Raw genomic sequence first — 572833 nt, 5'->3', positions numbered from 1 at the left:
CCGGGATGTGTTTCTCAGCCAAGGTTAGCAGCAGCAGGAGCACCTCTGAACGCCAGCTGCATGATAATAACCCCACAATAACGCCCAGGAGAGGTACAGAGGGCCCAGCAGAGCCTGCACCTGGTCACCACGGACCCCAGTTCCCACTGGAGCAGGGCTGGTGTAGGTACAAGGTGCTCCTCGTGGCCACTCTGCTATTTCACGCACACGTTTGACGCAGTAACTGTGTCTCCTCAGGAACCATTTGAACCTGCATGCGGAAGATTTCAAGTTTGCAGCAAAATAATGCCTGCTAAGGGAAACCTGGCCAACTCTGCAGAAAACAAATCCACTATTCTATGTGTTTTTCCAACAGAACGGAAGAAAATCCAAGAAAAGCTAAGTTTATCAGAGGAGTCTTATTTAACCAAAACCTTCTTTTTTCATAGGCACTAGTGTTGACTAAAATACCCAGCCATCCAACTAGTAATTTGCTGCATCTGATAAAAGCAGATTCAAGCTGTCTGATTGCTCTCTTTTAAATTGCAGAGAGCCCCAAGTGTCTATCAGCCTCTCATTTCCAAACCAGAAGAAAATGTGCATCTCTGGGAGCTTCAGCTTCCTCCCCACTATGAGCTGCTCAGTCCCTCATTCCCTCACCCCAAACCAGTCCAGCAGCAGCAAAGGGGATTTGAACCTACTTCACAATCATGATGGACCATTTTCAAAGTATGCTGGGGAGACATCAGTGGTACAGTTTGGAAGCTGAGGATGTCACAGACAGACATCCTGCGATACCTGTGCAGTCACATAATGCTTTCCAAACTTTAAAAATACTTATATTTTCTCAAGAGACAACCCTATGTTGGCAGAGACTGAAAACCCCACGTGGAGATGGCTGAGGGTACCAGGGCTATACTGCTGAGATGCACGAAATCCCCCCTTCCCATAGTCCTTTCATGGCAAGGAGATGCACCATTGAGAGCAGACATCTGCATCCATGATTTTTGCCCTGAAATACATGCATTCCTGGGGAACTGGACGCTTTGGTTTCTGTGGGCAATGCTGTTTGACCGCATTAAATGACTGCTGCTTCAAAAAAGCCCACACACCCTGCTCCAGGCTTCAAGATTGTGAATCCTGATTCTAGCAGCAGAAATATTTTAATTAAATGAACTACCTTTATGGAATAAATCAAGTGATAAGCTTGAAAAATTAACTCTCGTAATCTTTCATGCTGCTGTGCGGGTCAATAAACTATTACAGTAAAAGGCTGGGAAACGTTCTAGAAACATGAGTTGTTACACCGGAGACAGATGAGCCATTTTACTCCCCAAATTACACACAGCACAGCATCTTTCCAAGCTCGTGCCTTGCACAGCCCCTCCTATCCCCTCGCCTGCTGCCCATGGCAGAGCGGGAGTGGCTCAGTCAGCATCTCCCTCCTGCCTGGGTCCAGTTCCCAGCCATCCTCATTGGGAAAGCATCCCCCATCCTCACTGTCTGCACTCATTTTGAGCGATTCCGGACTCCTTACGGCCCAGATTTTTGGCATTTTGATGGAGTCAGGCATCATGAACTGCCTACAGAGGGATAATGTGTCTTGGTGGGGCCAATAGAATTTTCATCATCTTCCAGAATTATTTTAAAACTTCAGATTCTTTTCAAAACCACCTTGTTTTAACTTAAACTTCTGTTACAAATAGCTGATAGCCCCCTAGCTGCCAAGCAGTGATTTGATGGTGATCCTGACCTGGGATGGATGTTCCCACCAACAGTGGCGGGTCTCTCCAGAGCCGGGAGGTAGGAACTAGGGTGGAAGAGCTGAGATTTTCCATCTCAAGAGTAAATGCAGCAAGAATGAAGCTAAGAAGCCAAAATGAAGTGAAATGGTGAAGTCCACATAAAACGGTTGCTTTAAAAAGAATTTAGAACATCACATGAATCACATGTTTACTCAGTTTAAAATAATCTGTGAAGGCATTTCCTTCCCCGGCTGCCCTTTCTACAGACAGATGCCTGTGGGACCTCCTAGCTCCTGAAGCCACAGGAGGAACCACCTCATATAAACCCTCTAAGTAATTTAAGAAGCTCCACTTTAAGAGCTGTTCAAGACCACTGCAGAAACCTGCTCCTCTAAAGGCTGGCAACACTCCCCTGACTTCCAGCCTGAAGAAAAACCCAGATTTGTTAAAAATACTGCTGCCTAGCTCTAGTTTGCTCCTCTTCTCCTCATGTCCTATTTGCTCCCAGCAAGCAGATGACTGTTGGTCATACTTAACAGCTTGGAGTAAATCAGGAAATTATGTAAAGATGGGAATTTGACAGCTCCTTCGCAGACCCGAGCGCGGGTGTTCATTCCTGGCAGCCAGTGGGATCTGATGCCACAGTTCCCTCACCTGAGCCAGCACTTGGCCATGTGGATCCCAAGGGTCCAGCTCCAGCGCCTGGACGCTGCCCTGGCTCAGACAGAGCCCACACCTGCAGAGCCAATTGGCAAACCCACAGCGCAGGTCTTGTCCTCACACCCACATCCATGCTTTCTGGGGTTATTCCCAACCCAAATATCTCATTTCTTTGCCAAACTAGGGTGGGTTTTTTGAGAATATTTGTTCTCTGAGTCAATCAAACCCTTCTGAAATCAACGCTTACTGCTTCAACAGGCTTGGGAACCAGGTGCTCTTTAAACTCCAAACAGTTAAAAATATTCTAACAGAAAAAAGCCCTAAAAAAGCCCCTCATGCCAGAGCTCACAGGCTGCTACTTATCTCCCAGTCACAGCACAAACAATGGCCAAAGACTTCTAGCTGTGGCATGGGAAAACACAAAGCATTCAGAGATCCCACCTGAAGATCCCAAAGCAGATCTCTAAATTAAAAAAGCCCTCTTATCACTCCCAAAGGTGTCTGCATTTCCCCCAAATCCTCCCTCTGGGTTGCAACGTTTTGTTGTACTCTCTCTTCCAGTATCCCATTGCAATGAAGTCTCTGCGCTAACTGTGCAAAACATCTTCTCCCCACATCCCAGCCTCACCTTTCTTCTTGGTTTTGTGTTGTGAGAAGTGCCAAAAGCCAAGGCAGGACCATGCTCTGCCACAGGGCAGGGCATGGAGTGACTCCCATCCCATCTAGCCCTGGGTATCCACTTTGTGGGGTGCAAAGGGGCTCCCAGAAAAATTGCCTTCGAGACTTTTCATCATTGCAGGGAAAAGGGTGGTAGAGGTGGTCCTGTGTGCGTTTCCTTACAGTGACTCCTCCACAAGGAGAGTACAGGAGAGAGCGTCAAGGGATCAGAGAGGCATGAAGACTTAGGCTGTTCTCCACAGACTTAAGGTCTCCTAACGTAGGGTTTATTTCACTTAACAGTCTAAAATTTGGGAAGCCAGTCTCAGCAAGTCATCATCTGCCCCAGGTGGGGGATGAGCATCTCCAGGATGAGAAGCCAAGTCCCTTGCACAGCATCACCCTGGTGGGTACCACTCTCTTCATCAGCGTGGAGAGATAAACCTGAAAGTGTGTGGGGGGGGACACAAACCCTCCCCTCCTGTTCCCTGAGGCCACAACATGCCCAGTGGAGGGTCACTGTGTGCTGAGCAGCCTGGGCAGGGCAGCACGGGGCTCCCTGAGCACAGCACAGCTCACCCACCGCACGCTGCCTTATTTTAGCAGGCAGAGCAGATGGCAGTGGGAAGATGAGGAGGCAAAGCAGCAGTGAAGAAAAGGCTTTGGAAATAAAGCCCCATGCTCTACTGAGGAGGTCTGGAGGGTTTTGGTGGTTGTAGCCAGGATGAGCTTTGAGGCAGCTCAAGGGTTTGCTTGTGGGGGACCTACAGCCACGGAGAGCAGAGACAGGGAAAAGCCTGCCCTGCTTCCCAAATACTGCTTGGCACGGACAGGGACAGCTGGCGTTGGCTCAGCATGGCCTCGGTGAGGCAGAAACAGGACTGAAATAATCCTCAGCAAAGGAGGCAGAGCCCTCGCAGAAGCTTCCAGCCCTGGCGAGAGGGAGCCTGGGCTCCACTGCCTCCTGCTCGAGGGGCTGGGGGGAGCTGGGACTGTTCCCTTCCCTGGTGTCACCATGGATTTCTGCATGGCTGAGCCTGAACATCTCTCAGGGCTGGATCTTCCCTGCCTGAAACACAGGGGATGCTCTGCAGAGCACCCTGGTTTTTCCTCCTCTCTAAGCCTCTGCACAAGTGGGGATGAGGACAGAAGCATGCAGGGACCGGTCTAGCACTGAGCTGGGACTGCAGGGCATGTTGGGAAGATGGTTTAGCACTGTGCCACCTCCCAGCACAGCCTCCTTGCACCCCAGAGGCTGTACCCCACCAGTGCAGCTACTGGGATGCTCGGAGACTCCATTCTCACGGGACAAGAGCCATGACATTCCAACATTCCTTCTTTCCCCTTCACCTGGTTCCATGTTCACTGTGACCAGCAGGATAAAGGATCACAGTAACCACAGCTGCATCCCCCCAGATCCGTGTGCCTCCACCTTGCCCTCCAACACACAAAACATAATGCCAGCAGCTGCTCCTTTAAAATTGCTTCTCTTCCAAACGCCCCAGAAAGTTGTTTAAGTTGCAAAGTATTACCTGGGGCTTTCACATCAGGTTCTTAATTAGCTGAAACGATTTGCTTTGTCGGGGAATCGTTTCCAGGAGCTCCTGAACAGCTTTAAATATCAGCTCTAGGAACAGCCTCAGAAGAGAAAAGCATTTCAGCTGGGCAGTGAATCCAGCACTGGGCTATACCTCTGCCCCCCACCAGCAAATTTCATTTCTGCCACACAAACAAATTAAGCAATTTTTAAGAAGAACTTTGCTATTCCCTTCTGTCAGTACAGGAGGCTGAGCTTCCCAAGCTGATACTCCCAGGCTGGGGGGACATTTAACTCCTGGGCCCCTGGCATCGCCCTCGCCTGGGACTCCAGCTCCCCACTGCTCATAGGGGAAAGAAAGGCACCCGTGTTTGGCTGTGACTGCACCAGGACTATGAAACAACCCCCACTCAGTTTGCAAACAAGCATTTAACAATCCAAAACCAGGATTTTTTTTTCCCCAGAGAGAAGGTGCCAGCATTCCTGTTAATGGGCTGCTTACTTGTAACAGCTCAATTTGCGTTCTTTCTAAGAGATCTCACTTCTCTAGGTGCCATTTCTAACAGTATATTTAGAAACTCTTGGCAAAGTACAAAGTAATAAATAATTTTGGATGTCCTTTTCCCAGAGGGCAGGCACATGAGCTCCCACTCAGTCTCCTGAGGGTACAGCAAAGCCGTGGCTACTCCTCCCCTTTAAACTTTGTGTCCCATTTCTTATCCAGCTTCTTATGCCCAGCCAGGATTGCCTTTAAAATTTGGGGGATTTTAAATTAAAATTAATTGGGTGGCAGAGCAACCACGCTGATGCCATTGGCCCCGAGTAGACATGCAGGGGGCACAGGACAGGGAAAGGTACTGGCCTTCCCTCTGTGCCTGTGCTGGGAGGTCATAGAATCACAGACTGGTTTGGGTTGGAAGGGACCCTCAAGATCATCTTATTCCAAACCCTTGTGGAAGGGACACTTTCACAAGCCCCAATCAGCCTGGCCCTGAACACTTCCAGGGACGGGGCAGCCACAGCTCCTCTGGGCAACCTGTGCCAGGGCCTCACCACCCTCACAGCAGACAGAAACACAGTCTGTATTTGTCCTTAGGAAGCAGGCAAGCCTCAGGAGGCACCTCCCCAGACTGGCACCTGGCACCCTCCTCAGCTCTGTCAGCTTCTCAAGGGACATTTCCTAAAAATTCCCCATTTTCCCAGGGATCTATTGAACATTTGCTGGAGCATTTCATGCCCTGAGGGCTTCTAAATATTGCATGTGCCTTCTAAATATTGCAGGGTGAACACACGAGGGAAGGAAAAGCGGAAGCCCAAGCTCTGGACAAGCCTCTCCACTCGCTCATTGGAGCAGGAACAGGATAAAAATCGAAGATGGAAAAGAGTGCAATCATTGCAGGATCAAGCACGAGCACCTCTGTAATGCCCTGGCTTACAATTACAATCACTTATGTTAATAATGGCACCTCCTGGCTAATCCCTCCTACACTCCAGATTGTTGGAAAGGAGCTGGTTTACAGCCTTGAGTGAAAAATGAGACCATGGAAGCATCAGGGTTTATAAGGAATCTTATTATATTATAAATATAATCTCAGCACTAAGGAATCTGAAGCATGGCTTTCTCTGCCCAGTGGAGCACCTGCTGTTAGGCATAAAAAAATAGGGACATGTAGGAAAATGAACCTGTTTTGGTTTAAATGGCAGGGATGATGATCTGCCCTGAACTGAGGTTCAGTGAGGGCTGGAAAACAAATGGGGAGTGGAAAATAGAGGGATATGTCATTCTCTTTTCTGCTCTGTGGAGAAAGCACAGGTGTAGGAAGCCAGGGTCCACAAGGTCAAGGGACCTGTCCCCGTGTGAAGGCTTTTAAGCAGAGAAGAGGCCGATGAACCCCCTGGAGGTCAAAGTGCCTGTAAAAGTTTGGTACCCAACTCATCCATACAACAGGATGCAGGTCCCCAAGAGTCATCTCAAGGATTTCCTTTGGGAGAGCAGAAAATAATTATGAATAAATGATAAAAATAAACTAGTTTCTAGCATCTGTTTTTGCCAGAGGGCACCTGCCCTGGGGTGCCACATGGGCACCTGGCTTCTGCAAACTGTCCCTACGAAACATTTCCTTCTCAAGTTAAGCAGCAAATGTCAACCAAAAAGGTCTTTAACCACTCAGTCCCTGACCCCTGTGACAGAAAAATCATTGGAAAGGTGGCTGTGAGGTGGCCACAGGCCACACTAACAGATCCACCACTGAGACTGAAACCCAGTCTGAATAATGTAAGAATGAAACGTCGCTCAAAATATCCATTCAGAGACCTTCCTGGGCTCAGAGCCTCGGTGTGCTTCAAAGAACGAGCTTGCTTTCATTTTCTATTTCACTTTGGTGTTTATTTTTGCTTCAGGCTGGTGCCATCCACCTTCCCCAGCTCATCAGCCCAGTAACCAGGCCAGGAGGAGGAGGAAGGAGCAGCCAGCTCCTTGCTGCACCCTCCCAGTCCATTCAGCTTTCTGCCTTTTAACATGCTGTGGGGTTTTATGTTTTTAACTGAGAGGCTGAAGTGCCCTGGCTCACACTGCTTGTTTCTCGCTGCCCAGAGGATGGCTGTGTGGAGGGAATGCTGCACTGGAGCTCAGGTGAGTCCCGGGCACTGCGGCACTGCAGAACCCCGATTGCCCCGACAGCATTAATTATACAAGGCTTCCCTCTCCACTGGGGAGGAAGGTTTCATTTCACAGTAGAGCAGAGTTTATGCTGCAGAGCAGGGAGAGTAGAGGAGAGGGATTGTGGTGATGGCTCCGCTCCCCATCCTGCACCTCCTGGCAGTGCCACCACCCTGATAGGGTCAGGCTGTGTCCCTCCAGCAAAGCCCCACCAGCAGCCTAGTCTAGTGGGTGGCATTCCTGCCCATGGTATGGGGATTGGAACTAGATGAGCTTTAAGATCCCTTCCCCCATAAACCATTCTGGGATTCTATGCTGATTCAATGATTTAATGGAGGAGGAATAGGAACACCCAGCTGGCCACCTCCCAGGCAGTCACTTGTAACCACACTGATAATGCCACTTCTTTCCATAGAAAGAAATGTCATTTCTTCCCTTGCCCAGCAGTGTTTTTTCCAACACCCAATGTACTTCCTGGGAGATGGGATCTTAGTCCTCACCTCACATGGCTCACCCAGCACATGCATAGTTGGCTAAAAAGGGTATCCCAGAACACAGCAAGGGCTGAAGGCTGAACTACTCAGTACTGCTCCTTGGAGAAGGACATAGCCTTCACTAGCACACACATGGTGATGAAGGCTTTGAATTCCTTCAGCAGCATGGCACCAACATCCCTCCAGTGCATCCCACGGCTGCACTGCCCACACAGGCTTGTCCTGCTCATGGACTTTACCAGCAGAGTTTGGATGTGGGAAGGAGGGACTCAACACAAGAGCCTGGCCTGAGCTAGCAAAACCCATCCCCAACAATCACATCCCATCAGCAGCATCCCCACTGGCTTTTCCCCAGCATGCCCACACGCTTCACCACTGGCAGCCACTCTCCTCTCTCTTATTTTGTTCCATGGAACTTTACAGATCCTGAATACTGTGAGATGCAACTGCAAAACACCACTGAGCTCACTAGGAGAAACCATGGTGCTCTGCAAGGTGGATCAACACCAGAAAACTCAGTGTGAGATGCTCCCATCACAGCTGGAAAACCAAGCATCTCCACTGCAGCCTGGCCCTAAAGCTGCCTCCTCCTTCAGCCCTCTCAGAAATCCACTGTTACAAAGCCAATTAAACGCTCGATTAAGTGTCCCAACATGTTCCCAAATAAAGCACTAACATGGCATGTCACAAAAAAAAATAGAAAGAAGAAAGATACAGGTTGTATAATGGCCTGTGAGCACATCGGGATAAGCTGTGCCTGCTCCCAGGAGCTGAACAGCCAAATCCTCTCTCCTTCTCCCACTATTTCTCTCTCTGCCCACTGTAGCTTTAGACCAAGACTGATTTAGGTGGTCCCACCAGCCTTGCCGTTTGCTGCTGGTACCTGCCCAGGGACTATCAGCCCCCACAGTGCTCCTTGGAGCACGCTGGTCCAGAGGTCCCCTCCAACCCAACCTCCTGCACAGACGTTTTGTAAGAGCAGTGCCCACCAAGGCAGACATTCTCCATCTCCTCCAGCAGCTCCTGCTGTGGGTAAGGGATGGGTCTAGGATACAGGAGGCCACACACTCCACTAAGCAGCCTGGATTCAGGGGTCAGTGCTACCACGTCCTACCGGACCCCAAAGAGCCATCCCATCACTGACATGATCCACATGTGATCCAGATCCCTGTGATCCCACCACTGACTCTCCCAGGGCAGAGTTGGTGATAACCTGCTGATGCTGCACTGGGGACTGATTCTGAGCTTGTTCAGCCACTGATCATTCAATGCAAGACACAGCAGGAGCAGGAACGAATGTCCAGGCTGTCTTCACCCCACTGAGACCTCCCTTGTACCATTGCACTCCTCCTCCCCTGCCTTCCTCCAGCATCTCCTGCTCTTTGCTGCATCTGGCACACCTTTAGAAGGATGCCATGGGAACCCCTGGCTTTGCCCCCATGCCAGCTGTGTGTCTGAGTGAGGTGTCTGCTGAGGTCTGCACCAGCTCTCTGCGAGAGGAGTTCATCTGAGGAGCTACAAGGACGTCTCTGAGTTGGTCTTGCAGTGGATATTCCTGACACTGCCCAAAGCATTGGAGAGGCACAAGGCTCCTTGAGGCACGGGGCTCCAGGGCTGCCACACCAGCACAGCAGCTGACTCAAAGAGGAAAGGCAGAAAACCCTGTGCTAAAAACAGGTACACCTGAATTTTGTGAATGAACTGTTGTTTTTTTTTTTCTCTCCAGCACATACATATGAAACCTTTTCTGATATCCATGAAACACTACGGCAACTTTAGCTCATCCTGCTTCCTCTCTGTGCTCCCACTCTGCCTATTTTTGCTGCCTTCAACCTTTCATATGCACAACAGTAACTCTTCTTAAAGCTTCTCAAGGTCAAGAGAGTCCCTAATGAGGTGCGTTAGGGCAGTTATTGATCTTCTCTCAGCCTTTCCCGGAGCGGCTCCAAACTGTGAAACCTCAGTTGGGTGATGGAAAGTTACTCAGGCCCTTCCCAGGTAGGTGAATTTTAATATTCATGGCACTCGACTGGAGGGAATATCCAATCCCCTGGCAGTGACAGCCCCATACGTCTGTGTCCACGGCCCTGCCGCAAGGTCACAGTCCCTCTCCTGTCTGCTCGAGGATGGCTTGAGCGACTTTCTGAAGGATGAGTCTGCGCCATGGAAGCTTCACAGATAGAATACCATCACCCCTGAGAAGGAGATCTGCAACACCTACCAAAAATAAGCACTTGCTGGGAAAAGCAATCAAAGCTTAGCAGCGGAGAGGAGCTGCCAGGAAGATCTATCCATGTTATATGGACAGAAAGCACTTCCCTAACTTTTTCCTTGTCACTTTCTAGGAAATACCATGATCGATACCGCAGGGATGAAGTTTCACCATCAATTAAAGCAGAACCCGCAGTGAGGTGGTGGCTCCAAGAGCTCTTACAGGCTGCTGAAGGACATCTGTGATGAAGACTCAGGTATCACGTCTGCCCTGGTGCCCACCTGACATCAAGCACCATGGGCTGACCCAGAAGCAATACTGACCCCCTAACACCAAAGGGCTCCCTGTTAGAAACCCAAATCTTTGACTGCCTGAGCCATGGTGAGCACTCAGGCTTTGATCTTGACATACCCAGCAAGGCAGCTCCAGAGACACCTTGGCACTGTTGGCCCCGGCAGCTTGATAGCCCAGGAGCACAGCAATACAACAGGCAGCAGCTCCAAGTCCTAGGGCACAGCAAATGTGCTCTGGAAAACCAGCCTGGCATCAGGGAAGTATCGTTCACTTCAAATATATCTTCATTTAGAAGGCACAAATCCCTTACCTCGCTCAGCCACTGTCACCCCCCCTGAAAATATAGTTTGGTTTTATGAACCATTGAAAACAATCTGCAGAGCGGGCAGCGGCTGCAGCCAGAGCATCATCAATCAGCAGGGTTCATGCAGGGCTGACACTTGTCCCTTAATAATATAATTGCAGCTAAAGGAGGAAAGGAACCTGGAGCTCTGGGCTTTTTTTACTGATTAAAGAAAGGAACAGCGGTTCTTAAGATAATTTTGAAGTGGCCAGAAGCTGAGAGCAGGCTCAGCAAGGCAAAGCCCAGTGTGTGGAGCAGTCCTAGAACCTCCAAAGACAACCTGCAGAAGACAAGAGCCTGCAGCAGGCATGGAGCTAACACCTATTGGGGTTCTGCAGAAAAAGCAGCCGTGGGGTCTGGCACAGAAACATGGATTGCATGGGTGGACCAGCCATGGATGCTGCACATCCATCATCATCAGATGGGACCCCACTCTTAACTCAGACTGGTCCACTGGGTTACACTGACCCCCAACCCCAACTCCAGCCCTGTGTCTGCAGGAGGAGCCAGTGGAGAGCCTCATGTTGCCCAGCCCAGCAGCAGGAGCCAGCTTAATTACAGCAGGTTTAGCAGCACGGAAACTCCTGAGTCACAGCGAGCTGTTAATTACCAACCCATAACGGGATTTGAGGGCTCATGCCATCGAAGCTGCCTTCGTCTCACGCTGTAGTAGGCAGAGCTCTTGGTTTGACTTAAGTTTATGTGACTGACCCAAATATTTATACCCCTGGGGCTGGGGTATTGTTTAAAATCATTTCTACACAAAAATAAAGGAGAAACCTAGCAATTGCTGCACTCTGTGGCCTGCATATCTGCCTACCTCTTCCTCCTGCAGGAAACTCTGGGGTCTAACCCCCTGCCCACCCTTCAAGTGTGTCACCTCGTTCCTCCTCCTGTCCCTGGAGAGAGGACTGGGCCATGCCAGTGCCTATCCGAGCCCTGGGGACCCTGCCAAGCTGTCATTGCAGGACACCCAATTTCAGGGAAAACAGCCTCAAAGGAGTGACTGACAACAGCAGCTCCCTGCTTCATCAGGGACCACAGAGTGTGTCCATTGGCGTCCTGCAGCCCTCTGAGCCCGGAAGGAATAACAGGTCAGTTAACAGAACCTGGATTCCTACGGAAAAATGGTGTTTGCAAACTTTAGGAGCCTGTCTCTTGCCTGCCACGCTCCCCGTCCCCCCACACAGGTAGGGGGCTCTTTGAGAAGTGTTTCAGAGCATTGCATGGAGGAAGGACACTGGGCTCCCCAGAGCAGGGAGCTGCTGGATCCCCACCATGGACACTACCTGTGCAAGAGGCAGGTTCTTCTTGAGGTACCTATATCCTGCTTTTCCCCCTGGAAGGAGGGGGGAATGGCCCCAGACGCCAGACTGGGGCTGGGATTGCCATCTCAGGACAGTGCTGAGCTGGAGGCTCTCTCTTAACCCAGCTAATCCTCTTTGGCTGGGAGCTAATTACATTCCCAGAGAGAGCAGGGACCCTTGGGAAGGGGGCAGGGAGGCACAACACACTGGGAGTGGAACGTGGGCTCATGGCTGCCAGCCCCCACCTGCAGCAAGGGCAGGTGAGGCAGGAGCCCTACACTCCTCCCTGTTCTCTTTTTAGCTCTTCCATGAAATCTATGTGCTGACACCAAAATAATTTTGGCACAAAACCTTTCCTCAGCCCTCCTTCTCTAACCCATCTTCCGGCTGGCGGCAGCGACACCCTGTTCTGCACAAAGGCTGATCTCATGGAGCTTTTTCCATGTCACTGAAGCCCCTTTTCCTAGGCATTCCTCCCTGCAGCCGAGTGCAGGAGCTGCCAAGGCAGCTTCTGCAAGTAGGGCAGGTCAGCCCCATCCTCAGCATCAGCATCTCAAACCCGAGCAGTGCAGGGTCCCACCCTGGGGAGCAGTCCTGCTTCAGGGACCAATTTTACGCAGTGTGAGGTCTTGGAGCGTGATGAAAAGAGAGGTCCAGAGCTTTCTGGAAAGTATCTGATAGGGTGATTCACAAGCTGCAAGAAATCCATCCAAACAGGCTGGTTTGTACCTGGCTGCAGGTGCAAGGGGAGCAGCAAAACAGGAACATGTCCCATGATGGGCTCAAGCGAACGCTGCTCCTGCATTTTGTGATACCACACCCAGGACAGTCATAAAATCACAGAATAGTTTGGGTTGGAAGGGACCTTCATGACCATCTAGGTCCACCCCTCTGCCATGGGCAGGGACACCTTCTGCTAGACCAGTTTGCTCAGGGTCCATCCAACCTGGCCTTGAACACTTCCAGGGACGGGGTATCCACAGCTCCTCTGGGCAGCCTGTTCCAGTGCCTCCCCATGTGATAAGCATATACTATATTATACATGCATATAATACACGTAATAAAGAACCCAACAGCAGTAAGGGGTGAGACCAGACAGGGTGATGCAGTAGCACTGCCCATGACAACACAAGTGCTATAAAAAAGAGAGATTTTTTTACAATGCACAGGGAAAACGAGAAAAAAAAGCAGTTTTAGGATCTGGATGTGGCGTGGTGAGCACCACAAATCCGTAAGAAGATCCTCCTGAGGGTCAGGTACCCATTGGAGGTCACAGCCTGGCACCTGGACATCAGCAGAGCTCTCCAATGAAACTGGTCACTGCTCCTGTTTCAGGCTGGTTAATTAGGCAAAGGGGCATCCTGCCATGTTTATTTAGTGACACAACATGCATAGTTCATTTGTTCCTTAATACAAAACCCCTGGAGTCAATTGGGGTCAACTGGGGTTACTGGGAGAGCATCGTGCCAGCACAGGGCAATCACACTGCAAGCCAGCTCTTGCCAGATTACTTGTTCCCTTAGCAGACTCTGCCACAAACAGGTATGATTTCCTAAATCCCCGGCAAAACAGCCCAGCACTTGGTCTTCCTGCAACAAAAACCTCTTCCCTGCCTGCATGGCACAAGGCTGAGGCTGTAGGGAATTTGGGAGAGTCCCAAAGCGTCAGCCCTGGCTTGGGAATAGCTCATGGTACTGCTCCCAGGAGCCAGCTCCTGGAGGAGGTGTGATGAGGTGGGAGGAAGCTGGCACCTGTACTCCTGGTATTTCACATAAACAACTTATTTAAAGCTGGGTAATGCATATCATGGTGAGCAAGCAAAGGAAGTGGAGGTCAGGCATGCTTTTGGGTTTCCTCTGCTGGTCACCTACAGCTTCCAATGCCACAGACCACCACAGATGACACATTTCTCCTAGGATGTGCTGCCAAAATGCTGTCCTTGTCCCTGAACTCTTCACATGCTAGAGGCTCCCAGTCCTCACCAGCACCTTCTGACCCTCCCCACCAAGACTCACGGCCAGAGCAAAGCCAGCCTTGCTGGTGGATCTCGTGGAAGCTCTGGGCTCAGAGGCACTACCCAGCTGCTCACAGGTGGGATATTCTTGGAGCAACCTTCACCTGGATGAGCATCAGTCCACAGCAGTGCAGAGAACATGAGGGAAGTGCAAGTCACCTTTAGTGCAAGTGCAAGTCACTTTTAGTATTTTCTCTTTTGGTAAGTTTGAGTGTGCTTGACTGAATGGAGCACTGGTGAGGAGGCAGCTCCTTGGATACCTCCCCAGGCAGCTGCAGAGGTGGGAGGGGACGGCAGGGACACAGAGCCTCCAACTCCATCTTTAGATCAGGAGTGGGATGGGGATGAAAATGCCATGGGTAAATAATAATGCATCTTTTTCCAGGGAAATCAGAAGTTTTAGGGGGCTACAGATAGGGGCAACAGCCTTCACTGCTTTCTGGATTTCACTCTCCATTTTCTTCCCTCCATTTCATAACAGTGATCATCAGGCAGCAACATCTCCCACACCCCCCTGCTCTGCTGAGAGCAGCCCAGAGGTTGGACCAGCAGCCTCTTGTAATGCTGACTCTCTGTCCAGCTAGGACCTGCCATGTCCTCCTGGTTGCCTATCTACATGGCAAAAACACACACAGGCAACAGCCTAACACTGTCTCACCTCCACCAGCAGGCCAGTACATCTCATGGGGTCTCTCTAAGCATGCAGTTCCTCCATACCTTCTGTCCCCTTCCCAAGGATCTGCTCTGGTCAAAGCTCCCTTCAAGATCCACCTCAGCCACTTGCAGGGACTATTCCTGGACAGCCACAATGGATGTGAAGTCAGTACAAGCTAAAGCACCAGAGTTAGTGGCTGCTGGAACTCTCCTCACCCTCAGCATTATGTGGGATGCCACCAAGGAGCTGAGGTCCCAAGGGAAGAGGTGCTGGCTCCCATTGCACTATTGGGATCACCAGCCTCCCAACAAGTACCAGACTGAGTCTGAGTGATGTTTCCCATTGAGCTGGGACAGCCCACACCAGCACAGGGAGACCAGTGTCCTGCACTGTGAGTTCAGTCCTGCCTTGCTGGCAGGGGAAGTGAGCTCATCAGCAAAAATACTTATCCTCCATGAGGATGCAAACATTATTTAGGGTTTTTTCCCCTCACAAGATGGTTATGCAGCTTTGCTATGAAACTATAACCATGTGCAGTGCACTGACAACACTGTGACAAAGCCTTGACCGCTTGCAGTCATAATACAGCTTTATTTGCAGGAAATGCATGCTTTTTGCACTGTTTTCCTGCAACACTCTGTCCTTTCTCCAAAAACCAGGCCACTGTGGGCCATGCCCTCTTCTTCCCTGTGACTGATGCTGTTTGGAGCCAGGGTGCAGGCTTTGGAGCCTTTGCCCAGGCTCCCTCAGTGGGTACAGAGGGTGCTGCCATCTCACCCGCAGCTTGTGCTCCTCCGCACTTACCAGACCACGGCTCAAATCCCTCATTAGTTTTCACACAACTTCCAAGGGCAGCTTATAGCCAAGGTCCTAATTCATCAAACAATTAATGGATCAAGCCTCAACAACTTCAAAGAGTGAGTTCTGGTATTTGCATAAATCTCAGGGCTTGGGACAAGCCCATGTGAGCTGCAGGCAAAAAGAGATCAGACCACAGAGCAATTTTCCCAGAAAATCAAGCAAACCTAAAGCCCAACCACATTAACAGACATTGCAATGTTTTCCTTTCCTCAGAAAGGTTTTGTTAAGAACATTCATAGCTTAAGTGCTGCATTTCTTTCTCAACTTTTATAAAAATAAATCCCATAAGCCAACCAAACCATTTTAACCGGATAATGGTTCTGTGTAAAGGGAAACAAAACCCATGACAACACAAAGCCCAGGTAGGACCTCTCTGTGGGCCTTCACTGTATGTGAAGGCACGTGGATATTGCAGGGATGAGCAGCAGCAAGAAACACTAAGAGAGACATACGTGCAAGGGTGGATTTGCCAAAGGTGTCTGAAGGTGTTTGCTCAAGAGCTGAGGGAGCCCACGCAGAGTCCAGCCTTCAAAATCTGAAATTTAATCCCAGGTGTCAGCTAGTGACCCTGGAGACAAGTGCTAGGGAGAGCTCACCTTTCCCTGGTACCTGCAGAGAGCACCACGTTATTGGCTATAACACAACCCCAAATTAATTCTCTAATAAATTAATTAACAGCCAGGTGCCAGGGAGAACATTAAAGCCTTTTCACCAACCCCTGAGCTTTCTGAAGCCTGGGAACACATCACTGCCCAAGGGCATGGCAACACAGGGTTCAAGGGACCAAACACCTGGATACTCTTTTTCCTCACTCAAGCCCTTCGGGTAAGGAGGGGGCAGTGGGGGGAGCAATGAGCAGGAGAAGAGCATTGGCATTGAAAACAGCATTATGAGCAAGGAGGTGGCCATCTGGGGAGTTTGCACCTCCACACATGCTGAGAGAGCGTCTCTCCTCCACCACCACCGTGACCGTGAGCAGCAGCAGCATCAAGAAGAACAGAAAATTACTGGGTGTAATTGAAACTGCAGGGAGGAGCTAGGGACATAAAATGTAATTATCTGCTGTGGAACAGAGCCAAGATTAGCAATCCTACTTCTGGTCATTTAAAGTTCTCATTAACTTCTCCGTGTGCTGATGGTATCGATTCCGTGTCTTACTGGCTGCAAGATGCAGCACTTCAGGAGCAAGGCCCTGGGCCTCCTCTGGTCAGGGTCTCAAATCACTTATGCAGCAGGGGGTGAGGGTCTAGGCTTTAAGAGAGTTCTTTTCCAAGGCTCTGGAAGATCTCCCTCCCTAGCTTCCAAGGTGGAAGGGATGCTCCAGCTGAGACCCAGTTGTACCACTCTCCTCTCCCCTTGCTAAAGTTGGCTAAGGTGCCCTTTTGGTGCTTGGGAAGATGATCTGGGTAGGCAGAACAATAATTCAGAGACATCCTCGACTACAGCTGCTGAGACTAGGTGGACTGCAGACCACCTCAACCTGCCTTCTTCTCTGCCTGCACTCCATCTCATCAGGCTGCAGGACACCCACACAATTCACATTCAAACAGCACTGCGGGCATCCCCGCATCCATCCCACGCTCAGCACATTCCCCTGCCCTGCACCCAGGCTCTTCTTGCTGACATCCTGACACTTTCCTCCCCATACCACTCTCCTTGCACCCTCACCATCCAAGGATGCAGGACCTGCAGAACATCCCTCATTAGCCTCATCTCAAGTCTGGCCAAGGCATTCATCCACAGCACCAGGAGGAGGATGCTTGTTGGTGACTCTGGCACCTGCATGACCTGTTCCTATTTCCGTACCCTTGGACACCTTTGGGGAGCAGTGGGCACTGCTAGAGGTGCCCTCAACAACAGCCATGAAACCAGCATGAAATCACTGTACGTACATGAAATCCAAGTCTTTGCTAAGAGGTGGAGGACCATGGCCTACGGCCCTGGGGTTTGCCCCAGGAACGACTTGGCTTCATCAGTTTCTTAAAGGTTTATTTTGACCTCTGAAAGCAAACACATCATCTTTTCTCCATTCTAAGCACGTAGAGAACACGCACCCTCAAGCCAGGAGACACCCGCCCCCACCAGCCCCCTTACCTCCACCAGGTGAGGCGTGGGGTTGAAGCCACACATGTTGCAGACCTGCTGCCGGCAGGTCGTGCAGGTGTTGTAGTTGGGGGGCTCGCCGGAGCCCACGTTGATCTCCGCCTTGCAGAGGGGGCACGAGACCCTTGCTTTCGGCACTTCCTTCGGCTTAACACCCTGCTCTGGCTTGCCTGGCTTCGCGGCCGGTGCGGCAGCGGCCCGGCCCTGTGCCCCCGGGGCTTTGGGACCAGCTTCTTTGCTGGCATCGCTGAAGACGATTTTTGGAGGCACTTTGCCAGGGGACGGCTGGCTCGGAGGGGGGGCCTCTGGCTGGACGGACATGAGTGTGCTGGCCTGGGTGAGGAGGGATGCCCCGAAGCCAAAGAGCTTCCCCGTGAGCCCCTCCTGGGGCTGCTCTGGTGCCCCAGCCCCAGGAGCTGGGGCTGCAGGCTTCGCCCCGACATCTCCCGGTGCCTTTCTCTGCTCGGAGGGGGAAGGCTTGGCTGGCTGATGCTGCGGGGAGGACCTGGCTGCCTCCTGAGGTTTTGGCTGTCCTTGGCCGTGCGGTTCCCTCTGCGGCGTGGTGGGGTGAGGTTTGGGTGGCTCTTGTGGCTGGGTGCGGGGGGCCGGAGGGGTCTTATCTGGACCTGAGGGTGGCGGATGCTTGGCTGGGGAGTGGGAAGGGGATGGCGAAGGGGAGTGCAGCTGCTGCTGGCTCTTGGAGCGAGGAGCGGTGGTCATGTCCATCCCCAGTGCCCTCTGCATCTGACAGTTCAAGCACAGCCATTCCTTCACCTGTGAGACAAGGAGAGGACACGGACAGTGAGTGGTGGGCAGGTACAGACGCCCGCAGGCAGCCCCAGCACACTCCCAGCTTCCCCCCAGCAGACCCCACGTAGCCATAGGAACCAGTCATCAGCCCCTGAAAAACATTCTGGTACCATGTTCTTCACTACCAGTATCTCGCAGTCAGGGCGAGCAGCCCCCATCTGTCACAGGTACCCACGGCACAGCACGACAGCGTGAACGCCAGCTTTAATTAGCCTTGGTCTGCTTCCAAGGCTTCTGCTGTGAAGCGACTGCTAGCCATGAGGCCCTGCCTTCCCTGGGAGAAAAGGGGCCTTTCCCAGGGCTCATGGCCCCCCCCCCCCCCCCGCCTCCCCTAATGCCCAATTTTGTCCTCCTGCTCGGTGACCAGAGCTAGCACAGAAAACTGGAAAACTGCCAGGGCCCCTCAGACTCTGAGTGCTTCCCATAGGAAACACCACTGTGCCATGCCCAACACTTCTCCAGGACCAGCAGAGTTGGCTTTTCTGGAATCAGTGTGGTGGTTGTGATATCCCACCCCAAAATCTGGCACCGGAACCCTGTAAAGGACAGCAGGAGTGCATTCTCCTTGCATGATGCATCTTCACTGCCAGGCAGGCAAGGGGAGCAAAGGGTTAATTTTCACTCTTGCCCTTTTGATGAACTTTTGGATGCAAATGAAAAATATAATGTTCCCTGGCTAAGTGGTGATAAAGGAAAGACTTTCCCTCTCGAGAGATGTTCCTTGTGACACACTAATGTCTGAATTAAGTTAATTAAAGAGGCTGTACAAGCCTTTCCACACGAGGAATCACCAGGACGCTCAGTGGCTCCACAAGTATTAATATACAGCACAGTCAGCAGGACAGCCAGGTCTGCTCGCAAAACAGTTCTCCAAGACAAGCAACTAAGGTGGCAAAAAGGACCAGAACATTCCCAAAAACTGGAGCAGCACCCAGGACAAGCAGACCCAGAGCCAGGCAGAAGCAGCATCCGACAGCTCCCAGCCCCTGTGCTCTCCAGGGGCTGCACATCCCACGGCCAGCACCCACTGCACGAGATGTGGATTTTCCTGCCTTTCATTCAGGAAGCCATCTCCTCGTTCCAGGATCACCTCTAAGGCTCAGCTTAATCCCTGCTGCAGAGATATTAATCTCCTCACCCAGCCCCACGGCTCCAGCTCTGTGAGGCCTTTTGGTCCTGCGGCTGGAGGCACAGGTGATTCATGACCTGGCCACAGGGTTTTTCCCCCTACACCCCAACCACAGGCATGCTTCAACCTCTTTCTGCTCAAAGGAGCTGCCTGCAGAGATGCAGTTGGGTGTTATGGCAGGTCCCGTGATGGGACAGGACGGTGAGTCCTCAAGAGGAGAGGTAGGTGTGCCCTTGAGCCCTCCTTCCAGGTCCCCTCCCCAGGAGGGCTCTCATAAAGCCCAGCCTTCAAATAATAAACTTTTAAAACCAGAGGAAATTCAAATCAACCAGGAAAGATGGATTCAAACTAAGGGAGGGTGTGTGGATGAACAAATATCCACCTGCCCACCATGCCCCTTTCCCTCTCTTCCCAGCACCTGCTGGGTGCCAAGGCTCTGCATTGGCCCTTCATCTCCAGCAGAGCTCTTCCTAACACCCTACAATCCTGGCTGCATGTCAGCTCTGTGCTCTTCCCACCCTTCACTGTGCTTGCTGAGCTCCCACGCCCCTCTCTGCACCAGCCTCCGCTCGAGTCCTTCACTCAGAGCCGAGGAAAAAGCAGCCTCGACTTTTCCCCAGCAATTTTGCTTCACATTGTCGTTTCTCCAAGCTGCTCCAAACGAGCCACATTATATTTAGTTTGTGAAAATAGTGCTTTGGTTTTTATAATTTTCTATGGTCTTGCTGTCTCTCTTCTGACATCCAGAATTTCTTGCGTTATTTTTGCTTTCACACCCCCTGGAATTTCTTCTCACTATTCTATTTCAAGAGAGTGTCTACCAAAATCCCATCAGCTTTGCCCACCATCCCCATCAGCTCAAATTAAGGGAGAACCAATCCTTTCTATTCAGCTTCTTGTTCCCCAGACGCAAGAAATTCAAATCTTCCCTCTCCACATAATCTCCTTACCCACACTTTAAGACCCTCTGGTGAGGTTGAAATGGGGGGAAGAGGAGATCCATCCCCTCCCTGTGCCACCACACAGTGCCCACTTTGCCCCTGGCCAAGGCTCCTGCAGGAAAACCTGGGCACTGGGAAGCACCATGCCGGGGTCCCATGGCCAGGCAAGCTGCCTATGGATCATGGACAAGCCCACCAGGATCTCCCTGAGCTCAGGGCTGGAGAACAAGGTGGTCATTGCAGCTTTCTCACTTTCCACAATGAACCTGCAACCCAGACAGTAAAAAGCCAGGGGGTTATCCATTGGGATAGGGAACATCCAATTGCTCTCTGTGACTTGGTGAGCAACTGCTGGGGAACATCTGTCCTGAGGAGCAGGAGAAAGCTGCAGGGAATACAGTGGGGAGATGGGCTCCCAGAGCAAGCATTTGAAATGTAAATTGAGTTGGGATTATCACAAATTGCCTGACCGGCCTCCACTGATGCAACTGATGACACACTGTGTGGGCTACACACATCAAAGACAGCTTAAAGGATGCTGGAGGGAAGATAGCAAAGAGGAAGGGCCGAGTCGTCTTGCCAAAGATCCTTTCCCCAAGAAAGAGAAAGGAGGGTGGAAAAGCCTGGGTGATGAAGAAGTAATAGGATAAATGATTCTTTTCATATTCTTTCACCTACTTCTCTACTGGTTTTGGAGCACTTTCTCCCTGCACCACGAGTCTGCAGGCAAGAAGAGGAGCGTTTAGAGGATGGTGATGCAGGTCAACCAAACAGTCCAGTTTCATCTCTTTTTGGGTCCTATTCGCCCACTTCTCCACCGAATGAAAGCTTTCAGGGGTTGGATTAGTAAAGACTTACACCCAGGCTCTTCCTAGAAAGGACAGGGGTCCATCACTGGGTGGAGATGGGGGAGCTGTTAATGAGACAGATATGATGGACATGCTGTGATTACTGTCCTGGAACATTTGGGAACAAGCAGGATAACACTCGTTATAAGGATGAAGTGCTTCCAACTTATTAGCAATTGAGAAGAACATTCAACAACATCTACCAGCACCAGAAGACATTTAAATTTGGCAGATCTGAATAATTTTGCATCCAAGAGATCTAAGAGAACTAAGAAAACTGCTGCGTGCTGATGTTCATTTTTTAAGAGGAAATATTACAAGTCTGGAAGAGTCTTCTGCTTGAATATCCAAGAAGGCAAAGGTATGGCCTGAAGGGGACAGAGAGCCAGACATCTGTCCAAGGCAGAAAGACAGGGCAGAGAACTGAAGGACACTCATATATATATGCCTGTCAACGTGGTTTCAGGAAAAATAGGTCACAGCAAAGCAAACCTGATTTTATTCCCTGCACTTTTGATATTAGTAATGCACAGAAGCAATATCCTTGATGTCCAAAAGGTGTTTTGACCTAGTAATGTATGACATGCTGACAAAAAAAAAAAAAAGCACTACATAATATGAATTGTGAATGTGCTAAATGTATTTCGGACTAGTTACCCGGCTGAGCTGGTGGACAAAGAGGATTCACCAGTGTCACAGCTGATTCACCAGCTCACTATGGCAAACACCACTCACACACGGTGGATTTCGGTAAAGCCACAGAATCAGAATGGTTTTGGTTGGAAGAGACCTTAAAGATTATCCTGTTCAGCCCCCCATATGTGAAATATCGACGAAGATGAGTCTTTGCTGCCTGGCAAACCCGCACTTGCTCTGTGCAGGAAGCCTGGAGCTGGAAGTAGGAGTGAGGAGGTGGCTCAGACTCCTCTTCCAGCACCGAGGGACTCTTTCCAGAGCCCTCAACGGTTCCACACCGACATTTTAAGGAGATTAGTAAAACACTGCGGGAGATACAGACCGGATCTGTAAGAGTCATTCTAGGGATGCAGAAAATGTTTGAAATGAGAGAATTGAAGAGGTTGATCTTTTTCGTTTATCAAAGAGAAGATTAAGAAGTGACTTGATTACGATATAGCAGCACATTCAGTGGAAACAATATCAGGTACTAAAAGGTTGTTAATTAGGCAGAAAAAGGCATAAAAAGAACTAATGATTGGAAATGGAAGCCAAATATATTAAGCATCACTTTTAACAGCAGATGTTTCTAACCATTAAAACAAATTATACACATGCTGTTGGGCTCAGCAGAAGACTCAGGGAGGTAAAGCTTGCAGGCCTTTCATCTATAGGGTTTTTTTATACTCATTCTGATCTCAAAAACTTCGATTGCTTGAACCATCCAATTTTTTGCGGACATTTGGAATGTCTGCATCCAATACCTGACCTGCCCCAGCCCTGCATGCAGTGCCCAACACACCCACGAACACCAGTCTCACCCTTCCCACTGCAGACCCCTCCAACACCCCAGTATATTCCTCAAAACCCCCTCCCAAATCTTGTTATTCCCCAGTGCATGGATGGGTCAGCAAGCGGCAGTGCTTGCGGGGTCACAGCTGCCAGATGTGCCTCCCCCCTCTTGATGCAGTCCTGTAAGCACCAACCATCTGCAAATCCCATTAGGAATGAAAACTTTCCAATCAGCATTTCCTTAAAAAAAAATTGTAACAGGAATATCCACAGCACGTGCTGGCTGCGCCCAGGCAGGCTTAAACACTGATATGTATTTTTTTATATATAATGGCTGCAGGAAAGCAGGGAAAGCTCAGCAAATATATATATATAAAATTACAGGTCTGATGGGCTAGATCCTGACCCTCTGCAGAGCAGGGTTTTGCATAGGTACATAAGGGGGACCAAAATCTGTCCCTGTGCACTGCAGCTTCCGAACCCTCTAGAAAAACACCCATTTAAAAATGATCTGAAATGATAGAGACAGCTTGAGTTTATAAGGCCTTTAAAGTTATTCTAACACCACCTATTTTAGGAAACTATGTGAAAATAGCCTGTCCCCAGGATTTGTTACCAGGAGATGTGAGGAAGAGCTGGTTATGTGCAGGTTGTTTTGTTCTCCCGAGGTAAGACAATACAGATCTAGAAGTATCTCAAGTATCGAGTTCAGCCTTTGCAGTGGGTAGAAGCTTTAAAATGAGTGCTGTAAGCAGAAAAACTTCATAACTGAACATCCAGGATATTTTCAAGCCAAAATTTAGGATTATAATATAGAGTAATTTTGTCTTTGCTGAGGGTTGGTTATTTTGGACCATTTGGAGGTCACCCAGGATGCTATTCTACTACAGAAAAATAACAAAACCAAAAAGGATAGGAGACACCATATTTAGATGATCGTATTTAAGACTTTGGAGACTTGAGATTGAACAGTTCTTCCTCAGCAGCTCTACCCATTTACACCATCTCACTGCAGCCAAAGCCACTGACCTTGTGTCATGACAAAGGTCTACATGACAAAGGCTACACAACCTCGTGTCAGAGGCCGCCACTGGGCACAGTCCATTTGACTTGTTTTAAACAATTATTTTAGGCTGGGAAGAACAGCTCTGAAGTCATCTTTAGTCCAGTGTGATCAATCCCACCCAAGGGTAACCAGTTTGAACAGGGCAGAGAAAAGGAGCTTTGTTCAGCAGAGGATACAACCCATGCTCCTCCTCTGGAGCGAGACAACGGGATGCACAACAACCAGAAAAACAAGAAGACAAGTTCATGGCAAATCAGAGGAGAAAAGGAGCGTGGGTTTTCTCTGAGTTGTCCAAAACATGTGTATTTAATACTCCACAATATTTAGGAAGAGCACAACAGTGAACCTTCGGCAGCAGCTCTTCAACTCTAAGAGCCCCGAGTGGTCCCTGCCCCAGAGCCCCCCCAGGGGAAGCCACTCCCCAGCAGATGCACCCCAAGGCCACGGTCACAGCTCCCTCCTCTGCCTTTCGCAGGCATAAAAATAACCCAAGCTGGAAGTGGGTAACGAAGGTACTGTGCTAATCAGGCTAATAGAGAGGCTCAACACCAGGATCACTGACTGGATGGAGAAGGGTTTCATTAATGGCTGCTCCTGGCTTATCCTGGAGGAACACTGCAACAGCCTGGCCTCTCCCGAGAGCTGCCAGTGCCCTGCCTGAGAGTGTCCTTAAGTGTCTTCAGCTCAGCAGCTCTGCCTGCAGATGAAGAACTGTTGTCTCACGAAATCAGCCAGTCAGCAAAATGTCCCTTCCCTCCGTGCCTCCCGGATCCACCCCGGAGGAGCTCTCCGGGGGCACGTCTTGTGTTTTACATTGTCGTGCTGAAATTTGGCAAAGCCACGTACTCTGCAATTAAACAACATCCTGATCCAAGGGAAGAGGCAGTGCTAGGAGGCAGCCCTCGGCTAGAGAACAGAGGGAACAGCAAGCTGTGGTGGGGAGCTGGGATACTGCTGGGAAGGCATGAGGTGGGAATGGCTGCAGGAGAGCAGGGAAAGCTCAGCAAATCCTGGAAGAGCTGCTGATGCAGCTCTGATGCAGATGGAAAAAGCTAAAGGTACCGTTTTCCCACACCATCTCAGACTGGCTGGTGGAGCACACAACAAACACCAATATATGCCTTATTCTGAACTTAGGGGTTTGTGTTTTAAAGCAGAACTAAACTATCCCAGGAAGTGTTCAAGGCCAGGTTGGATGGGGCCCTGAGCAATCTCATCCAATGGAAGGTGCCCCTGCCCATGGTGGGGGGTTTGGAACTAGATGATCTTTAAGGTCCCTTCCAACCCATACCATTCCAAGGTTCTAGGATTCCATTATTCTACTGCTGATTTCTCCTCCAGCAGTGCAGGGACAGTTTGCCACAGAACTCGCGTGTGGAGGGTAGGAAAAGCAGCCCTTGTTGTCTGGATCAGTGCACAGCCTGTGTGCAAATGCAGTGAGGAGCCTGCAAAGCATCCTGTGGGAGGCTGCCATGTGGTGTACCAGCCAGGGTCCGAGCTGGGGGGGGATGGATAACACCAGGAGATGAAGTCTCCTGAGGTGCCTCTGGAGGACCATGAGCAGCCCAGGGTGCAGGAGCTGTTGTGTGCCCTGGGCCATGCTGCATGTCAAGACATCATCAGAATTCATGCCTGCATCCAGGTGGAGAGGAGGCGGATGCAAACATGCAGGCAGCGTGGGCTGAAGCTTCCTGGTCCAAATCTAAAGCACAGTTTGAGGAGAACCCAGGGCTCCAGAGACAATGTGCAATTAGGAGTGTTTCGGCACTTAATTGACAGGGGAATTGGTCACTGAGGCACCGAGGGACTTGTGAAAAAGGCCACCTTATGCTCATCTTTTATCTTCAAACATCTCAATACAAATAAAATCCAGTCCTTGGCACTCCTGCTCAGAAAGGGAAGCCACCGGAGCCGTCAGTAATCATCCTGCTAATGCTTGCCAGAAAATAATCAACTTGCTCGCTTGCTGGCGAGCGAGAGGAACCAACCCCCAAACTCATCTCCTTCTCTGCAAATAACAGATGGGAAACCGCGTTTGTCCAGAGAATCGAGCTGCGGAATAAGACAGTGCCATTTCATCCTATGAGTCACTTCTCCACCAGCTTCCTTTCTCTGGTTAGCGCTCCCTGAACCAACCCAAGGCTGCTCAAGCACATCTCCTCTCCCCAAAGGGCGGCAGGAAGCACTGACCTCCACTGCAGACCCTCTGGCTTTCAAAGCGACCTCTAGCTCCTGTGCCTTGCTGCTCGGTCGTTTTTTACCCACACCACGCAGCCACCAACACGGGGATGAAGCAAACGATCAAAGGAAACAACTGCACGCCCAACAGCTTTGCAACTAACCTCGATCCGCCGTCACAGGCAGGACGGTGCTCCCCGGCAGCATTCCCCATGGCTAAGGCAGCGATGGAGCCGCTGGCTCCCCGGGAAGTGAGAGCATCCCCTCCTTCACTACTCTCCCTTGCTGGCGGAGAGGAGCAGACGGGCAGAGGAAACCTTTCCAGCGTCAGACCCACTGCTGCTCCTCTGCTCCCTCCCGGGAGCGCGGGTCCCCCCGCCAAACAAGGCGCTGACTAGCTAAGCACGCCGGCAGTGCCGCCGCCCGAGGCGAAGGGACAAGTCCTTCCAGTTCATTAGGGAAGGTTTCTTGTGCGATTTGCTGCCTCACTAGCTCCTGTTTAGACAGCCTTTGTTCCCCGTCCGCAGGAGCGCATGAAAGGTTTGGACGTCTGTACGTGCTGGAAGGATGCTGTGCCCTGGGCCCGGGCAGGGAGCATGGCAGAGAGCTCACCCCGGGTTTTAACCTCCCGAGCTTTGCACGCCGAGGTGCTCTAAGTGCAGCCCCAGGTCCCTCCCGCTCCGTAATGCGGGACTTCCACGGGAGCCCTCTCGGCCAAGGAAAGCCTAATGGCTTGCTTTGCCTTTTTCTGCTGCTGCTCCCGTGCCCTGCCGCCAGCAGAAGGACGGACGTCCCGAGTAACAGGAGCCTCCGGTCCTGCTCACTCATTGTCTCCTGCGGAACTAAAATAGCAGCCTGGGAGGGAGCAGGGGAGCTCAAAACTTTCCATTCTCTGGCACCTCCTGCCCAAAGCAGAGGAATACATGAGGCCACGGGGCCTCTCGGGGTGCCCTGTGCAGCAGCGATGCAATTCACAGCTATAATGCTATAAAGAGCACAGGCTGCTCTCAGTAAACAGAGACTCATAACAGACTAATTTAAAAGCAGCCCAGTTTACTATTAGTAACACAGAATAAAATCATCCATTTACTGCAAGGCTCACATTTAATCAGCTCTGAGTAGTCCCTGTTGCAGCCTTGCCCATGAGCTCCTGGCTCCTTGGGGAGCTCTTCTGGACAATTAAAGCAATGGGAGATAATGGCTGTAGCTCAGGGACTAAACAAAACACTCTTGAATATTTAGAGGTCCTTTCACACCCCAAACTTCGCATTATAGAATCACAGAATCATAGAATCAGCTGGGTTGGAAGGGACCTCCGAGATAATCGAGTCTAACCCTTGATCCAACACCTCTGCGGTTACTAGACCATGGCACTGATGCCACATCCAGGCTCTTTTTAAAAATCTCCAGGGATGGAGAATCCACCACTTCCCTGGGCAGCCCATTCCAATGTCTGATCATCCTCTCTGTAAAGAAATTCTTCCTAATATCCAACCTAAACCCCCCCTGGCACAACTTGAGACCGAGCCCTCTTGTCTTGCTGATAGTTGCCTGGGAAAAGAGACAAACCCCCACCTGGCTACAACCTCCTGGCAGAGAGTTGTAGAGAGTGAGGAGGTCTCCCCTGAGCCTCCTCTTCTCCAGGTTGAACAGCCCCAGCTCCCTTCCTGAACTGAGGGCCCAGAACTGGACACAGTACTCAAGGTGTGGCCTCACCAGCGCTGAGTACAGGGGAAGAATCACTTCCTTGGACCTGCTGGCCACACTGTTCCTGACACAGGCCAGGATGCCATTGGCCTTCTTGGCCACCTGGGCACATTCTGGCTCATGTTCAGCTTCTTGTCAATCCAAACTCCCAGGTCCCTCTCTGCCTGGCTGCTCTCCAGCCACTCTATCCCCAGCCTGTAGCACTGCAGGGGGTTGTTGTGGTCAAAGTGCAGGACCCGGCACTTGGCCTTGTTGAACCTCATCCTGTTGGAATCAGCCCAACTCTCCAGCCTGTCCAGGTTCCCCTGCAGAGCCCTCCTGCCCTCCAGCTGATCGACACTCCCCCCCAGCTTGGTGTCATCTGCAAATTTGCTGATGATGGACTCAATCCCCTCATCTAAATCATCAATAAAGACATTAAACAGAACTGGGCCCAACACTGATCCCTGGGGACACCACTAGTGACTGGATTCCAACTGGATGCAGCCCCGTTCCCCACCACTTTCTGGGCCCAGCCCTCCAGCCAGTTCCTAACCCAGCACAGAGTGCCCCTGTCCGAGCTGTGGGCTGCAGCTTTTTCAGGAGTATGCTGTGGGAGACGGTGTCAAAGGCCTTGCTGAAGTCCAGGTAGACACATCCACAGCCTTCCCCTCATCCACCAGGCGGGTCACCTGATCATAAAAGGAGATCAGGTTGGACAGACAGGACCTGCCCCTCCTAAACCCATGCTGGCTGGGTCTGAGCCCTTGTCCATCCTGTAGGTGCTGGGTGATTGCACTGAGGATGATTACCTTGGCAGCATCAATATCTGAGTACTGCATAGCAGTGAGGGCGGAGAGGAGCTCGATCCTCTGACCTACGTGTCTAGGATGGAGGTTTCTAAACACTAATGACAATCCTGGTGCTGGCATAAATAGCCCAAAGTATTTTCAGAGACACAGTCACAGCCCTGGTGTTATGGCCTCACACTTCCCCCAGACTGAAGGAGCCAAGTTAAGTCTCAATTATCCTGGGCCAGTGTTGTATTTATAAGTGAAGCTGCTGGAATAAAAAACTTGTGTGAATAAACACATTGCAGTGGATCAGTGCATCAAAGTAGAGTCTATCTTCAGCCTTTTTTTTTTTTTTGTTATTCTGGATTAAATATGTAACAAATGCTCTTGCAGAATTTAAGGCCTGAAGATAGACAAGCCATTGCATAATCTTTTTACATACCTAAACAGACTTAATTGCTCAATTATTCCAGATAAACACGATAAATTGCCTGCCATGAATAATTTATAATCCAGCTAGCCACACAATCTGTGAAGCGAAAATCTATGGCTGCAGCAAAGGAAATGCAAACAGATGCCACTATCCCAAGACACCCTGGCTGGGTACTAAACACTGGCCAGAAGAGCAATAGGCTGCCCAGGGCAGGTCTGATCTTCCCTGAAACCCCTCGGACAGCCCAGACCTTCATTTGGGTTATTGTGCTGCTCAGAGGATGCGAATATTGAACAAATTAAAAAGGCACAAAGTTTGGGTGTGCACCTGGAAGGAGACAGCCACAGCACATCCCCCTGTCCTGTTCAGGGTCTGGACACAGATGGATGCTCCGCACAGCCCTCCTTGGAAGCTGGCTGTACTGGTTTGTCCAGGAATCTCATTAGATGATAGTGACTGAGCTGAAGAGCTGCAGTGAGGCACAGCAGGATGCAGTGCCTGGAGGATGGAGGCCCACAGGGGCTATCATGAGGGACAACACTCAGGGTGCTGTGGAGGAGGCAGGGGAAGGAGCACTGTCAAGGGGAGGAAAGGTCCCACCCAGCCAGGACTTATTACACTCAGATGGGAGAGACCCAAGAGAACAACCTGGAAGGTGTCCAGAAGGAGGATTAATCCTAACCCCCTGACAAAGCCATCCCAGGCAGCCCCCTTCCCACAGTAGAGGTATAACAAACCACAGCACTGAGAAAGCTTGTGAAAACTGTTCTATCAACCACAGATCATCTCCTGGCTCCAGCGGCCCCAGATGGATGCAAGAGGCTTTCCCACAGGACTTAGGGCCCTACCACAAACCTTGAGCATCTTTAGGCCTCTCTGACAAGCAGAGGAGAGGCACTGGGTGGGTTTCCTCCAGCCTGGGCACCCTGCACTGCCTTTCCCTGCCACGCTCCTCACTCTCCTCTAGAAGTTCCTGCATCCTGCTGCTGCTTTGTCCCAACAAAGCCATATTAAAGGCTTCAGGATTTTGCCCTGATGTCCTGCAGCAGCAGGGAGAGAGGGCTGTAATGGCCTCTGAAAGGTTTTGGATCCATCCCGTGGCCTGGGCAGGATCAAACAAGTCTGCATCGCTGACAACAGATGTTTGTCTAATTTGGTCTTTAAAACTTTGCATCAGTTGTGGATTTACTGGGGGGGGGGGGGGAAAGGAGGAATAAAGGGGCTTTTGCTTAACCATCTTCACTGCTAGGAAACGTTCCCAAAATATTAACCTAAATCTCCCTTGCAGTCTAAGTCCATTACTTGCTGTCCTACAGACCACAGACATTGCACAGCTTTATCCAGTAAAAACAGCCTGAGAGCAGCTTCCTTGCTGAAGGCATCCATCCATGGGAGCCCGTCCTGGCACCAAGACCACGATGTGTAAAATGTCTCCTAGAAGTGACTGCCACCAGCTTTACACTGCAGAACTCTTGGTGATGACCTCCCATGGGGCTCCATGGCACCTCCATGAACTCAGACCCAGCGAATGGTTTTCTGTGTTTCCAGGTGCAGTTTCTGTGCACTTTTAGGAGCGACTCAGGCAGCTTTGGAGGAAAGGAGCTCAGCCTTGCATGGCACTGACAAAGCTGCCTCCAGATTACCTGTCTCCAGACACACCTCTTGTCTCACCTTCTTCTGGCAAGACCCACTTGAGTGGCCATGGAACCTGAAAAGATCTTACAAGTATAGCCATAAACACCAGAAACAGCTTGTTTAGTCACCTATTTAAATGAACTAGAATAGATTTTCTGTATTGGAATTCCTATCCTTATCCAAATGCACCTGGACTTGGCTCATAAGTCATCATCTACTAAGTAAACAATGCCAATTCTAAAACAAAAATCTATGAACAATTAGAATTTGAACAGATACCTGTAGAGCCACATCACTTTTAACTGGCTTTTTATAGCTATTATTTACCCATGAAGACAAGGCTGCTGCATTTGCCAGCCAGTCTACAAGAGCAACACTCTGTCTTCAAAAAAAAAAAAAAAAAAAAGGTAGTTGCAAAGCAAGATTAAAATTGGTCATTCAAATCATGATTTGATGAGAGAGTTGGAGTTGTTCAGCATGGAGAACAGAAAGTTCCAGGGAGACCTTGAGCCCCTTCTAGTACCTAAAGGGGCTCCAAGAGAGCTGGAGAAGGACTTTGGATGAGGCCTGGAGTGACAGGACAAGGCAGAACGGCTTCCCACTGATAGAGAGCAGGTTTAAATTGGATATTAGGAAGAAATTCTTTACTGTGAGGGTGGTGAGGCCCTGGCACAGGTTGCCCAGAGAAGCTGTGAATGTCCTGTTCCTGGAAATGCTCAAGGCCAGGTTGGAGCAACCTGGTCTAGTGGAAGGTATCCCTGCCCAGGGCAGGGGGTTTGGAACAACCTGGTCTTTAAGATCCCTCCCAACCCAAACCATTCTAGGATTCAATTTTACAATTTTTTTGCTTGCTGATCTAAAGTCATCATTGCCATGGAGATCTGAACTGATACACCGGCACGGTGAATAAACTCTTAATGAAAAAGGATCCTACCAGTCAAAAGACTGTCTCTTCTATCACAACCCTAGCCAAAATGCAAAGTCATCCCATTAGGAGAGCTCTCTGCAGCCCTTCTGAAGGGGGGCTCAGAGGATCACCACAGAGCAACCTGCCTAGGACCCCTCAGCCCAACTCAACACCCCAGGCAAGCTTACCACAAAAGCCAGTTTCGCCCTGCTCAAATGAGGGGCCAAGTCCTCGATGACAAGACCAGAAACTGCTACAGAAGACAAAAAAAAATGCAAATAGAAATTGCTCAGGTAAAAAAAAAAACAAAAACAACAAAACCACAATTAAAAAAAATTGCTGAAGCAAATCTTTTCTCCACCTTCTGGGGCTTCTTAGCTTTTCTTTGAACAATCTCCAAGCAGCAGCACACGGGCAATGCCAGCTGCAGTGCTCCATGTCCGTCCAGACAGCAAGGAAACTACAGAGGAGCAAACTGCACAGTTCACACTGATTTCGCCCCCCTTCGATTTGCTCCAATGCCAATTAGAAACCACTTTTGCAGGGAAATAATAAATCTTGTCCTCAAGCCCTGGCTGCAAACCCAGGCAACTTGTTTGTAATTACCAGCCATGGGACTGACTCTGATGACCTACAGGGCATTTTTTGCAGGTAAGACAGCAGCAGGGATCGCTGCTCCCTCCACTTTCAGGGGTTCAGCTGGAGAGGTCTTGCCTCTGATTTTCAAGTGTTGTGCATCAAAACCTCCAGCTGAACAGTGGGAGCCATGCTGACTGCGAGCAATCAGCCCCAAACTGCCTTAAACCAGGCAGGTAAGGGATGGATTGGCCAGCAAGGAGGAAGCAGCAGGATCTGTGCACCCGGAGGGGGGGAGAACATTTGCCATCCAAATAAACACCACCTTCCCATAAGCTTTTATCTGCCCACAGCCGTGTCTGTTGGCGTGGGCTGACTCCTGGCACTCTGCAGAGAAAGAAAAGGAGAAGCAGGTCTGAATCATGGGATGCAGCAGGAGTTGGGATGTGACAGAGCACACGGTGCAGGGCCAACATCACCTGGGCGGTGCTGCTCTTCAGTGCACAGGGACCCACTCACACAGGGAGAGGGTCTCACCATGCTGAGACCTTTGCTTCCCAGTGGGATGCAGGCTGGGTGGCACAGGAGGACATGGGAAAATGGGTCGGCTGGAGAAGAAGCAGGACTTGGGGCAACAGCTTGTGCTGGCCAAAACCATCAGAAAATGCACTGAAGCTTTCACTTTCTACAAACAGTAACGTATCACCCATGGGGTGCCATGGCTTGGAGATCCCTTAATGCAGTGGTGCTGAAGCTCTTCAGAGCCCTCCAAATGACATGTCCTTCAAAACCATCAGATTATCAGACTTTTTTGGGGGCAGAACTGCAAAAACTTCATGCTCAGGATCTGCATAAAGCACTATTATTATCATTATTATTATTTCAATACGTATCCCAGGCGTCAACAGGAATTTAGCACCTAGTTACGGAAAAGAGTATTTCAGAAGGTATTGGACTTTTTTAATTCCGAAGTCAATAAAGCAATAACAGTTGTCTTCTGAGAGCAAATAGTGGGGTCCCAGAAGCAGCTCAAAGACAGATGGCAGCAGCAGCATGCCTGTTTGGGGACAGTTCTCAACGCACTCTCCAATTTGAAAGCCACAATCATATCAGCTGGAAAATTAATATGGCAGGTCAGAACATAAGGTAGAATGTGTAAAAACAGATTTAAAGGTATGAGCTGGCCTGGCCCAGCATCTCCATACTGACTTGGGACTCCAAGAAAAATGGGGATTCATGCCCCAGTCTGCCAAAGGTCCCTTGAGCAGGTGCTAAGACAAGATGACAGCACCATGCCCAGGCACAAGGGCTCACTTTAACTGGGCTTCACCTTTTGGGATAGATCCCAGCACTGCTGGTCTTGCATTAGCATGCTGTGCTCCATCAAACACCAAGGGTATTCGCTTTTCTCAAAGCTCCAAAGGTTTTGCAATACACAGAGTACGCGGGCAGAACAGAGGTAAGTGAGCTCAAGGACAGGCTTCTCCCCACAATAAGTATGCTCCTTATTTCTGAGGAATCCAGAAACACAGGTAATTCAACCCTTCCTCAGGTCCCCAGAGTAATTTTAGTACAGACCACCTAGTTTTCAGCCAGACTTTTCCACTAGACCTGCTATTTTATCTACTGGGCGTCACACTGAGAACAGAGGTGAACACAGCAGGCAGTGCCTTCCAGGAGATCAGGAGAGAGATGAGATGTCTCACAGGGAGTAAAGACAACATGGTACACCTGAGAGAACAGAACAAACGTGCAGCTCAGAGCCATGCACCTCAAAGCTGGTTTTGGAGGAACCTCACACCTGAGGAGTCACAGGGACACAGCCTTTCCAGCTTCCCTCCCTGCCTGTTAGGCATCAGGGTACTCTGCAATTAGGGGGGAAAAAAAAATCCCCAAACTAGAATCCCAAGGGGAGCTCCCACTCGCAGATCCAAGCCCATTCCACCACGCCCAGCTGGTTGCTGCACTTCGCATGCACCCCTACAGGCCTGCATCCTTAGCAGGTTTTCAACAGGGAACGCCTGCTGATCCCACGGTTCCTGCAAAGCCGAGTTCCACGCAGTGACGAGCTCGTTTGCTCTTTGGGGACAGGGCTTCAAATAGCTGCTGGCTCGTGGCAATTAAAGCGGGCCGAGCGCTGCCGCCGACTCCGCCAGCCCGCGCTGTGACTGATGCAAGCGCCGGCTGGAGCGCCCTGATAAGGATGTCGGATGATTCAGAATAATCTTGGCTCTGCTGAACAGATGAGCCCGAGTGTTTGTGCTTCTGTTTCCGCCTAATGGGAATACTGTGCCGTGCTCATCAGAAAGGGGAGAGGGCGGCCAGAGGTAGGTGGGCGCAAAATTTCCTCTCCGTAAGACTGATGGGCACATCTATCCTGCCCGCCACTCGGGTCTCTTCCAAGGAGGTCTCCAGCTCAAGGGTCTGGCCAGTCTGCCCCCACGGCTTGGACATAGCAAGGGGGTGGCAGAACAGCTGGGGAGGGAACAAAATTTCAATGTTCACACTTCTTCCCGTCCTGGGGGTTCTTTGTAAGGCTGCTGCACAAGCAGTTGGGCTTCATTAGGATGCAGGAGATGGGCATCAAAGTGTCCAGGGCAGGGGGCAAGGGAGGAAGGGGAGGGACACACTGGCCATTCAGTCTTCCAAACTGACTTCCAGCTGGTATAGTGCCATATTACGTCCATGCCTTAACTCCTTCTGACAAACCTTTAATCCCACCAGCCTGCTGCATAGTCTACTCCCATCCCATTAAGGCCACATCTCACTCTCTGGATTTCCCTACTGAGCCATTCCAACAACTTGGCTTTGATTTACTCAGAGCAGAAAGCCACGCCAGCGGCACAGCCTATTTAGAACACAAACTGACTCCAGAACGGAAACATCCCACCCTTCGGCTGTCCTTGATCAAAAGGTTTGCAGCCTAGAAAAAACAGCATTTCAATCAGAGTTAAAATAACCAGTTTTCACAGTCCATTAGCACTGTACCCCTCAGATCTGGGCTGCCCAGGAGCAGGGACGTCTGTTATGTCTCTGAGAAGAGGAGCTGGGTACAGCAGGAGCGTGAGATCTGGGAGCAAGGCTTGAATTAAGGTGGGGAGGAACACCTCTGCAGGCATGAACTGCTGTCCCACAAGCACCTCAAGACATTCACTTTCAGAAGTCTGCTTCTTAGCATCTAAACATGACCATGGCCAAGAGACAGGTCAGGAAGAAACAATTTGGTTTCTGGTGATGGGAGCCCACACAGCTCTATAAATAGCAATGGTGATCAGCTAAATTCAGGTTACAAGAGATGCTGATGAGATGCCACCACCTCTGTCTTTAAGGACCAGATGGACCTCACTACCAGCTACGGTGGGAAGAGCCATGTCACAACATCTCCTCCTTCACTGGGGTTCTCCCACCAGGCACCCCTACACCAGAGATGCAGCCCCCAGGGTACAGAGTGGGTGCCAGGGTAGAGTGTCTGACACCCTTCCTTATAACCACCCTGCTCTCTGCAGCTTGCAGAAAGACAGTAAATAGGAATGAATTCAGCTAGGATTAACTCAATCCCCATCAAGGCACTGAAAGCTCTTGAAGTTTCCCCCTAAGCGCTCCCCGAGGCAGCACAGCATTCCAGCACCAAGCACACACTGCAAACCAGACCACACAAGCGAGGGCTATAAAGCCCTGTGCAATTCCTGCTCTCTGGGATACTGCCTGTGCAGTAAGCGGGATGCAGAGGGACACTCAACCACATGTGTGATTTCATGTGCTTCACCAGTGAGAAAACCTGGAGTAACATCCATGTGAGCAAAATGTCCCCATCCACCACCATAGGCTGTAAAGAATCTTGTTGCTCTGCCTGGGGGTGTTCAGGGGAGTGAAATGAAAGCAAGCAGCAGGCACAGCAAAGCTCTCAAAAACGCAGGGACCCTCTGACTCAGTACCCCGCTCCGCTTTGGAAAGCTTGACAACCGCTTCTGATCCTCAGCTGGCTCTTCTTTTTAATGATAAAGTGATCTGGGAGCTGAAAGCCAGAGGGAAACCATGTCTCGTCCAAGCAAACAGCTTGTTGTAACTTAATGTACCGAGGGAAGGACGGCGCAGGGCGGCGGCGGCGGCTCAGCACGCGCGGCTTGCTGGGCTTGGTATTTAGCAAGCAGCAGAAGATGCCAAGCAGAAAGCAGGCCACTTCCCATCCCTCGGGAGGATTCCTCTCTACTTGCAGTTGTTTTAATTACCCCTCTGTACCGCAGCATCGCTCCTGCCTGCGGGAAGCCACACTCTCCCATCCCCTCCGAACAATTTAAGGCGTCACCACAGCCCCTCCTGTGTTCCCACAGTTCCTGCGCCAGCTGTCAGTGGAGAGGACCCACCCCGAGCAACACTAGCCCCCTTAGTCACCAGCAACCGTCTAGCCAAGATATTTTTTGACATTTTGCATTATTTGAATCATCCACGCGGAGCGCAGCGAAAGGTGGCGCACTGGGAGGAACGGCCAGAATTACTCATGAGCTTTCCTTCGTGGGCTCCGACTTAAATTGTGATCTGTCAAACAGACGAGTTGCACGTCTCTGCAGACGGCTGGGAGAAGCTCCTGCTCGGGCTGCAGCAGGGACCAAAAAGGCAAACAAGCCATTTCTGTGTAGAAAGGCTCAGCAAGACAAGTGTGCTGCTCTCCGGCTTCACATGAGTTGTTCTACCCAGTGTTAATCACCCCATTAAAAAAAAGAGATAGAGCAGAAATAAATACAAGTCTAACCAAGGGATAACAGACACATCCTTCACTGCACCACTGCAGATACAGGATGCCAAGAGGGCTGGGACACTTGGTATAGGGATAAAGGGATTAAGAAGTGAAGGGTGATGGTGAGGAAGGGCTGAAATACGGGAAATATACACACACATGCGACCGGTTGGTCCAGGGTGATAAATTCCAGGTTCCTATCAATATTTTTTCACCACAAAAAATGCAGACTATCCACTGCAGTCACAAAGAGCAGATTTTCAGTGCCTAGCTCACAGGGTGCTCTTGAGGAGAGCTGCAGGGCTTCCTTAAGTGGGCACATCCCCATCAAGCTCTGGTCCCACCTCATGGTGCAGATGCTGACCCTGGGCATCGGGATGGGAGCTTCGCTGTGGCAGGAGTCTGGGCCAAGCATTCCTGCCCAGGGGGCTGCAGCCCAAACTGCTGCATCCTTAGGAGAAGGCAGCAGGCATGGCAAGCCCCAGATCCTGCAAACAGCATCGCCTGCTGCAGATGCAGGTCACTGCTGGCTGAAGCTTTGCTAAAAACAAAGAACAAATTGGAATAAAACTCTTATTTCTCTCCCATTGTGCAGCCTGATCCAATGGAAAATTTCTCCCAGATCTGCAACGTAATGCTAACGACAGATTTATTTTTACAGCTATATGGTAAAGAAGGATGATCTCAAAAGAGAAATCATTCTGAAATGGGCAATCTGACTCAGCAGTGCAGGGGTCTGGCTGGATGTAGGGTGCAATCTACCACGTACACATGCAAAAAAGCTGTCTAACACCACAGAACACAAACCCTGCCTGCCCAAGCGTGTCCAGGGGTTTGATCTGATCGTAGGAGGAAAAAACACAGTCCTGAACTTACTGAAAGGTGCCCAGGAGGATGGACTGCTGCAGACAGAGCCAACCCTCCAGCCCTACCTCCCCAGTTACCCATGGACACCATGAGCAGGACACCAGGGTGTGAAATGCCCCAGGGGATGTCAGACCAGAAAAACAGTTTTTTTCAACACTCATTCTTTAAAAAGAGAGGGAACTATAACCTCTAAACACAGCCTTTGTGCATGAGCACAATAACACCTCCTGGAGATGTGGTGCCACTGGGACTGGAGGTGCTTCATGGCCAGAAAAACAAAGTGTCATTGAGGTCCCAAGGGCAGGAGAAATCCTGGTTGGCTTTGCTGTTCAGTAAGAGAAGAGACCATGTAAATGTAATATCGTGGCTCATCCTCTGCCATCACTCCCCTTGCAAAGAGCTACGTCCAACACGGAGCTGATGCACCCAGAGAAAACTTGGAAATTTAGTAGATGCCACGCCACCATTGCCCTGCAGCTTCTCAATGAAGAACTAAAGAGGAGATGGACTCCTCTCGTTGCTGGAAAAGGCAGAGAGAGACAAGGGAAACCAAATCTCTCATAAAAACATATTTAATTATCTATCAGCAAGCAGATCCCTGTTTTCATCCAGTCCTTCCTTGCTCAGCCCTTGGTGCTTCCACCCCCAAACCCACCACATTAACACACAGGGCAGTGCATCAGAGCACAGCATATTGTAAAACATGACTTCAAGCCACAGAAATCACAGAAATATAAATTACAGCTGTGCTCCAGTGACCTCAGAGCTACCCAGACCACGAGTGACCTGCACCAAGCTACTTCCACCAAATCATCTCCTAGACCCCAGGGTAAAAGCAATGACACCCATGAGGATTTTGCCCATGCTTACACAGCATCAGAGACCTGTAAGTATTTGGATGTTCAGTGAATGACCAGCAGGAGAGGAGATGGATGAGAGGAAGAAATGAGGATTTACTGTTCGTTAGTAACAGCCATTTGTTTAATGCAGAACTAATAACACCCCTGGCACCCTGAGCACAGCCCTTGGCTTGCAGTGCTACTGAACTAGTGGTCACTAGCCAAGCCAAAGCCTCCTGAAGGGTAAATAATTTAGATTAGGCCCTTAATTCACAAAAATGGTGGGGTTTGCTGAAAATTGGACACTGTTGTGGTATAAAATTGGGACAGTGAACCAAATGAGAAATGGGCTTTTAAGAAAAGCAGTGTATGAACAGCTTCATAATTTCAATATTTGGGTTTTTTTCAGTCATTTGCTAAATGGCTGGAGGTGATGCTGTGAGCAGGCACCACTCCTGCTGGTACAGCCAGGCTGGAGAAGGCTTTGGACCATGGCCATCCCTCCAGTGCCAACGAGCCCCACTCCTGCCACCAGAGATGCTCTGCTGAGCACTGTGTCACCCCTCTGCTTCCCCTACCTCCTCTTCTTCTTTGTTCCACTTCACTCAAATGTTCTTACACTACTGAGCAGAAAACCATCTACTGTTAGGTTATGGCAGGATAAACACAGCCCTACACAATACTTACACTATTTCAGTCTCATCTCCTCAGCTGATGGTCTATTTTCCACTGATACAATTTCAACATTTATCTAAAAACTTTAAACGATTTTTGTGGCTATCTCCTCTTGCCACAGGTAACTCAGGAGCTGCTGAGAATTTTTCTTCTCCTGTCAAACAACCCTGACCACTGCTGGGAAACCAACCAGCAGTTTTTAATCCTCCCTGAGACTTTTTATGTTTTGCTTGCTGAAGGCCTGTGATCAAAGGTTGGTGATGAGCTTACATGGCACAGAGCACATAGGGAACAGATTTATTCTCAAATATTTTAAATATTTCATAATTCATTATATTCACGGCATAAAAAGTACAAAGAATCACTTTAGTCTCCCTAAGTGGAGCTAAAAAAGTGAGCCAGAACTGAAGTTTACAATTCTCAATCATAAATATGGTCACAAATACAGCAAGCACAATCAAAATGGCCCGGGGACAAAAGCAGGGACTTCAAAAAGAAAGGCATTTGGTCAAGAACACACATGTACAAATATGTTCCTTTTATTCAGGGTGGTGCATTTGAATACTGATGAAACTGCATCTAATAAACACCACTTCGGAAAGCACAATAGAAATGTAAGGCAGAAGGCAAAGATTTCCTATAATCCCAAATGGTTTCAAGCAGACCTATTAGGCAGCCAGGCATTCTGAGTTTCATTTCAGCTCTAACTAAAGCACATGTTTTAATGCAGTGCCACTGCTCTTGATTAAAATCAAACTCAAGTTCCTCGTGTTTTTTGGTTTAGTACTTAGGATGGGGAGAAAACAAATTAAAAGAAGCCCAACAAATTTTAAGAGAAGACTGAAGAAGAAATTAATTTATCAAATTAGCAATGTGCGGCGGTACTTCAAAACCCCAGAGAGGCAGAAAGGATGCCTGCAGGTTACTCCTCATGATACCAAACAGAGCAAATCCAATCAGATGAACATGCTGCAGGATCAGTCAGGCGAAAGCCACGGGAGCGGCGGAACAAAGCAAAAGATGTATAAAAAGAGGATTTTCTAAACCCATTGTACTGGTTTGAAACTGAGCTATTCTCCCTAGAGGAGATGACAGCATCACTGGTACAGTCCTGCAGAACAAGCTGTCCAAAAAAACCCCTCGAAGACAACACAGAAGAAAAGTAGAAAAAAAAGTTTTAATGAGAAATTAAAAATCCTACTAGAACGTTATAGCTGCACCGTTGCACTAAAAATAACACCTCTCCATTCAAAAACTTATTTCCTGCACAGGAGTGTAAGCAAACTGCTCGATTTTGCCATGTTATTAAATAACTCCTTGTCTTTAATGGTGCCACCATGGCTCCCTGCTTGATAATTCCCCTTGCTTAAAATAACTGTCTGTGGCAAGAGCACTGACCTTCAGGAATAAGTGAATGAACGAGGAAAGCAGCCCGCCAGCACACGACCAAATTGAAAACGATGACAGCAGTTATTTCGGCGCACAGAGATGAACAGAGGGAAGAATGTGATTATCTACATGTAAAATATTGAGTGACACCAGCAGCAGACAGGAACTTCTGTTTGCCCAGTCTTGTGAAACAAGAACGAGCTGCTGCTCAAAGGAATAAACAGACAGCGAAGAAAAAAACCCAACGAGATATTTTGTTCTTCTCAGCAAGCGATCAAGTCAAGATGCCACGGAGGCCGACTGCTTCGTCAGCACAGAAATTCATAACTTGCCTTGAAGACAAAACGACCATCAAGCCACTTGAAAAGGGATAAAACACAAAAGGCAAAGAAAAGTAGTCTTTAAAAGGAGTTCACGTGCTTCTGAGCAGAAGGTATCACCTAATTACGAAGTGAAGGTGTTTTGCTGGGAGGTACAGCTAACCCTCCTCTGAAAAACCTGCTCTTGGAATTGTAAGTAGAACAGTGGAGCATGAGGGACTACAGCTCATACACTAAGTCTGTTACTTTATTTTTATATATATTATAAAAAGCTATTTTATAGCATGTGTATAAAATATATATACACATATATACACACACACACACACATATATGTATATATAAAAGACTCATGAAAAGTAGGTGTTTACACAAGCTTCAAAACCAGACTCTCAAAATGGTTTCAGAAATCATGCCAAACCAGTCCTGGAGCTCCCACCTCACTATGCCAATGGTTTCTGGCAGTCCCACAGATTGCACAGGAGAGGAGGTAGCAAGCAAAACACAATTTTGGTTTTCTTGGGTTTGATTTCCTTAGAAAATGCGGTGTTTTTGATGATATAATCCTGCTAGAGAGCCTTGAAAGCAGAAAAAAGTTACAAATCCCTATCTACTGCAGCACAAAGTGGCAACATCAACCATTCCCATGAAAATACATTCATAAAGAAATGCAAATGGAAAATACAGCCCCTCATTAGCAAAGCTGTGCAGCCACCCAGCAGCGCCTGCTGGGTTGGAGGGACCAGACTGGGTGGATGTTTTCCCTGTGAGGGCAGTCAGGTGATGGAGCAGGTGGGACCAGCACATCCATCCTTGGAAGGTTCTGGGACCCAAAGGGGCACAACCCAGAGATCCTTCCTTGATTGCTGCTTTGAGCAGAGGTTGGACGCTCTGGAGATCCTTTCCAACCCAGCTCCCACCATCAAGATAGAGAGCACCCTCCAAGCTGCCTCCCATTACTCCTCTGTAACGCCACCAGGCTGCTTCAGACACCTCTCTGTGTGACTCTGGAATAGCAGCACAAGGAATGATGCTGAGGAAAGCGAGTCACACTTCCAACCAGGCAGCAACCACCGCTGCTCCCCCAGCCAGCCCATCACACGGGCTGCCAACATGAGCTGCAAATGTGCTTCTCTTGGACAACTGTTTTCATCCCCCAGCTCCCACAACGACCTACTTACAACTCATAAGGCTGTTTGCTGCTGAAATGCATATTAAACTCAGGACAAACAAAAAAAAAAAGCACACCTTTTCCATTTCAGGTACAACTTTTTGATTTCATGTTTAAAAATGCTCCACAGTCACTCACATTTCAGAGGGCACAAAAACCTAGAGATGCCAAGAGAGAGATGGCCTAGAGTTCTAAGCAGAAACTCCATGCACACTCACATTTAAACATGAGTATCTGTAGGAGAGACCTGGGGTAGAACCACCATGGGAAAGCTCTTGGGGCAAGAGAGAGGAGACAAGACCCAGGCTGACCAGAAACTGAGTACCTGGTACATTTCTCTTTGGTTATTTGCTGGTTAACTGATACTATTCAGAGTAGTTGGTCAACTTTCAAAGCAATGCTTGGACAACAAAATAAATGTTTGGCACATGTATTTAAAAGTGAAACTTGAAAGTGAAACAAAAAAGTGGCCCATGGCATTCCCTTGCAGGAGCCTGAATTTCTACCTCAGTCTGAGACCTTATATTGACCTTTGCAGGGGGAAATACCTGCAGGGTAAAAGCAGGAGCCAGGTAATTATACCTTGCTGCATCAGGAGTGTCAGCTACCTCAACTCTCGTTCCATTGGAAAAAGGGACTGGAAGGCTGGATTCTCTCTCAAACAATGATATTTACAAACCCTTGTGTCTGGTGTCAGGAGCAAGCATCATGTGCTTACCAGAAATGGCTACTGGCAATAAATCCTGGGTATCCAGGGGACTTCAGCGCCCAAATCCTGTCTTGTCATAAACTGGGCCAGCACAGTGGGTTTCTAAAGCGTGGCTTTAAGTTTCTGTTATTAAGCCTGAGAGTAGGAATCCCCATTGTTTGGCTCTTAACAGCTGCAAAAACCATCCATGTCACTTCCCACCCTGTGTGGAGGTCTCTGACCTGACAGATTGGCACAGGGAGCCCCTCACCCCAGCCAGCCCCAGCACCCCCATTTGGTGCCGCTGCCGGATCCGCCCCCGGAACCCCGAGCCTCCATCTCACACATCCCACAAAACGCTCCCCCAGCGCCGCATCATGTTGCGCACGACTCCTGGCGCTTCCCTCCCGCCGCCGAGCGTGACGCTGCCTGAAACTCGCCCATCAGCACCTGTGATGAGTCAGGGTTTGAGATGCTCAACACCTCGGGGTGCCAGCAACCCCCTCCTCCCCTCCCACCTCGACTTCCGGACAGTTCTGAGAGCGCAGACCTCAGACAAGCGTTCTGGGGTCTCAGCAACAGAGACTGAACCCCTCTCATGGTCTACCAATTCCCTCCAACTGATTTACCTCCCTCCTCTCATCAAAGCTCAGGTTAACACAATTATTCCCTGATTACCAGCACAGCCCTTGCTTTTGGTCAGTGCTTTGCAGCTGCCAAAAGCAAAGGTGCAATTTCTGTGCTTGGAGAACGCGAGAACCTCGGTGGCAGCCACCCCAGCACCCCCCCGAGCCGGCCGGGAGGGCTGCGGGAGGAAGAGGAGGCGTTACCTGGGTGAGGTGCGGGTTGGGGTTGAAGCCACACTGGTTGCAGACTTTGCTGTGACACTGGGTGCAGGCGTTGAAGTTGGGCTGGCCGGGGGAGGAGGTGAGCTCTGTCGTCTTGCAGATGGGGCAGAGGGTGCTGCTGGGCAGGGGGGCGATCTGCGGGACCGAGTAGGGAGAGGTAGGGGTGCTGCCCCGGTCCGGCGACACCGAGGGAGACCTCCCCGGGCCCTGGCTCCTGGCGTCCACCTGCAGTGTCCTCCGCGGCCCCTCCGCCGCCGGTCCGGGCTGGCCCCGGCCCCTCATCTCCCGGGGGCTCTGGGAGCTGGGTGCAGTCTGTGCCAGGGAGGGGGATGCTGACCGCTGGCCCACGGTCTGATCCAGCTGCTCCGGTCTCCTCTGTGCACTGAAACACCATGGAAACACACAAAATAAGCCCAGGTTTCACACATTCACCTGATGCCGGTCAATGCAGACAACAGCTACAGCACCCTCTCTCCCCCAAAAGCCCCAGCTCAGCAAGGAGGTGCAGCAAAACCCCCCTGCAAACCAGGGAGATTGCTCAGATCAGCAGAAGGATATGCTTTACCTTACGAAACGAGGCACAACTTCAGCTTTCTCTTATATAACCCAGCGGGAGAGATGTAATTGAATTATTCGGTGTATTCCGAGTTGAACTTTAGTCAGAAAGTTGCACATAAAACTGCGCGTGAGAAGTTTGGGAAGCTCAGCCTCCTGCCAGCCAGGGCTCTCAGCACTTCTCCAGCACAAACTTCAGCACAAACTCACTGGAAGAGGCAGCAGTGACTCTGCTTTGCAGCCTGCAGGGCCCTTTCTGCAGGGACACAGCCAACGCGCGCTAAACCAGCTTCTCACAACCTACTTTCATGAGTGGCTGTGAAACCAGAAGACTGCAAAGAGCCCTATTTATTGAAGGAAAACCCCTCCAGAAGCCCAGAGGAGGCAGGAGAACTGCTTGTACTTTCTCATTTGTCAAGCAGACCCATGCAAGTGGCAGGTGAAAGCAACTAAGGGCCTGAGGCCACAGAAGTGGGAAATCAGGAGAGAGAGAGCATTGGCTCTGCTTTAGCAATCAGTAGTGAAGTGAGAAGCACAGGCAACAGGGACTTTTGTGGGCTGGCTGCCCCCCAGCTGAACCCTATTTGGGTGATGTGAGTCTTGGCTGGGCAAAAAACAGCTGGTCACCAGGACAGGACAATGAAACCTCCCTGTGAAACCACAGCTACCCAGCAGGAGCAACCCTGAGGTCGACACCGTACTCACTGCTGGTCCAGCAGCAGTCCCATGGCCTGTGTAGGATGCTCAGCACCCCACAGTGCTGAGGGATGCTCCTGGCCACCCCAAGGAGGTCTGGAGCAGCTCCAGCAGCAAGAGCTTTGAGCTGTTGTGCTGCAGAGCATGACATGACAGCCTCCTCCTGTGTGGTTTCAGTGCAGGGACCCTGTAATGTGCTGCTGATGGACCACAAGTGCACGAGAATGAATCTGTGATGGAAGATGCTTATCTAATTACAGAATAATTTGGTGCATGTGCTTATCAGTAATGCCCACAAATATTTCTCGAAAAAGCAGAAGCCCTAATGCCCTCACTTACCTGTGATCTACAGCTGTTTAAGGAAAAGTATTACTCAGAACCTCAAATTTAATACATTGTTGATTTACCCAAGCAGGGTCTGACCTTATAAAGGTTTAAAAAGGGAACTTAAATGCATAAAACTAATGAAATTCAAAGTGCATGTTGCCACAGTAATAGGAAGTTGGATGAAAATAAATAGTAAAATAGCACTTTGGGAATACTTTCCGGCTGCAGGTTGAAACCCACTTCTCTGAAGGAGGAATTGCACAATAATAATAAAGCAAAGCACTAAGGGAGGGACTAATCTGCTCCAGACTAAAAAGCAAACTGCTCCTGGCCCTGCAGCAGGGACCTGACATGAGTGTTGTTGGCAAGTGCTTCTCCTCCATCATTAGTTCTGACACCCTTGGGTCCAGATTTGGGGTTTGCCTCCTCATGCTGAGGGCTGCAGAGCTGCTGCCCCATAAAACACACAGCATCTGTAGCTGGTGGAGATGGGAGCCACTCAGCCCCTTCTCACCCTCTTCTCACCTTAAATTTAAATCCTATAAAAGCAGCATTTATGTATTATATTACACACTATACTAATGGTGTATTAAACAACTCTGAAATAACATTATTTGAAAAACTTCATGTATATATGGTCAATTAAATAATTGCTGTTTGGAATAAGAGAATGGTTGTTCTGCCCAGAGAAGCTGTGGCTTCCCCATTCCTGGAATTGTTCAAGGCCAGGTTGGACAGGACTTGGAGCAACCTGCCCTAGTGGAAGGTGTCCCTGCCCATGTCAGGTATTAAGAACAAGATGGTCTGTAAGGTCCCTCTCATTCCAAACCACTCTGTGATTCTATGATTCTATTCCATTGCAAATTTCAAAATCCAAATATTTTTTCCTCATTTGATATGAAAAAATGTTTGCCATTTGCCACCAAGTAGGAATTCTGACTCTGAACTGGCTCTGACCACAGAAATCCCACTCAACCATAGTTTCACTTCCCAACTCAGTGAAAAATGGGAATAACTTACAGCAGCTCCTCACAGTGCAAGTGTTTAGCAGTGTATTAGTAGTCACCACCTATTTTTGCAGCTGATGTTAGTAGCACTGGCACTCTGGCCTGTTTAGTTCAAGCACCTTTCTGTAAATAAAGAATGAAATTTTTGAGCTGGATTTTCGCACCAAATCAACGTGAGGAGTGCCACACCTCTGGATCTGTGCTCCATCAAGGAGCTGTCACACAACACAGAGACAAACTCACCACGTTTCCAACCCAAAACAGAGTCTGTGGCTCTCTTGAAAACGCAAAAACCCACGAGGAACAACACAGCAGGTGCTGTAATTTTGCCCCAAGCATCATTCCTGGCACAGAAGACGGAGGAGGGCAGTTGGGTGCTCACTGCCTGGCAGGTCCAGCTGCTCTAGAAATGCTCTCCCAGCCTGGGTCGGAGCTCCCTCCCAGCTCCATGCACTTTTTCAGGTGCAAAGTAATGCCAGTCACCACCTCCGTCCCACTCCCAGCAGCAGTTTCACTCCATACACACATATCATCACTGCATTTATTTATTTTATAATTATCCAAAATGCCTCAGCCTCCCCTCCACAGGCTGGGCTGTCTCTCACTTGCACCAGTTGAACGTATCCGTGAAATTTTAAGACCAGAAAAAAATCATCTGGTCTGTCAAATACAGTAACTCAATCCAGGAGAGATGCCTCGGGAAAGAACATGAGAACAGTCATATGGAATCAGACACAGGCCCACGCTCGTTGCATCTCCTGCGAGGATGCTCCAACATTTGTATGCCTTGTACCCATCCAGGAACCCTTTTTTTTTTGCTGTTACACAAGCCCAAACTGCAGCTCAGCCCCTTGTTTCCTTACAGCCTTTATCACTGATTAATATTAACTAGCACCAAGCTGCTAACAGGTTCCAAAGGAGTTCTCCCCAGTGCCACTGGATTGTTTATTAACAATTAAATTGAAATGCCTTAATAAGGCGTGACTTCCCCCGTTTGATGGGGGCTGTATTGATTTTGCACTGCTCTAATTGCTGAATTAGAAATATTGGCCAATACAGAGTCAAAGATCTCCACAGGGTCCAAACTCAGCAGCACTCTCTGTTACCAGCAGAGTAATACATTTGTACAAATAAAGAATATCAAGCGCGTGTGACTGAGTTTATTAACAATTATACTGTCAAGGTTTTCATTTAAGATATTCTGTCTATGAATGCTTTATCATGACAAGGGCAGGCAGGAAGCTCTATTCACCTGCCTGCAGTCACTGGCACGGTGGGCAGCTGGGAAGATGTTGTTTTCTTCCTTTTTTTCATTATTTTTAAATTGAAAAAAGGTGTCTTTCTTCTTTTTTTTTCCTCTAAAAGTCTCTCCATTTTCCAGCACAAAGCCAAGGCACCCACAAAAATAAACCCTCAGCTCCATAAAAGAGAGGAGGTGAAGCTGCCAGGTTGTTTGCCACGGAGCCCAGAGCTAAAAATCACACCGAGATATTAATCCATATCCAGCTCTGCCTCTCCATCAGATAATTCTCCTGATTAAAAAGGCCCAGAACTTCCCTTGTTCCACTCAGGAACAGACATGGGTATGAAACCAGCCTTTCTATTTAGGGCTGGTACAGTGCCCTGGGAGGAGATGGATAAGTACTGGGAGGGAAAAGCTGCCTGGGATGATCAGAAACATGATCAGCACAAGGAAAACCAAGGGTCAAAGCCATTCACCACAAAATCGAGCTCAGGGTGTAAAAAGTCACAAGCACCTTGGATTTTTTATGCCTGCTTTTTTCCCTTCTGTAAAAATGATAGTTCTTATCATTAAACTTACAAGAATTGGGGAGGCTTTAAAAACAAAGTCCTATTTACAGCCAAACCAAACATTAGACTGTTTGCTGGTTAATATTTAATTTCAGAAAAAACATGATTTGTCCTAAACCAAATTTTTGATGCCATGGCATCACCAGGGAAAAGATGTCAGCAGCTTTCAGGAAGATGAAAGCAGTGCAATGACATAGCATTGGTTTACAATTCCGTTCCAGTAAATCAGTTCAGCCTTCTTATTTGGGAATTCCCAGGTAAAGTCAAGGTCTGTAGGAGGGAATTGCTCTAATTAACTGAAGTAGGTTCATCGGTGCCACTAAATTTTACAGGCAAGACCCAGGCTTGGAGCCAGCATCCCAAGAGATGTCAACAGGCCCTTTTTCACACAAGGTGCTAACATGGGAGCAATAACCATTGAAAGGTAAATGCCAACACCGTTAATGTCTCTGCTATAAAATCAAGCAATAACGATATTGCACAAAATCTACATGCACAGCTGGTAAATCAAGTCTTGTTGACTTGTGTGGAAAAGTTCAAGAGAGAGTATGTGCCTTGGTTTTCTCCTGATTTATTGGTTTCCTTCTAAATTCCACATCTCCTCCTTGGACACACCAGCCACATCCATCTGCTCAGCTGCCACCAAACCCTGGCAGCGCTCACATCCACAGGGGCTTGGCATTTGTGGTCTGAGTAAATCTTTCATGAGCTGCACCCCTTCTATGCAACTGGGAAACATGGATTGCATCCCTCCCTCTGCCTGGTGCCAATGGAAATGGGTCCCTGCTCGCTGGGCAACTGATCTAATTACTGCATTGTAGTAGATAAAAGGAACACAAAAATAAGTGGCGCTGTCACCGTAGCTTTAAAAAGCACACGCCCTGCTCAGGCTTTCCAAGGAAGAGCTGGGTTTGTCCATGGAAGGCAGCTCCCAGCTTCACAAATGGATAAAAAATCAGCAAAATGAGGACAAGCAAGTCTTTTCTGTTAGTCAAAAAAAGAGAAAAAAATGGGTAGAAAAAGAAGGGAAATGACTGCTTGCTTGCAGTAAAACCAAGAGAATGAGAAGCAAACAACTCAAGATAAAGCATGAAAAGAGAGGAGATGTGAAGACACACCCAAAAGGAGGCTGGGCTGACCAACAAGAATTAGAGCTGCTCAGCTAAGAGCAGAGATTTGACCTAGTTGGTTTGACTGAAACCTGATGTGAACATCCACATGGCTGATTTTAAGAATCACTGAGTATAACCTATTTAGAACAAAACCAGGTAGCTAAGCAGAAGAGCAGTTGTACTCCAGGTCAAAATAGCACTGGCTTTGACTTGGAAAGACATAGTTCTGAATGGTTATGGGTCGGCATAGGAACAGCGTGGGATAATATCAAACATTAGCTGGTATGCTCTGCCTGTCAGCACATCTGACTAGAAAATAGGACATGCAACCGTTTAATAAATAAACAGAAAAAGAAGTGTCTGATGTGGAGTGTCTCTGGTTTCAGCTCTGTGCACTGAAAATCTCACACTACTGATGCTCAGATCTACCCTGAACCTGGTAGGCAGGTTCATAGCTGCCTATGAACCCCCTATTACTGGGGGCAGCTTCATAGCTCTAAAAGTGCTACATCCAGCATGGAGAATTCTGCACTGACAAAAAAGAAAAAAAAAAAAAAAAGCAGCAGTTACAGAATTAAAGACTAGCACCTGCTTAAATCCAAGTATCCCTGACTTAATTACACTGATGTCCATGCAGGAAGAGGATCCTGCTGGAAATGTGTGTACTGGGCGGTTTAAAAACAGTGAATGCCACCCAGATGAAATCAAAACAGAAAATACAAAATGGTGACTAGAAGCTGTCAGGGAGTATTTTATTAGATGGCAACACAAGCACTCTTGTGAAAGGCCACAGTGTTTAATAACTAGCTTTTGTGAGCAGTGGAAAAACCCTGTTCTCCTGCAGCTTTGTGCTCCAGGGTTGCTTTATCCCCGTCAAATAAGATGCAGCTTCTGTCAGGCTCCCAATCTGGGCAGTCATTTGAGTCCTTAACCTCCACCCACATACCTGTTCTCATAAATACAGAGGAATGTGATATCCTGGAGTCCTCTGCCTCCCTGTTACACCCCACTGGGGCTGGGGTTCAAGGAGGGGCTGCCAGGCATAAGGTGGCATAACCCACTGGTACTCAGCACACCAGACTCACAACTTTCCCTAGAGGAATGATGCTGCTGTGGGGTGAGCAGCGCTGCACGCACAGTGTGCCAGCTTCCTCCTCCGACCACGGTTTGGCAGGAGATGACACACCCAGAGCTGTTGCTGGCTTTTCCCTTCCTCTGAAAAGCAGAGGTCTATGCCATCCATGGAAAGGCAACAATAACCAGGAGTTTTTCAGTTTACACAGTTACCAAAAACCAGTTATTCTTTGTCTTATAGCACCGTGCCTAGTTCAGCTGAGAATCAGCAACAGGCAAACACATCAATGTCACTTACGCTGCTGCTCTATGAAGCACGGCTGTTGAGAAGCATCTGCCATCTTATTAGCTGAATCCTATATACTAGAAGAGAGGTTTATAACTGGTTTAAGCTCTAAATAAGCATTTGCTTGCTTATTTTCATTCCTGTGCAACTGCCTTTTTGGAAAGGTTTGTGAATCATTATCAACTGCAGTTGGACTAGACGACTATTGAAGGTCCTTCCAGCTGGAAATATTCTATTTTCTATCCTATTCTATTCTATCCTATTCCGTTCTTATTTGCTATGTGGCAAATATGTACTTAATTTGCACCTCACTTGGCCCTGGTTGAGCCAAGAGCAATTTCCCTTAGGGCACTTTGCAACATAAAACCACAGCAATGGCTGTTCCCACCCACCAGCCCAATAACCCCAAACCCCCAAGTCTGATGTCTACTAGTCACCCTACACAGACCACAATGAACATCTGCAATTAAATGCAAGGCTACTGATCCCCACAGAGCCCAAAGCAGCCTCTATGAAGCCCAAGACCTGAACTGGAGTCAGGGCAGACTTTTTCACGTCTCACATGAGCCCTCACAAGCCATAAGGTCACCGAGTGACCTGCAGACCACCCTCTGCTGCTCTGGGGAGCTGCTCTTTCAGCTGCTGATGCCTGAAATGTGTGGCCACCACTGTCAGGATCTTGGCCAAGCCCCTCAGAGCTACAGGCAAATTGGCCTGACAGAAGAGTCTGCAGATAATGATCTCAGTCCCATATATATCAAAGAGATTTCTTCTCGAATAGCTTTACAGAAGCAGGCACTATGAAGGCTCAAAGGTCTCCTTTTCAAGTGATATAACTGTTGCTGAGAACATTTACGATCTTGAACTTCAAAGCATTAAAATCTCTCAGGGATAAGGGGGGTGTCTGATGTCCATTTTGCTTCAGTGACAGGGAAAATCTGTTTCCTCTGTGATAGCAGAAAACTACATGTAAATCTTCCAGAGACAGAGTAGAAGCCACTTCTTGATCACAATGCCATCAGCTGCATGGCATGAGAGGAGCAGTACAGCTCACTGCTGAGAGCCAGGAGCTTGCAGAGTATGAGCCTTGGCTCCACTGTGCCTGGGATGAACATGGAGATAGTAGAAAGGCCATGGGGTATCTAATCTCGCTCTGCCTCTCTCTGGGGACTTAGCAAGCATCTGGAAGATCCAAAGCAAGAAGGAATGGTAGCTCTTTCATTGAATGGGTGCAGTCAGAAGGTCAGCTTTGGACCATCAGTGCAGGTGAAGCCCAGCCTTGGAGCCCTTGGGAAGAGCTGGAGGGAGGGGAGGCACTGGGCACCCCAGCTGCTGGCCACAAGGACACTGCCAAAGAGAGGATGGTCAGAAGGTCTGGGCCCATTAAATACCCCTGGTTAAGCACACCACACTCCAGAATAATTCAGGTGATGCTGGATGTGGCATGCTGCAGGCTGGGCAGTAAAGTGGGCTGCTGCCTGCAGAGCTCTTCTCCTCCATATTGCAGAGCTCTGCAAGGAATGATGAAGAGCCCTGCCCCAGAGATACAGCCCTGTGGCCAACACCAAGGAGCACACAGGGAAAGTGCAGCTAAAATGGGGATAAACGTCCCCAGGAGCCCTGGGGAGGTGTGGGCTGGAGCTGTCTCTTCTTCCATCTGATTTCCACCCAGCTACTTGATGTGTCGCCTCCGTATCCTTCCCCGGTCCAATTGATTGCCATCAGCAAGTCATTTATGTGTGTTAAATTATATAAAAGAGCCATGACAATCTTGAAAATATACTGTGAGCAGCAGAAAGGACAGGGATGACGGGGAGAGTACCCCAGGTGAGGAGCAGCCGCTCCCCTCTGCCTCCATCCACTCACATCCTATACCCAACTCCAGAAATTAAAGAGTAGAAGAGTTGATTGCCTCAGTCACATTTCACTGAAAGTCTTTGTCCCAGGAAAGCCAACACTATGAATTACTGTGCTGTATTTATGAAATGCCAGCAAAGCCAAAAGATAAACTATGGCATGAAGCTAAGGAATTTTTATGGCACATGGCTTATGAAAGCTTATCTTATAAATCTGCAATTACAACCCACCCCCTTCTCAAAAGCCTCTCTGATTTTAATTAGCAGCGACACAATTTTTTGTTTAGGTCATTAACTATCCCCTGAAGCAATGCAGAATGGAACTACTTGCTCTGGACTTAGTCCTGCAACATGAAGGAGGCCTGCTCTGAGGTGCCAAAACTGAGGGCACAAAGTTTCAGCAACAGTGACCACAATAAACTCAGCTTCGATCTATTTGCAAGACTGGAAAAAACCACACAAATACATGACTACTGTAATTATCAGATATAATTGGGGGAAAAAAAGAAATCAGAAAAAGTGAGAAGGTTTGTTAGAAAGAAATTAAAAGCAGCAGGTGGAAGGGTAAGAAAGGGAAATTTCCATGGCACCTGTTAGCAAAATGCTGTCAAGAAAGGGTTTAAGACATGGCCATAACAAGGCAATATCATTAAAGAACTGAGCTACAGGAGAGAAAGGCAATACTTCAGAAGGTAAAAATTTTATCCAGATGAGGAAAAAACAAACAAACCCAAAATTTTAGCAAATTAAGTTTGAAGACCAAATGAAGCATACAAAAAAAAAATGTCTTAAGGAACAACTTGTAAACTGGGGAAAAAATTATTTTCTAAAGCCAAAGAATCTGGAAAACCTAAAGAAGACTTGAAATGCAGCAGAAATATTTAAGAAATGCAAGACTGTAAAAGAAAAAAATAAATCAAACCTTTGCCATGTTGTTTGCTAAGGAGAAATTTATGAAGGTTCCCACACCAAAATCCTTTCATACACAGGATTAGCCTGAAAAACTGCCTCAGTAGGAGAATTGTTAGGATAAAAATCTATAAAGAAGGAGGGAAAAAGAAGCGAAAGATGATAAAATAAGGGGAAGCTGCCTTGTAGGTTAATAACTGATCAGGATTTACAATGCCAAGGATAGAGGCAGATGGTCAGGTTTTCACAAGCAGAGGTGCAGGATCTTGCCCTGGGATAAATGGGATATATTCATAAACGGCCTGGAAAGAAGGAGGATAATGAAAGGACAAGTTTGCTGAGCCATGCAAATTTATTCAGAGTATTCAAAGCTAAAGCTGAATGCAAGGAGCTGCAGAAGGCTCTCCTGAACTGGATGCCTCGAAACACTGTGGCAGGTGAAATCCAAGGGCAAGAAATGCAGAGTAAAGCACAGAAGAGAGGACAGCCATAGCCACACGTAGTGATGGGCTCTAAATGAGACACTGGTGCTCTGCAGAGTACTGCAAGCCATTCTGGGCCATTCTCAGAAAACGTCAATTCGATGCTCGTCAACAAATATAGAACAATCCACCCCCAAAAAATACACAATTAAGTTATTTTGGGAAAAATGCCTTTTGGAAAGCAATTCAAAGGGAAGAGCAGAGGCAGCCAGTTCCCTTGACTTGCTGGCTGCCCTCCCTCCAGTGGCACAAAGATCTGGTTTTGCAAGGCTCCCCTTTGCATTCAGGCTCAGCTCCATCCAGGAGCTGGAGGGATCCCTGCAGGTGATGCTGGGCTGCAGAAAACTGCTCCAATGTGAGCACAGGTGGGTAAAAGGGAGTCAATCCCAGGGGTCTGGCTCCACCAGGACAGCATTCCCAGTCATGTCCACACCAGCCAAGGATGTCCACGCTTCTACAAAACCTCCAGCAGCAAGAAGTTGGTATTCAACCATTACGAAGCTGGGAAGACTGCAGGGCCCTTTCTTTGGATGAGTTCCACCCATGCTCCAAAATTAAAAGCTGATGCAAAAAAATGTATCATTATCCATCTCCATGACAGCTTGAGTCAACCAAACTCAGCCCAGAATGAGGAACAACACTCATTCCAGGCAAAAAAAAAAAAAGGAAGATCCATCAGAAAGAGAAGTGCTGTTAAAAAAGAGGCAGTAATGACAGACCAGAAAGAAACCGGTTTGTATTTTTAGAAAAAGGAAAAAAGAACCCAGTTAAAACAGCAATTTCCAAGAGAGGAAATCAGTCTGCCATACTGCAGAGAGATGAACAGCTCCTGGTGACTGCGCAGCAACCGAAAAATCCTGACTTTGCATCCTCGTTTGTTTGAGCCCGAGCAAACGAAGCACAAGACCTATCTTTCTGTGTGTGTCTCTGAAAAACTATAGCATTTTTATCCATCCTGCTGTTGTGTCTTTGCACCTCAGAGCATTTTGGCCATCTCATATTTGTCCCTATAACTCTTCCCCACTTGGGTCGTTAATTCTATTTTTCTGTCCTTGCCTCAAGTTACCAGGAGAGTGGATATTTGAGGTGTGGAAGAACAATCAAGAGAATATCATTTAGGCAGGGACTGAGGAAACAGTGATCAACTGATCCTCCCTGCAGAGCTCCAAGCACTGCACACGTGGAAAAACACAGGGAAAAACTGATGAGCCCACATGTTCTTGTGAGGAGGAGAGATCTGTGTCCAACATGGCTAGATGCCTTTTAACAAAAACTTCACATCAGGTTGTGTTTCTCAGAAACTCTTCTCAGCTCTAGAGGTTTCTCCATCCCTGACATTCTCCACACCAGCACACACAGTGTCTGTTATTGGAGACAAGACTGGGATTGCAAGTGGCTGGTGGAGACACTGCCCTGGGGCTGGCAGAGGACGGGGTCAGTATTGGTGTTTGTGTGTCTTAGATTTGCACTTTCTGGTTTTCAGAGATTTGAATTGGAAGCTGAAATGTGGATGGCAAACCAAACCTGGAATTAATTACATTTTTGTGTGTAAAGCTCGTTAGTCACAACAAGAAAGGTAAAGCAAACCCAAGGAATAACATTACCAGTCCTGTCAGAGACAGCATCAACTTCAATATTTCAAAGCTGCTCAGTTTAAATGCACTTTTGAAATAGAAGAGTCTGAAATTCCCCTGCCAAATTCTTTATAGGATCAAAGGAAAACACTTCTCCAGCGTCTGCAATTCTTTGAGGAGCCTTGTCCCTGCCTGCATTTCCCTGCTGCACATACCTCAGCCCAGAACATTTGTCCCCAAAGAGACACAGGCATCTGCATATTTGATGTATCTGTTCTAACGGAACCCTCGGAAGGCTTAGCTCGGCAGAAATGGCAGCAGGTAAAATTTAAGGCTTGAGAAGCTTAGTTGATAAGTGAAGCAGATTTTAGACGTGTTGATAAGTAGAGGGCACTTTATTCCCGCCCAGAGTAGCTGGTTGATTTTTGTTCGCGTATTTCAAAGAAAAAGAAAGATGTGATGTTTCGTGAATTCAGAGTGTTTGGGCCTGTATTTTCAGTTAATGATAAATCAAAATTAACTTGTAATTACCAACATGAATTGGGTGAAACTGAGTTGTACAGCCAATAGGAATCCTATCCTAATCCATTAACCAGTGCTTAACATCCATTAACAACGCAGGAGGAGGAGATACTGGAATATGAGGAAGGCGGATAAAATAAAGCAGAAAAGGGATACCTAAGGAGACACTTAGAGTTTCCTCCCAGAGGGATGTTTCTGGATACCTTATTTTTACCAGTGGCATCTAATGTAGTGATAGGCATCACCTTTCCACTCCAATAGGAACTGCTGTTCTGTTGTTACTGCAGTGTGCAACCAGGCAAAACCTCACCTACAAATGGGCTTTACCTCCTCTGAGAATCATCACCACCACGAAAGGTTCTGTATAAACGGAAACAACCTCTCTTCCTGGTGTGCTCCCCAGCTAAAGGATTCCCAGGCAAAACATCCACAACAACTTACAGACAAGTAGGAAAAGGAGGAAGGCTTGGAAATTTCCATTCCTTGGGACTACAGATCTGCCCTGAATACAAAGGGATGGTCGATTTACAGCGGTGAGCAGCACCCAGCGTCACCTCCTCACGTCCGCCGGCATCAGGAGTGCTTACGGAGAGCTGCCGGTGCCGCCCGGCCCCGGCACACTGTGCTCCCGCGCTATCTGCTGCAGACATCTCCCAGGTTCATATTAGAGCCGATGCAGCCCACGGATGTGCTCGAGTCTGACAGTGATTCCCCCACCCTCCCAAGAGCCATTCCCAGCAGAGGAACAGAGGAGCACGGAGAAGGCCCGCAAGAGCAGCGTTCCAAAGGATCGCTGCCGACGCCTGCCCGGGGTGTTGGGAAATCCAGCGGTGAGCGGGGAAAAAGAAACCCAAAGTAAGGTGGCTTAGCATTGTTGGGCAGGAGACAACAAAGCTGAGGAACCTGAGAGGAAATATAGGAAAGATCTGCTCACTTCAAAGACAACACAAGGTTCTCTGCATCCTATTGCTGGTTCTACAGGGGCTGTATTAACGGGTCCCAAACCCAGAACCCTGCAAGTCTCAGACTGGCAATTAATAACACAACAGAAATTCACAGAATCATAGAATGGTTTGGGTTGGAAGCAGCCTTAAAGATCACCTCATTCCAATGCCCTGCCATGTGCAGGGACACCTTCTACCAGATGAGGTTGCTCTAAGACCCGTCCAGCCTGGCCCTGAACACTTCCAGGGATGGGGCAGCCACTTCTCTGGCAAGCTGCCACAGACGAACTACTAAAATAGCCTACGGAAAAATTAAAGTGGAAAAAAACCGCATTTACTCCATCCTGTAGACTCGGAGGTTATTGCTGAGCATGATGAGAACAGCTCAGGTTGTGAACACCTCTGGTGTTTAAGCCAACCAGACTAAACCCAGCCTGGCCGAGGCACCACGCGCCGGCATCACGGTGCCCAACTGCAGCACAGCTGTACCTGGAAAGGCTGCAAACCATCAGTGTTTACTCTGGCAGTTAACTGGGAGTTTAGTGTTTAAAGAAAAAAAAAAAAAAAAGGGAAAGAAAGAGAGAAAAAACCCCAACCAAACAACAATTTGTCTCGCTAAGAAGATTAATAGGTGCATTTAAAGAAATCAGGCTGTAGGCTTAATGAGAGAGAGGCAGCAAAATCCTAAATGTGAGACCTCCTACAGTTTTTCAGTCCAGCTGTACAATCAAATAATAGTTTATGTAACTAGGATTGAAACAAAATAAATTAAAAGTAATTTCATGTTTCATCAAAGGAAAAAAGTACAGTTCAGAGTTGATGTGGAAAAAGATCTAGTTCAGCTCTGCATTTTCCCCAGCCTTTCATAAGCTTTGTATTATCAGCTGATTTGATTTTTTTTTTCACAAGAGGAAGGCAAATTACCAAGTCCCTTAAGAACTTATTATACATTTCCAATTTTCAACTATTCCTATTTTATAACTCATAACTTCACATATCTATAACTGAAATGTTTTCTTTAGGAGATGAAAGAAAGAAAAAAAAAAAAACCTGTTGTTTTTCCTGGGCTGAAATTTGGTTTTTCTAGTTAAATAATAATAAAAAAAAAAAGAAAAAGTGGTTAACAGCTACAACATGTCAATCTTTGAAAGTAATTCCCACGCACAATTCCACCCTTCTCTAGACATTAAATATGGCAAAATCTCTTTGCATTCCTCACGTCTAGACTGATGAAGGAAGCATAAGCTATGAACATACTCTCTCTCCTACTGGGAAGCCCATGGCAGACCCAGTTGGGTGTCAGGTGGGGTGCTGAGAGGTGCAGGACCCTCTGGATTCATTTAATAGCTGAAGAAGACATGTTGATTTCACACTCACATACAACTTCCAAGGATGGAGCACCCTGAGTCCGTGCCAGAAGTGGCTGCGTACTTCGAGCATCTCCTAAAAGGTCTCAAAATCCATAAATAAAGGCAAATTTCAAAACAAATCCCCACATTTATGATGCTATAACCCTCAGGACCGATTCTGCAAATGGATGTCCACTGGAACCAGGCTCTGAGCCTCTCGGCCCCATATCCTCCCAGCAGTTGGAGAAGTCTGTGAGCCCCCATTGCCAGGAAAGACTCAAAACAGGCTAAAAAGCAATATTCTCTTGGCAGGCAAGGAAACAAAGAGGAAAAAAGGTTCAAAGGCTGCTCTTGGCTATTGACATCTGGCCTCTGCAAGTGTCCCTACCCTGTAAGGCCCACATAGCTGTCTGTGCCTCCGGCACCCTGCATGCAGGAGGCCCTGCCAACCCCGGATGCCCTGGCTGAAACACAGGATTTTGTCACATCTGCACCGAATGACATTTTGGTTCACGGTGATTTTCCTTCTGCAGCCTTCAGAGGAGCTGTCAAATCCTCATCTGAAAGCTACTCAGCATGGGAAAGTGCTTTGTCACGTCTGAAATACCGTGGTCCCTGTCAGGTCCTGGAGCCAAGTGAAGAATGGTTAGTCACACCTGCCCAAAGCCCCTCAAAATTCAGCAACGTTTCCCAAGCAGCATGGATGCATTTTCTGTACAGCATCTGCTTGCTCTAAGTTTAGTTATAGCTGTCAAAAAAGGGAGAAACCCTTTTGGTTTTTCTGAGCCTCTCTGAGAGGAGGGCAGGAGACGCTCTTCTCATGAGCAGCACCTAAGCATGAGCAGCAGAAGAGGCTCAGATGGCTGGAGGTGTGGTGGGCAGTAAGTCACAGGAGATGACAATCTGCACCTCACACAGGGGTTCAGAAGCTGCTGGACATCCCAGGCAGAAGTCAGAGCCCAGCACTGAAGCCTGCTGACAGAGAACAAGATACTGCTGAGAAACACAGGGGTGGCCTCAGCAGTGTTCAGGGAGCAGAGGAAAAGCTCCTCATGGTCCAAGGAGCCTGTGCAGAGGTTGCTGCAACTCAGGAAGTCACTGCATAACTGCCATGGAATGAGCAGACTTGGTGTCCATAAGATGTCCTTCCTTACCACCTGGCTGTGAGCATGGAGAGGGGCACGGTGGACCAGGGTGGGACCATCACATCATCTCCAGAGGCTCAGCTTTGTGTTCTGACTGTCTGGTCAGTGTGAAGCCATTCCCCCTTGCCCTGTCACTCCAGGCCCTTGTCCAAAGTGCCCCTCCAGGTCTCTTGGAGCCCCTTTAGGCACTGGAAGGGACTTTAAGGTCTCCCTGGAGCCTTCTCTTCAGGCTGAACATCCCCAGCTCTCCCAGCCATAGGAGAAGAGTATCTCATTTAAGATCTTAGTTGTTACCTCGTTAGTGGGGGTGTCATGGGGTGTTACCAGCTGGTAATGGCCCAGAGGTCTCCCTTGGTCCTGTGCTCCCTCCTTTGCCCACCAGCACCTTACACACCCCACTACAGTCGTTTGGCTCTTGGACAACCACGCCCACCATCAGGGAGCATTAACAGTCTCCAAGTGGAGACACTCCTCTTGTTGCTCTAGGGAGAAGTGTAAAGGCTCTTCCTCCCATCAGGAAGCACGGGGAAGACAAGGGCAGGCTGCTGAGTGTGTTTTCAGGAAGGACTGTTGCTGCAGGGGATGCTAAGGACAGGGACAGGAGAGAGGTCTGGGGATAGACTGGACAGGAGAGGGTTTTTTTTGTAGCTCTTCTTGGAAGATGCCTAAGTCACTCAACCACATTAAATTTTTCTTCTATAGACAATGACCTAGAAACACAACTAAATCATTTTTGACAAAAGAGAATGCACCAAAGTATTTAATCACATCTTCAGGGGGGAATCAAGCCAGTAAGAATGGCTAATCTGCTGCTCATCACAGAAACTATAGTTTTGGGCTGAGGGGGACTGTATATTTTTGGAGGCGAGGCTTTTATTTAAGCCTTCTGTGATCATATATCCCATTACACCCTCTGGTAAACTGCTTCTGCACTTATTTATGATCACTGTCAACACACATTTCATTGCCATTTGGCTAGCTTGGACCTCTGAACTCCAGATTTTGGTTTGCCTTTGCTAGCCATTGTAATGATCTTTACCACCCAGCACCAACAGCCAGGCTGGAGGACACACGTCTTCCTCATCTCCAGTCAAACCATGGCACTTAAATAAATTGTAAAAAAAAAAGAGGAAACAAAATAAAAATCACATTCAGAGGGGCTTTTCTTGACTTGCCTCTGGGGAGCTCAGCATGGGCAGGGAGCTGCTGTCTCCTGCCCCATCAATGTGTTTTCCCCAGTCTGTCAATGGGCTGGGGTCTCTCTTCGACATCAAACACACATTAGGAAAGCTACAAAGAGGCCAAGAGTCAGTGAGACACCACCATCAGTGTAGTTAAGTAATCTCTGGTTTTAAACACGAGCAGAACACGGGTGAGGAGCCCCCCAGGGACATGCCTTCAGCCCTATCATAAAGCACAGGCCAGTGTTAGTTGGGATGCAGCGATGCTGCTCACTCTTGTTGGCTCCTAAATAGCTGGTTGGAGGTGCTGGGTGCTCTCAGTGAGGAGCCAGCTCGCTGTTCTCATAAAAACTTCCCAGCATCAGTGACATGAAAAGCGGTACGGTGTGCCCAGCCATGACTGACAGGCTGCACAGCAGTGCCTCGGGGTCACACTGGAGCTTAGCACCTCCAGGCACTCAAAAAGACAAAAAAACCTTGCCCATAAGTACAGTCGTGCCCATAGACTGATGCAAAAATAACAAATCTGTCATTCAAACAGACATCTGAAAACACAGGGATGGCTCAACAGCGACGATCTCAATCTCAAGAATGACGGTTTGCGATGTGTGGGACTGGGGTGACCATCAGCACTTGCTGTCACTCACCAGCAAAAGAAAAACTCGAGGAACATCCTGGAGTGGTGACGCTCATCAGCAAAGATGGTGTGATAATCTTAGTGCCACGTTCAGTGAAAAACCAGAACGCCTTTGCCATGGAGCCACTTCACTCTACTGAGCTACCAGTTCTTGGGAAGCGCTGTTTGCACCCTGGCTGCCTGTCCCATCCTCCCCAAGGGTCAACTCTAAGAAATTAGTCTAATATTGGAAAAGGATTTCTGGAAAAACACCCTTGGCCAGCAGTGAGCCATGGTGCCAGCCCTGGCTGGGGAAGCTGAAGACGGCTGTGCAGAGAGGCTGGGTGTGTGGCAGGCAGGCTGTGGTGTTCTGCCAGGTTGTCCAGATGCACATCAAGTATTCCCCAGACTCACATAAACTGTGGGAATATGCCACAGCACTGACTATCTGTTTGCACTGAATTGGAAACATGATGGGAAACATCAAGTATGTGCTTGATTCACACGGCAGAGAGAAACAGTTTTGTTCAGGCACATGGGAGAAGCAGAAGTGGAGAGGCAGAAGTCAGCCCATTGTGCTGCACAGGGTGACCCATGGTGTGGAGGGACCCATGGGCTCCAACAGTCACTCGAGCTGTGGCATCATTCCTGAGCATCAGCAGAAAAATCATAGAGTGGTTTGGGTTGTAAGGGACCTTAAAGATCATCTTGTTCCAAGCCCCTGCCATGGGCAAGGACACCTTCCACTAGAAGGCTGACCATCAGCACTGGGATTTCCAGTGCAAAGGACACAAACTGTGCCAGAAGGAGCCAAAGAGTCCTCCAACCAGCACAAGCCAACACAGCAAAGGAGATCGACCCCTGCAAATTCTTCTACATCCTTCCCTCTGAGCAGAAGTGGATGCTGTAGGGACATCCCCAGGATCCTCTGGCCCAGCAAAAGCAAGGGGTAAAGAGCCATACCCCCAGCATGCCATCCAGGCTGGTTCCAGAAGTGAGAAAACCCCGACCTGTGAAGCAGATTGCAAATCTGTGTATTTGTTTTGGAAATAAAGGCATTAATATTTGATGCCAAACACTGTGAATATTGATGAGCACATTCACAGAAGAGGTTTTGGAGTTACTTAAGCACCCAGAATTGTGCTGTCTGGACTCAATGGCCTAATGGCTGCTGTCAGAGCCATCAAAAGTATGCAAAGCACCACACCACAGCCAGCACCACCTGCCCACCACAGGAGGGAGGACGAACTGAAGCCCAGAGGGGTATTTAACACCACAAATATTTTGACTTGATCCGTCACATACACCATTTTCTACTCCTCCTTTTCCCTTCTATTTTGCTCACACAAGTTTGATGAGCTCGAAATGTTGTGCATCTGTTAAACTTCACTCAAACCCAGCCTCAGCTCCCTCCTGACCCTCCAAATGCCTTAGACCAAATAGTACTCACTAAGCACGTGTGTGTGTGTGTGTCAGGCTTTTCCAGAGTGCCAGTCCATGGTTCAGCCAGGAAAAACCTACTTTCATATTTGAGTTTTCCAGCAATGCCTCTGACAGTGATGCCTCTGCCCCTCATCCTGCTCAGACCCTTTGGGGAGAGCAGTGCATGGAAACGAGCACAGAGCTGGCTCTCCAGGCGAGAGCCCTGTGCACAGCCTGACTTCCCATCACACAGCCTGGTTTTATTTCTAGCACAGCTGTATGAAAATGGACATCAACTGCTCCTTTCTGCAAGCTTGGGAAAAGTGCCCATTTAAAAAAGAAACGTGCAAACTCGTCTGTTTTGTTTTTTAATTACCTGTGTGTATGTACTTATTACCTCTTACTGTGATGGTACTTACAGCAAGCAAAACAAGCCTATACCCAGCACACACAAGCGAGAAAAGGAAGAAGGGAACATCCACATTGCATTGGTTTTACCATAGTTTCTCCAGTTTAAAGGGCTCTCTCTTTCAGTTCTGTCCCTCCTATACTCTTCCCTATCACCAGATCTTTTACTTCAAGCTCCACCACCTGCCAAACAAAGCGATGCTGAATGTAACAGTGGGGTAAATGGGACCAACACTGGCCTTGACATTGTTCCAAGCCAAGGGAAGGCTCTGGGGGAGCAGGTGCAGCCCACGGGGGAGGTGCTGCCATTCAGTACTGAAAACTTCCCTTCTTGGTCACTTTGAGACCTTCCGCTCACAGCAAGCCTACCTTGAAGCTTTAGAAATACTGGGGTATGACCCACAGTGTGGAAAACAAGCTCCCTCCCAGCCTTGCAGCCCAGCACCCAGCCTGGCTGCTGGCAGTGTGCATCTGCCAGCTCCAGAGAAACAGTGATGATAAAAGCACTGCTGCTCCCTCTGACAGCCCCTGAATTTGTGGCCAGTCCTCAATGCTTCCCAGGAGACCAACTCTCTGACCCCCTCCCATCCTTCAGCTTGAGCTCACGCATCCAGGTGTCAAAAAGTCTTTTACGAGCTCCACAGCTGAGCAGCAGAGAGGCTGAAAACCTGAATGAATCAGGCATAAATCAGACACAAATACGATCAGAAGCAGCAATAAAGTCTCTCTTCAGGATACCAGGAAAACCAGCGGTCTAAAGCACTGTGCCCCAAGCCGCGGTTCTGAACTTGGGAGCATCCCTGCTCTGCCATCCAGCCCCTTTTCATCCATCCATCAAGCTGCACCATGAAATGATCTTGTCCTTTCTGCTTAGGGGGTCTCTCTGGAGGAGCAGACTAGGACTTGCCAGGCACTGCAAAGTTTTCAGTCCAAATGCAACTGCAACCAATTTGGGTTCATTTGATCCTACAGGTTAATGACACTCCAGCTTTTCATCTTTCAGGCCACAGAGGCTTTGTTCAGGCAGACCAGTAGCAACCCTTATGTCTCCTCTGATGCAGCCTCTCCTTGCCCGAGTACCAGAGCTGGGCACAACCCCCTCAGATGGGATTCCAGCAGCACCTGGCACAAGGGTGAGGTCTGCACTGAAAACACCTCACCCTGATGCAATCCCGCACCACAATGGCCTTTTTCAGAGCTGCATCCCACTGGCAGAGCAAAAATGCCCCATGGCTGAGCACTTCTCCCAACTTCCAGCCAACCTCCAGCTCCCTTGAGCCTCATCAAAGCACACAAGTAGGAAATCAAAGTTTCTAAATAGTGGTATATATTGTAACCTGGTGAGATGTTACTTCTGCGGGATGGTTTCTACTCTCTGAAGTCACTCCACAGTGTAGGAACAGTTCCCTAGGAACTGTTATTATGGATTTAAAATGAAGACCCTGAAATCCAGGGTACCCCCTATAAGGTATTCAGAGTATTTCCCTGTGTAACACAAAGCAAATTGTGAAAACTGACACAGGATAGTCACACTACTATGGTTTTCACTGGCTTGTGTGTGGATTTAGGTTACTTAATTCAGAGGAAAAAAAAAATTGCTGAGACATTGAGGGAAACTCACTTTCCCTGGTCACCTGGGATTTGTGAAGCAGCTCCTTTCTCACCACACACTCGCTGTTCAGCCAGCACGAGCCATGCTGTGCTAAACCTTTCACAGCATCTGGTCTATCTTATGTGCCCACTCTTGCACCTCACAAAGATGACTTTCTTCTCGAGGCCTGTTTTTTCCTTCATTTCCACTTTGTTACCTTGCATTAAAATCCCTCATTGTTATCTCAGCTCCCCATACCCCTCCCACGCTCAGGTTTTAACCACTGGCACAGCTCAGCACCGTCCCCATCCCACCACCGCTCCGCAGCAGAGCCCCACACGGCCCACCTCTTTAATTGCCTTAATTAATTGCAAGGGAGGGCAGCTCCCCGGCAGCAGCTTCCCAGGAGGCCCAGGAGCATCAGCTCAGCGTGCAAAGGCTGGAGCACGGCTGGAAAAAACAACCTGGCATTTCTGGCAGGAGAGGAGCGCAGTCAGCCGGAGCTGCTGGACTGTGCTGCTCCACTCACCAGCCCCATGTGCTCCAGGACCCCCAAAGCCCCCAGGACCCCCAGTCCTGTACAACAGCAAACACAGAGACCTGGGCAGTAATGGGAGAGCAGTGCTAAAATCGGACAGAGACAGCAGACCTGCATGGCTCCCTCGGCTCATCTCGTTACAGCATCTAAACAGCCCCACAGGTATTTAATTTTAAATTGCTATGAGCAGCTACAAACAACTTCTCACTGGCAGAGCCTGAAGCAGAGGGGTCCACAACTCTCTAGCGAGGGCAGCTGGGAAAAACATAAAGGAAAACAAGCAGGATTTCATTCAGGGGTATTTTTTCACGCTCCCTGTGTGAAAGCTCGCAGGGATCTCACAGACAGCAGCGTGCCCGTGGCTTGGCCACCCTGGAGCATCCCTGAATCCTGCCTGGATGTTACGGTGCTGCCTGTGAGCGGCGATTGCAGCCCAGTGAGATGGAACCCACTGCCAGGCGAGACTGCAGCCTCCTGCCCAGGCTCCTGCCTAGATTTTCCCCGTTCAAAGCAACACGACTGGCAGCACCACCAGTGCTCCTCACTGCCCAGGTGAGGCGGGGAGCCCGGAACGCTGCCACGCACCCAGGGCAAAGCGCCCGCCGAGTCCCCCGCATCCTTCCGTGCAACTTTCTGCTCCTCGTCTTATATTTTCCCAGATAGGATGATATTTTAGGATTAGCTTTTTTTTCCTAGAGGAATATCTCCAATCCCACACCCGCTTCCGAAGCGTCTCCCTCCTGGCTGGCGCTGCCTGGCAGAGGGAGAGCGGCTCGGCGCGGTTCCCCGCAAGGTTTTGCACCGATGACTCCTGGCAGGGCTGCACGTCCCTCCTGTTACATAACGACCTTTCCCATTTGGTGCTGGCCCTGGTTGGGGTGGCCACATTTGGGGTGGCCACATTTGGGGTGCTCGTGTGCCCCGGTGCTGGCAGTCGTGTGCTGCCAGGCACTGTCCCCTCACCCTGACCAGACCCCCCAACCCTGAACCATGTTCCTCCCTCCTCCCAGCCCCTCTCTCCTCACTGCTGGACCTCTTCCCACTGGGCAGCACCCCGCTTTCTCCTGCCCCCCAAACACTACACTAGTCCCTGAGGGCACGCTGTCCATCTCCTGCATCCAGCCACAATCTGCACCCTCACCCTCCCCAGCACCCACGGGGGTCCTGGAGCTGCCAGCTCCCCCAGGGCTGCACCCTCCCACAGTAACCTGCCTCAGGTGCCTCTGTCATCTCCCTGAGCCCCACTGCATCTTCCTCACCTGTCTTCTCCCTGCTGCCCACCCCCTGCAGCCACACCTGCTCTCTCTTCGGTGTGTGCCTCTGGCACACCCCTCTGTCACCTGCCTGCCTGTGTTTGCTTGCAGGTGCCTCGCAGACCTGCACCCTCTGCCCGCATGGCCCCGGGCACCCCTGTACCCCACACAGCTGCACCAGCCCTGTACCCATGAAACCTGCACCCCACACAGCTGCACCACACGCCCTGCACCCACCACCCCTGTACCCACAAAACCTGCACCCCACACCCTCTGCACTCATCGCACCTGCACCCACCACTCCTGTACTCATGAAACCTGCACCCCACACCCGCTGCACCCACCATCCCTGTACCCACAAAACCTGCACCCCACACCCTCTGCACTCATCGCACCTGCATCCACCGTCCCTGTACCCACAAAACCTGCACCCACACCCCCTGCATCCACCGTCCTTTTACCCACGAAACCGGCACCCTACACCCCTGCACTCAGCGCCCCTGCACTGCCCGTGCCCGCCCCACTCACACCGCTGCACCGGCACCCCCGAACACCACGCACCTGCCCCCGCCGCCCCGCACACCTGTGCCCCGCGCCCCGCCAGCCCCCACAGCCCCCACAGCCCCCCGGACCCCGCGCCCGCCCCGCCGGCCCGCCCGCGCCCCCGCCCCGCGCTCTGACCTGGGCCCGGCGGCGGGCGGGAGCTGTCCGCCGCCGCCCGGTGCTGAAGGCGGCTTGGCGGCAGCGGCGGCGGGCGGCGGCGGGGCCCCTGCGGCGGCGGCGGCGGCGGGCGGCAGCTGCCCGTCGTCGCCGCCGCCCTCCAGGCTGGCCTCGTTGCCCATGTCGGGCCGGGCGGGACCGGGACCGCGGCCGCTCCCTCAGCGCAGCGCCGCCCCCGCCGCCGCCATCAGTCCCGCGCCGCCATCGCCGCCCGCCCGCGCCGCCCCGCGCATGCGCCGCCCCCCGCGCCCGCTCGCGCCGCGGGCACGCGCGCGCGCCCGCCGGGCCAATCGGCGCCCGCCCCGCGGGGCCCCGCCGGCACGTGCCCCCGGGCCCCGCCCCGCCCCGCCCGCTGGCCAATGGGAGACCCGCGCCGCCTGCTCCCGGTGCCCGCCAGGCGGCGCCACGCGACAGCCCGCGCCCGCCGCCAATGGGCCGCCCGCCCGCCGTGACGTCACGGATCGGCCGCCAATGGGCGCGCTCCCGCATGAGGTTACACCCGGCAGCCAATGGGCGGCCCGCTCAGCCGTGAGGTCACGGGTGCTGCCGCAGGACGTCACACACCGCCCACCAATGAACTCGTGTGCTGCCCCTGGATGTCACAGCCTGGCAGCCAATGAGCACCCGCCTTTCCATGAGGTCATGGGCTGCCCCAGGACATCACACCCTGACAGCCAATCAGTGTCTCACATGTTTGCAAGGTCATGGACTGCCTTGGGATGTCAGTCTGACAGCGAATGAGCACCTGCCTCCCCAGTGATGTCATGGGCTGCCCCAGGACATCACACCCTGACAGCCAATGAGTGTCCCAGGCTCTTGTGAGGTCATGGATTGCCCTGGGATGTCACACCCTGCCAGCCAATGATTGTCCTGCTTCTTGCGATGTCACATGCTCCTGGCCGATGAGGTCACGGGCTGTCCCAGGCTGTCACCCAGGCACTGGCTCCCTGTGAGGTCACACGTCCTGTGAGCAGAGTGGCTGTGGTGTGAGGTCACAGCGATGGAGCCCCAGCCAGTGACCACTCCCTGCCCTCAGGGTCACCCAGTGCCCGGCCTGTGACCAGCTCTGCCCATCCCTGTCCTCACAGGGCCCAAACAATGGGTCACGCTCTCCTTGAGCTCCAGGCTCAGCCCATGAGCTCCCAGCTGGTGCAGGGGGGTCACGGGATGCTCCGACAACCAGCCCCGTCCCATGAGGTCACACAGCGCTCAGCCAATGGGCGCGCCCTCTCGGCGTGAGGTCACAGGCTGCCCGTGACGTCAGAGAGCAGCAGTGCCCGCGGGAACGCCCCCCGGCCGGGGCACAACGACATCACACCCGCACTTAACGAGGGCGGCGGTAATTAACGGTAATTAGCGGTGCGGTGTCAGTGTTTCCCCATGAAGGGGTCCCCGCTGCCCACACCGGGGGGCACAAGGAGAACTCCCCTCGGGGGGACCCCGGCGGGGACGGGAGGTGCCCGCGGGAGCGGCAGCCCCGCCGGAGCCGAGACCCGACACAGCCCGGCGGCTGCTTTTTATGGGCTGTGAGTCAACACACACGCGCTAAATCCCAAAATAAACGTGGAACTGGGGCTGGTCTCACCTCTACTCGCACCGAAATAGAAACCGGCTCCTACAAGCCCCGGGAAAACGGCACCTCTGCCCCTGCCCTGCCGGCTCTGCATCCCCCAGCCCAGGGAAGGGGGTGCCGGCAGCTGGAGCAGGTGTGGGGCGTGGAAGATGTAATACAGGAGGAAGACAGCTTTGAAGGAGCTGAAATCACGGAGGAAGAGTAAAACAGCTTCAGTTCTGGGTGGGGGGAACATGTATATGCAATAAACCAGAACAAAACCACATCAGAAACAACTTCCAGAAGCAGCAAGTCCATGGAAAGTGAGAGTGCAGGAATATATCAAAGGGACCAGGAAAGAGGAAAGAGCAGGTGGCCAGAGCAAGCAAAATACTTGTTTGGGTTTTTTTTTCCTGTTTACCCCAAACACAGAAGATGCAAAATATGCAGCTTAAAACCCAGCAGAGGCTGGAGCAGCCTCCAGCAGCAGCCTCCAGCACAGGCAGTGCCCAGCCAAGGTACTCGCACCGCGGTGCCAAAACCCAGGAAAGCAGGCAGGTGGTATTGGCTTAGGAGATCGTGGGAGATGGAAGAACACGGCACCCAGGCACACAGCAGGCAGAGCTAACACCAAGTGACATGGAAATCACAGGATGGTTTGGGTTGGAGGAGACCTTAAAGTCCATCTTGTTCCAAACTCCTGCCCTGGGCAGGGACACCTTCTACTATCCCAGGTCGCTCCAAGCTCTGTGCAGACTGGCCATGAAAACTTCCCGTAACAGGGCAGCCACAGCTTCTCTGGGCAACCTGTGCCAGAGAACCTTCCACCCTCACAGGGAAGAATTTCTTCCCAATATCCCATCTAACCCTGCTCTCTGTCAGTGTGAAGCCATTTCCCCTTGTCCTGTCACTTCAGGCCCTTGTCCAAAGTCCCTCTCCATCTCTCTTGGAAACCCTTTAGGGGGCTTTAAGGTCTCCCTGGAGCCTTCTCCAGGTTGAACATCCCCAGCTCTCTGAGCATGTCTTCATAGCAGAGGTGCTTCAGCCCTCAGAGCATCTCCAAGGCCTCCTCTGAACTTGTTGGAATGGGCTGGAACATTCTTCATATGTGGGTGCCCCCGAGCTGGACAGAGCACTCCAGGTGGGGTCTCACAAGAGCAGAGGGGGACAATTAACCTGCTGGTCACGCTGCTTTTGATGTGGTCCAGCTCCTCTGCTCCCTACAGTCGGAGCACAGGGATTTTTTGGGCCAGGGTGATTTTGTTTTCCACGAGAAATCAGATTAAAGCACTGGGGAGCCACAGATCCAGCAGAAGTCTAAGAGAAATCAAGTCCAGCTCATGCAGGCACTGCTGTCTGGGCTGGGAGGGACCCTGACCCACACAGCCATGGGGCCGAGCTTCACAGGCAGGTTGGACCTGGGGCTGTAGCTGAGAAGGGGACAGGGCTGCCTTGATCAGGTGCAAATTCCTTCCCCAGGCTCTGACAGGTCCCCAGACCAGGGCTAGAGCAGGACAGCCCTGAAAACCCCTCTCAACCCCTCCACTGCAGGCTGGGACCTGCTCTACCTTTTTGGGCAGACATAGCACCAGCTCTCCAGCACCCCAACATTTGGAAGCCCACATCCCTCACCAGCCATACACACCCAGACTTTCACTGCCACCCCCTTAAAAGGGTCTCCCTGAACCTGCTTCAGGCCAGAGAGATCCAGAGCAAGTCTCACATTTTTACACACACAGGGTACCTATCTTGAAGGGACAAGGGCCCCATGTAAGAGGATCGCTGCAAACCCTCTCCCAGGCTTCTCCTCTGCAGAATTAACTCTGCCTAATTAAGCCCCTGCTTCCTTCATCTCAAGCTTGTTTTCCACCCCTTTGAACCTTCTCCTCCTGCTCCTCCAAACTCTCCTTGCATTTCACATCATTCTGCAGTCAGCCCCAAGTGATGCAGGTGAGAGACAGCTCCTGCTCTGCAGGCATTTGCCTTGTTCACTGCCCTGGAGGTGGGGCTCACTTTCCTCACAGCTTCAACCCAGCACAGCCCTTCCCTGCACAAGGGGCCTGTCTCCTGAGCTAGCAACAAAGGTTTCTGAAGGGTCAGGCACATCAATCACCCCACACTCAGCACCCGAGCTCAGCCCTCCACCCTGAGCTGCAAGAGGGCAGAAAATACTCAGAAGCCACAAGTGTGCACAGCAGTATATTTTATTCCCTAAAAACACGTTTTTTAGCCAGTCCAGGTACTAAGACTTCCAGCCTGAAGCAGTTGGAAATGGGAAACATCAGATTTGTACAACAGAGTGCTGTATTAGGTGCCTCACGACATCTGTTCCTTGCAGCTCAAACAGCCCTGCTTCAGGGGGCAGGAGGGGATCTCCTGTTCCACGTCTCCAAGCTGAAGAAGCCCAGACAGGTTCAGCCCCAGCAGTCTCCCTCCCCTCCCCTGAAGGGAGCCATTCTTCAGCACTTCTTCAGGCCATTCCAAACCCTCAAATCGCTAGGCAGAACAGTTAAAAAATAACAAAAATACTCTATAATCTTATTAAAATATAGAAATTCCTAAACAAGCTTCACATAAACATGTACCAAGTCACACCAGCCCACCTATCTCTGCTTCTAAGCAGGGCAGGGGATCACCTCAACACCCTTCTCCCCAGTCAGCAGTTTCAGTGCCAAGCCTGCAAGAACTCAGTGGACTTCACGGCTCAAACCAGGACAGGGCAGGGCAGCACAACCCCCAGGCCCACCTGTGGGTCTCCCCAGCCCACACAGGCCTGTGTCAAGGGAAGGTGTTTAATTTGATGATGAATATATAGACATTCCACAGCAACACAGCCTGCTCTGCACACTTCTTCCTCCAGGAAACTTTATTCGAACTATTTACATCAGGTCCCTTCTCCCTGCTCCTCTCCAGACTCCCATCCCAGATACCCTTCCCACACCTCTAGCTTGTGGCTGTATCCAAGAAATACAGTTCCACCTGGTGTCTGAGAGCCCAAAGCAGCAGCAACTGCAGAGCTCTGAGCAGGCCAGAAGACAAAAAAATCCTGCTGCTTCTACAGGAAAAAAGAAGGAAGGAGTGGTAAAATGAGGTGGGTAACTCAGTCCAAGCATTATCCAGAGGCTTGGTCTCCTGTTGGCTTGCTGCAGCAGTCCAGGATTCTGTAGAGGGCACCTTGTCTCACCCACAAGGCACCATCAGTGCTTTGCAAACAGCACCCCCACACAGTGGTGGCTGCACATTGCTTTGTGCCAGGCTCTGGGTGAGTGTGCTGTCCCTGCAGCCCCTTCCCAGCCTCTCCCAGAAAGCCAGGGGCTCTCACTGCAGGAAACTGTCCAGTCTGGCCTGGCTGCTGCTGGAGGAAGATGTGGAAGGAGATGCAGATGCTGGCCTGGACACCTTCCTCCTGCTCTTCACTGCTAACGGTCGGATTTCTGCCAGGTTTGTCTGGAGGTGAAACTGTCAAGGAAAGCACAGACCAGCGCCCTGGGGACACAAGTGATCCAACACCTGCTGCAGGCCAGCCTGAACCACAGATCTAGGACCCAGCCATACATCTATGCCCAAGGAAAAACTCCCTGCAGGACAGCACGGGCTTTGCTACCTTTTCACAGCAGCAGAGCTCAGACACACACTTGTCCCATGAGTCAAGGAACATTTCCCACTCAGGAGAGGTTCAGATTGGATATCAGGAAAAATGCCTTCGTGGTCAAGCATTGGAACAGACTGCCCAGGGAAGTGGTGGAATCACTGTCCCTGGTAGTGTTCAAAAGATATGTAGATATGGTGGTGAGGGACATGGTTCAGTGGTGGGCTTGGCAGTGCTGGGGAACTCTGTGATCTTAGAGCTCTTTTCCAACCTTGATGATTCTATACTACCCCCCCGCACACAAAACAGCATTTAAGTGTATAGATCTGAGCTTCAAGACGTTCAGAGCCAGTGCACTGTGCTGGGAAAGGCAGAGCAGCCAGAGCCTGCAGGAGCAACCCCAGGGGAGGAGAGGATCCACACCCACAGGGTGAGCTCAGCCCAGCCACTCCTCACCAGAGAGGAGCAGCAGGATCCTGCAGGAATGAAGGCTCTGGGTGCACGGGCTGGCAGGCACACGGCCAGGAAGAGGCTGTGCCACACTGCTGCTCCAAGATCTCAAGGGCACAGGCAGTCCTGGCAAATTGCACAGAATTCTAGCTGATGTGCTCCCCTGAACGAGCCACAAGTGCTCCCAGCAAGCTCAGGTCCTTGATGCCTTTGCTTATCTCAGACTTGTTCAGAGTCAGAGTTCCTTGAGGGTCCCTGTCCATTTTTTGTTGACTGGGGGACAGAGGAGTCCCCAAGATGGCTGAGACCAAGGAGGAAGAACAGAAATGAGGTGCCCACAGCATTCCTACTGCCACATGAGCTGCAGGAAAGGATACAGGCTGTATGAACTTCGTTCTGCCTCCCATGCCATCATACCCAGTCCTCACCTAGGAGAGAGAAACAAATGAGCCTGGAGCAGCAGTGCAGAGCTGTGGCTACCTCTCCTCATGTTGGTCATGGGCAAGGGAGAGCCTTGCAGGCCACAGCTTTTGGACAGGGGTTAAAGCACCTGGAAAAACTCAGCACTTGTGCTAAGCCCTCACCTTTGGAAAAAGACAGACTGATGGGTATTAATAAAGTTTGGGAATCTTGGGCACTTCTTGAGGCAAACTGAGCCTTCCAGGCAAGGCTTAGGATTTTGTCACTGGGAGAGAGGAATACAAGGAAAACACCCAAAGCTCCAAGGAGGCAGAGGACTAGGACAGAGAGAGCCACTTAGTCTGCTGCCAGGAAGGGAGTGAGCATCTGTCATCCCTGGAGCTCTGCAGGACTGGGAAGTAGCCAGGTTGTGCTCCAAGATTTATTTTCCACACTCTGTATGTGGCAAGGTAAAAGCCTGGTTCACTTCCTCCTGCAGGGTCACTTCAGGACAGAGGTGTCACTGCCAGCCCTGGACACACTCACCAACTGGACAGTCATACTTACAGTACCCATGTTCTTGTGGGAACCCAGCAAGCTGCCCAAAGATGGCTTCTTGGAGAGAACAGAGTTTCTGATGAATGCTGGCAAGAGTCCTTTAAGAACATCATCCTCCACATCATCTGCCCAGTTCTGTCCCACAAAAAAACCCCAAGAAAAGCCCATTCAGGAGATCATGATGGTTAAAGGAGTCCACATACAGGCAGCACTAATAACACAGACAGCTATTTAGGATAATGGCTACTGCCATACCACATGTCAGGCTGAAAACCAGCAGCTTCCAGCCTCCCACTGGGGCTCATGTGGAACAGTGCCTGGTAGGCAGGACACTGCCCCCAGCAAGGCTGGGAACAGCCACCTCAGCTGACCCCCAGCCCTTGTGGTCAGCTCCACGTGGTATTTGCCAAGCACACCTGGGGCAAAATCATCAGCAAGAAGCACGTGGGCCTCCACCCTCCCTCTCCTGTCCAATTCCAGGAGGCCTGAGGCAGCAATAGTGCTTCCAGGAGACCATGAAGGAAAGCACTTTGAAGCACATACTGTGGTTCTATAGATGGGATGGTCTATGACCACAGTGGCTTCTACATGGAGAAAAATGGATCCTTTATCCCAAGCTTATTAACAGCAGAATCAAAGAGGCAATACAGAAAATCAAGGTTAGTTCTTTTACCTCCACTGTTTCCTTCAGAACTTTCTTTGCCAGGTTTACCACGGGAGGCCTGTAAGAAGCCCAAGGAGCAAATCAGCAGAGATTTATTGTTCAAGTGGAGCAGGCAAGGACAGACAAGGCCAAGCAAATGACGACAAAGCTTGCAGCACGCCATCAGGCAGCTGGAGAGCTATCTGATCTCACACAGCAACTTCCAAAGCAGAGAGACTTTGATCTCCTTCAGAAGCAGAGAGAGGAGGGGGAACTCACGGCCTTTTATCCAGCTTCTGCCTTTTTGCAGGGCTGAAGGGGGATGTGCAGGGCTGATGCTCAGGGGTGTCCACATCAAAAGTGGCATCTAGGTTGATCTCATCGCTGTGGGCCGGGCGGTGCAGCTTCGGGTGCCGCAGTTCCACGGGAGTGGGGCTGCAAGGCCAGGAAAAGCGTCAGCCATCGGGCCACCACGGGCCACCCAGCAGGGGAAGGGAAGGCAGAGCTGCACACAAGGACAGCAGTGGGACCCTGTTCTGCCTGCATGTCAAAGGAAGGACAATCCAAACCCCAGAGTTTAAAGCCAGTGCCCCACACTACTGTTCCCCCTCGAATGGGCTGCGCTACAACAGCAGCACCCAGAGCCCAGGGAATCACACTGCTGCTCTATGCACACAACCCAGCTTGCTGTACTGGGGTAATGGCACAGGCTCCTCACAAGAAAGACTGAATAAAAACACGAGATGTCATTTTTCAGGCTAGGTTCCTCTGCCTGGCTAAGATCTCTGGTCCCCATACATCATGCCACGCTCACCAGAAGGCCAGCTCTGAAGCAACCAGAAGAGAAGCTTTAGGGATGTTTCCCTGGCAGGACATAGAAACAAAGAGTTTTTCAAAACCCAGGCCATTCCTCCACCTGCTCCTGACCCAAACCCTCAGAGACATGCACTTTTTCCAGTCAGCCACAAGAAAAAGGATACAAGGAACAAAACAACCATACTACTGCGACACCTGCCAGACTAGCATGTCTCTACTTCCCCAGCTAATTAAACTGTCAGCTCTTGCTCTGGACCCATGACCACCATCCTTGGCCTGTATCTGAGGATACAGCTCACTAACCTTTCAAAGACTAGCCGACTGAGTGTCTCTCTGGTTACAGATGGGACCTTCAGAGTATCCTGCAGGATGTCTATCTTCTTCTTCAAACTCTAGAGGGAAAAGGGAAAGCAGATAGTGAGATAAGGAAGGATTTTCTAGTAGATACTTTGCCCCTTTTCCATAAATCAGCATCAGGTGGAGCTCAGAGGTGGGCTGGGAAACTTAGTCACTGAGCAAAAGCCAGCATAACTTCTGGCTTTGCAGCTGCAGGCCATGGCCAGCTGCCAGTTACTGCAGACTGAGGAATGATATTCTCACCAAGATCTCCTTGTCTGCATTCTTCAGATCCTTCTGGGTGCTTTTTAACTCCTCCTGTGTCTTTTCCAAGTCTGAAGTTGTTTTCTGCAGCTGCAGGATACAAGAGCAGAGTGTGGGTTACACCACTGGGTAAGGGAGACTGCAGACCCCTGTGAGAGCAGTGGGCTCTGCACCACATGCTACTTCCCCTGTTTAAGGGTTCAATTTCCCTGTATCAGTCTGACCAATCTCTCCTGTACCAGCACAAGCCAATCCCTACCCACTTCCACAAGCTGCCTGCAGAGGGATCTCCAGGGCTGCTTGCCCAGCCTTTCCTGAACATTTATGCCTGACGGCGACAGCTTTTCCCTGCTCTAACACTTGGTGGCTGCGTTCTGAATTCCTGCAGGACTTTGGACACACCAGAGCACAGGAATTACAAACCACAGGCTGGAGGATGGCTGTGCATCAGCAGCGCTGGCACACGGACAAGTCTGATTCAACAGGGAAGCGTGCCAGAAGCAGGGGTCGGGAAGTGGATGGCTACCACATCAGAGATTTCTGTGGGTCCTGGAGGCTGGGCCAGCCCACGGACTGTGGGTACAGTCAGCTCCCTGTCAGCCAAGCCCTGAGCCCTGAGTGCACTGACTCGCGTCCTCCTGACCCAGCTGTGATCACTGAGGTAGCTTGGCTCTGACTCAGCCTGGAACAGCTCAATTCCAGCAGCAGCACCTTGTGTAGGGGGTTAACACTCCTGGGGAGCAGCACAGCAATCTGAAAACCTCCTTCTTCTTTTGAGGGGACAACAGCTATGGCTGAGGAACAAAAATAGGCCAAAGCCACCCACAGCTTCTTACTTTGTTGGCTGAGACATGGGGATGCCCTAGGGAACACCTGTGCCTTGGAGAGTGAGGCTGCAGGCACACACTTTTCACGGGGACGTGCTACCAAAACAGACAAAGTGCTTCCTGGCCTGAGCTAACATGGCCCAGCCAGGCCTGGAGCAGGGGGGAGCACGTGTCAGCAGAGGCGTGTCAGCATTCCCAAGCTCTGCACCAATTCAAGACCAGCCCAGGCAGGGTCTGTGCAGGGCCACCTGCATGTCCTCACTGCACTTTGGGAACCTCTCCTGCCTGGGCACAGCATGATGAAGGAGCCCTGGCCCGGTTCAGCTGGCCGAAGGCACAAGGCTGGGTGTGACTGGTTGTGCCAAGCCAGGGCTAAGCCCTGCTCAACTGACACTGGCTCCAAACCCCTTCCCACCTTTCCAAGGGGCCCAGTGCTGCAGAAGGAGAGGCTGTCAGCTGAGCGCTCAGCAGTGTCGCAGGATGAAGGAAGTGCTACTTCCAGAACCCAGTGGGAGCAGTGGAGCACCTGTGTGCTGCTGCCTTCCAGCCCAGGCTCCCTGCCAAACTCTGGCTCTGCAAATGCTGCCCTACCACTGTCCTCAGAGACTGCACTCCTGACAACAGCCCCTGAGCTGCTCGCTCACCGCAGCATCACACCCTGACCCAGAAACCCCAGCCTGACCTTCCACACACCCGTAACAGTCAGGTAGTGCCCAGTGTGGGAGTGGGTCACTGCAGAGGCCTTGGGCCTCAGCTGTGGGCAGGGATCTATAGACCAGCTGTTACCCTGGTGATTCACACTCTCCCCTTTACCTTGTTATTGACAGAGAACAGCTCCTTCTTCAGCTTCTCTGTCATCTCAACAGAGACCTTCCGAGCCTCCTTCAAGTTCTCATATTCCCTGCGAAGAGACCCAAAGAGTCACGCTGTTTGCAAGATGATTGAGCTAGAACTTATCAGAGGCAAGCCTAGAACCTTAATTTGAAGCTCTGGAACTGCGGAGCCACCAGAGAAAACCCAGGAGACACAAAGCCCTTAGGGAAGAGAGCTGAGTGTACCAACACTGTGTCACACATTCTGCTACACTATGGGGGAGAAAAAACCTGCAAGGGATATCATGCCTGATTCCACCAGCAAAATGGAAACCAGAGCCAGAGACATTTCAGTTGCCAATGAAAAAGACAGACAGACAACAGAGCACAGTCTTCATGCTGGCAGCAAACAGGGGACTTTGATTTAAGTGACTTTTCAGAGACTTCACACTATTGGCCATGCACATTCACTCCCAATTACACCACAGGGACACTTGCCTCATTACAGCTTCATACCAAAGCTGCAGTTACTCAGCTGCCATCAGAATGGACCCAAAAAAAGCTTTGTTTTTGCCCAGCAGGACCAGATGGATTTCCAGGTAGGGGAGGGCAGCAGTGCAGACTTGCCTTGCCAGAGCACACCAGAGGCCACAGCTGCACAGCGCAGGGCTGCAGAGGGCACAGCCTGGAGCTCCTCATCCGCTCGCTTCCCCCCGGGCACGAGAGGAAAGCAGAGGGAATAATCATCATCGCTTCATAGGTGCACTGACAACTCTGGAGACAGTTCCCATGGTGACACACATGTCACTACAGTGACAACAGGAACAGTTCAGTGTGACAGGCTCCAAACTAGGTCCCCAGGATGTGTCAGTCAAAACCCAGTGGAAGCCCGAAGAGGCGGAAAGAGCCCCGCAGAGCCCATGTGCCTGCTGCTACTCAGCAGAGGGTCTCCCTGGGCTGAGGTTAGGATAGGACAGCACTAGCCAGCTGTGCCAAGCCTGCAGCACCTACTTCTTCAGTGAGACACAATAGATTGCAAGCTGTTCAACCGCTGCCTGCCCAACTCCCATCTCTCTGATCATCTCCTCCACTTCGGGGCGCTGGCTCTGAAGCAAAAGCTCAATCCTGCACGAAAGAAACCAAACAAAAACATACCCTCAGCTCATGAGTCACAAACAGAGCGGGGAAAACGACAGGAGCCCTGCTTCCCCCCATGAGGCTGGTGCAGCCTGAGCTCCTGCTGCAGACACTCTGGGTGTCATGAGGGAAGAGACACAGCTGCCTCACCCCAAGCAGGGCTTTTCGCTAGGGAAGAGCAGCACCACTTGGATTAGAGAAGGGGCAGCTGTACACACATAGTGCACATGGAGCTGATGCCCCAGCTTAGTCCCTACAGCTCTGTGGCTGACTGTGTTCCTGGGCTGGCATTCTGCCCCAGCATCCTCTGATAACAGGAATGGCACATAGCCATGCTTGGGGCACTGGGGATGAGGCCAGTACCATGCCTTGCTGCTCTTTAATGAGAGCAGCTGTCTAGAAACCTAGCAGGGACAGGCAAGGGCAGGCCTGCTAATGCAGCAGTTTCCAACCTTATAGGTAAGGTGATGCAGTATGTGAAGGTGGACATTGCAGCAGGCCCAGCAGGACCCCTCCCTCCCCCTCCAGGAAGGGGAGAGGTGTGCAGCCCAGCCTGCCAGGCTCAGGGAGCACCCCGGATCTCACCGCTCCATGGTTCTCAGCTTGTTCCGCAGACGGCGGGCCTCCTCCTTTGAGCTTCTGCTATCCTCCTGCTGCTGCTCTAGGAATTTCATCTGCTTCTGCAGAGAAGCAAGCACACACAGACCGTTAGGAAGGCTCCAGGGATTGTCAGAGAAACATCCTGGCTTATGCGCGCTGCGGGCAGCTGGGAGCATACATTGGCTCTTAATGCTATCACCACCTCAGCAGCCCAGGATTAGGGACAGTTGAGCTCCCTCCCGCTGCACCCCCAGCTCTGCCCCCCACCAGCACAGCAGGGTCTCAGTGCTAATCGCAAGGCGAGGCTGGAGCTGACACCACATCATAGCCCCTCTCTGCTGGGAGCACTGGAGGGGCTGCACAGTGCCCTGTTCGCAGTGACAATCTGTTTTACAAAGCAATGGAGTCCACAGCAAGCAAACCTGGCTATCACCTTCTGCTCCGTGCACAGCTGATTGCTTTAGCCTCCATATTCTCCCTGCCATTAGTTGCTTAGAGCATAAATAGGAATGAGTGCGTCTCTTTTGGGAGACCTCAGCCAAACAAGACACAAACCCAGGCACTTGCAGCTCACCTGCTGCAAGCCTATTGCAGCCATCGCCTCTCCAGGCTCTCCAGCAGCAACACAAAACCTCAGCTGAGCTGGAAAAGCACACATCTGCAGTGTGGCAGAGGACAGGGAGAGCTGAATTAGCACCACTCCAGTGCATCTAGGTTTGTGTGTGCCTGGGCATCTCACACAGCAACTTCGAAAGGCTCCGGGCCTGGTTTCCGCACAGTGCTGACTCTAGGGAGAGGCCTGGCAAAGGACCATCGCTTCGTAAAGCTCCTTCCCACACAGAAGTTAAAGGATTTTATCCACTTCCTGCCACAGGAACCAAACAGCTGTGAAACCACTGGGAATTTGCGGAGGGAGAGTGTTGCAGGCTCACATGTTACTCTTGCTTAACCAGAGCCCATCTTTGGCTTTCCCTAACCAGAACCTTCTACACTTCAGATCCCCACAGCAGCGTCTTGGAGCAGAGTCCCCAGCCTCAGCCAGCCTGAAACAGCAGCAAACTCTCGCACAGAGGTTCAGCAGCAGCTGACAGTGCCAGCAGAAGACAGGAACGGCGCAGTCTTAACCTGCGTCACAGCAAGTTAAGCCTGTATTTTCACTGCAGAAGTTTAGTGCTTTAATCTTTAATGATGCAGTATAAGACAGTGCTTGGCATTCAGCTGGGAAACCCCGTACACCACAGAAAAGATACCTCCAGGTCCCTAATCCTTCTGCCCTGCCCAGCTTTCATTAAAAGGACTTAAGCACACAGAGAGGGTTTTGCAACAGGCGAGATAAGCACAGAGCTTCCTCTGGAAGTGTCAAGGGAGGAAAGCCAAGCACAGAGATGTTGAATCCAGCAGCAAGCACTGTCCCAGTTGTTTCTGCTGGAGTAGGGAGCATCAGAAGTATCCTGCCACTGATACATCCAGGATCCCACCAGCATCTTTGGCATGGCCTAGATCCCGGCTGCCTTTACACCCAAGCAGATTGGATATAACCCCATGATTGGGTAAAAAGAGTTGTGCTGGCTCACAGAAAGGCCTATCTGGCTTTAATTCATTACTCTGTCCTTCTCGTGTCAGGTAGACCTGGACTGGTTCCTTCCAGAAAAGCCCAGCTGCAGGTGGTGTACAGCAAGACAGCCCCATGACACATCTACAATCTCTCCCTGGGCCACTTGACCTTGCAGGTCAAGGAACATGATGCAGTTTAGGATACTGGGTCAGACCCATACTCCAAGGGGCAGAGAGCTTGGGAAGTGCAGTTGACCTCTACCCCATCTTTCAGCCTGCAACTCAGAACCCCCCCTACCTGCACCCCATCTACCTGAGACAGGCACATCACCTTCACACAGCAGAGACTGCCCAGCCCACCCAAGGCAAAGCTGCTACAAGACATCCCAACAAAGCAGCTCCTGCTCTTATCCTTTTCCTCTTGCTGTTTACGCACAGTACATGACTACACACTGAGTCACTGCACGCTGAAACACACAGGAATATTTGATCCCTGGACTTCACAACATTACTAACCTAACTGAAGCAAAGCCCTGGCAACAGAGGAGAGACAGGAGAGTTAGCTGGATCAGATCCCACTCAGCAGAAGCCTGCAACTCCCCCTCCATATTTTTCAGTTTGATTTCTCCCCCAGTCAAACTAAGAAACTAATTTTCCTTGAATCCCGCCTGGCCTAAACCCATTTCAGAAGAACATTCTACCACAGGGAGCCAGCATTTCGGCAATGGGGCACTGGGGCCAGTTCCCACACTAGGCTCATGCTGCTACCTTTATGATCAGCACTGCCACTTCGTTAGCAAGGCTCAGCCACACCCCCCAGGCTGGGCTGTCAACCCTCCCTCACCACGGCCACCTCTGCCTTGAGCACGCAGCCACCTGCACACAAACCACAGGCCTGGCTGCTATGCCTCTGAATCACCTCCAGGCAGAGCACATGCAGGACCTCGAGTCCAGCAACACCACTTGCTTTGATAAATAAAAACAAAACAAAAACCCGGGCACCAGATTCAAAATCCCACCAGCACAAGCCCTTTATTAGTAGGACCTGCAGGGACCTTCAGCAAAACTAACACTGACTGCGCAATGGTAAGTGCTGAAGTCCTGCTGGGGACAGGAAGGGTACCTTGAGAGAGGAGCACAGCATCTCTGTCTCTCCCAGCACCTTCTGGAGCGACTCTATCGTGGCATTGCGCACATCCAGAGTGTCCCTCAGCCCATCCACAACAGCCTGGCATTCTCGCTTTTCTTTCTCTGGAAAAGAAAAGAAGAAAGAAAAAGGTCATGGCCCAGTAACCCAGACTGCAGCTGCCCCACAGCAGCCAGAGTGCACTCACTGCTTGCAGTCCCAGCTCCAGGCTGCCAGGATTTGGCCGTTCCTGGAGAGAGCCATTTCTCTAAGTGCTGTCTGCACCAGGTTCTGTACTGAGCAACTGCTTCTCTCAGTGCCAGCAGGCTTCAAGATTTCTTTACTAAAGATAAAAAATTCCCTTTAATAGCTTTCCAGTGCCAGCCCTGCTAGCGTTAAGATGATGCATCTTAACTCTTGCGTTTTCTCAAAGCCAGGCTTGCACAAGGGAATCATTCCTCTCGAGTTACACCACGCTGTCACAGAGCTGGAGAGCAGAGCTCTGAGCCCGTCCTCTCCACGTGGAGCCTCATGTGCCAGGAAGCCCTTTGGGTGCCATTGGGCAGCTGTATGCAGTGGTACACCATACTCTGGCATCTGCCATCACCACAGCACCTGTGTTGTGAAGGGCAAGAAGCAGAGACACCAGGGACTTTGCAGGACACATGACAGCTTAAGTAGATTCCCCAAGTGCCCACTTTTTGCAGGTCATAAAACCTGAGTCCTGCTGTTCCTCCCCCAGGCAAACCAGAAACACATGCCTCTGACCACCAGAAAGAAGGTGGTGGAAAAAAAACACCAGATATTGATTTGTTTTGTCGAGACAAGGGAAGAACAGCTCACGAAGCAACAACCACCATCAGGAGCTGACAGACCTACGCAGGGAACAGCCAGCATTGCTGGAAAGCTCAAAACAGTTGGGTAATGAGGGAAAGCAGCAGCCCCTCCACCTAACCCTGCTGAGAGCAAAGTAAATTTTTCAGCTCAGCATCTTCAGTCTTTGCTAAAATCGCCTCTGGCTCCAGCTTGACAAGAGTGGAGAGCCAAACAGTGCTTTTCCAAAAATCTTCTTCTCCTTGCAAGCAATCCAGTTTCAAATTGTGCCACCATATCCTGTGGAAGCACGACCTGCAGTGCAGCTTCACTGCTTGATCAGAGAGTAGAAGAGCCACGTGGGACTGGGGAAGAAGAGAGGAATGTATCCCAGAAGAAGCACGCGGGTGGCTTCTCCATTGATCTGCATAACCCTTTCTCACCAGCACAGCCTGGAGACGCTCCCCTGCATTTGCAGGGACTCCACACCCACCAGAAGAGTTAGGGCTTCCCCCTCCTCCGTTCCCAGCTGCCCAGAGGCAGATGGCAGGAGTCAAAGCTCTCCGTGCTGCAGGAATGAGTTTTCAGCTCATTCAGAGTGCCTCCCACAGCGCCTGCTGGGTCTGCTCGGAGCTCGGCACCTCTTGAGCCATTTGCAAGCTGATCCGAGCCTGGCAGTTCCACAGCTCCTCTGCACAGCACAGCACAGAGCAGAGCACAGCTTCACATGGAGAACTTATACACAGGAGCCAGCAGAGAGCAGAGTACCCACAGCAAAGGAGGCAGGAGGTGGGAAGGAGCTTCGCATTTCCAATATGAAAAGAGAATGGGATAGGGAATGTCAAATCCAACCTCTACTCACCAGGAGCCGAGAAGATTAGCAGGCCTTCGAGCAGTTTTTCTTGGATAACATCCTAGCAAGAATCCCAGCCACCTTCCCCAGAAGATCTGGCTCTCTACCAAGTCACTAAACTCAACCGAGCTGGCAGGAGAACAGGCCTCAGAATAGAGCTGTGCAGACTGTCCAATTCTGCTCTCAGGCTAAGGACTGAATCCTCATTCTACTGGCTATTCACGTCTGTCTCGTGCATGAAGGGAACACAGAGGAAAGACAACTCTCGGGGCGTGGGTGAGCCCCCAGCATTCTTTAAACATTTTTTTTTTCCCTTCTGCTAGCATGTTTTAGGATTTCTGTCACTTAGACTGACATTTTCCTTTTGCTGCTCATGACTCATGTTCTGATGACAGGCTGCCTACAGACGATGCTTAAAACCCATCGACAAGTCTCCAGGGCTTTTGCTTTTCCTGCCTCCCTCAAACATCCTCTAAAATTAAAGATGGGAAAATGGAAGTGCGCACACACTGAACTCCGTCTGCTCCTCGCGCGACACATGTGGCACTGCAACAGCCAAACAAATCCAAAGCCTTCCCACTGCTGCTTTTGGACACCACTTTCACCCTCTCATCTGCTAGAGGGAGTGAGCCTTGGCCACATACAGCTGTTTCCCAGTGAGCAAACCAAGGGTTTTGCTTTCAAGCCTGCTCCAGATAGAGCTGTGCTGCAATTCTGTAGCTTCTGATTAGGAAGAGGGGCAAAAAAAATTGCATCTGTGTGTCTAAACTCACAGTAAGCTCCTGAGTTACAGCAGAGCTGGGCCAGGCTGCAGGCCTTGGCTCTGTCATACAGAGCTTTAGGTGGTCCCACCCCAGAAAAAGCTCTGAAGAAGCCGTACCAGCGAAACAGTTTGCAGCCTGCACTGTTTCAGAGAGGGGTGGGCTCTGCACAGGGGTTCCTCAGGCCTGGACAAGCCACTCGATAGAGCCCAGGACCTGTCAACTGTGGCTGCCAGCCCCCTGCAGGCAGCTGGAACTCACCTTTCATGGAGAGCTGAGCCTTCACCTTGTCCAGTTCATTCTGAAACACAACACAGAGAACCCGATTAGGAAATGCCCTGCAGAGATGCTTTCACCACATCCTAAAAGGACCAGAGGGTTCTCAGCAGGACATTTGCACCAGGCAGGTGCTAAGGAGGGAACACAGAAACAGCAAGCACAGAGTTACAAGCCAGGACTATCACAGGGAACGCAAAGAGCACCTCCAACTGGCATCCTTCGGAGGGGGGGGAAGAGAGGATCGCAGTTTCATCTTAGCCTTGTCAACCTTGTGTTTCTCGCACTGTCAGTCATCTTGTTTAAGCTGAATAATTTTGGAAGGCTCTCAGGGAAACACAGGAAATCAGGCAGGAACAATTTTTATAATGTTTTACCTAAATCAGGCAATAAGGCAGGGATGTTGCCAGACTAACTGGATTATTGAGAGTTCTTTAAACTGAAGTGAACTTTAATTGGATGCAGGTGGGAGACAGGAGGGCACACTCAAACACCTGAGAAAGTAACCAAGCATGCAATCAAACACGCTGACAGACACTGAAGTCACTGCAGCTCAGGATGCTGATACAAGCTAACAGCTCAATCGAATTGCTGGAAACAGATCACTGAGAAACTAATCCATATCACACGAAACTGAGGGTGCACAACATCTCCTGGGTGCCACAAGGGTCCGAGGAACATCAAATATTTCTAACGCCTTCATCAAGAATCAGAAAGAGGCAGCAAATGCCCTGTAGTTTAAATTAGTGATAATGAGGTGATATGACTTAACCCTGGCAAATAGCCAAAGGAAATGCAGAGAGGTTACAAAGAGAGGCTATTTTTATATATATATGTATAAAAACCCAGAGAGAGAGAGAAATATATGCAGGAAAGAGTCAACAGAAGATGGCTTAAAAAGCTGTGTTAGAGAACTGCAGAGGAAAGCACATAACAAGTCAGGCAGGAACTGCAGTGGAATAAAACCACAATAAAATGCCAACACAGAACTGAAGCAGAGCACACAAATCTGTGCAACCCGGAATGCTACATGCAAATCTGAGCCGAGAATAGCACCACCAGTGACCACGGATCTGACGGGACCAGAGCAAAGCTCTGCTAGTGACAATAAAGGCAGGAGAGAGAATATGGGATGTAAAGCTTGGTAAGCAGAAGGGACTAAATGCAAAGCCTAGCAGAGCTGACTTGGATTTGCCCCCAGGGGCACAACTGCTGGAGGGCTGAGGTGGAATTAACTCTGCTGCAGGAACTATTCTGGAGTAGCTTCCTCAGAGTCCTATTCAGGAACGATTAGTGAGCTCAGAAGATGTGCCAATTATCATGATAGCACAGAAATCCTGGGCTACTGCGGGCAGCTATGTAACATTACCTCATTCATCAACTTAATCTGAAATCCCTCATCCTCCACCACAGCTACTCCGGGGATACAGGTTCCCTCTGGTGTTTCCGTTGAAGTTTATGCCTGGGGGTGGAAAGCAAAGCAGCCCCTGCACTCCTTTGACCGCAGACATTTCAGAGCAGAAGCAAGAATGAGGAACAGCACCAAAAGACAATTACTATCCAAAAGATAATTTGGATAATTCTGAAACAACAGGAGAAGGTTTCAGATCATGAGGGAGCTCTTCTGACCACTTCACTGGGTGCCTAAGACTGGTTCTCAAAAGAGGATCCCAAGCTTGCCTTCCCAAGATGACAAGCAGACCACAGCTACACACTCTGCTTTCTAGCACACCCTTTTCATGGCAGGAGGCCAAATACTCATTCCAGGACATTTGTAGGCTGCACAGATACAGCTCCAGCTGATTACAGAGACAAATACCACTCTATGCCCAGGCTCTCAGAGGGCCAGCCACAGGGCTTTTTCAGGTGAAACCCCTTCTGGCCAAGGATGTTACCAATTCTTTTCTCAGCCTCGAGAGCCTGGGTTTGGCCCACTGTGTGTTGGCTTTGCTGAACTGCTGCCTGGCCAGAATCAGATACCTCATTGCAGAGGACAGACGGATATTAAATAGATGGATATTAAATCCCCCACCCACGGTGAACAAGGCATCCATGGCTATTAAGGTGCTCCATGTCCTCCAGAAACAAGGCAGCACACCACATGGAACTGTTGACAAACCAGTATCAGCCCAGCAGCAACTCGAATGCACATAGCAATGAATACCAACACAAGCTAACAATGCTAATTTACACAGAAAATATTTGGTTCTTTCCTGTTGGTGACCTCAGTGTCCTCATTAAGGAGGCAAAACACTCAGGGCTAGATGTTGCTCTGACGGCCACACAACAAGATTTATAGGAGCAGGAGGAGTTACCATCAAGCTTGTTACCAGGAGCAGCTCCACAGACCTGCCCTTGAGCAAGGAAGGGAACAGCTCTGCACAGCCTGCCTGGAGGGGGAAGGCTGGGAGAACCCATCTTGGATCCTGGGGTGGGGGTGAGAGAAAACAGAAAGCTTTTCTAGGGTAATTCTCTCCAGTCAACCCATTTCCGAGTCACTCGTCTAATTACACTTGTGAGACCAGATCTGAATATGTACCAGAGGCAATGTTTATCTGCTCTGAGGGCAAAAAGCCCCCAGTGCCCAGAGATGCTCCTCCATTTCCTCAGCACACAGACTTTGGCCTTCAGTTTTGTAAAATTAGTCGTCTTGGAGAACGACAGTGCTCTGACATTATAGTCTGGCTGGCTTTATTTTAAAGACATATGATATACATATAGAATTGTCATGGCAACTGCTAATTATGGTAATTGCTGCACATGCTGATTCTAAACACAAGAGGGTACAACCGTCCTGTTATACCAAGGTCAACCGACCACTTTTTTTTTTGGAACAGATAACTCCAAGACAGAAGGAACCCTGTGTCATCCACACAAAGGAGGAGAACGTGGCACAGCTGCTCTGTGTTCATCCCCACTCACTCCCAGCCCTCCACACCCAGGGGTGGCACCTGGAGAACACCACCCACCACCCCAGCTCCAGCCAGGATTCCCCCAGGGGCCCAGCCTCAGCCCTGTCCACTGCTGCTGGTGTGGCTTCAGGCAGTCCCTTTCCTAACATCTCTTGGGGAATTATGACTTATTCCCCACCCTGCCCCACTTCCTTCAGCCTGTGCAAGCTGCACAGAAGGGAGCAGGGGACACTTCCTCCAACAGCCCCTTTTTTCCAGAGGGGTCAGCAGACCTCACGTGCAACAGACACCAGCAGCAATCCACTGCATCTGGGATTTCCCTTCTCCTGCCTTCGGGAAGAGCTCTGTAGCCTCACTCCCAGGGGAAAAGCAGCAGTTTGTTGTGATGCTGCTTCAGGAGACTTCCAGGTAACGTAAGAACCAGAAGGAAGAGCAGCAAAGTAGAAGAGGTTTCTTGAGTCACCACATGGGATTTGGTCAGGGAGAACTTTAAATCACCTCGTAGAGACAGATGTGCTCCAGGTCAGAAACATGAGCGCAGCAAGCTCCAGCTTGGGAAGCACCTCCTGGAGAGCACAGGCAGTCCAGGCCATGCTTCCAAGAGGCTGAAGCATCACACGAGGGAAGAACCCCCAGTCAAATTACCTGCAAGGTCTCTGCATCCGGTGCTGCCTGCTCCTCCAGGGCAACATCAAAAAACAGCTTACTGATGATGTGTCTTTTGCTGACCTAGACACAGGAGACAGAAGAGGTTGATGGGCACAAATATGGAAACGACAGATATGGAAGACAGATGGAGGGGGAGAAGGTACCATCTTATGACAAGGCCATGAAAGGCAAATGAGATCACGTGCTTGATGCCATTAGGGCCTATGCTCTGCTTTGGCTCATCAGCACAGCAGCAGACCCCCCACTCAGTTTTTTGGGAGTGCAGCTCCAGCCAAGCTCCTGAGCCTCAGCAGAAAGATTCAGACATTTCTGACTCGAGCGCAGTCTGTTCTCTGGCAGCTCAGGCCCAAGCAGCTGACGCTGAGCTAACATGATGCCAAATCCTAAGACAGAAGTACGTGCTGCTTTCTGCAGGCAGAAGGTGCTGTAATTGAATTTGATAGCTCTCCACACCTCCCCCATGCAGTTACAGCTTTGTGTTTTAAGTATAATATACAGTCATGACACCAGCTAATTGCATGGTTACTGCCACATAAGATGTTATTTCGCGATAACTCCATGGTAACCCAGAGATGTAAGAGGCAGAGAAGAACAGAGGGAATCAACAAGTCAGGGAAGGAACAAGGGCCAAGACCTTGAGAGGAAGAAAGAAGCACGAACACAGAGTAAGCCCAAGCTGCAGCTGGATAAAAATTTACATCTGAGAGCGAGGAAACATCTCCTGCAGCCGCTCCACGCCAAGACCTACTGGCAGCACGAAGGCTGGTGACACAAGGGACTTCAAAGAAGTTCAGGTCCCAATTAAGCCACTGGAAACCCAAGCCTCAGCTTCCCATCTCAGAAGCAGAGCACATCCTTCCTTCCCTCCCTCTGCTCTTCTCAAAGGAGGGCCAAATGCTGCAAAGCCAGGACATGTTATAAGGCCCACATGCAGCAGAACGGGCTCCTCACCTGAGAGCAATGAACTGGCCACTTCAGAAACACAAGTCAGGTGTCCCCATCATCCCTTTGCAGCCCTTTCTGTCATCCTGCCAATACTTACCCAGCCTAAATAAAAGCTGTGAAAACCCAGAGCCCCTTCCAGGTGGAGCTGCAGTGATGTGGCAGGGCACCCTCAGTCCACTCCAATCAGAAGGGCTATGGAGGGGAGTTCATCCTCTCAGCCTTTGGGGAGTCCCAAGTGACAGAAAAATCCCTCTGTCTCCTACCTCAGGCATCACCCCACAGCCCCTCGGTGCCATTGCAGAGCACCGTGCCACAGACACAGAGAGGTGTGTACAGGTGATGGCTTTACCTGGATCCTGCACTGCGGGCACGTCCGGCTCGGTGCGGTGTCAAACCACTGGATGAGGCTGAGAAAGGAAAAGGTAACAGGCAGTAAATCCTTAAAATCCAGGAGTGCTGCTCCCAGGGGCAACCCCAGCTCCCCAGAAGGCAGCAGGATGTGGCTCCTCGTTGCACACCAAAGCAGAACCACAAACCTTCAGCCCAGTGGCACGGCCGACGGGAATGCCGCGTTCCACACGGGCGCCTCAGAGACAATCCCGGGCTGAATTTAGCATGTGAGCTTATCTTTACCGGGGCAGAGCTTTCACAGAACTCAGATCTCTCTGGGAGACAGGCTTTGAACAACCTCAGCTTCGCAGGAGTGAGCGGATCCGCGCAAGGCGCGGCACAAGAGCCGCTCTATATCAGGATGTGACAGCCGAGATCCAGCTCGGGCAGCTCCAGGGGGTGCCACTGAACATGGATCTGCGGAGCGGGCAGCTCCAGGGGGTGCCATTGAACACGGTTCTGCGGAGAGAGCGGGACCGGGCCACTCTCTGCTCCGAGATGATGGATGCAAACCTGCTGCGCTCCCCAGCAGAGCCACTAATGCATTTTGCAACCGAGCCATCACGTCACGGTGGAAAGGTTTATTTTGGGAGCAGGGTAACAGCCTGAAGCTGGCAGGTTACCTCTGGAAGCTCTCCCTCCTCCGCTGGCTGCTGGAGGAGAGCGAGCCCAAGAAGCCCAGCCGGGTAAGGGTGACAATCACACCCGTGGTGCCACTCCGAGTTTGTCAGCCAGGAAAGCAAGTGCCCACCCTCTCCCCACACACAAAGTTTATTTCCTCAGAAGAATCGTTTCCTTCCAACACAGATACTTCCAGCACGGTTCCAGCAGTAGCATAAAATTGCCAGGGACGCTTCACCACAATCCAACACGGCTGGCACCGGCCCTCGGAGAGAAGGGAGCCCGCCGGCAGCGTAGCGACACAATCACAGAAAAAGCCTCCGAAATCTTCGAGCCCAACCCGTGACCCAACACCACCCTGTCAGCCAGACCAGGGCACCGAGTGCCACCTCCAGTCTTTCCTGAAACACCTCCCGGGACGGTGTCCCCACCACCCCCCCAGGCAGCCCGTTCCAGTGTCTAACGAGCACATCCCGGGCTGCTGCGGCCGCTCCGAGCGCCCCTCAGAGCCGGAGCGGGGGGTCACGGCTGACACCCCACGGGAGCAGCCGTCCCGCCCTACGCCCCCCCACCCCACCCGTCCCGTCCCGTCCCATCCCGTCCTGTCCCTCACCAGGCATGGTGGAAGGTGTGCCCGCACGGCACGGCCGCCACGTCCCGCTCGTTGTCGAAGAAGTCGGAGCAGATGGTGCAGTGGGCACGGATGGGCATGGCGCGAACGGGGGGGGGGGGCACCGGGACAGGGCGTCGGGAAGGGTTCGGAGAGGGTGTGTGGAGAGGGTGGGGTGGCTCAAAGTGGGTCCCGGGGAGATGCCGGGGGTGCCGGGGGTGCCGGGGGTCCCGGGGTGGCGGTGCCGGTGCCGGTGCCGGAGCGGCCGCGCGGCACCGCGCGGTTCAAATGCCGGCGCGCTCCGCCGCTTCCGGCCCGGCCCGGAAGTGACCTCACGGGGCTCGCGCAGAGAGGAACATAGGGGGCGCGACCGGAGGGCGTGGCCGTACCAAGGGGCGTGAATTGATGAGGGGGCGTGTCCTGTGCTGGGGGCGTGGCCGCGCCCCAGTGCGGGCGCCCCCGGGTCCTTTTGCCCGCCGGTCCCGCGAACCCCGGACACCCCGGAGCCGAGCGGGGGCACCGGCGCCGCGAAGCCCCTTCCCGGGGACCAACTCCCGCAGGGCCCCGCTGTCCGCAGCGCCCGGGCAGTGCTGCCGCTCCCAGCCTGCCGCGTCCCGCTCAACCCCATGCCGCCGGCACGCCCGGCAGACCCCCGGCCCCACAGAGAGACAGGGCAGGCGGCGCTGGTGCTGTCTCAGTTTGTCCTCAGCGGGGTCTTTATTTGCCAGAGATACAGCGGGGGGGGCGCGGGGCGGCGGCGGCAGCCGCGGGCAGAGCCGGCCCTGCAGGCATGCAGCTGCGGGGGGGGAAGCGGGGACCGGGGAGGAGGCGCGGGGGGGGGCACGGGGGTTCCGCCAGGCACGACGCGCGGGGGCCGTGCGGGGGTCCCCGTGTCCCCCCCCAGGGGTCCCAGGACGCAGAGGGGGTCTCCGGGACGGCCCCCCCCCGTCCCGCGCGGCCCCGCACATGCACGCGTGTCCCGGGGGGCCTCGCGACACCCCTCCCAGCGCTGCGGGGCGTGCGGCCGGGGGGGGCTGCCCCGCGTCTCTGGGCATCCCCGGGGGAGGGGACGGTGGCGGGGGACAGACTGAGAGAGCGGGGGGGACACGAGGGGACGGGCGCCATGCAGGGCTCTGCCCCGCGGCCGAATCTTCGGCGGGGCACGTAGAAAAGGGGGCGCAGGCGGGGGTGGGGGGGCCATGCCGGGGCTATGTACAGGGGGCGCGGGGGCCGCTCAGCCGCTCTGCTCGCTGGGGGGCTCGGCGGCCGCCCCGGCCCCGTTACTCGTGGTGGGGGGCGGCGTGCCGGAGGCCGGGGGCTGCGCGGCGGCGGGTGGCGTGCCGGGGGCTGCGGGGGCCGCGGGCTCCGTGGCGGCGGCGGGGGCTGCGGGCTCCGTGGTGGGGGCCGGGGCCGGGGCCGTGGCAGTGGCGGGGGCCGGGGTCGTGGGCTCCGTGGCGGCGGCGGCAGGGTCCGTGGCGGCGGCGGCGGCAGAGTCCGTGGCGGCGGCAGCGGGGGCCGCGGCGGCGGCGGGGGCCGGGGTGGCGGCCGGAGCTGCTGCCGGGGCTGCTGCCGAGGCCGGTGCCGCGGCCGTCGCCGTCTCCGTCTGCTCGGGCGCCCGCAGGCGTTTCATGAGCGTGGTCACTCGCACGGCTTTCTGCGAGGGAGAGTCGGGGGGCATGGGGCTGGCGGAAGGGCAGGGGCTGGCAGCCCCACCAGGCTCACAGCCCCGCGATGGGGGACCGGGGGAAACTGAGGCACAGCACACCCCCACACACCTTCCACTTGGCCCGGGCGAAGTTCTTCTCGATCTGAGCACAGACTCCATCCTTGATGTTCTTGTCAGAGGCGGCATTCCCAGAGATCCTGGGGAGGCGCGGAGGGATGAGCAGCCCCCATCAGCCCCCCACCCTGGTCCCCCACCCGACCCCACTGCCTCTCACCACTCGTGGGAGATGGCCTCCTCCGCTGTGATCCGCTGGTCCTGCTCCACCTCCATCAGGCGTGTCACCAGCTCCTTGGCTGGGGCACAGAGGGGGACATCAGTGCTGGGGGGGACAACACGAGACTCCACATACCCACCGGCATGGGGCTCACCTGCCTGTGAGATGTCATCCCAGTACGGCGGGTCAAACTCGTAGTCCCCAGCCAGGATTTTGCGGAAGAGGTTCTTGTCGTGGTTCTCATAGTCATCCTCGTCTGCCTCCTCGTAGAAAGGGGGGTTCCCAGAGAGGCTGGGGGATGTGGTGGGGGGCTCAGCCCAGCCCCTAGCCCCTGAGCCCCTCTGACCACCCCAGCCCTCACCCCACACTCACAGGATATACATGATGACACCGATGGCCCAGCAGTCCACCGGCCGCCCGTACCGCTGCCGCCCCACCACCTCCGGAGCTGCAGGGGACAGAAGAGCAACCCTGCCCCGGGGTCCCAAATGCCCTGGCTCTTTGGCCCTGGGATCATGGGGAGTGGGAGGGACCCACTGGAACCCAGGATCAGCCCCCAGGGTGTGATGGGGAATGGGAGGGACCTGCCAGAGGCACCTGTGACCATCAGGAGGGACCCGCTAGGAGCCCCCAGGACCACTCCCCAGTGTGGTGAGGAACAGCAGGTACCTGCTGGGACCCCAGCAGCACTGTCCACCCCTGAATGCCCACCCGGCTGGCTCTCACCCACCCAGGTACTCAGGGGTGCCGCAGGGTTCCTTGATGAGCCCGTTCTCCAGCTTGGCCAGATGGAAGTCGCTGATGACGATCTTGGAGTTCTTCAGGCGGTTATAGTACACCAGGTTCTCCAGCTGCCAGTGCAGGGGCTGTGAGTGCCAGAGTAGGGGGCATGGCACCACCCATGGGTGCTCCCACCCCTCCACCACCCACCTTGAGGTTCCTGTGGACGATCTTGAGCGAGTGCAGGTAGGCAACAGCCTCCAGCACCTGCCGGATGACATTGCTGGTGTCCTTCTCGGAGTAGTAGCCCTGATCCAGGATCCAGTCAAAGACCTCCCGGCCAGTGGCCCTGCAGACAGCAGTTCTGCTGAGACCCCACCCTGGTGGGGCCACCCTGCACACACCCCTGCATGTCCCAAACTTACAGCTCCAGGAAGATGAAATATTCCTTGCGGGTGATGTAGACATCCACTAGTTGTAGGATGTTGGGGTGCTTTACCCTGCAGAGACACAGGGGCATGGGTGGGGGTCCCTCCCCACTTTGCCCAGCTGCACGGGATCCCCCCCAGCCCTGGCACTCACATTTTGAGGATGATGATCTCGTTTTTGGCTGCCTTCCGCACTTTCCGCCCGTCCCGCTTCAGAAACTTCTTGCAGGTGTAGAGCTTCCCCGTCGTCTTCTCCTTGGCCCGGAAGATTTCACAGAACTCTTCCCTGCAAGGGTACCCCCAACCATCACCCCCTTCCTGGGGACCACTGAGCTTGGGGTGCTCAGGTGGTCCCTGGGCCCACCAGTATTTCCCCCAATCCCAGCGGTCACGGGAGATGCCACAGGGGTGGAAGGAAGCTGTGGCTAAAAACCTCTTTGGAGGAGAGGCGAAGAAAAAAACAGCAGTGAGAAGGAACTGATATGGAATAAGCAAAATGATAGGGAAGGGGTAATATTTGCTGGTTAGAAAGCCCCCTCCTCACAGCAGCTGGGATAAGACCCACTGCACAGCCACCTGTGCTGAGGTGGAACAGCAGCACACCCCGACATTAACGTCAGCACTGCGGTCAGGGAGAAAAAAGGGGAGACTTGCTGGTTGCTGCAGTATTTCTGTTCTATTATTAATGGTGCCTGAGCCCATCGGCCAGGCCAGAGCCACAGGGGAGCCCCCGAGGGGCACTCGGCACTGCTCCAGCAAAGCCTTTGGCTTCCAGTACCCCCCACTGTGCTGAAATCCTTGTGGCTGCTGCCCTGGATGGAGGGGAACTGGGACCCGTGGGCTTTGGGGCAGGCTGCACAGAGGATGGAGCAAAGATCTGAGAGCACCAAGGTCCCCACTGCCACCCAGTGTCATCCCACCAGGCATGACCAGTGGCCAAGTAGTTGCTTTGGAAAAAATTCTGGTGCATATTCTGGGGTCAAACTGCTCTCCATGGGTCTGAGAGCTGCATTTTTTGGAGTGCATCCTAACAGGTCCCCCAACATGGCAATAAAAGTTGGGGGAAGCAGCAGCGCTCTGCTCCCCCTCAAATGATATCTGCCTTTCCTTTGCTGGAGCAGAGCCCTTCTGCTTCCCAAACTGCTTGGGGGAGCCAGGATCATGCAGAATTGCTGCAATCCCTGCAAGTCTTGTGGCGAAGAGGGAGGGATACAGGGAGATACCCAGCTGCAGCCAGCTGCGGTGGGAAAGCTTGCTGCCCTCCTCGGAGCCGGCGGTGGAAGCCCCCATGCACCCACAACCAAGAGGAACTAATTAGGAGATAGCCACCCCAAAATGCACCCTGCCATCCTAGCCCAGCTGGGCTTCAGCACCCCAAGAGCCCTGCAGGCAGCGTCGTGCCACTCCTCAGCCCGGGGTACGCAGGCGTTGGGGTCCCCGGGGCATCCGCGGGCCATGGAGGGACCAACTCACGTTTTGATGACCTGGCCCAGGTCATATCTGTCAGTCACCTCGGACGGCTGGTTATAATCTTTCTTGTCTCCCAGTGTCACGCAGCCAAACGGCATCGCAGGGCCCGGTGCTGGCAGGGCAGGGAGAGGCGGTGAGTGCCTGGCACCGCCGGCCCCCCTGGAGCCACAGCAGACCCTCCCGAGCTGCACTAATTAGTGTAAACCCTGACGGAGCTCAGCGCCTGCTCCTGCTCCCCAGCTGTCACAAACTGCTGTGTGCCCAGCCCCACCGATGTGCATCCAAACCCCATGGTATCCAGTCTCTCTGCCTGGACTCAGGCTGCCAGCACAGCCACAAGCCAGCCCCGCTGGCCCCCCTTGTGCGGATCGTTAATTCTTAATTAGCAGCCAGGGCTAGCGCACTGAACCCTTCAAAACCAGGGCCCAGAGCACACACTGGGGAGGGAAGTGGAGGTGAATCGACCCTTTCCCATTTCTCAGCCCAGTTTTGTCCCACGGTGACATTTCAGCAGCCGGGGCCTCCCCAGGCAGAGCATTGTCACACGTTGTCACATGTGCAGTGGGTTACACCAGCCTCAGCTCCCCATCCCTTTTCCCGGCCCGACTGCGGCACTGGGCAGGTGGGCACCGGGGCTCGGAGGTGCCAGCCCTCCTGCCACCAGCAGCGGGCAGGACACTGACTGGCCTTGGCACACACCAGCTCCTCTGGCCCTTTAGGAAGGATGTTTTGCCCCTTGCTTTCCTGCTGGGAACCCTTCAAAACCAGATCCTCCTTGGAAGCTTCCCAGAAAAAAATCTGGTCGCATAAAGTGATTTTTTTCCCTCTCCCACCCTGTTACCAGGAGGAAGTTTCAGCTGGTGTTATTTTCTGATGGCTCAGAAGGTGACAGAGCTGCCTGGGGCCCCCCAGCCCTCTCGGATGGGCCTCAGTGGGACCCTGTGATGGGATGCTGGCGCAATGCTGGAGGGACCCATTGCCCAGCGCTTAAGCTCCCTGAACCCTGCGCTGTGCTGTGCCAGCCTGGCTGTGCCGTGCCGGCAGTGCCCGGGGCCCGGTGGTGAGAGCTGCGGGCAGGATGGCAGTGCGGGATGCGGGATGCGGGAGCCGGCATCGCGGGTACCCAAGCGCCGAGCCTGTTGCTATGGCAATGGGAGCTGAAGATGCAGAAAGCGGCACATCCTTTGGAGGGGGCAGGGACGGGCAGCACCCGGCAGTACCCGACCCACCTGCGGGTGCGTAGCCCCATCCCTGATGCACAGGCCCTGGGAGGAAGGTGGTCCTGCCCGCAGCACCCAGGGCATGCACCTAAGCTCTCCCTGGGGTGATTGACCCAAACCTGGGTGGGACGGGACTGCCCTGAGCCGGGGAATGGGGGGATGCTTCTTCCTGCCTCCATCCCTAGGAGCTGACCTGCCTCTGTGGCCGCTCAAGCAATGCCCAGAGGATGGGTGCTCCCAGCTTGCACGGCACCCAGGCACCCTCCTGCCAGGAAAGGCTTCACCGGGCAAGAGCCCCCACACCCGTCCTGCTCAGCGTGCCCCAAGTCCCGAAAGAGAATCAGAGCACCCATGGGACACCCCTGCCCGTGCCACAGACTGGGTGAGGCTTTCCAGCCCACGCTTGACTCATACTACCAGCCTCCCCAGCAAACGTGCCCTGCCTGGCACCTCCGTGTCCCCATGCCACACGGTGCTGGCTCTGCCAATGCCACTGTGCCCAGTCAAGGGGGACGAGGGCTGTCCTGGCAGCTGCTGGTGTGGCGGTGGGCTCAGTGCCACAGACCATCGGGGCAGCGCTGGCCTGCGGGCGGGCAGGCAGGCTGCCAGCACTGGTGGCACAATGCCAGGATTAGTTGGGAAGGGGACCCGGGCAGGATGATATATTGGGATTTTATTGCTGTCTCTGCGAGCGCTCAGCTAATCTGCGCTCATAAAATTAGTTCCTGTTGGTTTAATGGGAGATCCTCGTGCCAGGGCTGAGCACCGGTACCCTCCCCTGCCCCAGGGGGCTTGAGATGGGGCTCAGCACACCTGAGGTACCATGCAAGGGAGGCTGGCACACAGCCCCACATCGGGGCCAGCACCGGCACCCCACAGGTGAGAGCACCCTCACCGCAGCAGGGGCACCCAGGGGTAAGGGGTGGGCGAAAGGGCGAGTGCTTCCTCCCCGAGGGGAAGGCTCAGTGCTGCGCTGGCACCCGCACGCAGCCAGCACCCCCCTCCAAGTGTCTAATTTGGGAGCAGAAGCAACAGCGGGTGTAAGACAATAGCGGGGAAGTGGGTGGCCGGGTGGGGATGGCACGGAGGGATGACGCAGCCGTGCAGCTCTCGCCAGTGGGGACCCCCAGCCCCCCGACCCCCAGCTCTGCCCTACGGCGTGAGATGCCACCGGCCGGTGCTCCACCTCCAGCCCCGCTTCCACCTGCAGCTGCCCTGGACGTGTCCGTGGGGGGGTCCCCGCTGCCATCCCGCCCCCACGTCCCGGGGGAAGGATGTACCGGGGACAGGCAGAAAATGCAGCCGGGCTGAGACGGACTGAAATATTGCTAGTGCAGGCAGCGGGCAGGCAGCGGGAGGCGGAGGGGATGCGGAGCGGCCGGCCGGCTCTGCGCTGCTCGCGGAGCCCCCGGGCTGGGGCTGAGGCAGGGCTTGGGGAGCCCCACCGCCCCCGGCCCGGGGCGTGCGGGGGGACAGCCCGGGCCGCGCACCGCAGGGAGGTCTGCGTTTGGCCGGCTCGGAGCGCTGCGGCAGCGGGAAGGGAGCGGACTGCGGGAGAGAGGCGCGGGGTCCGGGAGGGGATGCTCGGCGGCGGGGACACGGAGAGAGAGTCCCCGGCAGCAGCCCCCGCCACGGGGCCGACCCAGGTCTCCGCTTCGAGCTCCGCGCGGAGATGGGGGCGGCACCGGGGCAGAAGTGGCCCGGGGGCGCTAGCGGGGCGGCGCGGGGGGAGACGGGCTCGCCGTGCCCGCGGCGCCCGTCGGGGCTCGGGGTCTGCGGGACGCGGGGTGCCGGCGGGGGCAGCGCGGCGGCAGGCAGCCGTCGGGGCGCACACGCACCGGGCAGGGACCCGCACGGCCCCGCTGGGATGTCCCGGGTCACCGGGGGCGGGGGAAGAGTCGAGGGCAGCCCTGGGACAGGCAGTTCCAGATCCCAGCAACGCCCCCACCGCCGGGCCCGGCCCCCCTCGCCCCCCGTCCGGCGCGGCGCGACGCTCACCTGCACGCCTCTCCGACCGCAACGGGGGGCTGCGGCCCGGAGCCGCCGCTCGGGGGGAGCGCGCCCCTCCCTCCCGCCCTCCCGTGCCGGGCCGGGGCCGAGCCGGGCCGAGCCGAGCCGCTCCCAGGCGCTCCCAGCGCTCCCAGCCGGTCCCAGCCGAGCCGTCGGTCCGTCGCGGCGCGGCCCCCGCGCGCCCGGCGCGGCAACTTGGGGGGGCGGGGCCGCGGGGACACGCCCCGCCCCCGCGCCCCGCCCCGCCCATGACGTCACAGCCGAACTTCGCGCCCCGCCCGTGGGCCCCGCGGGGACGGGTCACGAGTGGCCCCGGGAGCGGCCCACGGGGGGACACCGCCCTGGGGTCCGCGTACCCCATGGGACTGGAGACCCCGTGGGACCCTACACCGTCCTCGTCAGGCTGAGCCTGGGTTCGCCTGGGCTGTGCCATGGCCACTGGCTCAGGATGGGATGGGATGAGATGGGATAGAGTGCGGTGGGATAAGATCGATGGGATGAGATAGAATGATGTGCAGGGGGATGAGACAGAATGATGTGCAGGGGGGTGGGATGAGATAATATGAATGGGATGGGATTGAACACGATGGATGGGATGGGATGGGATGGGATGGGATGGGATGGGATGGGATGGAGTGGGATAGGATGGAGTGGAATGGGATGGTGTTGGATGAGATGTGATTGGGTGGATGAGATGGGACAGGATGGGATGGATGGGATGGGATGGGATGAGATGTGACTGGTTGAATGAGATGGGATGGAATGGGAGGGGTGGGATGGGAAGAGGCAGGATCAGGATTTTAGCAAAGCTAAATTCGGGCTCAGCATCACAGGTGTCTGTCCCCTGAGGGCACTATGAGGACACTGCCATGAGGACACTCCTGCCTCTGTGCCATGATCCCGGGTGAACCAGGCAACTTCTCCTTCCCCAGCTGCAAGGCCAAAGGCCCTGCTTGCTTCCTCATGACAGGGATAGTCAGTGCCCCACAGCTTGGCACAAGGAGCAAGAAAGTGGCAAGAAATCATCCACCCTGATTCTCTTCCTCTGCCCACAGCTCAGGCATGGCACCCAGCCAGGGGTGGGCAGCACAGCTCCCAGGGCACAGCAGGGCCCCCAGTCCCTTGCCCTGCCCCCTCACTCCCCGCTCCTCATGCAGTGCAGCCGCGTGTGCGGAGCCTCCCCGACGGCTGCGTGCCACACGCTGGCATTTGCGGCCCATATGGTGCCGCTTCCGAACCATTCTTCCACTCCCTTTCCCTCCCGCCCCTGCACCCACCAAACCCCAGCTCCCCCAACCACCTGGCTTGCACCAAATCGCTGCAGGGATGTGGCCTCCCATGCCCTGGACCCACAGCCTTCCCCCCCCGCCCATGGACAGGGAACATCAGGGTCCCATCCCCTAAGCCAGCATCTCCCCTCTGCACACAGGAGACCAGGCAGCACCCCAAGGCAGAGCCAGCTCAGAGCACCCCTGGCACCTGTCCCCTGTGTGGCACCAAGCCCTGGGCCCACCGCCACCCGCGCCGGGTAATTAACGGCGCGTGAGAGCAGGGGGAATTAGCAGGGCACTGTAGTTTGAGCTCCTAATCAAGAGTTTAATCATAGTGGCTAGCAGCAGCGCATCACGGTTATTAATCTCTGCACCTCACAGGGACCTGGAGCATAAGTCACAATTACCCGGCAGGCGCCTGTGCAGTGCAGGGCTGCCTGGCCATGGCTCACAGCACGAGGGATGGGATGGGATGGGATGGGATGGGATGGGATGGGATGGGATGGGATGGGATGGGATGGGATGGGATGGCACTCCTCCATTGTCCCTTGGTCCCGCTTGTGCCCGGCACCTCCCGGCACCAGCCTCCTGCCCATGGCAGAACTGGCCTGGGATCCCATTACTGTGCCCTGGTCCCAGCTCTGGTTCAGATCTTGGCCCACCCCATGCCCCCATTTTGGGGTGATGGGCTTTGCTGAGCCCAGTGGTGTTTGTCCCTGTGGTGCTGTGCTCTACTGCCCTGTGCATCCACCATCCCATGCACCCACTGCCTCATGCACCTACACACTCCCTTCCCACTGCCTCCCAGAGCTGGGGCCTGGGTGTCATGGCAGTCTGGGGGTTTTTTTTCTGCAGGACTTCTGGAGTGAACAAGCCTGGGATGGCCGAGGTGGGGCTGCCAGGGCTGGGGGCACTCAGCTGTACACCTCTGCCTTGGATGGGGCACATGGGGAGGGGGGGACACCTGGATGTACCCTTGGGTGAGGAGACACAGTGTGGGGGACATCTGGCCATACCCCCCACCCCAGCAGGGTGGAGGGGGTGCAGGGCCCGCCTGCAGGGTGCTGGGGGGTACAGTGGAGTGCAGTAGGGGGTGTTCAGAGTGTCTGTTCTGGGGTGCAGTGGGTACAGCAAAGGGGTGTTTGGCATTATATGTGCAGGGGTGCAGTGAGGTGCAGCAGGGTGCTGGGGGGTACAGTGGGGTGCAGTAGGGGATGTTCAGTGTTTCTGTTCAGGGGTGCAGCAGGGTGTGCTGGGTTGTTCAGTGTATCTGGGTAGGGGTTCAGTGGAGACTGTTCAGTATATCCATGCAAGGGTGCAGTGGGGTGTGATAGGTAGTGTTCAGCGTGTCCATGCAGGGGTGCAGTGAGATGCAGTGTGGGGTGTTCGGCATGTTGATGTTGGGGTGCAGTGATGTGGGGAGGGGTGTTCGTTGTGTCAGTGTTGGGGTGCAGTGGGATGCAGCGAGGGCTATTCAGTGTATCCATGCAGGGGTGCAGTGGGGTGTGGTGGAGGCTGTTCAGGGTGTCTGTGTTGGGGTGCAGTGGGGAGTGGTGTGGGGTGTTGAGCGTGTCAGTACTGGGGTGCAGTGGGGTGTGGCGGTGGGTGTTCGGCGTGTCCATGTCGGGGTGCAGTGGGGTGCAGCGGGGGGTGTTCAGCGTGTCCGTGACTCAAGCACCACGCGGCACCACATCCCTGCGTGCTCACCATCACCATGGCAACCGCCAGGCAATCAGCAATAATTGCGCACGTCGGCCCGGCAACAGGGCCAAATAAACCCCATCTCTCCTTTCGGGGGGCCGGCAGGGGGCTAGAGGGGGAGAAAAAGAAGGGGTGCACCTGCCAATCATCACCCCTGGCCCTCAGTTGGGATCAGCAGCGGGGGGGGGTTGCATGGTGGCAGGGCCACCCTCCCCGTAAGTGTCCCGTGGTACCCATGTGCCCTGGAAGGCGTCGAGGGACACAGCCAGTGAGCCGCCCAGCCCAGCCCCAGGTGTGGGGGAGCCTCAGCGGTGACCCCCAGCTAGGCCACCAGACCCCCACAGTGGCACAGCTCCTCCAGCCCGTCCCAGTTGGTGACCACGCCATGAGTGTGGACAGGGCTGCTCCCCACCTGGCTGGGCACCATGGAGCATGGCTGCTTGTCCCCAGCCACCTGCTCCTGGTGTGGCCCATCCCTGTGTTGGTGACAGCACACAAAGCCTTGTACCTCTCCACTGGCTTGGCTCCCATCACATCGGGGCTGGCTCCTAGTCCCTGGAGCCCTGATGTGGGAAGGGGGCTTGGTTTCCATAGTGTCCTCCTGCATCACAGTGATGACGTGGCATTGGGGTTTGGTTCCCTTTCCCACTGGAAGAGCTTTGAGGGTCCCCTGCCTCTCTGTGTGGTAGTACCTGCAGCCATAGGGACCAGGGTGCAGGGAGGCTGCTCAGGGAGAGAAATGTCTCCAGGGGAGAGAACTGGCTCCCAGGGCCAGGGCCAGGATCAGGACTGGGACTGTGATGTGGCTGGCACAGGTCCTGACCAGGCTCTGAGATGGGATGAGCCTCCCCATCTAAGGGTGGGTGTTGTCTTCTGGGCAGAGAAAGAAGAAAAAGACGTGCCTTATAGCCTGGAAGGACTTAAGGGGTAAACAAAAGCTTCCTGGTGGCCAGCAAATCTCCCCAGGGGCCAACAGAGACTCCCAAGGGCCAGCAGAAATCCCCAGGGACCTCCAAAGCTCCCCAAGCACCACTAAAGCTCTCCAGGGGCCATCAGAGCTCCCTGAGGGCCATTAGAGCCAGGGGTGGGTGCAGGGGTGCCCTGGGCAGTGCAGGCGCCCCCAGTGACAAGCTCCAGAACCAGGCGGGGAGGCCGGAGGGACAGGGCCGGCTGCCGGGGTGTGGGCAGCAGGGACCGGGGGTGCCGGGGTGCGGGCGGCCCCCCCGCCGCTCACAGGCATCATTAGCAAAACTCGCCGGTTTCTAAAAATGGCACGTCGGTGCCGCGGCGGCTGCTCTTCACGCCCGCTCCCCAGCACCGGCAGCCGCTAAAAACAGCTCGGCGCTGCCTGCTGCCTCCTGTCACCTCTCGCCCGGACGGCTGGCACCGGAGACCACCGCTACACCCCAACGCTGATTTAGCACAATTTTGCCCATCTCCAGTCCGGCCCCTACGCCGTGGCACCCGCTGCCTGCGCCCACTTCTCCATGAGGAGCCCAAACTCGCTGCTGGCTCGAGGTGCCATTGCGGCAGCACCGGCAAACGCCGTCGCAGCGCATCCCCAGGCGATGCCAGTGGCGGGACCGTGCCCGGCTCTGCTTGTGCACCCGCAGCCCCGCGTGCGGCCACTCATGTTTTATAGATGGCTCTGATTTTAATAATTAATCCCTGCTAACGACAGCACTTTCCCCAAATAAAACATTTAAAGTGCTGTGTGTGCACGGCGCGTTGCCGGGGTGGGACGCCGGATGCTCTGCTGCAGCCGTGGCGGGTGGGGACAGCACGAGGTTGTGTGGCACAGCATGGCACAGCGTGGAATGGCCTGGCACATGCCCACAGCTCAGCCCAGGGCTCCACCAACCATGGCCAGGCATGCAGCACCTTAGGTGCCACCCACCCAGTGCCCACCTGTGGGTGCACAGGCAGCACGCTCAAGACACCCCCACCAACTGGGGCAGGAGTGCCAGGTGCCATGCAAGGTGCCGCCCTGCGAGGTCACCTGCCTGTCCCTGCTGCCATGGCAGTGGGCACAGCACCGGTGCCAGTCCTGACCAGCAGCATCAAGCAGGGGTGGGCAGGGGTGGGCACATGCCAGCCCTTGGCATGGAAGTCTGGGCGCTTATTCCTCACCTCCTGCAGCGTAATTAGGGCAGGATAAATGTGGATTAGCATGAAATCTGTCATCTCTGCAAGCACATTTGCAGGGGGGATGGGGGCAGCCTGAAGCAGGAGCCGCCCTCACGCACGTCACCGTAACCACGCCAGACTCATCAGCTGACGAGCAGTTCCCTGTGCCACTCCACTGCCAGCTCTGACAGCCCTGCTCCCACTGGGTACCCCTGCAGCTGCCCACTGTGTCATGGGCAGGGGGCCTGGCACACATCTTCCACCCCATCACATCCCCGGCTACCCACCATGCTTCGTGCTGAGGAGAGCAGCACCCAGGGCACCTGTCTGTCCATCCGTTCACCTGCCCCTTCATCCATCTGTTTGCCTGTCCATCCATCCATCCATCCATCCATCCATCCATCCATCCATCCATCCATCCATCCATTCATCCATCCATCCATCCACTCACCTATCCATTTGTCCCTCTGTCTATCCGTCCACCTATCCATCCATGCTTCTATCCATCCCTGGATTCCTGCATCCCATCAGCTGTCAGTGCCCTGCCCCTGCTGCCCCCCAGGCACTCAGCATCCCCCAGTATCAGTGCCAGCACCACCCAGCACCTGCATTTCTGATCCAGCCCTAATAACCACGCAGTGCCAGGGCCTTCCCATTGCCACAGTAACTCAGCAGCGGAGCCGAAATGGCACCGCTTGACCTCACATGGGCAAGGTCAGCACCCACACTGGGGGTCATGGTCACACCAAAACCCAGGCCCGTGGAGCAGTGCAGCCACACTGCAGGGAAACTGAGGCACAGTGCTGGCAGCTGCCCCAACTGTGGGATGCTGGGACACAGCTGCACTAAAAATACCCTCCGGCGCGCGGCGGCGGGGCCAGGCAGGTGTGAGGCACCAGCGGAGATGGACAGCTTGGCTGATGGGAGCTGATGCGGCCCCGGGCTCCGGCACCGCTTAATGAGCAGCCGAGGAGGTTTTATTTACAGCCAGTGTTGGTGGCAGGACCTGCGTGGCTGGCCATGGAGTGGGAATGGTGTTGCCCACGGCCACAGACTGGGCATGTTTCAGCATCCCCTGCCCATCCATCCATCCCTAGACCCTGCCCTTGCCCCCTGCCTTGAGCTCTGGACCTGCACCCAAGGGAGTGATGTCCACCACTGCCCCACTTCTCTTTTCCACTGTCTTGTTGCAGGGGATTTTTGCCCCAAAACTGTGGCAGAGAGGATCTCCTCACGAGGACGAGCTCCTCACAGATGTGACGTCTGTCACCACCACCAGCAAAAGGAGCAGAGAGAGACAGCAGTAATCCACGGGGAGTTCAGCTGCTCTCCCCCTCTCTGGACAGCCCCTGGGCATGCCCTGGAGCACCAGCTACACCATCCCCTGCATGGGCAGTGATGAAGCAATAAAGGTGTTGTTAAATGAGGGTGGTAATGATTCTTGGTCACTAGACAGCAGCCCCAAGCTCGGAGCAGTGTGTGCCACGGGGACCCTGTGCAGGCCGTCAGGGTGGGGAGCAGTAGGTGGGCTGGGTGCCACTGTGTCTGCACTGTCATCACCTGTCCTGGCCACCATGGTCCCATGGGCACCTCAATGCCAGGAACACCGTAATCCCATGATCCCAAGAACACCCTGATCCAATGTCCAGGCACCCATCATCCCAGGAGCGTTGTGTTTCCATGGGCACTACAGTCCCATGCTCCATGGCATCCATCATACCGTGATCCCAGGGGCACCGTGACCCATGTGCCAGGTAGTTGCACCCCAGGGACATCATCACCCCATGTCCAGGAGCACAGTGCTCCCCACACTGCCTCACACCCCACAGCCACACTGACCATGAGCTGAATGTGGCTGGGAAGGGGACTTTTAGGAAAAACCTCCCAGACAGCCCAAGCTCAGGGGGCCACGGTGGGACACAGGGCACACAGGGGAGCCCCGGCATGGTGGGCACCGGGGAACAGTGGTGGGGTGGCCACGCCAGCACTGGTGTGCAGGTGCCCTCCCGTGGCTGGCACAGGAACGGTGGGTGGACCCTCACCTGCACCCCCTGTGAGGTGGGTGCCCCCAGAGGTTCGTGGCAAGACCATCCCCTCCCCAGGCAGGGGGAAAAGGGTGCTGCCCACCTGGGCATGGCCCCTTCAAAGACACAGCCCCAGCCAGGGAAAAAATATAATTATGTTTTAATGAGTGATTTGAGCAGCCAACAGGCTGAAAATGCCATGGGAGCCCTGGGAGGGCCAGGCCACCCCACAGCACCTGGTGGGGCTCCACTTGGGCCTCCACGGCACCTGCTACTGTGGGGCTGAGCCCCAAATCCCACAGCACAGCCTCATCACTGTGGGGCTGAGTCCCCCCACACCCAGCCAGCTCAGGACTGAGGCCCCCAGCACCTCATGGCATGGGACCAAGTGTGGGGAGCACCCAGCAGGGTCTGGGTGTGAGCCATGGGAGAGCATCCCACAGCACCCATCTGCCTCCCAGCACCCATCCCATAGGGAAGGTGCCCCATAGCATCCGGCTGCATGCTGCATCCCTCCTCAGGGGAGTGTGTCCATGTGTATGGGGGTCCAGGAGTCCCTCCAGTGCAGGGCATCCCATCAGCACATGGACGCATCCTCCTCCTCTTCCTCCTCCTCCTCATTATCCCTGTCCTCATTTTCGCTATCAGGCAGCTGCCCCGGTGGGGCAGGAGGAAAGGGGGGGCCCCAATCCAGGCTGGTGTAGGTGACAGCCAGGTTGACGTAGTGCTCACCCTCCAGTGTGGCCAGGACATGCTCCAGCTCTCCCACCAGCCCCGTGAAGGACGGTCTCTCCTCGGGCGCTGGTGCCCAGCAGCTCAGCATCACTCGGTACCTGCCCCAACACCCCAGTCAGTGCTGGCAGCCCCCCGGGACAACCCTCACTGTCCTGCCCACCCCCAGCCCCACTCACAGTGTGTCAGGGCAGTGGGAGGGCTGTGGCAGGCGTCTCCCCTGCAGCAGGTAGCGGGCCATGTCGTAGGGGTCCACCTCGGGGTACGGCGATGCCCCTCGTGTCAGCAGCTCCCACATGAGCACGCCAAAGGACCACTGCCGAGCAGAGAGCTGCTGTTGAGATGCAGGCGGGATGGGGATGGGGGACAGGGAAAGGCATTGTGCCTACCACATCTGATTTGGTGGTGAATTTTTGGGTCTGGAGGCTCTCCAGTGCCATCCACTTGACGGGCAGCTTGGCGTGCCGGTGCTGCCGGATGCTGTAGTATTCCTTGCCAAACACATCCCGTGCCAGCCCAAAGTCAGCCACCTTCACCGTCAGTGTCTCGTCCAGCCTGGGGGACACCGAGTTGAGGTGGGGACCCCTGGGCACATCCAGACCCACGGGGTGACCCCGTAGTGGGGATCTGGCAGTTACAGTCACACTCACATGCAGTTCCTGGCTGCCAGGTCCCGATGCACAAACTTCTTCTGGGCCAGGTACTCCATGCCCAGGGCTACCTGCAGCCCGAAGCCTATGAGCTCCTTCATTGTGGTGCTCTGTGAGATGGGAGTGGTGAGCAGGGCAACCTTGGCTCCCCACCACCCTCTGCCCCCCGGGGTACCCCCCTACCCTCTCCTTGGCGCGGATGAACTGGCGCAGGTCCCCGTGGCGCATGTAGGGCAGGACGACGAGAGGCAGCCCATGGCGGGGCAGGCACACCCCCAGCAGCGAGAGCACCTGAGGGTGGTGGAAGCTCTTCATGAGGATGCCCTCGCGCAGGAACTCCTCTACCTCCTCCAGGTCCGTGATGCCTGCCGAGAGCTGAGCTGTGGAGCGCTCCGCTGCCGTGCCGCGGGACCGCGCATGGGAGCGGGCGCTACTCACGGTGCAGGGACTTGACGGCGCAGTGGAGGTCTCCCAGCAGTGGGTCTGAGTAGGTGCCATGGTAGACGCTGCCGAAGTGCCCTGCAGGGACAGGTGGCACAAAGCTGGCACCGCACAGAGCCAGCAGGTGATGCCATGGCCAAATTGGGCTGCAGAGTCACCTTTGCCGATGACCCGGTGGCGATGGGTGACAAGCCGCTCCTCGGGAATGAGAATATCCTTCACCTCCTCCAACAGCTCCGGCCGCAGGTCCTCCAAGCAGCAGGATGTGGCTCTGAGCAGGGGCATGGGGGATCCACCACCTGCTGCACTGGCACCAGCACCAGCACTCGCACTGGTGATTCGTATGCGGGTCCCCACTGGGCTGGGACTGCCTGCTGTGTTCAGCACTGCCAGGACAGGCAGAGGCAGGGTGAGGGCTGGCAGCACCCAGCACCCATCACCCCACCATCCACCTGTGACACCCACTTACCCAGCACCTCCCTGTAGTCGACGCCGGGGCGCTGGGTGGTGACAGGGGGGTCGCCGCGGCCAGGCTGCACCAGCAGCTCCAGGTTCTCCGTCCCTGTGGGCAGCAGTGGGGTGGGTGGGGGGCAGCGTGGTGGGGGGCTGGGAGGCATCAGTGTGCCCAGCGAGCACGGCACTCACCTCGCCTCTTCCTCCAGCACCAACGGACCAGCATGGCAGCCAGGATGCAGCAGACCATGAAGGTGATGCCAATGCCCAGGGCCAGGCTGGCAGCCAGATCCAGCGAGGTGGGGGGGGACAGCACCCAGCCCAGTGCCTCGCAGGCACCATTCACACAGATCTGGAGGAGCACGGGCTCAGCAGGGATGGGATGGGGGATGTGGGGGGGTGGTTGCCCATCTAGGGGGTGCCTACCTCCACGGGGGCCCCAGCGGGGGGCAGGTGCAGCTCCCGGGGCAGGCGGCACGTCACCTCGTTGTTCAGGACGTTGGGGTGGCAGTCCCGGCCCCCCACTGTCATGGTGATGTTCATGCAGGTGGCCAAGGCATTCAGGCCCGCTTGCTGCCCAGACACAGAGCCCTAAGCCTGGGGGTCCTGGCGGTGGGACCCCCTGCCCTGGCTCACCCCACTGCCCCCACGTACGTGCACCTCGATCTCATCATCGCCAGGCTTGAGGCGGAGGCGCCCGCCCTCCTGCTTCAAGGGGAAGATCTTGGGCTGGGAGTAGTAGTGGAGATGGAAGAGCCAGTGGCCATCAGCGCCGTCCAGCAGCACGCTCAGGTTCCCCAGCACCACATCGACCTTGCTCTTGAAGGGGAAGGCTGGACTGCGGCACAGCAGTCGCTCTGGTGCCAGCGGGTCCTCACACTCCTGCAGGCAGGGGGATGCTGGGCACTGGCACAGAATGATGCCCACCAGGGGACTGGGGTGGGCAGGGCAGGGTTAGGGGGTGATGGCCTCCCACCCAGGTGCTTACTGTGGCTTTGGTAATCACACCTCTGGCTTCAAAGCGGATCTTGGCGCGATACACGGAGTCCAGGTGGGTGCCAATGATGGTGAGCATCGAGCCCCTACGACAGGCAGGTATCAGGGCCCCAGGGCGTATATCATCCCCAGGGTGCATGTGGTCCCTGGGGTGCACGTGGTCCCCAAGGTGTGTGTGGTGCCTGGGGTGCATGCGATCCCCAGCAGCTCATCCAGGCCAGCCAGCACAGTGGGAAGCCAGGAATGTCCCCCCACCCAAGGGAAGGGAGCCCTTGGACTTACTCATAGCTGCAGTTGGGGGTGATAGCCAACACAGAGGGGTCAGGGCGGTACTGGAATGGCAGCGGGGCTGGGAACGCCTCCCCATCAATCCACAGGGCCACCCAGGCTGCACCCAGGCCACTGGCAGCAGGAGCCGTGCATTGAATTGTCCCGTTGTCACTGGGGATGCAGCAACCATGGTTGGGGGGGACAGCAGGACTGCAGGGGTTCCCTGTGCTGGTTCCCATGCCAGGGACCCCACTGTGCTTGCTGGTGGGGGCAGGGCAGGGGCATACCTGGGCTGCCCGGTCAGGGCACACTCAGAGCCATTGACCATCACCCTCCAGCTGCTCCCTGAGGAGAGGTGGGTGCCATGGAGTGAGAGGTGGGTGCCACCCCTCTGGGGGCCAAACGGGGGGTGCAGGGCTCTGATGCGTGGCTCCTGAGCAGAGATGGGGTCAGTGGAATGGGTGGCAGGGTGATCCAAACCCCTCAAACCCTGCCAGGGGGCAGCTGGGGTGACTGCCAGTGCAGGACCATACCGTGAAGATGAAGCCACCAAGGGCAGAGGAGCCTTGGACATGGAAGCCAGAGGGTTTGGTGGGTTCCTCCACAGTGAGCACCACGTTGGCCGGGCCCCTCGCTGCTGCCAGCCCCCCAGGCTCCAGCTCACACACCAGCACGTCCACAAACTCCCTGCGGCGGGAGGTGGGCAGGGGTCTGCAGGGCAGGGTTGGGGTTCAGGCCCAGGCCAGGGAGCAGCCCCAAAACCCTCTCTGCCACTGTTCCCTCCCAGCACTGGCACACACCTGTAGCTCTTGATCTCCTGTGGCAGCACGGTGCAGCCTCGCTGTCCCACTGTCACCCGGTAGGCAGCGGGGGGGCTGCGGCTGGGGTCAGGGTCCGAGTGGGAGCGGAAGGTCATGCCACAGAGAGTGACCCGTGTCCGACCCCGCAGCGGGGCGCTCCGGGGGTGGAACTGTGGGAGAAGCACCCACGACACTGAGAACCCTGACCAGTGATGGTTGCAGGTCCAGAAAGCCCCTTCCGTGAGGGACACAACACCCATCATGGGGAGGGGGTCCCACCGCACACCACCCCATTTGCCACCTCCCTCCCCATCCGAGTGCATGGGAGCTGTGGGCAGCAGGGGGACGGCGGAGCAGACCTACGTCAGTGAGGACGGGTGGGCAGCTGTCCTGGACCCAGGGGCCGGCACACTCGTGGCGGCGCGTGCACCCATCCCCACACCAGCCACAGCCCATGAAGCGCTCGGCACGCAGGCAGCGCTGGCACGTGGAGAAGTGGCGGCAGCCGGGGCCGGTGACATTCAGGCGCCACACCTGGGGATGGAGAGTGGAAGTGAGGGGGGCATGTGGGGCTCAGTGCCTGCCCTATTCCCCCAGCCCCCCCACTCACCTTGGTGCCCGCAGCGAAGAACAGCGAGTGGCTCTGTGACCCCATGGCACCCTGCACCGGCCCTGGCTCCCCCAGGGAGAAGTTGGCCATGGTCAGGAGGTAGGAGCTGGAGCGCTGGAGCACTATCTGCAGTGGAGCAGAGTGTGGGGCTGAGTGCGCCCCACAGCTCAATGGGACCCCCACCCCACCCAGCTCCTCATCTCACCTGGAAGATGCGTCCCTCTGCTGTGCCCAGGTGGGCCACAGTGACATTCCCCAGGGTGGTGACAAAGATGGAGGTGAGGAGGACACTGGCCAGATGCCCATTGAACAGGTCCACCTTGTGGGAGGCAGCGGGAACGAGGGTGGGCTGGTCCCAGCAGCTGGTGTTTATCACCGGTGCCGAGAGGTTCACCTACAGCCAAGCACAGGGTGGGTGCCTTGAAACCGGCCCTGGTGACCCAACTTCCCCACACTCTCATAGGTGGGTACCAGCTCCAGCTGTGAGACATTTTGGGGCAGCATGAAACTGCTCAAGTTCCCCTCCAGGCTGGGAAAACTTTGGGGAAAAAAACACATCCGCAGCCACTCCCGCAACCCTCGTGTGGCGTCAGATCCTGTCCTCCCCTCCCACTCCATCTGGATGTGGTTATCGGGTGCTGGCACCATGGGATGCACACCCCAACCCCAGCCCTCCCTGGCCCCTGGAGCTTAGGGGGGGTGTGGGGTTGAAGGAGGACACCAGGAGCCATGGTGTCCCCATTACGGTGCCCTCATAAACGGGGCTGGGGTCCCCCCTGGGTTTGCCCTGCTGCAGAGTGAGTCAGCAGCAGTGAGCTGTCTGCTCCGTGTGGGAAGAGGAGGGGATTTGGCTGCACCTTGCCCCTCGCCTGGCTGAGAACACCAAAACTCGTGTCACATGCTGGGACGAGGGGGCCCTGCCGGGGCACCCACCCATTTGTGTCCTGGCCATGCCGGGGCTTGTACCTGGGACACGGTGTTCCTGCCCTGCGGCTGCGGCAGACGAGGAACCCCGGTGACTAATTACACTTCCGCCTGTGGTTTATTTGCCCAGAGAAGGCGGTGGCTGAGCCCGGGGGACAAGGCAGGAGCAGCCAGCACCTCACAGCACCTCACGTGTCCACTCTGGGGACCACCGAGGCCCCGCAGCTTCCCTGTCCCTCCTCCACATAAACAAGCTGGAGAGGTTGGCTAGGATCCAGGGACAGTCACTACGGGGGCTGGAGTCGGTGCTTGTGGGGAGGCCACACCAGGAGAGGGACTGTTTAGCCCAGTGCAGGGCATGCAGCAGTGCGCCCATGTGCTGAGATGTGTTTGTGAGGTGGGGAGTTCAACCGGATCCCCACCAGCACCCTGTCTCCTCCTCGGTGCGGCCGGGCCTGCTGGAGCACAAAGGCCCCTGCAATAAGTGGTGGGTGGCTGCTGGGCTGACTCACACCTGGGTGATGCTGCTCTCCCCCTGCCCTACTCCACCTCACTATCCACCCCGCTCTACCAGCGCTTCCCAGCATGCTGTCCCCATCTCCCCATGTCCCAGACGACCCCCAGGCCCCTCAGGCCGGACGTGGCGCAGGGCAGAGCACTCACGTTGTGTGGGCAGTACTCCACCGGCTGGAAGAAGCTGAGCCCCCGCAGCAGTGGCTGGTGCCCGATGCCACAGCACTTCTCCATGCCCTCCTCCATGGCCTGGTTGAGGAGGCGGATTGGGAAGGCACAGACAGCCGAGTTCTTCCGTGGCACCAGGCTCTCCGGCTGGCTCTCGGCGAAGGCACCGAAGAGCACCGTGTCGGTGTCGTTGATGCCGAGGTCACGGGCCAAGCGGGCACCAGGGCGGGCAGTGTGGGCTGCCTGCAGCACGTTGTAGGCAACATCCCGCTCAGCATCCTCCTCGCCGCTGCGCCGCCGGCGCCGGCGCTTGGACTCGAAGCGGCAGTCGAGGACGAGTTCGCGGTAGCGACGCAGGTCACGCTCGTGGGTGCTGAGCCGTGCCAGGCGTGTGTGGTACACGGTCGAGCCCGGCCGCTCCAGCTGCACCATCAGGAAGTAGACGTGGTCCCCGTCGGCAAAGGAGTGCACATAGTGGATGGTGTAGTTGTCGCGGTATCGCGGCAGCACCGTCAGCCACTGGAAATCACTCGAAAAGCCGTCCAAGGTGCCCTTCAGTCTGCGGACGGACACCGACTGTGGGCTGTACTGCGCTGCCACGCTGCTGTTGATGGTGGAGCCGAGGTAGAAGAAAGAGGCATAGGAGGTGGCCACCACGGTGGCACTGGTCCCCAGGGGGCTGGCCACGCAGTCGGGGCACAATGTGGGGCTGTTGCCCGTGGCCGAGTACAGGCAGTGTGTGGCTGCGATGGCCACCTTACCATCCCGCACCTCCAGCTGGTGCTGGTAGCACAGCCCATGCCGTGCTGTGCCACAGCTGTACAGCCACGGCTCCAGTGGGTCCAGCAGCAGCAGGACATTGTCCGTGTCCTCAGGGCCATCCGTGGTGGCTGGGCACAGGCGACAGATCTCACACTTGGCGCTGCCCACTGGGCCGGTGACAAGGACGGAGAGGAGGTGCATCTCGGCACTGGCCAGCAGGATGCGGTTACGGACGGCCACAAAGATGGCGACTGTACCATCAGAGTCATCAAAGACAGCAACGTTCTGGATGGGGCTGCCAGCATCGAGGCCAGGCAGCGTGTAGGGAACAGAGAAGTTCCTGGTGGAGCTGAATGGGATGCGGGGGCACTGCCAGGCACCGTCGCCCAGCGGGACCAGGGCGAGCACCAGCCAGAGACACACGAGGCACAACAGGCCCATGCTGTGCAGTGCCACTGCTGTGAGGTTATTGACGGTGCTCAGCACCCAGTGGGGTCGGAACACACAGAGGATGGGCCACCATCACATCTGCCAAAATAAAGGAGGAAGGGTTTTACCCACTGCTTTTAGGCAAGGACCCTGGGCACTGCCACAGCTGGGTGTGCTGGTGTCCCCAGGGGCCAGATGATGAGGGGTGCTGCCAACAGAGGATTGGCCACACCAAACCTCTTCCCAAATATCATGATCGGCAGGTGAAGCCAAGCTCCCTGTGGCATGGGGACAAATCCTGCCTTCTGCCACCTCCAGACCCCGCCTGTCATCCTGGGGCACCTCTGCCCTGCAATGATGGGTACCCTGCCAGGCACCCAGGACAGCGACGGGGACCGGGGATCCCCGCGGGACTGGGACAAGGCCCCCACCAGCCTCCCGAGACAGGGACCCCGACGTACTCCCGGTCTCCACCCCCGGCCCCGCCGCGGCTCACCGGGTCCGGAGTCCTCGTTAGGTCCGTCTGCCCCCCCCCCCCACGTCCGTGCGGTGCGGTCCGATCCCGCGGTGCCAGGCGGCGTGGGGCTCACCTGGGCGCTGCCGTGCCGTGCCGTGCCAGGGCAGGGCGGGCGGAGCGGAGCGGGGCCGGGATGGAGCAGGCGAGGTGGGACGGGGCGGGGCGGGGCGGGACGGGACGGCACAGAGCGGAACGGGGCGGGCGGGTCCTGCCCCCGCGCTGCCGGGGCCTCCCCGAGGGCCGGCACAGCCACACGCAGCCCGGGGTACGGGGGTGCTCGGGAACACGCAGCTCGGGGTGGGCTGCAGACATGGGTGGGCACGGTGCCCGAGAGCGACACGGATGGGAGCAGAGGCCCTTGACCGGGACAGGGGGCAGGGCTGGCGCGGCGCCTGGGGTGCCCACCGCAGGTCGGGGTGGCCGTCGGATGGCTGGGAGGCGGCTGCCGGCATCCCGGGGCACGGGTGGGGTCCTGCATGTTGGTACCCTCGGCCACAGATTCCAGTTCCCTTGCCATAGGGGCGGTCTACACTCTGAGACATGGAATCGAACTTGTCGCTTCCCTAAAGCTCCCACTCTAGCACCGCGTTTGCTGCTCACTTCCAGGCGAACGGGGCAGCCTTTACGGGCTGTGGCGGGCTCAGAACCAGGGTTTCCCAGCCGGGGAACAAGAGCAGGGCTGAGCAGCCAAAGTTTTGCGAGGGTAGCCGTGGGGGTTAATTCTGTTGTGCCCACTCTGTTTCTCATGTCCCTTTCCTCCCCGCGGTGGCAGGAAGTGCCAGCACTACACTTCCAGGGATGCAGGAAGATGCTTTATATCCCGGTCCATACGTGGATTTGCCCTCCAAGTGCCCTGCTGCCCTCGGACCCTGGGGCTGCGGGTCCCTTTGCACATGGACCTCTCCTTCAGCTGAGCAGGGCGCTGCCTCACGCAGCCGGGGACTTTGGTCCTGAACACTCCGAAAATGGGCCCTCCTGTCCCTGCCACCTGGCCGGCCCCGGCCCTCCCAGGCTCCCGCCCCGCGTTGTGCAAGGCCCGGCAGTTCCGTTGGCTCCGGGCCTTACTCAACAGCTCCTTCCTCCGGCTGCGCCTCTCGGCTCGGTTTCGACATGAGCTGGCCCCGGCCAGCTCAGCCCGGGGATTTCGCCGCTCCCAGTCTCCAGCCAGCGCCGCCTCCTGCCAGCACAGCCCCGGCGGCCTCACGCCGCTCCCGGCCAGCTTTCCTGGCTCCCAGCGGGTCCCCAGGGCTGGACCGAACCGTATCCAATCTTGAACCAAACTTCCCCCTCAGCTTGGTCATCCCCCCACTCCAGCAGACAAAAACGAATGCGACAAGTCTTGACTTAGGGTCCATATAATGTTTATGAGCAAAGACAAGCGATTACACTCTGGCAGGAGGATAAACACAGGAGCAGATCCCTGTGCTAGCCCTGCCGGGTCCTTCTCAGCTCCTTTGCTGTCAGAGTGCCATCCTCAAACACCTGCCCCAGCACTACCCAGACAGCCCCAAAACATGGAGTTCACAGATGCTCAGCCCCACACCAGTGCCTGGGGATGTCTGGGGAGTAGGTGGCCCCTGTGCAGCAAGCTCAGCATAACTGGCTCAAGGAGCTGGGTTTGGGGGCAGGTGCTCCTGTGCCAAGGGGAAGACCCTCCTTGGGCTGGGGGGCACCAGGGCCCTGTGCCAGCGGGGTCTCCCAGGGGCTGTGCTTGAACTGCCCATTTAGGGTTCACTACCCAGAGCCAGCACCATGAGCCCACAAACACCCTGATGGACACCTTGGCACCCCAGATCTCTCTGGAGCTCCTCTGTGTCCTCATGGGGAGGTGGGCAGGACCCTGCTGTCCCAGCTGAGGCAGGCTGACCCACCCTGCCTGCCAGCATCCCCAGGGACATCCTTTTCACAGCCACAGTGGGAAGGGTCAGGGCTCATACAGATGCCAAAGGGGCAAACCTGCAGTGGGACTGCCAGGGACTCCCTGGCACTTGGGAGGTCCAGCTCCCCCAGGGCAGGAAGAGCAGTGTGTGCCCCAGACCAGCCCTGTCCCCTGCCTGGGTAGTGTCACCCGCCATCTGCGGGCACAGCAGCACTGGGGTTCTCACCTCTCCCCTGGGGACCCTCACCCTTGGCACAGCCACAGGATGCCAGAGGAGATGGCAGGCACAGGCAGCAGGACCTGGGGGCTCTGCTCCTCTGCTCCCCTCCAGCAACCCAGGGTACCAGCAGCCCCACTCCAGGGACAGAGCTGGGGGACCACAGAGGAAGGACAGCCCCCCAGCTGGGGCACTGCCTGCAGCTGAGAAAGTCCTGCTCACCCCTTTCCCTTCCCCCATGCACCCCATCTCTAACATTCGGGTTGGACAGTCCCACAGGGGGGTTTCTCTGTGCTCTGGGATCCCACCATGCCCTCTCCCCCAGACACATGGCCTGGGAATCCCTGGGAATGGGCTCCCCAGCACAGCGGGGGCTCTCTCCCAGCTGGCAGCACGCCCAGGGTGATGCCCATCAGTATGTCTGGGGTGTGAGGATGAAGAGTCGGTCTTCCTCCTTGCGGATCCACTTCATGAGCTTGTTGACAGCACTGATGGCACCGGCCTTGGTCCCCAGGGGACTGTAGCATACATAGAGCTCAAAGGCGTTGGTTACCTGGGAGAAGGAATGGGATACATACTGGGAACAGGACTGTGCACCACTTGGAGCTGGCATTGCATCTTCCCACCGTGGGCTACTGGGAATAGGCACAGGAGCTCCAGTGCAGGGACATGAGGTGGTACCCTAAATGGGTGGCATCTGGTTTGCTCAGAAGTGGGAGGACCAAACCCCGGAGTTTGCACCCAGAATGGGTTTTCTCCACAGCACTGAGTTCATGACAGCACATAGCACAGCCCTTGGTGCCGAAATTCACCAGCTCCTGCTGCTACCCCTGCCCGTCCCTCCCTCACACTGGGGCAAGCTCACCCCCAAACAGGCTGGAGGCCTCCCTGGGGACCATGGAGCTGGTGCTGTGTCCTGCCACCACCCCCTTTTCCCGCCACACAAGACCAGGAAAGACAGGCTCACCAAAACCCACTGACAGCCTTACCCACGCCAGGAGGTTTTCTCGGGGGCCCGTGAAGTAGATGTTCTTCAGGGGCCGTGAAGAGTTGTGGGCCCGGCTGTGCAGGTACTGGTAGAGCCCCAAGAGCCTCTCCTTCTCCTCCTCCTGCACGTAGGGAGCCTCAATCTCGGGGCTGCAGGAACACAGCACCCCGTTAGCCCCCCCAGAGAAGAGGCTTGGCCCATTCCATATGCCACAGCCTTGGCCTGATGGTTCCCCAGGGCCTCACCTGGTGAAGAGCCCAGAGCTCTTGGACTTGTAGATGAAGTGCCGGAGGTCGGGGATGCCCACCTGGGCGACGCTGTAGAAGGGGGTGCGCAGGGCCTCCTGCAGGGCGTGGTGCACCCCCCGCCGCCGCAGCCGCTCCTGGAAGCGCCGCTTGCAGTCGGACACGGTGAAGAAGTCCTCGCGGTCTGTGGAGACCAGCAGCAGGCACAGGTCCATCTCCTGCTCCAGGTAGGAGATGTGGGCATGGAAGAAGCCACTGGAGTTGAACTTGGGGAGGCAAATAGGAGTCCAGGCTTCACCCTCCCGAAAGGAGGAAGAAGAGCTGATGAGGTTGAAGAGCAAGTGGAGGTCAATGGGGTGGAGGAACTGATCTTTCTTCCTCACGAGAGACACCAGCTGGTTCCCAGAGAGGAGAATGGAGAAGACCAGGCTCTTGGCCTTGGCCTGCTGCAGGCTGCTGCTGACGGCGTCCCGGACGCTGGCAGCCAGGGGCAGGCAGCGCACGGCGCCCATCAGGAAGCTGGGGTCGTGGGCCATGAGGTCCAGCAGGTTGTCGGTGATGCGCTCGGAGCCGGCCAGGAGCCGGCGCAGGTCATAGTTCTGCTTCTGCTGGAAGATGTGGTTCAGCTGGGTCCAGGTGAGCAGGCTCAGGATCTGATAGTAGATGTAGAGCAGCTCGTGGGCGATCTCCTGCTCCGACTGCCGGGTGCGTGCCACTGCCACCAGCACCAGCGGGCTCCTCCGCACGAACACCACCTTGTAGCCATCTGCTTGGGAGCGAGTCCCCGGGGGGGAAGGGCAGGGACAGACCTGTAAGCCTGGCTTCCCAGGGCTACAGCTCTCCCCCCAGCACCAGTGTGCCCCTGGGGACAGCTAACGTGGCCCAGGGCAGCAGGTGCACAGATACGCAGGTCGTGAACCCCCCATCTCATTCCCCCCCCAAGGGCTGTACCTGCATGGATGGACCGGATGGCATTTTTCTCGGCCTCCAGGAAGGACACCAGGGCCATCATGACGCCCATGGTGCTGGACAGGGCCTCCTCAGAGCCGTAGCGGGAATACACGGGCTTGCCTGCCTCGCTCAGCACGAAGACGTGCTTGCGGTGCATGCGCCAGGCGTCCATGGTCACGTCCTCCTCCTCCTTCCCCGACAGCACCGAGTCACGGCGGGGGGTCTGCGGGGACTGCTCCAGCTTCCCCTCCTTGCCCGGCCTCATCTCCTCCTCCAAGTCGAGGGCCATGCCTGTGAGCTGCGTGCTCAGCTCGCTGAAGTCCTTGCTGATCTGCTCCATGCTGCTCTGCTCCCCCGGCTCCCCTCGCCGCTCCTCCGGGCTCCGCGCCACAGCCGCCCCGTCCTCGGGGCTCGTCAGGTCCTCGTAGGAGCGGGTGTGCACAAACATGGCTCCCTCCTGGCCCGCCCCTGGAATAACGGGCCATGCAGCATCTGTCCATGTGTCCCCCACGCTGGGCAGAGGATGCAAAAACGACAAGGACCTGCCTCCTCTCCCCATCCCGCAGCACCCTGGGGTGCGGGTCCTGCTCATGCGGAGTTGCCAGTGGGCCTGTTTCCTCCTGCCTGAGGGGCTGCAGAGGGCCCAGCCCGCATGAGGACCTGCTTTTCCCTCCCTTCTCTTCCCCTGGGTTGAGCTGTGCCCCATACCTGGCTCTGTGCCCTGCGCCAGCCCCGGCGTGGGGCTCTCGGACCGCTCCGTGTGCTGCCCATCTCCTGGTGCCAGGGACCCATTGGGCACTTCCCAGCTCTTCTTCTTGTGGACATCTGCAGCCATTCCTCGGGGCAGGACCTGTATGTGACCCACAGTGTCACCTCTGTGTCCTCTCACCCTCACAGCAGGTCCTGAAATACTCTGCTGTCCAGAAGGACCATGGCAGCACCCGCGGCCTGATCCTGCTGGCTCAGCAGACAGCACCGAGCCCTGGTGAGACGTCAGGAAAGCTGCTCTAATCCAGCAGGATTTCCTCTCTCACGCAGCCCCAGCTCTTTCCAGTCCCCTGGCCCCGGCACCTTTCATCCAGGCTTGGCCCCAATTTCCCCCGTGAAAGCCGCTCAGCCTCCCCGTGCCGGTCCCAGCAGTGAGGGGGAAGGGACAGAGCCCTGGGTGGGGCAAGTCCCGCACACCCTCGATCCCAGAGGCCTCATGTTTGCACAGGGCGGGTTTTATGACCCTTCTTGGCCTGGATTAGGTGGCTGCGATGGGACCAGGCTGGTGACACTCCTGCTGAGCCGGCACCGATGGCGTCACCGGGAGCCGGGTGTCCTCTACAGCCCCAGCTCTCCCGGGCAGAGCCGGCTGTGCCTCCAGCCCAGCTCCTTCCTTCCTTCCCCGGGGGAAAACCGGCCCAAAAGCGAGCACAATTGAAAGCAACAGGAGGCAGGCAGGCTGGCTGGGAGCCTGTGCCTCCGAAACTGGCTGGGGGGGAAGTTCATGGAGCGCCGGCTCTGCCCTGTGCTCCAGGACACCTCCTGCTCCCAAACCCAGCATCAGGTAACGCTGCACCCGAGGGAGCTCGAGCTCCCCCCAAATCCTGTGATAGCCCTAGAGCAGATTATGGCCCCGTCCTCAACTAGGGGAGCCGGACCCTCTCCCCAGAACCCTGTGACAGCTCTGGAGGGTGCTGGGGAGCTGGTCAGAGCTCCGTCCTACCCTGGGGGAGCCTGTGATAGCCCTGGAGGATTCTGGGGACCACATCAGGGCCCCGTCCTCACCTCTCCCCAACACCCTGCTGACCGTTCCGAGGGCGAGGCTCACCCCAGGACCCTCCCTCGGCCCAGCACGGACCCACCGTGACCCTTCACCCCCCAGCGCTGAGGTGTCACCGCTCCCACAGCCCCGACACGACCCAGGCCCGGGACCCCTCGCAAAGGACAACGCGCGGGGACCCACCTCCGCGGCTCCTCCCAGGGCCGCCCCGCAGCCCCCCGGGCACGGCCTAAGCGGGCCGGAGGAGGGCTCGGAGCCGGCGGCGGGCGGTCGCCTCCCGCCCTACCCCCTGTCCCGGCCCCGACCGCGGCGACACCCCGACCATCGCGGCGACCCGCCGCGCGGCATCATGGGACTTGTAGGCGGTGCGCGCCGAGCGGGATCGTGGGAGTTGTAGTCCGCGCGCCCCGCAGCCACGACCGAGAGTGGGAGGCCGGGACAGGGCGGCAGGGACTACAATTCCCAACATCCCCCTCTAACCCCGCGCTCCGGGAGGGGGTCCGGAAGTTCCGGGCTCTCGCCGTGGCGGCGTCGGGGCCTGTGCGCGGCGGGAGCGGCGGAGCGGGAGCAGGAGGTGAGAGGGGGCTCCCGGGGGATAAAGGGGGCGCCCGGAGTAAAGGGTGGGCTCACTTAGCGTGGTGAGAGGGGCGAGGGGGTCCCGAGAGGCTCCTGGGGTGCGCTTGTCCCGGATAGAGGGGGTGAGGCTCTGGAGTCCGTGAGCATGGCGGGGGGGCTGTTTGGGGTCACCCGCGGTGCGGGGATGGGCTAGGGCTGGGGGCGGCCCCGCTGCGGGGTCTGGGGCATCAGCTCCTGGCGCTGTGGGCGCGCAGCTGGGCGCTGCAGGCTCGGTGTCCTCATCGGGACCCCACGCCCCTGTGGGATGTGGGTTGTGGGGTTGGGAAGCTTGGCCCCTGGATCTCACATGGGACATCCCACGTGGAAATGTTGGGACCTGCCGCCTATGTCATTGTCAGCTGTCGTGGTGTTTCTGGGTATCTCGTTGTTGTTCTGAGGCCCTGATCAGAATTAAGGCTTTTTTTTTTTTTTTTTTTTTTTTTTTTTTGCATCGAGGCACTTGTATTTCCATCTCTGAACGCTCATGGTTGTAAAAAGGATGGACAGAAGTGGGCTGGATTCATGCCGGGATGCGGAAGGAGCTGATGGGGGCTGTGTGTTAGCTGATGTAATCCCCAGGGATGGGCTAAGTGGGATTTTGGGCTGTAAGTAAAGCGGTGTCTGGGAGTGATGGCAGTGACCTCTCATGCTTTGACTTTTAAAACACTTGGCACCACACGAGTCTAGTGTTGCTGCTGGTGTGTGGCGTTACTTCTGGAAGCGCTGGTGGAGGTGGAATCCACTGTCCTATCCCAGCAGGGATAGTGTGAGACTCTCTCCCAGCACTCCCTAGCTGGAAATATGCTCACTAAGTCCTTTGGGACATGCAAGGTCAGGATAGTAATGGGGACGTGTGTATATTAGAATTTCACCTAATTGTCTCTAATACATGTTTCTAGAAGCATCATACAGCTCAAAAGCGTACACTTCCCCTTTTTTCATTAAAATGCTCCAGCCTGACACCCATGAGAGCCAGAATGGTTCCCTCTCCCTTCACTTTCAGATTTCAGTGATGTGCTTTTAATACTTCCTCTGAATTAGGGACCTCCAACTTTAACATTAGATATAATTGGCTGTCTTAGTTTCTTGCAGTTCCCTCCCAAGGGAAGTGTTTTCGTTTGTACCTTCTGCAGTACTTGAATTTCACAGAGGCCTTTTCCTTTCTTCAGCCTCACGAAAACTTTACTGGATACAGAAGGTTGTTCCACAGCAAATTGCTTCCTCTGTTCTCCTGTGTAGTTCTGTGTTGGATTTCCTCTTGGCAAAATCTGTTTGGAGAGAAGCTGTGAATATCAGAGTGTTTTCCTGAAATTAGCACCTCTTTGAAACCTCACTTTGCCCAATCCACCACCAGTTACCACCCTCATCCCCCCAGATATGGAAAATAAGGTGTGAAGTTGGGTATAAGTTGGTGAGGAGATGCTTAAGGGCTGTGCTGGCATTTCATGCTCTGCCCCGTGCCAGAAGTTTGTAATTAGTCCTGAGGAAGACAAGTTGCTTAGTCTGGCTCAACTGCCAGACAATTCCTATGTACAATGCCATTATTTTCCCATGGCAGTATGTAAATTGGAATAAGAGATCCAAGAGTTTGCTGTAAGGCTTGGCACATGTAGTTTGGGAAGCGGAATGAGGAATGTTCCCAGAGCTGTCTGGGGGTGTGCTGGGGAGGGCAGGGGCATGGTCCTGGGGAAGTCCTTGGGTGTAATTGCCAGGGAGCATCCGGAGCTCCACTTGACTCTCCTGGGGGAGTTGCAGAACCACCAGTTGTTGGAGGAACTAAAACCACAAAAAAACTTCCCCTCCTTTAGTTGTGCCTTCTGTATCTTCAGTGCAGCCAAGGCTTTGCCAGCAGGGAGTAGAGCCAGCTGGGATAGGTGGAGGGAAAGATGATGAATATCTGCCCTCCTGAACAGTTCCATGTAATTGTAACAGCTCATTATTGTCCTAAAGAGCTGTCAGTCTGGGCTCTTCCCGTGACTGGATCAGGCTGTGTCACTGTGTGAAACTCCCTTGCCATCCCTCAGACAATTGGTTGTGACCAAAGTATGACAGAACTAATGGATGCACAGTTCCCTGTGCACAGGGGTGGATTTTTTCTGTGCTTTGCTCTTGTCCTGGCCCCAGCCCCGGGCTCTGTTGGGATGTCCTTGGAAACAGCCTCACTCACACTGACCTGTCTCCCAGCATCTCCCTGCGAGCTGGGAGGTGGGAGCTGAGCTGGCACTTACCTGCCTGTGGCAGAAGGGTGAATCCTCACGGTGTCTCATCACAGTGTGCTTTTTCTGGAGCAGTTGTAGCAGGGCCCACCTTCAGGAGATCTTGGCATTGGTGGAAGCCAGGCTAAGGCCCTTCTGTCCCTGTCCTGCAGTTTGCTGTCACCTTGGTTTGTGGGGCTGTATGGTAAAGCGTATCACTGAAGTGCCCCGGGTTAAATATAACTCTCTTCCAAGGGTCATCCGTGGTGCAGACCCAGAAAAGCACAAGCTGGCAAGAACTTACACCCTGTGCATTGCCAAAGGCAGAGCGGGGGGAGCAGATCAGGCTGAGCGGGGAGCCAGCCAGAGCCAGTGTGGCTGCCTGTGTTATTGAACCATGACCTCACACCCACGGAGGTTGCTGAATGGCTCAGTGGATCTGTGCCAGGCCTGATATCTATCCAGTGGTATTTTTTTTTTCCTCCCGTCTGATAATTTCAATATTATGTCTAAACAGTTCCCAGCTGGCAAGGGATTTTATTTTTGTTTTTTTAAGCATCAGTGAGGTTGTTGACTTAATGAGAACTGGAGTGGGGGAGGAAACCCAGAAGGGAAGAACAAGAAACGCCAGGTCTGCGGGCTGCAAAAGTTCACAGATGAAAGGACTGCCTGGTGGCAGCCAGCTGTAGTGGTGACTGCCATAACCATCTCCCTTCACCTGTCCTTGCCGTGAAGGGTGTGATCTTGGTTCTTTTACATTCACCTCCAAGTAAGAAAATAGGATAGAACTTGTGGAAGAAATCCTTGGGACCAAAGAGGTTGCTGTTGCATGGAGAACCATGTAAAACATGAGCAGACCAGTGCTCTCGGGCTTTAGTGGCCACCTGAATGAACCTGTTCCTTTGGAAATGGTGCTGGGGGGGATGGATCTGCAGTGGTTGCACAGGTTGCCTTCCTCAACCTCCACGCCCTTGGTTCCTGAGGCTTGCCGGGCTCTGCCATCCCTGGCTCCCACATGAGTCTTCCGTGGCGGGTGATGGACCCCGGCAGGAGCGGATGCTCCCTCTTGGTGGGGCAGCTCCCTCAGCTCCTTGGCACAGGCTGCCAGCTCCCTGTCTGGGATCACTCCCTGGTGTGAGGTCTGTCATAACCTGCTCTGCCGACCTGCCTCCTGTAGGGCAGCGCTGACCTTTGGAAGTGAGAATAAACAGGATGTTTGTGTGCTTTTCTTCTGTGTGAGCTGCTCTAGCCAGGCCTGGTGGTGACTGTCCCCGCTGTCCTCTGTGCCCTGAACCACTGGAGTTAAATAATCCTGCCTTGGAGCCCCAGGTCTCCCAGCCTTGGTCTGGTGGCATGGCAGGCAACCCTCCTGCACCGCCACAGCTGGATGGGCCAGAGCAGGTTTGAGGCTGTCAGGTTGCCTTTTCCCTCAGTTTGCTCCATGCTCTGCTGTGGCTCTTTTTTTTCTTTTTTTTTTTCTCTTTTGTTTTTTTTTTGGGAAAGACGGAAGTACTTCCTATTTCAAGTCCTGGCTTTGGTTATCGCCAGGAAATCCTCACCTTCTCCGCTGGTGGGAGGAAGTGGATGAAATTTTAGATTTCTGTTGAGGCAAGTGTTATTTGCGTCACTCAGCTTGATGAGGGCAGCGTTGGAGAGCAGTGCCTGTCATGATTTATTGGCAAAGCCTTCTCTGTTACCTACAGACTTCTGAGGGCAGGGTCCCCATGGCAGACCAGTAGTAGCGATCATTTCCTTGAACAGCAAAGAGCTTTTGGCAAAAATAGTTTGGATTAAACATTAATTACAAACTGTTGTTCGGCTGCGGTCCTTGTTGTTTGTAGATGGTTGGCGTTCTCACATTCCTATCTGCACCCCAAATAGTGTCAGACAGCACAGTATGTTGGAAAGCTCTATGTTAATCAAAGCAGATATCAAATTGTTTGCCCACCATATTGACAGTTTGATTTCAGGAGTTGTTTGACGCTTGCAAATTTGAACGTGGAGAAACGTGACACTTGAATTCATTCATGCCTAAGTGTGGTCTTGTGTATCTGTGGATCCTGATCAGATGTTACACACACCCCTTCTAACCAGCAGCGTTTTTTCTCGTGTGATATGTGTTCTTTGCCTTGTAGCTTATTGTCATGTTGTTTATTGAACAGGTTGTGGCGTCTGGGTGTTTCTAGAGTGAATTAACCATTTCTGGAAACCTACCAGACAAGATCAAAATGTGGGGAGACCATCGACAAGGCAACAGAACGGGGTCTTTTCGGTAAGCACTTGAATGTACAGTTTGTTTCAGCAACATTCTTAAATACAATAAGCCATGGGAACCCTCTGTTTACTATTTTGGTAGAAGTTGTGAGGTCTGTGTGAAGCTAGGTGTGATTGCCGAACAACAGGCCAGTTAATTGACAGTGTAACTTTTTACATTTCTGTGAAGTTTTTAATTTAGTTTTTAAACCAACAACTGCTTTTAATAGTTCCATTCCTTCTCCACACCACCTTTTCTAGTGATACTTAGTTTAGCTGTTGTGAGCCAAGGTGATGATGTGCCATATGGCTTTTGGTGCTATGTGCTATTGACACCTGTAAGAGAAGAAAATAACTTCAAAAATCCTGGCACTTTCCCTGCACAGGATATCACACAGGATTTTATGAAAACTTTGAAGAGTTTAATTCTTTCCACGAGTTTAGTAAGTCCATATATCATAGAATCACAGAATAGTTTGGGTTGGAAGGGACCCCAAAGAACATCTCATTCCAACTCCTTGCAGGGACACCTTCCACTAGCCCAGGTTGCTCCCCGTCCAACCTGGCCTTGAACACTTCCAGGGATGGGGCAGCCACAACTTCTCTGGGCAACCTGTGTCAGTGCCTCACCATCCTCACAGGGAAGAATCTCTTCCTGATACCTAATGTAAACCTGCTCTCTTTCAGTTTAAACCAATTCCTCCTCGTCCTGTCACTACATAGCCTTCCAAAAAGTCTGTATTCCCATATACTTCTTTGTAAGGCATTTTTGAGTGTCCCTGGAACTGTTATAAAGATTCATGTGCAGCTGACCTGCACAGCATGATATTTGTCTTATTTTGTGTTGCTCTGGTCGTTACTGGCCCCTGTGTTTGCAAGAGGGCTCTGGGTATAAAAATGGAGCCACCAGAACCTAGGATTTTCCTCTATTGTGCATAATTCTTTCATCCTTTGCTTATGTGTGCACCTCAGTTCCTTGAATATCGGCGTGACAAAGGTACTGATCACGCCATACCTTGGGTTTCTGCAATAAGAATACTTCAAATAATTGTCTACTGTAATGTGTTGAGAAAGCTGATGAAAACCGGTATCCTCCAGAACATGTCCTAGTGGTATTGATGAGGGAGTGATTGTGTCTTGTGATGATATCAATAGTGCTGTTCTGCTGATTTTTAAGTGGATTTTATTGGCATCATGCTTTAATGTGTTGGGTGGGGAATGCTGTCCTTGATCCAAGTTTTAATTACTGTTGTACATGGTGGTGAAATGGACCGTGCAGCTTAGGAAATCTGTGTATGGTTTCATTAATCTTGGTGAGTGATTCTGTAGTGAAGCTTGAAGTATAACATGACTTGCTGTAGTTGCTAAGGAAATGTCCACTGCTTTGGGTAGCATTTGGTGTTATTTTAAAATGTGTTGATACTGTATTATTCTCTTTTTTAAAAAATATATTGGAGCCTCGCTTAAATGAAAAATCAAGTAGCTCCATCTCAAAAAAAAAACACCACCAAAAAGCCTCATTGGGTTTTGAAAAACTGTCTTAGGAGGAAACTTCTTCCTTAGTGTTTTTATGCAGATATTGGGAGAGCTCATAGCTCTAGTATTGTGAACTCAGTGTAAGACAGTCTGGAGGCACAAGCTCAGGGACATCTTGGATGTTGATTGTTGGCACAGTCCTGTGAGGCATCCTCAGTGTCTGAACTGGTGGCTTTCAACAGTTTGCCAGTTTGGACTCCAGCACAAGGAAGCATAAATGAGTCTTTGTAGTATGTCAATAAAGCCTGTTTGGTAACCTCTGCTTTCGTGTGCCTCAGGATGACGTGTAAGTGTAGTTGTTTCCATACTGCCCGGAGAGCTTAAGCTCGTGGGGTTCCTCACACGCCAGCTGCCGGCACCTCGGACAGCTGCAGAGCTGTGTGCAGTGCAGGACTATGTGGATTGCTACCATCATTAACCCATTAATATTGCAGGTATTCCCTGTTGAGTGCTTCTGGAAATTGTGCTGAAATGGGAGCACCCAAGTTTACTTTCTCACATCTGTCGTATGCTGCCTCATCTTAAACTGCCAAACATCAATATCTTCTGCGGATCTTAGACTGTTACACAGCTCTATAAAAGTTTAGAGAAGAATGTGGTGCTGTGTAGATTTCAGACTCTAAGCACGTTATGAATAATACTGTCTTTATTTCTACAGTGGGAGCCAAGAAGAAAGGTTTGCTCCCGGGTGGAACAGGGAATATCCTCCTTCCCTTGATAGTCTTGCTCAAGAAAGACACTCTGGCAACTTCTCTGGCAGAAAATCACTTCCTTTTGATATCCAGGCACTCTCAGGCATCCTCAATCCTCAGTTTGCCAACAGAGAGGAACCTTCTTTCAGCTATGGAGCTAGAGATGGACCACGTAGTGACTTCAGAGGTGGGGAGGGGCACCATGATTTCAGGGGCAGAGATTTCCCACCATCTGACTTCCAGGGCAGAGATGAGTCTCAGATGGATTTCAGAGGTAGGGAGCCACCCCCTTCTGAGTATAGGGGCAGGGATATGTACTCTGGAGACTTCCGGGAGAGAGAAGGGCCCCCTATGGACTTCAGGGGTGGGGACATTCCTTCAGGGGACTACAGGAACAGGGAGACGTTCCGTATGAACTACAGGGACAGGGAAGCACATAATATGGATTACAGAGGCAGGGATGAACCTCCATCAGACTTCAGGGGTAGGGGGTCTTATGATCTAGACTTCAGAGGTCGAGATGGGTCTCATTCAGACTTCAGGGCAAGAGACATGTCTGAGTTAGACTACAGAGGCAGAGACCATTCCTATTCAGACTTCAGAAATAGGGATGTACCTGATTTGGACTTCAGGGGTGTGGGCACCTCTGATTTGGACTTCAGAAACAGAAATGCACCGTCGTCAGACTTCAGAAATAGGCACAGGTCCCGGTCCGATCAGGATTTTAGGAGCAGAGATGTGGCTCCTCCCATGGACTTTTCAGATAGGGAAATGCCTCCCATGGATCAAAGCCTTGTAGATTTTAGGCGCAACCAATCTACTGTACCTTTAGCGGAAAGAGAGGGCTCTGGTTTAAGCACCAGCAAGAGAGACGAGTCTGCACTTGGTCTAGATAGAACTCCCTTTGGTAGCCAAAAAGGAGAGTTTCAACACTCGGAAGCACCAGCCAGAGAAGAGGAATCACTTGGACTGGGTCTTGAAGATGACACTTCACACAATTTCCAAAATAGCCGTGGACCTCTTCCTACTCTTCAGGACCAAGAGGAGCAACCTCAGACCTTTGCTAACAAGCAGCAACAGCAGCAGCTTTCTGGGGGGGAGCAGCAAAGATCCGATTCTGATCTTGGGTTAAAGGGCGAAGGTGACCTGGATTTCCTTGGAAGGCAAGACACAGATTACCGGAACATGGAGTATCGTGATGTGGATCACCGGCTGCCAGGGAACCAGATGTTTGATTATGAACATGGCAAGTCCTTTTCGGAAGGAAAACCCAGCAAAGATTCTAGGCCCTATAAGAGCCTTCAGGTAGGTGGTTTTGTCCATTGGTGTTTCTGTTAAACGCGTGTTGGCCAAAGAGTGGAAGGAGTTGGGGAGGCGTCTTTGTCCATATCCCACCACTTCAGTTCTATCCTAATTCACCATCCTTCTCCAAAATCATCCTCTGCTCCAGGTTGTTTAGTGGGCACCCTTTCTATCTCAGAAATACTCTCTTCTCAAGAGAAGTGCAGTTTGGCAAATAAGAATTGCTAAGTATGTAGAACCAGATTTGGTTCAGAAAGTCCCCAAGTTGAAAATGACCAGGCAGAGGGAGGATGTCAGGGAGAAGTGGTGTCCAGAAGAACTTACTTTGTTATTTTCTCCTGGATATTGCTTATGAGCACTACCAGAGAGAAGCTCCTGGTTTGGGGGGGCCTACGTGCAGCTGTTCTCATGCATGCTTTGTTTTCCTTCAGAGTTAACTTGGAAATCTGAAGGTAATGATAACTACTGAGTTAATAACTACTATTGAATTTGAATAACTGCTACTGAATTTGAATCTCCCGCTGCTGGAAAGCAGAGAGAGATGATTTGCCTGTTTAATTTTCCTGAAGCTAGATCGGTGAGCAGGTGAAGAGCTCCCTGAAGCTCACACAGGGGTTAAAGCTTTGAGCCAGGCTGCTTATGGGCCCTTGCTGAATTATCCCCTGCTTTGTTTTGTTACTGTTTGCATACCTTGTGAGCCACCATCTCTCATTTGTGAAACCATCTTGATTGTGTGAACTCAAGGACCAAGATTACCGGACCTGTCCCAAATATGTGAAGCCAAGCAAGCTCATTCGGCTGGGAGGAGTGCCTGAAACTGCCACAAAGGATGATGTAAGTGGGATGTTTCTCATCCAAAAACTTCTATCAGGGGTTTCTAAGGTACCACTTTTAAGTCTGGTTAATGTAGATCAGATGGTCTGTCATTTTCCCCAGGGGAAAATCCAGATTTAGAAGTCAATGCAATGTTACCTTTTATCTGATTATTCTGGGTTTTTGGGGGGTCTAGAAGTGCTGAGTTTTTCTGCAGTCGCATGTGGGGTGTTGTTAGCTAGAAGCCTTGACTCCAGACTCTTTAACATGCCTTACTTCATCACTGCTTTATATATACCAAATATTGTTACTACTATTTTGGGCTCAGAAGACATTTAGTGTCTAAGCGAACTTGTTTGTTCTTAGTTACTTGAAATTGCTTAAAGGAGATCTTACAAAGATGGAAAAGATGTTATTGCTGCTTTTAGTAAAAAATCATACAATGATCTAGGCTACAAGATGAAAGAAGCTCCCCTTCCTAGATTTTCCACTTTGAATTAGGACTTTAGGGATTTTTTTTTGTTGCTGTTTGGTGACAGTTCCAGGCATGAGAACCCCTACATGGAGCAGTTTTTGCTAGGGTTAGCTATGGTGATCAGCTTCTGAGGCTTGATACTGGAGAACTCAGGGCAGAAACTTTGTCCTTCAAAGGATGATAAGACTCAGAACAGTCACCCTTGTACTTTGATTTTCTTAAAAGCTGTAGGACATCTCTGAACTTAAGTAAGGATCAGAGGTGAACTGTCTGGCTGAGACCAGTGTAATAAACCTTTGCACAGTTGAATTGTGGTGTAAATGGAGCTCACTTCAAACAAAACCCCAAAATACTTCTCAAAACTCAGTAACAGTTCTTGGGTACTGCCGGAACTTAATCAGGAAAGTGTGTCAGTTTGTAACAGAGTCGAGCTAGAAATAAAAGAAGTCGGAGAGAGAGAAATGTACATTAGCAAGTACCTTGCTGTCGGAGGTTTGATTTTGGAGATGAAGTGGATCTCATTTTTCCTGTAGATTCTCAATGCTTTCCGAGGGCCTGATGGGACACCTGTGAAGGACCTGCGACTGAAAGATTACAGCTCAGGTGAGAATGCTTTCCCAGTGCTTCTAGTTTCGAGTTACAAAATAGTATTTTTTTTTTACACCGATACTCAGGCGGTTTGGTTAAAGTCTTTGGTGCCCTAATTGCAGGTATTTTTGAAGGAAAATGCCCAGAGTTTTGTAGTTTGTCCTTTTGTCCTCAAAACTGATGGCTTTACTCACTGCTGCTTCAGAGGTAAAGCATGTGTCCTCTAGAAAAGGGTAGGAGCAGCAGGAAGGCTGTTCTAATAGCCATCAAGAGTAAAGCCATGGGACAGCAGCTTAATTCCTTTATAATTTTTTTTTTTAATTATTATTAAATCCTTTTGGATTGTTCTAAATCTTGTTTCTGAGGTGGTCTTACTGTGGAACATGTCCTGCTCAAATAGTGTCCTCAGGAAGTCTCTCCCATCCTGACATTTCTCCTTCAGTAACATGAAACTGGTGTCCTGCTTAGGTACGAAGACAGGTTAAAAAAACAGGACAAAGTAAGTTTTATAAGCAAATATCCAAATCCTGAGTCTGGATGCTCCTCATCATTCAAAGAACAAAGTTCTGCTGTACTTCTGATCAGTATATATAGGATTCTGAAGAAAGAAATATTTTACAAGTCTGCTTTGTGAGAAAATTGTACTGGAACAAAGATGTGCAATGGTAGGAAATGCAGGGTGAGTCCTGGGGATTGATTTGGATAATACTAGTAGGAAATACCTCGAAACTGGTATTTTATTTTTTATTTTTTAAACCTAGGAGAGCAGAAGCTTCTACCTTCGTCAGTGCTTTTTCTTGTTTCCAGTATGGTTTTTACATGAAGCAGCTGGAATTCTTGGGGTCAACACATTATATAAAGGCTTCCAATGTGTTTAGTAACTGGGGAGAGAAACTGGGGCAATGGGGTATTTCTCAAGTGTATTTTTGTTTCTGGAAGCTGTCAAAGGAGATTTCACAACCTTCTCACGAACCTTTGAACTAAAGAACATCCCTGTGTCACGTAATCTGGTCTGGCCCAACAAGCAGAGCTTAAGGGGCACAGTCAGTCTTGCTTCTTTTCCTCTTTTCTAAGCATAGTTCAGCATGGCTGTCGTCACCCCCACAGCACTGACTGCAATATAGCAATTGCAACACGCTCCTCTTTTGCCTGTGCTGATGTGATTTGTCAGTTGTTATGGGTTTTTTCTTCAGTGATAAATGAACCTGAACTGGGAATTTCCTCGTAAGTCTCTTCCCATGTACGTTATTAGGACTTACTGCCCTCATTAGAGAACTGCTGTCTTCCTTCCCATTCCCTGCCTCAGAGGCTGCTCAGGATGAGACACAGTGTCTGGAGCTCTGGTATCTGCGGGTGGTCACATGTTACACGAGGAGTGCAGTTTTCCGCTGTCTCTCCAAAAGCTGCTTTTTTATTCAGTCTGTGCCTTCAGCTGCAAAGTTGGGGGTTTTAAAAGTTTTTCTGGCAATTGTGGAGAGGCAAGGAATGAAGTTAAAACTAGTTCATGTTTTATGAGCTGTGTAAAGCTGTCAACATCAGTCATTTAAGCGGTGTAACATTGTTCTAGGTTATGTGGATGCTCCAAAATCTTTGTTTTGCGTTAAATCCTGAGGCTGCGAATGCAGCTGCTGATTTAAACAGCTCTCTGATCCTTCTTACACAAGATGGATATGTCTAGGGCAATAAAAGCTTCCTGGATTGTAGAAACTTGGTCTTGAAACTGGGTAACTAGAAGCAGTAGTAAAATTAATCCAGCCTTTTCACATTAGGTCATCTTAGAGAAGTGTGTAGAATTGAATTCTTATTAACTTCTGAAAAGCTAAGCCTGTTTGAAACTAGAGGCCAGTCATGGGCTAAACAATGCTTTTGTGGTGGGCTGTGCATGTAAATATCCATAAGAATGAAAAGTAAACCTTTTGGATTACTGATGTCTCTGGGATACACCTGGGGCTACGGGCTGTATCGGCTCGGTGGCTGGCTCACAGGAGCACGTGCTAAGCCAGTCTGAGTGGGTTGTATATTTTTGAGTGCTGTCCAGAAATGTTAAAAATAACATTAATCGTGAGTATGCATGTTGAGTGTGTTTCAGAGAAGAATGCCTGCAGCTGTGGGAGAACAATAACAACCATAACAAATAACACGCAATTAACTCGAAATAAGTGAGGTTCGGATCGGTTTCACAAAAAGATAACGCTTATCATAAAGCTTATCTCAGCAGCTTCAATGTGATGATTCCACTGTATGATCTTTCACAAGACTCTTTCTGTTTTGGGGGAAAATATATGGTTGATTTTTCTTGGAAAAGCAGCTCAACTTCTTTATAAAGCCCTGTTTTTACATACTGTGTATGTGCGAAGGGAAGTCTATTTTCACTGAAGGCTGTGCTGAGAATGGAACACTGTTCTTATTATACCTGGTGTGATTTTGGTATGCATTCAAGCTGTTGATTCTTTATATTATTTTGTCTCTGAAGCCCACAGACTGAAATGGTGGCTAAATTTTAAACGAAGCAGTGAAAGGAGAGACCTTAAGAAGTGGCATAGTAATTCTATTTAAATCAAAGAGGCAGATATTTACAATGATAAAATGTCAAAGTTGGACTTCACAGTATTACCCTAAAAAACATTTACTTGTAATTTCCATCAGTTAGATTTAGTTGATGCCTGTATGTTCAGACTGAAAGTGCCAAATCCATTTGTGGGGGGAAGAGGGCTTCTTCCAACGTGATGTGTAAGCCTTGGCAGAAATAACTGTGTTAGATTGTTGGCTTATCTTCCAGCTTGCTTTCTCAAGTGTGTTTGGTCATGTCTGTCCAATTAATCCTTGCAAAGAACAAACCCTGAGGTGACAGTGGAATCTTCTCAAAGACCATCAGCTGCTTTGGTGTGCAGTATCTCCTGGTGCCTCTCTTGCTGCCTCGTGCAGATGTCCCCCTGATTCGGGAGATACTCATGGTGATGACTTGTCAGCAGCTCTCTGGGAAAGGCTTGTCTGTCAGTAATAGCTCAGTAGCCACCCTGTCCCATCTGAAGGTGCTTATCTCTGCTCACTGGGGTCAGAGCTTTCATGTGGCTTTACACCATGGTACCCCCTCTGTGGGGCTGTTAGTGCAGCATGTGACAGTACCAGGCTGCCTGTAGCCCTGGGTCTGTCCTTCTCCTGTTACTATCTGTGCACTTGCATTAGTGCTGACTGCCAGGAACTTGAAACCAATATCTTTTGACCTTCAAGAAGTCTTAACGTGAACACACCTTGCCCTGGTTTTGATTTTGATCATATTTTAAACTTATCTCCTGCCTGGTTCTCATCAGGTTTTATTTCCATTCCCCTGCCTAATGTCAAACATAAGTAAAGCCTGAGGTCTTATCTTGAGGGTCCAATGTGCCCAGAACTCTGGCTGAGCACACACATATGTGCCCTGGAGAAGGAAGCACGTGAAGCCATCTTTATCTTAAAGGGCTGCTTTAAGAGTTGTTCACTCCTAAAAGATGCTGCAGTGGTATCTAAGTAATAAGTGAAAACACGAAGTGTACTCTGAGCCTTCTGTTCAAATTGTTCTCCTGCACACAGTCTGCAGTGGGACAAGCTTGGAACATGTGTTTTCCAAGCATGATTTGTGTTAGGGGTGGTATCCGCAGTTGTGAAAGCTGTTCAGGGAAAGCGAGCCTGAGAAATTGCTGGCAGCCCATGACACTTTTCTGTCTCACTCCACAAGCCCATCTGGGGAACCTGAGGAGTTTTTGCTGGGCTGGGAGAGCCTGGTGGGGAATGGACACGCTCACCACGGCAGAGAGGAGCTCTGGAGTCGACCTGGAGGTTCCAGGTGAGCTGGATTGCAGTCAGCAGGAGCAGTGAGGTCTATCCCAGCCCCTTTATACCCTCTAAATTAGTGCAGCACTTCAGAAATTTTGTTAACCCTCTTCTGACCCTTCTGAATACTTGCTTTTGAACCCTGGATGGGGATGTGGGAAAACAATACTGCACCCTGAGGAGCAAAGCATACATGGAACTGGGATGCCTGGAGCAGGGAGGAGCTCTCTGAACAGCAGTAATGCTTTTGGCCAGAGTGGTGTCCTCATGGATACAGGTGGCTGGTGCTAAAAGATAGGCATCCTCCTGTGATGGAGGAACACGGAGGACATGTAGTGTCACCTGAAAACAGGACTAGCTTGGAGCTGCTTTATGGCAGCTGCCTGCTCTGTTTTGAAAAGCTTTTGTTTTGGCAAGTACTGTTGGCACTAAATGTACTTTATTATTTGCTCAGCCACCTTCTTGCCCTGGCGTTTATGTTTTGTTTCATTTCTCCAGACCTGGCCCTAATGTGGCGCTTGGAACTGCCCCCCTTATCCCTCCCTGTGTTAAACTTAAACTGCCTTGGCCAAGTCCTAGGAGAAACTGTATTATCTTGCTTGTTCTTACTAAGCTCTGCCGCATTGGTGCCCTGTTAAATATTAATAAGCCCCTTAGATAAATCTGTAAGAGGTGTTTTGTCTTTTTTTTTTTTTACCTAGTGGTGCAGCCTATCTTGTATATCAGAACAGTGAATCATTGGTTTCAGGAATATATCAGGAAGCCTCTGGAATTTAAAGTTGTTGTTTTTTAGTGCTGTGTTTTCCTAACACTCATGATCTAAGGGTCCAAGAGTCTCCAGTTCGTGATGGAAAAACTGGTGCAGATTTTTGCGTGGTGCATCTCTCCATGGTAGGGATAAGTTTTCCATTTTCCATGGCCATCATGCTGCAGCTTCCAGCCATAGGTAGGGCTGGAGAGGTGAGCTGCTGCTCTGTGTGGGGAGGTGTGCAGCAGAACTGTGCTTGACTGAGTCCTTTTGTTCCCTTTCTGGAGTGATGCAGTGCCCTTGGGGAAATCCCCTCTGAAGGGTGGATTTGTGGCCAGCTAGTGGCTTTCTTTTGAAGATAGCTTGGCACCAACCCTCTGGGGTTAAATTAGGAATAGGTCCCACAGGGAGTCAGATTCTTTGGTTTGGTACAAAGAACATGCTGTGGGATGTCTGTAGCACACAGAGGGGCATCTTGCCTGTTGGGCTAATTATTCAGAGGATGACTTGGCTCACCATCAAGGCTGGTGCTAAGGCACCACAGGACGAATCATCTCTTGTTGCGTTTGGTGCTTTGCACAGCAAAGGTTGTGTGGCCCACTCTGCTCTGTTAGCCACGACTCAGGCACTTGCTGAGAGCTGAAGTGATCATCCACAAGCTCACAAGATGCTGTAGCACACGTGGAGTTTCTTCTTGAGGCCAGATCCCCCCTGCTCATCAGCAGAGTTCTGCAGTCTGCAGGGGCTCACCTCTCAGGAGCTGCAGAAATGTCTTCAGTGCTGATCTGCGTGAAGCAATTGGTTCTAGTTTGTAGCCAGAATAGCCCTGCCAAGGACTAAAAAAACACTTAGCTGGAATTAGTCCATGGTCATCAATACCAGTACTTGCCAGTTTTCCCAGCTGTGTGGGCAGTAGGCTTTTGGCTTGTCTTGGTTGGTTTCAGGGCAGTAGTGCATTATTTCTTGGAAGCAAAATGCATTCTTGCTCATCTTTTCTTATCTGTGATGTGATGGCTTAGGAAATAGGAAGTAGAAATCTGTTCTAAGTCAGTGTTTGTGATAGTGATCAACCTTGGTTTAGGGTTATAAGGCCAAACCAACAGAAAAGGCAACAAATACATTCATCCATAAAACATGCTCACAGCCCTTTTGACATGCAGAATCCTCCCTGTAGTCATTTTTACAAAGGTGCTCATTCCTTTTGCATCTCTGGAGCAAAACTTCAAGGCTTTGCACGGTGTGCTGACATTGCATTCATTGCTCTGAGTCCTTTGTGCTAAATGACAGATCATATATCCTGGAGACCAGGTTCACGTTATCAGCACTTTAAAACCAACCTCCTGTCTGCAACACTTTCCCAGATATGCAGCTTCCAGTCCTCTCATGGAGTTTAGTGAAAGCCCCAGCCTTCCTCAGATTCCAGGTTTCTCTACAAACATAATGTAATACTTTGTCTGTAATAAAACTACAGTTTGTACAATCTTGGCATTGTTTGTTTTTCCCTCCTCTCCTCTCTGCTGGTGTATAAACTGCTCTCCTTGGGCCAAGAAGGGTCGACAATCATTTGAAGTTCTGACTGTAGTAGTTCTTGTAGTTTATGGAGCTGCCTTTGAGGGCATCTGAGGCAGGTCCTTTCTGTGTCTTGGTCTCCAGGATGGAGGGAGGAGGATGGACTGTAGTGCTCTACTTTCAGAATACGGCTCTGTTTCGTATCCTGTGGTTTCAGTGCTGTTCTCTGTCGTGAATGAGTGTGTAAGAGTGTACTTCTTTACACAGAGGGACAGTAGGAAGTGACAGGCCTTTTCCCAGCAGCAGGTGTGGCTCGTAAATGCTCAGCCTTTGAAAGGAATCGGGGATATGGCTTGTTGCAGATTGTCCTGTTTATTCTGGTACAGCTCTTCAGCTTTAGTAGCTCTGAAGACCAATTTATCTGTGCAGTAAAGAGATCTGACAAATTTATGGATGCTCAGAATCCCACCAGCTGGTATTGAGAGAGCTCATGATTTTGGCTTCTGTGTTAGCATAGATAGATTGCCGCCGTTCCCTGCCGTGCTGTGGGGGTGCCCTCCAAGTTTTCAGACTGTGTGGACAGATTTGTTTCCTCTGCCTGCCACAGAAGGCACTACAATGCTCTAAGGGCAGTGCCCACTGTATAAGCACAGGTACAGCCACTCCTGTGCAAGTCCAGGAGCTGATGTTTTCCTGGAAGCACTGAGTGTGTGATGCCTGCTAATAATAGCACAGAAATACAGAGAAAGCCCTGTGTTTTCCAGTATTTGCTTGTGATGAGGTATTTACTCTTTAGTATGGACGACCTACATCTGCATCTTGCCTCGGAGAAAACAGGGAGAACTTGTGCAGTGGGTCAGGGGGACATGGCCAAAGTGTGCCACAGATGAGGTAGATTTTTCTTTCAGCTGCAGAATGGCAGGTTCTCTGAGAACAGTGTGCACAATCCCATCGCCACTCCCCAGGCTTTGCAAAGTGTGTGAGACTGCAGATTCCTTCAGAGGGTGTAGAAGTCCTTCATAGTCACTCCATACTTTGTGCTGTAGTTGCCCTTGGAGCAATAGAACTTTCTTCTCTGCAGAGGCTTTCCTCAGCTGCACTCTGCTCTGCCGTGCTGTCTCTGGAGAGAGCAGGCAGCAAGAATCTCCTGCTTCTGCAGCTGGCCATGGCTCTGCTTTAATATGTCACCTCTCAGAGTCCTAGAAGTCCCCAAAATGGCAAATGCTTTTCTACTGTGGTAGTTCTGTCTCTTCCTACGGGGAAAAAGCACAAGCAAAGTGTTGTTGGGATGGTGGAGAAGCTCTCTGTCCATGGAAACTGCATCGTTGCCATCTGCTCTGAGGCTGCTTGGCCCCACCTCGCAGATGCAGGGACCTCCACCAGGTTTGCAGCTGTCCCAGCTGCCCAGGTTACTGCCCAGGTTAGTGTAGTGTCCTGTGGTGACCTGTTACATGGAGTTGCTTTAATGGGAGACCATCTTCTTCCTGATCCAGAGGGGAGAGAACGTTTTCACGTAGCACCACAGCAGGTGGGGGGGTTTGTCACGGTTGTTTTTGAGAAGGCAGGTGATGGTTCACCAGGGACCGGAGGTGACCTAATGCCTTAAGCTTGTCGGGGTGTGCAGTGACACGACTGACTGCGTGCTCACTCCTAGAGTCCAGAAGCTGAACTGCCTCTTGGGTTGGATGCCTTTGTCATGTTGCCATCCTGCCTTCTTTCCAAAACTATCTTTGCTTTGGCACAGACAGGGCTGCTGTCACTACACGATCTTTTCATTTGGCCTCCTAAAACTCCAGAGATATTTTTTTTATGTCTTCACACTGCTTACAGCCCCTCTGAGAACAACATTATGGTTTTCCTTTATTTAGATCTTTGATATAACAAACTATCATGAAGTAACACGTTACTGTGTGTCAGTTGTTCAGTAGAAACTGTGTGTGTACAGAAACAAGTCTTATTTTAAATCCCAAGTCTTTGATCTTTATCTCTGAAGCCAAAGAACAGTAATTTTAAGGCAAGCTTTCAGGATTTTATCCAAACCATTGCATGCTAACAGGGACCCTCCGTTTGCTGTCAAAATTCGCTTTGCTAAAACACATCTGTTTCAGAGGCAGAATATTCCTTATTCCAGTACTTGCAGAGCAGCTTCCTGGAGCTCTAAATGTGTCTTTACTCCTAAGTATTAGGCATTTGTGCCCATTTTCAGTGCAGAAAACAGCCAAGCATGCTTTGGGAGCATCCGTGAAGGATTGTGTATACATAGAAGCACTTAAGGAAGGGAAAGCAGAAGTCCTCTGGATTTTATGTGCTCACTCTCCTTGTGTTCTGATTTTGCCTGTCGTACACAGCCTGTGGTACTGTAGACTTGTGCAGCTGAGAGGAAGTAGCTAAATAAGGTACAAGAGTTCTTTTACACAGTTGACCTAAAACATGGGGGGAGATGAGGACATGCATGTTTTAGGGCCAAAATCTGAGTGAGTTCAAGTGTTGGAGGGCTGTTCCTGTTGGAGAGGTCATTTGGACAGTGTAGCTTGCTGCAGTGTGCTCAGAGTTTGTGTGGGGGAAATACTGATCTTTCCTTTTTGTCAGAGTCTGTGTTGATCACATATGCTTCTGCAAATCATTGCTCTGTTCTACTTTCTTGAGGATCCTGAAACTGTATGCAGTGCTAACCAGTAAGTGAAGATACCGAGATTTGTATCTTCATGTGAAACCTTACATGTGCAGTTAGGCCACCTAGAGTCAAAACCACCACACTGTAATCTTCAGCAGTGGTTTTTCTTTGCTGGTTTGATTGCTTTGGTTCTCCAGGTCATAGTAAAATACCAGTGGGTGTCCAAAAACTCTCACTCACAGGGGAGCACAGCTTACCTTGAGATGCCTGCTGAACCAGTTCCAGCCATTAGATGCCTGACCCTACCCCTCTGTTAAAATCCCCTGCCCTGCCTCTGGTAACAGCAGCTGAATTGCAGTGTTCTGACAGACAAAGTGTGTGTGAAGGTTTTGGAAATAAAAACATCCAAGCTCAGCAGCTGCTACACAGAGCTTGAACAAGCCCTATGGAGGAGGCAGGGAAGAGGCACAACAGTTGGTGGCAGGAGCCTCTGTAGTTGCTCCCCGTTTAGAACCAGCCTCAAGCCACTTGCTTTTGTTTCAAGCGTTGTGCTACAATTAATGTGATTGTGGGAAAATCAGCAGATACTGCATTTTGAAGGTGCGGTGCCGTTGTCTCACAGGCCTCCATTTCAGTCACGGTCTAAAATGGGAGGATGCTCTGGTGAAGCTGGGGCAGGGGGCAGATCGGGGGTGCTGTGCCGCCCAAGGCTGATGTTACTCCCTAGTTCTCACATCCTGAGTGTGCTTGTCAGATCCATGCAAAGCTCCGGATCTGGGGGCGGGGGAAAGTGTCAAGCCCCCGCACATCTTCAGCAGCGGTTTGGAGCAGAGCAGTGGCTCCAGGCTGCTCTCTTCTTGCATCACTACTTCGGTGCTGTCTGTGCAAGGACAGCTCGTAGTGAATTCCAGAACGCTGCGTCCCTCTGCAACCCGACCACAAGAGCCCAATGTCTGGCCTGAAGCTGCTTTTTGGCACGATATGGGGCCACAGTTATTGTTTTTGTACATGTTACTGCTGCTATGTTTATGAGCTGGGTGGGGGAGAGCAGAGGTGGGAGAGTGCAGAAGGAGAAATGTGCTGGGCTTCCCCTTAACTGTCTCCATGTAATGCTTGGAATGGTCCTCTGGCGTATATTCCTCCAGGGGTCTGAGCTTTTGTATATGTGCATAACATTCAGCATTGCACTCACAGTTGTGTCATGCTGGATTAAATCCATGTCTAAACTACTCATTCCCTTCAGGAGGACTGGGTTGTAAACGTCCTCTTGTTGCAGAGCAAATAGAGTGAAAACTTCTGCAATCTTGTTTTCTGTCAGGAGATCCCCTGCTTCACATACACATGGAAGTAAGATAGTGCCCTGATCCTTGCTGATTACAGCAGCTTTCAAAAACCTTCTCTGAAGGGGAATCAGGAGCCTTATGGGCTGACAAATATAATTCATGCGGCTCTTTGCTAAACAGAATGGAAAGAAGCGACTTAAGAGTTCTGGGTTTGAGTAAGACTTTAAAATGTAGCATGTGAGGCCGCACACTGTGTGTGAAGTAGCAGAGGTGTCTGCCCGGAATGCAGAACAGTCTCCCACCAAGGGGCAGCACTGCTCCTGGAGAGCAGCTGCCTTCTGCAGAGAGGAGAACTCTTTCATTTGCAAAATGTGATCCGGTGTGGCTGTGCTGCAGGGCAGAATGGATGCTCTGGGAACAGCTGGATCAATTTGGTTCCGTGGATCCTGCCAGCTGAAACCATACCTCTAGTTCCAGGTGCCCACTTCATGTAAGAGTATCAAGTGGCTTTAGCTGCTTTCCACCACAGATGCTGTGCTGCTGGACTCCATCTTTCACTGAGCTGAAAAGCACCCAGATTGATAAATTTCCCTCTAGCGTAATTATATTGACTAAAATAATATGGGAAAGGGGAATAAATTCCTGTGTGATGTGGAAGATGTGCTAGATGCAAATTGGAGTCTCATTATTAAAGGCAGAGGTGCAAAGTCAGAATTGTGTTGTTGGAACTGCATGCAAAGAGCTCCTGGAATAAAAAATAATTAAAAATCAGTAGAGTTTGATGATGAAATAGTTTGTGTGGCCTTGTTTCTGATGTGGTAAACTACAAAGATGTAAAAAAAAACAGAGAAAGAAAAACTAGAGAGTGCAGCAAATGTTCTTTGACATAGACTGGGGGGAGATGGGGGTGGTTTTCCAGCAGGCTGGAATGCCTTGTCTGAAAGAAGCATGGGTGGAGTTACCTTCCCATGGAAGGTGAGGGGCTGAAGCAATAGGAGCCAGATATAAACCTGGTTCAAAGATACCAGAGTTAAAATGTGCATCTTAAGGAGAGGAGACAGGCTCTCCACCAGGACACTTAGGTGCCTAAAATGGTACAAATCACACACAGCCTGGCTTTCCTCTCACTCCAAACCCACCAAAAGAGCAGCAGGAGGAAGGAGCCAAGCCTTTCCTCTCACTGTGTGTCCGTGTAGAAGCATCTTGGCCCATGGTCATGTGGAAAGCACTCTTTTGGAGCGAGGTGGCCTTTAGGTTGTGACTTTACATTGTTCCTCAGCACTCCAGTTCTTGGAGGTAGCTTCAACATCGAGGATGAATCTTCAGTTGGTCTTAGGTTCTGTAGTGTTCACCCTGCACTTTGCTTTGGGACATAATATTTCAGTGCAGGTAACTGGAGTAGACAGTTAAATCAGTATGTCCCTTCTGCAGTGACTGAGATGACAGCTTCTCAAGCAATGAGAAGAGGAAAGGCTCTCTAGTTTCTTGAATCTAAACTTAAAGCTCTCACACCCTCTTGTTACATGTGCAGTAACATCCATACCAAAATGAGAAAGGTGGAGTTCTCATTCCTACCCTGCTGTACTTTTTCATAATGCAAGGGATTGGACTTCAAAAAGTAAGCAGGTGTTGAAAGAAAAATAGCAAAGGCAAAGGAATGGTGTTAGTTCTTTCTGAAATATTGCCCAATTAAAATGCTGGCTATTCGTGTAAAGTACATTTGCAGCAAAGTACTTGGAAATGATTTATCAACACTTACTTTGGAGAGTGCTGCCTCCAAGGTAGCACAAAATGTGAAACTGGCAATGGAAAGTCACTATGCCTTAAAAAAAACGACAAAGCAATTATTTCTTGCCCTAAGGAAGGGTGTGCCTGTCACTGGGTTGTGTAAGGGGAAGTGGGAACACTGTACTATTAACATTCATGATAAACTGCACAGTTAATCATCATCCAGCTAGTCCCTGGTTTCTTTCTTTTTCATTCTGGAGTAGAGGGGTGGTGGTTAGAGGGTTTGTCATTGGAGGGAAAGGGAAATTGAATATTTGATGTGGCTTTCTTTATGACAAGGCACTAACATGACTCCCGTCTGTATTTAAATGCTGTCCCCAGGTTACGACTATGGCTATGTCTGCGTGGAGTTTTCACTCTTGGAAGAGGCCATCGGATGCATGGAAGCCAACCAGGTTGCTTTACAATTCGGTCAATGCTGCTAGAAGATTTTTAATTTTTTTTTTTTTTTTGGTGGGGTGGTGGAAAGCCTACGAGGTTTTTGTGAAGGAAGATCTGTTCTTGTATAATACACAACACCGCGGTTTAAATGCTCTTACCAGAATCTTATACAAGGCTTAGAAATGCCAGTGGGAAGGAGCTGCTGGACACCAAATGGCCCGCCCTCCTCCCTGGTGTGTGTCAGCACGCTGGCTGGAGTCAGAAGCTGGTGGCTGACAGACTCCTGATGCAGGTTTTGACCCTGATGATTCTGTACTCACACTGCAATCTGGTTGGGAAGAGCTCTGCTAGCATTGGATTCTTCCCCTGTCTGTGTGCACACACACATGCACATGTGACTGTAGGTGAGGCCTCTGGATGCAGCTCTGAGTCAACTGTGACTTGCAGGCTCCACTTTTCCATATGCCTTGTGTGTGGGAGAGATCCTTATTGTGCATCTCCCCCATATCTATCCCATCCTTTGGCAAACTGGAGCTGCAGACATGAGTTCTATCCTACGTGCAGTTGAGCCTGGTAAACCTGAAAGATTCCTTAAAAAGAAAAAATGGCTGAAATCCCCAGGGAGTAAGTACCCATGGGGGGCCTTTACTCTGACCTGGTATTTGGGGCTAGAGCTGTTGTTCGCCATACAAGAGCAAGATGCATAAGATTTGTTAGACAGAACATTTTCCCATCTTACACCACCCTTCCCGTGCCTTGGAACTGTAGGTGGTGGATCACTCAACCAAACCAACTAAATGATTGAGATACCCCTTCCTTCACTACATCCCTTTAAGTTTCCTCTCTGCTGCCTTCTTCCTCCTAATTTGCCTGACTAAGAAACCATATCAATTATCTTAAGCCTTTTTACCTGAATCCCGGGTCTCACTGTCATGGGAGGAGAGTTATGAGTCAGATTCAGAGCTGTGCATCTGCAAAAATGTACTTACAGTTAATGAATCTTCACAGCTGGGGTTTCAAAGGTCCTGCTAAGCACTCGCATTTGCCTCTATTTTGAGTTACAGAGGTATTGCAACTTACAAAAATGTTTCACAGAAATAATTCTGTTGCTGGGAAAGAGCCTGGCACATTCCCACCGGGGTGGTGGTGAGGAGCATAGAGAGAGAAGGCTCCGGAATTAATTATTACTTTTACCATCAGTGACAACTTCTATTTCCCCTTCAGTGTTGCTACAATTCCCAATTTATTTTGTTGTCACTGGGGAATCTGTAATTGTAGATGACATTCCTTTTAACCAAATGCCTCTCCATATTCTGCTGACATGAAATAACATCTCCGTGCACAAGAGCAATCCCCAAGTACCTGGGAATTTGGGAATACCTCTTTTTCCTATTGTTGATGCCTGCTCTGCCCCTTCTCCTATTTGGAATATATAGATTTGGGCAGGTTTGGTCCATTGCTATAGCAAAGAGCCTTTAGGCACCAATCCTTAAACTAAACTGAGTTCCTGGAGGTGCCCAGTAACTCACTGCACACACGTGCCCAGGAAGAAGCTGTGGCTGGTGTTCCACTGCTGCTTACACTGACCTCCCCAGCAGCAATTGCAGCAGGCAGGCTGGGGAATGTTTTCCTGTGGTTCCCTTCCAACATTCAGGCAGGTGCTGCCAGAACCCTGCTATTGGCAGGGGTAGTGGTCCCAGCCATGCACTCCACCAGTTAAAAACTGACAGGGTATGAAGTCTTCCAGTTTTCTTCCTGCTATACATGTCTGTGTGTGTGCAGAGGAGACCTGGAAGATGGAGTGTTTGGAGAGGATCATCTCCAAAGCCTGCATGTGCCTGTCTTCATGATGTTTCAGTAGACCTACAGTAGTTAGTAATTAGTGAAGTTAGAAAGGTGGGTTTTGGGGTGACCCAAGTTATTTGCATTTGGTCAGGAGAGCTGTAACCTCTGGATTGCCCCACATAGGTTAACTTCTCTAATTTGCTTGTAATTGAACATGAAAAAGAGCCCTTCTCATTATTTAAAAAAAAAAAAAAACTAGCAAGATTTGTATCTGACGTACTGCAAGGGAAGATAGGTGACTTTTAAGTTCTCACTAAGAGCCAAATAGAGATATCCAGAAAGGGAGTTATGAATACAGTTGTCCTTAGAGAATAGATATCCCATTTTAATAACTTCCAGGGTAGAGTTCTAAGATGGTCTCCTTAGACTGAGAATCAGTCTGCATTTTTGCAAGCTGCAAAACCTGTGTTAGCTAAGACACAGATTCTTTGATAGTTCAGTTATTTTCAGAAGGTTATCAGCTACCCCTGTCAAACTCAATCACTTGGGAAAGCATAAATAGCAAATGACATCCTGGTCCCTCTCTAGTCAACCTGCCTCTTTCTCAGGCATCTGCAGACTGGGAATAAATAGCTTGTGCAAACCTAGCATTTTTGGATGCTGTTTGATGCCTGTTGAACTCCCCCTGCCTGAAGAACAATTTGCTACGTCCCTATATTGTGTAATCTCCCTACCATGAAATTCTTTTGTTTTACCCAGCACGCACTTAAGATCATTCCCAAATTTACAAACTACAGGTTTACCAGGTCCAACTCCCTCTATTCAGTAATGTGACACATTCATGTGTGTGTGACCGCTGAGATCTGAGGGGGCTTTCTGTTACATTTATTGTGATAAGGAAACATCCATCTTCTGTGTTGCCCTAATTTTCGAGGAGAGTTTCATTCCACTTGTATTAATTGCTGCAGCTTAAGTAATGACAACATCCCCCTTATTAATTGCTTTGCTTTGTTGATTGTTGCATTGGCAATTTATTCCAGCTCCAGGGTCCCCTCTAATGTGTCTGAAAGGTGCTGGGTCGCTGTTATTCCCATTGTGGAGGTGCTGGGCACCAAGTGCTGGCTCTCCTGCTGGCTTTGGGGGCTGTTTGCCCCAGCAGGGCAGATGGGCTGTTGAGTTGTTGTGCAGGACCCGGGTGCAACTCTCGTTGCAGCCTCATGGTTGGTGATGCTCCTGGTGGCCTTTTGTTACACGCTGGCTGTCATTTGAGTTGTGTGAGACCTCTCTTCTGTCTGTGAGGAGCTGCTTTTCTCTTGGGGAGAGACAGGTATTTTGAATGGAAGACGGGGTTTCTGTCTGCTAAGTCACATGATTTCTCCTAAATAATCCTTCCCTCCTTTATTTTCGTTTTTGAAAGGCTGGTGATGTGCCATTTGTCTGACTGTGTTTTCTTTGGCACCCTTTTGACACCCTGGTGTAGTAGGTGTAGTGCTCCTGTCTGGGGGCATCAGGTTGGCTTCTTGGAAGCAACTTCGGGAATACATCCCGTGGCTCTTCTTCTCCATATGTGCTGGGATCTCTTTGCACTCCTTCATTTGTAGAAGAGATAGACACAACAAGATTGTTACTGGGTGTGAGAAAATCAGGTGGGACGTGAAGTACCCTTCGTGTACTGCCGCGTGTCATAAAGGCAGCCGGAGGAGGAGAAATGGAGGGAGCCTGTCTCCGCTGCCTGGATATTTTACTGTTTTCTCTGAGGTGGAGATGATTGTTACACATAGGCAAGCAGGAAGATTTTTTTTTTTTAACCTTAGGAGCAAATGGTTTGTCTCGCTGACTCTGTAGCATTGTCTCCAAATCCTCAGGCCTCAAAGGTAGCAACGCTGGCTGCGTGAATATTTCCTGGGTTTTGTTGCTAGTAAGTAACAACTTTGTAATCCTTTCCTCCTGTTTCTTAAGTAAGAGGGTGAGAGAACAGCTATAGCATGAACTTTTAAAAACACATACATCACGAATTATTGTGGAGGTCTCCAGGCGTGTGTTAGAGTGGTCATTCCACTTCCTGCACTGAGGCTGGAATGTGTCAGAGCAGTTTCCCCTTGCAGCGCTGTCGTGGTTCAGCTTGCCAGGCACAGTGATACCTTCATTCCCTGCTTGTTTCTTACTGGGGAGGCTAAGAGGGATTCTTACTGGATTTTGTGGGTGCTCACCTGAGCATGTCTCACCCCTGAGCAACTGGAAGCATCGAGTGTGTGTTTCTCCTGCTCTGAGCCCTTGTATCCATTCACTGCAGTGCCTTTCTGCATTCCGTGTGAACAGAGCTTCTGGTGCAGATCAGACTTCACAGGCTTTTTGCTGTGGCTGTTGGTGTTAAAATCCACAAGATGCTGTGACAAGCAGGCAAAGCTTAGGACTTTCTGTCCTGAAAACATTTGCAGTAACAAGTCACAACTCTGTGTGGCTTCCCAGTTAAATACAGAAGGAGCATGTGGTTATCCTGAGAATGGAACTTCTCCTGTGACCTGTAGCCAAGGAGTGTTTCTTGAAGCCTGTGGTGCAAGAAGTGTGTTGCAATTTGTAAGGGAAAATCTGTGTCCAGACATCAAAAATAATTGTTTTCCTTTTGATAGGACGTGCTGAGTTATAGAGTCGGGCATTTTTTTCTAGAATCTGCCAAATGCCCCTTGTAATGGAAGATGACACCCGCCTCAAATGTATTTTCATGGGCTGTCTGGTATCCATAATTTATCCACTTGACAATGTCAATCCATCTCTTTAGCTTTAACCTGCAGTTGAGGGTGGTGGTAGTGGCAGTTGAGGGTGTCCACAAATAAACTGAAATCCATTTGTGTGTTAGGCTGAGGGTGCTTGCTTTTGATCTGTCCTCCTTGGATCACCAGCTGATCTTCTGCTTTTCTTGTTGCATATTAGGCATGTGGATTTTGCTCAGGTTCTATCTTTGCATATTTTTTCCCCTATTAAGCTTGTCCTGCTTTTTGACTGTGTGGTTTTCTAGAATTCCTTTTGGAGCATGTGTATAGAGAGGGAAAAGGCTTGTATACTTACACCTACACAGTGTTTCTTCTATAAACATCCTAATGGTTTGGGAAACATGCACATTGTGGAGGAATTTTTATGAGCCACCTGACCTATGGAAAGTTCCCTCCATAGGCTAGTGGGTGAGTGGATTTCCAGGCAGCAGAGCTGATTTGGGGTTTTTTTTGTGTCTGATTCAGTGTGTGACCTGGTCACGAGCTCAGCCTGGTCTTACATCACTGAGGCTTGATGTGTTGAGTCAATCATCTGTTCATTCCCTCTTGTGTCTCACTAATCACCCCATCGAACCGGCATTTAATTGGAGTTGTAAGCCTCTCAGATCAGTATGGAAGTCTGCAGTGGGAAGCTCCTAGTGCTGGGCAGACACTTGCCTGTGAATAAGCAGTGGGATCTGCCTGTGGTGACCTGTGACAGGGCTGGGTGTGTGGGTGTACATGTGTGTATCCTGTAGGGATGTTGTGATAAAGTGATCTTTCTCTGTGTGCTGCAGGGACCTTCTTTATGCAGAGAAGGGTAGCTTTTGGTGTGAAATGTAACTGCCAGAAAGTTCTGGTACCGAAAATGTTTCTCTGGACCTTCTCTTCTGTCTTCTCAACATCTTCTGTCATCTCAGCTGTTCAAGCTGTGTGAATCCTCTTAGTCCCTCTTCCTCTGGCACAGAAGGTTGTAAGAGATCTTCTGCCAGAGACTTCACACACTCTTCCTTCAGCCAGTGGTAGCTGCCCATCAAGGAGTTTTTTCTAGCCCTACCCAGATAAAAAAACTACAACCTCCTTCTTGGCAGCTCTGTCCTGCCTTGCCTCAGGAAGCAAAGTATGCTACACAGAATGTTTTAAAATAAGTTCACTTTTCACTGGGAGAGTTGTGAAGCTGCGTCTTCGTGCTCTACTTGTGTGATTCCCAGCTTGCCATGTCCCTCTACCTCCCTGCTCATGCTCCAAAATCCTGTCCTCCTTTTTCCTTCAGCCTCACCTTACCCCTGTGATGGGGATAGTATGTGTTTGCTGCTGCTGAACTGCTGCTCTGCAGTGGGATTGTCCCATTGAACAGCCTCTGGGTGAGCTGCCTGGAGCGTGCAGCAGATGCTTCAGCAGGACTTCCTTGGTCTCTCTAGTTGTTGCTGGGGACGTGTGGCCCAACAAGGTTATCTCAGGACTCAAATATTGCTGTATATTACAGAATTATCTATTCTGTGTGCTGAGGTTGGCTTGGGCTGCTGTATAAATAGGTTGTTCCACATAAAGCATCCCTCCCTGCCCTTCTCTAAAATGAAACTGTTCTGGCCTCTGCACGTTTCTCTTTTGGTGATGGGTTTGCTGGGAGTTTTTACCCGTTGACACTAAGAAATCTATGTGATGAGTTCACTCTGAAATACCCATTCTTTCCCTGTAGATTGTAAATGCCTCGTTAGTCAAGTTCTCTGTTGGAATGGATGTTCTGTTTACAATGCCAGAAGCTCGAGGGAATAATTGTGATTTCCTGACATTTGTTTGAATAACTTGATCTATGAGTGGTTGACAAGATAAGTGTCCAGTCCTCTCTGGTTGATTGATGGTATGATGTGATAAATCTGTACTTGCAGTGCATCACTCACTGCTGTTGGGCAGCCAAAGGTTGGATGCTCACTCCACTGATGGCTCTCAGTGAGAAACCACTGTGGGACAGCTGGACCTTTGGTCATGCCCAGCATGGCTGTTGTAAAAATGGGAGGGACTCGAAAACTTCTGCTCGTGAATCCAAAGTGTGATGTGTACGATGGATAAGTCTGCTCTCTGCCTGTTCCATAGGGCTAAAGTTGTGTTGTAGAGCACCCATTGGCAGAGCATTCCTAAGAAATGGCTTTGATTCGGTCACTGCCAGCATGCGAAGCGTTTTCCTGAGTGATGTGGCATCTGGCACACTCATCCTTTGGACTCGTTTGTAGGTGAGATTTTGCCTTGAGCTAGGAAGGATTGGAAGTAGTCCTTGGATGCACGGGCAGGATACAAATGCCACCCTGTCATGTAGCTGTCAGGTCCTCCCCTCCTAACGTGTTAATGGAATAGTTGTGCGACAACGAGGAAATCTCAGTCATAGATGCTACGCAGAGGTGCAATTTCACCTTTAAACGGAGAGTGGTTGGTTTACTGCTGGCTGCATTTCCTTGTTGGTTTTTCATTGTGCTTGCATTCATGATTAGTTGATTTTCTGTGAAGATCTGTAGAGACTCTAAATATATCCTTGTGTAACTGTTTGGAAAGTGCGTATCGTTGTAGCCTCAAAGTGCTTCAAAGGAGTGTGGCAAATCAGCGGCAGGACGGATCGTGTGCTGCTGCAACTGATAGGTTGTGTACGTGGTCAGAAGGGGATTTCGGATTAGGATGTAAAATCCCTTGATCAAGCTCCTGTATGAAAGTAGTAGGACTCATGCCACTAATTTGCTTTGATGCTTTTGAAGTCATCCTTTAAGTAAGCCGGTGACTAATAGAACTGGAGCTGCACTCTCAGAAATTCCCTCTGTACTCTTAGAAGTGGATGGTGCTGATGATATGACTGAAGTGTCTTAAGGGAGATAAACAGGCAGTGAGAGGGGAAATGTCTCTATGGGTTCAGTTTACATGAATCAAGACATCTCAGTGAGTGCACCATAACCTCCATTTCCAGAGCAAGACCATTTTCTCTCACGGTTTTGCCATAATGGTTTGCACAAGACCCGTCATCGTGAACGAGACAACACAAGTTGTTGGGCTGAGTCCAAAGAGTCCTTCTTAGCCCAATTCTAGCAACGTCGAGGGGAACACCAGATATATTTTACAAGCATATGAGCCAGATTATAATGCTAGGACTCCATCTGGACTGTTTTGATAAGTGGGAGCACACCAAAATGTTGCAGTTTTCACTTGATGAGTCGTTGTTGTGAGCTTCAGTCTCAGAACTGTTCGTTCATGCTTTTGTGCTATCTTAGCAGCAATTGCTTTTCCATTTCTTGGTGCGCTGTTGGTGTTGGATTGTGGGAACAGGAAGGTAAAAGATTGAGTTGAGGTGGAAAAAAAATGACAAACTGCACACTCCCTGGGGTTAAGGAAGGCAGAAGCACTGTTTCCTTCTCTTCAAAGAGATGGTCTGCCTGCTTTTCTGCAGAAATTACGTATGTTTTTTGTATAACTGTGATTATGATAGTGAGAGAGAGCTGGAATTCCGTTCAGATGTCGATTTTAGTCTGTTTTCTTCCCAGTTGAGCTTGTACTGGATCTTTTCAATGTAAATCTTGGAAGTTTGGCTACCTGGAATTGGGGTACATTCAAAAAAAGTACCTTGAATTTTGCTATTTTCTGCTTGGGTTATGAGGCTCACATGTGTAAAAGATTAAATTCAGATGTTTCAAATTTGAAGACACAAGATCAAAGCTCTGGCAGGCAGCAATTTTTATTTGTGAATTTCTGATTCCACTTGACTGTAACTGGGCTGTTAATGTTCTTGTCTAGAAATGAAATTATTACAGTGGAAAATGGGGGTGGCACGCCTATGTGGACTATTGTGTCATTATCCATCAATCACAGGCAACAAGGAAACAGGTATTTAACACAGGAGGACACAGAGTTATTATCCACCCTGTTCCCCTGCAAGCCACAGGGCACCTTCAAGACTCTTATTAAAGCTTTAATTCCTATAGAGATCACAAGAAACCCTGTATGCTACAGGATCAGAGATTGGGAGCTTTGCTGTCATTCTGCATCTGTGCAGGACAAGAAAACATGTGAGATGGAAGAACATCAAGAGTGCTGCCAGACAACAGCCCTCTGTATTTCTGAGGGAAGGCACAATCTTCCCTGATCCTCTCTTGTCCAGGGGAGAATTTCTTCTTCCATCATATCTGGGAACCTGATAACCCAACATGTGTGAATGGCACAGCCACTGAAAGGTCCTCAGTACCACTGTTTGACCAGCTGAATCCTGGCTATGATTGCTCCCAGAAGGGGGTCACATGGGAAAATCCTGAAGCTGTTTTGTACAAGGAGACACAGGAGGGAGGTGGAAAGATCTTCCTGGTTTCTGCAGTGACAGAAGCTGTCTGATGTAAAGGAGAGTTCTGCCTTAAGGTTTGTTTTGCGGTGCTGTTGCACTGTGTGTATGTGTTGACAACTACCAGATGTTGCATCCAAGTGTCCTCCTTCATCTCCATTGCTTTAGGCCACCTATAAGTTCAGTTAGTTATGTCTTCCCCGGAATGAACAAACAGCTTCCAAAGGACGGGTCTAAATTCAAGTCTGTCATGTAAGGAATTACATTTTTAATGAGGGTCAAAGCTATAAAGCTGTAAACATGATATTTAAGTATTTAAAACACTGCAACTGTCTTTAGAACAAATGGATGAGAGTAATTCTCCCCTGCTTTCATAGACAACAGGGGAAATATTAGTTTTTTTGTGATGTACAGTCCATGTCTAACCAGGAAATTAGCAATATCCAGATGGGCTTCATGAACCAGATTTGAGCCAGGATGGCATTTAAAGCCCAAGCAAACACTTGATGTACTTTTCCATCAAGGATCTCAGGAGCAGAGTTAACAGAGAAAGTAATTTTAAGTTCTCAGAATCCCAAGATGTATTTTCGTACACATAATACCAGGTTGAGAAGTCTCACTAAGAAGCTTTCTCACAGTGCAAAGCTGTACATTAATGATATGATGACTAAGGTATTTCACTGTTTATAGCCTTAGGTTTTTGAAAGCCTGATTGATTCTTCCCAACCTGTGATATCACTGGAGAAGAGAGCTGAGGTGGTTTGGGTTTTTTTTCCCCCTGACAAGGTGTTTTTCTGCGCCTGCTCCTTGTGGGATTGGTGTGTGTTCTCTGCCACTGCCACCTTCTCTGCCCACTGCACTAGCTCGTCTCTCTTTCTTCCTTCCAATGTGTACTGGGCCCATCACTAAATTTAAGAAGTGAATTCCAAAATGTTTCATTGGCATCTCTTAGTGACAGGCAAATCCATCTGATTCTAAGAGGAGCAGCTGAAAGCATCACCTCTCTGATGCTCCAGACCTCACTGCCGAGAGGTGAGCGGCACACAGGGAGCTTCAGGCACTACCTGTGCCTGTCTGCATGGGCCAGTCTCTCTCCTGAGCCACTAGGTATTAAATCCCAGGTATTAAAGTCCCACAAGTGGTTCAAGTGACAATACCTGAGCCACCCACTACTGTGGGGCTTATCTGACTAGTTTGAAGAGGTGTCTGTGCATGTGGTTTCCCCTTCCCAATCCCTTCGGAATTCAGCCAAGCTGAGGCACTTCTGACACAGCAGGGAATCATGTTCTCCTTCCTCAGTGTCAGGGTTATCATAGGAGCTGCTCTCCTGCACACTCACCTCTCTGGCTATACTCTCCCAAAGAGCTGAGGTCAGCCACCAGAGCCTCAGAGCCTGGATATTTACAGAGGAGAGTCACTTCTTCTGCCTCTTGCACCCTGAGAAGGCACTGAATTCCTTTCTTCAGCAGTTCCGGCAACTGGCTGGGAAGGAGGGATGTGGCTGTACCTTTGGATGTGCAGTGAAGTTGTGTGGATGAACCTCTTTAACCCCACTGCCTGTAAAGGAGGAGCTGCTGGGCCCTATGGGGAGCTGTGACACCCGCTAGTGTTATGTTGTGCACAGCTGGGCTGGCAGGAGAAACTCCTTCCAAAGGCTCAGATGACTGTTCTCATGCTGTGCCGGGTTTCTTGGGCAAATCCTGACCCAAGAGGTTAAAGCAGCTGTTTTCCAAATCAGCTCCGAAGAAGAGCTCTCTCAGGAGGCAGCGCCTGCTCAGATGTAGAAATCGGTACAGGTGCCACTCTGAAGAAGTGCCAGCTGCCTTGTGGTTCTGTCCAGGTGTGAGTTTTAAGGATCTGGATTTAGCTTTTGGACAGGCCACCTCAAGGTCACGGTGATGTGCTGGGAATCGTCACTGAGATGTCACAGGTAAGTATTGCACTGCTGGTGCCTTTCCCTGGCAAATGGCAGGGCTCTTTCTTTTACCCTGTGGGAATCAGTGTCAGGCACCCACTTTTGCCTTTTACTCGGAATTTAGGCGTGTTGAGAAATTATGTCTCCAAGGACAAAACCCTCTTTTATTCAGAGCTGCTCCTTCTCCTCAGGGTTTTTGGATCTTCCTTAGCTCTGAGTGCCCAAGAAGTGAGTTTGGAGGCTTGTCTGGAGGAGCCTCTGGCCTGCTCTCTCCCCTGTTTACAGTTGGTGTGTTCTTTGCAAATGTTTGCTGCTGCACAGAACATTCTACATTCTGTTCACCATGGAGGTCAAGCTGTGTTGGAATTGGTGTGTAATCCCACAGCTAAAAGGACATGTGTTTGTTTGGGGTGGGGTCTTTAAATGCTTAATAGGTTGAATTGTCCAGGAATAAATTTACCCCTTTAAGGCAGAACCTTCCAGTCTGACTTTTTTCCAGCACGATTTTACATTGAAATTGGTCTTTAGTGTTTTGATATTTGTGCTTCAAATCTATGATTAAGGAGCTGGGTCTTTCCTCATTGTTTCCCAGCTTCCTTATGGCCATTGCTAATTGTAAGGTATCCCTGAGGGAGGTGCACAGGAAGGTCCTGGGCTGGATTAGTGCATTGTGGTAATGGAATCAAGCTTTATATTGTTTAACAGTGTGATGGGATGAGATGACCTTTCAGGAAGAAGGTGGCTATGTAACAAAATATTGAGAAATATGTCCAGGTCACTAGAGCAGCATTTTGGAGAGAGAGGGGAAGCCTCTGTATTGGGAGCAAATGAAGTCTTTGGAGCAGCTGTTCAAACACAGTGTCCATGCAGTAGCCCATGATAAATCAGAAAAGGAATATTGATGAGGCAGAGCCATGTGGACCCTTCCCTAGAGCCATCTATGAATAGTGATGCTCAATATGCTAAATATTTAAATATTCTTAAGTTTTGATAGTTTAAGTATACTTTTCAAATTGAGGATTCAACCTGATCCATATTTTTTTGGGAATGAGTATTTTATACAGAGTCATTTAGGTTGGAAAATACCTTTAAGATCATTAGTCCAACTGTTAAAGAACATCATATGCATGGTCTCCTTCACTTACCCCATTATAAGGCCTTAACCATCCATGCTTCTCTTTAGCTGTGGAGTGGGAGCACCAGAGCACAGAACTTGCCCCCTTTGAGCTGTTATCTCCCAATGTCCCCCCATCCTCAGTGTCTGAACTCTAAAAATCCTCTTCTGACAACTTCATACTGTAAAGGAAAGGCTCTCATTTTAAAATTTCCACTTTTTTTCCAGTGATCCTGTAAGCTGATCCACAAAGGTGCCTTCTTAGAGGGGTGAGGGGGGCTTGAGGTCGGCATTAGCTGGGCAGAGTTAGGGCCCTGAGTGGCAGGTGAAAGTCCACTTGGCTTCACTGGATCAAAGAAAACTTTCAGATGTGTTGAAATCTCCTTAAAGGGTGAAATGCAGAAGCCATTCATATCACCTACCTTCCAAAGCTGGCCCCAGAGCATGTGAAGTCCTGGGCACATTGCGTGTTTTCCCAAGCTGCGGCACATCACTGTTATCCTTCCTGGAGCAGTGACTGGGAGCTTGCCTGTGCCCACTGTTTTGGTGTTCTCAGAGCAGGACTGAGAGTGTTGACAAGCGAAGCAAATGCTGTGTTTAAAAGATAAGCACTTTGAGAGTCCTAACTTGGAAGTGAATTGGAGTTCAAAATTCAGGCATTAAAATGTAGAGAGCTGGCATAGTCTGAAAAGCAATTTCTGTGTATATTTGCGAAAAGGATGTCAGTGGGGGGAGATGAGCTGTACAAAGATACTGGGACTTGCTTAAAAGGAGTATGGCTGGTATCCAGGGAATTTAGAAATCGTAGGAAGAAAACTGGAGGTGTCTCAGCAGGCTAGCTGGGGTGTCTGTGGAAATAAGGTACTTAAAGGATGCAGACTGGCACCTTCTGCTAAAGGACAAATGGCCTGGATAACCAGGCAGGAAGGGAGGCCTGAGGAGGGAGCAAGTAGAAATGGAAACTGGTGTGTCACGGTGGATTGTCCCAGTGCAAGTGGGTAATGGGTTTTGAATAAAAAGAGTTTGAAAAAGAGCTGCTGAGAGCTATCTGGGATAAAATAATCCTTATATAGCATCTTAATCTGTTACATTTAGCTACCAAATCTTTAGGACTCTCTAAGTTATCCTCCTAATGCCTGAGTTCTGTGTTAGTGCCAGTTTTGTTTCACGTGTCCATCAGTGGTGTGCCCGAAGCCTTGTTCTGTCAGCTCAGGATGGATGGTGACATCTTTGGGCTCCCAATCTCAGGCCTCCGCTGACCTTGAAGACCACGAGCCCTGAGCATGACTTGCTGGATAGCATTGGATCTCTGTTGGAATAAATGCCTTGCTGCTACATGCTTCAAGGTGATGCCACGTGCTTTCAGCTCCGTGACGTCGCCGATGCCCGGGAGCCAAACATCCTGCTTTCTGGGTGACCACTAACACAACGTTTATGTTGTCAGTTGTCATCTCAGTGTTAATCCTGATAGAAATCTCTAATAATAACACAGGGCAAGGTTGTTTGGATCCATTTGGTAATGTAACAATTCCTCAGAGACCCATCACTCATCCGACCATCCTTTCCCCCTGTATATCTTGAATCTTCTGCCTTGCTGTCAGCCACTCAGCAGTAGAGTACTGGACACTGCTAAGATCAGGCCAATAAAAAGAAATCCTCGACCTGCAAATGCTTAGGGAGCTGGAGAAGGGGGCTGAGAGCCTTGGGGAAAATCCCAGTACACGAGGAACTCGCCTGTGGTTAGTGTTCCTGTAGGAAATGCCAGATTGCTGCAGTACCCTGCAGCAGGCTGGATTGCTCTTGTTTCTTCAGCTCTCCGTGTCATGCTCCGTTTTCTAAATGTTTAATTACAGATGGATTGTGGTTTTTGGGTTCACAGCTTTTCTCATCTGCTCTTTGTCAGAGGTAAGCAGATGTGCTGCCTGTTGCTCTGTAGAGTTGTACAGCAGCTGCGGATGAGTTTGGAGATAAAAACTTCTGCATATGGAAAAAACAGGATGAGAAGCCAGTGTCTGTGGCTGAGATGATCTTCTTTTGAAATACACCCAGCTGGAGTCTTTTTCTCCCAGGTGTTGGCCCTTTGCTCCATCCCAGGAAGGTGCTGCCTCCTCAATTCCACAAGCATCAGGGGGAAGAATTAGGGAGACCTCTGGGACCTTTGGTGTTTGACTCCACCTGGCTGCCTGATTTGAAGATAAATACCTCAAGGGAGAGAGCCCTGTGCTCTCTCTGCCAGCTTCCATCCAGCCCCTGCAGGGAGCTGAGAGCCATGCCAGTGGAATAGGATGCCATTACATAACTTACATTATGTGGCAGTTGGGGGTTGTTGAATTTGCATTTATAATCCATACTCAAATAGGAGCAGAACCTGAAAACATTCTGATTTGCAGTTCCAGTTAGATAACCCGACTTGTGCTGTCAGCTGCTTGTCTCCCTGTGCTGTGCCATCCGGGGCATTTGGAGGCCAGGACTGGAATATACCCTGAGGATGGTGAGAGCTTTTTGTTCTGGGAAGTACTGCTGGGACCGTGGGCTCCCTCTGCATTCCCAGACTGCCTCCTGGGGTACTGTCTGAGCATCCCCAAGGCAATAAACACTAGTTGTTAATCAGTTTAAATAATTTTTAAATGATGGATGTATACTGATTTTTGAGTAACCATCCTAATTATAGTAAATATGCGTAAGAGGGCTGAATTAACATCACGTAAACGAGGTTAGTTCTGGTATTTTAATGTGGCTGCTTTGCTGTGCTGCCTGTAAGCATTCTTGTGTCATGAGCTTTGTATGCAGTTTTTTATGTGTTCGCAAAGGATATTTCCAGTTAATTTTTAACATGGTAACAATGTCAGTCTTCTAACTTCATTATTATTCAGTGAGAAGGAGACCCAAACCCTTCAGTTCACGGCACAGATATTTTCCATTTAATCAGACCATGAACAATACAAGGAAATAATTAGCTGAAGTGGTGTTTGGTTTGGTGCATGAGCCAGCTGCTGGAGGAGGTCTGAGAACGATTCACTTGTGGTGCAGGCACCTCCTGCACTGCCTTGGTTTCTGCTCTGTGGTTGTAGCCAAGAAGAAAAGTTTAGTTTGCTAATCCTTGCGGATTTGGGTGCTCTGTAGCCGAGCCTTGGTTCTGTTCCAGAAATGACCTGCGGTGCCCCAGATGTGTCATCGGTAAAGCTGAGACTGACAGTAGCTGTTCCACTGAGTCAGGTACCCCTGGCTTTCCTTGTGACCAGGGATGATGGCATGCTGTTCCCATTCCACTGGAAGAGCTGGAGTACATTCCTCCACAGCGGTGTTGGTTGCTACATCCACATCTCCGTGCGGTGTCGCAGTCCCTGTGGTAGCTGCTGGAGCATGACCCGTGAGGTGGAATATTTGGAGAGCTGTCAGCTCATTGTTCAGAGGCTCCAAAGTGAGATTTTACTGAAGATTTTAATGTTTGGATGGATTCAATTAAAGCAGAAGCCTGGTTTTATTTGAGGGACTGGCTGTGCTCCGAAAGCTCTCCCTCCATGTTTCCAGTTTTCTAGGTCACTCTTGGATGCTCTAATTTTTTTTCAGAGAAACAGTTAGCAAAAGCTTTGACACTGATGATTTGTATTCTGTCATCTCAGTCTTGAGAGCAAAGAGATACTTTTTTGGCAAGTTCTCCCCCTCCTCAGCCCCCAGTTATCATCATTAGGAGGCTGTCAACAAGCATGAAAAATCCCAGCGTGCCAACTGTAAATGCTAATTGACAGACAAGCAGCTGAAGCTTGTGCAGTGCCTGACCTGCAGCAGGCTGTCTCCTGGCCCTGGCAGTAACTCCTGTGCTTCCTTAGGAAGCAGGATCAAAGTGCTTTGTGCTCATGTACCTGCAGTGCTCAGCAGTGAGTCAGCTGGGCTCTGTGCACAGCAGTATGATTGCAAACAGGTTGAACTACAGGTGAGCTAAAACTAACCTTATGAGTGGGCATGATGTGTGCTAGGAGTGTGGTCTGGCTTTTTTCTTACAGTTAGACTTACCTTTAGCCTTTAGATCCTATTCTGGTATTCTTTAATGCTTCTTTTGGGGACAAAAAGCTTGGAAACTGCTCCAGTTAAAACTGGAATTTTGGTGGCAAAGCCCTGTGCCCCGCTGACACAGTCTCCAAAGTGCTTTTGGATGGATTTCATCACCTTTGGATGTCATAGCTAAGGGATTTTCCCCTTTCTTTCCCTCTCTAAAAGTAACCTGTTCCTGTGGGGTTTGTCCCTGCTCAGTGGAGAGCTTTGAGACACTGCGTGTGCTTTCTGCAAACGGGCTTTGTGGTTTTGTGGCACTGCTCTCTAGAACCACCTCATGGTGGGATTGCTCTGTGGATCAGCCTGCTGACAGTGATATTTACATACTTTGCCATAGGGCTGATTCTTTAGTAGCTGAAATGGCTGGGACTGAATTGTATCACTTAGACTGGAATCCAGTATTGCATCGCCAACAGACCTCTAAGCAAAAGAACATGTATAGCTGTGTTTGAAAGGTATCAGACAGTAGCACAAATCATTGCTCCCAGCAGTGAAGTCCTGATGCTCTGTTTTGATGAATTTGGCAATTCAGAAAACAGTAGAATCTGCTCGTGCCCTTGGAAATCTGGGCATTTCCATGGCTGAGAGCTCTCTGTGCTAGAACTGCAGAGCTGTGCTGCCTTTTAAACCCTTTGCTGGTGAGTCAACTCTGTGTTTACTGCTAGTGTTGAGGGGGAGGTTCCTGACTGGGAGGACCAGAGAGACATTTTTGTAGCATTCTGATTTAGAAAGAAAAAATCAAGCTGCTCTGAAGTACAGAATGTTAAAAATCCAGGAGGATTAACGGGCAGAGAGGTCCAGGATAAAATGACTGATTATGGAAGAGATTGTTCTAGTCTCAATACCATACAGTACAGGTGGCATACCTTGGGCTTACCTTTATTTTCCTCCCCCAGCACTGTTCCCTGAAATTTTCAGAAAATCTTTGTGACTTCACCAAGATCTGCTCAGTTGAAAGTGGTGAACTGAAATTAAGGAGTATTATCCAAAACATTTTGCAGAGTAAAGGAAGATCTAGATGAAAAAGAGTAAGCAGTGACAGGCTAGAGGAAATAAAGGTTCTGAAAATATTTGGGATGGAATCTAGTAACAAAATGGGGAAATGAGGAGTTTAAAGCCACTGAATCCTGACAATGTATGTCCTAAATGAAGGACTCACTTTGGAGTGTTAAATCATGATTGCAACCTTGAAAATTACTTTATCAAGAAGAAATCAGTAAGAGAGAGCATGCTGAAAAAGTGAGCAGGCAATCAGCAGGGTGTTTGGGAAATCAGGGAGTAATTATGCAAGTGACACTTTCTGCAGCCTCCAAGAACGGAATTTGCAGAAGGGACCAGCACCACATGCACTTAAGTACCATTTTCCATAAACCCAAAAATAATCTTGAGGCTTTCTGGCAAGGTTTGTCCTCAGTGGCTGGTAGAAGGATGAAGCTGTGGGACAGATTGCCCCGCCAGAGGAGGTGTTCTCTGAGTTTCCTTATTTCCCAGGCTCTAGGCAGGGCTGCAGCTGCCTGCTGAGGAGCTGCTGTTCCCAAGGACTTCCCTGGGCTTAAGCTGCAGCTCTGCTCGTGAGGATGTGCACCCTGCCTTCTCTCCCTGCCTCTGCTCGGCGGGTCCTGAGGCACACGCAGGATTCCAGCCTGCTCTTGGCACTGCCCATCTCTTGAGTGTGTGATGGGATGTGATGGGTGCCCTGCCTGGGACAGGGAGCATGTCCACCTCAGAGGGACCAACAGTCCTGGTGGGACAGCCTTGGTTTTCAATTCTCTTTCTCACTTGTGTTTCCTCATGTGCCTTAGAGAAGGTGCAAACCATCTCGTGGGCATGTGAAGTGGGCAATGCTCCACGCTGTGGATTCTCCAAGGATGCAGCACTGTGCTCTGGGTGCACACACCAGCCTTCAGCAAGGTACAGGAACAGTTCAGCTTCTGTCAGGCAAAGGCAAATCCGTGCTGGAAAGCAGTGCTTGGGCAACTGGGTGGCAAGGAGGAACCCCCCAAAGTGTTCAAGCCATACAGGCCTGGTAGGAAAGGATGGGTTTGGTCCATAAAAGGCAGGATGTGCAGAGGGGAGGGTGTGGAACCCCACCTCACAGGACAGCGTCTTTGGTCTCCAATTTTTTCTGCTGCACGCTTTTGTGGGAGTTAAAGGATTGTTGTACTGCCACTCAGTGATTCCCTCCCATGAACTTTTCACTCCCACTTTACATATTCCCTAGCATCTCCCTCACGTTCTGCAGAGCAATTCATGCATGGGTGTATCATGACTTCTGAATAATGACTCTGGGAACTCTTCTCAACTTCATGATTTGCACTGGGGGCTCTTGTGTGATGAGGCTACTGGGTCAGAGTACCTGGGAAGCTTCTGACTCACCAGAGGTCCCCAAAATACCTGGGGGCCATTTACAGCTCCCTGACATCCACCTGTACCATCCAGCAGCTGCTCTCCTGGGACTTGGGAGACCTGGGTCTGGATCTCATTGCCGACACTAAGTCTCATTGTGGTATTGGGCAATACAGGCTGCGTGGTCTGACAGTGCTTCCAGTGACAGGAGATGTCTCATGGATGGCTCCCTGCATCTGCTACTCAGCCTGCATCCTGTATGCCCAGGTGTGGTCTGTTGTCCACAGCAGATGAGAGCCACCAGGAATCCTTGCTGCTCACTGCTTTGGTGGGCTGCTCCAGGCAGCAGCTGGGGGACATGCACCTTCATTTCACCCTTAGATCATCATCTGCATTTCAGCAAAGCTTGTGGGTTTGTTGGGCTCCTGGCACCTCTCCAAAGCATCATGTGTGGATCTGGAAGCAGTGTGTCTTTGTGGGCAGTAGAGTCCCTCTGGTGCTGCTCAGGTGCTCGAGGCCACCCCCATGAAGAACTGGCTGCATGACCAGAGACCTTGTCACGTGCTGGCATATTTCTCTGGAGGAAAGCCATGGTTTCATGAGGGACATGAAGACTAACCCAAGTATGAAAATTCTCTCACCTCACTAGCATTTTATCTCATGTTCCTCCTCGAGTAGCTGCCTTGAGGCCAGCCTTGTGGTGGCTGGTGTGAGGGAGGCTGCCCAGCTGCCCCTTGCCAGCACGTGGACAAAAGCAGGTTAAAGCAGTTTCCCACTCTATTTACTTGTCTCTGCTCTTCCTGGGAGGTGGCCTCTCCTGCTTGGTTCCTCTGGAGCTGACACAGCTTTGTAGCCCTGTGCTAGAGCAGGGCACAGGCTGTTTTCCCTCCCACTTCCATGGCAAAGCTCCAGCTGACTGAACCAGGAGAATTCCTCCCCCTTTCACCCTGTTTTACTTGCAAAGCCTTTAGGAACCAGAGCTTTAACCCTTTCCTTTGCCTCTGAGTGATCTGTGTGTGCTGAGCACATTCGTCATTTACCCCCTTGTCTCAACAGGGAACTCTTTCCATCGGTGGCAAAGAAGTGACCCTTGAATACACTCCATGCCCAGAGTTTTGGCGCTGCAAACGTGTAAGTATGTGCTCAGAGCTGTGTTGTACTTCCCCTGCTGGCACTCATGGCAGTGGCAGCTCAGAGGAGTGTTAGATACTTGCTGGGTAGCTGAAGATCTCTCAGGGTAATGAATGCCTGTCCTGAAGCTCTTGCCTCTTCTAAACTGTGCTTTTCCCTTCCTTGTTTTTGGTCCCATCTCTGAGTGCACATCGCTCTGGTACAGGTAGCCAGAGTTTTATGCACAGAACAGCTTCATCCCTATGCAGTGGTTCCCTTTTGACATGTGAGGAAAATAGCATGTGGATCCTTTCTCCTTTAAAACCACAATGAGACAAATTCCGGCAACCGGAATGGAACTGGCTTTCACTCTGGTTCATGTGGGTAATCACCCTTCTGCCTCACGCAGGAACCTGTGATACAGCTCTGAGTGTAGTAAGTGAAGCGGGGAGGGAAGCATGGAAATGGATCCAAGTCCAGGCAGCAGTTAGTACAGGCTGGAACTGGCCCATTTCTGGGAAGGCACAGTTGCTTGTTCCTATGCCCTCTCCAAGGTTCTCCCAGAACAGGAACTTTGGGCTGCAGCAGGCTGGGGGTGATTTCTAGAGAAAGGGCAGGGATGCTGCCTGCATTCCCACTGACTGCAGACCAAGAGGTTGCAGCAGGGCAGGAAGGGATTGGTTCTAATTAGACTTCCACCTTGATCGTGGATCACCTTGGGCTACAGAGAACCTCATGCAGGCTAACTGGATCCACTCAGCTGCCAGCAGAGCTGTTGCTCACCACCTCATCTCTGCTTGCAGTGCTCCAGAGATGAAGTAGAGACAGAAGTTTCAGGCAGTGGTTTCAAACAGCTTTCAGTGCACTGACAGGTGACTGCAGTGTATGTCCCCACTGCTGCTGTGCATAACCATGGCCTGAGGAGCTTCCTTGTGCCCCAGAGCATTTACAAGGCTTCAGTTACAGGAAAAAATTGGTATGAAAGAGAAGCAATGCATTTACAAAAGCTTAAGGAAGAAGTTAGGAATGCTATGTTCGGAGAGATGGCTGTGAAGATGGGGCACTTGCTCTCTCCATGATGGCTCTGGGTGGGATAACCATCCACGCATGTACAGCTCTGCATCTTGGTTAGCAGACATCTCTTCATTGACTCTCCAAATTATGTCAGTATTGACAGTTTAGCTCAGATAAGGACTTTTTTGCTGCTTGAGGTGCAAGTTGATGTTAGAGAATGCCAAGGTAACTTTTGATCCTTTGAATCAACACGGTACCTAGCAGGGAGCTTTTGGTCCAGTGTCACTTGAGAGGAGGAAGGGTCTCATGTCAAGGACTAGTGAATAAATCTGCTGAGAAGCTGTGTGAAAACCCTGTTCCCAAGGCAATCCCAGTTGTGAGTCATATAAGCATTTTCCTGCCATTCCAACCAAGGCTCCTGCTGCCATTATCCATCCTATCTCTCAGGATCTTGCTGTAACTTTTCCATGGCTGTTGCTTTCTGAAAGCACTGCAAAGCCTAGCATTCTGGAGTAGGTTGTACCCACTGCCTCCAAAACATGACTTCCTCATGCTGTCCATCTTCCATTGCAGTGTAAGGTGTGCACTGTGGGCTACAGATCTTCCTGCTCCTATTGCAAGCTCCCAAGGGATGGTGAGTATGTCTGGTCCTATGTGCTTGGTCAGTTAAAAGTTTCATCTGCCCTCACAAGTAAGTTTTTCTTCTGGCTTCCCCGTGGCATCCCTCTTGGTGGACCGTGTGGGAGTTTTGCTTCATTCAGACCCTTTGTGCCTGTCCACATTAAAGATGTTACATGTGGATGTGCCAGGTTCTCTGTGCTTGTGAGGCTTGGTGGAGAGGTGTGTTAGTGCACACAGCCTTTCCTTCCTGTTGCTTTGGCTTTGTTAGTGGTGTGTGTCCTTCAGAACTGTGAGCTAGTACTGCAGGCCACAGGTGAGATGGCTTCCCCTCAACCCACCTTCCTTGGGAGATGCATGTTTTTAGTGTCCTTTTGAGATCTCAGATTAGGATCATAGAATCATTAAGGTTGGAAAAGACCTCTAAGATCATCAAATCCAACCATTAAGCACTGCCAAGCCCATTACTAAACTGTGTCTCTAAACACAACATCTACATGTTTTTTGAACACTTCCAGAGATGGTGATTCCACCACTTCCCTGGGCAGCCTGTTCCAATGCTTGACCACCCTTTTGATGAAGAAATTTTCCCTAATACCCAATCTAAACCTCCCCTGGTGCAACTTGAGACCATTTTCTCTTGTCGCTTTGCTTGTTACCTGGGAGAGGAGTTTAGCCCTAAATCCAGGATTGGAATTGCTGAACTCACCTTGCTGGCTGTAAGAAATGCATGGAGAGGAGTTCTCCTCCAGGAGCTTCTCAACCTACTAGCACCCTTTTTGGAGTGGGAAGGCATGAGAGCCAAAACACGATTCCTCGAGGAACTAATTTCTCTGGGAAATACAGACACCCTGTAAGCTTTGACTCTGTATCTTTGAGCAGATACAGAAGGGCAGTACAATAACTGCTGATGCACAGCTCTCTGTTTACTGAGGCACCATCCCCGTGGTTGCGCTTTCCGTGTGCTGTGGCTCCTCTGTCAGCGTTGTGAAAGCAAAACTCACACAGCTGACCCAACACAACTGTGGGTTGTAATGAAACTGCTAAGGAGCAAGGTAAACAGAGCCTTTAAGCTGCTGTGAAGACAGATGGTGGTGCATGCTTCTTACTGACCTGCTTTTCCTGGTCGGGAAAAGGTGTAATAAGGTAGTCCCTCTAGGACTGGGTGAAAGAAAACAGCTCTCTAGGCATATACAGCGGTTGCTGCAGCTGTGTGTGAGTTCTGACATGCTTTGTGACTGATGGTTGTGAAATGGACTTTAATGTGCCTCTCTTTCAGGGAGCAGAGCAGGCCCAGAGTCCAGAGGTGGTGCTGAGGGAGAGGACCCATCGGCTGAGCAAGAATTCAGTAAGAGAATTGCCCTCCCCATCTCCGGGGTCGATGCTCATGCCTGTGTGATTTGCACGGGCAGTGTTTGCAGCTGCAGGTGCAAAACTGGTGTCATATGCAAATTTTACTTGAGGTTCTGTAGCCAAAACTCTGCATGCTACAAACTGCAGACAAATGAGTACAGGCCTGTCCAAGGTGAGCTGTGCTGGCAGCCAAGTGAGGCAGTGTTGCAGCTTTCCCAACAGTTATGTGCAAAATCACTGTGTGTTCTGCCATGCTGCCCACTGCCTGAGCAGAATGAGAGCAGGGAGATGCTCTGGGGGGATACTGAAGAGGGAAGCTTCACTGTGCCAAGTCTTGCACTCTCATTTCCTTCTCTCTGTGGGAAGAGGCTTCAGCAGCAGGTGCAGGGCTGGTGATGTTTGACTTTGCAGCCCCACAGCTTTGGCTTTCCTTTCTAGCAGTGTTAGAAGCTCAGGTCAGGATCTCTTTTGCAGTGAAGCCAGGTGGTTCAGAGGCCTTCAAGCACAGAAGCTTGATGGAATTTATCTTCTCTGTGTTGCATAGGTAGAGAGGGGGACGGTGTTTTCATGTTATATCTGTGGTCAGTAGGCACCAGATAATATATCCATGATTATATTATGATGTGTTTCACTCCGTAGTCAAGGGGTCCTGAACCCTGTTTTCCACCCAGAGACAGGGTGACAGTTACTAGTTGATATTGCTCAGCTGTGGGTGTTCAAGAATGCATAATGCAGAGTAAGGATATCACGGCCATATAGGTTGTGCTGGACATGGGAGGAACATGTCCAAATCCATCCCTGATTCATGTTTGTCCAACCAAGAGCCAGTCCTAAAAGGAGGCCAAAAAGCATCTTGTCTCTGACAGGAAAGGTCTGGTAAAGGAGCCCAACATGAGACAAGTCAGTGGAAGGATGAGCAGTACCTAACTTGTCCTGTACACACCTTGTGTCTGCAGAGTGTTAAGGCACAGGATATGCAAAGGGCAGAACTGGTTGACCTTTTGTAAGGAGCACTTCTGCAGGGACCAGAAAAGAGAAGAAGAAAAATACCTGCTGAAACACTCTGTGTGAAAACATTTCATTCCTCCTCTCTAATAGCAGAGACAAAGCTTGAAACACCTGAGCAAGAATTGTCAGGTCAGCCAGGATCTCCAAAGCAGCCTCTGCAGCCCTCAGTTCCTACTCCACAAGAGGAGTGTCAGCCTCAGGAACAGGAGCCAAGGAAGAGAGATGAAGGGAGAGAGCGGCGACCCTCACAGGAGAAGAGGAGGGACATGGACCGGCACCAGGAACCTTCTCAGAGGGAAGGGGAGGAAGCCACACCACCGGATGGTGGAGGAAGCAGAAGTGAGTGGCATAAAGCCCAAATTTGGATTCCTCTTGCTTGCACTCCATCTGCAGAAAGGGCAGTATTTCACTAAAACCTCTAGAGGCTGTTTCTATGTTGTGCAAATCCATGGCATCAAGTAATAGTGGGCTGTCCAGCTCCAAAGGTGCTGACAGATTGCCTTTAGGAAGATCAATTCAGGTTGAGCTGGCTTCAGGATGGTGCAGTTAACTTAGCACTTCAAAACAGTTTCAAAAGTCTCTTTGGCCAGGGCTTACCCTGAGCTCTGAGGAGGGGCTATTTTCTGCTCTGTTTTCTGGGAAGGAAAGGTCAGCTACTGGAGGTGGAACTCTGAGGATCTTGCAAAGTGGAGAGAGAAAAAGCGATGGCTTCCAGACTCGACTGCGAGAAGCCGTGCTGTTGCTTTGAGCGGGTTTAGTCACAATACACTTAGTTCTAAATTATATTTTTTTCCCTATTTTTTTTTCTTTCCGGGCCACCTCCCTCAATGTGCTTCTCAGCAATCATGCTGAAGCGCATCACTCGGTTCACCCCCCCAGAGGTGATCGTGGGGCTCCTGGCGCCCTACGTGCGGCTCTCCACGTCCAGCGTGCGCATCATGAAGAACAAGGCTGGGCGGATGGGGCAGACCTACGGCTTCATCGAACTGGAGTCTCATGCTGTAAGTAGCTTCTGGCCTTCACGTGCTCCCCCTGTTGGCATCTGAAATCTGTAGAAGTAGAGAAAGCACAGGAATACAAGAAATCGCGGTGCTTGTGGGGCAGCTGTCCTGGAGTGAGTCCTCTTCTGCTTGACTGGCCAGGTGCAGCTGTTGCTCTCTGGCTTTAGGAGTCAAAGACTGTCTGTTGTCACAAGCTGTGACACTGTGTTTCTTGCCTCAGTGCATTTTTTCACAGACCCTCCTAAACTTGAACACCTCTTTCAGAGATATTTTGTTTGCAGGGAGCTTGAATTCAACAGTTTCTGTTTGCAGAAGGCAAGAATCTCAATTAACATGCAGTCCCATGTTGGAGGGATCATATTTTCTGGTTTTGATTGGCTCCCAGACTCCATAGCAATGCTTTGGCATTGTTCCAGAGGGTGTTAACCAAAACTGCTTGGAACAACAGCAGCCAAAGCAGCCCTAGGAGAATGCAGTCCCTAGCTGGCTGCTGAAAGTGGTCATAGGACAAGCAGAGAACCTCACAACTCATTTATCCCTTTTATCACGTCCTAAATACTCTTCACTGACATTTAGGCTAATATTTAGTGTTGTGTTTCTTGTCTTCTAAGCACAAAGCATTCCTTTCAGGCAGGCTGGATTTGGAAAATAGGCTGATTTCCTTCTCATGGAAGTGACATTCTCCTTTCCTTTTACAGGAGGCGCTGAGGTTGCTGAAGATACTGCAGAACCTTGATCCCCCCATCTGCATTGATGGGCGTACGCTGGAAGTGAATCTTGCTACAGGGAGAAGAAGGTATAGACAGATGAGGCAGTTGGACTGTCCTTTGTATGATGTGCTGCAAGGCTAGAACTATGTTGTCAGACCAGGTGCTTAAAGTTTGGCACAGGAATTAGCACAGATGTTCCTACACTCTAAAAATGTGTTGGAGAAATGAAGACATTGGAGCTTGAAGAAGCTTCAGTGATTGAGCAGTATGGGATTAGTGATCATACTGCATATTGCTGTTGTCAAGCCATCAAATACCATTGTCAAGGAATTAATGTGTTCAGCTTTTTAAAAAGCATTTGGAGAGATTCATCTTTGTGGATACAGCAGAGTGGGGTCATAACTGTTGTGGAGACAGCGATCTGCCAAATCTGTCTCCTGGGATGGACTCAATCCAACATGTGGCCAGCAAAGATGGTTTTTCTGCCTTTATTTGTCCTGCTATCATTTTGACTATGCTGAGATTATTGTGAAGCCAAATTGACATTAACCTGCAACCTTTATCTCAACAGGAATGACTATGGGGAGCACGGTGACAATTCCTACTATGGCCCGGTAGGTCTGCACAGCTTCCTTGTGGGTCACTGGAAGGTGGGGAACGCTTGGGGAGACAGGCCAGGCTGGGTTGGGCTTTTTCCCTCTGGGCTGCTGAAAGTTCAGCAGGTTTGATGGGATGATAATGCTCATATGTGCTCTCACTGCTGCTCTGCCCCTCATGCTGTGTTCATCACGTGCGTGGAAGTGAAGTCAGAGTGCAGGTGCTGCTGCAGGGAGTTCGGGCTGGGTTACCCCATACCACGCTTTACAGAGTGATTCAGTTGATGACTGGTCTCAGCTCCCAGAGGGAATGTCTCTTCTTTAGTGCTCGTTACTAGACTACAGGGCTCTTCCCATACTGAATGGGCAGGAGGCTTCCATATGTATTGCTGTGAGCACCTCTCATGGAGGCTACAGAGATCTTGTGCTTTGCAACACTGTCCATTGCTCTGTAGATGAAAAGCTGTGTCTGCTTGTGCTCTTTTTGGGGTAGCTAAATGAGCCATTCTGCTGAACTTTGGGCCTGTGAGAGGGAGGAGAAGCAATATGATGTTTGTCAAGGAGTCTCTTATCTGTTTGTGTTGTTCACTTACTCCAGGGCAGAAGGGGCATGAGGGACAGGAGGGGTGGCGAATCACAGCGACGCACCAGAGCACAGTGTAAGTTAAACTCTGCTTCACTCCTACTGTGGAGACTTTTCTTCCTTAAAAGGGCACTGACATGTAGAAATCAGCCCAAAAATATTTTTAAAGGCTAAGAGTAGGTTTGTTTGCTACACCCACTTCTGAGTTCCTTTGCCAACTTTGTTTAGTCACATTTTCCTATCTGATGATGTGTTTCTCTCTACTCTCACTGTGCGAAACTACATGCAGATAAAGGAAACTTGCTGCCTGTTTTTCCTTGTTGTGGAAAACTGATGGGATAAAATCAGCCTGGCAGTTACTAGCAGAGACGGAAGAAAATACACTTGATGTAGCAGTGCCAGTAGCTGGAAGAGCACTCCTGATTGTTTTAGGAACTTATATGTAGCATTGCTGAGCTCTGTCCAAGAACACTTGGGAAATGAAGAGCATTCCTGACATTGTGGGCCTACTACCCTTAAGGCCTTTGGCTTTTCCTGTTGAAACAGTTCACTCCCCTTTCTTCTTGGGAGCTTTCATGCACCCACGGGGTGGAAGGGATGTGGGGAGTGTCATCACTTTAAACAGGAGACTGTTTGAGAGAGAACAGCTCTTTCTTGTTCACAGGGGTGGGTGGATACAGAGCCTGGTACTCATTACCCCATTCTTAAGGAAATTACTGAATTTCATGTCTTTGTCCAGCCAAATGTTGTGGTCTGGTGATCTTGGCACAGCCCCTGTAAATCTGCTTTGATGTGGACAGTTTTGCCAGAGTCCTAAACCAGAAGAATTGTGAAAACTTATTACCCTTCTTACTCTTTAAAGAAAAGAAGATGTAGGTTGAGTGATGTGAAGCTCTCTTGCCAGGAGGGAAAAATCCTTCTTTCCAACCCTTGATCCTTTCACCAGTGTAATATTTGCTCATGCTTTTGTCTTTGTAAAAGGCAAGTTCTGTCCTTGGAGGACTGCTGCTAACTCTTGTCTCTCTCTCTCCAGCACCATCGGATGTGTCCACATACATTTATGATCCTGAAACCGGGAATTACTATGATCCCATAGCTGGGACATACTATGACCCCAGGACTCAGGTGAGTGCGTGGGAAGAAAGCTGTACATGCAATATGTTCTTACAAACAGCCCTTCTCTGGAGAGATTTTGCATCTAGATCCTGAAGACAGGGCAGTATAGAGGCAGCTTTGTTTCTTTCACTCCGTCCTTTGACCTGTATGAAAGGGAAAAATATCATTGCAAAATGTCACCTTAATGAGAGGCTAGGAACCCATTAACTGTGTGTCGAAGCAGCTGTAGCCATCTCTTTGACCTCTGAAGCCCTACCTTTGGGAGGTTTTTGGTCTGCTCTTCCTTGAGTAGACTTATAAGCAGAGCATCATTGCTAAATTTTACTGAAGACATGTGATGTAATAAAAGATGGACAGCACAACTCTGTTTTCATCTGTGGTCTCTTTGCTTCTCTACCCCAGCCAGCAGTAGTTATGAGGATGCCAAAAAAGAGCCATCAGCAGAGGTTCTCTGGGACTATCATCTTGTTTTCATGATCCTAGAGATGTCTGTGTTGTGGGCGAGCAGGGCAGTGCTCTGATAACCTGACTTGGGCCCCAGCAAAGTTCTGAAGCCTTTTCCCTCTGCAGTCTCTTCTTACTGTGCTGGTCTCCCCAGCCCAGTAAGGACAAGAAGCCCAGTAAGAAGATTGTAGGGTTTTGGCTAAGTCTGCTCCAAATATCTCTTTCAGAGGGAAGTCACGATAGACAGAGAATCCTGCTCATCCCGAGAATCCTGCTCATCCCCGACAGAGAACAGGAGGCGGCGGCACGGGAGCCAAGAATGGACAAATGAAAGGAAGGAGCCACACAGCAGGGACAACAGGGACAAAAAGGACAAAGGGAAAAGTACTTCTGCTAAGGTAAATCCCTCCAAGCATCAGAATGATCAGGAGGCTGAGGTATGAGAGGTTAGAAAATAGAGATTAATCAGAGGATTCAAAAAGGGAGGGACAGTGAGAGAAGACAATGAAATCCATGGAATCAGTAGCTGGCCAGGAATGTGGTTTTTGTCCAGCCAGGTGGGAGTAAGTTCCTGAAATTTTTCTCTTGTGACATTAAATCCTGGGCTTCTCATCCCTTCCTTATGGTAAAGGATTGAGACACATCCAGTTAACCAAGACACGCGTTTCCTTCACACTGCTGAAAGCACCCAGCTATTGTAACAGGGACTACAGAAACTAGCAAAGACGTTTAAACATACCAAGTCAGATGATAACAGAGACTCAGCTCTCCCCTAACTGCTGTTCCTGCCCCCCAGTCCTAGGGCAGTGCTGCTCCCAGTGATCAAACACTATCTCCCCAGTGTGAAGAGCTGCCCAAAGTGATGTTTGAGCACAGCCTAGGGCTGTGGTACTCACAGTGCCTCAGGAGTGCCAGGAGAGTTAGTAGAAGTGATTTACCACAAATGCAGAAACTTTATGTTCCTCCTTACCTCTTGGTCTGGATGTGCTCTGACATGACTAGTCCCGGGCAGCTGTGACCCGAGGGGTGCAATTGTCCCTGAGACTGGTACCAAGCCAGCCAAGAAGTCTCATCTAGTATGGAGGCTTTCAGGGTCACTGTCCTAGGAGAAACATGATCCTGTCTGAATAGAGGGTAAAAGCATCTCCAGTAGAAATCCTTCCATCATTTTTCCCAGCTGTGTGGATGCTCAGAAGTGGCTTCCTGGCTGCACTGTGCACTCTTTGACCCCTGTGCTGCTGTTGGCCTAATACCCAGTCCTGGGTTTTTCAGAATGAGCCTGGAGAGGAGAGGTTCTTTGCAGAAGACGTCTTCAAAAAGCCATTGCCTCCCTCTGTGAAGAAGGACGAGAGCTCAGGCCTGGTAAGATGTTGCATGGCACTTGTCTTCCTGGTCAAGTATGAATAGCTCGTGAACTGCTAAGCTGGAGCCTGTCCAGGGCTTCTCTCCAGTTCTCTGTAAAGTGTGTAAATGTGAGGCTTCACCCCAGCCTGCTCTTTGTGCTGCTGAGCACACAGGTGAGCATCACAGGCTCATCCTGTTACAGGGCTGGGTGTCTGCAGTCTCTGGTGTTCTCTGAGTGTAGCTTCAGGAGAGCTATGGATTCCCCAGAATGGGAATGTCTCCCACCAAAATCACCACCTCGTTTCTGCCAATCACCTGGTGTCTTTGGAGGCCTGTTTGAATGAGTGTTTAGCTATTGTGCACTGAGTCCATGGTGGTCTCAACACCTGATCTTGACTGTTTCAGACTGAGACTGGAGAGGAGAAGTTCTCTGCAGAAGACGTCTTTAAAAAACCTTTACCTCCTTCTGTGAAAAAGGAAGAGAGTGCAGCCCCGGTAAGTGGCTCCAGAGGATTGTGTTTTGCCTTGTTTGAGCCTGGGCACAGGACTAGTGAGACTCACCACAGCCTGGTTGTGACCCTGAGCGACAGCACTGGGGATGGAATGGTGAAGGCAGTTTGTTTTATAGCTCTGCCCCTGTTTGTGGTCTTCTAGCATGGGGAAATTTGGTACCTGCATTTAAGCAGGGTCTCTTCACTCGACCAGTCCTCAAGCAGAAAACTCTTCCAGCCACCTCTGGGCTGAGGAAAGGCAAACCTCACTGATGTCCATTGCTGGAGGAAGTGACTGACAGCAGCTCCCTGCCAAACAGCCACTGCCTCGGTCAGCTTCTTATGCTCAGGTGTGTGGCAGGTTGGGAAAGCCTGGCACCAAAGCATTCCTGCCTAGAGAACAGAAGGCCTTCCACCCTGTGGTGTGAATGGAAAGCCAGCCAGCTTCTCTGCATTCCCTACCTGCCTTGCTGGGAAGCTGCTCTCTCCCTCCTGGGCTGGAACAGAGACAGCAGTCACAGGGAGGTCGACTGGGGAGGGAAAGCCCCACGTGGCCGGGCAGGCTTGATGCTACAAACTGTCACACTTTTCTGCCATTTCCCCCAGCCCAAGGTGGTGAACCCTCTGATAGGACTTCTGGGAGAGTATGGAGGAGACAGTGACAATGAAGAGGAGGAGGAGGAGGAGGAGCAGTCCCAGGCTCAGTGGCTGCCGCCTCCCCCCCACCCACCAGCACAGCGCGAGGAGCAGCCGCGGAAGGCCAAGGCCAGCGACGACAAGCTCACCGACTGGAACAAGCTGGCCTGCCTGCTGTGCAGGAGGCAGTTTCCCAACAAGGAAATGCTCATCAAGCACCAGCAGCTTTCCAACCTGCACAAGGTATGGGGGAGCAGTGGGTGGGGGTGTACTGCGAGCTGCTTTTGCCTTGATGGCTTCGTGATCTGCAGGAAAAATGCAGCGGTTGGGTGGGAAGAGCTGTGCTGAATTAGGCACAGTAGCAGGCAAAGTTCCCCTGAAGCTCTGTTCAAAGCATTGTGTGAGCTGCTTGTTCCTGTCACGGGAGTGCTGTAACATCAAGGTGTGACTTTGTAAGCTGTGGTGAGATAACTGAGTCTTGGGGAGAGTGGGGTGCTGGCACACACAAGTGTGAGAGAAGTAGGAACTTGGCACTTTCCTCCCCATGTTCTGGGCTGCTTTTGAGCTCTTGCTTCTAGGAGGGCCAAACTGCACACTGGTTAAAATAGGACTGGTTGCCTTCCTATCTGCAGGAGGAAACGCTCCAGGCCTCTGTGGGGGATCAGATAGTCTGGGCTGCAAGAGAGCCTGCTGTGCCTGGTATAGTGCAAGTGCAAGAACATGCTGCTTTACCTGTGCTCATTACGGGTGGAGCAGATGACTCAGACAGCTTGTGTTCTCTGCTTGACACTGGCTTCTGTTTTCTTCCTTCCAGCAAAACCTAGAGATTCATATGAAGATCAAACGATCCGAGCAGGAACTGGCGTACTTGGAGAAGAGAGAGCGTGAGGTGGGTCTGCTGTGGTGGGCAGACTGCTGCTTGTGCTTTTGCACTGGGGGGATGGTGGTTCCAGGCAGACCCTCCACTTACACACCATATCTGCAGCCTTCCAATGAGTGAATTGTGGGCTCACTCTGCACTGGGACCTGTTGGAAGTGCTGTGGCTTCTAAGAGCTTATCTCCCTTCTCCCAGAAGGGTCTCAGTGTGGTTCTGCAAGCCAGGGCTCTGGGCTAAATGGGTCCCAAATTTCTGTCTAAACTGATGCGGTGTATGGGCTGCTGCTGCCTGGCCAGGGATGGGAGAGCTGTACTCGTCCATTGTTTGGAATGTCACAGAGCTGCTCCTGGTGCCATAGCTGGAAGGCTGCAACCACAGGTCTGACTCAGCCCAACAGGTGCCATCAGGACAGAGCAAGTGGATTGTGGGATGTGATGCATTCAGTGTTTGTGGGTCCCCAGGACAACCTTCCAGCCAGCTGAGGATGAGATCTGGCTGCAGAGCTTTCTTCTGCAGTGTTGAATCTTTCATAGGTCCTGTACTTACTTTGTTTTTTCTCTTATGAAGGGGAGACATAAAGACAAAGGAAATGATCGGAGAGAGAAATTCCAGCAGCTGGATTCACCAGAGAGGAAACGACTCAGATATGACCGGGATTCAGAGAGGTAATGGCTGCTCTTGGTTAGACCTCTCTGGGGCTGCTGATGCTGGGATGGGGTGTGTGCTGCTGGCATGCCAAGGCCAGTAGGGTAGGTCTGCAAATTAACAGTCAGTCAGACTGTCAGACAGAGTTCCCCAAACTGTGAGCCTGTTGTGCTGCAGGACATCTCAGAGAGGGCAGGAGGAGGGCATTGATGGAAATGAGGGTTTAGGGAAAAGCAGAGATAAGCTGTCTGGTGCTGGAAGGGTGAGATGGGGGCTTGAGTGTGCCTGACCAGGCATAGAGAGCAGAATGCAGCTTGTTCCCATCCACCTCGTCCTTAAGGCACTTGCTGTCCTCCTGTCCTGGCATCTAGCCATCGAAAGAAAGAGCAAAGCTGTGTTTCATCTGTTCACTGACTCAGAGGAACGCTGGGAGCTGTTTCCATCTCATTCAGAGTAGGTGGAGGAAGAAAGTGCGCGCTGTGCGGAGCTCGCGACAGACCTGCCTGCTGCGAGCTCGTGTGTTCCAGTGGGCTGAGGAAGGGCCAGGCATGTGTTGAAGACAACACTGGTTATGTGCCTGTTACCTTCTGGTGCCGCACCTCAGAAAGAGACCTTTCCTCTGTGTCTTGCAGTTTAAAAATCCACATTTTCTCTTCCCTGTTTTCCTGGAATAGCTTTGGATAGACTAAAGCAGTTTGTGTGCGGTGTCATCAGCAGCCAGAAAGTAGAACTTGTCTGAAGGAAGCTATTTTTGTGCTGAGAGGTCTTCAAAACTGTGAGTTTTGGTTAGTGGTTTTGGATGAGTAATGACCAGGTGGGAGAAAGGGTGTCTGAGTTAACACTGCATCTGTTGAACTCCATGACCACAGCACTGGGAGAAAAGAAAGATCTAACAGAGCAACAGGGATTAGACTTCACTTACTCGCTATTGCCAAAATTCTAATTAAGGAATACAAGCATAGAACGCTGCTGGCTGGCTTGTACTGTAAATATTTTGGAACTTGAGCTCATTTCCTGTGCCCTGGTGTATTTCCCCCTGAGGTGGGACAAGAAATTTTGCAGTCAAAGGTGTGTGAGCCCTGCACATAGAATCCACTGTGGTGCTTTCCTTAGGCGGTGTGCTTCTGGCAAGAAACTTGGATATTCCTCACGAGAGGTTGGAATGTCAGTGAAGGTTCTATTAGTAGAGCTAAAAATCCCTGGCATGTGTTTGAAGCATTGGAAGATTGGACAATTGATTCTATCTCTTTTGCAGTGACTTTGACAGTAACAACAAAGGGAACCGAATGGTGCAGTCTCCGGGGTGGAAGAAGGGCTTCGGCCACAACCAGCAGGGCACAGCATCACCAATGGAGGTGAGTCTTCCCTTCCTTTCAAAGCACACCACTGTCTTGCAGCCCATAATGTCTCCCATAACAGCTGGAGGGAGTTCCCAGACAGAGCAAGAGGCAGGCTGCAGGTCTAGGCACCCACTTGATGGAATAATATGTGTGCAGTGATGAACTTTGCAGGCTGGGAGGGGCTGCAAGTATCTTGGCTGCAGAACAAGGTTAGAATTTATATGGATCTGGAGGTGCTGGAAATAAAACAACAGTAGATCAGGAAGGATGTGAGCATCTGATTAGTACCTGCCCGAAGCCAGGCTGGGGGTTGAGCAGGTCACCAGCTCAGTGCTCTGCAGCCGCATGATCTGGGGGAAAAGGTGAACCTCCACCCAGGAGGTGCAACTGTAACCAAAGCCACAGGGCATGTCCTGCTCTTTGTCTGCTCTGCTTAGCACTTGTGAGGCTCTCACTGCCGTTGCAGACTCTGGACAGTGGAAGGTGATGCCAGGGTTCCTTGCCTGAGGAGCAGAGTCCCATTGGCAAAGGGTATCAAAGGGTATCAGGGTCTACCCGACCCTGCCTTACCGTGACAGGCTGGTCTCTCAGGGGACCTTCAGCTTCACAGGGCTTGTCTGAGAAGCGGCCTGGGGCAGGGGCTGCTCTCCCCTGCCCAGGGACACAGGAGCAGGATGGTGCTGTGATGGCAGGTTCATGGCTCACCAGGCTGCCGTGGTGTCCGTGCTTTGCCGAGGGGCAGCCTGGAGCACGGCTCATGGTGTGACTTTCAGCTTGCAGTCGAGTATATCATTAAAGCAAATATTTGAGGCTTTGTGACGCGTGTTTGCTTGAGCCCACACACACGAGGCAAGAGTCCCTCTTCAGTGCAGACAGCAGGAACCGGCCCCAGCTGCTGCTGAGTCCTCGTGGTGAGGTTCCTGTGCCCATAAAATGGGCTTTGTCGCAGAGCCAGCTCCAGCGACGCGCTCTGGGAGGTCTGACCTCTGATCAGGGCTCCCTGTCTGGGTGGGGAGCTGGTGGCAAAGCACAGCCCCTCGTAGAGTTCCTAGAAAGGCCTCCCAGAAGAGCCCTAGAGATGTGCTTTCCTTTCACTTGCAAGTCACGCGGGACAAAGCCATGTGCCCACTTCAGCCCCACAGGACTTTGATCTCTTGGTCTTATTGGTGAGATCTCTGGTATTCAGGTAAGTTGGACTTGAGAGAAACTTCCAGCCCCAGGCCTACTCTCCTGGGCCAACTCCAGACAGATATTGCTGAATAATGCAGGCACTGGCTGCAAAAGCCGGTCCTTAAACACTGGTTGAAATTCCAAGCGAGGTACCAGCGCCCATGGGAGCTCTGCTAGAGAGAACAGCTGAGCTTGTGCCAATGCAGGCTAACAGCAAACAGCTCCCCAAGAGCCCAGCTCTCGCTGGCACTCTCCTTTGCTCGGTTTCCATCCTGGCTGGCACGCGGCTGCCTGGGCTGCCGGCACTGCCTGCTTGGCTGCCACCCCGCCATATGCTCCTGTTGTTCCCCACAGCCCATCCCTGGGGTTTGATTCTCAAAGGGCATTTGCTGGCTGCAGCTGCTTTCGTTGCCCACAAAGGGCCTGTAGTTTCTCCCAAGCAGCTTTTGGAGGAACAGAGGGCACTTGCTCTTCCTCCACCCACGGATCCACATGGGAGCAGTCAGCAGTCCTTGAAGCAGCCCCAGGGAAGCTTTTTCTTTATGGGAGGAGAAATCACTGTGTGACTGTTTTCAGGCAGAAAATCGGAGGAAGGGCCCTGGCCTGGGGGCCCCAGGGAAGCCCCCCAAGAGGCAGTCGAACGAGACCTACCGCGACGCCGTCCGGAGGGTCATGTTTGCCCGCTACAAGGAACTGGAGTGAACAGTGGGGGAACCCCAAGCCAGTCTCTCTCCATCTTTGTCTCTTTCTCTCTGTGTCATGTTCTTTTTGAAGGTTTGGTCTTTTTTGTTTGTTTGTTTGTTTTTTTGAATTGTTACAGGTTTTGCTGCTAGAATTTTTTTAATAAAACTGAAAATTTGTCAGTGCTTGTCTTGTGGCTGAAACTGTATGTTTTAGAAGCATGTAATGCTTTAGAGGATTCCTGTTGTGGTTTGGTCTCTGCTGATGAGGTCCTTGGGAGCTGAAGCCATGTCAGTGAAGGTTTGGCAGCTTGAAGGCCCTGCCAGCAGTGCCACTGTCCTGCAGTGTGTTCCATGCCATCTCAGGGACAGGTGCTCCTGGTGCCGTGTACTTCTGGGTCAGGATGGGAGCTTGGGAGCAGGGGATGGCCCCAAAGCCTGGGAGGTATTCAGGAGCAGGAGTGACCTGCGTGGGATTCATCCTAGCTGCTAGTGAGGTCAACAGGGTTCAATTAATAGCAAGATCTGAAAGGTTAAGCATGATCTCACTAATGCTGGGTGTCACTAATATCTGGGCTTCCCAGCCAGAGCAGAGCATTCCACATGGGGCAGGCTGGATCTGGTGGCAGGGGTATTGGGTGCCCTCGTGGGGACATATCCATGCTGGCCCATGGTGGCAGGGGCTGTGTTGAACAGGGGAAAAGCTGAGCGAGTGCCACTGGCACATCCTGGGGAGGTGCAGAGTCAGTCAGCAGGAACATGTAACGGTGGGGCCAAAGCACAGTGAAAGTGTGTGTGTGTGAGCACAGCAGGGACCATGGCTGACAAGGCTGAGTGTGGCCTGTAGGGATAAGGATGATGCTGATGGCAGTGGCTGGTGGGAGCAGAGCCCGTGCCTGGCGAGCAGGGGGTGGTGCTGGCGCTGCTGGTGCTTCCCTCTGCCCTTCTGCTCACCTGGCAGAGAGCAAGACCTGACACTGCTTCCAAATACCCCAAAGGAGGGAAAGTAGGAGATGTGGAAGCTGAAAGCAGCAGGATTTGGAGGTGAAGAGCCACCTGCAAGAGCTGACAACTTCCAAAGGCAGCAGAAGACCTCTCCAAGCTGCATTTCCTTGTCTCTGGCACAGGCAGTGCCACAGCAGTGTGGAGGACTCGCTCATGGCACCACGGCCCAGGGCTGATGGAGGTGGGCACAACATTGTGCTGGTGAGTACATGTGTCTGAGGGCCTTCAGACTTTCTGGGAGTCCCAGGCATGCAAGGAAAGGATGGGGAAGGTGATGGGCTTCTGGGGATGAACTCTCAAACAGGGAACAGTGGTGGTGGCACCAGGTCGGACGTAACAAGCTTGTGCTCTCAAGTCTGGAAATTATCTGTGCACAAAGGGGGAAGAAGTATGACTGATGGGACATCATTTTCACTGGCACGTGAGGGAAGAGGGGAATCTGGAAGCAGATTAGTAACTGCTGCACAGGCTGTCTGCACCTGGGTGGGCCAGGCACCTGGGTGTGCCAAAAATAAGCACCCACAGAACATCATTCCCAAGACAACCAGAAGGAGCCTTTGCAGCCATCAAGTGCAGGAACCCCTTCTGATTTTATTAATTTGGTAAGTGGGTACATGCATCTTGGTGAAAGCCTGTTAATGACTGATGATGTGTAGTTAATTAGAAGATAATAAACCAGATAAATGTAAGAGCAGCTTCCCTTAGACAGATGGACCTCACTAAATAATGCACGTTCCTTGGCTTAGCCATACACTCGCTTCTAGTTTGTGATGTGCATGTGTGAAAGGAGAGGCAGCACAGCACTTTCCTGGCAGGCCCATTGTCAGGGCTCAAGTCAGGAACAGAAGAGGAGCAGGAACAGACTGCTGTGAAAAGAGGAGGAAAAAAAAATTACAAATAACTAATTGCAGGATGTATCTGTTGCCAATCAAGAGAAATCCTTTTTCTGTCCATGGAGGTAGATCTACCTCCTGTTACTTATATTAATCGTAGAAATACTTGTGTTGGCTTCTATTATTTTGAGGTTCATAGTAAATGATTATGGGAAATCAGGAATACTGCTTGTGTCTTAGGATGTCAGAACACCACAGTGTTACTCCCAGAACTGTGGGATTTCTGGGGATTGTGCTGTGTGTGTCTGGGGAACACCACTCACCTGGGCTGTAGGGAGTATCCCTGTGCCAGCCCATGGAAATTCGAGGTATTCCCTGGATTGATATTGATTTAATTCCTCCAAATTCCTCTTCCCTAATGTAACCCAGTGTGAGCTCCTGTGTATTCCCTTGAAGATGTGTGTGTATATACTGTATGTACATATCTACCTAGGCATGGCATCCATGCATGTGGATATCCAGGATTAGGGAGTGTGGAGCAGTCCTCTGCTGGGGCTGGGTTGAGGTGACTGGCACGAGGTTATTAATGAGCTGGAGCAGATAAATAGAGTGAGAAACTAAAAGCATTAAAAAGAAGCACCAACCCAGAAAATGTCATATTCTCTTAGGAAAACAGCAGCATAGGTGGTGATGCAGAAACCCTGACCATTTATCTTTGGTGCAGGGGTTTTGGTGTCTTTAATACTTTTTAAAGGATAGTCACCCAAAGCCACAGCTAAACTGCAACTACCTTTATATCTTATAACTATTTTGCTTTTATTTCAGAGATTATTCACCACTGTGCTAGTGCTGTGACTGTGTTCAGCACGTGTCCTTGTGTGCCATCCTGTGGTGAGGGGTATGGCCCAGGTTACAATTTATTTTTATTTTTGGAAAGTCCTGATAAGAGAATTGGAACAGCTCACAGCATAAGTCCTGTGTTGTAGCAGTTGATTGCATGGAGATGTTACACACAGGAGGAGGACTGGGGTGATCCATAACCAACACTAAGGCTGGTCTGGATAGAACTGTGTGTACAAGGAAGCCCAGAGGAAAAGGCAGAACAAGGGGTTTAAAAGGATTTTATTTGAAAGGAACAGGCAACAGGAGCCACGGACTGAGAGTGGAACCAAAGAGGAGGTTAATCTGCCATTTAAAGGGCTGGAGGCACTTCTGCTTGGACCCCTGTCCAAGGGAGGGTTCATCTCTGAGCTCTGTCAGCCACACAGTTGGTATGCATGAGGCTGCTTCAGACAGCTGAGAGGCTCTGAAGCAAGAGGTGCTTTCTTCCCCCTTTCCCAAGGTAAATCAAGTAGATAGTCTTTGATTTCCAATACTTATTCATATTAATATTGATACAGCAGTGACTGAGGCCCTTGTAAGTGAAACATAATGACGTAAAGAGCTGGAGTTGTGCTTTCTAAACAGGAAAAAACCCATCCGGGTGGGCTGAGGGAATAATTTGTAAAGGGAAAGGAGAGACAGAACCCAGGGAATGTGCTTCCCTCCTCAGCAGTGACCTGCTTCAAGGAGAGGAGAGGGGCTGCTGGAAGGAGGATGAGGCTGGTGGTTGCCCCTCAGTGCTGCAAAGACTGAGTTCAGAGCTGGTCACATCTCCTTGACCTGTCATCTCCATTTGGGCCCCTCTCTGAAATGCCTTACACAGTTGGGTACAGAACCACCTCACCTCCCTGCAGCCCAGGCACACCCACCCTGTCAGCAGGGGCATTACACTCCTTGTTTTTCTCAGAGGCAAAACCTGATGCTCCACAAATCAGGTTTCTATCACTCAGCTGCAAGCAAACTGAAAAAAAACCCCTCCTCCAGGGATTTCTTTCCCAATATCACAAGTGCAGCTGTGCTGGACATCAGGGCTTTGCAGACCTGCACAGGTATGGCTGGACTTGGCACACAGGCAGAGCTCTGCCAGGACACCCTGAAGGCACAGGACACCAGCAAGCAGAACATGAGCAGAGAACACTTTTGAAGTTCTACTTTACAGTAAAAGCTTTAGGGGTGAATGCATTGGAATTAGCCAATTTTTTATATCTTTCAAACAAATCTTTAAGCCTTCTCTTTATTTGAAATGGAAGAGTAATAAACATGTGTACTTGCCCCTAGATAGATATGGAAAGATACCAGATGAGTATATTAAACAATTTTACTCATTTAGTGCTTTAAGACTCAAGAAACAGGAGTTCAGTGTTCAGAGGAGGTTGTTGCTCAAACCATGCCCCCATTTTAATGTAGGTTCTGTATTTCCTTATTTATCCATATACATACAAAGACCATTCTGTTCTTTGTTCCTGCACTGGGGACATTATGCTTTCAAATGTCACCAAGTGTAACTTTGTGAAGCTGCACTTTCATGGACTTCCTTTCAGTAGTACAAAGATTCAAAGGAAGATGAATGACACTATAGTAAGTCACAGAGTGCCTGGAATAGCCGAGATAAGCACGGACACAAGCCCTTGTCCAAACTTCATGTGGATCCCTTTTACCAGCACATTTTGAATGTGATGTGGTTTGGCCAAGTTGCTGCTGGAGGGTGTGTGGGTCTGTACATGTGCTGCTCAGCCTGGAGGAGGCCAGTCCTGTCCAGCTGTTAAAGTGCACCTTGCTTCCCTATGGAGCACTTGGGAATGCTGCAAGGAAGCTGGGAATGTGAGCATTACCCCCCAGGGACAGAGTCCCCCGTCCCACACAATGGAAGGATGGGCTGGTCCAGAAATGGCACAGGGCTGGATAACAGCTTGGAGCTCACCCCTGGAGGTGGTTCCAGCGACCACCTCACAGACACCCAGTGCAGGACACCCATCTCTGGACTTCACACTGTACCGTGCCAGGCTTGATCTGGAGGGAAGGAAAGGATCAGCCTGAGGAGCTGGAGTGCCTGCATTGTTGTGGTTTGCATTCCCATCACAGAGGGGCAGTGGGAGCACAGTCACCCCAGTACAGGCAGTGCAGTCCCACCCACAAGCTGGTGACAAAGCTGCCTGTAACACCTGTTACACCCAGAGCCTCAACAGGGTCTTAGGCAACTCCCTTGGGTCCTGTTGCTGGGACATAGGGGAGGTCTTCTGCACAGACAGAAAAGTCCCCTTCCCTAATGTCCTGCTGGGGTGTGCCTGCTCCAGTGCCTTAATTTGGCTCTGGGGTGCACTTCTGAATCTGATCTCATGACTTTCCCCACTTTTGGATTGCATCCTGGAGCAGCTCTGCAGAGGTCGGGCTTGGGACAGTATCAACCAGATTCCTTTCAGATGAAACCAAACCCAATATGCTCCAGGAATGCACCTCATGCTCCCCAGCCACTGATGGGCGTTCAGGCTGCAGGATCAGCCCAGAGCCTTTCTGGAGCTAAAAAACACCTAGTAAATCACAGAATAGTTTAAATTGGAAAAGACCTCTAAGATTATTGAGTCCAACTGTTAATATTGCCAAGCCCACCACTAAACCACATCCCTAAGTGCCACATCTGCACGGCTTTTAAATCCCTCCGTAAATGGTGACTCCACCACTTCCCCAGGCAGCCTGTTCCAGTGCTTGACAACCCTTTCAGTGAAGACATTTTTTCTAGTATCCAATCTAAGTCTTCCTTGGCACAACCTGAGGCCATTTCCTCTTGTCCTGTTGCTTGTTACCTGGGAGCAGAGCCCGACCCCCACCTACCTCCACCCTCCTGTCAGGGAGTTGTAGAGAGTGAGAAGGTCCCCCTTGAGCCTCCTCTTCTCTGGGCTGAGCCCCCTCGTCTCCCTCATCAGACTTGTGCTCCAGACCCTTCCCCAGCCCTGTTGCCCTTCTCTGGACACACTCCAGCACCTCAATGTCTTCCTTGTAGTGAGGGGCTCAGAAATGGACACAGGATTTGAGGTGAAATGTACAGTTCATACCTCAGGTCCTTGAATGTCTGGGTCTGCTCCCACTGCACTGTGCTTGTACATCGGAGCCCAAATCCTCCCAGATTTCCCTTTCCATCACTTTTTGCTCTGAAGTTGCTTGTGGGCCAGAGCTTTCCTTTCTAACCCCACTGTGTGACAGCAGCGGGATGGTGTCCGTGAGCCTGTGCTCCCATCCACCCTGCTGTGCTTTTGTGTCCCCGTTCACAAGATAAAGAAAACGTGAGCGCTGCACCTGCTGCTTTCCTATCCCCTTCCATGAGATGTGCCTCGAGCTGCGGGGATGAAGCATCCCGGGGAAAAGCCGAATATTTCCCTATGACTCCGTGGAAGCCCGGCAGCTCCGGCCACACCGATCCCACACCGCTAGATGGCAATTGTGGTGTGCGGATGAATGGGACGGACCAGACGGAGCGTTCCCGCAGCCGGGGCTGGGTATGAATGAGGGGCTGCCCCCGGCTGTCCTCCCCCTCCGGCTCCTCCTGCCGCCTCCAGCCTCCAGGTGCTCTGGGTTCACTGGGAGAAGGCGCTGGAGCTGCTGGCCTGGTGGCAGGGTGGGCATTGCCGCTGGGATCCCGTTGGCTCCTTGACGGGTGAGTAACGAGCAATGGGTTTAATTGTTCATAAACTTGGGCAGCCCAGGCTGGTTCGGGCTGCCTTGGTTCCCTCCCTGGGAGAGCTGGCTGGGGTAGCATTCCCAGTGGGAGAGCTCAGCCTGGGAAGCTGAGCCGGGGTTGACCAGCCGTGAGCTCGTCTGCTTTCACTGTCAGCTTCGCTGTGTTTTATGGCTCCGTGCAGAGTAACTCACGAGTGACTGGGCTTTTCCCACCTCCTGCAGAGAGAGCAGACCTCGCTCTGCCGCTCCATTTGTCAGAGCATGCCGCAAAAAGTTTGGGATACTAATCTTTATAGAGTCATGGAATAGTTTGGGTTGGAAGGGACCCTAAAGATCATCTTGTTCCAACCCCCTGCAACCATCTTTTACTGTTATATCTATTAATGCTGTAACTTCAGTTCCGAGAGGTTTTGCACTTTTTTATTATGGTAAAGCTCTGTTTCCAAAGCTGTTTTTTTCTGATGTTCTTCTACTTCTATACTCTGCTTTGCTGCAAAGGTTTAACATCCCAAAATCCCACACTGGGCAGTTGTCACTAACCCATGCTGGGAGCTTTGCCACTGCTCAGAGATAACTTTGTCAGATTTCTCCCTCCCCCCCCCCCAGATAAAAATCAATCATTTGCCTTCAAACAGTTGTGACAGCCTTGATATAAGGAGAAAAAACAGCCTCCCTGATCCATGGGGGAATTTTCCCCTGCTTGGGCTTTATGAAATCTGTTGGGACAGGGAAATTGTGCTTCTTCAACCTCCCTCTGCAATGCCTCAGCTCTCAGAAACTTGGGTCATCCCATATAGCAGGCAGAAAAGAAACAGAGCTTGAGAAATGCCGGGTGCTCTCCAAAGGAGTCCTTGTAACTAATGATCCCTCTGCTTGGAAGCATCACAGAGCCTGAGTATGGATGGCTGGGAGTCGGGAGCCTTGCAAGCCTGAGTGTCCTGAAAGTGATGGGTGGGTGTTTCCGTGTGATGGGGCTGATACTCAGGGGGAGGGGGGAGGGAGGAGGTTGAATGTTTGTTTAACAAATAACAAAGCTCTTTATGAACTTAAATTAAGACAAAGAGGGTTATTTCTTCCTACCCTTGCTATCATTGCTCCTGAGTGTGTGGCAGCCCTACCTGGCAGCCGGGCCGAGGGATGTGCTGTCCACTGGAAATCATCTGGAAGCATTTCCCTGTGCAGGGTGTAGTGAGGGTCCAGTGAGCCCCAAGCACTGGCCACTGCTGTGGCTGCCCTTAGTTAAGAATTTATTGCCCGTAAGGAACCATTGCATTAATCCAGCTACTGAGCACTGGCAGGAAATTTCTGCTAAACTGGAAACCAGCATTTTTTTTGCTCCAGCCATGTGCCTGAGGGCAAAGGGGAAAGTGCTCTTGGAGATCTGGTCACAGAACTGCAGCCATCCCGCACACATGCCGGCCACGCGCCCCATGCGGGAGCTTTCTCTTTGCCAAGTGGAGCGTGTCCCAGCTTTCTGCCGGCCTCTCCTCGCTCAGCCTTCAAAGGGAGGGGGTCTGGCAGCCCTGACGGGTCACTGGCTTGACACGATGGGCTGCTGGAACAGACAGATTTCTCCTGCTGAGCTAACGGTATTGAAAACGACAGAGACGCAAACACCCCGGTGATTAATGGGACGGGGATGGGGAAGTCAATCTGAAAGCCAGGGCAGAGATATCAGCCCTATAAGAAATATGGGAAGAATTCATCCCTAATCTAATCTCACTGAATTCCACAAGCATGCAAGACAGGGATCATTTGCTGCAGTTCCTTAGGTTGAGAATTAAACAGGAAACCCCCAAGGATGTAAGATGCTCTCCCAAATACCAATGTGCTTGTGTGAGGAGGCTGCAGAGCATCTGCCATGGTCTAGCTGGGAAGGGCTGATGCCCAGGCTGTGGGGCTGCCAGCAGCAGCACCCAGCAGCACCCAGCTCAAGGATAGGGAGCTGGAGCCAAGCCTGGGGTCCCTGGCAGGTCTTGCTGCTGCTAATGATGCTCTTTGCCAAACCAAGTCCCCGAGCTGGCAGACGTTCCAAACGGTGAGGGGTTCTGGCTGCCTCGCTCTCTGCTGTGCTCCTGTGACACTCTCTCAGGGGCTGTTTACACCAAGGATAAAGATTTATTGTAAACCTTGGCTCCCAGACTCTTGGAGCTGCCTCTTCCTCCAAGTTTGGTCTGTCCCCACTCCGGCTGGGATTACAATGAGAGGTAGCTCAGAGAGCAGGGGGTAATTAGATCCTTACAGACACTCATTCACACCATTACAAACCTGCTGTTGGAAGCAGAGACATAGAGATCAGTCAGCTGAGTCACCTCCTGGTCTGGGGGGCCGTTGGGAATTGCTTTTGGATGGTGATGGGGGGATACATCCAGCCTCACCTGCCCTCTTTGAGGAGCCCTCCATGGGGACGAGGTCGGATCAGGGGATTCTGTTCCCCCTGCTTGGAGCAGGGAGCAAGTGGAGAGCAGGAGCAAGGAGAGAGGGTGAAAACAGTGTTACCTGCCCTGGACTGGGTCTCCAGCTTTGGTCCTCCCTGTGAGCCACTTGATACCTCCCTGCTCCTGCCCTGTTCACGGGAGCCAACTGTACCTTCTCCAACTCTTTGCCTGGGGAAACTGAAGCAAAATGACCCGTGTAAGACCACAGAGCTGGGCTCACAGCACAGGGAACCAAGTCATTCTCCCTCCCTAAAGACTAAATTATCCCAAATCACATCCATAAATCCCCAGCATCTTCCCGCAGCTGGGTGTTATGAATTATAGTAATTCCGTGGTACCCAGGAGGGACCACTCCATACTCCCGGCAGAGATAAGCCTTTGTTATTCCCGGATGTGGTCACTGTAGGGCATTTGGCCTCTGCTACCTCTGTGCTCAGTCATCCCACGTGCCCCTGAATCTCCCCCTGGCTCTGTTGTACCTGCAGGGATGCCAGGCCAGCACAACCCCTCTCCACCAGTGGGATGGCACGGCATGGAGCACAGTTATTGCCAGCATCAGCCCCACTTAACTTGGGAGCCTGCCCAGGATCTGGTTCCTCTGGAATGGTGCCGTTCACGAGCGCTCAGCCGTGTGAGGTGATTGTTCTGGTCTCATGTGCTGGCAAGCTGCCATTTATTGTGTGCAGGAACCCCCCCCGCTTCTCCCACCGCCGGGTCCAGGTTTATTTCCCCTTTTTCCAGGAGGAGACCACTGATGTCAGCTAACTTGGCCTTCGTGCTTTGTGGTGTGAAAAGGAAAACAAGGGCTTTCAGTTTCAATCTGTCCCTTGTCCTCTGAGGGGAGAGCCGGCCTTCCCACGGTGTGTGCTCCCACGCAGGAGGGTGGGGACATGGTGACAGCTCTGACACCATGTGCTGGAGCCATGTGCATGGAGTCAGGCTTAGTGCTGAGCTGGTCTGTGCTGGAGGAGAATGAGCTTCTTTGGGGGAAGATGGGACACTTGGAGTCAATCCCTGTCCTGTTATGCTTCCCATTTGACCACAGGCAGGTCACTCAGTCCAGCTGTGCCTCAGCCCCACACCGGAATAACAACAACCACAGTGGCCTTCCATGGCAGAACGCTGTGCAGATCAGTGCATGGAGGACAGAGAGGCCTTCACATGAGATAGGGATTGGGCAGGAGGGATGTGCCCTGGGAGCAGCACCTCGGGCGTGGGACATGGCGGTTGCTGCTTCTGACCTGCTGGGGACACGGGCACAGGAGCTGCGCTGGGAGGAGGGTACCCCTGCCTGTGTCCATCTGCTGGGTGGGGTTCTCCTGTGTTGTCAGGGCAAGGAAATGGCTGAAAGCAGGGAGATTTCTGCCTTGGAGCTGCTGATGCTGCCTTGGTTCTCCCACGGCAATGCTGTGGCAGCCGCCCAGGGCCTGACCTGCCCCAGCCCCTGCCAGACGCGCCAGCATCTTCAGCTCTGCCTGGAGCCGACCTGGCATCCCCTGGGGAAGCGTGACTGAGCAGCTGGCTGGGGTGAACGGCCCGGCGTGTATCCCAGTGTCTCCGCTGGTCGCTGATCCCGGGAAATACCCGGCAGAGAAGCCGCAGCCTTGCCCCAGGCAGCTCCCTCGGCCACAGCCGAGCTGCTGGGGTGGGGTCGCAGGGGTGTTCAGCCCTCAGGAGCTGCCTGCCAGGCAGAGCCGTGTCCCTGGCTCCCTGAGCAGTGTCCTGGAGCGAAGGGCAGCCCGTCGAGGCGGCCGCCGGAGCGTGGTGCTCCGCAGGGGTCCAAGGCTTGCGAGCCAGAGAGCTTACCCGGCAATCCAGGCTCTAATTCCCGAGGAGCCCAGCCAAGAGGCTCTGAGAAAAAGCAGATAACAGGGCCGGCACCCTCCATCCTCATTAAAATACTTTCTCCGCCGGAGGCCCCCACGCCTGCCCAGCCTGTTCCAATTAGCGCCGCGGCCGGGAGAGCAGGGAGCGGGGCTCTCGCTGATGAAAAGAAAACACTGCAGAGCTTTCAAGTGTCAGGGGAGGCGGGCGGCCCCAGCTGGGACAGCCAGTGGCCCCGGGAGTGCGACCGGCAGCCGTGTCGCTGGTTGGCAGCGGTGAAGCGGATCGTGAGCCGGGTCACTGAGCAGCAGAGCAGGTGTTTCACGGCCAGCTCCCGCCGGGAAGGGCCCTGGAATGATAGGTGGGGAGATGTGGCAAAGCTAACAGCTCTCCGAGAGGTGCTGAGCACCCTGTCCAGTAGGTCGGGAGGTGGGAAGCAATAATCCCACTGTGAATGAAGAAAATGAGTATTGCACATGGTGTGGGTTTGCTGCAGAATGCCTTGGCAGCTTCAGGAAGCAATTGGCTCTGGTTTGGGAGTGTTGGGAAAGGTTGCAGCCTGTCCAGGGAGCAGGGATGCTTTCCCCAGGGCTAGCTCTCCCCTGAGACACCCCTGGGGTGGAGCTGTCCCCAGCCCTTGGCTCTCTGCTGGGGTTCTTTACAGGGGTCCCACCAGGACCCCAACCAAGCCCACCACTTCTTTTCCAGGGGCTGGCAGCTTGTGACAGGGGGCGATGGCTGAGCCTGCCCAGGCTCCAGCTGCTGACCCTGGGCTGGCAAGCTCTGGATGGAAACCCTGAGTGTCACTCAGCCCCTCACCCCAGCAGCTTTACAGCCAGTCTGGGGCAAGGAGCATGGGCAAACTTGTCCCTGGCTAGAGACCACACCAGCTCCTGGCCTTGGAGCCCCTGCCAGGACGTGTGTGATTCACCCAGACCCAGCCTGGAAAGTCTGGAGCCCAGAGAATGGCTCCCAAGTGGGGTAAAGCTCCCTGAGCATCCCGAGGGCTGTGCTGAGTGTCAGGCCATGTGGCAGACAGGTGACAAGGGTGGGTTTCAGCACTGGAGTATAAATGGCTCTGAGGAATGCAGCACTGCCTCTGGGGACCCCCAAGGCTTTGGGGAGCTGGGCAGGCAGCACAGAAGGCAGCACACAGCCTCTTCTCTGCCTTATTTGGGTACTTGAACACAACATCAGAGGGTGGCAAGCCCCAAATGTGAAAGAATGTTAAGCTTCTCAATTGCATTAAGCAGCAGGTTGGGAGTGCAGTACGCCCAGCCCAGAGCTTATTACATCAAGTTAACCCACACTTGTCCCACCTCCGTTTTTTCTGGGGAGGAACCCAGTCCTCTGTGAATGTGCCACTTCCAGGTGGTGTCCCAGAGCCCCAATGTGGACAGCAGGACCGTGGCACTGCTCTGCACTGGAAGCTCCCTGTGCTTTGGCAGCATCTTGTGTGAGAGGAGACCTGCAAGGTGCAATTACGCTGTGTCTCCATCCAGCTTTCTCTGCATGTTGGACTCACTGCCTTCCTGGTGCTGGATGCCCTTGGGGTAAATTAGAGGGAGGAATGGTGGTGGTCCCTCAGCTGGCACTACCTGGCTCAAGTAGCACATTCAGGAACACCTGAAACTCCTGCAGGAATCACTGACTGAAAGCAGGGGCTGATGCAGCCCATCACTGTGCCCACCACTGTGCCCTGAGTCAAGTCCAGCTGCTGGGCCACCTTACCAACCAGATGCCTGAGAGCTGGGCTAGAGTGGGTTTCACCTCTCTCAGTAGCAAGGGAAAGGTAGGGGCTGAGCCAGCGGCCTTCCAAGAAAGGGATTAGCAGGATGATAAGGGAAGCCAGCTCCTTATCCCATCATAAACAGTTATTAATATCCTGGCCAGCCTTGGGCTTGGCAATTCCCCATTTGCTTTCAAAGGATGTGCCCCCAGCCAGAGTGTGCCTTAAGCTACTATAACTCCAGGGAGACAAACACCATGGAGACCTTCTGAGGTGTCACCATAGGCAGCAAAGTCCTCCTGACACCACCCAGACCACCGGGCTGTCCCTGCCCCATTGCCATTGTCACCCAGTGCCCATGAGGGAGGAGCCCCCCTGCCCAGGGGTTGACATGCTGAGGGTCCGTGGTGTGACAGTGGCAGCTGGGCTCTTTCGTCCCCACCCATGGTGCTTGGCACACTCCAGTAGTGTTGTCTGGCAAGGAAGGGTGGTCTGGGACTAATTGCAGTCGGGAACTTTAATGTCAGGAGGCAGGAGCATAAGAGGCTGGAAGGGAGTCTGCTGGCCAGCCTGGCTGTGTGGTGGCAGGGAAATGGAGGTGAAGCTGGAGCAGCCTCAGCCTTCTGCTGTTGTCCAACAATCCCTTCATCCAATCCCTCCAAATCCACTCCCCACAATCTCTGGGGCTGTGTATGGGGGTGTGTGATCTTGTTACTGAGGGGTTCACTGAGACTTTGATGTTTCACAGGGCACACTGAGGTGCTGTGATGCCACCCAAGCTCTGCCACTTGGTTTTGTGGTTCCAGCTCTGGTGTCTTGTTGCAGGACCATCACATTCCCCTCCCACAAACCACTCAGCACCACAGGCTCCCTCAGAGTTGGTCCTGCCCCAGCCTGGCAGCTCTGAGGGAAGACAGGGAGGGAGCCAAGGGCTCACCCCAGTGCCTTTGTCCTCCCAGCAGGGAAGGACAACAGCTGCCTCTCCCTGCAGCTGCCAGGGCATCCATCATCCTGGGCGGTATGGAGAGGGACAACCACAGCCCTGGGCTGAGCAGGGAGGATTCTGTTCCTGCGTGGCCAGGGAGGGGGCCAGGCAGTGATTTAGGAAGAGGGACAGCTGTGGGCAGGGGTGCAGGCCAAGGCACATGGCCAGCAGCTCTGGCTGTGAGTGCTCCACACACACATGGCTCCACATTCCCACGACACAGACCACATGGCAGGCACCCAACTGACCCATGGATGTGTGTGCAGGGATGGATGCCCAATTTAAGTCTGCTGGACCTCCTTGCCTGGCTTTGCCCCTTAGTGTCTTTGCCAGGGTGAGACTCCTTTCTCCCAGCTCCCAAAAGTGGCAGAGAAGGGACCACCCACACCAGAGTTTCTGCTGAGGGAGGCAGGACAGTCTCAGGAGTCTGGGGCTGAGGTCCGGGAGTCAGGGCTTGGGTGCTCAGGAGCCTCAGGCAGGGCCAGTCCCATGGAGGGACTCAGTTCCCTGGAGCTCTCCCCTCTCACAGCAAGTTCTACCCCAGCATTTCTGTCCCCCCACAGGGAAGACCCCTATGGATGGACATTGATAAGGTGTGCATATCCTCTCCTCCCCCCTCTCCTGTCCCTTGAGGTCCCCCAGCTGTTGGGGACCAGCATTTTGTCTCATACCCCAGCCCTGCCAGCCCTGCCATGTAACTGGAGAAGGCACGAGGCTGTCCATGGCACGTGGGGATTATCTGGGATACAATCAGGACTGTGAAACTGGTGGAGCACACGGCAACAGGGCGACTGCTGTTCGTGCTGTGGGATTGCTGAAGAGCTGAGCTTTCCCCCTCAGAGATAATCCATAGCCTGATAAACCCACTGCCAGGGCCCTTCCCCCTCTGACATTTGGGCTGGTTTACACTATTCATGGCATTGCAGCAGATAGGCGTTGTCAGGAGGAAACTGGAGTTTTCACGGATAAACCAGTCCCTTCCATACCCCGTGCCTCAAACAGGAAGGATTTGTCTTTTCCCTGGACTGCTCACTCTACAGCAAGACTTTCCAGAGGACTTTGTGACAGCCAAGAGCCTTAGACCTCTTGGACTTACATGGAGAACTCAATGCAGCCTTAGTACTTAAAGGGGGCTTATAAAAATGAGGGAGATTGACTTTGTACACAGGCAGACACTGACAGGACAAGGGGGGCTGGTTTTAAACTAAAAGAGGAGAGATTTAGATTAGATATTAGGAAAAAATTCCTCCCTGTGAGGGTGGTGAGGCTCTGGCATAGGTTGTCCTGAGAGGCTGTGCCTGCCCCGTCCCTGGAACTGTTCACATCCAGGTTGGATGGGGCTCTGAGAAACCTGGTCTAGTGGGGGGCATTTCTGCCCATGGCAGAGAGTTTGGAATTAGATGATATTTAGGGTCCCTTCCAACTCAAGCCATTCTGTGATTCTGTGGCTTCTGCAGGTCACCAGTGGAAGGGGAGGGAGGGCACAGGGCAGCTGCTGGGACCAGGGTGCCTGGTGGTCTGCTGGTAGAGTCAGCCCAGCACTGTGGTGTCACTACCCGTGCCACCTACCCCTGGCACTCCTGGTGACTGCCAGCCCCTCAAAATACAGCTGACATCCCCCAAGTCCTCACCGCCAGGTCCTGCTGTGCCTGGAGTATGAAATGTTAACCCCCCGCCATCCCCTCGCCCAGCAGCCTGCCCTCATCAGCACTTCCCTCTCCAAACTGAGATGGAAATAGTTGCAGCTCCGGACAGTTGATTATTTAAAGCTGTCGGGAGTGTTTAATTTAACCCTGGATTCATCATCTGCAGCTTGTTTCCATCCACCAGGCACCCACGCTCCCCCTCTCCGTGTAAACTCGGCCGAGCTCCTCACCTCCAGCAGATCTGTTTCCCCCATATCCCTGCACTGACTGGCACAGTGAGGGATGTCCCTGTGCCAGAGGCTGTGGGCACAGCCAGCTCGGGGGGGGCTGTGCTGGGATTTTAGCTGGGCATTGGAAGTGGATGTGGAGTCCCTCACTGTTACCTGGGCACAAAGGGAGGGAGTCCCAGAGTGACACACATGAGAAGTGTTTCTTACTGGAATTTTTCTTCCTTTCTCTGCTGCAAATTCCTCTAGCAAAACCCTCACTTTCTTGTCCCTGTCCCAGCCCTGCCAGGGCTTTTCCTGTGCATGGCTGTGGCTCCCGCTACCATCAGACCTGCCTTTGGCATTCCCAAGGCCGGAGATGGAGCACTGGTATAACTGAGCTGTAGATGGGAGTGCACACGCCTGCCCGACAGCCCCAGCCCCTCCTCCAGGCATGCAAAGCATCCCTAAAGCTCATCATGCGTGACCATGTCCCAAGGCAGGAGCAGTGCCCTGCCTGCCATCTGCAGAAGCCCTGGCATTCCCTGGGTCACGAAAGGTTCCTCCAAGGTTGGCTTAGCCCAAAGGTAAGCCTAGCACAGACCCAGCTCCATTTATAGAAAGCTGCAATTAGAGGCCAGCATTTTCCTGAGCCCTCCAGCAGCACAACACACTTTGGCAAAGGAAAAAAATACATCTGTCAAGTCCCAGACACGTCCTTGGGATGACCCCTGGGACAGCAGTGCTCGCTCAGGGCACGGCTGCGAGTCCACAGGATGGCTCTGGGAGACCCCACTGCAGGGGTTGAGCATGGGAGGAGCTGAAATGGCTGGAGCATCCCATCACTGCCTACTGGGAAGGGGTTTGTGGGGGAGCGAGGGCAGCACTGTCTGTGGGTCCCCAGTGTGGCCGATGGGTTCCTATCAGGGAACCTCCCTCCCCACAACCCAGGAAGAGTTTAAACCTGGCTAAACCCACCATGTCTGTGGGGTGTTTTTTCCCTTCCTATGTCAGTGGTTGAACTGTTGAAAAGTGCCCAGGAAGGAGTGGCTGGGTTGAGAGAGCAGCCCCAAAATAAAGAGAGACAGAGAATGGCACAGCAGTCACCCCGAGGTCACATCCATGTCCCGGGGTGGTGACAGGTCTCCTGGCACAGGGGAAGGCTCTGGAGCAGCAGCAGGCTATGCTGGCCAGAGTGAGATCCAGGCAGCAGTGAGGGCAAGAAAGCAGCAGGAGATGAGCGGCACTCCCTCCCAGGAAGCTGCAACCCAGGTCAACCATGAGCTACTGCTGGGAGAGAGAGAAACCCCCATTCCACCAGCCCCAAACTTCCTCCCTAGGCAGAGCTGAGCACTTCTTGTGCAAGGCAGAGACCAAAGAAGTTGGAAAGACTTGGCTGCACCATCCTTCCCACAGCCCTTCACTGGGATGGCAGGAATCCCCCGCTCCTGGTGCCAAGAGCCTCTGGCCAGGAATGAGCTAAAAAGCTCATTTTAAATCTTTCAGCCGTGGGACTGGACAAACTTAATATGCAGCAAGAGGGGGAGTTAGTCAGAGCTGCCATGTAGGGACCAGGACATTTATGAAGTGGAGAAAAAGTATCTAAATAGCCTGGATTAATTGGTGAGGGCCAGCAGGCCAGCCCCATTCCCGGCAGGAGCTGTGGGAGCTGCTGGACAAGGCAGTGAACCCCTGTGTGCCTCAGAAGGGATGTATGTGTCAGAGAGCCCTTCCAGCCTGCAGTATTCCACAGCCAGCAGATGCTGGTGGCCTCAGAGAGCTCTGTGGTGACCAGGCAATTTGCAGAGCTACTGGCCAGGGATATGTCATGTACATGCACAGCCACAGATGACGTGGATGGGATCAGAGAAGTGGCATTTATGGACAGTGCTCCAAAACATGGATTCCCCTTTAAGTGAGAGGGATGATATTTAACCCCAAGCTGAGATAAGATATTAGGGATCTTTCACCAGGCTCTGCCAAGCACTGGGATCTGAGCAGATATTGAGCAGAGGATGTCCAAGCTCTGAGAGCCTGTTGAAGGATATACTACTGCCCAAGCGCTCCTCACCTCTTCTCTCATGTCAGGCACCTCCAGGATACTCAAATCCCAGTGCTTCAAAGTACCACATGCTGTGGGCATGCTGGCATCACACTGTATGTACACTTCTCCTAAGCAGGCAGGAATAGCTGGTCTTCTGTGGACATGGAAGGCACTGGAGTTCCAGGGGGGCAGCTGATGAATGTCTATCCCAGCCACAGCTGCCTTCCCAGTGCCCAGACTGGCCCTCTGAGCACCAGCTGCAGCCTTCCCCTTTCTCTCCTTGCAGCTGGCGGCTGAGGTGGCATCTCGGCGCTGGACCATGGTGCTGTGAGGGCGAGTGGTCCCTGCCCACATCCCCGTGCCAGCATGTGGGCTGCCCCCAGCCACGGGCTGCCCCTCGCCACACTCCTCCTCTGCGTCCTCCTGCAGCAGCCTGGCAGCAGCAAGGCATGGAAGCAGCACGCCCCGCGCCTCCGCCTCGCCTACAAAGGTAGGGGCTCCTTGGGGTCTGCACCTTGCCTGGGAGGGCTGGGAGAGAGTCCTGCAAGGAGGGAGTGAAGGGGTGGCCAGGGCCTGGGGACACAGGCAGCAGCCTCATGGTTGTGGCTATAACATCTCCACATCCTTGGGATGTTTCAGGGGTGCAGCTCCAAGCAGTCCCTGAGGATGCTGTACCAGTGCCACTGGCATTGGAGAAGAGGGCCGAGTAGGGAAAACTCTGCCCTGGTCCAGTGCAACACCAGGACCAGAGAGGATGCCTCCTTCTGCTCAGACTCACTCTGTGTGTCTCACAGTGTGTCCTGGGCTGGGGCTGAACTGCACATCCCTGGAGAATGTCCCCTGCCTTCAGCTCACCATGCAGTGGGGACACTGAGCCCCAGGACAGTGCCACCAGCTCCTTCTCCTGCCTCCCACCAGCACAGTCCTGCCTGTACCTCTCCTCTCCTGCCAGGAGAGACTGATTCCCCGTGCAGATCATCTCCCTACTCCACTTTTCCCTTTCCCCCTACATCCGTCTGGTCTGTTCTTCAGGGGAGGCAGCGTTTTCTCAAGCCTGATGCAGAGGGGGGACTGCTTTGGTGACCTGAAGATGCAGCAATGGCAGACTGACAGGTAGCACAGCACACAGCCCAGCAGAGAAGTGTGGGAAGGGAGTTCCTAGGGAAAGAGTCTCTACAGCGGAATGACCTGAGCAGCTAGAGGAGAGCTCTGCTAACCTGGCAGCTCCTCACCCTGCCATGAACCTGGAGCATGGATGTGGCCAATTGACCTGCTTTCAGGTTCTCCCATGTGAAAACCAGCAAGCTGCTTTTGAAGATGGCAGCTCAGCATGTCCTCAGAGTGGACTTGGACGTGGCAGTCAGCAGGGCTGGACCAGCCCTCTCCACACTCGAGAGGGGACAGAGCAGCTTTCTCATGGGCATGGCATTCCAGGTTCTGGGGCCATCCTTTTGGCCTGCTCCATCACCCTGAGGAGCTGCTCTCCAGGCAGGGACAGCCAGCATGATGGAAGATGCTCTCTGTTTGTGGCTGCAGAGGACTGGACCTCCCAGGGATGCAGGATATCTGTGTGAGGAGAAGGCTTTGCTGATAGCCCAGCTCAGAAACACGGTGCAGGGTCTGCCTTTCCTTGGAGCCAGAGGAGGCAGAGCAGGGCTGCTGGGGCAGAGGGACTGCTGGCTTCAAAGCCCCACAGTGTCCCGGGGCCAAACATGCCAAAAACCCTTTTGGGCAGAGGCAGAAGAGGAAGCTCCCAGCATCGGGAGGGCTCAAGGACGAGGTGAACAATGGCGAGGGGATGTGACTCATTGACAGCACAGGGCAGGTTCAAGGACACAATGCCTTGAGAAGTTTAGGTTTAAAAACCCCTAGGAGAAAAAAAAATAAATAAAAGGAGGTCTTTGAGGGTCCATCCGCGGGGTCAGCCTTGCCCTCAGATCCCAGCATGGGATGGCAGGCGGATCCCTCGGCGGGGCGGGGGGACAAGACGCAAGCAGGGTCGAGAGAAGGAAATGACAGCAGCGACGGCCCGGGAGCACAGGAAGGATGGGGCACAGGGCACGGGGCCAGGAACAACAGCAGCGGCTCCCATCCCGCCGAGGAGGCGAGGAGGAGGTTTATAATAGCACACCGGCCACCCCGGCCGGGCAGGGGCAGCCTGGGGTGAGCTGGGTCAGGCTGGGTCAGCCCCAGCGCTGCCCGAGCTGAGCCTCTCTCTTTTCCAAGGCTGTGCAGCAGTGTGGGTGTTCAGTGAAACCACAGCGCGCCTGCCAGCTCCTCCTGCGGGAATATCCCGGGAACTGGCAAACGGGTCCTTTGCCAGCCTTTGATCTGCAGCCAGCCCAGCCGGGCAGCACCACGCAGCAAGTGCTCCAGAGGGCAGGGTGGTCATGGGGCTCTGGTTATCGGCACCAAGAGCTGCCCTGGCACGTCCCTTATCAGCCAGCAGCAGTGAGGGGCCAGAGCCCGATTTAGCACCAAGCTTCCCCCGGGTTTCGGGGATCTCCTCCGTGGGCTGCTGCGCCTGGTGGCGGGGGAAGGGGCCAGGAGAGCCCTCCAGCACAGCCGGGAGGTGACCCCAGGAAGCCCAGGTCACCCTGCATGGAGGATGGTGTAGCTGAGGGGCAGGCAGAGATGATGGATGGGACAAGGCAGTTACAGTGGTCCCGGCAATAGAGACAAACACCGCGGCCTTGGGAGGTAATGAACACAAAGGAGAGGATGTTTCTCGGGGCTCATCTGTCGGTTTGACCATGGCACAGCTGCTGCAGAGATGCCCTGGTTCCCTACCTCCAGGGCTGGGTTTGGATCAAATGCTCTGGGAGTGAGAAGAGACTGGTTTGTGTGGGGCAGCTTCCTGGGTCTGGATCACAGCACCCAATGTCCTCTTGGTGAGGGAGCAGAGCCGTGCCACGGGGTCAGGCTCAGACCCTCATGGTCATTAACCTGCCAGAGGAAGCAAGTGCAGGGCAGTGAGTCCTTCCAGGGTTCTCCCATGTATTAACCATGGCAGCAGGGAAGGCTCCTCCATCACCCTGCCTGATCTTGTCCTCAGCACGTCAGAGGGTGACCAACAAGTGACACTCTCTAGGATCAGCCTTGTCCTCTGCCCTTCCCTCCCACCCCAACCTGCCTCCCCAGAGTCCTGCCTAGCATTTCCCTCCTCCCTGAATCAAGCAGGTCCTGGTGCTGACAGACATAAGAGAGTGAGTGATGCACTGCACTCCACTGGGGACCCAGCAGGGACAATGGCTCAGAGGCAGGGACAGGAATTCAGCTGTTAATCCCATTCAGCTAGAGGAAAATTGCTTGGAAATCTTCTCCCCTGTATCCCTGGTATCCAGAGGAGGCACCCGAGGAAAGGTGGGGAGTGCAATGGGGCTGTACACAGTTTTTGTGGGAGCAGGAGGAGAGCCAGGAGCTCCTTGATGTAGCTGGAAGTGGCTCCTGGCAGAGGAGGATTTGTGGCCCCCCCTTACAGGAGCTCTGATCCTGGAGGAAGGGGAGACGGAAGCGCTAGCTGGGAGCCAGCCTGGCTGCTGGATCCGGGCAGGGACCCACGTGCTGCTGGGCCCAGCAGGGACCACCGGACGTCAGTGGCGTCTCCAGCCTTCAGGCACTGGCTCTGCTTCCCCTCTGCCCTGGAAAGGGGGTGGAAGGAAGTGAGACAACCTCCCGGGTCAGCCGGTTCCCTTCGGATGGAGCTGTGCCCGTGCCCACGTACACCCCACCTGCACCTGGGGCCGCACGTCCACCCACGCTCCCATCCACACTCCACCCACCCAGCCAGCACCGGCTCCTCTCCGCAGCCTCCCTCCCTCTGCTCCTGACACACTGCTTCAATCCATGTGATTTGGGGCAGATTTTCAGTCTGGGACTTACAGATCTCTCTGGGTTTCCAGCCACACTCTGCCTCTACTCAGTTCCCATCCAGCGCAGCCCATTTCCATCTCCTCTTCCCACGGCCCCACTTTTGCCCATGTCCCTGCACAACACGAAAGCCAGGAGCAGCCTTCCCAGCGTAGCCAGCCCCCTATCCCCAGCCACATCTCGGCACTTTTGGAGATGAAAGCTGTATGTTACGACTTCTGGAAGCCCCAAGGCCTGCCCCAGTGCAGGTTTCTCCTGCCCCGATCCCTGGGAGCAGGCGCTCAGGGGCGGCAGCTGCTGCGGTCCCGTGTCCGGTGCAGCCGCCACTCCGGCGGCACTGGGGGGTGATTGCCCTGGCAACCAGCCACCGAACCTGGTGCTGCACATCACAGGCTGATGCGAGCCCAGGGGATGTTGTTTCAGGAGTTTTAACCAAAAGAAAAGAGCTTATTGTCTCCCTCACACACCCCCATGGCTGCAACTGTGCCAGAAGGGCCATGTGAGCCACTCCGGCTGCTGCACAGGAGGAGCTGCAGCCTGAACAGCAGAGCCTTTCCTGCTGTCCTGTCTCCACTCTCCATGGATTGTGCTGGGTCCATGGCACACTTTCCCCTCAGCAAGGTGGTTCTTCCCTCCAGCAGTGCCAAAGGGGTGCCACAAAAAGCCCTTTTCCCTAGCTAGTCTAATGCCCAGGACACAGAATGGGAAATGTGGGGTGCTTGGTGCAGGGTTGGAGTGGCATCCAGGACACAGCTGAGAACTTCCTTTACAAGGGTCTGTCCCGATGCTCCCATCCTCCTGCCTGTCCCTGTGCCTGAAGTCCAGCAGCCACTTCACAGACTCAAAGGGTGGGCAAAGAGGGTGTCCAGACTGGGCTGTGGTGACGTTTCCTTGGGGGCTGTATTTGCCTCAGCAAACAGCCAAAAACCTTTTTTATGTAAACTCTCTTGATCTGAAACGCATGGAAAACATGCCAGGAGGCACAACAAGCAAGTCTCCTCTGCTCCATCCTCTCCCCACAGTTTCAGGGTGCAGAGGCTCTGCAGCTCCAGGAGTTCTGCAATCCAGGCTGGAAGATGAGCACTCTGGGCTCCTGGGCTGGATCCCTGTCCTGCTCTGTGCTCTGCAAACCAGCTCAGCCAGGGCAAGGTCAGCATAGTTCTCCTCTCCGTAGGAGTGACTCTTTCTCCCAGGAAGGAACATGGAGGAGACTCCATGATGAGCTCAGGGGCACCAAGGACAGTGGGTTTCACTGAGGCAGAGGCAGGAATTGTGATTCCTTGGAGTAAGGGTAGGTAACCAGGGCTGTCCCAGCCAGGGAGGCACAGGGTCTCTGGCTGCTGGTTGTGTTGCTCATGGATGGGTTTCTCTTTCTCCCGCACTGTGCTCCTCAGACCTGCTGAAATCCAACAGCTCTCGCCTGCTGCTGGCCTCAGGGGATGGGATGGATTTCCAAGCTCTCTTGGTGGATGAAGACAGAGCCTGGCTGATGGTGGGAGCAAAAAACCACATCTTCCTGCTCCACCTGGACCACCCCAGCAGAGAGCCTGAGAAGGTCAGTGCTGGGAGGAGGGTGGCCCTAGCCAAGCTGGCCTCTTCCTCCCTGGGAGCAACTCCTTGTCCCAGCACCAGGGCGTGGAGGTGGATGTGCTCTGAACTGGGCTGTTCTAACCTCACTGGGGACACATTTACACCAGGATGTCTCAATCACTGGGGTCAACCCATCCCTGGCAGTGCTGGGCCCTGCTGGGACGGGCTGACGCCAGGGAGGGACAGGGTGGCTTGGCCAGGAGAGGTGACCTGGGTGGACTGAGGGCAGTGCCCAGAGCCCTGCAGTCACATCTAGTCCCTGCTGCTGCAGCAACAGCTCCAGCAGTGAGTCCACTAATGTCATCCCAAGACATCCTGCTGGCAGGGTGCACAGCTCAAGCCCAACAAAAGAAAAGCCCATTAAGGCACCGCAGCCTGGCGTTCCCACGGGCCAGGATCCAGGAGAGCCTGCCCACTGCCTGGGCGTGCCGTGGCCCACCCAGGCTCTGTCCCCATGCTGGGTTCACTCTGAGTTGATTTGGCAGGATGCCCACTGGGCCCTAGGGACCCAGGGGGGTGTCAGACCTGTGGCAGAGCAGCCCCATGTCCTTGTCGTGCACCTGAGCCTGGCAGCGCCTTTTGACTGAGCCTGTTCCCACCGGAGCCGTGGGAGCCAAGGGAAACAGGGGCTGCATCTGAGGGGTCGTTGTGTTTCAGATTTTCTGGCCAGCCCCCAGGGAACAAGTCGAGCACTGCCAGCTGGCAGGGAAGAACGTGGAGGTAAGCAGGGCTGGCAGCCCCGGCTCATCGCCTTTGGCAGTTTACCATGGAGGTTAAACATCCCTGTCACCCCGAAAGCGAGCCTGGGGGTCTGCCTGGAATGGGGTTGTGGAGCCAGCCAGAGCCAAGCCCAGCTGGCCAGGTGCCATGGCAGGGTCTGGCCAGGCTCCTCATCCCCAGCAGACACACCAGGACTCAGCCCAGTGACAAACATCTCCCTCTGTGCAGACGGAGTGTGCCAACTTCATCCGCCTCCTCCAGCCCTTCAACCGGAGCCACGTGTTCGCCTGTGGCACCGGCTCCTACCAGCCCGTCTGTGCCTTCATCCAGCTGGGAGCCAGGGGGAAGGTGAGGAGCACCCTGGACAGACAAGTCCCCATGGCAGAAGGTGCCAAGAGATCCCCATTCCCAGGGAGCAAAGGGAGAGGGAGCCCCAGAGCGTGGGGAGGGTGGACAGCCTGGTGCAGTTCCTGACATTCACATGACGAGAGCAACTCCGGCTTGGCAGTGCCAGGGTGTCTCATGGAGATGGGACCAGGTCCTGGCATCCTCCTCGAGGACTCCACTCATCACAGACCTGAGCACTCCAGCCTCCTTTCCACTCTTTCCCACAATCCTAGCTTGTTCCCCTGGGCTGACATCTCCCCCTTGGCTCTGACAGGGTCCCAGGGCTCCCCCCATGCGGCTGGTGACCCACTCCTTGGAATCGGGGCGAGGACGGTGCCCGTACAGCCCCCGTGAGCCCTTCACGGGACTCCTCGTCGGTAAGAGCGAGAGGGAGCAGAGGCGATGCTGGGAGGGGAGTGCTGGGCATGGTCTGTACTGGGAGGTGCTGGTTCCCACCCACACCCCCCTGACCCCACAGATGGGGAGCTGTATTCAGGCACCTCCAGTGACTTCATGGGCAGCAGTGCTGCCTTCTTCCGGACCTGGGTCCACGGGGCAGAGCAGAGCTACATCCGCACGGAGCAGAACCAGGACCACTGGCTACATGGTAGGAACAGGGTGACTCATGGGGCACGGGAGGGGTTCTCCTGACTGCTGGGGAGAGGCTGAGGCCAGCACTGGGGCCAGAGCTCTCTGGTCTCACCCAGTTCTCCTCTTTGGGGGAAGCACTAATGAGGCCACTGGTGGGATCCAGGCTCCAGCATGCACTCCACAGCCTGAGCACTGGGAATGGGGCTCTGCCTCCCAGGTAGCCAGGTCTACGCAGGCCCTGTGTACCCTCAGCACCTGCCAGGGGCTTTCAGGGTAGTACCACACGGTGGGATGAGGACACAGGGCCACGTTGTGCTGCTCTTTCCCCCCGCAGAACCAGCGTTCATTGGTGCCTACGACATCCCTGACACCTACAACCCTCACGATGACAAGGTCTACATCTTCTTCCGTGAGACAGCCATGGAAGCTGGGCAGTGGGAGCGGCGGCACATCCATGCCAGGGTGGCCAGGGTCTGCAAGGTCAGTTGCCAAAGGCCAGTGTTCTGTGGATGGATGTCCCACCGGGTGGGCTTTTACCTCCTCTGGACCAAGAGGCATCCCAAACAGTGAGACATGAGGGTGCCACTGCACACTGACCACAAGGCAGAAGGCTCAGGGCTGGGAGTGTCCTGATGTGGGAACAGCGAGGGCACAGTGGCGGGGGAGGCTCTGAGAGGCTGGACTGACCCCAGCTCTTGGTGCCTGGCAGAATGATGTTGGAGGGAAGCGCAGCCTCATCAACCGCTGGAGCACATTCCTGAAGGCCCGCCTGGTGTGCTCCATCCCTGGGCCCCAGGGCACCGAGACCCACTTCGACCAGCTTGGTGAGTGCACAGCCCTGGCTGCAGCCAGGAGCAACACTGCTCTGCCACAGCTGCTCCCTCCCAGGGAGGAGGGCACAGCATCAAGGATGCCTGCCTGCATCCTCTGGACTGGTACTCCAGCTCTGGGGTGCCTCACCTCAATCCCTCTCTTTGCAGAGGATGTTTTTCTCTTGCGCACCCGGGACCCCCAGAACCCCCTTGTCTTCGGCCTCTTCACGGTCTCCAGGTGAGCAGGACCCTCATTAGCCCCTGCGTGGGGCAGTCCAGCCCCCCAGCCCCTCATCAGTGCTGCTCCACAGGGAGCCCTGGGTGGAGAAAGGCAGGACCAGCACCCAGATGGCTGAGGAAGGGCCACCAGCCTTTCCCTGTTTTCCCTGCTGCTGGTTCACCAGCCCAATGCCAAACCACAGGTTTGACATCAGCACAGCCAGCAGTCCCACAGGCTGGACTGGCTATTCCGAAGGGATTCCTGTCAACCCCGGGGTGCTTTGCACGACTCCAGGGCTGACAGGGGACAGTGTGGGCTCAGGACTGTGGGCATGCATATGCCTGGTCCCCGTAGAGCAGCTGGGTCACTGACAGCTCTGTGGAGCAGCCGGGACAGTGACAGCCCTGTGCTTCCCCACAGCGGCGTGTTCAGCGGCTCTGCCGTCTGCGTTTACTCCATGGCTGCCGTGAGAGCTGCCTTCAGCGGCCCCTTTGCACACAAGGAGGGATTCGACTACCGCTGGGTAGAATACAAGGGCCGCGTCCCCTATCCCCGCCCTGGCACGGTAAGGGGTTGGGGAGCACCTGCGGGGGGGAGCGGGACAGACTGGCCCGGCCCTGATGCAGCCCCGTGTCACACAGTGCCCCAGCGAGACGTACGACCCCCTCCTGCAGTCCACCAAGGACTTCCCCGACGAGGTGATCAGCTTCATGCGCAGCCACCAGCTGATGTGGGAGCCCGTGTACCCGCAGGGCCGCCAGCCCGTGCTGGTGAGGGTCAATGTGCCGTACCGGCTGCGGCGGCTGCTGGTGCACCGGCTGGAGATGGAGAGCCGGCACTACGATGTGCTCTTCCTCGGCACAGGTGGGAGCTCACACCGGCTCTGGGGACACTGTCACCGCGGGGCAGCTTGCGTGGCACATGAGTCCCGCTGTCCGAGGGGCTCCCAGCCCTGACAGCTCCTTCTGCTGCCTTCGCAGATGAAGGCAAAGTGCTGAAGGTGGGGCTGGCCGGCGGGGTGAGCCGTGGCACCGAGGTGATCAGTCTGGAGGAGATCAGCGTCACTAAGGTACAGGAGTCCGTGGTGGCACCACGGGGGCTGGACCATGATAGCTTGACGGGGGCTGACCAGGCTGCTTGCAGGGAGCAGGAGGAGCTGGGACTAGGGATCTGGGCCAGGGTCCTGGCATTGGGGACACACCATTGGGGACACAACCCCACTGACAGGTTGGGACACACAGGAGGGACTGACATGGCTTCAGCACCTTCTCCTTCCCTTCCAGGTGCCTTCTCCCATCCTGGACATGAAGTTGTCACCGAAACGGGTGAGTCCTCCCTCCTGCTTCTCCCTAAAGCAGCCCAGGGACAGGGACAGAGGGCAACTGGTCCCAGCCCCTCTACCTGAGTCCCTTGGCCCCAGGGCTTGCACATTTAGGGAATGGGATCCTGCCAAGGCATTAGGGAGGTGGCAGGCTCTGTCTCATGCTCCTGGTGTCCCCCGGTGTCGTCCCCCCCCCCCCCCCCCCCAGCACGGGGCAGGAGCTCTGTTCCCTGCCAGCCCTGGTCTCCAGCCATGGGCTCTGACTGCTGCTGTTCCTCTTGCCTGAGCAGCAGGAGCTGTTTGTGAGCAGCACCCATGGGCTGGTCCAGCTCTCCCTGTACCGCTGTGAGCTCTATGGCAAAACCTGCACCGACTGCTGCCTGGCCAGGGATCCCTACTGCACCTGGGATGGCAAGACCTGTGCCCCACACCTGCTCACTGAGAAGAGGTGAGTGTCTACCCGGGCCAGCCCTGTTGTACTCCTGCAAAGGGATGCTGTCAGAAGCAGGAATGGGCAAGTGCCAGCCTTGGAGCTCTATCCACCAGCCCAGACCCCTACTGCTACTCTGCCTGCCTCAGCCCTCTCTGGTCCTTCTCCCTGGCTACTGTGCCATGGAGGGGTCCCACAGCCCACCCCACAGCCCTGTCTGCTCTCCCACAGGCGTGCCCGCTGCCAGGACATGCTGAAGTCTGACCCCCTCAGCCAGTGCCAGGGCACAGCAGAGGGTGAGCACCAGCCCCAGCCCCTCTAAGAAGCCCCAGTGTGGGCAGCCAGCTCTGTCAGGGAGCAGCCATGCCCAGGAGGGCGGGCGGGATGGAGCTGGGAAACCAGTGCCCCCACCTCACGTTGGGTGCTCCGTGCTGCCCTCCCTCCCGCCCGTCACGCAGATCCCACGCAGGGGACTCACCCCTTCCTCTGTCCCGTCCGCTGCACAGGGACTGCTGCTGTGGAGAAGCTGGTTTTCGGGGTGGAGAAGAACTCAACCTTCCTCGAGTGCCTGGCGCGCTCCCCCCAGACGACGCTCCGGTGGCTGGTGCGGCACGGCGAGGAGACGGCGCCGAGCGAGGTGCGGGGCACGGGGCAGTGGGGACGGGCAGCAGGGGGGGCTCGGTCGCCAGGGACCGACCCGGGTTCTCTACCTTTGCCCCAGGTCAGGAACAATGGACGTTTCTTGGTGCTGGAGCAAGGGCTGCTGATCCGCCAGCTGGCGAGGGAGGACGTGGGCACCTACGAGTGCCAGGCGGTGGAGCGCTCCTTCTCGCGGCCCCTCAGCCGATACAGCCTCCGCGTCATCGGACACGAGGCCATGGAGCTGCCGCCCTACAAACGGAGCAAGGGGGCTGAGCTCGGAGGGACCCACCAGAGCCCCCGGCCCCGCACTGACCTGCAGCCGGGCTACAAGGGCTTCCCGCGGGCCCTGGGCGCCCCGGGCACCAGCCTGGACGCCTATTGCAATGCCCTGCGGCACCAGGAGAGGCAGCGGCAGAGAGCCTGGCACCAGAAGTACCCATCCCCGGACAGCAAGAACGGCCGGGTGCGGAGGCACCCCCAGCGCCTGTGAGGGAGCCAGGGCTGCCCACAGCTCCCTTCCCGATCTCTCCAGGGCCTTCTCATTGGCATCAGCTCTGAGAGACCTCTCGCCTTCCCGTGCAGAAATGCCTTGCTCTTACTACCTCAATCCCTGCCAGTCCCAGCTGCTTCTCCACGTGCCCCAGGAGCACCAGGCCCAGGGCACACAGCCTGCGCCTGCTCTCCGAGACTCTATTTACCTGCAGAATATTTATTCTCCTTGTTTTCCCCTGGCCCTTGATGACAATCATTATCAGCAGCAATAATAAGCACAGAGGACAGAGAAAGGCAAGAACCAGCCCTCCCAATGGTTCGCTGACTCCAGGCAGCACCCAGCCAGGCCATGGACACTGGTGCATCCAGCCTCCCTCCCCTCTGGAGGTGCCAGGGGGCTCACCTGGGCAGCTGCCGAGGTGCCAGTGGAGCCCAGATGCTGCTGGAGGCAGCGGGACACGGCTGCCGGCTGAGCCTGGGCTCCAGGTGAGCAGAGATGCCCATGCCCAGCCCAGCTCCAACCCACTTCAAACCACATTGCCTTCTTTTTTTAATTTTGACATTTATATTACCGGGGGAGAAAAAAAAAAAAAAAAAAAGAGAGAGAGAAGCAACAGGCAGTTATACCAACTTACAATTTATTATTTTTTTAAAAAATGACATGAAACACAAGTAAAAATAAATACATCATATAAACAACAAATTGTTCAAAGTCTCTGTTCTGGGAGATCAGGTGAGCACATCCCGTTCGACAGAGAGAAGAGGGAAGCACATGATCATGCGTGGGGCCAACCGACCAACCCACCCTGCTAGCAATACTCCTCTTTCCAACCACAACAAGACAGGCCACAAACTAAGGCGGTAGTAAAAAAGAAAAGAAAAAAAAAAAAGAAAAAGAAACTCAAACCAACACAAAACCCCAAATGAGACTCAGTGATGGATTCCTTCAGGCTCCTGTGGATTTGCCAGACTCCAGCTCCAAGCTGGGTACCACGAAGCAGCCGAGGCAGTGGTGGTAGCCTGGGAGGTGGCAGAGGTTGCTCTCCCTCACTTGCCCCGTTGTCCCTTCGCAGGGAGCGCCTGCTCCAAGTTGTGAGGAGCCATCACCACTGTAATCTAGCTGGACTACGTTGCCCGTTTAACCTCTGCCCCCCACCCCAGCCCTCCCCCCCAGGTCCTTCCAAGACTGGATTAACAAAATTCATCCCAGAGTGGCGAGAAACACCAGCTGTGAAGGTATTTGCTGTACTTGTCCCTGTTGTCCGGGAAGCCGCCCCCAAACCAGCAGCAATTCTCGTGCATTCAGCCACTTTCATTTGTTGCCCAGAGAAGCTGTGGATGCCCCATCCCTGGAAGTGTCCAAGGCCAGGCTGGATGGGGCTTGGAGCAACCTGGTATAGTGGGAGGTGTCCCTGCCCATGGCAGGGTGTTGGAACGAGATGATCTTTAAAGTCCCTTCCAACCCAAACCATTCTATGAATCTATGATTCGCTGACATCACTAAGTCAAAACACACATAATTTCTAGTGAAGCCTCCATGGAAATCTCACCCTTTGCTTGCCAGAATATTTGCTTTCTCCAAGTACCTGCACCCACCCCATCACCCTCCCAGGTGCTCTGGGAGGATGACGAGCAGCAGATTCTGCCCAACGTGGGCCATGCTGGGCTGTGTTGCCCCCATCCTGCAGTTCCCTATGATACCCCAAGATTTCCATCAGCAGTGAGGGAAACAAGCCCACCAAGACCAGGGCACACAGCAGCCACCTCCATGCCCATGGCACTGTCCCCAGTGGCACCCAGCCTTTACCTGATTGTTCCCAGGAGTGGAAACTTCCCACCTGAGGGAAGGACCAAGGGCTGGATGCTGACGTGGAGGGCAGTTGGCCATTCCCAATTCCCCACAGCAATGCCCAGGCCTCAAGGCTGTGCTCAGGAATCCTCCTTATTGTCCAAACCCTCAGCAGAGAGTCCTGCACTGCTGTCCTCAGTGTCACCCACAGCCCCATGGAGAACTGGCAGCTGCTTCCTGTCAGGTCATTTGGAGACAGAAATTCAGCAGCAAAAGAAAAATTTAACCCGTGCAGGGAAAGCCCCTGTTCTGGGCTCAGGAAAACCAAGACAGGACCCTCTGCAGCAGAACCACATGCTGGAGAGGAGAAAACTCTGGGGAGAGATGAGGGGGAGAGTGGGTCCCACAGGAGGGGAGTTTTAGGGCTCAGAGAGTTCCCACCACTCGGAAAGACTCTGGATAACCCACACTCCCCCCCCACCTTCTGTGGGGTGGAGGAAATCCTTCCCCTGGCACAATGGGAGAGCAGGTGCCTCCGGTTGCCTTGGAGCAGCCCCAGCCCCAGTCAGCCCCCAGCTGTGGCCAGGGCATCATTGCCATCTCTGCCACCACCTCTCAGCCAAGGCTCTGCCTGGGGCTGGAAGCTGGGGCAGAGGTAGGGCTGGGGCTGTACTTGGGCACTTGCTGGGCAGGGCCAACATGCTGCAGCTGCCTGGAGCCAGGGATGTTTGCCAGCGGCATGCACACCACAGAAGGGTGGCAAGGGGTCTCCAAGCTGCCATGGCCATGCAGGAGCCAGGAAAACCCTCACACCTCACCCTGGTGCCAGGTTAATGACCAGAACAGGGCACGAAGTGCGCACCCCATGGCAGCTGAGTGCCAGCTGCCCCTGGCTCCTGTGGCCACAGGGCTTGGGCTATGCTGGGGAACCCCGGGAGGACATCGAGTGGCAGCATGGAGATGTGCCAGGGCCTGCTCAGGAAGTCCTGGAGAGGCAAGGAGCAGAGAAAATGGTGTGCAGCCACCAGTATCACATCCAGAGCCACGACACTGACTGCCCCCAGCCAAATCTTCACACCTTGTCCCAGCACAGGCCCCATTCAGATGTGGGAGGGTCCCTTGGATGAGCCCCACTACCCTGACCCCCACCAGGAAGGACTGGGGCTGCAGCAGGGCTCTAGTGGGGGTCTGCTTACATTCCAGCCTCCCACACGCGCCCCCAGGGTCTCAATGCTTGCTACTCTCGACAAGGAAAAAGCCCTTGCCTAGGTTCATTCCCCAAATCCACCGGAAAACTGACAGCCTCACAGGGATGCAACGGACATCTGGGCAAGCTTGTCATACAGTCAGTGTCACAGGGTTGTGCATGAGGTGGACACACAGAGCACAGGAGGGCATGACTCACAGATGCAGCACTGTCAAGTCTTTGGAGAAACTTGCATGAACACCATCAGTTAATTTGCTTTGTTACTTTTGTGGGGGGGTTTGATTTTTATTTCCATGGTGCATCCAAAGACAAGTTGTCCAGCAGTTTGCTCAGAACCCCTCGGTTTTCAACTCCTAGGATATGTTAAAGAAGAAAGCACTATTTTAATGTTTGTTTTTTAAAAAAATAATTAAAATAATTTGCATAGCTAAACTGTTGATCTAAGGCTTCTATGAATGGTGTGGTTATGTTTGACAGACAATGTCCATTAAACAGAGAAGACACTAGGAAAGCCCCATAACATTTTTATTATGTTTCCATAACACACGTGCACACCCGCCCCCTCTCAGGAAGGGGGATCCCATCTTCCCACACCCCTTTAGTGGAGGATGTAAGGACATCCTGTCCTTTCCTATACTTAGTTGGTCCCAGCAAACAGCAGTGACTGCAGCTTCCAGAGGTCCCCTACAAGCTGCCATGGCTCCAGGGACATCCCACACAGGCGAGCACAGCTCATGCCTGGTGACACTCAGATGTGACACGGGGGTTCCTGGATTTCAAGTCTCCATCCTAATGTGCTCACACACAGTCACACCCACCAAGTCCGGCTGCACTTGGGTATCTCAGCTCTCCCTAGAAGCCCTGGCCCCGAGGTGAGCAGCCAGAGGGCTCACTGTCAGGGCCAGGACCAGCCTCCTCACACGTGGGGCTGAGCAGGGCTGGGCTGAGTGCTGCTCCCTGCGTGGGGAAAGGTGCTTCCCCAGCTCCACACACCTCACAGCCCTCCTCCTCACTGGGAAGCAGCACAGCAGGCTCCCACATGTGCTCCCCAATGACAAGAGGACTCCATCCTCGCTCTGGCTGCTGAGCACCCAGAGCAGCTCCTGATGGGGCACATCCAGCCAATGCCACACGAGTCAGCCGTGGGCCACCTCCACAGCTGGCCCCGCTCCTAAGGCTACACTTCAGTCAACCCACTGCTTCTCCCCACACAAACAACCCAACAAGCGACCACTGCATGATGGAGGCCAGCTTTTTATTTTTTTTTAATATGGAAATTAATTTAAAAGTAGAAAGACAGACTCCCCCAGACAATAAATATTACGCTTTCGTGAAATAAATTAATGTAGAGGTTCTGTGCAGGGGGAAGTCCCTCCAGTCACAGGTTCAACAGCAACTGGCACTGGGTCCAGTGTCCCCCTCCCAATCTTCTCCACTGCCTGGTGCTGTTGAGAAGCAGCAGTGAGCCCACATACCCCTGGATCTGGTGGGCCACAGCAGGGTGAGACGTGGCCTTCACATAGCCTGGCAGGGCCGTGGAACTGAGGAGTCACCAGGATTCCCCTCCGACGGCCACCAAGACATTTGGGATTGCTCCACTCATCTGACCTGGCACACAGAGCTGGCATTGGACCCACAGGGCCAACCTACCTTGGATGGGACCCTCCAGAAGGCCCCTGGGAAGGACAGGACCTTCCAGAAGGGCCTGGAGGAGCCCCCCATCAGAGCCCTGCCTGCCTGACTGCAGCAGGAGCCTGCCTGGAGCCCTCACACTAGTCTCATGTGAATTTGAAGAGGGTGACAAACTGTCTGTGGGGTATTTTCTTTTTTTTTTTTTTAATCTTTTTTTTTTATCTTTCCTTTTTTTTTTTTTTTTTAACATCAATCCCCCCCCTCCCTGCCCCAACATATACGATGTAGAAGCCTCCCCACTCCCTCCCCATTAAAAAGACTTTGTCCCCAACCTCTGCTGGAGTCACCCCCCGGCCCGCCCCTCTCTCAGTGAGAGAAGTTCACAGATAAGGCAGTTCATGTGAGAGGGAGCTCGGCCCTGCCAGCGGTCAAGCCCGCACCTCCAGGCCTGAGCAGGGCAGTGACTCACAACACCGAGCCGCTGCGGCCAGACAAGACAGAGAACACAGACAGACAGACAGACAGAGCATAGGGGGAGGCACTCCTATGGTTTGCATTGCTGCTTCCCTCCTCCCCTGGCTCTTGCTCCCCTGGCCCTCACAGGTCCATTCTATCCCTCTCCCATCTCCCAGCCCCTAATACAATTCTTATCCTTGACAGCTAAAAAACAACAAAGCAAAACGAAAAGAACAAAACCACCCCCACGCCACACCCTTTGCATCCTTCTCCACCCACTGCCACAGCCCAGAGGGGAAATCCTGACTCCCAAAAAGGTCCTGCAACTTTTGCCTCCTGGCGGAGCTGAGACCGAGCAGGAGCTGGGCCTTTTTATTTCCCTGTGATCTCTATGACATCGTCGTCTTTGTCCTCGTCATTAGAGCTGCATCCCACCTCTGGGACCTCCTGGGGTTCAAACTGAGGCACCTGGGACCGAAGGAGACCCCCAGCTGGGTAGCCCGAGTGAGGGGACATGTAGCCAGGGTAGGCAGATGCCATGCTCCTGGGAAGGCTGCTAGGCAAGACGGGGGCTGGGAAAGGAGCAAACATCCTGGGCTCGGGCAGGAGTGACTGCGTGAAGGGAAGCGAGTAATTGGGCAGCACCCCTGTCAGAGAAGGGTTTAGCATGAATGAGGGGACGCTGGCGGTGGCTGAGGTAGCAGCAGAAGAGCTGGCGGTGCCGGCTGTCAGCAGAGGGTCAGTAGTCACAGGGAACACCAGATGAGGGTCTGGGAGTAAATTGGGCAGCTGGTAATAAGAGGAGCCAGTGCCCATGTACAAGGAGTTTCCTGGTTGGGAGGCAAATGGATGGGTTAGGTTGTGGTTTAAAGAGACAGGAGGCATGGTGAACCCACCAGAGACGGGGTACCCGTGTTCGTAGGGCTGCACGGACGATGGCAACTGGCGCTTCTTCTGCTGCCTGCGGGATTGCTCCTCCGGAGCCGACGGCGAGGTCGACTTGCGCTTGTTGCCCCGTAAGTCCAACACCGAGTGGGCATCGACGTGCTGGCTGGTGGCTGGCAGGGCCGCGGACACGGAGGGGGCCAGGCAGTGAACCCCCACGCGCTGCTCGGCTCCTCGGGCTGCGGCGCCGGGCGCGGTGTCCGTGCGGGCGTGGCCTTGTGCCGCGTTGGTGCTGGGAGAGCTGTGCCGGGACTCGCGCGCGGCCGCCGCCTCCGCGTACTGCTGCAGCTCGCTGATGATCTCGGGGCTGTCGGGGGATATGGGCCGGGTGAGCTCCTCCGTGCTGGGGAGCTGCGGCGATGAGGCACTGTGTCTGCCATTGCTTGTGGACTCCAGGGAGGAGCTCTGGGAGCCTGGAAACAAGGAGATGGAGCAGGTGAGAAAGATGACCTTGGAGAAAAACCTGGGGGCCAAAATGCAACAGTGGAAAGGAAGGTGGGGAGATTGCTCTAAACACAGCCGTGAGGAATACACCAGGGAAAGCCACCCCAGACACTCAAGTAGGAAAGCACATGTGAAAGCCTCACACAGCACTCACAAGCCCCTACCTGAGGCAGCTGTCCGACGGTCTTCATTGCCCTTTGGCTTCCCAGTGGTCCGTATAGCAAAAATCCGACCGTCGCTGGTCCGGATATACGTCCCTGGAACAGAGGCAGAACAACGTCATTACAACCCTAATATCAGCTCAGGACCCTGGATCTGTGAGCCCACAAGGCTGCTCAGGCAGGAACAGGACAGCAGTGCTACATAAGGCCAGCTCAGATCATGCAGGGAAGCTCAGTGAGGGGCTTCTGTCTCCTTCTTCACTCCTCACTTCCACCTTTGCAGCTTTCATGGGTCGGGGATCACCCCCTCCCAATGTGCTGCTGGTGGGAAACGTGAAACTTCATGCTTGAGACAGAGTTTGCTCTGGGAGCACCAGGAAGTGTTTGGTTGCCCCAGTACATGCAGAGGGTGTTGTGAAAAGGAGACATCCAGCCACAAAGTTCAACAGCTCCTCTCAGGGCTACAGGAGCAGCCACAGCTGCAACATCTCTGCAGCATCAACACACCCAGAGCACAGGCTGCAACAGAGCCACTGCAAACTCCAGACCTCCTCCTCTTCTTGTTTCTTTTCCTGTCAAGGCACTGATTCATGCTCTTACATCCTTTTCTTTGCTACTCAGCATTGGCTAGGACTTACCTTTTGTCCCTCGGATGATGTGGATGCTCTCACCAGCACTGATTCTTGCCTGTACATCAGTGGACGTGTTTGTACCCGGAATCACAATATCTGGTAGTGGGAGAAGAAACAGAACAGTGTCCATTAAATTACAAGCCAGCTACAGTCAGGAGAGGGCAGGTGCCCCACCAACCCCTTTGTCTGCAGTGCAGTTGTCTCTCCTATGTGCTACGCTACAAGCAAGCCCTGGGTTTATTTCTGAGCAGCACAGGAAGGCAGCAGAGGCTCCAAAGATGAAAAAGCCACGCTGCTCTGGCACAGCATGTCCCTTATCCCAAAAAGGACAACTGGTGACAGTATGTATTGAAGGCCCTCTCATAGGAGTTCACTCCCAACAACCCAGCAGGTCCAAGACCCTTGCACATCTGCAGTGAAAGTCCTCCAGGGGAACCACTCAAATGAGAGAGGCAGTATCTTTGGCTCTGATGGCCACCTGCCCACTGCCCATGTGAGCATCAACAACTCCCCCTGATGCTCAGTTCACCACAGGCATCACAACTCAACCCACTGTGAGCACCAGCAACTCACCCGTGGTGGTGACAATCTTCTGCACAAAGACACCAGCTCTCTGTAGATAGTTGATGGGGAAGTTGACAGCAGGGTTGGAGCTTGAGGTTGATCCTGCACTGCCCATGGGGACATGTCGGGGCATCATTGGAATGGGGGTGGACTGAACTGGGCGGACGCTTGCCACTGGCTTGTCCTCACCCTTGAGGGCTGGTCGCCTAGTGAGAGAGGAGGGAGGAGAGTGCAGTGCCCACCCGACAGGGATAAACATTCTCTGCCCACTCATTTCATGTCTACAGCATGGGAAGAAGGGGAAGGGGCAGGTACTCACCAGTTCCTCTGGCTAAAGGCAGGGATGCTCGTCAGACTCTGGTCACTGGCTGGGTAATACTGTGCGTAGGACGGCCGGGTGTAGGGGACGGATGCTCGCTTTTCCTCCTCATAGCTCTTCTTGGCTGCTTTCTTCTCTGCCTTGGTCAGCTTGTGCTCCTTCCGGTCGATCAGCAGTGACTCATGCTGAAAAGGCTCCTGCAACCCCACAGCACCGCGGTTCTGGCACCAACACACCACAAGAGGGAACCAACAAACCCCAAACGGCAGCCAGCGGCTCCCTGCGGCAGCCTGTCTCCATCCCAGGCTGAGCAGGAAGGGCAGTTGGGAAGGCAGAGCTGGCCATGGTGAAGTACGTGCAGGGCAGTGTTGTGGATGTGGCCAGGCTCAGATTGAAGGGTGACAGTCAGCTAAGCCATTGCCTGCCCAGCCAAGGCCAGCACTTACCACAAGCACAGAGCAAAACCCAGGAGCCAAAGGCCAGGCCAAGAGTGCAAGAACAGAGTCTGCCACAATGTCACGCAGCCACCAGAGCTCCACAGCACCCAGCCACAGGCCCCCTCTGCACCACCACCCTACCAGAGAAACTCCTGACAACACAGGCAAGTGCTGCCTGTCCCAGCTTTGGTTCAAAGCCACCCCAGGAAAAGAGCTGGCAGCAAGCTGGGATATGCCACTGCCACTTTCCCACCTAGCACCAAGATGAAGAAAAGGGGTGCCGGCAACCTGCCCCCAAACCTGTCCAGGACAGAGGCGTCTGTAAATGTGTAGGAGATACCACAGGGAAGGAAGGGCAGGGCTCTTTGGGCTCTCTCTAGAGGATTTTCTGCCTATTCCCACCAGCAGCACACAGGTGCATCCTTCTCGCCACCATGGCCCCATCATGCTGCCAGACTCCTCCAGGCCTACTCCTGCCTGTGCAGTGCTGTGCCAGCAAGGAAACAGGCTGGTCTTACCTTGGTGATGAGGTGAGGATACTTGAGACAGGCTAATTGTAGAACGGACTCCTTCATCTTGCCTGGATTGAGGGAGAGCTGAGCAGGGTCAGATTCCTCTTCCACAAAATGCAGCAGGTTCTCCACCTCTCGTCGGGTGAAGTTCAGCACTGGGTTCAGATCATCCACCACCCGATCTGGAAAAGAGGGGGAATGAAATTAGCAGAAAAGGGAAGAAATGGGTACTGCTTGCCTGCTGCCCTTCCTACACCCCTGTTCTAACAGAGCTCCCTCCTTACAATCTGCACAATCCTCAGAAGTGTTCTGTAAATGTCAGGGCAGGGAGAAAAATCACCATTCATGTTCAGAACTGAGCCTGTTTGACCAAGTCAGGCTGACAAGTGCCTTGTGCTCCAGACTGCACAGCAAGGCAGTGCAGGTCAGCGAGCTCCTGGCAAGCAGGAGTACAAAACTAGAGATGGATGGTGTCCCACCTCACATGACAAGGCTGTAAACATAGGTGTCCTGAGACAGAACTGCAGCCACATCAGTAGGTGCTCTCCCACAAAGCCCACCAAAAAGGCTCAAGTTAGTAACCAGATACTAAAATCTACAGAACTCTGTTGAGTTAAAAGCTCAGAAAAGCAGCCAGAGTCCCTCGCTCACAAGAGCCTGAATGCTTTTCTTGGACATTATCCCTCCTGCACACAGGGCAAACAGGAGCATGTGGAGAAAACATCTCTATCCAGGACTCTCCTGGAAGCCAGCTGCCAGGGGACTCCACCTTGAGTGCACAACAGCACACTGAGCAGATCACACTGGGCTGCTGCCTCTGGACTTGTGTTTCAGGCACAGAAGGACTCAGGCACCAGAGCTCTCTTTGGGTCACCACAACCCTCGGCTGCATGCTCCAGGAGAACAGCTTGACAGCTGGCACAAGCCAGCACAAATGATACTTGTGGTACAAGGGGAGGTCAGAACTGCAATGAATTCATTATTCTTGGCTCCTAAGTAAGCACTGTGAGTCAAAGGTATCAATATATGTTTTAATTTAGCCATTTTCCCTCTCTTGCTGCTGGAAAAATGGAGGTACAGAGCTATTTAATATGTAACACCCAGCTTAAGGTGAGCAATATCCAGGCACAGGGGAAAACAGACACCCTCTGAGTCTCCAGTCTGTTGCAGCAGCCAGGAGAGTAGCAGTGATGGTAAATGGCACAGCAGTGGACTAGTAACACAGCCCTGCTGCAGGATTTTGGCTCTACCATCATGAATTTCTTAAAGGATCCCATGTCATTGCCAACTCATAAACATCAAACATAGCTCTGGGATAGTGTCTGTCACCTCTTTGTCTGGTCTTCAAGCTTAAAAAAAGAAGTTACAAAACCCACAGAACCAGGACTTGCAGGAGCTAAAAGGAGTGAAAGCTGAGAGTGGAATGCCATGTTCACCCACACTTACCTGACATGCCCTGCTTGGAGATCTGACGGTCATAGATCTTCTTCTCAAGGGTGTAATCAGAAACCAGTCTGTAGATGTGGCACGGCTTCTTCTGCCCGTAGCGGTACACTCGGCACACGGCCTGGGCGTCGTGGCACGGGTTCCAGGAGGCATCAAACACCACCACTCTGTTGGCTCCAATGAGGTTGACACCCAGACAACCAGCACTGGAAATTAGAGACAAATTTCAAACTGCTGCCTTGGCCAACTTTCAAAACTTCTAGGCAGGGACGACCATCACAGCCAAGAGTCCACAAGTGTCTATGGAAAGTTCCCTCCAGCCAAACTTTAAACCTAAGTTTGGTTTCCAAGACTGTTAAGCTGTTGCAGAAGATTAAGACTGAAATGCTACATCCCTAGGGAACTCAGAAGCAGATGGCATTATCAGGCCATGGAGAGCATACTACAAAGGAAGTTAAGAACTGAAAGCCCACCTGCACACAGAACATCAGTGTGAGTCCTCCACTGTGCCCTTCTGCTCCAGCCAACTTACCGTGTGGACAAAAGGAAGAGCCAAACAGAGGTGTTGCTGGGATCATTGAACTGGTTAATCAGTCGTTCCCTTTCTGAGGCAGAGGTGCTGCCATCCAGTCCTGAGAAGGAAATGAAAGACACATTTAAAAGCTCTGTGTGTCTGGGGGAAACAAACCCACTTTCTAAACTCTGAGCTTTGTAACTGGTTGCAAACCAATTCTGGGTCTTCCTCAAGTCATGTACTCCAGGTTCTCAACTGGACCACTCTGTACCTCTAATTTGCCCAGCCAGGCAGGTGCAGTGCAGCCAGCCAGGCTGAGATTTGTTCAGCTGAAAGATCAAGTAAAACATTACTCAAGCTTGTCAAGGCCAGGACTGGGAGTGCTACAACACATCTAGCAGCCCATTAAGGCTGTGCTTTAGGCAAGATGGATAGCAAAGCAGGAACAACAGGAACAAAGAACCAAGAGAAATCAAAATTGTAAAGCTTTTGGCAAACCCCCAAAGCTTAGATTTGAGCACAGAGAGTATTGGTCTAGAGGAGTTGCAGGGGGTGTTGTCTCTGCTCCATGTTGCTTCTGGCTGCTCTTCAAAAATCAGCCACCGCTTCTCTCAGCCCTGGCCTGTAAAGTAGCCACACAAAGCAACAACTCACACCAGAAAGAGATTTAAAACTGGGGAAGAGGGGAGGAGGAATTCACAGCCCTGAGTTAATGAAAGCACTCCAGGGTGATTCTGGATTTGGAAGCAAAATCTAGCAAATAGCTTAACAGGAAGCAAAAAGTATCTTTTGCAACTTTAAAAAGCAGTAGTAAGTGAGGTGTTAAAGATGTCTAACATCTCCTAAGTAATATGTCAGAAAGAGGATTTGGAAGTTATCAGTTAGTTGCTATCCAACTGACATTGTCTTCCAAAATAACTGAAGTAAGAACAATCTGAAAGAGGTTCATCAAGAGAACGCTTCAGAGGAGCGTCTTCACACCCAAGGACAAACACATGAAGACAGTGGGTGACTTTCAGGAATTAGTCCATCACAGAGGATCAAACAGTGTGACATCAAAAGTGAGGGGGATTTGCTGTACTCACTGTAGTAGTTGATGTTTCGGACCCAGTTGTGAACTCCTCCATCTGAGCCTGGAGGACTCGGCATCGGTCTCTTTGCCAAAAAATCTTCAATGACAGATAAGGTGGACAAGCTCTGGCTGCAAAACCAAGATCTCTGTTCAGGAAAATGACTCCCCAGCAGTAAAAGTGGAGTATCAGAACCCTTCCCCAACCATGACAGCACTGATGGTTGTCAAATCCTGTTTATGCAGCACATCTCTCATTAGTGAAATTGACACTGGCAGAAGTATAAAACCCACAGATGAAATCCAAGATCTAATACAACAAAGAAAAAAAAAAGGGAAACTGCTACACCATTCATCCTGTGTAACAAGCTTCTAGCACCAGAGGGAATCCAACTACTCCAGTGCTTGGTGACTGTAGAATCAACTATTGATACTCTGCTTACCTGAAGACCAAGATCTTGTCTCCAAGCTTCACACTTTCTTCAATTAAGTGGAACAGTAACACCATCTTGGGCGAGTTCTCCAAGACTCCCGTCTGGTAATCACACAAGATGTCTTTGGCCTACCAAGAAATGGGAGACTATTACAGGTGGAGTTGCTCATTCTCTGTTTAGTCCAACAATCCTGTCTCAGAGGTTATTTACATCCACTTGGTAGAGGTGAGAATGCTACTCCCAACTACTGCTGCTACCTCCCCTTCCAGAAGCTCCAAATGACAAACTTCTTGGATGAATGAGTGTCCCCTCAACATTTCATGACTCTCTTACCTCAAGAGCTTTCTTCTAGCCTTCTAGATTTACCACTATCTTATCTAGATCAAATTTCACTCTAACACCTTTTTTTGAATAACAAAGTCCACAGCCTTTCTGGTCAGATGAAAACAATGGTATGAGTGCTGCCTGCACTCCTGCCTCATGAGATTCATAAACCCCTCCCAGCATTACACAACCTGCTTATCAAGATGCTCTATGGTAAAGAAACGTAAGAGAAACCCACATCTCAAATAGAGGAGTCTTCTTTTTGCTCCACTTCAGAAAACTGCCCTAAAAAGAAGTACACTCTGATTTCAGACTCTCCAAATGAAGAGATTTCCAGCAGTGGCACTCACCCACTCATAAGTTACGACCTGATTTGCTCTCTCTTGAAAAGGGTTGAAGCCAACACTCTGGAGGAACTTGCTATTAGTAGCTTCTCCAACTGGTGATGCCAAAGCATTACTCTCTGCTTTGACTTTAATTCCCTGAGGCTGGCAGCGGGAATTAGTACTTGCTGTGCCAAGGTCATCCACATCCAAATCCTGCTCGTTTGCCAGATTCTCCTTTTGCAGAGCTTCATACAACACATCTGGATGGTTCCAGATCTGAAAGGGGAAGGAAAGAAAGTGGTTAGATCTGTGCTGGCCTGCTGCTTGCCAATGATTGTGGTCTGAAAGCCCCACAGCTAATCAAAGGAAAGAACTGATACTTCCCCTAGGCTCTCATATCTTTAAAAGTGCCAAATTCTTTCCCTGAGAACAAACCAGGAGGCCACTGTGCACCCCACACAGCACAAAGGGAGAGGAGGCTGCCTGTTTGCACTGCAGCAGGTAAGGCTGTGCAGGTGAAGGTATCAGCCCAGTACTGGTTCAGCTGATGGCTGCAGGTTTCTTGCACAGTTTGAAAAGCACATTTAACATCTCCGCATCCCAGTTCTGGAAGCAAAGATAACAACACTGTTGGGCCATCACAGAGCACTCTGGGGAGAGAAGATGTCCCTGGCCAACCACACTTTCGTTTCCTGTTTTGTCTCATATTCCTGCCTTTGCCTTACATATTAGAATATTTCTTTGCATCTCCTGCCAAAACCTACCTTGCAACAGACACAGAAAGCTTTGAGTGGGTTCAGTCCCAGCCAGCCACTGTTGCCTGCGTCTCGGAACCGGTTCATGAACTCCGTATAAAGGGCCCGCTGGATCTTCGACAGACGCACCAAAATGACGTGTTCTTCCTTAGATGGGAGCTGAACCTTCAGAACATTGTGGCCCCGCCTGTGGAGGAAATAAAAAGAGAGATAAATACAGGGAAGGGAATTTCCCAATATGATCTCTCTATGGCTGCCTGTAGGGTAAGATTTTTGACTTCTTGCCCCCCTGGCACAGGGAGAAAGATCTTTAAATTGCATGTTTCTCTAATGCATGACACGTCCAAGAGACTATCCCTGCAGCCAAATACCAGCTGTAAACACAATTATAGAGACCTCAAACATTACAATCATCTAGCACAGGTCACGGTGTTAGGAGGGTGATGAAAATCCTGTTTTCCACGGTAGCTGAAAACCAGAAACAAGACTGAAGGTTTATTTTCAGCTCTGCTAATGATTAAGACATTCCATTCAAGTCACTGGTCCAGCGTCTTAGAACCCTCGTATGAGGAAGAAAAGCTGATCCGTTTCCAGAGTGGTGGAGTCACTGTCCTTATTTCATAACACTTTCATGAAACACTTTCAGATCCTTGGGTAGAGGATGTCAAAAAGTGCACATCCAAATTAATTATTAAGCCATCAAAATAAACCCGAGGTCACTCTGGTGCAGTCAGAGGCGTTGTTCTCTAATATCAGAGTCTGTGGTACCAAAGCAAAGCAACTTTACCTCTAACCATAAGGCAAAACTGAGCTGTAAGAAACAGTGTGCCCAGCAGTGCCAGGGTAGTGATCATCCCCCTGTGCTGGGCACTGGTGAGGCTGTGCCTTGAACCCTGGTCTCAGTTTTGGGCCCCCCACTACAAAAAAGACATTGAGGGGCTGGAGCGAGTCTAGGGAAGGGCAATGGAGCTGGAGAAGGGGCTGGACCCCAAGTCTGATGAGAAGTGGCTGAGGGAGCTGGGGAGACTCAGCCTGGAGAAAAGGAGGATCAAGGGGGATCTTCTTGCTCTCTGCAACTCCCTGACAGGAGGTTGGAGTTGGAGTCAGGTGGGGGTTGGGCACTGCCCCCAGATAACAAGTGACAGGATGAGAGGAGATGGCCTCAAGTTGTGCCAGGAGAGGTTTAGACTGGATATTAGGAAAAATTTCTTCACTGAAAGGGTTCTCAAGCACTGGAACAGGCTTTCCGGGGAAGTGGTTAAATCCTGGAGGGATTTAACAGAGGTGTGGATGTGCCACCTGGAAACATGGTTTAGTGGTGGACTTGGCAGTGCTGGGGGAACGGTTGGACTTGATGGTCATACAGGTCTTTTCCAACCTGAATGACTCCATGACTCTATAAGGCAGCAAGATTTAATTGTAGGACATAACTTCAGCAGATAAGGCGGGTAATTTGGGAGGAAGGAGGTGTTTGCATGGACCACAGCACTAAGAACTGAGGGACTCACCGCTGCACGAAGCCTTCCAGCAGGCTGTGCAGGACGTGGCTGCGGTACCTCATGAGCCGCACGTCCTGCGGGGTGCTGTCGATACACTGCCCGTTCAGGATGGGCCGCTCAAACATGTTGCTGAATTCCTGCCGCGAGCCCAGAAAGTCGGGTCGGACGAAGTCCACCATGCACCAGTACTCAATGAGGTTGTTCTGCAGTGGGTACCCAGTCAGCACCACCCGCCGGCGGGAGCGGATGTTCTTCAGGGCCTGGGAAGTGCTGGCATGGCAGTTCTTTATCCGGTGTCCTTCGTCGCAAATAACCACGTCTGGGCCAGGGCGAGACAAGGCCTTCTCAATCCCTGAGGACAAGGAACATGAAGTGTTAGTTAGAGATGAATAAGACAAAGTTCTGGTTTTAAATGGTCACCGACTTCACAAAGGAGGGGTAGTTCTGAAAGACAAAAAAGCAGTGTTCATGGGTGCAGAGAGTCAGGCTGATTCAGGAGATAAAATATGACTAGACACTAGCTCTGATTTAGCATAATGTGGTAATGAGCAAACATGACTGTCCCTTGATTTCTGCTCAACGACCCGCATTACATCAAGTTGGGTGTCTTGCAGCATTTCAGACTGGCAAATCTCACACTGACAAATCCCATAGTTCAGTCTTCTGACTTCCACACTTGCAGCTCTTGCAAGAAATTAAAGACTCAGTCAAAGCTCAACAACCTTCTGCTTCCAAAGACACACTCCTGCCCAGCAAGGTTTGATCATGTCAGCAATGCTAAAAGCAAGTTACAGGTTGTTTCCCTGTGCTGCCACTGCTGATGGCCAGCTGGACAGCAGGATCACACTCTCCCTCTTGAGGGCTGGCCTCCCACCTTTCAGAAGCTCTTGCTGCCGGTCTTCCTCATCCAAGTCAATAATGACAGGGCCAGTTTGTTTCTTTGTTCTCTTCTTCCTGCCAGTGGCAAAGGACTTCTTCAGTGAGAGGAGACGGTACATCTCGTATCCCATCAGCAGTACACCACCGTCTGTCACCCAGTCATTCACCACCTTTGCACGTGCAGCTGTTGTCCTGCAAAACAACCAAATAAACTTCAGATTTTCTCCAGTTTCAGACTGAATCACTGGATTGGAGTCTGCTGAGAAAAAAGACCCCTTCAATTCATTTAAAGTACTTTTCTCACATCAAACCAGACAAAAGAACACAATGAAATTTCTTTAAGAAGCAAACTGGCATAGAAGTGGGAAAAAGCCTTTTAAGTGCCACTGGTAGCAGGGTAGAGAATGACAAATTGTTACAGGAACTGAGCTGTAGAAGTCTGTCATGTACAAAAGGACATCAAACTTGAGAGCATCTGTGCTGGTGATTTTTTGAGAGACCTTAAAACACTCGTTTCATGACAGCACCCTTTTTAAAGAGCTGTTGAGTCTGCCTGTGCAAAAACCATTTTCAGAACTAGCTGCTAATGCACATGGCTGTAATTATCTAGTTGTTTTTCCCTTGTTGTTGTCTCCTCCAATGCTCATGTTCCCCAGTTATTCCTTCCCTGGCAACCTTCTCAGATTTGGTTCAGATCAAGACACTGTCTTCACTCAATCCACCAGAACACACCAGATCCTGGCCAGTAGTAAACACATGGTTGGAGCAGCATCAGCAGATTCAAAATATGCCCCAGTCAGAAGGTGAGGACATCAACAGGTGGGTGTATGAACTGAGAATTCCCTAGGATCACTGCAATGATCCATGCAGGAAAAATAATCCAGAAAGAAGCAGAGATCCATGAGCCAAGAACACACTCCACACCAGGCTGTAACTGCAATCACTGATCTCTCCTTTTTGGACAAAGAGGCTTTGTATATTTTGCCAGAACCCTTCATGGACAACTCCATTCACAGAAACTCAAAGTGTCAGGTAGAGGAATCCCTAAATGTGTGAAAAATCTTGGGGAAAAAAAATCAGCCCACATTTAAAATGCAAGAGATGTGGTACAGGGACACACGCCTCAGGAATCCCAGGACTCTGACAGGACTAACAGTGTCCCACCAAGCCACAGCACTTCTGCTCCTCTCTGCAGTTCTGTCTCTGGGACTGGGTTCCTGCTCTCAGCACACATGGAAGAACAGAAAGGTGTGTCAGCAGTGTGAGAAGGAAGTACAAGATATAAATATTGGATGAAAGAGACAGGTACCTCTCACAGGTACCAAAATCCTCCCCTCAGACAGCATCCACAATAAATGCAGAGTGGGAAAGATCTGGGAGTCAAGGGCACAGAATTAACCCAAACTGAACAGCCTGCAACACCAATTCTGATAACAGTTCCCTAAGACGCAGTTCAAGAGCTCAAAAAGACTTTTACTGGCACCTACTTGTGTTCATCATTCAGGATGTGGACTTTGAAGGTGCGGGGCTGGACCTCTTTGGAGTTATAATCAGCAGGAAGGTTTTCAGGTGCTGGGAGCCACATGTTGAACTCTGCTAACCAGTTTTGGAGTGTATTCACCTGAAAAAGTTAGCCATGGAAGGATTAAAAACCCAGCTGAGTCACTTGCGATCTTAAGATCAAAAATGAAAATAAGGACTGACAGCCAGCTGTGCCCAGACAGAAGCAGCAGACCACAGCATGCAAACGCAGGGACAGGGAACAAAAGAGGGAGAAGAGCAGCAAGGGTATGACAGAGTTTGATGTGAGATGGGAGACTAATCAACCTTCTCCATGCAAAGAAAGAAGCAGTGCAAAGAAGCCCCTCAGCCAGCCCTTCATGTGGCTACTCACAGGTACAATGGCAAGAACAGTCTTTGCCTCCGTGTGCCGGAAAAGTACATCCAAGAAAGAGATGACCTGTATGGTCTTGCCCAGGCCCATGCTATGTGCTAAAATACACCCAAACCCACTGCTGGTTTTAAATCTCTCCAAGGACTCGACCAAGTTGTCATACAGGAATCGGATCCCACCAATCTAGACATAAAAGTAGAAAAGGTATTAGAATGGTGGGAGAAAAAAAACCCAAGATGGGTATGTATTTACAGAGTGGCAATTATATCAGGATTGCATAAACCATTAAAATATAAAGGGGATGCTTCAAGTTCACTGAAGTACTCTAATCTGGGGGAGGCTCAGAAACTCAGTATTTTTAGATACTCATAAAATGTCCTAAGACTATATCAATAAATCAAAATTAATTTGTAGCTAGAGAATCTGAATTGGGGTTGATTAGTTTGCTTATAATTTTATTTTTAAAAAGTTCATCTAAATATACAAAGGTCTGATAATACAATAGCCAAAGTTATACAGAGCCTTGGCATCCCATTAATTTGTCTGTATCATTTGACTGTCCACAACAGTCACTACCACAACCAGACTGGTCACAGAGCTCACCAAAGAAGTTCTCCTGAGATTGCAAGGCAGGCTTGTCTGAAGTCACTGCATTTGCAAGACTAACAAAGCCTACCTGATGAGGTTTTACTGCATGTGCAAGCTGGGGAGCCAGGAAAATGTCCTCTTCGTTTGGTGGATGATTGATGTTGACAATGACTTGCCCCAGAGCATCTGACTGATTTAAGGCATCATTCACATGAGAGCCACTGCTCTCTTCACTGCCATCCTCCTCCCCTTCATTGCCAGAGTCACTGCTGTCCACAATTTGGAGGGCATCATCCTCTCCTGAGCTCAGCTCAATCACTTCTGTAAAGTAACCAAAGCAGGAGAGAATAAGGGCAAAGGTGAACTTGACATCAGGGTTTATCATACATGGAAAAAACTATCAGGAAATAAGGCTACCACCTCCTTTTGCAATTCCACACTGGCCTAATGACCCATTCTGAACAAGCAGGCATGATACAGACAGACCAGGCCCCCCAAATCAGCATATGAAAGCATGACTTTCCCTGAGCTTTCCTATGTTTCAGACAAAATTAATTTGGGCTGATCCAAACAGAACGTGAGACAGTTTCTATGAGTGATTTCCATTCTCCTCCATATGCCCTCTTAACAAAACCCAGGCATGCATTTTATCTACTGATGCAATGTCTAAGGACCACCAAGGAAATTAGGCAGAAGTACTGTATCAGAGTGGTATAAAGTAGTCAGGTTAGGTCCAGTTGGGACAAGAGACATAAAAACCACTTTCAGCTGCAGATCTGAATACTTAGATGCTCCTTTTATACACAGCAGATGATGCCACATCTCACGTAAGCATTCTTCAGCAGAGCACTGAGCAAAGTTAAGTGCATTTATAAAGCAGAAATAAACACAAGTTCACAAGAGGGCCTGACAGGACATTTTATAAATGTCACTTTGGGACTCACAGAGCAGAACTGCCCATATAATTGGAAACCAATAGGCCTACAAAAATCTGAAGTGATTCACCACTGGAGCATCTGACTAGATGAAAACAGACTTGTGGCTGAATAAACAGCATATTGTGAGAAGACCAGGCTGAGCCAATTGGTCACTTACCATCTTTAATGCTATTTTTTCCTTTAGCATCATCTTCGCTGCCACTGCTGGTACTGTCAAGGCAGATTACTTCCTCAGCCAGGACCTGAGGGGGGAGCTGGGTCGCCTCTGCGGTTCTGAAAACGATGTCCTCTACAAACATAAATCATAAACAATAAGTAATTCATAGTAATAAGGAAGGAGACAAAACTGTTCAGAAACCAGACAGTATTTCCTTCCACTTTTGCTCCAATAACTTAGTCCTGGAATTTTCCATAACAGACTCTCACTGTCTACAATACTGCTATGACTCAGCTTCCTGGGTCACACTCTGCTCCTTTCTCAATATGCTGAAACAATAGGCCATTGCTGATGGCACCCCCTGTTTCATGCCCTGACTGGGGCACACTGACCACGCAACATGCTAAAGCCCTTTGTTTCTCTTTTTTTTTTGGTCTCAAAAGTAAAAGCTGTGTTTCACCCAGCAAAGAACTGAAGGGATGATAACTGCCCTTTGTTAGCAGGGACACTGTAATAATTACATCCCACATATCATAAACAACTTTTGCTGACCAAGAGCATTTGTTTGTATATTTTAGTGCTGCTATGTGGTGAGAAAGGCTAATGGGTCCAAACAGCACCACTGCAGTGACTCAGCAATGATGTTCTTCTGGGGCTCCAACCTACCCTGCAACAGTTGAAGTGTTTTAAACAGCCCTTATTCCTTCTCTTCTATGTAAAAGTGTTTTGAACACTTGCATGTAAGGGAGAATATGCATTTTCTCAACAGGCAAAGCCAACTCAGGAACTCCTTACTCCTGACTCCTTACACAACATCCAACTGCACTTCCTTGCCCTTTACACCAGACAGAGGCTGGTCACCACTAGATCACCAAAATGATCCAGATTAGGAAACAATGCAAGATGACATATTCACCAGAAGACAAGAGGATGCTTAACCATTTATACTGCCTGCTACTCACTGCTTGCTGAAACATGCAAGAAAGGACAAGGTTACATCATCAACACACATGAACATCCCAGTCTATTGCTCCACTATCCCTGGCACAGACCAAATAGGGTCTGGACATGGCAACTCTACCAGTTAGAAAGACAAGAGAGCTCTGCTCCAGAATCCCGCTACACACAATTAATGTGTCAAAATATCTTCAACAAGATATTTTCTTCCTGGCACCTTTCACCATGCAGCCACAGCATCTTGATTCAAAACTAGCTCACAAGTGGAACTGTCTACACTGAACCAACAAGTGCTTTGGAACTGCTGCTTCGAGAGTTTACTCTTGGAAGTGCAAGTACAGCACACAAACACAGAATGGCTTGGGTTGGAAGGACACTTCAAAGGCCATCTAGTCCAACTGCCATGGGCAGGGACATCCATCCTAACCTTGAATGTTTTCAGAGATAGGGCATTTACCACCTCTCTGGACAACCTGTGTCAGTGTTTCACCACCCTCTTCCTTTTATCTACCTGAATCTACCTTCCTGCTGTTTAAAACCATTACCCCTTGTCCTGTCATGGACAAGCACAGCACTACCTTCTTCATTCAGCTTCTGTCCTTAAAACTCCTGCTTTGGTTGGCATCTCCCACTGCTTACCAGGAAGAAACTCAAGGGGTACAGTTGGAATAGTAGCTGGATAATCCTTCCGCTGCTGCTCAAGCCGTTTCCTCCTCTCCAACTCTTCCTGCTGGGCTGCCTTTGTCACGGCTTCCAGTTGGTCCTCACGCAACAGCTTTCTGAACACAGGAGCAAACGTGATTTGGTTACACTCAAACAATATCTCCCAAAAACATGAATGATTGTACAGCTGGCTCAAAAGATGATCAACAGGCTCCAGGAGTCTGTCAGCTACACAGACTGGGAACATCATCATCAAAAGATACAGGCAAATACAGCTACTTCAAGACTGTGCTTCCCAACTACAGGTAACACTACAAGTAGTCAAGAAAAAGACAAAAGTTTGACAGAAGCAAAATAATGAAAGGAGAAAAATTGGGAGTGAGTAAGCACATACATAAAGTAGGTTACCAGAGACAAGTTCTTCTATCTGAAAGGATGTTTTTTATTGATATGCAGTCTATAAACACAAAATGCACAAAGCCATGCAAAGAAGATACGTGGGAGGAAAAGGCATCAATTCCACCACAAAAAGTCATTACCCTGATTCTCTTCTGACATAGTGTTTTCAGGAACTAGGACCTCTAATGGCTTTAACAATGGTTTCAAGGGACGCTCTCAAAGCACCTTCCCTTTACAGGTAGTTTTCTTTACTTCCAAATGTTGCTCTTCCCCTGCTACAGTTTCACATGTGCAGTACTGGAAATGAAGGTGCTTTTGCCAGGGGAGAGGTGCTGTACAAGCAGTGGTAAAATCCAGCTCCCTCTAACTAGTCTTTAGAACCACCCAATCCCACACTTCAGGGACATCTTGCCCATCCTAATGAGGGAGGGGGAGATAGGAGGAGACGTCCCCAGGCCTACTCAATACTCATTCCTTTGGCTTTAAGAAAATCAATCTGCACAAACTTAAACATGAACCAGAGACCACCAGCACACTGCACACAGGGCAAGAGAAGCCACTTGAGTTCCTGCTCCATTAGGACTCCTCTGAGCATTTAAGAGTCCCCTTGAACATTATTTCATAGCGATTTATCACTCGACAACTTGTCCCAGAATATGTGGTGACTTACACAATCAAACTATTACTGCTTTATATAAGCCAGGTGAAACTGATTTCCAACGTTTCAGTCACCAGCAGTAGCATCAGCATTCTTGCTAATGAATACCCAGGATAGCACAGGAAAAGACTGTATTTTAGGCTGTTTTCAATAGGATTCACCTCAGCAAATATCTGAAACTGGTATTAACTTAATGGTGGTACTGTTTTTCTATGACATCTTTTAAAAGCCAGCAGCAATTACACAACTTTTGCAATATATTCCATAACCAAATATTCCCTCTTCTGAAATACCAAACAAGTCTGCACCCACATGCAGCACTCCAGTCTGAGATCATACTACTCCCACTGGTGAAATCCTAAGGTTTTGGAAAAGAAAAACCATCTGCTCTGCCAGCAGTGGCAAAACGTAGCTCAGAAGCAAAGTGCAGAGATTCTGTTTTCACCCAAAGGGCTCATGTGACCCTAGCTCTTTCTGTCCTGCTGCTCCTTACCTTATGTTCCTCCGCATGTGAGACGGTTTCTGAGCCCTCTTCTTTTTGGTGTCCTCAGAGGCCAGGCTCTTGTGCTGGTTCTGCAAGAGTTGCTCTGCCCGCTCACTCGGAGATGAGGTAGTTGAAGTCGAGCGCTGCCATTCTCCATCCTCCGTGTGCTCAGCATGGTCACCACTGAACACACCTTCCCGGGGTTGGTCTGCAAAGGGGAGAAGGCCATGACATGAGAACATGACATGAGAACTGTGCCAGCCTGGCTTTTACATGAGCATTCATCAGGATTTGAGCTGAGTGGGAACTGACAGTCCCGATTCTCTCTCATTTGGAAGCATGTTTCTCCAAGGGTCAACACTTGGGTCCTTTCCAACAACCACTCTGAGTGTTAAAAAGTTTTATAGTGAAGGGTGTGTTCCCAGTAAAAGCCAAGACTAACACCATTCAACATAGCCCAAAAGTGTCCTGACAAGAAAACAAGGCAAAATTGTTTCAGTCTACGTGGAGCACTTGCTGTCCCCAAGGGTTTGTGTTCCTACAGGGACCCAATGAGTTCTGATTAAAACAAGGAACTTAAATCTCTTTACCTTTGTTTTATGCTGTTCAAGTAAGGCAGAAATTTCCATTTATATGACACCTTCCAAGTTAACAGAACCATCTTTCAAGTTAACAGAACATACCATGTAAGAGGTTATCTGGTTCAAACACTGGGCACCTCAGTGGTTTTAGCACCAGGCTCCACTCTCATGATTTAAATTGTAACTTCCAACGAACTTTTTAAAAAACAAAAAGTAAGTGGCAATACTCTTTCTACATTATAAATCACACGCATTCTTTTTTTCTCTTCATTCTCCAATTTTCAGACTTCCATTAGCACTTGATTTCACTCTTAAGGCATTATATGAAATGACACCTTGTTCTATGTGACACTTGGCTCTTCAACAGGCTGCCAGTGGCCAAGCTAATGCTTCCAGAGCACAGAAAGGAGATGTTTCTGTTCAAAAGCTTCCCTTGAAGCAAACTGTTTCTGACAAGCATTGTAATAGCTTCTTTGAAGCATCTTGTCCCCTTGTGTCAGGCAAAGAGATACCCTGAGTCTCATCTTGTAATCAGCTTTCTTGCTTACATTGTGTATCCGAGTTAATGACTGAACTGCAATGACACTTAGACAGAACTTTGAAGGAAAGAAGACATCAGTGCAGATGAATGTGGCAGATGAAGTAACACAGAACCCACAAACATCTCATTGTGACTCTGTGGGATCTGGAGACAAAGAGCATCCCTTCTCAAAAAAGCTGGGAGCTTAAACAAAGGATGTTTCAGTGCAGCACGTTGCACCTACAGCTCTCACATTAATATGCCTATTAACTTAAACTTACCACCAGCATCACCTCTTAAAACTGAGATGACAAGAAGTAGATTCAGACCTTGGGCAAAAGCACTAACTTTGCAAACTTCCTCTCCAGACATCCCACCAGACCAGCCCCAGTATTTGCTCCAAGTCTATGTCAGAATCCATTTAGGACTTCAGGGCTCACCCCACCATAGACCAGCAGAGCGGCTCAAACATTTCTGTGAACATCAGTCTCTGCCAGTCCTACACATACTGGAAAAACAGGTATCCACAGCTTATGGGATGAAACAGATCTCACGATGAATGAAAGAAAAGTTACGTTGCATGTGAAGATTAAGGCTAAGGGGTTTGCTGCTACAAGTAGGGCAGTTCTCCTACTGTAGCCAAGGTCTTGGAGCTCTGTCCTCCCACCATGCCTCCTCAGACTTACAAGCTCAAATACCACGCTCACTTACAGACAGAGAACTGTGCTGGGAATAAACCCAGTTTCCCAGGCTTCCCAAACAACAGCTCTGCTATTTGAGCTACAGACACATTTTAGTCACATTACCTGCAATTCTTCAGCACTGTTTCCTTCCCCCCATCCCTCTCGACTCCTGGTTATATAACTAGATCAAAAGATTGGATGAAATAGGGCAAAGGGAAGCAGGGAGGCTGCACACGTGATCACATGCTCCAGGATGAGTCATTAAACCGGAGACAAACACTGCCATGGTTACATTGCTGCCATCTCACCCCGGGCTGGAGGACCTTGACAAGGCACCAGAGAGCACAAAGTCATGCTTGTTTGGAAGAGGAAGCACTTCCCTCCCCACACTCCAGCAATTACCCAGGTCATCTCCTCCGGCAGCCGCTCTGCCAGGAGCGGGTGTGCTCTGGCAGGAGCACTGTGCCAGGAAAGGGTGTCTTCAGGACAAGGGTGATACAACAAAATCCAAAAGCTCAGCAGCCCAAGTCTCCTCTATGTTCTCATATTTGTTGTGCAATCTCTATGTAGACTCATTCTACCTCTGCATTTTACCTTTTCTCTTAATCATCCCTAATACAAAATCTGCTGAAACCTACAGACAGCTGGATCAGCAGGTTTTTTAAAAAATATAATTCTCATCTGACCAGGAATCTGAAACACAAAATCTGATGATAAATTTGATCCTGCACTGAGTACAGGCCCTCATTCACCACAGCCATGTCTGCTCAGGCTGGTGTTTGTCCTGCCAATGCAAGTTCTGAGGTGAGGAACACAATCTGTGCCTCAGCCCACATTCCCGACACATACGCATAGAGATACTGAGAGTTCTTCCACACTACTGACAGCACTAAACATCACACTGATTCAGCTGCAGTGGGATTCAGGGGACAGCCGGATTCCTGAGGCTGCTCCCACCCTTGCCACCACCACGAATAAATCTGCCTTTCACAAAGTTTAACTAACACAATGATAAAATCGCAAGTCTCACCATGCATCAGCTCCCACCACACCTGTGGCACGAGCTGGCAGTTACAAGCAGGAATTGTTTTGTTGCTGCTTTGTATCAAACTCCTGATTGTGTGCACAGCCTAAATCTTGCTGTATATAAAAAGCCAGGCTCCAGCTGTAGCCGTGTGGCTGCACTCCACCACAGTGAACTCCAGACTGTGTAACTGGGACCCACACTGGGACAGAAATGCATTAAGAAACAAACTACACACAAAGAAACCTATTTTGCATAAGCACAGGATAGATCTTTGGGTTGGAGGGAGTGTGGGAACAGCCTCATCAAACAGGTCCTATCTGGTAATCAATGGAATAATCCTGCCCCAATTTTGCAAAACCTACATCCACAACAGAAATGCAATTATGGTTTTGTAACAGGAGCTCAACATGCTACTCTGACATGGTTACACAAGTAGCCTTCTACGCAACACAAAAACTCATCAGCCACGTTTGCATGTTGACAACTGCCTGACCATGCTGAATCTGTTACTGCACTCTAGGAAGACCTGGGCAGTTATCCACGATGCCTCCATGAGAAGAGCACTGCCACGAGCCTGTGGGTGACAGCCCAGCACAGCGAGATCAGCCACATGTGCCCAAGTACAGTCAAGAGAAAAAGCAGGCCCAGGTCTCTAAGCAGAAGGCAGCCATGGGTCAGGTATGGTTGCTGGCAAGGATGTAAATCCATCCTGTCGTTACACACTGGGCACCAAGAATCAGCTGGAACATCAACCGCTGGGTTCACACCAGCTGTTCCATGTTTTGCAGTGTCCTCAACAAATCTACAAAGAGGGTTTCCCCAAGGGAACTGGTGAGAGCATCAATGCAGCTGTTCCTTCCGGTGGGTTACAGCTCTGAGAGATCCCCATGCAATTCCCACTGGTCCTTGGTTATGGGCACCTGCACACACCCAGGCACTCTGTCCTGAGAGGTACCAAGAGGGACACAACTATCCCTTCTCATGCACTTTAAAGGTTTGAAATGTGTCTGCCCTCTCAAAACCCAACAGACCTGATTAGAGGATGGCTCTGGTTTGTGCTGCAGACCGGGGGTTGCCAGTTTTCTTTGCTCAATAAGCAGCAGCAATCACCATCCCCAGCTGTACACACAAGCAGAGGGAGGTGTTTGGTTTCTCCACTGACACTTGCGTATTGCAGTGATACAGTTTAGAAGTCTCTGTAAGAAAGGGAGTCATGACTGCTCTGTGTAACTGCTTCAGATGCTCCCTATGGGCTGTGACTGCCAGAGCTGGCCCTAAACAGGTGAGTCATGATGTGTAACACAGCAAAAGATTTGTCCCACAGTCAGGCACTTCCTATTGCACCCAAGCTTACAAAACTCACCTCATGACCTCCTTCTCAAACTTCCCTTAAAACAGCACAGGATTCAGCCTGGAGAATATTCTCCAGCATTGTCAATTCAGCAGTGAATTGCTCTTGACAGCCTGCTCTGCAAAAAGGCTCAGGTTGCTGTGAAGTGTTGTGAAGCAGCAGGTACATTGTTTTGAGGTGTGAGATGTGCTCAACAGTCTTCTGACACCAAGGTGTGTGAGAAAACAGTGTTACAGCTGCATGCAAATCTCCATGCTCCAAGGCAGACCTCATTAAGTCCAAGTGTTGTGCATCCACAGTTCAGCTCTAGCGACAGTCCGACACTCCTACGAGTACAGAAATTCCCGTTCAGAATAAGACCCGAAGGTCTCCTACCTGAGGCTGCTGGATGAGAAGGTCCAAGAGACCCCTCAGTGGACAAAACACTGTAAGATGGTGACTTCCTTGCCTCCTCAGTTACTAGATAGCTAACATGGCTAGCCAGAGGTACACCCTCCTCCTAGGAGGCCAGTTACTCTGCCAGGGTAACTCCAGTGAGTCCAAGGAAGGCATAACACTGAAAACCAGATACTTGTTGATTTCTAAAATCAGTTCACTACAAAAACTCAGGATGCTGAATAGCACAGTGTGGCTCAGTCTCTGGGCATTACTTCCTACCCTAAGGACAGGGATGTGCATGCATGGTGAGGAAGGGAGCTGCATGCAGAGCAGCGAGGAGTTAATTCTTATTTTGGGAGCTCTCTTTCGTCCTGCACAAAGAACAAAGAGCAGTTAAATATTATTGCAGTTCTTCTGGGAAGTTCCATGCGGTTTGTGGGCAAAAGCTTGTCAGAGACTAGCTAGTACTAGCTAGTGCTACTACAGCTGGTACTGAGCTGTCAAAGCAGGAATGGGAGGAGCACTGAGGGATGGCAAAAGAAAGTCTAATTGCACAGCTCCAGCTGCAACACACAGTCCCTGACACACTGAACTACAACTGTGCCAAAGGCTGGAGGAGCGACTCCACAGAGCTCTGACAGCCTGGAATATGCTCTCTGGGGTTACGTGACGTTTTCCCAGTGCACTGGGGGCTGGAGCAGTGCGTAGATGATGCCAGAGTGCAAGTGTACCTGGCACCTGAAGAACAGCAGTTCTTTAACTGTGGCACAGCAATCATCTTGGAGGCTGGCAACATGCTCCACCTCATCTTGTACTCAGCTGTGGAATATAAATTAAATATTTTCAGAGTATTCTTTCTCTGTATGCTACTGGTGCAGCTGTTGCATGGAAGCCATACAAGAAGGGAAATGTCTGCACAGAGCACCCTCTCACAGAGGTGGCATTGTGTGAAAACACTTGAGCACCCCAAGCTGGGCTGAAGGCAGGAAATTCCGTGTGAAACCCCTCAAGAACAGTGTAGGCGAAAGTACGGGGGAAGCTCAGACTTTTTTCCTCCAGGCACTACCTGTTGCAACACCCAGGAGAGGCACAAAGCCCTCTCGAGGAGCTTGACACACATCAAAGCCTGATTGCTCCCACCCGAAGCACACTTTAGAGGGGGACGGAGTAGGACGCAGCCCCTCCGGGGGGACTCGGGGCCGCGGTTCCCCCCTGCAGCCGCCCTTAGAGCAGCTAATTAGCAACAAGACTTTGTTCTCTTCGGAAAATAATCGGGCTCAGTCTTCGACGGCAGGACGCCCCTCCCAGCCAGCAGCGCTTAACAAAGCCCTAATTATGTAAGTATTATATAACCCGGCACACCTGCCCCCCCGCGCCGGCCGCGCTCCCCCCGGCTCGCCGGACCCCGCGCCCGGACACCCTCGACCCTCTCCGGCCGCCAGCAGCTGCCACTCGCTGACAGCACCGAGCCGGGACCTCACCCTTGTCCACTTATCCACACAGAGCCACGGCTGCGGGGAGCTCCCAGGCCTGGCACTGTGCCCTGGCCAAGCGGGACAGCCACGGCGTGAGCCTCGGGCAGCGGGACCTGCGGCCCCAGCCCCCAGGAATGCCCGCCTGGCTCCTGCGAAACGCAGCCCACCGACCAGAGCAGTGACCGACCGCCCTGGCCCCAGCTCTGCCGGTGTCCTGCTGAGTCACAGCCACGGTACTGCCAGGCAAAAGGCATCTTTTGGGCTGAGCCTGCCCAGCCCCAGAGCTTGCCTGCTCCCAGGGGAAGCTTCCCTCAGCTGTCACGAAGCAGGTACATCTTCATTCCCGTTGCTGATTTATCTAGGAGTTAACCACCTCAGGTGTGTCGTTCATACCTGTCACTGTAACCCGACATGGAGACTGTCATGTTGGTATAACAAATAGTGCTCCTTCAAGTCTTTCATTTCTCTAAGTATCTGTAAAGCAATCACTTGCTGTGGGTTCAAGATACCTGCATGAAATCTGCAGATTGCTGGTGAGAAGGGATGGCAGGCTGCCTCCATCCCCAGCCCAGGACCAGAGGATGGAGGGAAATGATGTGAAATGAGCTCTGAACTAAAAATGCCACCAGCACTGACTCCATGGGCCAGAGCACAAGGAGGCAGCCAGACCAGGAGCACACAAAAGCCAAACCCATCTCCAGACTCCCTGGGCAAGGAGTAAGCCATGGAAAACTTTAGAAGATAAATTATAAGGCAGTACTGCCCTTCTTTTTTCCTTCAGAGGTCTTTCAGCATATCAGTTACTGATGAGGTTATGCTGCAGAATAAAACTCCTTTCCTGGCCTGAAGGAATCCTTCAGGGACAAAAGGCAGCAGAACTGAAGGGCAGAAGCAAGGAAGATACCACCCAAAAACCAAAGGGAAGGGAAGCAGCCAAGAAATGCCGAGAGGCAAACTGGAATATCAAACTGCCAACTTTGGTGACAGACGATATATCTTCTAACCCTGGGATTATGCAAGCAGAACCAGGCCCCAAATACCCAAGAGATCTTGTTCTGGCTGGGCCTCAATGCTGCAGACGCTGAGACCCGGGTTACATAAACACCAAAGAGCACTTATATAACTGTTGTATGGCACAGGCTCGCAGCCACCGGCACCCCATTGCCACCAGAGTGTGGCAGGGAGCTGCTCTGGCACCCAGCCTCTCCAGGACCTCCTCCCATCCCTGCACAAGCCCCTGAATGCAGCCCAGGTGAGGTGCCCCTCAGGTCATCCTCCCTCTCACAGGCACCACAGAGGAAAGGTTCATGGTTACTCTGGAGCACCGGGCAATCTTGGATCCATTTCCTGCTCTGATAGCCAAAGAAGGTTGTGAAATTTCATATCAAACATTTTCATAGTGCCTTGAGATGGCAAAAACTGGAGAAATGCAGAACACTGCTACCTGGCATCTGTCTTCTAGATACGTAATCAAAACTACTTTTCCTAATAAAAGTCCTCAAACCTAGAATGTAAACTGTTTCCTCCTCACATGCCCTCTCTCTTGTGCAGACACTTGTGGGCATAAGTGAAGACAAGGAAACAAAGCCAGGAAAGGCACCCACTAAGGTAGCGAGGGAAGCAGGGATGGGTCTCATTTGTCCTTTAGACAGGGGCGTGTGAGAGCAACGAGTTACATAAAACTCCTGCTCTGGAGTCGGGAAGTGTTTCAGGCTCAGTGCTGGGAAGTTTTCAACAAGCTGTGCGCAGGAGGGAACTGAAACCTCCCCTTTCTGGTTATCCCAGTTAACTAGTAACCCAGAATACAGTTTTGTCAGCCAGATTACAGAAATTACCACGGGGATCTAAACACAAGTAACCGGATTTAACCATCAGATGTTATTTATTTTCACAGTTGTTCAAAGCTTTTTTAAAAAGGGAAATCTGATCTATTCCACTGAGGTGCCTAAATATTGATTTAGGTAACAAAGACACATTTCCCCTCCCAACTTCAGAAAATAGATGCATACGGGAGCTTGACATGTTCCCAGCACAGTGAATCCAGTTGCTTGCTACCATGACTTTTCTAGGGATAAATTTCAGAGACTAAGAAAAGAGGACGAGTAGGGGAGCAAGCATTCTGCATTATGCAATGATTACATAAGCATTAGTTTACACTAGGTAGCTGGGAGTTGTGATATTAGCTTTATACCAGCATACTCTCAGAGCAATGAGAAATAATAAAGAAGGGATTATTGCTGCCACACACTTCCAAGGCCACCAAAATGGCAAACAAACAACGAGCATCAGCTGAACTTTAACCTCTGCCTCAAGCCCTCACCATACCTTTGTTCCAGACCTGTTAACAGGGAGGGGGGAGAAGACAGGTGATACTCACTCCTAATTTATAAGAGCAGCGTGAGAAATAATCCCATCTTAAAGCACCCTCCAGCATCTGAGTACTCCTTTGTTGCTCATGATGGCAGTGGTATAAGAGGAGGGATTTCAAAATTCTAATACCTGGCATTTCTACTCTAGTCAGTGTCAAAGAGTTCATGAGCACAATGACCTGTGAAACACCCTCCTGTCCATCTTGTAGAGGAGAAAACTAAGGCAAAGAAATCAGGTAGGCATCAATGCTGAGGAACTCCCAAGTTGCTGGCTCCCTGTCTTATGCTCTCTTTCCTCTCCTTAAATGTAATTTCCTACTTTAACAAAACAAAACACAGTTGTGGATTTAGTTTTTTTTTTTAGAACTGTAACAAAGCACAGAACTTCAGCTGCATCCCCTTTTTCTGCTTCAGTCTCTAAAGTAATTTCTGAGGAATTTTTAAGGACTGTGTTTAATGAGGGAGGCATCACTTGGGAGAAAAATCCAAATTGTTGAGTTTGAGCCTGTGTGCCACCGCATTCCACTGGCACTTCTCCCATCAACTGCAGCCAGAAAAGTGATTGAGAGCACTGGAGAAAGCTAATAAGACCAGGATGAAACACCACCACTGAAAGAACAATCTGTTTCTAGTTTTCCTTTTCACAAGATTGGTGCTGCTGTGGGTGCTGCTAAAGGAGTTTGACAAAGGGCTGCAAAGTTTTTCATGGCAATCAGACTCAGACAAATTGAAGCCACAGTGTCACAAGGACACCCCCATCCAAAATACACAACACCCCAAAAGCTAAGCCTGGAAAAAAAAGGTTGCCAAAATTAAAATTACCCCTACAGTCAAAAAAGTAGTATATATGTGCATATGGGGAGAAAACAGGGCTCTTTAAATGAGATATCTTTTTCTTGCAGGGCAACAGGAGGATAGGTATTGTACTTCAACAAAACCTGATTTACTAGCTGGTGGGTGCTACCATAAAAATAATCTAAAAATCCTCTCTGACTTTCCAGAAACATTTATAAAATAACAAAGAGGTAGCACAGCACTGCACATACAGGTGCTTGCTACTTTGAAGACCTGGAGTGAGGAAAAGTCATGTAAACTAGAGAGGGAAAGAAACACTGAACAGTGGTTGAAGCACAAAAGCAGGGAAGAACATGATGTGTCAGTTCTGTCCCAGACTCATTCAGTGACCTTGGGCAGTTTTGTCATCTCTTGGGACAAGAAAGCTATGGAAAAGTGTGACTGAGACTCTCCTGGATCCACCAGCCAGGACACAACCTCACTAGATCAGTTACGAAAGCTTCCTCAAAGAGAAAGAATTTTCTACTGGCAGACTATGATAAACCTTGCCCCAGACTTTACAAATTGGGAAGCAATACCGTACAAGGAGGAGTTAATTTCACTCCTGCTCTCTTACTTTTGTACAAATTACCCCAAAAGATCTTTCCACCCAAAATTTTTGGAAGGCCTCTAACTTTGCATTCCCCCTCCACGTACGACCTACAGTGCCATTTCCAAAAGCATCTTCCCCTCCCCATCTTCTGTTTTTATACCTATTATCTAGACTAAGTTACATAAGCCACTTGTATCATCACCCAGATTCCTCATTTATCCAAACTCATTTTCTATTGTAATTCCTTTCTTTTCTCAGATCGCACTCTCCCAGAATTAGCTTCTTCGTCCTGCCACCACAACCAGAGAAATAAGATGGATTTTTTTTTTCCTGGAATCCACCTCTCTCACTAATGGATAACAAATATTGCATGGCTTATTCCTATAAAAACTCCTCATGATGACCACACTGCACTGCACTTTAAACTAGGAATCCAGAGCTGGAACTCCTGGGGACCATTCCTGACCAGTCTATTAAGTTCATAGCATGACTTTGGAGGTATTTGCCACATGAACAAGGTGGAAGAAGCCTGGAATCCTCAAGTACCTGACCACAAAGCAACAAGTTAAATTACAAATTTAAAAAGTTCTTCAAATCTGAACAAAGTTTTTTCTCCAACACACAACATCCTCCCACCAGCAAGCAAACTAAGTGGCAGCCATCCCCAAACTGTAAACTCCTGTGATGGTTTCACCTGCATCTTCTACTTGATAGGGGGGGGAAAAAGGGCCAAGTAGCTCTTAGTCTCTTAGGCACTAATTAGGGAATCTGGAGCAAGCACCAATAGCTCTGCCTGCCCAGATTGCTGCCCGGTCACCAAGTCACCAAGCATTTCACTGACAGAAGAAGCTCTCAAAACTCTTATCAAGTAGGATGTTGAAGGGAAAGCATTCACAAAAAGTTGCAGGGTGTAGGAGAGAGGACACTGAATATAAAATAATACTGCTATTAACAACTGCCTCCTCTCTAAAAATTCCATTTGCAGAATTACAACAGCTGGACCCAGAATGTCACACCATCAAAGACTTCAGAATTAAAACATAAAGAGCTTCCTTCTCATATCTTCTCCATCAGGCCAACAGGCACTGCAAGACTCTGAAAACTCAACCACTTTCATCCCTGCCTATTAGGGAGCATACTAAAACCTGAGCCCCACAGAAGAGTCTCAGTTCCTGATGCACTTTGCTGGCCAGTGAGTGGGGTGCTCTGGCACAGGGGTGGGAAGATGAGAGGCCTATAACAGGAGAGCAAGAGGGAAAAGAAAACAAGGGAGAAAAAAAAAAGAAAATTCAACCCACAAAAAATCCAACCTGTGTCCTACCTGGAAACTGCTGAGACTCATCCAAGAGTAACATGCTGCTCAGTGCACCAGGACAAGCCCTCTGCCCACACACTTGTTCACCTTGGCCGCACACTCTCAGACCTTCTGCTATTCTTGCCTCAGGGTCTTCAGGACAAAAGTTTCCAGTCACTCCCGACAACTCCTTATCTCTGCCCGCAGCCCAGCGAGCACTAAATCCACTCTCACTGGCTGTTCAGTTCGCAGGCGGGAAATGCCTCCTGATAAAACAGTCCAGGGTACAGGCAGGGAAACCTGCACTTAAGGTTTCTGAAAATAACTTTGGTAAATAGCTCGCGGTGCTTGAATCCACCCCGCCGGTGTGACGGGAATCAGTACGCACATATCCTCCCTGCACCCAGCCGAGACGGACCGGGGTCACCGTTACATAACTAGTTAAATATGCCTCGTGTTCAGCCTAAATAAAAACTGCCACTATCTCCTCCCCTGCTCGGGGAGTCAAACAGCACAGCCCTGCCCGAGGTAGCTGCTGCTCCACTGGGGGCCGGTGCCTGGAGCGGTGCTGCCGGGACGGTTTGGCTTCGGTACGTGCTCCCGATCGGTGGGAGAAGCCTCGGTTATACCTGGGAAAAAGAGTTTGAGAAGAGAGAAGAGGAGCAGGGAGGCCGAGTGGGTGTGTACGGGGGAGGTCTCTCCCCTCTGGAGCTGCACGCCGTACGGACCAGATCCCATTCACTCAGCCTGTGATCCAGTTCAACTAGTGGCAGAGACCAAGACTGAGAATAAAATAAAAATCCTTACATAACCATTCAGGCTCCGCTGGGGCCCCGCGCAAGGGGAATCCCAACAGACAACAGGACGTTCAGAGCAGGGGACAGGCGGGACCGTAACCCTGCTTCCAAGTTTCAGAGCACAAAAGGGAAAAAGGGTGGGAGGGAGATGCAAAAAGAAGTACAGCCGCTCTGGCTTTGAAACCAATCGCGATCCTACGAACTATTTGCATGATGCCTGCTGATTTCCAAGCAACCCGAGCAATTCGATGGAGCTGGTAACCTGTTTGTACAGTAGCAGGTGAAAGAGCCTCCTGTTCACTTCATTAAATCAGTAGCTCGCACAGCACTGTGAGTTGCAGAAGGCTCTCGGTGTAGCAAATGATTTATGAATGAGATATCCCAGTTTTTAGGAAACAACCTGCCAGAATTCGTGGAGTGGGAGTTTACTCTAAGTGAGCCTTTGTCCCCATCATCCATCTGTACCAGGACAGGCACAGGAGAGAATAAATAAATACAAGAGAAAACAAGTCCTTTAAAGCTGTGGTTGAACTCCTAAAGGCTATCCATCCTTCTCCAGTGTTACAGAGACTTTCTGCATGCCTAATTCCCTTCACAGGCACATCCAATGCCAGTAACAAGCAGCAAACCTGGGCTGACAGACAGGTAATGAAATTAGCTCGCTGCTAGTGAGCATTTGGCCATGTAATGAAGTCAGCTCTTTATTGAAACAACTGGTGAGTGAGTTTTGGGAAAACCAGGATGGGCACAAGAAACCCAAAGCAGGCTGTGTCCGAACAGCCCTGGCACAGAACCTGCAGGACTCCAGGACAATGAGCTCCTAACAGCAAAGGTTGATCTAAAGGTCTGCAAGCACAGCCAGGGCAGAGCCCAGCTACCCTGTGTGTGACTCCAGCCATTTCTATGGGACCTTTCACTTGAGAGGGTGGCAGGACACAGTGAATGCTACCATCAAAATACCCTCAGTGCTTCAGGGTACATCACAGCTTTGAAACAAACCCAAGGTGCTTTTTCACAATTAGAGCTATATAAATTTTACCAAAGAAAAGATAAACTGTATTACAATTAAGAGTCACAGTGACAGGACAGCCTTTCACCTGTGTCACAGATTCAAACAGTCTGGCTGGTACACAAGAACATAGTGTTTATAAAGGGGGAAAAGAGGGACAAATATATTAAGAAGTATACAGTCAAGGATCTTGTAACAGGCCTTATAAGGACTTTGTAGGGTTGGAATAAATAAGCAAACATGACCTCAGCATCTGACCTAACAGACTTATGAAACTATGAAGCAAGATTTAAAGACAAGTATTTGTGCAAACACAACTGGGTACTTTGCAAGGCACGCTGTGCTGGTTTTAACTGGAAGAGAGTTAATTTTCTTCATAGAAGAAGCAGTTAGTATGGGGCTGTGTTTTGGATTTGTGCTGCAAAAAGTGTTGATAATACAGAGATGTTTTTGTTATTGGTAAGCAGGACTTATACAGAGTCAAGGCCTTTTCTGCCTCTCACCCCACCCAACCAGGGAGCAGGATGGGGGTGCAGAAGGAGTTAGGAAGGGACACAGCTGGGACAGCTGACCCCAGCTGACCCAGGGGACATCCCAGACCATATGGTGTCATACTTAGCATATAGGGCTGGGGAAAGAAGGAGGAGGAGGAAGGGATGTTTGGAGTGATACTATTTGTCTTCCCAAGTCACTGTTACTGTGATGGAGCCCAGCTTTCCTGGGGACGGCAGAACACCTGCCTGCCTATGGCAAGTGGGGAATGAATTTTCTAAACTGTCTTTATCTCAACCCACTTGTCACTCTTACCCTTTCAATTCCTCCATCCCACTGGGGGAGAGTGAGTGAGCAGCTCTTTAGGGCTGAGTTGCCAGCTGGGGTTAAACCCCAACACATGCTTATTACAGCAGTCAAGGATGAGGAAAATGACAGTTCAATACACTGGGTGAAACATGTAACCTATACCTGTCCTTCTGCAGACAGCAATAAAAAGGGAATTTCTTTCTTCAGCTTAGTGTGCAAAATGGAAGAGGAACTCTTCTAGCTCTTCTACTCACAACAGCCCTCTGGTGAGGCCATCACTGTTAGGCAGGAAAAATACATATTCACACAGCCAAGAATTAGATCTGCCAGAAACAGTCAGTTTATAAAATGATCTCCTCATGGAAGGTAATCTTGTTACAGATAAGTCCATTTACTGAATAGCTTTTCTCTGAGGCCAGTCTTACCAGCAAGGAAGAATGTTCTCCCTCCCCTACAGAGTCTGAAATCTTACCCAGCTGTCACACCTCACCTACCTCATCTCAAACCACAAGCTCTTTTCAATTGTACAGCTGTGCTATACATCACAAGAGGCTTCTCAAGAAATTGTTATCACCTGAGAGGTTCCCTTGCAAACAATTTGATTCTCCTATTAAAAAAACCCAAACAAACCCAACACTATAAAGTCTGTATTTTCATAAAATATCAATATTTCCCATCCCACAGCTTTCTCATAGCCATGCTCCACATCCACCAGCTCCTTCTGCGCAACCTGCTGACCTCCAATGAGTAGCCTACAAACCCAAATTGTTTGTAAGTCATTAAACAGAAACTAGGCTTGACAGCCACATTTCACTCTTGATTATCACCTGTCAGTACACCTGTCGTTAAGGCCACTTTCCCTGTCCTATTTTCCATGTTGTTTTAGCAACATGGAAAACACACAAGACTATCAGGTTTGAGTTGGACATGGTATAAGGTGGCATTTATCCACCTAAAACAGTTCAGACAGAATCACACTTGAACTCCATAACACTATGTGTTGGCAACTGGGTATTGCTGGCTTTGAGAATCATTTGCTTTTTAAACAAACACTGCACTGTAAATAAAAATTCTTTCTGATAAGATTTAAACCAACCATGGAAAAATGAGAGGAGTTTTTCCATTGACTTTAGTGAGTTTTGGACTGAACCACAAGGCATAAAATGTGATAAATCTGTTTTTTCCTCATTTTACTTTTATTCATATAAATCTGGGTTTATTTTATTTCCCACACTCATCTAAAATAATAAATGGGGGAGTGGGAAGTCTTATATAATGTAACACAAAATTCAGGTAGTGACACAATGCAACACCTCCTGCAAATGCTTTTCAGACTCTTACCGAGGCAAAACACACTGCTTGAGATTTCAGACCAAGGTTTTCAAAGGTTGCTAAAATGTACTGAAGAAAACAAGCTATTATTAGACAAAATGGAATGATTTTAAGTTAAAGAATTTATACCACAGATATTTATCATAATCTTAATCAAAGCTAAATCCACTGAGTTACAATCCCAGTTATATTCAAGAAACTGATTCTTCATCTCTTTCTGTAACTTGCTACATTTTTGCTGCTGAAGATGACAATTGTATATGTGCACCACAGAAGCCTGATTTTGTACAAGTTTAATTTAATTCCCTTCATTTTCAGGTATGTGCAAATTTGACATAAATCACAAGCTAAGAGTACACAAAAGTGCCATTTTTTAAATGGCTTCTAATAGTTCAAGTATTTAAATACTTTACATAGATGAAGATTACCTGCAGATTAATTGCAAAATTTGTTTTGACACAGATTTAAACTAGAAGTTTCTGTTCACCTAGCCCAAAAAGATTTTATCTTGTAGCTTTCTTCTGTCTCATTCCTATTTGCATATCTGCAAGTGAAAATAAAGTCTTCTGACTCCTACTTAGAATTTTTTTGAGACTGAGTCAGTGAACTGCATGTTGAAGAAAATGTGAACAAGACATTTTCAACATCTGTAGTACAAACTACTGTTAATGAAATAAAAAACACTTTGATCCAAATGATGAGCTAGACACTTCTGAAAGTTCAGTGTTGCAATTTCTGTAAAGCCTAAGCAAGAAATTAAAAAAGATAAAGGAAATAACTCTAATGTGATATAGTGTTTTAAAATCTGAAGAATACTTCTAATTTAATTAAGAGTTCCTTCCCTCCTTCCAAACTCTTATTATTTAATATTATATTTGTACAACATATAGCTACATGTACATTTTATTTAACCAGTCATTAAAACCAGCACAATACCACAGAAAATGAAGATAAGGACCCCTTGCACCGCTTCAAACTCAAATGAAAATCACTTTGAGTGTTTCACCTCATACATTGCAACATAAAAGGGGTGCTGCCTAAAATGCAAACCAGAGGATTTTCACTTTGGCTTCTTCACACTCATCGGGCAACCTTGGCAAAGTCACTTTGCCACTCCTTACCTGTTCAAGAGGGAAAATACCACATTACAAATTTGCTAATTAGTTTCCGTGTGATTTCATCACGGTTTCAGAAGCTGCAGATGAGGGAATACAGTATCTGTCAGCAGTGACTACGTGCAGTACAAAGCTGACGATGGAAACGTTCATGGGGCAAAAGGTACCAAGCGTGACAGAGAAGGAAGTGGGACTGTCCTTTGTTAGAGATTCTCTGGCTGCTTTATGGAAAGAAAAAAGCAAGGTTTTGGCCAATAAAGCACAACCTCTATATGCTGCAAAGCTTATCAGAAAAGCAGGAAGAAGACTTGGAGCAATGTTTTGTTCAATTAATAACTGCTCGCTCACTGCTCCCCGTGCCTTCATGCTGCTCTCACGTTTGTGGCAGCTTTAAGAGAATAGATAAAACACGGGCAAAAAAACATCTGAAAAACTCCATGTACATATATATAGAAAATGCAGAGCCACGGGCGTGGGCTGCTCTTGAACTGCATAGAAGGATTTCTATTTTGTATTCCATCATACGCAATAGATCAAAGGGAAGGAGGGAGAAAAAGAAGGGGGGAAAAGTGTAGCTCTTTATAACACCCCATCATTTCACGAGATCTGCCAGGCCCTGCGCCCAATCGGTGGCTCTGAAGGAAGCAGAGCTCTGGCGTCATCACCTCCTTTTAAAGAAGTAAAGCAAGTCATTACTCCGGGTTATATAACACTTCGACTATGCCAGACTTTGTGCCACCCTCTCGAAAAGGAAGCCGCTGTCAGGGCGCCTGGGAGGCGGGCAGAGGAGTCACCGACGTTTTCTTTCGGAGCTTTCCCCTGCTCGGGATAAGCTGAGGAGACCGGGAAAGAGTCTGAACTTTCGGACAGAGCAGGCAGATGGCGAAAGGCTCAGAGACTGACCTGCACCACCGTCAGTCTGTAACCCCCTGAGCAGGGGGCTGGGGGACAGCACTCCTCGGGATCTCATCCCTCTTTCCCACAGCAGCCCTCAAGCCACACCTCACCCTGCTGAGAATAACCCAGTTCACAGGGTTACTTAAAAGCCTGGAATCAGTCAACAGACCCCTCCGAACCCCAGGCACCGCTCCTCCCACGCTCCTCCCCATTCCTGTTATCTTCCCCTCTTCCTCCCAGATTCCCTGGCAAACAGCCGGAAGGCAAGAAACCTCTGTCATCCTCCCACAACCCAAACTGCCCCAACACAACAAAATACCCAGCCAGGGGATCTGCGGCTTCAGAACGGGCAGAAGGGGAGCTAACAAAGCATCCAGCACTGGCTGTTCCCAGCAAAGCACCCAAGAGGATTTTTCCTTAATGTTGCCATTTCGTGTGTCCAGCAAATCCAGTTCAGGGGAGCTGGGTGCCTGCCCCAGGGTCTGCACAAGCATTAGGAGCTCCCCCACAGTGTGCTGGGGATGGAGACTCCTGCTAGCTGGGCAGGTCTGAGCCCCTCACACTGCTCACAGAAACAGCATTTGTTCTGACAGACAGACTGTGCTACTGGGAAACTGCCAGAATAAAAATAATGGTTCAAATCTGCAGCCTGCTGTAACAAAGCAAAGTTCCCAGAGAAATCAGTGGGGCTCTTGCATAAGTGAGAGACAAACCTACTTCTCCACTATTTTAATGTGACCTTTCCATATTACTCAACAAGCAGGATTGCTAAAACTGCAAATGCTAGCATCCAGTCTCTTTTCTCCTTTGATACTAACTCTATCTTTTGTGTTTTATTCAGCTGAATTGTGGAAACGTAGAAACCAGCCAGCTCCTAACTTTTTGAGTCTTGGGAAAACCAACACAAGCCTTGAACTTCAGATTTGTGGATGCAGAGAGCACACCCTTAACAGACAAAGCTCTTATCACTTTCAGGAACTGAGAAAACAATAGAAAGCTCTCAACTTCTTAGTTACACCAAGTCACCTGAGAAATGCATCCAAAATCTGCAGTTAGATGAGTACTTGCTGACTGAGTTACCCACAGCCTGACTTGAGGCTGAGCCCCACAGTCTGCACCTGTATGATAAAGCACATTTAAACACTCTGATCCATCAGGATCATTTTCCAAGGTAATGCAGTTTCCTAAAACAATTTGATAAAGTTTAAACACATGTTAATATGCAGGATAATACTTCACAAGTAAGTTCTTTCACAGGTAGTGATTACTTCTGTACCTCTATGATACCACACCAGCCATCCTCTATGCAAGCAGTTCTTGGCTCGGAAGACAGTCTAAGAAGTTACTACAAGCATTAAAATCTACCTGGCTGTTTAAGAACAGCAAAGTGCACAGTGGTAGTGCAACATGGAAGTTCAGGTTTGGCTTCTAAGGTTTAATAAGACCAGAGCCATTGTGTAGGCAAAATCTTAGACTTGAGCAGAGGTTTGCTTTCCCCAGGATATGCCCTTCCAGCTTCCTTGGAAATAGCACTGGTGGGCTCTAGAGGGAGCTGCATCCAGTCACAAGTAACCAAAATAAAAGAATCTAGATAGGGAAGTCCATCAAGTAGGATAAAATGGGAAGACATCAATCACCACTCTTCCCTTTTCCCCAAGAAATCCACCTTGCACTCTACAAAGTTCAATTTGCAGATTAAATTATAGGATTATCACTTATGGGCACCCATCACTCTGTAATATATACACACAGAACACAGCAGAGCTCAAAATTAAAGCCACCCTCATGATCATCTTCAGTGCTTTTCCAGATTTAGGGATGACCTGACTTTTGCTTCTTTCCACACCTTTTCCTCCAACTCATCCACTTTCAATCAACAAAAAGAGCCTGCTCTCCACTCCAAGCTTACTCTGATGGGCCTGTTGCCTTTCCTTAGCCCCTGCCACCAGCTAAACAAGGACAGGAGATCAAAGCACGTGTCACTAGACTGAGGAAGAAAGCAAGCAGCAACCAAGCCAACTGTGCCTTGTACTGCAGCAGATGGAAGCAGCTCATTACAAGGTTCCTCAAAGAGCAGCTGCTGTCTGAGGCTGCCTCGACCTTGGGATGCCCATCTGGCCCTGATGCCACCCAAAGACACAGCTGTGAAAGGCTGCTTTCTAAAAGGAGTTGAGAGATTAGAGAAGTAAGTATGTATTTCTTCCTCCTCTTCTTAAGGAATATATTTCATTTTCCAGTAGATAGGGAGGACAACTTAAGATCAGTGTTTCCTAAGATAAAATGGTGTGCAGTCTGGTCAAAAGTAGAAGGCAAAAAGATTTCAGACTGCTGGGACAAATCTCCATTTACCAACACAAGCAGGACCATCTAAATCGAGTAAAAAGTGCAGGTAAATTACTTTCTAACAGTAGTTCCTTTTATCATCCTATTTTTTTCCTCCAGCAGTATGGGCCTTTCTAAATCTGGATATAAATGATATAGAATAGGATACCATTTAGTAGGGTATTGTTCACGAGACTGTCTCCACACTCTTTTTCTGCCTGTTTCATACAGGTGAGGATAACATGACCTAATTTTTAAGAATGACTTCAGTTGAAAAGCAAAAACTGATGCATTTGAGCAGGAGGAGCCTTCAAAATGAACAGATTTATACCAAAGACTTTCCTCTCTTCCCCTGTAAGGACAGAAATTTGCTCTATTCCCAACCACATACATCCAGCTGGGGACTCCCACACACCCCACAGTTTCGTTTTGTTCCAGCAATTTGTTGGGGAGAAGAAAAGATGGAATGATTTGGGGTGGGAAGCACATGAATAACACCATCTCCAAAATGAGTAGCAGATCTCTGTACTTCAAGGATGCATTCATGTACCATTCAAAGAAGTATTAACCCACACTTCCACATGACTCTAAAAACAGATTTCCAAAATAATTTCAGCTTTAATAACTCCAGGTTCCAATGAAGTTTCTAGTAAGTAAGGTGTTAACTAATGATTTTTACCATTGGGTTACACAAGGAAATTACCCAGGCAGCTACAAATCAATCTTCCTTTCAATGTGATTGCACCCCTTGCTGTACACACCACGATGATGACCCACAAAGAGCCACAAAGGAGCATAATATTAAACAAAATCCATTCTTGCTATAATTTCATGCCAGCATTTTTTTCCCCAACCATCACTAAGTGAAAACTGTAGGCAAAGCAGATCTAGCAGGACCTCTTTAAATGAACAGGGTTTCCTCTAGCGAGGGCTCAAGGAAAGCAAAGAACTCTTCAAATCTGGATCATCAGTGGCTGCCACCTGAAGTGATGAATTCCTGCCTTGGTTTGTTGGGAAACTCAAAACTATGATATCCAGTGGCAGCTCAAGTTCAAGCAAAAAGCAGCCACTGAAATATATTGTGGATCATCTCCAGAAAGGAAAGGTAACTCTGAATCTGTCATGATACTGTCAAATGTCAAACAGGATGAGCACAGTTTTAGGAGGCCAGGATGAGGAAAAGGGTCTCTCTTCCCCTCATTCACCTCCTGTGCCAATCTCTCAGGGGTTCTGAGACTTGGCCCTGACACATTCACCCTGCTGAGGAGCTGCACAGCAAAAGAGCACATGCACCCGTGTCCTCCTCTCCTGGGACTTGCTGTTCTGTACCACCAACCACCTGTGCTCCTCATTCACCCCTCTTGAAGGGCCTGTATGTCCATAGAAACCCCACACAAACCAGTTTGGGTTTGCTCCAGCACTTTGCCAGGAAGTAGGAGGAACAATATGAGTCTGAGCTGGGAAGAGGGAACTTCTCCAGTTCTCCACTAGTCAAACAGAGATGCCACAGAGTTAGCACACTCCCAGCCCTGAGGAAAGAAAGAGGGGATGAGGAAGGACAAAACAGACAAGGTGAACAACACAGGGCAGAAGGTAAGGCCAATTCCATGGAGCTTGTCATAGCACAGCATAGCATCTCATATGTTATTATTTGGTGTTGACTGCTATATTTGTACAGTAAGAACTGCAGTACTACTGTAGTACTCGAAAACTGTTCACTGCTATACCCTAGAAGTACTGCTGTACCACACACCCTGTAATGCAAACACAACCAGCAGCCTCTGAGGACAGTGTCTGAATGCCTGTGCTCATTAAGGAATCTTTCAGAGAACCGAACAACTACTTCTACCCCTGAACTACACTTTAAAAAAAGTGTTTCATCCATATACTCAGAGGTAAGAAAACAAGCAACCTGCCATCACTATTAATAGCAGAATTACAGCAATACATATGAGTAAGAGATAATGAATTCCAGAGACTTCAATCAGAATAATCCAAAGACATTCAAAAAGTGGGAAAAGAGAGCACTACAGTGGGATTCATTCGAACACAGAACAGCTTTCCTCAGGAAAGCTCTGAGGTATGAACAGTCCCCGCATTTGAAAGGATCTGTAAAATCCATATTGGAGGTTTGTTTCCTCTTTGCTCAGATCAGCTTTTATTCCTATGGAGTTCTACACAGCCCTGAGCAACTACCAGGATCAGAGAAAGAGTGCAGGACTTGAAACAGCCCTTTATCTCTACAGTCATCAGTACACCACATTTCTAGTGAAAAAGATTTAGGGAGTTAACGAAAAAAGTTCTTAGCAGTCACGCACTGCTATCAGAAAATCAAACACGATGAAACAAGGGCTGCAACCCACAAGTGATGAGAAAACAGATGAAGTGGGCAGGGATGCCAAGGCTGGAGAAGCAGTGGAAGCCTCTGGCTAGGATTGAAGCATGCTGTCGGGATGGCTGTGCGGGCTGGCAGCCACTGGGAAGGGGTTCTGAGGGTCAGAGGAGGAGTGGCCTGGAAGGAGCACACCAGCAAAATAAAAGACCAAAGCTGTAAGAGCTCCTACATGTGATGCCAAGGTTCACTAACTGACCACCACTGAAGAAACTTATAAAGGATGGAAGCTGTGTGGTTATTAGCTCTCACTTACTCAGAAATATTCAGAAAACAAGCCTTCCAGACTCTTTGTCTTCCTTGAGGGCAGGGGGAAAAGGTTTAAGAATTGCTTACAAAAAGAGTTGAAAGCTTGTGCCATACAAGTCCAAACTAAACTCTAGACCATCCATGGGACAGCCTATACTAAATGCAAACAAAACTGAGCAGAAATGAGAAAAAGTGCCCCAAAGCTGAAGATTCAATTATCAGAATGTAAAAGGAACTCCAAGAAGATTACAAAACTGAAGTTTCACAACTATTAACTCCACACATAACATATATCAAAAAGACAAAAACAGGTTAAATGTGCAAAACACCAGTCACTGCTAAGTGTTATCAACAGGGGTGGATAACATTACATTAACCCTGGAGGGTTCTTAAGTCATTTGAGGCACCATCAGAATACAGAAATCCTAATATAAAGCCACTACTTTGCAAGCAAACAATAAAAATGTTCATTTATAATTGTTATAATCACTGTTCTTTAAAACAAGCAATTGGCTTCAGTTTGGAGGAAATATATGTGCAGCCTGCTGTCCTTCCAAGGAAGTAACTGTGAAACATTAATAATATTCTAAATCTTGTAGTGCTAGAAATATGCAAGAGCCCATCCACAAGGGAATGATCCCCCCAGGATCCCAAATGGGATCAGAACAACCACAGTACCAGAAGGGGAAGAGAACAGCACAGCTGGGAATAGGGAGAACAAAGTTTTAACAGAAAATATTAAAATTAAGCTTTTTAAATGCTTCATAGTGTAAACATTAGAGCACTGCACCCCTTCTTGTGAATAAAACTGCCTGTTCCTAAGATGATTTTTATGAATGAGATTCATCTACAAAGACAGGACTACAAACATCAGACAGGCAAAATAAAACAAAACTTCTTAATCCTGCAGTTGGTTATATTTCATAGGACAAACAGCAGGAGACTGGTTCTGTGTTAGATCTAAGGTAATACAGATGCCAAATGACATTTCTGAGGCAGTCTGTAGCTGTGAGGAGCTATCAGGAAAAGCAGACTGGACTCCCCCATAGAAGAAAATAATTGTACATCTAAGCACCCAGAAAGCATCCTGATACTCTGGCAGAGAGAATTAAAGCTCAACAATCTGAAACCTCAGAGGCAATCTAGCTTTGCTCAGATTGTGGAAGAGAGGGTTTTTCCTGTACCTAATGAACAACTGTAAAAGCTTTTTATGTTAGTTTTATGTAAATTTTCTTTTTACTCATCCTCATTATTTTCTACATTTGTTAAAATTTATTTTTAATTAGTCACTACAGAAATATAAAGCATAAACATGTTTCTGGTGTTTTAAGATGAAAATAAGCAGCTGTCATTAGCAGTTAATGATGTTCTGTATACCTACATTAATCTTGTTTATACCAACATTAATCTTGTTTGCTTTGGAAAGAACAATCTTGACAAACAATTATGATTATTCACCCATAATAATATAGATGTTGATGATAAAGTACATGGGTCTAGGATAAAATAACCATGGGGAATGACATACATCCCCCATCACATACAGCCACTCCCCTCTATTAATAGAAGTTTGGCTACCATGTCACACTTCCTACAGCTCCACTGGGTGCAGGGTCCCATGAACAAAGTGACAAAGTCACCACCACCCTCTGAGACAAAGTAATCTGTGGCCCTACAACTCTATGGTATTGAGAATTCCCTTGTTTCTCACCTGAACTAACACTTCCTTTTCTGCTACTTTCTCATGAGGAAAAAGTGATCATGTGAATAAAAACAGAGGAATAAAATTAATTTGTGTAAACATTTTATAAGCATTTAAAAATCAAAACAGCATCTTCAAGGAGCACGTGGCTAAAACAATATAAACCCAAAACCAACAACACTTGAGGACAACAATGTACTGTGTAGCCAAAAATACTTTAGTGACTAGAAGAGAGAAGTATCTGTCTTTAACACATTCTATGCTAAGAAAAGGAAGACTCCCAGTAGGTTTAAGTAGGTGTATTCAAATATCTGCACACCCTTTGAAGTTATGAAAAATTGGGATTTTAAAGGAAGCAAATAGAGCTCCTTAGGTTTCAGCTGCAGTTTTATGATACAAAGAGTCTGATGGCAAATTCAGCTTGGGGGATTCCCACCTGAGCTAAGCATTCCTGTCTACATGCCCTAGAACATCAGCCCTTGTGCTGGACCAACAAACTGATTTCTAGGATCATGCCATGACCCAGGACACTTACCCAATAATACTTATATGTAACCTGCACAGCACAGGCCCACAAACAGCTGTAATGGTCCTGACCTGAACTGGTCCTCTCCTGAAGGGGAGAGTAGGGCAGGTATAACCAGGTGAGGGTAGAAGGTGACAACTTACTTAGTCAGCACTTCCACCTTTCATCTTATAAAACACACAAGCAAAACTGAACCCAACCTGTATGCTGTCAGAAAAGAACATTTTCCAGCTGTTAAAGATTATTATTGTAAATGAGCAATAATTGCCCATAGCATCCATTAAATTTGTTACTTATGGGCAAACCAGTGATGCAAAATTTTCACTGGATTCTTTTAATAACACAAGCAATTGTAAATTGATTTATTTACTTCTTTATATAACTGCTTCCTTAAAATCTGAAGCTATTTTAAAAATTCCATCCTCCTTACATTTTATTCTTGTGGCTTGTTTTCTTTATGGGACTGTTTTGGGCCAGGACTCCATATTTAACCTACATTAAATCCCTATTTAAACTAAACACCCACGTAAGCACTTCTCCCTACCAGGAGCTGGACAAATCCTAACCCTTACACAATCTACTAAGGGGCCACAGCCATTTTCCTATAACATAAATATGATGTCTGCAGAGACTCACAGCCCCATTCACTTACCACTTTCATCAAGTAAGTCCTCCTCGTCATCCCCATCATTGTCCTCCTCCATCGCCTCCTCCTCATCTTCCTCCTCCTCCTCTTCCATATCCTCCTGCTCCAAGTCCGGGTCCAGGTCCGGATCACTCCCTGAGATTGACTCGTCCGACATGATTCCCAGTGGTGCTCCTTGTGCATTACCTGCTCATGTTCTACCGTGAGGCAGCCCTGCAAGAAAGGAAAAGAGGTCCATGAGCCCAGCAAGTCCCAACCTCTGAGCCTCAAGGCTCAACATCACAGCAGGATTACGGCACATAAAAACACAACTCTGCCATCAGCCTTGCACATAACAGGTATATCAGACTGTTAAATACCAGAAGTGCACAAAATCCTGGGTAGAAAAAGGATGCCACAAGCAATGGATCATAACAATACAGGTCCAGCACTGGAGAATCAGCATCAGAACCAATATATTAACTAATCACTCAAAGCCCCCAAGTCTTTATTGGTATCCCTGACATGTGCACAGCAGAAAGATTCCTGGTATCAATGTCTGATTGCTCAGAGATGCAAAAATAAATAAATTATGTGAACAACTTCAGAACACTGCTGTCCAAATGCGAAGCATAGAAAAAAGGATCAGTCCCAGAATTCCCCTACCTGTTACCCTGATCCCTGCATGCACCATCACTGTGTGCAGACATGGGGCAGAGACAGGAACCCCCCCTCCTGCCTCAGCTGTACCCACTGCCAAGGTCACCCAGCTCCTCATCACAGCCTGGCTGAACTCCCTGATCCAACCACGCAACAAAAACAGTGTTACCTTAATAATTCTGACAGAAGGCAACAAAGACCCAGTTTCTAAAGGTTGAATGTCCCTTGTAAAACAGGGTAAGAAGAAAAGTAAACACAAAGGAAGGATGGATCAGACAGAATTTGCATTTCCTTTCTCTCAAGGACAAGAACTGGAGCTGGCTGTGCACGACTCCTCCAGTGCATCACAGCAGAAATCATGGTACAACACAACAATAAAAACTAAAGAGAGGACCAGGGCAGTCACAAAGTCACAAGTTTATCTGTTCAGATCATGCACTGTCACTTCTGGACAATGATGGGTTCTCTTGAGCACTCCTCTTCCATAAGAACAGAATGATCATAAAGGAGCCATGTAAGATAAGGTGGATGAAAAGAAACACAACCAAGAAAGGAATGTAAAGCATCTTGATCTCAAGGAACTTGAAGCAAAGGTTGTGTTCAAAAAAATCAAGCTGCAGAAGAATTACTACCCACATGTTCCCCAAAAAGCTTTAAAGAAAGATGAGGGAAACATTTCCTCATTACTGATTTCCCACTGCCCCCTACTTAGACCACATTTCCAGTGTAAACTATGAAATGTTTAAGAATTAGTCACTTAAAAAAACCCACTTCTAAGCTGATAAGGCCCCTCACATATCTAAAAACACTTCAAGAAACAGAAAGATGTCATTTTCAGTTGTGTTTCAGCAGTTACCAGACAAGCTCAGAAACCTGAAGGTTAAAGACACAACTCAACACCCCTCTAGCAGGGCTGAGAATCCAACTGTCGAGTACGCTGAATTATTCCAGCTGAAGTCATCAGTTCCTGCTCTGCCCCTCTCAGCTCCTCAATAACATTGAAGAGTGTCTGAAAGAAAAAAAAAACCATAAGAGAAGAGCAGGCTTTGCAGAAACTGGCATTGGAATAGGAAGCCTTTCACCACTTGGTCCCAGGAGCACTTTACCACCAGGCAGAGACAACTGAAGTCCCTACACTATTGAATGTGTCACACGAAATAAGTTGGATTAGTCAAACAGATGGCAGAAAAGGCCAAAATCTGAATTAGCTCAAGTGGAAGCGTGCCAGTTTACACAAGCCAAGGATATTAATTCAGCTTCTGTGGTAGGCAGGTACGAGCCCTGTTGCTGTCAGGTTGGTGCAATACAGTGACCTCCAGCATCACTTGCTTTCTGACGTCTGGTGCTTCAGCCAAGGGCTGCAAACACAAAGCCATCTATTATCACAAGCTTTTCCTGACAACTGTTGTGCTGAAGTCTCTGTGTATTTCAAAACAGTAGCTTATTTTTTCTTTTAAGTAGCAATAATGTTCCCTTCCAGCTGATATTCAGCCCTAAAGAAAACAAACATACACAAACCTGTAACTTGCAAAGCTGCACAAACCAACCAAACAAACACAAACACTACTAACATGGTAGGAACGAATTCTCATCTACAAACAGAAAAAAACAGAAGTGCTGTAATGTCACTAAATGCTCCAGGTCAAAGAATGACACATGATACAGTTTCTCCCATCAGTATCCTCCTGTGTGTCACTCTCTTATGTTTCATCATTTGTCAAAGAGCTTTAAAAAAAACCCCAAATCAAAACACATAACACTTTCCAAATACTATTTAAAGGCAAGGACATGGGTCCTTGTATCTCTACAAATAAAATCAAACCCAGTGGAGAACGGCTTTCTCTCAAACTGGAGTACAAAAGGGCTCAAATCTAAGCTTTATTTTTGTTTAGCAGTAAATACACGTTCTGTATAAGCCAACTCCTGACACCCGCTCGCAGCCCCAGCCATATGCAGGAGAGTTAACAGAAGCTTTTGAAAAGACTTAATTAAATCTTGCAGAAGCTGGGTGAAACAAAGATGGTTAACTCCTCTGTGCCTATTGTCGTGGTGCTGCCTGTCTTCCTGCCTCCCTCCCTGCTCCTGGGCTCTGGCAGCTCCACTCGGCATTGCCCGAGCCTGGTCTCGGGAGGGCTCCCATCCCACCCTGCCTGGTGGCACTGGGAGCAGGGAGCAAGTACATGGGACACAGCCCAGAGACTGCCCTCGTTTCTCACACCGATCTGACCCAGTTCAGAGCCTCCCACCAAGGGGAATTACACAACAGGGCCAGATTGTAGCTGCTGCTACTGTTTTATGGCTGAGTTATTCCAACCTGCCCCATCTCCTGCCTTTGCACATGCAGGCACACTGTGCTCAACGTTTAATCGCTGCAGGAAGGGCACTTTGAGAGAGATAAACTGATTACCTGCAACTGGACTCTTAGGCTGTGCCACACTGGAGCCCCTGCCCTGCCAAAGGACAGGAGCTGCCCCCCCCAAGCAGGATGTGTGCCATGAGGAGGGTGACAGCCCCAAGAAACACACATCAATCCCACTGCATCATCCTTACAGACAGCCAGACACCCTTACAGTACAGTGCCTCAGCACCTGGTGAGGCTGCTGAGAAACCAGGGTGGGATATTAGGGGAAAACACTGAGAAATTCCTCTTGCTTACTCAAGGAGGAGAAAAGAGCTGTCATGTTTATCCTACCCAGGAAGTTAAATCCTGCAATCAACTGCACATCAAATTAACATCCAAGACAGCCTCTCTCATGTATTATGTCCTGTCTTTCAACAAAGATAAAAATAGTTCTGAAGTTTTTTGAGCTCTGGTTTTTTAAGGTAGAACATTTCAGATAGTAAGTAAATACCATGTGGTGATGACTGCCTCCTCCTCAGCACAAAAAGGAGGCCCAGTTCTGGATGAAGAAGCCTTGCAAATTTGGACACAAATCTGTTGTTCTCATGTTTGTCTTTCACTCTGCAAAGCTTTAAAGTCATTTCTTTACATATGAAGTTGAGGGAGAAATGTGCAAGCAACTTTTTCCCCTCTACATGACAGTTGTTCACAGCAGGGTCACGCATGCCACGAGCCAAACTCTGAGGTGAAACAGCAAACATCAGGAGGTGTGGGGACTTGGGCCACTTCTGTGCATCACCTTCACCTAAGGACTCACCAGCACTATAAATATTAAACCATTATTTAATGGATTATTACAAATACCATTGAGTAAAAAGTAAGGAAGCAGGAAGAGCAGACTGGAGTCCTTCCCCACCTGAGAAGGAGAAGCAGGGTTCCCCTGCACCTACAGGAAGCCACAGAAGCCAAAGTGACTTTACAGCAGCTCTTTCCCTGATGTGACACAAGTGATTCAGGCACAGGACATGCTCATTCCCAAGTACACACATCCATCCCATACAAATCCCTTCACAAAGGGCAGGTTTAACACTAATGCCACTCCACCGCTGAACAGTAAAGAGGATTCCATTACCTCCCCAACCTCCAGCCAAGCCCAATATCTGGGGCTCATCAAGATTTGTCCCTTAAAACCTGTTTTATAATCAAGACTTCATGTTGGCCATTGTGGTGCCTGGCCATAGAAACAGAATCAAGCACGCTGGCAAACCACAAGAGGATTTGCACAGACAGTTTAATAAAACCAGGTACTTCTAAGTCAGTGCTGCATAATGCTCTCCAGTCTCTGCTGTACAGTCATGTTTCATGGTAATAATAATTTCCTTTAACTGTTTTCCTTTTTTGTTTGGCAGTAAAAAGTAAAATGGTTGGTTGGGGCCACAGAATTCCTCTCAATACTCTCAGCTCACACACAAACACTCCAAACTGGATGTGTATGAAGGTAACTGCTGGCTCCTCAGGGGAAGTCTCATCTTTTTGCTAAATCACTGCTAGCACCGTTTTGGCACCTTACAGGCAGCCTTCAGTAACTAATGGAACATTATTATAAAGCACACAGATGTATCACTAAAGAAGCCATGAGCTTAAGCTTCTCTGTATGACAGAAAATCTTGTAACAGTTTGCAAGTAATAACTTGCAATGTTATTGCAAAATAATTAATACTTCTCTGTTCAATTTAAGAATCTACCAAGAAATAAACCCAAGATCAGTGGGTTTGGACAGTTTGATTCTAACAAACACTATAATTTCTCTAATTTCTGTTATGTAACATATTAACGCTTCTATTACATGATCATGTAAAAAATGGCGGGGGGGGGGGGGGGGGAATCACTTAAAAGGATAAATATTTTCCCAAAAAGAATCAGTGTTACTGACTAATACCAGTCCACCAGATCCCCTATATGCTTTTAACAAAGCAAACGAGTGTTTACTGAAAAATCAACAGGAACTTCTTTCCCCCAGGAATAACTTCCACAAATCACATTTAAAGCCATCCTTAATTGATTACTTCGTGATTTAAATCCCTTCTTCCTTCACAGCCTGAGACTGTTGAGACTCAAGAAGCACAGTTTTTCAGCTGTGACTCACAGCTAACTGGTGGCCACACGCTGCTGGCTGGGAAGGAAGAAAACAATTCTCCTTTTCATCTTGTTCAAATTGCAACAAAACTAAGTGGCATTGATCCCCTCTAAGTGATGTGTTTTCCACAGGAATATTAAACTGAGGGAGAAAGAAGCAGCCTGGAAAATCATAAATTGGGGAGCATCTGCTTGGCCTGGACCGCCTTTCTGAGGAAGGCAAGTGTGCTTCTCCCCACCCCACATAAATATAGGACAATGCATCTAGTCTTCACCCACACTGGACATGAGTATTAAGGAGCCCACTGTGATTTATGGGGAGCAGGAATATAGAGGAAAAAAATAACAGACTGCTTTAAAAAAACACATCCATATATCAGTTTTGGGAGAGTTGCAGGACCTGCTCTTTTATTCTCTCTAGGTTAACAGTCTCCCTCCTAAAAGGCACCCCAAAACCAGACCCAGCCTGAAACTGGCTGTTCCCTCCCAACAAAAACAACAAAAGCTGCTGCAAGAAAGGGTGGGAGAAAGGAAAGAAAAAAAATCTTAAAACCAACCCATAAAGAAAAGGGAGAGCTAATCCTTCCCCTCTGCTGACATGACAGTGCTGGAACGGAGACTGTGACAATGAACATTACATAAGGCCTGGCTCCCACTGCGAGCCGAACAAAAAGAGCCAGCGCGAGTCAATGGCAGCATCTGCGGATCCTCACACAACGCGGCACATCCCGGCCACGTCCATCACCTGCCGCGGGAGCCGCCCCCAGCCTCAGGGTCCTCCTCTCCCGCGGTCCACAAGGGATGCGGGAACACCCCTCTGCCAACAGTGTCAACATTTTGCAACCTCCACAGCAAACCTGAACTCTTCCCAAGGTGCCAGTGTTTCCTTCCCCGCGGACCTCGTGAGGCTCCTCACCTCCGGACAGAGCCAGCAGAAATGGGTAAACTGCTTTTTGTTTGTATATATAAAATGTTGCATTGTTTTTAAGAGCATTTCTATTTACTCTATTAAAGCAGAAACTGACTTCCCATAAATCAACTCTTTCCTTTGAAAATCTGAAGTGTCCTCACTAGTGACTCACCATAGAAGAGCAGTTTGATTAGTACTGCACAAAAATTCAGGCTACCTGAGGTAAGAAGCATGTGATTGGTTTTGCTTCCACTAATTACTGATATTCATCTGGATTATCACCATCACAAAATAATGAAAATTTCGTCTCTTACTTCACAGAATTTCCATTTATGTTTTTAGCTTTGCCAGCTTCTATATAAATGGCATTTGCATTCCCTGATAAAGAAAAAATGGGGGAAAGGAAACTTCCCTTCTCCAATCACTGTTTCTGCTTTCAAAGCAAACAGCATTTCAACATAAAAGACACTTCTAAGTGTGCTTGTATAGGTTTTGCCCATGGTGCTACAACTACAGAAAAGCAACGAAGACCTATGAGAGGAGTAAAACCCCACGAAAATATTTCAAATTATGGGGAAGACTCAATAGTAGGGCACAGCATGCCAGAATTCCAAATTATGTTCGATGCATTTTACATAGCAGATTAATTTGGGGTAAATTTCCCTACCCTGCACTAGTGATAATGATTGCCATATTCCAAAAGACAGAGTTGAAGACTCAGTTCATGGCAGAGGTGTGCCAAGCCTTCTCCTTGCAAACACCCAAACCATGTCAAGACATGAGCCAATTCCCACAAGCAGGGGAAGATCCAGATAGCTGAAAGATCCCTCTAGGAGTTTAAGCTCTTGTTATACATAGGTGCCAGAGAAGAAGTTATGTAATAAATCAAGACTAAATTACATAAACAGTGGAACAGAAAGGAGGGAAAAGGCTTGGAGCTAATCCCCTCTCAAGGAAAGATCAGGCACTGTCACTACTTGAACAAGAGCTATGGCTTTGGTCATTGAGATATCTGAACATTATGGCTCACCTCCTTGAAGGGAATCCCACAGAAACAGGCTGGGATAGCTCATAAACAATGTTTTCATCTTTCAGAATGAGAACAATTGCAAGTTTTCATGACATTAAAAGGCCTGATTCTCTCCTATTTTCTCAGTATCACCCCATCCACATACTCTTCTTTCTTTGCCTCCTGGAGAAGCACATTTCCTTACAGGGGAGTGATTCACTGCCTGTGACTGTGTCCCTGCTCAGGAAATGAGCTTTCCATCAGCAGCAGTCCAGGGCAGCCCACCATCCCCTGTGAGGCAGGCGCCAGTCACACTGCACACTGTCATTGGAAGATCACAAAGTAAACACAACTGAGCTCTGCCTTTAGTCATAGCTCTGCATTTCAGCACAAACAGTCACGGAGGTCTGGGAGTTTGGTTTTGATGCGTCATCTCTCTCCCTCTTCAGAACTGGACTTAAAACCTGAGGTTCTGGTTCATGCAGTTTTTAGGAAAAGGAAGAATTCCACATAGGTCTGTTCCTCTTTATTCCTTACCCCACCTCCAGCAACAATAATTACACTAGGGATGAGGAAGCATTACTTATGCCACCTACAGTTTACCAAAGAAAACAAGGGGAAAAAAAAGAAAGAAGAAAACCAGGAAACCCTGAAGTAGAAAGAAATGGAAATAAAAAGTTTCGAACTCACATGATATGAAGATGACAATTAGCATATGTTAGACCTAAGTTACAGTCAAGCAATCAGACATTGAACTAATCTTTATTTAATGCCAGTGTAGATTAAAAATCCATCAGAGGATTCAAATTTGTCCTAAACATGGGTTTCTTTCAGAGTCATTCCCTCCAACAGTCATTCCCTCCCTCAACATTGCACAGTGCTGGAAAAACTAAAACATTAAGTGCCACTTGAAATGGTCATTCTTCTGATAGTTTTGAAAACAAAGCCACCAAAACCTGTTGATCTTTGCCTTTCCTACTATACAGGTCAAAATGAAATACACATTGATCCTTATCCATCCTGCACAAATACATTTGCTTTGATAACACCTAAGATTGACACTACAGGCAGCTCACAGGGAAAGCAACTGGACGAAATAGCCTCCTGTGGTTCTGCCCTTAGTAATGGAAACATCACTTTGGTTGTGTTTTGCTGGCTGAAAACTTCCCAATGGTTTGGATAGGCCTGGAAGGGAAAAGAATGCAGCTTATTGCCTCTCCCCATAGAGCACAAACAACCCGACACACTGCTCAGGGGATCGTTTGCATGCACACAGAAAAATCACCCCAATTAGAGATAATAAGTATTGTTTCACAAAAGAACCTGAGCTATGAGTCTCATGATATGCAGATGACATTTTCAGCTTGTAAAATTATGAGTATATGACTCTACATACTTAAGCTTACTTCCAAAAGAGCTTTAAAACAGCACAGTGCAAGTTGGGCTAAGGAGACACACAAATATTAACAGAAGGATAATATAACCTGTGGGATTTTGGTAAACATACCCACTTGTCCTGTCCCAATTTATGCTAAATAGGACATTAACTACCATCACCTACAGTCATAAGCATATCCAAATGTTAAGACAGGAAGATGCAATTGAAAAGGGACACATTAACAAATTCCTATAAAACACTGTATGGTGAATAAGCACCACAACAGTCATCTAGAAGTAGCTGCTGGTTACAAGACACAACTCTTTCAGAGTAAAAATGTCACTGTCTCCCAAATGTATAAATTCACTTAACTTTCATTAATGCTAGCAATGTCTTTTGCAGTACTTGTTCTCCCTGAACAGACAATACTGTATATTCGTGCCCATGCAGAACCCAAAATGTTATGTTTCCAAGATTCAGAAGCAGGATGACAAAGAGCATTCAGCTGTGATCTTCAAAAAACCACAACCTTTCAGGTATTCTTTCAAAGTTAAGTGCAAGTCTCAGTCAAGTGCTTTCCCCAAAAGACCACTTTTTCCATCAAAGCTCATTTGCAAGTGCTGCTTGACTGGCAGCCGTGCCCAGTGAGCAAGTACAGAGGGAAGAGCAGGAAAGCCAGGTCTTCTTGTGTCCTCTTGACTTGTTATCCCCAGTGAAGGTGACCACATGTTGTAAGAAGTCAGCATCCCTTCACTCAGCTGCTGATACCTCCCAAAACACAACAGGGATGGAATTTCTTGCCTCATCTCTATTTTTTCTCCCCTCCTTTTCAATTATTAGTTGGATTAGTGAATTATTAGTATTCTTGAATCAAGGTTGCTAAGTCATAAAATCATAGAATTTTTTAGGTTGGAAAAGAACTCTAAGATCACCAGGTCCAAGCATTAACACAGCACTGCCAAGGTCACTACTAAAACATGTCCTTATGTGCCACATCAACATGTCTTTTAAATAAAATAAAAACCTGCACTTCCCTGGGCAGCCTGTTCCAATGCTTGACAACCCCTTTCCATGAAATCTTTCCTAATATCTGATCTAAACCTCCCCTGGCACAACTTGAGGCCATTTCCTCTTGTCCTGTCCCTTGTTATCTGAGAAAAGAGACTTACCCCCACCTGGCTCCACTCTCCTTTCAGGGAGTTGTAGAGAGTAAGAAGGTCCCCTCTGAGCCTCTTTTTCTCCAGGCTGAGCCCCCCCAGCTCCCTCAGCTGCTCCTCATCAGACTTGTGCTCCAGGTCCTTCCCCAGCTCCATTGCCCTTCCCTGGACACACTCCAGCACCTCAATGTCCTTCTTGTAGTGAGGGGCCCAAAACTGAACCCAGGATTTGAGGTGTGGCCTCACCAGTGCCCAGCACAGGGAGACAGTCACTGCTCTGGCCCTGCTGACCACACTATTGCTGATCCAAGCCAGGATGCCACTGACCCTCTTGCCCACCTGGGCATATCTTGGCTTATGTTCAGCTGCTGTGACCAGCACCCCCAGGTCCTTTCCAGCTACTCTGCCCCAGCCTGTAGCTCTCCCTGGGGTTGTTGTGACCCAAGTGCAGAACCCAGCACTTGATCGTGTTGAACCTCATACCATTGGTCTCAGCCCATGGATCCAGCCTGTCCAGGCCCCTCTGCAGAGCTTTCCTGCCCCCCAACACATCAACCCTCCTGCCCAACTTGTCATCTGCAAACTCACTGAGGGTACACTCGACCCCCTCACCCAGGTCATCGATACAGATATTAAACAGGACTGGACCCAGGACTGAGCCCTTGGGAACCCCTCTAGTGACGGGTCACCAGTGGGATGTGGCACCATTCCCACTACTCTAGGCTTAGCCACTGAATTTTTCACCCACTCACTTTACTGAACCTGCCCATTTGTCTAATTGTAGAAATTCTTGACCACTATTGATTTGGGCTGAAGTAAGAAATTTAAACAGTAACTACAACTCTTGGTTTGATGGGAGATTCTGGCTACAATTAGTAACATTCTTTAACAGAGAAAACTGGTTACATGGCACTTGCAGAGAAGACTTACTGTCAATGCTGTAAAATCTCAATCAACTTCATTCATTCTGCTAGGAATGAAAGAGGTAAATGATGGAAGTTAAAGACTTTCTGGAGGATGCACCTTCTTATCACAATAAAAGGACAGATATTCACAAAGAGGTTCCACACTAGCACAGAGGCTACCAGCTCTGTATCTCACTCTGTTAAAATAAGCATTTCACTGACCAGAAGTATTGATTTAATTGAAATATAAGATCTCCTCTCTTGTTTTTCATTAGTGCTATGGTAAGTACAGAAAGAAGAAAAAGGCATATCTAAATTATTTTTTAAGGGAGAAACAGGAAAAAAAAAAACAACAACCCAAAAGTATTTTCCTACAGAGTGCATGACTAAGCAGATCACCCACTTCCTCAGTGTTCTCTACTCATTATCTGGGTCTTATTTCTCTCAAGTAGTTAACCATTGTCATTATAGAATAAACAAATTCAGATCACCTAATAAAGACCTACTCCCATTCATTGGAGAACAGGATGTGAAGTTGCAGTGGACAGAAACTTTAAAATGCTGGCTAGGGTAAATCATATTATGCATTGTCCAGAGTTAAGAGCTTCCAACCCCCCACCGCAAAAGCTTCCCCAGGAAATTCTCCTCCACAGATAACTGGACCACATCCCAAGATTGAGAGAAAATAAAAAAAAACCCCTTCTCTTCTGGGGTAGCAGCTTTTCCCCAAATATCTGATCTCAAAATCAGTAACTATTCCACACAACAGTCACCCTGACACCTGGTTTTCAAGGTTAGAGCCTGCAGGACACTTCACACACTAAGCATTGAAAGGTGCTGGTTCCATAAGGTTTACTTTTTGGTCCTGCTCCCTCAATTTCTTGACACCTACGGACAAGGAACTTTAAACCCAAACTGATGACACCACTCCTACAACAACTTCTTGATTTAAGAAAATATTCTTTGTTCCTGATACCTCCCCCACCCCAACATCCCCTGCAAACACAAGCTGATTTTTCTCACTTCCTATGCCCGGAAGGTTGTGTTTAGTTGCTGAGGTGCATTCCATAACCCTGGCACTTTTTTCTAAGGAATGAATATACAGCTCTTGCACTATTTCTGGAAAGGAGAAGCTGCAGCCAGCTGCCTTTTCACACAAGATGCTGTAAGAGTAATGAAACCTCTGGACAGTTACATTACACCAGGAATGCTGTTCCTTTCACTTTCATCAGCAAGTGATGCAAATAATTAATGCAAAGACTGAATAAAAGAGCGCAACAAACAGAAGATGGCAACCAAAATCTGATCCTAATCTCACCAATTAGAGAGACAGAGACATGCCTTGACATTGACAGACAGTTTTCAGATTTCACAGGCACCAGAAGGGTAATAAACATTTGGCCTTGATTAAATTACCCATTTTCCCTCTTGCTGACTGCAGCCTCTCGGGCCTTGAACACACTCTCGGTAGCAGCTGCTCTTTCCCACTCACACACCGCTCCCACACTGTGCCAGCACAACTCTCGTGGCTGGACACCAAACTGATTCACCTGAAAAACTACCTGGAAGCAAAATTCCATTCCCAAATGTGATTTACTACGAAGCTGCAAGAACAGCTGTGCAGGCACAAAGGGAAAAAACAGTGAAAGGGTGGGAATATGCAGCCCTGGGTTTGGGCTGTCCAAGCTGGAGTCACTGTCACCAGGGCCATGCTCTTGGCAGCCAGACACTGCTCCAGTAAAGGGCACAGACAGTGTTTTGGTTTGAGAAAGTGATGGTCTTTGTGACAAAGCTTCCTTGCCTTTGACACAAACACCAACCAAAAGGATGGTGCATGTATTCGAGCTGAAACATGAACATTTCCAGACTTAATCTTCTCAGTTGTCCCTTTCTTTAAATAGTCATGGCATCACTTTGTGGTTTGTGTAGAGGTATTTATTTCTGAAGTTCATTTTGCTGGGCTCTTTTAATTGAAAAATCAACGCAATTGCCACTCAAAGGGCAAAAGAATCATAAATTACATCATGCAGTCAGACACCCTTGCTGTGCACATCTCTCCCCAGAGCAAATACTTCTAAACTGCTCAGAGCTCAAAGTAAAATACCCACAGACCTCCTCATGTAACATGTTTAGTGAGAGCCTGTGTGAAGGGGTCCTTGCAGTTACATGTGGGCAAAGACAGGACATGGCTCTGTTCTAGGGAGCAAGAAGATAAGCTGCCCTGACCTCGAGAAACTCATAACTAGCACTGACAGAAATTTCCCTGGGTCAGGGCAGGTCCCCTCCTGAAGGCACTCAGGCAGGACTTGTTAAAGGAACAGCTCTATGGGATGACAAAGGGAAGTGATGCAATCTGCACCATGAGAACAAATAGGTAATTTCTTTAAGCTCATGAAGTGGAATTTGCTTTGGTCATGATACCCTTGCTTGAGAGCAAGGGCTAATTATTAGTACCTAAATAAACAAATCACTTGTTTCAGCCCTCTGCCTTTCTTTGGTTTTATGCTGTATCTTATTATGTCTGGGATAAGTAGATATTCCTGGGCTGTCCTAGAACATAGACCTTTCCCCAAGATGCAACCAAGAGCCACTGTGGAGTTCTGATCATAAATACATATTAGTATATGAAGCCTCTCATGCACATCCCCTGCTTGCTTTGTGCTTGTTCCCCTCAGCACTACAACTTCACTCTAACAGTTCAAGGAGGCATAATTACCCTTGGCATGAAGTCCTAAAAGTCTTCTCTTATCCTTTCTTCTCACAAGAAAGAAGTTGCCCCTCCAGAAACCCCTGGTCTCAATTTTCTGATCAAGGCCACAGGTAAACTTTTTCATATTTTACAGCTTATACTAAACAACGTCACAGCCAAGCAAAGATGCAGGTGAGGAAAGAAGAGACAGGTCCCCTCAGCAGCCATGAGAAAGATACTTGTCTGATATCAGATGTAGGAGGAGTTCCAGCACAGCAAGACAAAATGAAGTAGAAAAAACACAAATCTTTATCTCCTAAGTTCTACAATCTTTCCCCAAAATCTTATCCAGACTCCTGGATGATTAACTCTGTTCACCTTCAATCTTCCCTACCAAAAAAGCAACTGCAAAAACAAGCCAGCAGATCACTTAAAAAAAAAAATTAAAAAAGAAAAAGTGGAGTCATTGTAAGACTGCAAGCAAAAAACTGTTCAGTTATAACCACTTCTGTCTCTCTTCACTGACTTCTCTTTGTCAGCAAAATGGGTCAGACAAGATGATAATAATGAGAGTGAGAGATGCAGGGGAGATACACCCCCTCCAAAATGTAAGGAAATTCAAAGATTAAAATATAAACAGCTTCCCACAACAAAAGGATTTTATCTCTAAGCCTTCCTGCACAGGCCAGCTCAAGAGTGCAAAGAAAAGAATACGAGACCTTGCCTGCCTTGATGAAATAGTAAAATAAGCAACAGAGGGGGAAAGGTAGCACTTGGCTGGAAAATGCTGCGAGGAGGTAACTTCTTTGAGCAGGACAGTCTCTTCTGGTGACAAAAGAAGTAATCTGCTATAGTGCCAACCCTTCCCCAAAAACAGAGGTCCTGAACAGACATATTACATCTGGTGCTTGCTGGAAACATCCTTTCTGCACAAGGGCTGTTGATGCACATGCCCGTTCCCTACGGAAGCCAAGGGAGCACCTGAGGAAAAGGCCATCCAGCGACAACCTGCCAGGAGCAGAGCACCCAGCTCCTGTATTTCCCACGGCCCTTCCTCTGACATATGACTGGGCATGCACTCATCCTGTGATGGGGAAAAGATCAGGATATCTGGAAAGGTGCCTACCAGGCATCAGTTGCTGTCACGACCAGACAGGCTCCCATCGTACTTCCAGAAGGGTTTAGGAAAACATCCCAAACCAGCGGTCCCGATGGGCCACTGTGAACCCACAGGCAATCAATCCTCTCCCTAATGGCCAAGGCAGGAGAGGACTCACAGCTTTTTTCCTCTCTATGGTCCTTCACCACTTTGGCAGGCAGGACAAAACAGAAACCACTCCTTTGCTGGACAAGGAAAACACTGGTTTTGTACCAGCAGAGACAGAGAAGACACTGCATCCTTACTCATTCACACCCAGAGCTACCTGTGCCACAGCAAGAGCACATACAATTTCTTCCCCAATGAAAAAACATTTTTTTCCAAATGTAATGACTACTCACTACTGGAGTAAACTTCTTGAGAGCACATTATCAGATTCTTTGAGGAAAAAGATTGGGAAAACACAGATCAGAAACATTTTGTTTCATTTAAGTACATGGCTCTTACGAGCACATTTATTCCCTTGAGAGAAAAGGTATACTTAACAGATTTAAAGGAGTGCTATAAACGAACAACTATCATCATCAGATCACTTGACTAACTCTAGGCAGGGGCAGGAAGGGAGGCCTGGTCTGAACACAACTGGGTGAGATCAGTTCAGCATGTGCAAATGCTCCTGCACCTGTATGGTGGCAGGTACACTCCTACATGTACAGTGCATTTCCTCATGCATATATTTCAAATGATACTCCATCCTGACTTGATGACTTTGAGAGATGGAGACATCCTAATTCCCCTTAATACTTACAAGCATCTTCCTAATGCCTTCAGTGGCTGATCACGTTCATTGTTAACAATCTGTGCCTTTTTCCTAATTTGAAATAATCTTTTTAACTTCCAGGCACTGGCTGCTATCCTATCTTTTTCCACTAAATTAAAGAGCCCTTTGGTACACAGCCTATTCTGCCCAAAGAAAATTGAGAAACTTTTAAATACCCAGTGATAAGCTAAACCAACTGAGCACTAAGAAGTAGTTTTCTAATGAGCGATTTAATCACCCAAGCAACATTGAACACTATATCTTTGTTGCTTTTGAACATCTCTCTAAAAACACTAACTTTAAACTTCATCAAAACACCCCTCATCTGATTTCACCTCTGTCCTTATGGATGTACATTAGCTGAGGATGCACATACTGCCATATATCTGCTCTGCTCCTGCTGCCCTTTCCAAGGTCACTGGTTTCTGGAAGCACAACTCTGTATTCCAAACCTACAGCCTCCAGTCTTTCCCACAACAAGCATAAGGTTGTGCTCCAGCTCTATAAAAACATATTTGGCCATATTAGACCCAGTTACCCAAACAACTCAGAGGACACTGTACAGCTGCCGTTCCTTCTTCATGCTTCACCACCCAGGCACAACCTTTACATAATCCACAAATTTGAACAGCTCTAATTTCATGTTTTCTTCCAGGCCACTGATAAAAATACTACAAAGCCATGGACCTACTACAAATCCCTGAAAAATACTCCATTCATATTCTACTTTCCACATCTACTATTTTTAATCTAGGTTTTGACTCACAGATCATACATGACACTGTATCTGTTGAACAAGATTCACTTCTCAACAACACTCTCATTGACTGAGGCAGGCATGGGAATACAATTACCACACAAATCCCATTTGTAAGGTATTTTTGATACAAGAGCTTTAATTATGATTTTTTGGTCTTCCAGAGTACTGCCACTCACCAGCCATGTAACAGTTTCCTTTACTTCACTAATTTTAAGTAAATCCTACCACCAGCCCTCCTCAATCAAGTCCTTTTCGAGTAACATCCTATCTTCCAAGTTGACTCAGCAGGCAGTATGAGCCTCTCTGCTCCACAGTCCCTTTCCAGGCTTTGTCAGGCCCATGGATTTTGGCTGGTTTGGGGTTTGGTTGGTTGGTTGTTGTATTAGCCTTTGGGTGCAACAAACAGCTACAGCAATTCACCTGAGATCGATACACTTCAACAACCTATTTATTCTGGATTCAACAACTTCAAATATAATAACCCACACTTAATTGATGCTGATGTCCTAGATAAGACTTGAGTTTCTCAGAGACTACAGAAAATCTTTGATTAATTGCCATGTCTCTAAAATGTCATTTCCACAGTTCTGTTGGGCTAGAAAAGTTTCCTTCACAAGTTAAAGTTTGAAGTAAAAATTTTCACTGTGAAGGGAAGAAACTAAAAGTCAAGATTATGTTACTTCCACCACATTTCAATTATTTCCCATACTGTGCTTGCCCTAGAAACTCCTTGTACCTGATCAGCCAGGTTCTGCACATTCTGTAACCAATTCTGCCTTTGTATAGCTCCAGTTCTTTGTTAATTAGATCAAGCTGGTTTGCAACAGAGAAGCCGGAGTAAAGTTATCTGCCTGTGATCTGCCAAATCACTGCAAAACCCCGTTAATTGCTTTTATAAGTTTAGTGCCTCTCTTTAGGCTTTCTTATATAAAGAGTGTTGTTTTGCATGTGAGGCCTCGATCAAAGTCCTCCTGGTGCTCAGCCTAAGTTTCGAAGTGCTTGTAACACAGGAGAGCACATGGGTACATTGAGCTTTTCCAACTTTGATTTTCTACTTATCTGCCAGAAAAAAGTCCACCAGCATAGAACCAGTTACAGTGGCAGAAGAGAAATTCTGTTAATGTGCTTAATTCTTGGCTTGACATTTCAGGTACAGCAGCAGAAAGTGTTTTGTGCCAGTGCCACTTACTAAGGCTCCTACCAGTGCCACTGTGCGTGCACGTGGAGAGGAGGAGAGTCACTTGAGTCAGATCAGCAAGAGGCAGGTTCATCTCATCAACTCTTCTCCATTTTAAACAGCTGTCTGAGAAGGCAATGGTAACTGCACTTTGCAGCTCAGAAACTCCTCCCAGGATTTAGGGCAGTAACAGAGGGTACTGCTTACATGGTTTGAACGCTGCACTCCGTGTTTATACCACAAGCCACACTGATAGCATCTAACAGAGTCCTTCAGCTTTGTTTTGAAGCAACTGGCTAAAAGACTTCCCCTAAAGATTTCTGCATCTTTGAATGATGCCTTCAGTCATGAAGTTATTCAGCACTTTTCTCCAGCACAGAATCAATACTTCCTCCAGATAAGTGCATGCCAGCCTTTATGTCTTTTCTGATGTTTGAATAACCAGCTGTCACTAAAACCCGAGTTGGATCATTCTTCCTGCCTTTGCTTGTGCATTTCAACTTGCAGGTACACCCTCAGAACAGCAGCTCTGGGACAAGCTGACAGGCCACCCCAGAGGGCTTCAAATCACTGTTCCTACCTGCACATTTTAGAGCATGCTGAAATGCCGCTATTAAATTTAAGTGATGTAACAATTCAAGTGAGTTCTAGTTACCTTCAAAATGCCACAAGATTTTTGGAGGTGTCAGACTGACCCCAACTCCATCATTACCACTGAGCAAGAACACGATTTCAATTATCACAGCTGCTCTGAGATTGCCATAGCACTGAATCAGCCTCGCTCACAGGACTCAAATTCTGCTATTCCACATCAGACATAAAATTGAGTCAATGGTATGTCTGATCTTCAAGAATTTCTGAAAGCCTATATTCTATACTTCAAAGTATTTTTCAAAGTAACAAATCTTGTTATTCTTATGTAGTTTTATATCTGCATAGCTGAAAGCAATATATATTTTTTCATCTTCCCCCCTCCTCCCCTTCTCAAAACTTGTTTCAACTTCAGGTATACTAATTTTGCCAGAAAACATGTGCAGATGGCATTTGCTGGTTATCACATACAAAATACTGATCAGTAACTTAGTATTACTTAGAATGAGATGCCATTAGCTAGCTAGTTTAAAAGAATGATGACTTCAAAAAACAACCTACAAAACAACACTACCATATTCTCATAAGTCCAACCAGCTTCTAAAGGTGCCCATTTAACAATTTTTCCCTTCTTATGGCTACCTGTAATTCCCTCTTCTCCCCATATGTAATGACATGCGATTTCATCAGTTAATTCTGTCCCTTTCTCAAACAACGAATGGTGTTCCTTTAATATTCCCCTTCATCTTTAAGACTCTGTTTCTACAAAGTTCTAGAAAATTAAGGGTAAGATTTCTAGAAGTTAACTAGAAATTAAATTTTCATTCATTGTTTCAAATTACCTAAATATCAGATTTACACATGTTATTCTACAAGTCCAAACTTAAACATTGACTTCTTCTGTGCTGGTGAAAGTTCTTAATAAGTGCCAACCTGGGAGGCAGGGGAAACCACAGCTCTTTATAAATTCTTTTATTTTTATGTAGCTACAAATGTTGCTTAAACACAACAAATTCCCATCTTGAGATGAGCATTCTCTGAAACAAATTCATCTGTAATTAACTCAACATACTTGACAATCAGGAAAATATAATGCAGAAATTATTCTGTGTAAGCAGAAAACACACATCTCAAAATTATATCTGTACCAAGGATCTAGGAATAGCAATTGGTACTTTTACCTCTGCAGGAACCAAGTTCTCCAGAATGAAATTTAAAATAAGAGACCTTGTTAACAGAGAATATTTATCCTACAGTTACAGTTTCCCAAAAACTCCTAAGCACCTGAAGGAAACAAGTTCAAAGAAATTACACAAACATTAGTTGCACTGCAACTAATTGCATTCTTAACAATATTGTACCTAAATGTTTCATTTAACTCTCACCCATAAACAACCATATTTGAAAACACACTTCCTACGTTGTTACATTCTGGATTTGAAGTTGATCCAATGGGATTCAAATCAATCCCCACGGGAAAAGCTTCACTCCACTGCCACTCCCTTCCTAGCACCGTAACTTGATACATCACAAAGAAGCGTTTGAAACAACAAAATTTTGAGAAACAAAGTGAAGGCAACACAACAGCCAGACCTGCAGGCTGGGAGGCACAACCAGCCAGGGTACATGTGACAGCACAAGAGTTAGGAATGGCCAAGGAGCCCACAGTCACCACTAGAGACATATGAGGAAAAGGGTGGAAAAACTACTGCTCAGTGCTGCAGGTGTGATTTGACATCTGTGTACACACACACACACACACACACACACGTGTACACACCAACGAGGCTCCTTCCAGAGCTGCACAGCAGGAGGGTGACAAACATCAGCTCCCACCTGATGTGGGTGTGATTTGTGTGTGTGCACAAACCCATCCATGCACACACCTGTACCTGCACTCAGGAAACGTAACCAGCAGTGCACCCTGGCAGCTGTACAGGCTAACAGCACTCTGGGCTGTATGGGCAGGAGCACAGCCACCCTGACCCAGGGAAAACATGACTCCCTTTCACTCAGCACTTTCCAGACCCATTGGAGACACTATGTGCAGCTCTCCCACACCTACATGGAGGCCATCAAGAAGTCACAGACTGTGCACAGAGACACACAGTGGGACATGAAACACAGAGTACAACGGTGGAGGTGGTGACCTGGCCTAGAGAGGAGATTCTTCCTGGAGGGGACAGTCAAGCATCGGAACAGGGACACAGAGACTGATGAACTTTTGCCTTTGGAGGGTTTAAGACCTGAATGAACAAAATCCCACTCTGAACTTGGTGTAGATCCTGCTCTGAGCAGCAGGTTGGACTAGACACCTCCTGAGGCCCTTTCCAGCCTGAACTGTTCTGCAACATCAACTTGGATGCCGGAGAACACCACAAACGTTCTGTTACAATCTTCTATGCCAGGTTATACCTTACAAATCTTCACTAGAATGCAACCGCTGTTGAGATGAGACAAAAACCACGTTGCTTGGTTCTTCTCCTCAAAAGACCACAGGATGTTCCCATCCAGGATCTGCAATACTCGTGAACATCAAATCTGGAATTCCAAGTTTCAGAGACACAGAAGTTTCTGGTTAACTGGGTGCAGTACAAGTGGAACACAGACTAAACCCTCAGAGCTTTTTTGGGAGAAGGTGGTGCTCACTCTGAGGCAGTGTCAACCCAGAAAACACCACCCAGCCACAACAGCTCTCCCTTAAAGCAGTAACTGTTTATTTCTTGTAAATGGCACATTCAGCACCTACTGGCAAGGAACAACCCCTAGATTCTGGTGCCGATAAGGTCACAGGGGAAGAAGCTGTGCTGTTCTCTCTCTATTCAGGGTGTACAGCTCCACACCTGGGGAAAGAAGCCTCCCTTAGCAAACCAAGGCTGTGTCAGCTCCCACCAGGAACACCTGCAGTGGTCCAAGCAGGCTGCTTGGTTTTCATTCCTCTGCTGGGTGCTGCTGCCCATGGAGCAGAACTACCAAAACAAAGGCTGTTTATTCTAAATTAATTGATTCTGCGTTGAAGCAGAAGGAGAGCACTCACCAGGCCCATTACTCTAAGCCAGGAAGGGGAGTTACCACCTCCAACCAGGCAGCAGGAACATCCTGAACCAACACAGAAGTTTCTGCAGTGATTTCCTACAGGCTAAGTGATTATTCATCAAGCATGATGCTTGCATAACCATACAAAGGATATCCAACATTTATAAAGTTATAAAGACAAGTAAATGTGACCATTAGTATCTTATCAGCATAAAAAAAAAATCGGAAAAAATAACCCTGAACTTTCACTGTTTGGTCTTTTTCTAAATAAAAATTCCCCACCTGTACACAGACTGAGGGGATGTACCAAGAACGTTTTAAAGCACCAGTTTTGCACATAACAATGAAAGAGCAGGAGGGGAATCCAAAGGGGTTTATGAGCATCTCTCAGACCTGAGCACCGAAACGTCCAGTCACCCACATAACCACCAGCAAAAGTCACCTGCAAACTCTTCCTCGGAGGGAGCAAGTTAAAAAGCCGAGAGACGGGATCAGGCGAGGAGAGGTAACAGCTCTGCACGCCGAGCCTCCCCCCTCCGAAGCTCACCAACAAGTCTCACACAGGCACCAAATAACGACTTTGCCCGTCAGTTCAGCAGTCCCACAGTCCGTGCTTACCAGTCCCACCGATCAGCGCCGCTTGGCCACCACAGAGCGTGACAACCGCTGTGCCCGGGCCCCGCCGGGCCGCCCCGGCTCGGCACCGCGCCGCCAGACGGGCTGACCCGGGACCCCCGGCACCGTACGGGGGGCAGGCGGAGCCCCCCGCGCCCCCACAGCCAGGCCCGGGGCTGGGCAGGACGCTGAGCCGGGCTCGGCGGTGCCCGGGCGGGCCCAGCCCCGCAGCCCCCGGCCCCTCGCACCGCACCGGGACCCGCCCCCCCGGGTGGCCCGGCGGCGCTGCCCCTCCGCCCGGCCCCGGAACACCCCCAGCCCCTCGGGGGCCGCTCCCCCGCCCAGCGCCCACCCCGGGCCGCCGCTCCCCGCACACCCCCGGCGGGGCGGGCGGGCCTCCCGGGCGCGCCCCTGCCCGGCCCGCTCCGCTCCCATTGTGGCGGCGGCCCCGCAGCGCTGCGCTCTCACCTGGGCGGCCGGCGGGGGCTGCGGCCCGGCGGCCCCGGGAGCTGCGGGCGCCCCGGGAGCTGCGGCCGCGCCGCCGCCTCCTCCCGCCTCCGCCGCTCTCGGGCCCCGCCGCCGCTCGGGGCCGCCCCCCGCCGCAGCGCCCGCCTCGTCCCCCGGGCAGCAACAGGCGCCTCCGCCGCGAAGGTTCCGCAGGGCGCAGAAAGGTTCCCCCCGGCCCCGCGGGGCGCCCCCGGCCCGGCGGGTCCCGGGGCCCATCCCGGGCATGGAGCGGGATGTGGCGGGATGCGGCCGCAGAGCCCCGGCTGCTTCTGCCCGTGCCATCGGCTATGAGGAGCGTGACTGCGAGGGGGCAACCCCCCACCCCCCGTGAGGAGCTGTTAATTTGTCACAGGGTCCCGTGGTCACTGAGGCTGAGGGGGTCTCTGCCCCTCAAGGCAGGAACACTGCGGAGCTCAGCTCTGGGCCTTGTCCTGTCAGGTATTAAATACCCTCACGTACATGAAAACCCATCAGGCTCCGAGCCCCCTCTCCGCGATGGGCTTCTGCACAGGACAGAAATACCCAGCACGATACAGGACCCATTTGTGTTCACAAACGCTGTTTCTTATTCTGCTGCCACCAGCGTGGCTCCGCTGCCTCCACACCCTCCCCACAGGTACTGGACAACCACCAGAGTCCACCCAAACCCTTCTCCAGCTCGACACTCCCACTTCCTCAGCCTGTTACACTCCAACCTTTCCACAGCCTCCCCAGGACTCACTGGAATTGACCCCTCTCACAAACCAGGGGTGTCCAAAACCGCAGGCAGCATTTCAGACGAGAGCTCATCACTCACCTCCACGGGCTGGCTGTGGTCCCATGGACAGAGAGCCCAGCATTCCACAGCCTCCATCAGTGCCAGGACACTGCTGACACCGCACCCAGCGCCTGCTGCTCGTCCTGCACAGCACCAGGAGCTCGATGTGCCCGTCTGTTAGAGGGAAGAAAAAGAACAAGGCCAGCAGAGAAAGTGCCTGTCTGGTTCCCCAGGCCCAGAGAAAGAAAAGAAGCAGGAAACTGGTATGTGACTCTGGATATGTACTGGCAGCCTGAGCATGGCCAGTGTAACTCAACCCTTAGTCCTTCAAGGGTCTCCTGGATTTCAGGGAAGCCAGAGCTGATCCAAAATAAAAAGACCGTTGCACCACAGACCCATCTCACAAACAGTGTGCCTCTGGGGACTTGGCAAAGGCATGAGGGATCACAGTAAACCTTCACCCTCCTCCCCACCTAGACACCTCCAAATCCTCCATGGGACCTTCTGCTGTTAAATCTGACACTAAATTCCAGGTTTTCCTTCCCTGTCTTGGCCTGTCACACAGAGGAGACCTTCAGAGAGAGGGATGATGATGGAGGCCTCAGAGGCAATGGAACAAGTGCAAGTTAAAGCAGGCAGGAGGGCCCCCAGCAGGGCAGCAAAGACTCCTTATGGACTTTTATCCCACATGACAACATTGAAAAATGTTACACTTTAGGCATTTGCTCCACAGCAGCAGTGACAAGCACAGTCTGGCTGAGGATGTCTGCTTCACAGGCCACCCCTGTGAGCACTCCAGCAGATAGCACCTCCTCCTTATTTCTATAAAATTAGCTAAAACAGACCTAGAAAATAATTCTTGACTTGTATAGATGTAAAACCACTATCTTCCACAGCCAATGAACCTTTGCAATCAGACATCCATGTTGTCCAGTGGACATGTTGGGTTGGGTTTGGCATGGGGGGGCTGCCTGCACAGTCCCACTGCAGTGCTTGTCCCTTCACACAGCTCCACATCTCCCACGCTTTCCCAGCAGGCAGCTCCCAGTGCAGCCTCAGGACACTCGCAGATGCCACCACCAAAAGCATTCAGTCCAAGCAGCAAGTGTAAGTTGCTGGTTTGCAACACTGAGGCTGCAGTTACACCATCCAGAGAGAACTGGGGTAGCAAGCTCAAGGAAACATGAGTGACCTCAAGTCCCACCACACATGTCAGCTCTGGCTCCTTAAAGAGGTACCAGCTGTCCTTGACCATCTCTGTGGAGGATTAGGTTGAAGTGGTGACTCCTCACAGAGTAAGCAAATTAAAAAAAAAAAAGGTCTGAAATCCTCCAGGTGGGATCAGTGGTTGACCCCCAGCAGTCACCTACACAACCCTCCAAGTGCCTTCACAGCCTTTCCCACACACATCAGCCACCAGCAGAAGTGTTCTACAAACAACAAATTGACACAGTTCCTCAGGCCAGTGGCTGATTGCTCACCACAGTGTGTGCCCTCTGTCCTTCCCTCATGTCCTCTGCCTCAGGTAAGTATTACTGGACACCTGCAGCAGACTTTGCTCTGAGCTGGGCAGGCACCCAAGCATGGGGAAATTCCCTTATCTGGGTGTTGGGAAACACCAAAGCAAAGGGATGTGGAGCACTCCCCCTGCTTTGCCAGGCTCCTGCTCTACCCTGCAGCAGTTGTTTCAGTCTCAGAGTCAACACTTTGCTTTGTCAAACCCAACTAGTGCACAGGCCCAAGGGGAGACCCATAAGATCTGAAGAGCAGTTGATTTTGACCTGCATACCAGTATGTGGGGAACTTTACCACATGTGAGCAGCAACAGATCATTTCCCACCGGGGTGTCAGGCTTTCTCCACCATCCCAGTGCAGCTCTGCTTCAGAGATCCCTGTACATCAAAGGAACAGCAGAGCCACACCTCTAGGGATAAATAAAGCTGACTGATGCCCTACAGCTGGATCCCAAAAGAGCAAGGCAGACATTATCTTAACACAGGAAAGGCCATCAGATTTCAAAGCAACAGCTTCAACTTCTATCTCTTTAAATGCTCATATCATTTACAGTCTGAATTGGGTTCTTGGGCAGTATCAGTTACATGGAGCTGTAGAGGACATAAGTACAATTCCTCTTCCTGAGGTTTTTACAGCTTAATGGACAGGAAGTGTAGTTGATGAGCCTCCAGCTTCTGCTGCTATGACCAGAATTTCCTCATCTTCCCTTTGTGCTTTTTTCTGTCCTAGAATCACTCTCAATTAACAGTACAAAAATAAAACCGATGTCATCCATCCCTCCTAAGCTGCACATGCATTATTCATCAACATGCCCTAATTGATTCTCTCATAACCATGAGCACTTCTGCACTTGGCTGTGTTGTTCCTGTCCAGCAGAGCACAATTTACTGAGTTTTATTTCACTTGAAAAAGGCACTTTAAAAGTCTTACCTTCCATGGATTTCTGATCAGAGCATCAGGTTTGATCTCAATACATAGAGACATCAGTCATCAGTTTTGTGTCCAGATAAAGTGTCCATCAACTAACTGCTGCACTGATTCTCAGTGTCCTGACTGGGAGGTCAGTACTGGTCTGGATACTCTGGGCCTTCTTCCCCATGAGAGGATCTTTAAAAGAGGTGAAAGGCACGATTTGAGAAGGACTCCACACCTCTGATTAAAAGCTCTGAAATGTGTAATCTACAAAACATGTAGGCAGATGAAATGCCCTCACAAAAGCTTTCCATGAAAGTTATAAAGCATTTCCTAAACTACTCAGCCTGCCACAGGGGACAAATCTCTGTGAAGGCTCTCTCTAGAGCAGGAGAAAAATATATACCCCATTTACACAAGGATAACTCAGCTTTGCCTTCAGTGCCCTGACACTCGAATACCTCTGGATTCTTCCATCCTAAGCTTTACCCAAGAGTTCTGGACATGGAAAGCTTGTGACAGGATGCTGGAAACAGCAGATACTGTTAAAGTGCAGTCCACAGACGACCAGATCTGTATTTCACTGCAACCCAAGCAGCTGGGAGTCAGCATATGACACCCCATTCAAAGCAATTAATAAATCAAATCTCACCGTTGGCACAAGTGTGTTGGCTTTGGTGGGATCATAAATCATGACAATTGTTTCTCAGGTGCTCTAGTGGCAGCTTCACAACTGCTACAGCACAATTCCTACTGCTGATGGACATGCTCTTTCTTAGATCCTTCTCTTTCAAGTGTGGGGTCTCATCTGTGTTACTTCTCCTGACATGGAGGAGGCTTGGGTGTGCCATGGTGACACCACTCCTGCTTCCTGGAGACCTTCTATGGCCAGGGGTGTTACACAGCACTCTGCATCACACCACATTCACCTGCTTAACCACATCTGAGTTGCCTCCTTTTCCACATACCTTTGCTTGTCTCTAATTTTCCTCATTTCTCTATTTGGTGCTTGTTCTGGGTGCTGTTCGCTGTTCCCTTTGCCTGCTGCTGCACTGTGAAAGAAAGGGACACACTCCAGCCAGTCCTTCACAGAGAGGGTATCCCGGCTGCAGGATGGGAAACCTGACAGTGCCATTTCCATCCTGAGAGAAGGACTCAAGCAGTCATGCAGAGGGAAGCGAGAAATCAGAAGCAGAAGTTAACTCGATTTCCAATATCCCAATGTGACACTGAGCTTTGTGCTGAAGGAGTTGGTCAAGGAGTTACCAGGGAGCTATAACTCAGCACAGCCTGTTAGGTTTATGATGCTTCACGGACGTTTAATCAGCATCACGATACCCAAGCTGGATTTCACCTGCACCCCAACACTCAGCCTGCAGCCTCCTCCTTTCCCCGCTAGAAGGGGCTAAGAACCAGACACTGCAGAGCAGAAACACGTGAGTGACATCATGGACAAGTTTAAGGCAAGCCTCACCACATGAAACAACTCGAACACTTCTTCTGCACGTTAGGCTCCACGCTAGCCCAATCCAGAAGAGATTCAGTGTCACTACAAAGCGAGATCTCTCTGCCTGAAAAGCTGGCACTTTGTTTTCTTAACCCTATGGTGAGCTGCTTTGGGGAGGATTACAGTATTGAAGTGCTGTAATGCCATTGCATAACTCAGCACAGCCCTGCTCACTCGAAACACTCTTCAGCCTGTAACATCCCATTCTCAAACACTGGGTGATAGAACTGGGTGCAGTCACCCAGGGAAGGCAGCAGGAAAGTAAAAGAGGGCACCACCTCTTCCAGGGGAAGCTGGAAGGCTTTACAGTTCCAGGTCAGGAAAGGAAATAGCAGAGATGCAATGATATGCAAAGTAACAGCAGGGAGCGAGGGCCAGATGGGGTGCTTTGCTCACAGGAGAGGCAGAGGGATATTTAAGGAATTAAAAATAACAAATTTAAGAACTAATACACTGAAACACCTTATTAGAAAAGGTCACACAGCTGCTCCTGGCAATCCCCACAGCAGGGTACCTGGCTAAAGCAGAGCACACTCTGCTTAGTCACCTACTCCAAGGGTGAGTTCTGTGAGGCCAGCAGTGAACCCACAGACACCTGAAGATCCCACAGAGGGGGGCAAAGTTAAACCCACAGCTCCAGCATGCAGGGAGTGCACCATTGAACTACCTGTGAAGGCCCGTTAGGAAATTCACAGCAAGGTAAAAAACATTTTGACATAGCTTTCTTCTTGCTCTGCTTTGCCAGAACCACATAGTGCAATGCAATTGAGAAGCAAAATGCAGTCTTACAATAAGGCATTTGCTTACTTACTTTTAAGCCCACCTTTAGAAACCAGACATCTTCACACTCCCCACAGGTTCAACCTGCTCCTTTTAAGCCCTCCTTCCCAGCCAGGTGGTTACAGCAGGTGCAACAAGGTGAGCACAATAACATCCACCTTCATACCGTCCCTGAAATGCACTGGCCCTTTCCTGGCCAACAGGGGCTTTCTGCATGTCAAGATATTTCAGTCCCCTAGGACAAGAGTGGTAAAAAAAACTCACCTCCAAACCTCCCTTAGTGGAAAATAAAGCCACCTACTGGTCAGGACTGCCCTGCTCCCAGCTGCACTTTCGAAGCTACAAGGAGAAGGCACCAAGTGGTTACATCTTTCGAGTACACAGCTCTTGACTGCTCGTTATTGGAGGCACAGCCAACTTCTAAGACACTCCAAAGGGACAAGGCAACCTCCTTCTGCCAAGAGAAGAGCTCTATCACGGAGCTGGAGGAGACTGGGCTGGGCTGCAAATATAAAGGCCCTAATCACCCTGACCAGCCTCACCTGGCACTTCCACTCACATGACCCCACCCTTTGGCTCTATTTAAACTCAGCCCAGGGCACTTGGCCTGGGCAGTATTGCTGAATCTGGCCTGTGGAATTATTTCCCACCTAAACTTTGACTCTGTTCTATCACCATGAGCTTGCCTGATGATCTGGATCCTTGCTGATGCTGATTGCCGTCCCACAGCCTGCCTGGTTCAGGTGTTGGGGTGACTGGTGAGACCCCCGTTCTGCTGGTTCTGGGATCTCCTGGGCTCTTAGTTTCTCGTCCCTCTGAAGAGCAGCAGCTTTTGCTATGGATGGACAAGTGAGGGACTACTCAGCCCCTGCTGTTCTCCACATGGTTAAACCTGGTGCCCTCCACCCTTAGACTGTCTGTGGATGAAGACCCTGAGGCTCTACCGTGGCTGTGGGCTGTGTAGGAGGCATGCGACAGGTAGGATGGCTATAGATCACCTAGAAACACTGAGGTATTTCTGGTTTGCTCATTTCACAACTGCATTTTAGTTGATTATCCTGAAATTTATTCTTACACATGAAGATGGCAAAGCAAGGAGGCTTTCTGTGGAGAGGAGAAAGATATGTGCAATTAAATGACTAATAATAAAAGACTTCTTGAGTTTGAGCAGGTATACAACAGGTATAAGGGCTAGGGATGGATTATCAAGTCTTGGGAAGAGAATTTAGTGCACTTTTCATGTTAATGCTGATAAGACATACATTTGTTTCTTCATCTGTAGACTCATTGAGGGATTACTATTAACTTGCAGCCATGAAACAAGTTAGCTAACTTTTTTCTTCACTGTCCAGTATGCTTTCCACTCTTTTTTGTTCTTTGTGTGGGAGCTAATCTCTTGTTTATTAGAACACCTGTAATCACTGCAAATTCTTTAAGCAGCCCATATGCAGGGGCTGGTGTGGATTTTACTTTCTACTTATTAGCAGTAATGCTTCTTTTTTAGTATCACCATTCTGAGATAATGTACCATGTGAGACTCCCTGGTCATACACATGACTGTCCAGGCAATGAAGTGTTAGTGTCACCAGGAGTTGCTCCTTTCCCTAACTCCACTGGTATCCAAGGCTGGCTCCCACTTGGAACCCTGCAGGTGTTGCCCTCTATCCCCCATGCAGAGCCAGTTGTTCTAGAGGGGTGTAATCACACTAATGGCAAAAACTGATGTGCTGAAAAGCCACAATTCATTATGCTGTTCATCCCAGCATCTCTTGTTTTTGGGAAGGGCTCTTCACAGCAGTTATTCCTGCTTCTTTACTCAGTGGGAATATACTGGTGTGATTCAGTCCTCTCTGCAGTCTGCCCTCCTGCAGTGGGTGGCCTCTGAATTTTGGAGTAGGCAAACATCCTTGCGATCTGCTTTCCCTCCTCCATAGGTGAATTCACATGGAAAACAGCCCCTGAACTACAACCATTTCAACTTCATTAAACAGCATTTTCCCCTTTCATTTACTCCTCTGGCTGTACAATTGTTTCTGAGGCTCAGGAGCTCAAGGAAGTTTCTCTGCTTCAAAAGCACATTTTCATTCCTGCGAGGCTCAGCCTCTGGGGCATGACTTACTAGACAGTTTTGTTGGTGGATGTATTTAAGTAGGGAAATTATGGGACTGTATGTATGAAGGAGGTAATCTTGGGGCTCCATGTATGCATAAAATGGGAAGAAACATTATCATGTAATTTCTTCACCTGTATGGCTGGAGCCTGGGCAGGTGAATGACCTTCCTTGCTCAAATGCAACGTGACCTGCAGGGTAGGCCTTTGGCAGGAGAGATGGGAGGACGATGCAATCAAGAGGCTGGGCAATTATTTTTAGAAACTTACTGTTTACAGATCAGAATAGCAGTTAAGGTGACAACACACCTGTTGGAAGAGCTTTGGAAACTGTACTGTGCTCCCTGTCAGGCACTACCAAATGGTTATGAAACATCAAATGGTTCTTTTGCAGTGCAGGGACTGCGAATGCGTGCAGTGTGTGGGGAAACAAGACTCAGATCCTTTCCTTTCTCCAGCTTCTGGTAGAGGAAACAGCCCCTGGGATTCCCCTCATCACCCAGTGTGATGGCCCAGAATGGACATGTCCAAATGAGCCATTTCTGACTTGCAGTCGTACTGTGCTGCTTCCTTGTCCCCTCTACCCACCTTATGGTCCTGGTGAGAACAAATGTGGGGAGTAAATGAAGCCATACAGTTAATACTACTGTCTGCACCCTGCTCTAGACCACACAAAGCATGGTTTTGAAAAAGATTCATTTGCTGAAGTTACTTGGCACTAGGAGGGGGAAGGTATTAGTAACAGTTTCATTTCCAAGCAGCCAAAATAACTATACAAAAAAAAAAGGCAAATTAATCAGCAAAGTGTCCTCGCTGCAGCCAAGCTGCACACACCCATGGTGGGGGGTTGTTACAGGCGGCTGAGCCTGGAAACACTGCATAGCAACCGGAATTACGTGAAGTATTAGGGGAAAACTAAAGAAAAACCACAGTAGACGAGACAGAAGAAGCCAAAGAATGACGGGAACTGTAGATGCAGAGGGTTAGAAATCAGTCAAGTGATAGGAGTGAAGTTCACCCAGACAAGTTTGTGTATAACTGCCAACAGCTTGCACTGCCCTGCCGGGCTTTGACACGGAGTCACAAATGGACAGGACGAGGGGCAGAGGCTGCAGCAGGAGGTGACAGCCCTGATCCCTCCTTTGCACAGCCACTTTCTCCTCAGGAGTGGAAAGCAGTGGGCAGAGCAGGTTTTTCCACTGATAGAGACTCCTGGAAGACCAGCAGGCAGAGGTTTCAGCACATGAGTGCCACGCTTTCGGCTCTGCTGGGAGATGAGCTGGAGGCAGGGACTCTGGCTCTTGGGATGCCTCACTGTTATCAGATCTGTGCACCTCTTAGGGCTTTGCAGAATTTAGAGCTCTTCAGCTGTTTCAGGCTGGAGATGTACTCCACAGCACATGAAGCTTGTTTTTCTTAGTCATCTTTCATTTTCTTAGTCATTTTCAGCTAGTCCACACCCTGGATTTAAAATTGCTTGTGTATGGTCTGGGTGCAGGGCTGAGCAGGAATGGATTGCTGCCAGCTGGTGCCTGCATGGGAAGGAGACTGCTGAATTCCCAAGAGATATCTGGAACACAAGTCCCAGCAATTGCTCCCAGCAATTCCCCAGCATCAAGTGATCAAAGATGGGATGAGAGGCACGGAGCAGAACCAGCAGACATGGAGACTGTGGCTGAAGCACAGGATGATGTCTAAGAGTCCTTGCAGAAAAAGAGAGCTCAGGGATGCTGCTGCTGCATCTGACACTTACAAGGGGAAGGAGGGGAGCTACAGCCCTCCCTCCAGCAAACCCTCCTCAGCCAGCTGTGAATCCCTCCTGGGGATTATTCCTAACTGAGCAAATTGCCACCATTAGACACTGTTTTCTTAGGAAGGAAGACATAAGCTCTGGAGTGTAATAGTGTCTGTAGGGTGCACATTGTCCTATGTGCACAGGGTAAGGAGTACAACTCCGCTGGCTACAAAATCCATTAATAAATTAATACAAGATCTATTAATAAAGTTTCCATAAGGAGGACTAAGAGAGAAAAACAGCATTGGGAATAGGAGCAAAAACTCTTTAAAAAGTGTGAGCAGTCTCTGCAGCCACTCCAGGAAGACAGAAGATTTTGTGAACCTGCCTGCAGGAAAGCTACTTTCTTCCTTCTCCTCTCCCATTTTTCAGGCTCTTGGGAGGGTGACACTGATCAAGTCCAGGCAAGGAGGGAACTAGTTCAGAAGAGCTGGTGCTGTGAGATCTCAGCACTCCCTGTTCAGCTGCTTGCTCTTTGTGAAAGGGAGTTGCAGGGTTAGATGTGGAGATGCTGCTTTAAAGCAAACATGGAACATTCACCATCTGGGTGCTGGGTAACTGCAGCCTGCTTGTAAAACTTTCCACAGCAGGCAATGTTGTTCCCTGCAGCTCTCCCTTGGGGATCCATCTTCCAGGAGATTCTCTCATTGCTCGTGGCAGTTTTCTGTAGCCCAGGAGAACACAACACTTGTTAACAGCAAGTAGCAGGAGATTGTGTATCCTGAGGAGCTCATCTGGCAGGTAGCATGGCCTGACATACCTGTCTGCTACAGAACAGGCTGGGAACAATCCCAGCCAGCCTGCTGGGAGAGGCTGGGATGAAAATGATTCAAAATGTCTAGGGTGAAATCTCGCCTTTATTATCTTAGTCACTAACATCCCACATATTTCAAGGAGACCAGCATTTTACTCCCACGATGCAAAGACAAAGGAAAATAAATCTTGGTACTCTCAGCCACAGTGCAAAATTCTGATTTATGGAAAATAGCATCCTAGACTACGAGAGTGGCTAAACATGCTTCTCTCTCCCTTCCTGGCTCAAAGCTTTGTAACCATAATTGCTAAAAATCTCCTGTGAGTTCTGCTGTCCAAACAGCCTGCAAAAGCCATAAACATCTCTCATTGTGTCCTCCTATCTTTTTAACATCTCTTTGGGCTAAAGCATTGTTTTGCTCCCAGACCACACCGAAGGCTGCTGCCCAGGCACTGCATTAAAGGTAATGTGGTATTATGATAAGCATACAAATGTTACATCTAACACAGACTGTGAAATAAGGTAATACAGGGAAAATGTCTGTCAGTCCTATCCAGCTGTACTGGTGATTTGGTGTGTCCAATAACTCCAAAGGATCTTGTTTCTCTGGGAAAGACTTGAAGAAAAATTATTCAAGATAAAAACTCTCAAAAAAAAAAATTAATTCTCCTCAGTGGGTAACACCAAAATTATCCTTGCAGAGTGTCCCTGTTTCAGAATTAGTTGCTCTTTATCATAATTTAACAATCGTTTTGCAGCAGGTAGATACAGACACCTAAGAAATGGCAATTAGACCTGGAGTACCAGACCTAAAAGCACCACCTTTTAGAGGATATTGTTTTCCATGTTTGAGGTTTGCCATGCAAGTGCAATGTGCAGTATTGTTGTGACTCAAGTGTACTCAGTCTGTGACTTATATACACTTCTATGTAAATGATTGCTACTAAAATTGATATTTCATAGTTTGTTGTTCCTTTGTGTCCAGAAGTGGTAAAAATGTGTCTTTCTCAGAAACCTCTTCCATTACCGAGCGAGGGCTTTATGTGTTACAGAGAATATGCTGGGCATTCAGCTGGAATGGTAATTCAGAGCTTGGCATCACCCATTTATTGTCACTTGCAGCCATTACTGCACATCTGAGCTGCTCCTCACCCCAGCTCCAGAAGCAGAGAGGGCATTCAGATATTTTTCTGGCTATCATTTATCAATGCTGGTTTTAGAATAAGAATAAGGCTCTAGCACTCATCTGCATCCCGAAAGGATGCTCTGTAAAATACCCTGCACTCCTATAAGTACAACTAAATGTTCACAAACAAATCTCCCTGGAGAGCAGAGCCCATGAGTATGTCTCTGCAGTTGCTAACACAGTATTCTGTGCCCTGGGAGACAGTGGGATTTTTCTCCTTTGTGGGTTGGCACCCAATTTAATTCCTAACAATCCAGTGCTTTTTCCCTTCCCCTTCTGCCCTATCGCCAGGTGCTTCTGATTTATTTGTGCAAAGAAATTTATGAGGCTTCATTCCTGCTATATTCCTTCCCCACTGAGTAGGGCTATGAAGCAGCTGGAAAGAACAGAAGACACTGTCACCTATATGAGGGTAGAAGTGGAAGAGGGAGGGGAAGAGCCCTCAGGCTGGTGCTGCTGTCTTGACATAGCACTGTGAGTTCAGCAGCAGAACCAGCACTTTATTAAGTCACCCATGATGATGGGGATCTGGGTCTGTGCCATTAATGTCATGCCCCAAGGACCACTGGAGTTCCAAGGTACGTGGGCTTGGAGGTGCTCAGTGTTTCAGGAAGCTTCCCTCAAACATCCCTGTCCCAGAGAGTTTCTGGGGCTGCAGAGGCTGTTCGGAGTCAGGGCAGCACAAACAGAGGTGTTGCCAAAGGAAGTCATTCCTTCTGGGTGAAAGACCTGAACTGTTTCATGGGAGAGGGAAACTTAGGGCAAGAGTCCTGGGTAAATCCCATCACCAACTCCCTCAGCTTTACATTACCTCATTTCAGCTGGGGATTTTTTCCCATGTTGAAGCTGTTGAATGCTTTATGCTGCTAGGGCAGCTTCAGAGCTTCTTCCTAGATGTGTCTGAATATAACTGAGAGCCAAGTGGTCCATGATCATACTTTACAGCACTCCAGGTCCCAGTGTTTGGGCAGCAACTGCAGTGGGGCCATGGACATGTGGCTGCTGGGAGCATCCAGAGCTGTAACCACCACCATGGTCAAACTGAAGATTAGGATTGCCAAATACCAGAGCAGCTAAATATGATAAACACTACACAGTTGTTACTAAGACCATTGATGGAATCCCTCAGTGCTAAAACTCATGAATACAAAATTAACATGCTTGCACACGTGTCTGCCATCATTATAGCCCACCTTCACCAATTTGCTTGTTGTTTCCCCATGCCTCACAATTATCACATACAGACACTTGACCCATTTAACTCCTGTAGGGAGAAGTCATGAACAGAACAGATATATAACCTGCACTTAAGGCCTCTTAAAAAAAAAAAACCACAAAAAAACCCCAAAACACAAACCCTCAAAACAAGGCCCTCCCTCCTTTTTAAAAGTATAGTTGTCTGTTGTCTTAAAATTGTACTTTCTCCTGGTTTTGTTTAGTCTTTGTTTTTTAAAGCTGCTGTTGTTATGGGTAATCCCTAAGATCCTTGTTGCTGGAAAACATTAAGAAGAATTTGTTTGTATTCCCAGCGTGTGTCTTGCAGGCATTTCACAGCATGCTGTGCATAATCTTTTCTTGCTTCCTCCTGTATGGAAAGGTTTTTTTGCTGGTTGAGTGGCTGTTTCTTATAGTAACAAAACAGATAAAAAGGAAAACCCTTGTTAAACCACAAAAACTAGCAAGGGATTTTGTGTAGTGCCTGAAATGAACTTTTAACTCACTCCCAGTTAGAGAAATGAGGTTAGTCAGGAAACCATGTTTCGTTGCCATGATGCCACTTTCTGTGTGCTTACTGTCCCCTACTTTTCTCATGTTTTCTCTGGTATATTCTCCGTGCATGCTTTATCTGTGCCCTTCCACTGTCCCAAAGGCTCTTTCCCAATTGCTGGACCATGGCTGCATCCCCCTGGGTAATACATAGCCCATGTATTACCTGGGTACCACAGAACACATCAGTTATCCCACTTTTCAGTGACTTGGGAAGGAGGAGAGGTATGAAAACCTGCTTGAAGCTGCTAAGTGTGTTTGAGAAGCTGAGCATAAAGCTCTGAGCAAGACTGTGCAGTACCAGTAGTGCTGCAGCAGGATTTGGGTGCCATGCTGCTGGAAAGCCAGAGGTGTATGTCAGTGTATGAACCTCTACTTCATGCAACACTGATCACTTCATATTATTTAACTTTTGTGTTGACTTTCAGCCTGCAAACGCAGATGTGCTGTCACTCAGATGCTCAGTTAGGCAGAATTATGTGCTCTTGGCATCGCACTGAGTGTCTGAACGCAGGGTTTTGGCAACAGCCTGTTTGGAAAAAAAGCTGTTTCCCTGCTCATGTTCTCATTAGTATCTGAGCTGATGAACTACATTCTTCTGCATTTCTATGTTCCCAGATAGAGATCTGGCTTCTCTCTTTAGTCTGGGCTAAACACTCAGCCAAACCGTTGCTCAGGGGGAGCTGGCTGGTGAGCCTGTGTCTGCACTGCTGAATCCATGCAAACCCTTGGAGAGTCTGGGGAGCAGTCTGCCTGATGGCAAGTCCTGCAGCCCCTGGGAGCGTCCAGAAGAGTTTAGTGGAGTTGGCCATGGTACAGTCCTTGATGCTTTCAAAAGTGAATTGCTCCTACAGATCTACAGTAGCAGAACAATACACAGTGGTATCTCGGCCATTGCCAAAATGCAGGTTTCTCCCCGGCCTGTCCTCACAAATACCTTAGCTGGTTTTAGCTTGTGTTGCTGTGTTAGCTCCAGCCCAGAGAAAAACCTGTCCCAGAAGCATTGCTATCACTCTTTTATCACTCTTCCCTCTCCCCACAAATAACCAGCCTTGAACTCCTTTTGCAGTAAGTGTCATCAGCTTCCTGCCACTGTCCCTCACTCTGTCTTTTTATCTCTGAGAAAAACTTCTCTTTGAGCTTTGCCCGGCCTTTTCTGTCGGAAGGAAACCCCAAAAGCTCTCTGCACACACAGGAGCAGGCATAACTCCCAGAAGAGGTGGCAACTACTTTCCCTGGATACCCGTCCACCTCTGCTGCCCTCTGTGCGTTTATTTCCTCTTTATGCTCCATTCATGAGGGGGCCTCCCTGCCTTTCCCACTGTCACTCAGAAATAGCAAAGGAGCACAGGCAGAATTCGATTGAATGAACACATTTTTATTGCACTTTCACATTTGATGTCTCTCCCCAGTGGTTGGGTGGTTTTGCTCTGTGTGTGTGAGCACACAGATGGCTCTTTCTAAGCACCTCATCCCCAATGACTGCTTATTAATTTTTGCTTTGGGCTATTTTGAGCTTTTTCCTCTCCTCCCAAGAGGAAGCTGGTCCGGTGTGATGATGCCGGTGTGCCACCTAGTGATTGGACTATTCCCTTGTCGCACATCATTTATTGTGGCCACTGAGTGCACACATTGTGCCCCCCGGATCACAGGTAACCTGTGGCAATGGCTGCAGCCCCTTCAGTCGCTCAGTATGTCCAGGCAGAGAGGATCCCACTGCACTGCTTTCCCTCGCTTACTCCCACTTTCTCTCTCTTTTCTCCCATCTTTCTACTGAAGTATCTGCCTTCTCTCTGATGTGGGCAAGCAATGGGAGCAGACCATTTGTGATGTGCTGACTGCCAGCTCGCAGGTCACCCATGGCCACAATCTAATCCATTAGGCAATATTTTTGCACAGCATGGGAAAATTTAGCATTATATACACGGCAAACAAATGCCGTGGGGGAGTCTAGACAGTGTTTAAAGCCTCTTAGGTATGAGGGATAACATTGCAAATATTATCTGCCACGGTACTGCTTCACACCTCATAAAACCACTTCTTAGCTATTCGGGCAGATAGAGGCTGGAAGAGCAATCAACAGTACTAAGGCTGGAGCCGAGGCATTTCCAGCAGGAATTTGTGCCTGCTGCTCACTCCCCAGATTCCCAGAGGAATGTAGGAGACTGGCAGGGTGCAAAGGAGGAATGCACTCCCCAGAGAAGTGCACCACAGCTGAACTGGTGCACAGGCAGGCTGACCTCCTCTGCTCTCCTGGAACACGTCCTGTGTTCAGGCGCAGCTCCCCAGACGTCTGACCTCCCGCCTGGTTCTACAGTCCCCCGGGGCACGGGCGGTGCAAAGAAACACCCTTTAGTTTACAAGCACCTGAGCAGGGCAGGTTCAGACCCTCCCAAAGGTTCAGGTCCTGGCATTGCACCATTCCCTGGATGCTGCCGGGAAATCCAGCTGGGTGCTGCGTGTAGCTGCAGCAGCAGTGTAGTGCACATGAGAGCTGGGAAGGGACTGGGCTCTGTTACTGGACTCACTCCTCACCTGCTATGAGTCATGCAGCAAAATTATGCTGCAGAGCTTGGTGCTGCTCAATCAGTAACCACTGTCACAGCTGCCCTTCAGCAGAAACTTAATTGCAAGGAGAAACATGTTGACGAACAAATTGACTCCTACAAGCAGATGGGGCAATTAATAAAAGGTGAAGTGTAGGAAGTCAATAAACTATCAGTGTAGATCTGTGTTGGAGGTCAAGGTGTACAATTAACTCTCCTGAAAGCCTAAAGGATCCCTCCTCTCCTCGTAGAGCAGCCATGGTGAGGAGTCTCTGAGTGTTGTGAGCTTCCTGATCACAAACTTTTTCTCATTTTCAGAGCAATTGTCTGTGCAGACAGGAAGGTGAAGCTGCTGCCTGGAAACTGGGACTGGGGCTCTCTGTCAGCAGCTGTGAGAGATGAAGCATCCCAGCCACATGCTTCCACTCCCAGCTATACTCAAGACACCTCCTGTAAATAGAACTTGTGTCTTCCTGGCTTCTCTTTCCAGTGCTGTTCCTCCTCTGATCCCACAACTAATTGTACTTAAGTCTAGAAGCTTATCAGAGCTCGGTGAAGTGGGTTTATCCTCTTCTTGTAAACCACAGTACTGCAAGGTGATCTGGGATATGACCACAGTGGGGAGAAGTGGTTCTTTGTTCAAGGAAGCTCAAGCTTTGATTCAGCCTTAAGTCACTAGAACTTGACCATCCTATGGAATATGTTGTTCTTCTGGCTGGAGAGCCCATGTGAGTGAACATGCAGAGACAACTTTCCCCTCCTTGCACACCACAGGCCTCCCTCCCACCTCCCAGGGCAAGAGGTGCTGGCCTTTGGTTTTTATTGCTCTGCAATCCACAGCCATATTTTGTATTTGTTTTGTTGATTTTTGCTCTTCAGTTGCACTATTAAAGCAAAGCATTTCTGTGAGGGGGGGCCCTTAATCACTACCTCCAGTGCTGCAGGATTCTCACTGCTGCACTTGCTATGCTGGAGTTAATCAAGACTGACAGTCAAATGTTGTAAGTGTGGTAGAGGAATTTGTACCTGTCCAAACACTGCCTGGGGAAGGTGTTTATACAGTTGCAGTGTGAGAAAGTGGATTAATGTGGACACTGGGGGGCAGGAAGCATCTCAGCAGGGAATGGTGCTAATGAAGCTTTTCCTTGAGAGGGAGGACCCTGTTTCCCCTTATTTACTAATTTTTTACTCTTATTTGTTCTTTTAAGAGAAGAGCTTCTGGCAGTACCTGGGTAATTACTAGAGTACTGCAGCACAAGCTGGGATTTCATTGCTTTTAAAGAGAAGCCAAATTAAAGGAGAGCTCACACTGTCTTGTTCCTGCCAAGTGAGCCAGTAGAACTGTCACCTGCCCTGTAGGGAACAGGGGTGTTAGACTGCATCCTTCCCAAATATCTCCCGAGCCCTGAAAATGCAGGAGCTGGAGGCCTGAGCACTTCAGGCAGCTTTCAGAGGAGGCTGTGGCAGAGCTGCAACCTGTGCCCTGTGTCAGCAACCTGCCAGGCTCTGGCAATGAGCAGTAAGCTCCAAGCCTCCTCACCTGCTCAGGTGAACTGCACTTTCTTGGAGAAGAAACTCTTCTCCAGTGCATCACAGATGTGGCAGGAACTGGAAAACTTAACTTTGCCCTCAGCCCTCTGAAGTTGGCGATGAGGAGTGGGAGTGCTGACCCCCGCAGCCTCCTCCTGAACAGCTCCGTGGCTGCCTCGAGGCTGCCCTGTGCCTTCCAAAGGGAGAAAAAGATGCAGCTGTGGATGTGATGCTCTTCCCTGGATAATAAAGCTGTAGGCAGGTCTGATACCTTTGATCCTCCATGAGGGCATGGGTGAGGAGTGTACTCCTCCAAGGTCTTCCTCCCCCTCAGAAATTATAATCTTGCTGAGAGCGCATGGATCTTCTCCATGGGTAACTTAATATTCCAGGGAGAGGGGACAGTGCAGAAAAACAGTTTATTACCACTGTAAAAGCACACAAGAGTTGGGATATTCCCACTGCAGAACTGTCAGACACAGAGAAACAATCCCAGAGGAATGGAAGATTTTGCATGTGAAAGGCAAACAGGGACGGGGCTGTGCAATGCCAGAGGGTTTTTCTAAACACAGACACTCACTCATCTCATGCATGTGCTCAGCTCCTCCTGGGGTGTCAGAGGGAAGGAATGGGGAGCGGATGAGCTCTCCGGAGCAGCCGGAGGAAGGGTGGGAATGTGGGAAGAGGAGTTTTCCCGAGAGACCCAGGGGAGCCTGAGAAAAGCTCCAGTGCAGCCTCCTCTGCCTGATGATGGGCACGGCCCAGAGCAGAGGCGGAGGTGGGTGTTCGGCACCGCTGTGGAGCTCGGCTACAGCTGCCAAAACGGGCCCTCGTTTAACTGGCAAGAAACAGGACGATGTTCCTGTGTTGGAGTTAAGTGAGCACCTGAGCTGTCCTTCAAGGCGCCCTGTCACTGAAACACCCCGCTGTCTACCTGGAGGTGACCTTAAACAGATTAACACCACCGCGTTGTTCACTGAACAAATGCACAAAAGAACACAACGTTCAGCCCTGAGGGGGGGAAGGCAGCACAGCCGCGGCCGGCAGCGGGCCCGCCGCGCCCCGCGGGGCCGGAGGGTGGATGGCCCCGCGCCCAGCGCCGCTATCGGGGCGGACACCCGGGTATCGCGAGCAGCACCTGCTGCTCGGCGGCTGCTCGGTGCCAGCCTGGAAGGCGCAGAGCCCACACCCAGGAGAACGCCAAGAGAACACCGACCCGTCCGTCTGCAGCCGCCGGCTGGGCTGCGGGGGAGAAACAATGGCGGCGCCCGCCGCGAACTACATCTCCCAGCGCCGCCCGGGCCGCCACCACCCCCAAGCGCATGCGCCCCGCGCGAACTCTGTTTCCCGTCAGGCCGGCTGAGCGCGCGGCCCGCCCCGCCCCGCCCCCTCCTCGCGCGCGGGGTGACGCAGCGCGGTGACGCGCAAAGTGTGCGCCCGGCACAGCGATCGCGGCCGCCGCGGGGAGCGCGGGGCCGGAGCAGGGGCCGGGGCGGCGGCGGCGGCGGCACCGCGGGCAGCGCGCAGGTAACGGGGCCGGGCGGGCCGGGAGGCGCCGCCGGAGCTGAGCCGAGCACGGCCGGGCCGGTTGGCGGCCGCGGCCTCCGCGCCGGGCAGGGGCGGCATCGGCGGCGGGGCGGGGGGGGATCGCCTCAGGCGCTGAGGGGGCGCGGGGCGGGCGGCGGGTCCGCCCCCCCGGCAGGGGGCGCCCTCGGGGCGAGGGGGGCCCGGCGGGCCCGGCCTGTCCCGCTCTGTCCCCCCCGGCCCGTCCGGCGGGGCCGGGCCTGCTCCGCCCCGCCCGCCCCGGGGCCCCGGGCCTGGCCCGCCCCCTCCGCCCGCTCTGCCTCCTGCGCCGGGCCCGCTCGGCCGGCAGGTCTCCGCCCCCGCCGCGGCCTCCGCCGACCTTTACACGCCGGGGTGGCCGGTGCGTCCCGCCGGGCCGGGCGGTGCGGGACCCCACGGGAGCTGTCACCGCCCGCCCCCGCCCACGGGAGGGGCGGCCCGCGTGGTTCCCCGTCCGGCCGCGCGGAGGGGAATCGATGTTGAAACTGAGCGCAGGTTTTTTGTTTTGTTTGTTTGGGATTTTTTCTGTGGGTTTTTTGTGGTTTTTTTTTTACCTTATTTTGTGGACAGCAGAAGTTTGTTCCTGTTTTTTGGGCTTGTCCTACCAGGTCAGCACGCAGTTCCAAGTTTGTTTTGTAAAAGCAGAAATTCCAGGAAATCGAATAACCTTGTGGTTTTCCCTGGCCTTAAAATATCCTAATTTTAAAAAACGATGAATTTTTAAACAGGTACTTAAAGCAGCATTAGGAATGTGATCAGTAGTAACAGCCAACTTGGAGCTCTGTTAAAAAGGGAAGTTGGACAAATGAGGACAGGGTATTACCACAAACCATGGTTTTGTGCTCTGTAGCTTGTGAGGATTTTATTTCTTTGTGGCATATTTTTTTCCACAAGTGAACTCCAGTGTTGACAGTTCGTGGTGCTTCAGCTTTAACTTCCACGTGGTTATTTCAGACTCAACAGGTTCAGGCAAATTGCTGTCAGGTATCTCATCTGTTTAAAGAATATTTATGATGAGAGGGAGCATTTTATTTCCTCTTAAAGTGAGGAATTCTTTGTGTTAAAGCATAAATGTGGAAGAACCTACAGATGCACTGCTCAGCTTACTCATTAGTGTTGTTACATTATTATATTAGTCTCCTTCTCAGCCCTACTTAGAGTCATGTTTAGGAACAAACAGCCTGATTTAAGCTGGGTCAAAGTGTAGTTATTAGAATTTGAGTTGCCTCTGTACATGTGCATGTACAAGCTCTCATGTAGTTTTTGTCCATTAATTTAAAGTGCACATTAATTAATGCCCACATTAATTTCAATGTGGAATCTTTCTGCAATGTTAATTAAAATTGGGATTTTTTTTGTTTGGGTTTTTTTTTTCCCTGAGGTACAATTTTTGGGTTTGTTCTGTGGCTCCCCCATTTTCCATTTAAATTGCTAAGACAGGGATTTCGTGCTCGTTTCCCTAATAACCAAATTGATGGCTTTCAGAGTTTACAAGTAGATTTATTTTCACCTAAGAGTTTTGATGGTTTAAGATGTGTGTCCGTGTGGAGTCAGTGTGTTCAGAACCTCCTAATCCTTTCCCTGGACACGGCACCAGTAAGGGAGTGACCTGTGGTGGTGTTGCAGTTGGTGACACTCCAGTGTGTCGATGGACAGGGGGGTGGAGCTGAGCTGCTCAAACTGTTCCGTGCACTGAGTCAGGATTTGTGGTTAGAGGTCACTGGACTTGATTTCTTCGCTGTTCAGAGGTGTCTCACTGAGGTGACTCAAGCACTAAAGTGTCCGAGGTTTCAAAAACATGTGAGTACATCGAGGAATCTGAATATTTCTTTGGGTTTCCCTTTTTCTGTCAAGTTTTTACCTCTGACTTCAGAAGAGTAAAAGACTCGTAAACGCTTTGCTGGGTGTGCTGGAACAGACACATGTGGGTTTTCAGTGGTGGTGTCCACAGCGACAGTTAAGGCTGCAAACATTTGTCTTTCAAAGTCAATTCCTTTGAGTAAGTGCTTTGCATTTTGTTAATATCAGTTTATTGATTCAAAGTGTATTTTGACAACAGTGGTGCTTGGGGAAAAAAATCCATTCTTTAGGTTATTGGATGTCCTGACTAAAATCTGTAATAGGCCATGATTTTCAAAACTTATTAAAAAAAAATTTACCACTACCCCCCTGAATTTAAATCTGCTCTGTTCTTCTGGTTCCTGGAGAGCAGTTTAAGATGGAATTTGTTCAGCAGCTTGTCCAAGGGAAATAGTGAAAATCAGGGCTGCTCTTTCAGGCCTCCTCTCCAGCAGGCCGGGCGTGTTGCTGACGGTTACAGGTTAGTTCATACTGTCTGTGTTCTGGTCCTCTCTGCAGAGTTTTTCACTTTGATTTAACATGGAATTCTTGAAAAAAGTGAGTACAGTAGGAGTTTCTGTGGTGCCATCTAGAATATTAATATTTGTCTGAATAAATTGGGAGGGATAAGCCTGCGGAATAGACGAGATGCCTTGGTGAGACATTCACTGTCATTGCTGTGTCCTGATAGAAAGGGTGGCATTTGTGTGTTTGAATTTTATGTCAGGAAAATAGCTGTGTGTCAAAACCAGGTATTTAGGCTGATAATGTGCTTTACTGGGGCAATACTCCAGGTTTTAGGGGCTGTTGGGATGTTTCCATTTTTTCCTGGTTATGGTTGGGCACAGACTGTCCCAGAGGGCAGTGTGAGCACTTCCTGTGGTCTTCCTGACTGGAACTTTGTTGACCTCTTGCAGGTATTGCTGGACCTTTCTCATTTCCTAGCAGCAACAGTTAAGGGTTGTTAGAGGAAGTAAAGTGTTTTTGAGATTGCAGGAGAGCCTGAACATGCCCTGTACCAGCTCTGGGCTCACAGGGCCCTTCTTTCTGTATCCCCTGGGTACAGGATGGAGGTGTCGGTGTCGGAAATGGTTGAATGCAGATTCAGTTACAGCACTTGCGTTCTGGTGCCCAGAGTGGATTTGTCTGGATGTTTATCTGTGATGTTTAAAAGCTCTGAAGTGCTGCTGGCAAGTGGTATTCACTTAATGAAAAAGGAAATGGAGCTTTATGAGCTCAGAATAGTTTTCCTTTTCAAAGGTGTTTTGGGGTGTGTGTGTACAATCTCATTATGTTTGTTGCCTGCATCGAGGCAGTGTTTCTTCCTAAGCAATTTGTGCATTTGCATCGCATTTCCTGGTGTAGTTCTGAGATGAATGAATAATGAACGCCCCAGATAAAATCATAATTACTTGTGATTTAGAAAACATCATCTTTCTTTATGCTTAGGTAGTTATGAAGTGAGCACATGCTGACAAAAAATAGTACTTATCAAGATGCTGTTCTTGAAGTCACAGGTTTATCTTTCCATAGTCTTGGGGTGATGATTTTTGTGCAGTTTGTCCCAGTTTCATCATCAGCCAGGTGATCTTCACTTCTTGTCTCCCATTTAACTAACAGTCACAGTACATTAAATTCAGAAGCACCTATGAGACAAGAAGCAGAACTGTAGGATTGTTCATCCATTCCCTGAGGGAGGAGGTGTCCAACACTCAGTTAAGCATGGTGGTGTTTTCCAGAGAGAACTTGGGCTGTAAATGCTTATGTAATCCAGAAGTTACGACTCTTCACAGCAATCACAGTCTATCAGGTTGGAAACTAAGGGCACAGCAGTGTTTTGAGACAGATTTTTGTTCTAGTTGATTTGTCAGATTGATAAAAGCTGACACTTGGAAATTTAGAAGCTTAAACTGAATCTACAGTGATAGCTCTCTTCATTAAATGGTACCTTAACAAGTCATTCAATTCTGTAGAGGGATTCTCTTTTGAGGATGAGAAGATAAATCTTCTGTCAGCTGCTGTCACGAAAGTAAAGGCTGATAAACCTGAAGTAATTGCTCCAGTGCTCCCTCCTGTGATCATCCTTCCTTCCTGCTGGATCCACTGGCTGTTCTTGGAAACCTTGAACAAGTGGTCAGGTGGTGCCCTGCTCTTTCCCAGCCACCGCTGTCCTGGAGCTGCTCCCACTGCCCGCAGCTGCTCCCTGGCACCGTGTACCTGATCTGTTTGTTGGCACTTCCACTGCTGTCTGGAGGGTGTTAAACTGCAACAATGGCACTGATCACAGTCCTGCTGCCCTGGCTTTGTTGGTTCTGGAGTAAATCACCAGGAAGGACCGACTCAGGTCTGCTCCTGGAGTGGAGGAGCAGTGGAGCTTTTAGGAGGTTCAGCGGTGAACACCCCTTGGGTGAGGTGTGCATTCCTCTGTCCTGGTCAGGGCTGTCCTGCACCAGTCAAGACTTGTGTGCAGTGTGCATGTGTTCTTTAGTCTTCAGGCACAGGACCAGAAAGAAACTTTCAGCTTTGAAAGCAGAATGCTGTCACTTGATCTTCTCTCTCCTTGTTGCTGAGTATTTTCCTCTTTCAAATGACTTGTAACCTTTGTTTTAGATTATTTCAATGACTGTAGTGACATGGTGTGATTTCTTGCTCATTTTTATGCCCTTTTTTCTTTTTCTGGTTGTTCCCTCTGCCTTAGGCTAAGCCATGACTTCAGGAACTGGTCATGTGGACTCCAAGGCTGAGCTCACTACTTTGCTTGAGCAATGGGAGAAAGAACATGGCAGTGGGCAAGACATGGTCCCTATTCTCACCAGGTAAGATCTGTTAAGCAAATTCCTAAACTGAAGTATCTGAAGTTACTTGACAGCAGCTTTAACCACGTTTTTGCTTGAAGTTTTCATATACCTGATAATCTGTAATTCATTTTCGTGGTCTGGAAGTTGAGCTATAGTGTGGTATTTTAATGCAAATTTTTGGTAGGAAATTTAATATTGCAAAGATCTTACACAAATTATCTTTAAAACATGAAGTTAATTCTCATAAATAATAGAAGTCAGGAAAAATAATTAGAAGTTGATATAAATCTGCTATCTTAATATGAAGCTTCTGAAACATTTATCAAGATGGGAATCTGTGAGAATGTTGTTCCATCATTGGTAGTGTGAGGGGTTTGAGTTTGCAGTAACGTTGGTTAGATTAAATTAAAGGACAAGAGTAGTATTACTGAAGTTCACAGAACATGTTTGAAGTGAAATTTTGAAACTTGGTTAATTATTTTAAACTGTGTGTTGATTGACTGGCCTTGTATTGCATATGTGAGGAACATATTACCTGGACCAGTAAATTGTTTTTAGGAGCTGTGTAGGTAACACCATTAATTATAAGACTTCATCTATTACAAGAGAAACATTTGAATTATCAGTTGGATTTGTAGTTTCCCAAGCCAGGCCTCAATTGGGTAGGCTGTCATTACTCTTGATTTAGCAGGAGATTCACAGAAATTCCTCTCAATCCCTCCTCACATGTCTACTGGCAGACCCATGGCCTGCCTGGTGTGTGCAGGACTGAACTGCTCTGGATTCCAGGAGCAATCCAGGTTTATGTTCTGCTCTACCCTGTGTTGTGGGGCCAGACAAGTCAGCTCATGGAGTCTGAGCTGGCACTGGGTGGAAGTAACAGGAATCTGGTGGAGCTTCTTGCTCAGGTCTGTGCTGTGCCTTACCTACTGGGCACAGCTTTTTTTGCTGTTCTTACTACATGTTAAAAATAGCAGCTCAGAAAGAGGGAGATGAGCAACAGAAAACCAACCCTAAACACTTGAAAATTAGTAGGTCTCTTGAAAATTGTGAGACATGTTTTGGTGTGTCTTTGGGTCTTGTCTGAAGGAAACATATGTGCTATTTCAAGACTTTTTTTCTGTAGGCATAACCAGAATTTTACTGTATTCTAAGAAATTTAAAGACATTTGAATTAAACATGTCTTTTCTTGTGTTTATAGCAGTCTGGCACTTCTTGCTCCCACTCAGCTCCTGGAACTCCTTACATTATTTATGCCCAGACAAGTCTGATAACTCTCTGTTGATTCTCAGGGTTTCTGTGCAGCAGGCAGAGTGGTTATGAATGGTGAAAGCTTGGGTATTTTGGCTTTGGTGGAGATAGTATAGATTTATTTAAGGTAGATAGCAAGGGGATCTACTGACTGTCAGGAATTGGATTTACACTGCCTCAGGTATCAATGAAAGCTCTGTGTGTGTTTGGAGTTTTAGGTATTTAGATATTTAGAATTTTCTGGTGGAGGGGCTTCCCAGGAATCCTCACCAACTGGAGCTTGCATTGGCCAATGACCTGAGGCAGAGTAATGCCCTTACATACTGTTTTAGTCTTCAAGCAGAGGAAGTTGTGGTCAGACTTGTTCATGAGTGATACTCTTCTACTTCCTTCTGCCTCCTGAGCAAAATGGATGAAAACTTCCCTGTGTGTATGGGGGTCCATTAAATGTGATACTGAGCTAGCACATGTGAGGGTGAAGTAGGGAGGGGTTCAGCTGTAACAGGACAAGGACAGCAACAGTGAGGTTTATGGGCCACAACTGAATTGTCACTTCCAAGTAAGCTGGTTTTCTGAATGTACAAACTCTGGAGTGTTAGAAGGTATGAACTGGATAAATTGCTTGCTTTTCCAAAATATTGTAAATTGAAATGATCCTGCAAGAGCGTCTTTCACAGACTGGAAGCGAGTCATGTTCAACCATTCAGGCAAATCCTGGGAGCCAGATCCTTCGCTGCATCCCAGGAGCCTCTTTCATCAGGGGATAAATCAGCAGTTTAACACTGTAACTTTGATCTCCACAAACCAAGTGTGTTGTGACATGGGATCCTAGAGCATCTTATGCAGTTGCAATCTGCTGTAAGGGCTCAGGTTGGTCATTAATGCCAAGTGCTGACGTAGGGCTGGATTAGGATGGGTTTATGTTATGCCATGTAGGTCACTGGGAACTTCTCTGTATACCAGTGCCCCTTCCTGCCCCACTGCCCAGGTGAGCTCAGTTTGTCACAAGTGACAATGAGGATCTGACTAACTTTCCAAAGACAGTTGTAAAGAGGAAAAAAAAAAGAGTTAGAAGTAAGGGGAAAGAATCCCTGCCTTCGTGTAAATCCAAGATCTTGTCTGCAAACTTTGAAGTGGCGGGAGAACCAATATAATGCCGAATGAGTGAAGGAAACCTTGAAACCTGAACAGAAGCTCTGTGGTTTTGTTAAATCCCTGTGTGCCAGGTGCCAGTGTTAGAAGGTGGGAATGAGCTTTATTAGTTAATTGACTCTTCTGTTGCTCCAGTTGAGAATTGAGAAAGCTCTTGATCTGGATAGATTTGTCCAAGTCAGGTCACAAACCACCTTTGCATGTGTTAGTTAAAAGAAGGGTATTGCAAGGAAGCTTGATTTTTAATTTTCTCCCTTTTTCTTTTTTTTTTTTCTTTTTGAGAGTCAATTTTAAAGAGGCAGTTATTTTTTTATTTTGCTCAAACAATTGTGACTAATTGCCTTAACACACCCCCCCATAATTAGTGATTCACATGCCTGTTTCATCCAGCCTGTGATAATGTTGTCGTCCCTGAAACCACTGGGAGCTGGCTCACTCTTTGGCTGCCTACCCAGACAGGATGCACTGGCCAGTGTTGTGCTCCCTTTCCATGCTGCTTGTCTGTCCTTTCTGGCATGTAATCAAAATGCTAATTTTCACCTCAAAAGACCTGACAAGTCGAGGGTGCTGCTTCCCAACTCCCCATTTGTCTGAGTTGTCTGTCAGCAGACGCCCCTCAAGCAATTAGTTCTCGTGGAAAAAAAACGAGGAGCTGGCAGTGGAGTATTGAAGTAACTTGCTTTTGCCAGAATTCCTTGAGAGCTCAAGCTGTGCCACCTATTATTAACAAGGGACATAATTTGCATCCCTTCAGAATCAGGCTTGTAAAAGTAAATATTGGAACCCCACAGGATCAACAGTTTGTTGAAAGATAATTGTCGGATCAGAGACAAGCAGGAAAGTTTTCTGCTCATTCCTAGTGAGCTAAATTGCTGTTCCTACAATCTGGCAGTCATCATCCTTGGTCAGTGTAGTTCAGAGGCAGGACTAAGACCATTTTTACCTCTAATTGTGCCTGGGAACACTGGATATTTTCTGGAAAGTCACAGGAATAGAGTAGAAGTCAGTGCTGTTCTGTAAGGGAAATCTCCTGTGAAAGACAAATATTTTTCCAGGGCTTACTGCAGCCTTCCAGCAGTTTTCCCTCCCCTATAATAAACTCTGCCTAGATTACTACATTGAGGTATTAAGACCTTGTTTTAAAATGCTGTGCTGTACATAGACTCTGCACCTCAGCAGAGGGAAGGGAATGATGTTTTATACGTAGGAAATAAGATTTAATTTGCTAATTCTTTTTAATTGAAACGAGTGCTCTTTATTTCACATAAAACTGCATATATTTTCACTGTGACACTTCATGGAGAAAGACAGTGGATAACTATGGAATTATTTATTGCTTGACCATGAGATAATTTCCCTCATCTTGATTTTGTTTAAATAAAAATAATAATTAATTCCCATACTGCTCATTCTAAATGAATTGGAGCATAGGATTTAATGTGTCTGCTGAGGCCGCTCCTCAATTGAGAAGGTATAGCTTCAAAACAACCCTTAATTTTTTTTTTCTGGTACAGGGGAGCATTTAATATATTTTGAAGGTCTATGAATGAGGAGCTGGCTGAGTTTCTCCTTGTCTTATCCATTGTGGTAGCTGATATGTGCTAAAACATTGATAGCTGAGTAGAGATTACACAACACTTCATAAAAGTATTTAATATTTAATAATTATACAACATGATGGAAATTTGATATGCAAAATAATAGAAAACTATGTAAGCAGTTTGAGCAGCTGCCCTTGCACACACTGAATAGGGAGGAGGACTTAAGTCACCTGTTCAGGACTGATTCTGCTGCAAAAAAAAGACACTGTGGTGGTGAAAAGTACTGCTCAAGCCCTTTATTTGCTCAAGTTCTCTACACCACCAGAACTCTAAGATGAGTAAATAAAAGATGTTGGTTCCACAGAGTGTATGTGCAGCTCTGGGGTGTTGATATGGGTTCAGTGGGTTTTGGAGCACAGTGGGAGGATGAGATAGAAGAGGCCAGTCTCTTTTCTCTGCCCTCTGTTGTGGACAGTCTGAAATCCTCTGATGGCACCGAGTGCTGTTCAGGTGAGAGGTGATGGGCTGGTTTAGAGTGCTTTGTCAGATATGTTAATGTGGGGAGCACTAGGAGCAGGCTGAGTGTGAGTTGTGTTCACTGGATGTCCTTCCCCCTGCAGGATGTCGGAGCTGATTGAGAAGGAGACTGAGGAGTACCGCAAAGGGGACCCCGACCCGTTTGATGACCGGCACCCGGGTAAGAGTCCTGGGTGGCTTGGGCAGCACCAGCTCTGTCCCAGCAAACACCAGCTAACTCATACTGAGAGGAAACACTGCTGACTGCTGATCGAGGTCTGATACTGCCTTTGCGCTGGGAAATGGTGCTCTGTGTGCTGACAGTGGAGCATTCCGCAGTCGTTTGGGGATAGCAGTTCAATATTAATCCTGGCATCCTGAGGCAGGGAGATGAGTGTTTCCCTGTTCCTCCTGCAGGCCGAGCGGACCCGGAGTGCATGTTGGGGCACTTACTGAGGATACTTTTCAAGAACGATGATTTCATGAATGCGGTAGGTTTGCTTCAAGAACTGCATCTGTCAATTCCTGACACCACCTTAGGGCTTTTATCTCCTGTAGGCTGGTTTATCTCAGTACTCGTTTAATATTTATTTTAGTGGTGTCAGGACCATCTCTTTCATTGCAGTGGTTTTTAAAATGGGTTTAAGAGCAACTCATTTGCCACTGTTGAAGTGACTCAAGGAAAGGGGAGTTGATGAGCTGTTGGAATGTGTGTAGCAGCAATTGAATTAATTCTTTTCAAGGTTTATCAGTCTCTTTAAAGAAAATGTAGGTCTTCTAATACAAGTACAAAACCATAATTTCTTTCTGTAATGAAAATGCCACTAATTCCAGTGCCCTGTCTCTGAATTCATGGAAATGCTGGGCTACCTGTAGGAGCAGAATAGTGTGTGTTAGCTCTACAAGACTCAGGCAGAGAATTAGGAGGCAGGAATCTGGCTTTCCTCTTACATTTCTATACTTTAACGTGTCTTAATAGCTAGAATTTTTGTTATCCTCACATCCCTGCAACCACCTGTATGAGTACTCATTGCTGTAAGGATTCTGACAGATAGCTTGCATGTACCTCTCCGTGTTAAACTGCAAGCGATAAGCAAATGTAGGTACAATTAAAAACGTGCTATTTCTTACATTAATTTTTTTTAGCAATTATCTTTTCATGTTTACGCTGTTACTGTCACAGTTTTTTAAAGCATTTGCCTTTACAAATGAGTTCAAGATAAATATTTAGTCAGTGAAAAGCAGACCAGATGTTCTCTGATGGCTTCTCTGAGAAGTAATTTCCACTTCTGAGGCTCTGAGGGAGCCCGTTAAAGGCTGGTTGTGTCGAGACCCAGGGCTCAGACTGGCATTCCTTACTGTATCACTTTGCTGCTGTGGGAGCTGTAAGGCTTTCACGGCTCTGGTTTTGGTCAGAGTCTGATTTCAAACCAATGCTGTTCCTGATCTTCTCCAGCTAGTGAATGCTTATGTGATGACAAGCAGAGAACCCCCACTGAACACTGCTGCCTGCCGACTTCTGCTGGATATCATGCCGGGACTGGAAACAGCTGTTGTCTTTCAGGAAAAGGTATCACCTGTGCTGAGGCTTGGTTTTCAAGCTTGCTGTATTATGTACTCCAACAAGTCTTCCCAAAGGACAAATGAATAAAAAGCCCTATTGAAATCCTGTCCCTTTGAGACAGTCTCTTCAGTCTTCCTAATTTTGGCTTATTCAATTAATCAAATCTTTAATATTTCACTGCTTTTTAAGGTGTAATGTGACTGATTCGAACAGGAGCTGGAACCTAATGTAATGTTTTGGGAAATGTTATAATTTGAATTGTTACATGATAGGCCTGTGAATGGAGCAGGCTGTAAAGAACATGGAGGACTTGCTGTGGGAGTCTTGCCCAGTAATCCCCAGCTACAGCAGAGCGATAGCGTTACTAGAGCTGAGTGATAAGCAAGTCATACTTTAACTAAGCAGTCTAAAATCCACATGCTTTGTGGGGATTATCTGGAACTGTGATGGACAGCTGACTCAGACTTCTGTATGTTGACAAGTGGGTTGTTCTGAAGGAATGCACAGAGAGCTGAAAGGGAGGAGAAAGTGAATTTCACTCCTGAGCCACAATTTCCTCTTCTGTAAAAATTTGTTTTTCTGAAGTTTGCGAATCAAGTAGTGCTTTATATTAAAGTTCTAAATTAGTTTCTTTACTATTGAAAATATGGGTATGGACTCCAAAGTGTGATAAAAGAAAAGAATAATTTTCTCCCTTTGTGAAAGATTTAATTTAATTTGAGCTCTTTGTGATCTGTCCAAAAGCTAAGCCTGGGAGACTTTAAACCAAAAAAATTTAAAACCAAAACCATAGCTTCCCATTTTTGGAGAACATAGCTATTTCCAGAGACTAAAGCTCTCTGTAAGCTGAAATTAAATTAAGTTTTGCACTTAAGAACTTTTTTCCCTTTGACTTGAGAATATCTAGAGCTCTGTTCTGGCACTTTGGGCTCCTGTATGTAGGAGACTTCAGGATATCCACTGGATGAGGGTGCTGTTCTAGTCACAAAGAGGCCCTCTAGCGACCAAGGGATTTCACATCTCATCAGTTACAGTTTTTTAAAATTACATAAGACCATTTAAATAATAATGCAATTCTTTAAATATATAACAGGTAAGTCTTTGAAAATCTGTAAGCTGGGAGTTCTCATTGAAATGTGTGTCTATTCATTATTACTTTTTTTCTGATCCTGTGTTGTATTGTACCTATGATTCAAATTACGTGCAAGGTTCCCGTCGTGGTGATAATGTGTTCCTGTTTGATGTTTCAAAATCCATTAGTGATTTAGAGGAAAAAAAATTAGTCTTTCGTACTAAAACATTGTCTTTTTAGATGGGTGTTTTAAATTTAGCCAAATTCCATTTTACTTAATATAAGTTCAACATGGCTTCTTTGAAATCTGCTAAATTGCTGGAGCTTTCTATTAGCAAAACTGCCAGGAGCTTTGGGCTCCTTTGTTTGGACTAATCAACTCATGCCTGTAGTGTTTTGCTGCTTCCTAGGAAGTACTTTGACTGGCCACTTCAGAAAGTTTTTGCAGGTGTGCAAATCCAAATATGTGATGCCTGGGAATAGTTTCATGCAGCTTAAAGTGTTCGATTTCTTTCTTTTTTTTTTTTTTTTTTTTTTTGTTCCAGATATTTTTATCCATTACACGACTGGTAGGAAATCTAGCCTGGTCATTACTAGGGGTAGGGAGAATTGTTCCCAGCAGGTCCTTTCACTGGGACTGAGAAGTTGAAGATGAAACGTAACTGTTGGAACTGCATTCTTTTTTTTCTCCCTTCTAGGAAGGCATAGTTGAAAACCTCTTTAAGTGGGCGCGGGAGGCTGATCAGCCGCTGAGGACCTACGCAACGGGGCTGCTGGGGGGAGCTATGGAAAACCAGGACATCGCTGCAAATTACAGGGATGAGAACTCACAACTGGTAATCATCTCTCAATCACTTCCCCTTTGGAGGGGGCAGTTGCCTCTAATTTTGTTTAATTTTTTTTTTTTATGGGGAGCTCACATTCATGAGTTAATATACGGGTCTTACGGTGGTTGTGATAATATCTGTAAGAGTCAACAGCTCATGGTTTCCATCCTTCCCTGATGGTGCATCTGCTGGTTGGAGCATGTGGCCTGATTATTCTCTTGTACCAGTTGTGTTAAAATTGCCAGTGGAAACCTAAGAAGTCAAACACTTTACATTTTAATAAGACTCATAATTCATAGTTTCCTTAAAGAAAAATTTTCAGCAGCTTTACATCCTTAACTTTTCCATGTTGTGATTTACCCACCAGACGGGGGTTATAAAATGAAAGGTAAGTCAACGTGGAGACAATTATGGTGAAAATGCTTTCACTGCTCTTCTAATCTTTAGAAGTAAAAGCATGACCTTTGGTTTTGGGGACCTGCAATTTACCAAAGCTGCTGCTTTGAAAGGGAATGTTGCCTTTATTCCAGGCTAGGCAGAGATGATGGAAGGATGCTGCAAGCTGATCTGTGGTTCTGTTAACACCAATATAGCTCATCTGCTCTTATGGTTTTCAAGCCACTTCCTTCTCACTCAGGAGACTTGGTGCTGCTATTTTAGAATCAAAGTAGCTGTAGCAAAAAGGGTTTGAGTTCTCCTACTCGCTTCGAAATCGTTATTTCTCTAGGCAGATGCACACCACAGCATACCTGGCAATTTATGCTGTGGAGTGGGTTTTACATGCTGATAACAAAAAATATGGCTGAGGTGAGTTGCATGATCAAAGCAAGAAGTGTGTTCTCACGAGCGCTGCTTTTCTGAAACAGGTGGCTTTGGTGCTTCGCCGGCTGCGGGAGCTACAGGTGACTGAAATGACTACAAAACAGGAGAACAAGCGCCCCAGCCCTCGGAAAGTGCCATCGGATCCTCTGCTGCCTCTCGATGAAGAGGCTGTGGATATGGATTATGGGGAAGTGACAGTAGATGGAGAGCAGGAGGAAGTTTCTGGTGATATGGACATCTCCTTTCATCTTGATTCAAGTCACAAGACCAGTAGCAGAGTTAACTCTGCTGCAAAGCTGGATGATGGGGCACTGAGGAAAAGCAAATCAGGGAAACAGCACGAGAGAGACGGCTTCCGGAAAGCCAAGCAAAAGCTGGGCTTTTCCACCTCGGAACCAGAGCGGATGTTTGTTGAGCTGTCCAACAGCAGCTGGTCAGAAATGTCCCCGTGGGTGATTGGCACTAATTACACACTTTACCCCTTGACTCCTGCCATAGAGCAGAGGCTGATTCTGCAGTACCTGACTCCCTTAGGGGAGTACCAAGAGGTGAGCAGATGAGGGGGGGAGGAAGCACTAATGTGCTCCAGTTCTCCTGACAAAGCTGAGTGGTGTTGTGGGGAAAAATCTGCACAATTGTTACATTGCTCTCTGATGTTTCCTGTTATGATTAAGATAGGTAACCTTTCCTGAGTGGCTGATGACTTTCAGATTGATGAAGTCATTAGTTTGAGTATTACTTGGTAGGTAATACTCAAACCTGAACCTAGCAGGTGTGTGGTCTATAGTTGGAGCATGGCACTAGGGATTTTATTCCATGTTTCTGTTAAATTTGGTAATCGTTTACGTGACACAGGGCAAGTCACTTTGTTTGAAATACAGACATTTCTCCTGTTTCCTATGGGGGATGTGATAGACTCCTGCAGTTAAAAGTCTGAGAAATAACTTGAAATTCTAAATGAAGTGGTTTGTGTAACCTCTGCAGTAGTTCTGATGACAAGTGACAGGGCAGGCAAATGCTTTTGAGAACTGATATTACTTAAATGGACAAAGTAGCATGGCCATGTCAGATACCAAACTATGTTTTCGTTTTCCATGTTTCTTTCTTTCCTTTTTTTTTTTTTGAGGTTGTTTAGCTTAATTTATAACAGAACAAAGCAACACAGTGTTGCTTTGTGATATACATTGTGTGTGCACATGTGTGCCTTGCTTCTGTGAGAGCCAGAAACCGTGATCCCCCTAACACCCTGCATGCTGACTGGATTGCTTCATGTGCCAGCAATAACAGGATATAAAAATAGGAATTAATAGCATAAAGCTGTTGCAAAAGACTTATGCAAAGGGTTTTGGTTTGTTGCCCTGCTCTCCTGTTTTTTCTGTTCAGTTGTTGGGGAGTTGTCTTTGCACAGATGGAAGGTGGAACCTCTCTCCAGGGTGGTATCTGTGTGGACTTCCATAGCCGCACTTGAAGGAGAGTCTTAAGATTTCCGTGTGGCAGCTGCCATGCACCTTGCTGCAGTCAGCAGATGTTTTACAAGAGGTCTGTTAACCTTTATTGCTTCCTATGGATGGAGCTGGTTACCACTGACCTCTCATAACAGGTATCTGCTAATAGGGGGAAACTGGGGGTTTGAGAGAGTATAAACCAAAAGAGACCTTGCGTTTCCCGTGAAACATTCAGCTAGTGTCCCCTTTTTGTTTTTCCCAGCTATTACCCATCTTTATGCAACTGGGATCGAGGGAGCTGATGATGTACTACATCGATTTGAAGCGAACCAATGATGTGCTGCTCACTTTTGAAGCCCTGAAGGTAAATTACTTTCATAGTACATAAAATATATCATAAACATTGTAAAAACATTGAATATATGCCTGCTACATGTCAAAGGCAAGTGCTCACCTTCTTTAGGCCCATGTCTTGCAGCATTCCCTGGGATTGGAATTGGCTTTCACTCAACTTGAATGCATTGCAGTTTTGTTTTTAGAGCTCTTAAGTATTTAAAATGAAAAAACAGGACAGGGAAGAGGGGATAAAAAGATCTTAGTTGTGCAGGAAGTGCCAATAATTTCACCCGCTTATCTGAGGACGATAAAAAATCCTTCTTTTATCAACTGCTTGTGTTCCTGCTACCCTTAGATGGTATTCCTGAGTTGTTCCACTGCCTTCCATCTCAAGGGACTTTTGTGAGGGGTAAGAAGCACAAGCATCTTACTCCCAGAAGCCTCAGCATGATGTTTCTGAGCTTAGTGTTTGAAATACAGTAGTTTTGTGTGAGTAGTCTTTAAGGTTACTTCCCAAAGGTACAAAGCCACACAAAATAACCAAGCCAAACCTGCAGTGCAGCAGCACAAGTTAAACTTTTCAGTGTGTTCTTTCCCCTCTTTCACAGTCACTTCTCTGCCTCTGATCCTCCAGTATCTTCCTCTCTGTATCTTTGATATTTGAGAATTTATTTCCAAGGAGCAGTGTTCCTACAGGTTACCTCAGTTGGGAGTGGAGTGGGGTTTGCAGTGATCCTTACTGTTTCCTCTTAAGGTGCTGGTAATACAGAAAAGTAATTTGCAGTACACTTCAGTGCAGCTGCAGACTTCTGTTAAATTGGCTTTACACTTCATTTTGTATAATTCTTCTTGTCAGCAATATGGCAATAATCAAAGTGTGAATGGGAATTTAAGTAAGTCTTCGTGATAATAGAAAGTGAGTGAATTGGAAAAGGATAAGAAAACCTTAAGGTGACTTGTTGGATAATTTGAGTTGCTCTTCTGTTCAGGATGTGTAAAATGAAGTGCTACTGCCTTTTTTGCTTTTGTCATTGGGATTAAATATTACATTCTGGGTTAAATATAACGGGAGGAGGAAATGAGGTGGACAAAGCATGGAGCGCTTGCCTTTTCTGCTGTTTTTCTGGGGGTTGGGATGGAATTGATGACAGTTTGAAGAATTACAGTCTGCTTTTATCCTTCCTTAGCATTTGGCATCATTGCTGCTGCACAACAAGTTTGCAACGGAGTTTGTTGCTCATGGAGGAGTGCAAAAGCTGCTGGAGATTCCCCGTCCTTCCATGGCAGCAACAGGGGTGTCCATGTGCTTGTATTACTTGTCGTACAATCAGGATGCCATGGAGAGGGTAAGAGTCGTCCTTGTCCCATAACTGCAGTGATTCCATCATTTCTCACTGTTCCTACCTGTGTTCAAACAGTGAATAAACATCTCTTAAGCTGAAAAGCAAATCTGTGTGGATGACTGTGGTATGTGCAGAGGCACTAGCAAGTATATGAATAATAGTGTATTTGAGTGTTTTGTTTCAAGGGTGTGGATTTCAGTTCCTAGGGAGTTAACTGAAGACCTTGTCAGCATTGTCTCAATGTTTTCATCACTCTTTTCATCCTATTATTCCCTCTTTCCCTCAAAAAAACCCCAACAAAAACCTCCATTCTCATTTGTCTTTCTTTTCCAATCTGTTCCAATGGATTGCCATAGTTGAGATTGCTTTTTCCATCCAGTGTGGACAACTTCAGTGTTACACAGTCCCTCAGTCAGATTCCAGACAGCAGCACAACTTCTGTGGAGGTGGTGGAGTGCAGCAAGAGACCCAAAAATGCAGGTCTGGTCTGCATTGTTCAGAAAACCACATTAAATGACACTGTGGGTTCTCTGTGCCTGAACTTATACATGTTAAAAAAATGTCAATGATGGTAATGTTTCTTACCTCATATTTTAACATAGAAAAAAAATGCTTTAGAGAACTCATCCTCTGGGTTCAGTAGTGTCCCTGCAGTGACCATCCCTTCAGATGGGTCCATAGGGCAGTATTCCCTTAGGCTTCAGTTTCTCAGGTACTTTGAGCAGTGATTCTGTTTCCTTTTTTATTTCTTTTGTTTTTTCGTACTGCCAGCAGCATGTGTGTGCTGAGCCAGATCTGTGAACTGATCCAGTTTATTCTGAAGTTGCTAACCATGCCAAGGAGGAAAAAAAAAGATGCTTGTGAGCATTAGTCCTGGCCTGTGGGAGCATCCTGCTCTAAGAGTCATTCAAAGCAACTGCAAAGTTGTAGCCTTAACCCTTCAGCTCTGCTCTGCTTGAGATGATGGCTTTTGATTGCTGGCCTGTCCCTGTCATTGTCTAGCATTTTCTTCTTTTTTTCAGCTGAAAATGGAACCAGTTAAATAGTAACTGTACATTTCTGCTTATTCTTTCCTAGTTTTTGATGCTGTCTGAATGTGTGTTGTGATTCAACATGCTTAAGACTCCTGAGCACATAAGGCTGGACTGGTAGTGGTTTTTTAAGGCTGTATCTGCGTGGACTCTGTTGGCATTTATGTTCTGCAGGTGTTTGTAGGAATGAACTCTAAAGCCTTTTGGTAATCATGGTTTATCTGGGCTGTCTGTGCCCTTTATTACATCTCCCTTATGTGGGGAAGAAAGCTGTGATGGGAATAACATTCATTCCACTTTTTTGCCCATTTTGTTAGAAAGATGGACCCTGACTGCACATGAGCTGCTCTGGTGTTTCTCTGAACTTCATGATGAGAAAACTCCATGTGCTCTCTTTGAACCTTTTGTTGTATTTTTCCCTGATTCTCCTTGCTGCTTGCGTGGCTGTTCCAAAGGAAGGCCAAAAGCCATGGCAGGGTGCTACATGAGGATTCCTTCTGCTTGACATCCTCAGGCCATGTCATAAAATCATGCAGCTGTTTTGTAGTGATATTGTGTCTTCTGCCGGATGTTATCCCCAATATCTACAGATACCAGGTAGAGCAGATTTCTGTGGGACTTCTGGATTTCATAGGAAACCAGTTTCAAGGGTCAGTCCCTTGTCACACAGTCCATGCCAAGCCTCAGGTCTGAAGCTGGTAGCATTGTATTGTCTGAGTATGTCCAGCACAGCAGAGAAGAGAGGGAAAACTCTGCTAACTTGGCATATAGCAGCTGGTGCCATGGCTTCAGCTCGGTGCTGTTCCTCCTGGCATTGACTCTGGCAGAGAGTTCTGAGTTCCTCCTCATTAGAAGCCAACAGGCATATGGAAGGTGCAGTTCTGAGCACATGGTCTGCACATCTCGGAGGCAGGGTCTGAGAAGGGAAAAGACCAGCTCAATTGTCTGTTTCCTGAGAAAGTCAGGCTTTAGACTTGGATTTGATGATCCTTACAATTCCCACTGGCTTCAGTGCTGCCAGCTTTGCTGGAACCTCAACACAGCATATGCTACTGTTACACTGAGAGGAATTTTTGTTTCTTCAGTGGAAGCTTCTCTTCTCTGCCTCTAGCAAATCATTCTTTGGATATCTGGAAGTGGTATGGAGAAAGACTCCCTGGAATTATACTATACTAAGGCTGCTGTATTTACTGTGTTTTGCTCTGGGAATGGACCAATTGCTAGTCTTTCGTTGCCAAATCATAGGCTTTATTAGTCTCACAGAGTTTATTTGGCTTTTTTAGTGATCTGGAAATGGGAATTTTTGTTTCCTGTCTCAGATGTCCCAAGTCAAGCTGAGAATAACTGATATTCATCCTCTGTTTGCTTCTCAAAGAGCCCTCGTTCTCCTTAGACAAATTCTCTTCAGCAATCTGTTTGAAGTCCTTCTCAAGAATGTTCTTTTGCTTTCTAGGTGTGCATGCACCCCCATAATGTGCTTTCAGATGTGGTGAACTACACCTTATGGCTGATGGAGTGCTCCCATGCCTCGGGCTGCTGCCATGCCACCATGTTCTTCTCCATTTGCTTCTCCTTCCGTGCTGTCCTGGAGCTGTTTGACAGGCACGATGGCCTTCGGCGTCTGGTTAACCTGGTAAGGCTCGTGGTTTTAGTGGGGAGCAGGGTTTTAGTGTCAGGGTTTCCACCCTTTGCAGTGCAACTGTGGAGAGTTCTGTTCTTCTGTTTGGTTTTGCTTGGGGTTTTTCCTCCTCAGTTCGGAAGAGATGGAGAGGTGGGGTGAGTTTTCTAAGCAATGTTGGTCCCTTTATCTTTATTATTTTTAATATTATGATTATTGTCTAGAGACTTGCTACCCTTTGGGAGCTTTTTGGTGCAACTGCAAGGTTAAGCAGTACTTATTCAAGCAGTGGGAGTCCAAATGTTTCTCACCATTCCAGATACATGTGCAGTATTGCCATGCACCCTTTTGGATGTGGATAAATCCAGCCTTGTTCCTGGAGAGGTACAACTGTGTGTGTGCTGTGTAACCACGGTACCTTATGGGCACAAATTACACTGTTTATGTACAAAAGCTGGAGTGTATGCAGGGTGTTGCTGTGCAGTTCTGCTGCTTGGGTTGTGTCTACCTTGGGGACATTAGTGCTGCAGGGTGTAACACTGTGTTGTGCCATATAATGCCTGCTAGTACTAGGCACTGCCTCCAGACCTACAGTGATGGAACTCTGGGTTTCTTTCTTCACAGATAGTGAAGGAGAGGGAATGGTTCAATTTGACTCACTATTTCCCAAGCAGATACCCTTTCCTGTTCAAACAGCCTTAGTCAGCTCTGAGTGGGCTTGTATGTCCTGTACAGTAAAATCAGTGTGTCTGGGTTTAGTACAACTGCAGCTGAGAGCTGTAGATGCTTTTTTTTCCCGCGAAGACTGGGCTGATGAAACCTTTTTTTTCCCCACTCTTTTTGAAGATAAGCACTCTGGAGATCTTGAACCTGGAAGACCAAGGAGCCCTGCTGAGCGACGATGAGATCTTTGCCAGCCGCCAGACGGGGAAGCACACCTGCATGGCCCTGCGCAGGTACTTCGAGGCTCACCTGGCCATCAAGCTGGAGCAGGTGAAGCAGTCTCTGCAGCGCACCGAGGGTGGCATCCTGGTCCATCCACAGCCCCCCTACAAGGTGAGGAGTGTGGTGCAAGCTTTTAACATGGCTGTTGCATTTTTCAAGTGAACCCAGGCTGCAGATGTGTGTGGATGTCTTTTGAGACCAGTGGAATAACTGGGCAGTGTGCAATTCATAGGGATTATTTTATTTGTGCTTTTTTCCTGACTTGTGGAATGACACTGCAATAGGAAAGTACAGGAAAGCCCTTGAGGTTTATCTGAATTACATTTGATTAATGTTCCTGCTCGTCTGTTGTGGTTCCCTTTCCATCTCTCAAACACTTAAAGGCAGGATATTTTTGTTACCTGTGGTTTTTTCTATGCTTTGAATCTCTGGAAGGACAAAATCTGTGTGTAGAGAGGTACATAATGTTGAAAAACTTGGAAATAAGTTTGATTTGACAATGATAAATGTTTCTTTTGGCCACCATTGTTTTTATAAATTACCTGGGAGATCCAGATAGATAATAATCCATGGTGTTGGCCATGAATTTTTTTTTCCCTAATTTTGCCTGGTTTTGTTGATTTGTTTTGTTTTTTAAAACTGGATTTTATGGCTGCTTCTTTGGAGGGAGCACATTCACCTGTGATTTCTAGTTTAATTTGGTGGTTTTCTAGAAGAACTGAAATAAGAAAGATATAAGGATGTTTTTGCTTCTGCAAAAATCAGTTATTTTTAGTAACTAAAGAAATGTGTATAAGCTGTTGCCTTCTTGTGTAATTAAAAAATATTGAAAGGCAAGAAATTGTTAGAAATTTCTCTTTTTCTTCAGTGTATTTTGTTGTCAGAACTTAGAAACTGTAATTGAATATTTTTAGCAACCTTTTTTAATATTTTAGCAGATATGTATTTTGAATGATGTGTAGTAACTATTACGTTAGTAGTTTAAAAGCTGAGTAGAATTTTAATTTAATGTAGCTTTTCTTCTTAAATTGGCCTAAGCTTTCTAAAACTGTAAAGAAACTTAAAGGATATTATCCTTAAGCTTATTACAGTGACTGTTGCTGTATTCTTTTATAACCGAGGAATAAAACAGAAAGTAAATACTTAATCTGCAAGAGACAGTGGTAGTCTAATCTTGTAAATGCAGTTTTCAGTTAAATCCCAGCAGTGGGGGATTTGATGTGTGAGTTTGTAACCCTTGTGATCCTATGCTTCCCCTTCCCTGCAGGCCTGTTCATATACTCATGAGCAGATTGTAGAGATGATGGAGTTCCTGATTGAGTACGGTCCAGCACAGCTCTACTGGGAGCCAGCAGAGGTTTTTCTCAAACTGTCTTGTGTCCAACTCATGCTCCAGCTCATTTCCATAGCCTGCAACTGGAAGACGTACTATGCAAGGTGAGCTGTTTGCTGTGCTGCTGTACTTGAGTGCAGCGAGTTGTGGCTCTTGGGCAGGACATTGCATTTCTAGATTTTCTACCCTGATGGCATTTAAAACAGTCACGTAGTGGTTAGTGCTGCTAGGGCCTGTGCTGTGGCTACCCAGTGCTTATGGTAGTTAACACTGTGGAAGGCAGGACTAAAATTTTGAGGTAGAGAGAGGGATGCCAAGAGATTTCTGAAGAGCCAAAATGCCTCAGGCCTTTGATTTCTGGGAAAGCAGCATCATAGTTTAAGCAGAGTTCTGTGCCACTTTTTATCTGTCTCAAAATTTGTTTACCTTTTTGTTAGAGAAAGGCTAGAAAATGTTCCAAATATGGGATGAAATCCAGATATATCTTAATCATAGAATGAGGTGGATCAGGACTCCCTCCTCATTTCTACTGCCTATAGGAGCTCTTTGCCTGACTCAACCTGAAAGACTTTGAAATCTGTTTTGCTTCTGCAATTCCCTCCCTCTCTCTCAGGTTGCACTCTCCTGGGTAGTTTCTGTTCTCCTGTTTCTTACCTTCTGCAGCTGTTTCCTAATTGCTACCTGGGCTTACAGACCTCCTCCTCTTTTCTTGAAATGTTCTGCTCTCCCATCTCTTCCTAATCATCCCTTTTCCCTATCACAATTGTCTGCTTTGCTGCTAAACAGTTTCCCTTGGCTTCAGAAAAACTTCCTTCCTAGCTGACTGGTGACAGAGTATTTTGTACAGCAACATTTCCCAACTAAGATGTAGAGTTAGAATAGATTTAGAAGCCTAATTTAGAATGCTTTTGTGGATAAGTCTTAAAATTCTTATTTTTATAAATACAAAATTACAGTGCTTTTAGGAGCCTGTGGGGTGTGTGGGATAAATGTTGGCAGACTGCAGGCAATGGTGTACATGTGAGCACTGCCTTCTGTGGAGACCAGCCCTTTAAGAGTGGAATAAGCTAAAATCAAAAGGTGCCATCAAATACAGCAGACGTGACTGCTTTACTTCCATTTGTTGGAGTAGAGTAGATTGAATGCTATTTTTTGTTACTGAAATAACTCTGTGCATGCACCTCTAAGAAGTTCTTCTGTTGTTGTGTTCCAGGAATGACACAGTACGATATGCTTTGGATGTACTGGCCATCCTGACTGTGGTTCCTAAAATCCAGTTGCAGCTGGCAGAACCTGTGGATGTGCTAGATGAAGCTGGATCTACTGTTTCCACCGTGGGTAAGCTGAATATGGTCCTGATGACTTACACATTCATCAGTTGTCTTCTGCTACATAGTTTTTGGCTGGTTGTTTCTCGCCTACCGTCAGACCAGGGTTAAAATAATTCACATACTCGGAGTTACTGCCAAGGATGCAAATAAGTAGGAGAGTGGACTGTGATTAAAATTGTGTCATGATGAACACTGTGGTTGGGTTACAAATCTGGAGACCCGTCTTTCTCTTGCACTTGTTTTCAAGAGCCTATTAACAGGTGGAGACAAATATTCTTGTGTAATGGGACTATTAGATTTCCTCAGCTTCCCAGAAATTTAGGTCTCCTGGGGATATGGCACTTGAGAGTATGGGAGAGGAACAATTATTGCTGTGTGAGTTATGCTGTAACTGGCTACCTGGCAGGTTCAGTATTTAAATGACTGACATGTGCCTGGATCAGATCCAAGGCTTGTGCATTAACTGGGGCCTGATTTTTATTTTTTTTTTTTTTAAAGAAAAGGCAAAAGGCAGGCAGAGTACTAGATGTAGGCAACAACCAATTTCTTTTGCACAAAAACTTTTTGCAGACAAATACCAATTCTTTAAGGGTTTTGATCTTCTGAAGCAGATGTTAAACTAGTAGGAACTCCTTGGGAAAACAAAATAAACCCAAAGTTTCATTTTTGCCTGACTCCTTTTAGAAGTTGCAATATGATTTATTTTTTTCCCCCTCAGTGACATGGTCCCCTTCCTTCGTCTCTTTGTTCACCTTGTGTTTATACAAGAGAGTTGCTCTGTGCAGTAGCGATCAGGGTGTGCCTGTGCATCTTGCTCTGGTCCAGATATCTGAGGTTTTGCTCTCCTGGGCCATGCCTGATCACCCCCTCTGACAGATTGTTTGACTCTCTGCTTACTGATGATAAAGTGGAGGAGCAGCAGTGCAGAAAAACATTTTGCCAGTGAGGTAGAAGAATGTGTTAGCAGAACTTCAGAAATTTCTAGAAGGAAGAGAATTATCGACTTTCTTCAAGTTCATTGGAAGACTCCCTTACTTGTCCGATCAACTGTATAGGATACATTTTAGAGTACTAAAGAAACTATTTCTTTCCCTCACTAGGTATTAGTATCATCCTTGGAGTTGCTGAGGGTGAGTTTTTCATCCACGATGCCGAGATTCAGAAATCAGCCCTTCAGATCATCATCAATTGTGTCTGTGGCCCAGATAACCGGATCTCCAGTATCGGGAAATTCATCTCTGGAACTCCTCGGCGAAAGCTTCCTCAGGCCCCCAAGAGCAGTGAGCATACGTTGGCCAAGATGTGGAATGTGGTGCAGTCCAACAACGGCATCAAAGTGCTGCTGTCGTTGCTGTCTGTGAAGATGCCCATCACCGACGCTGACCAGATCCGGGCGCTGGCCTGCAAAGCCTTGGTGGGGCTGTCGCGCAGCAGCACCGTCCGGCAGATCATCAGCAAGCTCCCCCTGTTCAGCAGCTGTCAGATCCAGCAGCTGATGAAGGAGCCGGTGCTGCAGGACAAGCGCAGTGAGCATGTGAAGTTCTGCAAGTACGCGGCAGAGCTGATCGAGCGCGTGTCGGGCAAGCCCTTGCTCATCGGCACCGACGTCTCTCTGGCTCGGCTGCAGAAGGCGGACGTGGTGGCCCAGTCAAGGATCACGTTTCCTGAGAAGGAGCTGCTGCTGCTGATTCGGAACCATCTCATCTCTAAGGGCCTGGGAGAAACGGCGTCTGTCCTTACCAAGGAGGCTGACCTGCCCATGACTGCAGCATCTCACTCGTCTGCCTTCACCCCTGTGGCGGCCGCTGCCTCTCCCGTGACCCTGCCTCGCACTCCCCGCATAGCGAACGGCATCTCGGCACGGTTGAGTAGCCACACTGCTGTAGGTTCTGCTGCCACCTCTGTCCATGCTCAGGCAAGGCCGTCGGCATCCCAAGGTCCACCTGCCCTTCCAGGCCCTTCTTATGCCAGCAACTCTCCTCTGATTGGCAGGATTAGCTTTGTGAGGGAGAGGCCGTCTCCCTGCAACGGCAGGAAAATCAGAGTGTTGCGACAAAAATCGGACCATGGCGCCTACAGCCAGAGCCCAGCTATCAAAAAGCAGCTGGACAGACACCTTCCTTCCCCACCCACGCTGGACAGTATAATCACAGAGTACCTTAGGGAGCAGCACGCCCGCTGCAAGAACCCTGTTGCCACCTGTCCCCCTTTCTCTCTCTTTACTCCCCACCAGTGTCCTGAGCCAAAACAGAGGCGCCAGGCGCCAACTAACTTTACCTCACGGCTGACCCGCAGGGCAGCCTTTCCGAAGTACGGAGGGGTGGATGGTGGCTGCTTTGATAGACACCTTATATTTAGCAGGTAAGGAAGAAAAATGTTTTGTGGTCCCTCTCAGGATGCCCCCTGTGCCAAAAAGCCTTACTTGGATTCAGGCTGTGCAGTCCCACAGTGAAGTATCCTTGGAGAGAAAAGTGTTTTAATTCAGTGACAGTGTTTTAATTCACAGAACCTTGAAAGGCGTATTTAGAAGTTGTTCTGTTTGTCTTGTCCTTACTACTGCCCCTTAGTACATAAAGCACTCTTCATTTTCAATATCATGTTAATTCATGAGCAACACTGACTGCTGAAGCTCGAAGCTCTTTGTTCTCCTTTGGAAGGTAAGTATGTAACACCAGTTTTCCACAAGAGTGTAGCAGAGCCTTGAGGATGGTTGGCTGACAGATGCAGGACAGTGGAATCCATATTTTGCTCTTGCAGCTGAATCCACAGCACTGCAAGTTGCCTTTTCATGTGGCCTTTCTTTCCTGAGGTTAAATTGGAAGGTGATGTAAAATTTATAAAAATAAAGATGACACATTCATGAAAGCATCTTGACAGTGAAACCAGTGTCACCGTGGGAAGTTACAATGTCAGGGGGTTGTTTGGCTGATGTGCCATGTCTTCTTGTATTGAGTGTTTCAGAACTGTTAGAAGATTTTTTTGCTGGCTGTCTCTACTTATCCAGGTGATCGCATTACAGAGTTTCCATCAATACAACTTTGAAGATGGACTCCAGGTGCTTCAACTTAATGATGTGCTTTAACAGAAGTACTAAATAGCGCTAAACAAACCCTGAAAGGTTCCAAACATGTTGTAACATACTGACTTGAGCACTAGTCTTACAGTTGACACTTACCTTGCTCTAGAAGAAAGCTGTAACTTGTGCCTACATGATTTTTAAGGGCTGGATTTAATATCACAGCATTTCAGTTTTGCTTTTGTTCTCTCTTTCGGGTGACCTGTGTATTTTTGCCTTCTCCAGGTTCCGTCCAATTTCTGTGTTCAGGGAAGCAAACGAGGATGAGAGTGGCTTTACCTGTTGTGCATTTTCTGCAAGAGAACGATTCTTAATGCTGGGTACCTGCACGGGGCAGTTGAAACTCTATAACGTGTTCAGTGGACAGGAAGAGGCCAGTTACAACTGCCATAACTCTGCCATCACGCACCTCGAGCCATCCAGGGTAAGGAATTACAAACCTGTTCTGGTTTTTAAAAATTCTCACTGCCTAAAGCCCTGGCATGTTTTGGGCCCATGTGGACATGTACATCCAAAATGCACCTGCTGGCTGGCCTGCAATACCTGTTGTTGAAGTACTTTGAAGTACAGTGAAGTGATAATTGTATATTCTTTCTCTTGTGAGTCCTACAATTATTTTTTTTCTTCCCAAGATGATAGAGGAGATACACAGTGGCTGTGTGCCTTCATAAGAAATTAATATATATGTCTGCAAGTGTAAAAATGCTTAAACTGACTATTTAAGATAAGCATGAGATAAAGTATCAGAGTTTATATAACCTCCCTTTGCTGGAGAAAGAAATCTTTTGGGGGATGATTCTAGGAAGAAATAAGATACTGATTTATAAGCAGAATGGACTCCACTCACAGGACATGAACGTTCAAGCATGGATTATTCTGTGTTTATCTGTTCTTAACATCATAGGTTAAGAGCATTCCCATTGTTATCTGTAATGTTTTTCTTTGTCTGCCAAGGGCTCTTTATATTATACATCGTATTAGATACCTAGATTTTTATCCCTATAGGAGCAGTTTATTAAGCACAAAGTTCCTACATTTATCGTGTATGTGTAAGGTAAATGTGTAGAGATAAAATTATAACCTCTGTTTTCCCTCCCTCCTCCTTCACTCCAATCTGGAAATCCAGGATGGATCTTTATTGCTGACATCTGCTACGTGGAGCCAACCTCTGTCTGCATTGTGGGGAATGAAGTCTGTCTTTGATATGAAGTAGGTATACTCTGGTTCAGCTGTGGATATGCTGCAATTAGAAGAACAATTTGATATAGGAAGAAACTCTGAAAAACAGAATATCAGAGATCTCATAATGTCTCTTGTGAAAAGTAAAATGTGCTCCCTTTCTTGTGTTAGCATCTTCCCTGTTTTATTGTGTACACGTAGAGTAAATTTTAACTAAATTCTAACTACCTAAAGTCCTGTTTAATGCAAAATAGATCAGTAAAATCACTGTTGCTCCCAAAGGCAAAGACATATGTTTGTTTTTATTCTCATGTTTGTAAATTACCTTGACAGTATTTCTGTAGCCAGTTCAGAATTTGACTAGCAGTGCTGATTTGCATTGGGAAATTTTCAGACCTGACACAAGCTATTTCAGTCCTGGATAAAGCTGTTTAAAATCTGTTTCAGTATTTACAATTGTTCCTTCCCATTAAAAAATGGGTGGCAGACTCTTCATTTTTAAAAGGTTTGACTGTTGTCTGCCTTAGTTGTAAGCAGCTGTTTTGGTGTGACCTGTTTGGGGCCATTCTTCAGAGAAAAGGCCACAGAAGCCTCAGGCCTGCATGTGTATTTGAATGTTCATGATGCCAGTCGTTGCCCAGTCCTCTAAACAGCGTTGTGTTTATGGCAGACCCTGTTGGTGACAAGTCTGTGAATTTGCTGCTTGTGGTTTTGTCACTGATCTGCTGTAGAGGCTGTGTCTGTAAGAGAGGTTTCCCTGCAAATGCCCACGGAGCATTTCAGCACTGTCATTTCCACAGTCAGTGGAAAGGGGAGTGTTTTCTGCATGTTTGGTTTTCTCTGTTGTCGAAACCCGTGCTGGAGGTGTTGGGGTTGTGTTTGGTTCACGCAGAATCTGCAGTTCCTTGACGTTTTAATGCCTCTGTCTCCAGGCATTCCTTCCCTGATGACCACTATGTGGAGTTCAGCAAGCACTCTCAGGACAGGGTCATTGGCACAAAGGGAGACATTGCACATGTAAGTACCAGGAAAGCTCGTGGTTGTGAGGCTGTGACAGGACTATAATCCTCCATAGGGTGTTTATTAACTGATCTGGGTGCTGTGATGCTCCGTGTAACTGGTGAGCTAAGAAGCTTCAGAGGAGAGCTTTGAAAGTGTCAAATAACTTCTCCATGTCTGAGGGTATAAACTTGGCCGTCCCAAACTGGCTGTAGCACAAGCAATGTGGGTGTGTTGCCTCTTTGGTTAATATTCAGGGCAATTGTAGAATTTCTGCTTTGTTTTGTTCATTTGAGAGAGATCATGCAGGATTTTTTTTCCCCTGAAGTTGCTTTCTTTGCATGATTTTTCAGTAATAGCAATAATAATAATAAAGTTCTACTGTAAACAGTATCTCAGTCAACAGCTATGGGAAATAACCTATTTAAAGTATCCTTCTTTTGCCCTCCCAAATTTGCAACTTGTTTTCAAGCAATTTAATTTTATCCCTAGATTTTCAGAGAATGCTGTTCTGGTTTTTCTGTGAATACCTGCAAATTGGACAGATGCAGGCTGCAGAAAGCTTCTGCTGCTTCTCAGTGCTAATTTGCATTTGTTATGGGCACTGTCTCTCAGAGTATTTGCATAAAAAATAGTCATGAAATATAACTTAATCAAATTATTTATAATTTTACATGTTACTCTGATTTGTTTAAGTAAACTCTCCATTCCTGCCCAGTTTTTAACTTGGATTTAGCTGAAAGTCAGATCAGTTTGTGTATTGTGTTTACCTGATAAATAGATTTGTTTTCCAGTTGTAGAGTGTTGGAGCAAGAGCTTGGCTCTGAGGGCTTTTACAGACCCAGTTTATCGAGGAGATGATCATAAACCCTTTTTACTGGTTATAACCCTTTTTATATTCCAACAGTTTGTTGTGACAGAGCTCAGAAAGTTGCCTTTCTGTATAGATGCCAGGAATTTTAACTCCTTTTCTACAGTTTTTGGGTTTTTTTCCCCTCACTGTGTGCTTTGGAGTTTTAATGTTTGTAAATACCATCTGCTCTGAAAACAGTTCCATTTCTGAGAGTTTTTAGCTAAGTAGTACCTTGTGAGTGCAGCTTCCCAGCCCACTCCTCATAGCAGGGTTAGTTTCTTTGGAACTCATCCTGACTGTAGTGAAACATGGCAGTGACCCTGCAGTAAGCTGAGTCCTGGCCAAAACTTGTGAGGCTTAGTTCCAGCTGTGAAAAACTATTAAAGGGCTGGTAGGAAGGATGATTTATGGAATGCTGTCATGTGAAATGGAAAAGTAAAAGGGGGAATGGGGTGATTCTAGAAGAGGGAACATGGGGTGATCTTAGGCACAACTATATTACAAATTGTGACTAATCTTTCTTTTTCTTTTTAATCTAAAAGATCTATGATATTCAGACTGGCAACAAGCTATTGACTCTGTTTAACCCAGATCTTGCCAACAACTACAAGAAGAACTGTGCCACCTTTAACCCCACTGATGACCTTGTCCTAAATGATGGTGTTCTCTGGGATGTCAGATCAGCACAAGCCATCCACAAGTTTGACAAATTCAACATGACTATCAGTGGTGTTTTCCATCCCAATGGGCTGGAGGTCATAGTCAACACTGAAATTGTATCCTTTGGCCGCTGTGGTAACTGAGGTGCTGGTACCTAAACAACTGGTAGATGAACAAGTAGCTGTTTGCAGAAGTTTTATTAATGGTTTGTGTTACACGTTGTGTGTGGTAACTGGAATCTGTGACTCAAGGGAGTAGGGACTGTCAGACAGGTAACTAATTTAAATCTAGATTCTGCCTCTGATATAGCCTAGGGAAAATACTTGAGAGAGAGAGAGAGAGCAAGAGAGAATTTTTTTTTCTGATATACTGCATAATACCTCTGCTCTCTTCCCATCCCTAACCAAGATCAACCTTGAAGCTACTGCAGTAACCTCTTGTGACTGGGAATGGCATTTTGAGTAAGAGCTCTTTCATTTTGAATGCTTGGAAGGGAATTGCGGCGCTAGAATCCAACTCTGGTTCCATCATATTTACACGAAAGTGGCAGTGAAGTTTCTTGAACACAGCTAATCATTTCTTTGCCACTGTGTTGAAAAGGGTTTGTAAGCTTCCAGTTGTTTGTTGTTCCTTAGCCTGTGTCTTTTCAGTGGGACCTCCGAACTTTCCACTTGTTACACACAGTACCTGCACTGGACCAGTGTCGTGTGGTCTTCAACTATACTGGCACGGTGATGTATGGAGGTAGGACTTCTCAGCCTTACATCACTCTCCTTGGTCCCCTCTTGTTTGAGATAAGTAGATGCTCATTCAGTGAAATTGGAAGCTTCAGAGAGTCTGTTTAACCCCAGGCCTTACTGGCACGTGTGAACTGGATTTTTTCCAGGATGTTCACGCTGCATGTATTGCTGACAAAGACAGTTTTCTGTAATATCAGCAATATCACAACTAATTGAGGAGATTAAAAAGCAACCTGTTGTATAATGGCAGATCTGATGATGCTTGAGAAAATGATTTTGTCCTCTGTATTAGTTTTGATGATCTGTAGTATCAGTAAAGGCAGCTCTGGAAGAGTAGATATTAAATGGGTCTTGCCAAGCTATTAAATATAAAGAAAATTCCTCTCAGAGTCTGGCTTGATCTTAAGTTGATTAATGATAGTGACGAATGGAAGGCAGATTTGTGGAATAATCTTTCCTTGTACCAGCTATGTTGCAGGCAGATGATGAGGATGACCTTCTGGAGGAGAGAATGAGAAGTCCCTTTGGCTCTTCTTTCAGGACATTTAATGCAACTGATTATAAACCTATAGGTAAGAGAGGAGCAAATAGCTTGGTCTGAAGGTTTGAAGGTTTATTGCAAGTTCTGCTTAGTAACATTCACTTCTTCTCTCCTTTGCACATGTGAGGAAACGAACTGCTGTGGCCTGTTCTGATTAAAGCACAAGAATTGAGTTTAACACTGAAATAATTTCAACTATCATATCCCATTCATTGTCTGATTGCCTTACTTGCTAGTGCTCAGGAATTCTGGCTTTATTTTCCTTTCTTCTTTCCAAGTAAGGCATAATCTGAGATAGTAGGACATTTGGCCAGGATAGCACTGGTCTCATTGCAGGAAGAGCCCTTTCTTCAGCTTCTGGAGCTGTGCTAATTACTGCTATGGACATAAACAAATGTGGCTTTTGCTATTGAAAGGATACACAGGTCACAATTCAGTCCCTGCATTGCAACCTATTCTGAAAGATGATCTGTTGTTTACTGTGCTTAGGGAAGCCAATAAATGTACTATCAAGGGAGGAAGCTCTGTGCAGAGCAGGTTAAGAGTTTACATGACTGTTTTCTACAGTGGTCTCCAACATTCTATTCTTTATTACAGGTTGAATTAGTTAAAAATGTTCATGTCACTTCTGTTTCAGCTGTTCTTTCTTGTCCCAAGATTGTATTATCTGCTTTTACACCTTCTTTTTTTTTCCACTGAGCATTAAGTAACCTGCAGTTAACCACTGAGTTTGTTCTGTGATGTTTTCCAGCCACCATAGATGTAAAGAGGAATATCTTTGACCTGTGCACAGACAGCAAGGACTGCTATCTGGCTGTCATTGAGGTAAAGCAGCTAAGAATAAACTCTGGCCTCTGTAGCTGTTGTTTCAGTGCAGTGCTTGTTTCTTTTTTAGAGTTCCTGCTGTTCAATTCATGTCCTAAGCAGTGGTGTTGTTTTGATGATGATAAAGATGCCTTTAGTTTTTTGTTTTCCACCCACTGCAGTCTTGTTTTGCTGCCTCTCGTTCCTTAAACTTCTGAACTCATTTGCTTCTCTTCTTCAAACTCTTCCCACTTCAAAATGTGCAGAGGTTTTCCTTCTCAGGAGCATAGAGAGAAATGCATTTTTCCTATGTATAGCAGTAGTTTCCTATTATTGCAAATTAAAACGTGCTCTGTACCAAATAACTGGGCAAAGCAATCTTTGTGGGACTTCCCATGGAACTTTTCTGTGAATCACTCTTATTGTTCCTTTTGCATTTGCTTTCCTAGCAACATCCCACAAGCTAAGGGCTTGAAAGAAAGATTACTGAGTGAAACTTCTGGCTTGTTAGGGGTCCAGTTCTTTGCCCAGTATTATGTTGTCAGATCCCAATTTCTTGAAACCTGACTATACACATGTAGTGACTAATTTAAAGTCCTGTCAGCTTCATACTCTGAACCACTGATCCTTACAGACCAAAAAAGCGAGTCAAGAACCTCTAGCAGGACAAACTTCACGTTTAACTACTGAAGTTGGAGATGGCAACGTTGTCAGACCAAGAAAATTTTCTTTTATGGGAGTCATTGGAAATGCTGTTTCAGGGGATGTGGTTGCTGGGGTGTCACTGCTGTCTTCTGGAACTCTCTCTATATGACAGCTTGTAGCATCCTCTCAGTGCATGTGGTTCCTTGAGACCAAAAAGACTCGGTTTTAGTGCTAATTGTACTGCTGCTGGTAAAAGGGAGAGAGGGATTTTGGTGATGTGATTGAGATCAGATGTAGCATTGAATACAAAAGCTGAGCTTAATTCCTGGGGCTAACTGCTGTGCGGGCATCTCCCCTTCAGAATCAAGGCAGCATGGATGCCATGAACATGGATACGGTTTGCAGGCTGTATGAAGTGGGCCGGCAGCGTCTGGCAGAAGATGAAGAGGATGAAGAAGAAGATCAGGTGAGAAGCACAGCACTAACCTGGGTGTTCAAGGGTAGCTGTTAGCCCTCTACATGTGTTCATTTATTACCAAGAAAGTACAGAGGCCTCATTTGGTCTCACTTAATGTGAAGTAGATCACTTTACTGCCAGTGTAAGCTCAGGCTGTCTACACAGAGCCTGTGTGAACAGTAACTTTGTGCACTGTAAACTAACGCAACCATTTATAGTTTATTGATTAATTTCTCTAATATTTCAATCTTGATCAGAAGCTGTGCTGTTTGTTCTGCCTTTTTTTTAAATATTTTGACACCCATTAGAAACAGCAGTGCTTGAGGTTTTTTCTTTTTCAATTCCAAGTCTCGTATTTGGGCATAACTTGTCACCAGTTTCTGAATGAGATGTAACCTATGGCTAATGCAGTGAAACTGCTCAGTACTTGTACACAGCAAAATGTTTTAAGAATTTTCAAGAGGGCTGCAGGTTTGCACTGGGATGTGTTGGTTTTCCTTCTCAGATCAGCCGTTTGATTTCTGGCAACTTGACAAAAGAGCTAAGAACTGCAGTAAGGGCCCCTCAGGGTGCAGCTGGTAGTATATACACAGTAGCACAGAATGCTTACTATAGTACAGTGACAAAATTTGTAGCTTTTTGGGTGTCAGGTGTTTTGTGGGTTTTTTTTGAAAGGCAAAGACTTTATGCTTCTATTCCCTAAAGATTTTAAATGCATTATTCTTTGCTCCATGGTGCCTGCATTCTAGTAAACGGTACATTTGTATCTCCTGTGAGAAAAGCTGACTTCACCTTTTTCCAAAGAATGCTGGAAGGTAATACTTTGATGGGTTTTTTCCAGACTCTGTGGAAAGCTGGATTTCTGATACCCTTTCTGTGTCTGAATCTTCCCCTTGCTAGGTTAAAACTTGTACTCGCTAGTTCAGAAGACTGCAGGTCCCAGGAAAGAGTAATTTTCTTTGCAGTTAGTTGTTGTTATTACAACTTCACTGTAATGCTGAAGATAAAGCAGCAGTTCTGGTTTGGGTGTACAGTTTGTGTCCTGGCCTCTGAATGTGCTACAAGGTTGCATTTGAAGTCTTGGCATTCTTTTGAAATCGTTGGTCATTGTTTCTATCCCTAGATTGGATGGATGAAAAGAGTAGAATTTCTTGGGAAGAGCATAATTTCTTGGGAAGCAATGAAGAGGGAAGAGAGATTATTGTTCTTTCCTTCCTTTCTACTTCCTAGCCTTCCAGTGCTTGCCTTGGGCAATAGTTTCTATTTTTGTCTCTGCTTCCACGTTTTTGTCCCCTTTCTGTAAGCTAATTTATATTTTCTTTATAAAATTGAAAAAAAAATAGTAGCAGAAATAGGTTTTGCATTGTACAATGATTAACCAGCAGCTATCAGGGCACTGTTTTGCAAAATCACTGTTAAGTGTTGACTCAAGGGGAGATCTGTGTTTGTATAAGGCAGTCAATGGTTCCAGGCTGTTACACCGGGTACCCAGCAGAGATAAGGGATCTGTCACCCATCAGGTGTGTTCTGGGGACACTTCCTGTCTTGCAGATAGAGGTGGCCCCAGGCAGAGTTTAAGTGTGCTAAAAGCTTTTCTGTAAAGCTGATGGAGTGTTCAAACAAAGCTGCTCCGGGATCGATTTGCAAGCTGAGTGACTAATTGATATTGCATAATTGCTGGGGTTTATGGTCTCCATTTCTGAGGTTTGTAGATGTTTCCTAGATAGTAACTTTCGGGGATGGTTGCAATAAGGTTTCTTTAAAAAGAGATTTGGTTTTAATATAAACACTTATAAACTCAAATTAAATTCAATCTATGTATATTTAGCAAAACATAAACTGATGCTTTCCTCTCTGTCCCGTAGCTGTTCCATCCATGCTATTCCTCCAGGTTTGTTCTGCTCTTAGTCTTACAAAATACAGCTTTTGTCTCCATAGAGACATCCAGCATTGAGCTAGAATGAGGAGAGGTTTTCCAGAAGAAAGATGGAATCCCTCTGGCACACCTGTCTGTTGAGACCAACAAAAGTAATTTGTTTCCTCATGAGAGGATTTTTCTGTGTATACATAAGCTCACACTTATGTAGGTGTTCACTACTTGCCTAGTTAGTGTCTGTGATTTAGAGTTTGAAAAACTGGTTATAACCTTTGAAGCTTGTTGGGACTTCTCACAGGGATTCTAAAACCACTTCTGGCTGAAAGAAGATGCTTTCTGATCTTTTTCTTGAAAATGGTGGAGAGGGAAATCCATATGAATCAACATGAACCTGGTATCTTTTTGGTCAAGGTTTTTAGAGCAGATACTAATCTGTTTGATCCCTGGGCATTCACACCTCGACTTGGTGTATGTTTGTATTTTTCTATCTGACCTACAGGGGTCTATGAGGACCTTTTTTTGCCTGTACAGAAGGTGGTGAGTACTCAGATAGAAGGGTGTCTGATGGGCAAGCCTAGCTCGGAAGTCATGTATCCAGAATAAAACTGCTTTAAAAATTGTGCTAGAGATAAGTTAAGAACTGTGGAGAAAAATATCTGTCTGGCATTTTTTTAACTTGAAATTTTAATGCCTCATGATGTCAGTTCTGACAAATGTCAGCTGATAGCTCTGTGACAGGTTTTTGAAAAGCAGGAGACTAAGCGTCTTTAAAATGAACCTAGTGGGGATGGTTGGTCTGTGGATATCTTTCCATTCCTTCCGTAATTTAAGAAACAAAACTCTATTCAACTCCTTTCTCAATCCAAATCTTGGAAGGTTAACTGGTCTGCTCCATAAATTGCCCTCAAATGAAATGACTAGGCTGACTCAGCTGGTTTGTGTGTGGTGCTGCTGCAGTAAATGTTTGTAGTTTTATTGGCAGTGCTGGAGAACAGCACCACTGTGGCTGAGTTCTTCCCTGGGGTTGTACTACCCTTTCCTGTGAGGTCTCTGGGAAACTGCCTTTCCCTAGGTATGGCCAGCAGTCCAGAGCTGTTGAACAGCACAAATGCTAAAGGATATTGATACTCTGTGGTCTGTACTTACTGTGGTAACTGAGGGGAAGCGAAGATGTCTTGTGCTTAGCGAGAGTCCGTTTGCAGGCTCTTTTGTTGGATGTTTTACTCCAGAAATACCAGTCCTTCTGCCTTGAACTTCCATGAGTTTTGTGTATTATCTTGGTGCTGGGTGAGTGTCTAAATGGATCCATCAGCAATTGACAGTCTCACTCACAAGTATTTGCAGAACTATGTTCAGTCTATGTGAAATATGTAAGGGTTTCTTATTTTTCAGTCCGGCAGCAAATTCTTCTTCCTGCTGTATTTGCCACTGTTTTGATACACTCCTTCAGAGTTAGACTTAGCAAAAATCAGGTGTGTGTCTGAGCTACTAGTACAGAGCCTGGACCATCTTTTGGTTGTTAGCTTGCTCTATTCTTACTTATTTCTCTTTCTTGGCTGATTAGTATCCCCTGTTTCACTTGGTAATCTGTCTTCTGCAGTGAGGCAGTCCAGGGGTTTCAGAGGAAATGTCAGGTGCCACAGGCTAGAAAAAGAGACCAGGAATATGAAGTGGTCAGAAAAACTAAACCCAGTGGCACTGGCTGAAGACAAAGCAGACTCAAAACTGAGCTCTGGATAGTGTAATCTTCTGAGTGGGTTTTGGGATTTTCAGTCTGTGCATTTTTCCTTCCCTATTTTCATTGTCCTCTCCATATTAGTGGTTTAAGGGCTGTTTTTTCTCTCTGTGGTATGTGTGGGTGATACATCTGTGAGGCTTAAGTAGTGTTCTCAGTTATTGTCATGCTGAGGGACATTTGCAGCTTCAGCAGCAGATTGCTTCACCTAGCTGTCCCTGTCCTATAAAGTGTGTTCTACTTCTTTTGCCAGAACTGAAGAACTGTTAATTATCCTGCAGTGCTTCTGGGCTATCGAAATGGTGATGGTAGGTGTGTAATTTGTCTTTTTGCATTGGTTTAGAAAATTCTAGGTGATGGGAAATGAAAGCTTTGGAGATAAGGCAATAAAGACTCGAAAGACAATCGCTATTCTAACATATGGTTTAGCCAGGATGGGTAATGTTTTCCTCAGATTTCTATGTGGTCTTTGTGATCCCAGTTCCTACTTTTTTTTTAGGATTCTCCCCCTATCTGCCTGCAACAGCAATTCAACTGTACTTTTATTGCTGTTCTGTTCTATGGTTGGTTTGGTTTTTTTCATGTGGATATTGATTTGCTGGGGGAAAGACCCCACAAACCTTAATCCATATTGGCACAAGTATTTGGGACCCATCAGACCACGGTGGTGCTTTGCCACTACAAGCTGACTCGAATGATTTATGTCATCAGGGACCATTAACTGAAGGTCCATTTCAGGAGCTGTTCCTGTAACACTGAAAGATATGGTTTGATTTGAAATCCTGCTCAAGATGAAATGGTTTACAGAAAAATAGCTGGGAACAAGTATTTTCAGACAAATGTCTCAAGTGATAATAAATATGTGTTTATTGCACACCTTAATAGGAATCTTGGAGCTTAGTTGCAGCCTAAGTAAAGAGTGGTTTCTGTCAAAGACCTTTTTACAGAACAGATACATCTTTTGAACAGGCGTCCTCCAAAACACATTTTTAAAAGAAATTTTTTCTCAGTACTTCTTACCACATTTTTTTCTCGGTACTTGTTACCACATTTTTTAGATAGTAGCAAATAACTGTGGCCGCTTCAGCCTATTCTGCTGTTTCAAAATCCATTTTCAGTAGCTTTCAGTTGAAACAGAGGAAATTCTTAGAGAAGTATTTGGAGTTTTTGGAAGGGTAGACTTAGTATTACGGAGTAAAACAGCTTCAGCAGAGATAAAAGCATATTTTGCCTGTTCAATGACAGAAATCAAAGGTGTCCTTCCTCTCACCTAACACATCTTTCTAGAATTCCCAGAATAGCTGGGATCCAAGAAAATAAAAGCTGCCTCAGCTGTGATGAGAAATGCCAGTCAGAAGCTTGAGAAAACAAAGGAACAAATTCTTGTCCAGAGAGAGAGAGAGTTCATTTACCTGCCAAATTTTGAAATTCCTTTATGCACTGTTGTTCTTTGTCATGGAATTAAAGGAACGAGCTTATTTTTGTGAGTGAGAGCATGAGATCAGCAAGAGGAAGGAAGAGAAGCAAACTGAGAAATTGTTCCTAGTTCTGTACACCATATATTATCTCTGAGCCCTACAGCACAGAGAATCAACAGTCATGTTAGAACACATTTATCTCAAGTGAAATGATGGCTTGCACATGCCTCAGAGAGAACAGTGACTGGAGTCAGATTGATCATCATCAGGTAAAATGGAAACATTCCATAGGCAAAACCAGAGTTTGATCCAAAGAGTCCCAGCTGAACCTCCCGATCCATCAGAGGCCCGTTCCCTTTAAAGCTTTTGTTTGTCTGTATTGTGGATGCTTTTTCATTCATCACAGGTAAGTTTAGACAAGCTAAACCTACTTACATAGACTAAGAGATTAACTGCTTTTTATTTCTCCACTCCATGTTTTGCCTCTGTGACACACTGCACGCTGTGTGCTGTTTCCTGTATTAAATCTGCACATACCTACACCTGCGTAGAAGCCCATGGTAAGATTCCTTGCTTGTTACATAGAGTAACTCCTGCACATTCCCAGGCTTCTACATTTCTTAGCTCTGTGATCTCATTAATGGCTATGAAAAAGTAGAAATTCTAACACTGAAGTGGCAAAGAAAAGTAAAAGCAGGTGCAGCCTTGTAGTGTGAGGGAGACGAATACTTACAATGAATTTAATGGTACATAATAGGAAATGGGTTTGCTGGCTGAGGAGAGGGATAGACACTAGGTAATCTAGGAAGTGAAATTCCTTACATGCTTGACCAGGGAGTCTTTTGGCTATATTTAAGCTTTTTCTACTGCCCCTTGTTCAGGGAGTGTGTTAAGAAGTGGTTGGGGGAGGAATTGGGTAGAAACTTTTAAGTGACTGAAAAGCAGACATGGTCACTCCTGAGAATTGCATGGCAAAGGCTCAGAAAGGACCAACGTGCTACACAGCTGCTTTGGGAGCAGAGAGAACAGCTGTCAGAAGATATGACAAGTCTGTGGAGAAAGATAAATTGCTAAAACACTTATTCCTCTGGAGTGAAACATTCTTCAGGGAACTTGTATTTGAACAGAAAATTGTAAGTTCTTTTTTATGAAGGCAAAGCCCCTTCCCAGGGTGAAAATAGGAAGTAATTAAAATAATACTGATAATTTGGAAGGGATCAGATTACTGAAAATGAGTTTGCTTTGCTCTAGGAGAAACTTGGGAAAGGAGGGTGAAAGAGGGGGAGAAGTAAACAAATAAATTAACCAAAATAATGAGATTACGGGAAACAGGAATTTCTTTAAAAAGAAAACAAACCTGGGTGAAATAAGCAACTTAGACAAGCAGATACTTTCCAGCAGATGATTAGACTTGGCTACCAATATCCAGAAGTGAATTAAATATGAGCTGAAAGATTTGAAATGGTGGGAAAAGCTTCACTGACGTTGGATTAAGTGTTTTGAAGGTAGAGAAAAGGCAGCCTCCTAGAGGAAGATAAGAATAGTTAGAGCAATACCATATGGCATGATTCAAACTGAGAGGTGCAATAGAGACTGTTTTCAGAGGAAGGCACTGTTGCTGGAAAGCAGCTGCAGGTGAGAGGTGTTGACTTGGAGGTGATGATGGAGGTGAGCAGGGGGCTGGTGACAGCTGAGCAGTTCATAAAGCAGTCACAGGAAGCTGGGCACAGAACTATTGGTGCAATGCCTTGTTTTGCACTGTGAATCAGCTTCTGGTAGAGGAAGAAAAAGTGAATCAGGTGTGAGATGAAGCTTTTTGTAACAGCTGAAGCCATGTCAAATAAGCAACAAAACAGTGACCTGTAAATCTCAAAACTGAATAAAAATTTCCAGCCTGAATATCAACAATCAAAAAAGACCTGTGGGATCTTCTCTTGCCAGTTAAAGGCCAACCTAGTATAAATTTGAGAGGTTATGTAATCTACAGTGGAGAAGTCTCAAATTCTGTTCACATGGTCATAAAGTCTTTTTGGATTTGAGAAATGTAAAAAAACGCTATAAAAAGTCTTGAAAGTGCTTAAAAGCAGACTGGTCTATTTTTATAAACTGCAGCTCTGCAGTGCTGTAAGTCAGACTTCCTGGAAGCACTTTGTACATACACTAATTTAGTGTTTGAATACATTACAGAAATATGTTAAGATCAAAAAGTTGAAGTTCTGCCTAGGTAACGTGGTTTGCATCAATTTGAGTAAGTGAAATATGGGGTTTTCCTGAGCCTTTGAATAATTTTTGAGAGATAAACCCCAGGGAATGTGTTAAGTATCAATAGCCTGTACTACCTAAAAGGACAAATTTTGTGAATTTTGTGTGTGCAAAATGATTGGGTAAAGGGGAACAGTAAGAATTCTGTGATGATGATGATGAAAGCTGATGAAGGCTGTGCAAACAAGCATCAAAGAACAATATGGCAGAAAACACATAACGCCTGAACAAGTGCAAAAGGTATTTACTAAGCTCTGAAAGGGCTGTAAAAACTGGCAATATGAAGAATTGTTCCAGTGCAATCACCCCAGTATTTGCCATTCCTTTAGGGGATGGGATGTTGTTTAGTTTTTTCCTTTGTGGTTAAAAATGATAAATTAATTGAACCAAATCTACTCTGCTTTCTGAATCTTTATGTAAGATTGCAAACTGGTAGTAGAGTTCAGTTACCAGTAATTTGCTTTGAGATGATCTTGAGATAATCCTTTGCTATGTAATCAACTTTTCTGTAAGTTTATGTCCAGCTTTTGTTGTACTACTACATCTCTGTAAATTTTCCTGTATGCAGGCATGATAGAAAGGTGATGGGAATCACTTTTACCCTCTTAATCATCCTCCAAGCAATTCCAGGGTCATAGACTGTGTGTTGAAGCTCTTTATGTTACTGTGTGGGTGAGTTAGTGAGTGTTGAGAGATTTATCTTAAGATGAAAACTTAAATTATTGTTCCATTTTGCAGTCTGATTCTAGAACTGATAGTTCCTGCATCCTTTATGCTTGCCTAAAATATATAACTGATGATACTATACATTACTAACTTATATTCTTAAGACCTTTTGAATTAAACTGACACAAACCCTCTGTATAGATGGTCTTTTTCAGCCTAAACTAGTCTTTAATAGTTGAGTTAAACAATTTCTGTGTTACACTTGGACCTGTCCCTGTGTGGACATCCCATCCTGTGGATAGATATTCCACACTAAAATTGCAGCCTCCTTCTTTGCTATCCCCTAACAATTATAACTGGGTTTTGGTTTATTCTCATTTGCTTTAAATTGTCATCTTTGTTCATTACCTTACTTTTGCATGACCTTTTTGCTTTAGCTGGGGTGAAATATTCTGTAAAGTATTTATGCAGGGAGTGGGGCCAGGAAGCCATTTTGTGTAGGAAATAGGGTGGGTGTTTCCAAGATAAAAATTCCTTTATGATAATTGTGTCACTGTGTTTTTGATGAGCAGAGAGAGTTGGCCATCCAGGTCTGTGTTGATACCACAGTGTCACCTGCATTGGTGACACTCTGTGTGCTGGACATGAAGAGGAGTAACACTGGTGCAGTGTTAGGAAGATAACACAGAAACCCCTAGAATTCATATCCATTAATTAATAAAGTTAATACATATCTCTATCATATCCAATTGCAAATTTGAATCTCATTAGGGGTCAATGAGTACTCAAAATTACTCTACTCTTGACATATATGAAGGTAAAACTCTTTAAATTAATCCAAAGTTTAATTATCTACAGCTAATTAATATACCTGAATCCCAGTGTAACTAAAATGGGGAGCAGTGTGACATCCTTAATTCAAAAGCTGCACTCCATCACGTCCCTCTGAGTGTTGCTTGCTCTATTTAAAAGGCACCATTAGATTTTTTTCTTTTCTTTTTTTTTCCCCTCCATCATAGCCTCAGGTTGAGATTGTTTGTAATCTTCCATGATTTCCATGGGAAGACAGGGGTTTGGTCTGGCTGCACTGCAGTCATGGTGCACCTGGCTGTAGCACAGGGCACACACAGACACCAGGCTGAGAGTCAAGAGTGCTGATAGGGAGGTAAAATGTTTTACAGGGGGAAGGTTATGAGATGGTCAGTTTGGGATTCTGTAGTACTACCCTTGTGCCTTCTGCAAAGGGAAGTGGCAGCTGTGGAGTAGCTTCTGTTGGAGAGGGAGGAAAATACTCTCTAGGGAAGCAGAGGAGAAATGTGAATACTCCATGAACAGTTCACATTCTGATCCAAGCAAATTTTCAACCCAAACAGAAGAATATCTTTAGGCATCTAAAGGAGTTAGTGATGGCTGAAGCAATTCCTTGGTATTGTTCAAGTCCTCTGGAGAGTGCTGGTCCATGGGTTCTGTGGATCAGTTTACTCCAATGAGGAAGATGAGCACAGGTGCCTGGATGTTTTGCATAATGTGCATGCTGGTTCTGTTTTCCAGCAGTACCTGTGTCATTGCCCAAAGCTCGTGGGAATGACTGATGAGTAGACAGGAACTTGCTTTTGCAGGTTTTTCCTACAGAAACAGATATGGTTTAGGATACTGTTCTGCCTGTCTTCCCTCGTGACATGGCACAAGGATTTTTTTCACTGCTCTTACTCAGAGTGCTTGTTTGAGTCACTGTGGAAGGTGTGCCATTTCCCACCTGTGTATGGATCCCTAACACGAGACAGTTGTGTCTGACCAGGATTCATCCTGGATCCCCACTAACAGGTCGGGTATCACTTGCATGGGATGGTGTTAGACTGCACCTGGTACTCCCTCACACCTTTCTGAGCTGTATATCCCACGGATTGGGTCTGGGTGCAGAAATTCTGGAGCTTTCTTAGGAGAGCTCTCCCCATGTGTGTGCAAGCCGTGTATTCCAGCTGGGAGTGCTGCACTGTGCCTGCAGAGGGTTGTGCTCGGGGGTGGCTCAGAGGCACAGTTTATTTGCCTGTTACTTGGCAGAAGCATCACAGTGTCCAAGTTCCTGTCTGGGTTCTTTAAAATATAAGGTACAGGTTTCTCAGGGGTGGAGTTGCTCCTCCTGAACCCTGTTATATACCACTCCTCAGCTCTGTAAGGATGTCACTGTGTGTGTCACACTGCCACACACACACCTGACTCCTTGGTTGCTTTACCAAGGACAGGTATAATTTTGATCTCATCTTACTGTTCCTAGGTGGGTTTTAAATGAGTGTGGCCAATTCTAACCACCTACTTCAGATTAAGAAATTTAAACTGTAAAAGTGGAAACATCTCAGTTCTTCTGGTGCTGTTTGTATTCTCATAAAGTATTTTTTCCCTCACTGGTTGGTATAATCCTTCAAAGTTAATTTGCAGCAAAATATACAACCTTTCTGTGTAATTTGGCTCTTACCCTTGTCAGCCAGAAGGAATTTTTACCTTAATACAAGTATATTTAATTTCATCCTATATTTGAAGGATATTGCTATATATGCCTTGCCTTAAGCTTGAATGAAAATGTTGATGAAATAGTATTTCAATTTCTAATAAATACATTACATGTGAAACATAATCAAATGAGGCTGACATTTTAAGTCCTTGTGGGCTATATATTTAAGAAAAAGATGCTTTCAGAAATTCCACAGATGTGGAAACAAAGAGGGTACCTAACTTATTTCAGAATCCTTTAGGTTTTACCTACATGGACTCTAAATGAATCTTGTAGACAACATACTTTTTTCCTAAAGTTCAGGTGTGTCTCTAGCTCCAGATACAGAGAAATTTGGCTTAATTTTTCCAAGCTTTTTGAATAAATTGGTATCTTTTCTGCTTCAAAGCTGTTTAGAGACTGAAAAAGGAAAATAAAATTGCCTTTTTCAGTTTTTAATCAGTTTTTCAATTCTGAGTAGAGTGATAAGCTTTAGGACATTGGTCTTTCTGCAGGTACTGCATAGAGAAAAAATAAATTCAAATTATTAAGACAAAAGCTTTTATACTCAGTATATTTTATGGAAAATTATACACATTATGACATTGCAGTTTAAAACTGTGAAGTGCAAGTAAGGTATTTCCTCTCCCAATGTGTATGCAGTTCAAAAAGCAATGTCTGTTTGTTTGAAGACCCATTGACTCAAAGTATTAAGTTTATAGTTGACTAAAATAAGCACAGGCTTTCATACAGGTTGGTTGTAATTTTACACTTAATACAAGCTCTTAATACAAGAAAACTGTGTATAGCAAACCAATGCTTTTATACTGTAATCTCCATTTAATAACAGGGCACTTCTGGTCAGCAGAGGAGACTTGGCTGCCTTTTCCAAGTGAAGAAACAATACAATTTGGTCAGGCTTCCTGGCATTCCTTGTTTCTCTTGCCTGTGACAGATGTTGGATTTGTGTGGGTGTGGTGGGCTTTTTATAGCACTGACTGAAGAAAAAGTAGGTTGGGGAGATGACAGTAAAGGACTTTCCTCTGTCCTTTTAGATCTGAAGATGCAGCAGTCTAAATAGCACAGTGGGAATGTGGTGAGCTTGAGGACCAAACCATCCCTTGAAGTGGGTTGTTAGATGTCTATCTTAATTGCTTCCTAATTTTGCAGAATGTGTTCCCTCCCGAAGCAAAGGAGCAATTAAGGCTGAATGAGTTGAGAGCTGCCTCCCTGCCACATGAGAGCACTCTGTTAGAGAAACAGGCTGTGGCTCTGAGATGAGCAGGTGTATTGAACCCTTTTAGTCCTGGAGACCTCCTGGAGCTTGGCTTGTGCTGGCAGGTTGTCTGGAAGAAGGATGGGACTGTAACAGCTCCTTCCCACTTGGTCTTCTCTGTTACACACAGATTTCTGGATTTCATCTGTGCAATGAGGAGTTCAGGAGTTCAAATTCTTATAGTTTGATAGAGAAAGATCTTGATCCATAGGTAAATACCAAAGATGAGACCTCTGAGCTGCTTTAAACAGTTCTGTCATCCAAAGCTGCTTCAGGGATTGGTTTAGGCTAATGGTATCCTTCCCTACATTTTACATCTCATCCAGATGGGAATGGCAGGGACAGAACGTGCATGCTGTTTGATGACAAGCAGAGGTTTTGGTCCAGCTGAAACTAAAGCAGTTTGCAAAGACTAGCAACAAAGCCATGGATTAACAGGTCTTACTGCATGTCCTTCTCAAGAGTGCCTTGTGATGACACATGTTGGTGGCCAGTACTGGAGCAGAGCTTGAGCCAAGGGTACCTGTGTTGCACCAGCACTTTGCAGACAGGACTTTACAGGCTTGGAAGTGATCTAACATGTGATGTTCTGTAGCTGTGGAGAGAGAGAGTGCTTAGATGGGAGATGGGAGTGTGTTCATAATGTGTGATACCTGGATATGGGGAGAAGTGGAAACTATAGGTATGTTTTCTTCAATTATTCTTATTCCATTTTACATTTGTCTTAGTGTCTGCAATGGACTGTGTTTGCTGTCTTTATAGGAGGAAGAGGAGCAAGAGGAAGAAGATGATGATGAAGATGATGATGACACAGATGACCTTGATGAACTAGATACAGACCAGCTGCTGGAGGCTGAGCTGGAGGAGGATGAGAACAACGAGAATGCTGGTGAGGATGGAGAAAATGACTTTTCTCCCTCCGATGATGAGGAGATTGCCAACCTCCTGGAAGAGGGAGATGAGGGTGAAGATGAGGATTCTGATGCTGATGAGGAAGTCGAGCTGATTCTTGGAGATAGTAAGTGTGTGCCCAGCTTGGTGAGCTTGTCCTCTGGTTAAGGTCCTGAAAAATATGCAACATCTAAATCTCCCCTGAAATGACTTAGCTGAGGCACAGATCATCATCCTTGTTCACCTGTGGCCTCTAGGTAATCTGCTGGTATAAACAGCTCTTATATGAGAGAACAACTGTGCATTCTGGAAAAGGAGGTATCTCCTTTCTTCAAGTGCTCCCAGGTGTGTGTGTGAGAACTTGGCAGGCCAAGAAACTCCACGTGAAGAAGCCTTGTCTGATTGCTTGCCTGTCCTGCCCTTCAAGGGGACACAGGTTTAACTGTTACTTCCCCTGTCCTTTGCATCATTTGTACCTGTAAGGACAAGAAACACTTTTGGTCCTTGGTGCTGTTCTTTCTCTCTTGTAATGGAAAGCCAACATGGCATTTCTGACTTCACTTCCTTTATCAGACTGTTCTGAAGCTAACATAACTTTTGGGATACAGTTTAAATTGTTCTCTTTTTCTGGCACTCCACAAACTCCACAAAACTTTCTAACCACTGAGTTAGAAAGTTAAAGTGTGTGTGTGTGTGTGTGTGTGTGTGTGTGTGTGTGTGTGTACCCCAGGGAACCTGGGCAGCCAACTGGGTGAGGAAGGAGTAATTGAGGGACTTTTAAAGGGCTCCAGGGAGCAGGAGCAACCTGGAACATGCCGAACAGGAGTGGGCAAAGGGGCGTGGCACAGCAGGGAGGGCACAGCATGGCAGTTTGTGCAGGCAGAGTGAGCAGGAAGGGTTTGTTTCTGATCATCCAGGAGCATCCAATAGAGGCAGCAGAGTCAGTAGCTGGTAAGAAAGAGCAAAGAGATCCTTTCAGCCCAGTCTTATTAGCATATTAGTTTAAGCTCCCTCAGTTATGGTGTTGATACCCTGTAAAGCTCGATCCCTTAGAGCTGTGGGAGTCACTGTACCAGCCCTGTCAGAGGCCTCCAGACAGACAGACCTGCTGATGGCAGATGCAGCTCTCCAGGTCACAGGTTGCCAGGAGTGCCTGATGCCTCTTCCTGAGACTGGAAGCAAGGTCAAGTGACCTGGGAAGAATACAGAGATGCTGCTTGCCACTGTAGGGAAAAAAATTGTGTGGCAAAAGCTGAACTGGAGTTGAAGCTGCCAGAAATGGGGATGGGGGGCAGTAAAAAAAAGTCTTCTCAAATACATTAATGGAAATAGGCACTATAGAAATATCATTGGTCCATTCCAGGATGGAGATGGTCTCCTCACAAACAGGGACAGAGACAAGGCAGAGGTGTTTATGCTTTCTTTGCCTCTGTCTTCAACATGGTGATGGACCAAGGGAGTCTCAGTGCCCTGAGCTGGAGAACCAAGACTGAGAATGATCAACTCCCAGTTGACCCTGAAACTGTGCTGGATCTGCTGTTCCAGCTGGATCCCTACAAATATGGGGCCTGATGGGATTCATCCCAGAATCCTCAAAGAGCTGCTGATGTCATCACAAAACCTCTCTCTCTTTTTTTTTTTTTTAAGTGGTCTTGGGAATCCAGAGAGGTTCCAGCTGACTGGAGGCTGGTGAGTGTTGTCCCAGTTTTCAAGGAGGACCTTGGAAACTCCAGCCCTGTCAGTCTCACTTCAGTGCCTGGTAAAGTTAAGGAGATTATTCTGGGAGGGATTGAAAACACCTGAAAGACCACACAGTCAATTGGTCACAGCCAGCACAGATATGAATCCATTAGAGAGTGTGCAAAGGAGGGCAACAAAGATCATGAAGGGCCTTGAGGGGAAGCTGTGTGAGGACACTGAGGGCACTTGGTGTGTTCAGGCTGGAGAAGAAGAGACTGGGGGGAGACCTCATTGCAGTTACAACTTCCTGGGGAGGGGCAGGCACTGATCTCTGCTGTCTGGGGACCAGGGACAGCACCCAGGGAATGGCCTGGAGTTGTGCCAGGAGATTTAGGTTGGATGTTAGAAAGAGGTTCTTCACTCAGAGGGTGGTTGGGCTCCCCAGGGCAGTGGGCACAGCACCAAGGCTGTGCTCAAGGAGAGTTTGGATAATACTCTCAAGCATATGATGTAACTCTTAGGGATAGTCCTGTGCAGGGCCGGGAGCTGGACTCTGATCCTGATGGGTCCCTTCCAACTCAGCATATTCTGTGAACATACAGTAGGTGTGTTTTAAAGCAAAGTAAGTCAAAGAACAGTTGAAACAGGGGAGTGAGAATGGCTTTAGTTCCTTGTGCTTTAGAAGAGGTTCTGATTCCTTTTTGGGAATAGTCCATGATGAACCTTTTAAGTATGAATTTGTCTTCCTCCCCTTTTGTCACCCCCTTGGGGACGTTAGATAGGTTTGTCAAAGCAGTGTATTTATTGTGCAGATCTTTCAGGAGCTTGTTCCTGGGCCAGCTGGGTGTAATTTTTTGAAATGCACATGTGACATAGGATAGAAGAAGTGTATTGAATTCTCACCAGCAGCATGGCTGACTCTTGATTCTGTTTCCTGTTCTTCTATAATCCAAAATGGCAACTTCCAGGCAGGTCTATGCAAACTATGGTAAGCAGTTAACTGCAATCAGATTTACCTATAGACATAGAGCTCAAAATTGGAAAGTTGTGTGGTGCACTGGAGAATAGTGAGCTTTCCTCTGGGGTTAAAAAAACCCCAGCAAAACTCCAACTTTTCGAGCTTCTCTTTATCCCCATAGTTTCTGGATTGTTATCTTGCTTATGCTTCTTTCCCTCTTACTGTGTAAGTGTGGCTGCTGCAACTCTGGCTTAACTACCCTTAGGTGGCTGTGGCTGTTCTGGGAGCACTGATGACCCTCAGCTTAGGCTCAGTCTGAGGGATGGTGAGATGGAGCATCCCTTGGTGATCACAGTGGAAGGGCAGCTGGCTGATCATCAGGGAGGAGGGCTGGGGGAAAGGGTTTGTGCCCTCTCTGCTTGCCTGTGATTTTTTTTTTTCCCCCCCTAAGGATAGTGTGTGGGAAGGGATGAACCTTCCAGAAGGCCTTGCTTACCTTGACAGGCATTTTACAGATTCAGTATAACTGAGATGGCTAAGAGGAAGTCCTGGTGTCTTTTTCTTTTCTTTTTAACTATTTTTAATACCTAGTTTACTGCTGCATCCAATGAATTCGCATAAGAAAAAGAGCCAACATCACCTCTAAGGTAAGGCAGGAGCCCTCTTGCTTGCCAGAGCTGCTACCACTCCCCTCTTGCACAACTGAGGGAGTAGAGAACTTATGTTTTAAGATAAAAAGCAAGCGTGTGTGTGTGTGTGTGTGTGAGACTGCTTCTGGCAAATCCTTTCATGTCTTTATTCTGTAGCACAATGAAGAAAACCAGCAAAAGCACAGTTTTCAGGTCACCTTTAATGAGTGCCATGTAGTTAAATTCATTACCGAAACATTTGGGTTGCTAGAGGAAGGTTCTGCTTGTGAATGTAGGGATTGATTCCCCCTCAGAGGGGTCCATCTCACTGCATAATGAATTACCCCATGCACATTACACAGCAGCCCTATTTCACCACATCAGGCTGGTGGAACTGTCCAGCTGTGAGGAGTGACTGCTACATCTGTCCAGCCCCTGGCACGGAGAGCTGTGCAGGCAGCTCACTGCTGGTGTCCTCCCCACCTTGTCGGGGGGAAAACCTGCGAGCTCATAGGAACTGCACTGGCTAAAGCTGCTCTCCTTGAGCTTCTCTTTTAAGCAGGGAAGGAAAGCTCTGGTGCAGATTTCCTGGCTGCTGCTGAGTGATTTGGAGCACTAATGGCTCTGGCTGCCTCTGTCAGTGCTGAGGAGCTGTGGCCTCGAGCAGGGGTGTCCCAACAGCTGTGCTCTGCCATAAACCAAACATAACCCACGTGTCTCCTTTCCAGCCGACAGCTCGGATAACTCTGACTTGGAGGACGACATAATCCTGTCTCTGAATGAGTGAGGAGCGGCTGCCGGGCGGGGTGTTGGCAGGAGGAGATGCTCCCTTCCCAACAGAAGACCAGAGACCAAATTGGAAACCAGTTCTGAGCACCCCAGCCCTGCTTTTCCTGGGAGAACCCGAGGAACTCCTGCCAGCCCGCTGTGTTGGTTTGAGTCAGTTGGAGGCTCGGGGCTAAGTCTCAATAAAGAGACCTGGGGTTAGGCCTCATTTCTCTCTGCCTTTTTTTTTTTTATTTTTTATTTTAGGCTGAGATGATTCTCCTCTTCAAGGAAACTTCTGAAGATATTTCACAATATATTTTCTTTGTATAAAGTTCTTTCCTAAAGAACAAAAATAGTTTTATAAAAAAAAATAAAAAGAAAAAAAAAGGCAAGTGTTCTAGTAAAGAGGGGATGACCTTTGTATTCCTGTAGTACCTTGTTACCATGGGGTAGGTTCAGGGGAGAAAAATTGTTTAAAATTAAATAAAATTAAAATTTATGCAACTACCAAGTGAAATAAGAGGATCATGATTTCTAATATTGTTGAGGAGTGAGAATATTTTTATTTTAAATATGATTTTATTTTTTAAAAAAAAGAACTACAGGTGTAATACCTGCTAATGCGCCAGTGTGTTCCAGATGCTTTTGTTGTCCAGGGAAGAGCCCCTGGAGTGTTTGCTAATGGAGGTAGTGATACCAGCTGTAGTGGGAGGCTGAAATCCTGGCTGGGCCTAGTCAGAGCTTGGTATTCCTGAAGACATGGGAATCTGGGATTGAAGTTTGAGCCCTTTTTCTCCCCTCTGCCCTTTGTGGTTCAAGTTTTTTAATCTTTCTTTCTTTTTTGTTTGTTTTTTTTTTTTCCTTCTTGCCCTCTGTGTGGAAACTGCAAATTGAAGGCCTTTTTCTTTAATGTAAAGTGTATTTATTAAAAAATTAAATACAAATCCTGTGTCTGTTTATGGCTGTGCATTGTAGCCATGCATTCCCCTGCCAGCCATGTAAAGTGGTGGTCCATGTGCCTGTGGAGCTTGGCTGGAGAGCAGCCAGGTGTAGCTGGTGGCCTGGCTGCAGCGAGGAAGGAAGGGCAGAGTAAACAGGAGTGAGCTTTGGGAGCACAGGCTCCATTAGGATGGACGTTGCACAGTGCCTGTGGGTTCCAGTCTGATCACTTGGGTTGCTTGACAGCCTGGAATTCCCAGTGTGGGCATCCAGGCGGGAGCTGGGACGTGCTGCTTGGTGCCAGGCTGTGGTGGTGTGTGAAGGTGCACTGGAGTGTCCACTGTGTAGCTGAGCTAGAGAATTCACCCCCTCCCTGGTGTGTGTCAGGAGCTGGGAGCAGCACAGCCCTCCTCCTGTGGTCTGGCATTGCCAGGCTGCCCTGTGGCTGGCTGGGCAGAACGCAAATCAGGGGCTCCTGTTGGTGCATGACCAGGGCCCTGCCCTCAGAACTGGCAGTGGAGTGTTTGATTTCACAGTGCAGCACCCACTGCACGGCGGGTCAGAGCTGGCAGGTGAGTGTGCTCCCTGCTTGCTTGGACAAGGCCACTACCTGTGCTGTTTATTCCCAGGTGTTCAGATTAACCCTTTCTCTGTTTTGCCCACTTTCAGAATAGGGTTTTAAGCAGAACAGGAAACTTGAGGCTTCTCACTCGACACTACAGCCAGTTTTCCACCATGAACTCTGCATTTCAACTAAGCTTAAGGTCCTGCTGGAAGAGGAAGGATTTCCTTTTTAACTGAGAGAAGGGATAGTTTTTCTTCCCTCAAGCATTGCATCTACTTAATGCACTTACCCAGGGCTGCTTGTTAATAATTAAAAAGAAAGGTTCTGCTGCAACTTATAATGGATAATTGTACCCTACAGAGTCGATAAAGATGAACGAGTTGCAATTACTACAGCATTTAAGGACAGCAATTGGAGCAGCATTCTGATTAAATGAGGGGATTGAAAATCAGATATGCCACCCAACAGCTGTGGAAGCAGTCTCTGCCTTATCAGAAACCATCTTATCCGACTTCACCATAGAAAATGTGCTGCTTAGGAGGAGGAAAAAGAAAGTAAAGCATGTACTCAGCTACTACTACCAGGGAACTGCTGTGCCAGATGCCTGTGTCTTGTTCTGGCATTATACTCCAGCTGTAATGGGCAGCATCTGCTGCTGGTTTGGGCCTGGCTGGCTCAGAGAAATTTGCCTACTAGTTGTGTGAAACAGAACCAAAACACGTAGGATGGAGCTCCTGTGTGTACATTTGACTTGAACCTGGGCTGCTGTAAGTATATCTCTGTAAGTACATCTGCTGTAAGCGCTCTCCCCTCCCACACCTGCCCTGACTTCACTGGACAGAGCCAAAGGGACTGTTTGGGCATTACCTCGTGGTGAAGGAGGTAGAGCCTGCAGGTCACCCCCCCAAACCTGCTGAAGCAGCCCCTGCTGCCTGTTCTGGGCAGACCCAGCCTCTCTGAAGTTAAATTCACAGCTGAGGGAGGCTGCCTGAACCCTGTGTTAGTGGGGGGTGTCACTGAAGGCTGCTGGTGAACAGGTGACTGTAACAGCCTGGGTGCAAATCAGGATTCAGACTTGGGGACTAGCAAGGATTTGTTTGTTTAAGGCCATAATTCTGCAGCTACTTGAGATGGGGGGAAAATCTCAGCATTTGGAAAAAATCACCTCTTCCCCTGACATCATGATTTAATCTATTTAAAAGTATAGTGCTTGGAAAAAGTCCTATAATCTTCTGGAATACACACAGCACATGGCTGACGTGATGCCATACAATATTTTTTCTATGCAGCTGTTACAGGTCCTGGCTTAGGGGGTGGAAGGAGATTTAAATGTCCTGCCAGCTGGCTGAGACACCCACCGACCTCTGCAGCAGAGAGGAGCCCCTGCAGGAAGGATGTGTTTCCTCCCACAATGTGAGCAGAGACGAGCCCAGCACAGCCTGTGCCCTCCTGTCAGTGTCGTTCCTATGTGTGGTCCTCCTCACTCTGGGACCCAACCCCAAATAACTGCTCAGCCCATTTGGTGCAGCACCACCCTTCTGTGGAGCACAGCCTGTGGAATGCCCGTGCCAGCACCTGGGAGGGAGAGCACGTCCCTGGGAGAGCAGGGTACAAACCCCGGGGCTGGGCAGTGGCTTAACCTTTGTGACAGGGAAGGGTGGTAACTGAGGTGTGATGGGCTCCTCAGCACTGGTCACAGCACACCCAGGGCTGGCCTTCATCCCTGTTTTTTTTTGTAGTAAAGGCAGCCAGCAACTGAAGTTAAAGACCCAAATGTTTGCTGAAGGAGTGTTTAAAATAAAGATGGAGTAGCTCAGTCTGAGCACTAATGCTCTCAGACCAGCCAACCCATCCTCTCACACCCAGTCCCACTTGAGTTTCAGAGCACCCTCAAAGAGCCCAGACCATTACCCTGCTGTGATTACCCCACTGCTCCTACTGTCCCGGGCTGAAAGGCACACCCACCTCCCAAACCCCCCAGCACTGTCATACCCCACATCTTCCTACATCACCCCGTGTCTCAGGCCTGCCCCATATTGTGGATCTTCTCCCCAGAACTGCAGCCCATCCCAGTTTAAGGGACAAGTCTTTGATGCTCTAAGATACAGATGTAGTGTTATTTTGCTGTAATGGTCAAGTCTTTTTCAGGCCTGTTTCTCTTGGACCAGCCTGGATACAAGTGTGAAGGGATGGGAAGGAGGACACAACTACAGGACAGGTCCTTTGGCCTTGGCACAGTCTGTTCAAACAAGGCTGTGGCTCCCTTGCATGCCAGGGAGCAGGAAGGCTCAGGTCATCATGTCAGAGGGATGCTGCTGCTTCTCTCCCAAGGTGTTTTTTCCTTAACTCTCTGACTTCTCCTTTTAATTTGTTGGTAGGAGGGAAATCTGTTTGGTCCATGCACACATGCTCACACCCATCAGCCCCTCTCTGGGAACAGAGATCCCATCATTAAAACTCTTACCCAACCCAACGCACGATGACGTTTACCTTCTAAATAACCCTATTTACTGATTTCACAAGGGAAGTGGGAGATGGGGGATTTCAGGCTGTTCCCTTGCCAGGAAGCGGTTGCAGCTTTTTTTTTTTTCCTTTCAATTCCTCACATTCACACACCATAACACACGCAGACACACACGAGGCCACGCCACAGCAGCTCGAGCTACAGCTCCCTGCCACCACAAAGCCAGGCAGGCACTGCTGTGGCACCATGACACGCTCTGCCTCAGGCTGCAGGACACCTCCAGGACACCTCCAATGCACAGGAGACTCCCACAAAAGGCTCTAAATCACTCTAGGACTCGGCCATGAGGGGCATTTAATAGCACTTGGTTTCAGATAACACTTAATCTTACAATTGTTGACATTTGACACTGTCTTCGGTACAACAGCATCGGGGACTTGGTCACAAGGTTTAAGTCCTTGTTCCTGTAACCTTGTAAAGCCGGGGCAGTCCAGCTCCCCTGCACCTCCCTGTGCCACCAGTGCAGCCAGCCTGGAGGGCGGCTGGGAGTGCTGGAGTTGCTCCTCTGCCCCCACAGCTTTCCCAGGTCCCTGCTGCTCCTGGCAGAGCAGCCAGCTCACCTCTCCCTGACCTGTGCCTGCACCCCCATGGACAACACCCTCTGTGGCCTCCGAGCTGCACTCGGGCCCTTACGGACAGAATTAACATTTTCTGGGGTACAGAAGATGCATCAAGTGAAATGCAAACCCTCTCCTGATCACACTAACTCATTAGATTTACTTTTAATATAATCACAGTATTGAATGTTAAAATAACAAAATAAAACTCAACAAACCAACCCACACTTGTTGATATCAACACATTATTAAATTAAGCAACTGCTCACACATGACCATGTCCCTACTGTGACACTGCAGGGTTGAAAAATAAAAAAATAAAAGCATCTTACACTGAGTTTATGCTCCCTGCTAAATAGGTTTTGACACCAATCATACCTGAGAGCAGTTTTAGAAGGGCCTTTGGCAGCCATCAGCAAGTGAGTTGCTGGGTCACAGAGAGTGGTGCAAGACAGACTCTGGTTCTCCCAGGATTTTGTTCACTTGCTTACCACCAAAACAAACAAAAAACCCCCTGGAAATTTAAAGAAACTTTAGTGTTTTTAATCCCACACAATTTTCTGTAAGCTTCCTAAAATCTACAGGCATCGTTTTAAAAAATAAAAATATCCCCAAACCTAACAGTGTGGATTTTAACTCCAATTTGGACTTGTTACCACATCCTTATGTTGCTGAGCACTCAAGAGGTGCAGAGGTCCTGGCCTCTCCCAACAACCACCTCCTACCACAGACAGCAAAGGTGATGGACCCACCCCATCTCAGATCTCCAACTTTGATCTCCAGCAGTTCCTACAGTCACAGGTCACCTGCAGTAACGCAACACGTTCTCAGACAGCCAGACATGTTTCTCTCTTTCCTTGTAGGCCTTAACAAGCTTACAAGAGTTAAACAAGCTTTAACTCCAGAAAAAAAAAAAAAATTGCCATTTTTCAATTAAGGATTTCAGGTAGTGCAACGTGATGGACTATGCAAATGGCAGCTCCAGCTCACCAAACACCTTTGTGCCCTTTGCTTGTCCACATCTACAATGGGCCCAAGAGGGTTCCCCCTTAAATCACTTTTTTTTTTTCTCCTGCTTCGCTTTTTTTCCTTTTATAAAAACTGGGAATGTCAAACCTCTTTTGTTTTATCCAAGAGCTTCTATGGCTGAGATGTATCAGCGCTCTCAAAGCTCACCAACTTGAATACAGGGTTGACTCCTTAGCAGCAAACTTTTTGCCAATTAATTATCAACTGTAATTTTTTGTTGTGTATAAAAACCAGTTCTACTCTTGATCAGGATTTGCTTCCTTGGTAGCTGGCTTCCTGGGAAGCTTCTATCCTCAAACAGAGACTCAACAGGAATGCATCCAGACTCAAATTTATGAAATAAAAAGCAAACAGGACAGAAAAAAATAAGAGAACCAACCTTTGAGTCTCTCATGCAGCACAAAGAACCCCCTTCCCCTCCCACCTTGAAGGACACATATAGAGATGAAGGAGGTGCAGAAGGCTGGAGTCTGAGAAACTGAACCAAGCTGGGGCCTCACGTGGATGCTCCTGCACAGGGAACTGGCCCTTCCTGAGCCGTAAGAACTCGGATACTGCACAATTTTAGAAATCCATCAGTGAACAAGGTTTTACTGACAACTTTTCATACAGTTAAAAAATAAAAATACAGAACAACAGCGGACAGTGTCACATATTAAAAACGAATAAAATGGGCTCTATTTAAAATTTTAATAGATATTATAGGTATTAAAATTAATTAGAAACTAAAAATCTTACCACTTTGGCCAAGGTGTTTTGAGCCTCTGCCAAAATGATCAGCCTTAAAAACAACTGGGTTGTGTGACACACAAAGAAAACATGAAATTTGAAAAGACAGTGTGGGCTAGGCAGTGTCTTTGACTATAACTATCACCATATGTTCTTCTTCTAACTTCCCCAATGTCCTTAGTGCTGACTGGAGGTACTGCTGAGAGAACTCGCAAGGAGGGAACGCGTAAAGCATGCCTGTGCTGTCCCTGCCCTTCGCCCCTCCCACGGGCAGGCTGATAACCCCAGCAGCCTGCTTCTGTTTCAAGTAGGAGACCAGATTCCTGAGAAGCCGTCGCTGCAAGCCAGGCTCCACAGCAGGGAAGGTCCCCTCGGCCCCTGCCCCTGCCGGGGCGGACTGGGTGGCCAGGAGCACGGCGTAGCCGTTGGGGCTGCCTTGTTTGATGCGGCGGGTGACTTCGTCCAGCTTGGGCTGGTCCAGCCGGAGTCTCTGCGCAATTTTGAGCTGCGTCAACTTCCCGCCGGACGAATGGTCTTTGAGGAGTCCGTTGATGACACCCAGGTCTCCCTCCAGGATGTGCATAGAGGTGGGGAAGCAGCTGTTTTTTAGCACAAGAAGCCCATTCCAAGCAAGCTGCAGTGTCTGAGCATATTCTGATAAATTCTTTAGCTTTTTGGTCTCGGATTTTGGCTCCTCGTGAGTTTTTGATTCCGATTCACCAGTTCGATGATTGCGTTCGCTGTCCCTTTTTTTGGGCTGGGGAGCATCGGATGGCTCGCGATGGGGCTTCTCCTCAGCCGCGTGGCGATTGTTCTGGAGGGAGTTGCTCTGCTCTTTCTCAGCCCCGGGTTCTGTAGTGTGATTCTCCTTGCGAGCCCTGTCAGGGCTGCGGTCTAGAGCTGGCCCACTGGCCTTTGTCCTGCTTCTGTCCTCGTAAGGCGAGTGAGTAGTCCTCCCGCGGTCGCTGGAGAGGCTCCGGCGTTTCCGCCTCTCTTCCCAGGGTTTGGGCACGCTGCGGTCGCCGTCGCCGCCCCAGCGCTCCCCGCTCCTGCTGCGCACGGACCGGCTGTAGCTCTCCAGGTTGTTCCTGCGCTCGGCATTTTTGGCAGGGCTGGCCCAGTCTGCCTCCACAAAGCTCCTGTCTCTGTCCGAGTACAGGAGGTGCGGAGGAGTCCTATCCCGCACCCTCAAGTCTTGCTCCAGGCTCCGGTGCCGGCTGTACCCATCGGCCAGCAGCTCGTAGTGCACGGGCAGCGGCGCGGGCTGGTACTGCTGGGGGTATCTCGTCTCTTCTGCTTTGGCAAAATCCACTCGGAGCCTCCTCTCCGGGCCACCCAGGGGGAAGCCCCTCATCTGCGCGCAGGCGGCCTGGGCGGCGTCCAGGCTCTCGTACTGGATGTAGGCGAAGCTGTCGCCCTTCACGTAGTCAATAGTCCTGATGCTGCCGAAGCGGTCGAACTCCCTGGCCAGGGCGGCCAGGGAGGTGCTGGGGCCCAGGCCCCCCACCCACAGCCGGGTGGTGGGGTTGGCTTTCCCGTAGCCGATTTTGATGGGGTTCCTGCCAACAACGCGGCCTGACATGGCTACCTTGGCCCGGTGAGCCATGTCCAGGTTCTGGAACTTGAGGAAGGCGTAGGCGCCGCCCTGGCCGCGCGCAGGGCGCTTGATCACCACCTCCTCGATGATGCCGTACTTCTCGAAGGCGCGGCGCAGCTCCACCTCCGACACGTTGTGGTCCAGGTTGCCGATGAAGAGGTTGCGGGTGGCCCTCTGGTCATCCTCGGGCATCAGGTCCTCCTCGGCCACGATGGGGTAGCTGTAGGGGCGGCCGCGCTCGTCGTACAGCCCGTAGTAATCCAGGGCGCGCTCCCGCTCCCGGGACAGCCCGATGGCCGCTGCCTCCAGCGCGAAGGCAGCGGCGGCAGCGTGAGCGTGGCGGGGCCGCGGCTCCCGCAGCAAGGGGCTGGTGACCGGCGACAGCGAGCGCTGCTTGTACTGGTATGCGCTGTGCAGGGGCGGCAGGTAGCCCAGCGGCTCCGGGGAGGGCGCGGGGGGCGGCGTGCGGCTGCGGCGGCCCCCGCGCAGGTACACGGGCTCCACCTTGAGCGGCCGGTCGTAGAGCAGCAGCTGCCGGGCGCGGGCGTGCCGCCGGGCGTCGCGGGCATCCCCGGGGTGTCGGAAGTTGACGTAGGCGACGCGGCCGAGCTCGGGCGTGTGCGAGAGCTTGACACTGATGTCCCCGGCGCCCCCGCCCGCGAAGCGCTGGAAGAGGCGGAACAGCCCGTCCTCCAGCAGCTGGTCGGGCAGGGCCGCGCTCAGCCCGCTCACCAGCAGCGTCTTGTACTCGCAGGAGCCGGGCGGCTCCCCGGCCAGCCCGGCCGAGCCCCCGAGCGGCGCCAGCAGCAGCGAGGGCGCGGCGCCCGGCGGCGGCCCGGCCAGCAGCAGCGACGGGGCCACCACGGCGCCCGGCAGCGCCTTGGCCTTGGGCACGCCGAGCGCCCGGGACGAGGAGGAGGAGGAGGAGGAGGAGGAGGGGGCGGCCTGGCTGCCGCCGCGGGCGCCTGAGGCCGAGCCGCTGCCCGCCGGGCGGTGGTTCGAGTCGCCGCCGCCGCCGGCGCGCTCATCGCCGCGGTGGCTGCGGGAGCTGGAGCCGCCTCCGCCGCCGCCGCCGCTGCTGCTGCTGGTGGTGGTGCCGCCGCCTCCGCCGCCGCCGGGCGTGGACTTGTCCCGGCTGCTGCGGGAGGCGCCCGAGCTGCGGTGCGGGCCGCGCCGGCTGCTGCTCTCGCGGTCTCGGTCGCGGGGCCGCTTGGCGGCGGCGGCGGCGCGCCCGCCCGCGGCCCCCGGCGGGCTCGAGTCGCGGTCGCTGCCGCGCTTCATCGCGCCGGGCCCGCGGCTCAGGAGGCGCCTCCGGCGGCCGCCGCCATCTTGGACAAAAGGGAGCGAAGGCGGCTCCGGCCGCCGCGCCGCGCGGGCCCTACGTCATCGCTCCGCGCGCGCCGCAGCCCGGCGTCACGGGACCGTGACGTCACGCGGCGCTTCCCGCCGCCTGCGCGCGACGGACGGGGCGGCCAATCAGGGCAGGGCGGCGAGACCCCGCCCCCCGCGAGGGCTGAGGGGGCGCGCGGGGCCGGACCCGCTGGAACAGTGGGAGAGAGGAGGGGGGAAAGGGGGAATGTCGGGATCGGGGGGGCGGGAGGGGATGGGGGTGCGCGGGTGTGTCCGGAAATCACGTCACACGGCACGGCTCCGCCCGGTGCACACCGGCGAACTTTAATGAACGTCCCGTACAAAGCGCGGGGCCGGGGTCGCCCCTCAGAGACCCCTTGGAGCCCCGGTCTCGACCCCCAGAATCGCCCCTCAAAGCCCGGGGATCGCCCCTCAGAGCCCCGGGGTCACCCCAGGATCGCCCCTCGGTGCCCTGCGATCGCCCCTCCAAGACGCCTCAGAGCCCCGTGGTCACCTCGGGGTCGCCCCTCAGAGCCCCGGGGTCGCCCCTCACAGGTCCGCCCGGGCGCCGGCTGCCCTCGGCGCGTACTTGGGCATCAGTTCGTGGATCCTGCGGATGAAGTCAGACTTCTCTGCGCAGCCCTTGCACACCTCACCCCAGTCGTCCAGGATCCGCCGCAGCTCCTTGACGCGCAGCTTGCGCAGGTCAGCCGTGCTCAGGTCGATCTGCTTGTCTGCGGGGAGAGCAGAGCCGCACTCAGACACACGGAGAGGGCAGGGAAGTCACAGCCCGAGATAGGGAGAGGTGCCGGGAGTGGGAGGAACGCCTAAGTTAGGCTTTGGATAGTGGTAAGGCTCTTAATGCTATAAGTCGTTATTAGAAGCCAGAATGCTTGGCTGCAGCTTCGATGTAGGTCTTCCACAATAGCCCTGAATGCCCCTTTATTATATCAGCAGCGACACTTCTCTCTTCCACTGGATGAATGAAAGGTAGCAGGGTGATTTTAGAGGAAAGATAAGCAAGTGACAACAACAAAAAAGCTTTTTAGGAAGCAACAGGACATAATAGAAGTGAGAGGTATAAAGACCCACAATCCAAGGGGTGTCTCCAGGGCATGTAAGGGCAGAGATACAGGAAAGCAGCAGGAGGTATTTCCATGCCTGCTCTTCATATTAGTCTTTTCAGGAAGAGGAGTAATCTAGGAACATGAGAGTTCAAGGAAGGTGGTGAGAAATAGTGTGGAATGCTGTGAGCAGACACCAGAGGAGGTGAGAAAGCAGCATTTCCTGCTGCTGGAAACAGGAGAGCAGCTGCAACTGCAGAGCTCAGCCAAGGGCTCGAGTCCCAGCCACAGTGACACCCCTGCCTGCTCCCTAGGACAGACTGTACCACACACCCTCCCAAGCAGGATATTCCCAACAGCAGTGTGAGCACCAGAGAGCTGATACACCTGGGAGTTAGTTATTTCAGGGCAGATCAGAGTCCCCTGCAGAAGCTAAGAAGGGTTAGCGGCCAACAATTGCACCTGAGCACCTCCATAAAACTCTCTAGGATATTCATGAAGAGCAACCCAGGTTGCACAACCTATCTAGGCTACAGAATTTTGGGCTGAGTAGTTTTAGCATGCTGCTTTTACCTCAGTGGTCCACACCCCAGAAAAGCATGGGCATTCCCCCTTGCACTGGTAACTTACCGTATTTTAGTTCACAGATCTGACTGTCTTTCTTCTTTAGCTTCTCACAGATCTTTTCCACGGGGATGTGATGACTCATGGGCTTTGACACCTCATTAATGATTTTGGTGGCTGCATCACTTGTAGCCCCAATGTAATAGCACTAGAGGGAAGACAAGAGTGATGGGATTGTATGGAAAAAGGCTTTTAACAGGAGAGTTTGCTATCCTTTCCCTCACTTGTTTTGGCAGCTGGATGTTTGCTGTTACAGAACCTCTCCAAGTGACCACTACAGATGGAAAAAGGAGCCCAACTCTGAACCCAGGGTACTGAGCAGGTGTGTTCCATTTCACTGCTTTTACAGCTGCCCAGACTGGTTCTCTTGTTTCTCAGCCTTATGAAAACTGAACTGGATTAAGAATAAAGTCTTCTTCCTTCAAGGAGAAAAGACTCCCTGAAGTGTTCCCCCTCTCTACGTCTGATGGTGCCTCTAGTTCAGGGCCTTTTCCTTGGAGCTCTTCATTCACAGATTGCCTTCGGTTTGTAGTTAGGGCAAGTTGGTTTTCCTTAATTTAGTTTGCAGCTAAACAGCCAGAGAGTATAAATATTTTAACAGCTTATATATAGCACCTCAAATACCGTCTAAGGGACAGGGAAGCCCTACAGCAAATAAAAGCTTTGTAGTCCCCAGTGCTTCAGTAACAGGGAGACACAAGGCCAGCCAGTCCCATGTCTGTAGACAGGTTGGGGTTTTTTTTCTTTTTTTTTTTAAGGTGAAGAGGTCAAACTCCTCAAGTCCTCTCTTATAAAAAATACAGGACCAATTGTAGCCACAGAAGCAGGAAAAACAGCCCCTGGGAAGCTATATCATAAACTCAGAGGCATTGGTTTCCCCTTGTTTGCCAAGTATCCTACAACTTATTCCCTCAGGAGGCAAGTACCATCGACTGCCACTACTTACCAGGCGGTTCTCTTTGCCTTTTGCTTCTTTGCAGGATTTCAAGAGCTCCTTTTCAATACTGGAAGGTGTGAATTCGATGTCATTGTCCTTTAAACTCTGGTAGAACCTTCCCAGGAACGTGACACACACTGGAAGGGAAGGTGGATGGAGTTATTGGCCAGTGAAGTAATCTTGTGGCAGCTCCTAGAGGACATTTTTAAGGAAATGGAATAAGGGATCTGGAGAACAGAACTTTTAGAAGCTGCATTATAAGCCAGTGACGTCACCCATGTTTCAGAACATCTTTTAGAGCACATGTGAATCAATAACAGACCCTGATACTTTTGGTGGGTTTGTGGCAACCTGAGAAACCAGATCCATGCAAGTGTCTTCAAACCCAGTGCTGGCAGAAAACCAACTGTGTACATAATCCTGCAGACTCCCCATGTGCTGATTTCAGTATCACTGATTACCCAGCTGCTTCACTTGAAACTGTTTCCAAGAGAAAAAGGAATTATTTGATCCCGGCTGTGTCCTCCTGGCACGTATCTCCTCTCTTCATTTCCACAAGCTTCTGACGCGTTTTCAGACAGAAGGAGGGAACAGTCTTAAACATAGTGCAACTTCCACAAGTGCAGCAGCATCTGAGAGGACGGATCCATGTTCCTGCCTGCGGGAAGGGCTGTACAGCTCAGTCACTCCTTCCCCTGGCAGCAGTCGCTCTGCACACATTCCAAAGCACAGCGGCCCTGTGTGGCTGGGAAGGAAGGCAGACAGCCCGTGGGATCTGTGCCGTGGGGTGACTGAGGGACACCCTGAGGGTCAGATTCTGGTCATCCTGCTGCTCTCAACTTGCCAGTGGACATCAGCATCACCTGGATTGAGAGCTCTGCAGCCCCACCAATTCCTGCAGCAGGACCTGAGGATTCTCACCCCTTCCCGGTGTGAGACAAGTGCCAGGCATAGACCTGCCTCCAAGGAACAGGTACGAGTTATGTCTTTTATGGGATTTGTTTACCACAACAGGAAGAGTCTGGCAAATGTTACTGTCGTTAGCAACTTGTATTCAACTCTGAACACATGGCATGGCATGGGAATTGGGCAGTACAGGAAATGGAGTATGGCCACCATGGAACCGAGTAGAAACTTACTGTCATTATAACTGGAATTATAAGCCATTTAGGAAAACATTTTTTGTATACATACACACCCTCGTTTACCTCACACCAGTCTGTCCCTAGGCACAGACATGCACTGATGTCCACTCTGTGCTGTTGGGAAGTGAAAACCTCGGGAAGAACAAAGCTGCTGCAGGCAGTGGCACCAGTGGCCACAGTACAAGTAGAAACAAGTTTCCAACCTAGTGCTGGGACAGTAGATGGAAGTTTTGATTTACCGAGTTCCCTCCCCTCCTGTCTTATTGTTGCTCTCCTTATAAAGAGGAGGAGAGGTGCTAGTACCCCAAACTCCCAACCAGCTACGATGGTCCCACCTCGAGTTCTTCTTGCTCCACCTGGGAAATGTTCAGTTCGCGCAAGAGCAGTTTAATTTGCTGTGCAGCTCAACAGGTTTCATCCCCGAGGCGTTTGTACTCCCATGGTACACGGAGGGCCCGGTTTGATTTGGATTAGCTGCTCCCGGCTGCGCGCACCCAGGATACTCGGAGCACTCCAGCAGGCGCTGGGTGAACTAACAGTGTGATGAGTAAGAGGGAGTCCCGGTGACTAACCGCTCTGGCGTTCTCCTGCTCCCTGCCCGGGTCACCTCAGCCGGCCGGCAGCGCTGCCCGCGGGAGGCGAGCTGCGACAGTGCCGATCACACAGCCCGGAGATCCCCGGGGTCGGGCTCCCTTTCCCTGGGGACTCTGCGCTACCGCTGACCCCGCTGAGAGGGTCCAGCAACTTGTCGGCAGAGCGCAGCGCCCCCGGGAGGGAGGTCCCGTCCGGCGAGGGGCCCGGCCGGCAGCCCCGCCCCGCCTGCCCCGCGGGCCGCCCCGGCACCGGGCACCCCGAGCATCGCCCGGCCCAGCCCGGCCGCACTTGCCCGGACTTCCGAGACTTTTCCTGCCACGGGAGGCACCGCTCCGCCGGCCCGGCCCGGCCCCAGCGGGAAGGCTGTCGCTCGGGGCTGTCACAGCCCCGAGGCTGCTCCGCGTCCCGGCCTCTCGCGTCGGGCGGGCGGGCCGGGCAGCGGAAGAAGGCGGTGAGGAGCGGCCTGTCCCCCGCCGTGCCCGCGGGCCGGGCCCGTCCGCACTCACCCTCGCAGTCCCCGTCGCGCAGCGCCCGGCCGCCGGCCGGTAGCAGGAGCAGGGCCAGCGCCGCGCAGAGCCCGTGGGCCGCCCGCATCCCGCCTCGCCCGGCAGCGCCCGCCGCCCCGGCACCCCAGGCACCGCCGCCGCGCGTCGCCCGCCCCCGCCGCCGCCGCCCCATTGGCCCGCTCTCCGCGCGGCCGCCACGCTCCGCGCTCCGATTGGCCGCACCGCCGCCTCCACGGGAGAGTTGGCGGCCGCTGATTGGGCGTGGGCGGCGGGACCCGCCTCCCCTCGCCGCCATGTTTGTTAAGGGAAAAAGCGTCCTCACGCGCTGCCTGAGGGCGGCCTGCGGGCGCCATCTTGGAAAGGGGCATGTCCTCACACCTGCGGGAGGGCGGGGCCGGCCCGGTCTGAGGCACCGCCCGCCGGGGCCGCCTCACAGGCCCGGACGGGGCGGCACCGCGGGGAGAGGGGATGTGTGAGGCTCTGTGGCACCTCAGGGTGAGTGGGGTCGTGTCTGCATCTGTCTGGGGAGGGAGGGAGTTTGGCGGGGTGGGTGGCTCTTGGGGACTCTTCGTTGGGAACTACAGAGTTAGGAGAAGGAGTGATGGGTACAAACTGAAAGAGGGAAAGTTTAGGTGAGATAGTAGGAAGAAATTCTTCCCTGTGGGGGTGGTGAGGCCCTGACACAAACTGCCCATTCTCCGTGGGAGCATTCAAGGCCAGGTTGGATGGGGCGTGGAGCAACTTGGTCTAGTGGAAGGTGTCCCTTGCCCATGGCAGGGAGTTGTATTAATTAGATGGTCTTTAAGGTCCATTCCAGCCCCTTAACATTCTATGATTCTATGACTATGTGTCCTGTGAGGGGATGGGACGGACAGAGATGGGCTCAGTGGCTTTGGGCACCCCCTGTGAGGTCCAAGGACTGGGTGCTTTGAGGTGGGACAGCTGAGAGCTGAGAGGTTAAAATAACAACCAGCATGCAGCTTGTGTCTGGCTTCTTGGGTGGGTGTTTTTGCAGAGTCAAGTAAAAAGAAAATATTACTGTTATTTTTTTAAAAATTCCAACTTAATATCCCAGTCACTGGGCCAATCACCTTTTGTTCAGGCACATCGTGTGATTCTCGGGATTGTCCTGTGTAGGACCAGGAGTTGATTTTGCTGATCCTTGTGGGTCCCTTCTAACTGAAAACCTTTTGTGATTGCCATTCTGTTCCCAAAGCCTTCACAGGATGTGCTGGGAACTACCTTGAACAATCCTCAACCCTGTGAGCTTATAACTGAAATGTCCCGAAGTTGGGGGGAGGAGCACACACATCTGTTAATAGTTCCCTGGGGGCTGTGTGTGTCTGGGATATCATTCCACTGAAGGAAGGGAGAGGCAAAATCACACAGTCCTGTGCTACAGCAAGGGACCCCACATGGAGCTCGGTGGGCTCTCTTGGCCCAGAAAGGCTCCTGAGGCAGCCTGGTTGTCCCTGCCCCAAGCAAAGCCATGGTGGGAGCTGTGGGGAAATTTTCAGTGTCTAATCAGACACGTGCAGGTCATCAGCTGCAAATGATAAGCCTGATGAGGTGAGAGGAGGAGGAGCACGTGATTCAGCAACGGTCACAGCAGGTGACGCTAATTAGGACACTGTGTCTTGCCAGAGTGAATACAGCACAGGTGTTTGTCAAGAACGGTGGTTTTGCACCTTTCTAGATGTTGTAATCTCTCTAAATTTGTTTATTAAGGTCAGTAATAATGTTACTGACTTGTTCTGTTCATTTATTTTTAATTCAGTCCATAATGATTCCCAGAATTACTCAATATCAGTGCACTTTAGGAAGAATATTGGCTTTTCTAAACCTCATGCTGATTGCTTAGCTGTGCAGAGAAGTGGTGGCTTAAAATACCTTTATTTTTTATCAGGATAGTGGACAAAAGAGCCCTGAGATGTAGTGCTTATTAATTAATTGGAAGTAGGGCTTAAATTTGGCATTAAGAGAATTTGGGAGCTTCACAATAAGGAGGAAGTTTAACTACCAAAGTAGTGCAATTATGAAACATCTTCAAACAAAGTAGGAGCTTTATGCATTTTTATAGATCAGACTGTGTGACAGGATAGGAGCAATTTTATTTGGTTTTGGATTGGGAAATGAGCTTCTCTCTCTATTTCAATATGGGATCCTCAGTTGGGTCTGAAAAAAAAACATTTTTTTTTTCCTTTTTATTTATGGTTTACTTTCCAATGTTCCAGCAGCTAGGAAGGATTGCCTTCATTTTACCTTCTGCTTCTTTTTGATCCATGGTGAGGTTTCTGGGGCTCTGTTCCTTCCATCACCCTCCAGCCACTGTCTCTCTGGAGCATTAGGGATTTGTTCTGTCTGAAACCTGAGTGATGGAGAGCTGGTGCTGTTGGGACATTCAGACTGCTACCAGTTCAAGTTGGAGGGGTATTGAAAAATTAAAACCCTATTTTTCTACTTTTCTTTTTCTTAAATGTGGTCTTTAATTTCCTCATGTGTAAGCAGTAACTGGTAGTAGAACACTGGCTGAGCCTCAGATACATTTTTGCAGTGTCATGTGCTCACGATTCTTGGAGTTGCATCTAGATTCGTGGTTCCTAGTGCTGTCCTTTAAAAAAGGATTGGGTTAAGGATTTAATTCTGGATGGAAAAGTTGGCTGGTGTTACTGTTTAAAGCTTCTTAGTTGTTAAGGAAGCTTTAGCTCCTTTCTACTGTCACATTTTAATGTTTGAGCTAAACCTACAGCTGCAGGAGGATACTCACATCAGTTCATTCCCTCTTCAGAGTCTGACAAGAACAAAGGGATGAGTTCTTGTGTGTGAGAACAAGATAGACAAAATATCTGTGGAGTTTTACATCGATATTAGGAAGATGCAGAGGGTGCAGGAGCCAGTGCTCAGGGTTCCCACTGCTGTCCCACACTGTGCAGTTAGTGATGGAACACAGTGTTAGCTCTCTCCTGGGGAGGTCCCAGTGCTGTGTCCATTCCATTGCTGTACCTGCAGGACGCTGGGAGGGACAGAGGTGGTTGTGTTTGTTCCCTGTGCTTGTGAAGTGTCTGGCTCTGGGTTTGGTCAGAGCATGAACTAAATGCAAAGAGCACTGAAAAAGTGAGGTCCTGGGAATTAGGAGAGTTACTGTGCTGGGGAATGATCCCAGACTTAGAGGTGGAGCTTGGGGGTGAGTGAGGAGTAAACCTCTAGTGACTTCTGGTCAGTGTTTTGGAAGCATGTTCGGAGTGAGCCGGAATGTTACTGGGCTTGGTGGCTCTGTGGGGATCAGAGTTGTTGGGAGGTTTGTTAGGTGAGTGGAGGAAGCTGCATGTTCATGGTGAGGCTGCAGTGTGGGCTGGACCTGTGCTGGCTCTGCAGTCCGAGAACACAAATCTGTTGGATGAAGGGGTTCAGCCTCAGGTGTTGGTCTGTGGGGATAAAGAAGTAGGTCCTGTCAGGGTGCAGGGGAAACCAGGTTAGTTTGGGAAAAGGGAATGTAGTACTGCTGTGAGTGAATGCTGAATAGAAGCTCAAGTGTAATAGATCTGCTATTCCAAATTTAATGTATGTGGGATTGACAGTAAAGCCTGTGAAAAGCAAGCAGTGGTATGTGAACCTTCTCCTAACAGTCAAGACAGACAAGCTCAGACCTCTTCCTCCTAAATGCTGTGCCTCTGTGCCCATGGTTTAAGAGGCATCTACAAATAGAGGCCCATTTATGCAGAGGGTGTGAAGGGCTGAATTTTATCAGCCAGGTTAGAGTGGTTTCTAGAGGTTTGGTGTCTCCTCTTATCAGCTTTATAATGAAATTCATATTGAGTGAGTCGCACAAGTCATATATTGAAACTGTGCTGAAGTTTTCTTATTTAGATAAGGGGAGGTGTTTGGACATGGGATTTATATTTCAATCTGACTGATGTCGCCTTGGCTTAAATAAAGTATTTGACTTGCACTGAAAAAATTGTTCTGTTGGTTTTAACAGAAACTAGAATATTTTTTTAACTCTTGTTTAAAGCTGAGGGCTTCACGCACCTTTTGTTGTGCCAAATGGGGGTTTTATTTCCTATGCTTGGTTAATAAATATTTTTATCTGAATTAAAAAAATATTTTTTATCTGAACAGAAAAAAATATTTAATATTTGGTAAGTCTGGCTGGGAACAGACTCAAAGGGTCTGATAGAACACAGTGTGAAGGGTCTGGAGAGTATGTCCTACAAGGAGCAGCTGAGGGTACTGGGGGTGTTTAGCCTTGAGAAAAGGAGGTTCAGTTACTGCTGTCTGCAACTACCTGGAAGGGGGTTGTAGCCAGCTGTAACTATCAATTGTTGCTGTGGAATTTCGGTGCTGAAAAAATCTCAGAGCAGTTAATTAGGGGTGAGATAAGAAAGGGTTTATTTTGCCAAGGCTAAGATGTTACAAAACGCGCCCTGGCAGTGCCTGAGAGGTTACATTTTATAACCCCATCCATCCAATCCCAGATGTGTCCACCCTGTGGCCTTTACTCTGGTCCACCCCAGGTCCACCCCCTGAGAAATGGGTCTGGGGGTTTTGGGACCCCCTGTTCATCCCACCTTCCTCTTCATCAGAGCACAAAGGGTACATAATTACCGAATTCTTGACCGTATTCTGTGGTTTAGGCCCTGATATGCTGTTCTGCCAACAATCTAGGCCTTGCCTTGACAAAAGACTAAACATTTCTGCTATATTCAGGGGTAGGATTGATATAGGGAGCATAGAATGGGGTAAGAGGGTTAAGGAATGTGTAAACAAGGGTGCTAGAGAAAGGGAAAGGGACAAGGGACAAAGGAGGGGGGGGGTTGCTGCTTTTAAAATCTACTTCCACTACTTATAAAACTTACAAGTCTTACAAATATTAGAAAAATAAAAAAAAAATTAGGGGCTTAAGGCATCAATAGAATGGGAAATGGCCTCAGACTGTGCCAGGGGAGGATCAGGTTGGATATTAGGAAAAGATTTCTTCACTGAAAGGGTGGTTAAGCATTGGAATGGGCTGCCCAGGGAGGTGGTGGAATCATATCCCTGGAAGTGTTCAAACAAATGAGTGGATGTGACACTTCACCATATGGCTCAGTGGGCATGGCAGTATTTGGATGAAGGTTGGACTTGATGATCTTGGAGGTCTTTTCCAACCTGGCTGATTCTGTGATTCAGTGCCATGACTGATACAGGCTTCTTCGGGCATCAGGTGAACACTTTAGCTAAACCACACTTTGGTGTCTTAGATGCACTACTGAAGTACCTGGTTACAGCTTCTCTCTTCTCAGTATTTGTATGTGGTATGTACTGAATGCCAGTCCATGTACACTATGACCAGCTGAAGAGTCATATTTTTTTATGTTTTCCTGCTAAATGTCTCTTGAGACAAGTTTCATTGAGTTTTTTTGTTGGTTTGTCAAGAGATAAAACGAGTTACTTTTTGTTTCCTGTACTTGGACCTGGTTTATTAGTGGTAATGAAAAAAATGCATGTATATGTAGAAGCCACTGTAGCTTTGAATTCCAAAATCCTGTGATCCTACGTGTCTTAACTACTATTTTTTTCACATCTGTGCTGTTAAAATTATTAGTTTTCAAGTACTATAGCAAAAAAAAAAAGTAGCTATCTAGGCAGTGAGATAGTGGTGGTTTGACCCCAGCTAGTAACTACGTGGCACACAGCCACTTCACAGATACCTGCTGGAGAGCTAATCCCATTCCCTTTGTCTCTGAAACTTTTTCTGGGGCTGTTGCATGTGCCATGTACATCTCACCTGACTAGACCAGGTGGAGGATATGCCTGATGCTTGTTTTAGGAAATTAATATTAAATAAAATAACACACTGTCAGCTAAAAGAATAACGTGGAAGCTGTTCCCTCACCACACACAAGAGCCACAAGGTCCTTTAGGTTGCTCCCCCTTTTCCTCATGCCCCCGAAGGTGGGAAGCGATGGCTGTTCCCCTGTCCCCTGTGGATGTTGGGAGCAGCCCATGGATACCCCTGCCTGGAGGACAGCAATGAACATACAGCTGCACTGTTTTAATATCAGGTATTAATCTTTAATTCCACATCACAGCAGTCGAGTGAATGGGGTAAGGGAAAGGAACCCAAAACAAACGGCAGATATTTACATCTAAAATTCACACCACTTATTTGTTGGTTCTGGAAACATGCTATCACAATATATACAATGAAGTACCTTTAGGACACTTGTACAAATTAATTTTTCCTTTTGAATTTGATTTCCATTATAGATAAGATAGCTGTTTTCGATTTATTTTAAACATGAATACACAAAAGAGAAGTGGTTAGAGGTTTTTGCCTTTTTTTTTTTTTAAATAAGCACAGAATGCCAGAGGTTAAAAACACATTTACAGGGCAGAATACCAGTCAGACATCACAATCTATACATTTTTTGCTCAATTTCCTGTACAAATACACAGCATTCAAATGGGGGTATTTACAAAGAAGCATGATCAGAGGAAATTTTAAATATCACATAATTTGTTTCCCAAAGGCTCTTGCTCTCTCCAGCCTCCCCAGTTTTGGCTGATACTCCCACAGAAAGGATATGCAATATCCCTTACCTAAAAAAGGGCAAGTAAGCTAAAAAACAAAGAGGAAAAGTCAAAAAAGAATCTGAGTCTTGTACACAGTAATAAAACCAACCCAACCATTGGAAAAAAAAAATAGGATTCAGAGCAATTAAGTGCTTTTCTTCTATCACTGTAGTTCCTTCTCAATTTTGTTTCAGATGGGGCCAGCAGGTACACGGATGATGGAGAGATTTATAGCAGAATTCCACCAATTTTCTCAGGAATGCACATGCTATTTTGTTATGCAAAGAAAACCCAATGAAGGCAAGTACACTGAAGTTTGAATTAGAGCTAGGTATAAAATGTCAAGGTCCTGTTCAAAACATCCTCTTGCTGTGGTTTATACAAGGACTCTTCAAATCCCGTTGGGCAAGTGCAACAACTGCTGTTGCTTCCCCCTACTCCAGGACTGAGCTTGGTGGTGGAGTTGTACTATGCTAAAAGACACCTCACCATACAGAGAAGTAGTTCCAAGCAATATTAGTTCCAAGATTCACAATATTTCAATAATAGTCTTTCTATATTCTGTCCCCTTTAAGGCAAACACTGAAAAGGGAAGCAGAGTACTTGGTAGATATCAGAACCATAACAGAAATTTAACTCCAGAGAGGCTTAAATTTGGTAAATTCAGCAATTTATTCCATCCTTCTTTGTGTGGACCTGCCATAAATTAGGTATTTGTATACATCACCTGATTGAACCCTTACAAATACTTGGGGATGTCAGACTCCCCACGCTGTTGTACCATGTCTCTAATCAGAGCAGGATGATGTGTTTTGAGAGACTGATTAGAGCTCTAGTGAGCAGGTTTTCCAGGTGCCTGGGACTCAGTCCCACTTTAGTTGCATTCTTGGTTCTGCAAAGTTTTATTTGCTAGACCTGCTGGTTTTTCCACGTTAAGGAAGCTCGGTAAGTCACTACATTTACTACTTTTAGTCTTGCTGCCAAAAAGAAAAACAAAACCAGGGGCAAGGGAATTGGAACTGAATAGTAAGTTATTTTAAAAACTTCACTGGAAGAGTCTCAGTGGGACTGGAGAATAGCATATGTGAAAACATATCACCCATTTCTAAGGAATTACCTTGACTTACCTTTACCAAAACCATAATTTGTTTTCATATATATGTTCTATACCAGAGATCCAGCTTAGTTCCTTAACATTTAGGACTGTCCTCGCATTGGAAAACTCTCCTTCCTGCTAGAGATGAAACATTCACTATGGGCCAGTTTTTATTATTGTTGTCTTAATTGTGAAGGTTATAATGATTACAAGCAGCCTGTGTTAGTAACAAAATAGAGGAAGCAAGAGAGACTTTGTTCCAGCCAAATAGGCCATTTAAGAAACAAATTCTTAACTCAGTAGTTTTGCATGGGCTAGAGCTGGAGAAAGAAAATAAACAAATCCTCTTAAAATCCCGTTCACACAACTGCTGAGTCCAGACTTTATACAGCCAGACCATCTTTAGCCAGTTCAGAAGCCATGTACTCTGCCCAGTCACTGTATTTAGAGGTAGTGCTAAAGGTGACCTGTAAAAGATTTTTAATATCCTTTTTTGCTTCTTTATGCTGTTTTTAGCAGGAGAAACTGAGCAGTTAGGACAAGAATTCAAGATGAAAGGTGAGTGCTGTTCCTGTTTCTGGCACTAATTATATGGTGGAGGTAAGTGTCTTATTTGAATGTGCTTCAGGTTTTTCAGTGGTAGGAAAGAGGGAGGTTTGTTTCCACCCTATGGAGTGTGCTTTACAGTCTGCAGGTGAAAAGGTTAAAAGGAAGGCTAAAATGTGTGTGGGCATGGCAAGGGGAAGGAACATAGCTTGTTTATCTTAAAATATTAAGTATTTTATACTATCCTCATTGAAAGTTTCTTGAAAAATATGAAAACGGGAATAAAAGGTTTCTTATAGCCAGATCTGTTCTTTGTAAAGAACACTATTACCCACAGACTTTTTTTCCTGAACTATGCAAATGCTGATTAAAAAGCTTGTTTTGTGGTCATAGACTCATACTGTCTTCACCTCTGCACAGTTCTGGTTTGGGTGGTGTGGTTTGTTCCCCAACCCCTCAGTGTTCTTCAGCTCTTTTTGGAGCCTATCCATAAAAAAAAAGATGGGATGGGGAAAGGCTGTATTGCTGCCTGAGGAGAAAAGAAAAAAGAAATCAACTCTCCAGAAGAGAGAAGCAGCAGCTCTCACTACACATTCTAAAGAAGCAAAAGAGGAAACAAACACTTGTTCTTTACAGGTTGCCTTTAAGGTCCCTGACTCTGGGGTGTACACTGGATACCGGGCATTGCTGGAGTCTTGGTGTTTTCTGTCTACTCTGAGATGGAAGATTTCTTCTCACACCAGCTGCAGTGAGTTTTTGGGAGGGACTGAGGATATTGAGTTAATATGGAATGAATCTCAGCTCCTGGGTGATGGAAATTGGTGAGAATTGTGATGTTCAGCCCTGAGGCAAGGAGTGTTGGATATGATGCATTTAAGCCACCCTTTCTTTACTGGCTGGGTCATCAACCAGCTTGTGGCATGAGAAACTCAAATTTGGTTGGTTTTGTTTTAAACTGGAATAGAAATGCTGGTGTCAACAGCCTGCCCAAAGCTGGGCATGGGAAAGGCTTACAATGAGGTTGTAGCTCCAGTGGCTACCAACCTCCTCTCATTCTGTAGCACAGATGAATAACACGTGATTCCCATGAGAAAGCAGGTTGGCTTAGCCAGTGAAAGCAAAATTTAAGAAATCAAACAGTACATAAAAAACAAAGGAGGCAGAGTTTGTTGGAAATGATACCTTGGAGATCAGTGCATCAGCACTGGTTAGATTGCCTCAGCACCTATGAACCAATGCAGGGAGATCACTGCACAGATATGTACAATCCTGCTCTCAAAAGAGCCAATTTCTTCTTAGAATTGCCATCTTTCCACTGCCTGCAGCTCATGCACCTTCCAGCCTGACAGTTCATAGAATCCCTGATTTCAGCAATGAGCTTTCAATTCTGTACAGCAAAGAAATATGTCCCTAGTGCAACTGCTTCTACTCATGTGCGTCTCAAACTGGGAGGAAAGCAGCTTCAAAACTTGCCACATTCCCCCCTTTTCCCCCCTCCGCTTAAAATCGTATTTTTCAGCTTCTGCAAGTCTCTATGGCTCATGTGCCATAGGATGTGGTTAAGAAACTGCAGAAGGAATAAACTGTCCACTACACAGAAAGTTAAAAAACGGAACGGAAAGGTGTAAAAAGAACTTAAAAAGGAAAGCAGCAACCTCCCATGCTGGCCCAGTTGCTCATGTGGGCTTCAGACATAAACTTGCGGCAGTAGAAAATCGGTTTGCTGTTCTCCGAGTCCTGCTCTCTCTCTCTGTTGTGTCCAGACCTGGAATGCCGATGCCAGCTGTGTGCCAGGAGCTGTCCCTACTGCTCAGTGATGCCATGCTCCCATGCTACCCTGGCCTGCTCTTCCTTTCCACCGCTCACCGGTTGGGACACTTTACGGTGCAAGGGGCGGTGTTTGTCATCATCTTCAATGATCATCCCCTCCTCGTTCTCCATGTTTGGCAGCCGGGAGTGGTAAGGTTTGGGGGGCAGAGCAGGAGGGTCCATGGTGTCCTGAGGAATGACTCCAGACGGAGCAGAGTGGCTTCGGCATGGCTGGGATTTGAGCGACTCCAGGACATCAGGCTCAGAGAGACTGTACCTGACAGGGAGGTAGGGTGTCTCTAGATCTTCATCAGTGTTCCAGGCCTGGCTGGGGACAGAATCCATGGTGTCTGTGCGAGGAGGTGGTTCAGAAGAATGTCCAAAATTGCTCTCACTCAAGGAAGAGACACCACTGCTGGCACTGCCGGACAAAGTGGAGTTACTCCCATCTAGGCCAGACTGTGGACTGGTGGGCGATGCAGGGATAGGATGAAGAGGGGACTGTTTGGAGAAAAAAAAAAACCAGGTTAAAACTGACAAAGGAGGCAATGCTGCATTTTGTGTGGTGTTCCCCATTTCAGCTTTTGACAATGTTGTGAACAACAGAGCAATTCCATGTGTCTTCAGAATGTCAATGATTATTGGTTTACAGGTATAGAAATACCACTTTTGGGCACACAAGTGCACTCAACACCACCAGAGCTGTCAGAGAAACAGTAGCTGAGGTGATGATCAGAGTGCTGAAATCACAGCAGATGGTGCAAAGAAGGAAAAGGGAAGGGCCTACAACACTTAAGTTATTTCTACAGAACTCAACTTTGGAGCAGGTTGTGAGCTTTCAGTGGATTTTTCTCATGTGCAAGTTATTACCATGTTAGAAATAGTGTTTCTGTATTCAGAAGCTGCTTGGTGGGAGCAGAGGAGGGGGATTCCTCCGGGAGTCTCTTACTGTCCTACATCCCTCTCTGCTCCCCTGCCATTACCTTGCGCAGTGTTCGTGCAGGCAGTGCAGGAGGAGCATCACTGAGCTGGTGGTGGAAGGCATCAAAGTGCAGTGAGTAGTGTCCTGGAACGAGACAAGGATCAGAAATGCAGACTTGTGCTGCAGCCACAGAGCTGGGTTCAGATCTGTAATGCCAGGTAACAACTCCAAATGCTGTTAACTCCAACCTAGGGCTGCCTGTCTGATGGGCACTGCTGAGTGCATCTGTCACACACACAGACTGCTAAGGAGAACTTCAGTGCAGTGATAAACTTCCACCCACCCCTGTTATCAAGGATCTCATGGCAAGGCAACAGGCTCGTAAACAATGAACATTTGAAGTTTCTTTTAATAGCTTTTTAACCTTAAATTACTGCTGAAGTTGGTCATTGGTAAGAAACCAAGCCAAACTTCAGTGCTCTCACACCTAATTCTAGTCCCCAAATATGCACAAGTCCACACTGCTGTAAGGAGTGCAATAATTTGAAGATTTTTGAAAAAAAATTGGAAACCTAGCAGACCAGGAAAGACTGTGGGTTTTTGTTCTCATTGTTTTTAGGGGGGAAAAAGGCTAAGGTCAGCTTTTAGGTGGTCTGATTTATGTGTGCATGACTGCAGGCCTGCTGGGCATGTCCTTACCATGGGGCAGGCTTCGGGGAGGCACTGGTGGGGCCAGGATGCTCCCAACGTGGGCAGACAGGAATGGCAGGGCCTCCCGGGTTCCGCTGTCCAGGCTCCAGCTACTGGGTGCTGCTGGCACAGCTGAAGGATTGAAACAGATGTAACTGGGGTAACATTACAGGGGGGTTGTGGGGCCAGGCAGATTCTGCTCTTCAGCAGCAGAGAGACAGATTCCAGGGACTTGGTGAGTGGCAGGATTGAAAGCACAGAAAGGCACTGTCTAGTCTACAGTGAGTTAAGTTTACAGAGGCTTTGTTAAGGAAGCAAGAGTTAGGTGATCGCAAGGTTAGTGTGCCCAGCTCCCCTCCATCACCCCTTGGCTCATTTCTAGCAAGTTTGAAGAGCAGTAGAACTCTGGGAGGGTTTTTTTGCAAGCCAGAAAGTGGGTAAAAATGAAATCCTAGTGATGGAAGGGCAGCTGTATCTCAGGTGTGAGTTGAGCTGTATCTCAGGTGTGAGCGGTGACAGAGCAGAAGGGAACATGTGGCAGAACCCTCTGGAAACACAGGACAGGCTGTGTCTGCACTACAGGGTAAGGGAGGACTGAATAAAGGACATGAAGGAAATTACACCTCAATCCGTTGCAAAAGAAATCATGACTTCAAAGCCTGGATTTACTAAGCTATAGAGCTGATCAAGAATTTAGATCACAAAATATTTAAGGACAGCAGGTTGGCCTCCTTGTATCACAAAGTCACCTGAACAGATCTTGTGAAATTCCTAAGTCTTTGTGAATCAGGAAGCAGAGAGAACATTTACTTCATATAACTCACAGTGGGTATGATCTTCCTGAACTTGTTTTTTTCATAGAAGTAGAAGCTGCTTCTTTCTAACATGAACCTTTTTCAAGATCTTGAGAATTCCGTCAGCCTTAAGCATTATTAAAATGCACCTTCCTTTCTTCCAAATAAGACTTGGTTTATTCTGAGAGGAGGTGTGCAATAACTGTATGTTTGTTTAAAAACAAATAAGCAATTTCTTCAGATTAGCAAAGGAAAGGAAAAAAATAAAGTAATTCACTGAGCCTGTCAATGAAAGCTGAGATAAAAATAGCTTTTTCCATCTTCAGTTTGGAAAATGGAAGCTTGGAGAAATAAACATGGAGTTTGACATCTGAAGAGGATTTCTCTGTAATTAAAATGCCTGCAGCCATTTTTGGTGCATTTCTTTTCTAAAATGATTTTGAAAGGTTTCTCTTTTTTTTTTTTTTCTCTCCCTAGTTTGTGATTTAGCCCAAGCACAGGCTCCCAAAGGCCTAAAATTCCCTAAAGTAAAAAAGATCACAAAGTGACAGCTTCATAAGGCAGAACAAACCCCATAAAAATATAAAAGTAAATGTTTTTAAAGAGAGACCATCAACCTGAGAAAGGAATATGAAGAAGACACTAAGAATATTGATAGAGAACAGGGACAGCAGTGCCAGCTATACTCATCTTGCCTGCAAACCCCAGCATCAAGTGATAAAGAGAGGAAACCTGATTTGCTTGGACTGTAAAACTCTTGTTGTGCTTGGTTTTGTTTGTTTTTTTGAACACTGAGATGCAGAATAAGAATGTGAAGAAGAGCACAGGGTATCCCAGTGCAAAATCCATTTATATTTTCTTATTGTTCCCTCATTCACAGCGTTATGAGTATTTAGGAGTGCTGGAAATCATCTGAAGGTCAAATGATTTTGGAGAGTTGCTGCTGCCTGTTAAAACTGGCCTTTTATCCAAGATGCTTCAGGGAAGAACCTAAGCAGGGAGCTCCTCATGCTCTGTCCCAGCCCATGTCTCTCCCTACCAGTGTTCAGTGGCTCAGTGGCCAAGTTTAATTAGCAGGGAAGCTGCATTTGAACCGTTCTGCTTGGGGCGACTGATGTCACCCCTGTCAGTGAGAATTACTGAGAGGAGCTTCCGACAGGGCAAGGAGGGTGGGGGGGGGAAATTCATGGCTGTGACTGTTAACAAAATCCAAGGCAGATGGCACCCTGACTTCAAAGGCTGATGTGGGTTCAAGGCCTGCCAAAAGTGCCTGTCACTGCATTTTTGCCACCAGCCTGGCACAAGAGCTGGGAGTCCTGTCCCACCAGCCCCTACAAACAACTAGGGAACAATATCTGTGTCTTCTTTGGGCTCCTGCAGGGGGACTCTATCTTTGATCTCTTTGCACTGAATACCACACTCTTGTATAATATTTCCCACAAATACAAATCCAAGTATTTTTTCCTAGACAGGCAATAAATATTTATCTACCTTCCTTTTCCAGATCTTTCTCCTCTCCAGTATAAAGATCTCACCATCTCTGGCATCTATTTGGTTCAAACTAAGATGGAGCTCTTAATCCCTCACCCCCCAGTCTTAACTCTCTGTTGTCATTGCTCATTACTGTCATCAAGTCATCATTCTGCATTTAATCAGAACTGGATGTTGGCTTTTGTTTTTGATCTGGACTGCTCTGTAAGGCTGTCACATTGTTAAAGTAGGGAGTTCTGATTCACTAGAAATTCTAAAATAAAATTCGGATTTTTTTTCAAGAAGGTACAGTTTACTTCTGGCACAGTTACTGAAACAAAAAGATTGGTAAAAATCCAAGTGTATTATAGGTCGGACTAGAGAGGTGCAATGGTCTTTCCTGGCCTTAAAAATCTTTTAAGATACCATTTCTCCCAGCCATAGACATGACTGTTGCTTGGTTAGGCAGCATCCTTGTCTCAGATTTTGACTCAGGAATTTTGCCCTCTTCTGCTTTTTCAGAATGCTGCCTTTCAGGTAATGTTTGAGCCCATCGCTTTGTCCATGGCACCCCTTCCACAAGCTCCTCCTTTTCTGTTACACCAAACAAAGTCTTTCTCTTCTTTTTTGTTTTTTTTTCCCCTGCAGGGCCTCTGCCTGTTTTTTTTTCAGAGCAACAAATTAAAAATGCAGATATTCCCAATGCTAAATAAATATAAAACTACCTCAGAGAGGGATTACAAAGAACATTCATATTTAGAGCAATAAATGCATCCTAAGAAACCCAGTATATCTCATTATTAAAAAACACGGTCCAAATGTTGCATTTTCTAAGATATTTTCTCATTTGCTGCTTTGGAAGTTTTGCTTGATAAAAGCTGCAGGATTTGTTTCAATAACAAAGTGCTAAACTCAGAAAACTTTCTGAAATAGAGAGGCTTGTGCAACCCCACCCTTCTGAAATGACTACAGATTGGCAGAAGGCCCAGTTAATTAAACTGTTAATTAGAAAAGCGTGAGAGAATGCACTCTGCCAGGAAATGCAGAAGCCCATTCGTTACTTGCTGTAGCATGACCAGAAGAATACTATTTTAGCAAGCAGCTAACTAGGGAGAGAAGTACCTTTCTCAGCCACGGACAGGTTGGGATCACTGCAAGGTTTGCATGGTCCAATCATTTGCTGGATCAAGGCGCGCTGGAAATTTGGAGGCTAAGGGAGGAAAAGTCAGCAAAGAAGAGTTAAAAGTTACAGACCAGCTGGGGCAACACGGGGGCTTTCTGTTCACTTTTCTTAAGCAAAGAAAGTTCATCTAAAGCTTTAAAGGGAACCTTAGGCCGTGCCTGCATTGGCAAGTTCTGCAGTGCAATGGCAGTGGGTCTCCACGGTGTAACAGTGCTGAGGGCCCCCAGTCCCTCAGCTTGTGTTCTCTGGAGGAGTTATTTCAGACGAGCTCTAGCCTGCCTTTGTGCCCTTTATCACCTGGAATGCACCCTGGGCCCTTCTAGAGCTTACCTTTGGCTTTGGTTTTGTTTGAGTTTGCATGCTCTGAGACAGTTCTCTGAGGTGAGTTGAAGTGGGCATGATCAGGAGATTCCCTTCACAAGTGCAGGTTGGGGCCAGATTTAAATGCACGCTCTGAATTCTTCAATTTGTCCAGAGACAAATGTAGATGTGGGCACAGACTGTTTGGAGAGCCTCTATCAATATATTATTTCAGCCCCTCATGGTTTTTTGATACCTCTGGAAATCACCATAAAGCTATTTAGAATCAACTTTGAGGCTAGACTGCAGGATGGCTGTGGTTCTAAAAAAATGAATAAATAAAATGGTATGATGACTTGCAGAGGACCAGGGCTTACAGGATAAAGTTGGGAAGTAAGATAAGGAGAGTTCATTTTTACAGGGTGTATCTGCAGTTTTAACAGTCATTACAATTTCTATCACTTGACTGCCACAGTGGGTGACTCCAGGGAGGGATTAATAGGAAAAGTTCTGCGTCACCTCTGAAAATGATCCCAAATAAGTTGCTGTGCTTTGCAAAAATAAAAAGGAAAGCGCTTTAAGGTCATCAGAACCAGTAAATATAAAGTCACAGTTTCAGGTGGTTGAACTGACATAGAAAAAAAATTGGAACTGCTACCTGTCCGTTTTCCATGATAGCTGCGGGATACATGGCGCTGCTGGGTCGGTCCCGGTGGGCTGGCAGCAACATCATCATCTCCCGAGAGTGCCGGTACTTATCTGGTAGAGAGGGAGAGCCTGTAAACAAGTGAGAATAATCACGTACACGGGACAAACAACAGCCAGGTCTCCGCATGCCCGGGGATTTAGGCCTCCTGTGCAATAGTTCGGACGGATGATCTCACAGGACTCAAAAGAACATGGTGCCGAGCCCACTAAGCAGCTGACTGTTGGTGGGTGCATAGCACGAGGATGGAGTAAGAACTGGCTTGTTATATACAGTTGAGGACATAGCACAAAAGGTGTGTAAGGTGTAGGCATCCCTAGCTGTATGTTGCAAAGTGCTTCCTCTTAAACAAAGGGAAGAGTGGGCATCTGTGTGGAATCGGCTGTGGCCATGCTGTACAGTGCCTAATGCTCCCCTGCCCTCATAAAGTATTGCAGAGTAACAGAAATGCCTTTAAATTGTGCGTTTTAGGACTGAATGTGGAAGAAAGGGATAAAAGCTTGAGATACACTGTTCAGTGAAAGCAGGAAGCTACGGGAAGGTACTTCATTCCTCAGGTCTGCTAGAGATAAGTGGTGCCATTTAGTTGGTGATACCTTGGCCAGCTTCCTCTTGTTAAAGCAAAACAAAGCCCAATAATAAACACAATTTTCCTTAAGTGTAAGTGGCACTTTGCTTATAATGCTGCTGTAATGATGATTACTACTGAGCATGTTGCTATAGTGAGCCCTTTTATGACACCAGGACATTTACCAATACTTAGAGTTATATAGCAGGAATAGGCTTAATTCATCTATCTGTGGAGTTGTTGTTAAAGATACTGGGGTAATTAATGTAAACAGCTTCTTAGCAGGTGGAATTACTTGGGACTCATGTCCTTCAAGATGAGTGCCATGTAACAATATGCCTTCTGATGTGCAACAGCTGACAATGGGTTTGCCAGAAGAATGATTCTCATTAGTGACTTCCTGAAGTCTGACACTACTGATACACACATCCCTTGGGATGCACAGTATTAGGCAGGAATTGATGTTCTGAAGCTGCTGAAGTGAGCTTTAATTTGCACTCATTGTTTGATTGCGTCACAGACACGCACTGAACAGATGGCAGCACACAGCGCATTACAGAGCCATGCCGGCTTTTGGGGAATACATGCCCCCTCTGGCAAACTTCCACAACCACACACATTACCTGGACAGCACTCCAACATATGAGCAAAGGCATTGGTGCTGGCTGATGCAGCTTTTACCCCAGCAAAAGCAAACATGCAGTTTTTGGGACTGATATTCAGCACACAGTGGAAGGAACAATGTGTCCAGCAGAATGCAGGATAAGGTCCTACAATTGCAACAATTCCATTGGGGGGGCAGATGCCAGATTAATCTATACCCCCACTCCAACATGAACAGCCATAGAGTATCTGCATTCTAGTCCCGAACTCATTTTCTCCCCAGACATAGAACAGAAACATAATTAGACGACATTCTTTGCTCTTATGTACAACACAGTGTTAACGCTTTGTGCTGAGTCTTTTACTCACAGGTCACAGATAGTCCTGTTCTGCAGGACAAATGTAAAGATGCTGAACTTTTAGGTGTGCCCAGAACTACAGCACAGCACAACCTACACTCTACCCTTTTCATTTATCTTGTCATCCTTGCTCTTTTATATCAAAGTTGCAAACCACCTCTGTGCTGTCAATTTATAAGGGATTACAGTTTCCATAGACCTTGCATTTCATGACGTGAAAAATCTCACATGTGCAGGCAGAGTCTAGTTTAAAAAACAGCTCTGCTGTTTGCTACCCTAAATTTGTAACTGACTATAGCTATAAAAATTTTAAGAGACTATGTCAAGTGTCCAGTCTGCAAACAAAATTAAGTAGGGCTGCTTTGGACAGGTAGAGAGCACAATCACCACCACTCCTTTCAGGGACTGGCAAAACTTAAAAAGCAAAGTCAAAAAAAGGCTCTTAGAAGCTTCCAGAGCAGCCAGTGGCCATATAAAATACTGCAGCATGTGGCAGGGCTGACTCCTTTTAGCATGTAGCTTGGTGCACTTGGTGTGTGCAGCACTGCAGGCACTTACTAATGAGAAAGGAAAACTTTTCTGTGCTGAAGCCAGAGGTAGTTTTTCTTTTTTAATTATAAATATGTTAATCCACTTGTGACAAGTATTAGTTTTAAGGAATGAAACTGAACACTAATGTAGTTAAACTCCAAACTCATTGAATCTTTTCTCCTGATTCATCACTTCCATTACTGTTATGAAAATAGTTTTTGCTTTAAAAAGGCAGTTTTAATGTAAGTATACGAATTCTTGCAAAGTGCTGAGTAAGACACCAGGACTTATTTTCTACATTTTAACAAGGGGCTGTGTTGAGGAAGCAGTAGGGATGCCTTAAGAGGCATCAAGTATCCAAGTGGGAGTTGCTTTTCGAGTGCATCAGAGGAGTCCCAACCATATTTTAAATTAAATTACTGGAAAAAAACCCCTAACTCACTCATAGCTCTTTCCCAGCCCTTTTGCATTTCATCTTCTGCTTAACGAACCGTCTTGTACAATCTTTTAACTCCAGTAAGGTTACAGCAGTGCCTCATGAGTCACCTCAAATGAAGCCAAACCAAACTGAACTTATTGATCCTCCATACAAAAAAAAGTGGTGCTTTCCTGATAGGGAAGAAGCTACACAAGGGTCAAGCCAGGTGAAAACTGAAAGATACATATTTGTAAAACTGAGTAACTGGTAATGTCTTTATCATTAGCACAGAATTAGAAAATTCTTACTGTGTTCTGGTTTCAATTCTATTTAAGACATTTGCTCTAATTTGTGTATATTATAACTACTGTAAATTTTGGTGCCTTAATCTGCTGTTCAGTGATACAATCAAGCCATTGATCTACTTTCCTGATGACTACCCTTGAAAATTTTTTTATTAACAGCTTTATTATTTTCTTTGGTCAAGCCGAATAATCGCCTGTCTTGCTGTTTTAAAATCAAAGAAAGGGTCATTTTTTGGAAGTGGAGAATTGAAAGTACAGTTTAAATTCCTGCTGGATTTTTAATACAAATGGCCATAGCTTCCTTTGGTCACTGATGGAACTACTCTGTATTATAAAGATACCCATCTCCTCAGGAAAGGGCTATGCACTTAAACAGAGGAGGTGGTGTAAGTACCTGCACAGTGGGATAGTAGCTTTTCACCTCCACATTAACATTTGAATCAATGAGAGAAGCATTTAAAAATCAGGTAAAATCCCATTTAAAAATCAAGTAAAATCCTAGAACTCCTACCTAACCATGCTCAGGTAAAAGCCACAAGTGCCAAAGATGCAAAGTTGATAAATTTAGGTGGCTTGTATGAAACGAATTGTTGGCCTTTGCACACTTCCCATCTGACAAGTGTTCAGCTGCAGCATCGTGACTATCGTAGCTTTGTTGGCAGTCTCAGCAGAAAGGCCAAGGGTTGGATGGGTCATGGAGACTGAACTATCCTCTCACCTCTAGAGGTGGTCCCTCCAGGACAGAGATGAGGCACATGGGTGGGGGCAGCGTGGGGGAACTTGCACGGCTGCCGCCCATGCTGTATCTGTTCTGTGGGTAAATAGAGGGCTTCAGCCTCCAGTGCGGTCAATCCAGCACCTTTCACCAGCGCTAAATTAAAAAGAATATAAATAAATACCAAAAAAAAAGGAAAAAAAAAAAAGAAAAAAGAAGGATAGAGGTGCATTGGCAGAGCTGCACATGTAATGTCTGTGAAGTACCTTGCTCCAGCCAGTGACACTGGAATCTCATTTTCACAAGCATCAAATTCACCCAGTTAAAAAAGAAAACAAAAGCAAAAATCACCAAGGAGAAGAACAAAGCTCTATTACCACAGAGGAATTTAAGTGTAAGGGCTTTTTCTTGTTAAGAACAGCTCCATTCCCAACAGCAGTGTCGTAATAACCGGAACAGTGACTGGCACACTGGGAAACACAGAGAGCATCTGGGACAAGTGAAATCCCATAACGAGTGAGTAATGTCTGAATGCTGTGCTCACATAACTCAGAAGTGAACAAAACCAGCAGAGAATAAATGCTGTATCGTAGTTATATAAATATTTTTCAAACTCATTCCTTCTTTTATTGTTTCCCATTTGTGGTCAGTCTGGGTCCCATCCCTGGGAGGTGCTGTTGGCTCACCCAGCAACCCATTCATTCCCTTTGGAGCATTCATCCCCTTGGTTTCCAAGCAACAGTGAATAATACCGTAAAGAGGGAAGCTGGTGATGCTGTGCAGTCATCAGGCTCAGAAAGACTGTCACAGCCTGTCACTGGGAGCCTGTCACTGGACTTCCAAAGTGGAAAACAGCATGAAACAGTATGAGCACCAAACCCCCTCAGATCCCTCAAAACATTCACTGAGGCACATCCATTTAGGGATGTCTTCCTGGCATGATAGCCCTGTCCTCAGTTCCATCTTCTTTTCCTGTTACACCACTTTCACCTGGTTACTTTACTATTTATCATTATTTTCCTTCCAGCCCTTGGTAATTAGTGCAGCTATCTGCCTTTATTTGAAGATGTTCCCTTCCCACTTTCCTACTCCATCTGATTCTTCAATTAAATCACTTTGCTGCCTCTGTGTCAGGTAGAATTTTACTGCCAGATTGAGCAAAAAAGCCCCAAGCTGGCTTGAGAGAAATAGCCCTTCTCTCTATTCTCCATCCATCAGGAGACATAGAGTTTCCCTGTATGGAAAAAAGGGTAAGATTAAAAATATCAGCCTCTATCTCTGGCTATATCCTGGACACATTCTCCAGATGCCTGGGAAAAGAGGTGTAGAACCTGCAACGAAGAATCCAAAATGAGAGGGAAAAAACCAAAACCTTGAATAGAAGTTACAAAAGTTAGGAGATTGCATGGTGTTGTTTTGCTTCATCTCCGAGGCTTGGGAAGAAAATGATTAGCAATATCAAGACCAGCTACTGTAACACAAAGGCAATACGAGTACCCCAGAGTCTGCTTTTACATTTTTCCTTTCTTCAAGAATTTCCCAGCAGGGAAACCCTTCTTTATCTCCAGCACTTAAAATTCATATCTTTCAACATTCATCCTGTACATACACTTTTGTGTACATACATGTCTGCTAAACTGCCTCAAGACCTTTTTTGTGCCATAATTTCATTGCACATGTAAAATGATTTATTTGGCTTTGTCTTCATGATCTCTCTTTTAAGTACTACACCAAGGACTATTCTTGTTTTCCTCCAGACTGCCTGCCACAATTTTGTGGCGGAACAATGGAAATCATTATGGAATTCAACTGCCTGAAACCAGCATGTATTAGAGAGAGACATTCCAAATACTGCTGAAAAAAATTATTAAATCCATTTCTGGAGAATGAACACATTTGTAAAGAAATAATTATTGAAGAGGCATTTACATCTCCAAAGAGAAACAGTGGTACACTTATAGGTGGTCTTCCACCAGTAAGTCAACAAGGCTGCCAGGTTTTGGGAACACCTGCAGGTGACCCTTCCTGGGGCCTGTCCGTGCTTACCTCGAGCACTGGAGGGGGCAGAGTTAATCATCTGGGATGGTGCCGAGTGAGTGGAGCTCAGGCTGGAGGTGGAAGGGCTGGCCTGGGACGAGGATAAAACAGAGATGTTGGTGGCTGAGCCTTGGTACCTGGGCTCAGGGTAAACAAGCTGCAGGAGGCAGAGAAATCACTGAGGGAGAACCGAGCGGATCAGTGCCTTGGGGATTTACCTGTCTTGGATCAGCCAGGGCAGCCTCTGCCCAGCTTCAGTGCAGGCCACTGATAACCTGCTCTCAGGACTGTGGGACTCATTTCACCCCCCAAACCAAGAGCAGCACTAACTGCCCGTGCTGAGCAGGGCGGGTAAATCACACGTGGCAAAAATCTCGCTTTTGGAAAGCGGCGGTGTCATCGTGGACCGCAGGATCACAGTCACTGCACAAACACAGATCTCTTCCCAAAGCAAACCTAGTGAATCACTGTCATCTTTCTTGACCAATGTTAGATTCTACCTATGCAGTTGAGAAAAATATCACTGGACAGATCCAAGCATATGCGTAGGTAAAGTACTGCTCCTAAGTGTAACCCTCCAGAGCACGTTCCGTGCTGCTCCCAACCACAGCTCCTGGCTGTGCTGGAGCTGTACCTGCATGTGGTACATATCCTCAGCAGTCTCCCCCACAGAGCTGTCTGTCAGGATAACCAGGTTTCCTGTTTCACTGGAGGTGTGGGATGACAGAGAGGATGACGAGTGTCGGACTGAACCAAGCAAGTTCAGTGGGCTGGAAAAAAAACAGAGAGAGAGCAAGGGCATAATTACGTTTTGAACCTGTGTTTTAATTTGTGAAGCCTGACTTTTTCCAAGGTAGAAAGTACCTGCAGTTACCTGCTGCTTTAGGTCACCTCTAGATGTCAAATATTTTTGAAAAATCAGGCCCAAAAACCAAATCAATAAATGTGAGTAGATATGAAAGAACTGACAACAAGGTTACATGTAAGACAAAACAATAGGTGGGATGTTGAATTTCAGAATCCAAAGCCAGGTTAACATCATGACCCTGGGAGCATATTTCTTTAAACAGAACATGCTGAAACCACTCTCATTTTTAACACCAAATACAATGAATCTTAAAAAAAAACTCCAAAGGAAGCCAAGCACAAGACACACAGGTCAAAATACAGTTTTCCTTATTGCATCCGTTGGGCCTCAGCGTTACTGTTGAAGGCAACTTTGTAGCTGACAGTAAATTAATACAGCCCAGTTGGTGTGCAGGATGCACCCTGATCTCACTCAGGTAATTAACTTTGTCTCTCTGAATCACATACATAAATAAACAACATATTTTGTACACTATCGAATCTCCCTAGTATGTCCTAAGAATTAAAAAAGCCTTTACAAAGGGAGGAATTTTGAGGAAAAAAATGTTATCACCCAGACACCAATTGTCAACTGCCAAGCCACAGAAATAGTAGAAGCTACTCAGTTTTAATATCAAAAAGAATGTCACCATCCTCCATTCATGGACTCGAGACCGAGTTTCCACAGCTTTTAATGTCAGGTTTTAAAAACAGCTAAACTACAGAGACCCACCAAGAAAAATAAACAGAGAAGAGTAATTAGCATTTTCAAATGAGCAATTTCGACTGGATATAAAACCCACTGTTATGTCCTGATAATCCCAATTTTTATCCTCAGTCATTAGCTCAGATTTTATAGATGGGCATTCAGTTTGAATAAGCACCCACAGAGTCATTTTTTGATGTTCTGATCATCCTTGTATTTGGCTTCTGATTTGATCAGAATTATAAAAAGCAATGATGTGAACATTTTCGATCCTTCAAAACGGGTACATATTTAGTTGGGTTTTAAAACATGAATGAAATTTTCCTTTTATGGTAGATAAGGACCCAGTTATTTGCTGTTGGCATAACAGAAGTTGGAACCTCCGAAGTCAGACTGAGTCTGGATAACTGAGTGGCAGATGTGTGCTTCTGCCCCTACAGTGAGTGAAGTGATGGAGTAACACCTGGAGGTGTTCAGCATTTGCTGCAAATTGGATTTCTCAACTTTTTTATTCCAGTTCTCAAATTTCGATAATTAGCACTGCATGAAGGCAAAAGGCATTTCTGCCAAAACTCATCCTGCCCCTCCTGCAGTGCTGTCAGCCACTCCTTAGATCCCTGACTCTTGGTGCAACAGTGTGCAGGGATCCTCGATATTTGGGTGGGAGAAGGGGGTACCTGTGTCGATGCACCAGCTTTATGCTCTCCGGGCTCATGGGTCCATGTGAAACCAGCACGTTGCTGCGGGGGGTACTGGACCCAGAACAGGCTGGGCTCAGCTTCTCCAAACCAGGTAACTCCTGCAAAGCAAACAGACTTCAGCTAAGTCAGTCTTGGAAAACTGCAAGTTTTCTTCGTGTCATTCTACTCCTTTGAAGAGCTCAACATCCAACACTTCCTGTTAATCTTCCTCTCTTTTACATCATTTTTTGCTATATGAGACAGCAACTGAAAATTAAGCTTTACAACTGCTCTGTGATACAACAAAGCACATGCAAATATTAACAATTCTTGTTTAAAGGCTAAGTTAACATATTTACTAGGACTTCCTTCTTGCACAAAAGTCAAGAATTCTTTTGGTACTTTGGCAGTCCAGTAAGTTCAATCAGTGCTGTATCAGCCCAGTTCTTTTGAGAACCCTACTGCAACTAATCATAACTCTGAATAATGTAAAATGGGAGAAGTGACTGTGAGCTCACATGGTACAGGCTGGATCTCATCATCTGGAACTGGTCTATCAGCTTCTTATGCAGGGGACGCATTTCTGGGTGTACAAACTTCTCATGGACAGCCAGACCCACTCCTAGGACATGTACCTGTGAAAGAGAAAATGTAACATCCCAAACCCAAATAAATCGTGTCTAAGATAGAGAAGTGAAGCCTGTCCTGCAGTTCTGTCAATGTCCAAGGAAGTGCTCTAAAATATGCCATTGTTCATTACAAGACTGCTGATAATTAAGCAAGGCAAGGAATCCTGGCAAGTTCATACTACTCCAATGAATACTTCAAGTGTGAGACAAGTACATTTGTGTCATGTTGGATTGCTTTTTAAAGACATAACTGTAAAAAATTACCAGAGAGATTATCTCTGGAGTGAACAGCATTATGCCCTCACACAGATAATGCCCTGTGACAAAAAAATGTCTCCTCCCAGTGCCAGGGAAGGGGTTGGAGTTGCCAGCAGAGATCTCTAAAAGGAGTTTCTGATAATGGAGCTGAACAGCAGCAGCGGCACATGCACAGTCACTCTGCCTGGTCCTCATTAGTTATTTCGAAAGGTCACTTCTTCAAAGGTCAAACATAAAATATTAGTGATTGAATAAGATTATATAAGGTCTCAGATGAAAGAAAATAGCGATAGCAGGCTTAAGATGTATGTAATTCCCTACAAGATCCAAAGTCTGTACAAACAATAACTAATTAATCTTCAAACATCCTCCTGAGGATTGAAAGGAGATAAGCATTATCTTTATTTTTCAGATGGGGAATTGCAATGCAATTCAGTGATTTGATGAAGAAACAGGCCTAGTAGCTCTCTTCAGACTTGGGCACATTGTTTAATGGGGTATATCTTGCCAAACTTTCAGTTAAGAGGGATGTGATTATCTGATTTCACTCCCATCAAAGCATCCTGCTGCTTTATCTATGAAGATGTCTCATGGAGACATTATGGAAAAATAAAACTGCAGATAATATAAACAGGCATTAAGTTTTCATATGTGGCTCTGCCAGTCTAATCTCAAGCCTGACCTGTCCTGTCTCTGATTATCTTTGAAACTTGCTGGAAAGACATAATTCAAAATGCCAAAAATGAATGGCAGGCTTGAAATGCAGCAAGATCTCTGTCAGATAATAAATGGAGACAACAAAACTGATGTACTTTTAGCTAAGCTTCACCTCACATCCCATAAGGTGAAAGGCTTGTCATAATCTCCTTGCCCATCTCCCCTGTTTTTTGTTTGAATGTATTTGGATCTCCTGTACCCAAACTCTGCTTTTGAATGAAACAGTTTGATCTAATATGTTTAGACTTACTGCTGATGAATCCAGACACTGTTCTTTTGCATCTGACAAACAGTACCTGTTCCTGCATGAGTTCCTTCAGCTGTGTGATCTTCTCTGCATCTCCAGGGTGCTTTGTGATATAATCCTTATCAAAAAAGGCCTACAGGAAAAGGGAAAAAAAGTACCTTTTGCTTACTGGCAGGTATTTCATCATAACTTGGTGTCAAAGGATGACAGGAAAAGGTCCAAAAATCTTATATTAAGATAACAGCAAAGCTTAATTTTATTGGTTTTAGCACTCTGGGATGCTGAGAAAATGGTCTTGGCACCTGAAACGATGCTGTTGAATCATGAATCTGACCAAGTTTCCCCTTGTGACAGTGATGAGCAATACCTCTAAGCCTTGTGTCATCCAGTTATTTGAATTTTATATAGTTCCCTTCACATAACTGCCTAAAGTTTTACCCTAAACTTACCTTTTACAATGCTCAGTTTAAGTAACAGCTTGCCAGGGATTATGCTGGATAACAAATTGCATATAAGATCATTTCAGGGTTACAGTGAGTAGGCCATCAGCAAGGATAATGGTTCAGTAGCATGAATTAGCATTCTTTCCTGATTCCAGGGCCAATCAGTCTCAATTATGAGTCCCATAACCCCTATTGCAAAATGACTTTATAATGTAAGCAGTATAAAAAAATCCACCTCACTGTTTTACCTGCCAGCTGAGGATTTCCAGGTAAGCCAAGTGCCATCCTTGAGAAACCCCCTGTCACCTGTACCTACTCCCAGGCCAGATCCCCGCTCCACCTCCGGAGCCCCCTGTTCACACGTGGCTGTGCAAGCACTGATGCAGAATAACCAAGTGGGGGATTTAACCTCATCTCTAGATAATGGACATGAAAATTTCTTATCTTATTAAGTCAAACTCTCTTTGAAACAGAAATGGAAATGAAATTGAAAAAGGGTGACAGTAAATTGGGAAGCAGAGCCCGGCTCACCTCCTGGTACCGCGCAATTCCCCCGTTAACAGCCGCATCAATCACCCCGTTCAGACACATGCTGAGAAGATTAATGTTGCCGTGCATTTGTTTGTGCTGGTACTGGCTTATCAGTGTCCTCAGCTCCTGGTTTTTGTTCTCAACCACTTGAATGGCATTTTCCAAAGGACTTACTTCAACCTAAAAGGCAATAAAATATCCTTTAATTCCATGGACACTTCACCGAGATTTATTATCTTCCTTGTAATGAAATGATACCCTGGGATTGTTCAGTTCTCTTTGCTTTTACTGCTTTGTAGAAAATTAACTACATTAACAAACTTCACTGTTGGCAGTGCTGGATTTCAGGTCACTGAGTTGCACTAACTTGTTTCTATATACTGAAGACGTGGCAGCAATGCAATTATTCTTTTTTTTTTGGCACTGTCTCCATTGTACTGTTCCATTCCCTCACATAAGTCCCCTGGTCACATTCAGCAATTATTTCGATCAAGTGGTAGAAAAAGAACGTACTTAATCCTTGATAAACTACATCATTTTAAACTGCAAGATATCAGCCAAGGGAGTTTTGTCTATCCCATGTCCTCAGTAACCCATCATTTCAAACCCCAATTACAGGAACTATGAATGTTACCAGTTCTCTTCTCTCCACTTCAAACCAACGGGAGATGCCAGGCAAACTGTGAGTCAGGGTCAGGGTGGTGCGTTCGATCCACAAGCTCTGCAGGAGTAACGGAGGCTGTGAGGGACTCTGTGAATCACAACCACATCATCTGGACTCTCACTACAGGTGCTAAGGGGGCAGCGTTCAGAAAAGAACACATTAACCTCCTGAGCATTAATTCTGTAGAATGTCTTGCTGAAAGTCACTTGAACAGCAAACCAGGAATTCAGTACACCTGCCCTAAACAACACATTCAACATTTCTGTCAGTTTTTAAAGACTGACCACCAATTCTGTCATGGGACCCAAGAAGACATTGTGGACATATGTGGCAGTAAGAAAGAAACCCAGCCAAACAAAAAAGTCCTATCCTTGCTTCAAAATCCATTTCTCCTGGCACTAAAATAACTCAGCTTTAAATTGGAAAATGCTTTAATCAGGTCAGGAGTCAATCAGACCATGGACTCGACAGCTACTTGTAATTTGAGTTACTACGGTATCTTTGGGCACCAAATCAGGATTACCTGAAAGGCATTATTAGCATAAAACAAGACAAAAATCACCTTGAAGAGATTAAACACTGCTTGGTCACTACTTCTACCTTAAATTCATTCTCCTTGTCCTTGGGGCCTTTGTGGAAGGGCCTGTCATAGCGGAATTTCCGGATGTTGTTGACTCGGTAAAAGCTCTTTATGCGATCCGGGACACGGTCCATTTGCAGCACGTCTATATTGTCTGGGATGGGAGTCACTGCATAGATCTGTAAATCTGTTCATTGTGCAGTCAAAGAAAGCTTTTATCGAGTGAAAAGCATGTGTTAGGAAAGACAAGCAGGAAACAGTAACCCATGGCAGCAGATTTCACGTGCTGACAGTGTCCTTATGGTTAAAGTCCTGCACAGTATCCTTGCTGTTCTCACACAAGCCAAACAGTGGTGTTCCCATGACTAAGCTCTCCAAAAGTCCCTGCAGTCCCATTAAATGTTATGTGGTTCAGTCCTTAAATGCGTAGAGCATTGTAGTGGTTACACCAAATCCCAGTGCAGGTGATCAGTGAGAAGAATGAGATTCAAAGGCTCGGGGATAAAAAGGTTTATCAGTTTTAAAGAAAGGGAGACTGCAAAAAAATAATAATACTGATGTAAAAAAATAAACAGGATGGAAAACAGCACTTTGGAATCAGTATCTGTTCCCAACAAAGTATTGTCCAAGGGAAGATATTGGGAATACTTTTAAGGACAGAAAACTGTGCATTGTGGGAATGCTGTTGGTAAAGGATTAAAACACGGATGTGACAAAGCACAACCCTCTCCCTTCCACATCGAACATGACCTGCATCACTCCCCTACTAAAAAGTGACTGTTCTATCCAAGATCATGTAGCACAACGAACCAGTTACTGTCTGCTGCAGACAGAGCCTGGTTTTGTCCATATCCTCCATATCCAGCTCTACTCTGTGCTCTGCCACAGTTCCCATCGGTTTGCCCCTTCACAGAAGGATACACTGGGCATCACACTGCAATATGGAGTCGTCGGGGTGGTTTGGATGCTGCATGGCAATGGCTTGTGGGAACTCGCTCAGCATCCTCTGCTGGAAGGCTTCCAGCCTCTCGTAGTCGTGGCCCCGACACACATATTCTTTGTTCTGCAAGAAGAACAAGCATAAATTAGTCTCCTTAAAAGTAAGTTAAATTCTACTGGCTTTTATCTCACTTTAAATGTTACTGCTTCAAAACCAAAGATAAATGACAGTGTCAATATGCTAATGGGAGAGTAAAACTCGCATTTAACACAGCCGATGTATTTTATCCCTTCCTTTTTCTTTACAATGTATTTCATCAAGAAGTGATGAATGAGAAGACCATTCCACTGATCTCCCAACAGCACGGTGCCTCTGATCCATGCACATGCAGCACTCAGTCCTGGGGCCTTTTCTTACTTGCTTTTCAGAAAAGGGACTATTTTTAATTGGACTATACTGAAACGCATCAACCAAAACTTAAGTCACCAGCTTGGCTGTTTGGCACTGGGAAAGCTGCTGTCAAATACAATTTACACCAGATGGATAAAAGTCCTGAGGACCTCACAGAACAGAGGGAGATATATGTTTATCATTTTATTAGTTCTCCTTAGAGAAAAGTTGCAACAAACTGTTCACAAAAATTGCTGTTTAATCACTGCTGTACTATCACAGCCATACAACCCAGCCCTGATCATGCTCAACAATAACATGCTCAGGAACTCCCCTGCCTACAGTAGAGTAATATGGAAAAGCCTTACCAAGAATTCTCAGTGGCCACTTAGCAAATTCCCCTTCGGCCCTAAAAGCACTTTCCTCTTGATGAACAAAATTTCATTTCTGCTAATAATGGAAAGCTGCATTTAGATATGACTCTTGAGGCACTGAACCACTTGTGCAGAGCTCTTGGATGTTTTTTCAGCCATCTCGAGCTCTCAACAGCAAGATACAGGATTTCTGAAGTCCTCAGTGACAAAAAGATTGTATTCCAGTGTCTTAACCCTCACAAACCACAATTTTGATTGGTATTAATGTCTCCTAGTGCAAGACCAATGAAAGCAGGCAAATTCTCTAATTCTGGTAGCTCATACACATAACAATAACTAGAAGTACAGGAAGGTGTTTCATAAAACAAAGAATCTAATAAATCAGAACAGTTTCCTCCCTTTTATTTCTTGAATTTAGAAGCTGCAGATTATGCAAGAATGTTTTGTTAATTGCTCTGGAAAGGGGATCTGGATGAGCAGGTCTTGATCTTGTAGCAAAATCAAAAGGAAAGCTGCAAAACCCGATCATAAAGCACAGCCAAGGAGTTCAGTTATCTTTGGCTCTGCATTTCACCGTTCTGGAAGAGCTCTCGTGTCCCAGCTGTGACATGTGTCACTTCATGTGCATCAGCCACAGCAGCCAATGGACGGGGAGAAGAATCGCATGATGGAGCTTGACAGCTCAGTCTGTAATGCTCAAACTGTGCAGCTATTATTAAATTTGGAGGGAGTCCACGTTTGAAGGTGAATCTCTTCATAACACTTACTGCATTCTCTATTTTAGCTTTTCATTGCAGCAATCTAGAAGACTGTAAGCCTATAAATAAGGTTATTGTGATTCTAAAAATAATGCCCTGAAAACACCTCAAAGCTAAATTTAATAGACTTTTTAGACAGATGCCAACACAAGACCTCATAACGTGGCTTGTCAGGCCTTACTTGAACTTCTAGTAGGTGGAAGATATGGACAGTTTTAATTTAGCTTTCATTTACTTATGTAGGAAGGCTAGAAAATATAAGCAGAATTCATAGAAACATGCACAATGAATTTTCTGGACAAAGGGTCTTTGAAATCAAAGATGTAGAAAGAAGTGGTTATTTTCTTTCTTAAGCTATACAGCAATAGAAAAATAAACAAGAAAAGGGCTTGGAGTTATTTGATCACTTTAAATCACTTCCATATCCATTTGTAGATTTTAAATCCATGTAAATCTTTTTCTTCTCTAGAATAGCTGCTTCCAATCTCTTTACAGTGTGATCCATGCTGATGTGACTGCTAATGGGCTTAGTCCATGCTCTGCAGTGTGTGTGCTCTGTGGATCATTAGGGAGAGAAAGGAGGAGGATGACTTTTAATGAGATTGCTACATTACTAATCTGCTATCAGAAGTACTGCTACCAAATATAATTGCAGAATTAACAAGGATTATAATTACATACACCCGTGTTCGCTGGTGACGGCTCCGGCCGAGGATCCACATTGTTACAGCACAAAGAGTCAGGGCTGGGCACAAACCTCCAGCAAACACATCGGCCGGGAGGGTCCCAGATAAAACTGAGGATCCACAATTTAAAAAGCTAAGCTACAGTCACTGGCAGTACTTCAGACATTAGGAAGACTCATGTGCCATGATGACTTTGTTTGTCATTCATTTTCTGAAACATCTGTTGTTGGATATAAAAAAAGAAATCGCCAGTTTTCTCTGGAGATCTTCATGAAAGGGCAGATCCCTCTTCACCCTGCAGCACCTGTCCTTTCCTCGGATCCCTCTGCAGGGTGTTCTGCACATTGCTTCGGGCTGCTGCACTGTAAGTGCTGTGAGGAGCAGCTGAGGGAGCTGGGGGGGCTCAGCCTGAAGAAAAGGTGGCTCAGGGGGGATCTTCTTGCTCCCTACAACTACCTGAAAGCCAGGTGGGGGTCGGCCTCTTCCCCGGTAACAAGTGACAGGAAACGGCCTCAAGCTGTGCCAGGGGAGGTTCAGGCTGGACATAAGGAAGAATTTCTTCCCTGAAGGGTCAGGCATTGGAAGAGGCTGCCCAGGGAGGGGTGTAGTCCCCATCCCTGGAGGGGTTCAAGAAATGACTGGACGTGGCACTCAGTGCTCTGGTTTAGTTGACAAGGTGGTGATTGGTCACAGGTTGGACTCGGTGATCTCAGAGGTCTTTTCCAGCCTAAATGATTGAGTGATTCCCTGATTCTGACACTGTTCATCTTCAAATAGCACAAAATCACCCTTCATCTACTGGTATTTTCCTCTCCATGACTAACTCCATCTTGCTTTACTGCCCCTGCCCGTGTTTCCATTAAAAGAGTGTAATTAAACACTAATCTTGAAATCCTAATTAAAAAAACCAAACGACTTCGTAATCAGAGGGAATTTCAAGAGTGCAGTTTTCAAGGCTTGGCTTTGTGTGGCTTCATACTGTGTAACTTGAGTGGTGCCACCTCTTGTCAAACCATTCCTTTAAAGAGAACACAAACCATGCACCTTCAGTCCTTGAAAGCTTCACGTTACCTTGTCCTGTCATGCTCGATGGCATCTACCATCAATTTTCAGGCAGCCCCTGGAGCAGTTGTCAGATTATATTCCTTCCTTGCTCTGAACTAGCAACAAGACATTGTATAAACAAATACCCATTTTAAGTTTGATCCCTTATTAGGAAAAGAAGATAATTTCACTTTTTCGATGGACTGCAGAGTCAGCTGATGCTGCACACACCAGCAGACAGTGAGCTCCAAGTGGGGATGTGTCCAGAGAAGGTGTTTGGCTTTCTGTTGAAGAGAGGAAATTTTTGCTTGCGGATAGCACAGGAGTCATCAGGCTGGGGTTGGAAGTCTGTCATGTGAGACTTTTTAAAGCGTGATAATTTGAGATGATGCAAATCGGTTAAGTAATGACCCAACATTGCTGCGACACAGCATTTTGCTTAATATAGAGGCAATTTGTGCTGCATCTGCAGATCGTCCAAAATACACATAGGCATGAGTCAAACTTCTGATCTCTGTTCCCAACAACATTCCCAATGGACCATATGCTCCAGTTCAGCCAGAAAGCTGTTTTCACTAGTGCAGGGGTGAAAAATAAACTGCATGGCAGACACGGTATCTCCAAAACAAAAATACAAAGCCTCAACAGCTACTCTGAGTCACTGTGTCACATTTTGTGTAAGGCTGGCTTACCCGTAGGAAAAACGGGAATTTCCGACCATAAAACCCAACTCTGAAAAACTCTGGTTCCAAGCGCTGCTGCTCCATGATATTGTCATAGTAGGTAGCTTCCATTTTCTGTGGAGGAAAGGGATAGCTGCTGTCAAGACTCTTAAAGCTGCACTACATTAGAATCTCAAGACTCATTAAAATATCCCATTGCTCTTTTACCCCCACAATTTTTTTATGAAAAGACCAAAATTCTGTCAAAGATAAAAATTATTAATTAAGCCAGTCTGTCTGGTGGAACAGAGTAGAGTATCATCACACTCATTTTATGTTTTGAGAGATAACATATGAACATTTTCTGTTGTATCTCATTTAAAACTGAACAGGTCTTAAATGTTATTTTCTTTGCATTGTAGAATTAATGGCAAAGCTGAGATTAAGATCCACAGGCTCACAGTGTCCTATTCTCTCCTACAGCTCAAAATCCATACCACTGCCTAGAAAATTACATCAGTTCAATTGAGTTTGCCTTAATTGAGTTGAGGGGCATGAAAAAGGATGAAACAAAATTAAATCTTCTACAGCTCCATGCACCAGAAGGTTTAACACGGAGGAAAAAGGGAGTTGGAAAGAGTAAAAGGACTTTTCTCTAGTTCCAATCCCTAGTTCTGTGGCACTGTGCTAACATTTCTATCAGGAGTGGGATTTCTAGACCCGTTGCCAAACCAAACCTCAGCTGAAAGGCTCACAGGAATTGCACTGCAGTAAAAGGACGGCTCTTTAAGGAGAAGAATCCCTTGGACACCATTGCTTCCACTGCAGGGAACCCTAACTCAGAATATTGATCCAGGGTTTGTGCTCAGTTCCACACACGTTAACTCCTTTTCTAAAACGGAGAAGGTCCCAATATCATTGCAGGAAGCATAAAGGAATGTGGTGATGGTGTGAATGGCACACAGAGGGCACAGCCAAGCTGGTCACCCGTGCTCTCCTCGGGGCCACTCTGGAGAAAACACGTTCTTCACAAGAGCAGTTTATGAGACCTTGTTAGACAGGTACCTTCAGGTTAGAATAAATTTGACTTTTAAAGAGAATTTAAACCACTGCATAAGAATACATCCAAGCAGCATAAATCTCCAATTTGGATATAAGCATGCTACCCCAGGGGACAGGAGATATGAACTGTTTTCACATTCATAAAGCTTTTAAATAACAACCAGAACTTTGACTTTTTCTGATTAAAGCACGATGCTGCAAATGTGCCCTGATTTCATCATGTGTTTGGTTGTACCAGAGGACTAGATTCTCCTAAACTGATAGAATGCCATAAATATTTGCCTTCTCCATTCTTTCTTGTCCATCTTATATCACCGAGGGATAAGCTGTCCTTGATATTTTTTGGAATTAAAATGAAATATATATTAAAAAAGGATATTTTATGCAAAAATATATGTAAATATGCAATTGCAATAGCAAGCCCATCTCCTGTATGTGTGCTGTCTCCATATATCCATAGGATTTTACTGCTACCAGACTTAGGAATTATTTCAGTGGACCTACAAAGTCATCAAAACGAACCAATGGCAAAGGAGTCACTGTAAATCCATGGAGCTCTATAGGGAATATGATTATTTTTTAAATTCAGAATATTCTGGCAGGAGGGCAAAACCCTCTGGGGAATGATTTAAGAGCCTGCAAGGAAAGGAAGTGCAGCTACTTACCCGGATCCAGCTGAGGCTCTGATAGTCATAGAGACTCTCATACTGGATGGCCAGTTCTCGGCACAGCGGGATCCCAAACTCCCAGCTCTGCGAAGCCAAAGCAAATCACACTCACAGCAAACACAACGTTATTGCCAACTCAGCTGAGAGGAAGATGGGAACTCAATTTTGGGAATTCATTTGGTATGAAATGGCAGAGATTAGATGTGAAAATGTAACGTGATGAAACAATTTCCATTAAATATCGGATCAATTCCTTCTAAAAGATGGGAACAGAAGCATATGTTCCATGGAAATTATACACACATACTGCTTGCTCTGACAGTTCATTTATGAGACTGGGAACTTATCTGGAGAAAGATAATATAACTAACAATTTTTCTTCTTGCTAGACACCCCTTCAACCCACCCCCAACAGCTCCTTTGCTGGAATACAGAGCTAGGGCTTGGCTCCACAGCAAAGTGCTCTCCCCTTCCTAGGCTGCTCCTTCCTGCTGAAAGCACAAACTGTCAGGCAGTGGGAACACTCCAGTACAGAGACAAAATATCCTCAGAATGAACCTGCATTGTTGCAGAGCCAATATCCATACTCAGAACCGAATGCAACACTCATTTCTTCAGCTCACAGTCTCACACAGTAAATCCTTCCTAGCACACCACTCTCATCATGCCAGAGGTCACGAGGGAAGAGACCCACTTTGGGCACACCCACACTGAGAGAAAGACTCCCCTGTTACCTCACTTGGCTTTTTGGAGTGCTCATTTTACGCTGAAATCTCCTCTTCCATCACCTTTTAAATGCATAGGCTGGAAGCCTTTTGGGGAGTAGCTGTTTCTAACCATACTTATTTAGAACACCAAGGTCTCAGTTGAGCCTTTACTGGATTAATTTTTATTATGCATTACTGGGCTAACATGCCACTTGTTTTAACTGGGACCCTGCTGTAGCGAAAACAAAATTATTGTGTGAGTTAACCTATCACCTTAAGTTTTAAGAATATTGATAGCAATATTGTAAATTACTGATAACAGTAATTAACAGCATTTATGCAGAATATTAGCACTGAATAAGGAAAGTTTTCTGGTTACAGAAACTTAAAAAAGTGAATCTCTACACTGTTTAGTGTATGAAGTACTTCACAGACAAAATCATAACTGTGAGTTAAAAATACCTTCATTTCAAGTTATGCTCTTGCACACGCTGCCAGCTGAGCCATAAACCAATTCAAAGCATGGCAGAAATCAGCAGGAAGGGGCACATGACCAGTGAAGGCTAAAAAGGGCTTTGGAACACCCTGTTCCTTCCCAGCACAGGGCTGCTGCCGACAGTACTGAGAGTGGGAGTCCTTCAGTTCTGCACCCACTGCCATGGGCCACACCACAAGACAGTCTTGTGGCCAATTTTCCCCCCACTGCTGTGCTGAGAAAATTTTCCTCCTAACAAATGCAGAAATTTTACACCCTTTTGATGCTGCCTTGACCCCCTCACTCGGTGGAAGAGGCCAGGAACAGCCTGAGAAATGTAACTGGAAATGCAAGTGAAGACACGAGAACAAATCCCACTCTGCAGGACCTGAGGGGCCATGTCAGGGCGGTGCAGGAAGAAACTAAGACACAAGTTGAGGGAAGCAAGTTTCTTCCATTCCCTGAGCTGTTCCCTGTCACAAAGCAACAGGAAGAGGGCTGAAAAGAAGGATTTGGCTTCTCAGCCTTTCACTTCCACAGTGTGAGTGACATACACACTGCTCAAGTAGATTATTTAATCATTCAGCTACCATTTGTAATAAAGGAGGATTAAAACACAAAGTCAAGTAATTCCAAAAACATCCTCAAGAGGTTAACACTCTATAATCTGCTAGGAGTTTTACAGCCTAATTACATCTGTCAAGTTTTTACTCCCCTTCAGTGTGTATATGGATTCCCTGTTTTTGTTGAAAATACAGGCTCCCTTGCTTTCCATACTCTCTAGATCATCTTTGTCTAGTCAGACAGTCCAGTACTGCAGTATTTGCACAAGTCAGTAATTCCTTTTTAAGTGCAGTCTGGAAAACCCTGAAAAATTCTGAAATGGAAGAGAGAACCATATGCAGTGTTATTACAAAAGAACAATTCTGGCATACACACACAAAAAATCATAATCAATAACTTTCTCACAAATAGGCCATTTCTTCCTTCACACAAGAATCTGACTTCCCCTTGCAGGTCCTGTAGAAAATGCCTGTGCAACTCTCTACTATCAGGGCTAGGAAAGAATTATCTGGAATGGCAGCCCCGTATGAACCAACTCACATTTTTATTTAATGCCACTGTCATTGCCATCACAGGCAAAACCAACCCCGAGGCACACATACAGATGTTATCTCCCAATAACATAAGCTGTAGGAATTTTCCTAGAGAAGGGAAAAATTTGAAAATACTCTAACAGATGATATTACTTTTAAGGTTCACCTCTGAAATGTTCCCGAAACGCCACAACACAAGGGACTGAACCATCTACCTCTGCAGTAATTGAAATAAAATATAATTAACTGTAGAAAATCCACACTGAATATGTGAAATTGAAATGGATTGATTTTCTTCTTGTGCAGTGGATGGAACTGCATTTTAATTGAAAATCACTTTAAAATAACTGTGACTCTGAAAGGACTTAAATCTTTTTTACTAAAGGGACTCCTACAGTGCTTTGCCTGCCATTTCCTGGTGTAGGTTAAGCACAAAACAAGTCCTAAAGCGAGTCATAGCACAGCAGTTTGCACAGACAGCTACAAAATGCAATCCCACCCCTCAAAAGCTGAGGAACTGGCATCCTGCCACATCAGCTGATCCAAGGCTTGGTTTAAAGCTATAAAATGTTTTGGTGTTTGTCCTGTTGGCCTCCCTAAACCATTCCAAATGCCATCATGAAACAGCCATATCCCTTTTCTCATCTTTTTTTTTTTTTTTTGCCCAGAGAGCCAAGAAGCAATTTATCAAGTTATAAAACCTTTTGATACAAATTTATTTCCAGACTACTGAACTGAGATGATGGCTTGCAAGCCCTAAGTCAGTCAGGAATAGGGAAGGAAGCTGCTGGAAGAGAGAAGAAGTTGGCATACCTTCCCTTTGTTGAAGTAATGGATAATCTTACGGCACAGACCTTCCTTACGTTGCCACTCTGACTGAGATGGATAATGCAGGAACTCTCTCAGAGGTCTGTCCTCCCACTGAAGCAACTCACAGTACAAAAGCAAAGTAAATGCGGCCTCTGTTGGAAAGGCAATTAAGGAACACTGAATCAATGACAGCAAATAAACACAGACCTGCTTCTTAAATAGTCTGTGATTTCTGATCTACGATGTGAGGGAAAAAATCAAAGTCTTAGAGGATCATTAAATGATTCAATTACTTAAAATAGCAGCACAAAGCTGTTTCCTATGAACTCGATTTTTAGGTACAAATCTGTCGAGTTTCTTTTTACCAGCTACTTGATTTAAATGCACAGTCAGATGTTCAGATATGTGGCCAGATTTGGGGTCTGCAGCTGTAAACAGGGCTTGGACAACACAGAATTAGAGTCCCTACACTTTCTAAGTGCTCCCTCAACACTGCAATATGGAAATACAGCATATGATAATATAATGGTGGTTTTGTTAGTCTTCCCCTAAATTTGATTCCACTGCTGTGATTTTTTTGATCAGTCTTCCTCACAGAACACTTTTATATAAGATTTGGAGTATAATGGAATATGGTTGTGTGGCATAAACAGTATTTCACTTGAGAGAAAGAACTGCACCTCAGCTTCTTCCCTTCCCAACTGCCATAACTGATTCATACAGATTTTTTCCAGGAGAATGAATGAGATATTACATAACCCTGGGAGAGTAAAAAAACATCATCAGGATTTCAAGCAGACCCCACACGAGCCTTCCTCACCTGTGTAGTTCTCAGCCTGCAGGTGCATGTCACACAGCTTGTGGATGTAGCGGATGTACATCTCCTCCTTGTTGATCTCGGATTTATAGAAATTCTGGGAAGGAAGACAGAGAGCTGTTACTCTTTATTGAGACTCTTCCTTCGTTCAAGACAATCAGCAGCATCTGTGCATGTGTAAAGCTCTTGAAAAGAGAACACATTATTAATTGAAAAGAAAATTAATAATTCTTTTCACATTCACACTGATCTAACCCAATGATTTTATCGTGTCATGATTTTTTTTTCAAAGTGAACGTAGCAAAAAGCTGAAAGAAAAGGTGTGAGAGGTTGTAGAACTTGTCACAGGGACATGCAGAACTCAGCTGGACAAGGCCCTGAGGAGTCTGACCTATTTGGCCCCGTTTTAAACAGTGAGTTGGACCAGAGACCTCCAGGGGATCCTCACAGTTCTGTTCATTCCGTTCTGTCATCCCCGTGCTTGGATTCTGAAGCTACATTTAATGCCTGACACAGATTCCCATCCCAAACTCTCCCAACCCAGTTTCAAAAACATTGCACAGTATCACAAGGAGAAAAAGGAAACATCTTTACCATAAGATTAACAGTGCAGCCAATTTTCTTGTTTTCTGTTTCATCTCCTTTCATACAGTCCCTAAGAAAGCAGAGCAGTGTTGAAACAAACATCTGCAAAAATTGTCCCTTTAAAACAAATTTGAAGTTATCCTCCAGAGTTTCCCTAGATCACAAACAATTAATCACATACTTCATCTTATAACGTTCCTCTAAGAGAACTTTCCATTTTATGGCTTAAATGATGTGAGAACTTAAATGTTCTTTTACATGTTTGTATCTGAGAACCAGCCTTGTTGTGTTGATAGCAAATTTCATTAAAAAAACCCCCAAACCAGTTCCCCTGCGTTCCCTTTAAGTGTGTCTCCAATACCTGGTTGTGCACAGTAGAGTGGTTGTTGCTGGGAAAAAAACCAGGAGATCAGATCAAAGTGGTAGGGATAATGAAAAGAGCAAACTAAAAAGCACAGGAAAGGATTTGGGACAGCAGAACACCCAGCCTAGTCCCAGGGTTTTCACCTCTAATGAGCAGCAGCAGAAGAAGAAAAATTTATTTGAACTCTTGTCAGCAGGCTAAAGATAGAAATATCTGGGCCAGTTCTATATGGGTTCAAATTGTCTATTACTGTACAAAAGCTCTCTGTGTGTTTATATATATCTGAAGTTAAAATACTTCTGGTAACTGAGTCAAAGCTCAGCTGCATTGACAGGACAGGCCTGCAAACTTCAGTCCAAAATTAAATGAAGGCTGCCCAGTTTATAGAGGAATCTTGCACAGGAGTCACCAGTTGACATGGCAGACTTCCCACAGGTGAAGTTCTCCACCCCTGCATGCCTGGAGGAGGCATCCAGCACCCCTTGGTTCACCAGGGCTTTTGAGATCATTCTTGCATTTAGCATCTATTTTGCTGAATTGGTTGAGATCATTTCAATGATGGAAGGAATTAGTGTTTTAGCAACCTGAACAAACTTTAGTACAAAACTACAGATTAAAAATATTCCCTGTAGGAATCTGGTACTAAGTCTTCACAAACTTATGCTCAGAATACATTCCTGGTGGTGCCAGGTACCTGTAGTCAAGCAGACGCTCCATGAGGCGAGTAACTGATGTAACAAAAGAGATTCCAGTCTCCCGCCAAGTTTCCTGCTCAATCTTCTCCAGCAAACTGTTTGGAGATGGAAAGACAGCAGGTGAGGCTTCCAGGGGAACGGCACAGTGCATGCAGACTGCTTCAGGCAACTTGGTTTCTCCCTCATAAAAAAATTCACAGAATTACCATCTTACCTGGGATAAGGCCCAAAGAGTTGGGTTCTACTCCAGGCAGCAGGAAGCAAAGACAAGGAGATTACAGAATTGACAGGGGAAGGAAAAATATCCTCACATTGCCATTTAAAAGATATGAAAGAGCAACACTCACAGCAATACTTGATTCCCACGTTATTGCCTGTAGCTTAAACACTGGTAACTGCAGTCAGAAATTGGAAAGGAGTCTAAACCTACTGCAAATACCTCTTCTTTGCTCATCCCTCTGTAAACTTTCATTTCTAATCAGCAACCAACCAACCAACCCTGAATTAATTTAATTAAACTGGAAATAAAGGCAACCTGTTCCTGCCTAGCAAATTAGACAGTACAGCAAGCACCCATCTCAGGGAGAGAGCTGTGAGGGATGAGAGAAAGCTACAACACTGAAAATTGTATTTAAAAAGTGAAGAAAGAAAGGAAATTTAGATGCTACTTTCCTGAAACTGGATTTCCAGTCAAAGGACTCTCCACTTCTAGGGAAGAAATTCTGCTGGATGTCAGGCAAACTCTTCTGTACTGGATGATTTCCAGCCAAGGGAGCCAGCTCCCTTTCCAGCAGTGTAGTTGGACAGTAGAATTCAGGCTCAACTGTTTTTTCACATAGCATTGATTAATTTGTGAAATTGTTTCCTCAAATTGTTTCCTCAGCTTGTTCTCAGAACACTTACTGGCAAATATAAACTAACAGGTTGGTTGCTGGAATTCCAGGCTGTGTTTCTTGGTAATACATCCAGTCACTATCATCTAAAAATAAGTAACAAGCTACAGTCCTTGAATTCTTAACATTTCAGGTAACAAATGACTTCAACTGGAACTGCACACTATTCCTCTTGGAGGTGAATTAAAAAAAAATAAATCGATATTTTCTTTCCTTTATCCCTGAAATAGCTTTGTGTTATCTGTACTCATAAGGTACCAGGCTTCCCAAGGCTGAATATACACAAATCCAAACCGAATACATTTACATACTTCTTGAGGATATGCATATAGGAAGGGCAGGATTATCTAGCTTGCAATGAATGAATGTGCAACTGCAAATTCAAAAATACAAGTATTGGTTCTGGCAAAACAGAAGTTTATGCCTCAAATGGCCGGTGTGCTCTTGGGGGGCACATAAAACTGTCTGGAATATGTGGCTAAAATTGTGCTAATGATCCCTCTGGCTCACTGGGATATTAACAGCTTTGGATTAGCTGCTCTGGACTGTCAGAGTTCAAAGTAAGTCTTTTTGAAATAAAACAGGATCACTGGAAATGAAATTTGGAGACGGATCAATACTCAAAGATAACTACGTGTAAAGTCAGACATAAAGTCTTCAAGTTTATCCTTATGGGTACAAATTGTTGGTGTGAAAGGGAGTGGAAATAGAGTGTCATGATGGACTCTGGAGGGAGCAACTTGCAACTGCTGAACCAACCAAAACATGGCCTTCAAAAATTGGAAGAAGCAAAAGAAAATGATGAGGAAAATCTCCTTTGCTCCAACAAGGTCTGACTTGCAGTGCACTGTGTCTCTAAACAATGCTGAGGCCAGGATTTCATTTACTGCTGTGGAAAAACAAGGGCACCTGCTCCTCTAGCAAATCAGTTTTTGCTAGGAGGATGATAACTACTTACCTGTGCAGCCTGACATTAGATGTCACAGAAAGAACACAAAGAATTGAGGGTTTTATATTCTTTTCAGAAATGTAATTGATGTAAGTGATGTATTTCTACTTCCCTGAGCCATGCCATGAAAACCTGGCAGGAGGCCCTTTCCTGCCCTCTCCACAGCTCAGTGCTGTGGCTGACAGCTCAGTGCCCTCTCCACAGCTCAGTGCTTTGACTCTCCCTGGCCCTGCAGACAGAGGAGCAGAAGGTGGCAGAGCTTACAGCAGGCTGAAGAGTTCCCTGTAGTTCTCATCACCTTTTCCTTCGGACACCAGGCTGTCCAGCTTATCAATCAACTCGGCTTCCACCTGGAGGAAAAGGGATCAAATCAATCACTCAGACACACTTTCAATGAACCAGTACCTCTGGTAAACTGAATCCTGTCCCACAACAGAACATCCATCACCACTGGGCTGCTGTGGTGGTTCTGCTGGGAGGTAACTGATTTCCCACACCCAGGCATCGTTATATTGTAAGATTATTTGTTCATTAAACCCTGTTTTGTCAAGCCTCTCTATGCCTACATGACACATTTGCTTTTCACACTCATATAAAGGGCCACAACAGCATTACTATGTTTCTCTTATTTTAGAAATGTTTTGAATACATATTAATTCCCACCCTAAATCTAATACATCCTATTATCAAGTTTGATATCAGATATTCTCATAAAATTGATTCAAGTGCAGAAATCAATGTATCTAACATTAAACAAAACAATTTCAAGTAGTCTGGGAAATGCTGCAGAAAAAACACTTTCAGTACAAATGAAGACAGAAGTTCCCAAAGGCTGAAACCATGTGCAGGAACACGGTTTGTTTTTATTTAAAGACAAGCATAGTTTGAGCTTCTCTATGTTTTTCAGCTGCCAAATTGCAAAAGAAGTAAAGATGAGAAGGAAAAGCAGTTCACCCAGTGGCACACAAATGGAGTTGGTGCTCTTGCTGCTGAAATCATTAAAGGGAGACCAGACTTCATCCCTGAATCAGACTGCATTGTTATCCAGCCTCGCTGAGAATCAACCTTGTTAAAACATGAGCTACTGAAGAAAATAAAAAAGGCTTGAAAATTAATTTCCAGGATTTTTATATTTTCTGACAACCAGCTGAGTATTCAAAAGGTGAAGAGAAGCTCGCAATTAAAACACCCTCCCTTTGCTTGTGATCTACAATGACTTGACAGAAATCAGTAATTCCTGTGTCCAGCTATCCAGCATTACACTGCAAAGCAAATAACTCCCTGGTTCCAGCAGATATTGTTAATGAGGTTTATTATATCTTGTGCTACTTAACTATTTATTTCATTCTTAGTAATACAGATGATTATTCCATCTTTAACCTTGGAAAGTTATGATATATGCTTCATAAAACAATGTGGAAATTTGCTCCACAAGTAATTTAAGAAATATTCTTGGAGCTGTAGTTCAGAATACATTAGTGAGCATAAAAACTAAATGAAGATTGTGAAGAGTTCATCTTGATACAAAAAATATAAACAGGTCCAGAAACTTGAAGATGACTGTAGGTGCTCGTAACTGTAAATGCCAGAGCAGAGACTGTTCTGTTGTTATGTTAAAACAAGTGAAAAGAGGACCATGATCAAATGCTACTGCAATAATAATAGTACTAAATAATAACAACAGTAGCAATCAGGGGAGTTGAAGAGGAAGAAAAGCATAAGCTCCTGATAATGTTTTTCCACACAGCCTTTAATAGATCAGGTTATGGGAAAGGTCTGCTGTTCTCCTGGAATGAAAGATTAGATCTGGCATTGTAATGACTGTGTGAATAATAATTAATCACATGAATAATGATAATTTAATGATGATTTACTACTTCAGAGCACTTCTCTGCAGATACTTGCCCCAGCACAATGACAATGAAACACTGTCATCTGAGGATCCAGTCTAAGCCAATCCTTCATTATCAATGCTTTGCACTTCAGGATCTGTTTTGCAGTGGAAAATTTAGCAGTTCTCTGACCACGACTGGGAAACAGAATGATGAAGATTTCTCTCCCTGATTTGCAATCACAGCTCACAGCAGGTGGAAACTGCAGAGCTGTCACTGGACTTAACCCTTCCAGGAGAGCTGCTACAGTTTCTTAAAATAAATACAGCTCCAAAGTCTGTTTCAAAGCAGGGTATAATGATATAATTATACAACACCACTTCCTAGCTGAAGACACAGAAGCAGAGATCACTGTTTTCAAAAATACTGGCTGACTCTTACATCTCCATTTTTGGTTCTCAGCCTGGCCCATTCAATGGCTGACTAATAATCTAAGTGAAACCAGTGGGAACACTGACAGCCCAGCACTTACAAAAATTCCCCCCCCATCTCTGATGTGCTGAGCACATCCCTCCTCTTCTCCATGTCCATGGGAAATGCAGTTTGCTCTGCAGTGCACTGGTTAAACAATCTTGGGAGTCTTGTAATACTTTTGTGAATTATGCTTCCAATTTTCTATTTTTATATATATTTACTTGACAACATCTTCACTATCAGAAACAGGTCAACAAATACAAACTCCTTGCTTCCAGCTGGACACTGCAGACAGACAGAGCAAAAAAAAAGGAATACTGGGAATGCTTGGGAAGTGCCTTCACCTGTTTGAAGTTGCCATTCTTTCTCTGCTCCCAGTCCATCATGTCATGGAAGATAGGGATCATGATATTCCGCACTTCTGGTTGTGGAACAAGCGTAACACCGAGAAAGGGGCCAATCATTCCCGGAATAAAGTGAATCTTATGCTCACCTGTACAACACAAAGCAAATGTAATTACATAAAAGCCTTTGTTATCTGCCACTAAGAAAACAGAGAACCCCTGCAATAATGACATGTACAAAGTAGTAGGCATGGGCATTACAAAACCAAACATTCTTTTCCTGAAAGGAATGAAAAACCTGTATTTGCTTTACACCTTGTGAAGTCTCTAAGAGCATTTTTAATTTCACTGAGAAAGCCTTCAGCAAGAATTGTCAGTGCATTTTACTTGCAAAGGAATTCAAACTGTCAGAAATAACCAAACTAAAACAGACTAACTGGGGGAAAAGAGGCCAGGGATACTTCTGATTCATGAAGAAGATTTTGAAAGGGCTGGTGAGAACAACAGTAGTTAATAGAACACATTTAGATTTCAAAGAACTACAGAGCTCTTCATCCTTTGGTGCTGTGGCAGTTCCAGTTTCCCAACAGACTTGAGACCAAGTGGAATTGCTGCTCCAACAGAATCCTGAGGCATATTGCTGACAGCCTCTTCTGTGCCACGTCACTGCACAGTCACAGGGAGTAACTCAAAGGAGCCACGTTTGGAACAGCATTCAGTGATAAATATCTGTATCTACATGTCTAAAACCAGCTTCTCACTTCTCAGTTGAGTTTGTGCATCACTTTCTGGTTATCTGTTATCTTCTATTCCCACAGAGATGCTCTGGAACTCTGTCCAGCTCTGGCTGTATCATCTCAGCTGTGCCAGACAGACCAGCCTTATTCATCATCACAGAATAAGGCATTTTCTTGCTTCCATAGTCTTCTTCCTGACTGCTGTCTGAACTCTGCCCAACTTGCCTTCCTTTTGGGTTGGCTTTGTTTTTGTGTTTGGTTGTTTTTTTTAAGCTGTAGAAGGCAGGGCCAGGGAAACTCACTAGAATCAAGTACACTTACGAAAAAAGATGTGGCACTAACGTTATTCACTTGTCTTACTCAAAATTCTTGCAGATTTTCTCAAAGATTACAGTGGCATTTTACAGGTAGCTCCCCTTCAGCTGACTACCAGCATGATACATTTGTAGTCTTTGTTTTCTTGAACAGCACTCCTACCTGCATTCCTACACATAAAATATTCATTTCTGGCTTTTTGAATATATTGTAGCCACATTATCAAGTTATCCATTTTGAATTGTATCACTCCTTTGCCCTCTTAATGATTCACCTGTTCTTTGTATTTGTGATCTCCATCAGCAAACATTTTGGTATTTTCCTCTAGAATACTAAATGCTTCCTTCTCAAACATTTCCATAGGTATTCCTTTTGGTCCCTGATGGAGACAGGATACTGGCCCAGCTGGACTTGCTCTGATTCAGTTCAGATGTTATTTGACTCTTCTAAATCCCGAATTACCCAAACCCAAGACTGCCTCAGCACACTTCTAAAAGTGCAAGTCCCAGGGGAAAAACTTCCATTTCCCTTTTGAGACCTGTGGAGAGATACAATTTTTCCCATTTTGTAAAATGTCTAGGTCAAATGAATTGCAGAAGTTGAAAATTCAGCACAAATGTTGTGTTATTGTGGGCAGGGCTCTTGTAGGTTTTGGGTTGGGGTTTCTGTTTTCTTTTTCTTTTTTCTTTTTTCTTTTGTAATTTTTAAAGTAGTAACATAGAATTTGTTATGCATACTAAATACCTGAAGACACCAAAAAAAAGCAGCTTTACTGTATTCCACTGCTGGGCTTTATTATCAAACACACACAGCTGTGGCTTAGTCATGCACTTGGCAGTGTTGGGTTAATGACAGGACTTGATGACCTTAAAAGTGTCTTTTCCAACCTAAATGATTCTGTGGGTCTATAATTTTGAATCATCTAAAAAATTATAAAGTTGGTTACAGCTGTGAAAAATTCCCTGCCACTGTCACATCTGAGAAGAAAGCATTCAAATTCCTAAGAATGTATTATTTCAAATAAAAAAGTATGATGGACAGTGCTGAACAGTTTTGGTGGGAGAAGAGAAGTCCTTCCTGGTTTTACACCTCTTCAGAGAAACTAAGTGTTCTGTAATGCTACAAAAAGTTAAAAAAAAAAAAAAAGAAAATCCAACAGAAATGGGGGAATGGGGGCTTCTTTGGCTTTGGTTGCAGGTCAGAGGAGGGAGAGACATACCCAGGTTCTGCCACATGCTGAAGAGCTCATATGCCATCATCACTCTCATATCACCATATCTGAAAGAGAAGAGAGACACAACTGCCCATGGAACAAAAACTGGCAAGGCAGTGATGTGAACAAAAAAATAATCCAATTGTTAAAAAAAATCAGTTCACACCTATGTCAACATAAAATACCAAACAACTTGACTGAACACTGTATTAGGAGATCTACTTATTTATTGCCCAGGCACTTCCACTCCTAAGTACCATAATAAATCCCAAAAAAAGAAGTCTCTTTTTTGAGGTGGGGACCCAACAAAACATGTCCTTACTTATCCAGAATCTTCTTCCTCTTGGCAGGTGTGGCACTCTCTAGTTGGAGACTTGGCTGGTTTATAAACAAAACTGCCAGGCTGAAATAAGAGTTCCAGACCTGTGACAAGGGAAAGAATTTTGTAACATCACACTCCAAGGACTAAGCTTTAAACAAGTGTAGAAAGACATATGATCCTTTTTGCAATCAAGACTTAACACTTAACTTAATCACTATGTATCTTACAATGGAGATACTAAACTCTTAAGGATATTAATGGATTATTTAAAACCTACTAAGAACTTGAAAAACTTGAGCCCTCCTGTGTGCACATGTCCCCAGGGACATTCTGGCAGCTTTGCCCTACTAACCTGCTGCCCATCTTCAACTACATCAGACACAGGGACAACACTGTCTAAGATCCCGTGTTCCTCCCCTTTTTATGTCAGCAGCCAGAATGAGAGACCTTTGGGAGAGGAGGACCATTAATACCCCAACTTCAGGAGGAGCATTGCCTGAGTTTACATTCCATCAGCCATCAGTGTGGAAGCCAGCACAATCCATTAGCTCCACTGCTCATGGAGATAGTTGTTTCCTTTACAAAGGGCTCAATCTCCCTGATTTCATCTCAGGCTGTATCTGTTCTACTTCCCCTGCATTCCACAGCAGATTCCCACCCCTGTCCTTTACCAGGTCATCTTCCTCACAGACACCCAGATAAAGGTTGCAAATATAATCAGCTAATGCAGAGAGCAGCTCTTGCTCCTTTATTGCTGCTGGTTTAAAACGATGTCAGAACGTTTTCTGAGAATCAATTCTTACTTTAAAATCGAAGTCTGTTTCTGTGAAATTCTTATGCAGTGCAGAAGACAGGTACTGAACTGTTGTAACTATGATACTGCAGGCAAAAACAAAGAGAAGAAAACAAAAAGAGAACATTTGAATCTGGAGTACAACATTTTACAGTGGTTGGTGGTGCTGGTTTAACTTTAGGTACAGAGATGAGCATTCTTTTTGTAATCACTGTGAGATTTGCACAGAAATCACCTTTCTTTCTGTGCTTTAATGAACATACAAAATTAAGAACCTTCACCATATTGTAACTTTTGAAATTCACACAGTAGCATTTAAAATCCTGTCTATTTTGCATGGCTGGGCCCTGTGACCTCCAACGAAATGGAAGAAGACACTGCTTCTTATTTTACGCAGAAAGACTTATTTTTTTCCCCAGAGAAGAGCAACTCAAAAAGTTTGAGCTATCTTTGTTCTTTGCTATACAATGGTCCTTTGTCTGGCCTCACATTCAACTCAAGATATTTGTATTTTGCCAATTTTTGATCCTGTGGGGTTTTTTTGTTGGTGGCTAAATACACCTTAGTGAAAGGCAATCAAGGCATGTGATAAATTCAGGAATTAATAAATACCATGTAGATAAGGCAGCAATAGTATCAAAAAAGCAAGCACATCTGATTCACATGCAAGCAATACTCCAGTAACACTTCTAAATATACCTGTGAGTGTAAAGGTTTGTGGCAAAATAACACCAGAAGGAAGGGATAACCTGCAGCATCTGAGGGAGCTGCTCTCTCACGTGGGCTTTTCTTTTCCTACAGAACTTCACTGAGTCTTTACGCTTGAAATACTGCAATGCACTTCTTTCACTTCTCATTAGCAGGGGGGACTCAGAGCATTCAGCTCAGCTGAGCAGGCAGCCCTTAGGAACACTTCCATGGTGTTTCCTTGTAATGGGAACCCTCTGTCTTTCAGTCAGTGGTAATTCCACAGCCAGTTTAGCTAAGGAGACTACTAAATAATTCCAGCCACCCTGTGTTGAGCACTGCTGCCAAGCCCAACAGCACAGAGCTTAACCCATCACAAGCAAACTGAGACAAAACGAAGCATTGAAATGGGAGATAACAACTGCATTGAGAAGAATCTGTGTGTAATGCTCTGCTGCCATCGCTGGGCTCTGCTCCTCCCTTTCCAAAATACCTGAGTCCTCCCTCCAGGTCGGTTCAGGGGTGATGTTTATGGGAAGGCACAGATGTTCAATGCAATGATTCCCTGAGCAGGGGAGGGAGAGGCCTGTTAGCAGCCCTTGGTGTGGGGAGCTCACTCTCAGGGCAGCTCCCTCATCTTTGGCTTTGAACTTCCAACTCTTTGATGTCTGTGAACACTGGCAGAGTTTAACTGTGGGGAATTTCGGCTGGACCAAGACCCTAACATGGAATGAGAATATGACTGAGAATGAAGGCATTAGCCCTGACAACATATCCATGTCCCCTGAAAGAAGGGAAAAGCACCAGGAGGAAAGCTGTCCGTGAGAAACAAGAACTTGTTTTGGATAAAGTGACTGAGCAAGACGTAAACATAAAAGATAACAGAACAGATGTGCAGAGAGACTGTGGGAAAGTAAAACTGCCAGAGTCAACCTATCAGCCCTGAGATTGTGTTGCTGTGTTTGAAATTAACCTGTCTGTAAAGAATACCTGTGCCTAAGAAATGTATAAAAGGAGCTGTAAAAGTGCAAGCTGGTGCTTTCTTCTCCTCAATAAACCTTTCTAGTGGATTTCAGTGTCGTGTCTGTTCCAACAGCAACATTTAACAAACAGAACAAACACAGAGGTTTGGTCCAGAGTGTTAAAATAACAGCAGAACGAGGATGAGCACTACAGAATTCCTGTCTTGGTCCCAGCCTGATGAAACACAGCATCACAGGTTTTAACTGCCTGAATTGTGACACAGAATGTCAACACTTTGCACCTGCTTCTTTACTTACTTGCTGGTGAGCAACCTCATCACCATCCAGTCTCGAGGAAAGACACTCATCTTCATCAGGTTCCGAAACACACAGAAAATCTTCAGGAGGAACTCCTGTCACACAGGGGAAAAAAATTAAACATCCCCAGCAGCTGCAGATTAATCTATTTTCTTGACTACAAGAAAGGCAATTCAACTAAGCGTGTTCCACTTGAGCTTTGTGTTGCAAGGCCATTCAGTTGGGAAATGGAAGCAACATATTTTTGGATATGGCTCTGTTCCTTTTGTTTGCATCTAATACGTACCGAACAAGTTGCAACTTCTTTTAAATCTTAACTTCTACAGTAAGATGAAAATCCTCCTATGTGCATAATTGTATATGACTTCTCACATTATCACAGAGAGTTCCAGTGTCAATTTGCAGCTATTTTCAAATATACTGGACTCATGATCACTTATTTATGCATTCATTTAATTAATTCATCTGTCCAAATCTCTTTGCACTTACGTCACAAATTCGAGAACAAACCACACACCCAAGCCCAATAAAACTCCTACACACTCTTTTTAAAATAGTAACTGAAAACCCCATTTCTGGCAACATGCAGCACCAAAGAGCTCTTAAACACATTCAGGTGAATATTTGCTTTCCAAAAAAAATCCCCAAACCTGAAGACATTGCTGGGTTTTGAGTACCTGCACCTCTATGTCTGTACAGAACAACAGTGAGGATTAAACATGCCAGGTTTTCGCAAATTATGATTTTATTGTTTTGTTTAATTTCCACATAAAATCAAGATGGCACAGAAAGTAACAGCACAGGGTTTCATCAAAACCACCCTACCATTATGCCTTAATGGGGGGTGTGATTAATATCCTGGTGTAACTGAGCACGGAGTGAAGCATTAGAAGGTCCTTGACTTTTGGCCTTATTTTGCCCTTTGTGTAACAGTGATAAGTGAACATAATGCCTTTCCATGCCAGAAAAAATACTGAAAATATTACTATAGCAATATTTGAAAGGGGAAAAAAAAGCAATATATTTTATTAGGTCAACTGAGAGCTGAAAAAACATTTGGATATAAAATCTTCAGCCTTTGTTCCTCTCCTGGAACAGACCCTCAGATTATCAGAGATGCAACAGTGTTTGTTCTTATGGCCGTAAAGACAAATTTCAGTTCAATGACCTTTTTCATGGGTCTGACATAAGAACTATAGTTCAGATAGCTTTTAAAATAAATATTAAAATGTAATAGGAATTAATTTACCAAATCATTTTCCTGTGAACCATTTGAAAGTTACCAGAAAGGCAGTAATGTCAGACAACTATCAACCTCAGATACACTCATTCCTGCGACCTAAAGGTAAGAATTTTATCATCCCAAATTCATCTCCCTGATTTATTCAGCCTCCCTATATACACACATTTAGAAGCTGAAAGCCTATCCAGAAAGCACTCCTCACTGTTTCTCCATTTCATTTCTTAAGGCAATAGAAGTTCCTGCCACATCACATTGTTCTTGTTGTGTATATTTTAGTGAGTGCCATGCTAACCAAAAGCATTTTACATAAAAGCTTGTCTTTATTTATAAGATTATTCTGTCTTTTAAACAGGCTGTCATTGGAGATACTCCTCCTCCCAATGGAAGCTGAGGTAAAAAGTTTCTGCTTTTGTGAGATGTGCCATTTCAAAATGTCAGAGGCAAAAAGCCACCAGCGAGGTTTGCACCCCTCCTCAACCCCTGCTGTTCCTGGAGAGCCCTAATTTAAGTTAATGTTCACAAAGAAGGGTGCAGCAAGTGGAGTGGTAAGGTTACTGCTTTCCCAAAAAAGATTTCATCTGCTAGAGACATTTGTATCCCCCAAAAGGCCTGAAATTCTCTTTTGGCATAAAATCAATGCTCTTTGTAAGAAAGCTCCAATGCATATTGAACATCTAGTAAAATGCTTTACAACTGACTTCACATTCACAGGATTAAAAAAAGCCCTGTTCCTCTGAGTGTGTTTTATATGGTACAATTACGATATCCTTTATGTCGAACAACATCTATCTTGGGACTTTATTTGCTGGTATAAAGCTAATTCGGTGCCCTGTGGTCTTAAATGTTTCTTGCAACACAACACCTCTGATTACAAAAGTGAAAGGAAGATCCCTGAACAGACTGCCAGTGGATGGGAATGATTAGCAGAGCAAGTGATGGGGGAGAGATTCCCCTCTGCTCTCCCATTCTGAGGGAATCGCCCTACAAACATCATATCCTGGTGTACCTTCAGTTCATCCTTGCTTTGGAAGTTGTCCAGTAAGTGCTGGAAGTGAGTGTCTGACATCTGACGAAGCAAAGATAAAAGGCAGGAGACATATTCTCCCTGTTGACCAAATGAGAAACTCTTTGATTCAGACAATCTTGAAATTTCATAAATAAAAAACTTAACCCGGGGGAAGGTATAAAGGGAGGGGTCTGAAATGGCCCCAATGCCTATGAGGGGAAAGCTGTCATGCAGAGATTAAAAGTATTGCAGGTTAACAGTTTCTCAATTACTGTTAATACACAGGAATACACCTCTCAGAGGCTCCTCCACAGATACCAGTTTTAAAGGTTTTTTAACCAATGTTGCAGTCTTATCAAAAATAATTTTGTATTATTAATACAGACGTGAATGAACCACCCTCCAAGCATGCAGGTTTTGACAATCACCTTTTTCAGTCCCTTAATAACCAGTGTCTATCAGAGGTGTGACTGCAGCTCATGCCGACATACCAGGAATTATTGGGACTAATTGGCTCAGACGCTCAGACCAGTGTAGCAGTGACAGCTTGGGATCATGCTGGGCTACAGAAGGTGTCTGGAATCTTGTAAATATATGGCTTATTAGTGTTCACCAAGTTCTGTGCTGTCATAGCTGCAGTACTGACAGGACTGCAGTCAGATACCCTGAGTACAGTGTGGATAAGCCCACATGAGCTACAATTACATTTCTGCCCTGCAAAGCAGATGCCCCCTAACCAGTTACCACAGCATCCCAAAGGGTTTTCCAAAGAGGAGCTCCCCCATTTTACAAATCTGAAAGCAAAGCACAGAGAAGTTAAGCAATCTGTCCAAGAGAACAAAGCAAGGCAGTGCCAAGAACATCAGTACTGGGTGTTTTGACTGCCAGTCCCTTGCACAACACTGTTTTTTTCTGCAACAATGAGCAACTAATTTGTAAAATATACAGACAACATTCTGAGCAGTATCTAGTAAGAATCCACATATCACTGTGCTGTGATGTGTAAATTTAGGAACAAATACGAGGGGATTTTAGACTTGGGACTGCCCATTCTTTTTTTTTTTTCTTCTAATTGACTCAAGCATCTACCCAGAAGTTTTGACAAAGGTTGTTCCAATAAACTTTACAGGGCTGAACTTCATTAGGAAGAAAGGTGTGCTTTTCTCTATGAGGTGGCATGTGGTAAACAGCAGTAAGTCAAACGGCAGGAGTAAAGGGAATCTGAGAGGTTACTGGACATTTGCAAGCCAGCCCCTTCCTTGTCCTGTATCAAAGAACATCTCATCATCTGAGCTAACAAGGGAAGATACAGCCTTGTGTGAGAAGGGTACCTTAGTGCACATCTGCCCCCAGCAGCACCGCTGAGGCTTCAGCCACTTGACAAAAAAGCAAGTCTAAAAAAAGGATGTTCTGAACAGCAGCTCAACATCCCACAATGTGCAAAAGCTGCATTAGAGACTCCGACAAGCAAAAATAGACTGAAATAGGCTAGAATAGGAAAGGGCACAAATCCAGAAAAGAAGAAAGCTGAATGGCAAAATTCTATTCCTTTTCTTCTCTTCCATTGCACAGCAAAGAAAAATTTCTTCCCTGTGGCTTATGCTGGCAGCCTGGACACAGCCTGGACACTCCCTCTTTCCCCACCAAGCTCAACAGTTCACTTGACTTAGGATCTCTTAATTTCTTTGGGAAAAGTATAATAAATAAATACTCTGGGACCCTGGACAGAAAGTCTCCAGGGTGTTTTAGCAAAAGGGACAATCACTGAGCATTATCACATTCTCAGTCTTGGGAATCACGGCCTCATGCTCATCTAGCCCTTGGTGACATCTACTTAGGGGTGAAGCTCGAGGCAGCTCCCCAAGGCCTCAAGTTTTAATTAATAACTCTCAATCAGAGCTGCAAAGACAAACAAGAAAATAACCTGGAAAGGCACAAAAGCTTCCTGAGCTCCACTGCTTCCTGCAGTGCATGGAGGAAGGAACGGGTTTGTGGCTTATTAAGGGAAAGAGCCAAAGCCCTGGGTGTTCATGCAGCAGGGATGATGATGAGGTGCCAGTGGTGGTGAGGGACTGAACCAGAGGTTAGAGAAGCAGGAAATAGAAACTGATTGTTAGTTACTAACAGTGATTTCTGCTGTGCACTGCGGGCAGCGCTGCCCTCTTACCGCCTCCTGAGACTGCGATTTACTCATGATTGTAAGCAGAGTTTGTAAAAGCACGTCCAGGAGGCTCTCCACCATCATCTCAACCTCCTCCACGACATCTCCCTCCTACAGCAAGTGGTGAGCAAACAGACAGTTAGAAACTGGGGAGAATGGAACTGGCAAAGACAATTTTGCTGAGTCAGCTATACCACAAGCTCGCCTGGACAGAGAGCTCCGTAAGAGAGGCTCAAAGTGCAACCAAATTCCTCAGTGGTCCCAGATCCTGTTGTTCTGCCAGCGCGTGTGCGTTACCTCGACACTCTCTGATGGAAACATTCATGGTCACAGCCATAAAGGTAAATCTATAATCAAAGGTCTAGAACCACAATGGGATCAAATTATGTTCAGGAACCTTTATTCCATGGCAGTATTATTTTAGCTGATTTCCATGATACCTTCCATCTCATTCCTTTCACACAGAATCATGACTTGTAGTTGGAAATACACATTGAATTATATTTAGCACCATGAGCTTCCTACTTTAGAGTCAGCTGGGGAAGCTTCCCCAGCCCCTCTTTGTGAGCATTGCTTTAAATGATCCGGTTACCATTTGAGATCAGAGTATTATGACCATCAAAGCTGGGTGTTTAAACTCAGCAGCAATTTCCAGAACTAAGTGGGATTTCATTGATTGGATAATTTCAGAGTATTCTCTTAATGTGAATCACAAAGTGCTAGTTACTGTCTCTTGCAGAACTACAAGTCCTCGAGCTGTGTAGAGCTTTTAAACTCCACTGACATCGAAGTTCTGGGCTTGGATGAAGAAAATTAAACAGTGTCAAACCTGGTGAATGTGTGTGCGTTTTTCTCCTTTTAAGAGCAAGAACCCTGTGTAATCAGAATGCTCTGAGTCACACACACAGATCCAGACCCGCATTTCAGATGTTCTCCTGCTGACAGTTAGCAGAATTTTGTTTTTAAAAGTTTCTTCGAAAAACCTGTATTAACCTATAAAAATCTCTCAGTCTTCATTTTACTAAATCAGTGGTGGAATTAAAAAAAAAAAATAAAATCAAGCAGCAGATTTACCAAAGAACTGGTCTTGATTATGGAGAAGATACTACTGAGGATCCCAGAGCAGATAAGTAGCTCCTTCTGCTGTCGTAGGTGAAGGTGAATGTGGTGAAGAACTACAGGTAGCAGGATGCGCCGGGACTCTGAAAGAAGGAAAATAATTTCAAATTTAAGGAAAAAAATATCAATGAACAATTACAACAGATGGTTTAAAGAAGATTCTGTGCTGTTACCATTCTCACTGAGAAGAATAATTTGAGTGCACTAACTTGAGAGAAGATAAACCCAACGGTGCTTTTTATCTCCCACTATTACCTTCATTACTTCTTTCATTCACACTTTTATGTGTGAAATAAACTCACAATCTTCAACCGTTTTTCATTCAGTTCTTAAAAGAATTACTAGAAGGCTGAGCTGAAGAAATACTGAAGTTATACCGTGAAGATTAATGATACTTTTAAGGAATGTGGTGGGTTTCTCACATGACTATCCCCCTGTTTCTTCAGGCATAAGAAGGAAAGGAGGTTTTCTTCCTATCCATGGCAACAGTAGCAGAGCAATGCAAAGCATCAAGTGAGATCTGGCAAATAACACAATGTGTTTGTGCTCTGGCTCAGCAGCAGGACTGGCCCTGGGTGCCGGTGCCTCACCTGAGAAGGAGAAGAGGCGGCTGTCGACGGTGCGGGCGATGGACTGGAGCTTCACCACGTCCATGGACTGCCCGATGTGCACAGTGCTGGGCATGCTGCCCAGGGTGCCCCGCACGAACTCGGCCACCTCCTGCACCGTGAACATCTGCAGCAGCTCGTCAAAGATGGCGGGGAAGGAGTTCAGCAGGGCGGCCTGGGGAGGGACGGGAACTCTGTCACTGCAGCCGGGGCGGTGAGATGGGAGCAGCAGCAGAACTGAAGTAAGGGTCTGCCAGGAGGGCTGCTATGGCTGCTGTTCATGGTTTTGTGATTCCTAAAGTTCGCCGTGAACGAATCACACGTAGTATATAAACATCAAGTGCTGCTGCTATACTCTCACAGTAAGTGGAGCACACAGGTACAGCTTCAAAGGCTGCACTTCACGACACAGCTTAAAACACAGGAAAAAACTGAGGTATCAGAGGACAAAAATAGTCCATTTCTGTTGAGTTACTTTTTTCAATAAATACAACACTTGCTTCTGATTAGAGTTCCACACAAATTTTTTGTACTAAGCAACTACCCAAGACAGTTAAAACTCTTCAGAAAATATCCTGAAGAACATGCTGGCAGACCCTTAACCACAGCAGCACTGCCATGTGACATCAGGATTTCTGCAACAGGGGGTGGGGTGTGATTTCACGTGAAGGAGGCATCACATCATGCGAGTGCACATGTGATTCCTGCAGTAACAGATATTTCCAGTAAGCTGGAGTTATCCTTGGAAGTGCTTCCTCAAGTGCAAACAGTACCAGCACAACAGCAACAAAAACCTCTTCATCTCCTATTTCCCATTTTTCAATTAATTTCTTCACAAGAGTGGAAAATTCCATGCACTGCCCTGTGCTGAAGCTGCACAGACATGATGTCCTACCAGAAAACTGCCACACACCTCTAATGTTTTATAATTCTTCTCTGTCTTCCTCTGTATCCTAGCCAAGGTCCATACCTGCTTCCTCATTATAACCACTTAAATTCCTACATGGTTGCTTTCTTGAACTGGCCCCACTTCCACTCTTCCCTTTGTGCCATTTCCACCTCTCCTGCCCAAAGTTCTCCACACAAACCACAATGAGTTTCTGCAGAAGTTCAGATGTACCAGAATCTGTGCAGATCTCTGTTCAGCTTTGCCTTTCCAGAATCTCACCACTTCAGTATTCTCAGTATTTCCTTTTCCTCACAGACTTGTTTTCCCATTGCATAAACATTTCTCTACCTCCCTCATACTGACATGCCTCCCCTAATCCATATAATACCCAGCCTCGTCCTTTGCCGAGTCTGTGTTCCAAGTATCTTTTCCATCAAACAACAACAAAATCTATTTAATAGTGTTTGAGCAAAGTCTAAGTTATTTTTACAACTAACACTGTAGAGCTCATTAAATTATTCTGAATGTAAGTTTACCTCTTTCAACACCTCATTTTGTTACCATCCGCTCAGATTACACAAACCCCCACAAAGCCTCCCGGGTGTTGTCACCTATTTGTTGCTACATACATACCATGTACTAACAAAATCAACAAGTCTGAGTCATCTCAACAGCTCATGGTACTCTTGGAAGCCTGGAACAGTCACAAATCTTTATCTTTGGGACAATACAAGTGAAATTACAATGCTGGCCCCCTTACAGAAGTTTTCTTCAACTTTCTAGCTATTATTTGTAAAGCAGAATGATTTCTGTAGATCCAGCAGCAATCCGAGGGGATGTATGGGATCTCTTCAGGAAGCTCTGAGCTCCCTTGAGGTTTCATCATTTCATCAGTTCCCTGAAGGGCCCATTTTTGTGCAACACCCTAAAATAGGCTGGAACATTACTCATGTCAAACTAATTGCCTGGAAGGAAGGAAATCAGTTTTACTCTCGTTGCTGGAAAGAATTATACTGAGATCTCTCAAATATCCTGGAGACGAGCACAAGTGTGAGGGAAATTATGTTTGCCAGGGCCTCGAGCATTTCTATAGGTATTTACCAGTTGTCCAGATTTCCAGAACTAATAATCAAATATAAACAAATCCTTGGCTCTCCTGAACAATTTGACTTATAGAATCTTGTGTACACCCTCAGTACTGTCTTTTCAATGTGTGGATGCCATAAACTGTTCCATTAATACTGAAATACTCCACATCTCCTAGTTTCAAAGTACCAGCCACTTAAACGTGAAATTCCAATTTATATGCAGGAAAAAGAGGGTTTGGGGTAAGGAAGAGAGATTAATTGGGAACATCCATGACAAAACACTTGTGCAGCTGTGGGGTCGTTACTTACACAGTTAAATGACGGCCTTGACGTGCCCCCACATTTTTGTGGGGCACAAGTCCCGGCTCCGCTCGCCTGCCCTCCAGGCTGGGAGGCCTATGGGGCAAGTGGGATCGAGGGGCAACACAGTGGCAAGGGGGAAACAAAAAGCAAACTTTTCAAAGATTAAACAAGGACAGGCTTTATAAATTACAAAAGTCTAAAGTAAGAAGTACCATAGTGAGAGAAAGGAGGGAAAAATAAATAAAGAGAAACAAAGAGAAAAAGGGAGAATACCCCCATCCTCAAAGTGAGTCTCCCTTTGTATTTGTGACCGACACAACTGGAAAACAATCATAAGATGCTGCTTCTATTCCCCTCACTTTGTCTGCAAAATTCTGTGCACTGATTTCTCATGTTCCTGGCCCATTTACCATACCCACTAGTGGGTGATTAAATAAAAGATTAGAGCAGCTGTTCTCGAAAGCTTTCAGAGCAGCTCCTTAAGAAAGAGATCACAGCACTGGCAGCTTCCCTAACCAGCGGAGTCACTGCCTGGCTGCACCATTCACAGCAGCTGCTGCTATGGCAAACCACAGCAGGCATTCAAAACATCTGTAATTCTGTATTAGTGAGGACAAACCACCTTCATGTTACCAGGGAACTCTAGGTGGTCCCTTCTGACACCTGAGCAGAGGCACATGCAGCACTTTTGACATTACTGTTTAGAACTTTCAAATGCAGAAGTATGTAATGTACTACAGTGATCTTTAAAATAGGAATCAAAACTTAGCACCATCCTCACTCACTCTGAGGAGTAGCTTAAGCTCATGTGAAGTCTTTGTGAAGTCCCCTGGGCCATATTCAAAGTGATGTATGAAATGTGAGTATCACAACATGCTTGTGGTCAGGCTGCACATGATTCTGACCATAATTTTAGTGTATGCTGGAATTAAGTTTACCTGACTGTGAGTACGTCAATTGAACTTCTCTACTGTGATGCTGCTATGACTGTAAGTATTGATTTGAACTACTATAATTAAGGATTTAAAAATTCTTGAGGCCAACAGTCAGACACGTGAATGAGACTTAAAAATGCAGTTTACTTTTGTGAAGAGCAAAAACTGTGTTCTCATGTGACAAGTCACCTTCCCCTTGAGAGCCCACAGTCCAGCTCACCCGTGCAAAGCTACTGGCTGTGTTGTTTTCCAGAATCATCAGCTTGCTGGAGGGCAAAACTCTATTAATCTGCATTTAATCCCCATGTGCCCACAACTACTACCCGTGCAGAAAACAGCTGCCTCTTGGTTTGCCAGTGGAAGTGTAAAAAATAGCAAACCTGTGTGAAGATGAGAGTCTCAGAGCTCCTGCTGTCCAAGCTGAGCACAAATCTGATGGACTGGAAAAGCTCCTGGATGCTGGAGCGGAACTGTTCCTCCTCCATTCCACAAGTAGCTCTGGAGTAAAGGATCCGAGATTGGACAATGAACTTGAAAAGATATTCCAAGGCCTTAAGGAGCAGGAGTGGAAGGAGATTAAGACAGAGAAAAAGAGAGAAAGAAAAATAAAGGAGCTTTAAAGAGAACCAGGAAAGATTCTAGGTGCATAATTACTAAATTCTTCAGCTTTAGAAAAGAGAAAGAAAAACAGGTTTTATAAGTTATATAATTCAGTTAAGGAAGAGCTACTCATAGGCAAGTACCCATTCTCAACCAATAATCTTTGTTACTAGCATGTCCCACTAACAAAAAAACTATGCACTGAAGTCAAACAGACAAATATGAGTTACATAATTTTAGGAAAATCTTGGTACAATGACTGAAGTGACAAAAGAAGCTGTTCTCCAGTTTACTTTCAAATTGTACCATTGATTATTTGAGCTAGCTAATCTAGATTACAATCAGTGGACTGTCATTAGAACGGCAGAACAGTTACCTGGAAATAAGTAAATCTACTTTTCAGTTTGAACACAACAGCAACGTTCACCTTTATTTCTGGCAGCCACACGCACAACAGAAATAAATGCAGATGCAGAAACAGGAGACAAGGGCAGCACGTGAAGCCCTCTGGCAGCACAGGGCAAGCAGCAGCACTGCAGTGAGCACCTCTTTACTTCACACTGTGATAAATTAAGGTGTCTTCCTTTTTTTATCCCACATGAAACCTGGAGAGCACCCAGCAGAGGGAGAATAACCCACACCCAAGATGGAATTCAACCCAGTACATGATGTGTGAGAGATGCAGGACTAGCACTGGGTTTGTTTGTGGTAGAATGGTAAGTTGTTCTGTGACACGTTCAGGGGAAATCTGAATTTGCAACCTAAACATCTGTAAAATTTTGTAAATGGCATTATAGAGAACTGCACTTATCAACGGCGATGAAGGAAACACAGTGTTCTGTGCAGCTGGGACAAGTTACCAACCTATCAACAGTTCTCCCAGACACCAACCCTGCAGGGTGACATCCCACACAGCCTTTCTGATCACTTGGTGCACACAACTGTGTGCACTGTGACACTGGTCTTCACTTCCCTCCCTTATCATGATTCACAATGAAAACATGATCATGATGCATAGTTTGATGATATCCTCAAAATTCAGCACAGGAAATAAAGAGGCTGGAGATTCAGCAATAACAGATTTCAAAAATGCCACTGGCTCTGACAGTCTTTTTTTTCCCTTTTTCAGAAATCATGGAGCTTTGGCAATTCAGCAGTACATTATTTATACTTCTGCATTAAATCATCTCCCAGTGAAGCTTCCTTACACCAAAGAACTTCATCAGGAAAGAACAGCTGCATTTCTGGCAGGTTTCCAGACAAAGGCCAGTTGGTTCACAGTCAGTTCTTCCAGGTTAACATCTCTGTGCTAACACCAAATCCAGCACAGTCAGTGCTCACATGAGCTGTTTTATAGCTTTGGTACAGACAACCATAATTCTAACCTGAAAGCTCGTAACTTCAATGTGAAGCTTATGTTTTGCAATGAGTCAGAAGATTTCTGTATGAACTTCCATAATTCCCTGTGGAAGGGGAAATGGCAGGGCTCTGCACATCCTTAGAACCTGAACAATGTGCCCACACAGGCAGTGAAGTGCAAAGTTCCATGTGTTTGCAGGCACGTGGCTGGGATGTTAAAAACATAAACCAAGTCTCGTTAGCACAGTCAGCACCTGGGAATAACTTTGACTCTACCTACCTACAAAATCACAACCATGATGTGTGTATGTGCCTAAAGACACAGAAGTGCCTTGAAATAAAATTCCAGCCTTCTCTTATGTTTGGCAGGGTATAAAAAAATCAGCATCAAATTAAAGGAGGTCCCTCACAAGAGTAGTCTGTCTGCATGTTCATGCCATTGGTGAGCACACGCCTCTCCCCTGTGAGCAGGTTCCTCAATCCAGGCAAAACCCACCCGTGGTTCCACTACTGGAAGATAACTGAAGCTGGAAGGGCATCTCCTAGAGAAGCTTCCTAAGTTTTGCCATGATTAGCAGGGACAATAAAACTGGCTGTGGACCATTCATGGACACTTCATTACAGAAGGCTCCAGGGAGGCACAGGCAGCTGTACCCAGATGCAGCTTATGTGGAGCTTGGTATAGGATGTAATAAAGGGGCATGATATAATGTGTTCTAGCACAGGTAGAGATGTCCTTTTCATTACAGTTCCTCAGGAGACAAGCTAGAGTTTCACAGGAGTTTTTTGAGAATTAAGAGCAGTCTTGAGGGTGGTGAGAAATTTTAGAAATACTCTAGAGCACCACTTGCTACTGCCAGGGTTAAAAACAGAATCCTATGAGACATCTGCATATCCATCATGAATGTGCAAGACTGGTCAAGAGCCAAAAAAGAGTGCAGAGATATTTCAACACCAGCCTTAGGGTACTGCACTTAACAGCTAATTCAGGGAAAAAGGGATCAGGAGCTATTCTGTTTTCTTAGTATAAGAACTACTAATGCAAGGAATGTAGTGAACACAGCAAAGACCATAGAAATTCCCAACAGTACAATCTAGCACTGGTAATGACACATTAGCAATGATAATGGGTTTGGTACAAACTTGCTCCAAATGCCTGAATTAAAATCTGGAAACAAAGAAGGAAATGAAATCAATCACTTGGCTGTAACAGAAAGAAAATAAAGATCTTAATTTGGGCCTCCAAGATACACCTGCAAAGGCAACTGTCTGAATGAGATGTGGCAGCAGTGTGGGTGGTGGAGGATGTGCTGTTAGGTCTGCACAGACTCTGGTGGTAATTGTAATTCCTGTGTTTGGAAAGGTTTGGGCTGTCAGGTCTTCAAACTGACCTCACTCATGGAGGGAACAGCTACAAGTCCTCGAGATTCCCAGTAGGCAAAGAGCTGCCTTGGATCCCTAGACAGAACATGCCTTATTCACAAACAGTAAGCTGACTAATCCCAGCTTCTGAGAGACATTCCAGCATTCATACTGCTACTATTTCCAAAGAGGACTGCTATGACATTCAAAATATGCAGATCACATAGGGACAAAATCCTACATCTCCATTTGCTGCACTGCATATAGCACTAATGAGTGGTTTGAGAGGGAAGAAAACCTCCTCGAAGTCATTCCAGCTAGAGATCTTCCTCTCATCTCATAATTTTAATAGATTTCTTTGCAATTAAAAAAAAGGAGGAAGGATAAGGATGGGGGAAAAAAAGAATAATTTCTTGAAAAGATGTCTTTGCCCTATTTTTACCATTCCCTATGAATCTGTGGTTGAAAAACACGACAAAGAAGATGTAAATAGCTACACAGGACAAATTAAACACTGGTTTAAATACCCTTGTATAATCTGAGTAGGATCCTAACAGGATGGAAAGTGAGTCAATGGCAGTGACGTGCTTCCCCTGGGAGATGCTTCACCTATTTGTACTGACAAGTGAGAAAAACCAAGTGCCAATGCTGCCACTGGTACCAGTTCTACAAGTGCCCAGACCCAAGTGTTTGCACAGCAGCAGAGACAGAACATTCAACCAAGGAGAAACACCTTCCTGCAAATTTTGGAATCTTGTGTTCATGTACTCGACACACCATCTTCCTGGCTTACAATTACACAAGGTAAAACTAACACTTGATTTATTCTCTGATTTCTCCCTAATAGCAGCAAAAACATTCCTGGTGTTTCACACCCCACTGGAAAGCCGTGCCCTGCTGTGAGATCGTACTCTTGTCATGGAACTGTGGCTCAGGCCCTGTGCAGTGCTAATTCAAAAAATCTCCATCCAGTTAAAGGCTCATTTATCTGCTGCTTAAAATACTCCAGAGCTTCAACCCATAGTACAATGGAGCTGTGCCACAGCCAGAAACGAAAAGCAAATCTTTGATCCACAGCACCTTTACATTTAAAAATGTTGCTGCTTGAAGGGCATGGGGCAGACCACATAAATGGAGTGTAAGTGCACTGGGCATGGATGTAAGTCCTACTAAAATCCTCCACAGGGCTGCAAAAGGACTTAAGGATACATGATTCTTTCATTTTTTTCTGCACAAGAGTGAATCTCTCCCTAAAATTAAAATTGAGGGTATATATATATATCTATATGAAAAAATCTGGTTAAACAAATAACAAGTCAGTGCCACACTACCCTTGAGTGTATTTACAGCTTGCAGTCCCAGATGGGACTGACAGCCAACCCTTCCATTGGATACATACCCTCATTGCCTCCTGGATGTGGTCCTGGCGCACGAGCTCCGCTGAGCGGTCCATGTACCACTTCAAACAGCGGATCAGCTCCCTGCAGTGCACAGGGAAAAGGAACCTTCAGCACTGTTTTAAAATCAGACAGGCAACAAACATTTTGCTTGTCGGGAGAGATCTACAAAACAGCCTCATTTCACTTCATTTCAGTGGTCAGTTATAGCTGTCCTTGACAGTGAACTAATGTAATATTTGCATTTATTTAAGTTTCAAAACCAGAAAAAAATTTCTTCTCTATAATTGACTTAGATCATAAGGAACGCTAAGACAACAGAAAAAAGATGTTATTAAAGAGACAGCTTTGGTAAAGGCATTGTTCTAAGACCAAAATATATCTTTTTTTTGTAATAAGAAATTTCAGCTCTCGTCTAAGGTTTTAGAAACTAAGATCACAAAGAAAATACATACATCTATTTTCCCAAGCACACACCACCATCTGGACTGTTATAATGGTGTATTAAAACCATGTTTTATTTCAGACACCACTAACAAAAACCATTTGTTTTGTCTGAAAGAGGTGACAACACAAAGCAGAACACCTTTTTATCTTCTGAACATGACTATGCCTTCTAGTGTTGTATAGTATCTATGGGTTTGTACCTGCCATTGACAGAATATATTTATTTTAATTACATACAAATGTGAATGGCTTAAAACAATCAAAACCAATTATAAGCTGGTTTTAATAGTTTATTGTGGCCAAAGATAAAATATTCTCAAAAATACAAAGGAAATGGTCTAAGAGAAAAGAAAAGCAACACCCTGAATGAGAACTGTTACTGCTTTAAGAAAATCTATCTCATTATCTGATGCAAGACTCTTTGAATACTAGAAAATAAGGCAGAATCCTCAAAGTAACTGAAATTTAAATTTATGATCTGCTGACATTAGATTGCAATCAAACAGAACATCATCTTATGTGAAAACCTGTCTAGTCTGGAAAAGGAAGTTAAAGTTACTTCTCTGAGCTTTCACTCCAGGCTTGTATCGCAACATCCTTAAGACAAGGAATGTGTTTGCTCCTGGTAGCTCATTAGTACAGACTGATAATGAACTGTTGCTGAGTGAGTGTCTCTTCAGTCAAAAAAAAAGAGAAAGTAAGATTTGCCAGTTCAGAAGGGCAAGAGAAATGCCCAAGTCTGGCCACACTCAGGTGACACTCGGCAGCTTTTCCCTACAGCTGTACTGGAAAACTTCCAGCTGAGCAATTCTACTTTTGGAAACCACTGCTGAAAGGAAGGGTGTGATTCTGATGGTGACATCATTCCAGTGGTGGATAAACAAAACCTACTTGTAAGCCAGAGCTCCTGCAAAGTGCTTCTGGATGTAGGTGTCCATCACAGGCCGGAAATGGAAGTACTTGCTGTCACGCAGCAGGTTTATGATGAACACCTGGGGGAGATGAAGGAGTGAACCCACACTACAGGAAACTGCACTTTGTTGCTAAGTATCTATAAACAAGCTACCCAAGCTAAGGAACAATTAAATACATGAGCTCCTTTAAGCAGTGTCTGTGTCACTGTTTGCTTCTCCCAAGTGAGAGCAGATACTGCTGCCCTCAGATCTGCCGAGGTTGTCCTGCCCTCCTCACCCAAGATCATTACAGAACACGTAAGGCTGGATCCAGCTGAATGTTTTATATTTCACAGAAGTAAGATACTAGCAACATGATGACAAGAAACTTAAAACTCACTGAACATGAGATAAATAACAATCCAGGAGCTTACCAAAGACTGAAAGACCAGCAGACCATACTTCTCTGTGTTGTCATCCAAAACTACAAACAACGTGTCCAGAATATCTTGTAGGAACTAAAATGACACAAACAAACAAAGAATTTCAAATTAAATTGTACTCAAAAGGTTATTTCTCCCCTGCTTTAATTAGTTCATACATGTTGGTATCTTTGTGAAAAACTTGCCAAGGACAAACCACTTCAGTTTCATCCATATAATTTGATTTTTACTAAGAAGATTTTTTCTCTTTACAAGAAGTATTTCTAAAAAAAAAATGACAGAAAAACAAAAAATAAGGAGTATGTACTGCATGGCTGATTTGTAAACTTGACTGAGTGTTCCTCTCACTGTGAGCTGACTAAAAGTGCTGCCTAACAAGAGTAGCAGTCATTAGAGTGTATCAGGGACTGTTCAGCATCAAATTTAAGGCTTGGAAGAACATTAACTGGTGCTCCAAATTATGTTTAATACTGAAAACTTTTGTTATATGACAGCAAGTAAAGCTTTCCTAACAAGCATTAATTGGGTCCTGTTACATATTGCCAGTTGTTTCTTTCCTCCCCTAATATCTCAGCTTGCTGAGCACTGACAATTCAGTGATTTTCTTCCTGAAAGCACAGTCTTCAAAAGGATGAGTGTGAAGGAGGATGCTCAAGATCACCAACTGCACATTCTCTCATGATTTTTTAATATATTCTACTTAAATTTATAATGTGGAAAACAAGAAATAAATTATGACAATTTATGAAGTCTCTGGAATGATAAAACTTCTTTTTTTTCTGAATTGTTGCATTCTGTTCTTCATATCCCAGTGCCAAATGGCAGCTGAATTTATGGAGGGAATCAATTACTTCTCCCCATGAAATTATTTAATCCACATCTTTCTTTGTCTTTCTCTAAAAAAACAGATACTTGTCCTGCCCTGCAAACAAAGTATACAAAACAGGACATTCTTGAAGAATTGCAATATAGATGGGGTTTGTGCTCTTCTGTTACTGTTACCAAGCTATCAGGAAGACTAACATTCCAGATATGGCAACATTCAAATAAGTTACAGTGAAGTGGCTTTAATCATAAATTACTAATGAAGTGAGGGGATTTGACTTTGGTTTCTTCTCCTTGGTTGTTTGCTGTTACAAATCATCTTTTACTTCTCAATTTAGAGAAATAGGGAGAGTTCTCAGCACCCCTAAAATTATCAGAGGGATATGTGGAATGCAGGGTTATTTTATTGAGACTACAAATATTCAAATGCAGTTTAAAGTTCCTTGGACCTAAGGAAGTTCAGGTCACACAAGGATTGTCACGTAGAGCAACAGTGGTTAAAAAACATGGTGAAATCATGAGCTGGGACCCAGAAATGGTGGTGGTTGGATGCACTAGAGAGCAAGTGGTGCTCTAGGCAGCAGTTCACAGCGCTGGGACAGGAAAAGGGGTGTGCAGGATGGTTCACTGGCCCCTGAGCAAAACTCAACTTCCAAGGTCCTTTATGGGGACATTTGGAAGATATCTGCAAAACATCAATGCAGGTTGACTGCACTGCCTGTTTGAGAGGGCCAAGTTTTCTGAGTCAGCTGTTTCTCCACTCTAGAAAGGACTAACCACACCTGGGCCAGGTCTCAGACTGTCATTTAGGAAATACTGCTGGAACAGGTGAGACTGCCCAAAACACCTCTACCAGTGGCTGTGTCTGCTCCAGCAGCTGTGTGGGCCTGCAGACTGGAACAACTGGTGCTGGGGACCCAACACTCCCAGCACAGCTGGCTGAGGGAATTTTACTAAGGATTAGCTCTGTTTTGACCCCAAGGACTAACTATCCACTAATCCCTGGAATGTATTTTCCTGCTCAGTTTCACATCATAATACAATCCCAATTCATACACAACAAGAATTCACAGTGTGAATCAAAAAGCACAGTAAGAGGGAACATTCAGAAGCCTGAATGTGGGTCTGAATTCACTATCACAGCCTGTTATTACCTTAACAATTTCCTCGCCACTGACGTGTCTCAGTCTTCCCAGAATATCCATCACACGATCTGGGTAAGCCTTCCATTTCAGCAGGGCAAGCAGATCCACTGCAGAACAGAGGGAGAAAGAGCTGGAACCACATGCAGGGGGAAGAATGGGGACCCCAAACCCACCAGAGATTCATCACGTTACACTTCACCTCTTACAATTCTCATTTCTTGGGAAATAATACACATATAGCAGAAAACAAGAAGGAAAACACTGAGTAAGTCAATAGCACAAACAGAGAAATGAATGGAGGAATGGTAAAGTGCTTTAAAAAGAGCAAAGGCTGCATTTTTCCCTATGTGACTTCACTGCAGTGGGGACAATCCAATCCAATCCTGTCTTCTTGTGTTTCAGGGATGCTGCTGTGACATATTTTTACTTACTTAGTAACTCTGTAAAACCCAAACAAAATATATTTTGGATTGTGTAGAAGTGCTAACATTTTACTTTTTTGTTCTATAATCATTTAATGAAAATTAACTCTGCTTTAACATTTTAACCTTGTAATGCTCTTACATAATGTCTGTAATTTCTCTGCCACCTGTCAATATCCTTATTTCCTCAAGAGAAGTTTCTGCTCATTTCAGAAACAGTACGATATATAAAATGAAATTATAACCAAAGAATATTTTAGTAAAATAAGCAAAACACAAACATCTTATTGCTCTCTTTCGTAATTCCTGCTGCCTTGGGCAGTTCTGAAGGATGAGCTACTCACCATTCTGGGTCAGTTTGGTAGAAGAAAGCTGTGTGGAGACTGAGAAGGTCTCTTTGGTGCTGCGCTGGAAGATGAGGCTGGAGGGGATGTTGGGGCAGCCGTTGTAATCCTCTTTGCAGCAGGGCAGCCCCAGGTACAGCGCGTGGTTGTTAAAGGTGCTGTTCTCATCACACTGTGGGCACAGGACACAGGATGGACTCTACCTAGTCCACCTCATCCCACATGCTCACAGCCTCAGCAGTTGCCTAACAGTACTTTTATTGATTTTTTATTGGGTGCACAGAAACACTTCTAAGAAAAAGCTGTGCTTACCACCTTTGGGGCCTGTGCACACACAAAACAGGCCCAGCCCTACAAAGTGTGGGCTCCTAAGCACTGACTCTTTAGAACTTATCAAGATCTTCCAACTGTACAACTGCTGTCTGAAAGTTGTACTGAAGAAATAAACCCAGGTAAGAAAAAGCACCCACCCCAAATCCCTCATTGCAGGGCTGCCAAGTTGTAGTAACATTTGAAGTACAGCATAATGTCACCACACAAAGGCACAGAGTAACACCATAAGCTGGAAGAACTGCTGAATGCTCATGAACACCAGTGTGTTTGAGGTCAAAATGGATGGGATTAGCAGCAGATAGATCATCATCATCTGCATGGAAAAGGTGAGCTGTACTTAGAATAGAAGGCTCTATCCATACCATGTGATTTTGAATTTATAAAATTTTGAAACAACTATCAATCTCATACATACTTCTAATAGGGAGGGAAAAGGATAATGTAATGACCATTACTCATTTAAAGTGAAGTAGAGATGAGCAGGTGAAAAGTCTGCAGAGAAGAACCAGTACCTTATAAACATAAAGCTCATGGATATCATCTGACAAGGTAGTGCCATCATCTCTCATCAAAGGGGTGAACGCAAAACCAAAGAGCTTCTTTTCTCCCTTGTCTTTTGCTGTAGCAAGAGACAAAAAGAAGGAATTGTTTTAGTACATATTCTGTCTGTCCATACACACCCCGAGGTTACTCACTAACTTCTCCACATGCCTAACAAAAAGCACACAGCTTACAGAACAAACAACTTCTGTAATTCTCATTTCTTCTTTCTAATTCTATGCAAAGGACTGACAAGCTTCAAATCAAACAACATAACAAAATATAAACTAGTCATCCTGTAAAGAAAACATTCTACAGAAAAACACAGCAAAAGAACAGCAGGGGAGAACATGTACAAAGTGCTTGGCCCTGCACTGATTGTTCATGATGTTTTTAAGGCTGTTTAATAAATCCAGCAATCAGTTGGTTAGCAGGGCCCCTTCACTGTATTTTAGGTCGGCATCCCTTTCCTGCTTTCCACCCAGTAACAGCCTCATCCAAACAGAAGCTGGCAGTGGGGGCTCCTGGCACTCACTGGAGCAGTGCCTGAACTCGAAGCGCAGGTGGGAGCCCCGGAACCTGTCGATGGGGATGGGCAGCTTGATGATCTCCCCCCAGCGGGGGCTGTTGTTGTGGTAGAGCACAAAGGAGTGGTAGGCACTCCTGCTCGGCTCCCCTGAGCCCAGGCTGATGCAGTCCTGCAACAGAAGAAAACAGTTTCACATTAGAAGACATCACATCACTACCGATGAGTCATTTTATTCCACGGTGATAACCTTTATATAATTCATATCTTTCTGTAGACATAAAACAAGAGTCAGAGCAGAAACTCAGACACAATGAAATGTGAAATTTTTTAAGAGATCTTTAAACTCTGTTTGGGGTCAAAGGGTGAGCTAGGAGACCTATAATATAGGATGAATTCCAGTATCTTAAGTTATTATTTAAGATAAGTTTTCCACCAAGCAGAGACTAGATACAATAAACACCTAAGTCCAAATATATCAGGATGAGTAAAAAAAATAGGAACATCACTTGTAATACTGGACTTCTAGTATTCCAGACATTCCAGATTTCTGCTTCAGTATCTCAGTTCAGAAGTGATACTTGAACTTTTCAAGCTCTTACAAATGTTCACCTTTCAAAACTGCAGCCATCCAGTCTCAACAAGTATCCCAGAAAATCTTGATCAAGTTACTTTCTTACTGTAAGCAAAGAATTTCCGTGTAATAGTCATCACCTAAAAACATAACGGGATTTAAATTTCTGCTTTTAGGTATAACAAGCTCAGAGTTCTTGCCCAGTCTATGTATTATCAAAATACAGATGAAGAAAAACATGAATTGATACTGTCTGGGAAATACAGAAATCCTTAGTCAGAGCACAAGTGAAGGGGTGAAGTATTGAAGCCCTGAAGTAAGAACAGTAAAAGATCCTTTGTGATGAAGAGAAGGAGTAGGAAGTACTTTTTTTTATATAAAGCACTAACCTATGCTCTAGACCCAGCACTTGCAAAGAGATCCAAAAGATATGACATCTCATAAAACCATGCAGAAAAAATACAGCTTGGAAATTCTTCACCTTTAGCATCTCCAAGGACAATGACTCCAGGAAGAAACAGAAGCTAAGCAGACCCAGAATGACACATGCAATATAAATTCTGATACAAAAACACCCCCTACAGAATGGTGTGATGACAAGAAGAACTACTGGTCATTTCCCCAAAACATCTCTAAATTCTATCCCAAGAAAATACCAACAATTTTGATTTTTTTTTATGTGTAGTCATCTGACTACCCAGTCAAGCATATCCCATTAACCAGATCCAGTTAGTTCAACCTCTGGCAATATTCTTCTGGCTCTGAGAAGGTGAAGAATTTGCAAAGGAGCCCAAAAAGAAAGAAATATTCCCTGGAATTTCAGGATTTGATGCAAGAAGGGCCTCCCTGGACAGAGATTCTCTGCAAAGGCTCTGATCCAAACTGAGTGACTGCAGGATAAGCTCACAACTCAGTCCTCTCAAGTAAGCCTTGGCAACCACATTATGTGTCACAATCCTGCCAAAAGGTGCTGGTTTTAATACAGCAACAAGAATTAAGTGTTGCAGATACCAACAGGTTGGAGTGAGAGTAGATTAGTGGCAGCTCTACAGAGCAGAACTGCAAGATCCCAGTTCTAGTTTGTAGCAAGGGTAACTTGTTGGGCTTCAACACAGCAATTGCAGAATCTCATTCTGCATTAGGTTCTTAGGAGAAAGCAAAAAAATATTTCTATTTCCTCTACAAGGTACAGTAAAAATTCAAATTTCAATGTGAGCTTTTTTTGTCCCCTCAAAAAATTACCTGCTCTGGCTGACAACTGATCAGTCTTTGAATGCTGTTTCATCCTATACACTTCAAATAAATGAATAGTCTTTCTCCTTGTTAGCTTAGTTTCTATGCAGTTATACTACAATTTATAGTCTGAGGAGGGCAGACTGTTTAATTCTGAATAGTGATTTGCAAAATACAAACATGAAACTAGTCTCCATACATCCAGTTACCATGAGACCCAAATATGCAGGTGAATTAGAAGGCAGAGGCAAGTAAGGCAAGCTAAACTAGAAAAACTATCAGGTAATATTTTCATTGTGTAAAGGTGTGCCTTGCAATTCATAAGATATTCCTGCTACTGGAACAGAAAGAATAATAAGTGAGAAATGTGTCAAGGTTTTTTTTTTATTATTCAGAATATACTGAAAGATACTAACAATTGAGTCAAGACCATTTTGAGAGGGAAATACTCATTTTCATTTTGAACAGCACTACATTCTGGAAGTAATTTCACTGCTTTCAATAGGACTATTTCTGGATCAAGATACACTCGAGCAGTGAGGATCTGAGAATATTCTCATTAACGCTGTGCACAGTTCTGCTAAAGTCTTCACAAAGGCATAATTCAGACTTGGATCATGCTGCTGGTTGGGAAAAGTTTAGAGATTTTACTCTAATATCAGATGAAAATTTTGTGGCATTTCTCCCCCTTTACTGTGTAAGTCTGCACACAGTGTCTCCCTCAGCAGTCTCTGCTCCAGAAAGGCCACAGTTCAGGAATAGAAGGGGATATTCCAAGCAGGAACAGCAGTGCCTCAATGACTGAAACTTTGTGTTCTGCCCATATTCACAGGCATCATGAGACATCAGACATGTCCTGAGATAAACCAAAGATCTGTGTTGCTTTGACTGCAACTATACAGAGGGGAAATAACATTACAACTGGGATAAAGATTTTCTTTTAAATTTGTGGCTTAAATTTTGAACACCCACAAAAGACCTTGTATATGTAAAGTCTCTCCTTTAGTGTAAATCTCAGAATGGTTTGGGTTGGAAGGAACCTCAAGGACCATCTCTTTCCAACCCCTGTGCCATGGGCAGGGACACCTTCCTCTGCTCAGGGCTCCATCCAGCCTGGCCTTGAACACTTCCAGGGATGGGGCATCCACAACCTCTCTGGGCAGCCTGTTCACCTGAATTTCTTCTAGTTGGGCCTACTGCCCTTCCCAGTCTTTGTACCACTCTGTTACACTGCCCCATGGAAATCCCTGATGTACTTTACAGTTGTCATAAGAGGCCAGGGTAAGAAAAGACTACTTCATCTCTGTGAATGAGCATTCCAACCAAAATTACAAAAGAAGTTAAGACTGGTAATGTCTAGAAATTATCTGGCTTTTATCTGTAATCATCAGCCACAGTTACAGTATAATTAGGTACCATTATGTGCATGAGCACTTGAAGATGCTGATATTGCAGTTTGAGGGTAAAAGGCCTCTCTTGGTCCTTAGCAGACTGCTGTGAAATCAAGTTATGATTAAGAATTTGTGACTCAGTTTGAAAGGTAAAAAACAGCAAAAAAGGACTGTGATCTTCCTGCAACGGCTCTGAGCACAAACCAGTTCCGTACAAGAGATCCACTTTAATGAAATCACAACCTGCTGTAGTAATAAAAGTTCTCCTTTCAACTAAAAAGATGTGTTTGGTACACAAGCACTTTAGGTGTTTTGACTCTTCATAGTAATGGCTACAAAGCAGTGGAGGTAAAAGAAAAGGTGGGGGAAGTTATTTCTGACAACTGCTCATGCTGAAATATTTTCTGTTTACTTCTCTATCCTCATGCCCTCCCACCCCACCTTCTTCTCTTCAATAAAACTAAAAGAACAGAGGAAGAAAAACATAAAACATAAACCATCCCCATATGGAATGGAGCCAGCCCAGGGTGAAACTTTATTTCAAGTTATTTTCCAGAACTACATTCAGTACTGCAACTCCAACGACTCAGATTTAAAAGTCTCTCCTGGAATCACATTTCATCCTGTTGTATGACACATATTATTTAATTTTAGATAAGCCATAGACTCTTCACTTCTGACTACAGCTACCCTAAATTTTCTTTTTACTTTAGCCACTGGCACCACATTTTGGCATTACACAAGTTTTTCAGTTTATGACTAATTTCTCCAAGTCTTCTATCCTCATATAGCGGAAGTGCTCCAAATACTTTCAGATTTATAACTGACCACTTCCTTCATCATAACACATAGCTTAGAAACTTCATAATAAAAACCAAAAAAACAAAAATAAAAAAAAAGGAAGAGTTGGTTTGATTGTAGCTCTTCCCTTACATGTCCCTGGAGGCAGCAGCTGCAGCTGGAGCTCACAGAGGAACTAAAGACGTACCTTGAGGATTTCCCCGTCCGCGTAGAGCACGTACATGGTCACCTCGATGTTCTTCTGCACACTCTTCCCACCTCTCTCGAAGTCCCCCTTTTCCAAGGTCAGGTACAAGTCATTCCGTATGTCACCTGCAGCGAGAGAGCGGAGCCACATCCTTAAATTCCACAGGGAGCACTCAAGGGGGCCAGCTGGGTTCTGCACATTGTTTTCTGTGTTCTGCAAGACTATGGCTGATGCCCAAATCATTCCAAGCAGCAAGTTAATTGTTAATAAGGATGAACATCATAATATCAGTGCATAAAATCAGACCATTGTTAGTAGTAATGCCTTTATTAAATGGGAACTCAGAATCAATACTGGCTTTTGTTATGTGAGGAAGGGAGAAAAACCTTTCACTCCTACTGCTTTGCCTAGTTAGCTGGGCATCATTAGCATCAGACTTCCTATTTCCAATAATTTTAAGAAAAATAAGTATTTTTGTGATGATCAGCAGAACGCTGCCCTCAATTAGCTCTTCAAGGAATTTCTATATTTTCATAATTCCCTTTTATCATAACAGCAAAATAAACCCAGCTTTTTTGGAAACCCGCTTGTCATTCAGTTCAGATGGATTAAGGAGGAATTACAAATACATTTTTTGCTAGATTTCTGGCTAGCCTCTGGTATCCATATGCATGGCTGTATGAAAGAGGGCAGGATGGACACTTGCCAACTTCTCACTACGTCACTCTCAGGAGCTTTCAGAGCAAATTACTATATTCAGAAATAGAAATGCTCGTGTCTCTCTCAGCATCTTGTTATCCTGAATTTCGCAGACTCTAGCTCACTTCTTTTTTTTTCCCCTCCCTTTTTTTAGAATCTGATTTGGGAAACTGCTTCCAAAACTGCTGTGGTCAATTCTAACCCCTGCACCAAAATTTTTCTCTAAGACTTGGTTACTGTCACTATTTCATGATGGTTCACACTTACCACTTCTTTTTGTCTGCTTGCCAGAAAGGCAAACATACTAAAGGGCAATAGGTAAAAATATTAATAAAAAAATATTTAAATCCTTTCAAGGCAAGTATTTTGCTAAATAGTCTCAAGAGACTAAACAGCAAACTAATGGAATGGTTATCCAGCATAGGAGAAACTCCTTCAATGTCTGACTTCTTCCACTTGGAGAAGCTGATGCAGTTAAATCTGTGTATTAATCAGAAGCACAATGAAACAGCAGCATTTGCTTTCAGGCAGTGAGGGATATCCTTTTGTGTCCGTCAGAGCAGCGCTTCAAATTCTTCCTGAAGTCTATAACCCCACAGAATTTGTTCCTTAATCTACTGTAGGGACAAACAATAGAAGCTTTCAGTCCTGTCTTTACTTTCAATTTTATTTCTGGAGATAAGTACAAGCCTTTAAGCACAGAAAATACAGCTCTGTAGCTGACAGTGAGCGCTTGCTGCGAGGAGCTCCCTGTGAATGGGGATCTGTATGCAAAACGTCCTCCTTTCTCCATCAACCTCCCTCTGGCTGGGGGCTCACACAGAGCTGGAACACCTCACAGTCAGAGGGCTGGGATGCCAGGGTTCATTAACGGGGAAAGATGACAGCAAGAGCCTGGTGAAAGGCCTCAAATATTCGAGCTGCTTTTTCTTATCAAAGAACCGTCATCAAATGCAACAATCCACGGCCCACGACAGGAGAAAATTATCTTGCTGTTCAAAATCAAGCTGAGCTACCTCTCTGCTGACTGCAGGGATATCAAGGAAATACAAAACTCATCACAAGAGACAGTTTAAGCTGGGACTTCTCTTCTGAAAATCATTCTGCTTAACTGACTCCATCCCTTTTTCTTAGCGGTTTGCACAATCAGGAACAAAAGTTTCAATTTGTAAGCTATAAATCTTAACAGAAATTAATTGTACCCACTATAATTAGCATTTTGGAGCTCCCTATTTATGACCTCTTTTCTGGAAGACAGTCTGGCTACACAAAGTCCAATATCACATAGCAAATCATTTTCCAGCCTAAATTAAAGGCAGCATTTGGTTATATATAGCATCATATCTTCTATTAAGTTCAACAGGAGGGATATTACTGCACTAATTAAAAAAAATGCCTTTGGGGTGGGGGGTAGAGGGATATAAAAAACAGTGGATTTGCATAAAAAAGATGGGAAAAAGTATTTTAGTGAAGTATAATGGTGCACTTTCTCTTGCAAAAATACTCTACTGAATCTTAAAAAATAGAAAAGGTCACTGCATACAGTAAAATTAAGGAAGTAAATGAGTCTAGCAAAGACAAAAAGCATTTAACTATCAGCTATGGAGCCCTTCGGTTTCTTGAAAATCTGGAGTTAAAACTACAAACTCCCACACTTCAATTTATTTCAGTGAAAAGAACCTTCCTACAAGGAGCCATCTCCTTTCCTCAATATACCACTTAACCACATTGCTTGCTGAGTCCTCACAAGATTTTTTTTTCTTCCAATTGCTCGTGGTTTCGAGGGATTTGAGCTCTGCTACACTAATGGGCTGCACAGAAACTACTGCAAATGCCTGAACACCGAGCAGTTCATTAAAATGCTTATTGTGAGAATGCAAAGTGCAGGGCCAGAGAGAACACCCAGCACCACGGCACCCTGTGCACACACAGACAGTGTGCGCAAACCAAAGGGGTGACCAGCAGGACCAAGAGATGGTGCTTGTCAGCTCCAAGACACAATGACAACAGACTGAGTGAAAAATCTTGGCAGATAGAGCTTTCCCCAAATTAATGCCACTTGTAAGAAGAAAAAGATATAAATAATGAACTTGTTGAAGACACCGGTCCATTCACACCCTCTGCATGGCAAACTACTGCACAAACAGCCCTGTGTTTATGACAGCAACTCCTACATTTTGAGGGAAAACCAGGATGATACCTCAGCTTGGATCCCAGAGGCCTCACATCTTCCCAAATAGCAAGTGCAGATCATAAACTGGGTGAGCTGTGGCCTCCCATCACCAGTAGAGGAATAAAAAACTGCAAGAAGGCCAGTGGGCCATGGGTATTTATAGAGTAAAGCCTGTTGATGTCATTTTAAGCTGAGGTCTCTTTGTGCTGGATGGTTGTCAAAGATGAACTGAAAAGCTAGTCAGAGTTTTCAGAATGGTATTTGTTTCAAAGCCCATCTTTCCACAACTGTTTTCAATTTAAAAACAAAAGTAAACTGCTTTTTAGCATAAAATATGTGCACTTTGTACACACAGTAACTGAGATTCATTTCCTATGAAATGTCTTGAAAAAGAGTATTTTGCACAATAATATAAAAAGATTATTTTCTGATGTGTTACGGGGCTCTTCCCTTATCAACTCCCTTCACCTTTACTGGTGTTTTGTTTTGTTTGTCTGTTTTAACCTATTTACAAAGCCTAATGTCAAATGTACAGTTGTTTAAACTATAATCATAAATTATAGCTTGGGGGGGTTGGCTCATATTGAAATGAAATCCTTTCTCATATCACCTGAAGCTCCTTTAATGATAATGGGGAAAAAAAGGAGAGGTGGAAAAGGCTACCCAAGCCAAATATTGATTTTGTATTTGCAACATAAAAGGAATGTACTGGAAGATTTCCAAATAGTTATTTATCATTTTCAAGACTGGATAACACGAAGTAGTCCAATGGCCACCAATTGTCTGCTATCCAGTGGAATAAACAGCAGTTTATCCTGACAAGTGTGTGGGTTTTCCACTGGACAACTAACCAGTTACCTGAACTGCAAAGTAGTAACAATTTACAGAAACTGTCTGCATTTAACACTTTTTATTCAGGGATCCTAAAAGATTTTGGACACTGTGGACAGGAATGGTCCCTGCTTTATACAGGGGAATACCATGTCAAGAAAGACTGCATAATTCACATCAGTTCCTGCAGGAGAAAGAGACACAAAATTCTGATATCTCAATTCTAACATCTTTTTTTTTCTAAGCTGTCAATGTTTTATGACTTTGTGAACCTGTAAAGGACATGTAATATACCCCTGCAAGCTGGGGAAAAGTGGCAGCTCCCAGCTGTCAGAATGTCCAGGTAGTTTCAAGTAACTTAGTAAAATAACTGCTTTTATCCAGATTTTTGAATATCCTTGGATTTTTTAAGCTAAAAGTTTAGCCTTTTACAATTTAAGCAGCCAAGGATTAAAAAAACCCCAATCTATGTACAAAAAAATCAGTATTTATGTCTCTATCCATTAAATTGCTGAGATGGTCCTATTTAGGGCCCCACACTGTGACAGACTGTCTGCTTGACTCTCTGACATCCCTGGGTTTAGCATTTCCTTGAAAATAGTTTCATTTTACAGAAGAATGAATGGGTAAGAAGAGTAGCCAGAGTATCTTCCCCAGTGGCTTCTGAAGAAAAACCAAGCCCTTGCATTTATGTCCTGTATGTGTAAACAAACACCCCCCCAGCCAGAGTCAATCAGCATCACCCCACTGACTGCAGCAACGTTACAGCAGTTTGAACCACTGGGGGAAGTAAAATCTCTGAAGAAAGCTGTAAGATGTAAAACACTTCTACTCATGTACAGTGTGATCATGTGTTCTGGCTGCATCTGTTCTAGTTCTTTACAGGGTAACTGCTCTGCTTTCTGGGTGGAATATCATCTTGAACTGGACAATCCCCCAATGGACGGCTCTTCCCTGCAGTAGTTCTGGAAGCTGCTGCTTTGGAAGGTGACAGCAATCAGATTCTGATCTCAAACAGCAAACTACACCCTTACTTGGAGTTGCAACTTCCTCCAAATGCAAACACACAACTACTTCTGAAGAGCAGTGATTTCAACACAGAGCAGGTTAACAGGACGATGCCCAGGAGCAGCTTTGGGGCCATCCCGTCACTGTCCAAAGCACAGGGACTGAAGGACAAACCCACCAAGGGCACTGAGTGGGAAAGGGCTCCAACACCTCTGGCCTTCTTTCTGGTTGACCCTCAGGGACTTGTTCCCAGTCATGTCCTCACACTGGGATTTTCCCTGGCTGTAAGAGTGCCATCACCTCTGTCACCAGTGTAAAGCCCTGCTGTGTTACCCACTGCATTCCTGCCTGCCTGGCACAGTCACAGCCTGGGAATCACATTCAATCCACTTCAGCACCTTATTTCTCTGCCCCTTCACCAGCCAGGCCCTAAAGTTTTTCAAGGTCTATACTCTTGAAATAGTTGCAGTGAGCAACTATTAACATAATTGTGAGCAATATTACAGCAGGAAAGGGAAACAAAGGCTTTATCTACTGCCTGTATGGCAAATTAAATTAGCTTTTTTCCCCTCTAAACAGAACATTATGCAAGTTTAACTCTGTGTGCTCCTCTAGCTTTCAATGAGCAGAACACAATTGTTACAAAGAAAAGGGACAAGCAATACTTACTAGGTTATTTACTATCCATTGTTTGACTTCTATGTATAGAAAACAATTTATACAATGCTCTTTTTAAATTCAGTGATTTCCCTGGAACAGCTGCCTTTCAGTAGCAGGAAGTTGTTTTTTAATGCTTTTCATTTTTATCTCCTCCAACTTTCCATTTCCACAAGTTTATTTATGACAGTAAGACTTTTTATACTCCCTGTAAACACTTTTTTTACCTAATTAGGTCTTTTGGTCTCATTACTTTGTTGCCATGAACATTCTAAGACTGGTTGATGGATTTTGCCATGTCCTTTTCTTAACAGATTTTTGCCATGACTTCGTGCTCACTGACAGAACAGATGCTGAGATGTTTCTCACCTTTGCTACCAACTCACCTGCCACAGCTACTAAATTTGCCTGAAACCCTGTGGTGTGAAGAGGGACAGTCTCCAATTCTCTGTTATCAGAGTTTCCCTGGGATGTTATGATTTGCTGTCTTTACCAATCCCCAACATTCCATGGAAGATATGAAAATGGAAAAAAAAGCAAGCAATAAGCAGACATTACACAGAAAAGCAGAAACTTACACCCAACAATCTTCATCTCTGCATCAGAAAGAAAGGGGAGAGAATAAAGGGAAAGGAACGGGAGAGAAGCCAGGAAATTAAGACAAGGAGAGAGAAAAAAGAGAAAGAAACATCACTCACGAGTAGAAGATGAAGCATGCACTTTTCATCAGAGCATCAAAGTAAAAGACAGAATACTTATCAGCACATGGGGAAGGGGAGGGATGTCCTGGGGGACTGACAAACGCCAAGCCTATGCAACAGATTCTGATCAGCAAGTTCTGTACACAAACACAGCTGCAATCCCAAAGCAGCACATGCCTCATTGCTCTTAGCTCTGGGGAAAGGTAAAATTGTCAGGATCAGACTCATGGCCTTAAACCCAGGAGCAACTTAGAAAAGGAAAAAAAAAAACCATCACAAATGAACAAAACCCCACCATACTTCTTCATGAGGCTGGTTTGACTGAGTCCCTTCTGATTTGGACAAAAAAGACAATGGAAGCCTTTATGATGCTCTTCTCAGATCACAACACAGTAGGAAACAAAGAACATTTTATCTTTACAAACGAAGACAGGCACAGTTATTTTGTACAGTATTAAGCTTGTTCTGCACAGCCATGAAAGATATAAGCCCATAAAGACCAGTTTCACTTTGTTTCTTTATGATGACCAGCTACCACTGATGTTGCTCATATCTGAGGGACAGAAAAGAGGGCTTGATACAGTGAACTAATACTACAGTTTAGACAGCAAAACAGGGCAGGAAAACTGTGTGGTAAGCCACACCTACAGAACTTTAATGGTTAAGATGTACACATGTGGAAGGATTTCCTACTAAAAAAGAAAATGAAAACGTTCAAACCTATGACAAAGAAGATTAATTTGAAATGCTAGTTATTTATTTTTTAAAAATAGATTTTTTGGCTCAGCAGAATGATCACTGCATATTTTAACAGTACTAGGTGACATAGTCTATTAATTTACTCATTAAAAAACATTTTTAAACCACACTGCCTTGAAAAACCTGCATCCACTTGCAAGTCATGGACTTTCTGTGCTCTTTTCTGGAAGAAAAAACCCTGTGTTTAGTGACAAAGAAACAGTTCTGAGACAAAGCAAGGAAAAGGTAGTTTGACAAAGACAATTAAAGCAGCAGACATGGTTGAGAACAGGTCATGTGCATGGCAGGCTTCGGTTTTTGTTTGGTTTGGGGGGTTTTATTTCTTTTTTTTTGGCCGTGTGTGTCCCCAGTTACTTATTTTTCAACTTAAGACAATGCTCAGAAAGCTAAGGAAGAATGTTTGATCCTGTAACAACACAAGCACAAAGTAAATTGATACACATCCCTTGTTCATGTAGCTTGGCTAATCCACCTGAAAGGTGACTTAACTCAAACATTCCATCCTGGATGTCAGGTCAACTCAAACCCCAGTTTATCAATTGTTTTGAAAGCAAGGAACAGGCAAATATGTGCTGTCACTTGAATATCTCAAACATATTTTCATTAAAAAATATTGATAAGTAATTAGAATGAACACTGTTTGCTGCATTAATGGAGTTCCATTACATTTCAATCTCCTAATTTTCATGAGACTTCCTTATCCTAGAAAATACCCAACACAGTGAGAGCCTTTGTTCAGAGCCCCCTTCATGATCACCTCTCTTCACATCTCATTTCCACTCTGGCCATGTCCTCATTTACAATCACAGTGGAAGTCCATTCACACTTCCCTTGGCTGCCTTTCTTTTCTTACCTGGTGTTTACAGACATGCACAAACTGCTTTTCTCCACAAATGGGAGCCTTTTCCTTTCCAAATACAAATGCCTAAAGCTCTGCATCCAAACTCTCTATATGAAAATCTCTTGTAGCCCCCTTTGAACCAAGGAGAAGTTCTGTGTGTCCAATGTCTCTAGAGAGGCAGGAAGCATTTAACAGCAGAATGGTGGTCCTTTCACACATTTGTTACTATCAATCAGCATTTTAAGCATATGTATATGTAGCTGTAAGTCCAATTCCAAAGAGATTATCACCCTAAAATCCCAGTGTTTTCTCCAACAAGAACTGTGGTTCTCACAAAGAAAATCTGGAAATTTGAATTAAATGTAATGAATAGAGAATTTTAAAAGCTTAGGGCAGGAGCACTTTTTGCATGAAAACTGCTGCCTTGCTTGCTCCAGCTCTGGGCCAAAGCCCTGCCCAAACCAGCAGAATACAGGGAAACACTGAGGACACAAAGCTGTTCCTTAAGCACCTGAGGGACTCCTCCATACACAGAAATGGAGGATAAAACAATTCTTGCAGGAGAATCAATTCACTCACACAGGTATGTAAATGTTATTTTTGACGTTGGCTTTTCTAGCTATTCCAGCTGACATATCCAGCTGGGATCTCAATTACAGCAGATCACCTTGCAGCAGCTGTTTCTGCAGATGAACCTGTAATAATTCATCTTTTCTCTATTTGACTGCTTTGGGTTATGACTGGAACTGCTATGAGGTCACTAAAACGTAAAATTTATAATTGGCCTTATAGCCCACATCCTCTGCTGCTCTATTACTATTTTCAAGCTCATTAGTAAATAAAACAGATGTTGTAAATCCTTTGACTTTAGTTTCTAGAAATTCTTCCCACCTACTCCCTATTTTATTGTGGTTTCTGAAGAGCTTCCACAATGAAGCTCCAACAACTGCTTCTGATCCTGCAGCCTCTCGAGTCACAAGATCTGATTTTTTTCCCTGTTATGCTTTCATAAAATTTCCCATGTCTGCAAAGTCATCCTTGGTTTTGCTTGTCATGCATAGCAATGAGGGAACAGTCCAAATGCTACACATGCAGGGTCATTCCCAAGCCCATTCCTTCCCACACTGCAGCAGTGAGGACAGTGTAACACCAGCTGTTGTATGGCTACATTTGGGTTCTTCCCTAACTGAACTCTTGGCTGTGCTGGGGTTACCTCAGCTTCTGCCAAAACAAGAAGCATCTCCAGCTGTTGCTCCAGAACTAAGGATCAAAGAAGCACAGCAATGCTCCAGCCAAGACACCTGTTGCACGGACCACGTGCTCTGCAAGGCCAGCTGGAAAATCCAACCAGATCCCTGTGTATAGTCAACCATTACAAAAGGATCACAGCAACTCCAAAAAATCAAGGTTGCAAATGGAAACTCTTTTTCCAGGCTTTGGATTATTGGGAAGAAGAAACCTCATGCATTTAAAAAGAAACATCTCTACGCTTGAGGAATAATCTCCACACATGAGGGATATCCAAGTGTCAGGGGTGGTGGGGGGAGTATCCTTCCAGATCACCTGCCATACATGTTCACAGAACACCTTCTATGACTATAATGTCCATTGATTAAAATGATTCAGCATACCTTCCCAAACCTGGAATTGGCATTTACTGATAAATAAGGCAACTCTTCTGTTATTAATCTTGTTCAAGTAAATCCCTCATCCCAGTGCAATTGTGTGGGAGAGTATGAGGAAAAAAACCATCAAAATTTTCAGCTTAGAGCTGCTGTGTTTACCTGGCATTATAACATCAGGGAAACCCAGCTTCCTGGTAACAGAAACGCCTCTGTTGAAGATCATGGGGTTTTCCCTTCGAATCTGCTCCATGTCACCACGAAGAAGCTGAAGAGAAATTATAAGTCCTGGAAAAAACACAAATATGTTCATTGTTTCTGACCTAAGAATTAGATGTCTGTGTATACAAGGCATGCAGGTAAACTAATGTTTTGCTCCACAGTTAATTTAAGACAAGTATATAAACAGAGTTCTTTTCTCCCTTGGAGTAATTTAAAGCTGAAATGGAAGAAACAAAACTGTTACAAGGGATCAGTTACAAGCACAGCATTATATTAACATACAACGTTAAAAAATCAGAATACTTGATTTCACAGACAGGTCACAAGCTACAGCAAGTACTTCCATTACTTCTATTCCTCATACACAGCAGGTTACAATACATGTGTGAACAATGCCACCTCTATCTGAATAACCACACAGTGATGGAGAACATCTCTAAAGTACCTTTAATCCTACTTAATACCATGAAAAAAAATTAAATCTCACAGCGTATCAGTTCCACTTGTTTCTTTGACTGCTTCATAAAGGGGTGTTGATTTTAATGAAATTCCCATCAGTACCTCAACATGTTTCAGGAATACCGACTGGCCAAACTGACTTCAGCAACCAGCTCTGTTGTTCAGGGTATCAACTGAAAACCAGCTTGACTAGGAATAATTACACAGGTAATCTCAGGCCAGCTGTTTCCTCCAGTTGCTTTTAATTTGTCCCATACTACACCCCTAAAGCAAGGATAATGTATTGGTAAAATTAACAAGTCTGGCATTACAATACCAAACAATACCAGGATTGAGCTCAGCCCTGCAAGCTCAGTCTCACCTGCTGAGCACACGCTACCAGCCTCAATATCCATGGGAATTACCCTCACAGTATCCATGGGAATTACCTTCACACAGTCATTTCCCACATCCTTTATCTCCTTCCATGGCAGTCAGTCAATAGCTCTTTGTATCCTCCCTGTTCACTCTCCAGAACAACACACACCAAACCAAATCTGGTCTTGCATGAGTCATCTAAAGTTCTGCTATTTCCTAAACTTCATATATGGGCTTTGTGAACAATATTTAGTCACCATTTTGTCAGACAAGTTACTAGAGGAATGAAACCAAGAGGATCATGTACCTCCCACCCAATTCCTGCTTTCTTCCCTTGAAGTTATTTTCAATCCTGCTGTTTGGCTTCAGCCAAATTTGGCAAATAAGTGGATATCTAGATTACAGGAAGACTGTATAAATGTTATGAATACTGGGAGTTGGGATGAAAAAAAAAGAGCATAAAGCCTTAAAATGAAGGAGAAGGGAGGCCAACCAGCCAGCTGGACAGTCAGTATGGATGTACTCAAAAGCTGCCAAAACATGCACTTGCAACTGTCCAGCTAAGTAGGCAGAAGAGCACTGCAAAGCTCTGCAGGGAAAACACAGGCTTGAAAACCATGGAAAAGATCCAACCCGTTTGGATACCATGTGCAAGTGGAGGTGTGTGTGTTGTCTATGTGCTACAGAAGGTTCCACAGCACAGAAGAGACACACGTTCACGACAAATCAGTCTTGACTATTTTTGCCACTTACAGAAACACTTTTTCATTTTAGATCCTCTTCTGCTATTAAAAACAAACTAATGAAAATTAATTTTAAAAACTGCAGTGCAAAAGCACTAGAGCAAATTTGGAAGTTCAGACCTCCCAGTACTTAACAAAAAGCACCAGAATTAATCTGTCATCTATTAGAGTCAGTCACTATAGGTAATAGAATATATAATTTTTCCAGCATGGTATTACATATATAACTTATGTGATACTTTCCCCATAATCCACCCCAAAAAACTTGTGCCCAGCTCCCTGCTGGTTCTGTGCCCCCCAGAACCTCTCCCCAGAGGTTCTGTGCTCCCCATTCCTCTTTTCTGCCCAGCATATCCTTCCACTTTTTTTCTATTCCTTGCAGCAGATCTGAAGGACCAACTTTACACAAGACCTGGGAAGGTGGTGAGAGGAAGAACCAGTGAGCTTTTCTCCAGGGAAACATCACACTCGTGGTTTGAGAATGTTCTCACTCTAAGAGTGGGTTCTGAGAGGCCCAAATCATATTCTTGGTGCTTAAATCAGCCTGCAACCCTGCCCTTCCCACAGCACAATTCCTCTGCCAAGCTTCAACCTCCTATTCCAGAGACGAACTACATCTTAACGAAATGCCTGAAATCATTATTTTAAAAAGCCCAAGGCAAAGGTAAAAAAGTTATAAGCAACTCAGGAAAATATTCTAATGATAACTAGTGGATAACCTGAACTGTAACAGGAGGAGTAGCAGGGAAGGAGATTGGCTTGACACATGGTAAAATGCCAAACCTGAAAAATGTTTTATTTGCTTATTGTTGTACTTACTATCTTCTATGGGAGCGTGAACTGCATATTCCACTACAGCATCTCAATATGCAAACAAGTGAAATTAAGACAAATTCAGTATTTGGTCATCAGAATGCCCATGAATGAGGCACTTGGTAATGAATGCAAAACTCGCTTTAATGAAGCACAACTGCATCCTATCAGCTGGTTCATTTGGAATGGCATAGCAATGATATCTCTGAATTAGCAACTCCAGACATCATTAAATGAGGTAAAAAGATAAGATTTACTTTCCATATTTATCTGTCATTAGCTGGGAAAGTAAAATCTCACATCTCAGTGAATTTCTCTGCTATAAATAATCAGCAGTTTCCTAAAGGGAATCTTCAGCTCCTGTCAAGACAAACAAGCACAAGTAAATATTTACCATAGTTGGAGCTGGGTGCTGTGTATTTGGTGCTGGACTTACGGATGATATTTTCATGGATCTGGCACCACTCATTCTCGTTGTTACACCTAAAATAAAAGAACACTAATTCAAGTTAAATGCTTTCTGCTGAACCATCTTAGAACAGGAGAGTCAGCTTTGGTGTAGAGATAATATGAAAGGTTTGGATGAATGAGAGAAATCCCACGAAACTCTTGTTTTTAAAAGTGGAAGGAAACAAAATATTCCCTAATAGTTATGTCATTTTTATGGACACTCTGGAGCCAGCAACGACTTTTCTGTCACCAAAGCCGTTGTTTCACTCTTCAGATTATGACAAGACCAAGAAAGCTCTGGTTGTCCTGTTTGAATCCTGTTTATGCAGAAAACAAATTTTAAGCCGAAATTAACTACTGCCATATATTACCTTTTTGTTTTTAATTTATTTAAAAAGTTAAAATCAAGAAATAAAAGTGAAATTTGAAAGACTAAATGAACCCCGGATTTTTTTAAGTATCTCAGGAATTTACAACGAGTCTTTTGCTTACCTACATATTTTACAGAATGCCTTGAAATATGATGCAATCTCCCCAAAAACCAGAGCCCAAAATGCAAGAATTGCAGTGTCAGTGAGAAAGGAATCAAGGAAACAAGCCCCACGTTCTGAGTCCGTAGCTTACTGTCCCATTGTATGAGAGAGGGACATTAGACTGGGGGAGAAAGGTAAAAAACTGAAGTGTCCCTCTTTGTTAAGCTTTTACATGAAAGATGAGCCAGTGAAAAAAATGGAAACTTTACCACAAACAGTGCTACAGGCCAAAAAAGAAAGGAAAACCAGTATGTTGATCAAGTCTAACTGCATTTTAAATTCAATTGTGCTCTATTTAAATTACAACTGCAAGATTTAATGATTCCCCATGAAGTCAGCAATTTTTAACTCAGCAGCAATAGTGAATCTTATTTCCCCTGAAAAGCAATTGAATTAAACAATTTAATTAAACTTCTGTCCTATTGACTCTTAAAGGTTAAAAACAAAAGGGAAGCTAATGCTCTAAGCTTTCAGCTCCTATGAGTCTTGAGAAATAAGTCACTTTGCAAAACCTCTCCCAAGGATATGAACATTTTTTCCCTTTTTTGCTTCCCCCCCAAGAGTACAACACATCAGCACAACCAGGGTAAGATACAAACCAGCTACACTGAAGACATCAGGGATTTTTTTGTTTGCTGCATCATGTAACTGAAGAATAGCATGGCCAAAGGAATAAGGGCTATCTAGAACACACAGCAGCTGGTCATTTCTTACAACCTCTGCATTACAAAACCACGAACTGCCAAGAATAATGAGAGAACCCACAAAGCCTGTTATGGCACTTACTGACATCCCCCCAAATGCTGTTGTAACAGCAAAAGGAACAGAGACAACTTGGAGTAAATGAAATACAAAGTGCAGACAGCAAAAGAGGAAATATGGAGAAAAACCATCAGGAGTCACTTTCTTCCACTGTGCTACCCAAAAGTATTCATTTAATTAAAATGCTGATCAGGCTGTACTCCTGGGTTATCTGGAGCAGTTAGACTGGGATCATCCCACCTGAAACCTTAGCTCCACCTATCCCACCATCCCTCCCTTCCCCTGCACTGGGTTTAGGTATCAGATACCTCAGCTGACTGTCAAGAACTCCAGAATACACAAAAACCTTCCCACACTGGCCACAGGACATGATACTTTGGCAGGGGAGAGGAGCAGCCAGGCTCAGGTCCACCCTGAGGTGGCTGGATCTGGGAGGTTAGAGGGCACAGCCCTGTCTGTTCCTGCTCCTCTCTTTATGGATCTCTTGTTCATAAGTTTGTCTAATCCCCTTTGGACCTGCTCACACTGCCTTGGGTCGTATCTCTTCCCACTATCACTTTTCTCCTCTTCAAGCTGAAGCTCCCCACATTCTCCAGTTCTGATAAAGAAATGTCCCTGTGTCATTAAACATTTCACTTGCTCGACTCCCCCCCTTCTGTAACTACTATATTCCTTTTGGGAGGAGACATCAGCTATCCACAGTCACTCAAGACAGGTCAGCACTGAAAGGATCTTCTAGAACTTCACAGGATGGCAAATTGACTATATCTGCACTCCCCAAAACAATCTCTCAAAACCAAAACACAACAGAGCTGAGGCATTAATGGCCAGTACAAACCCCCTGTCAGTAATTGTGGTGTTCTGTGCTAATTCAGCTTACTCTTCAAGAAAAAATAATAATTATCTTCACATGGCCAAGGCATTAAAAGTCATTTATCCTACTGCAAATAATGTTCTCCTAGAAGTAGAGGGATAACCTATAGGACAAATTCTATACCCTCCTCTCTCCTACCAGGTAAGATTACAAAAAATGCCTACCCTCTGATAATTTTTTAGTTGCTGTACCAGCCTCTGGAGTGCAAGTTAAAATAGATTTCAGCCTCCAGTGACTTATGTCTGCCAATTAACCTGAGCCAAAGTTATCCCAAAATCAACAAACCGTAAAGATTGCTAAAGCCAGTGCTGTACCAGGTACCAAGGTAAGCTGCACTTTGCACTTCCTGAACACAAAAAGGAGGATATTCTCCCAAGTTTGACATGTAGGCCTGAAAACATTTGCTTGGACCGTGTTTTATTGTGTTCAGATTCTACTTGTCCAAATACCAACTAGATAACAGAACGTATTCCTCCTTTAAAGAAGAATTTTCCCCTGAGCCAGCCATCACCTTTTGAGGTCGGCTGGTTCCACAGCAGATTTACCACTTGGAATGTTTGCCATCCCCCAGCTGGGGACAGCAATGGGATGTACAAATAGCAACTATGGAATATCAAAAGGGAAAGGCATTCAGGCATTAAGGGGAAAGAATTTTAAGCGCTGGAGAAGGAGGAAAAAAAGGACAGAAGGAAAACAGGACAAAAAAATAAAACTGAAAAAGATAACATGAAAGAGAAATACATGAAGTTTTTAGAGGAGTGGTAAGATTAACACAAAGAGTAATGTTCAGTGAGCAAAAACTTTCGTTAGAGATAAAAATTAATATAAAAATAAATACAAAAATATGAAACCAAGTGATTTTAAAAAACGGACTGAGAATTTAATTTCCATCTCTCTTTTTAAATATTTTACATGTATATTAAAAAGAATTATAAAAGTAAACCTTTATGCTTTTACATAATGAGCTTATAACTACAGCTGTGGTACTATATCCTCTTAGAGAGATTTTAACATGACTGTGGGATTAACAAAGAGGAAAATCTCAATTGTGAGAAAGAAGTATTTTTCAGCCATAAATCTTTAACAACAATAAGGCAAGCAGAGAAAGACTGGTGAAGTAAATTAATTTTTTTTTCCCCCTTCCCATAAGCATTCTCTCTTGTGGATCCAGCAAAAGTCTCACTGAAAGACCATGTATTTGTTTCAGCCTTTGTTAGGTTTTCAGTCTCTCAAATTTTTTCCAGCTTCTCCCTGTGAAAAGGCTTTCTGGCTGGCTGCTGGCTGCCTCATTTGTGGCAGCTGTAAGCTTTAGCCAGATAGTGTACAAAAGGAATGCTTTTTACTGCTCCTTGAAAAACACAAATACACCTCCCTCCTTATTTCATCTTTGTGATGGTTTTGAGTTGGCCCGGGGCATGTTAGCAGTAATCAACATGAGAGCAGCAGGTAAGAAAATCAGTTCAGTGCTGTTTAAGCATTCATATTCAATTTTAAACTTACTAAGGACAAAACCCATCTCAATTTTAGCCTACAAAGCAAGAAAAGGGGGGTTAGCTACAGGAATGTGCAAAGAGAAGATGCAAGAGATAAACCTGTGAACACTGCCATGAAAGACCAACAGCTATCAAAGCTGCAGAGGGGATAAGCTGGTGCCCTTCAGATAAATCCACGTTCCCTTCTGAATATTTCTGCTGGAGGTTTACAGAGAACACTCCAAGCAGCAGTAACATAAAAGAATGAATGCACAAGACTTAAAACAACCTAAGAGAGTGACAATAGTGATAAAAAATTACAAGCATCTGATTACAGAGCTGAATTCTGTTCTGGGCTCTCCTTCCCCTCTGTGAAGGCAGCAAGGGCTGCCTGGGGGACGTGAAAACAAGGGTTGGGGGGAGCAGATGTGATGGTACAAACCTGCTCAGGCATTTGGGCACACACTGCTGGCACTCTGGGTGCATGAAGGGAATCCATGTCAACAAAACACTTCAGATTAAGAGGAAGAAAAGGGAAGCTCCGTATGCTGTAACTTTTATTTTATCGTTGTACCAGGACTTTGGATCGCTCTAAGTGGCTGTGTGACTTTATTTGTCCAGTATTTTAAAAAGCTTTTTCTCTTCTATTTTTCAGTGAATCAGAAGCTAAAGATGCATTAAAAGGGCACCAAAACAGATATCTGATAACCAGAATGTTCCATTTCTGTAAACATTCAAGATGTCGCAGTTGCAGTTATTAACACCACATCTACAAGGACAATATTAACATGAACTACATAACCCAAACCCACTGGTCTGAGATAAGCTGAGACCAAATGGCAATAAAAGGTCAAAATTATCCAGATTCGACCAACAGAGAGAAGAAAGATGACCATTTTCTTCCCTGTAATTTGACATTTCTGCTGCAGTTTTCATAACTGCTGGCAAAGGAAGAATGGAGGAGCTGACTCTGAGAGACTTTTGTTTGGACTTCAGAGATTTCTAATGTACGAAGAGAAATCCAAGAACCTTTCAGTGAACAGTAAAAGACATTTTTTTCATTTATAGTTTCCCTTGAAGGTCAGTTTTTCTGCTGCTGAATGCACTTCTCAAAGAATAACAAAGTTCTGTAACCCGCCAAATTATCTTATTACTGTGGCCACAGACCACAAAGCAGTGTCAGCTGTATCTCAGCCCATCTGCAAAGCACATCTTGCCAGTAGTTATTCTCACTGACAAAAGATTTAAATATTCCCTGCAGTCTCCAGACAGTTTGTCTGTGGCCTCTTTATTACAACTGTGAGACCACATTTCAGAATAAGAATTTGTTAGTTCAAAGTTCAAAATCACAAATAACTGTAAGACAGATTCCTGCTCAGGAAGTGTTGATTTGAGTTTTTCGGTCACACACTGTTGACTTCAGTTGTTCTCTACCTCCTTTTGTGGGTCACTGTGACTTGTAAGGAACAGGAGATGGAGCACAAGTAACTATTCCCTTCACAAGATGAAACACAGCACATTTCTTTGGGTTTGAGCTTAGCAGATTTTAAATAAATCACATTAATAAAAGAGCAGCTTTGCATGTCACAGACTTGGGCAATCCTCAATAATTTCTGAAGCATTTCACATACCTGAAATATCTGTGGATAATATTCATTAGTTTCTATGAGCTGCTGGAATAATAAAGAAGCAAAAAGAACTTCCTTCTAGGAGTTACTCACGTGTAAACTTTGAGAACAAAATCCTTCTCTTCCTTTATTTCAGAGATTGACTGAAGCACATCCATGATGCTCAACACTGCACAGCCGTAGGGGCGGCGATAGTGTAAATGAGGGGGCCCTTTTTTGGAATCATTGAGCAACATACGACCTGCGGTGAATAGAAATGTAAAACATCAGGGACTGACATGTGGCCATCCTGTCTGTTGTGTTCCATGACCCCTCTGAGCAGGCAAGTTTCAGCTCCAGCCTTCAGTCTGATATTTGTGCACTGGGTCTGGTGGAGGTGGAGCTGGTTTTCCCCTCGGCAGCCTCAAAATGCTTGGCTGTGTGCTGGTACCCAAAGAGGTGTTTTGGTAGCACAGCAGTGATGCTGAGCAGTGCTGTGCTGGTACCCAAAAAGGTGTTGATAACACACCAGAGATGCTGGGCAGTGCTGGCACAGCATCAAGGTGGCCTCTGCAGCATCCCCCCGACACCAGGAGGCTGGGGGTGGGCAGATCTTGGGAGGGGACACAGCCAGGACAGCTGTGACCCAAACTGACCAAAGGGATGCTCCAAACCACATGGCATCTGCTCAACAACAAAAGTAAAGAGAATGGAGGAGGAGAGAGGGACATTTGTGACTCTCAGGTTTTTCTTCTGGAGCGACCTCTACATGCACTGAAGCCCTGCTTCCTAGGAAGTGGCTGGACATGGACTGCTGAGGAGAAGTAGAGAATGAATCTTTTGTTTTCCTTGGCTTCTGCACACGGCCTTTCCTTTTGCTTTATTAAACTGCTCTGACCTTCACATCCATGAGTTTTCCTCCATCTTATCCCCCTCCCCAACCCTGTCCTGCTGTAGGGGAGTGATATTGCACTTGAGTTTGGAGGACATCTGGAGTCCAGCCAGGGTCAACCCACCACAACTTCTCACTCTTAAACTGCCTCAAACCCAGAGCTCCATTTGAACCTCCCTGACCCCTTGGGCTGCTTTAATTAAGGGGCATCACCTCATTTAGCTAAACAGAACAGTCAAGGGCAAAGTGAGCAGCATCATGTCTGGCCATCTTTGATTTGCAGCTCCACGACACGTATTTGCATCCAGATGGGCTGACTACAAATCATCTCTGCACTGAGCCAAGAATACGCCTTGTACTCACCCATCTGATCCACACAGAGATTCACTGTGGTCCCTCCATTATAGTTCAGAATTTACACAAATCCTCACTTTATACATTGTGTATAATATGTATCACATATTATATATTGGTCATCGATCATGTTTGTCTTGCAGCGCAGGGAGGAGAATTCTGAGGTACAAAGCTGCTCAGTGACTCACTTCCTATTATTAAGGCAGTTTTAAAATAGAGTAAAAAATGCCAAGGCCAGAAAAATCACTGTGATAATCTAAGTGAACTTGTAACATTACACACAATAATTTGTCCAGCACTTCCCACATCAAGGTTAATACAGCATATCTTCCTACAAGCTTCATTAATCACCTCAAGTGATAACAGAGTCATTTGTGGCTTCGAAGGCACATTGTCATTCACAGGACAACACACAAAGCTGTGGTTTCACTAAGCTGTTTAGACCTGCTGTACTTCAGAAAAGGTGTCTGTAGCTGCCAATGGGTGTCAGCAGTGACTGGGCTGGCAACAGGGTTAAACACCCCTCCACTGCAAACACTCCCTGGCCATTCCTCAGTTAACTGAAAACCTGAAAAACATGATGACAATGCACTACTCACTTGTTTACAATAATATAACTGCAGAAACTGTCTGCTATTCCCACTTTATGTTGTTAACATTTTAGGTCTAATATTTAAAACTATTTAATATTTAACATAGGTAAAACAAGTACTTGCTAATTTCTCAGGGGAAGTACAGACATTAATAAATTAGATCCATTAAAACCTGTTACTAACTAATTATATCCTTTTTAATTTCAACTTTTTTCTCTCCCACACCTTCCATCTCTAAGAGATTCCAACAATTCAATTCACATACCAGAAATCAAACAGTCACTTTAAACACACTGCTGGGCTAAGAACTTTGAGCACTGCACTATACTCTGTAAGACACATTCTAAATTCAACTTCTGTCACAAATACCTCCCATTCTTGCTACTGCAAGTGTCAAAAAGAATAAATGAAGCCTAGCCTGGCCTGGCTGACTAGTCAGAGAAACCCATTCTCCCTAAACTTGAGTTTAGGCATCTCCCTAAACTTAAGTGTGGGTTCTTGGAAGCACCACAGACTCCTGCAGTAGAAAGCAGACCTTTATATATATTTGTTTAACAGCCTCTGATTTCCTAGATGTGGATGGGCAGGTATGCTGCTGTCCTGTGCTGTAAACTAACTATAAACATCAGTAAAAAGACCTCATTTGAAATTTTTAAATGTTAAACAAAAAGCCTTTTTAGTTTGTCCCTCTCCCCAAATGTGGTGTTCAATCAAGTATTTTGTTTCAGACTAAGAAAAAACCATCACTGTTAAACAGTCACCAGTAGCTTTCTAACACTTAGCTCCATATGGTCTGAATGTTAATCAGTCTATGACTGAGTTTTTGAAGTGGTTAAATCATTACAAAGTCAGCTAATTAAAACACACATTAAAAAATACTCTAAAGGCATTGTTAATTCTATCTATTCCAAGCACTAAATCATACTGTACCTATTCGGATCACATGGGCAACTATGTACAAGTCTCTCTTCATGTCCTTGCTGCTGAGGTCCTGCAAGAGTGGAAAAAATACAGACATTAAGAGGAACATGTTGCACTTCCAACATAAGTGCCTGTAACTACATTACACAGATGAAAACTCTCAAATTCCATGTTACAGAAAAAGAGGTCAAAGCTTCTAAAAGTGAGCTTGAAGAAAAGCCCAAAAACCAGGAAAAGGGGAACCTACAAAAGAGCAAAAGGAAAGCTGGAGTGAATGAGGACAAATAAGTATAATTGACCCCGAGAGACATTTAATAATAAAGAAATAGATTAACAAAACACACATAACACTTTTCAATAATTCATTACTGCAGCATTTTGCATTCACATGTTAGAAGACAACTGCAATTTTCTTGGCATGTTGTAGTTTTCACTGATAACTTTATAAACAAATATGAACATCAGAGACATTTCTCTGCCTTTTTTTTTAAATCACAGGAAAGATCTAAGAAACATTTGTTCCTAAAAACATCAGTATTGTTTAACAAGTTTTCCTTATGCTACTAACCTCCCAGACAAGAAGACTTTGAACAGATACTATGAGAATATTCATCCATGTTTTAGACTGATGAAAAAAGGCTGCCCCTTTCTCCACTCTATTAAGTGCTGTCATCTTACTTTCAGGTACTGCTTATGGAAAAATTAACTGGAACAATTTCAGATAAAATCTTGTAGTTTTGCTTAAATGAACTCCTCAGCTTAGAGGAGTAAAAAGTAATAAGTGGAATTTTTATATAAAGGTGGGGAGGAAATTTAAACTGTAGAGAACTAAGTTCTGCTATTCCTAGACTGAACCAATTTGGAATTAAAATTTGTATTTTGCTGAAAGCTAAAACAAGAACTTTAAGTCACACAGCAAATTTCTTTCCCATGTGACCTGAGAAACCAAATCTCAACAACTGAGATTATGATGGCAATGCAACCCCAGATTACAGTGACGTGTAGCACAATAAAATCTGGGCACAGCAACTGAGAACCAGGCACAAAGAGAATTTATTCTAAGGAGAGGTGTCAATCCCTTTCCAATCGTGTTACATTGCTAAATTACAGCAGGCAAGTAATAAATTCATGGCTGTATCTCCTCCCTGTTTAAAAGCAGCACTGTATTTCCCAGGGCAGCATATGCAGGGAGTTGCAAATACACTGTTTGGGATCCTGCTAAAGAGCAGATCGTGTCTCTCCTGAGCCAAAACATTCCGCTATAAACGTCGTCCTTAGCATTTTCTCTGCAAGTTTTCTTCTGCTGCTGCACCAATAAGGGAACACACTTTCTAGGCTTTCTCCATCACCCAACATACCAGTGTAGCAGCATATGGTAGCCTTTATCTTACATGTCTTGGAGACATGAAGTTCCACACTAAGAGGGGGTTTGACATAGTTTTAATCTCAGCAGTGCCTGACAAGACATTTCAAAGAGCAAAAAAACTTGGAGGTAGTGCTTAATGCTCTAGAGAGCAATAGATTCCTGAAAATATCTGTGCTTTGACAGGGACAATTTTGTTATACTATCTGATTACCAGTTCTAATTAACAGCAATTTAAAGAACTATTTTTTTAAAGGGCAGCTGTCAAAACATCAGAAAATGGCAGGGCATGAACATATTGATGGGTTCACACTTCAGTCGCTTTTCAATTTCACAAAAAAATACACTCTGTCACAGTCAAGAGGCAAGAAATGTGGGCCCAGATGGCCTTGTATTTGAGTTTGTGCAGCAGAGGCTTTTTCCAAGGCAAGAAGTTCTTATCATGACATGGACCAAACAGTCAAAAGCCCCAACCCCTGCGAGGAAGTTTTCAGATAATTCCTCTGCAGAGAATGCATGCACATGACTTAGGACCAGAAGAGGACAAACTACATTTATTGTTTGCTTGTGTGCCATATAAATAAAGACAGAAAGGCGGTTTTAGGACTGCATCCACAGGGTGGGTACTTCCCACATCCTTCTGAGCTGCTGCTTAAATGATACAGGTTCACAAATAAAATAGTAACATTATAATTCTAACTGAATGGCTTTTTAGAAAATCAGTCCTAAATTTTCCCTCCAGTATAGGGTATGGAAAACAGTTACTCTCTAATAATGATGAGTTCTTTACAGTGCTGGTTTCTAGAAATGTCTAGTTTTATGTTAAAAAACCCAAACACCATCACAACCACCTCCAGACCACTGGAATCAAGGATACCTGTCTGCCACTAATTAGTTATTTAATTCAGTTGCCAACCTCATAGGATAGGGAAAATAAGGTATTTAACAAAAATAACAAGCTTATACTGTGCAGTTATGTTTCAATTCAGGTCCAGGAACTTTTCTAAAGTGTGTACAGGCTGAGGTTTGCTTGAGTGAGCTTTGATCTTCAGAGTGAGCAGCTTCTCACCTTCACTATGATATGACAGCAGATGTAAAACCAAAGCCTAAAACCAAAAGCCTGAGTAATTCTGATCTCTCACACAGAGAGACAGCTGAACTCCTGGCAGTAACAGAGCAGGAAAAGACAGGGATCCCTTGAACTGTCTAAGATTGGGCTTCTTGCCTCTGGGAAAGATGAGTTTTTGAAAGATATTGCGGTGAGGAAGGGCAAGGAAATAAATAAATAGAGTCAAGATGAACACAAGCTTGGGAACAAACCTGATAATCACAGAATTATCTTATCTTGGAAGCATTTCCTAATTAAGAAGTTACGGTAAGATAGAACCATTGGGGATAAAATGGTTATTCAAAAAGCAATTATTTGTTTCTCTTTTCCTACAGACTTTGAAAAGTCCTTTGAATACACTGATGAAAAACACTGTATCAAAAGCGTGCCATTTTTTGCACAGATAATTTTTCTAATTATAATTCCTGTTGTGTAGAGTATATGTTCTAGCAGAGTGAGAGAGTCTAAGCACCTACACCAGACAGAGGGATGGAGTCTGAGCACCTCAGAGAACTGATACTGCAGCAGCTTTGGTATTTTTGTACAGTAACACCAAAAGGCTACCTGGGAGTGATCTCTGGTCAGGAGAGGTGCTGCAGAGTGGCACTGTCTGCAATACTCCAGACTGGCCTTTTTTAGACTCTGTCATAATATGCAGCAGGGCTCTCCTGGAACTATGTTATGTCCCTGGCTGCAATATATCATCATTTTTTAAAGAGTGTAAAGGCTGGTTTGAAGGTCACCAGAGCAAAACTGTTCCACGCTCTTCACCACAGAGGGAAGCAGGACAGTTGTTCCAGAAAGCTGACCCAAAGTCTTGTGGCATTGCTGTAGATGGGGAAGTTTGCTGGTGAAAATCTTTTCCAGAATGATGAACCTCAGAGGCCTGAAAGTGTCAAACTCGATACAAAGCATCCTATCCTGCCTTTTGGGAATACTCCTTAGGGATATTCCATAAAGACCAGACACCAGAGCTGGAGCTTGCTCCCTGGGTACTTTCTCTTAGCAGGGAAAGACTCTTGGTGTTGAGTTACCAACCATGGAGACACTAAGAGCCTGTTACCTCTGCTGCTGTTTAACCAGCTGTAGCACTTCCTAAACCCCAACTGCTACTGCTGTCAGAATCCATGTCAGAGCTATTTTTGGACTGACCCACACCTCTTACATCCAGATGGAGGCAGAACTGAGCATCCTTATATCTGGCTGGATATACTCTGTTCCTTAAGAGGAGAAATTTCACTATCTCCTTAAAGGAAAAAAAAGGAACCGTACTGGGAACCTGTTTCAGTGTTCAGCCCTGCCTGACCTTAGAGGGTTCCACTGCCAGAACCAAAGCTTAGACCAAAGCTCTCCACAGTATTTTAAATTCACTGAAGGTAAAAATACTTCTGCCACAGAGCTTCCAGCGTGTGCACGAGCTACAGGTGAGACACGATGGAAGGTGTTTCTCACACTTGGGATCTGATATTCCTCACAGTTATTCTGTCATGGGCTGTTAAGTTTCAACGTCTCTAGATTTTCATATCTGAGAAAAAGTGGCAGATAAAAACATGGTCTGACATATGATTCAGAGGGAATTCTGAGGGAATTTTAAACATAACTTAGTATCACTGCAGAAAGGGATTTCTGACAAGGGCATGTGGGGACAGGACACAGGGTAATGGCTTCACAACGACAGAGGGCAGGGCTAGATTAGACATCAGGAAAAAATTCGTCACTGAGGGATGAGGCCCTGGCACAAGAGAAGCTTGTCCAGAGAAGCTGTGGATGCCCCATCTCTGAAGGTGTTCAAGGTCAGGCTGGATGGAGCTTTGAGCAACATAGTCTGCTGGAAGGTGTCCCTGCCCATGGCAGAGGATTGGAACTGGTCCCTTCCAACCTGAACCGTTCTGTGATGCCATGATTCCATTTCAGTATAACCAGTACAAAAGAAGAAGGCAGTTAGGTGAGGGGTGAGTCTGAAGAATCAAAAGGGAAAAAATCTGAGCTGACTATTTCATTCCCAAATGAGGAATCATCTGCTAGGAGCCAGACAGGTGTTACTCCTTCAGTCTTTCTGGCATAGAAAGTCAAAGACTGCTGGTGCACTTGGTGGTATCTGCTGTGCCTCAGGATGGGGTAGTTGTTTGCACAGACCTGCTGTGGGAACTCTGGATGTCACAATGTTCCCTTTATTCCAACCAATCCCTCATAGCTCAACTTGGCTGTTGTTTCTGCAGCACATCCTGTTCCCTCTGTCCCATCCACACCCTCTGCTCCCACCCTGGGAGGGTCCTGCACCATCCACCTGGGGCTGCTACACGGACACTGCAGTGGGCTGTGACAAAAGTCTGCCTGCAGAATTTTCAGGTTTTCTCTGTGTGCTGTTGGAGTTGTTTGCCTGCCTTTGACTCTGAAAAAAGTGCTCTGTTTTTTGTTCAGGCCATCACAGCATCTTCCTGTGCCCTGATATCTAAGAGTACAGCACATGCAATGAAAATATTAAAAATTTCACACTATGAGCAGGAAAAGATGCACTTCAAAGGAAGTACTTTGGATTATTTACTTAGTCATAAAAATAATTTAGAAGTACATTCATTTTCTATGTTAACATTTAGTCACAACCATAACAAAACTTAGAAACAGCTTCTGTTCTGCTCAATATATTGGAAGGGAAGAATTGTTTTTCCCCCCTGAGGGTGAGTGATCTCCAACTACACTCCTGGAAGGGCAGAAGGAAGGGAATAGACACGTACTGTGAACAGAGCACACATTCGATCGATCTTCTCCGGGTTCCTGGGGCCTCCATTCTTGTTTAACCTCACCATAAACCTCTCACTGAAAAACAAATAACATTAAAAAATATAAGTGTTTCAGGTACACATTTCAACAGAAAAATGCAGGTAGGTATGGGTTTTATTAAAAACAAGCTGCAGTGGTTATTATAATTCCAGCGTATATGAAACAGTACTCACTGATCTCCCTCAAGTTACATGGAGTAGCACAGAAGACTTTTAATAGTAAGTACTCTGCTTGTGAAAACATTGTGTTGATGCATATTCATGATGCAATAACATTATTTTAATGTGAATATAAGAAGCACAGAATCTGAGCACATTACAACTCCTCCAGGCAAAGGCTAAGGCAAACTTGCTGAGGGCCTTTGGTAAAAGTGAGTTCATTAAAATCCACTCAAAACTAAAAGTAACAAGAATACCAATTAAGCAATCTCCTCTAACACACAGTATTTATAGAGGCAATATCCTAATTCAAATACATTAGGATTCAATTGATACAACTCTTATCAGTCAAATTAATCAGCCCTTCTATGAATAAAACCAGCATGTATAGCCAGACTGCAAAATGAACACTCCTTACTATGGATGGTAAGACATGAACATTCATATTATTTCTAAAGACAGAGAATTTATGTGTAAAAAAGAGTTTGATGAGTAATTTTTTCACAAGTGTGCAAGACCACACCAAGTATTTTCTTCCTAGATTTTCTAGACCAGAATTTTCATCCTAGATTTTCACAGAAATAAAACGACAGCACATCATTAGATCTTCCAGCTACAGTTCCATTATCTCACAGGTCCTTTCAATTCTATCCAGTATGACTGTATCAACTCCATCAACCTTTATCTGACACATTTTCCAGTTCTGTTGGCCTGAAAAATATGAAAACACAGTGTAGACACTTTGGTAGTTTGCTCCCAAAGGCCACTCATCCCTACTGTTAATCCACATGGATTAATCACTGCCTGATTTCAGTGTGCAGCCAGTGCTTTTTATTACTGTTTCTTCTGTATTTTAAAGAGCCCTTTAGAAAAGCTCATTTCTTACAGGGTGGCAGTGACAGCCTCCCAAACAAGTAAGCAACTTAACACTGTTAAGAAATTCAAGAAAAAGTGCTGGAATTGTTTTATAGAACTTATCCATGGTGCAATTTTTCAACAGCATTTCATGAACAGTTCTAAAAATGTAGGATTGTAACAGTCTGGTACTGGCACCACCCACACCACAAATACCAACACACACATCTGTGTATTCCACACACATGAAGCCAAGTCCCCACTCATCCTGACTGGAATGTATCAGACATCACAAATTGGCCTCTTTACTCCAGCTCATGCAACCTGTCCATTGTAAAGGCTGACACATTTTCAGAACTGTTGCTTTTGTTGGAATGCCTCTGCAAGCACGACTCACACACCTCGTTATTACTGTGTGAGTTTATCATGCTCAGCAACCCAGATCATCCTCTCTGGCTCTTTTGCTCTCCCTGTTCTTCACTATAACCCCAATCTCCATGTATCCCCCAACCCCATTCACTTATAATTTTAACTAATTTGCCACCAATTCTTATAACCTCAGAGATTGCTGAAATGATACAAAGAAATCCAACAGAAACAGATATTTGATGATTCTCTACTTACAACTGCTTTAAGATGTCAATTAGTAAGTTAAGAATGTTTTAGCAAATGCTTTAATGACGTGGTATAATCAAATCTTTTAGTAAGAATTCTGTGATGTGTTAAGTGGAGAGCAGGGCAATATTACAACTTCAGTACATTACAACAACAGGTTTACTTCTTCATAGTTACCTCTATCTACCTAAGACATAATTCAGTAACAATATTACATATTCTATTTAAATTTCCAGTAAGATATATTTTTGAACTTTCAACACAGGTTTTTCTTTAATTATTTCAGCACTAATAAGCATTTCATTTTCCTACAGAAGCTGAATACCACAAAAGATTTGTCTGCCACAAAAGGCTGTGCAGGCTGTCCCTCAGACAATGGCAGAGAAAGGAGTGCCAAGTCTTTGAGATGAGGTGTCTATATATATATTTCATTCATTACCAAACGTTGTATTGCTTAGTCTGCTTTCAAAACATCCAAAGAGGGATATTCTGGAGGCTCGCTTGCAGGGTTGTATTCCATTAATAAGTGGAAATATTTTCAAGTTTGCATTCATCTTTTCCTTGTTAGAGCCATAGAAAAAAATCTGGTTCCTGTCCCCATAATCCAGTGCTTTTCAAGAAATGAAGCAGGTCAGTCCTACCTGCCTGTTGATCAACTGTTCCCTTATTCCAGCACTACTTCAGTAACAACCTTCGAATTCCTTCCTTTAATTTCCAGTCCTTCCTTGAGTCCTCTTGAGCTTGTACCACTAAATAATTAAGGGGGCTTTGAGTTATCCACAGCATCTGAGACCAGGGGAACAGGGAGTGTCATTTGTCCAAGCCACCTCCAGTTCTCCTGCCTTTCCTGGCAGGTCACTTCTCCCAGACTTGCAGTTTTGTCCCCCATCTCTGGCATTTCTCTCATCTTTGGTACCACTGACCAAGGACAGTTTACAGAAACTACCCTGACTATTCCACTAGGATCTCACTGGTGCTGCTGATGTTTGTATCCCTGGAATGGGACTGCAGTGTTTTAACACTGGTGCCCCATATTATGAACTAGTTATAGTGAGTCACCTGCTTCCCGTTTTACAACTGCAAATTCATTTCTGTGTCAAAGCAAATCTGGAAGAATAACCCTGTTTCCAATGACCTGAAGATCCACTGCCTTCATCTGTCACTACAGCTCTATTTTTAGACAAAAATACACACATTTAGGGTCAAGAAACTTAATGGGAATTCAGTAATTTAATTTCTTATTTTGGGAGCTCTGTCCTTTGAAAGAGTTCAATCTTCAGTGTGCCTTTTCCTCAAGCTTATCTTCTGCACAAGGACAAGAGCATGCATAAAATCTAGATTAAATTAAAGTCCAGTTTAGTGAGACCAAAATATCAAATGGGAATAAACTTCATATGGAAATTAATTAATAAACCCCAGTAGTTACAAATGCCAAATGAGTGGTGGAATTTAAGTATGGGGAGGTTCCAAGACAAAATCTGACTGCCTGATCCTACTACTATCAAAAAACCCCAAAATCAAAACCAACCAACCAACCAAAAAAACAAATCCAAAAAGCCAACAACCCAATAAATATTAATTTTCAGCTATTCTGGAAATACACTGAAATCATTTATCTTGCATAAAATCAGAGATAAATGCATCACAGCAGAGAAAAGAATTAACATTTTACCTTGCTGGGTTCAGACTGAAGATGTGCCACAGTAGTAGCAGCATCTTAAACAAAAGCTCATTTATTCCTTTGCTCCTATGTGCTGTAAGCAACCTTCAATTACTCTAATTGCACCATCTCCTCCTGTGCTAACTCACATCACAGTGAAACCACCTCTTGTGCAGCAGTCAGGCCGGGTTTACAATCACTCTCATGATTAGTAATTGCTGGAGCTGCTCAAACCTAGGAACCATTGCTCTGACGAGCAAAGTCAAACAGCTTCTTGTTCATTCACTTGAAAAGGAGGAAGAATGAAAGGAGTGTAGTGTCTCACTTCTTGGCTGCCCTGAACTGACTGAAAAGCAGGACCATCCTGAACTGGCATCTGTCTCTGCAAAAAGGAAGGAAGCCATCAATGGTTTGGGACATTACGTTTTCAGCATGAAAGAGGAGGCAAACAGGGACAAAATTTACTGTTGGGTGAGCAGCAGTGGCATTTTGCCCATGGGGAGTTTGTGTTGTTGGGATTTTTTGCATAACATGCAAAGATGACAACTGAAGGACAGAGCTGGCAAAGAGCTCGGGATGGATTGGTGAGGCCTTGCATTAACTCAGGGACAGGTTTAATTACTGGGGGGTGTTGAAAGGCAAAAATCCTGACTGAGCATCAATTTATGAACGTAGGCACAGCATTAATAGATGGATAATGCCCCAAAGCAGTGCTAGTCTGGAGAGAGTCTGCAGATCAATTTGCTGTTTGAATTGGAAACTGGTGATAAAGAACAGATTAAAAAAAATTAATTCTTTAACAAAGTCCAGGAGATTGGTTTTCAGAAGCAGGAACAGCAACACATTAGGGCTTCAATCTCCTTAAGCAGAAGGAGATATCTTGTACCCTCCCCTTGCCTTAAATTATGGTTCAGCAGACATTTCTCCCAGAAATAAATACCTCCTTCACTCTCTCTATTCCAATATGCCACTGAAAGGGAAATGGTACAAATATGTTCCCTCGTTTTTCTTCTTTTCCTCAGTGCTTCCTATTTCCAAAGAAAACTGGGAGAACATTGAAAAAAATCCAACATTATTACAAATACCTCAGTCCATTCTCAGAAGCTGTATTTAATTGGGTTTTCAGAACCCAACATTTGGCCAATCCCTTCTAAGAATAAAGGTTATTTTAAAATACATATTGGTCCCATGACACATGTACAAGTGCACAGGGAAAAGGGTCATATGGTAGAGGAGAAGATCACATAACTTGTATTTTAGACTTTGATCTTCTTTCAGTGTCTTCCAGGTAAAAAACTACCTGCACACAAAATAAAAATCTGAACATGCTGTCAGAGAAGCTGGCAGGAATAAGCTACAAAGACCTGCAGAGCCAGCACAGTTCACCTCCTTTCAGTCCTATCAGTTAAGAAATGGTGATAAGCATGATACTATTTAATTTCTCCTCTCCTCCCACTGCAAAAAAACCCAAACGAACCTCTAGTCTCTTCTTTTAATGAATGCTAATATGCCTGATAATAATTCTAGAATAAAATGTGAGTTGGCATTTGAGTATCATAAACATTTTAAGATGTTACTGTAAAAGCACCATTTTTCGTCCCGGATTAATCTCGAGAATAAACTCTACAAGCCCAGGCCATTCAGGATGGAGCCTGGGATGAGCTCATCACTCTCTATGGCAATAGAAACCTTGCCAACATTTGCCTTCAGAATATCCCAGTCGTGCTGTGCACACCACGTTTTGGGCAGTTCACTTCATCAGAGCCATGAAATCCTGCATTCCTCCTACCACTGTGTGGTACAAGCTCTACAAGGACAGTACATTGAGCAGGTGAATGGAATTACATTAGGAATATGACCAAAGTATTTTCTTAAAGCTGCAAAAGGGAGCTTGTTTCAAAATATTTGTAAGTTAGGAGAGAAACATCAGGGAAGAGATCCCTGGGGTTTGGTGGGAGGGAAAGAGAAAACTGAACTACTGTGTCTAAATCTTCCAGTGTGGCCCAGCTAATATTTGCATGGATTAATTTGAGAAGCTGTTCCTGCATCAGAGAGGAGGTACCCTGACCCAGCACAGCACAAGTTTTCAAGCCCCAGGACAGCAGCATTAGCCAGTTTTCCAGGAAGCAATTACTGTTCTCCAACAGCCTGTGTGGAGCCAGAGAGAAAACCCGGCTGTGCTGCCATAGCTCTGCAGTCAAGGTGCATCCTGCAGTACAGGTAACACTAACAATAATGAGGCTTCTTATATTTGCTTGTACAACTTTACACAAGAAAAAAAAATTATTTTCATTTCATTTGTCACAATCTCTCTCATGTTTGTCAACTGCAAGAACATCACTATGCTCAGCAATGGCAATGGTCACTCCAGGACAGCATCGTAGCCTGATGCTTTGGAGAGCACCTGCAGAAACTTTCTAAACAGGACACAAGGTTCACATCAGGCCTTCTGAACTTTTATTTCATGAACATGGTCTCATGGTCAGGAAGAAAGCCTGCATGTATATCAATGTTTCAGTCATCTCCCACTCTCATAAAGACCAGGTTGATTTTCCTCTGTAAAAAGCTTTTCAAGTTTATCATGATCATCTTTCAGAGTTGCTAATTTCTGCTCATCCTCTTGGAAAAAATCTAGGTCCTTACAGCTGCTGTAAAAATGACCTAATAATAAAATCTCCCAGAGCTCCACAGAATGAGTCTTCATTCTCAGTGTGAGTGTGAGAGCAAGCCAAAGCATATGTACAGAATGATGCTGTGTCTGTGAAGAACTCCATTCCCATTGACAGTGTAAACCAACAGTGTGTTCTGGATCCCAGGGCACAGCAGTGTTTGAGCAATCCATCATCCACAGCGGTCACTGCTGAGCCCTGGAGACAGAGGGATCACCTCTGCTGAACTTTCAGTTTGCTCAGTGTCTCAACAATGACTCATGGACTGTTTAAAAATCTTCCTTTTCAGGCAAGTGCTCATGGAGTGTGTTTGTTTTTCCCCCTCTTTTCTTTTTGTGGGGGGAGGGAGGGGAGTTCTTTCCTGAGCTGCCTTATCCAGCAGATCTGCAGTAACCCCAGATTCACAAACAAGTGAAGCAAAGTACACTGCTTTGGTTTATGGAGTGTATTTTATAAAGACATCTTAGAGAAAAGAACACAAAATCTGTGAGGGAAATGAACCTGGCCCTGAAAAAACGGCTCCAAGCAACACAGTTTGCTTCCCAGCAAATTCAGGCTTAATGCTCATGAATTATTAAATTACCACATTGGCTGGAAGCCCCGGGGGAGGATTACAGAGCTTACAGTAAGACTGTTACTGCAAACACTGGGTTTCCATAGAAACAGAAAATAGTGAAAATAACTACCTGTCATTTCTCTCTACCACATTTAAGGGAAAGCCACCACAATGTTAAAGCATTATTGGGGCTTGCAGGAGAAAGGTAGCCAAGAACCAATTACATTCTCCTTGGGTTCTCATGACTCTGACACACTTGAACATTTGACACTGTCATTAGGGTTTTTCTGTTATTCCCATCATGAAAGGTGCATATTTGTGTTCTTGAGTGGAATCCTCTCAATTAGCTAGAAAAGGTTTCTATTTTCAGGAAAAAAAGAGAGACTTCAGTCATCTGCTGAGATTCCTCAGTGCCTGCCAATGCCCGTGACTTTAACTAATGAAAAGCAGGGCAGACTGACCTGCCAGGTGGCAGGAGAGAAAAGCTTTGTAGAGAAGACTTCTAATGTTGGATTACAGGTATTTTGTAGAATAAGTATTTTATCACCATCTCCAACCTGGGAGGATCTAATGGTTCTGAGGGCTAATACAGCAGCTGTTGTATTTAATTCTTGCTCCACAACCCACATATCCCTGTCACTTGGCTTTGCACATGACAACTTCTCTCAGAGACACAGAACTGGGTTTAACAGGGAATTTTGCCACAGAAAGAGCTCAAGTATAATGAATAGTGTTCCTTACACTGGGCCTTCCTACAGACAGAAAATTACCTGTAACTGCTTTTTCTGAGCTGTGGAGTTCACTGAAACATTTTGACAACGTGTATTTGTCCCCTGCCATTCCAGACAAAAATCTCTTCCAGCTGTACCTGTTCATGACACATGGTCATCCTTTCTGGGCAGGAAAAGGGAAGAAGTAGTTCAACTGCCTGCAACTAATTGATTTCTTCCTGTTAACAACCAAAAAAATCAACACACCTCTGTAGAAAATTCTGTATCCCTGCCTATTGATCCCTCTGTTGGGGGAAGGAGGGTGATGGTGGTGAGAGATACAAGATGGATTTTTTTGCAAAAGCTCCTTTTTTATAATAGCTTCATGTTAGTAATTTCATAGGAAAAGAAAAAATAGTAATTTTTTAGGAAAGAATTAACATCTCTAATAAAACCACTTACATCTCTTACAGGAGTTTTCATATACAAACCCAGACAGTAACCATTTCTCTTCCATATCCTACTAACAGGACAGGGGATAAATAGGCAAACCAAGCAAATGCAGATTTCAGAGAGATGTAGGGAATGAAAGTCAGCTGAAGCACCTGGCAGAGAAAATGACACATTACTCCCCCTGCACCCTATTCTAAAAATCTACACACAAAAGACCCCCTATAAAATACTCCATAGGTTTTAAGTCTTCAGTGATGATCAAACTTGCATTTTCTAGAAGTTACACACTCTATCAGAAAGACTCTTTGTCCCCAGCTGTGTGTGTGCAGCAAACTTCAGAGCCCCACATATTTCCCATGTTATCTGGAGTGACCAGAACAAGGCACTGCTGTGATAACAATATTCCTTAGTGCTTGCTTAGTTTTTGAGGAAGTTCATCTTGATCAGGATGAAAAACTGATGCTACTATTGTTACCACTGCTATGAATTATCTATTGCACAAAACTCAGAAATATACTTTCCCTGAAATCCTAAGAACACATTAAACTAAAGCACAGGAGGAACTGATGGAGGATTAGCTATTCCAACAGATCAGATTGCTAGAAGAGGTAAAACTTGAAAGATTTTTTTTCGTGACTAAGCAGAAGAAAAAACTCATTAGTTGGTAAGCCTAATCCTTAGGAAAATTCTCTGAATATTAAAGAAATAATTATGAGTGATACAAAGTTATTTTTTCCCAGCAGACAAATCATTATACTGACAGTGAATGAGATAACTTTTTTAATTTAAAATAGCTATGCTATTAAAAACATAACAAAAGGAAAATTTAGCACATAATTGCACAATAAAAGTAAAATATAATTTTCTGCTTCCTTACATAGCAACTGGCAGTAGTGGAGCATGATAATATTTTAAAGCAATTAACTGGGGATAAATACCCACACACTGTCACAGCACTCCCAGAGCCATTACCTGAGAGAGAAACAATATAGAAAAAAGGATCTTCAGGTCAGTTCCATACCCTGGGAGAGAATGCAGTCAGGCTCCTCTGACACGGTTTTTAATGTGGCTCTTTCCACATTAACTAACAATTCCTTTTGCAGCTATTCAACTTCAACCAGACTCATCTACCCAGTGGCCCCATCTTCCCTTCTTCTGACCTTATTAATGCTGATATTCCCGTTTATTCTCCACCTGTCCCCTCTCTTCATTCTCAGTTGCTACATCTCCCTCTACCCAAGCAGCATCTGGTGTCTACAATGTGTGCAAGTTCTACAGCTCTGGGTTGGGGCAGGTAGGGTTGCTCTGTGCAGGTCTTCTCCCATTAAGGATCCTGATCCTGCACATCAGAGCTTTGAGGTGAACTCAAACCCCTTCTAAGACAGGACTTGTGGACAATTTGCCATCGCCTTTCCTGAAGTTTGCTCAGTGTTTGAAATGTGGTGGTAATTGTCTACATCAGGAACTGTTACAAGAAAATTATTGAAGATGATGTGTAAGCATGATGAGCACACTGAGCCAGCAGTGTGCCCAGGTGGCCAAGAAGGCCAATGGATCCTGGCCTGGCTCAGGAACAGTGTGGCCAACAGGTCCAGGGAAGGGATTCTGCCCCTGGACTCAGCGCTGGTGAGGCCACCCCTGGAGTGCTGTGTCCAGTTCTGGGCCCTCAGCTCAGGAAGGACATGGAGGGGCTGGAGCAGGGCCAGAGAAGAGCAACAAGGCTGGGGAAGGGACTGGAGCACAAGAGCTGTAAGGAGAGGCTGAGGGAACTGGGGTTGTTCAGCCTGGAGAAGAGGAGGCTCAGGGGAGACCTCATCACTCTCCACAACTTCCTGACAGGAGGTTGTAGCCAGGTGGGGTTGGTCTCTTCTCCCTGGCAACTTTCAGTAAGACAAGAGGGCTCGGTCTTAAACTGTGCCAGGGGAGGTTTAGGTTGGATATTAGGAAGAAATTTTTTACAGAGAGGGTGATCAGGCATTGGAATGGGCTGCCCAGGGAGGTGGTGGAGTCACCGTCCCTGGAGGTTTTTAAGATGAGACTGGATGTGGCATCAGTGCCATGGGCTGGGAACCACGGTGGGGTTGGATCAAGGGTTGGACTTGATGATCTCGCAGGTCTTTTCCAACCTGGTTGATCCTATGATTCAGTGATGTAATTTTAGCTACACTTTTCCTGATAACATTTTTGAGCAGCTGATACACATTTCTATTGACAGTTTAAAAGTGAAGAAAATATGACTAAATGATGATGAGAACCATGGAGCTAATGACCATCACCAAATACAGAGATGAGGGATTCCTGTCAAATTTGTCAAGGTAACCTTCGGCAACATGGTACAGATTTGTACTCTGATGTCTGAATTGGGAATACTGTGTCAGAGACAACTCCTACTGCAGAAAGAGTGAAAATCAAATCCCCTACAAATTCATAATTTCTAACTCCAGTGTTTCAAAGTGGTGCATTTCATTCTATTCTATCTAAACACTGTCACAAACATTTACTTTTTACAGCCTCCCACCACCACCAAATGCAGTATTGTGACTTCTACAGGACCAGACTGTACAAGTGAGCAGCAGCTTGAGGAAACTCCTCCTTTTCTAACACACTCACACACTGCTAAAACCAAAGCCAGTTTGATCATGCCCTGAAAGTTAACCTGTTTACAAGGCCAAGGAGACATTTAAATTGATGATGATGTTGTTCTCCAATATTTTTTCACCTTTAACATCTTAAACTTTTTACGTATTTGTCTGCTAATTTTTAACAGGGAAAAAAATTTGGTTAGAAAGTATCTCAAGATCTGGAGATGAGTTACAAACTGGAAATCACTACCTACATTGCCTCTGGTACTTATCACCACACCCCACTGCAGAACAGTATTAACAGCAAAACATTGCCACTGAATATTTATTGACTCAGCCTTGAAAAATAGGGGCAGATAATTTCATGCCAGATGACTTTAGAGTAGCTGAATCCAACTATCATGATGTTCATCAAGAGTGTTTTTTCAGTCCATAATTATGTTTCCAAATCATGTTTCTCTCCTGAGAACTGCTTTGTCAATGGTGCTAAATTCTTAAGGCAGAGGATTTGGGACAGACTGTACTGCTCACATTCTCCCCAATATCCACCCACAAACTGAGTACATTTCCACATGAAACATCTTTCCATATCAACTATTAGCAACAGCATTAAAGAGAAAGCTGGTGTTTTTTCCTCACTTTGACCACGGCTTTTCCATTTTAACACAGAAATAGATGCTTCCAAAGCCCTAAATCCTAGCCCTGTACTGCAGTGCTGGCCAGTTGGGCAGAAGACAGGCTCCTACAGCTCTAGTATTTTGCAATCACTGTGGGTCTCAGTTTTCTCACATTTCTGCACGGGTTTTACCTAGCCATCTGCTGAGAAAAAAGGGATTAACATTTTATCCTTCAGTGGGGAGGAAAAGAATGTGAAAAGGCACCTCAATGAAACACAATGAGCTGTTTTATTAAGGGCTAGATGTTAACCTTGCTGATACCCCCACGTACTCTGAGGTAAAGGATCAAAGCAGTGTGAGAAAAGAATGAGGCAATGAAGCTGCTTCATGAACTTGAGAAAATTTTGCTTTTTACAGGAACAAGGACTTTCTCCATAATGCAACTAAACCAATAAATGTTGATTTGCATTAGAAAAGCTCCAAGCAGTTATACATTAACCACTGAAGGATAAAGTCCTGCTTCAGAGCAGACATTTCTCTGCTCTGTGTCTTATTGCCCCAGACAGAGAGGGACAGGGGGAAGTTTGGAATTCTGGTGGAATCTTCAGGAGGAAAATACTCTGTCAATATATCTTTTCCTAATTGCAATCTCCAGTCAAGATCAGCTTCCATTATGATGCTGCTGCAAAACCACCAGCTGACAGAATACAGTAGGACAGACTTCTATCTAACAGATTAATTTTAAGAGCAGATGGGATCATTACAATAATTCAGTCTTGTCTACTATATAACACAGACCACACACTATTTATGCTAATATATCATTGGGCTTATTTGCTTGTTTTAAGGAGGGAGAGGCTGAGGCAGATGTTTGGCTTATAAAAATACATATTTCGTAATTCCTTGTTTTTTCCCCCATACCTTTTGACTGGTTTGTGTACGAGCATTTGCTGTGTCTTTCCTTACCTTAAAGTGCAAATGATTTAGGCTTATGATGCATATGAGGACATCAACTTACAGTGTAAAAGAAGGATGTATATTCTGGCAGTACACAGTATTTCAAGACAAAATTTTGGACAGGCATTTTCCATAAGAGCAAACATCCCTTGTTAGCAAATCATACCCTCAAAGTCTGGGCCATTACCTCCAGTCATGTCTACATTTACGTCTTAAGCAATAAGAAAAAAATATCATAACAACATGTTATGTGTTCACTGTGTAAGGCTGCAGTTACACAGCATAACACCATTTAGATACAGCCCAAAGGCACAATTTAGTATAGATTAAAAAAAGAAAAAAGGTGTGAAATGCTAATCAGTCCAAGCTAATAACAACTCAAATTATTACTACACTGTTACTGTGCCTTCCCTACACTCCTCTCATTGCAGTGCTTCACACTCCCACAAATTTACTCTCTTGAATGATTTTAATTCCATTACTCTCTTTTTTCTTTCTCTTCCTCCTTAAAAAAACAAGCATTTTATTTTTGAAATAAAATTATTTTAAATTATAATCAGAGGAAGAAATTATACTAATTCCATGTGGATGTTTCTCTTATACTGAAAGCAAAGAGAAAGAATAAAGATCTGAAGAAAACAAAATAAATTTAACTTAACAGTAAATTATTAATGAAGGTCTGCAAAAGGAAATGAAAGGAATGGTTTGAGAGAAGCAAACAAAAAAAAAGAATGTTGGAAGGTGAAAAGCTTAGATAACTATTTGATTAGGCCCTGGAGGAACAGAATTTTTTATAAAAAAAAAGGAAATATGATAAAACTCAGTGGATAGAATATTGTGCTCTGTACCAGTGCACTCAGTGAGGTGTTATGGAAATGAGACCCCTCGAGGAAAAGGGTGGGAATCTGCACAGCCAGGAAGCAGGCACAGCTTTCAAGGTCAGAAATGGGTTATCTGTACATACATTTATATACACCTAAACCTGATCATCATCTATGATTCCCAGAAATTTCCCATGCTTTAAGAGTCTTAAGGGTCCAGCTGAGAACTACTTAAACAGAAGGAGTATGTGGTTCTGCATTTGCAGGTACATTTATTTCTCTGCTTAACCCTTTCCCCCCCCTCCAACTTACAGAAATTCCCTCAAAGCTGCCTCGACGACACGAAACTGTCAAACAAAATCTACTGACAAAAACCACACTGAAACACCCAGACACTAAAAATGCAACAGGACTCTAAATTTTAAGTATTTGCCACACTTCTGAGTGGTGTAAGTTCAGATTCTTACCATTAACAATCATTTTTCCTGACAGAACTTATGGATAAAATAAGGTGTAATCTTAAAAACTTCTGCAGTACTGAAAAAGTTACAGTAATGTGGATCCACAAAATGCACTGTGAGGATCAGACTAAGTATTCCCCATGGTTTCCACCCTTCTCTGGGTAAATTGTGGGGTTTTTTGCTAGCATTTGGCTTAGGTAAACTTTCTCTCCTGTTTCCTGGGACACTATAAGGCCATGTGGGAAGCATGTTCTACTGTACTCCCCATCCTTCATGGGTCCTTAAGTAACATTTCCAGAGTACATTTTCATTAACTTTAAACTTTTCCAGCTTTGGGTTGCATGTCCATAACATAGGCTCTTTAGGCACACTGTACATTTAATATTTCTCAGAATAAACTGTATCAACCTCTTAACAAGAGGTGTTAGGAGCACCATACAGAGAAGCACCACAGCAGCACAGAGTAGAAGAGAAGGCAGTTCTAAAACTGAGTAAGAGCTACCTACCCATATGTGATTTCTTAATTTGATTTAATTTCTTAATGTGATGGCTTCTAGGAAATCTTGTTATATGTTATCTGAAGCAAAAGAATGCAATATAGTGCAAATCTGCTAAGGAATATTGGTTTCCAAAAGAAAAAGAAAAAAAAAAAGATCACTTCATGAAGACATTGCAAAAATAGTTACCTAGACACTGGAATTAGGCATATTGGGATAAGGGATGTTAATAATTAAAAAAAGAGATATAAAGCAGGAAGGAGAAAATATAATGCACACTGTGGTGTTCACTGAAGAGACATGATCTTGTAAGCCTTGTCAGTGAAAAGCTGATTACAAGGCAGATGGTACAAGAGCAGCAAACCAGGACCAACCCAACTTTTGAGCACTGCACAGTGCAAACCAAAGAACAGACCCCCAGTGTCTTTTAGTGCACACTTTACAAAACCACACCATCAATGACACAAAATCTGGAGCATTTCGTTACCATTGTAACCCTGAGTTGCCAATCTCCACTGGATCCACATCTAAAAATATGTATAGTTACCTACTGCTGCTACTGCCACAACTGCTCAAGCTGAAAATAGCCATTAGTTAAACCAGCCACTTAGTTAAAAATATTAATGAGTTAAACCACCAGTTCTTAGTTACCTTTCCCTCGTGCCACACCACACAGTGCCCTACTGAGCATCTGGGCCACATCTTCCTTTGTCCTCCCCCTGCTGCCAATGAACAGCAGCCCTGTGTGCATGTGTGTGTATCTTGCTCTCCCTCTCCACATTCAAATCCAGCTGAGCTTTTCCTTTTCTAATTCTGTCCCTGCACACCCAGGCTACCTCTTATTTCCCCCAGGTAGCTCAACTGCTGCATCTGCTTGACTGTCCACACACCAGAAGGGATCATCCTGAGTGTCCAGAATGTCACACTGAGATAAAATGACAGCAAGAAAAGGCACCATGGACAAAGGAGCAAGCAAACACACAAAAACCCCCAGGTGGTGGTGACTTGGACTGAACAGACCAGCTGAAAGATGGTGAGATCTTCTCCTAACACTGTGTATTAATGAGAGGGGACCATCAGCAAACATATGCCTTGTACAGACACCACAGGGAACATTTGGTCCCTCAACAAAAAGGCTCAACATATTCTGTATGAGAAACACCCACATGGACTTTGTCAACCCTATCAACACCACCCTGGGCACTCAGCACATCTTCCAAAACCTCCAGTCACAAGGTCTTTATTAAAATGGACTTGGGAAAGGCACAGCAAGTAGGAGTAGCAGGTGGGGGAGTTACAAGCAGAAATATGCACAACACCGTTTTTCCAGGCATGATTCCTCATTAGGGCCCAGACTTTCAAATTCAATCACATCAGAATTTCTTTTTTGTTCTATTCCCTCTCCATAATCGAGGATATTTCTAAATGACAAGAAACTTTTGAATCCCAGTGGTGTAAAGTAGGGTAACTGGTTTAAGACGCAGACAGATAAAAAAACGTTTACATGTTTAAACATAAACTTTATAAAGAAAAATAAGACTAAAATTTATTTATCTTTTTCCATACTCAAAAGGCTGAGAGAATTGGGACTGTTCAGCCTGGAGAAGAGAATACTTCAGAGTGACCTAACTGCAGCCCTGCAGTACCTGAAGGGGGCCTACAAGAAAGATGAAGAGAGATTATTTACAAGGGCCTGGAGTGACAGGACAAGGAATGGCTTAAAAATGAGAGAATAGGTTTAGACTGGATATTAGGAAGAAATTAGGAAGACATTCTAATAGTGGAGAGGCACTGGCACAAGTTGCCCAGAGCAGCTGTGGCTGCCCCATCCCTGGAAGTGTCCAAGGCCAGGTTGGACGGGGCTTGGAGCAACCTGGGATAGTGGGAGGTGTCCCTGCCCATGGCAGGGGGTGGAACGAGGGGAGCTTAAAGGCCCCTTCCAACCCAGGCCATTCTGTGATTCCATGACACTTGGGACTTTTGAAGCCTATTTTCAGAGAAAACCTGCTACTGTGCTTTTGAATGTGTGATTTTTTTAAGCTCTGCATAATTCCATGCATTTCCTGGGAAAACAGAGCTGTTGTTTGCATAGGAAGCCAAACCTCACTGCTTTACTGAATTTACTTTATTTCCACCCATCAAAATCACGATGAAAAAATGACAAAAAATTTAAATATATATCTTATTTGTTGCATCCATCCAGCATAAATAACTGCCCTGGATCACTTTTTCTACCAGTGTCCAGCTCTTTTAGAGCAGTTTCATCCAGCCTGTATGTCCCTCTGCACCATATCAAGTTTAATGCTTCTCTTCAGCTGAGGCAGGAGGTGCATTCCCATATAACAGAACAAAATTAGTTGGCTCTGATGTGATCTGTGCTTGACAAATCTCTGTTGACTTTTACTTATCGTCTTGTGGCTTCTCAGTGCTAACAAGTAGTTTATTTGTTCTGCAACTTTTCGCATTTGCCACTGGATTGCAGCTGACCTTCTTAGGGAGATTGAGGCAAAACAGCCATTAAATACTCCAGCTATCTTGGAAACATCTGCTCATGGCTTAAAGTCCCCTTTAATCTCTTCAGTTATTTCTTGATTTTGTAATTTATTTTATTTTTTTTTGCTGCTAAAGCATTACAGAACTATTCTTTTTTTTTGGTTCTCGATGTCTTTTGCTAATTGTATTTTTTTTCCTACAGGTTTGTCTTTTCCCATCCCTTCATACCAAAACAATTTGCTTCCGTGCTCTTCAACAGTATGGTTAAGAAACCAACAACTCTCAAATTTCTTTTCTCCATATCAGTTTACCTATCTTTGTTTGATGTTTATTGACACCCTCCATATGGAGTTTCACCATCTTTACATCACCATTTTCATTCCTTCCTTTTTGACATTACTATCAACCGGATCATTCCATGATCATTCATCCCAAGGCACACCTCTCAGTGGGGCTCTACTTCCTCACTGGATCAATTATCACATTACTTTCCTCTAACTTCCACACAGCAGACAAACTGAGGTATAAAAGTTTAGTAACAAAGATTATGTTGCTAGACTAATGGCTTTGGTATGTAAAAAGATGGGACTCTTCTTGCAACAAAAAAAAGAATCCCAAACAGTTTAAAAAAGACAAAAAACTTTAATCCCTTTTGACCTGAGCCATTAAGTTCTATGCACTTACAAGTGCATATTCATGTGAATATTTATATTTCTCCCAGGTTAAAAATTAAGTAACTTTTTCCTTGCTTTTACCTCTAGGTCTTACCCCTCTAACAGCAGCATTGTTATTCTTGCTGCCCAGAGCTCTCCACTGTCATCCTTTGTCTGCTCCTCCTTTTTTTGACAGCACAAACCATTAAACACAGTAACATATTTGTATTCAGAACCTGAGAATCACCTCAAACTGTATTTCAGCTGCTGTTTCAACCTTCTGATTGCTAACCCACAACTGGTACCTGCTGTTACTTCAGCCCTTGAAAAACACTGCAAATGTCACCAATTCCTCACTTAACTAACTGGGAAATAACTCTTCCCACCAGCAGGTTCAGTGAGGTTTGTAATCTAGCACATGTCCAAAGCAGTAACGCTGAAAGCCACTCAGCCTCCAGCAGGAGCAGTTTGGGTAAGCAATTTATCAACCTCAAAACCATTTCAGAAGTGAATTTGTCCCTTCCATTTAGAATGCAGTGAGCAGAAGCTTTACTTGTTGTTTGCCTTTTTTTTTTTACCTTAATGTACTATATCCTGAGAGGAAAGAAAATCTTTTCAAGTAGATATAAAAACATCATTCTAAATTTGTAGCAATGTGTGTCTGTTTTCTGGTTTCTTCTGTAAAACAGAGCTCAGCCTCATTACACATTTCTTCCCCAGCACTCCCTGGGACGTAGGAAAATGTAAAAATTATGCAGTTTTCACTGCAGCAGATCACTGATGCTTAATACGAAGAGCTAAATAATAACATCTGTTTGCACATCAAAGCATTACTTTATAGATTTAAATATGCCTGAACCACTCTTTGTGTTTTTTCTCATTATAACTATTATTTTACTTTATCATCACAGGCAAAACCCCTTCTTAAGGCTTTCCATTCAATGTTTACATACTATGCAAATGCAGCCAAAGACAATTCATCTCCTTTCAAAGCAACTTCTGCTGGCAGCAGCTTGTCCACTTGTCCCTTCCTCTTCCCTGCAGCTCTCCTCATCTAAATAATTTGTTATTTTACTGCTCTGTGGTAGAGACTGATAAATTCAGTGTATTTTTTTGGTTTGGTTTGCCAATTTCACCTTTCTCTTTTAACAGCTATTTTCTGGTAATTCTCTTACTAGAGGAATCATAGGCATGAACTCCTGAACTACATCAACTGGAGAGTGTCCAAAGGAGAGCTACGAGGATGATGATGAGTGGAGAGGAACCACAGGAGGGGATGAGGGCACTTGGGCTGTTCAGGGGAGATCTCTCAGGCCTTCCACATCCTCATGAGGGGAAGCAGAGGGACAGCACTGATCTCTGCTCTCTGTGACCAGCGACAGGACCCGAGGGAATGGCCTGGAGTTGTGTCAGGAGAAGATAAGGTTGGATCTCAGGAAAAGGTTCTTCCCCCAGAGGGTGGTTGGGCACTGACCAGGCTCCCCAGGGCAGTGGGCACGGCCCTGAGGCTGGCAGAGCTCAAGGAACTTTGGACAATGCTCTCAGGGACAGGGTTGGGTTGCTGGGTTGTCTGTGCAGGGCCAAGAGTTGGACTGGATGATCCTTGAGGGTCCCTTCCAACTCAGGATACTCTATGATCAAAACAAGTGTTTCTCACTTGAAGGGTAAAATAAGCATCGTGTTCTGTCAGGTTGGGCATTCTTGCAATATTCTATGGGACAATCTAAAGGTTGCTTAAATAAACAGTGGCAGACATATTTATAAGATGTAATCAAGTCATCAGAGCTTCCCAATATAGATCAATTTTACAGTGGGCTGTACTCTGAAGAGCTACAAAACTGTTATCATTCTGCTCTAAACTTTCTTGGATGAGCATTATTCACATACTAATGTTCTTCTGAAGAGAGTAAAGAACATTTTGTGGCTCTTCCCTCACTTTGGAACAACTCTAAATCTAATTTGCTGCAAACTGGGAGAGTTTTGACTATGGCAGCAAATACGGTTTGTGCTGACTGTCAGGACATGCCTTAACCAAAACTCAGAACACCCCACAGACATGCTGTACTTCAGACCAAGTCACACTTACTAAATTTCCAAGACACAACATCAATGCTGCAATACTCTTCTATGTATTCTGCTGTTTTCAAAACACACAGCTGTAAAGGAGAAATCCAGCACATCTCATGTTTGTGAACATTGGTACCAATTAGCTCAATGTACTGCGAGCACAGAGAATGTGAATAGTTTATACTGATGGCAGCAGAGAGATGACAACAAGCTTTTTAGTGACAGGCCTGTAAGGCAAGGAGTGGAGGAGAGTTAAAGAGCCTCAATTCATCACCCAGGCACACAGCAGTGCTCTCAAACCCGTCCTACAGCCTGGCCCTGCCTGTATTAGTGATTCTTAAGCAACAACCCTAAGAAGGCAGCTACGAGACACCAAGACCCTCAGTAACGTGGGGAGGCAAAGTCACAAACCTGAACAAAATCCAGCCATTCTGTGCCTTTAATGCTTCCCTAAATTTCACATGCAAAGACCACTATTACTGATATTCCCATGCCTGCACTGCAGGGCCGGCAACTCATGATTTGCCAGCTCTGTCCTTTCAGCTGTGTCACAGGAACAGACCACAGGTTTTTTCTCCAGTGTGTATCTTTTGTACAGAACTGTTTCCCTAGGGAGCTTTTCAGTTATTTGACACACCCCTACCTGATCTGTTTGCCTTCTCGGACATCGTACAAAGAGAAAAAGACATCTGTGTCTTCTCCAATTGTGTTGTAGGTGAAGCTCTTCAGGCTGAGGAAGAAGTGGTGAGGCACTGGCATGCGACAGGCTTCCCCGTGGCGCTGACGGATGGTGTCCACCTACCCAAAACCAGGGAAAATCACTTGTGCTTCTCCACAAACAAAGGACACGTGACCAAGCTGATCACTTTAACTGAGATTCTGCTCTCCTTTCTCCACTGAAGTTCAATCTCAAATATATTCTGCCTCAGACACATGCTAGCTTAAGTTTTCTTCCTCCGTTTTTTCCACTTATAATTTCAATAGTTTGAGAAACCAGGATAACCAAGTAGATATGAAATAAATGGTTTATGCATTTGAAATTTGATTTTATCAAGTAAACCAAGTCAATCCTATTTCTCAGATTTTGGCTTTATTCTAGTAGTGAAAATGAACTATAATAAGATGTGCTAGGGTGGTTCCTGATGATTTCCATTTAAAGTAGATGGACTTTAGTGGAATTTCCATTAAAGCAGATGGACTTCAAAGCATTTTTAAGAATAACATTTATTCCATTATTTCTTTTTAGAAGCTGTAATTCATTTACAAATGTCATTTATGTGGCCAGAGGATGAGGGCAGTAGCCATCCCCTTGTGCTGGACACTGGTGAGGCCACACCCCAAATCCTGGGTTCAGTTTTGGGCCCCTCACTGCAAGAGAGACACTGAGGGGCTGGAGTGTGTCCAGGGAAAGGCAACAGTGCTGGGGAAGGGTCTGGAGCACAAGTCCCATGAGGAGCAGCTGAGGGAGCTGGAGGGGCTCAGCCTGGAGAAAAGGAGGCTGAGGGGGGACCTTCTCGCTCTCTACAACTCCCTGACAGGAGGAGGGAGCCAGGCAGGCAGGCTCTGCTTCCAAGGAACAAGGGGGGATAACTAGAAGCAAATTTATGCTTTTAGTTTTATACCCCTTTGCATCTATTTATGCTGATCCTAATCAACAAGTTGCATGAATATCCTAAGCTCACGAGGCTCTCTAGACAGGTACACACCAACAAAGAAAATCTTAAAATTTCCAGCCTTCCAACTCAAGATTTGTACTGGTTTAAAAGGAATTTTGTTCTGGATTTTAAATTGAAACCAAGTAAATCCTCATTCTTTTAAGGACAGGCACCTATGGAAGCACAGACTTCTGTACAGATCAAAGGCAGATCCCATGCCCAGGAATGGATTACATTACTACAGAAAGGGTATGTGAGGCAGAAGCCACTAAGCCACGTGTCAGCAGGTAGAAAGAAGAGTCATGTGGGCAGAGTGAGGCTTTTGATCTCTCTACAGAAGATGATCTTTTAAGAACAGTCAGAGCTAAAGAAAAAAGACCTAAATGGAATTTGAAGAAGGACCTTAGTGACTTAAATATCTGAGGATCTTCTGAGGAAACGTTCTATGGGTAGGGGCTTACCCAATAATCTCCCTCATACCTTTACATACACTTAAAAACAATAAAAAATTTCAATGTGGGTGGTATTTACCTGTGACGTGCTCTGCTGGACACTGTGTCTACTTGACAAATGCTGTGGAGACACAAAATAGTAAAATTTAAACCTTTTTGAAAGTAATATTTATATCTGTGTAGCATTAAAACAGTAATTGTAAAATATGACTTTTAAAATTATTACCAACTTTACTCGGCCTTTTTTCACAGTATATCATCACTCACAAGACCACTAGCAGCTTTCCTAAAGGCTTTTCTCAGTTAAGCCATTTCTTAGCCTAACTACTTCCATTTACAGGGGTGTTTACCTTAACTTTTAAAGGAAATGGCAGTCACAAGCTAGAAAGAATTTCCAACAGTGTAATAGCATTTCTCAAGAGTTCATCACCCTATACTGTACAACCCATGTGTTCTCTTGTTAAACAGGGAGATACCTCACCACTAATCCTCATCTACCAGTAAGGTGCATTTGTTAAAAAAAAGAATCAGACATCTAGAATGAAAGATGGATTTTAGACTTTGTTTTAACCTTTTGCTCTAATCAGAAGATGAAATCTTGATAAATGGCTGAAGACTCCTCTACAGTTTCAGCTGCCAACACCTGTAAAGAAGTATCAGCATAACGAGCTACATGTCCAAAGGGGAACTCAGAGGATGATCCTGTATTTAGAGCCCTTTATGCTAGAAGGAGATGTTATAATCAGAAAATGGACTGCAAGACTCACTGAACCCATTTAATCTCCAAAGGGAGATTTAAATACTAATCTAAATTGAAAAGGTTTCAGAGAGCTTTAAAAAAACATCATTAATGACTCTGCCATGTCTGTTCCCTGCTCATCATCTCAACATCAGCATGTTAAACTGAAATATTACCATTGACACTACCACACCTTATTAAACATTCTCTTCATTTGGCCCATCTCTCTCCCCTTCTATTACAAACCCAACACCTTATTCTGACCCAACATTTACACTGTAGCATAAGGAGTAGTTTGGCTGCCAAGAAGGGCCCTGTATCCAACACCAATGAGGCCACATCTTGAATCCTGGGCTCAGTTTTGGTCCCCTCACTACTAGACTGGATATTAGGGGAAATTTCCACACTGAAAGCATTGCCAAGCATTGGAACAGGCTGCTCAGGGCACTGGTGGAGTCACCATCCCTGGTGGGATGCAAAACATGTGTAGACATGGGGACATGGTTTAGTGGTGGCCTTGGCAGTGCTGGATTAATGGCTGAGCTCAATGATCTTAAAGGTCTCTTCCAAACTAACCAACTCTGATTCTAAATGGCATATTTTGACACCTGTTTACATTCACAGTTATAAAAATGTCCTCTTTCACACTGTCAGTAAAAGAGATAATGACCTCCAGCTCCACTGTTTGTCTAACTACTGCATCATCTTCTGAATGTCAAGAAACCCCCTAAGTTTAGGTGGTTGTGTATTGAATCTTCTGGCACCTGCAACCACTCAGAACCAGCTGGCACAGAAAAGACCAGTTATTTAAGCTGCTCAAGGTGCCCTGGCTTCTTTTGACTAAAATTCATCTTTAAATCCAAGTAAAAAAGTGGGTGAGAAACTCAAGCAACATAAATATGAGACGTGCTCCGAAGAGCTCCAGTTTCCTCAGTGCTCACAGTGCACACTGAGGTAAATCTGTAACAATAAGTGGCCAAAAAACCAATCAGGTTTTATATTTTTCCACAATCAAAAGATTAGATTTCACTAACTCTCTGCTTTTATGTTTCAGGACCATGCTATCACAATACAATCACTGATGAGTTACTTTTACACACCCTTGCTAAGCAAAGTGCCCAAAGTGTACATGCTCTCCTGGAAGCCATTTTTGGGTACTTGGATGGGAGGGTGATGGAAAGTAGCCAATGTGGATTTACCAAGGGTAAATCATACTGGATCAAGTGATTGCTCTGGTGTAAAATGACCTGATCAGCAGATGAGGGAAGACTAGTGGCTGTTGTCTATCCTCTGCTCAGCAAGGCCCTCACCACAGCATTCCTGTACCCATGTTGTAAAGGTACACCTGGATGGGTAGACTGAATATACTGGCCCAAAAAGCCCAATAAACAGTTGGATTGTCAGGCTCCAAAGGTAGTGGCTGATGGTGTGTATTCTTTAGAGGTCTGCCTTGAGACCTCTGCAGTCTCATTAGTTCCCAGATGGCTTTAAATCGGGGGCAGCAGACTGGCAGGGTCCTACTAAAGCAAGGCAAACATAAGTCAAGAGAGAACTCTGGCAGCAAGGACCTTCAACAATTTACTGCTTCTATTAACAGGAATGTAGCCACTGTCACTGAGGGGAACATTTATCCCCTTTTACTCAGCATTCAGTCAACCCCAGCTGAAATATGGCCCCGTGCTCAGCCAGGGACAGGGGAGCAGGTGGGAGCTGGAGTGCAGGGTGTGTGAGGAGGATGGAGGGAATGCAGCATTCTGAGTCTGGAGAAGGGAAGGTCTGTGGGTGACCTGAGGGCAGCCTTCCTATAACTATGAAGTTACCATCAAGTTGAGACAGGTTCTTTACAGAGTTTCACAGCAGCCAAAATACTGCGGGCATCAACTGCAGCATGGGGTATCCCAACTTCCCAACATGGAAAAAAATAACCCCATCCAGGCAGCCAAGCATTAGAGCAGGGACCCAGAATCTTTCCTTGAAGAATTCCAAGAACCAACAGGACAAAGCTCTGAGCAGCCTGGGCTGAATTCAATATTGGCTTTGCACTGAGAGCAGGAAGCTTGACTAGATCTCCCCCGAGGCCCCTTCCAACCTGAACAGCATGACAAGGTGACATAAAAATAGGACTGTTAGGAAATTATCCATCTTCCTTCTAGAAAAAAAAAAATCAGTTTTATTTTTCCCAAAAGGGACTTGCCTGGTAAAGTTGTGCAAACTTGAGCAGATAAGATGTTCAGTATATCTTTCCTTATCAAAGTGCTTTCTGATGCTTAAACTGATTCCTTGTTATTGTAACCTCAGCTCACTGATTTTTGTCTTGTCCATCATTAGGATGAAAAGATTAATTAATTCAGCTTGTGACTTCATTATAATACTCATATCTCCTCTACAAACCCACTTAAGCTTGTAGTGTCCCAGCCTGTACTTCAGAGAGAACAATTAACTGCAGAAGTTCAAACCTTGCATTGATGATTCTCACTTGTAGCCTACACTTCTTGTATAATTGCTTCAATTTCTCTACATTATTTGGAATTCTGACCCTTTAGTCCCATGAAAGAGTCAGACACACTATTTCCAACTTTGTGGAATTTATATATTTAGTAAGCAGACTCCCTGTTTCAGCATCTGGTCCTTAATTAAACATGAAATTCAGCAGATTCATCCCTCCTATTTGATCAAATTATTGACAAACATTTTTCACTTTTTTTTGAGTATGGGTTTTCTAATTAGCTCTCTGTTTACAGTAATTTCATCTGAAACTAATGACTTTAGGAGAATTCCAATTAAAAAAAAAACAACCAAATATTTAAAACCTTTATGAAAATTGAAATATGGCATCAGCTGCTTTTCCTCTATCCACTAGACTTATTTTTGTTCTGGAAGTACATTGTAACTTCTAAAAATTGCTTATTTTGAAGAAGTTAATGCTCACTGTTACTCACCTTCTTGTTGCAAATAACTAATGTTTTTTACCCCCAGCATTTTTTACAGGCAGATAACTATTAGCTTCTCCTCCTCCAACATCTTTTTTTTTAAGGTGTAAAGTTTGCTTGCCCTTTGCTGCATTCTGGAACCTTACCCACCTTTCCAATGGTTATCACTTACATGTCTGATGTCAGACATCCCAACTGACATGCATATAGTTCTCAATCTCAACTGATAACTACTACATAAAGTTACCAGCTTATCAGAATTCAGCAGGGTAAGGACATTAAATGCCACAGTATTTTCTTGCACCGTGTGCCAACTGGTTTCCCCCAGTACAAAACATTTCTTTAGTTTCCCAATTACTACCACATTATTTATATGAAACTGTTTCTTGATACAATTGACCATATTTGCCTGTTTTACTGAATTTGTGCATTGCCTTTCTAATTTTTTTATTTACTCATCTGTGGTATTCTACTATACTTTGCTACAATTCTGTTCTTCTATTCTTGCTCTTGGTAACCTCGATATCCCTTTCACTCTAATGACAAAGAATTCTTAATTTATCCAACTTTGCTTCTTAGTGAGAATCTTGTGGTTCTTAATTTACTGAAACAGATATCAATTCTCCTCCCCTCTCTCTTCCCATCAAACTTCTTTCTCAGGATATCTTATCTACCAATATGAGTTTTTAGTGTTTTTCTTCATCCTCCCTTTCCTGACAATGCTTAGTAAAAGTGAATCTCATCATTACCAAGTCAGTCTCAAACTGCTTTTTATCTTCATATTCTCATCTGACTTATTCCTGGGGTTTAGAACCAAATGTACACAAACAACAACCAAAAAAGAAACACAACGAGATTTCAGTGCTTTCCTGCACAGTTTGTGTCCAGCTGGTTTCCTTTTCTACCAGAGTTCTGGGCAACTGAATTATCATCTTCAAGTTTTATAACTATGCCTTCTTACCAATCACATTTCCCATCTGAATAAAGCATAAGCACTTATGAGGTGATGGCAGCATTAATCTCAAGCTATTCATTTAGGAACTTTGTTTACTAGGAACTCTGGTAAACTTAGGGTAAACTTCTTTCATACAGTTGGAAGAAATGGCTGAGCTGTAGCAGTTACACAGCCAACAGCTGTGCCTTTCATGCACCTCCCACAGACACACATCTAAATCAATAAATTTATAAAACAGCTAAACTTATTTAATCACCAGCTTTGAACATTTCCAATTTTTGAAACAACTTCAGACATTTGTGTCTTGTAACCCCCTTCACTAAAAAGTGCCATCCAAGTGTTTCTGACATTCTGCAGGACTTTGTGTTCCTAAATGACAACTTCAATCCAGCGGCAGCTCCAGCACGGAGCTCTGTGGTGGAATTCTGAGAACACATTTTCCCACCATTTCAAAAGCAATATAAATTTTTAAAGTGTTCTGTCATACTGGTAAAAATCACAAACATTGCCATACGAAAAGGGCAATTTGGTTTCCTTCAGGAGCAAAGGAACAACTCCTGACAAATGCTGCTTGTCCTGCAGCCACTGGCATTCTGCTTCATAATGAGTAACCTGGAGAAACAGGATGGACGAGGCCTCAAAGCACAACAGTTCTGACAAGGAGATGAACACAGTATCATACAGTAGTCACAAATATACTTAGCAATGAAACATGAGAGCTAAAAAACATGCTCAGATTTGAAGACTCCAAATTTACCAAGGAGAGCCATGCTAAGTCTAATGACTCGGTGTAAAGTGCCTGACAACAAACTGTGACAGAGGGGAAAGCCTGGGGTGTCCCCTCCTCCACTGCTCTGCTAACACCAGACTATTTCCCATGATACATTTAACATTCTACAACCCTGCAAATAGGAGAAAGTAATTTGGCTCTCCCAACTATTCCTGCAAACGTACAATGTAAAACCTGGCTGCTCATTTGAGAATCCTTGCAGTATTTTGCCAGGAGTAAGGAGGATTCTCTCCCTGTGGTTTTGTTAAATAATAAAGACAATCCCCAAACCACATAAAAACCCCCAAACCTTTAACTACCTAAAATCACCAATATTCCCTTCCATTAATTTCTAACAAATTTAGTGTTACAAAAACAACAGTTTTTCAGCTGCTTTGGTTCCTGAAATTGCCTCCTGACATGAGGTAGATGTGATCAGACAGCACTGTCTTCTTGAATCTACAAACTGCAGTAACAGTGAAGTGTGAAGTGACTGATGGTTGGGTCCTGATACCAGCCCAGGATGGAGCAGCACAATGTGCTGGGGACATTCTCTTCAGGACTTGAGGGACATAATCAGACTGCTCTGACAATAAATACTGGTTATTTGCAGTACTCCAAGTATTCAGAGTAAGACAACGTGCAGAATGAAACACTGAGTAAAAAACCAGTCCTGCCAGCAACTAATCCTGCATTCTCCAAGTCCTTACTGATTGAATTTGGTACCAAGTTATTTCCAGACTGTATTGAAGGAAAACTCTGGCTGTGATAGCACCAAACTCTCCTCAGACTATGGCAAAGTAGGAACAAACATTAAAAATTAGCACTACAGAGTGATGCACTTCCATATTTCTTAAGTAATAATTCTTATTTTTTTCCATGAAATCCACTGTTAAATGGTGCAAATAATCCCAACCAGCAACAGCATCAGATTGCTTATAAAACATGCTTTTGTTTCAGGGAAAAGTACATCTTGCATATCAAAAAACTCCACCTAGACACAGACCTATCACTCCCTAATCTTACACAACCAAAAGTCAAATTCATTTTAAAACAGAAAACTGAAAGTTTACTAGAAGTGAGTGGCACTATAACAGTACTTATGTAGGAAAGCCACTGTTTTCTTTGGCAGACATTAAGCTGAGAAGTTGTATAAAACAATTGCTGAGGTTTTTTGTTTGTGTTGTTTTGGGGCTTTTTTAGATAAAATAGCATCTGAGGAAGGGTTTTCATTCACTTTCCTGAATTTTACATGCTGTTTACATGCTGAACATTACATGCTGTTTCTCCCTTTACACAGTCCAAACCAAATTATCTTTAATAGTATTATTCCTACTAACAAAGAATCCAAACATGGTTAACTTGTAAAATGCACACTGATGACTTTACAGTTCATTAATGGCACAATTCACATTTCCAGAACAACTGTAACTTCACTATAGGACTGTAATAATGATACAATTTGGAATTTACTCCAGTAAAGGAATTAAACTACCTCACCTGAAAGCCCAAATATTCTTATTCATATGCACCACATGTGTTTTCTAAAGGGCACTGCCACACAACAGAGATGGCCTTAACATTCAAGGAATAGTTTGGCTTAAATTTAATTATTCACTGGTCTCCCCCCCCTTTTCTGTGAGATCAAAAATCTTTGTAACAGGGCAAAGGTGTTTATTATCCATGCAACTCCTAAAAGCAGACTTTTCACTTAATTCTTCATTCCCAAATCTCCTGAAAGAATCAAACACTGGCTCTCATCGATATTCTGGACTCAGAGAAACCTTCACTAGTTCTCACATCATGTTACTTTATAAATTGGGATTCAAATGTATCTAAGTATGCCATTTCCAAAAGAAAGTTGCTTCATTCTTATTAAATTCAGGGTACCAGAGACACTGTTCTGGTGGTCAGGATGCACATGAAGAGGACTCAGCCTACAGCACCATTCAAGAAAACATGTAAGAGTGAAGAAAAAAACCTTTCCCTTCTTTCCCTCCTGTAGTCAAAACCCAGAGGCATCTCCCACGGATTTCTTACCATTTTATAGAGATCTGAAACACTGATCTGATCTGAATCCACAACCTCAAAGTCCTTCCGAGGCACTAAATCCAGGCCCAGGTGTCTGCAAAGAGAAGGAAGAGCAGTGGTGAGTGTAACACTAAATCCAGGCCCAGGTGTCTGCAAAGAGAAGGAAGAGCAGTGGTGAGTGTCACACTAAATCCAGGCCCAGGTGTCTGCAAAGAGAAGGAAGGAGCAGTGGTGAGTGTCACACTAAATCCAGGCCCAGGTGTCTGCAAAGAGAAGGAAGGAGCAGTGGTGAGTGTAACACGTCAGTGTTCCCTGGGACCTGCCACATGTGCTCACAGGGGCAGCCACAGGGAAATACTGAACTGCTTCATCTTACTGCAACTGTGAGTCAATAAACAGATACCCTTCTAAATAAAATTAATTAGCAAACAAAACCCCACCATGAACTTGTTACTTTTTGTTCCCTGACCTCAGTGGAGCTCCAGCAATTACTGCAGGGTGAGGCTTTTGGCCAATATGTTGGTGCAGTACCCAAAACAAGGTAATTTCAAACACGGGAAAGTCACAGGCAAATAAAGCCTGTACTCTGGTTTCTGCTGCAGGATTTGAATAAGTTCCTTCACCAAATAATGAAAAAGTTCCATCAGCAGCCCTGTTCAAATGTGCAAACAGATCCTGAGCCTTGGGAAGCTGCTTTGATATTCCTGGTGTTCGTACAACTTAACCCCCAACTTCATCACTATGTAAACTTAGCATTTTTTCTAAATAATAAATAATAACTGCAATAACAAGAACTTTAATCTGTATTTGTAACACACACACACAAAAGTCTTTTAATTACTCTGAAAAGAATATGTTGGCTCCAATCAAATATATAAACTACTAAAAAAAAGTATCCCAGTGCAAAAAAGATGACTAGTTAAGGAATTCAGCAGTAAAGGCAGAAGTTCAAGTCACAGCTGCATGTGAGCAGCAGACAGAATAATATTTTTCATCCAGACAAATAAATGAAAAGCTGATAACAATTAATTAATAACTGTAAACTGCAGAACAAGACAACCTTAAGGGTGACAAAACCCAAGTTTTGCTCCATGGATCAACAGGTTCTGAGGTACAAAGAGTTCTGAGCATCACAATAAAAATCTACTCTCAACACACACACTAAGAGTAAATTAAAGAAACACATGAATTAACCATTTTCCTGCTTTTGTCTTATGTAACTGACTCTTCACTTATGGATATTTTATACTGAAATTCTTAATAGTCCTAAAGAAAAAAAAATTACAGAAGAGGTGCCCTCACGAACTACCTTTGCACTCCTTCTGTCACTAACTACAAAAGAAAAGCAAAAGTCAATTTAATTTTGTAATCAGAGAGGGAAACATTCTGCACAGACTTGTTCCTGATGGCAAATGAAAAATTTTATGGGAAAAAACCTCTCTGGTACTGCAGAGTAATTGTATGGAGCAATAAACACAAGGCTGCAGGCAACAGAGTCTCTCTCTGAGCAGTTGGCTTAAAACAACAGGAAGGGAGAACCAGGGGGTTGTAGGAGAAGCTCCCTCACCTTTGCTCACCACAGACTTTGAAACATTTGACCCAGAAGTTTCCAAACTCCTCAGTTCTTTTTGAAACTTCTAATGCAATTTTCCTTCTTTATTTATATCCCTAAACCATCACATCTCAAAATATAGCTCAGTTTTGGTTCCCTTGCTGGCAAACAACTGTTAGGCAACATTGTAGTCATTAAAATATCCTACTGACAAACTGGAGTTTCCACATTCTTAGTTCTTTGCCAAAATCAATTATATTTTCAATGGAAAAATAAGGAACTGTTTTTCTTCTTCAGTGCAGTTTCATGTCAAATACCAATTTCTAAATTCTAATGCCCCATTGTGAAAGTGATGGTTTTACACCTTCGGCACGTTTTGTTTTGATTAAGCCCATCAAACACAAGTTATCTGTGGCTCAGGACGAGCATCTGAAAACTGCAGCTGCAAAGATGAAAATGACTGTATCTATTTACCAAAAGAAAAAGACTGAAACAAGAATGCACCAGGTAATCCTTGACTGCAGCTGCCATTTGAGCCTACTTATAAAAATGGTAACAGGTAAAGGCAGTAAGAGATCACTGCAAAGTTTTTTTGCATCATCCCAACTCTCTGGAGAACTGAGGTCAAACAGTGGTTGGACTCATTACTCAACACATGACAAACGTATTATCTTCTACTTAATGATGTTCAACACAACTGCAGGAGCATCCCTGTGAAACTTATCTAATATCCTATTTTTAGTTAAATCCCTTAACACCGTGGATTTTCAGCCCAGAAGATTCTCATTCTCTAATACTATGTTAATCCTGCACAACACTTGCTCCCTGCAAATAAAGGTGTCTCTGCTGTGGTACCAACACGCTGCCATTTGCTGTGCAGGTGCAAGTTCAGCTTTATACATTCCATTTGTATCAATTATTTTTTAGTCTGTGCAGGACTGACAACAGAATGCCTGGAACAGCAACGACAGGCAGTGGCCCACTTTCACTCTCTATTAGCAAATACTGGGGGCAGCAGCTGCCAAGCAGTATTTCTCCAAAACATAGCATGCATAAAAATTACATAATGTGCTGGTTTGTTTATTTGACAGTTCCTCTCTCCACAATACTTCCTCTTACAAGCAAATTCTTGTGCTCTTTTATTCTGCCTTCACACTGAACCGCCTTTCAAAAATATTTACCAACTATACCTACAAAATATCCCCAAACCCATGAATTACCTCTTGATAGCACATGCCTGGGATACTTCCACCTGCCATTTAGACATTCTCCCTTTTCTACATAGAAGTCTTTAGAATTTTCCCTTTCTTTGGGAGAAAAATAATTTAGAAATCCACCACCTAAAATCACTACATACTTTTCTCTCAAGTAATATAAAAACAAACTGACTGACAAAATTACAGACCTCTTCAATCCTGAAAGGGATGAACACACAATGTTAACTGGGCTTCTAGAGAAAATCAGTCTGGGTTTAATGGCAAATTTGAAGAATGATCCTAATTGACAGTATGTTCATTTATTTACAATACAAACTCTACAGCATTTAGAATTAATAAACCCACAAGTCCTAACAACTCTTCCTAGAAGAACCTTGCAGCAATATGCCTAAAGACTGAAAAAAAAAGGTCTTTAAGATGAACATCCAGTTTTGAAGAACAGATTGGGAGAGCTCATCACGTCTCTGCAGTGGGCACGATCTCATTTCCTCTCCTCCAAAAATGTTCACTTTACCTTGATCTTTTCCACTTTAATTTTGCAGCCACCAATTTTCCTTGGATTCCTTCTCTCAGTATATCAAAGCCTCATTTAGTATCATTTTATTTCTCTTAGACAAATAAGAAATGGCTTCCAGAAACACTGTCAGTGTATTTAGGGGAAAATGACACCAGTTCAACAAACTGAAAATCCTCCCCTCACTGGTGGTGCCAGAAGTGCCAAACATTTCACGCTTGCATCACTCCTTCCCAAACAATATCACTTAGTAATGACCAATGGCAGGATAAAAGTAGCTTTCACTAAATTAGCAAACACTACATCCCAGATGTGTAAGATTACCTGTTTCCTGAAAGCTACTTGGTCATGGAATATCTCATGTTGGGTGGTTCTACCCTGAATAATTAAAGCCCTGCTCGAACTGCAGGTATTCAACCTTCTCAGCCAACAACAAGGCATGTTAATAACAACGGTTTTCACTTCTTTTATTTGCAAATCTCCATTATGACAGAATAAGCAATGAACATTATTATAATATTTGAGAAAGGGCAGTACTGTGTGAACATACATATGAAAATCATCAGGTTTTTTAGCAGATTGAGACAGGTGGTCCTAAGTTTTATGGTAAAACTCAAGAGAGGGGAGACAGAAGAAAGTGGAAGAACTCTTCCAGAAATTCTATGGAAAAGAGCAACGTTGCAGATATACCTTCCAATTCCCAGACATTTAAATTTAAATACTGCAAGTATCTCTGCTGTTATGTACCTTTCTCTCTAGGGAGTTCAATACCTGTTCTTCTTTCCCCACACAAGCATCCTGAGCAGATGAACATAATCATGAACACACTCATATTTACTGATTTCACTGATGCTTCTCCATAACTATCACACATTAGATTTAACTTACAGTCTTACTGATCTTCCTATTTAGTGATTTTACATTAAAGAAAAGTCTACAGCTGCCTCATAGAACAACCTATCCTCTTCATTGCTGAACTGCTCTCTGCTCTCCTCATCTTTTTTCTTACAACATTTTTGCTGCTTCCTGTTGCTAATTTCATCCATAAACTCTGAGCAAAAACAGGCAGGTGTAACGTTCAAAAACAGTCTCTTGGTTCCCATTTATTCTACTGGGAATGAGAATGGAAAATATCTAACTCTGCACTGCAGAGCAATGATGATGCAAACTATTCACGTCCTTCAGAGCTTGCTTTCAACAAGAGAGACATGAAACATAAGCTGGGGGCTCACTACACTTCAGGTATGTCCCTCAGAGCAGATTGTGAGGAGGTGACTAAGGAACTCAGTCAAACAGAGCTTAGTGAAAAATACTGGATTTTCTTCCTTAGTCACCAACTTACAGGATTCCTCCCCACTCCCACATGCTAATTAGGACTAATCCCACTCCTGGTGGAAAAGGAGTCACTGTATGCCTGAGAGTGAGAGTCATACATGTGTCATGCACAACTTACCTGTCTGATACACATCTCAGAGTAAACAATGCTGGCCAAGGGCCAGTTTTTGCCTAATGGCAATTTATTACCATTTCTATGTGAATGTATTGCAGTTGTCTGGTTTTAAAAAAAAAAACCTCCACAAATTCACCACAGAACTGACAAAGGAGAGTCTAAACCTCTGAGAAATGTCATTATATAAAAAGTCCAAATATCACAGCCTCAGCTCCCATGTCCCTGTTAATTGTGAGATTCTCTACGCCTTGCACCAACCATTAAAATACTTGTCCGTGGAAAAAAATGTGGGTTTAGTAGCTCTGACCACATCCTCCCTATTATCTCCTAGACTGATACACAGTAAGTAAAGTGACCTAATCCTTTTAAAAGTGCAGAGAGCCTTAGAAAAGGCCCACCAGCAAACAGCTCCTTTTACAGCAACAGCAGAACTGTGCAACAAACTCACTGCAAAAAGCTCTATTGGATTTTCCAATAATCCCACGTTCTACCTGTGGAAAAAAAAACGTCGTGTTGGGGGTTTTTGTTAATAAAAGCTACTTGAAAAGAATGAGAAGGATGAGGTGGCAGCAGGTACTTACTCGTTGCCCCAGTCCAGCCTCACCGTGAGGTGCCTCTTGACCTCCCGCACCTGGTCCTGGGTGAGGTGCCCCGAGAGCAGCTGCCGGCGCAGGTCAATGAGCTCGTTCATCACGTGCCGCAGCTTGTAGAAAAGATCCACCTTGTGCTTCTGGAGAGGCACATTTTGGGGAGCAGAGGGGAGGAGGGAGAGAGAGAAAGAGGCAGGGAGGGAGAAAAGCAGTGGAAAGAAAGGGGAGGGGGAGTTAATAAGTTTGGAAAGGGAAAGAGTGTGAGAGAGAAAGAGAGAAAGAGTGTGAGAGAGAAAGAGAGAAAGAGTGTGAGAGAGAAAGAGAGAAAGAGTGTGAGAGAGAAAGAGTGTGAGAGAGAAAGAGTGTGAGAGAGAAAGAGTGTGAGAGAGAAAGAGTGTGAGAGAGAAAGAGTGTGAGAGAGAAAGAGTGTGAGAGAGAAAGAGTGTGAGAGAGAAAGAGTGTGAGAGAGAAAGAGTGTGAGAGAGAAAGAGTGTGAGAGAGAAAGAGTGTGAGAGAGAAAGAGTGTGAGAGAGAAAGAGTGTGAGAGAGAAAGAGTGTGAGAGAGAAAGAGTGTGAGAGAGAAAGAGTGTGAGAGAGAAAGAGTGTGAGAGAGAAAGAGTGTGAGAGAGAAAGAGTGTGAGAGAGAAAGAGTGTGAGAGAGAAAGAGTGTGAGAGAGAAAGAGTGTGAGAGAGAAAGAGTGTGAGAGAGAAAGAGTGTGAGAGAGAAAGAGTGTGAGAGAGAAAGAGAGAAAGAGAGAAAGAGAGAAAGAGAGAAAGAGAGAAAGAGAGAAAGAGAGAAAGAGAGAAAGAGAGAAAGAGAGAAAGAGAGAAAGAGATTAATAAGTTCCCACACTGTCATTGAATTGCCCTAGAGGAACATCAATCCAGTTTTTACATGCTTTAAAATATTTACATCAAAGAGTGGTGTCAACTCGTGCTATTTAAACTAAATAACTTCTTATCCCTAAGGTTTAGGCTCAATCTGCTAAGAGGCCCATTTTCTGATGGAACTTAATGCTATAGAGAAGAGGATTCATTATACACAGCAGGGATTGCTTATTCCAAACATACAATAAATTCAAAGATTTATAGTGATGGAGAGGTGAAAAAGCTTGGTTTCAGTCAGCAGTGAACTGAATGGTTCTGAATAGTCAGCATCAATTAATCACCCCAACAAAAAAATATTCTCAATATTTTTGATATTGCAATTACTAATATTTACTCAGGTATTTATGTTGAGAGGGGATATGAATATTTATTACCTGCACTCTAAAAGGGACTAAAGCAGTTAATGAGAAAATCCACCAGTAAAACTACTTTGAAAGAGAAAAATCACCATAGACAATAAAAAAACTCCACACCACCACCACCATCATCATTAAAGAAAATAAAACAATTTAAAAAACAAAAACAAAAACCAAACAACTAACACCACAATCCTTTCCAAAAGAACTAGTATTATTCAATTATGGAAAAAAAACCTTCCCCAAAACCCACCAAACCAAATCCCCCAAAACCAGACAGAAGAGGAAATACTTTTTTCCCCTGCAGAAAATAACTACATGGGAAGTCCCCAAAAAGGCAAGTCTGGGGCCAACAACCAAGGCCATCCCTAAGATAAGGATGTGTGTCCAAACTGCTCCACTATCTGCTGATCACAACCGTGTGGCAAAGTGGCTCCTGCCTGCACAGCCCCGTCTCCTCCCTGCACAGAACAGCCAGTGTGCATGAATCCAGGAGGAAAAGCAAGCTCGCCTGTTGCAGCTGGATGTTGTTTTTTAAACAACTGAGCTCCATTCCCACTGCTTTGAAAGGCCTGAAATGTGTGAGTCTCACTTAGGAAAACAGTGACTAGCTGGACTGACACTGAGCCTGCACAAGCTGGCACTGCCTTGATCCCAGATCTGCTCGTTCATGAGTGGTTGATAAAAGCTCTCTAAGTAGAGACACCTGCATTTATCAAGACTAGGGCTGATGGAGGAACATCCACAAAGAGAAACATAAGTGTTTTCTATTGAAACACATTATTAGAGCAAGTGGTTTTGACTTGTTTCACCAAAAATAGCAAAGATGAGATGAAAAAAGAACTTCCACCTACTTGAGTTTGTTTTCCTATAAGACCACTAGATTTGCATGACTCAGGAAAACAAACATCAATGCAATCCCTTTTGATAAGCTATTTTTTAATTTCTCTGAACCTGATTACACATCTGTTTTGCTGAAGGAAGTGGATTCATCTGCTGTTCTTATCAAACAATTTTCAGATGAAAAGATGCACAATCTTTTAACTGTGCATCTATACTGGTTTTGGTCCTGCTTGAAAAAAAGAAAAACAGACACAGATCCAACAGAAACAGATACATTTTGAGGGCTGAAAGACTTCTGTGAGGAAAATTATCATGCACAGCTGAAAAGTATAAAATTACTAGATTTTGTTTAGGTTTTATCCCTAAATGTGGTCAAAAGTAAATGCTATATAAGCTGAAGACGACAGTAGGTATGAGAAATATCCATTTCTGTATGCTATTTATGTGAACAAGAAAAGGTTCTATCTTTTTCTAACACAAGATGAAGAAAAACACGTTTGGGAGTATTAAATAAGCAAATTAGGTATATACTAACAATAAAGCATCTGGCAATGAAATTATCATGAGAATCAGCTCAGAAATCATCACATTCAGGCTTCCCAAATAAGTGTGCTAAGACCCACTTTCTCACTCTTGTAATGATGGTTCAAGGTTATCACGTCCAGAACATTGTGCTGGTTAAATTACTGTATGTTTTATGGTCATGTTTAAACATTATTTTTTACAGAGATATCAGAAGCACTTACATTAAATACAAATAAATGCAATAACAGAATACAAGTATTTCACTTGCTTTAAACAGAATGCACAGGTACTGACAGACAGAGCTAAACACAAAGTGTCCTTCTAGAAGATACAAAGTCCATGCAGGGAAGGGAGGAAGAGAAAGTGCAAAGCCCAGGAAGCTGCAGCTGGAATCTCAGGGAAGGAGTTATGAAGACTCAAAAGATGCAAGATCCATGACAGTGAAGGAAAACACTCTTGAGAGAGAAAGGAGAGCTAGAACACAGCTGAAGGTGGCTTCAGTCCAGGCTTGCAGGCAGCACAGAGTTTGAAGCAGTCAAAAAACCAGTTTATAACATCCCTCCTCACACTACAAGAGTCCAGTGACTAATAAGCTCCATTTGGGTGAGAAGGAAGGAAGGAGAAGCACATGTTTTAATGACTTTCCTCTGCCTTCTCTCTTTCAAGCCAAAAAAAACCCCAAAAAACCAAAGAAAACAAAAACCACACCAAACAAACAAAAAACCCAAACAAAAAACCCAAACAAACAACAAAAAAACCAACCCAAAAGCCCACACACTTTAAATTCAACACTAAAGCGAAGCTGATCAGGATTCCTACCCCTGTGTAAAGATTAAAGTCAAATGGATGACCCCGGACAGCACATTTCCAGAAACAAAAAACCCTAATTTTAAGTATTAAAACACTTCAATTTTAATTAGAGTAGCACTATAAACAAACCTGAAACTTTATCATCTTGTTAGTAGTTAAATAAAAAATATGCAAGTCAGTCTGATATGTAAGCATTCATTCTGTTTTACAGCACATTTTCATACAACCCTTAACCTCTCATTTTTCATCTGGCTTTATCACGAGCTCCCAAGCAATGAGCACTTTATCAGTCCATCCAGAACAATCTGCTGTGTGCATTTATAAACATATTTGGCAAATGTTTTGCATCCGGAATATAAAAGCAAGTGTTTGTGCAGAGCTTTTATGGTAGTAATTAAGATGTGTCACAGACAAAGAACCTGGATGGCCTTAATGAATCAGGGACTCTTCTCACAAGCAGCACAAGTCCTCTAACACGTCTTGTTGCCTTATTTTACCATCCCCAGATACAAAACCCTTTCTTTTCTGTATTTCTTTGATCTGTTATAACAAACAAATCACACCAATCAGTGCTTGGATGACCTTGAGGTGTGAAGCTGTGCATCAGAAAGGGGAATTCTAGCTGTATTTTTTTTCTTTTCATGGCTCTGTAATAACTCTGTGGAGTTCAGAAGCCGGTTTTGGTGTGGGCCTTCCCCTGGGCCAGGCCCCGCCAGCCGCTCCTCCGTCCCCCTCTCCAACAGCTCAGGGTAGGGGGGGAACAAATGACAATTTTTGTGGGATGCAATAAACACAGAGAGTTCATTTACCAACTATCACCCTGGCAAAACAGACTTCACTTGGGGGAATTTATTTATTGCCAATTAAAACAGAATTGGGTGGTTAGAAACAACAAAAAAACCCCAAACCCTAAAAACCCTTGTCCCCAACCCACCCTCTGCCCAAGACCAACTTTTTTCCTTTACTTACAGTTCCTCCATCCTTTTGGAGAACGAGGGGGCCAATCCATAGCAGCTCCTCCCTGCTTCTCCTTCCTCCTCCCAGTTTTCCCTGCTCCACGGGTTCTGCCCATGTGGATACCAGCATGGACACCTGCCCCAGTGTTCCTGGGGCTGCTTCTCCCCCTCACCCTCACTGCCTGGGGGGTGTTTGCTGACCCTGCTCTGCCGGGGTCACCCCATCCCACTCACGGGTTCAGCTGTGCCCTGTGGAACCATCTGGAACTAAGCTGGCCCCTCAGTGCCAACCCCCAGCTCAGCCCCAGCACAGGAGGGTTTGAACGGGCAATCACAGTCAAACTGAGCTCACCTGAACCTGTTTTCACGCTTATGGGGGCTTTGAAAAGGGTTCAGCTGTGCCCTGTGGGACCACTGGAACTGGGCTGTCCCCTCAGAGGGCTCTGACCCCTCAGAGGCCTCAGTGCCAAACCCCGGCCCAGACCCAGCACAGGGGGTTTGAAAGGCAATCACAAACAGTCAAACTGAGCACACCTGAACCTGTTTTCACACTTATGGGGGCTTTGAAAAGGGTTCAGCTGTGCCCTGTGGGACCACCTGGAACTGGGCTGTCCCCTCAGAGGGCTCTGTCCCCTCAGAGGGCTCAGTGCCAACCCCGGGCCCAGCCCCAGCACAGGAGGGTTTGAACAGGCAATCACACTCAAACTGAGCACACCTGAACCTGTTTTCACGCTTATGGGGGCTTTGAAAAGGCTTCAGCTGTGCCCTGTGGGACCATCTGGAACTGGGCTGTCCCCTCAGAGGTCTCTGTCCCCTCAGAGCCCTCAGAGCCCACCCCCGGCCCAGCCCCAGCACAGCGGGTTTGAAGGGGCAATCACAGACACTCAAACTGAGCACACCTGAACCTGCTTTCGTGCTTATGGGGCTTTGAAACACTAAGGCTGCCTTCGCCATTCTCCTCTAAATAAATGCCTCATAATATGAAAATATATGAAAGACTGGTAGAGTATAGAAGCTCACCTATTTATATTCATTTTGTTACCATGACTTCATTTAACACTACTGTAAAGTCAGGATTTTGCCTCTCTCAAGAGCAGTCCCTTAAGACATTTCTTATAAAATTGCCTTAGGCTATAATAGGGGAGAGGGGCACAAAAAATTATTTTCCTTATAAAAGCAAGTGAGCAGCTTTTCCCAGGTTCCTTGTTACGGATTTTGGTATCTACATTAGATATTAAAGCCTGCAAGCACGATCAGCACATAAAAGGAAATACTAAAGCTAGAAATAACAAAAATCCTACCTTTCTTCTCAGTTTTGTCTGGATTTTTTAATTAAGCAAATTACATTACAGTAAAACTGTTGGAATTTATAGATTTGTGCAATATTTATAGTTTAATCTTACTCAAAATCAATAATATAATTACCACACAAACCTTAAACATCTGCTATCAAATTAGAGAGTATTCATCAAGTGCCTGTTGATGAATAAAAGTCAAGACTGTACAGGTCAATGCAGGGATGTCTCAGGAACAGGGAAAGGAACTGAAGTAAAATTTGTGTGGGAGATGAGAACTGTACCCAGGTATTATGATTGGCACCCACAGAAAAAGCAATTCGGGAACACAAATTGCACATATTCTTCTGTTCTCCATGTGTGCCTAGACCTCTGTTCCTGTTTTATTCCAGAAATAAAATGGACTTTAATAACAGTTAAAAAAATGCAGACAACAAAATGGGGAAAGTTACATCAAGCAAGAATAAAGTTAATAAATTACAACTTCTCCTAATTAAAACTACAAACTACATTTACAAAGGGCTGAGGTGCCATCCTGGAGTTCTCACAAGAGTCTGGGTTTGAGCTTACCCTTCTGTGACAGAACACCACCGAATATTCATAGAACCACTGGATCATAGAAATGCTAAGGTTGGAAAAGACCTCTAAGATCATCAAGTCTAATAAAAAACATTAGCCTTTCAATCAAGCAACAGACTGAGAAAGGAGGGCACCTCAATTTTGGTTTATTTCCATTCTTCTATCCTGAAAGTCTCTATTTATTAGTTCTCAATTTATTCATAAGGATGTATTATCATGACTAGTATTTATTTTCTCCTATGAATATTCAAAGCTGTTAGCTTCAAAAAGAAATTATTTACTCCAATGAAAATCTATTTAAATTGATTCTCTACTGTATTCACAGAGGGCATTTCAATTTATAGTGTGCATTAAAACAGAGTAAATTAGAGTGACAGAAAAAATAAGTTCTTCAGACTTTCGCCAATGAAAATGTGTAAAATAGTTTAAAATACTGACATGTGACAAAGGAGAAACTTAAGCAGTAAAAAGAATGATATAACATCAATAAAGAAGGCAAGAGCAGGGCAAAACAGCAAAACAAAGCCTGTACAAGATAAGCAGAGATGTTGCTACAAGCTTTCCCTCTATATTAGATTAAATGACGTCTCTGAATTACCATATACCACACTTGAGTAGTACAGTCACTTTTTTCCAGATAAACTATGGCCTTTTGCTTCTTCCAAAGAGTCAAATCCTTGGGCTCAGAGCTGAAAGATATTCTGAATTTACATCAGTAACTTCATGAAAAGGTTCCTTGCACTCTTGACAACAAGGAGAAACTACAAGAATTGTGGCTTTGCCTGAGTTGCAAAATAAAACTAAATTCTCAGAAGAATGAAGCCTGTGATAGAAAGCCCTGAATCACACAGAAGCTGACTGCACACAGCACCTCACACCAGCAGTACATATACAAACTCCTCACCCTCATTATTCCCCCTACTTCTCTGAAATGTAGTACAAATTTCATCTGTGCAGAGCTTGTGGTAACCTCCCCCTCTACTCAGGAGTGTATTTAATATGCTTTACAGGAAACTTTGTGCAGCAAAACAACTGGACTGCCTCCAAAATAATTTCAGAACTTCATTGGATTGCACATTAAAAAATCAAATGCAATTACTAGAAAATCCTTTACGATAAACAGAAAACATGAATTATTCGATCTGCTCCAAAACTGAAACAGTGCATTTAAATCAAAGCTATCTGTCAACATGTCCAAAAACCTGGTGATACCTTCTACCTGTTGCAAAACAAATGAACACCCTTCCCAGCTATAAACACCACATGGAGAGGAACCCAGGGAACACTGCACCAACAGCAACACTTAAGGTAGAACATAACACAGGACAACTCTGACAGTGCTGTCAAAGCTATCTGCCCTTGAAAAGGGTGTTGTATTTCCCAAGATCTCCATTACTGTGAAGGGCAGTGGGTAATATTTAAACCTGTTACCACAATGCTCTGTACCCCCCAATCAACCCATCTCAGTTCAGAGCTCTCCACTCAACATTATGAAGAAAAACGTATTTATGAAGGGTTAGTACCAAGCTATTGCCCTTCTTCAAGAAGAGAGGTTTTCTCCTATTTGTTTCACCTCTCAGAACTTAAATTCCTAACTTACAGATGCAATTCAGAACCTATTTTTATTTACAGTAGTGAAGTACTGTACAAACAACTTCTCCACTCTAAAATCAGTTATGCCAAGTACAAGTTATTACACTCACCAGCAGTCAATATGTGCATCTTGACTCCCATATCTCTTCCTTATTTACAACTTCAGATACCTGAGTTGTCTAATACAGGAACTTGGGACAAGTTAGGGATGACAATACTTAACAGTTAAAGAAACAATTTTAAACAAATCTGACACAATTTGTGTGTCTGACTTCATGATATTAGTATTCACATGCTTTTGTTACTCATATTCTGTATCACCACCATCAGGAAATGCATCTTGGCCAGAACAGGACACGTATTCTGGGTCTAAATTAGTGTTGTTTAGCTTTTTTGGTTAACAGAAAAAATAGGATGCAAAAAAAGGAGATTGGTCTTCTCCAGGAAAAATAAGAAGGGGCTCTGTGGGATAATTACTGTGAGAAGAGGAAAATATGGGTGAATACCCAAAAGTGGCCCTCTTGTCTCCAGCTCATCCCTATCCTGCTGCCACTGATGGGAGCTGAGGGCTGGAAAAACCTGCATAACAAGATTGTGGCAGAGACTGCAGCTTACCATTGCTTTGTTGAAATTCAACTGAAGTTCCTAAATCTTTAGGAGCAACAGCAACATTAACCTCATTTCCTAACATCACCATAAACTTTTAACAAAGCCTAAGGAAATGGAATTGAAGGGGATAAACGCAGAGGTTTAATTCTTCATTTCTATAATACTGCAAAACAAGTGACATTAACACCCCTTTTCAATCCACATTACATTTATTGAAGCCAGTTCTAAATCCTTTGGATATTAAATGTACTTATTTGTTTTCATGTTCTAAGAACACAAGAGTAAAAACGTCTTACATGTTCTGAAACATAAGCACATTCAATTTAAGTTTATTTTCCATTCTGAGGAAAAGGAAATACCCATGCAAGGCTTTCACTATTTAGTTAAGGATGATTACCCCCATTTTTGAATGGCTTTGCCATGACATAGAACTGTTAAAAGGACACAAGAACAAGGCAATACATTTTGCTTTACCATATTTCTTTGGAAGTATAACTGACTACATGAAGTCAAACTTCTGAAAGACATTACAGTAAGAAAAGAGCCCAAGAACATGAAAGAAGCTTCTTTTTCCCATTGTGATCTTTTTTTCAGGTTGTGATCCTACTTACTGTCCTGCTCCCTCCCCTCAGATCCTGAGCTCTCCCATCTCCAGGTCACTGCAGCCAAGGATGCCTTTGACCTTCATGTCCCCACCCTGCCCTTCCTTGTTTGTAAATATGAGTCCCAGCAATAAACAAGCTTTAATAAGTACAACTAAAATTGGTACCAAATGTTCCCTACTCACATCATCACCTTCCATTTTTCTCACAGGCTCATGTCCTCTATTTATGTAAAAACCACGGTCATAATGGCCCTTTACATCCCAAAATATATCTGCTGAATTATGTGGTCTTCCAGATGGGCTTGAAATAGAGCAAGTGTATTTCTCTTTCCCCCAGAAGTTCTGGTCCCACAAAGCTTGGAATACTGGTAAATCTGGCTGAAAGACTTTCAACCTCCTGCTGGAATCTCTGTTACAGCCACTCCAAAGGCCTCCTGCTGGAAGCACTCTGAGTGCCAGCAGAAGCCAATTATCCTCTGATTTACTGGGAAAGGGAAAGCTGTATGGCCTTCACCTGATAGCGACACGGATCTGGAGGATTTGGGGAAGACACTGCATTCAATACTAACTGGTGGTATTTATGTGTCAGAGAAGTAATAATAAATGATTTTACTCTGAAAGAAACTGAAGCAGTATTGAGTGAGTGTGGAAACCTCTATATTTCATATTTTAGTAGACTTTTTACCATCAGTCAAATGCAAAAGAACTTAAAGCATTCAGAAGGAAGCTTCCTACCCATTACTAAATGGCTACATTCTTTTGCAAATATAATATAACCTTCCTCATAAATCAGTGTTATTTTCTGCATGACAGAGAAATTATACTACCTTTCACATCAGTGGTAAAGTAGACTTAAATGATTTGGTTTCCATTTTGAATAAACACAATATATTTATTGATGTCATATTAATAAATAACATTCACACTAATTAATAATAGTCAAGCTAAGTTACAACTTGCATGACAAATATATATATCAAGAAATTCAAACTGATTACACTACATAACAAATTCTGTCAGATAAATAGTTTCCCTTTAGCTGTGCTTTACACTGCTGTGCCAAATTCTAAAGCTGAAAAATACTCTCTCCCTAAGGCATTTCCACTGCATTTAAATCAAACATCTGCTCTTCCAACGCTATTGACATTCTTAACAGGGAACTTCACATCCAGTGGAGTTCAAGGCTATAACCTGATACTCTCACCCTTTTCCCAGCTTCTCTCAGAGAGTGTCCCACAGGGCACAGAATTAATATTCTCATGCAGACACTGCAGTGGTCTAGAAGGAGTATTACTGCTTTGGACCTGACAGACTCAGCAGTGAGAGAGAAAAAAACCTCAAAAGAAGTCCCAGAGTCTGCAGGACTGGGTCAGTTTGTGTCAGCTTAAAGGCCTCCAACAATTCCCTATCTCTGTCAGGATCCTCATGCAGGTCAAGCAATACAAGTTCATTATGTTAGAGAAGATTTTGCCAAAAGCCATTTTAAAGTTGCATTAGGGGCACCAAAAATGGTAAGGAAGAAAACCACAAGCAAAACACGCACTATTATTCCAATAAAGTATAGAACACAGGCCATTATTTGCAAACTGGTTTGATTAGCACATTTTGTAATTACTGATCCTGGGCATGGTGCCACCGTTTGTCCTGCAACATTTCTGTGAATCCCTAAAGAAAACTGCTCAATGGATTTCAGTGGGTTTCCAACTACAAACTCCTCATGTAAATTCAAACCAGTAAAGACATTTAAATATCGTTCAGCTGCAAAAACATCTCAGCTGTGCTTCTCACAGACAGGTTCTGGGAAATTTCCTTCCTCTAGAAGAGACCATTTCAATTTCAAAGGAACAGTTCTAAGGAAAAAAGCATATGGGTTTCCAAAATCCGAGAGCACTGTCCAGCAGAGGAAAATCCTTCACAGGAGAAGTGACAGCCCATTTACCTTGCAGTTTAAACAGAGAACTGATCCATTTCTGCTTCCCCACACAGATGTTTAGCAGAACTCAGCCTTCCTGGAAGCCTTCACTTTGTCTGGATAAAATAATAACTTGGCAGAGCTTAGGAAACAACACAACTGTTTTCTCAGATTAAGACCAAGATGAACTGAAATTATGTCCACTTTACTTGTAAGATCAGCATTTTTTGGGAGGTAAGCTGATCACCCAAATTATCTTCTAACTTAAACATCTTCAGGTTTCAAAGTTTTCTGTTTCTGTTGTACATTATAATGCAATTATTTTTATTCACACACCGGATACAAAATATAAAATTGTGAGAAAATGAAGGATTTTCTCATTACTCAGAGTAATGATTCTTTATGGCTCTTTAAGTTATTTCAATTTATGCAAACTCATGTTGATGTATCAACGTTTTTAACAGTAATGCTCTTTTGTGTCTCAGACATGATATATGCCTCCCACCACTATTACAAAAAAAAAAGAAAAGGAAAAAAAATGCAGGAGCCACAGCTCTTGTTTCTGCAAACCATTCATGATGCTCCTACTTTGGAGAGGAGAAACAAAGGGCAGGTCATGGGATCCACACACCTGAAACAGCAGCTGTTACTACTCACTAAATAAGTGTCCTCTCTTATGTGTTCAAGTCTGGGTTTTAGTGTTCCTACCTGATGAACAAACTCTTTCCTGAAGAGGAAGATCCAAGGGACACGAGTTCTGGCAATGACCAGCACTGTCTGACAGAGCCTCTGTCTGAGCTGCAGGTCACGGACACAAAGCTCAGGAGAGCACAAGTCATTTTATTTGGGAACCCTGCCTAGATGGACATTTCTGGACCTTGCAGGTGGCTCTGCTGAGGTGCAGAGATCTCCATGGCTTAGGGGTGATGCCTCCAGACAGCTTGTAACAAATGGCAGGGCAGTGTTTGGTTGACTCAGATACTCTGACAAGATGGTTTGGGTTTCAGAACAGCCAGAAATTTTGTTAAGAAGAGTCTGATCCATCAAAGTAAGACTTATATAAACAAGTAATTTCTTCTGCCTTGATAATAAATGCAGCTTCACACATGGCCTCAGGGAAAATACTGGTAAAATAATAACTGACTCAAATGCAAGCTAAGCTACTTCACCCTATGAAAGAACTTGTGAGGCTCAGTAACTTTAAACTCTGGCACTGAGCTGATGGCCACCCCATAATACTGTGGGACTGAAAACATAGATTATAGTTTAGCAGTTCAACAAAAAGCACAAAAAAAGGAAAGTGGAATGCAGCAAATAGGATGTAAATTATAAATAAAGCCTGTTTTCAAGTACTTGCTTTTACTTGTTCTATAAAATATCCAAGATTTTGGTAAATAAAAAAGCAAAATAGTTAAGAGATGAGAGGCAGAACTGCAAATAAAAAGCTAAAAGAAAACAGGTACAACTCCCAGGATAAAGAATTGATTTCAGCCTCTTCAATTTAAAAATGTTTGTTCCATGTATGTGACAACAACAGTGCAAATATTTGTACCGGACCTGTGGCTGGCAGCTGTTAAAACCAGAGATTTCAGAGATCCCAAAACATCAGAACAAAACCATGTTTTTCTACCCTGGGCATCTCATTATTCTAAAAAGCCATACCAAAGCCTTCCTGCTAGTGTGGAAGTGTAGGTAGCTACTGAGTTTTTTTCATCCATTTTAAACAGGGTCACCTTCTGAGGCAGAAGTTTGGTGTTTTCACCGGGGCTCAGGACGCTCCACAGACAAAAGGGAAAGGGAAAGGAAAAAAAAATACCACTGCACAGGGCCAATGGTTAAAAACTGGAGTTAACAAATGACAGCCAAGCACTATGTCAGCATTATTTCTTGCCTGTAACCCAGCCCATCCGGCAGGGCAGAGCCCTCAGCACACAGCTGATGTTTAACTGCCACACCAGGCGTGTCTGAAGCAAAAGAAGCAGCTCCTGACTCACCTTTACACAGCAACTGAACCATTTCTGGTGATCTCCCACTCACAGATATCCAAAATATCTGCTGTTCTCTACAGTGTTTGAAACGTAAGTAAGCCAAAAAAAAAAAAAAAAGAAGTATTGAATGTCAATCTTTTCCACAGTTTATATATAAATAGCTGAAAGCATGTCCTCACCAAGGAGATAAGTCATCAAAAGCCACAAAGAATATGTTTTAAAGGGGTACAAGAATTAGCACATCATCTCTGAAAGGCATCACTCCTAAAAAACCATTAGCCTTTTGCATACAATCCTCTTGCCTGAAAGAATATAGAACACATCAGTGCAGCACATCCACTACTTGTTAGCACATTTTTTTGTATTTTAGTAATGCTGTTTTTCAACACAGCTGGTCCTGACTAAACAGATTTAAAGATTCATCAATTCCAAGACTATAAAGGATTATTGTGATTATCTAGTCTGACTTCCTGCAGGGCACATGCCATAGAAACCAGCTCACAGATTGCTGCAACATACTTCCTCTACGATAATGTGGCAACAAATCACTTAAAATACAATCCAGTCTTGTTTTAAAGATATCAGTAATAAAGAAACAACTGCTTTCCATGATTAATTTATTGCTAATTACCCTAATTATTAAAAAGTGGCTTCATTTCTATTCCAAATTTGCATGGCTTTGGTTTGCAAATACTGGGCTTTGTTCTATTTTTTTTTGACAGAAGTGACAGACTGTTGACAGATTACCTCAATTATCAATCATGTACCTGAAACCCTCCTCCATGTACCCATTTATAAGTCATAAAGAGCCTGACTCCTCACTCAGATTCTGCAGTTTGTCTACACAAATGTACAAAGTGATTTCTTCACTCTCTATTTGTCAGGCTTCTGCTGGAACATTATGCTCACTTTTATTTATTTATTTATCTATTTTTATCTATTATACATTGGGAAGGTGTGGATAAACAGGTACTTCTCTCAAGCAATAATGTTGCAGACAATTTTTTTTTTTTTAAAACAGGCAACACAAGCCCATGTTGAAAATATCATAGTTGGAAATGAATCTGCTGTAAAGGAGTCAGGTGGATTAAGTAACCTGAAGATCCACTCTAGGTCCTCTCCTCCCATTCCAGGCTCCCCCTGCTACACTCCTGGCTGTGCCACCTCTGAACCTTCCTGGCTGTTCCCCATCCATTCTGAAGAGGACACTGCAGAACCAGGAGCAATTGCCCAGCAATCAGTACAGATAAATTTTAATTATTCTCCTCCTCTGCCCCCCAGATGCCCCCCTGTCTATAAAGGCAAGACTTCTTATCCTCTTAGCTCTCAAAATCAAGGCTGATGTTCAATTGGTTTGCCACAATAATGTTTCATCACGTGAAGCATCCCTGCACCTCAGGACACAAACACCATCTGTGGGGCCTTTCTATATTTGGATGTATTAGAGTAGATGCTGCTTAAAGAAGCCAAATATCTGACAAAAGCTATCCAGGTTCTGAACTAATCATTATTTAATTTTCTCTTTCTGCATCATCAGCAATTTTTATGTGACTGCACCAATTTTTTTTTTGAGTCCTATTATGAGACTAGTGAATAACAAACAAACCAGAACAGATCCCTGCAGGTCCTATTACAAGAAGCAGCACTGAATAAAAAGTTTCCATTTTCCACAGCTTTGTTATCAATTCATCTGCTTTTAAACCATTTAGTAAATGCTATATATTTAATTCTGCACTGCTAATTTCTTTAATCAGAGTATCAAGGGAGGATTAGTTAATGTCTGCAGAAGTTCTACATCTATTGTTAATATGAACAATGCAACTTGCAATCAGATTTAAGGATGTGCATGATTTCTGTCTCTGACACAGCTGACAACTTCAGAAGAGAAGGTGAGGACTCAGACAGGGAAACTTGAGTGTGCAGCTTTAAGATCTGAAGTCAGAAAAGATGATTGGCCAGGGACAGCCAAGGGACATCTAACACACACACTACAAGCCATGTTAGTGAGACAGGGCCTGGAGAAATGGATTGTGAAATTTGAGTGGAAATTGGGATGGAAATGTGGGTGGACTGCCAGGCCCAACAAGCATCATCAACAGCTCATGGATCAACCCATGGCTGGTTCCTCGTGGCCCTCAGTGTGCCAACATCCTAATTAACAATTTGGATACAGGAATTGGGTGCAGTTTTGGGCACTTTGCAGATGGTATCAAGCTTGGGGGAGTTGTCACCACACGGGGGGCTGATCAGAGGAGCTTCCTCAACAGGCTGGAAATTAAGACCAACATGGACTTCACAAAGTTATTCCAAGGCAAATACAAAGTTCTCCTCATCTAGAATAACCTTACACAGCAAGGGCAGGCAGCAGCTTCATGGAAGACAACCTTGCAAGGAAGCTGAACAGGAGCCAGCAGTGCTGCTCTTGCAGCAAAGACCAGACACAGACATGAGGCTGCATCACCAAGAGGGCAGGGGAGGAAATTCATCCCCTCTATCCAGTAGTCATGAGACATCTGGAGCCCTTACTTGCTGTGTACAACTGCCAGATGGGACTACTTAGAAAAGATGGATCCAGATTCTTCTGTGAGGTCCATCAGAATAGAAATAATAACAGATACTGGAAATTCCAACTAAATCAAAGGAAAATATTTTTCCCTTGTGGGTGGTCAAAATCTAGAACAGAGTTTTTCCACGAGAGGTTGTAGCATCTTCTCAAATATTCAAATAAGATCCTCAACCACCAACCCTCACAGGTTCTCCTTTGAGGAGGAGGTTGTACTGGAGACCCCCAGAAATTCCTTCCAGTCCATGGGATTCCATGATTCCGTGCACATAAAGCTGAAGACACAGCAGTGAAGCTCCCTGTGAGCCATAAGGATATCCTTTGCCTGGTTCTGGTCTGCTTTTCAAGCCAAAACTCTATGACAGAGATAACAGGCACAGCAATAATCAAGTTCCACAACAGAAGAGTTTGCAGTAACTGATATAATAACTCTGCCATTAGATTATCAATAATAAGAAAACTCTATTTATTGGTAACCACTCAGTTATCACATTGAAGCACAACAACGTGGCAGCACAGCCAGTTTAATCCACCAGAAATTCCTGTCTGAATTACCTTTTGCTTCACAATATGGATGAAGTTGCACTGCAGTCCTTTCTACAGCAGGAGCCATAAAATCACATTTCTTCCCTCTACACAGCCACTTTTGCCCAAGAAAATTAACTTTTTGTTAATTTAGAACTGTTAAAGAGATTCAACACAATAGGGCAGAGGGGTAGAAGAAGGCAGGAAAGGAAAGGTGATTGTTTGGATTATTCACCTCATCAGAAGGATCTGGCCAGGACCTCTAAAAAAGGTGATCCATAAGGTATAGCTTTCTGATTTCCTCTAATAAAATGGAAGAACTCCATTGGAAATATGGTGGTATCACTGCACAACAATATTCTCAAAAAGCAACTGAAATAGTACCACTGTTTGCATCAGAAAGTCACAGAATGTGTCAGTTTTAAGCACAAAGTATAAATGTTTCAGCTTACTGTCCACATGTGAGAAAATTCTGGCTTTTTTTGGCAAAGCCCATGAGCTAGTTATGCATTTCCCAGATCTACTGACAAAAAAACAAACAAACAAAAATCAACAAACCCTTGGAAGATTGTAGTGGAATGTGTTAAAGATGTTAAAAAATTGTATCTTAAAACAGGGTATGGCTTTCCTAGGATAAATAGAAGTGACAACTAGAAAATATTTATTTTAGATTTCTTCACACAGGAGAATTCTAAAATAAGGAAAGCACACAATGTCTGTTTTTCCTCTTCCTGCAGCTATTTTAATACTGCCATTCTGTATCTAACACAGAAATGCAGTAGTTTCAAGAGAAATATCAAATCACAATCATGTTCCTTCTAGAATCCTGTGCTGTTAACAGAATAACTGTTAAACAGAATACTTGCATTTAGATGTGTTTCTAATGTAGATTTACAAGATGACAGCACCAGTATCACAGCGAGAGCTGCCGTGCCTGGCAATTATTGTCACATCCGAGACAGAACACTCAGCAGCTACTTCAGAATATGACACCAAAATCCAACAACAAGCCTCACTGGCTCATTAAAATCATCCTCCTGACTCTAAACTTGTCAGTGATGCTGTTCATTCCCCAAAAACAAACTGCCACTCTGCTTCCGTTCTGTGACACGAGGGCCAGACAAAAACTGGCAGAAAACTTGTCATTTGGGTTGTATTTTCTTAGCCCTGGATTGGTCACAATATTTTCCTCTTTTGAAAGGCAGCTGGAGATCCACATTTCACTGTCCTTAGTCCCTCTTCCAGCAATAGCTGAAACATCTCTGCATGTCACTTCTTGGCAGCTAAATGAAGCATCCAGAGGATTTTTTAATTGCAGGAGAATTGAAGTCAACACTAATTCTACTTGTCCCTTTTCACAATGGTTTGAGTAACAATTAAACAAAAGCAATTCAGTAATTCGGGAAAGCAAGAAGTACCCAATGAAATTCAGGAAACAGAAGAAAACATAAGGTTTCCTCAAAATAAAGACCAGAACATGCATGAGTGGGATTGACTGGGAAGTGACTAGCAGGGAACCAGGGAAAGGGAGATGAAGAGTTAAAGAGAAGCTCAGATTGGAATCCTGAAAAGGAATGAGGCAAAAAGGGACAGATGATGGGAGAAGAGTTAGATGGAAGAAATGGGGTAGCTGAGCTCCCTGTATAAAAGTAGAAATCAAAGTTTCCCAGTGTTTAGGGTGGGGGTTTTGTTTGTTTAACATCTGAGGCCCATTGAATAATTGATATGAGCTCTGACAGGCTCAGGGCTGGTCTCCAGAGCACAGTGCTGTGCCAGTTCTGAACAGAGCTGCCACACTGCACAGGCCTTTCTGAGCAGGGGGAAGATGACAGGGTTTGATGTCTTCTAAAAAAGCACAGGGTTACGTAAGATGCACCTCCCTATTCAAAGTGACAGATTAGTTTCTTTTTTTTTAATTATATTTTTGAAATATTAAAGATATACTGCACCTCTTTAAGGATCCAGCACATGCCCAGTAACTTCCAAGATTTAAATTTTCCATCACCACATACATTTAAATGAAATTAAGATACTAGTAATACCTATATCCAATAAAGTTATTTGGTTGTTACAAAAAAACCCACAGTGGGTAAGACCCTACTTTCCCCTTCCCTCTCTTCCATTCTGCCAACTATTCCATAATTAATGTTATTCACAGTAATTTCATTAACTCCATTAACTTTATCATGAAAACCTGCCACACACCTGTTTCTTTACAGCTTCCTTTTCATTAGTGAACACACAGAAAGATTAAAAAGAAACCTCTGCTGCTGCTCTTTCCCTGTTTACCCAGAAAATAAGTTAACTTTCTTTCAGTATTATGAGCCACTGATCTGTGCTACATTTTAGAGGTTCATTAAATCCTACCCAAGCAGGTTTCCAATCATGTCCCTGTAATGAGAAAACACCAAGTCCATCTGACAGTATCAGTAACAGCTCTCACAAGCACGAGGCCCTGGGCACAAACCTCACCCGCTGGGGAACGGCAGCGCTTTAGCTCCCTGGGGAAGGGAACTGCCCCGTGCACTTCAAATCAAACCTGAGCTATTCAGGTCAAAATAAAAAATTCTGATACCAAAAGTGTTACTACCTTACCCCTTACAATTGGTAACTCAGTGCAGTCTGCACTCTGCAAGGTGGCTGAGCCTGCCAGGCCACATACAGAACACAGACTTTTACCTCAACTTCTGAGGCTATTGGGAAAAATCACAGAGAAAGACACAGATGGATTCCCAAATTAAAATGACTGCCTTCAATCCTTTACTAACCTACCCTGACTGAAAAGAAAAGATTATTGAGTGCTGTCAGTAATAGAAGATGTGGAAATGTAACAGCATGGGGATCACTAACAGGACTTTAGCACCTGTATATTCACCTGTACACAGTAAACTGAGCTTAAGCTAATTCATAAAACAAACTTTAAAGCACCATTCTCAAATCAAATAAAGACAGTACTGTAATAATTATAAACCTGCATCTCTGGTAAACATCAGTGGAATGGTTCTATCAAAGGGCACTGGATCAAACACAAGGGAAGCTCAGACTCCCTGAGAGCTGCCCAGTGAGTGCCCAGGGACACGTGGCTCCTCCATGCCCACACTGCCCACACCACTCCCTGCTTCCCGAAGGGATGGGGTGGGAATGGTCACAGGGCAGGAGACAGGAGGACACAAACTGCCTCTCTCAGCAGCCAGCTCACATCAGTGTGGGAAGTCCAGAGAGGTAGCGAGTCTCCTCTCCGTGTGACAGGATGCAGGCTCAGCTCCATTTCCAAATGCCTGCTCCTGCACACCCTACAGAGCATTCCCAAATTCCCCATCAACTCCAAGGACATATCAGAAAGAATAAACTGAAATCTGCTTCATCAAGTGTAAGTTAATTTAGATCAAACAGCCAACCCTTGAACTGCACAGAACATAAAGGACATCACTATTTCCCCAGCTCTGTAAAGGTCTTTGAACTCAGACTATGTCATTTCACTGACACAAATACACACTTCAGACAGAGAACTTGGAGCTCAGCATCTTCCAGATTTATGAGAAATCCTTCCAGCTCTGGGACACTGCAAAATTCACACCCAGCTCAGCAAAACACAGTGAAGAGAAAGAATTAATATAGTTCTATTAGCCCAGGAAGCTTTGTGCCAAGTCACACATACACAACCTCAACTGCTGAGGAGAAGGCTTTGAGCAAAAGGGTGGAGCTGAAACAGCACTTCCATCAGCAGTGAGATGAGATGCAGTGCTTGGCTGGGCACTGCTCGGGCACCTTCAGCCCCTGCCATGCCCTTGGCACTGCCAGCAGGGGTTTGTGTTGCAGCAACATCAACCAGAGACCACTGACAAAGAGGTACAAGTATATCAGGGCTATTATCAGAAAATAATATAATCCTACACATGATTTATGCTTTCCATTATTTCTGCAGCAGGTTTTTTGTGTAGTACCTATTGGATCTCATCTGAACACCCTGGATCTCGACCTGTTAGAGGCACCGAGCACGGGCAGTAAAAAAGAAATGAGTATTTGTTTCACAAGCTGTTGAGGTGCCCTACATACATTTATCTTTTGGAGTTAACTCCTCAGATCACTTGATATTTATTTTTTTTCCCTCAAAAGCAATATGCTATTTGCAGGGGTAAACATACAATCACAGAGTATCTTTGTTACCTGAAGAAGCTCTCATTGAACAGTAGAGTGACAGCAGTGATAGCAACTAAAGACTCTGAAATCAAACTTAGTAATAAGTATTTTTTTCTATTAACCAACATTTATGACTAAAACCAAAGGTGTACCTATGAACAACCAGCTAGCACAAGGCTCTGCTTCTAAATTCAAAATTAAACAAAACCACCACGAAATTCACAGGAAGATGAACACAAAAAAAAAAGGGAGAAGTTAAATTCCAGTTCTCTCACAGAAACCTCTCCCCATTTCTTTATTTTTCTTTCTTTGTATTCCTTCTATTTTAAGCACTCTTTATGTCTAACACACAGCATGATAACTTCTATTAAACAATAAAATTTTAGAAAACAAGCAAAAGAATTTATGAAAGGAGAACACACTTCTTCAAAGGCCATAATCACTATTAGCTCAAAACTAAGATGTAACAACAACAACTTAAGAAATTATGTGAGTAGCTTCTTAAGATACAATTTCTATTCATTTTCCCCCTTTTCATTCCAACAGTCACAAAAAACCTGTTATGAGAAAATTGCTCAAAGAGAAAGACAAGCACTCAAGAAAATGAGGATAAACAATAACTGAAATTAGCCCTGGCTCCTGTATCTGTGCTTTACAATAGTTTTTGATTGCATGACCACATGAGAACCTCTCTTTATTTTGACCAACTAATGAATAGCTGCTCAGATTTTCCTTACCACTGCCTTTGTAACCCTGCTTATTCCTTTAGAACAGTTTTTATTTACCAGTAATCCCTACATTATATCCACACTCCCATGGCTGGAAGTTGAAACAAAAAAGAAGAAACAGGTCTTTAATAATCTGAAATGTTATCATTTCACCTGAATACCTCATGTAAAATTGGGTATCCATCCATCTGCCAGACTAAACGCTGAGTTTTTAAATTAAGCTGCATTTTTATTCCTGTTTAGATGGACACAAAAATCAACCATTGCCCCCTCTCCAGCCAAATGCAACAAAAATGCAGAGGAATCAAATTAGGCAGGCCAAGTGCTGGCTGTCCACTGCTGCAGCCACGGTGTTCTCTGTCACTCCAGTCACAAGGATTTACTCCACTTGTGCAGACACCAGTTCATATAACACTGATTTTCTACTCCTCCCACTAGAGAAACTCTCTTACCTACTCCCCTTAAAAAAAAACATATAATTTTGTTACATATATATTAAAATTACAACCATTACTAATAATTATCATAATTATATATGCAGTTACCTTTTCCTCTCTATGTCTTAAGGATAGAAGCCACAGCAAGTAACATAGATCAGGGGAAGATTGAAGGACACTTCTTGATACCACATGGACAACAGTGCCATCCAGGCTGCCAAAAGGACAGATGTTCTTTGCTTTTCTACTAAAAAAAAAAATAACTGTCTTTTCTGAAATGAAATCCAAACTGTTGCTTTAGTTCCAATAAATACCCACTAGGGATGATCAGCCTTTTCCCTCCTAAGCTCTAGCCACACACACAAACTTGTTCCCTCACTCCAAAAAGCCAGGTTGCCAGGCTCCCCAAGCCCTTTTTCTCCCCCCTCTTAATTTTCTGTTCTTTAAAAACAAAACAAATCCAAACCAAAACAAACTGCCATGTTTCCTCAAAACACAGCTTTGGAAAACTCAAACCAAACCACCCTCCCATTTGCCTCTATTTCAAATGCAGTTCTGTAACAACACCAGATTTGGAACAACTCAGGTGAGTCTCTCCAGTGGCAGATGAAGGAACTCCTGTTTGGATTTTTGGATTAAAAGCTTCTTTCCCTGATCTCACATAATTCAGTGTTCACTGTGTTTACAGTACAGAAGAAACAGTTTGCAATCATCTACAGGTCAGCCACTGGTTTTCCCAGAGTAAATTCTGTTTCCTTGCTGGTTGTCAGTTCCCAACTAGCCTTAAACCAGCATTCAATAAAATCCTCGTGTTTTAATTTCCCACATGTACTTTACATGTGTACTGTGACACTGTTTGCAGCACACAGCACATCAAAGACTGTTCTAAAAAGGAAAGAGCTCCTTGTTAAGTACAAACTAGCTAATACTTCAAAAATTTAATCTCAAAAAAACCCCTCCAAATCTCCACACAATGTGCTATAAATGTCACTAGCAGTAAGACAAATACTCAGTTCTATTTACCAAAATAAAAGAGCATATTATGATCTCCCATATCAATGACTAAATAACATTTTTCTACAAAGCAAGACTATAAAAACACCCTGCATGTAGTTTGTGACAGTAGGACTTGCCAAGGACACCAGAAGGTGACTTACATTTAATTCTGCCTCTACTTTTAAAATCTATTAAAAAATCTATCCATATCCATGGTAACTCAAAACATATATTCCTCCCAGACAGTTTGATTAATACTCTGTAGTTTTTGTTTTATAGTCAACCTCTAGTTTGTTTGAAAATACATAAAAACTGTCTAGTTGATCCTAATAATCTTAAATGATACCATAAATCTGTATGTGGCAGTAAATGAAAGGTACTGCATATATTGCTCCTTGTTATATTGTTCCTTAAACCCAACAAAGTAGCCATAAAGTTCTGGGGGCTTCAAAGGAAAATAACTTCCAAATCAATTATCATAATTTTTCAGATTTTAATGGTATAAGATTTGCTTACAAACTAATCTTATTTTACTCTCCTAAAAACTTACGCCTACTTTTAATTCCTTAAAGCTCTCACACTTGCACAAATCACTGTGAGAGACTGACTGCATTAAATCTCTTCAAATTAGGGAAGGGAAAAATAATAACTATGGCAACCCGTTATAACCTTAAAATATGAAGCACTTGAACTGAACTTCAGGAAGTCAGTGTTAAGGGAAAATGTACTGAAATAAACAGTATTTTATGGCAGTGACCTAATAAACATTAAGTGTATTTTCTACATGAGGGCTGTTCTACCAAGGAAGAAATGTAAAGAGAGGTCATGACATCCACTAAAGACCTCCAAGAAACCATAGCTAATAAATTGCTGTAAATGCAAGTCTCAATTTGACAAAGCACGAGGAGGGCTTCGACTCAACCTCCCACAGACAACATCTCTAAGCAGCATAAAATTCTAAGATTTTACTCATGAAAATTTCTACCTGTCTGAGATAATGAGCAGACACAAATCACACTGTGACACTGTGATATTGTGGTCTTTATTCTGCTCCCAACAATTCAAGAAAGATGGGACAGACTGGAGCAGGTCCAAGGGAGGGACACGAAGAGGATTGAGGGGCTGCAGGTTCTGCCCTGTGAGGAAAGACAAAAGGAGCTGGGTCTTTTCTCCCTGGAGGAGGCAGCTCAGGGGGACCTCATCACAGTATTCCAGTACCAGCACATCCTCCCAGAGAGGGTGGAGGCTCCCTGTCCACAGGGAGACACATGGAGGACACAAGGGGCAATGGGGGGAAGTTGCAGCAGGAGAGTTTTTGCCTCAACATAAGAAAGAAATGTTTTACAATAAGAACAACCCTTCACTGGATTAAGACAAGGTGCTAGATAGCCTCATGTAGGATCCCTTTCTGACAAAAGGTTGGACCAGATGATTTTTCACAGTCCCCTCCAGCCTGGGATATTCCATCATTTACCTCCAGCTTCCCCCTCCATGACTAAACATACCAAATTATAAAGATATCCACCTCATGCATATTACACTGAAGTGTTCATCACCGTGCAAATCATTCTGCACACACCCCTCACAACCCAATCAAGAAAAATCTTCAAGTATTTTCTAGTAATCAAATAACAAATCTGCTAAAAGCCTCACATTCCGTTGCTAAGCAATCAGATGATTTCTCAGGGCACTCTTCCCTTTGAGGAACCGAAGGAGTGGCACTGAAAGGGGAATTATTTACTCTTAGTTTCCCTTATATTTTGGGCAGCACTTAACAAGACTATCAGCTGCCTCAAACTCCTGTCTGAGTTCTGGCCACTCCATGAAGGTTCATCCTTCACTCCAAACACAGAAAGATATAAAAATAGCCATAATACTGCTGAACATTATTATCCACAGTCCTGTCTTGTAAAGTGATAACTCTGAGTCTCTCAGTGTCAACTGGGGCCAGACGAGCTCTTCAGATTCTTTTAAAATGTCTCTTTCACAAACCTGAACAACCACCCTAAAGGAGTTTTCTATTTGCAGGTAACCTTGAAAAAGGAAAGAAGGCCACGTGGATGTGCAGTACTATTTCTGTGCATATGTCTCGGTACAAATACTTCATCTTTCCAAGAGTTTGCTTGCACAGAACTGGAAGTGTGTAGGAAATCTGCTAAGCCTTGACTTGAAGGAATTCTGTTCCTTCAAGGGAGACCTTCTGCTGCAGACCTCAGATGCAGCATATCAATTTTAGATCATACCACACTTTTCTCTGTCTACATATTTTAGAAATCCATCACATTTCATCAGATATGGAGCAAAAGGCATCTCACTAAATAAAAATGTCTCAAAATACTCACTACAAGAGTAAACCACCTGAGTGACTCAGTGAATGGCATTTCTCATGATGAGCTTTAACTTTCAGTGCTTTGATTTTAGGGACACCCTAAAACACCCAAACCACACACCTGCAATTGCCCCAAGTCCTGTTACCCCCTCTATTCCTTTATAGGATCCCTCAGGAAATTGAAAAGCAGCCAATGGGAAACTGTTTTCACACTGAGCTGGCAAAAATTCCATCTATTCCCAACACCATCAGGTCTAACTCCTGAAACTAGAAGAGAAGTCACTCCACACGTCCCTCGCTCCCCTTTGCATAAAAGTAGCAAATTAACATTATTGATCTGACCAAATTCTAAGTTGGGCAATTATGTTTGGTCTCTCCACAGTCATCTGATCTCTCAACAGAAATAGTCCTCACATCACATCCGAAACTCTGAGGAATTTTCCTGACAGCTAAAATAGCTCCTGTGCACCAGCAGCGAGTTTCAGTGATCTCTTTAGCTGACTTAACAACTCACAGGAGTCTTGTTTGACCTAATTAACAAAAGCTTACAGGGAACTTGCAGATCCTTTATTTAGAAGTAGTATAAAAATAACAAATCTTATCAACACACACAGGGTAAGAGAGAAAGTTAACAACCTTACTGGTATAATTTTGCTGTCTCAACAGAAGTCAATACACTGGTCTGGGGAACCACACGAGAGTTGAGCACATACATTTCACTGTAAGCAATGCAATTTTGCATCTTTATCCACCTCTGGGCCTACATAAGTCTCCTCAAGGTTTGTTCTTGCTTTTCTGCTCTCTCTTCTTTGTCTCTTTGGAGTAATCACAAGAGCAGGCTCAGCTGCTTACAGTGGTACACTAGTAATCTTACTTTTCCTTCCTTTCCTTCTCCACTCCAAATTAAGTACAGTATTGGGGAAGGGAATCACTGGCATCCTTTGCTTATTGCCTTTGCAGTACTGGGAAACAATAAGCAGAACCTTTTTTTGCATTTCTTAGGCTTCCCACAAAGTGACATAGTTATCTGGTCCAAATTAATCTAAAGAAGGATGCAGAGTATTAGAGGCAGGCAAAACAATAACACGAGATACAGGGTCTGTACAGTCACTGACAGCACACGAACACATGAGGAAGTGTTGACACACACATCTGGTCAGCTGTGCTTACCAGAAACTCTACCCACAGCCTGAGCAACTCAGTATAATGTGGTGACACAGCACAGGTTTTGAACACTCAGATCCTGTGAACTCCCTCCTCACCATCTGCACAGTGGTAGTGCAAGGAGGGAAAGCCAAACCAAGTAGGTTAAATAGAACAGTGGCCTTTTTTGACAGAAAGGAGTCATTAATCTTATTGTTTCAGTGCTCATCTTAGAAGCCTGGACACAGGCAGATCAGAACTGCTCTTCATTTTCCAGTGTCATGACACGGGACCTGCACACAGACTACGTTATTCAAATATGGGAAAAATGCTCTTTTCCTAGAATCACAAACAGCCTGGGTCAGAAGGGACCTCTAGAGGTCATCCAGTCCAATTCCCCTGCCATGGGAGGGGACACCTGCCACTAGATCTGTCCAGCCCAGCCTTGGACACTTCAAGGGATGGGAGAGCCACAGCTTCTCTGGGCAACCTGTGCCAGGGCCTCACCAACTCATGTGTAGAAGTTTTCTTCCTTTTATCTAGTCAATCTCCCCTCTTTTCTAGTTTAAAACCATAACCCCTTGTCCTATTGCTACAGGCACTCCTAAGAAGTCTGTCCCCAGAACAAGAGAAGTCATACCATCTTTACTCCTTTAAAAATATTAAATATTTAAGTTCTATTTCTGATTGCTCAATTAGAAAAAAACCCCTAAAGATTATTTTTATGTAGGTCTAGAATTTCTGACAAGGTTAGCATTAGAAAAAAAAACCCAAATAACAAATAAACGACAAATATTGAAAAAATAAGTAACAAATTCGGGTATCTTTCATATCAGTATTATTTATATTCCTTTCCAATTTAAGAAAAACCTCTGCCATTTTCAAAATACTTGTTGTTTTGTTAGCATTTAAAGAGTTATATGATCAGAATGCAACTGCTCAGACCATAATGTGACACTACAGTAAAGCAAAGAACACAACACACATCTTTCCATTCCAAATTCATTTCAGGCACAGCCCTTTCTCTGTGAACTCATTTCAGACAAATGCCTTTTTCTCCCAGACCATCACTGTGCTTTCACCTTGACAGCAAAAATTACAAGACTATCACAGCCCTGTGCAGTACAGTAAACTCAGGCTAATCTTTCTAATATCTGCTTCACAGCCATCTAAACTAATATTGCTGCACAGCCCCCAGAACTCAAGCCCATCCGAGCTTCCCCACACCGTTTATTCCCGGTCCCAGCACAGGCTCTCTGTGGACAGGAGGAAAGGAGCAAGATTCCCAACATTTTACACCAACTGATTTTCTGCAGCTGTCTCAAAGCTGTGATTCACTTTACCCTTCCATTTCTCACTGTTCTCCTCCTCCCTCCAATTTTCTGTCAGCTGAGCTACCTTATCTTGGAACAACACAGAATCCCTCTCCAGGCAGTGTTTTAATCACTCCAGGCTTGCTGGGTATTACATCCCAGTTCCTATTGTTTAACTGCAAGACAAATACAAACCCTACAATGTATCTCAGCAATACAAGTAAGGCAACTGATTGGAATTTTTAATTGAAACAAACTTGGTCTTTCAAACCATAATCCAGGTAAGCAGTTCACCAAAAATCATGAGATGAGCACTTCAGCCTATTCAGAGATGTTGAGAGATGCTGTTTGGCAGCACTGCTGGTACCCCTTACAGGCACTGACCTACTGAAATCATCTGTGGAACAACCAGAGTTTAAACCTGCCCTACAATAAGAAACTTTCTGACAAAGCTGACCAGGCACAGCAGCATGATAAATAACATTAATTACATTTCTTACAGGATTCTCATTACAGTTTGAGAATAGTAAAAATTTCTGCTGGTGCTGATCCAACGACAAGCAAGTATTTCCATTTAGTCCCTTAATATGTTTTAAGATGTGGCCTTACAGCACAGCTTCCAGCCTGAACAGCAATTACAAAAGCCTAACCCAGGCTCTGCCACAGCCACTTATGCACCTTGGGGCATGTCCTCAGGCTTCCAATTTACAGCCCATAAAAGGGACAAATGTCTTTCACCCCCTTCACAAGGGGGTAGGTTGTTCTTTACATCAGAAAGGCTGTGCTACTGTATCAGTGGCCTTGAGCAGAAGAAATCACTGAACTTGGTCAAACACTGACATTTGGCCCAGGGAAGTTGTGGAATCTCCATTCACATGGAACTCAAAACCTCACTGGTGCAGTCCTGCCACTCTGGTCTATCTGACCCTACTCGAGAAGGCAGCTGATGATCTCAAGAAGTCCCATCCAATCTAAACAATTCTGTGATTATTTCTATATTAGAAAATTATAATTTTTTTTCTTAATTTTTGGGGGACAAAACCTCACACCACAAAACAAAAGCATTTTCAACTCAGAACCTCTGCCAATTTCTTCATGTCATGGAGCAGATATCTCCTTCCAAAGTTCTACGAGAACAGTAAATTCTTTCCCCTGTTATTTAAGAATACAATAATGTTTTGTGCAATGTTATAAGAAATATAATGAGCTAAAATACAAAGCGGTCCCAGAAAGAAAAACCACCAAATGAAAGTTTATAGTAGAGCTTTCTCCCTCCTTCCCCTCGAGGAACTAGTGTTGACAGTAAAGAAGAAATGCATTAGTAGAAAGGAAGTGTAACTCATTTGTAGGTAAAATGATTCCCCCTTCTCCAATTCAATATCACTGCCAGTATTATTGTTGTCATCTTCAGCTGACACTGGGGAGAGGGGAAAATTGTTACAGGAAGAAAACAGAAAAGATCACGTATTTGAAAGGGAAAAAGGAGGAGTACCAGTGGAAAGGGTGGTACAGAAATGTGTGTTGTGGCCTCCCTCCATTAGATCAGATGTTACTTTCCAAGAAAATGCCTTCAGGGACATATGATCCCCACAGAAGAACTGGGAGCAACAAAAGCAAAAGTAATTTCATAAGAGTTGATTGCTTTTTGAAGGAAGTACAGACCAGCTGGTTATGCTGGAGATACACCAGACTCATCCAACCAGATCTTTCCTGGATTTATTTCCTAGATATCCAACTCCTGTCACTTCAGGTTTACCTGAGGAAACAAAGCTGCTGCAGCTCTATGTAAGGTATTTCTCTAAGGTAAGGAGTGAAAAGAAATTCAGGCTTGTACCACCTACAGTTCTTGATCCTAATCCTACAGTTAGGGCTTGCAATTACTAAGCTAAAAAGAGAAAATAAAAACCAGGAAAAAAATATCTTCAAATGCGCAAGTTTTTTATCTGCTGTTTCATGGGATTTGGCCATTAAAATGTAAGACAAGAGCAAGGATGAAAGCAGAAGTAGGAGACATTATGTGTCAGCAATTGAAAATTACATAAAATAGGTGAGTATAAAGCTCAATACACTTATCTTAGTGTTTAATTTTAATATATGGAGGAACAATTGTACGAAACCCTCCACAGCAAGTTCTTCCCCTTTCAGACTCTAGACACTAAAACAAATACTTACAAACTGTGCTGAATAATTCTTTGAAGTCTTTGATGGGACTTACAGGAGTACACCATTATATTATTTCTTACATATTTAATGACACTTTAAACAATAAAGCTTTCAGATCTAAAGGCAGAACTTCAGACCCACTGAAATTTCCAGTGCAGCCCATGTGAATCTCACCTGACTCACCAAATGTGATCCTGCAGTCAGCAAACCCTCACTAGCACAGTGAATCCAATAATCCTTATATTGATTCTGGGGGTTTCCTGATGGACTGAAATGCAGTTGAGATGCACAGTAAGAGCACTGTTCTTACCACATAGAGCTGCTTCCAGAGCACGGCCCATTCCTGCAGCGTTGCTGTCACCTCAGTCACCACAGAATCTTCAAGTGGAACAACTGTTTCATATTGCCTGCAGAGAAAGAGGGGGGAAAATTAGGAAAGGTACCCTGGAAAGGGTAGAAAAAGACGTAAATGTCAGCATAGTAATTTGTAAAATGCTACAACTTGAATTTGTTGAACATAAAGAAGAGTATCTTAGGAGGATCGTTTTGTCTGCTGTTACACTGAAGCACTCTCAGACTCATGTCAGCTGTTCCTCCAGCACATTCCACAAGAATAAGCTTGTGTGAAGCATTTCCTAGTTACTTGTCCAAAATACACAATTTCACTTTCATCAAGGTCACTGGGAACAGTTTTCATTATTACAGCACGTTAAATAAACTTGCCTGTAAAGGGGGGCCCTTCACAGTTTGTGTCCCTTCTATAAGCCAGTCCAACCCTTTTCCTCCTCCAGTTAATGTCAGCCAATATCATAAACTACCCAAAATACCTGCTATCTATTAACCTTTCTTATCAGCAGACCTCTTTAATATTGTATATTCTTAAATACAGGGGCAGAATTTTTTACCAAACACGAAATAACCATGACCTCTGGTTCAGGGCTGCACTACATCCTGTTCTATCAACTGGTACATCAGGACTTGACACTTAGTTTTAAAAAGTACATTGGCTTTCCTAGTAAATATCAAAATATCCTGAACTGCTTGCCCTTTACAAATCCTGAGCCAACATCAAGCACTAACTACAGATTACAGGGAACTGGTCTTCCCCCTAAGGGGAGTACACGTTAGGAGTAGTTATTCTATGCAATATATATCATTTTATTACACTCAAAAATTATGAAGCATCAGTATTACAGCTGCCCTTACAATCTTTACTAAGTCCCTTTGGGGATAAACATACAATTCAAGACCATCAGAAGTCACCTATTTTTCTAGAGGTACTTCACTAAATGCCATTTAATACGTTTTATCTTCCACATTTAATTTGTTGCCTCGGGTCACTCTCAAACACTGCACTTATAAATCTCCCCACAGCAGCCTGAATGTGGAATATGCAAGTAAAAGCAGCAGTGAAGACACGAGATATTGATCTCAGGAGCCCCAGCCAACCTCAGAGGAAACTCTGCAGGTTCCAGAGCCCACACTCAGTAACATCTCCGACACGGCATTGACACCACATTATTCACATTAACTCAAAAAAATCTACCACCAGCAACACATGAGCTACAAACAAAGACAGTGAAGGTAAAATATTTTCAGCAGAGTGTACTTCAGTCATTCTTTGGATGGGGTGTGGAGGGCTGGATCCCTTTGAAAAGGTTCAGAGTAACAAGAGCTACCCTGTCAAACGATGTCTCTCTGAAAATCTGCTGATAAATAAGATGGGCTGTCAACTTACTGGTGCCTCCACCACAAACAGGAACATATAGAATTTTGCCAGTGAGAAAACAAATGAAAAATGAAAAATATAAGCAGAGTTCTTTAAATGCCTGTGTTTCAGGTGATACCTCTGAAGTTACAGTTTTATTGGCCAAAGTGAACACAAGTAACCAGATCTGATTCTTGCTATATTAAAAACAAAAAAACCACCCCAAACTCTGCAGAATTACATTTAGTTTTCAGATCCTCATACACAAAAAAAAGATACAATGAACTAAACCTCTCTATAAGTTTCATTAATTACTTCTTTGATTCCCTTCTAGATAAAAATAACTGTAGCTTCTTAGAAAGAAGGAAGAATACTCACCCTCTGTTACTGACAATTGCCTTTTTCAAGTGAATATAGTTGGCAGGAAAAATCCCCTACAAGATAAAAAATTCTATAAGTTAGAAAAATATATCTGCAGTTTTTAGCATTGATAACCTAAGCCACAATAAATAATTGCCAGTACACCAATCAAAAAAAACAACAACCCTAACAATGTGTCAAAGCTGTCAGGCAGTCAAAAGTCAATATTCAGATTAGTCACAATCGATCATTTCAGTCCCTCTTAGACCAGGACAGCACACTGGATCAAAGCTCCATGTAGAAAGATCAAGCTTTTAACACAGAAGTTCTGCAAGTCTATTCAATAAAAATATCTTACAAAAATTCAAGCTTGGTCCTGTGCATTCCCAAAAGCTCCTGAAGTGTTGGGAAACATGGTGAGATATAAAAAACACTGGTAAGTCAACCAGGACCAAATGAAAAGATGCCACTCTTATCCCACCAGCTGCCTTGGAAGGGACAAGAGTGATTTAAGTTTAGCCAATTGTTTTCCCACTGCAAAGGGGGTGTGACCCCAACAACCCACTAGGAGGTGAGGAGCAAGCAGAAAGTAGGGAGAGTGCAGAGAACAGCTTGCAGTAGCAGAAAGGAATGAATAACAGATCCAAACACTAGGAATATTTACTGGAGAGATGTAAGGTAGCTGAGACAGCCAGAAAAACGTCTCCTTTGCAGCTTGCAGGAGAGCAGAGCAGCCCACCATAAAATCTGTGCCAAGCCCCTACACCAGTGTTTCCCTACAGACAGAAGGATTCTATTACCTGCATGCCCTGCAGCTATCAGTTTTCCTCCCTCTTTCCAAGGAAAAGCTGTTCAAACCCATTTATTGCCTTCTGCTGTTCCCATGAGGACTGGACTCCAACCTTGCCTGGGCCATTGTGCTCTTGTGTGATGAGACATTGGGGAAAAGAGGTAATTTAACCCCAACTTTACATATTGTTCTGTGATCTCTGTAAAACACACAGCCCTGAGTCCTCAAAGTCCATCAGTGTGTAAGAACAGCATCCCTGCACTTCAGGGGGAAATACAGAACAAAATTGGAAACCTCTGGGTTAAAAACCAGCTGCCAGACTGACAAAAATGTCAGCAATCAAGTGTGGGCTTTCAAGTCTTAGAGCTTTAGAACTGCAGGAATTAGAATTTAGGAAGAAAAAATTTCATGGGGGGGTTGAAAGGAATACTAAGTAAAGGTGATTCCACATTGTAGGAAAAATTCCTTCTTTTTCATAAGAAAGACTCTAAAATTGCAGAGGGGAAAAGGATGGGTCTAAAAGGAATGGCTTCTGCAGGAAAAAAGTAAATGTGAATGTTTTCAGCCACACCAAAATCTGGGAAGGGGAGAAATGCTACTTCAGCTTCTTGTTTGGTTCACCTGCACTTAATGCTGCTCATTTCTGTGATCCTGTGGTTACCTAAGAAACCAGGGAAGGTTTGAAGGGCTCTCCTATCAAATCTGAACATATACACAAGCAGAAGATGTACCAAAACACACACAGTGACTGTAGGGTTTTCAGTAATAGTATTATAGTCATGAAAATATAATACAGGTAATATTATCTTCCATAATACAGGTAAAATGAGAAATCTGGTACTCTTCTCTCTTTAAATACAAGCAATATTTAAACCAAAACACAATGAAGTGATGCTTATATAGAGGCAGCTATTTGCCTGTTTGGATACATACATTTATAAAAACATAGATGCAGTCACAAAAAAAATGATATCAGAACAGTCAAAAAAGTTCTCTAAGAGCAAAACAAGGATAGGACTGGAAAAACTGCAAAATAACCTAATACAGTGATGTTAAAATGTCAAAATCTGAAAAAAGAACAAACTTTACAATATATCCTTTGCCACTGGACTTTCTTCAAAGTTGTCTTAGATTAATAATGCAAATTATCAAATATGTTCTTTAAAAATCTTGAATTAAAGCAATTCAAGATCGCCCACCTATGCTTTTCTTAGGAGAGTAGGGTGGAAAGGATCAAACCAGGTGAGATCCATAAATGTTGAAAAAATTACCCATTATGTGTCAGGAAGGTTTCTGCTCCTCTGAGTGACTAATGAGTATCACTGTCACAATTTAGAAAATGAATCCAAGCCTCCCACAGGAAAAAAGTTAGAGCACTAAAATCTTAAGGGTAAGGAAAAATGAAAAGTTTACTGGGTTGCAACAGCAAAATAGATTTAATCTCCCACTAGATTAACAAATGTATCCACGCTTACCTTTACATTGGGCTTCTTGATGGAAACACCTCGGTACCACCCTGAAAGCAGACAAAACACACGGTGTGTTCACTTGTGGCATTGCTGTCTTTACACAAGAGCAAACTGACTGAAACCATCCAATTACTGAGACCATCTCAAAAACCACACAGGTCAAATTTTTTTAAAAGGTTTTTTTGTTCACTTGGGGTTTTTTAAATTATTGTTATTATTTTGCTGTCTAACGATGACAAGCAATTAAGAACCTGCAATGCTCCTGTTTATTCCCCCAGGAATAAAAGCAGCTTAGTGTACTTAGATCCTGTACTAATAATCATTAGCCACCCTGGCAAAGATTCATTCAGCACTCAGTCAAGAATCTCTAACACTTCTCTCACTCACTGGTACAGGAGACTCTGTAGTGTTTATCTTAAAATCAGAAATCTGTCCTTTGAAAGCCAGGAAAAGCCATTATCACACATCTCTAATGTGGTTTAAACAAATATAAATCCTTTGCATGTGTCTGGTCTTATCTATGTCTGTGAGACTGGAGAACAGGCTTCAGGGTCGAATTTCACAAACCCAATTATTATTCTCGTATCTCCCATCAATTAACAGCTCCAGACAGGACAGTAAACGAGGAGTAAAACACAAAGCTGCAAGTTAAACAGAAGAACCCAATTACTCCTGCTTTGCACAGGTGACAGTGATGAGACTGGGCAAAATTCCACAGAAGACAAATCCACTTTCCATTAAAATTGCTCTAATTTTCCCAGCAACTTTCTTTTTTTTTTCCCCTACAGACAGAGTTCAGGTGTAAGTTAGATATAATTAAATATCTGCAGCATTCAAAAGAGCCCTAGCAAAACCTGTCAGTGATTTGCTATGGAGAATAGGGCAAACCAGAACAAAGTAACTGGGTGTTTTGTGTCTCTCAGAAAAAGGACCTCATATTTGGCTGAATTATGATATGAGTCTCATTTAGAGGCTCAGATGTGGGGAAGAGGGCCTTGATTTTGTTTTAAAGACAACCTGAGAGTCTAAATTTTTTTTTAAAGGAAATCTGACTTCATATAAAATAAAATAATTAATGAATTCAAGGCCTTTGCAAATCTCAGTATGGAAAAACTTAAAATCCATCTTCTTTATTACCCAAATTTCTCATGAGGACAGGACAGAACACTAAGACTTGTTTTCCTATGAAATCACTGATTATATTAAAATAATAAATTTTTTGTTTTCAATTTATTTTAGTTGAACAAACTTCATGGGATTCATATCAGTATAAACACACAGGCACAAACTACACACAGATCCTTAACATGAGTAATTTCTAAAACTCCACACAACTGTGCCTGCAACACCTGCTTTGGAGCAACAGATGCTGCATAATTTTAAGGTCACAGAAAAAAAATAAATGCATTTATCCTGCAGGATAACCAGGATAACCAGGGATTTGTTGTTACCAGTATTAAATACAGTCTGTACCTTAGAAATAATCATACATCTGAGCTTCAAGGCAAACAGAATGGCAAACTTTTTGGTAAATAGGGAAAAAAGTGCTTTCATCTAAGTTTGTGAGCAGATCTGTAAAAGACAGAACAAAACCCAGTGAAGGAGGTGACCATTAATAATTCAGGTGTGCAGGGTAGGGAATGAAACACATTTCCAAAAAACTACTTTACTTCTTGAGTTTTCTGTTCTCCATTGCAAAGCAGAATTTCAAAGCCCAGGTGTGTGTTTACAGAGCTGTGAAAAGCAGGCAGGGAAGGACCCCTGAGAAATCCCCCAGCTCATCCCAGCCACCCCCTAAACTTCTCCTCACAGATGGTTAGTCTGCTTTTAACAGTGTCCAATAATTTATTAACAGGACTGAATAACACAGCACTGTGGAAAATGATCCATAAATCTTCTGTGAAACCTACATTCCAAGGTATTTCTGCACAGAATTCCAAGGAAACAGAGTATACTGCTGCTGCCTCACACAGACCAGTGTGAAAGAGCTGGTGCTGCACAGGCACCTTTTTATTCCACAGACCAACACTGGCCAATAAAACTGCATGTAACAGTGAAATTTTGGTATGACACTTGGAAATCTAGAATATTTACATTCAATGGAGATGACAGATCCATTGGACAACCAATTTCAGTGTCTCAGACAACATACATGCACTTTGTAACCTAAACTTTCTTTGCTGCTATTCAAATCCAGGATTCTTTTCTTTTAGTCAATACGGAAAACATTTTTTTTTTACTTCCCTTTTGCAGGTACATTTATACATTTGAAAAGTGGTATATTTCCCTTTAATCTTATATACTGCGCTCTCCAGATCTTAGTTTTCCTTTCTTCTTTTTTTTTTCCCCCCTCTTTTTCAGTGTGGTATAATATTTTTAGAATCATCCTTCTCTGTTTTGAGTTTCCTCCAACTCTATGCAAGTAAGAGACAGTTAAAGAAGAGCTCACCAGAACCTGAAAGCACTAAACTGTAAAATGCATTTGCTTGCAATGAACACCACCAAAGCCTCATTCTGTACCTCAAAGTAAAAGCCATGAGAAAAGGTACAATGCTTTTCTGTTAAAAGCACATTTAGAAAATTGAATCTGCATTACGTTATTCCCTAAAATGAACTAACCCTGCATTCTGAAATTAAATACATTAATAGTCTTAAATACATTAATATTGATCTAATCATATATTTTAAAGAGCATTTGTTTTGGAGGATTTAATCACAATAGTCATCAAATCCAGGCAGGTGCTTCAGCTGATTGTGATCCCAACGTGCCCGCCGTGGTTAGACCCCACTAATGACTAACGGGTTTAGATGCTACTGTACTGCAAATAACTACTTGCTAATACTTTAGAATTATGGCTTGCATTTCCTAGTGATACATGGCATTTAAAGGGCACTGCCTTCACAAAAATGGTGAAAAAGATGGGATTTAAAATCAAGAAGCAGGAAGACACAGCTATGAAGCGAATTTTGTGAATTAGTTAATGTGGAACAATGACCATGCCTGCAGTGAAGCTGGGAGGGACATGGCTTGGACAGCTGACCTGAATCAGCCAAAGGGCTATTCCATCCCATACACATAATCTGCTATAAGAAAACCTAAAATCATTTAATTAGTAGTGCCATGCTAAGCAATGCCCTACTCGGAATAGGAAGGAGAACACTAAATATATCCCACACAGGTCTGATGAACTTCCAAGTATTATATTATAGTCAAAATAAAGTAGCTAAAATGACAAAGACACCTTAGAATGGGCAAAATTACCTTCCAGGATACAGATGACCCTGCAAGCAAACTGTTTCACCTCAGAAAGGTGACATTCAGACTCCAAACACAGAACCCAGGAAAACCCACAACCCTCTGCAGCTGCCTTTTCCAACACCATCTAATGGTATTTGATATAAGCTCAGGGAAATGAAGAGTTGGCTGTTGTACAGCTCTGCCCTCTGTACACCCTACACAGCAAATAATCTCTCAAAGATCTGCAAGGAGAATTAATTCCATGGCAATAAACCGGAGAAAAACCAAAAGGAAAAGCCCCCTGTCACACCTGCTCCCCTGCACATTCAGACGACCACTTGCTCCTAACTTTTTATTCCAAACACACTCTCTGTACACATATTCCCACTGTAGGTTACCTGCAGGTCAGGAATCAAAGCTCAATGACTTCACAGTGTATGCAACCACATGTCCCTGTCCTTCCCTTTGTTCCCAGGGCTTTGGGAGCCACAGGCAGTGTTGGGCTTCCTGCTCAGCTCTCACCACCCCTGGAATTCAACAAGGCCTCTGAAGAGGCAGGACAGAAAGATGGACTGGGACTGTAGCACACATCAAAAACTTGCTCAGGTAAATACCCCCTCTTTCACCCACAACTACCTGTACCTGTGGAAACCCACAGTGTGGGAAAGCTGAAGCCATATGAGAGAAACCTGCGAACTCTTGGATAAAGGCTGAAAAACAGTGTTTGCCCAGGCATTGGCACTCAGAATTCACTCATAGTGCAGCCCCAGCTACACTGCAAAGGCAGCTCTGGGCCAGGCCTGCACATCTCAATCTTTGTTTGCATGACTAGAAGAGCTACCAATGGTTATTTGATCTTTTCTTGGAAGTGCCTTGAACAAAACAAGATATTCTCCCTAAAAGCCACCTCTCAACCTCTTTCAGATCTCCACTTAATCCACAAGAGGTCTGTCACATGGAAAAAGCTCGCTCCTTTAGAGGACTCGTTCGTAGAAAAGCAAAAGGGTCCTAATTGAAAGGTATTGATCTATTTTCCAGAAAAATAAAGCTCGAGTATCAAGGTTAAATAAAGAAGCATTGGCTGCAGAAAAAAACAAATTCCACATGTAATTTCTTGACAAACAAAATTCTGAAAATAAATTACGTAAGTATTTATGGTAAATCCTAAAGCTAATGTTTGTTCTTAAAGAAAGCACTGCTACAGCAGAACCTGCTACAAGAACTCAAGCCTTTTTTATTCTATGAAAATAAGTATACTCTGCAGTAACGTGAGCAACCCTCAAACCTGGAGCAAAGCTGTCTTTTGCATATATTAGCCAATAAACAATTGGTTTTACCTTGCAATCTGCATCTAAACTGCTGTGCAGAGCTAAAGGCACCCAAAGTGACCCAGAAGAGAGACAGGAACAGCGCTCAGCAAAAGCTTCTTGATGCTGAAGCTCCTCAATGCCCAGACCTCTCTGTCCCGAGCTCTCAGCTCCGCGGTGCCAGGGCAGGACAATGCCCAGCCCAGCCCAGCCCAGCCCGCCAGCACCACGTCAGGGAGCAGCCTGTGCCAGCAGAGCCACAGGAATCTGCTGATAAAGCTGCCAGAGATGCCACAACAAAAGCAGAGGAGGGAGAATGAGTTTTATCTTGGTCACAGCCAAACAGAGGGTCATCAAGAAGCCACTCCCGTGCTCCAAAAGGCTTTCAGTAACCAGGTGAGATCTTCCCAGCAGCTGAGTGTGCCCAAGAGACTGCAGCTCCACGGGCACACTCCACAAAGAGCAAAAGGGATGAAAAGGCAAAAAGGAAAAGGGATATTTCACTGGAGACATCTTTCTTAGTCTCAGGAAGGGGTTAATTTGGCCCAGCCAGCCACAGGACAGCTCCCAGCTCCAGCTGGAAGGAAACCTGCACTGTTCCCACAGCACTGACAGGCTGAAGGGTGATTCCTCACTCATCTGTATGGCACAGCTTGGCAGCAGGGCAAAGACACCCCTTCTCAGTTCAATTCATCAAGAATTTAGGACAAAAACCCTAATTGGAAGCTGTATCTACTGCTTAAGTGTCCCAAATACCAGAAACTTAATTTGACCATGTTGTCACTGCTGGAATAACAGAGAAAACTTTAAATATATTACATGCACGGTTTAAGAACACAGTTATTAACATACACACATGTGTATGTTAAGAACACAGTTAATAACATACACACCATGTAAATAAATACTTGTGTGGACAGCAGAATTTGCATGGGTAAAATATTCTTCTTCTAACTAGTGCTTCAGGAATGAGCTGGTGTTTCTATCCTTCAGTGAATATACAAGATTGTCAAGGTAATAATTAAAGTTACTGAAGTTGTAGCATTTTTAATCTAAAGAAAATCACCTCCCAGCAATAAAAACAAACGGACAAAACAGACATTTTAAATTTGCTCTGTGTGTCACCAGTTACTGACAGTGGCATTAGCCACATGACTTGAAAGGGAGGGTGTTCTTCTGAATGCACAGTCCACATGAGTATTTCAAACAGGGAATATGCTCTTTTGCCACTTGACAAAAGAAAACTCCATCCTTCAGCATTTACAGGTGCCATGGTAATGCCATGCCCTTTCAGCCCCTCAAGGCATGGCAGGTAAAGCAGAGAACTCCCCTGAAGTGTTCCAGTTCTCTCTCAGTGCCAAGATCTGTAAGAAAAAGGACTCAGAGCAGGGAAAGCTGGGCATGACACTGATTTGTGGTCTGCTGTGGGAGCAGGCAGAGTGACAGGCACAGAAAATCCAAAAGTTCCAATGTCAAGCACATGAACAAGATACATATTAACAAAGGCAACCGTATTGCACTGCATTATATTTAAATACTGCATTGTATTTAAACGTGTTGTCAATTAGTATTTATATTTATTACCCTTACAGAGACAAATATATGTATGTACATGTACATATATGTGTGTGTGTGTGCATGCACACACATTTGTTCCTTGACTCCACAAATATGTATAAAATTTTGCTGCAGTTGATACCCAAAAGCTTGGAAAATTCCCTCCTCTTTCATTCAACTGCTCTAAAAGCAGCGACTGCTTCTTACCCCAGTCACTACAAAAGAGCACTTGCTCTTCTGTAATACTAACACAGTTATTCAGTAAGTTATTATGATTAAAAATAAGCACATTCAGAAGTATAGCTCCTGTTTGAATCTTTGTCAGCCTTGAATTCCTCAGCGAGTCTCCACAATCACACTTCGCGTCACTAAAAGGTTTGTGTGTATGTGAATCCTTTCAACCCTGACAGTAAAATCCCTGCTCACAGAATTATGCACAAACTATTCTAATAAAAAGTGAAGCTGAAACAGCAGTGGATCTTCTGTGCCTCTCACAGCACTGACCCTTATTTTGGGGGGGTTAACATTATTTTATCCAGCCTGTCTACACAAAAGAATCACCAGCTAACACTGCAGAAGTAGAGGACCCTGTTAAAGAACCACTTAGACAAGAATGCTTAAAAAGCAACTGCTTTTTTTCCTTCTAAGAACCTACTTTACACATTTAGTGTGCTTTTTTGCATAATTCACACATGCAAGAGCTGTAGCACAGACCATCTGAATATTCAGATGAGTTTCACAGTGTGGAGCTCCAGATGTTATTATCAAAATTAATACATCTCTTTATACACATAAAGGCCACGGTAAAGACACCTCAACCAAAAGTACAGGACAGAGGGCTTAAAACACACACCCAAAACCTGGTGCACAAACACCTTGTCCCATACAGGAAAACACTGTCTGAGGGCCTCCCTTCTCAGCAGTTTGAAGACTGGCATGAATTGCTTTTGAGGAATCATCCACAAAACTACCAGCCAAGGAAATATTCAGAGCCTAATTACTGTAACACTGTAAAGAGATGCTGGATTAGCCCTTTGCTTTTCTGTAAGCAACCTGCTGCCTGGAGATTGTGCTTTTATCTCCTAGGGTTTTAAAGGTTTCCTTGATTCCCAGAAATGGCTGGAAAATACCATGACTGCTTTCAACAGCCCACATTGTTTTACCTTACAGTTACACTATCCTATGCAAAGGAATAATTTTTGCCTGAGCCTGCACCATGTATTAATTCACAAGACCTGGCAGAACAACTAAAAGCAGCACTCAGTGCTTGAGTACAGCTTAACCCATCACACCACAAGTGGCTTTTTAAAAAACACGACCATTTGCAGGTATGATAGTACAGGTATTGTTTACAGCATGTTTCTCCATGGTTAAGAGTCCTTACTGCACTGCAAAACTCTCATTCAACAGAAAACTTTTACAAATGTAGGTGAAAAGGCTACTACTTTACTAGAAAAATTAGCATGGAAGGTGCAACTTCCTTGTGAAGAGCTAAGTCAGTGGAAAAACAAACAGAACACCTGAGTACAAGAAAAAAGCATCAAGAGCAAAAGACAGTTGTAGGCATGAGAGAGGGAAAGCAGTCTGTGATGAGCCTGCAGGAGGTCTGTGTAGCAACATTAACACTGCAGATAAAAAATTACTGTAAACTGAACAAACACCAAAAAAAAATTCACAACTTTGTGGAATGTTATTTTGGAATTCAAGTTTGTGGATCTGGGTTTTGAATTTGTTTTAACACTTCAGGATTAAGGTCACATTATTCCACCTCAGACTATTGTGAAACACATTCTCATACTGTATGTATCTTGTCAACCTACTTCTCCACAGACATGTTTTACACCACTTGGTTGAGTAGGAGGAGAAGAATAATTCTCCTTTTACACACAACTTCAACCACACTCTTCATGTGAATAAAGCAGTGGATTAGGACACTCTATTTATTCACACAGACATCTCCAGCCACATAGGAACTATAAAATTTACAATGGCATTTTGCTTTAGGTGAAAAAACACATGATGATAAATGCAAAGGAATCTCCCCTAAACCCACATTCTTCACATTTTTTTCCAGTATTGCTAACCTATTTCACAGTAATATTATTCATCCATTCAATGTTTCTAAATAATAAACACCAATACACTTAACAGAAATGCATAACAGTTACACTGAGAAAACAGAGTAAAAAAAGATACTGATTCTATACTTCACAAGATGAAAATTCAGTGTAAGACCCAATTACAATACAACAATCAGGTCAGGGTTCAAGATTTTCTGGACAGATGGTTAACTTAAAACACACTGACCCCCTATCAGACTGGATTAGTGCCAACAGCACTCAGCCTTTCCTACGGAAAGTGGGTCAGATCAGGTTTTATTCAACTGCTTTGATTTGATGCATCATGATTTCCAAACAACTTATTAAAATCTGCTGGATTAAGATATTTGTATGTTCTTCCATAGCAAAGGGGTTCCTTCCCGGGTGCCACACTTACCTTCACATTTCTCCAGGATCTGGACAGTCTCACCTAGTTCCAGGACCAAGCCCTGCGGAACCGTTCCTCGGAAGCTGCAGATCACTGGAGGGTGGGGAAAGAGAGAGAGAGACGTATGAGGCTTGAATCTTTGTGTGAATTTTCTTCTAAGCATAGCCCTTTAGCTCACTCCCTGCATAAAAATAGCTCTGACATAGCTGCCCAGAAAACCTGTCAGCCAACTTTTCCTCATCCGATATCTTTGTTTCGACCCTTATCAGAAATTAGGTTCAACAACATCATAAAAGATGAGCTTTTAAAAATATTTTTAAATTAAGCAGAACTTGTAAGCACTTCAATCAGCAACCTCTGATTTATATTCCATACAAAGATTTCCTTATTTCACAGTTCTTACTCTACTCCACAAGCCACCAGTGGAACAGGCAGCCCAAACTGCAGAGATTACAACAGGAACTCAGCTCCGGGAATTACTTCTCTCCAAGTTGAAACTATTTCAAATACCATCTGTGCAACTAATACACTGCTAAAATCCTGTAACACTATGCATTATATTTAAGTAGATATATGAAAGAATACATAAGAATCTGTGCTTTTCATAAGCACTAACATGATACACATATTACTTTTCCAGGTGTCTAGTTTTCATTAGCCAGGGGAAATAAGAACCCATCTTAATGTTTAAAAAATATTAATGCAATCAATAAAAATACTAAATGAAACTCAATTTTAAAAATAAATTTTAAAAATATTGTGGTGTGTAATTATATATTCTTCAGCTACATTTATCAAAATATAACAGGGACATGGCCATGGGTAGTGCCCTCAAACATGACATGCCAAAACAAAGCATGAGTTGCAGATAAGGTCCCACCCTCCCCCCAGAACCAGCATTTAAAACTCCCCCAGGCACAGATTGAATGCAATCATCCAAGTACCTGGTTCCAGGTAAATACACACTCAGCCAGAGCCCACATCACCTACTACTCCCTGGAGCACAACAAGTGGAATTCCAGGAGCTGAAACAGTGACCTCCAGTGGGCACCATCCTTTTTCCCCATCCACGAGAACGCTCCCCTTGGAATGCCAGCACTCCAGCTACGGTCAAGGTGTTCCCAGAGGATGAACCTGCTCATCATCTCCTCCATAAATATACTTCTGTGTCAAAGCCAAGAGTCCCTTATGGGCCACAGCCCCTCTGTTAACAGCCTGAAGTCCAGGGGAGGAACACCATGGAAAACACCACCATCACCTGCCCCACCTCCCACAAGGTAGTTTTCTGGAATCTTGCATTTCCAAGAAACAACGAGAAAAGCATAAACAAAACTCCCACTGAAATAAAACAGGGTTTCAACCACATACACATAAAGGGAAAGGGCAAGAAAGAACAAACTACACGGACCAGGCAAACACTCACACACATGGCCAGTGAGAAAGAGATTGAATCCAAATCCAAAGGGAACCAAACAGCATCCAGTGTTTGCACTTCCACTGTGAGATTCAATGCAGGGTTTAAATCCGAGAGTTAAAAACCAGGAATTTCATCAACAAACCTAAACTGCTCTCTCAGCCCTTATGGCCCAGCAGAAGTCACTGCCAGTTAAATGAGCTTTAAATTCTTGTTTACATCAGAGGCAGGAGAAACACAACAACTGGCTCCAGACTGGAATAATGCAGACAGCATAATCTGACAGAAACTCTGAGCTTGTCAGCATTCTGGAGTCATTCTTCACCCATGAAGAAATCATAAATATGGATTTCAACCAAAGAAAAACTATTTAAAGCTTCTCCCGAAGTGCAGGAACACTGACAACTGCAAAACGATGAACTGGCAAGACACAACCAAAACTCCAATGGCTCCTCCTTGTCCCTCAAGTATTTTAGAAAGCTGGAATCCTTCAAACACAGAAAAGGTTTTCTTTTTTTCTAATAGGGAATTTTGCCAGAACAAGAAGGTACAAAAATCTTTTATTTCTGAGGTGTCTTGCAAAATACTGTTACATTAAAATACTATTACTTTTCCATTCAGAACAACAAAAATACTACAAAATTCAGGCACGTCCCAAATAGAGGAATTTTGAAGATCTTGGGTGGAAAATTACCTTTGGAAACACCAGAAAAAATAACGGAGGAATGTTAACACATTAACAAGATCCATTCATTTATGAGAGCAACTCTGGGTGTAAGACTATAAAAAGAAATAACAGGCACAATATATTAAAGCCAGTTTCCAGACTGTTTTCTATGTCTCTGAACATGCCAGTGATGATGACACAGAGACAGCAGTCAGGGACACCATGTCAGGGACACAGGGCTGTGAGTGGCTGTAGACAACTTCAAATTGTGCAGGGATTAACAACCTGACTGGTTTTACTCAGCCAAGCCCAACAAGTAAGTGTTACTCTGAAAAACATGATTGCACATTAACACTGCATTAGACACTCTGAATTAGCAAACAGCAGCTGACTTTCTATGGCAATCATTTACTACATGAAAACTACTGATTAAAGGATGCAGCTGGGAAAGAAACTGGATTTGATGCAACTACGAGTTCTTTGGCCATCAAACACCTGCCTGTTGTATAACAATACAGGTGAGCTTGGAAGGAAAGCTCAGGGAAAAGTACTAGGGAAAGACAGAACTGGGTCTTCTTTCAACTGCTGATAGAAGAAATTTTAAAGACATGGTCAAGAATGGTGACATCAATATATTGAGGCTTACAAGAAGTAATTCTAATAGATTTGTTAGTTTACAGATGCAAACTGTCCATTTTTAAAAGGATTCTACTGGTCACACAAAGAACATCTGATATAAGGACTCTACTGCATCAATATGTAATCAGCTCTTCAGAATTAAGAGCCCTCCATTAATAAGATAGACAAAGCTGTTTTCTTTGGTCTACCTCACTCAAAAAAAGAATAAATAGGCAAAAATCCCAGAACAGAAATGAACCAATCCCATCAGCTCTAGATACAACCTCCATGATCACATCCCATTAGGAAACCAGTTCTCACACAAAAATAACACCCCCTCAAGTTCCTCATTCTCAGTACAACACTACAGAATCTAATTCCTTTTGTAACCATCAATAAGGCTCTTCTGTTTGACAATTTTTGTAATCAATCAATAGGATCTGTGAGTAGAAATATAGATATTTTCAAAATAACAGAAGTCAAATCTCAAGAGTAGTTGACTTTCCAGCCACACTAAATGGAAGTCTGGAGAAATTAAAGAATCCAACTAAATTGGCCCAATACACCAAATCGTATCTTGCTAAACTGTGTAACAGGAGCAAAATTTAACATCTCTGAAATAAAAAAGAATGGTAAAAATAGGTCCTTATTATGACAAAAATCACAGAAAGTTGAGGTTCTTTTATAGGCTGGTATATGATTCCAAATGTTACTTCCAAAGAGTTACAGATGCTACTCATGTGTCAAGCTAAAAATGCATTATACAACACAACGTTATTTATAAAGTCCCTTTGAGGGACACAATTCTTCCTCTTGGTATGAAAAATATGATCACAAGTGCATATGAGAAATACAGAACAGTTTAACCATCCTGGAGAAAATAACTTTTATTTAACTGGTAACTGATAACTGACTTCTGTCCTTTCTGCAGAGAAATTCTTTACACTACAGGATCATCTGCAAACTGCCCATCAATCAGTAAGTCACCATTTCCTGCAGGGCATCTCCTCAGTCACCACAACACACGAGTTACATCATGCAAACAGGCAAAAAGCAAAGCTTCCACCCAACCAGGGAACAGATCTGACCAATCCCTCTTGGGCTCCAGGACGGGCTGCTGAAATATTTCACATCTATTTTCAGAAATTAAACCCCTTGCCATCATTCAGGTCTATAAGGAGGTCACAGTTCCCCTCACGAAATGTAATTTCTGCCAGCAGCTAAAGCCAACGTTCTGCCAAAGAGGAATGCTCTGAAAAAGCACCACATGCCATATGAGCCAGGAATTATCTCCAAGTCAGAAGTCCCTGAACTGTGGTACTTAAACTGTACCATAGTGAAAGAAATCCCTCCCTCTCCACCTCTGTATATTATTAATATGAAAGGCACAAACTAGTTCACACAGGCAGTTACTCTCAAGCTTTTCTGGACCAGAAAATATGAAGGAATTGGGGGATATAACATATAAGAACAGATGGCATTGTAATAACAGTTTGGAAAGACAAAGATCCAGGAGAGGACAGATTTAGAAGGGTTTCCCTTGCCTGTGGATATGGCCTGACACAGTATAAGCAGCTGCACTGTAAGTCACCAGCAGTAAGAGAAGCTGCTGCAAAGATAAACTGGACATGTTCAGCCAAGGCACCTCTGCCCAGCTTTTGGACTCCTCTCGTGTCAGACACCTAAAGCAGCTCCTGGCTGGATGAACAAAGAAGTGCCAGTTGATACAATTCAGGAGGTTTTACAAAATATGTTCTCAAACAGTCCCTGCCAAAAGGTCTTGGAGAAACTGCATCTGCCTGTGATGAAGTGGGAAGGCACCTGCACATGAACAGCCTGCAAAGAGATGGGAAACAGAAACAGCCCCTTGCCTTAGTGAGCACAGACTGACCAGCCAGCACTAAAGGCACCTGTTGGAGCCTTTTCTGTCTGAAGTATTCCTAATGATCCAAAAAAGCTGATCATGTAGAGAAATGACAAAGTTTATGAAGCCACTTCAGTTACTCAGGGTAACAGAGAGCTGCAGATGGACCCAAGTAGCACAAGTAAACTGGCAGATGTACAGGGCACAGTTCATCTGTGTGCTGTTCCATGAGGGATGAACAATCCTCACCTCACATACAAAAAAAACATCTCCTCCTTACTATAATGAGAAATAAAAATACGGGGTTTATTACAACCAGAATTACAGGTGCATTGTGAAGGTGTGAGGTATCCAGTTACCAGCTGGACTGGATGCCAGGGCTCTTTGAGGCCAGGATAAGGGAAATATAAAGTTCCTAAAAATTAAAACTTTTTGGGGGCCATTTGGCCAATTTTGAACACAGGGTTTTTTTTCTTTGGGCTAAGAACTTTTGACAAGGGATGCCTCGCAGCCAATGGGAAGGAGGGGAAAGCCTCTTTTTGGAGAAGAAAAAACAAACCTTTTTAGGCAGAAATGAATATATTAAAACTGATCTGAAAGGGGGGGGGATTTTGTAGAACTATAAAATACACAAAATTTAAACCCAAGGAGTCTTTTCCTCCCCAGGAGCTTGGTGTGAGATGACACTCAGCACCTGCTGAATAAATCTTTCCTTGATGATACAGTTCCTTTGTTTTACAGGTAATTGAATCTTTCTAAATTAAAGAACGAAAAATTTCTCACACTATTGCCACACTGAGGGAAACCCTGGATTGTTGGTCAGAGTTCTTGTCACAGTCTCAGTGCTCAGCCACTGTCAAGCACCACCCCCATCACCCAGATTATTACCTTGGGGAAAGGGAAGACACCATCACCCACAGGACTGTATAAAACTCCCAATGAACCCCAATGTGCCCGTTTTCCTCTTTCCCCTTTGTCAAAACTTCATACTTCACTAAAAAGGACTGAACAGCACAGGAAAAGGTAGAAAGAAGAGAGACAAGAGATAGCAAGGACTGCAGAAGAGCTTTTATATGATTGTTAACCAAGATGGGACTCCTGTAGCAGGAAGGCTGAAAGGGGTGGAGAGAGGATAATGGACAAGTTGCAGAGAAGGTGCACAGGGAACTGTTGCTCATCATCTCTTCCAGATCAAAAAGCAGAGCAGTGTCAAATGAAACAGCAGAGAGAGCTCAGGACCTGAATAAAGTACTTTTCCACACAGTGCATAAACCATGAGACTCCTCACAAGATGCTGTGGGTGATAAAAATTAAATATATCACTCAAGTTCAAAAGCCAACAGGATAAATAAATGGATGTGTCCCACCTTCAGCTCTGCAAGGCCTTGTCCCAAAAGGCACCTGAGCCTTGGGACAGCACCACACTTGACTGTAACCACCTGGCCAGGGGCAGGACACAGGATGAGTCAGGGACTCAGTGGCTGGACTGCTGTGAACTCTCCCACACAGGAGCTTGAACTTCTTTGTCCCATCCTATCTATTGATTTGTGACCTCATCTGAACACTATTACAGCAAAAAGGAGAATAAAATTCACAGTGAAAGAAATGCTAAATTAGATTTCAAGTGTGTCATTACTACTTTCTGCTGCCCATCTAACTAACAGAGCTGGTTTCATTTTTGCTGTGGTATAATTTAAAATGTATCTTACTCTCATAGTGCCCTCTAATTCGATTTTCTCTGTCCCAGCTTACCCACCCTTGTCCCACTTGGGTCACAATTGCTTCCACAGATCACTTTTCTGCTCCAGTGGATGTCAATTAGGTGATAACCACAGCAACAGAAATGTGTCCCAATTTTTAGGTGAAGTGGGAAAACCCAAGATACCAACAGGAAAATGCCAGAGTACTGTCCAGCATAATCCAACCACATGCAGCATCCAGCTGCTCATTCCCCTGAAACATCATTTTTTCCTCAGCATATAAATAAAAAGCCTTTGCAGCACAGTGAGCTGACATGGGTATATGCTTCTTGTATACTTTCTCATTTTTAACCTATTTCTACACATTTTGGTGAAGCCTACAAAAATCTTTGTTCTACTTACAAGACATAATATCAGTTCAGCCCATAATGAGTAATTTCTTTATCTTCATAAAGGAACAGAGCCCTTTTCCTGCCCTTTCCCTCCTCACCTTCCAAAGTACCAATCAGAAGTATTTATTTCAATGAGGGCTCAGAAATAAAATCAGCTCAAAAGCTTTCCATGTTTACATTGTCCTTCCTTCCTTCTCCAAAGCTAAATTATGTTTCTCTAATCATAAAATTGAGCTTCTAAAAGTTATTATTAATTTCTCCTATTTTCACTTCCAGAATAGAAATCATTGCTGCTGGAATAGATACTTTTATAACACATAACCATATTTTAAGCTCACACCTCTATCACACCAGTTAAGAATGGGGAGTACATGTTTACTCTGGGCAAACACATCTAACAAACACTGAAATTTCAGTCCTTTGAAAGCATTTTGTATTCAACTGCTACTAGGAGTTTATCACTATTACTTGTTAACATGGAAAACAAGTCAATCCCTGAGCTTAAGATTTATTTAGATTGATTAATATTAAAGATTTGATTAATATTAAAGATTAAATTAATATTAAAGATTAATTTAATATTAGATAATAAAATAATATTATATATTAAACAATAGGGTATTATTAAATAATTTTATTAATATTTAAGAAAATAAGGTAATTACACCAGGCTGATAAACTAATATTATGTTGAGCATGTCTCTTTCCCTAACATGTTTTTTCATATTAATCCACCTATTAAAAGTGTCTAGTATCAAACAGTATAAGCTGGTTTTAACAGCTTATAAAGTTGACTTTACAAAATAAAGTTTATTTTCTTCCCTGTAATACACAACTAATACAGGCTCTGTGTAACTTAAGAGTCACTGTATCAGGTGAGACCCAGGATGGCTCCAAATCCAACACCTTTTCCCTACTGGAGGCTAAAACAAGGAGGGAAAGGAAGGGTATTAGAACAGGGCAAGGATGAAGCTTTCCACATCTTGAGCCATCTGTGGACTGGGACTTCCTAATGCAGAAGTTTTTATTAGTATTAATTTTACATATGTATTTAATAGCACTTTCTGTGGTTTTTCTTCCATGGAGCCACCCAAATGTTGTTGAACCACACCAACTTTTAACACCCCCATCACCCCAGGACCCCACAGGAAGGGGAGTTCGGTGCTCCTGAGTCACCAGTGCCCCTGGGAATTGCATTAAAACAGAGTGAATCAACAATTTCTGTTCTTCCACTCCACAGGATTTATGGTCTGGGAATTTTCTAAACTACTTTTGCTTAAAAATGTATTTTCCAAGAAGGGGGACAGATGTGAATTCCTGATATTTCCCAATGGCAGAGAGGGAACAGTCCCCAAAGCCCCACCACTGTGACTGTGCAGGAAAAGCAGCACTGACACAAATCATCCCACAGAGGGAAAGACAGAGAGGCAAAACTGAGCTTCACCTTTTTGTGAGGTGACTGTTGCACAATCACGCCCACGGGCAGCACTGAATTCATACTTTCCAAACCTTCCTGCACCTTCCAGTCTGAGCCTCTCTCAGAACCATAAACCTTTCTCCAGCAAAAAGGAATAGTTCTTGAAAACAGAAAATTGTGGGGTTAATAATTTAAAATAAAAAATATATAATTTATGATGAAAAAACCCCTCACATCTTTATAACAAAATTAAAGGCCAATATGATTAAATTTTTTTTGGTGGAACTGCTTGATTAAACCTGGCAGCTTCAGAGATTGCACAGTTAGATTCTGATGATATTTGACAGGGGAGCAGAACCACGAGGAAATTAAAACAAAAACACTGCCATTTTATTCTACAGATACCTAGAGGAATGCTTTCACCTTCACAATATACCTTCCAAGTATTTAAATGATTAATTGAGGGTTTCAATTATTTGCCAGAAATGAATCTGAGACTTGCAGATTTCATTTGCAAGTCCAGGCCTCATTCAGCAAGTGTGTTTACAAAGAACAGAGGGAACAAACCCCGGGCCTAGTCCTTCCAAAACATTCCACTGTTTAAGCAAGATGGACAAAATGAATAATTTAGGTATGAAGGAGAGGACATATCCACTTGCACCCCGAAAAAAAAACAACTACCCAAATAAAACACAAGGTTTTTGAAGCAAGGGGCATTTCTGCACTGGTACACACAACACAACAGGGCTCTAATCCGATTGGAACTGCCAGGCACTAATGTAATACACACACACACAAAACAAAGATTATCAAAAGCTGATTAAAAGCCATCCAAACATTACAATCGAAGAGGAGAGATTAAACAAAAGACATGATTTAGAAGAGGGCTCAAAATTTTTTTGACCTTATTAATGGTCTGTATGAACTTTCAGGCAAAACCTCCAGGAAGAAAAATATACTTTGGGATTGAAAGCAACGTGTTACACTTTGGGTTCTGCCTCCTGCCAAAATTACAGTGCAATTAAGTGAAGGTATCTCAGGCTGGTCAGGGAGCAGTGGCAGTTGCTAGGCAGCATCTGCTCCTGTCAGAGATGCTCCTCTCTTTGTGCAGCACAGAACCTCAGCCAGGAATACTGCCACCAATGGATTATTCCAAGGCAGCTTACTGCCATCACATGGCATCTGCAAAGTGCTCACACGCTGCCTAGCAACACCGCCTCTTTCTCCTGAGTCATACCAGCACCAGGAAAATATTCCTGCAAAAAAAAAAGAAACAGATGCCTGAGAAGAAAGGTGATCATTCAGCAGCAGAGCAAAGGACTGCGAGCATCCTTCCCCTGCCCTCCAAGATAAAAATAGAGATTGGGCTCAAAAATCACGAGCTGTTTAAAACAGTTTTGCACATCCTGGTGGCAGGAGGTAGAAGTGAAGACAGACCCAAAGCTCACAGTGTTGTCCACTCCCTCTGCTGTGTTAAGGAACTGGTATTGAGCCTCCAGCTTTGCAGGGATCTATCCAGTTACTTCATCCCCTTCCTGTAAATCTATTCCATCAGTTCATTCAACTTCCACTCTGGCAGCAGAGAAATCCCTCACCCATCCATCATTCCTTCTGTGCAGGAAGTGAATGCAGCAGGGTTTTTTCTCCCTTTTAAACAGAGACAAAGGCTGTTTCAGTTTCTGAAACCTTTTTCCCCTCTTTCCAATACCTAACTGGCAAAGAGGAGAGGAACCCTGACCACAGTGCCCAGAGGAGCATGGAACTGTTCTGCACTGCTCATTCCACAGGCTGCCAACATCAGCCAGAAGTGGCCACACTTTACTGCTGAACACGAGGAAACAAAATAAGAAATCATTCAAGATTTGAATATCCTGGAGGATGGAGACTGCACCACCTCTCCAGGCAACCTGCTCCAGGGCTTTACCATGTGCACTGTGGAAATCACTGTCCCTGACTGTAATTTGCCACCCCTGCTCCTCCTTTCACTGCAGCTCTGAGAAGTGCCTGGCTCCATCTTCTCCATAACTCCCTAGACAGGAGCTGTCCACAACTAGACCTCCCTGTGCTCCTCTTCACAGTTTGTACCTCCTTGATCTCACAGACCCTCCTTTCTCACCCCATACTGTGAGATGTGGCCCCAAGAGTGACTCCTCAGAGGAGGAAATTCCACCAACCTGCTGGTCACAGGAGAGCACACTCACACACAGACCCACAGGTACCACCCACAGCACTTCCCAGCCTATCCCATCTTACACTGACTACATCAGAAGACTTTTAGTCCTCCTGTCTAACTATTAAATAAGTTCTTAACGTATTAAAGTTACCTTGGCACTTACAGTCAGTTTGCTCGTTTCTGATGAGGAGCAGGAAGGGAAGAACAGGGCAGATTTATAAAAGTATATTTATCACCACACCAGCTCCTGCATCTTAGCTGAAAACTCTGTATTTTAACCTATACTGTCTGCCATACAAGAACTTTCTGTGGACATCTGAAGACAGCTGAGAAACCTTTCAACCCACCCAAAAGAACTTTGATTTTTTTTTTGTAAACTATTTGCTACTAATACCAAAAAAAACCCCACTAAGTATCTGCATGACAAAAACTGAAGATACTTTCTTTTTTTTTGCACGACACCTAAAGAGTTTTTACCTCTTCTAATCTTGACTTAAGTCGACATTACTCAGTGCTATCAACATCATGTGAAACATTGGGGAAATCCTCTTTTTCTCTTAGTGCATTCTCCACACAGGATTATTTCAATTATACAGAAATAATTAACTTTTTTTTTCACCATTAGAAGAAGAATACTGTCTTGTGTCAGCAACCTGAAAAGCAGTCACTCCAGAATTGAAAAGAAAGAACCAACCAAATGACAAGATCAGCAGCTGCATTTGGGCCTTGCTGTGATGAAGAAAGAGAGAGAAGCCTACTTTCTACATCCACTGCCCCAGAGTCAAAAGAGAAGCTGTTTCTGCAAGACCAGTGCTTCAAACACAATCTTCCTTGGCATAAAACCCCTGGGGCACAGAGATCACCAAACGTCCATGAGTAAAAAAAAGAAGAAAAAAAAATAAAAAAAAAAAATAAAAAAATAAAAAAAAAAAAAGGCAAAAACCCCAGAGCAGAGGAATTTTGCTCATAATTCCGATCAGATCAGCGCACTCGGAGAGGCCGAGCTGGAGCAGGGGTGGGAGGGTGGGTGGGTGGATGGGTGGGTGGCTGCAATCCCCGTGCACATGGCAGAGCTCAGGGAGCTGTTCCCAGGGGATGCTCCCAGCATGGACAGCAGGCCCAGCAGCCACAGAGCAGCCTTTCCACGCCCCTGGACAGCTCTGCCCACACTGACCAGTCCCTGCTGGAGGAAGGGCCTGACAATATCACCTTTATTACTGATTCCCCTCCTCACTCTCTTCACACCAGGCCAGGTGCACAGGGAGCATCCAGCTCCATGCTGTCCAGGACGTAATTTTGCCCTGCCATCTGCTATTACCTCACAAAAATGTTGATCCTGCTCTAACAAATGCAGTGAAATTGGTCTGTTGCCTCTTTGGTTTCTCAACATTTGAGTCACCAATCATTCAGCTCAGGAGCATTTACAGAGAGAAACAAAACAGAAAGACACATCAAAGTTCAAACCACAGTTTTCAATAACCTTCTTTTGCAGTAATTCATGTATTTTTGGATTATTTGTCCCACCCTGGCTTGTACTTTCTCACTCCAGCCTGCACTCTCTGTCCATGTACATAACAAATACAGCCACACACACCCAAATGAGATATGTGCCCGTGGGAAGTGGGCAGCTTTACACAGACATTTCCACAGGCGTTTTTCTCTACAAAGGAAGAGATGGGGGAAATAGAAACATCTCCTCCTACCCCTGCAGATCCAGACTCAGTTATGGAAAACATACATAGCCCTCCTCACAGGGACTATCCCACACTGTGATGTTCTCCTATAAAAGGCTTCCTGCTCCCTTTACCACTTGTTTGGGCAGACCACCCACCCCAGCAAGGCCGAGGACTGTGGGTACCCCAACAGGCCTGTAAAAAGTTATATATTGCTTGCAATTGGCTTCTGTTTTAATAGTTCTTCTGGGTTTCTCTGGCATGGACACGAGGATTCCTTTATCAAATTCAGGAGACTGAAAAGGCAGGTACACAAACATCTTGTTCATGAACACATTGGGAGGGAAGAGAGGTCCCTGCTGCTCAAACACACAGAGACAAGAGGTTTCTAGAACATTAAGGCACGTGCCAGAGCACACTGCACCACACTCCAGCACATGGGGTAGCTCAGAGACTTACATTCAACATAAATAAAATAAAATAATTCACTACTCCATCAACTGCCAACACTAAAAGCATTTAGTGCCTAAGCTCCCCTACATGAAATAAAGCTAAAGTTTTGTCTAGATGTTTCAGAGAGCATCTGCTTACCTCTGAAAAGCACAAAGACCTGCTTTCAATCACCAAGAGTTAGCTTGTCATGAGCTTTGCTTAAGGCTTAATGTCCAGAAAGACTCAGGAAAAGAAAACATAGCTAAATGCTAAAGAGGGACAGGAAGGAAGCCTTATCCTTGGAATAAGTAATCACCTCTCAACTGTACTGGAAAGCACTTAGTCTGCTCAGACCCTCAGTTTCCCACCTTCCCAATACCTTCAGTAAGTTTTGACTGAAGGCTCGTTGTCTAAACAAATATGTCTAAGAGGAAGGAATTACAGCTGAAAAAACTTAAGAGATGCTTTCAGGATCTCAGAAGAGAACAAAGTTCATTTTGATGTGCAAAAACCTGAATGGAGATTTGATTAAACATCAGTCACCTGAGTGGGATATTTCATGCCTGTGCCTCGAGGTTCAGTGAGCACATAGGTTTTGAACAAAAAGAGTGAAATGCAGTGATATTAAGGTTGATACATAACTTAAAAACAACCAGTGGAAAGACTGCTGTCAATCACAACTGCTTTTGAACTGTATGCTGCCTTTGGCCTCTTCCTCAGTGCACATCACAGCTGAGAAACAGACACAATAAACTTAATTACTACACAAATTAACAAAAATTTCTCTGAAGCAGGAGAAAAAGTTGCATCAGGCTCTTCAACAGCTAAATAATCTTCCACAGATTTCCCATTCTTTGGTCAGTGTTTTCACATCCTCGTGTGAAAAGTGCTCCCATTTCTCAAGAAAACAGATCCATGAAATGCAGGTGGTCACCAGTAACACCAGTTGTTTGAGGTCATTTACAGCTCCTCTGTATGTTCCAAATAACTGTGAAACACATCAGTCAGAAAAGCTTGTCTATCTACATGTCACTGTGCACATGACAACAGAGAAAACTTCCTCATTCCCAGCTATCCCCCTTCTGAGGGCTTTTAAACACCACCAAACATGTGGTAGAGAATTTTATAGATTACAAGTGTAGATATTATAGTTTACAAGTTTTGGGAATGGTTCTTACCTGCTTCCCTGATGTTTATATTGGACTCTGATTTGTTAAGGGCAGAACTGCTGCAAAGAAAGGCTTTACAAGGCAGTGAGACCCAGGTCCAGCTGAGCTGTCACAGACTGTACACTAAGAAAGCTGCTTTCAGAAGGATTAATAAAAATGTCACCTTTCCTCTCTTCCCACATACAGCTGCAAACCACAACCTGCACCATCACCACACAGTCACACACCAACTTCCTACGCCTTCAGTGGTTCAAAAGAGAAATTAGTTTAAAATATTCCCCACTGATTTCACCCTGAGGAACGTCCCTTCCTGTCCTACAGGCTTGGCAGTGACTTTAAACCCAAAGCACACAAATAAGAAACACCAAAGAATCACCTAAATTTTCCAAGGACGAGGAGCATTCCAGGCATGTTTATATATACCCTGTTGTGAATTGTAATTTTTGCCTGCTGCACTAAAGAAAGAGCAAAACAGCTTGCCCTTGAATGAATATGAAAAGCCTGGTTTCCTACCAATGGATATTCCCATTCCCTCTGTTTCCCAGATGGTCCCAGGACAAACCAAATGCAGTACCACTGGATTTCTAATCTTTCCCTGGCCCCTGAGCATTCCTGTGTATGAAATACCCCCAGGTTCACTGCCTTGCTCCCATGAACAGCTGTTCCTTCACATTCTCCAGCAACCAAACAAAAAAGTTGTATTAGAAGTCCTGATAGAACCTTATTATCCATTTCCTTTAGCAAGTCAGTAGCTGCTTATCTGCATTACTACCCACAGGAATTCATAAGTTCTTTCTTTCCCACCCAGCCACCAATTTTCATTAAATCTGCAGGAAAAGTACATCCAAGGCTGCCAACTCTCATCATAAAATGCCTTTCATTACTGGGTGAGAGGTATTGTTAGGGGAGGACAGAAAGCCTGAACAGTAAAAGATTTCCACCCTCAGGAAATCATTCTAGACACAAAACCCCTTCTGCACTGTGGATAAGGTCAGGGAGGAACTGCTTTTGCCCCCACCTTACTGGCAAGTGGCTGAATCCTGCAGGTCTCAACTGAATACCCAGGATGGCCCAGTGACGAAGAAATGGAGAAAACTGCTCTAAAACCATTAAGGTATCAAAAGTGAAACCCCACATTGCACTACTATCACTTCTTACTCCAGGATCACACCCACATTCCCATATAAACCACTGAACATATACATCCCATTCCTTGCCTTTGCAAGAATTTGTTCCTCAACTTCGTTCCTCCTCTATTTAAAAAGTTCTGGCTAATTTCTACTGCAAATATGTTTGTGGACAACTAGTATTTAGATGATCTCAAAGTAGTAATATCTTATAGATTAATTCTCATCCAGCTCTGCAAAACAGCTTTCACAAGAACTGGTCCAATCACAAAGTCTTTGGCCTACCCTTCTATAGGACAATCCAGCTAAAATATATTAATCTCTTCAGACAAAACATTATATTTAGTCTCCAAGTTCTATCAGCAACAGCAGAATTACAGATTTACACTGGACTGGAACTGAAGTTGCATGAAATGACACCTCACTAAACTCTGCCATCCACACTGAGAGTCTCCCGTCGGACGCATCCGGGGAGCTGCTCTTTTCCAGAGACATTTCAAGGTGTGATTCATTTCCCACCCAGTTAAATAACACATATACATTTCCTTTATGATCCCTGACTGACAAATTCCTTTGCTCATTCCTAAGGCCTATGGGTAATAAAAAGGCCCTCAGAGGCAAAACAGTGAATGGAAACTGCTCCAATCCCCAGGTCATTTAGTTTTCCTGACTACCAAGCAAGTCCCCAGGTATCACCATCACCTCCCAAAGCAGTGCAGCACAGAAGGTTTCCAAGCACATCCCTCCACGTAGCTTTGCTTCCAAGACAGATCCCTGAAGAATATCCTTAGTCACCTCCCTCCTGCTGCCAGACAATTACACATTCTGGCACTGGGGCACAGGAGAGAAGATGAAATATAGTCCATGTCCACAACACAGAACCCAGTCCCAGGGATTGATATCGTGTCTCAGATCAACAAAGGACTTCTTCCTAATTTGGGGGACGCACTTTTTTCTCTCTCTCTCTGAAACTTTTCATTTTAAACCTGTAACAAAGCACCTCAGTGACACAGGGAAACCACAGTATCATCAGAGCCCTCCTCCTTCAGCAGCTCCTGCTGCCTGAACAGGTAAGGACAGTCACACACCAGGAGCCTCGGGGAGGGAAGGAAGACTTTCTCTAAGTTCTGCAGCCCTGTTCTTCCAAACTCAAATATGAATTGGGAAATGTGCAAGCCAAGGTTTACTGACAGGGGAAAAAAATAAATATCAAAAATCAAGATACTGATCAAAAAGCAGAAGCTGCAGTACAGAACTGTAACTAGGACATTATGATGTTCCATCCCTTCTTAGTGGGAGCAAGGGAAATGTTAGTTACATGTATTTGTGTTTATGGATTTATTTTTCATTGTTACAAGTTAAGTAGCGAAAGCAAAGATAAAAAAATGCATTTTAAATGAAACTATTAACAGATTTTAACACTAATTCTTTGAATAAACTAAAAACAGGTGCTGTTTACGCAGGCAGGTTTTTATTCTCCTCTGTGATTCAATACATACATATTTAATATGGTCAGCCACACAAAGTACAGCATCAACTACAAAAAAACCCCAAACAACAACAACTTTGCTGAGAACCACCTAAACCTGCTCCTTGCACAAAAATATAACAGCAAAACCTGACAGCCTGATGAGCTGATGAAATAATCAGCTCTCAAATGTTATTTACTAAAGAGTTCTCTCTGCTTAGCTGTTTCTTTTTAATGCATTATTATTTAATACTTGCTTTACACGACTAAAGCAACTAATCAGATCACTTCAATAAATAATTTCTTAGAGACAGAGACTGCTTTAAAAATATTAAAACAATAGAGGGCTAGAGAGTGAGTTATCTTCAATAATCAGTTCAGAAATCTTACTGTGTCCATAACTGGCCACCTTAAGCACCTGTGGAAGAACTGTCTGCTTTTCATCATCAGGTCTCAAGTTTTAAAAGCAGAGCTAGGATTAGAAGCACTGAATGTAAGTATTTCTAAATAGAGGGGCATTACTCACAACAGCTCCCAGGTAGTTGCTATAGTAGCTGAGAAATAAGATCCAGGAAGAACTTCAGTGTTGTTAGGGGAGTGTTTAATTTATTTAGAAATATCCTGAGCATCTCTGGTCTAGATATATACAATGATCTGTGTGAGAACTGGGCAATACATTGGCATTCTACAACTGCAAGCATGGAAAACTTCTTTAACTGCAGGCAGACAGGCCCAGAGAACCTCAGAACCGCCCCAAAGCCACTGATGTTCCCAGCAGTAAATCCAACATGTTCCCCTGCAGCCAAGGGCCTGTGGCTGCACAGGAATATCTGTTCAGGGGCTCCAGCAAGCACATGAGAAATGCCTTTGTCTGATACTCCTTGGAAGCCAGTGCAGAACACAAAGCCCTTCTATCCCCACGTGCTGAGGGGGGAAACGTGGGGTGTTTCTGCAGGAACAGCTCCAATGAATTATCACCTCTGATCAGCTGTGTAGATCAGACAACAACACAGATCCCAACTGACTTCCAACAAAGAGAACAGCACCAGAATTAACTACTTCATATGATACTTCTGCTTTCCTCCATACACAAGAACAGGTATGTCCAGGGCCTGGATGCCCAGACGTTCCCTTCCATTCCACCAGAAAGCTCTTGGTGGTATTCCAGTGCAGAAATAACTGAATTTTTTCCCCACCTACCTTACATCAACAGGGACAGAAAGTGTATTGCCTTAATCCAAAGTCAAATCTAAAACTCTTCATGGAGAAAACACATAGTTTTTTTTTTTGGACAGAGAGTGCTCGTACCAAAACCAAACTACTAAAGCCCAAGGCATAAGCTCATACCAGTGACTCATGCCAAGAAAAATATTTTAGCATATATTATTTTATTTGTGAAATCAGGATAATTCACACTGGGAAAAGAAATATCTGTTTTTTTTCCTTTTTCTTTTTTTTCCCTCTCCCTCAGTGTCCCTCCCAACAGCAAACCCTCAGGTCTACACCTTCTGCAGACTATTTTCTCCAGAACTGCACACTCCAGCCAGCAATGACAGATCGACTGTTAAAAACCCAGCACTCCTCTCCCCACCTGTAGTAACTAAACTCCAGATATAAGCTGCATTTTTCACCTGTTTCCCTCTCTCTGGAGAATTATCAACAAATTTCAATTACAGGAGAAGTAATTAAAGCTACGCAAGAACAAGAAGAACTTGCCTGGAGATCACCAAAACTTTTATGACTCAGCCATTACCTTGGCCCTACCTACAGGTGTGTTGCCTGCAAAAGAAAAATCTCCATCCTTAGGGGAATAATCCTCAGACTACAGAACACTCATTGAAACAAGGCTTGTTTTCATTCACTGCTCTCCCTTCCTATCCCTCCTCCTGACTTGTTTACAACCTGAATGGAGATTTCCCAGCTTTTCCTCCCAAACATCTGTATAAAAAAAAAAAAATTAGTTCACCTACTTTTGGATCAAGGTAACATAAGTATTTTCTTTATTTTTTTTTTTTATGCACACGGGCCAAACACAAACAAACACAACACTAAACATCAAACCCTTCAGCACAGCAAAGATAACTGGCTACGTAACCAGAACAGAGGAAAACCAACAAGACCTGGAAAATGGGTAATTATTTTCTGAAGCATCCATTTCAGTTCTAGCAGCAAGTTTAGTACTGGGACAACAGAAGTGGCCTTTGGCCAACAGCTGAGGTATGAAAGTCTGGATACTTCATATTCCTGGAGCATCCAGCTGAGGTGTAACAGGGCTTGTTAACTTTATATACTCCCACTGACTGACAGAGCAACAGGATTTCAAGTAACGACTTCCCTGGGTTATTTTATGCCACTTGTATATATTTCCCTGCACTGACAGGTTCCCATCTAACGCTGCATTTGATTTTTTTTTTTTAAACACATGCAAATCTCTTCTTCTATTCGTTATGGAGATATGTGGGATGTACTAAGCAAAATATTTGTTGCTCAAGATGAAAAATTAACAACTTTTTTTTTTTTAATTACTGAATCAACCAAAAGAATTCTAACAAAAAAGCATTAAAGCTATTAATTGCTCAAAATTCTGTGGCCAAAATCCCACTTTAACAGTTCAGGTTAACAGATCTTTGTATGAAATTTGTTTGTATTTTTTTTAAGTATCTGTAGAAATCGATCATCACTACACGTTGTGGAACTTAAAAATCAATATGCACAATTGATAACGATAAATTTAATGAGGCATTCAGGTAACTAATCAGGGCAGCAGTACCGGCTTTTATTATTATACAAGCCAACGGCTTAAAAAAATTAAATCAAAACGAGCAAAAGTGAAGCAAAAGAAAGTCTGCGCCTTCCATTTCATCAGACGTAACATTTCTGCTCCTATCAGGGATTTACACGCTAAAACAACAAACCAAAGCCGCCAGCGGGGATGCCTCAGATTAGAGCAAACGCGATGCCAGACGACTGTAAAATCTGATTTACCAGAACAACGAAAAATAACCCCGCGAGGCCCCCCCGGAGGGCCCAGGGCCGGGGTCGCTCCCGGCTCCCGCAGCCCCGGCCCCGCGGCCGCCCCCTCCTCCCCGGGCAGGTGCAGCACCGACGCCCCCTAAAGACACCGCGGCCCCTTCCCAACTCCCTCCTCACACCGCAGATGGGAACGCAGGGAAAAGGGAACCGCGCTTAAGTAGATTAAGGGCTCAGCGACTCGTTTTCCGATTATTTGCGCGATCGCGACCCCGGCGCGGGGCCCCCAAACTCCGCTTCCCCCGCGGCCGCGCGCGGGGAGCACGGGAGCACCGGCAGCACATCCCGCGGGCGGGCAGGGCAGGGCAGGGCAGGGCAGGGGAGGGGAGGCTCCGCCGGGGCCGCTCCCCCCGGGCAGCCCCCGCAGCCCCATCGCCGCCCGCCAACCCACCCCCGGTCCCACCTGCGGGGCAGCGCCGCGACCCCCGCGGGAGGGAAGAGCCGCCCCCCACCCCCGAGCCCGCGGGGTCCGGCGGGGAGAGGCGGGGGAGCGCTGCGGCAGCACCTACCCACGCCGTATTTCTCCTCCTCGGTGGGACTCCACATGCTGCCGGGCGCGCCGGCCGCGGCCGCCGATCCCCGGGCACAGCGCGGCGGGCGGGCGGGCGCCGCTCATCGAGCGGGGGCGGCTTCTCCTCCCCCCCGCGCTCCGCGGGGGCGCCGCGCCGGCTGCTCCGGCCGGGGCCGGGCTCGGGGGCCGCTCCGCCGCTGCCTGGGGGCGGGGGGGGGGGGAGATCGCCCCCCGCCCGCCCGCTCGCCCGGGCAGCAGCAGCCGCCGCCGCGCCGCTCCCCTCAGCGCCCGCGGGCGCGCAACGCCGGCCCGGCGCCTCTCGTAGCGCGGCCCCCCGCGGGCTGCGGCGCTGCGGTGGCGGCGGCCCCGCGGAGCTCGGGCGGCCCCGGCCCCTGCTCGCCCCGCGCCGCCTCCTCCGCTCCGCTCCCGCCGCCGCCGCCGGAGGACTCGCGGCTGCCGCGCCCCCCCCGCTCCCGGCGGACCCGGCGCGCACGCGCGGACCGCGCCGCCCCCCCTCGCGCTCCCCCCCCGCCTCCCTCAGCCCCGCGCGGCCGCACGAGGCGCGCGCGGGCGCGAGGCGCGGGGGCGGCGGCGCGTGGCCCGTGAGGGGACCGGTGGGGGGGGGTGGAAGCGATCCCGATCCCGGGAGAACCCCCCATCCCATCCCATCCCATCCCATCCCATCCCATCCCATCCCATCCCATCCCCGGGAGGCCGCAGTGCAGCACCGAGCGCGGCCGTGGTTGTCACCACCGGGGCCAGCCCGACCCCTGCCCGGTGCGCTCAGCCCCGGGACCAGCGACCGCCGTCAGCGCTAAACAAAGTCATCATCGACCCCAACACCCAAACCTGGCCGGTGCCGTGGTTTCATTTTCTTGTTGTTTTTATTAATCTCCAAAGCTGCTAATGAGCCAGCAAAATCCGCGCAGTTTCCGCAACGAGCGCTTGCCCAAAACTTGAAACAGTCTTTACATTTCAAGTTCATCTTCCGTTTCTTTCCGTAAAACCTGAACTTTAATTCCTCGCGCCAAAGGAAAAACTGGAATAAGCATTACAAAAGTTTCCCTGCAGTTGAAATTCTGACCCCTGCAATGCTGTGCCACAGCAGTGCCCTTGCCCTGGTCAGAGCCTCCCCAAAGCCGAGGGAAGAAAACACTTTTTATTCAGCATTTTCAGAAACCTTGGTAAATAAATTCCTTGACGTGAAGTTTTAGGATTGCACCAAACTTTTTAACAATATAACTTGAGATGTATCCAACACTTTTAATAGAATATCTGTTCTCTGATTATATAATAAAACAGAACAAAAGTCATCAATTTGCACTACAGAACTTGGGTTGCTGTGGAAACCTTCATTATTTATTTTTTTAACACGTGCAACTACTGTTTCCCCACCAAGCAGGGCCAGCTTTCTGTTTGGGTTTTTGTTTGGGTTTGGGATGCTGGGTTTTGCTTTCCTGTGTGGAGTGCAAACAGTAAGTGGCCAAGAATGAAACGTGCCTGTACATTATTCATTTAGAAAAACAACTTATTCAATCCTACCTTAATTCATATTCACATTTTGGCATTTATATTTACAATAGCTTCATTCCTTCCCTTCCTGAGGCACTCCCACAGCATGCAGAAATAGCTTTTTGAAGGGACAAAGCATGACAAAGTCATTGAGTTGCATCTGTTTGAGATAGGCTGCTGCTGGGTTTGAGAAACTGGTATTGTTTTTTTATCTCTATATATGTAAACAATAAATACCTTTTCATCTCTTCCTAGTACTTTGGGAGCAGAAAACCTCTGAAGTGACAGGAATTGGTTAATTCTTCCAGGCTCTTCATTGCACAGCCTCAGCACTTCACGGATTCTTCTTGCTGCCAAGCTGACCAGTACTTAAACTGATACTTTTCCTGCTTAAGAAAAAACACAGCAGATTTTTCTTCCAAAATACAACCACGTCTAAGTTGACTCTTCCCCTTAAAGTAAATATGGACTGAAGGTGAACTTGGGAAGGTAAGGTCAGAACCTGGCAAGGTTAGATAAACTCTGAGGAGGACACCAAAGTAGTTGACAGAAGGGAACCTGGAAGGAACTAATAGTATACAAGAAACACCTTATTTAAAGGCCATCCACGTCCTGATCATGGTCATACAAATGACAACATTACCAGGGACAGTCATGGTACATTACCTGTATTTGAAATACAGCACATACTATTACATATTTATTCCTGACACTTCTCTGCACCGCTGCTGGTCATACCTGTTTTCTGAGAGGGTCAGTAGAGGGGCACGTGACCCACTTCAGAAAGGAAAAAACTCTGTCATTTACTGCAGAGTCAGTGGAATGCAAGTTTGAGTAAGTTAAAGTTACCAAATATATTTACACCTGTTCCTCTGATCTGTGCATTCACCAGTTTAATGAGGCTCCTATCACCTCTACATAAACACTGATTGCCTTAGTAAATACTCTCAGCTCAAGTGCAGCAGTGAACAAATATCTCATCCTGCAAGGGGGGCAGAGGCACTAATCTCCCAGGCAGCAAGTTTGGATTCAGGATTACCCACGTGCAAAGGAGAGACCAAAGCAAACAGCGACTGCTGCAGGGCTGCAAAACAACTATTTCTTCTGTCTCTTTTTCTCTTTGCTCTCTTAACAGAGCTCACACCTGCCAACTTCAATATTCATACTACTCTGGAAAGCATGGGAAAAACATCACAGCATTGTAGCGAGCAGGAGTAAGAAATTCTCAGGGTTATATGCCCCAGGGTTGGGTTTGGTTTTGTGGGTTTATTTTTCTGGAGCAGTTTTTATTTTTCCTTATCATAAAGATTTCACATTAAAAAAACATCACCACAAAATTGGAATCCAAAGCCTGCTTCTATTTAGATAGTTTCATGGTTTTGTTAGGAAGTTTTAAAAATTGACATCAGCAATCAAACTAAATTTTAAAACCTATTGTAAATGCCAGAGCTCCTACTAAAAGAACTTCTATTGGTGGACATCGTGGGTCCCAAAAATTAATGATTGTCAGAGAAAAGTGGCCTCCCTTGCAGAAGTTTCCTGAGGTGCCATTCTGTGGCTTTGCCACTAAACCCTTGTGTTGCACTTGTATTGAAATAATGGCAAATACAGGCCTCAAGACCTTATTTAAATGAACTTGAAGTCAAGTCAGCAGGAAAGCACTAATCACTGAATAACACTGGCAGAAGTTACTGAACATCCAGTGTGCAGGAGCTGCTGTGTCAGAAGTATTGTGAGTTGCTCATGAGTCTGTTACTGCAAACACAATTGTCCTTATCCAAAGAGACTGTGCATTAATGTTTAACACAGTATTAATTAATCAAAATACATTAGGGGGTTTGTCTTATATCACACTATCTTGCTGTAATATAGATGTGAGCTGAAAGACAGCTGGATTGGGATTGGAGAGATTTGACACAGTTTCCTTCTCTTAAATAGATCAAGGGAACTGCACAATCCTTTCAAATGCTCTGCAAGGGACAATGGAAGGTCAGAGTGCAGAAAGCAGAGACTCCTATACCTCCCTGCAAGCAGATTTTTCTCAGTTGTCCCAGCCCTAAGGTATCATGGAATGTATCAGCCTCTTGCCCTCCCTTTCAGGTAAGAGCAGCCCCACACTCTACCCTTTCTCCCCATTCTCAGGCTGATACTTGCTGGTAACTTCTCCTTCCATTATTAATTCAAACCTCTGTTTTAGAAACATGGCCTACAACCCCTTTCAGAAAAAAGAAATAAATCAGGGATTAATTTTAACTCCCTCTGACAGACAATTTATTTGGTTGAATTACCTCCTTTTCAACACTTGAGGTTCCAACTTGCCCTGTTTGTTTCTTTAAAGTTCATATTCTTTCCCGTTTTTAAGATGGATTAAGCCATTAAACAACTCGACTTTTCCATTAAAATATAAATTCCTCACCTTTCAGGGAGAAACAAAAAGACACAAAGCAAATGCACTCTATCACCATCTCTGATGACTTCACAGGTCCTTTTGAAGCACCAAGTGTTTCTCTTTTGTGCCTCAAAGTAGGGACTCGTGTGTCCCAAGAACTGAGCTACTTCCTTTGATGAAGTCATCTCCTGGAACTTCTAAGCAGGAGGTCTCAGCTTGTGATGTACAGATCAAAATTCTGGGTTTTGTCCTATTGCACAGGGCCATCTCATTAGGAATGGACATGCAACAAATGACAGCAGTTTTTCCCTCTAAGGAATCACAGTATTTGTGCCCCACAGCTTGTGATTACTAATATAACATCAAAAGTTACTTTTACTCTATTTGCAATATTGCTTGAAAACAAACTCTGAATCTAGAAAAGACCAAGTCTTGCATAAGGACAGTGTTGTTGTGCCACCATGTCCCAGTCTGTACATTTATATGTTGCTTGCATAGAAGGTACCTGGATTAAATCAGGACAATAATATTTATTTATTTTTAGCCCAAAAGCAGAGAATGAACTGACTAATGTTTTAATACCGATATGTCAAGAACAATTACCAAAAATTTACAGTGCAGGTGGTAATTATTTGGTCAGATTATATAAAAAAGGTCATGCCAAACAAATGTTTTCCTGGTAGTAAAGAAACAGAGTATTTTGCTCTTCAATTAGTAAAAAAGGAAAAGATTAATTTGAAAATTCATGTTTCATGAATAATTAAGAAATTTGAGGAAAATACTATTGCAGCTTCATTCTCATTTATCCACAATGCTCTCACTACAGCAAATTACCTATTAAAGGAGTGAAAAACCATAGAATGTTAATTAGCACTGTTGTGACAAATTTATACCTTTTCCTATTAATTTCTTTTAATGTTCAGGATATAAGAAACCCTACCACAAGTAATAATTAACTCCTATTTTGTGAAATGGGAGTTCAGAAGCATTTGTGAACTCTCCTTGTGAACGTGCTTTTTTTTGGTCTTTTTTCTCTTTTCATTTCTGACTTTATGTATTTCTTATCATTTATGTATTTATTGCTGTGAAAGAGACCTCTTTCATGCTAAGAAATTTATACTATTGAGAGAAAACATCAGAGAACTGATTTCATCACTCATGGAAATGACCAGGTTGCTGATTAACTGATCTGAGCTATCACACAATCCATCTTTAGCCAAATCTCTCCAAGGGAATGCAGAGTTTGGGGCTGGTTTTTTTAAGTGCTCTCCCTAATGCTGTCACTTTGTTTCAGGGACAACTGAACCTTGGTTCATAGAGAACCACCTGACACACCTCCAGGGAGCAGCGGCTGAGGACTGAGGAGTTCCGGGTCCTTATCTGCACACGGCGATGATGTGGAAAAAGGAAAAGTGACAGATGTTTTCATGCTGGACTGGCTGGAAGGGCAGGGCAGGGATGCCTTCTCCTTGCCGTGCTTTCACTTCCACTCCGCTGCTCCGTCCCACGTCACTCACAGCAGCCTCAGGACCAAATTAAAGCTCCGGCGGTGTCAGTGTTCAGCAGACTCTCCCCTCATCCCGCTGGACGCAGCAGATGGAGCGGAGCGCTCCGCTCCCGGCTCCCAGCCCGCTGTCCCTGGTGCTGGAGCCGCTCCCTTCGCCGCCGCTCCCGCTCCCAGCGGGGACCCGCTGGATCCCGGTGCTCCAAGCCCTCTCCTGGCAGGCAGTGCCCTTCAAGCCAACCTCCCGCAGCGGCTGTGGCAGAGGACGAGGAGCCCTCCCGTTCCACACCTCGGCATTCCCAGGGAGCGCCAGCTGGCCGTGCTGTCAGCCCCGGGCACAGGGACCAGCCTCAGGTCTGGCCGGGACCTCGGGACCCGTGCAGAGACCACGTTGGGATCTGGAAATAAAGCCAGTACTACCAAAAACAATCGGAAAAACTGGAATTTTGAAGTGCTGAGATGGATAATTTGAAGTCCTGTTGGACCTATCCAGGTTCATCTCATTTTTCCTTATGGGAATGCAAGAGCACACAGTTGAGCTGTGGCCAAACCTCCCCAGCTCAGCTACTGAGACCCACGACTACAGAAACAGTCAGTCATGGCAGGGTGCTCAGTACCCAAGAAACACTGTTGAACATTTCCTGCTATTGTACTGTCCATATTAATTACATATTTCTATTTAAAATGTGGACATCCCATGTGTTCATCTTTGAAATTATTTGGATTATTTTTACCTAGATAAATTCAGTATTGTGCATGTGTATATTCAAAATAAACAACGTATATGACACAATAGTATATAAAAATTTCATTTTCTTAAGATTGGAATAATTAAATTGTGGTTAGTTTGGCAGATAGTCAAATCTGATTTCTAACTGCTGGTGCCACGTGCCCAGAGTGAGATCCTTCACTTAACAAGGAGAGGACAGTTAAGTCTTCATATAAGCTTCAGATTCCAAAATTAATTTGAAATATATTCCTTGTGAAAGGCATTACTATATTCCTGTGTTTAAGAGAGAGAGATTCTACATGTGTTCCCAGCAGCCAAAACCACTTTGGTCTTCTGTAAAGCAGATTTTTGAAACAACTTCTCATGCATGTCCCAATTACAACTACATCCAAAGACAGCCACATGTGTCACTTAGCTTTACTGGGGAGAAAAACTGACAGAAATTTATCTGAAGAGCTTTGACCTGTGTAATGAAAGCAAGATCTTCTTGAGCAGAAGAAAAGAAAGCAGAATGTTTTGTTACCTGACACAGCAGAACAATGAGTGTAACAGTTCCGCAGACTGGCGTGTCCCTGAGTAGAAAGGATGAAGTTACTGTAAATCCATCCAAATACTCACATCCAGCTCTGACAGTGAGTCAGCACAAAGTGACCAGCAGCTGATTCATCTGAATAACAAAAGCTGAACACCTCATCAGCTGTCCCCACACGGAAGTAATCAATACTCACACAAATTCACTCTCCTGCCATAATGTCCTACAGCCCAACTGGCAAAGAGCTCTTCATACCCACGTGTCTTCTACTCAGAGGCAGAGGAATAAATTCCAGTGACATCCACACGTCCTCTCGAGGGTGTTGAATCTTCACTTTTCCTTGATGGTGCTCCTGACACTGTGGCAATACAAGAAGTACATTTGTGACAGTTGTTCACCACACAAAAAGGGTTCGGATGCGAGTGACCCCCCCAGCTCAGGGAACAGCCCTCCTGGAAACTGGAGCAGTGCAGACCCAGCCTGGAGCTCCTCCAGATGCTGTCCAGCTGCTACAGACACACCAACAGCTCAGCTCTGGGAGAGGCACCTTCCTGAAAACCAGGAAGGAACATCCTGATATTATGAAGTGACTGAACCAAGGAATTGGATCAGACAGCAGGACAAGAAGCCTAAATTAAACAGGCTGTATCCACACGGGGAAAAAATGCCATCTGAGATTGTGCAGGTGCTTTGTGTAAAGGCAAAGAATGTGCCCTGTGTCTCCTGTAAAGCTATGCAATAAAACTGTAATTCCTTGTGTTTCATTAACATATTAAATAAGCAGCAACACAAATCAACATAACTGCCAGGAGCAGAATTGCTGACCTCTCCCCAAAAGCTCTCCCCAAAACATTCTCTCTCAGGGCAGGCCACTCGAAGAGGGAAGTACATTTATGTTATAAAGTGGTTGATGATGGGCACAGGATCTCACAGGCAGGAAAAAAACAGGGAAAGCCATTTAAAATGATTGCTCATAAACCAGCTGTGACCCAGGCCAAAAATGGAAGTTTTGCAGACTTTATTGAATCCTTCCATTCCTTCAAAGGGAAGGGAACACCTGGAGAAGAGTCTGCAGAAGCTTTTTTACAGGCATACTTTTACCTACAGCACATGACACAGAGTAAAGGATGGATTCAGTTAGAGGATTTATTTTTTATATATGATTCATAAATTATCCACCATCAGGAGCAAGACCACCAGGGTTTGGATTGACTGTGGCCACTGCAACCTTCCTACACAGGGTGAACAACCTCACGTATTTGTTTAGTAGTACTAAACCCAGCAACCAACATAAAATAACAGGCCTGTCAAGCAGAGTGCAAATACAGACTGCAAACAGATCTCTCAACTGTTCAGATTATGAAGATAAAATCTGGATAATTTTTAATAATCCCTTTTTTTTCTCCCTATTGGTTACAGAGAAGGATCTCCAGGAATTTATACTCAGCACACACTGCTACAAATGTGTTACCTTTTAGAATTAGAAAAGTGCAAATTTTGATGCAATTATTACCTTTTCCCACCAATATGAAAACTTTTCTTTAGGCCTCTGATGCATCTCATTCCCTCCTGCAGTTCAAAATCCTGGTTTGTTCTCAAGATGCTTGACTGTATCAGCTTGAGCTGAACCACGACAGCTGCTCCCTGTCACCCTCCAGACAGGACACATTCAGCAGAGATTTAAGATTTCAAGCTGCTGTCTGGAGGAGCTAAAGGCAGGATTTCCAGAGGACAGGTAATCTGCCACTAATACTAATTCTGTTGCAACCTGGTCAAATCTGTTGCTCACCCACTAAATTCACTCTTCCTTACGAGTTCGTTTGGAATTCAGGTTAATTGCTGCCGTTTGCAAACTGCTCATTCTACCCCAAATAACACAGGCAGTGTCAGTACCTTTTATGAGATCAGCTCAGGGAACTCTGAGGGAAGGAATGGACACGTTTTTGGGTGCAAAAGCCACCAAAGAAATAATGTTATTAAAATCGCTTCCAGTGCATATAAAGAGGCAAGGGCTGGAATTTATTACACAAATATAACATTTTATAGTTGAAATTATGCAGCACAGCTTTTCCATAAAGAATATACAAGAATATAACTAATAAAAAGAGAAATAAATTAATATATATCAAAACAATGTAAGTGACATATTTTACTGGTGTGTGTGAGTTTGCTTTCTGAATAACTAATAATTAACCTGCATGTCTAATGCATCATTTAAAAGAACCTGATGAAAACATCTAAGGAAAATGATAATGAAAAGTGATAAAAATAAATGGCAGAAATGAAGTGCAGAAATACAGATATACTTGTGTTATGAAACAAGGAGACAACAGAAATGACAAAACAGAATGTGTCTGAGCCAAAATAATTTTGGGGAATGATAAGCAAACAAATGAGTTTGCTCAAGATTTTCAAGAGCATTCTAGGATTGGATTTGATGGGAAAGCTTTTCAATTTTATTGCTTCTAGAAATTGTATCAAGATAGGAACTAACTTTGTGCACAGAGAGGGGAAACTAAATGTTCCTGTTAGCATTCATACATTCATTACTGTGAGAGCTGCCAAATTTCCTTCCCAAATATTTAACCAGTTCTCGTGAAATGACACCATTGTGAGTGTGATTGTGATTTGCAAAAAGGACATTACAAAAGAGTTGACCAAACAACCTCGGAGCAAATGCACATAATATGATTCAGTTTAAATTAAATGAAATGCTGAACAAACATTGGGCTCGATCTTGATTTTAGAAGAATCTTTGAGTAACTATGGTAACTGTTTACTGAAAATAATTGGGCTGAAAAACTTATGAACTTGAACATGAAGGTTTAGAATATATTTAATTTGTAAATAGATTACTATTTCTAAAACAGAATACCAAACAGACTTCAGCAAAACTGGGCTCCAAAGGAACAAGCACCCCAAAGGATGGTAATAGTGCAAATGAAAAACCTAAAAGGACTTCTAAAAGGTCTGAAATCAAAGAGATTGGTGGTGCAGCCAAGGGGAGAAGAGGAATCAGGACACTGGGGTCAAACAGGCCAAATCTTTCCATTGAAAACAGAGCACTCAACTGAGCCTGGGTGAAAACTGTAAGGAACAACTTGGGAGCACTTCATGCACTCATATCACCCACCTTCCAGCAAGATTAATGAGACTAAAAAGAAGGTACAAAACAATTCAGGAAATGGAAGATCTGTCACGTGAGAAGAGAGGAAGACAAGAATCCTTGCTTGCCCAGCAGACAGAAACAAAGACAAGACACAGTTATGTCAGGAGATCATTGCCAGCCCAATGTCCAATAAAAGGACTTTGTTACAGTGAAAAGTTTGTCTTGTATTAGATTGCTACAGTAATAAAATAATTATTTTATTCAGAGCATTTTGCCCTATTTTTTTATTAAATACATTTATCACCATTCTCTTTGGAGGGAGGAATAGTTACATATCATGTAACCATGATGCAAACAGCTAAGAAGTACAATAACCTGCCTGGCTTTTTGCTGCTGTAAGCACCCAGAGGTTAGGCCCAGGAGCCAAAGCATGTCCCCAGAACGTTCAGGGAGTGCTTTGTATGGGCACTGACATGTTCTTCCCAAACAGAACACGACTGATGCAAAGAACACCCTCTTATTGACAGGAGAAACTTAGCACAACATTAGAAAACAACTCTGAGGCCTCTATACCATCTTCTGATCAGAGCCAGGAGCAGCTGTGAACTTTTCACAGTATTACAAATATACTACAACTGATCCTATAAAATGAGAGTGAACTACAAGAGATCTGTACACAGTGAGCTGGGTGGGTTACAAAGACAGAGCTACTTCAAGTTAAGAAGTCACATTTTTATGTTTTATTCTAAATACGTGTTTATGGAAATTGCAGCCACTTGATTCAGAGGCCAATCAAGGCTACATGATTTACTCAAGCAAGCTATAAAATAGTGATGAATCCTACGCAGGCAACTTTGCATTCTGAAGCTGGAAGACATCTGATATACTCTAGGAAATTACTTTCACTAATTCAGATCTTTACAATCCACAGATGCCTAATTTCTCTAGGATTATTTGCTGAAATATTAAAAAAAAATTATATTTACAACAAATATGAATCATAGGAGGCTTCCCACTTAATGTCATACAAATGTGTTAGCCAGAGTGCTTGTGGGACAGAAGTATGATAGCATTGAAAAACATAATGGTAATTGTCATCCCTAAAATTCCACTGATGTGCATGCTGGGCATTACTGCTCTAATAAAGATTAACACAACACTCTGGAGATTTTCCTACTGTCACCAGCAGTAGCTCAGTCCAGACAACTTGAATGAAGCAATCAGACCATAATCAGCCCTACAACTAATCACAGCAAACCTCAAACTGTTACAAGGCTCAGTGAGAGCAACATGAAGCTTAGATGGATTCAGATGAAAAGGGAAACAATTACTTGTAACTGATTTGCAGGAACCTGATCCTACCACAAAGTTTTGCATCCCTTTCATGCTGCAACATACTGTGCCAACTCCTGATACCCACCCTTCCCCACAAAGAAAAGGCTCAGGAAAAATAGCCAGAAGAATAATTTGAGATTTGGGGAACAAAAAACTCAACTTCCTAATAGAGAGATTTAAAGAGATCAATGCCTTCAGCTCTGTCACAGCCACGTGTCAGGGCTGATATGATCAGTGGCTATAGGCACACCCCAGGAGATTTCTGACAGCTCTTCAAACCTACCAAAGGCATTACAAGACAAAAAGGCTCAATCCTGATGACCTGTTCAGACTGGAACAGGTGCAGATACTTAGTTATGGGAATAAACTGGAACAACTTACCAGAAGATGTAAAAGATTCTTTATTGCTTCAGCACTTTATTCCAGGTTGGCTGTCACTGGAAGAAACATCCAGTAGCTCAACATGAAGAGCAGTCTTGAGGAGACTCCTAGGTGAAATTTTTGGACTTGTGTGTTTTTCAAGGTAGGTTATTGTTACCATTGCTATAGAAGAAATTATTAAGTAGATGATCCCAATTAAAATTTATTTTGATTATTGAAAAGAAAAATATATTTATATGAACATATAAGCATATGGAGATCTTACTCTAAAATTACATCACTAGAGGCTATATATGGGGTTTTGTGTCAATAAATGTTATGAAACAAGTCTTTCTAAAAGTTAAAAAAACATTTTTATATACTTTTCCATAGAGAATTCCATTTGTGCATGAGTCAAGGAGAGAAGCCTCATTATATATTGCCTGAAACAGTCTAAAGATAAAAAAGATCACTACAAAACATGGCTGCTGTGGCATTTTCACTGCCTGGAAAAAATGTTTTAGCTGTTAGGATCCTGTCAATTTTCTTATTTTTGTAGTTCAAAACTTCCTTCAAGCCTTCATAAACCAGAAGATGCTACAGACATGACAACTCTCACTGGGGTATTGCTTGGTCTCAGTGGGCAATACCATCTACACTTGGTATGAAAGAGAAAACTACAGGTTTAGCTGTTCATTAAGAAGTGCAGCTGGTTGAACCTGCTCAGAGATTTGGAATAGCTGAATAAATCCCAGAAGTGATGGCTTAGCCAGCAGAGTGTCAGGAGATGGTCAGTACTGACCAGGACATTCACAGATATTGTAAGTTTTTAAAATACAGAAATTGAATCAAATCTACTTGACATGACTTACATTTGTTATGTGGCTGCCCAGGAGTCTGCTCTTTCCTCTCTGACTGTCATCAGTCCCCAGCCTGGATTCCTGTGCTGAGGGCTGTGAGGCTGATGGGGCAGCCCTGGGCACAGGGTTTGGGGCCCCATTCCTGCTCCCTGGCAGAACAGGGCACTGGGCAGGGGCAGCACCCGAGGCCTCTCAGCCTGAGATCATTCCCAGGCAAATGAATTAACCTGGAGAACAATCCACCCCCTTCTGCTCCAGCTTCACACTCACCTGCTCTTTGCCAAGGTGTCCAACGTTCTACAGTCTCCTCAAGCTTCTCCTTGCTTAGAGAAAATGAAAAGTACCTCTTAACACTTCAATCTCTAACAGCTTTCCCAACCATGCACTGCTCTTGAATCATACAAGCCTGGAATCAATTATCAGGTGGCTCTGACTCAGATGTTCAGAAGGTTTCCAATAAAATCATGACTTTGTGCAGACTTTCAATAAAAAAATGACTTTGTGATGCTAAAGGCAGTCATGGTATTTTCCCTCCTGCAAACTGGTTCCTGATGCCAATGGGATATTCCCAAGCAGACCAAGGGGGTCTCTGTGTGACAACTCCCACAGAAAGCATGGAAAATGCTCCACTTTGAGCAGCTGTTTTTTGTTTCTTCTCAGTGTTGCCCATTCCAGGTGTATTTCTACTTGCTGAGCACAACATTCAGATTATGCTTTGCTTTTCTGATGATTCACTGGGTCAGATAATGCAGTTAATGTTCTCAGGGATCTTTTTCAGATGAGGCTGAACCTACCACAGTATTACCATGTCAGCAATCTCTACCAATTACTTACAGTGCTAAACATTTGCTGTAGCAAAGGCCTTGATTAAAATGCTGATGGAAAAGGCATCATCTCAGGGATTTGGAGCACAAAGCTCACTTTTGTGTGAGACTTTCCAATACATGATTCCATGAGCCTGGCTGCCTGTGGAAGAGAACTGCTCGCTTGAATGACCACACTGGAGTGACGTGAAAAGCTCAGATGGAGAGGATTAACTCTGGGGAGCTGGATCTTTCATCTTCTGTCAGTAGTTACATTGAGCAAGGTGGCTGAGATTTGCAGGGAAGTACCTGCAATGTACTCAGTCCTTCCTCAGGGGTCTTTCCAGTTGATTGTGAGCCTAATGATTCCTGGAGTTGTGGCTGAGAGATACTGCTAACTTGGGCACACACTGAAAGTCAGACTGCAAACTGCTCCTCTGCCTCCTCTGTCCATGGCCCACACTCCCTGCTCTTCAGATGCAGTGACTGATCCAAGCCTCAGCCAGAGAAGCACAGTGGCTCACCAGGCTCAACTGGAACAGTTGGCAAGAGCTTTAGTTCCCTGAGCACACAGCAGGAACAGAAATGGAGAGGAGGACAGACAGTAATGAGCTGAGCTCTTTGCTCCTCTGATCCTACTCCTCTGTCTCCCATGAACTTCCCAAAACTGGGGCAAGGAAGAGCCTCTCAAACCTCAGCACTTCCTTCTGTTCAGAATTCACATGCTCAGTCACCTCAGTGTTCTGCACTGCGAGGTGAGACAGGAGAACACCTGCACAGCAGAACAGTTGGTGCTGAGGACCCAAACTCACTCTGGGTAAATTCCAGCATGGGCCCAGGAACTAACATTCTCCAACTGCTACAAGGACATTCAAGGGAGTGCATATTCTAGCTTAGTTTTAACCAGAGGGAATCAAATTTGTGTGCTCTGACACCACTCAGTGATGCGAGGCAAAGTGCAGTAAATGGGAAGGACTGAGAGATTTACTTCAAAATTGCATCTCAGGTAGATGCACTCTGTGGTAAAAACTGCATTTCAAGCTTTAAAATTAATGTTATCTCATGGTAGAGCCTGAGATTAAAAAAAATATAAAAATCATCAAACAAAAAGCAAAGAACACTGATTTGGAGTAAAATGTGAACTGGCTCAAATTTCTTAATTCAGTGTAGAGAATTGGGCTTTGCTTTGCAGTCAGCTTGACAGATATTAAACAACTGACATGAACCTTCACACAGAAAGGTGCTTTTACCAGAGTGAAGGGTGGGCTAGAAAATGCTGCACTGTGTCAAAGAGCAGAGGCACCCTCTGTGCTCTGGGCCAAGATCAAGAAGCTGTGAAGTAGGAGGAGGTTGCTCTGTATCCTCCTTAGATTGCAAAGCCACAAGGTATGGCACAGATAGAAGGAGAGTCAGCTGTCCTAGGAGCAGATCTAATAATAATTGAGTAGGGCATTTATCACAGAAAACAGAATGATAAAATAGTAATTTACAATTAGTTCCAAATCAAGTTAGAGATAAAAATATCAAGCTAATTGGCTTGCCAGGCAATACTGAGTGGGAGGATCCTACAGGATTTCTGGAGCCTTGGTTCCCAGTGACTCTGTTGCTTGACAGAGTAAAGCTGGTTTATGTGAAAAACGTCCTTCAAGAACCTCACAGGAAGGAACAGATACAATGGGATTCCTGAAGGAAATAAATCTCAGCTCTACTACCAGGACAATCATTCACATGGCTACAAAGAAGAGCAGTTTATTCAGGGATGACTCTTTGTGTTTCCAGACTGGCTAATAACAGGAGAAATTTCAGTCTGAAGTCCCTATGAAAAGACAACTTACAGGGGTTGTGGTTCTGTGCTTTCAATTTTACCCCTGCTGTGAAAACTGATGTTAAAAAAAATTATAGCCAATTCTGAACCTGTATAATTGCATTTCAAATTACAAACAGCTGACTAGCAAAATGATCTGATATTTAACCTCAACAGCTTTAAAGAAGCCTAATTTTTGTAATTTAATCTCAAAATCTGTTTCGAAGGCAATTTCTATTTTTCCTGTTATTCCAACTCTACCTTTGCAATTGCCTGTGATCCACACTGGCAAGACAACCCCCCAACAGTGATCTTCAGGAATAATCACTTCACTTCTGAGCTATCTAGAGCCTAGTTACACATTTCAAAGGGATTCCTCATCCCCCAACTTCGAGAGAACTTGAGAAAATAAACCCCTAGAATGTTCCAAGACAGACTGCACGGCTCTGCACCAGCAGCTACGGCCAAGTTTTCCAAAATACTCCAAAATGCTCCACTGAATCCCACTATGTGGAATGCTGAAGGGAAATGAGCACTGGTGGTGCCTGCACAGTGAAGAAGCTTTTCAGAAAACCTGGGCTGGGACTCTGTAAAACTGATGGAATCAGGGAAGGCTGCTCAGAATTGAGGCATCTCTGTGCTGACACCTGAGGCTGTTGCAAGAATTAATTGAATTAAATGGCAATAGAAGTGCATAAAGGAGACGTGAATCCCATTTCGGGGAGTATCTAAATGAGAACCTAAATAATTATGGTTTATACAGAGATGGGTAGAAGAAAATGTAAATTACACTAATTTAGTACAATACTGAGTTCAGCCCAATTAAACAAGTTTTAGATATAAAAAGACTTTTAAGGTGCAACTTTAAGTAATGCCTAAATCTCATTTAAAGTCAAGGGAATTTTATGAACATGCAGCTGTTGAAATATTTTGTCATTTAACTCCATAATTCAGAACAGGTTATCTGAAATATTTTAAAAATGTATTTTAAAAATATACTAAGTATACAATACGTATTTCAGCTCCCTTAAGGTGATGAAGGGGACCAGAAGGAACAAATATATTTGAGCCACAGTGGTTGCTGCTGCCACCCAGAAGAAAGAGGTTCCAGCCCAGAGCTATAATTAGAGGCAGTGTGATGGCAGAGGGACATGGGGAAAGGACAGGGTGCAAGATACAGAGAGTTCTTCTGAGGTGTCAAAAAGCCTCACTATAGCCCAGGAAACAGGGTGAGAAGGGAGCACACAGAGTTACTGGGATATAAAGTTTAGCTGAAGAGAATTCAAGGGATAAAACCAGATGGGATCCCACTGAAAGCTCTTGACAGGAGTCCCCATAGTGAGGCAGAGCCCTGCATCCCTGTGTGCCTGGGTATTTGTACAGGGGGGGGATGGAAAAGAGAATCCATGGTTTCATCAAGGGGTATTAACACTTCAAAGAGCACAAACCTTGAGTCCAGAGTGATCAAAATCACAGAGCGATTTTGAAGCCTTCAGAAGAAAAAGAACAATTTTTGGGTTAAGATGTTTCAGCACTGCACCAAGAGAACTGCTAAAATTCCACATAACTATGAAAAAAGACTGAAGCAAAGCACCACTACAAATGTGGGTGTGAAGCAGCACTGCAGGGTTTCCCTCCTCTGTTTTCTCTTCTCACAGCTGTGGTCAGAAGGTTTGCTGGACTGTGTGTGGTGGGACCTTGACCAACAGCTCCTTGGAACAGCAGCTACCATGTCATTCAAGTTCCAAATGTAAGATTAACATGCTGCTGCCATAAAAGGAAAACTAAAACATGTCATTAGTGGCCTTTCACTGATCTAATTTAATCAATCTGCAGCATCAGAAGGAAAGAATATAATCCCAGAGTCATTGCCAGAAAGCCTGAGCTGTGTACAGTGTCTGGAAACAAAAGGTCCATCATCTTCCCCCAGTTATGTACTAATGCTTTGATTTCCACACTGAGGATTAAAACTCCTGAAATTTCCCCAGATAACCACACGCTGCACACATTATGTTTGTTTGTTAATCTTAGGAAAAATCACTGAGAGTTTTTTTCCTCTGCATTTAGAAACTCCTCTAAGGCTATAATCACTTGAGCCACTTTGCCCTGGAACTGCACTGTTCCTTGAGTCAACCAGAGACCTCCAGGTGGGTTCTGCTCACCTGCTCCTGAGTATGTGCCAATTGCTGAACTCCAGTGCAGGAAGAGCAGCACAGCTCCCAGCCCTGTTCCTGAGAGGGATCGTGTGCAGGCCCTGCAGTGGCAGCTGGACTGGGAGGAGGTGCAGGAACAGGAGCTGATTGTTTTGTGGTGCGTGAGGTTCCAGAGATTTCAGAGAGTTACAGATCCCAAAGTCAGCGTTTGAGGAGTGGCCCAAACACTGCCAGCTCTCAGCTGCTACACTTCACACACAGGGGCTGCACAAACTTCAAAAGCCCCATTTGCAAGAGGCAGCCCAGCACTGAACCAGAGGCACATCAACAAGGCTTGAGCCAAGGAGCTTCACAAAGCTCCAGGTTTGAGAACAGCCATGGCACGTAAACAAGGGCCCAAGGTCTTCAACCCTGGAATATTTCAAAGGGATAAGCATGTTGGTTTCCTTCCTCACCCCACTGTTTTGTTGAGAAAGAACAGAAACATGTCACAGTCAGCATCCTTTTGTGTGCACTTGCCTGGTGTACACATTTCCTGAGGAATGTATTTTTTAAAGTTTCACCCCATGCAAACTGGTAGCGAAAAAAGAAAACATTCAAAGAGGAAAGAGGTATAAAGAAAATGGAAAAAAAAAAATCTACAGACTGTCTTCTTTGGGGGTTGGATTAGATGATCTCCAGAATTCTCTTCCAGCCCTAACTACTTATCCTTTAATCACTTAAGTTGTTATTCACACATCTTAATTCTCCTGTCCTGAAAGATCCTTTCCATATGGAAATATGTAAAAATATCATTGCCTTTCTGAACAAGACTTCTTCAGCACAGCCAATTCTTGTTCTAGCAAGGCCTCAGTCAGCACATTTCCTGCAATCCATATCCTTCAGACAGCAGCAACACACACATTTTTGGTGTAAATTAGTTTATCTCCATCCAAATAATTACCAGCAGAGGATCTGGCCTAATACATTCAGTAGATAAATTGTCTTCTATCAGGCTACAGTGTCTTCAAAGCTATAATTTATCTGCATATTCTACAGTACAAGATAAGAGTCTCATAGGACATTTTTTATCAAACAATCCCATCCCCAATCACTCACCCCTCCAAAAAAAAAGAAAAAGAAGAAAAAAAAGACATAAACATCCAAACTTCCCTTGCTGTACAGAACATTAAAGACTTACTGAGGACTTTGTGTGCCATGTAGGGGATAATCTTCTGCTTTGTTGCAGAACTGAAGGGTTGGAAAGGGAGGACAAAGATGATCTGAAGATCAGAATTTTAGAGCTGTTAGAAAAGTACGTAATTTATTTGCTCAGAAGACTATATATTGGAAAAAACTTCTGGAAATCACACAGGGCAAATAATTATTCCATGCTGAATTAACAGATGAAACTTCATCTTTCACCAGATATTACTGAATCTTTCTGAAAGTAACATTTCTTCTCCTGCCATTTTTGTGTACTGTGTAAACAGTTTTGAATACAAACCAGTCTGTTCATTAAAGCAATTTAAATACAGATAAAAATGTTATAGTTGGCACCCTCGTCTGCTAAGTACAGTCACCTGCCTGTGCTGAAATCTTCCTGCATACCTACAATTCGTCCAGCTTCTGTTTCTTATACAAAAATAAACCAAAAATACAATGAGCATCAGCCCCCTGATCCAAGTGCCACGATTCCTCATACCCTTGGAAGTGGCAGCCAGGGGGTTTATGAGGCTGAACACAGGACACGATGGAACACAGACCATCACACACGGTGTTCACACCAAAGCCTTGCTACGTTACCTTATGATGGTGGATTGGAAAGTTAAAAACAGGATTATTCAACTAAAATGAGAATCTGCAATGACAGAAACATAACACACGCTTTCCTGTTATGGAAAAAATCTGGGACTTAGCTGAGCAGGAGAACAGAAGGAGAAGAGGCACAGCTCAAACAAAATGGTGCCAGCAGCACGTCCTCAGACACAAACACGACTGAAGGAGATGACGACAGCTTGGTAGCCAGAACTGTGAAAGATATTACACACAATCTTACACCAGTAATAGGGAAAGGAAGAGTTTCAGGGTTTCTAATCCTATCTGGCAGAAAACCTTATATGCAAAATGCAAGTAGCACCACGAAAATGGTAAGGGAAGGTCGTGCAGATCGGAGTGTCACACGGCCACAGCAGGTACGGGACATTTCTGCCCCTCCTAAAAGAGCTACAAGAGCTTAAAAATTTACCAAAGTGCAGCAAAAGGGCTGCAGAGAAAACACTTGCATTTGTGTACACAGTTCAGTTCAGCACTGAACTGCCTTTGCAGTGGGTGTTGCCCTGGCTTCCAGCTCCATGGTAAACGGCAGAACCAGCAGGTTCCCTCTGCCAAGGCCCAGGATCCAATCAGTCCCAGAGCTATCACGACCTGGGAGTGTAATCAGAGAGGCAGATACAGCTATTCTGGCTGCTGAAATAAATACAGACTCCACTGCAAATCCTGCAAGACACACTGATACTTCTGCCTGAGCAGACCGAGACACCTGGGCCTCTGCCCTAGAAACGATCTTGAAGGCACAGACACAGCTCCAGTCTGCAGCTGTTTCCAGGATTTTTTAATTGAGAAGGAAAAAATCTTTATGACACCAGTCAAAGGCTTACTCTGAAACTGCTTCAAGCACTGGCACAGACAGACATTTTCTAAACATATACCACTGGAGAGAAATGCTTCCATATCACCATATGGATTTGTACAATATATATGTATTTTTTACTCTTGGCTTGCAAACTACAATAAATGAGAGCATGCTTAATCACCTTCAGTTACAGCTTCTGCATTGAAAGGAAGTTTTAGGTTTGTCTTTAGCTGAAGAAAGGGATTAATTTTTACTTTTTTTTTTAAATTCTGCCCAAAGCTTGTAAATGAAATCTGAGAATAATGTTTAGGAATGTGTTTGTTTGGTTCAGATGAATTCAGTGTTCATTAATATATTTTCCCCCGAGTAGACAATCTTCAGCTACAGCTACCCTT

At 46.5% G+C, this 572833-nt stretch overlaps 12 protein-coding genes and 4 long non-coding RNA genes across 37 annotated transcripts in view; 7 read left to right on the top strand and 9 right to left on the bottom strand.

The window, feature by feature from the left end:
• BSN (bassoon presynaptic cytomatrix protein) overlaps positions 1-67096 on the bottom strand; it is a 93827-nt gene extending 26731 nt beyond the window's left edge. For both annotated transcript variants that reach the window (XM_064667923.1, XM_064667924.1), the window contains exons 1-3: positions 66863-67096; positions 43505-43904; positions 17512-18294 (exon numbers count right to left, since the gene is read on the bottom strand). In XM_064667923.1, coding sequence (XP_064523993.1) covers positions 17512-18294; positions 43505-43904; positions 66863-67023 — 1344 coding nt within the window. In that variant the 5' untranslated portion in view covers positions 67024-67096. The remainder of the gene's footprint in view (positions 1-17511; positions 18295-43504; positions 43905-66862) is intronic.
• Positions 67097-70639: 3543 nt separating this feature from the next.
• On the bottom strand, positions 70640-90992 carry TRAIP (TRAF interacting protein). Of its 3 annotated transcripts, XM_064667920.1 has the most exons (16): positions 90418-90658; positions 89143-89200; positions 87825-87908; positions 86583-86693; positions 84253-84292; positions 81562-81689; positions 78870-78964; positions 78159-78272; positions 77149-77236; positions 75509-75598; positions 75212-75300; positions 74372-74527; positions 74123-74171; positions 73459-73584; positions 72870-72920; positions 70640-71900 (listed from the first exon to the last, which is right to left on the bottom strand). In XM_064667920.1, the coding sequence occupies exons 1-16, from the start codon at positions 90513-90515 to the stop codon at positions 71772-71774; spliced, it is 1506 nt and encodes a 501-aa protein (XP_064523990.1). In that variant the 5' UTR covers positions 90516-90658; the 3' UTR covers positions 70640-71771. The 3 variants fall into 3 exon arrangements, with proteins under 3 accessions (XP_064523990.1, XP_064523991.1, XP_064523992.1); XM_064667921.1 differs by lacking the exon at positions 86583-86693 and having other exon boundaries at positions 90418-90992; XM_064667922.1 differs by lacking the exons at positions 89143-89200; positions 90418-90658 and adding an exon at positions 87992-88128.
• Positions 90993-91108: 116 nt separating this feature from the next.
• Positions 91109-98369, bottom strand: CAMKV (CaM kinase like vesicle associated). 2 transcript variants are annotated; one of them, XM_064667918.1, is made up of 11 exons: positions 98191-98369; positions 94976-95084; positions 93657-93788; positions 93500-93574; positions 93285-93423; positions 93085-93205; positions 92727-92802; positions 92509-92645; positions 92355-92433; positions 92190-92277; positions 91109-92068 (listed from the first exon to the last, which is right to left on the bottom strand). In XM_064667918.1, exons 2-11 carry the CDS (start codon positions 95068-95070, stop codon positions 91649-91651), a joined length of 1362 nt encoding a protein of 453 aa, XP_064523988.1. In that variant the 5' UTR covers positions 95071-95084; positions 98191-98369; the 3' UTR covers positions 91109-91648. The 2 variants fall into 2 exon arrangements, with proteins under 2 accessions (XP_064523988.1, XP_064523989.1); XM_064667919.1 differs by lacking the exon at positions 94976-95084 and having other exon boundaries at positions 98191-98273.
• Positions 98370-105469: 7100 nt separating this feature from the next.
• On the bottom strand, positions 105470-113778 carry MST1R (macrophage stimulating 1 receptor). Of its 2 annotated transcripts, XM_064667917.1 has the most exons (21): positions 113570-113774; positions 111865-113172; positions 110483-110671; positions 110278-110403; positions 110031-110201; positions 109668-109837; positions 109401-109578; positions 109155-109300; positions 108880-109038; positions 108590-108683; positions 108256-108483; positions 108028-108174; positions 107794-107953; positions 107618-107710; positions 107307-107534; positions 107146-107226; positions 106891-107072; positions 106708-106817; positions 106447-106612; positions 106237-106373; positions 105470-106158 (listed from the first exon to the last, which is right to left on the bottom strand). In XM_064667917.1, exons 2-21 carry the CDS (start codon positions 113083-113085, stop codon positions 105903-105905), a joined length of 4242 nt encoding a protein of 1413 aa, XP_064523987.1. In that variant the 5' UTR covers positions 113086-113172; positions 113570-113774; the 3' UTR covers positions 105470-105902. The 2 variants fall into 2 exon arrangements, with proteins under 2 accessions (XP_064523987.1, XP_064523986.1); XM_064667916.1 differs by having other exon boundaries at positions 106891-107534; positions 113570-113778.
• Positions 113779-114934: 1156 nt separating this feature from the next.
• On the bottom strand, positions 114935-119983 carry MON1A (MON1 homolog A, secretory trafficking associated). Its single transcript, XM_064667915.1, has 6 exons — positions 119822-119983; positions 118579-118720; positions 117871-118338; positions 116920-117685; positions 116676-116823; positions 114935-116239 (listed from the first exon to the last, which is right to left on the bottom strand). Exons 2-6 carry the CDS (start codon positions 118703-118705, stop codon positions 116099-116101), a joined length of 1650 nt encoding a protein of 549 aa, XP_064523985.1. The 5' UTR covers positions 118706-118720; positions 119822-119983; the 3' UTR covers positions 114935-116098.
• Positions 119984-120121: 138 nt separating this feature from the next.
• RBM6 (RNA binding motif protein 6) lies at positions 120122-177435 on the top strand. Of its 2 annotated transcripts, XM_064667913.1 has the most exons (23): positions 120122-120212; positions 124611-124720; positions 126896-128234; positions 128976-129065; positions 130053-130122; positions 142181-142254; positions 161569-161643; positions 163210-163270; positions 164534-164602; positions 165706-165954; positions 166456-166616; positions 167315-167412; positions 167898-167940; positions 168521-168581; positions 169539-169630; positions 170293-170463; positions 171338-171427; positions 171815-171904; positions 172507-172779; positions 173351-173425; positions 173982-174079; positions 175315-175414; positions 177146-177435. In XM_064667913.1, the coding sequence occupies exons 2-23, from the start codon at positions 124677-124679 to the stop codon at positions 177269-177271; spliced, it is 3549 nt and encodes a 1182-aa protein (XP_064523983.1). In that variant the 5' UTR covers positions 120122-120212; positions 124611-124676; the 3' UTR covers positions 177272-177435. The 2 variants fall into 2 exon arrangements, with proteins under 2 accessions (XP_064523983.1, XP_064523984.1); XM_064667914.1 differs by lacking the exon at positions 120122-120212 and having other exon boundaries at positions 126672-128234.
• A 6068-nt stretch (positions 177436-183503) lies between these two features.
• Positions 183504-206291, top strand: LOC135420428 (semaphorin-3D-like). The gene is made up of 18 exons (XM_064667911.1): positions 183504-183618; positions 194800-195003; positions 199778-199938; positions 200631-200693; positions 200922-201041; positions 201355-201457; positions 201559-201687; positions 202006-202151; positions 202381-202495; positions 202652-202721; positions 203124-203268; positions 203345-203567; positions 203684-203772; positions 203987-204028; positions 204315-204472; positions 204686-204750; positions 204961-205091; positions 205176-206291. Exons 2-18 carry the CDS (start codon positions 194880-194882, stop codon positions 205584-205586), a joined length of 2295 nt encoding a protein of 764 aa, XP_064523981.1. The 5' UTR covers positions 183504-183618; positions 194800-194879; the 3' UTR covers positions 205587-206291.
• On the bottom strand, positions 206210-275368 carry RAD54L2 (RAD54 like 2). Of its 6 annotated transcripts, none has more exons than XM_064667909.1 (23): positions 275254-275368; positions 253530-253736; positions 228680-228878; positions 227106-227245; positions 225510-225641; positions 224503-224735; positions 223827-224009; positions 223420-223553; positions 221928-222124; positions 221063-221405; positions 219564-219741; positions 218824-219075; positions 218159-218277; positions 217732-217847; positions 216665-216764; positions 216133-216338; positions 214693-214868; positions 213738-213934; positions 213428-213624; positions 212861-212950; positions 212226-212318; positions 211569-212030; positions 206210-208937 (listed from the first exon to the last, which is right to left on the bottom strand). In XM_064667909.1, the coding sequence occupies exons 2-23, from the start codon at positions 253678-253680 to the stop codon at positions 208870-208872; spliced, it is 3966 nt and encodes a 1321-aa protein (XP_064523979.1). In that variant the 5' UTR covers positions 253681-253736; positions 275254-275368; the 3' UTR covers positions 206210-208869. The 6 variants fall into 6 exon arrangements, with proteins under 6 accessions (XP_064523979.1, XP_064523977.1, XP_064523976.1 ...); XM_064667907.1 differs by lacking the exon at positions 206210-208937 and adding an exon at positions 273884-273977 and having other exon boundaries at positions 209092-212030; positions 275254-275331; XM_064667906.1 differs by lacking the exons at positions 206210-208937; positions 275254-275368 and adding exons at positions 273884-273977; positions 274613-274738 and having other exon boundaries at positions 209092-212030.
• Positions 211965-213031, top strand: LOC135420430 (uncharacterized). Its single transcript, XR_010433518.1, has 2 exons — positions 211965-212053; positions 212844-213031. It is a non-coding gene; the product is annotated as an uncharacterized LOC135420430 (long non-coding RNA).
• An 18484-nt stretch (positions 275369-293852) lies between the features above and the next one.
• On the top strand, positions 293853-344323 carry DCAF1 (DDB1 and CUL4 associated factor 1). 2 transcript variants are annotated; one of them, XM_064667902.1, is made up of 24 exons: positions 293853-293977; positions 298551-298668; positions 303216-303292; positions 303529-303602; positions 304568-304681; positions 306446-306583; positions 307441-307944; positions 309104-309205; positions 310365-310523; positions 313005-313184; positions 314016-314225; positions 315382-315551; positions 316661-316785; positions 317879-319139; positions 320080-320278; positions 320981-321063; positions 321966-322050; positions 323428-323661; positions 324196-324289; positions 324753-324857; positions 325578-325651; positions 326637-326741; positions 339216-339471; positions 343340-344323. In XM_064667902.1, the coding sequence occupies exons 2-24, from the start codon at positions 298559-298561 to the stop codon at positions 343396-343398; spliced, it is 4518 nt and encodes a 1505-aa protein (XP_064523972.1). In that variant the 5' UTR covers positions 293853-293977; positions 298551-298558; the 3' UTR covers positions 343399-344323. The 2 variants fall into 2 exon arrangements, with proteins under 2 accessions (XP_064523972.1, XP_064523973.1); XM_064667903.1 differs by lacking the exon at positions 293853-293977 and adding an exon at positions 295498-295813.
• Positions 344324-349555: 5232 nt separating this feature from the next.
• RBM15B (RNA binding motif protein 15B) lies at positions 349556-352681 on the bottom strand. The gene has a single exon (XM_064667910.1). It carries the CDS (start codon positions 352598-352600, stop codon positions 349838-349840), a length of 2763 nt encoding a protein of 920 aa, XP_064523980.1. The 5' UTR covers positions 352601-352681; the 3' UTR covers positions 349556-349837.
• A 291-nt stretch (positions 352682-352972) lies between these two features.
• On the bottom strand, positions 352973-357849 carry MANF (mesencephalic astrocyte derived neurotrophic factor). The gene is made up of 4 exons (XM_064667912.1): positions 357540-357849; positions 355304-355431; positions 354364-354505; positions 352973-353403 (listed from the first exon to the last, which is right to left on the bottom strand). The coding sequence occupies exons 1-4, from the start codon at positions 357832-357834 to the stop codon at positions 353219-353221; spliced, it is 750 nt and encodes a 249-aa protein (XP_064523982.1). The 5' UTR covers positions 357835-357849; the 3' UTR covers positions 352973-353218.
• A 5722-nt stretch (positions 357850-363571) lies between these two features.
• On the bottom strand, positions 363572-552874 carry DOCK3 (dedicator of cytokinesis 3). 9 transcript variants are annotated; one of them, XM_064667892.1, is made up of 55 exons: positions 552732-552874; positions 533088-533171; positions 524496-524536; positions 522249-522304; positions 520473-520569; positions 490859-491007; positions 485554-485638; positions 478200-478241; positions 476657-476811; positions 457144-457225; positions 451947-452007; positions 449292-449439; positions 443874-443962; positions 441048-441173; positions 431595-431719; positions 427418-427580; positions 426855-426961; positions 426010-426181; positions 425253-425350; positions 423265-423348; positions 422829-422929; positions 421493-421574; positions 417153-417323; positions 413540-413732; positions 412905-413032; positions 411795-411941; positions 409670-409768; positions 407421-407515; positions 405464-405539; positions 404661-404761; positions 404345-404403; positions 402074-402222; positions 399688-399773; positions 397796-397822; positions 397581-397676; positions 396532-396592; positions 395941-396034; positions 395124-395272; positions 392029-392115; positions 390332-390436; positions 386369-386510; positions 385468-385634; positions 384838-384924; positions 384204-384383; positions 383279-383362; positions 381897-382013; positions 381376-381497; positions 379781-379916; positions 379156-379237; positions 377113-377265; positions 373563-373681; positions 372544-372631; positions 369167-369289; positions 368529-368611; positions 363572-368046 (listed from the first exon to the last, which is right to left on the bottom strand). In XM_064667892.1, the coding sequence occupies exons 1-55, from the start codon at positions 552766-552768 to the stop codon at positions 367540-367542; spliced, it is 6297 nt and encodes a 2098-aa protein (XP_064523962.1). In that variant the 5' UTR covers positions 552769-552874; the 3' UTR covers positions 363572-367539. The 9 variants fall into 9 exon arrangements, with proteins under 9 accessions (XP_064523962.1, XP_064523966.1, XP_064523963.1 ...); XM_064667896.1 differs by having other exon boundaries at positions 411837-411941; XM_064667893.1 differs by having other exon boundaries at positions 373563-373663; positions 552732-552873.
• Positions 373680-384420, top strand: LOC135420424 (uncharacterized). The gene is made up of 2 exons (XR_010433517.1): positions 373680-376315; positions 378867-384420. It is a non-coding gene; the product is annotated as an uncharacterized LOC135420424 (long non-coding RNA).
• Positions 397632-400538, top strand: LOC135420423 (uncharacterized). The gene is made up of 2 exons (XR_010433516.1): positions 397632-397701; positions 399628-400538. It is a non-coding gene; the product is annotated as an uncharacterized LOC135420423 (long non-coding RNA).
• A 542-nt stretch (positions 552875-553416) lies between the features above and the next one.
• Positions 553417-562775, top strand: LOC135420420 (uncharacterized). 2 transcript variants are annotated; one of them, XR_010433515.1, is made up of 4 exons: positions 553417-553917; positions 554501-554734; positions 556184-556345; positions 557929-562775. It is a non-coding gene; the product is annotated as an uncharacterized LOC135420420 (long non-coding RNA). The 2 variants fall into 2 exon arrangements; XR_010433514.1 differs by having other exon boundaries at positions 553417-554734.
• The last annotated feature ends 10058 nt before the right edge of the window (positions 562776-572833 follow it).

The sequence above is a fragment of the Pseudopipra pipra genome, chromosome 11, assembly GCF_036250125.1.
Source record: "Pseudopipra pipra isolate bDixPip1 chromosome 11, bDixPip1.hap1, whole genome shotgun sequence".
NCBI classification, from domain to species: Eukaryota; Metazoa; Chordata; class Aves; order Passeriformes; family Pipridae; genus Pseudopipra; species Pseudopipra pipra.
This window is presented reverse-complemented; position numbering and strand designations above follow the sequence as displayed.

Bases quoted from the DNA above. Each gene is read 5' to 3' on its own strand.
- LOC135420428 (XM_064667911.1), top strand. From the start codon at position 194,880: ATGTGGGCTGCCCCCAGCCACGGGCTGCCCCTCGCCACACTCCTCCTC. The intron at 203,773-203,986 runs GTACAGGAGTCC...CTTCCCTTCCAG, and splicing joins AGGAGATCAGCGTCACTAAG to GTGCCTTCTCCCATCCTGGA. The intron at 205,092-205,175 runs GTGCGGGGCACG...CCTTTGCCCCAG, and splicing joins AGGAGACGGCGCCGAGCGAG to GTCAGGAACAATGGACGTTT.
- MANF (XM_064667912.1), bottom strand. From the start codon at position 357,834: ATGGCGGCGAGGGGAGGCGGGTCCCGCCGCCCACGCCCAATCAGCGGC. The intron at 355,432-357,539 runs GTGAGTGCGGAC...CTTCCCTTCCAG, and splicing joins GCGCGACGGGGACTGCGAGG to TGTGTGTCACGTTCCTGGGA. The intron at 354,506-355,303 runs GTAAGTAGTGGC...TCTTCCCTCTAG, and splicing joins AAGGCAAAGAGAACCGCCTG to TGCTATTACATTGGGGCTAC.
- TRAIP (XM_064667920.1), bottom strand. From the start codon at position 90,515: ATGCCCATCCGTGCCCACTGCACCATCTGCTCCGACTTCTTCGACAAC. The intron at 81,690-84,252 runs GTGAGTTCCAGC...TTTCTTTTCCAG, and splicing joins GGCTCAGCTCTCCATGAAAG to AGAAAGAAAAGCGAGAATGC. The intron at 75,599-77,148 runs GTAAAGGGGAGA...TGTATCCTGCAG, and splicing joins TGTTCTCTGTCAATAACAAG to CTGCAGAAAACAACTTCAGA.
- MON1A (XM_064667915.1), bottom strand. From the start codon at position 118,705: ATGGCTGCAGATGTCCACAAGAAGAAGAGCTGGGAAGTGCCCAATGGG. The intron at 118,339-118,578 runs GTATGGGGCACA...CCGTTATTCCAG, and splicing joins GGCGCAGGGCACAGAGCCAG to GGGCGGGCCAGGAGGGAGCC. The intron at 117,686-117,870 runs GTACAGCCCTTG...GCTCCCAAGCAG, and splicing joins CATCCGGTCCATCCATGCAG to ATGGCTACAAGGTGGTGTTC.
- CAMKV (XM_064667918.1), bottom strand. From the start codon at position 95,070: ATGCCGTTTGGCTGCGTGACACTGGGAGACAAGAAAGATTATAACCAG. The intron at 93,575-93,656 runs GTGAGTGCCAGG...GTGTCTCTGCAG, and splicing joins GAGATCATCATCCTCAAAAT to GGTAAAGCACCCCAACATCC. The intron at 92,646-92,726 runs GTGAGTGTGGGG...CACATCCCCCAG, and splicing joins GGTGTCATCATGTATATCCT to CCTCTCTGGGAACCCCCCTT.
- MST1R (XM_064667916.1), bottom strand. From the start codon at position 113,085: ATGGGCCTGTTGTGCCTCGTGTGTCTCTGGCTGGTGCTCGCCCTGGTC. The intron at 110,672-111,864 runs GTGAGTGCTCTG...GCTTGGCTGTAG, and splicing joins TGGAGTACTGCCCACACAAC to GTGAACCTCTCGGCACCGGT. The intron at 107,954-108,027 runs GTAGGCACCCCC...GTGCTCCTCCAG, and splicing joins CCGCTGGGGCCCCCGTGGAG to ATCTGTGTGAATGGTGCCTG.
- RBM6 (XM_064667913.1), top strand. From the start codon at position 124,677: ATGTGGGGAGACCATCGACAAGGCAACAGAACGGGGTCTTTTCG. The intron at 142,255-161,568 runs GTTGCTTTACAA...TTGTCTCAACAG, and splicing joins GATGCATGGAAGCCAACCAG to GGAACTCTTTCCATCGGTGG. The intron at 174,080-175,314 runs GTAATGGCTGCT...TCTCTTTTGCAG, and splicing joins TATGACCGGGATTCAGAGAG to TGACTTTGACAGTAACAACA.
- RBM15B (XM_064667910.1), bottom strand. From the start codon at position 352,600: ATGAAGCGCGGCAGCGACCGCGACTCGAGCCCGCCGGGGGCCGCGGGC.
- DCAF1 (XM_064667902.1), top strand. From the start codon at position 298,559: ATGACTTCAGGAACTGGTCATGTGGACTCCAAGGCTGAGCTCACTACT. The intron at 316,786-317,878 runs GTAAGCTGAATA...TTCCCTCACTAG, and splicing joins ATCTACTGTTTCCACCGTGG to GTATTAGTATCATCCTTGGA. The intron at 319,140-320,079 runs GTAAGGAAGAAA...TGCCTTCTCCAG, and splicing joins AGACACCTTATATTTAGCAG to GTTCCGTCCAATTTCTGTGT.
- RAD54L2 (XM_064667904.1), bottom strand. From the start codon at position 253,680: ATGTCGGACGAGTCAATCTCAGGGAGTGATCCGGACCTGGACCCGGAC. The intron at 224,736-225,509 runs GTAAGTGACCAA...GTTACTTTACAG, and splicing joins AAAAAATAGCATTAAAGATG to AAGTGATTGAGCTGAGCTCA. The intron at 214,869-216,132 runs GTAAGTGTGGGT...CCTCTTTTCCAG, and splicing joins CTCCAAGCAGGGCATGTCAG to ATCGGGTGGTGGATGATCTG.
- DOCK3 (XM_064667892.1), bottom strand. From the start codon at position 552,768: ATGTGGAGTCCCACCGAGGAGGAGAAATACGGCGTGG. The intron at 425,351-426,009 runs GTGAGTAGCTCA...TCTGTTCTGCAG, and splicing joins TACCAAACTGACCCAGAATG to TGGATCTGCTTGCCCTGCTG. The intron at 411,942-412,904 runs GTAAATCTGCTG...CACTTGCTGTAG, and splicing joins TAATCAAGACCAGTTCTTTG to GAGGGAGATGTCGTGGAGGA.